The sequence below is a fragment of the Rhea pennata genome, chromosome 4 (assembly GCF_028389875.1).
Source record: "Rhea pennata isolate bPtePen1 chromosome 4, bPtePen1.pri, whole genome shotgun sequence".
NCBI classification, from domain to species: domain Eukaryota; kingdom Metazoa; phylum Chordata; class Aves; order Rheiformes; family Rheidae; genus Rhea; species Rhea pennata.
In genome coordinates this window covers 3,306,107-3,763,678 of record NC_084666.1, presented here as the reverse complement: position 1 = coordinate 3,763,678, position 457,572 = coordinate 3,306,107, and the positions used below count along the sequence as shown (strand labels likewise).

The window sequence follows — 457,572 nt, the reverse complement described above, 5'->3', positions numbered from 1 at the left end:
GAGCCGCATCCCTGTTTTAACTGGGTACATCTGGAAAGGGAAGAATTGGCAACTAGGTAGAATGCATTGACTGGAAAGAGCAGCCATTCCCATGGGACCAGGCAGGGTCCGAGATAAAGAGGAAATGGGATCAGTTGGATGGTACGGCGTGGAGCTACCTGTCTGGAGGGGAAGCAGAGGAAACCAAGATATCCTGCCTGAAGTGCTCGGCATCTCACAGTGCGACTACCTGCCTCTGGAAGCCGTCTCTAATCTAGGCCGTGTCTGTCCTAGCCAAAGAGAAGCTACAGTGAAGAACAGGCTGGTGCTCCCTGTTCCCACAGGCAAGCTGACCCATGAGAGCTACTAGTCATCCAGCAGCTGGGAAAGCTGGTGAGCCAGTTCCTACTGAATGGCACTTCTATTTCCTCCATAGCAAATAAACAACCGTGCTCCAGGACTGCACTAGCTTGCAGCTCCCTCGGCTGCAGTTTGAAGGATTTGAACTAAATCTAGACAGCTCTGTGTAGCTGCGGTCCCTTGGGCTCTACTCCCTTTCTCCAGTCTAAATTTGGCAGCAGAGCTTAGCCAGCTCAAAAGCCTTAGGCACGCTTACAAGAAATTTTGAGGGTACATGAAAATGCAATTACCTGTGGGAAAATAGAACAATACTGTATTACAAGCATGTGTTTAATACAGTACTAAATATATTTAAAATGAAGAATTGACAGGTATGGCTGATGTTGGTGTCATACTCAGTATTTCCAGTGAATTTGGAGGAGGTCCTAAAATAAGCACTTATTGTGCCTCTGACATTTATCTTCTTAGCTCATGGTTTGTGAACAGCTGGCCTAACAAGGTAAATAGAATATCTTTCCTTGGAAGATGCCCATGAACCGCAGGTTTATGAATGAAATGCAAATGGAAAGATCAGAGATCTTTCCAAAGATGCGTTCCAAAGATCAACTGCAAAATCCAGGGAATATAACCCAAAAGTTGAGGAGAAAGATCTTCTTGTGCAGTACAGCTGAGAAGACAGCTAAGGAGCTGCCAGCTGGAGTCATAAAGAAAGAAAAGGATACTACCTGGAAGGTCTCCTCTTTGTGGAGGTTTTTGCATTTCACCAAAATCTCCCAGTGGGGGCCAGAAAAAACTCAGATCTCATGTTCTTCTACACACAAACTTTCAAAGGGGGGGGGGAGTATAGCGAAATAATCAGAAAGCTAAGGATGGAAATGGAGGGGGTGGAGGAATACCTGTACTTTTCCTGTAACATACTATATTAAGCTATGCTTCTGGATTTATGGATGGTTGAAGTCATGTCAAGAGGATTTATAGGATGGATTGATCGTTTTTTTGTCAAGCAAAGTAATGATTCAAAGACATTAAGTGATTGTCCTGTAGATCTTGACCAACATAATGCCATATTCCTAGAATGGTCAGATGAGATGGAGATCAAGCATGACGTGAAACATTTTTTAGGAAAATAAAGATCCAGCTGCCTGTAAAAGACTCCAGTAGGAATGCAGGATGAAAACTGTGTAGCATTCAGTACCCCTCCATGCTCCAAAATACAGTATTCCTCATATTCAGTATAAAAGGCTTTGCTTCTTACTATTTTACTTTTCCAACAACAGATTTTGAAAGGTTGGCAAAAGAGCCATCATCAGAAGTCCCCCAGAAGTCAAGCAATCCTTTCAGTGCTCAGCCATCTCATGCAAACTACAGGGCATGCTATACTTTACAGACCAATTCCCCACTCTTTCTAAGACTCACAGTTAAGAGCATGACTGCAGTCAAAAAGCTTCATTACATCTCAGAAGTTTAGCACAGGTTCAGATCTTTGGGGGAACGACTCACCCATTGGCGTCTAATAGAACTCTATCAAGTTAAAATATAACTTAAGAGCCAACAAAATTTCTGAGAGCAGAGGTTTCCCAAGTTTTGAAGCCAGGATCACTATCATAAGGGCACTGCTGTTGGCTCCCGAGGCTGCCTGCTGGAGGATGGGCTACACATGACTTTAGAGCAGTGTGTTCCTCCAAGCAGTACATAAAATACAGTTCGGAAATGCTTGTGTTAAGTAATGACATTAAAACGTTCCAAACAGCCCAGCTGACTTTTCCATCCGTTACACTTTAGTTTTTACTAGAGAGAAACTAATCCATTCAACCTGCTCCCAATACAACAGAGAAAGCAAATTTACTACTAAAGATCAGATATAAGGCTTTATTATCTTCCCATACATACGTAATACAGAATTTCCATGATTCATTCACTCACTTCAGGGACACTTGAATAGTCAAACAAAAACATATATTCCCAAGACGAAAAGCAAAACCACATCCGGTGCAGGAGAGAGAAGCATTCTAATATAAATACAAAATCCTACTAGAAGGTTTATCTGAAGGAAGACTACTGATCATAAACACAACAGGGAAGGGCAAAGATCAAACAGTATCACTTCTTGTGAATGTTTCTCCCCTTCTCCTCACAATCCCCTGACAATAAGTCAATAAAAGGTTTTATCAAAACTACAAAGGGAATCTGAGAGCCCGGCAGCTTTCCTTTGAAAGTATATTCATGCGACAGGCGGTTTCAAAAGCCTCTTCAGAGAGTCTGCTCTTTGCTAAAAAGCCTTGTGACCTATTCCAGCAGAGCTACAGTAATTCAAAGGCATGAGTAATTATGACGTTTGCTATTCAGTCATCATCTGACGGGCTGTCTAGGTGACAGGGAGATCTATCATAAGTATTTCCTTGCTATAATAAACAATCTAGACACAAAATAATCATCCAGTTCACCTTTGCGATTAGAAACAAAAGAAGTCCGGGTGGGCAGGAAAGCTCTTGAAATTCCCTTTGTAGGTTTTTTTTCTTCTGTATTACCTTCCAGGAAGGTGATATCCAGAATCACACAGCTCAAATAATAATCTCTTCTAATATCCTGAAAGCCACAGGCTTTAAGACTTCCCTATATTGCTTCCCGAAATAATGTACCTGGTGAGAGAAGCATCCGCTTTCCAACAACAAAAAAAAATCTATGCGTGGAAGGTCTATTGCAATCCTTGGTAAATTGTTGTATTCTGAATGTTTGAAATGTGTCCCTGTTTCTAGCTTGCACCTATCAAGCATTACACCCCAAATACTTCTTTTCTGCTAAATTGAAAAAATCATCCTATTTCTGTAAGTTCTCCTGGGTGAGGTTCCTCTATTTTCTCTTTAATTGGGAAAGTAAAAATAATTTCACAGGAGCACAGCCAAAAAGCAGGTTAAAAGAGAGCATGCTTTCTCACCCCCGCAAACACACACATCTGCGCACTGGCCAGAGGTTGTGCAGTTCGACAGCCCAGATCTCTCACAGTGTCTCATCGTACACAGCATCTGGCTCTGACGCTTCCACTGTGTTTCGTTATGATCCACATATTTCAGTCCCTTCAGGGTCTCTCATTACTCTTGCTTGATTCTCTCCAACTTTTCCATCACCTCCTCACCAGAGCTTGGAGCTTCTGTAACAGGGATTTGAGACTTGATGTCTCTGAGTGTTATATGCTCTGGAATATATCTGCCACCATTCCCATTCTTTGCCTGTTCTCTTCAACTTGAGGATCAACACAGAGGGGAACCAGGACAACAGGCACCACAAGGTCCAACTGGTTTAGTGGCTAATCTCCCATCAGCAGCACTCCTTTCCCAGGAACAGTGCACTCATGCAGGACAGTCCTTATCTGAGGTTTTAAATCACTGTACATACACTTGCCATTTATTAAATTTTCTTTGGACAAGATTTGGTTTGTGTTTTTACTAGTGTGTTTAACAGAAGGGAAGTGTAACACTAGCCACAAGAAACAAATCAGTCCTGAACCTTCAGTCCTCACTACTATGATGCATGCAAGGCAAGGAACACATAGATCCAGGCTCCTGCATTTCATGCTGTTATTGCATGTGCTTGCCACTTTGTGACCTGCTACATCTCTCTCACCTCCTGGAGGATGTCATCTTCAGGAGACTCAGTCACACCACAAAGCAGATGTCTTTGAAAAAAAGGCGGAAAAAAAGAGGTGGAAAAGTGGATCTGGCAAAGAATGAAAGAACAGTATTAGTCTAGCCCAGTATCCTGCCTCCACAAGTAGAAGAGTAAGAATTGCCACTCTCAGCTCCCAGCTATTTTCTGCTCAGAGACTTCATTAACCAGACATAGTTTCTAGGTATTTAGTAACATTCACTGGATTTTGCTTTCATGAATTTGTGCCTTCTTCCAACGTAAGTATTTACCATCTACAACATCCTGCATCAAGGAGTTCCACAGAGGAACTGCATGAACAACCACCTCCTTTGGTTTGCTCTGAGCTTGCAATCTTTATTTAATGCCCATATGGTCTTATACTAGAAGAGAGAGGGAACAGTCAACTGCTGTCCACCTCTCCAAGCATTTCATGATTGTAACTCATCCCCGGAAGAGACCTGGCTCACCTAGCTTGCTTTTTTATGAAAGGACTTATGGACCTTCACTCCACTTTGTTGCCAGTGCAGCACAGGTTGCATGAAACTGCAATCACTCAGACTACTGTGAACACAGAGAATTCAGGAAATGAAAATTGGGCAAGTACAAAGGAACAAGATTGAATGTGGAAATCTGGGAGGAGGTTTAGCTGATAACAGCTGAGCACTTGCGTTAGAGCATCTCACAGCAGGAAACAGAGGAAAGGGCAAGAAGTGGCAACTGCAGTGAGAATAGTGGAAAAATGCAGAGTAGTCCTACAGGTCTCATTTTTGATCTCCATCATTGGTCAGGTGTCAGCAGTACTTCCAGGTTCAGCCAATATATCTCTGTTTCTGATGTTCCCCCAGAAAGCCCAAGGGCTGATACCTGCAAAAGCCAGTGAACAGTCCTCAGAGCCCTCCTGCTCCATCAGCACTTCCAACTCGGCTCTCAGGTCGGATCAGAAGGGCAACCCCATCTCTCCCCCTCTGCTGTTGTTCTGGGCACTGCAGTGCCTATAGATGCCAGCTCATAGGCTGCAGCTGTTGACCACTGCTGCTGACCAAAACAGTCCTGTTGTTTCCCTGAGCCATGCTGTCTGTCTGTGCCTGTCTCTCCACTCCTCACTATGCCGAGTCTGCAAGACACCCAGGACAGAGGCTGTCTTTGTGTTCTGCACGTGTACGCTGCCAAGTGTAATGAGACATCTTGGTACTGGGTTTCCTAAAAATAGCTTGCCCCACAGATAACCTGCAGTCTTTAAGTCAGAGGTCTTGAAGATAAGCTCTCAGATAACCTGCACAAAATCAGAAGCAGAGGCGCTCCAGGGGTGAAGAGAAAAACTCTGAAAAAATAGGGTAGAGAAGAGACTGCAGCCTCCATAAACCCACAAGCAACAGAGGAAGCTGGTGCCAAGGGATGTGGGGAGCAAATATCATGTATAATCTGCATATGGGCATAATATGACAACAGAAGAGCCACAGGTGTTTTTTAAAGACAGCCTCCAAGTTTTGTGCATGAACACACAATCCTGCTAGCCACAGAAGTTATCCAAAAGAATAACAATCCATCTGAAAAAGCGCTAGAATTTAGGCTCCTCTTCTTTATTCAAATAGTATTTAACTCATGCATCTTGCAAAATATCCATTTACTCTTCCACATTTTATTTTAATAACAGAGGAGTCGAGCAAACTAGATTGACAAGCTGGTTCCCAGGGAAACATGAGCAACTTATTTCTCTTAAATAGCAGGCACAAATGTTTCCTGTGTTAAACCATGCAGCCTGCTGTGACATTCAGATCTCTAGGATATGGTTCCAAGAGGACAGGATGTGTTTTCATGGCTCTAAAATGGGGAAGGAGAAAGGTAGCAGCATGCTACAGATAGGTGGGCAGAACTGGTGGCAAGCAGCAGGAATCAGGCAGCCAAAACCCTTTGATGGAAACAGGCCTCTGGTCTCACTTCCCAAAGAAAGGGCAAAACAAGACTTTCACATAAACCAGTAAAATCACCCAACAGCAGAGCTAAAGAGCAGCAGAGTATTGTTGGGAGAGAAGCAGAAGAAGAGAATTCGTAATGGCAGATGGTCAAAATTTTGGTCAAAATGCTGGCTGGCTGCCTAGTATCACTAGGAGAGGGTAAAAGCATAAGAACAGCCATGCTGCTCCAGTCCTGGGTTTGAGCAGCCTGTTTGAGCATAGGAAGTCACCTTCTCAGGGGCAGGTAAAAGTGGGAAGGGGCTTGGGAAAGGAAGTTGCCAAAGCCGAGCATTGTCATAAGGTCCTCCGTGGTGAGGTGTAAGGCATCACAAAACCAGCCGTTCATATCTTGGCTTGCAGCGTGGCCCTTCAGCTAAAGGCATCTCTTGAACCTGATACGGTTTGTCCGTTTAGTAAATTCCAGAGAGCTCTGGTCCATTCACTTCCTGAACCTTCTGGTATCTGCAACATCCTTAAGCAAGAAGTTTACAGCTCTGCTCCCCACTGCATGAGGTCTCACCTCCACTGTTTGCTGGGAACCCAGATTGCATTAACTTTGTTTGCAGGCCCCTACTTCTTGTACTGGATGAGACACTGGATGGCCACTCCCTAGCCACCCAGTCCCTTTTGCACTCAAGATTTTCCAGCCCTCTCTCATGGCCTCCTCTATTATCTAGGACTGTGCTCTGCTTTCACTTGCCTCCCCAAGCCCATGTTCATGTGTTTTGTAAGTAAGCAGGTGAGAAACTGGCCTGCCATTAATTTTTTTCCCCTCACAGAGTTTGCTTTTTTGTTAAAAAAAAAGGAAGGGATTATTAAACCTTTTTCTTTTTTTCCTCAATTGCTTTAGGATCTGGAAGAAAAGAAAAAGATAATGAAACACTGAAGTTCTGCGTGCCAAAGTTTCCAGGTGCCCAATGTCCTGTTACCGGGACACTGAACAAACAACCCACAAACACGATCCCTTGGCTTTGTTCTGCCAGCTGGAAACCTCAGGTCATTCTGCACCAGGACACAACCACAGACAAAACCCCGAGGAGCAGGCAATATACGACTGAGCAAAACTCTCTGCAAGGAGGCGCTTTCATCTGACAAAGGATACTGAAAAGAGACCTGGATTTTTTTACTGATTTGCTGGTTCTTGCCAAGGGATGTTTTCTATGAAAAGGTCTCTGTCCACGCGGGTGACTCAGTCCAACAGACAGCGTCAGTGATTCATTACTCCTGAGTGTGCCAGCAGTGGCTGGTGACCTGTGTGGTGCTGAGGCTCTTCCTTACCAGAAAACAGCCTTCAATAAATGACTTAAGCAGCAGGATTCAGTCTGTAGGAATACGGACAGCAAGTCTCCCACTCATATGCTCTCTCCAGATTTCCCATCCCTCTCTCTCCTTTCATTCAGCTTTTAGCTCTCAGTGCAAATACCAAACTGACAGAATGATGAATTCGTTCAAATGCTGTCACAACAGTATTCAAACCATTTCCCTGGGCCTTCCATGAACGCAAGGAAAAAAAAAAAAAAAAGAAGAAAGGTTACCGAATGAAATGAAATGAGACAAACATCAAAGGCATTCGTTAATGGAATCAGGTGCTCACAAATACACATCCTAGGTTATATGTCCCAGCACAACTCCCATTAGAAACTTTCATCAGTGATAAACTTCTCATCAGATTATTAAAAGAAAACCTGGAGATTAGGCAGATTTCCCGGGTGGTCCAAGAAATGGTGATAGTGCATTAAAAAAGTCATTCCTCTTTTCTGCATTCAGCCCAAATGTCCAAATATTCAGCAACTCTCAAAGCTTAAGCACTGCTTGAATCTTGCAGATACTTTCTGCGCAAAAGCCAAGGAGAAAAGGTTATCTCCAGTAAAATAACTACAATTCTACACGACTTAAATATGTATCTTTGAGAATAAGAAAGCCTTTGTGATTTTACTGGCATATTAAGCTCAGCCGGCTTCCTAAAACTGAAGGGGCCTTTTCACCTTTTACAGTTGTTGCTGTACTTGCAGGCCTTAGTGAGAGTCCTGCTAGCACTGTGCAAACCGCAGAGCCGTCCCTGTGTGGAGAGGCTCTTAATTCATGTAAACATTTTTCCTATTCTTGTTGAGATAATGAAATCATGCCCATTAGTGCCCATCTGATATCTAAAGCTCAGCCTGTGGACCAGAAGACCAAAGCCCGCTGCAATCCTATACAAACACCGTCAGGTTTTCTTATCTCTCCGGGCCTGTTTTCCCCCTCTGCCATGCGATGACAGCAACATTTATGCAGCTGCATACGGCACTGTGATGCACAACAGAAAAATGCAATGTAAATGCAAAAACAGGCGCAGCTTCAAACTTCCTCCGTTTGAAGCCCCCTAAAAGCTTTGCATGGGGGGATCAGACCCCCACTGTGCATAATTCAGCCCCCTGATCACCGTCCTACTCGCCTTAGTTAGCTCTTGCTGAAAATTGCCGTGCCCGTAGGTGGATGGGAGCAGGCCCCTTTAAATCCTTTGTTGTGCTTGCACAAGTGGAAAACAGCTCCTATAAAAAAAATCCCCTCTGTTTGCCAAGCCGTGTGTAGAGATTATGAATCATTAAATGGCAGCCACGTGTCAGCAAAAGTAGCAGGAAGTGTCTTGCATTTGACCTTTATTTATAAAGTCCAAGAACACTTCGCAGCATATAGTTACAACGATCTAATTATCCTTGCTCACCAAGAAACATCAGATCAATTGCCTGCATAGTCTGTTTTTTCCATTAAAAAAGAAAAAAAAACTATCATCTGGCTGGTACTTACTGGGCTGGAGGAATTCTGAGAAAGCCCTTTTGGACTGTTACCTTTGTGTGTTTGGAAGTTGGGGGACTTTTTCGAAAGTTTTCCTCTGCGACTCTAATGAAATAGGGCACTTAAAATCAAGACTAATTGATAAACCTGTTGACTGATGTTTCAGCACTCCTGCGTTGTTCCATATTCATCCTTCTTATTCCACAGAATCAGCTGCGAGCTCAGGAAGCAACGCATCGGTCTTGGAGGTGCTGAGCCCTGTCCTTGCTGTACACAAGTAATTTGAAACACATGCATATTTTCCAGTAAGTAAGCCTGGTTCTTCCTAGTTGTACACAAGGGAAAGTTTCGCTACTTTTCAAATTATGGGCCTACTTCAGGAAATATGGTGAACTAAATTAACTGCTCACTGTCATTAGAAGGGGGTTCCCTCATCTCCCCCTGTCCTCTTTGCCCCTGGACAGTGGGATAGTGTTCTGCCAGATTAGTGAGTTGAATCTGCTCAAAAAAGGGTCTGCTGTGGGGAGAGGGTGTGAGCCTGGATAGCCAGAGTAAGGGTGAAGGGAAGAAACAAGGCTGAAAAGCTTTCTTGTCAGGTCAGCTCAGCTGCTGAGCCTAAGCAACGGCCTCTTTCTATAGCGCAGGCACCTGAGCCCTGCACACTGGGTCACACAGTGGGGTCATCACTAGACCCAACGTGTCCAGCCTCATTACGGGAAAGGGCATCTGTTGCCCGGGAGGGTTCCCTTGAGCACAAACGCTGGCTGATCATGGGGCTGCAACACCACTATCCCACGCTGGTTCTAGAGATGAAGGCAAGCTCATGTGTCTGGCATATGGGACCCCAGAGCTGGAGGGGCACCAGGGTGCCTTATGGCCCAAATGAAAAGAGAGAGAGATGAGGCCTGAAACACAAAGTTTACCCCCTTGGGCTCCCCGGACCACTGCCCTGATGAGCAATGGCAGAGATCAGCCTCCAGTTCCTTCAGGGTTCTTTTCTGCACCTCTTCCTGCTTTGTCTGATTTAATATTCAGACATTGCTGATCCTCAAGTTTCATTCTTCAGGGTGAGGTCAGGCCCTTGCAGAGATTCAGGTACTCCTATGCACACTCACTTCCTCTCTGGCAATCATTTCCTCACGTCCGCAATTATGTATCAGAGAGAGTTACCCTGGACAGTAGGCACACTCATATTTACAGTCCCGGCATCACCTGGATCTCCTCCAGCTCTGTCCAAAGGATCTACTCCGACTCTGTGTCAGATCTGTACCACAACCGCATTCTTGGAAAGGGTGCATGCACCCTGACATTTGGTTGCTGCAGCAACCACTCTTGACATCGTCACCTTTCCACATGTCAACTGCTGTCATGCAAGAGGTTGTGAAAGCCTCTTTGACACTAACAGGAAGCAGCGTATTTAGATGTTTGGGGAGGGGACTCCAATTCAAAACCGGGAGTGCACGGAGCAGATGTGTTATGTCTCCAAAAATGCAGGGTCAGAGGGCAGTACAATCCGCCTACAATATACTAGCAAATGCAGAGCCCCAAAGCAAAACAAGCAAAAGAAAGTCATGGTCCCACAGGGATAAAGTCCACTTCCTCCAGCCGTGGAAAGGAGCAGGTGCAGTTGATTTGACAGCATTAAGTTATTCTCCAAAGTTTTCCCTGGCTGTTTTCATAGGGGCTTGCTACTCCGTTACAAAAAACCCTCTTTCCTGCAGGACTCTTGAGATGCAGTTGGTGGCAGAGTCATCATTCAGCCCATGTTTTTCCAGCAGAGCTAAGAGACAACTTACAGACTGCATCTCAATATGCTTTTAGCATCCTTGTGGGAGATGAGTCTTGGAGCTTGTTGCAGACGTTCTGTGCAGGTGTGCACAATATATGACCCTTACCTTTGATGGTAACTGTGGCCATGTTGCAACCAGGACAGAGTCTGGATGCCAGAATTCAAAGGCTCAGTTTTTAGCAGAAGCTAGAAAACATGTCATTTCTGTTTGATGCCTTTTATCCATCTGAGATATTTCTAGAAGAAGGGGCATTGTGAGCTCACACCAACTCATCAGGAGTTTCCTGATCTTCAGCGTCCTTCTTAAAGCCCATCCTTGGAGCTGCATGGTTAGAGGAGAAAGCTAGACACTAGACTGCCTCGAATTTTCCAGCCCTACAGTTTGGTACCACACGATGAGGAGGCAGATAAGCCTAAAACATCAGTTAAATGTCATGACGAGGGGGAGAGAAAAGGGGGAAGGATTAACTCATGACTTTCAAGTGTGTGCACTGCGTGCTCCTGGAGCCTCCCAAATGGTTAGATTTCAGTCCCTGGAGGAATGTGGACAGCGTGAATTTTCAGGCAGGAATGTTTGTTGTTTGCACAGCATAGACTTCTGGTTAGCTGAGCCAGGAGTGTTTTATTAATATGAAACATTAACATCTCCTTTTGTAAGCTCCAGAACCACATACAGCTTTGGATGCCAAAGCAGAATCCAAGGGCAGCTTCCTGGACAGTTATCACAAGGTTTCTTCTCTTCCCTGCTGAGCAGCAAACAGAGAAAAGAGAAGCGACCCAGCCTTGATCATAGCAAACGGAGAGCTACTACGGACCCCACATGGGAGGCAGAATATACACTACCCTATGGCTCCTTTTCTCCAGCCATGAATGAAGACTGTGAGCCTTCTAGCACTGTCAGCCTCATTCTGCAAGAATGGAAAAAGAGGGGAAGATCTGTATGCAGTAGAGTCAATAATACCTAATGACTCCACATGGATTTGTGCCTTGTATTTGGACTCTGGTGTCTGCTAAGAGGTGAGCTGCAGCTGCAGTTTTCTTCATGAAGCGCCCTTGTTCAACTCTTTCTTGTCTCATAAGGGCTGGGTTCTTGTGCCAGCTAGTCCAACTCTTGGGCACTGAGACAGTTTCTTTCCATTCCTCAGCAGCCTGCATTCAAGAAACTTGTAAGAACTTTGTATCAATGTGCCTTCTACCATGAAATCTGATGGAAATTGGTCAAAGCCTTCAAGAGAGCTGAAGTAAAGGAGGACACAGATGAAGCCAGAACTCTCTTGCAAGCATTATACAAAGTGTGTTCATGTAAGTCTTGTTTGCTTAGGAGACCAAGATAAAGCTATCCCTGTGATAGCTTTATCATGTCAGACAGCCATGTAAACAAGCTCTGTAGAGAGACTAGGGAGCTGGGAATAGAGTCAGAAAACCCGAGTCTTTAGCCAAGAGTGACAGGTTTGTCAGGTCTAGGGTGAGGTTACTCCCAAGAGATGGAAAGGACAGCATGACGCAGTGATGTTTCTCAACACTACCCCACTCCCAGGCCTGCTTCACACCACGCAAACTCAGTCAAGCTGCTTGGGAATTTTCCAGATAAACATTTTTTCCCATCAGAATATGTAGATCTGTGGAAAAGTGAGCATGTCATGGAAAACACATTGTATTCAGTGAAGCTCCAATGGAGCACAGTCAGAGAGATATTTCCTTTGGAAAAGACAAATTTCAATTGGAAACTTGATGGTCAGTTCATGTGATGGGGTGAGAAGCTCTGTAGAAACTCGCTTATCCATACTTCCAGGAAAGCAGACTTGCACATTTGCAATCAGGATCCTTGGCCAGCCAGAAGACACAATGAAATCAGTACTTCTTTGAAATAGTCTCTGATAGTTCCTAGTCAAATACTGAGATAATCTTGGAGGTTCTGAGGCAGTTCATTACGGGAACGATCCCAGTTCATGCTATCTCCAGACTGCTGGACTGTCTTTTGGGGTGCTTCACTGCTCCATCAGTCAGATAACCCAAGGAACCATCCAGCCCAATGTCTTAGGTAGACCTAAATCCATCTGGATTGCCTGAGGACCCCTAGAAGTCCTTGTAGCCATCATCTGAAACCAGAACCATTCTTCTCATTTTGGAATAACAGCCTTAAAATTATCAAGAATGACACTAGTTTCAGTTGACAGTGCTGATTCCTGCAGTTCACGTTTTAGTCTTGAAGCACTCATTTATGGCATTCCCTCTGCTGAAAATGTTATGAGATTTCCATTTGGAAGGGAAAATGCATATTTCTGTACTCAAGCAGGACACAAATGAAATTTACCATTTCCCAGAAATTTCTAGTGCTGGCCACACTTAGTCTGACAGCCCAAGATCCTTCAAATTCATCTGCTGCCGTGCCTTTCAATGAGATATATTGAAATATATCTCACCCAGCTACCTTTCTAAAGTGCTCGTTCCTGTTTTCAGAACCAAGGATTAGCAAGTCTGACCTACAAGTCCATGGGTATAGATGAAGTGTGGGTGAGAGGACACTGACCCACAACCATCAACTGTGCAAACCAAGGAAGCAACACATTTACAGTGATCCATGCACAGATTCTTTCTCTTCTACAGATTTCCTGCCCCATTTTACCAGCCTGGGTAGCCCTGTTGTCCAGAGTGAAAAAAATATGTATTTCTCTGTAGATACCTGCCCCATTTGTTGCAGATATTGACAGATACAGTAAGCAAAGCATAAAAAGGGAGTTATTCTCACAGTTTAAAGACTTAGTGACATTATACACAATATAATAAGAGCAAAATTCCTGAGAATATGTAATCACAGCTTGCCATTTTCCTCATGCTTATCACTTCCTGTTCGTTGGGGGACATGCTCAATAGCACTATTCTGCAGCATTCTGGGTGCAAATCCTGCAAGGAAGCTGAGCCAGGCATATCGACAAAATCAGCAGGACAATCATGGACAGACACCTTGGTTATGTCTGATAACCCTGGGAGCCCATCCCTCACCCAGAACCAGGCTCTAGCTGCTATCACTGACTTTCCAAAAACCAGTTTCCCAAGGGAGGAAGGGGCCCAGCTCCCCGTACAAAGGCAAAACAAATCCCTACTCTGATGTGGAAAGTGGCAGCGGATTTTCGTGTGCTTTGAAGAACATGTGGTGCCAATGGGAGGGGGGCTTTTCAGTTTGCAGATTAAAACTCAGATGATTAATTTTGGGGAGGAGGAAGGGTTGCATGTAGCCTTACAATCAGAGTAGGCTCAGGCCTTGTCGACAGCAGAGGCAAAATGGAAGTTTGACTCCCATAGGTTAAAGGGTGCCTTCCCTCAGAAGAGAAGACAGGAAAATGATGGGATTGAAGATGAGTCAAAGGAGTGGAGGATGGAGGACAAGCCCTGTGCTGCTGCTGCAGGGACAAAGCAGCCAATAGTGGTGGCGGTCACTCCTCCTCTGTCACTCTGCCCCCTCATCCCTTAGCCAAGACATCAAATAAGAAGTAACATTTGCATAGTCTGGTTACTCGATTAAAGGGGCCCAGGAGGGACAGGACATTTCATATTTTAGGTTAGTTAGAACAATTTGTAACGAAAAATCATAAAGGAGCATTAAGGGAGCAGTGGGACAACAAGTGAAAGTCCTTGTTTTCTTTGGAATGCCAAGCTCTAACTAGAAATTATCTGCTTCCTCACACTCTGCATTTGCTCATGGTCAGGGAACACTACGCAGTGACGGTGCTGTGGGTAACTTCAGCATGCATCTCAAATCCCAGATAAATCATCTCTCATATGTATCTGTCTATATGTACCATCTATGTACACATATTCACATGCCATAGAACCTTTGAACCTTTGAGGCTGGATGGTACCTCTGAAGGTGTCTGGTCCAATACCCTGCTCAAAGCAGTGCCCGTTAGCTCAGGTTGCTCAGGGCCTTGTCCAATTGAGTTTTGAATATCTCCAGGGATGGAGCTTCTTCCACCTTTCCAGCCCTCTCGTCCTGTGTTTGGCCACCCTCAGGGGGAAGAACTTTTTCCTCATATGTGCATCTTATCCTTTCACTGTACACCTCCCGTTAGGTAGTAGTAGACAGCAATAAGATATCATCTTTCTTACTCTTTTCCAGGCCGAACAAATCTACTCTCTCAGCATCCTCTTCTACCTCATATACTCCAGCCCCCAACCTTCTCAATGGCCTCTGCTAACTTTACCCAGTATGTCAATGTCTCTCTTTTACTGGAGAGCTCAAAATGGGACACAGTAGTTGGACATGTCTCACAAATATTGAACAGAGGGAAATAATCAATTCCATCAACTTGCTGGCTATGCTCTTGCTAATGTAGCATTATATGCAGTTCAATGATTCAAGGGCATGCTACTGGCTGATGTTCAACTTGCTGTCCAGCAAGATCCCAAGGCCCTTTTCTGCAAGGCTGTTTTCTGTCAGAAAGCTCACAGTCAACAGTACAATTATATCCACATATACCGTCTATATCTACCTCTAAACTAGAAAGCCAGACTGATTGTGGCTGCTGCCTGGAGAGGGAGTCAGGGAGCATCCCCATTCTCCTAGTAGAAAAGCCTATCCTTCTGTCACTGCTCCAATTGCTCCCACTGAAAGACTACACACAGAAATCCCCAAACAAAACCAGAGCAGGACAGGTAACTACTCTGTTCTAACCTTCCTTTGCAAAGGAGAGTCTTGCAGGTCAGCTCTCCATATGGCTGGTCAAATTTGCTGAGCTAAAGTGTTTTCTCAGGGGCTTAGACCTTCTTGTTTTACTCTGTAAAACAAGGCTATGGACCTTTTCATCACAAAAGGTCAAACAGATCCTTCACGCCCCTTGAACAAGCTACAGATGATCTAATTAACTCAGGCTGTCTCTGTACTCCTAGTCATCCTCTCTAGGAAACAGTTTCTGGCCTCCAGGCTAAATGCTGGGAGCTCTTGTCTACACCATTTTGAAATATCATTCCCCTGGAATAGATTAACCATGTCCACACTGAACAGTGCTTGCTGTTGGTTTCTTCTGGGTTCCCTGCTGTCTTTGTGGCATAAAATGTAATTATTCTTATTTTTCAGTTCAAAGACCTTGTGGGGGCTGTGTCACAATACACTACCCCAGAGTGGTGTCCAGGGTATATGTTGAGTGCCTTTGGACAAAACTGAGGGCATATGGGCATGGCAGATGGTGCAAGACATGCTGGGAGAGTGCTGAAGGACTGTTTAGGTTGGCCAGAGCCACACTTGACTGCTCTGAGCCACGATGCCTGAACAGGGCAGCCAGGCATATGAAATGAAGTCATAGGCTGTGCACTGCCCCCAGCTACAAATTCCTCAGCCCTGGCATGAGCCCACCACTGACAAACATGGATCAGGACGTCAGTTCTGCATAATCAGATTATTCTATCAGTGCCCATTATGAGTTGCATTTCCCAGTCTCTTTTCACACCATCTCCTCCCCTACAGCTCACGATCATCACCACTCTCAGCGGGCTGCTGGTGTCACCCCCAGGACTAGTTCTCTACACCCCAGACAAGGCTTAGTAGCTGAATCTACTACTGAGAGGCCAATCCTCAGCCTGGCTGTCCCAGAGGTCCTGGCAATGCACACATGGGGCACGTAGATATCCACATGCTCTGTAAGGCACCTGCAAGCCATTGCTTTTCTTGTCACTATGTGAACTGCAGATGAACCTGATCTAGGCACTAGGGCATCTTCCCCTCACCACCTCAGACCATTCCTTCTGACAATCACCTTTCTAGTTCCAAACATGGCATTTACCTTTCTCTTAAAGTTAGTAAGCCAGTGTTACTAGGGGTCAGGCTATTTAAACACCAGCTGTAATGGTTTTCTTGCTTTTTTGTCAAGGAGACAGTTTCAGCATGTACAGCATTTCCTCTTTTGAGTCATTTGAGGACTGAGACTATGACCTTTGGCCACTGTTTGGATTCAGCAGCTGGAGATGGAGCTGGAGGCACAGCAGGCAATCCCATGATTGTGCTATTTGAAAGAGAAAAGCCTTCTTACTCCCTCTCATTGCTTTATGGATGAACTCAGACTAAAGCATGAAGCCAGCTGCAGGAGCAACACAAAGCTTAGACACTGCAAGGAAGAGCTCCATGCAGCCCCTCGGTGCAGGAAATAAAGTGGGAGCTCTCACATTGTGACAGCTTCAGATGGAGAGGAGCTGGTCAAGCATTGGCCATTTCGAGCTCAGAGGTAACTCCTCTGCTGCTCCTTCAGTATCTGATGGCAAGAGATTGGTCTTTTGAGATGCGATCCATTCCACCCTCAAACTGGTGGGAGGAATCACACTCTGTGCCTAGGCGCAAAGCCTAGGCAAGGCTTACTTTCAATATCTTGCTTTCATATGGCTAAAAATATGGGCAATTAATCCCACTGGAAAGTCTTTAAGCATAAATATGACACTAGCTACCACAATGGAGCATTTATCCCAAAGATTTTATTCCTATTCATCTGCCATGGAAGCCTTTCTGCTACCTTCAAGAGCAGGAGTGTTAAATCTTATTTCAGAACATCAAAAACATAAAGGTTCAGAAAAAAGCTAGAAAGGCCAGGAGGGAAAGCACCATGTTTGGACTGACTTCAGCTAGTTGGATTAGCAATTGGGCAGGCTGAACACTGCCAAAGATGGTCAGCAGAAAGAGCCTAACAGGTTTGTTTCATTCCAGTAGCAAAGCCCATCACAGATAGGAGAGCAGGCACAAAATGCTGTACTGCAGGCTGTACTGTCTCCTGGAGGCTTTTCCTGGCTGGCATCATAAAATAAAGCAAGGGTATGTCCTTTTGACTAGAGAGATTTGTAAGGCTACAGATGAAAATACAAGTGACTGTAGAAAGACAACTATTACCATCTGCAGGAGCAGAACCTAGCAGGACAGTCTGGCTTCTGGCTAAGATGCAAGAACAAATCCTTCTCTTGGAAGAAAAGGAGAGGAAATGACCATCTTCAGAGGCATGACTAGAGAGTCAGCTCCATCTCAGTGCGGCTGAAACTGTGGGAAATGAACTGTTTTGCAGCCCTGGTCCCACTCAAACACACACACATACATCGATGTCCACATCTTCCAAGGAGTCCAGATCTTGTTTAGGCACCAAAGCAAAGTGCAGATTTTCAGCAGTGTGTATAGCAAGTGAGAAAACTGTGCAATCCCGTGACAACATTTGGACTACAATTTCAGTGCATGTCAGAATCCTTCCGTCCCTACACTGACCGCAGCTGTCAATCTGGCTACTTATTTTGACATCCAATAAGAAAATCTAGCCCTACCAGAGAATCAAAGAATCATAGAATCAGTAAGGTTGGAAGGGACCTCTGGAGATCATCTAGTCCAACCTCCCTGCTCAGCAGGGTCACCTAGAGCATGGTAGACAGGGTTGCATCCAGGTGGGCCTTGAAGACCTCCAGAGAAGGAGACTGCACAACCTCTCTGGGCAACCTGGTCCAGTGCTCCGTCACTCTCACAGTGAAGAAATTCCCCCCCGCATGCATGCCAAGATGTCCTACCTGGCCATTGACCAAGCTACACATCTAAGTGTAGCACCAAGGGCACCAAGGACAGAAAAATTCTTTCTCTGATTCACATCCCAGTCATTCTTTTGTACCCTTGCCTCCAGGCTTCAGCCCCTCCAGCTGCAAATCAACAAGAGCTGTCAAAAGAACAGCTATCCAGCCTCGCGTCTTACCTTGCTGACAGTCTCTTCTCACCTTTGGCTCTGAACAGGCTGGATTTTTTTCAGCCAGCTGCAGGCCTTGGTTTGTCCTAGGATGAAATGTCACCTCGGTTCTGTAGAGAGAAGTCAGATGGGGAAGCTGATGTTAATTTGTGGCTGTAGCACAGCAGAGATTCATAGCCATCAAACCAGTAGGTCCCAACATCGTGATTTCCCTACTCCCTTGTGATCTCTGGGAAGAGGGAGAAGAGTCAGGCTCAGCATCAGGAAACTCAACAGCCTGGAGGTTCCCAGGCACAAGTGTCTCTTTCTTTGCCTTGATAGATCACCCACTGGTAGTCAAAGGGAGCATGTTAATCCTTTACAGGTCACCAAGTTGAAATGGTTTAACATCAACCACAAACAGCACTCAGCAGCACTCATGGCCTGGCTTGCTTTGGCCTCATCCTTAAATTAGGGTGGCAATTTCATCACCACTGATTCCTCTGCATACCTGGGTATACCCTGTTCCTTTCTTGCTCTGGAGGAGTCACCCTGTAAAGCAGAAGTGAGAGGAAAGACAGTCTAGTGGGACACTGGAAGTGATGGAGCTGGTTGCTTTGCTCCTATCTGGCAGAAGCTAGAAAGCCTGAGCCCTCTGCATGTTTACTGCAGGTAGGTTTGCTTCAGATGGGGATGGGCAGGACAGGAAGTCATTTCAAAAAGAAGGATTGTCTCTACCTAGTTCTGGAGTCAGGATTTACCCTTCTCTCTCCTGGAAGACATGCATTTTTTTAGACTCAGCTTTAAGAGATGCCTTTGAGGGCTAGGTAAGCCATCATGCACACACACAGAAACATCCCCAGGCAACCAGGCCTTGACAATCCGTGCTGTTTCTTTCCAGTTCAGGTGAAAGAGGTTTTGCACTCCTCTGCCTCTGGCCCTTTGCCAAGGACAAGATCTGTGTGTGGAAGCTACAGTCACGTCTCCGTCAGCTACCGTCACTCGGTATCTCTGAGAGAACAACCATGTGGAGGGTCACGCGTGTGACAACGGTCAGAGGCAGCCGTGATGGGAGAGGAGACACCATAAAGCACAAAGCACAACTGGCAGCGCATGCCCAGGGACATGCACCACGCTCTGTGACAGTAAGGTCGCAGCACTGCTTCCCTGGTAAAGACCTTTCCTCCTTCCTGAGTCCACCAGCAGCTGCACATCCTGATACCACTAGGAAAGGAAAACCTAGCTCAAGCCTCCATTCTTTTTGGCAAAAGCACAAGCCCTATTTAAAGACACCGAAACATGGAGCTCTAGATCACAAACAGTTTTCTAAGAAGATAGCAAATTTGCTTATGGCATTGTGTAAACTCTAATACAAATTAAGGTTGCGGCTTGATAGCACCAAGTCTTTGCAGAAAAAACAGCTGAAGATATTGCTGCCTGTTTCATCCTTCCCCACCCATCACTGCATGCCACAACTCACCTGTCCTTTCAGCTGCAGCCAGCACAACTTTCAAAACACCACCACTTTTTTTTTCTGGTCTGCCTATTTTTTATGCAGATCAGCTCTCTGGACTGCTTCCCTGCCTGACTGTAAAATAAACAGATGGAGGAGAGGGCATGGAGAAAGCTGGGAATAGGCACTGCGAAAGAGGTGCATAGTAATGTTTTTCTAATACCATGGCACCCAGGCTAAGCAGACACAAGAGCAGGCAAGTACATTCAGGTCCCAAGGGTGCTGCATGGTCTGCCGAAAGCTTTTGGCTCACACAAGTCTGAGGAAGGAGGTAACAACACCTTCTTTTGCGTACCTCAGCAATAAAAGAAGTACTTGCTCAAAAGTGCAAACAAGCAGATAACAAAACTTGAGTCTAAGCCCTGCTGAAGTTACTCTTGTGGATTAGGAGCATGAAAATAATGAGACATTCATCACAACTAGCCTCGTTATAAGGGTCCAAACTCCAATAATGATACAATTAGGCCCATATATCTACAATGTACCATTTCCCGCTGAATCCAGAGATTCCACAGCTGATCTGCAGATGCAGATAAAACAAAGCTCTCTGTTATGGAAAACCATGGTGACTCGTAAGAAGGGAGGAATATTAAGCATACGGGGTAGCATAAACAGTTTCTGAGCCGTTTGATGTATGCTATCTGTGGAAGTGACTTATCTCTAGCTGTACCAAGCCTCTGGCTAGTAAACAGTCTCAGCATCACCAGAAGACAGGAGAAATTCCTGCAGTGTGCCACCGAAGCATCCTCACAAGTCCTGGGACCTAAAATTATTGGGATCTCTAACTATAATCAAGTATTCAGGTAGAAAAATGTAGGACTATAAGAATGACCAGCAAGGTCTGTTTATCCTGGTGAGCTGTCCTTGACCACAGCCAAGAGTGGATGTCTAGAGAAGAGTGTCAGAATAGAGCAAATTGTTTGAGATACTTCCCCAAAATATCCAGTCAGCTTCCAACAATTTGTGGCTTTCAGATTTCCTGTGCCATGAGAATGTTTTCATATTTAATAATCCTCGGTGGATTTTTCTTCCATGAATTTGTCTGGTTGCTTCATGAACCCCAGTAGATTTTTAACGTTGGCAACATCCTGTTGCAAGGAATTCCACAACTTAATTGTACAGTTGGAGAAGAACCACCTCCCTATGTTTGTTTTGTATTTGTAATTTATTGCCTTCATCTGATGTCCTGTAATTCTTGTACAGGCAGAGATGGTGACCATACTCTCTCTGTCCACCCTTCCCATACTGCTCGGTGATTTATAGACTTCTTTAATATCACTTCTCACACGCCTGCTTTCCAGTCTGATAAATCTTCATCTGCTTAGTGATATGGTAGCCGTTCCAAACTTTTGATCATCCTAGTGTCCTCACCTGAGCATTTTCCAGCTTCACTGTGTCTCTTTTGAAAGGGAGAAACTATCGTTCAGATGCTCCCTAGAAGAGACTACGAGCAGCTGAATCCCCCTCCCACGAGAGTGTTTGTATCCCATCAACAATTTTGTTTCAAAACAAAGGGGCCACCAAACACAGGAACATGGAAGCCCATCATGCCAAGGCAACACCTCCTAAATAAATAGCAACACCTTCCTTTCTGCCTCACTGAGGAGAGGGGCTCAGCTTATGTATAGCACTCAGTGCTTGCAAATGGGCTTGGAGCACTGCTTCTTTCAGAAGGAAAGAAAGATATCAGTATTTTTGTATTAGGCTCCAAGAACACTCAAGAAGAGGACTATAGTACAGGAGATCTGGGTTTCTCCAGGGTGACTTCCCTGAATTAAAGGCTGGAGGATGTCCAGCATGGACGTGCAGAGATCTCTGACTTCATGGGGCCAGTTTGGCTGGGCTAGGGACACACTGACTGAAAAACATCCACATGGCTCAGGACTATTTCTCTCCTTCTGTAGAGGGAGATCTGATTTTCATCAAGGGCTGGGTTCCCCAACCTCTGAAATTGCGGGTCTACAAGCACATTGAGGACTATGTCCATGCTGCTAAACAAAACAAGCCTGTTCTCTGGCTCTGAGGCCAAGTAGCACTGCACAGCTCAGGTCTATATATTCTCTGCTCCCTCCATGGCAGTCCGTCTGTATCACCTACTACAAGCATCTTCCAGCCCACACCATCTCCTGAGTGCTGCTCCAGAGATGTCTGGCATGCAACAAAGCTGTCAGAGAGCACACTAACAATTAACCAGGCTGGCCCCTGCCCTTGCCTTGTTTAATTTGCTGGTGCAGATGTTGCCCTCAGGCTCTGACACACGCAGCACACCTTTGCCACATTCTGACATCAGGGTGCCTGAGGCCATGGGATGGGTGGAAAGAAGGGAGGATGCTTAGCTTTGTTCCCCAGGCTGCTCTTTCATGGCTGCTTTGGCCCAACCAGCAGTATCCTCTATAAACCGCTACCTATTCCTTTTCTACCTATGTGTTCACATAAAACATTTCAAGCATCCAGGTTGCTGAGGAGGCAATGTATTTGTTGCTTGGAGCAGGGCACAGCAGACCTCAGAGGCACACAAGCTTTGCCAGGCAAACATTCATGCCTGCCTGAAATTGCAAAGTCAGCAGAGATAGGAACCAGCTCAAGAGAGCCAGTCTCATTTTATAAACATTGAAACATGAGGAATTTTTACCAGTCAGAGCATGAGGCACCTGGGAAATGTTGCTGAGCATGTCAGCTCGTGCCAATCCCAGCCCTCTGCATGGGGAAGTGGGAATAAAAGGACTTGTCAAGTATTTTCTGCCTCCAACCATAGAAATCATTAATTTCCAGAGCTGATGTAAGACTTTTTCATTCCTATCCCTGCTTATTTGTTGATATCAGAGCATCTAAAGAACTGGTCAGAGCTCAGGACTCCAACATGTCAAGGTGTACAAACACAGACAGCACTTCCTATGAAAATAACTAAACCTTTAAGAGGCTCAAACTGAACTACAAAATCACGAGCATGTCCTAGTTGAGACCAGCCAGTGTTGACTGGTGTTAGCAGCCTGTCTGGGAAGGAGACACACACACACACACACACACACACACATCCCTGTATTACCCCAGCACCTACGTGTTCAGCAGTGTCCAGCAGCTTTGTCTGTCTAGGGCACCCCTGTGACTCAGACTCATTTCTGTTGATGTTACAACCCTAGCAACAGAGACTCTTAACTTAGAGATTCCACATTCCAGGTTCTCTCAAATCTCCATCCAGGCAACAGAGCATGGAACTCTCCCCACGAGCTTAGGACTCAAGTACATTATGAGATACCATCAGTAGACACTAACATGAAGAAAAGCATGCACGAAGGAGAAAAAGAGATAATACTGGCTTTTCTCAACCATTTGTTTTTGTAGCCATCACAGCGTTGTGGAGTTTTAAGGAGATACTTGATGGACAACAAGGAAGTTTAAAATAAACTGTCCCCATCTATGTTTGAAGAGGAAGTATAGGAGAGAGCATGCAGGCTTCAGTGAGGATGAGCCAGACCTTGGCATATCAACCACACAGAGGTGGCAGTCAGATCACATTGGAGAGGAGACTGGAGCTGAAGGAGGGTTGTTGCAGATGATAGGAAAAATTAAAATGTGATTGGACTATGAGAAGAAGAATCAGAAACCAGTGAAAGGTTAAGCAAAAAGAGAGCCAGGTGAGGAGGATGACAGGAAAAAGGTCTGAGTGTCCATAGTAGTGGGGCAGGAAGGGAGTTATAAAAGGGAAAGGAAGAAATGCACTCTTTTGCCAAAGTCTCCTTGGAAGAGATCAGTGAGATCCTGTTCAGAGCCAAAAAGAGGGTCCAAGGGGGATAAATGAGGAAATCAGCTTTACCATGAGATTGTCAATGACTTGAGAGCAGAGAGGAAATGAATGCTGGAAGAGGGTCAAGGCTGGCAAGGTGACTTAGACAACCTGTGGTAAACTGCAGAGAGTCAAGTATTTAAGAGAGAATAGATTTTGTCCCTCTCTAATGCTAAGTCCACAAAACGCCTTAGCCTTAGCTAAGCAATGCCTTAGCCTGTATTCACAGGGTAGTAGTGCAAGTCCTGCTGCCAATACATGAGCAGGGTGGAGGACTCATTTTCTGTAATAGTAGCTTTGGCTTTTAAGCAATAAAGCAGAAAGGCGTATTTGCATCTGGCTTACATCTGAACTCAGGTTATGACTGCATCTAGACAAAAACTGGAATTCAGAAAAATGGCACTGCAATTCTGAGCCAAAGAAAACATTTTCTGGTTGCTTAGATACCCTCAATGTGAGAGACTCAGGAGACCCAGATATGGTGAGCAGCCATGATGTTACTCGTGGTTCTGGCTACACATGCACCCTATGCTTTAGATTCTCGCACTTTTCTGCCTTCACAGCTGCCCAAGCATCTCTGCTCTTTCCCTGACACAGGAAGTGAAAAACACTTGCCTGTCCATCAGCTATCAGAGCGTACAAAACCTTTTTTTTTCAGCTCATGAATATTGTACCTGGGCAGGTCATCTATCTGAATCCAGAAGTCTTTTTGCCCTGATCAGCAGCCCCAGGAAGGCACTGTCCTCAAGGCCAGTGCCAGCCGTGACATGGCCACCCTCTAGCAGCCACCACTCATCTCACAAAGACTCCCCATTTTTGAAGTGAACATCTCTCGCTTGCTATTCAATGGTAAAGATTAACTCAGGCACACATGAAACTGTTGTAGAAAATCTTGCTCATTCCAGCCAACCAATTGCATTGGCATTGCATTGGCTCACAATGCAAGATTTAATCTACTATGTGTTAAAAATGTAGGAGAAACTATAGTTCCTCCTGATTTGCAGTCTGGCAGATTATGCACCTTAGTCAGCCCGTGCAACAACAACATCAAAAACAGACCAGGTAGAAGTCAAATGCTTTTAGTGATAAAAAAAAGGTAGGGATTTTGTTTCAATCGATTTTTCTTAACGTTTTTTTTAAAAAAAAAATACTGGTGGAAATGGAGGTGGGAGCATTTGGTGTGTCAGCAGCTTTACTGTTAGGGAGGTTCTCAAAGAAATAAAATTCCAGGCAAAATGGAATATTCTGATCCCAAAATGTAATATTCCTCAAGCATTTTTGCCTGTTCTCTGGGAGAACTGCAAATAGGTATATCTATCTGTATGGGTCTATATGGTGGCATGTCAAATTAGGTGTATTTAAATAGTCAGGGGAAAATTTACCAGGATAGAAGGCAGAATGTAGCTACTCAGAGACCTGAGCAGCTTTCACTTTCTCAAAATTAGTGTTCTCCAATGACCAGAGAAGACATTACATACCAAGGGACCAAAGCACAAAGGGACCTAACTCATTAAAACCTAATATATCCTCCATGAACTGAGAGATGCAGTGAGTGTATGAATATACAACACGAGAAGTCATCAGCCTCCTGCAGTCAGCAATAAAAGATCAGAAGAGAATTACTGACATGCAGTTATAAATTATCTGAGTTCTTTGGGATCCCCTGGAGGCAATATTTTAGCACTTTTTGTGGATATGGTGCTCTGAGAAGTCCTCTCCAATAGGTTGAGAGCAACAGTTCCCTACTTGAGGGTCTATGAGAGTATCATGGACAGCCCATGAAACCATCCCCATACACTTGTGTGTCCACTTAGAAGCTTCACCCCACTATGAATGCTGGTCTGTAGGACGTCATGAGGGTTGCCCAATGAGGTGTAGTTTGAGACCTGCTGGGCTAGGACCAAAACTGAAGCTGTATCAAGTCAAAGAGAAAAAGAAGAGTATACACTTTTAAACAAAATATCCTGTGGCAATGCTAAAAAAAACAAGCACATGCTGCTTCTGTGCTAACAAAGGAATGCTGGAAGCAAAAGGCGCAAAGGAAGTCAGCGACTGAACCAATGAGAAGTAGCTCAGGTTTCTTGTATTATGCGGGATCCAGTCCTGTTGCAAAATCCGGCCAGATTTGACCATTCCCTCCGCAGTAATCTGATCAGCCAAGAGTTGCTTCAGGGGTAAGAGGAGACTGTGGACTCACTGAGCCCAGTTCATAGAATCATAGAATCGGTAAGGTTGGAAGGGACCTCTGGAGATCATCTAGTCCAACCTCCCTGCTCAGCAGGGTCACCTAGAGCGAGGTAGACAGGGTTGCATCCAGGTGGGCCTCAAAGATCTCCAGAGAAGGAGACTCCACAACCTCTCTGGGCTTCACAGCTGAGGACTGGCTTATGCTAGTGTGTGTGATCACTGCTGAGTCCTCTGCAGCCATCCTTGAGATTGCAGTGCTAAAGCTACATTTTGCACTGGGAAGTGTACTTCTGTGCCAGGTAAGTGCTGCAGGAGATGCTTCCTCTCCTGTAACAAAAATCTACCTGTTGTCCATCTCACTTACTCGAATAGATAAGAAGAAATTGAAATACAAGCAAAGAAAACAAGGTGAAGAAATCATTTCTGAGAATTCCTGAAGCTGAAATGGTTTGCCCCACTAGCTTCGTTCAATGATCTCTGGTTCCTGAACTGCTTGAGACTGAAGATAGCTTGCCCTTGTTCACCCTCTCCAGACCATTCATGAGCTTCTAGACCTCTATTATGTCCTTCCATGGTCATCTCTTTTCAAAGTCAAAAAGTACCTACCCAGCTGTTCCGTATGGGGAAACTGCTCCAGACCTTTGCTTCACTGCCCTTCTCTGAACCGTTTCCAGCTCTGCCCTCTTTGAGATGGGAAGTCACAGTTTTCAAGGCATGGTTGAACTGAGTTTCTGCACAGAACCACTATGATGTCCTTCCTCATTCATTATTGCTTCGTAAGAATTCCTACCATCTCATTCGCATTGGAGATGGCTGCTAAGCACTGAGCTGGTGTTCATATGGCATCACCTATGAAAACTAGAAGGTCCTCCTCTTGCATTGGAGGCTAGGAGCATATTTGGGAGAGCAGAAATACATATTTGCTCTAGACTTGTGTTCTTCCCTTGGCCTCCACTGCCAGAGACACTGCTGGAGCCAAGATGGCAAGCTAGGTGGACGCTTGGGCTCATTCGGTGTAGGGGCTCCCCAGTACAAGACAGACATGGAGCTACTGGAGAAAGTTCAGCATAGGGCTACGAAGATGATCCGAGGGCTGGAGCACCTGCCCAACGAGGAACAGCTGCGAGAGCTGGGCCTCTTCAGCCTGGGGAAGAGAAGACTGAGAGGGGATCTGATCAATGTGTACAAGTACCTGAAGGGAGGCTGTCAAGGGGCCGGGGACAAACTCTTTTCAGTTGTCCCATGTGACAGGACAAGAGGCAATGGGCAGAAATTGAAGCACAGGAAGTTCTGCCTGACCGTGAGGGGGAATTTCTACCCTGTGAGAGTGACGGAGCCCTGGACCAGGTTGCCCAGAGAGGTTGTGCAGTCTCCTTCTCTGGAGGTCTTCGAGGCCCGCCTGGCTGCAACCCTGTCTACCATGCTCTAGGTGACCCTGCTGAGCAGGGAGGTTGGACTAGGTGATCTCCAGAGGTCCCTTCCAACCTTACTGATTCTATGATTCTATGACTCCATAGTTTCAAGGTCCAGATTTGCTCTACCTTGGAGATAATGGTGGCTCTTGCTGCTGAAAAGCTTTTGTCTGTTCATGTGTCTGAATTTGGTCTGTTCAATTAGATGCACTCACAGTCACTGGGCTTGTTTTGGCCTCCTCTGGTCCCAGCTGCTGTGTGTGTGGAACTGAGGGAGGTAGACACGTGCTATTTGCATTCCTGAGTGTTGTGCTAATGAGCAATAATCCAAGAGTGAAAGTATCTGAGCAGGAAAGGAATTGAGAAAAGGCAATGGAGCAGTTGCAGCCCTCTGTGCAGTCAGCAGGAGGGAACGTGCATCTGGTGAGGATGGGGAGGGACAGGGTCGAATCATCTTCCTTTCTGTCCCCATACCTGCGTGGGAAGAAGTCAGTAAGCACGTTTAAATTTTCTTGGTTGTAATGAGACAGGCCAAAAACAAGATCTCAGGGACATAAGTCAGGAACTTGGAGAGTAACTGACAGTGCAGGGGAGGGGAGGAAGTATCCTGGACCTGCAGAGGGATGTTCAGGGGTCTCATACATGATCTCCCGTGTCTCCCCAGGTGAGGTGGCTTACTTATCCGAGAGGAACAGGAAAACAAGACAGGTCAGTTCCTGTATTATTCTTCCTTGGGAAAACCCCTCTGGATATCAGCTAGCTTCATCATTTGTACTGATGCTCGTGTCTCTGTCTTTTAAAAACTCTGTCTCTCCTTCCAAGCCAATGACCCATTCATGGCAGCTCATGGACCAGAAATGATAACACCAAAGCTCAAGCCAGCAAGGAGGACAGAGATGCACATTGCCCACAGCAGAATGTCATCAGGACTGCAAAGCATGCAGACCAGCCTTGTGCATCTCCCACTGCCACGTCCAGCCCAAGCGCAAGCGCCACTGCTCCTTGGCTCTGCTCTCACTTCCCAGATGGGACTGGGCCACTGCTGCTGTTGTGGCAAGGCTTGGCTCCAAGATGACAGTTGGAGCCAGATCCTCTGCAGTTTCTTTGCTCCATTGCCTTGCAAGAGGGTTTCTGCTGATCCTCTCTGCTCTGCCCAGCAAGATCCCCCATTCTCAGCCTCTTTCTTTTGCTTCCTACGGAGTTGGGTTAATAAAGCTGATTTGGGATCACATGTTGCTTAGCAACATTTATTATCCATGACAACGGCCAAGTTTACCCAGGCTGTCAAGGAGAATCAGAATGAAACAAAACCTCCCCCCAATCCGGTGCAGAGAGCTTTTAGATACATTTGTATTTATTTCTACCCACTTTACATGCATGCACACACACATCTTACAAGGAGAGCATCCGGTGATACTTTCCTTTTCCCTCCATCACTGTCCAAAGCATGTGTGTGGGAGCATGTCTCTACCAGGTCAGGGTGCCAAACCTCCATCCTGTTTCAACAGAATGAACCTGGATGTGACCAACACTATGCTCACACAGTGCTGACCCAGCAGATGAAGGCCAGGTGGGAGATCCTGGATGTCTCTCCTGCCTATATTTAGGCAACTGAATCATTTCCCAAGTGTCTCTGCAGATCCAGAGGTGCATCCATCCCACAGACAGCACGAAACAAAATAATAGGACGCTAAGAAGTTTGGCCTGTGCTTGCTTTGGGCACAGAGAGCATGAGCATCCAGGATGTGAATTCAGCAGGTTTCTGAAAATGCCAGCTTCCTTTCCAAAATAACAAGCTTCACCCACGAAGGCAAGGAACGATAATAGCTCCGTTCTCCCGCAGCCGCAGCAAACAAAAGCTGTGTCAGAGCCCATTCCAGCAAGGAGGCACAGAGTAACAAACTGCCCAAGAAAATGCAAGGAATTTCCTGGCATAGCCAGCCCTCCTAGCATGATCCATACTCACAAGCTAGAAATTCAAATCCCCACATTGTTAGCTAAGACAGGATTTAAAATCCCATATAAGCAGCACTGCCACTGATTAGCCTTCATAATAAACAGCGATGTAACGTGATGATGTCTGGAAAAGGCAGCAGATCAAACAGAAATCTGTTCAGAGGGCAGGAGGGCTTTTTTTTTTTTTTTTTTTTTTTTTCCCCAAGGGAATTTCCTTGTGATGAACCAGGCGACAGAGAATGGAAGATGCTGAAATGGTGCTTGTGGGTTACAAGCAGCTTTCTTTGTAGTAGAGAGCAGAGTGCAAAAGCCACAGAGCTGTAAGAAACATTGCGAGTTTTGGAGGTTACTAATAGCACTTCTACATGTCAACACCTGAGAGAACATCACAAGCTTTCAGGAAGGTAAAATGAGTGTTACGATCTCCATTTCATAACAGAAGGGGAAGCACAGAGATTTCAGGGACATGCAGGAGGAGGAGCACAAACTACAACCCGCCTCTTTCTTCTTGACCTAACTGCGAGGACAAGCTGTTTGTCTTGCTGATATTCTTTGGCTAAAAATCAAAGCATTCAAGAGGGATTTTTGAAGGTGCATCCAGGACTTCCTGAAGGTTGCTACAAGAGGTGGAGAAGGGCCAAAATCTTCTCTTTCTGACTGAAAAGTAAAATGCAGGCGATGCAAAAAATCCCTTTCCTTTGCTGTGGCCTAGTTTTAATTTGATCCAAATCTGTGGACTGCTGAGGAGAGTGAGAATCTCCCCAAAGGGACAGGGCACACCTCTGTCAAAGCATGCGAGGGGCTCACAAAGGTCCCAGGGCGATGCTACCTCCTGGCTCCATCTCTGCAGGCGATCTAGGCAGCAAAACCTCCCCAGTGCACAGAGGGAAGCTGAAAACCTCATGCAGTTTTGGAGCGCGTTGGAGCAGAGTTGGCAACCCATGCATCTGTACGATCACCAGCCTGACAGGACTGCACTGCAGGAGGCAAGGTCGTGCTAACCAGCCCCTTGGGACTGCAGTGGGCTGCACCTGCATCTGGGCTACTCTGTCTAACACCTCCCTCCTAGGCCTAATGGTTTGACGACCTGATTTTGCTGCTGGCTGAGGTCTGGGCATAGCCAGACAGCCTGGAGTGGGTTTGCTAAGTGGATGTAAGGAAGGATACGAGGCTGCTTGCACAGCGTGTCCCGGGTGCGCTGAGCTCCCCAGGACTCAGAGCTCCTCAGGACCAGGAATTGGATTGGAATGTCAGCTGCATCACAGAGGGGTAATAGCTTAATTTTAAGACTTCCTCCATTGGAGCAATTCATGTATTATGCAACATCCCAGTGCTGTATTATCCTACACATTATCCTGTTGCATTATTCCAGGCAACAAGGCTGAAAGGAAACTGAGGCACAGCTAAGCTGCATACCCCGAAGCTGGGCTCCCAATCCCTTGAGACACAGCAGCCTTGCTCCCCAGCAGACACAGGCAGCACACAGCCACGGGCAGTTGTAAGACTAACCATTCTGCTCCTGACCCATCTCCACCCAGCCCTCAGTACATGTCAGATGGCTCAGATGATAAAAGGCTTCTGTGTTGGCCCCTCTCTTGCTGGCACTGAATGAGGACACAGCCCCCCCCCCCCCCCCCCCCAGGGCTAACAAACAGCTTGGCTTCAACTTGCAAACCAAGCCAAAGCCCTGATAGGAATTACGGAGAGAAGCTAAACAGACTCCAGGATGTCCTCTCATCCACTTCTACCCATTTGCTGCAGCAAAGAGCAATGAGAGAGATGGGACGTGTCCTGATTACAGTGCTCTGGAAAATGCTTTGCTCTGCCACTTTCGCTTCCTGCCCACCTACAACCAGGGGCCTCACTGTTATGCTCTTGGCACAGCCTCATTAACCCGGGAGCTAAGAAAACATTCAGAGGGCTCGAATGAGTAGCAGCCCTGTGTTTGGGCTGAATAGCAGAAAGAGCTTGTGTGGGTTTCCCTTTCAGAGACAGCTGAGAAAAGGTTTTGTTGAGACTCTCTGTCAGGCCAGAAGCGCCAGGGAGCCGTGAATTCTGATCTCTGTGCTTGTTTGTGCCTATTTTATTTCGCCTTTTTACTCTTTAGCCACTATAAGGTCTGAAGCAGCTCAGGACTCTTGAAGAGGGGACTGGACTCTTACTGATCCCCACCACATAGAGATGGGGTCTATCCTTCAGCTCAGGGACCCAACTTTCACTTGCTCCCTCCAAGACTTGAACACCTCCCTGTGCAAGACGTTGCTGTGGGAATGGCCCCGTGATGCAGCCTCTCTCCTGGCACAGGCCTTTGGCTTGGCCTGAGGAATGAGCAGCAGCATCTCTGCTATGAAGGCAGGATGCTAAGAGGATCCTCTTGCCATCAAGGTCTTTTCCCAGCACAGGATCAGCAAGCAGAAGAGAGGCACAGGCAAGAATGTGGAAGCTGTAACTGCTGGAGAACTCCCCCTTGTCCAAAACTTCTGCCCTCAAGCCACTGAGTGATTCCACAGCTTCTGTGTCCTCTTCAATTCCCTTAAGCATCCCAACAGTCATGGTGGGAAAGATATGTTCCCTCCCAGTTATCCCTGACCTGAATCTGACACCTCATCATTTCATCCTTGGCCCTGGCTGCAGTTTCCCACAGTTCTGTTATCTTCAAGTTTGACAGTTGTGACTTGCTCTGCTTTGGACGGAAGATACTTTGCCTGGAAACACTGTCACACTGTCAAAATTCGTATCCTTGGGCGATCAACACCAAGGGAAGCCATGGCCACAGCAGCCCATTCTGCCGCGCTCTGTTCGGGTCTGTATTTTCATGGCCACCACTCGATGGCATGAGGCACTTGTACAGGAGGGACTAGCCTCAACCATGCATGATTGTCTACAACTGAAAAAGATCAGCTGTAAGCTGAACCTACAAGGTGGTCATCATGGTGTGAAGACAGCAATAGTCATGACCCTCACAGAGAGCACAGGATTTGTTCTCAGTACACATACTCTAGACCATGCATTCCTGTACTCAGCCAGAAGCTAACTGAGAAACCACCTTTATTTCTCTTATTAAAAATGTATCAGGTGCTTTGAAATATATTTGTTGACTTACTCCATGTGCATTACAAAGCAGGGAGATTCAAGAAGGTTTTGATTGGCACTGATGTGATAGTCTGTTTTTGAGGGACTGAAAGACAACCCACGGAGAAAGAGCGGTGTGAAGGAAGGAGGACAGTGGGATGGAAGAGGATAATGATAAATATTATTTAATGCATAATAATATTTAGTATCCAGAAACTCAATCTTTGGTTATCCTGTGTATTTGCATACAATCCTGCTAGAAGGGCCTGGAGGGGTTTTGTGCCTGGTATTCTCATGGGTGTTAATTAATTAGAGGAGCCAGTCTGAGATGCAAGACATCATTAGACAAGAAGCAGGATAAGAAATGCCAGTTTGCATGAAAGAATAGTTATTTATGAATAATTCAGAATGAACATAGAGGTCCCAATTAAGGTGAAAACTCAAGGAGGGAAAGATGGGTCTAAGATTTTATTTTAATCAAAATTTTACGGAGTTACAAGCCCGTGAATTTTTAACCTGCTTGGCACCCTCCCTTGCTGCCTTACACTTCTGCTGTGCGTGTTGCACCTAACTGCTGTACGTGGCTGTGTTTTGCAGATAGATGAGTGTTGATTCAGCCGTATAAATCTGCAGCGATTTGTCTGTCGGCCACCGTCACCACAGACACAGAGCCAGTAAATCAGATGTCTCCAGGGAAGTTATTCTTCCCAACCCTGGACATCCAACCTCGGCAAAGCTCAGCTCCAGCTGTACTGTGGCCCCAAGGGAACACCCCGGCCCTCGCCCTGCTGTTACCCAGAATTTACATCAAGATAACTCCTTCGGTGTCCGAGGAGAGCCTCTGGCACCGCACGTGCGTAGCCGCGAGGGAGGTGGCCCCGCTGGGCTCCTCGCCCTGGAAGCCTCACCGGAGGAAGTTGGGCGGCCCCCAACACGGCGCTGGCGATGCGCTCCCTGCACGGCCCCACGTCAGCCTCAGGATCACTCCAAGAATGGGGTCGATGACATGCACGGAGGAGGCTGAGCGTCCAAGGGGCTGCGCTGCCCCACTCTGAAGCATCGTGCAAAATCTCTAGCTCCCCAGGTGTCTTCCACTTACTGCCTTAAAAAACAAGGAGAAGAGGGAAGAGAAGCAAGGCTCAACCCACTGCTCATGCATTTTCACCCATCGGAAAGCAATTTTACGTGATTAGGGAACTTTCTATTTTGGGGCACAATTGCAAGTTTATTAGTTAGGAGCACACCAGTGACTTTAAATTGTGACTACATTAGGAGAAGCACTCAAGTCTGATCATCTGCTGAATGAGACACTTAAGGAAACATCCACAGCAGTTACAGCCGTTGATGGATCTCTGCCTGTGGCACGGCTTAATGTGCTCCTGGTGGGGAGGAGAAGATGAAGAAGAGGAAATAGATGATAAAGCTTCCAGCACAGAAAGCCTCAGTATAACAGCAAATTGCATTCTTTATGGCAGAGGTTGGTGAGATATTGATCTGCTTTCACCATTTAAAGCCCAAAAAAGTTTAACCAAATGAAAAGCCTCCTCCAAAAGTGCAGAAGTGACAGCAGAAGACATGCAGGAAATGCACCTCAGGCAAGAGCAGGCTGGAGATTTTCATGAGAGCCATCACAGCAAAGGAAATCCAGTGCTGGGTACCCCTTTGCTAAATCCCACACGTGTGCTCTCCTTGGAGGCCAACAGAGGGAACATCATGGGACAGCCCCACACCAGGAGGTGTGACAAGGGGACACCCACTGCACATGGCTTCTTCCACTCGCTACCTACAGTATTTACAGATTTACAGCAGAATCATGGAAATGAATTAACTTTTTTTCCTGAGCCACAAACATCTTCCCAAACTGCGGAACAATCCTTCCACTCTATAATTTAAAACAAGTAATTGAATACTCAGAATAAAAACAAAAACAAAACACATCCCAATGACATGCAATTAAGACTTCTGCCAACATCTGCTTGGTGAGGAGAGTGACAATCTCAGAAAGGTTTTGCTCACAAAGGACGGCAGCATCTTTAGATATGCTTTTTAAAATGAAGGAGAAAAAAATCCCAGGCTAGAGGAGCTTAGGCAACACTCTCCTTGAGCTGAGCAACTCTGCCACTTTCTGGGGAATACAGCAAATTCACATGAGTGTTCCCGGCAAATGCAATTTCCCCATGTTTGCATGTCAAAGACAGGATTTTACCATGACCATAATATACCTGATTTCACTGTGCCTCCCCCAGTAAAACCCTTCTGCACATGTAAGGGGAATTCCCCCCCGCCTTGGCCCAGTGAGTGAGCGGCAGTGAGGTTCATCCTGCTGGATGCGGGTGCTTTAGGCAGGGAAGCCAATGACTTCCACTACCTGTATTAAGTGCGTGGGAAGATAGGTGACTTTGGGCAGCCGTTCCCTCCTCAGAAGGGACATATCTCTCTCCAGACATGCCCCTGACCCTCTCATGAGCCTCCTGCAAGATTTAGCCCCTCCTGTGTGTTTGCATAGCTCAGAGTTTGTGTTTAAGTCAGAGGCAAGCCGGGAGATCGCAGCAGCGTGCAGCCTGCATTCGCTTACTGAGCCCAGGCTGCACTTACGGCGAACCTGTGTACTATACTCCGGGTATTTATGGCATTTACTGCCTTCAGGCAGCTCCACTGCAATCCCAGTGCCCTCAAACTTGGCCTCTGGAATTTATTTGCAAAGATAAATCGAATCCAGCCATCTCTGCCCACAGGAGGATCCAGCAAGCACATAGCGATGGGGTGAGGTTTACCCCTTGCGGTATATCCAGGCCAACTCCTGTAGAGCCTCTGAAGTGCATTGTGAAATGAGAACACCTTTTAAGTAACACTTTCTGAGCATCTACCAGCCAACCAGCTCCCTCTGCTGCTGCTTCTTCCAACTTAATGCAAACTACCATTTTCAATGACGGGAAGCCACCAGTAGCAGCTCAAGGATTTAGCATAGCAGCTGGCAGGCAGAACATGGTCCTTTAAGATGTAGGGCTGAGCTGGTTGCCTACTTACAACACCTACTGATGTTTGGAATCATAGAATCATAGAATCAGTAAGGTTGGAAGGGACCTCTGGAGATCATCTAGTCCAACCTCCATGCTCAGCAGGGTCACCTACAGCATGGTAGACAGGGTTGCATCCAGGCGGGCCTTGAAGATCTCCAGAGAAGGAGACTGCACAACCTCTCTGGGCAACCTGGTCCAGTGCTCCGTCACTCTCACAGGGAAGAAATTCCCCCTCATGGTCAGGCGGAACTGCCTGTGCTTCAATTTCTGCCCACTGCCTCTTGTCCTGTCACGTGGGACAACTGAAAAGAGTTTGTCCCCAGCCCCTTGACAGCTTCCCTTCAAGTACTTGTACACATTGATCAGATCCCCCCTCAGTCTTCTCTTCCCCAGGCTGAAGAGGCCCAGCTCTCGCAGCCGTTCCTCATAGGGCAGGTGCTCCAGCCCTCTGATCATCTTCATAGCCCTACGCTGGACTCTCTCCAGTAGCTCCAGGTCGCTCTTGTAGTGGGGAGCCCAGAACTGGACACAGTACTCAAGATGAGGCCTCCCCAGGGCTGAGTAGAGGGGCAGGATCACCTCCCTCAACTTGCTGGCAACACTCTTCCTAATGCACCCCAGGAGACCATTGGCCTTCTTGGCCACAAGGGCACATTGCTGGCTCACGGTCAACCTGTCATCCACCAGCACTCCTAGCTCCTTCTCTGCAGAGCTGCTCTCCCAAGGGTCAGCCCCCAGCCTGTGCTGGTACCTAGAGTTATTTTTCCCTAGGTGCAGGATTCTGCACTTGCCCTTTTTGAACCTCATGAGGTTCCTCTCCGCCCAACTCTCCAGCCCTCTCTGAATGGCAGCACAGCCCTCTGGTGTATCAGCCACTCTTTCCAGCTTGGTATCATCAGCAGACTTGCTGAGGATGCACTCTGTCCTCTCATCCAGGTCATTGATGAAGAAGTTGAACAGGATGGGAGCCAGTCCTGAGCCCTGGGGGACACCACTAGCCACAGGCCTCCAACTAGACTCCATGCCACTGATGATGACCCTCTGAGCTCTGCCTTTCAGCCAGCTCTCAATCCACCTCACTGTCCACTCCTCTAACCCACACTTCCTGAGCTTCTTTAGGAGGATGTTATGGGAGAGAGTGTTGAAAGCCTTGCCGAAGTCAAGGTACACAACATCCACTGCTCTAAATGAAAACATCTGCACATGACCTTGTGGGAGACCCACCACAGCTGGAGGCCAAGCAGGTGCCATCCATGAATGCTGAACTGAACTAAGCCTTACTATCCATCTTAACTAGCTCCTCATTGGCTCCAAAGGGAATTTTAACAGTCAGTGCTCATACAGACAACTACACATAGCCACCAAAATTATCTATTTTAATCTGTGAGCTGAAGCCCATCCTCCGATCCAGGCACCACTTGTTCAACATTGTCCAGCTTGCAGGCCTGCTTATTCTCTGTCTAAAGTGATATAAACTCGAAAGGTTATGGAAAACAAGACGGAGGAGAGAGGACCTTTCCCATAGCAGTCTGGGACTCCAAGTTGCCCTTGGGTATCATATCGGTGCTATGAGTCGACATCCCCCCAGGAGAGGGTTGCACCAAGCAGAGGCAGTTTACACATCTTGCACAGCTGGCTGCCTCTGCTCCCCGTCCTAGGCCACGAGAGTTTGCATACGTGTTGCCAGCAGGACCACCAACGTATGGCAACCACCAGCTCATCACCGCTGGCATCGGATATGCAAAACCGCTCATTTGAGAGAAAAGGCCCAGCTCAGCTGGCACTGCCAGTTTGCAAGTGAGGGAGAAGCAGCCGGTTTGTGCCTCTCTCTTTGCAGCCCCACAAAGCAGACATTGTGCAGAAATCGCAGCCACAGCAAAGCTCTCTCTGCAGCCAGGGCAATGAGTTCAACTCCCAGGACAGCCACTGTCCTTTCGCCTTCTATTTTAACCCAAAGAGGAGGAAAGCCCATGAAGCTGGTTAGCTGTGTGGGGATCCTGAGTGTAAATCTCAGTTGCGTCTCTTGAACGAAGCTGTTTTATTATCCCAGTTTGTAGTCTGGGCAGCTGCCCTTGATGCACACTGTTAATGACAGTGGGATGTGGCAGAGCCTGGTGGCGCTGTTCTGTGTGGCCAGTATTTGCATCACCAGCTCTTGGAGATTTGGGGATGCAAAATTCTGAGCTGGCAAAGATTGGAGGATCAACAGCAAAAAGATCAAAAACAAAATTTGCTGGCTTGCCTAACAACATCACCCATGCCCATTTCAGGAGGATCTGGAAGTTGCTATAGCGATGCTAATCCTACAGTCACTACTTGTCCCCACTTGAGACCTAAACCCCTCATCATATTCAGTGGTGTATGTGACACAGCAGGGACAGCCCATCCTGGGCTGAAGAGCACAGAGGTGAAATAAGCCTTCTCCTCCAATTTGCACGTGGTGAAACTGAGGCATGCCCTGACTGAGTTATATCTGTGGTCATACAGAAAATTAGCAGCCCTCAGGAAATATGCTTCCCAGGCTCTGCCTTCAGGATGAAGCTGCTAGGGAGGGGTGGAAGAGTTTCTGATTTTAAAATATTTTTAGAAAGGAGCAAGGTAATGCCAAAAGGCTGCAGTCTTGGCAGTGACAGCTTTTGTGTCAGCTCAGAAGGAAGGCAGGGAAGCCATACACGGTGCTGCCAATGCAGCCCTTAATTTTTCCACCAGGACTGAGAACAATGATATCAACTGCCTGAGATTCCTGCGGCTGAGGGGGAGAGGAGAGTGTGGGATGTTCATCCACCAGAAACACGGAGGAACCACCAGTTTGTTTCACCCTCAACCTCCTAGCAGGTGCCAGAGTTGACTGCAATTGACTCCTCTCTCATCCACAGCCAGGACGGACCTGATAACCTTGGGGTGTTTGAAGTGGTGACCCAGGGGTGAGCAGCAGCAAGTTTTATCTCAGCACATTTAATTTGATAAAGGTATCCGCCCTGAAAGGAAAACAGCTGGCATCCTGTTTTAGAGCTGCGCTGTGCTGTCTACAGCCGAGCAGGGAAGTAGAAGCAGGACACCAAAGCCCTTGCTCAGAGGTGATGGAGAAGGGTTGTCCTAAGCACAGCCTTGAATCCATTACTCCATGCCCTCTGCCTCTGCAAATACCCTCAGGCCCTCTAGGTCCTGTGTTATATTTAGCAGCCCCACACGGGCATCTCAGGAGGGTATGTGGGAACACCTCTCCCCATCATCAGGATGACAAATGTAAATTCTTGGGGCTCATGAGCTGTGGGCCACAGAGCTGGAGAACATGCGAGGAATGTGTACCCATGGCTGCAGGAACAGCTTTGGCCCATGAAGTGTCCTGTCAACACAGGACTCCAACAGCGGTGCTTGGAGCACCACGAGAGGGTGGCATTACTTTCAGCCATCTCCAGGAACCGTTTGATCTGCCTCCTAGGACAGCCCAAGTATTCCCAGTCTGGGGGCACAGCCTGGGCAGGAGGCACAGCTGAGGCCTTTTTGCCAGCTATATTCAAAGCCACTTCTGTTTGTGTAAGAGAAGAGTGGAGGAGATGGATAAAGAGACAGCACTTGTGTGTGCACACATCCCCATCAGGACCCAAAGGGACTCTTCATTCAGAGGAAATTTCTGCACTGCCATGATGGTTCATTTTATCTACTACCAGCTGGAAGATAGAATTATTTGCTGAACTGAAGAAATACCAACAAAAGCTGTGCTACTGTAGGCTCCCTGAACGAGGAGTGAAGCGCTGTAGGAGAGGTGCAGTGAGGTAAGCAGGATGCAGCCCCTTCACAGAGCAATGCCCTTCTGCTTACTTTCCTTCTTGGCAAACCTAGTAGAGCGGCCACGAAGACGGAGAGCCAAATTCCTCTGCTGGCACCTCAGACAGAGAGAACATTTGCTCTGTAGCTAACAGAGCAACAAGAGCTTCGGATACTGCCTGCCCAGGTGTGCCAGACCTGGCTCCCATCCAGCTGATGAACAGAAGGAGAGTTTATATGGCAAATGCAGGTGACTCCACCAGCTGCCTATTGCAATGCTAGCACCACAGACACGTTACTCCATATGGATGAGTTTCCTCACCAGGCCTCCAGAAGAGGGGGACTTTGGAGAAGGGAGAGGACAAAGAGCCAGAAAGATGGAGAAAGAGGCACAAAGACCAGATGGACCTTGCCAAGGGCTTGTTCAGCCCTAATCTTGCCAAATATCATGTGCTGCCCCAGTCTTCTCCTCTCTGCCCCCAGCTGGAGAATCACTAATTGGGTCAGTGATGGTGGCAGAGAGGAAACTTGCTTCTGAGGGTTTTGAGCCTCCAGAAGGAAGCATTTTTGCAGAGGATACTGAATGGGAAAAGACCAATGCTTGGAGCAAGGACAAAAACATCAGAGGCCTGCCTACAAAATAGCTTCATGCTCCTGCATGTGGCAGAAGATCAGAATCAGGGTGATAAAAGAAAAACAATGCTGGTTCTTCATGTGTCCACAGCTGGAGTCAGGCAAATTCACACCAGGACTCAGATCACAGCATTTCCTTTCAAGGGATGCAGTGCCTAACATCAATTAAGATGAACCTTACAAAGGCTGAGCCCGGTACAGATCTAGCAGCCATCCAACCAGGTTGTGTTTGACTGGCATGGTGCTGAAATAGTGTTGCCACAAATCCTGAGTCGAAATCCTACCAGGGGACAAAAAGAGCTGCTAACAAGTGTCCATCTCTGCCTCAGACAGCGAGATCTGTTCTCCAGATTGTACTACAGCTGTTCACAGCAGCTGCAGAGGCCTCTTTTCGAGGATACAAAAGGAACTGGTTTTCCAGTGCTCCACTTTGCTCCACTTTTCCCTCATAGCCTGAGGCCTGTCAGCTGCTGGATGCATCTAATCTTATTTGCAGCATGTAACTACTGGTTTCTTCTTCTTCTTTTTTTTTTTTTTTTTTTTTTTTTTTACCTTTGCTTCCACTGGAAATTGCTCTGACAGAGCTTCATGACTGTGAAACTGAAGTTCATACTACACACCAGAGCTCAGACAGTCACTGCAGGACAAGGAAGGCAGGAGTGAGAAAATTCAGCCTTTCCTTGTTTCTGGATTTAGTCCTAACTGCATTTCATGCCACTGACATTTCAGTAAATCCTGCCTGGAACAGTAATAACTAGTCGGAATAGCTTATCGGCTGGTTTTGTTTGCTCTTAAGTGGAACAATTTGATGATGTCAGTCCAATAATCCTGGCAACAGCTTAAGAAGAGTCATAAATCATTGACAATAAATGAAGCACTTGAGCTACTAGCTAAGAAGACAAGGAGTACATTGTTCTAAAATGAGGCAAAATTCACCAGTGACAAAAAAGCCCACACTCCTCCTCATTGTTTTCCACTGTTGCTGTTGACAGGAGAGCAATCCTACAAAGGATCTGCTAAGAAAACACTATTTTCCTTCCAGAGAGCATTATGGTCAGGCAGCAGGAAGAGTAAAAAAAAAAATAGCTCTTTAAGGTAAGTCCAAAATGAAGATCTTATGTCACAAGGCCATTCAGGAGGACAACTTTGTAAAAGATGGGGGGAAAAAAGTTCCTCCTTCTTTATAAGATCATTTGACAGTCTTGTGTCAACTTTTGCCCGAGAATGTAAAAATGTTGTAAATGCAGCAGGACGTTGTACCTCCTCCTGCCCCATCTCTCCTGTAGGAGCATGGAGTTATCCCTCTTCCAAAGGAATACAGTAGGAAGCTTTTTGTCCAAGTACATGCTTGTACAAAACAATGTCATTGAATCAGCTATGCCTTCCTCCTTCTGCTCTGAAGTTTGACTGAGATGACAAATTGTTTACTGACTGGAAATGTTTTTGAGACAGCATTTTCGGACATCACTAAATCTCATACTGGAAAATTGGACCAAGGGGTTGATTTTCCCCAGCATTGCACCAACACATGGTCTTCTCCATCCTTGCAAAATGCAAGGCACAGCTATCTGGTGTAGACACAGAAGAATCCCCCCAAAACATCTGGTGATAAATTCCTCCAAAAAAACACTCCTCAGTGAATATTTGGAAAAAAATTATAAGCAACTAATACAATCATAAACAGGAAAAAGTAGGTGAAGAAAGGAGTAAAAATTATTCCCGTAATATTTACTAGTAATTCATCTTCTAGCCTCAGTAAAACATTTAGGATGATTTGAGTGTGAATAGAGATGGAAGAAAGGATTCAAATCCACAATGAAGCAGAAACAACTATTGGCAGATTGTATTAAACAAGCATCAGGAAGAATCTAGGTTTTGTGCAAATTTATGGTTGGAGATCAAAGACAAAAAGAGACAGAGGGTGGAAAAGAAACAGCAGTTCGGAAAAGCAAGAATGAAGCTGGCTGCACTGAGTCACTCCAAAGGTCCCTCTAGCCCAGCAGCCCATCACTGTCAGCAGCAGAAGCTGACAGGTAAGTGAGAACAAAAAAAGAGTGGAGCATTCAGAGGGACTTCTCGTGGCTTTTCCCAGAACCCAACAGCTTGACATGCAGAAGCAACAGTTGATACCTTTGTATTTAATGGTGCTGAGTTGATTTCTCTTCCACATTTTTTTTTCAATTTTCTTTTGAGAACATGAAAATTTTCAGCATCCACAACCTCTCGCAGCAGGAAGCATTGTGTGGAGGACCACTTTCTTCAGCTGAGCTAATTCCACCACCTGCTCATTCTTTTTGATGCCCCCCTCCTGCAAATGATCATTCTTTAAAAGTAAAATAAACCAAGAACAACCTAACCTGGCATGTCAGTGCAATTGTACCTCTCTGAAGACAGCAAGCTTGTAAATAGGGTGTCAGAACTAAGACAGTCTGAGATGACTTCGTCATTCCCACCTGACTCAATAGCTGTTTGGATGACAACCAGCCACCAGGTTGCAGAAAGCCAAAGAAAACTCCTGAATGGGAAGGGGGGGAGAATGTCTCTCCTCACGCTGACCTGTTTGTGAGACTTTTCCATAGCATTTTGCTAAGAAGCCATAATTAATGACAAATGCACAGACCTCCTGACCTGAAGTCAGTACAGCAGAAGGACCAGTGTTCCCTGCTCCCAGTCCTCGGCCGGAATCACAGTCAAGGGGGTGAGTCTAAAATAAGAGCTTTTATCGTGTGAACTTTCCAAGGGAAGCAAGTTTTCTCCTGGAAAGGACAGAAAGTGTGTGTGGCAGGAGCAAGAAACTCCTTTGGGGCTGCCTGTACAGGAAGGAAGATGTTCTGATTTATTCTAGGTGTGAAACTTGGCCAGGGAAGTTTGCCAGGTGTTTGTATTGGCTCCACTTCATCATCAGGCTATGCTTCCGGCAGGAGCTTTGCTCTGCTTCCAGAAGCTTGGCTTTTAATACCCATAATCAGGAGAAGAGGGGACGGTCAGTAATCAGAGCTCAGGTCAGTGAGAGTCCTGCTTTCATCCCTGTCAACATCTTCCCTCACAGTCAACCTCACAGTCATTTCTGTCCCTGGCACCTCCTCAGTGCTACTGAGAAAACCAGAAACTCAGCTTATCACCAACGCTTTGGTGCAACGACTTTGCAAGCAAGGCATGTGAAAGGCAAATCAAAGCAAGGCCTATGACTCGGCTCTGAGAAGCCCCATCTGTAGCAGCTCAAGGCATCCGGGTGACTGGCCCTTGCTACGGTCACAGTGCGACAACTTCCTCCAAACGGGGCCAGTTCAGATCTGCCTGTGCGCTTCTGAACGGCCTTCTTTGAAGGGGGCCAGGGAGCAGCAGCCTGCCTTCCCCCTCCGCAGGAACTGGAAGGTCCCAGGACGGCTTGGCAGCAGGTTTAAAACAAACAAAAGGAAGTGCTTTTTCACACTACTCGTAAGTAGATGGTGGAACTCATTGCCAGCAAATCTAGCCGCTGTAGACAGATCTGCCATAAGCAGTGGGAATTCAGGCCGATTTTGCTCTGGCGTCCATCTGGCTCAGTACTTGTGCTTCCCTGAACGTAAGGGGTTCCTTCTCCCGGGTTATAACGGCACTAGTTTTACTACCTTTAACTTTTCACCTTCCCAGTTTCTTTTGGATGGATCTCACCGAGGTAGGTGACCCATTACCATCATCTCTCCCCTCCACTTGTATTGCTTTCCCACTTTTATCACTGTAGGCGCCTTTATCACCCACTGTGCAGCACCACTTCAGCCTTTGCATGTCTTTGACACCGTATCCTCCCATGTACCCTCTTACTGTATGTTGTTCTTCCACATTCTCTTTGTGACACCACCAAAAGGCAGTCACTTGCTCGGTTCCAACACACTTCATCTTGTACAGCCAGCATCTCTGGCCTTGAAAAATAAACTCTTGCTCAAGTCACAGGTTCATAGTGCAAGCCGACACCAGAAGGAGTGCTGGAGGCCCCCAAGGAATTGTCACCAGCTTAAGCAATGCCCAAGAGGTGATGCTCCAGGCATCAGTATGTCTAAGTATGATCCCCACCACCGAAATGCAGCCACCTCTGGGACTGCGTATGGCACACAGCAACGCTGAACACTCAGGGTCAGAAATGGAGGCTTTATCCAGCCACAACTACAACAGAAAACACAGGTAAGAAAGAGTAAATGGTTCTTGTCTTTGTTCCAGATCAAACATGCCTCTTTCTTTGGAAAGTGACTGAATGTACTGAAAATACACAAAACATCCTGCATTTCTCTGACACCTGCATCTAATGAGGCCCTCAACAGGTCATTTAAGGACAGTCCTCAGCTATGAATGTTTTAGACCTTAATTATCATAGAAAGATTATCTTTGTGCATGTTGTTACTTCTGGTCACTATTCGGAAAGGGACCTTGCAATGAGCTAACACTCACGTTCCCTGGAGTATTAACCCATGTATTGCTGTTTAGGACATTTATCAACAGTCCTGCCTTAATGGCATTTTGAACCACTACCTAATGCGGCACCAAGAAGAGAGGTCTAGATCAGCACTCACCGGCACTGGTACAGAAAAAAAAATGGACTGGCCAGATATCTGAGGAGAAAATACCTAGATGGTGTAGATGAGCTTATTGTCACAGACTTGTGAAAACCCTTTCGATCCCTGGCACCTTGTCCCAGGTGGTTGTCAGCCAGTAGCAGCAGGGAGCAAACCACACAAGGGAAGATGGAGAAGTGATCCTGAAGGCCTCATCTTCAGGACAGGCAGGAACGAAGCTCCAGATCCACAGGAAAACACCTGGCAGCCCCTCTTGTGCTCTGGAGGCCTCTCCCTGGAAAGCACAGAGATGAAAGTGTCCACGAGCACAAACAGGCAGCTGGCAAATATCCCTGGAAGCAAAGGGCCCTAGCAGCCAGCCGTGTTCCTGGAATAGGGTTGAGGTGGTGTAACTCGATCCAAAAGTACCCACGTAATTGCATATCCTGCTTGCTCATCAGTTTGATTGTTTCTTGGATGCCTGCTGGGCCCTCGTGAATCCCCGCTGCTCAGCACTCAGCACTGGCTCTTACCTAAAGAAGTGAATATCCCCACTAGGAATAGGAGAGACACAGAAGAACACTGATTTTGGAAATCAGGTAGCACCTCTCTTTGAATCAAGGGGTTATGTTTTTCCATTATACTTTTGCAATATGAAGTTCCCTCCTTGATCAAGGTCTCTGTAGGGTTTCCAAGCACAGGGCAGGTAGGTGTAGGTTGGATCTACCCCTACTACCCATACATCTTCCGCTGGAATGTGATCTGTGCCCTTGTCAGCTGGTAAGTCCCCAGGCCACAAGCATGAGACAAAACAGGAGTTGCCTGCCTGCCCAGCTTCACATCCCACCCAAGCCCCAAATCTGAGCTCCTGACAGAGCACTTGAGCACCGTTTCTGACAGGACCTGTCTGAGCATGCTGCTATGTGTGCCTGGGGGTGACGTCTGGTGTTTTGTAGGAATTAACTATAAATGGAGGCACAAAGTTTGAAAGAAAAGAGAAAGAAAGATTAAATATCAAAGCTAAACCTGCTGGAAACAGAGCCCTGAAGGAACAAAATCCCCAGCCTGAAAGCAGCTTACACAACACAAGTTCCTCGTGGTTTTATGACTAAACTTAGCTAAATCCTGCCAGTTTTGCTCCCAGACACAGTGTTTCCAAAGCACATCTCTTCCTTACTGTGGAAGCCTTGCTCTCATGCTGCTAATCCCTTGCGTTCATGCTGCATCACCCAGATCTATCAAACATGTCCTTTCCTTCCCAGGACCACCTTCCTCGACATCCCTCTCCTCAACTTCCTTTTTTCTCCCCCTCTACACTGCCCAGATCCCTCCCTACATCCCTGTGGTATATCTCCACTGACTACTCTGCTGTTGCTCCCAAACAGAAGCTGTGATCTGATCCCCGTTTCTCCTCCGTCTAAAACACTCCTATCCACCCCAGGTCCAGTTGGCACCTCCTCAGCTGCCCAAGCCCCCTTGCAGCTCACCCAAGCACCTCCAAGACACCAGCAGCACAAAGGCTTCCAAAAAATCATCATCTTTTGCCTAACACATGCTCAGATCTAGGCAAAAGTGAGAAACCTCCCTACATTTCTCCAGCTCCCCACTATTGCATGTCCTGTGGCTTCAGGGCAGACGTTCCCATAAGGTTTCCAGGTCCTTTCCTTCCCTACACACAGTTCCTCCCTGACATAGGTGGGGGTGAACCTTACTCGCCCCTCAGCCCCAGACCTTAGCACTTACTGTCTTTCAACCTTCTTATCAGAGGTAGGATTCAGCTTACAGATTAAAAGACCTGCATTTAGATGTCTTAATGTTGGGCATGGGTGGGAGACAACTGGGGTGTCTCACATGCCACCAGGTGCCTGTCTTCAGGCCACTGATGCAATTCTGGATGTCAGCTTCTGGAGGTGCCTCTCTCTTTGCACTCGACAGGGTCTCCATCTGCCACTCTGACACAGGTCTGGTGCCAGCACTGGCTCGTCCTGGGTATAAGCCACCTCTTTTGTTTACACAAACTGTTTGGATAACCAGTCCTCCAAGATCAACGTCCCCCTAAACAGCCTCTGTGCCAGGTGCAAGAAATCTCCCGTCGCATCCAGGGGACTTTCTCTTGTTTGCTTTGCAGAGAAAGCAAATGCCCTGTGTTCAAAATGGCATTTGCAGACTGCTACAGGTATGCAGTGAATCCTGCTAGGAGCCAGACCACAGGCCGTACACAGATCTCTCAAATCACGGCAGCAGTCAGACAGCCTATAGAAATACCGCTATGCTGAAACCATTCGTGTCTCGGCTCCCTTGATCTAGACTTTACTATGGCATAAGCCATGTTTCCTGTGTATAGAGCAGTTCCTATCCAAAACATGCCTGTCAGGGCTGATAGAGGCTGTTTATCCCACTTGGTATTTTTTTAAACCGGTGTGTGCTATGTTACACAAACAGCCCATTTCAGCCGTTTGCTATACAGGACCATCACAGCTACCAGAAACAGTGGCCATGTCCCATGGAAAAGGGGGTAAAACATTATTTCAAAGGAGAAAATGGGGGACAGAGAATGTACACAGAAGAGATGATTCCCCAAAGCACGGCCTGGTGAGGACACCTGGCTTCATTCTGGGAAAAACACAAGAGATTTAAGAATAGTTGCAAAGCCCATAGCTTATAACCTGCTTAAACAAGATGCAGCATCAGATTTCCAAGAGCTAAGGGACCACAGCTGGAGTCAGATATCCTACGGATCTCCATCTTCTTGGGAAATTTCCAGTCCACTCTGACAATGCCTGAGAGGAACCAGACAAAACTAAGACTGAGGACTCCAAGCTTATCTTCTGTCTGGGATTCCTGACATATAGGGATAGATCCAGACCCAATTCTCAGCACCAAAATCTACCATGGCTTTTATAATGGTCTTATAGCTCCTCTTCACCATGGCTAAGAAGAACAGCTCACCAGACCACTTGTCAAGCACTAATGGATAAGCAGCCTGACCCAACAGCCTGGGAGTTAGTGAAGCAGCCCATATCGATTTTAGTGATGGATGTACACCAAACACCAGAATAAAGTGCCCATTAAAGGGTGGAAATCACTGTGCACAAATACAAGGCAGGGCAGACATGAAAACACACCTTTGGGAGCAATTTTTCTTAAGGAAAAAATAAAATGGAAACAAAGAAAAAGCCAATGGTGCCTCAAGATAGGAACCAGGATAGTAAAGAGATAGTAAAAGAGAATCTTGCTTTGACCCAAGTTGACACCAGTTCTGCAATGGCACAGCCAACCCCCCAGAATAAAATCATTGGTAGGGCATGGGAAGGAAGTGCATTAGGTATCCTGAGGACAAACAGCTGTGTCAGGTCCTCCTACTGCCCATCAGAGCATCTGACTGCAAAAAGACCTGCAAGAGGCTGGTAGCGTCTTAAAGCCACAGCTCTTCCCATGAATTTTTTGGAGGTGGAGGAGAGATTAAGAGCTTTTCCCAGCAGAGGGATCACACTAGTCGATGGGTACCCACCCCTGAAATGGCTGCTCTGAGGATACTCTTGTTCAGCGCTTGCAGCGGGAGGTATCAGTGCAGGCAGAGATTTTGCTGAGGACAACTGCACCTGTGTGCGAGGCAGGGTGGTGTTTGCCACCAAGCACAGCCAGGAGAAAAAAAAAATAAAACTGTCAATCAAATGCATCCACCTGCCTGAAAAGGGGGCAGACAAGTAGAGCTGAAATGAGAAATGTGCTGGCATAGCATCCCAAAGCTTAATTCCAGCACAGGCAAAGAGCCGAATCAGGAGGGCAGCAGTTAAATCCAAGCCTATATCCCTGAAAAGGGTGGGTTTTTGTAATGTTTGCTCAGGATGTGTTCTGAAATTAAAGTCCCGTGTGCAGGCGTGGGCACTGTTCAGTGCAGTCTTGCTTCACACCAAACACAAAACGCCTGTGTGAGTACTGCCGGGACACCTCATGCAGAGGAAGTCATTTGGGGATTAAGCAGACACGTATGTTTGCAGCAGGAAGAAACACCGTCAAGCAAGCACAGGAAAAGGCACCGCCAGCAAGAAGAGCCCCGCAGACATCTCCAGCCTAACAAGGAAACATAAAGTTAAAACAAAGGGAATCCATGAGAAAAAAGAGCAACTGGATTTTAGGAGCCCTAAATTACGTATTCCTAAAATCCCATCAGGACAAGCTGTCAATCTGAAGTCACATTCCAGCACCTGATATTGCTTTTACAGCAGTAATGGGAGCAGAGAGCCAATTTCTTCTCTCATGGAGAGCTCAGGTCCCTGGCTGGTATAAATCAGCAGGGCTCTGCCCAAGGCAGTAGAGCTACTGTGAGAAATGCAGTGGCCGCTCACTCCCACCTTGTGACTTTCTTTCTACAGTACAGGGCATTTCCAGAGATGAAAAGATCTCTACATTTCATTCAGTAATTATCCCTCACTAGCTACTTTTCTTCATCTCTGGTTCTGTTTTGATGTATTTATTGTGCTCTTTTGACCTCCTGCTTTGTAGTGACACCATGGATAATAATTTCCAAAAAAGGATTAAATATTTTGACATCTCTACAAGCAGCATCTGCTGCCACTCCAGCTTAGAGGCAGTTGCAATGCTTCCCAAACCTTATGCTTCAGGGCAGGGAGAGCTGATCACCAGCTGAGACTGAGAAGGCATTTCTTCCTGCCGCGGTGAACGGCACACGCAGCTACGCGAGGCGAATTTGTGTCCCGTCCTTTGAAGCACCCGGTCTTTGCAAATCCTCGTTGCAGTGAATCTCGCAGGCTGAGCGCTCGTACAGTTGTTTTTGCCCTCTAGCGGTCCAGCTGATGAGATCGGCGCGGATGCACGGCACCGTCCTCAAAAGGGTGATCCTCCTCGCCCCAGGAGACCCGTGGTTTTAGAGCCACGTGGTGAACGTTCAGGTTGAACCCCCTGCCCTCTTTCAGGGGGTTGCTGGAGCGTGATACAGGCTGCTGCCTGGGGAATATTCCTGGACCAGTCTGGCCTGCCCACATGCAAGGGAAGGAAGGAGTAGTACTATGTTCTGTTGAGGGGGTTTTACAGCAGTCATGGAAGCCACCGATTTGGCAAGGGAGGAGGAACAAGATGCTGAACGATGCGCACAGCTTTTGACCTCTCTGCAAGGTTCTGAGAGACGCAAAGAGCTGCCAGCCTGACCAGGCACATGAGGCTCCAAACACATGGAGGTTGTTTCTGGTGCAAAGGAAGCTTCTAACCCCTAAGGAGCTGCTTTGGAGCCATGGCAGCTGTCTGCTTTGCCAGAGTGCTTTAGCACAGATGTTTCCTCCTGTATGTGCAGGTAGGAGCATGTAGCGTCCTCAGAAGTGTCCCCCCTTTCCCATCTTCAGAGATCTCTGTCTCGGCATGGCTGCTGCCTTGGAACCAGCAGGGTCAGTGGAGCTCATCCCTGCCCCAGCACAGAGACATGTGCTGCGCATTGGGCTCAACCTTTGCGCTGCCCCAAGGCAGACACCCCCATTGTCCAGACTCTGCTCTATGTGGATCAGGTCTTTCTTGAGTGTGGTGACCGAATCTGTATCCAGGGTCTCAGTCACAGCTTGGCCTCAAGTCCTGGCACAGCTACTCCCATCCCTCCCCAACTGACCAGCCCTAAGGGGTGTTGCTGCACTTCATATTGGAGGCCACGACGTCCAGCCCCATGACAAGAGACAGTCACGTCCGTGAGGCCATGTCCCCTTGTAGGGAAGAGGCTGGTCTCATTAGGCATCTCAAGGTAATTTCAGTACATGGGTTAAGGGTGAAAACCATAACTGCTGGAGCAGGGAGCTCAGCCCTGCCTCTCAAAGGACTTCTGCCTTTGGCAGTTTCTGGCAATAATGTCACTCATTATTGAATTTCTTCCTGTCAATTCCCTCCCCAAACCTCTCCCCATCGCTCAGTCCCAAGAGTCAAATTCTCTGAGAAGTGAGAGCAACACTTGCTGTCTCCTCCTGAGCCTGCTGTCTTCATGCTGGCTAACTCCACTAGGAGGCTGGTGCAATCATTAAAGAAGGAGCAAAATCAAGTAAACAGGGAGAAAATCCACTCAAGAAGACGACTGTGGTTGCTCTCCAGGCGGAAATAATCTTAGTGACAGAGAGCATCCCTCCAGCAAACAACCATTAGCTTTACCGCACATCAGGTGCCCCTTTCTGGGACATGGAGGAGTAATGAGGAGCACAGGACAGGCTGCTCTGAAAAACAGTTGAGCTCATTGACTTTTCTACTCAAAAGCCAGGATTCAGCAGTTCCCAGATGTCACCTCGTGCATCATTTCTCCACTCTGACAGCTCCCCAGATCTTTGTATTTTATGGTGTGCCACCTCTCCTAGAGAATGCTTTGGTGTCAGTAACACTTCACAAGCCACCTGTCAAGACAGCCAAGCGCTAGTAAGAACCACAGTGACATTTTTAAGATGCAATTAAAAGCTGTCCTGAGGCAAAATCATGCATGGAAAAATACAGACCGAGTTGAACGTGTGACCTTTCCCCAGAACTGCAGTCTCTGCTTTTTCTCAGCAGGTTATGGGGATTCTTTTGTTTGTTTAATTGAAAAAAGTGTTCAGGATTAAACTATAAAATCCTATTCAAGATATAGCGGACTGCTAGCTATCGCTTTCATGACGCAAACTAAAAAGGTTTTAGAAATTGCTCTCATTTTGAAACAGCTTCTTATGCGCTCTCTTAGTAAACTGTGAGAGGCTCATAACAAATATCTCCTGTGCTTTCAGAGCAGCTGATTTCTCCAGACCAATAAAGCACAGTAAGTAGGGGAAGAAACAGAAACGCCAGACATTTCTCCAATTTTTTTCCTGGTAGGCCTATTAATCAGAGGAAGAGAGTTTGTTTTACTTACAGCCTGCCATTAATCTGTGGAATTCACTGCTGAAGGTATATCTGAAGTTTTTAATGTGTGAAATGGCAATATACACTTATAACTGATTTCTGCATGAGGTATGGCCACCCAGAACACCTCCTTCCAAATCCTTAATTTCTATCTGATATATTATCTGTCAAATTTCTCATATTTGGGTGTCTGCTTCAGGCTTAACTTTCAGTTTCATGAAATTATTCACACTCAGAAAAATCTACATGAAGAAGAAAAGGAAGATGTTGGTGTCAAACCTTAAAATGGTAAGAAACTGTCTCGATTAAGGACAACTTCTTGTCCTCACCCTGCATGCTAGTGCATCCAGAGATGGTCTGTAAACAGCTCGCATGCTCCTCTCCCTAAAGGACCTTGCTTCATTCAATGCTGGGGAAAAAGAAAAAGGATGTGAAGGAAACCAGCATCCCTCAGTCTTCTGAGGGTTTGGGGAATGAGGAAGAGTACCTTGGTTGGAGGCATGGAGCACTATGAAGAGAAGAGAGGTTACTGTTCTTGTTAAAGCTGTTGCATGTTGTCTGCAAATGCTGCAGCCATCTCTGCCTTTGCCATTGTGATATTAAAATGCCTAAAAGAAGAAGAGAAGGAAGGGGTTGCTAACTCACATGTGCTTTTACTTCCTAGTTGCCCAAGATGACAGGGACCTTTGCTACGAAATCACGTAGTGTCTCCAGCCGAGCAGTGGGAAGCTGTGGGCAATCCCAGCCCTTACACTGCGCCCAAAAAACATACCTTTCTCCATGTTTGGGAGGGACCACCTTCCACAAAATCCCGAAAGCAATAGTATCAGTCTGGCTCCAGAGCGGGGCTCGAAGAGGGGACAATAAGTCTGGGCAGCAAGGAGAAAGCGTCACTCCAGAAAGCATCTCTTTGCTGAACCCTGTTCACTGCATGCACTGAAAAAAAGTAAGAATAATGGGAAAAAAATAATACATAAATGTGCTTGTTCCACACCTTACCATCACGCATCCAAGAGAACAACAGGAAGGTTGTCATGGCCAAACAGATGACTGCCAGCTTTTGAGAGGTTGGCAGAGCAACCCTTAGGAGTATCTTAAGGAGAACATCCATGGGGATACTAGAAATGAGAAAAGGGAATGGGGGAGGGCTATACAGGCTTGAACTGTACATGAGCTGACCACTACCTAGTGCTAGAGGTAGAGAGAAAACTCTTCTGTGGGCAAGGGATCTCATAGCTTTCAACAGTGGGACAGTCTGATCAAGAGGAGCCATCCCTTGCGCATCCTTAGCTCGGAACTGCATTTTGCAGTGGCCAGAGGTACTGAGGCACCAGCCAGTCCACCACAAAAGGGACAGTCATCATACTGGCCTTGAGCTCCAGAGTCTTCTGACTGCCCTGCCACAAAACTCTGACTTGTTAGTGCTCATAACCAACTCTGAGCCATGTTTCACTTTCAGGAATTTAATCCCAAAATGAGGGAAATTCAGCTGGGCAGGCTTTTGTTACAGGGCAGGTTTACATTACAACCCCTGAACAGAAACCAGTGTCTTTAAAAACCTCAGGGCACCTGTAAGCAGTGCCAAGGCAGGCTGGTGACAGGAACATGGCCCTGGTTCAGTTTTGGGTGGCATCCCGCCAGAAATCTCAGTGCTTCTGATCCCATCTCAGCAGAGTTAGGAGCGTATCTTCCGGCCAGCTTCCCTTGGCTCGTCTCTTGTTCTGGGACCCCGCAGGCCATGCAGCTGTTAGCTGATCACAGAGCAGACCTAAGAGCTGGATTTCACCACATGGCATGCTGGAGCAGTGAAAAAAGAACTTCAGCAAGGTCTTGAGAAATTCTGAGATCCAGACATGGCCAGGCCGGAGGGGGTGATAGACTGAGTCTCAGCCACAAGAAATAAGACATGATGGGTCTGTCTCTCCCGCTCTGTGTCCTCACCTTGCAACATGGCCAGCCCAAGCCAATGTCTGCCAGCTCACTGCAATCAGGATGTGGGGTCTCCGAGGAAGGGGAGGAAAGAACAATGTGCCATAAACCAAATCCCCCCGGGCTGCTGGCAGCGTCACCCCCACAGCAACGATGAGCAAGACCACAGTGACAAAGTGAAGCCATGAGGTGAGACTGGAGAAAAAAGGAAGCTGAGGAGAGGGATGTTGAGGATGGGCAGGTCTAGAGGAGCCCCTGCTGTAAGACCAATTTGAATTTCCAGGTAGAGATCTTCCTGGCAGGCTGGAACAGCTCTATTTAGTTGCTCATGGATAGGTATCTAGCGCCCTTGGAGCTGCTCTGGCGGCCGAGAAGGTCTACCTTGTCCCTGTTATCACCCTGTGGAAGTCTGGAATACTCTTGGGCATCTGAAATGGCAACACACCTACATTGAGGAATCCAAGTCTAGCCCTTGCTTTGCCTATTGACACCTCCACCATCTCTACACATAGACATCTTAGTCCGCGAGCTGAATCCCATGCTGAGTTTCCCAGAAATGCTAGTGCTGGTTTGGGGAGGCAAACAAGAGATTTTGCAGGAATCAGCTTAGGTGATTCAGCCAGGATATGCACGCATTTGAAGGTTCTCCCTATCTCAGAGCAGCACTGTCAAGGAGATATGAAACTGAGATCTCACTACAGATAACAAAACTATTTTTTTCAGAAAAATCAACCAAGAAACAGTGTACAATTCACTTACCTGGAAGTAGGCACCTGATCCCATTGGAGATGCTGTAGAGATCCAGCATGGCCCATTTGTTATATGCCCTACTTTCCAGCTTTGTGGACATGTTTTGGACCCCCAAGCATGTCTCCAGTGGCATTAGACATCAGTGCATGGGCAGCTGAATGGAGCCTAGCTCCTGAGGGATTAAAACTATTCATATGGCTGCATGAGCAGAAAATATCAGCAAAGGTGAGTCAGCCATAAGGGTAGCACAAATCTCTGAAGAGGTGTTCAAGACCTCAAGCAAGCGGCACCACGTTACTCCAGAAGCCTGCATCATATTTCTATCACCCTTTAATGTGTGGAAATTATCTAATTAGTGGATAGTGCAACTGGAAGTTAAGGAGTTTAGAAACCCTGACATTTTTTGTTCAAAAGTGCCTGTGTTCACTGCAGCCCAGCAGGGAAGCTAGCCTGCTATGACGCCAACAGATTGCTTTGGGGATATCTCTCCTGAACATTAATACTCATGAACAAACAAAGGCATGCATGTGAAGAGGAAAGAGTCCCACCCAAGGAAGGAAGACAATCTTCTTTTTATGCATTTACACTAAAAATTGATTCTAAATTCAGTTTTAGGAAAGGTCAGTTCCCATGCAAACATCAACACAAAGTGGCCAACACAGGAAGAGTATGATCTTACAACCAAGGGATTGGTCAGTCCTTCAGAAGACCTTGACCATACATGACAGTGATGGAGATGTTACAGAAAGCAAAGATAACTTGCCAAGCTTCTGCCTGGATCAAGAAGTAGTTCCCAAGCAGTTCAAGCTGACCAAGCTCACCACGATATGGATGCTGTTAGTGAAAGGGCCCAGGGGACAGGACCCTGCCCTGTGGGGCCACAGGAGCTGGGACCAGTGTGTGCTGTGCCACTGCTTTGAGTGCCCTGGAGACACTAAGACGTATAGTTCCTCCTTGGGCCACCATCTACAGGTTTCTTTCCCTCCTCAGAAATGCAGACCATCATCAAGGCAAAGAGGCCTCTCTGAGGGCCACTGGACAGCCAGAGTAGGATGGTATGACTCTCTGGCACAGTCCAGAAGTTTTCAGGGCATTGAGAGGAAACAGAATTTCATGCTCCAAGGGGCTGAAGCTTGGAGCTCTAAGGGAGCTCCCTTGAGGGACTTGGATGCCTCAATATAGGTGTGTTGCCATTTCAGATGCCCAAGAGTATTCCAGACTTACACAGGGTGATAACAGGGACAAGGTAGACCTTCTGGGCCACCAGAGCAGCTCCAAGGGGTAGAATCAAGACCAGCTCCCCATGTTATAACCCTGATTTGACCTGTAAGGTGATAAGCATGTGACTTTGAACACCAGTGAAAGAATTTGCAAGGAATAAAAGCAGTATGTGACCCTCTGGTCCCAGATCACCTCTGGCCAGGCTGATTTTTACCACCTCCTTTTCTTTCACCCCACAGCGGAGCTTCACTGAGTAGATGAGGCTGTTCAAGGAGCAAGGTACTATTCAAGGCAGGGAGAGTAGCATGACACAAGTCTAGTGTACCCTCCTCGTGTGGAATAATACTTTATTCCTCACTCTTGCTAGCCCTTATGGAGTGATCGCCAGATGTGCAGACCTGACCTGATGCCCACTGGAGCTCACCGGACTCTGGTTTCCATGAACAATGGATGGGATATAGAGTGAAACAGCAACTAGATCTGCTTTGGAGATTGTGGTGAAGGAGCCAGTACACCATGCCTCCGCCAGCATGTGGAAAGGGTGAGAGCAGTACCCACCACACACAAAAACAAGCAGCCCACCATCTGAGCCAGCCTGTAGGCATTTCCTGCTATTCTGCAGACTGTGCCAGTCTAAATGGCAGTGATAAAAACAAAAACCTCTTTCCCCTCCAGCTATAGTTAATAGTAATCCGAACGGGGAATCCCTCTCCTTTCAGATCCGTTGCCCACTGTTAAAAGCCCTGGGCAAAGCTGGCTCTTTGCAGGTTGCAGATTGTCTGGCAGCAGCCAAAGCAAACAGAAGCACCAGCATCTAGGACCCTTTGGCAAGTGCAGGCAATACAGATTGGGCTGTAGTTGAAAGTTCTGGCTCCCGTGGGACTTGCTGAAGAAGGGAAGGCAGGCTGACCTGCAGAGCTCCCATGGGAAGGACTTCATTTCTGGAGTGGGCTTGGGATAAATCTGGCTGTCCATCAGCCCCCACCACCCCAAATATCTGCTCTGCTCCAGCCAAAGATCAACAACATCTCAAATGTAGTGCGAAGCCATCTTTCCTCTTGGATCCCTCTCTTTCCTCCCTGAGGGTCTCCAGCCTTTCAGTTCCTTCACGGCCTCCAGCTCCCCCAAACCAGGAGACATCCATACACAGGCTGATATGAGTCTGGATAGCCTTAGCTAGCCTCCAAACTGGAGGGAGACAAGACCAGCTGAGGGAATGGTAAATCTGTTCTTCTTGCACACCCTCATTGCCTCTTCATCCATCATGCCTCTCCTCTCTGATGATATCTGCAACCGAGGCCTGGAAATTCAAGGGCAGAAAGGCTAATTACTGGCAGTCTTTCCCCTCTTGTTTCTTTCAGGTCTAACTTCCCGATGAGCACACAAGGCCAGGCAAAATTCAGGCTCCATCTGCCAAACCCCGCTGCAGCTCAGGGCTGTTGCTGGTGCATTCACATGCTCATTTTTCCTTTGACCTGGGGTGTCCACGCATCACCCCAGGTGATGTCTAACGCTCCAAATGGGATGTGAAAGCAGGTGGATCAGTGTGGGTAGACACTGCCAGACATCACACACCTTTGCAAAGCAGCAGTGTTCACTCTCACCCACTCCAATCTGCTCTCAGAATATGATGGGTTAAACTATCTTCATCATTAGTTTAAGGGATGTCACCAGACTTTTCTCTGAAGTGGTCAAGAAGAAAGAACATGTCCCTTGTCACCTCCTCAAGTAGGGGGGCAGCTATGAAGATGCCTGGACATCTGGGAGCAGGTTCACTTCAAACTGCCTCAACAAGATTCGGCAGCATGGACACAGCAGTATGCTTCAGATGGGAAAGCTCTGGAGATGATGGAAGCAGCACTTGACAAGACAGCTCACACAACTCATCAGCACCCATCCTGCTTGCAGTACTATGCTGACCTGATCCATACCTGTGTATTTGTAGGCCAGCTCTTTGCTTCCTGCACGTCGTGTTTTTCATTGTCCATGCAGAGAGGGATATGGTCATTGGAAAGGAAAGCTGCATCCATCTGCTTTCCACCCAACCAGCCTCTGTCTGACATAGGGTCCTGGGGGCACTGCGGTGACCTGTGAAGAGCCAACACTTCTGCAGCCCTTGTGCATTAGACAGAAACAAGGGGTGGACTCAAATTTTACCAACATCTAATGGACCCTGCTTAGCCTTGCCCAGACACTGGGAAAAACTGAACTCAGCTCTGTGGTGTTTCATGAGCTAGCTGAACATATTGAACTTATTTTGAAAGAAATCAAGAAAAAGATCAGCAGGAAATAAATTAGGTAATATACGGTACCTTGCAATGTGAATAGCTCCCGCTCCTGACATCTACTGGTCCAATATCTTTGACAGCAGCTCTTCTGGCTTTACATAGAGGTCCTCCATTTCAGGCAGACACTGCAGATGGGTTCCTGCTAATAAGAAACTCCTTGGACTGTGAAAGCCGCCATTTCAGATTAGGATCATCACCCCTTTGAGGCTTAATTATTTGGCCCAGACTTTTGCAGTTGATCAGTTACAGACTTCCTTCCCCCTCTTTATGCCTTTTCACACATCCCATTTTGAACTGTCCATCCTCCTCTCTGACCACAGCCACCGCTGGCGTGGGCCTTGGCATATCTGATCTGCAAACAGTAACGCTGCAAGGTGCTCAGCCAGCAAATATGGAAGGAATTTAGCTGCCAAGAGATAACTGCCCAAACTGGATTGCACCTGGTGACGCTTCTCTTAGTTCCAGAAAGGCACTTTGATGCTGATGAGCTTTATTCCTCTGCAAGATTTTACCTGACGTGAATCAAAGCATGATCATAGCTGCTTCCCCAGGAAACTGCTGCCTCTGTGAGGGATGAAAAATCCACTGGGACAGTAACTGCTGCTGGCACTGCAGGAGTGGGAAAAGCACATTTCTCCCTGGCTTCGTGCAGCTGGCTCACTTGTGCACTGCACTGAAGCCTTTCTGCACACCATCCCTCAGAGACCTCCCAGTCAACCCTACCTGGACTTCCAGAGCATAGGCCACCACTTCCCCCTGCATCTCCTGACCCCCTTCAAGTTTCTTGGCTGGATGGATGGGAGTCGAGGGGTGGCTGTTGGGCCCAGAGGTGATTTTATGTGCCAGTGGCTCCAGCTAGTCTGCCTCTGGTCGGGAGAAACGGTAGGGGAGGACGTAGGAAAATACCATAGCAAAAAGATGTGACTGTAGCTCTGTTTTGTAATCCGAGGGTGCTCTGTTTTCAATCTAGCTTGGGAAAGCCCTGGGGGATGTCTTTGCAAGGAAAAACAAGAGAGAGAGAGCGCGGAGCTGTCAAGGTCAACTGGCTCCTCATGTTTCGTAAAAGCACAAGACTTTCGTGAGGGCTGGGCCACAGACAAGGCTCTGCCCCAGCTGCAAGGCAAGCCCGAGGTGGACTCCCACATACTGAAAACGCAGCCTACGCTATTTGCACCTTGCTGCAGGCCGACAAAGTCCAGGCCAGCCCCTGATGGCACCTGCTCATCCCAGCTTCAACCTCCACCTTCCTACCCTGACAAGCAAGATCTCGGACTCTGTTAAGGCATCAAGGTCTGAAGGATCTCAGAGCTTGGCTGGAGCTTCGCCTGAGGGCACATTTAAATATCAGCAAGGAGGAAGATGGCAGAGCAAGGGCATGAGCAATACCTTCTACCTACCAGCATAGGTGAGCTGAGCATTGCATCGATTTAGCACAACAGCTCCCCTCGAGAAAGTGCAGCTACATGAGCAGAAATGTGCCTACTCCAGAACAGCATATCCCTGCACAGGAAAGGTATTTCATCATATCCCTATAGCAACACGGAGCTCCCACAAGGGCAGAGAACTCTCAGCAAGAAGGAATAAAATTGCTGTCGCCTGGAGAAATTGTGTGAGGAGAAGATCTGAAGGCAGTAAATCCTTTTGAAACCCAACATCCACACTTAGATTGGGGCTTAAAACCAAAGAGCCTCCACTCAGTCTCATGTCAAGGATAAGGACTCTTCTCCTTGGCTGGAGGGAGTTTTCAGGCCACCCAGCATCTCTCCTCCTGTTTGTTTGTGTCCCTTCCTCACCCCAGTCTAGCCACAAGACAAGGACAAAACTACATATGTCTCTACAACCCTGCCCATGGCCTCCCAGCTTCAGCACATCCGCCAGTCAGGAATATTTGGACAGATCTGTCGTGCTCCCCACCAAAAATTACAGAAAGCACAGATTTGTGAAAACTGAAACTTTCTGCAACATTCAGCTTCATTGCCTCTTCCAGCTTAAAACTACTCAGGGATTTGAGGACAGTTTGATGTTGTGCAAACCTCTCATTTTGCATTATTTTAAAATGCAAAAAATGTGGGGAGGAGATTTTTCTTTTGGTTTGTTTTTGTTGTTTTATTTCAGATTTAACTGAGTCTTGTTGAGTATGTGGTACTCATTGGGCCCTTAGTCTCCTCCCCAGGTTCAAGCTGGGATGGTAAGGAAGGCAAAGTGTTAAAGAGGTAAGTGGGAGACCTCTGGGACCTCCCACCCGGAGTTTGGAAGTAGAAGGGATCAGCATGCTGAAATCAGACACTGGATCTTTCTATAATGAAAAGGCTCAATGCTGCCAGGAAGATTTTTTCCGCTATACAGCTACTATACGGTTGATGACAGGAAAGCTAATTATATCAACATCCTGTTTACTCGGCAGCAAGAAACAGGAGCCCAGATATACTTGGGTCATGAGGGCATACTCAGATCCAATTGTATGAAAGAAAAAGTCTTTGCCATGTGTCTGGGTTATCTTCTTTTGCAGGTGAAGTACTACCTGCTCCTTCATTGCCTGATATTTTTGTTGATCTGCTCAAAGAGAAATCCTGGAAAGCAAATCATGCAACATCTGCCTTGTTCAGTTCTCAGTGCGAATGACTTAGAGAGCCAGAAAACCACTTCCTCGCTTTTGCTGGAGCACATGGGGCTTACTGAAACACCTGTGGGTATCCGCTAACCCCCACTGCAGTAAGTCCCCAGCCAAAACCTAGGAAACTTTTCCCTGGGTACACTCTGACCAAGCAAAACTCCCTGCTCAGTCGAAGCAAAACATCCAGCAAAAAGCACCCAGCAAGTCAAGATGCCCTTCCTCAGTTTCCCTCTCTTTTAGAGCTATGTTCAACAGGCCGGTGACTTTTTTCCATCCCCTCCTTGCCCTGCACCCTACATTTCTGGCAGGCAGGCGGTGGTTTGGCTATGCTGGCGGGTACCCTCCAGACATAGCTCAGCTGGTTTCAGCATGATTTCAGCTTCTCCACTAGACTGCTTCAGTCTCACATCAGTCTCAGTGCCTCAGGCCGTCTGCTGCCGTACTACTCTTTTTTACTACTTCCCATCATCTCACTTCTCCCAAAACACCATGAGATAGCTCAGGGACAGCAGGGCTGAGGAAGAAGGAGGCCACCAGCAACAAGGCTTCTCTACCTCCTTCTGCTGCCCGAGATGTTGTCACCACACTCAGCTAGAAGACACTCACAGAGAAGCTCTGAGTCGGACCGGGATCCCTCAGCAGAATTGGGGGACCAGACTAAATACCACTGAGGTCATCTCTTTGGGTTGAAACACTCTTACCTAGCAATAAACCAAAAAGTTAGGCATTCTGGTGAGCTCTCACTAGCAGCACAGAAAGTGCCAGGACATTAAGGGCTGATTTTTTTCTGTCTCTTCTGCTGGTTCAGGAAACTGCAGCAGAAAACACCTTTTGTTACCCTCTTCTGGCCAGCAGGTATTTCAAGATTCGGGGTGTGACATGGTGCAGAAGACAGCTGAAAGAAGACAACTGAGCTACAGCTGCCAGCAAGCAGGTGATTTGTTGCCTGGATTCAATCCAAGAAAAGTGTTCAGACCTCCTTCCAGATGTCATAAGTTACCAGCACATTTCTGTCTGATTATTGCATTGATGAAGCCAAAAGAGCACCATGGGAACTCACATTTGGATCTGAATGTACATAGAGCTCTGGAGAGCCCAGTAGAGTCTGGTATTGGACCCATTCTGATGAGAGACCTCAGGAGAGAGGATGGTCTCTGGCTTTTTGTCCTTATCTTTATCATGAGCGGCAGCTGTAGCTGAGCCATCATCTTTGTAGCTATCCTTCAGCTCCCTCAGCCTCCCCTTGCAGGTGATGTGCTCTGGACCCCAAGCACCATGGTAGCAACATGAAGTTGCTGGACTACTGGAGGTCTTGCCTTCCACAGCAAACCAAGTCAAGACCCCATCACCTTTTCATTATTAACAACCCTCCAGCATTTTTGGTGAGGGCTGTGCCATTCACCCTGAGCCACTGGCACCTTTCCAAAGGACAGAGGTACATCCTGCCCCCTTCAGATCCTGCTGCAACTTCGAATGGCTGTGTGACAGCCTGAATTATCATAGAATCATAGAATCAGTAAGGTTGGAAGGGACCTCTGGAGATCATCTAGTTCAACCTCCCTGCTCAGCACGGTCACCTACAGCATGGTAGAAAGGGTTGCAGCCAGGCAGGCCTTGAAGATCTCCAGAGAAGGAGACTCCACAACCTCTCTGGGCAACCTAGTCCAGCGCTCCATCACTCTCACAGGGAAGAAATTCCCCCTCACGGTCAGGCGGAACTGCCTGTGCTTCAATTTCTGCCCATCGCCTCTTGTCCTGTCACATGGGACAACTGCAAAGAGTTTGTCCCCGGCCCCTTCACACCCTCCTTTCAGGTACTTGTACACATTGATCAGATCCCCCCTCAGTCTTCTCTTCCTCAGGGTGAAGAGACCCAGCTCTTGCAGCCGTTCCTCATAGGGCAGGTGCTCCAGCCCTCGGATCATCCTCATAGCCCTACGCTGGACTCTCTCCAGTAGCTGCATGTCTCTCTTGTAGTGGGGAGCCCAGAACTGGACACAGTACTCGAGATGAGGCCTCCCCAGGGCTGAGTAGAGGGGCAGGATCACCTCCCTTGATCTTCTGGCAGCCCGGGAGACCATTGGCCTTCTTGGCCACAAGGGCACATTGCTGGCATGATGGCATTGGGCACAACTGCATGGTCAGATGCCCCCCCTCAGATGGGCTGCCTTTCCACAGCTAGGGGGAAATAATCACGTTTGCATTAACATCTAAGTATTATGAAGCTTAATGACTCAACTGTCACGAGGTGCACTGAAAAGAGCAGGTGAAAAAGTACAGGCAAGCAATGAACAGTGAGAACTTGAAGGACCTGCACAATCATTCATTCTCACACTGGACTTCTTCACTCAGGTCTGTTTTAAAGACTATGCTCCTTTTGTTACGTGAATACCCAGCCCTAATTAGCATTGGGTCAAGTGCCACGGCCAAGACTTCAGGAGATCATTCTTATCATCACATGCTCTCTGTTCATCCACTTGCCAGCTGCAAAACGTGGGTTTTTCCAGACCTTATTTTGAATGAACAAGACTCCCTGGATATTGCTATTATTTTGCAGCACACAAAAATCTTTGTAACTCACTGTGACCCACCATTTCAGCCTTTTATTAAGACCTCTTTCATCAGGGCCATCTGAAGAGAAGGACGGGTTCAGTCCTTAAGCACTGTGACACATGTCACCTTATGGGGTACCAAAATAGATTCACTACAGCTCCAGCCCAGGGGAGCAAGAACATGAATCTCAGCCTCTGGCTCTGCAGGTGGGATATGGCTGCAAACCAGTGACCTCCAGAGCCACTGAAAAGCCATGGCGTACCGTCTGCAAGGGGCTAGCCAATGTGATGGAGGACTCAAGGGACATCCACACCCATCCAGAGCATCTGGAGACCAAGAACTAAAACAATGCCACAGGCTTGTCTTCACACGAGTGCCCCACATGAGTCACTGCACCTTATTATAACACAGGCTGGATCAGACTTCCTTTTCCACTGAAAAAAATGTGGACTTACTTAAGAGGCCAGAAGAATTCCTAAATTTGGCAAATCATTCTAGTGAGATGAAAATAAATTCTCAAAAATGTTAGAGGGAGGTCAGAAAAGTCAGCATCTGCCACAGCTTATTTGCATGGGCAGTTCTAAATCGAAGGCTAAAAACAAAAACAGAACAACTCTTATTTTGAGTCAGTTTTCTTTTTTAATCTCTGTTTTCAGTGGAAGGGTTTTTTCTGTTTATTTACTTCATTTGACTAGGCCCAAAGTTCCCTCTGATTTTTCTGTGTAGGCTGCTGAACACAAAACTCAATTATTTGCTCAGCTGCCTGCACGCCCCATCGCAGATCGCATGCTGTGGGCCCTTTGCATTGCAGGACATACGAAGAGCCTGCTAGGGTCAGCCCAAAAGTCCCCCTATAGCCTGGCTGGGTATAAGCCTTCCCCTTTTCCTCCAGCATCCCCGTTCTCCCAGTCACACCAAACAGAGAAAGGAGCATGGCCAGTTCTCCACACCCTCTCTGGGGGTCCCTCCATGATAATGGCAGCAACCAGAAACAACAGCTATTCAGATAAAAGAAAAGGCAAAGTTCACATCTGCAGAGCAAAAAAAATGGAGTAAATTAATTGAGAGTGTTGTGAGTAGCACAACAGCAGGAGCCTGGTTGCTCCTGGCTGGGATCGGGTGGCCTTGGGTCTGGAAGGCACAAACACTGTCTTAGAGCATTAGCAGCAAGTTAAAACGGACAGCCCACAGTTCAGCCCTAAAAACAACTCTGAAGCATGTCCGGCTTTCGCTCTTTCTTCCCCGTCTCTCCATACAAAAGCAGTCCTGTCCTGAGGGACAGAGTGTGATAATGAAAAGACGCCATCCTACAGTGGCGCAATGCCAGAGTTTAAAATAGAGCCTGCTTAAAGGAAGCTGCACCTGCCACCCAGCTCAGGGTGAAGGAATTGAATCATCATAGAATCAGTAAGGCTGGAAGGGACCTCTGGAGATCATCTAGCCCAACCTCCCTGCTCAGCACGGTCACCTACAGCATGGTAGAAAGGGTTGCAGCCAGGCAGGCCTTGAAGATCTCCAGAGAAGGAGACTCCACAACCTCTATGGCAGCCTGGTCCAGTGCTCCGTCACTCTCACAGGGAAGAAATTCCCCCATGGTCAGGTGGAACTTCTCAAAGGATTTCTTGATGACAGGTCCAGATTGCAGCATCTGCCTGATGTCCGCGGATTTGGGGCAATGGATTTGAAGGGTTCGTGCTTTGGGGGTCAGCTCAGCAGAAGAAACTCGTCCCTTGGTAGGTTTTTAAAACGTTCTTTTCAAATGTGCTGAATGAGTTGATGCATCTCTTAGGAAAAGAAAGCTGGATGATCACCTTGAGACCTTCAGCATCTTTTAGAGATGCAATTGCATAGCTGAGCAGTCATGGGATGAGAAGCAAAATATTTTCATAGGGTAAGAGGAGACAAAACGAAGAGCCAGCTGTTCTAGTGAGAGTCACAGGCTCTGCTCATCATGGCATAGCATTACAGTCCCTTGCGACCACCAGAGATCTTTAGGAAACTGATTAGGATACCAGGGCTTGGCTGAATTGCTTAGCTGTCTAGTGCCACTGTATTGAGATCAAGATATCCCACCTGGTCTTTAATTGCTGCCCCAGAAGATCCTTGGTCTATCATAGGTCTTCTTCTGTGTCTGTCAGCCCCATGGCTGTCTTAGACACCTTAGGGCACTGCAGAGAGCAATATTGCCTAAACCAAATTTCAGGCAAACTCAATGTTTAGGCAACTGGATTGAGCTTGAGAGTGAACACTGAATCCATAATGCAAATTGAAACACAGGAAATTCTACTTGAACACAAGAAAAACACCTTTTCATTTTGAGGATGGTTGAACATTGGAAGAGGTTGCCCAGAGAGGCTGGAGAATTTCCACTCTTGGAGATATTCAAACCCCAACCCTTGGCCTTCTGGAGACTATGAACAGCTTCCAGGCACACCAGTAAACCCAGAGATCGTGTTTTCTCCAGGGTGCACAGAGAATTGCATGAAACAGTGCGGGCTGAAGCATCCGGACCATGAAAGACAGCTTCTGTGGAAGACAAATCTTTTTCTGAAATAAGAGGGATACTTTGCAGTCTAACAAGACTGCACTGCTACCAAACTGAGTCAGCTCAAAGCTGACTCCAAAGACACAAAGCAATCCTGTTTGCCCTAGGAAAACCAGACTGATGACTCACAAGTGCCTGATGTAAGTCATGGCCACCAAAAGCAGGCCCAAAGTACACAGTCTCAAGCCAGCTCGCCTTTGGGCACATGCACACATGTCATCACAGAGCTCTGGGATTGCTCACTCAGGAGCAGGTGATCCAACAAGAAATACAGCTAGAGACTGTAATCCAGCGAAAGGCAGCTGGAGGGTAGCAGATTTCCGTGATAGTCACAAAACTTCCAAATTGCAGATACAGTAAAAACTGCAAAAAAATCTGAAAATATCTGCTTTGGCCAAGATTTACATCCCATTTGGGATCAACAGGACAGACAAACCAGAACAGTCAACCCTCAGGAGCATTGACTCAAGAATTCTTAGATTGTTCAAGTATCCTGCTTGGACTTCTCTTTTTTGTCTGTCTTCTTGCTTTTAAACCATAAAGTTTTGTCTTTTCAGCCTCCTCTGTGCAGCTGAATGGACTAGGCATTTTCCTTTCATGAAGATGTATTCATACAGTATATTTCTTGTGATCACTCACACAAATCAGGACTATGAAAAAAAAAAGAACAAGAGATTCTGCTCAATTAGCCAGTCTTCTGCATCCCTCCTATGTTATTATTAATTATCTTGATTTATTAATTTTATATTAATTTTTTAATTTTTTTCATTCCTAATCTACCTTTTCAAGGACCAGCATCATTTCAGGCAAGATGCAGTGCAACAAAAAAGCAGCTGCTGGTGCAGCAAGATGGGATCTCCATCACGCTTTCGAGCTTGCGCCAAACCTTGAAGGAGGGCAAACCTTTGCGCTCTTGGGCAAGGGACAGATGGAGATGTAGGGTCAACATTGCCAAATGCGTAACCTGAAGCACATCTGATGACACGCATCTCCCTCCAGGAATCCAGAAGATGTGATTACACTCCCGGGCCTGAGCATTGCCTGCAGAGAGGCAGGGTCACTGTGCTTCCCAGCCAGCCTCCATCAAGTCTCTCTTCCGTCCCCCCTTCCCTCCTTTGGGAAGTGTTTCACACCTCCCTTCCCAAGGCTGCCCGAGCTTGTGCCTGCCATGGCCGGGACAGTTGTGTCCATCGCTGCAGGAAATCCGGCACCGAGAAGGGACCACTTGGAGAGAGGAAGGAAAGCAGGGGAAATGAGCGGTTTGTATTCAAAGCAAATATCCTGTGTGAGCCGTGTCGTGGGCCCCGTGACGCTTGCGTCCCCCTGGGCTTGTCAAGCCAGAGTTTGACGACATTTGGCTCTGGGCCCTGGTCCTATTTTGGCTCTGTTTTTTTTCTCATTTTGCTTTAAAACTCCTTTCCACAGAAACCTCTCCTCCATCCCCGTGCTCCCTCCACGTTGCCCATTTTTTGCCCTCCTGCCCATCACTGCACCAAGTTGCACGGTCTCCTCTGGAGAGAGCGAATCTGAGTGTTGATCCTCAGTGATCCCCAGCCCAACTCAAAACCCCAGTCTGCCCTGCAGCAGAGAAAGCCTGGATCCGGCTGAAAGCCTGGCACCCCAAACCACCCCAGGACCCTCATCCTTTCCTATCTTCCCCAGCACTAGGCAGCCTCCACATGGCTGCTGGGCAGTAGGTCCAAGTCAAGAACAATTTGAAGACTCGGCTGAAATCACAACAACCTATGAAAGGGCTAAAAGTTTCCAAAACCAGAGATCTCATACATGTATCTATTATAAGTCCTTATTCCAGATAGCCCCCAGGAATTTATCTGGATTGGTGGATTCACTAGCTGGCCCCCATATCCCCTCCTTGATGAGCCAGACCCTAGACTATTAGTCTGCTGAAGAACTCAGTGTTGGTTGCAGGTGTCTACCTGAACACAAGGTCACACACCAGGACAAAGACTGAGACAAACCCCAAGGGCAATTCGGCCAGTTTAGGGTCTAAACAAACTCCAGACAAAGCATCGCCAGCAAAGCACAGCTTTAAATATGGGTTTGCAAAACTCTGTGGTAGTGCTGTGGACAGCAAGCTGCCTTCTGGCAGAAAAGCTGCTCCTGACCTTCACCACCGAGGGAGGAAGGGGAAATGGGAGCATCCGCAGGGGTTGTCCTGGCTGCGAAAGCTGGACACCTTGCACAGAGGCTGTCGGCTCCAGAATCCATCGCTGCAGCCCAGGCTGCTGTGCTTCTGCTTGTAGCCACTAGAGGATGGCAATGTCCTGAGCCACCAGCCGCACGGTGGAAATTCCGCTTTGGAAACCTGCCGCACCAGGGATCAGCATGTGACCACCAAAAACATGCTGGCCCAACTCCTCTGGGAAGAACCGGGATGCCCAGTGCTTCCCAAGCAGCAATCGACCACCCGGAGTGGCCCCAGGCTGCGTGGGATACAGGAACTCAAGGAGGGATCGGACCCTGGGCAAAGCCTATCTCTCTGACCTGGATGTGCGCAGCACCCAGCAGAGTGCCTCCTGTCCCCCCAAGCAGGTAAACTGAGGCACAGCTGACTACAATGTTACTGACCCAAATAAGCCACACGTTTCTCCATGGTGAAGGAGCAGCTTATGGCAAGCATTGTACCAGACACGTTCCTAAAAATGTTGAGGTCGTTGCAGGAGGGGCATACCTAAAACCCCATCTCACAGTCTGGTCAGGAGAGCTGCTTCCACCCTTGATTCCTGGGGGTGCTTTTGCTGATGCTAAAACACCACTTGGCTAAGCAGCCCCAGGTTGGTGAAGGATCCTACCTGCCCCATCACTCACCCTTTCCCACTTACCAACCTCTGGATGTCTGATTTTAATCTTCAGTTTTCAATTCCAGTGCATAGACAACAGAGTGGAGGCTAAACAACAGCGGGTAAATCCCCTGCCAGGGGACAACTGGGAAGCATGGAGTAGAGACTAGGTGACACAACCAGGATCATAACCTAAGTCAGAGTCACAACTTAATCCAGAGTCAAAATTGCAATGTGGAAACCTATTCCACAGACTAACCAAGGTGGGAAAGGACTTTCCGGAGGTCTCTGTCTCACCTTCACGCTGGTGGTAAGCCCAGCTTCAGTGCTAGAGCAGGTTGTTCAGTGTCCAGCTGAGGGCTGAGCTTTCTCCAGTGATGGCAATCCTCCCACCTCTCTAGACCCTGGTCCATTGTTCAGCCACCCTCATGGGGAGGAAATTTCTCCTTATACCCAAGTTTCCCTCATTGCAACTCATACCTGTTGTCTCACACCCTTCCGCTGTGCACAGCTGAGAAGAGCCTGGCCCCATCTCCTCTGCAGCTTCCTGCTAGGCAGTGGCAAGATCTTCTGTTAACCTCCTTCACTAGGCTGAGCATACATACATGCTCCAGCCCTCACCAGTTTGGTGGCCTCCACTGGGCCAACTCCTCTACATTCAAGTCTCTCTTGCATTGGGGAGCCCAAAACAGGTCTCCAGACGTGGTCTCACTGGTGCTGAGCCACACGGAAGAATTAGTCCTCTTTAGGACACCGTTGCCTTCGTGGTGGTCCCAGGTCCTTCCCTGCAGCACTGTGCCCTGACCCCACTGTTACATGGGGATGTTCTGTGCCAGGAGAAGGACTCAGCTTTTGCCTCTGCTGAACTTCAGAAAGTTTTGGCCTCTTTCTCCAGCCTAGGGACATGCCTCTGAATGGCAGCCCTGCTCCCCGCTTCCAGTTTGGTGTCACTCATGAAATAAAAAGAGAAAATAAAGCAAATCAGCAGCTGCTTGATGAGAGAGGTGAACGGCACCATCCCAGCATCGTGTGCCGCAGCCGGCCAGACTGCAGAGGGCGGTGGGATTACGCTGCACTGCTGGCCACATCCAGCCTGTCATCCAACGCTGCATTGCCTTCTGCTGCGGCAACCCTGCATCTCCCGGGGAACCACTGCAGCCTTTCAGCACCCCATGCTGGGGCTGTGGCGCTTCGAAGCCATCGCTCACTTGGGCACTTTGGGCAGCTGGAGGACACCATTGCCATTTTTCTCTCCCTGGGCCCCGTGCCCACATGGCAGGCTCTGGCTTGGAGATCTCAGCACAGCAGCAGAGTGGAGGCAGCAGGTGGACGGAGGCAGCGGGGAGGGAGCCACAGTGCCGCGGCATCTGTACCTCCCCAAAATACTTTCCCGCTGCTAATTAAAGCCTCTGACATGAGTGTTTTCATGCCACACAGTTACATAACACCTGAGCACATCCAGGCTTTCGTTCTGCGTCAAGGACAGAGACAGGAATAGATCCTGTGAATCCCAGCTCCCTGCTCAGCTCTTCCAGCCCTGCCACCTTGGCCAGCATGAAAAGGATGGAGGGTGCTGCTAACCTGGAGAAAGAGATCCTCTCCCTCCAAAAAGATGGCAGAAAGAGCAGAGTTTGGGGCTCCTGATCTCCCAGGGAGTGTTGCCTAGGAGGGGGACCTCAGCGTGGTCCTCCCTGGAGATGGGATGGCTGCCACCCTGGTATGGGAACACTCTGGACCCATCCATGACCCTTTTTTCCTGCATTTTGGCAAGATTTATGCCATGGCTCAGCTTTCTCTGCCCAAACAGAGTTATACAAAGAGACAGAGAGACCTGAGGTTCATCCAGAAAATTCCTTCCAGAGAGATGAGTAGGTTTGCACAAGGGACTGGGCTGAAGTTTCAGAGCCAGAGCCAAATCCTGCTGACTCAAAGCTCCCTGCCCGCTTGCCAACTGGATGTGGTGCTCCCTGGTTTTATGTGAAAGGCTCCCAGCCAAGCAACATAGGAAGGATTGCCCAGGTCAAGTACTCCTCACTGATGCTCGAGCAAGGCAGCAGCTATGAATGAGGCCTCCTCCACGTGAGCAGCCTTCAAAGTCAATTATAAATAATCATACCTACTCAGTTGATAAACACACCGAGGCAAGCTCTGTCCTGCTGCCCCATGGCAAATCCCCTGGCTGGATGGGCATTGTGAGCTCTCTGGGCTCCACTTGGGGCTGGTGGGATAGCAAGTGAAGAGGAGCCTGTGCTCAGAGGCTTGTCAGACCTTCTCCAGCAACGAGGAGGAGCTCTTGGGGATGAAGCTGGGGTTTCCAATCCAAAACAGTTGTAATGGGTTTCCTGCTTCATCATGGTTGCAGCCAGAGGACAGGTTGTGCTGGCCAAATGCAGTGGGTGGGGAGGATCCAAGGAGGGTGGCTTTGCCCAGAATGGGTGCAGCAATGGTAGCACAACCACTTGGATTTAACGTGCTCTTTGGCCATATGCTGAGTGAAATGGTACAATGCAATTGCCCAGGACTGGCCTCAAGGTCTGAGGGCATATCCTGAGTTTTCCAGATCAACTCAGCTGAAGCAACCTCTCCCAAGGCCATGGGACAATTTTCTTTTGAGCTATAGACCTCTCAGCCTGGCTCTGCAGAGGTAATACTGAAGTTCAAGCCAAGGCTCCACCCCTGAATTAGCCGAGACCCAATTTGGAAATATGCACCTACACCCCACCAGTCTCACCCACCCTGCCTTCAACAGCTGCTTTCAGGAACTGTGGTATGTTGTCCAGGGCCTCCTGATTTCCCTACTCCATGTGATGGTGTCCAACACATTTCTCATGGGACTAGAAGGAGCTGCCGATCTTTTTTTCTTTTCTTCTTGAGGGCAATGTGAGACTTCTGCTCAGTCCCTGAAGGAGAAGAGACAGTGTGGCCAAAATGACAAACACCAGATAGGTCACTCTGGCAGACAGTGCCTCAGTTTCCCCATCTGTCAAAAGAGGATCATTACTTTTCCAGGATGTCATGGCACCTGGACACAAACACCACCTGGGCAGGACCGAGCACCACGTAGGCTGCAGCTTGGCTGGGCTGCCCTGAATGCCACCCAGGAAGAAGCACTCAGGTGAAGCATTGCTTCAGCAATTAGCCGGATGACGGGCAATGAAGTCACGGGGTGCCTCAGCGGACGGGAGGCACCCTGGATTTCTCTACGCCTAGTAATGACTCTAATTACCGCAGGCACTCCCGAGGCCGTTCACAGCGCCGGGGCTGCGGGAGAAGGGATGAAACCCTTCCTCGGCCTGACTTCCCCTTTGCAAAGGGGTTTCTGGGCTAGCATTTCTCCTGAGGGCTGGAAAGGTGTTTTCTCTTCATACCGGAGAGGAGAAAAATCACCTTGTGCACCCCCACGACGCTCAGGCTACGAAGGACCGGACGCCCAAGCCCAGCCAAGAGCAAGGAAATTGTCCTCACAGGCTCTTACGCTCCTTTTACAGACGGGAAAACTGAGGCAGCGGGTGGGAGACACCAGAGTCAGCTCATTCAAAATGCAGCCCCTCACAGAAACTGGCTCATTTCCACTTCAGGATTAACCCGTCCCATGCAAAGGGTTTTTATCAGCTTCCCCGGGCAGCGTTCAGATGTGTCCGTTCGTGCTGCCGCCCTGCGAGAGCGCAATGTCTGGAGGCATCGCTGTGCCTGCGCTGGTCGCGAGCAGCGACGTGCACCCTGAGCGTGGGGTGGAGACTTCGGGGACTTCCCAGCTTCCCAGACAGCTTCCCAGGAGCAGCAGCTGCCTCTAATCAGTGCTCAGCCAGGGCAGCCTTTTGACAACTACTTTGGCAGATTTTTCAGCCTCATGACCACCAAATTAATCGGCCTCTCCACCTTTGGGCCAGCAGTAGCCATGAGAACAGGGCTGGGAATGTCACTTCTTGCAAGAACTCCAGGGGATTTTTTCCCCCTCTCCTTTTCTTTCTTTTTCTCTTTTTTTTTCTTTTTTAATTCAGAATAGCAATGCTGAGATTTCCTTTACATGTGTGCTTGCTACCTAACATTCACACTGCGCAGGACACCTTCTTCGTGCAGGGCGGGAGGGACCCCAAAAGAGCCTGCTGGCTCCCTAAGTCAGCGTCCTCGGCCCCAGAAGTGTTAAGCCCTGACATAAGGGATCAAAGCAGTCTGGTCATTGCAGCAGTGCTGGATGTTGCGGGGTACCAGGAATACCACCTCATCGCTCCTTTTCCCCCCTTGCTTCATGCCCCGGCTGCCTTCCCGGAGACCATCCCTACGTTTGCACAAATCATCGCCAAAGAGGCTCCATCAGATTTCCCAGGACCTGGGAACGTCCTCTCAAGGGAGCCTGGGCAGCAGCAGAGCTCCCTGTAAGATCACAGTTTCCACCCAACCTCACTTTTCAAAACCAAATTTCCTGCAAAAATCCCCAGGGCAGTGCAGGGGGTTTCTGGGCTCAGTCCTCTGCCCTGTGGGGCTGTATCCTGATTGAAGAGGCAGATGGAAACGCTGCCTGGCGTGGAGAGCAAAACGGCCAGCCTGCGACGGGAAAAGCAAGTGGGCAAAGAGGCTCGATGGGTGAGGACAGAACAGAAAACAGCCCTGGGATGAGTTTTGGCCTGTTGCTCCCAGTTACGGCAAAATCAAAGTGTTAGAAGGAAGAGGCCACTTCTGGTAAGCTGGGAATTGTTTCCTCTTTAAAAGATAACAGCTCCAAGTGCCGTAAAATCCCCAGCCGGCCCAGGATTGCCTGGAAATTGCAGGTCTGCAAGCCCCGGGGCGAGCCAGGGTGCACGCATGGGGCCGTCTGGGGCCGCCACGGGCAGTTTTTTGCAGCATTCCTGGATTTTTGGAGCATTCCAAGCTCTTTGTGGCTGATGTGATCCAGATGGCTTATAGCAGGGCCTCATGCGGAAAGCCGCTGCCCCGGGGCTCCATCCTGCTCAGCCTGGGATGCTGCACGCAGCGGAGAGGAGAAAGGCAATTTTACCCATCTGCATGTGTGGGACGTTTATTATATTTCAGAAAATCCTATAGCTCGATCACTGCTGCACAACTGTCATCTGCACTAGTGCTCTTATTTCATTTTTTGCTTTTTTTTATTTTTTTTTTTTAAGGAAATGAGGTTTGTGCAATCACCCGGTCTCCACGAGTCCATCAAGTGCCATTTGACAGCAAGATACGGATACAACCTCTGGCTCAGGAAGTCCCCAAACAGCAAATTGCCGGAAGCCAGGAGACCATAACGTGAGAAGCATTACCCTCGCTTGGCCCACATCGCACATTCTTCCCCGAGCAGCTTCTCTTGCTGCCGGCCAGAGAGCGGATACGCAAAGGGACTCACCTTGGCTCCGGTGCAGCGGGAATCCTTACGGCCTTGTGCGCCTGTGCGCGTCCATTGCCCAAATTGTCCAATTTCAGCCCGTTTTGATGGATGAGCGGAGATAGCGGCGACGTGGGATTTCTCACAGGCTTCTGCAGCAAGGCGGGGGTTGAACCATGGCCAACTCCGAGCCAAGCAGCCCGCGTCCGTCCCCTTCACTAAGGACATGGTTATCAGCTCTGTTTCAGGTGCTTCTTCGGGGAAGGTGCCTTTATTGCACCCTAGCATGCCGATGAAAGAAGCTCATGGGACACCAGTTTGGCCAGTTGTATCCACTAAGGAGAAGACTGGGCGGTTGTCCTCTTTGGTGCTCTGCTCCAGGTTACATCTTGTGGGCAATGAGCATGGCCATTCTCATCCGAGGTCCCTGGTGACAAATGCCCCCGAGGGGGCAGGTAGAGACCCAGTTGCATTCAAAATAACTCAGTGAATGGTGGAGCAAGAGCGTTGCCCTGTGATAAATCAGCCTGCTTTATTTCCCAGTGTGGATGTGATTCTGGATTGCATGAATTCCCCTCCTCCACCTGAACGGGACCCCCTCGGGAGCCCATGCCAGCTGAGCACCATACAACTGCAAAGCAAGAAAGCCGTGGGGTTCTATCGAATGCCCAGAAGCAAGACCTGCTCCACTCGTTCAGCCAGCACTCAGCATGCAAAGATGGAGAGGTGACAGGAACAGAGCATCTCATTCCTCCTTCTCTGCTAAGAAGTGAGGCAAGGAGAGAGCATCTTTACAAATAAACAAGCCATCCGGCCCCCAGCAAGGCCAGGGGACCCGATCTTGCCCTGGCATCCACTTCCCAAAGTGTCAGAGAGGGTTTTTTGTTTTTTTTTTTTCATGCACCAAGTCCACCCGTGCTGTTTGTGCCCCCGCAGCTTGCAAACAGCAGGCTCTGAGTGTGCGCCATGCAGAGCGGTGCGGGCAAAGGCAAGCCAGACCCAAGCAGAAACACGCACCGCTGGCAGTCCTGTGCGCTGGCTCCAACATCATCCCAGTCCTGTTGCCCCAGGAAAGCTTCTGACGATGAACCTGCCCAGGTCTGGGTGTCTTGGGGCATCAGCACCACCTCCAGCCTCTGGTCCTCATGAAGATTGCAGTGGGTGGATGCAAGGACAGAGAAGGTGGGACATCCTTGGGCGAGCCCTGCAAAAGCAGCATTGTCCCTTGACTCACAAAATGATTAATGACTCAAAGCTCCCTGGTAATCACACACTGTGGCAGGGAGGAGCCTGCCCTGCTCCACCCTGGTCCACATCAGCTTAGCGAGGGGAAAAATCAAGTCCAGCACTGCAGCTGAAGCCCCGAAAGGGGTGGAGAAGAGACCTGAGAAAGCAAACCTGCTTCTCAACAGCTGAGTGATGTCTGCACTCTCGATTCGGCAAAGCTGTAGTAGTGTGGACAGATGGATGGATGGACAGAGTTTTTCTACATCGTGCTCCAGGGGTAGCCTTTGTGTCTGGAAACCACAGGCCACCAAAGACCAGGCAGGGACACTCTGAATGTGTCTCATTTTGGTAATGTGTCATTTGGTGACCACAGTCCCTGTTGGACCTGCTGGTAGGGTCAGGACAAGGCCTTACCGTGAACCTTGAGTGAAAAGAGAGACAGGGAGCTGAAAAGTGGGGAAATCACAGGATTATGGTAGACAAAGAATGGAAAAAGGAGCAGGATGACGGTGACTATTTCAAGGGAAAGTACTAGAAGAGGAAACTAGGATGCTGAAGGTGAGCAGGAGCTGATGGCTGTATGCCATAAGTGTCATGACCAGCAGTGTGAAAGGAGAAGGGGATGGTCTGCAGAACCATTCTCTCTGTCCATCAGGTCTCTTCATCATAGTATTTGTACAATCATTTGGCCAGGTTTGGGAGGACAAGGAGGTCCCCTTGCCTTGGCAGAGGCAAGGTATGGAGATGAATGATCCAGGCAGGCCATTTTTATGCTCTCTCTCCAGGTGACGTATGTTAAGATGACCAAAGCCCATTTCTGTTGGCAGCATAGCGGCCACACCACATCTTCTGCCACTGTCAGATCTGCTGGGGGCTGAAATTTTGGGCAGTGAAGGCCTCACCCAGAGATCTCCTGAAGGGGATGTGTGCAGGTAATCCAGCCCTCCCATAATACTGCTTGGGAAAAAGCCTGAGGGAACCAGCTGCCTCCTCCAAGCTGAAGGGTGAATCTCCAAGACAAGATGGGAAGATAAAACAGGAATCTTCCTGTGGTGCCACTAAAGGTTTCTTCTGTCTCATTTCATTTGTGCCTTAGCCAACCACCTGCCTTTCCAGGTCAGCCTCATCAGGGCCCTGCGAAATCCCAGCTACGATAAGGAAGGCCCAATCGGGTCATGTGTCACCCAGGCAGCAATAACATTATGGATCTAATCTTCCCACTGTCCCCTTGGTGCTGCCAATCACGTCATCTATCCCCAAAACCTCTGGGCTTCTCTCCCACTTGTCCAAGAGGTTGTCCAGCCCTTTTTCATGCAAGACTTCCTACTGTTGGCTCTTCAAATGCAATGAGGCACCTGCAGTGTTGACCTACCTGCTGGAAAAAAATTCTATGTTTTCTACTCAAATGAAGGCTCTTGCACAAACTACCTTGGCACCTGCTTTCAGTGGGCTCAAGAGCACTGAAACTGTAGGTCCCTCACTGGGGCTGGCCACCTTGCTTCTCCACGTTGCAGCTGGCCAGTCACCTCCAAGCACGTGCACTATAAGAGCTTTCCAACCAAAGATGAGCTACTTCAAAGTCAATAACCTCCTCCGCCTCCTCCCCTAGATCTGACTAGATACTTCAGGGTTCCTCCGCAGCGCAGATGAGAGCAGAGGGGCACGACAGGCATTGCAAGAGCAAGATATCTACAGTAAATGGTGGATTTAAGGACTTCTTCGAGCAGGTGGCCAGCATTCAGCTCACTGGTGCTGTCACAACGCGGCAGTTTTAGGCACCTTCCTGCCTAAACATATCTGCCTGTTTGTGAATCTGGGTTAAGGCTGAGTTAAGGGCTGTTTTCCCACGGCAGACGCGATACGCAGCCGGTTCATTTTGTGCAGTTTCTGCATTTTGCTGGCGGGGGATACGTGTATCAAGTGTACAAGACATTTTGTAGCAGCCTAGGTCCTGCCTGGACACTTGAAGCTGCCCCTGCACCCGTTCTCCTTGCAGCAGGGGGACAGAAACAGGGGCAGCAAAACCTCCGCAGCTAGTCGTAACAAGCAACACCAGCTTATCGCCGTGCCGAAAATCGCTCTTGCTGGGCGGTAAGGCCACAGCAATAATATTCCTGGAGAACGAGAGGAGAAGTCTTCCACCTTCCCGACAAGGCAGCCCCACGCTCCCGTATCAGCTCATCGCTCTGCCCCGAGCTACGGGCACGCAGCCACGCACCATCCGGGCTGCGCTCGCTCGTCGGGTACAAAAAACTGGATCTTGTCATAAATAAAGCACAGCGCTGTTAGCAGGGGTGCACAGAGCCTGAGAGCACCCGAGGGTTGCTGCTTTCTCTGCGTTAAGGGTGATGAATCGGAACCGTCCCCCGGGCGAGCTGGTGTCGCTTGCCCCGGCCCCGCTGTCATGCTGTTTTCCCCCAGACGTGCTCCCGTGCAGCAGCGACGGAGCATTAAAACCTGCACTGATTTATGGCGTGTGGCCCAGGGCTGGGGGATCCTTGCCGGGGCGCGGGCGAGGGGAGCCGGCGTTCTGCACGGCATTTCCCACAGGGGAAACTGAGGCACGGAGGAGGCCGTGTCAAGGGGAGCCGCTTGCTGCAGCAATGGCAGAGTCTTGCTGTGGAGCTAGTTTGGGGAACTTTTTCGTTTTCCTTCCAGGGAATTTCACCCTACGGTCAAATGTCATGGCCCAGTTTCGCCCGGGATCTGGGACTCCTTTGTGTCTGTGGGTCTCACCTCCCTGGGATGGACATCACCTCCTCCTTCCACCCCAGTGCCCGCCAGCTTGCAGGAACCAAGCAAGGAGAGGAGATGGTGGCATTCGAAGAGTGCATGGGAAGAGCTTCTCACCACTCTTCCGTGCTGCTGGTGCCATGCACCAATGTGCCAGTCCTCAGCTCCTCCCGGTCTCTGACAGACAGAGCGACTCTGGCGCTGAAGTCCTTCCATCTCTCCCACGTGAAGAACCCCATTCTGACCCCCGATCCCTCATTCATGACTGCTGCAGCGAAGTCCTCAGGAGGAGCCCCCGTTGGTGGCCACCCCTGCCCCGTCTCCCTCGAACAGTGAGCCTCGGCAGCGGTGTGGGCACCTCATCCCCCCGCTCACGTTGTGGACGAGCTAACCTCGAATTCTTAGCACAGCCTCGAGCGGTGGCTTTGGCGCAGCCCCGTCTCGTCCTCTGCGCTCTCTCCCCGTGCGCGTACGAAGCCCGGGAACAGCGCGAGAGCCGGGGGGGAGAGCCAGAAACGCTCTCTTAGACGCTCCACTAGAGGTGTGCTGTGCTGTTTTGCAAACACAGGGTTTGCTTAGCTTTTTCGGGAAGCCTGTGTTTTGGAAACCCCTCGTTCAAACACCATCCAGCTGGCAGCATCCGATGCCCAAACCTCTCCGGAGGCCCGGAGAATGGCAGAGCAACCAGAAGCAGCATGTGGCTACTGACGGGCTCCAAAAAGCCACCACAGAGACCCAGCTGCCACCTCTCTGCTCCTGCCCTCTTGGGCATGAGAACTACACTCCAGCAGGACATCAGCCTGGAAAGGGTGACCTGCACCAGTATTTTGGTGCCGTTTCCCTGTTCGGGAACCAAAACAACGCTAGCAAGGCTGGGCTACGCCACCCGTCCTTCTCCAGGCCATCGCGCAAAGCCCAGCGCGACATTAGGGCCGGCGTAAATCCACAAAGCTCTACATTGGCTTTATCGACCAGCTCAAGAATAACTATTTATTAGTAGGAGCCAAACTATCTCTTCTCGTATATGAATAGTAGAGGCCGCAGTGCAAACAGAGGAACCCTATCACTGCCTTTATGCATTAGCACTGCCGTCTCCTAAAACTACCCCAGCAACTCCCTTGAGCTAGCAAATGCAGATGTTTCCAAGCCGGGGAGAGCTTTGTGGGTCAGAAAAGAGGGAAGACATTTCTTCCAGGATGTGCCAAGGACAAATACTCCGTGTGCGGCCAGCAACGTTCCTCTCCATCAGCCGCAGCCCCGGCCTTCGCCAAAGGCTGCTGAGGGCTGGCCAGCGTGGGAGGAGCAGCAGAACCTGCTCTCCAGGTGCATTTGCTTCCCAAATTCAGCCTCCTCAGCTAGCAGTGGTAGGTCCCTGCAAGGCCACAGGTTAACAGGCTCTCAGTCGACGTGAGGAGTCCCAGCTTAAAGCCGCTCCAGCGTGTTTGGGCAAATCCCTCCCATGCGAAACGGGGATTCCCACAGCGGTACAAAGGCTTCCTTCAGTGAGGACAGCCAGCAAACTGGCTCGCCGTCTCGCAACTCGGGCATCCGGCGGTTAGGGCCAAGAGCATCCTGAGAGACGCTGCGAGTCCTCCGGCTGCGCCCGACCGCGGCCGCGCGAGCGGCACCCTGCACTCGCCCGGCTGCGGGGCGGGGGCTGAGCTTCGGCTCTCGCTGTGTACCTTCTCAGAGCACCCAGGGGCCCTCGTTTCGGCCGTGCTCGGCTCTTTGCAAATAGAGGAAGAAAGCAGAACTGGCGTTAGCCACCGTTTCCGTGATAATGCTGCTGGCCGAGGCCGTGCGATCGAACCGGTGCTGCCAGCGGGAGCCCTAAGCCAGTCCCAGGCAAAGCAGCTTCCCCCCCTTCCCCACCCTCCTAGGCTGCAAGGGGGTGGGGAGAACTTTTCATCCTGGCACGACGCCTCTTTGGAGGAGAAGACGAGGCAGCTGCTTAATCTCCCTACTTAAACACAGCTCGGAACTACTAGCTCGGTAGGCGAGGCCAAGAGATGGGAACAACTTAATGACAAGGGACAATATTCCCGAGTTTCTAGCTCCAGGCTTGCAGCTAGTAACAGCTCTGCGTCCTGCCCCTGACTTGCCCACCGCTGGATCTGGCTTCCATCGCTTCGCTTCATTCTCCCAGCTGGGAAAGGGGAAGGAAGATAAGACTTTCCTTGCCCGTTAATAATATCCTGCTGAAGAGCCTGAGTGCCTCGAACCTTACAGGGAGCTCTGATAAGGTTCAGATGAGTCACTGATGTACCTGAGATCCTGAAATTAATAAATCACTGCTGCTCCTACTGCCTTTTAAGATCTGCAGTATGCACATCGCGACCACGCAGGACATTACTCAGTTCCTGTTGCATTCAGATTTGGCTGCGAAAGGGCATTTGTTGTGTACATATGAGCAGAGATACGAAGCCCATCAACTATGCTCCTCGCAAGAAAGACCTCAGTGTTTTCCAGAGAAGCCCTGGGAGAAATCGCCAGCTTGACGGCGTGCATGCTGCGCAGCGAGCAGCCCGGCCGAGCTGCTGAGGCAGGCGGGTGTCTCCAACACCCCTGCGAGGAGGCAAGATACAGTCGGAGGGGAACCGGACCTGACACGCGAGCCTGAAAGCCAAGCAAGGCTGGAGTTTCAGGTTATGCAACAACCTCCTTGATCTCTCCCAGGAAAGGAAATCAATTTGTCCAGGAGATGAGATCACATAAATCTAGCTGGGGGGGAGGATCCAACTTTATCCGGCAGGCTGCGAGCCCGCTTGGGCGCTCGGACGCCAGGAAGCGCCTCTGCGTCCCGGCAGCCGCTCGCACGCTTCCCCGACACACAAGGCCTGGTGGGTTCGCCTCCTTCTGCACCCCGCCTGCCTCCAACCATGCCCCTCGTGCCAGCTCCTTTGAAGAGCCTGAGTGTTAAACACAGCTGCCAAATCTCTCGCTTGCATTTTCTCCTCTGGTCACCAGGGATTTTTACACCCTCGCCGTAACGCATTACTTAGCAACATTTAAAACAGAAGGATCGAGAAACAAATCTCCAGCACCGCCAATTTATTAAGACCAAATACTTGTTTGATAGCTACAGAAGGACATTTCAATTACCCTCTACACATAAACTTCAGCCCACGTGACACCCCTGGGTTTAACCAGGACACAAGCCAAACATCCCAGGCTCTCCGGGAAGGCAGATCTCCCTTCTCTGCCCGGTTAATCATTGAAGGAGGAAAGAGAAAAGAAGTTTTCCCAAGCCCTAAGAAGCGCGTTGTCCTCGGGACAATAAGAGCTTGTGCGGGTGATGTCATTTCTCCGGCGAGTGAGGTCGAGCCCACGGAGAATCAGGATTTCCTCTCCCATTGCGGTTCAGAGCAAAACCGTTGTTCCAAATCTGAGAATCCCTCCAAATGCCTGCGCAGCCGCTCCGCTTCCTCCAGGCTCCCCACAACAGTTGCAAACAGTGAAAGTGACTGGGGGGGGGGGGATCTACATTATTTTTTTCCAAAAATAAAGGGCATTTGCAGTGTCCTTTGGGAATTACGGCCCTCTTTGGCATGTGCTTTCTACCCACTTCCCAGTTGGGACAAGAGAGTCTAGAGCTGGGATGTGGAAGCGAACTGATTTTTCATGTGCAGATGAGGCAGGCAATCCTACGTGCATCTTTGCAAACACCCAGCTGCTTTGAAAACCCTGTGTTTGAAAGAGGAGGCAAATAGCGGGCGTGAGGCTGGAGGCTGACTCCTCTTTGAAGCAGCCAAGGAATGTTTAAGCACCTTTCAGGAAAGCCTCCTGACCAATTTCTAGGAGGAGGTGGTGCAAAAGAAGGCAGGTGGAAAAACATGCTGAGCAGAATCATTGCACTGGTCACAGCCGAAAGAGCCATGTTTGCAAAAAAACTAGCTGCAGCAGCATTTAAAGCTGGCATTACCCTCCTACAGAGGTTTTTGAACTCACTTAGAAAGAGTATCTTATAGAAAGTCCTCTTTGTTGGCAGGGCGGTGAGACAGTCCTGAGAAAAGGGTGTCAGTAGCAAAAATCACACACAGCCTTTCTTGGCAGAGATGAACACGGCCACAAGGACCAGACCATGCTCTGACGCAGCTCGCTTCAGCCTGACCCCTTCCAAGCACTTTGCCCCAGGGGTGAATGAACCTGGACTATTGCTTTCTCCTCCTGGAAAAGCTGGTTTAACCCCTGGGGACCCACGGTGGTGATCAGACCCACGGCAAAGTCATTTTGGAGCGCCAAACTGCAAGGTAGCACTGGGTCTCACCAACACCACCGCGTCGCAGGGCCTGCGGCACCTTCCTCATGTCCACACGCTCCCAGCGAGGTAACACAAGAGCCGTGGGCCTCTGATGCCGCGAGACGACAGCGTTTCCCCAGGCTCCCTGGTCTTCCAGCTGCTTCGGTCCTCCTCTCTAGAGGGGAGGTGTCAGTATAAACATAGGCACAAACTTCTCTTTTGCACCTTCTTCTGCCTCTGAGGGCCCCTTCCTCGCTTCCGAACAGGGAATAACCCCTCCTTCACAGCTGTGCAGATGCAGCAACAGCATTAACCCCTGAAATAAACCCTGCAGCCAACTATCAACGGTGTCGACGCCATACTGCTAAAGGAGTCGATCCACAGCAAGGTTTGCTGCCCAGCCTGGGCACTTCCCTGGGTTTTCCACCCTGCCCGGACTCTCCCTGGCTCCACTGGAGATGCAGGCGGTGTCCTTGGGTGCCCTTTGCTTCCCGGGAAAGCCTCAGCTGCCAGCCTACGCTGCCTCACGGCAGGCCGGGCCGAAACAGCGCAACGGCCAGCCGTCACAGGTGAAGATGTCTGAACTTTGGCGTCTCCGTGAAGACATCCACGTGCGTACCGGGCTGAATCCCCTGTTGTGGTACATAGGGATCCAAGTGTGATTCAGCTGGACAACCCCCTTATTTCCTTCCTAGAAGGTATTCTTCTGCTTTCCACCTCCTTCCTTCCTTGTGCTCCTTAAGGAATCTGGGTTACCAGCTGCACAGGCACTGATGGACCTGCTCTACTCTTTGCAGAGGGGGTGACAAACCTCTGAACCTAAGAGGTTCAGGGGCAGCCACAAGCTACCAAGAGGGCCTGCAAAACGTGACCACGTGCCATCGAGAATCTCAGTCCATGTGATCGCCACAGCCCGGAGGAGGAGGCCCGGAGCTGCCGCAGCGTAGCGCACCCAGTCCTCCTCAGCCTCCTCGCAAGTGCCCACCCTCCTCTGCCACCCCGTCCCCATGGCCACCCCAGTCCTTTTCTGTAGCTCCTGTTGCTCCTGCAACCCCTTTTCCCCCATCCCTACTGCCACCTGGTTGCTATGTGCCCACTAGATCAACCTCCATCCCCCAACCACCTCCTGTCCCCACTGCTACACACTCCCCACTGACACCTTGCCTCTGTGTCCCCACTACACTGTCCCCCAGCCCCATGGTCACCTCCTCTCCCCGCTGCCACCCCCATCCGCATCCCCATTGCCACATTGTCCTCATTGCCACCCTGTCCCTCCATCTCCACTACGCTGTCCCTCGTTCCATGGTCACCTCTGGCCCCAGGGCCATCTCCTGGCCCCACTGCCCACCTGCTGCCCCCCATCCCCGCTCCCATACTGTCCCCCTGTCCCCAGGGCCATCTCCTGGCCCCACTGCCCACCTGCTGCCCCCCATCCCCGCTCCCATACTGTCCCCCTGCCCCCAGGGCCGCCCCCTGTCCCCACTGCCCCCCTGCTGCCCCCCATCCCCACTCCCACACCGTCCCCCTGCCCCCAGGGCCGCCCCCTGTCCCCACTGCCCCCCTGCTGCCCCCCATCCCCACTCCCACACCGTCCCCCTGCCCCCAGGGCCGCCCCCTGTCCCCACTGCCCCCCTGCTGCCCCCCATCCCCGCTCTCTCGCCGTCCCCCTGCCCCCGGGGCCGCCCCCTGTCCCCGCACCCCCCTGCCCCCGTCGCTGTCGCCGTCCCCCCGCCCCCGCCCTGCAATGGCGGCCCAGGCCCCTCTCCCTCCCCCCCCAATCCCGCGGGCTCGGCCGTGACGTCACCCCGCCCCACCCCACACAGTGAGGGCGGGGGAGGGACCGCGCAGGCGCACTGCGGGCAGCGAAGCCGCTCCGCCCTGCCCGGAGCCGGCCGGGGGCGGGGCCTCCCCGGGGGCGGGGCCGAGTCGGGGGCGGGGCCGGCTCCATCCGGGTCCCTCCCCGCCGGGCGGCCGGGCAGTGCGGGGTGGCGCGAGTGGCGGCGGGGACCGCGGCGGGTGAGTGCGCGGCCGGGGGGCGCGGGGGGCCCTGGGGCGGGCTCCCCCCTGGGCACCGCTGTGGGGCCGGGCCGCTTGTCCCCGTGCAGAGCCCTGTGGGGCAGGGACCCCTTGTGGGCATTGCTATGGGGCCGGGCCCCTCGTCCCCGTGCAGAGCCCTGTGGGGCAGGACCCCCTTGTGGGCATTGCTGTGGGGCCGGGCCCCTCGTCCCCGTGCAGAGCCCTGTGGGGCAGGACCCCCTATGGGCACTGCTATGGGGCCGGGTACCTCGTCCCCGTGCAGAGCCCTGTGGGGCAGGACCCCCTATGGGCACTGCTATGGGGCCGGGTACCTCGTCCCCGTGCAGAGCCCTGTGGGGCAGGACCCCCTATGGGCACTGCTATGGGGCCGGGCCCCTCGTCCCCGTGCAGAGCCCTGTGGGGCAGGACCCACTATGGGCACTGCAATGGGGCCGGGTACCTCGTCCCCGTGCAGAGCCCTGTGGGGCAGGACCCCCTATGGGCACTGCTATGGGGCTGGGTCCCTCGCCCGTGCAGTCCCCTATGGGGCTGGGCCCCCTTTCCCCATGCAGTCCTCTATGGGGTAGGGACCACACCCCCTCCGGGCACGTCTGTGGGGCTGAGCGCCTCTTCTTTGTGCAGCCCCCTATGGGGCAGGACCGCCATGTACACTGCTATGGGGCCAAGCCCCTTTCCCCATGCAGCCCCCTATGGGGCAGGACCGCCGTGTGTATTGCTGTGGGGCTGGGCCCCTTTCCCCATGCAGCCCCTTATGGGGCAGGACCGCCGTGTGCATTGCTGTGGGGCTGGGCCCCTTTCCCCATGCAGCCCCCTATGGGGCTGAATCGCCGTGTGCATTGCTGTGGGGCCGGGCCCCTTTCCCCATGCAGCCCCTTATGGGGCAGGACCGCTGTGTGCATTGCTGTGGGGCCGGGCCCCTTTCCCCATGCAGCCCCTTATGGGGCAGGACCGCCGTGTGCATTGCTGTGGGGCCGGGCCCCTTTCCCCATGCAGCCCCCTATGGGGCTGAATCGCCGTGTGCATTGCTGTGGGGCCGGGCCCCTTTCCCCATGCAGCCCCTTATGGGGCAGGACCGCTGTGTGCATTGCTGTGGGGCCGGGCCCCTTTCCCCATGCAGCCCCTTATGGGGCAGGACTGCCGTGTGCATTGCTGTGGGGCTGGGCCCCTTTCCCCATGCAGCCCCCTATGGGGCAGGTACATCCCCCCAGGCCACCTCCTCTCGCCTCTCTGGATCTGAGACAAAACACGACGGGTTTCTTAAGCTAAAAAAACCCCAGAAAGTAAAAAGCCGCTCTTCAGATTTAAGCTGCTCCGCGGCGCCGGCTGTTGTTGCCGCGCAGGCACGTATGGAGACGGTCCAGGCGTCCAAGAGTTTGCTGGTTTTGGCAGGGGATGTGCACGGATCCCACAGGACCGAAAACTGCAGGATAAAAATGCACCTCCTGGGTTAGTTTGGGTTGGGTTATTTTTTTTTTTTTTTTTTTCCATTTTTTTTTTTTTCGGACTTCCTCAGCCTGTCTTTGTTTTAGCCCCGGCGCGCGGAGCCGAGAGCCGTCTCGCGTGCCCCGCGCGAGCCCTCGGCGAGGGCGGGCGCCCGCTGCCCGCCGCGGTTCGCCTGCAGTCGCTGAGGGCTCCCCGTGCTCCCGAGTCCCTGCGCGCCGTCTGCGCCCAACGGAGCAGTGCCAGATCCTCCGTATGTGTCCGCGAACGCGTGCGTCTCCTGAGGTTTGTTTTCTTTTTTTTTTTTTCTTTTTTTTTTCCTCTCTTCCTCCTCCTACCTTTGGCAGGAGGTTTCGGTTACATACTGCTCTGGCACGCTCCCTTCCTTTGATCTCGAGTTTCCCCGTCGCGTCTAACGTGTTCGGCAACACGCAGCCCCGGCTCGGCGGCTCCCCTCGCGGGGCTGCTGGGCAGGGAGGTGCAAGCGCGTGTTTCTCATTGTCCCGATTTTTCCTTTTCTTTCCTTTTTTTTCTTTCCCCCCGCCGGCGGGGGGAGAATCGCCTGGGTCCTCGGTTCCTGCTGAAATCGCGTTTCGCCGGCTTTTCTTTGTCTCGGTTGCCGTCGCGCGGGCCTGTTTCCAGTAGGAAGGGCCCTAATTTGCAGTCTGCGAAAGGAGGTTTTAAGCAGGAGGCAGACGGACCACGTTGCTCTGTTATTGTTTGAGCAGATCGTTCCTTTGTTTCTAGCTCTTTGCAAGCGCACCATCCTTGGCTGGATTTTTCCATGCTGTTTCGCCACGCCTGCACCGAAACAGATAAAACCGACTGCTTAGATCTCGTTTTTATTAGTTGCTCTGGATTACACAGTTTGCAGAAAACATACCCCAGCTGCAGACCGTGTCCAAGAGAGAGAGCAGCTTCCTACACGACGGATGAATTAGTCACAGGCGTAATCGGAGCATCTCGCGCGCGGTAGGTGTTGGTTGTCCTCTTGTGCTCTGGTGCTCGGGTGAGGAGATGCTTGGCGACGGAGGAGGCAGAGGTGGAGGAGAACTATTAAAGCACGGGGCGTCCGCGGGCGGGGAGGGTACCGTGCTCTCCGTTCGGGTTCGCAGAAGCCCTTCGGTACGTGCTTGCTCACAGGCCGAGAAGTTCAACCAAAGTTAGCGTGACCCGCTCGCGAGCTTTCAACGAAACAGGCCAGAGCCTACTTTGTTGGCTGAGACTTTGGAGGGGAAAAGGCTGAAGGTGAATGAAACCCGGGCTCTGGCTCGGATTGCTGCCTTGGTGGATTTGCTTTACTTTTTAAGGGCCTCTGTGGTTTTGAAACGTGACCTTGCACCGCTGGCGCTTTGGAGGTCGGCCCTGCCGCCTGTTTGTTTTGCAGCTCCGATCTGCTCGCTTTAGTGGGAGAGAGACGGGGAGAAGTGTCGGTACCGGCTCCTGGGCGAGCAGAGGCACGGTGATAGGGAGCAGCGGCTCAGTCTTCGTCGACAGAACGGGTGACTTCGGCTCTCGACGTGACATCTGGCTTCTCTTTCGCCCTCCCCTAAGGTCCTTCTCTGGTACTTGTCCAGCACCAAGGGAGAAAAATGCGGTGACACACAAAACTGGAGGGAGAATAGCCTCAGCAAAAGCTTCACTTGGGTGAAAACTTGCCACTGCAGCTCTCTGAGCCTTGCCCAGAGGGCTGGGAGATGGGGAAAATACCTGTCATGCAAACGCTGTACGCCTCATGTGAAATTAGCCCCATCTTGCCAGTCCTGCAGAGTCGCTCTTCAGCGTCCGAGCTGTGCGGCAAATTTTCATATCCGTTTTTTTTTTTTTTTTGACTTTAATATGTACTGTTTAAAACCATGTCACCAGTGCAGAACTAGCTCCTGAAGCCAGGTAGCTGGTGCGTGAACGCTGGCTGTGCCCGGGTGCGTTGTTATGTCAAGGACGTTGCTGAATTGAAATGAAATAATTACTTGCCGCTTGGTGCGAGAGATGCAGCGCCTCGAAATCCTGCTGACGGGGCAGCCAGGGGTTGCACCAGAGCTCGGTCGGTCCCACTGAGTTCAAAAAATTGTCTCGATGCCTGAAATGAGGCTTTCTCGTGACTGTTTATGTTTGACTTGCTAAAAAGCAAAATACAGGTTTTAGTAGTTCTTACTTTCCTATTGCTGTTTGTTTGACTTCCCACAAACGTTCAGTTTAATAGTCAGCACGTAGCCTGAATTCGCATTAATGCTTTTTGCTATGATAGGTGTAAATAGAACTACTTTAAGCATGTTAAACAAAATATCTTGATTCGCTCAGGGCAATTTGCTCTGTTGCTTTAGTCATGAGGGCTAGATACTCCAGCTGATGCTTCTAGAGTGCTGTGCCATCTGTGGCAAAAATTAAATACAAATTTGGCCCAGAGCCCGGAAAAATAATAAGCCCTTGCCTTGGATAACTCAGGGTGGAATAACGTAGCCCCCAACAGAAGAAATGCTCGAGGGTAATATGGAAGAGACCCAAATGTACTAATTGATGGATTAAAAAAAAAAAAACTAATCATTACAGCATGTGCCAAAAGCGACGAGGAGGGATGGTTTGATCTGGTTAGCGAGTCATGGGGCTGACACCCACGGGTGACAGTTCTGGGCCCGACAGCGCTCAGCGAGCATCAAGGCTGTCTCGGTCGCACTGGGGAGCTGTCAAAGACACCGCAAACTTCTGAACTCAAAGCAACAAAAACGCAAGCTCTTCCGGCTGCTTTTGGAAGGAGAAAGAAAACTCGTCAAAGGATGTATAGGAGGACCTAATGGGAGGTGGTGGTGATTGCGCTACTCGCTGTCGCAGAGCAAGCAGGCTCCTGTGTCCTCTCGCTGGAGGTGAGGATGGTGAAGAGCACCCCTACTTGTGGGTGTTGCTACACCCAGACACAGCAAAAAAATACCCTCTCCAACCTCCGTAGGCTCCATCTCGCAGCTGCCTCGGGTGGCATTGTCTCATTTTGTTCACTGTTTAGCCAAGTAAAAGTTTATGCCAACGCTTTTCTGCTGGCTGGGACCCTCCTTCTGGTGTCCGACCGAAACCTACGTTTGATCGCTTTCGACCCACGTATTTGGTTGCTAGAGTTGTGCAGTCTGAAGGCTGTTTTAGATTTGGGAAGCTCTCACGTGTACAACCCAGGCTGCGGTCTGCTCTGACGGAGGTACCTGCAGCGAGCCAGCAATGAAAGACGCATAGATAAAAATATTCCGGATATTAAGTGACATCTGCCTGACTTCCCAATAAGTGAGAGCACATGTGCCAGGCGGGAAGTGAGCAGATAACCGCTGCGCGCTGCCACCTTTTTTGGCAGGACGGTGCTCCTGCCCGTGCCGTGGGGTGGTGGCATGAAGGAGATCGGAGGAGGGCTGTGTTTTGAGGTGTCTCTGGGCTTCAAGATACTTAGCTAAAGCAGGCTCGGAGGATTTGGTGAAGTGGGACTGGCATTTCAGGCTGATTCTCCCAGATGCCTAGACGACGTACTAGACAACACAGCGAGACGCAGCTGTTGCCCGGGGACTTTTGTGCTTGTGAACCACGTTGCTGCATGCATGTTTTCTCTTTACAACCGGGGTGTCACCCCCTTGCTGGCTGTATCCGTCGGAGAAGACATACTGCGAGCGATTAGCTCACAGTCGTAAAACACCGTCTGGATGAGGAGAAGATGGAGCAAAACGTGGCCGGGTGCACTCGTCTCCTCCTGCCCCGATGCGTAGCAGCCCCTCTGCGGAGGGGAACCCCAACGCGGTTCTGCAAGTCGCGGTCGCGTGGGGATTGCTCGTTTGCTGCTGGAATGGGGAGCCGCTGTTTGAAGCGATGTGTAAACGGGGGACAGGGTTTGGGCACTGTTTCACCGCTCCGCGGCACGTATAAAACCGTAGATGTGAAACCTCGGAGGGAGGGCTGTCCTAGGGTTTGAAGTTTCCGCTAGTATTGAAGTGTGTCAGTCTCTGTTATGGTTGGCGTGTAGCTGAACTCCGCGGCGTCTCTAGAAAGAGCTGGGTTTCTGTTTGTTTTTATTTCCTACGATCATTCATAATAAAACTGGGCTTTGTTGACATAAGATAGCTTATACCTCGTATAGACTCTTTTCCCCCCTCTGCCTTTATAGCAACGTTGCCATGAAGGCTACGGTTGACTGAGACTTTGTATTGGGAGCGGCAGTCCTGCGCACGTCGCAGCCCTGATTCATTATTTACAGGGCTTTAAAACGACGTTAGACAGGATGCGTGCGGTACAGCAGCGTTCGGAGGTCTGGTGCAATGTGGGCTTTATCTGCAAATGAGCTCCACCATCATCTGGCACAGGTTGGTGCCCCTTGGCTGTTTCAGTCCTCCTGAGAGTGAGAAATTTGGTGCTGGAGATGACTTGTTCAGAAAAGCATGCGTTTGTCATTTGAGGAAGGGAAATAAAACCACTGCGTGCATCGAAGTTGCTGGCTGGTTTTCTCGTGGTATCAGCTGTTGAGCTCACAAATGCACCAGCTGATCTGATAGTAATCAGCAGAACTAATTTGCTTCTAACCTGAGAAAGATGAAGCCTTGTCATCTTCTCTGGGCAGCGACCAGTGGGCTGGGAAGGCCCCTGGTTCCCCTCATTCCCTCTGCTCCTAGGATGTGCCCAAGATCTCGCCTGGGGTCGGAGCTGCGTTGTTCAGCCACTTGCAGAATTGTATTCCCCTCCACAACGTGTTGACAAGAGAATGACATGGATGGTCAAACATGTCGTTTTCTGCACATGTGGAACATCTCATGCCCACAAACACATCAAGTGCCAACTGCATGGACTCGCTTGTTCTTAAGCTCTTATTAATTAATTGATTTTTTTTTTGTAAATGTGCTGCCAGAGATACGTCGACGGGTAGAAGTAACAGCCACCCCGGGCAACTCAAAAGTGTGCTCCACACCACCGTGACGGTAACGAGGAAGGCGTTGGAAGAGAACGACATCAGATAGCGAAGTGGAAGCAAGGCAATGAAATTTGAGAGGCCCAAAGTTGATTTATTGAAGCAGGCAAGCCAGGGGGACATTTCAGAGGGTGTGAAGTACGTCAGGCACTGGGGAAAGAAGATGGTCTCAGGGACTGTGGTTTGCACGGCCATGTTACAGGGCAGCGAGAGGAAGACTGCATGAGTTAAAGCTGGAGACAAGGAGGCCTGGAGGTGAATATTGCTTCTCCAGATGAGCAAAAAGATCAGAATTTAAACAAGATGCAGAGGAAGGAGGGATGTGCTTAGCCTTGGCAGCCTGAGGAAGGTGTGAAGGCAGCGCAAGTACAGGGAGAAGCGATGGGCAGGCAAGAGGTTGTCAGAAAAAGCGTCCGTGGTGAGAGTGGAACAGGTGTGACACCTCCAAGGTAGGGTTGAGTGACAGCAGGACAGGAGACACGGGTGGAGGAGAAGACCCGATTAGAGAGGCAGGACCACCCGATGGTCAGGGACCAGCTTCCGCAGAGCAGAACAAGGTTCAGCGCTTCGCTGTGCCCCGAACCTCACGCTGGGTTTGGAGCGAAGGGGCCTCCCTGCCGAGCAGAGCGAAAAGCGGCGAGGCCGATCTGTGCCGCGGATCTCGGGCGCAAGCATGGGAAGCGGGAGCCGGGTACGCGAGCCCGGGGACTAAATTAGCTGCAAGCAGCTGTGTTGACGTAGCCAAAGACCGTGAGGTCTCGGATTGCAAAGACGACGGGAGCCATCTGGGCTAAAACTGGATCGGCCTTTGGAAAAACCAGGAGAGATCCTGCTAAGGGGGAGGGGAGCGAAAAGCAGGAAGGACGAAAGCGCGGGCCGGGCGCCGCGGTGAGGACTGCACCGCGGGGAGTCTACTACCTCTTGCAAAATTTTCTCCGCGGATGTTTGGTGGGAGCGAGAGGAAGCTGGCGCGGAGGGCGGGCTAGCTTTGGAGGTTTCGCCGTTGCCGTTTGGAGCTCGCTGATGTGGTTTAAAGGTCGCTGCTGGAGCACGGGGGGGCTCGTCTTGGGCCGCGGTCGGATGTATAAAATTCACGCCGCGAGCTTTGGAGGCCCTCGTCCGATGAGCGGGAGGAAGCGCGAGCGGAGAACTCCTCTGGCTGCTCTTTCTCTACTCCAGCTCAAGGGCTGCGAATGTGAAAAGTAAATAAGAATAACTCTTTGTGCTTTTTATTAACGCAGCGGATTAGCCTCGCAGGAATTACGCAGCTAAGACAGCGTTTAGCTTGCAAAGCGCCTTAGAGGAAACCCCGCCAGGTTCCCAGAAAGACCGCTAGCGAGAGAGAAACTGAAAGTACCGAGCCGGGAGAGCAGCAACGGTCTTATTTTAGCAATCTTCGAGCTTGTGGCCATTTCACTATCGCTGCCTGGAAATAGCAGCACGCTTCCTGGCTTGGAAGAGTATTTGAAACAAAACTGAACGGGACCCGCGGACGCTTGGCACCGTGGCCGTCCCGCTCCACGGAGATGCTCTGCCACTGGTGGTGGTGGTGGTGGTGGTGGTGGTGGGAGTGGGAGTGCCGAGCTCCGCTGCTGGAGGTTGCCTCAGAGCCGGACCGAATCCGTGCCCCTGTCTTATGCCGCCGGGGGAAATTCTCACTTTTTTTTTTTTTTTAAGGTAGTTTTCAGCCTGATCCGTTCCCGGCTCGGATTCGTGCGGTTTTGCCAGCAAGAGGAAAGGGGAGGGGAAGCCCCTTTCCCTTTCCCCAGCACAGGCTCAGATTGACTTGAAACCTCCCGCCAGGAAAGTCTGCGCAGCCCGTGGGAAAACCCCGTCGCGCTGCCCTCCGGAAAGTCATCCCGGCGGGATGCTCGCATCCCGGCTTCGTCCGGGACGCAAATTCGCCCCAGACACGTGGTCGGTCACACTGGACGCGGGTGCTGCTGCATCCCGGGCAGCCGGGGCTCGCAGCCCTCGTGGCGATTTGGAGGAAAATTCCTCCTTCCCCCCCTTTTTTTCTCTTTTTCCCCCCTTTTTTCTTTTTCCTCTCTTTACTCTTTTTCCCCCTTTTTTCTTCTTTTCTCCCCCCTTTTCCCCCTTTTTTTCTTCTTTTCTCCCCCCTTTTCCCCCTTTTTTCTTCTTTTCCTCTTTTCTCTTTTTCTTCCCGCTTTTTTCTCTTTTTCTTCCCGCTTTTTTCTCTTTTCTTTTTCCCCTTTTCCTGCCCGGGCCACGATGAAGGGCCAGGTGAGGCTTTCTCGACGGCAGCGTGCTGGGCGGCAGCAGGCTCCTACTCTCTGCTTTTGTTTACATCTGGTTTGAAACGTCTTAAACTTACTGGCGAGAGAGTAATGCTAATCCTTCTCAATGAGATCAGCGGATTAGTGTCTGAGATGCTTATTAGGGATTAGGGGAGGCATTTTTTTCTCTTTCTTTCTTTTATGCAGCATAACGTCATCGCCGGACATTGGTTTTACGCAGGAATCTATTTGCTGTTACTAATAGAGATGGGGGCTCTTTCATTTCAAGGGCCAAAATAATTCACAGAATTATCTGCAAACCAAAGAGGTTACAGCAATATCTTAACCCTCCCCCTTGTTCCCTATGGCTTTTCTGTGCAATACTATTTTTTTTGTTGGGGGGGTCCTTGGCACCCAGCTGTATTAGTCTTTCAGCGGATACGTTGGATTTGCACGCCTGGGTCACTTGCAGCTCCTGCTCGGGTAAATAAGGAGTTTTGCTCCGACAAAATTTTGCAGTGTCGCACCTTGAGGGATCTCGGCCGTTCCTGGAAGGAGCCTGGTTTGACGCTGCTCGAGCAGCGTTTGCAAGGTGGCTTTAGCGGAGGTCGACGCCGAGGGTTTGGGCTGCGCGCGGTCCACCTGCCGCGGAGGGATGCCGTTCCTCCTCCTCCTCCTCCTCCTCCTCCTCATTCGGCTGGGAAGCGAAGGCTGCTCCCGCGCCGGGCTGTCGGGAGCAGCAGGAGAAGGACAAAACTCCACTTGGATTAGTGACGTGGTCACCAACCCGCTCCTCGTCGTCTTGCAAGGAAAAACACGGCTCAACGCGAAGGCTTTGGTCCAAACGCCGCCGCTCGGCACCCTCTTGCCATACTGCCCCGCTCCCGCTTTCCCTGCAGATTTGGAAAACGGGCAAAGGCAACGCGGACTCGCTCGAAGCACCTCTCGCTTGTAGTAAAAGCTTTACGCAAGTACTCCCAGGCGCCACGGGCTCTCGTTGACCTTTAAGGAGATACTTGACGCAGGCCGCCGGCGGCTCGCTCCGCGGCGTTGCTGCTGCCAGCGGTTCAGCGCCCGGGAATTTACAAAGATCCGACAGCAAACGATGTGCAAACCTCCAAACTCGCGCCTGGGCCTTTAGCTTCGCTGCCCCGGAGCCTCGAAGCAGTCGCGGGGTATTTATCAGGCTTTACTCAGTCCACTGCAAAAAAAAGAAAGCCAAATTTTAGATAATTTTAGATAAGTGCTGACTGGCTCACCTGACCTGATTCCCGCGGTATCAGTAGTGTTTCCTTGTGTTTTTTTCTTTTTATTTACCAGTAACCGAGCTGATTCACATCTTCCCATGAGCCTAAAAACTCACATTTTTGGTGGAGAGAGCAGAAGGGGAACGTTGGCCGTCGGCTCCTCGCGCAAGTGGGGAAGACGGCGATGATTTAGCACATTGCGTGTCCTCTGTCTTTGAGATCTGTATATCTCCCTATGTTCTTGGGTTTATTTGTTTATTTTTTTTCCATCCGACACCCAGCTCGGTCATGCAAACGCAGGAGCTGGAGGGCACCTTTTTCTGCTCCCTGCTACGTCTCAGGGGGGTTTTGCCAACGGGCAGAGCAGAGCGTGGCCGAGCCGGGCTCAAAAGAGCTGCAAAACGTCCCTGGCCTCTGGTAGCTGCCCGGAGTAAACAGTAAATATATATAGAGAGAGATCTCCGGAAAACTGGTACTTTTGTGCAGACCAGAGGAAGGGCACGCCAACTGCTTAGCTCATTTTTATGTCGGTGTTAGGAAAAATAGCAAGTGGCCGTGATGCGGCTGCGGTGTAAATTCCCGTCAGGCTGGGGTTCGGGGTTGGGTTTTCCTGCGGGCTTTTGAATACCGTCAGCACCTGCGCGTACAAACCGTGCCGGAAGAGCACGTGTGTTCTGCAACGCCTCTTCCTAAAGCAAGCAGGATTTTTGACAGCCGGCCGCCGGCTTGAAGCCTCCTGCTTCGCGCTCGCCGTTCTCTTTACGCAGTACCGCGTCGCACGCTGAGCGAGTGACGGGCTCTGCCTAGGGCATCCTCGAGGGCCGAAATTCGGGCGTCATAAAGACGAATTCTTCCCTTCCCGGCCTCGTGCCGCTTTTCCCCTGAGAGGCTTTGCAGCCATCTGGATCCCCACCTCAAAAAAAAAAAAAAAAAATCCCTAAACTAGTAGCAGCCTCGGTTAGCTGAAACTGAGTGTTGGTCTTTCCCGCGCCGCGGCCCCAGCGCTGCCTTTGCGGTTCCCGTACGGCGTGCCCGCCCCTAGAAGTATTTTGCACAGATTATCGGTGCCTCTGCATTGTGCTGATTTTATTTATTGGTTTATTTATTGCGTTACAGGAGCTTAGAAAAAAAGGATTTGGGGAGTCAAGTCCATCCGGCTGCCAGCAAGAAGGATGGGAGAAGGCTGGTTGCTTCTCTGCTTTGCAGCAAGGTTTTTTCTCTTGGTTTGGTTTAGCATGATTGTCGTGGCCGCAGCCAAGCGGAGAGACTCCCCGGCTCATCCGTGCGTTTACCGTCGCTTCCTGGGGTTGGGCCCCGTGACGGCGCGCGGAGTTTCCCCGTGCAGGGAGCCGGGCAGGAGGCCGGAGCTCTTCGTAACCGAGCTGAGCGACGGGCACCGCGAATCCCCTGCGGTTTTACCAGAACTTGGCTTTTCTTTGCAGTTTCCGTCAAAACTGCGCCGGCCGCGACGTCCCGGCAGGTCGTCTTCCCCGTTTCTCCCTTTGGCTTTCCGATGCGATCGGGACCGAGCGGGGTGCACCGGGGAACGCTCTCCCCTGAGCTTCGTTTCCTCCCTAGTCGAAGCTGGATTGAAAAGTGCAGTCGATTTGATTTTATTCTATTTTTTCCCTTTTTTTTTTCCTTCCTCCTCCCCAGTTGCTTCTCGCTCCATTAAACCTCGCGTTTTTATATTTGGCTTTTACATCGCTCTGCCGCCCGGCCTGCAGGCTCGCGTCAGGCCCTCGGTGGTCGCGAGGGTTAAAACTGCTGCGCGCTGCCGGGGAGCGAAGCCAGGGAATTTGGTCCCCGGCCCAGCTGGAAAAGCGTCTGATTAACCCTCGGGGAGCAGGGGGAAAACCGCTGTCGGTCCTTGGCGTTCCCTTCTGCCGCCTGGGAAAACCTCGTCGTCGGCCCTTTGCTTTCATCTAAGCCCGTCGGGTTTGCAAAGTATTTTCTCTTTTTTTTTTTTATGTGCACTTGAAAGCTTTTTCCTCCTAGGGGTTTCCCTGCTTTAGGGCTTTTTCTTCCCACTCTCTATCTCTCTCTCTTTTTTTTTTTTTTTTTTTTTTTTTTGCTCATTTTAGCTTTCTTCGGCAAGCCCTGCTCTTCCGCGCGGAGCGCTGCTGGCAGCCGGGACCGCCCGCGGGAACGCGCCGTCCCGGCTGATCCGGCCGCGAGCCAAGACGGCGGCTCCAAACCGCCCTGGGGGCAGCTGCCTGCCCGGATCCCCGGATCCCCCCCGCCGCCACCGTCGCCGCCGCCGGCCTCGTTTTTCCGACGTGGGCTGAGCTGCCCTCCCCGTAACGACCCTCACGCGCCGGGCACGCTCTCGTCCTTCCTCCCCGAGAGGGGACGACGCTACCGCGCTCTTCCTCCACCTCCGGGTCGCTCGTCCCGCCGACGCGACGCCGCGGGAGCCGGCGGACGGGCGCCGGGCGCAGCCAGCGACAACTCAACTCCCGCCTCGGCCGGGAGGAGAGCGGCGGGCAGGCTTTTGCTCTGCCTCCGAGGGGTTTTCGTCCTTCTTTACAGCGCCTCTTTTATTTCTTTTGGCTGCGTCCTCGTAAATGTGAAGCAGATTAAAACGCCGTTCCTCCCCTCCCTCTCCAGAAAGCCCCAAAGCTTGGCTCCTTGAAAATCATCAGACTTCTGTGAAGTCTTCTCAAGTTAACGGTTTCCTGGCTCTCCTGCGGGCTGCGTTCAAGCTAACCTTTTTTTCCTCCTCTCCCCATCTGTTTTTTGCTGTAACGTTTCTCAGCTGTTAAAGAAGAAGGGAGGGAGGAAGGACCAAACTCGTCAGGGTAGCCCTGATGCGGAGAAGGTTGTTGTGGTTGGATGAATCTGCTGCTATGGAGGCTCCTAAGGAGCAGCTTAGGACACTGAAGGATTGCACCCGGGACTGAACCGCTGCGGCGTGGCCAGCAGGTAGGTCACAGCCCCATCAGCAGATGACCGTTGAGGAAAATATTGAATGGATGGTACTGTTAGAAGAAAAGAATAAGAAGATGTGGATGGAAGAAGTTCAGCTTCTAGGGACCGTGGATTTTTTTTATCTTGGGCTTTTGGCCAGCTGTGATCGTATTAGGTTTATCGCTGCGGTTGTGGTCGCAGAGGCTGGTAAAACAGCTGCATGATTCCAGTTGGATGCAGTAAGGAGGTTCTGACTAGATGATATCATCTGCCTGAAGTCCTACATGGTGTTCCCTCGTCCGCCTCCCAGGACCAGAGCATCTCTGCTTTCCTTCTCAGTCCACCGTGGGCTCAGCTGGTCAGAGAACGGGAGATAAACCCCAGGCTCAACTCAGTAAAAGAAGAGCTTCCCAGTTTATAGAAGTTAAAAAGGAGAGCGCTCAACTTGGTCCCGTGCTGGTTGGATGGGTCTGTTGTTGTTTCTCCAAAAAAGCTTGGTTCGTTGCGTTGAGTCTTCAGGCACAACCTCAACGCAAAGACTCTTTGCATAGGCGATGCGAGGTTTCGCTCTGCAACTTTTGCAGTCACGTAGCCCAAAATGCTGGGGTGGTGCTCACCACCTGGTGGAGAGGGCAGCCAGGAGCTGCGCCCGGGGCCTGTCCGCCACGTCGCCCCGCTCTTGGGCGCTGCGGGAAGTTTGGCTCGTGGAGGGGCTGGCAGAGAGGGAGCCGAGGACAGTGCGGTGCCGGAGACGGAGCGTCATGCCTCGTTGTCTATCTACACGGTGGCTCAGGTCAGGTCCACGTTTCACGTATCCCTGGACTTGCCTTCCCCGCTGTTAACAGGTAGACCGGGGTCTTCAGGCGCTCGTGTTTCTCCAGGGCTTAACCAACCTTTTTACTTTCTGTCCTGCTGATGGGTTGCTTTAAAGCTGAATTCCTGTAGATAATTTATGATCTTCAGAACCACAAAAATACGCTTTACCTAATGCAGTCGCTGACCACAGTGGGTTTCAAAGTGGCAGCCAGAGAGCGAAGAATTGCTCCTGATGTGCTTGGTCTTTTATTTGTTGTAGTTTTTCACCCTCTCCCCTGCTTTGCAAAAATGACCTGAAGCGTTTCTAGATGGCAGCCTGGAGTCAGCAGTGTTTGGTTATCTCTTTGGAGAGCCTTAGGAAGCTGGGGAGGATCGAAAAGGCAGAACCTACCAGTTGGGCTCTTGAGAGCTGCACGGGGACGGGGATAAACGTGAAGTCTCCGCGTCGCCGGATCTGCGTCCCGCGGCCGAAAGCAGCGCAGCCTTGCTGGCGAGCTCGGGGGGCTGTGGCCCCTCTTCCCTCCTCTTCCTTCGCCTTGCGGCGTGGTGGGACGCCCGAGGCTTCGGACGCGGAGCCGCCGGGCCCTTCGCCGGCGGTATCGTCCCGAGGAGGGAAAATCCGAGTCGGTCGTCCGAACCGTGTGTACTTCGGCAAAGCCAAAGCCGGGCGATTATCGGAAAGGGGAAGGGGAAGAAGGCGGAAAGGCGCCGCTTAACTAGCGACAGGCGCGTGGCCACGGGCGGCCCTGGGGGTCCGGAGCTCCGGTCCCCCCCGAGCCGTGGTGGAGCCGCGAGCGGGACCGCGGTGGGAAGGCAGCCTCCGCCGCCGTGGCGCGAGCGGGAGCCGAGGGAGACTCCCAGCAGCCTCTTAAATCCCTTTGTCCGAGCAAATTCCTGGGGGCACGGTTCCGGAGCGGAGATTTTTAAGAAAAAAAATAAACAAAAATAAATAAAACCCAGCCCTGCGACGCTAAGCTACGCATTAACCGTGCCGCAGTCGGGACGAAAGGTTTGAGGGCCGGTCGGTTGGGCTTTCTCGATCGAAACGCCTCGGTCGAGTTCAGCGGCCCGTCGCGGGAGAGCGCGAGCTGCCGCGAGGCTCCGGCGTTAAAATCACCCGTGCCCCGCGGGGCGCGCGCGGGCTTCCAGCCTCCGCGCCGTTACGGCGTTTCCGCTTCGGCTCGGAGACTTTCTTAACATGTGTTTCGGTCTCTGGAGACTTTAATCGAGTTCAGGCTTTACCAGAAATTGCCTCGAAACTCGCAGCGGGCGGAGAGGAGGCTCAGCCGCGCTGCCTTCGGCGAGGGGACGGAGGCGCCCGCGGGAGAAAGCTCGGCGCGCATCGAGCGGCCGAGCTGGGAGGTGAGTTTTCTCCCCCGCGCGGTTTTCTCCTGGCCCTGGGAGCTTGCCGTGGACGTTGCGTGCAGGGTTTCCGCTGCGGACAACGGACGCTGCACTCTGCCTCTTCTCCGCAGCGAGACAGGAGGGAAAACCGGGCTCTGCACCTATTCCTAAAGCTTCCCAGGGTAAAACGCGGCTTGTTTTCGAGGCTGCTGCTGGCCAGGGTTCGCAGTGCTCTGTGCCGTGCAGGCGGAGCAGCGTGGGCAGAAATTGGTGGTACGGGTGAGGTCTGGGGGGAGCCACCGCCTTTTGGGGACGCTCTGAATTCACGTCCCGCCCGACAGCCGGTTGACTCTGCGGTTCAGATTTGGGGTTTATCGTTATTTATGATCTTCCAGTGTGCTCGTGTGCATGTTTTCACCCAGTCTTCTCTTCCTGCACGGAAATTTGGAGCTGTGCAATTAAGATCCCTTTGGAAGCTTCCCGCTTCTTTGGGGATTTTGCTGTCCCTCAGTAATTTTACACGTGAAGCGAGGTTAAGACTTCAGGCGTTTTCTCTATCCGTTTCGCAATTTAATTGCAAACTGCATCCAGCTCTTCCCCGCAGGCGCTAACTCTAATGAAAGCAAAAAAGATATATTTTAACTTCCTTTTTCAAGCTGAGAGCGGGTGAACTTTACGCCTGGCCAGAGGTGTTTGTGATCATTCAAGGATGAACGGGTCAGTAGTCGAGGCATACCGAAATCGAAAGCTGGCTTATGAAGTGGTAACAAATACGTACTTTGCAGTTGAGGATTTCGAGCAGTAACGTGGTGTTACGGCAGGCTGGCTTAGGAGGTTTATGCAGCAACGCAAAGACATCCGTCCGCTCTTCCTACCCGAGACCTGAGCGCAACGAATCCGCTCGAAAGACTTTGTTACGGTTATTGTAAAATATCGGTGTCCCGTGTGATGAATCATAACAGTAAAATCATGGGAGAGATCATATGTTGAAGTCGTTATTCCAAGCAGCTGCTCATATGATTTAATTTGGCCTGTCTTTGGCAGGGGAACGTTAATTTTGGTCACGCGCTTAAGGCTTGGTGCGGCGACAGCCGGAGTCGCTGCTTCTTCCTCTTCGTCGCTGCATCCTGCCGCGCTCGGAGATAACGTGGGGGTTTCTCTGGCCCGTTCAGAGGCTGGGGGGGAGCCGTGTGGGTTTGCAGAGAGAGGTAAAGCAGAAACCTGCAAAAACGCCCTGAAAACATTCGGCCCAGGTCTCCAGTGACACTCAAACGAGGCTTTTCTACAGCATCCGTCGTTTTTTGGGGTTGCTGTGCCGTCTCCTTTGGAAAAGGCGTTGCGCTCTCCTCTGCCCCGTGCACGGGTCCGGTGCTGGCACAGAAAGCCGTGCCTCGAACCGAGCGGAGCCGCTCTTCCTGCCGCGCCGAGGCGGGCTTGCTGCCGTCCGGAGAGAACTTGGTTATCTGCACGCTTGAAGGTTGTGCGGGGGGAATCTCTACTGAATGAGGAAACGCTCTCGAAAACCGCAGGAGGAGAAGGGAAGGAAAAAAACCTTCCTTTTATTACGAGGCCTTCTGGCTGCTTTGAACATTTTGCTCTAATTAATCAGGGTTTGAGGTACAGAGGGGCCTTGGCCGTAGCCTGGGCTACGTGGATGTGAATCTGCGCCGTCTACCTGATGAGACGTTAAAATTAAAGGACCGCGTGCGGATGAGAGAGGACTGCGCCGATCGCCCTTGCGAAGGAGCCTCACGCGCTCGTGTTCTCTCCCTCTCTTTGCAGCCTACCCATGAGCTCAGATTTGCAGCATTACAGTTTCAGGATGCCTAACATCGGGTTCCAGAACCTGCCGCTCAACATATATATCGTGGTTTTCGGCACGGCCATCTTCGTCTTCATCCTCAGTTTACTCTTCTGTTGCTACTTGATCAGGTAAGTGAACTGCGCTGGCTGTTTTCAGGAGGTATCTCAGTTCAGACTGGGACCGGTCCTGCGTGGTGCTCAGCATCTCCTGCTCTTCCTCAGCATCTCCTGCTCCCAGTAACCCAATATTGGGTTGTCCTGGCTGCTGCCTGGAGAAGGACACGTGTCCCGTGCTTCCCCGCGGGTGCAAAAGGAGTGTTGGCAGTAGTCACCTGGGTCGGGTTAAATGAGTATGTTGTCAATTTGGCTGCCACAGAGTAATAGATGAGCATCATCTCGTCTTTCCGCAAAGAGGTTTATGCACTTGTATCTTGACAATTTGGTGGGTCCCGGGAAGTATTTCCGCTGTATTTCGAAGTCGAGTAGTTTGCTCAGCCACTTAGCATCAGGCACACCACCCATCCCTAACACAGTAAATAGGTCCAGAGCTTGCACAGTAAGTACCCACCATACCTCAGAGTTAACAATTCCAGCAGGCAATTATGTTATTCCCTTTAAAAACAGGTTATATATTTATGTGTATGCTTAAACATGCATGGAAACATGGGTGCTTACATGGTCTTTCCAAAAAGCCTTGAAAGAGACTCTTTTTTTAATAGTCCCTGCTTTCTGCTTAACGTTTCAACACATTTTCCTCTTTAATGAGTAACTCGTGTGCTTAAGAAATGTTTAATGCCTGCTCCATTTGTTTCTGTACACAAATTGCTCATTCAACAGCACAGTTTGGAGATTAATGATGCAGAGTTGATTTGTTAATCTGAAAGGTGGAGGAGCCGGGATTAAAGGTTACTCCCGTTCGGGGGAGGAGGGTACTTTAATTATTTTATGGGCCAGAGGGGAGGCGGTTTGACTACTAAGCGAGACCAAAGCGTGTCGTCGTGCGAGTGCCGTCCGCTGGCAGCACTGCGCTCGCGCTGCTCCCGTACCGCCCCGAGCCCTGCCGAATCGCCTTTCCCTCCCTCCCTTTTTATCCTCATCTTGCTTTTCGGATGGCCCCGGCTCCGTGCAAGCTCTACGTCCATCGGTTCCCCTTCCTCCGCCCCCCCGAGACGCCCGCGTGGCCTCTCCTTGCTCCGTTCCTCTTTGCTGTGGACGAGGGAAACGCGATTTTGCTGCTGCTGTCGAGGACTCGAGACCTGCTGGGTGTATTCAGCTCTTGAACTGCTGACCGCAGCAAAGCCCTGTAAAACTTGCAGGTGAGCCCAAACCCAGGCCGCGAGGTGACCTGGGCTGCCTGATACCGAGATCTTCACGCTTGTCTGCTGGCTGCCCAAGGGAAACCCGTAGGAACGTGGAGCGCAGGCGGAAACGGCTCAAGGGGTCATCGCCGGCCAGGCGATTTGGATCGCAGTACGTGATGTTATCGGGCTCCGTGCTGGGATATTGCATCTGCTTCCAGTGTGCGCATTTTAACTTAGGAGTCGATGAGAAGGGACAGAAAAGAAATAAAATAAAAGGCAAGTGGTGTTCAAAAGGCCGAGGGACACACTTCCCCCAGGTTGGGCTGCATCTATGCGGCTTGCTTGCAAAATGTAAAAGCGCTTGCTTTTTTAGAGCGAGTATTTTCCTGGGCACTGGGTATAACTGGGTGTGTTCTGCCTTAAAGAAGAAACAACAAGTAGTAATGTCTGGAAGATGACGCCAGAAAATCTTTAAATTTAGAAGTTGGAGGCACGTTGTAAGAGAGGGGGTGAGTAATCGCTGAAACAAGCCAGCCAGGGAAGTGGCCAGTTGTCTCTTGATGTGCATAAATCAGGACAGTGTGCCTTCCTGGAAGAGGTGTCCTGGCTCCCCTTCCCAGGAGTAACAAAGTGCTATTTAACAACCTGCGATAGAGGGGAGCTTGGATTAGCTCGTCTAATGATCCCTTCATAGCCCTAAACTCTGTTGAGACTCTATGGATTTCTCTTAAAACCACCAAGAACTGCTCGGTTACGTGCAAAATGGTGCCAAGTAGGAATCCTCCTGTGAAGCAGACCCTGTTTTGGAAGGTTTCTCCGTGCCACGCTTTCTAGCTGTGCAGATTTGCCCCGGGAGCGTCCACCTCCTTTGAGTTTGCTGCATAACGGTGCTGCCCAATCTCAGCTGGAGCGGGGTATAAAAGCTGCAGCTCCCGCCCGTGCTCGGAGAGCCTCGCCGGTGGTCAGCAGGCTGAGGACCACGCGGCCGTAAACGCAGAGGAGCGTCCCGAATGATTGCTCCGGGAAGGGTTTGCCTCGTCGCTTCCTTGCAGCGCCGCTCCGCTCCAGCGCCTGGCCGAGCTGGTTTGCAGCAAGCGAAAACCCGGGAGGATTCAACAGACTTGGAGCAAAGCGAGATGAGTTAAATCCCCCTGTCCTACCCAGCTGCAAAAGCCTCCTGGAGCAGCCCATCCTTTCCTGACCCCTTCTGCAATTAGATGCGTGGCTTTAATACAGACTTTCACCTGGAGGCTGGCTGAAAGAGAAGTGTTAATTTAATAATTAGGCAGACACAGCCTAGTTTAGATGGTGTTGTCGTAGAGACCAGGTCAAACCAGGGCGGAGGGGAGCAGCGAGCGAGGCTGAGCTTGCAGGGACTGTGTCCCGTTGGGGGCTCCGGGATTCCTCTTGCACGCCGCCGGATTATTTGCACGTGGCTGGAGCTCCTGGCTTTTTCCAGGCCTGGCGCAGGGCTTTGCTCAGGTGCAAGGGCAATCCAGCGCGGTGTCCAGCTCTCCCTCTTCTCTCCTCATTAGCACATCTGCAAATACTTGGCAAATGACGAGCGGAGCTCGTGACACCATCCTGCAGGCCCTGTTGCTCATCGCCTGCTCTTTACCAGAGCACCCTCCTGTGCACCCCGAAACGTGTGAGACGGGCCGGCGGGGGTATTCATTGTGCGGGAGTATTTACCCCTCATCGCAGGGCTGACAGCATTTAATAGAGGATTTGCCTTGGGAAAACATCAAGTTGGGCATGTTTGGCAACCGCGTCGATACCCAAGAGTGTGCTCTCATCTCCGAAGGCTCCGAGGGAGGGAGAAGAATTGAACTTCGCAGTGAGGTTGGCTCCAAATGGCTGTGAATTTTAGCCAAAAGAAAGCAGGAGAAGATAACTGTCTGTGCGCAGTCCAGTGAAAACTAAAGCTCTTCTCATTTTAAACACCACTCTGATGTTGTGCGGGCATCTGCTACCTCTGTTTAAAAAAAGAAAGCCAAAAGGAGGTGGCGGGGAGAAAAGAAAGGAAATGAAATTTTGCAGGCAGCCGTTCATGTCTGATCTCTGCTGCAGCTTTCAGGGGAATTAATGAAAGTAATAACCTTATATTGCCTTCGGTCCCGTAAAACCTCGTCTGAGAGGTATCCTGGAACTCGTGATGCTCTGCTTGCTACGCACCCGAAGCACGCGAGCACCGCGGCGTCCCCCCTGCTCCCTTGTCGGCTGGTGCTGGAGACCAAAAACGCCTTAGATGTGGTTCTACGGGCAGAGCTGCGTTTACGTCTGAAATTCAAGCAGCGCAGACGCTCACGAAGCCGGAGCGATCCCAACCTCCTCACGGACGGGGCTAAGGCAGGGGTGAGCGAGGGATGGAGCAAGGGGCCGGAGCGGGCAGAGATAACGGCGTCTGTAAGCACAGCCCTGGGGCAAAACGCCGAGACTTCGGCGCGGGTTTGCCTTCCCTGCACAGATTTTTGCGCTCCAAGCTGTTAACGTTTTGCAGGTTTACCCTCAAGATCTGTTTCACTTATTTCCTCTGGGATTTTGTTCCCTTCGCTTGGTACGGACGTTTCGGTAGCAGCCAGGATTCGGGGTCGCGTTACGACAGCTGCGCTAGGTCACACCGAGGATCCGTCTGGCCCCAGTGTCCTACCTCTGCTGGCGGCCAAAACCCTCCGCCTAGGGAAGAGCCTAAGACCAAAACGAGCGCGTGGGATGCTTCCCCCTCGGACTTGCTTAGTCTCCAAGCAGCTTGAGCACTTCTGGGCCGGGCGTGCTCCTTCTGCTCTTGGGAAGCTCCGCGAGGTTTCGTGCTCGGTCTCCCCGTACGGATGTCTCCCTGCGCGGAGTTTCTAGCATCCGAGCTCCTCCTGCGCCGCGGCGTTGCCCGCGCGAGCTGCCCGCCGTCGGTCTACCTCCGTCCCCTTCGGTGGCCTGGAGACCTTCGGCTCCACGCCTGCAAATAGCTTGTCGCAAGCAGAGCACAGGGCAGCAGCTGAGTTTTTTGGCACCCAGGGGGCTGTGCCACCTTCTGTCCGACAGCTTTGGCTCGTCCCGGGCCACAGCCGTCCTCCTGAGTCAGTCTGGGCAAGAGGCAGAGGCTTTTTTCCATGCTGGAGAGATTTTTTTTTTCCCTCATATGGGGTCTGCAGCAGAGAAACTTGCTTTGCCGCATCTGGGTTTCATAAGTGGTTTCCCAGCCTCGGGGATCTCTGCAGATTTGGCCAGTTTTATCCTGTTTTCTCTATTGTTTGTGCATCTTCGGCTTGCGTTTCTGCTCGGGATCGTTTGCAGGGAGCTGACTTCCCAGACACGTTCCTGCCACGGAGGATCTTCAGGGAGGGGAGAATTTCTGCCCTCTAATTCTGGCTCTCTGGAGCTGACTTGCTGCAACTCGGCTTTCTCAAAGCTCTGTCTGCTGCGTTAAGCTTCGTTTTTACCCTTTCTTCTAACTTTTAATGCACTCTCACCCTTTATTTGCAGGGTGTTTTCAAGCAAAATAGTCAAGGCTGTATTCTTACATCTTGTTTTTTCAACCTGCCAGTCTGGTTTCTGCTGTATCACCCTGCTGTAGCCTTTAGGGACCAAAAAGCCCCCAAGAGCTCAAGTGTGAAACAGCTGAGACTGCCCCCAGAATATTTTCAGAGAAGTGAAATTACAGGCAAGGGGGTTCCCTGTCTAAAACAACGCTCGAGGCGGCAGGCTGGCCAGGGAAAAATATTTCTGCAACTGTCCAAGCCCTGCAGATGCATGCTGACACCTTGGAAAAAGTCCTCGGCCAACTCTAGCCTCGATGACTCCCCTGAGTTGCTGTAGCTCTTCGCTAAAGGCCGTGTGCTACAATTAGAAGCGACGTGGGATTTTGCTTTTTATTTATTTTCTTTACGTATTTGTTTTAGACGCGCAGTCGGCCGCTTTGGGCAGCCGATGCCAGCGGCGCGCTCTGCACCGCTGAGCGAGCAGCGGAGAAACGGGCTGCTAAAGCCCAAGGTGCTTCATTAACGAAAGGTTTAAATTAAAACCCGCGACGGTAACGCGGCCTCGCCGGCTGCTGGCGCGGCGCGGTTTTGTCTGGAAAATCGTGGTTTCGCGCTGCCGGCGTGTCGAATCTGGCCCCGACTGCTTACGCAGAGCAGGGAACGTCCCCCAGCTCCGGCTGATGCGCCGGGCTCGTTACTCCGTGCTTGAACACGGCACGTGAACGTCTGGTCTTCTGGTGAGTAAATTCCCCGAGATACAGTTTCATTTTCCCGCAGTTTTGGGCAACTCGTCAGCTCGCTGGTTATTAAATTGCCCGCTGCTCTGCGACGTGAAACAGAAGGTGGAAGATGCCTCGTTGCTTCTCTTCCGAAGCTTCCTGACGCGGGGTTTCCTACGGAGACCTTTGCTTTCGCAGCCAGGTGAACGACTTGTCCTTGAAAGCTGCTTTGTGAGACTTGTGGAAGTCTCACGACCGCTCAGTTAACGCTGTGGTTGAAGATAACGCGGCGTGTGAGCATCAGAAGACGCCAAAGGGTTGATGTCCGTAGGAGACCTCGGAACGGGGAGGTTTCCTTCCCCTCCTCTCCGCTGGAGCGGGAGCTTTCTCCCCGGCTTCCCCGGGCTCTGAAAACTCAGTTGTTTAGAAAAAGGGGCTGCGTCCAGTCTAGGAGGAGCGGCAGAAGAAGCCGCTGGAAAGCCTGGCTATTCCTGCTAGCTGCTGACCTGCTCCACAGCTTACGTCGGTCTTAACGGTGCAGGTAACGCGCGTGCAGAAAATTCCGTAGGTCAAAAAAGGAAACCTGCAGGAGGTTCTGGTGCCCCTGGACAGAGATGCTGTATTTCTAGTTGCATGCCAAGCCCCAGCCCCGACTCCCTGGCACGCGCTTAAAGGTGCCGTTTCGTGTGGTTGCTCTATTTTTGAAATGAAAAAAAAAAAAACAAGAAAACACGATTAAGTCTAGAAAGGAGGGAACTGACCCGTTTCGTTTGGGGTATTATGGCAATCGTAACGTTTTGGCCTGTCTTCACGTTTCTCCCTATCTCGATTCCAGGCTCAGACATCAAGCCCACAAGGAGCTCTATGCCTACAAACAGGTGAGGTGCTAAACCGTAAGTTGCCTTTTCCTCCCCTCCTGCTTGGCGCCAAACGCGCGCAAAGGCCGCGGGTTTGTTGAAGCAGCCGCTTTCTTCGGTTCCCGTTTTCCTTCCCGGGGAGGCGCTGGGTCTTCACGAAAGCGCTACGAACGCTCTGGCAAAGCCACGTCCCCGCTGCTTTAATCCCTTTCTGCCGGCCGGGCGCCCAGGGAGCATCTCCTCCGTCAATTCGAGCCGTATGATTGAGAAGGAAAAAAAAATAAAATATTCGGAAATAAGGAGCAATTTCTTCTCCTGAGGGCATTCAAGCACTGGATCAGAAGCCTGGAGAGATGGAGGCGTCTCCACCCTTGGAGCAGCTCTGACCACCGCTGGACACGGAGCAACCGGAGCTGAGCTGGCCCTGCTTTGCCTGCAGGGCTGGAGGCCTCCAAACCTCCCAAAACCGCAATTATTTTCCGCTTGCAAACAGCAATAACATCTCTCCCGCAGCCAAAAAAAAAAAAAAGGGCCGCTCTGCAGAGCCTCAGCCCGCTTCCCGGACCCGTAGCTGGCTGCTTTGGGTTACGCGAAGCCCTGGGGCGCCGAGGACGGCGTTAGGACTCGCGAAGAGCCCGATGTCTCAACTCGGGGACGTTTCCCTCAACCTTGGCAAACGGAGCGCTTTGCTGCACCCCCCCCGCGCGCGTGCGCCGGAGCCGCCGCTGACACGAGCACCGCCGGCGCAGCGGCGGCAGGTTCCTCCTTAAACGTCCCCCCTTTTTTCTCCGGGCTTTGCGTCGTTTCCTGCCTCCAGCCGCCACCGTCCCAGCGGGCGTGCAGAAGTCGGAGGGGTTGGGGCGGAAACACGACGCTCTGCGGCCGTTTCGGGGTTACGGGGCTGGCGCTAACGGCCTACAGGAGCAGTCAATTTTTAATACGGTTTTGGAATTCAGGTTTACCTTTAAACCGCTGGTTCGGCTAGAGCTGCTCCCTGGCAAAACTCCCCCCCCCCTTCTGCTACGTGTACATTAACCTGCGCTCGCTCGACGCCGGCGGAGCCAGCGGTCCCGCCGGCCGCCCCCGTCCTGACCGCCTCGCCTCTCTCTCTGCCTCGCAGGTCATCCTGAAGGAAAAAGTGAAAGAGCTCAACCTGCACGAGGTGAGCGTTCGCTTGCGTTTCCGGGGCAGGTTTGCTCGCGCTCCTCTTCCTCGCGCCGGGGAGGAAGGCGGCGAGCAGCGAACTTGGCGCCCGCCCAACCGTTTTCTCGCCGTTTCCGGAGCAAATCGCGCTGGGGAAACGGGCTGCAGCCAGGAAAAAAAAAAAAAACAAACAAACACGCTCTCCACCAGCCGCTGACTCCCTTCTTCTCTGTCCCCGGCCCCCGTTTCAGATCTGCGCCGTTTGCTTGGAGGAGTTCAAGCCCAAAGACGAGCTGGGGATCTGTCCGTGCAAACACGCCTTCCACAGAAAGTAAGCGCGGAGCCGCCGCTTTGCCGGGCTCGCCGGGGCTTTCGTTTCGCCGCCGGGGCGGGCACGCACTCACGCTGCTTTTTTTTAAAAAAATTCTTTTAACTTTTTCCCCCGCTTTTTCGTCCCGCTCAGGTGCCTCATCAAGTGGCTGGAGGTGCGCAAAGTGTGCCCGCTCTGCAACATGCCCGTGCTGCAGCTGGCGCAGCTGCACAGCAAGCAGGACCCGGGGCCGCCGCAGGGCCCGCTGCCCGGCGCCGAGAACCTCGTATAGCCGGCGCCGCGGCCCGCGCCGGCGCGGAGCCCCGCGCTCCCGGACTCGCAGACAACCAAAGCACTACGGCACCGGCCCGCGGCGGTTCGGCGCTCGGGGCGAGCTCAGAGCACTTTAGGACGGGCCCCTCCGGCCCGCGGCGCATCTCGGCAGCTCCAGCGCCCGTGAGATACACGTGTATATATATATATATACATATTTTTTTTTCTCTCCTTTTCCTCCCCTCCAGAAATACGGAATTAAGCGAGGCTTTCCTCGAGCGGTGGCCACAGGGTGGGGGGAGCCCCGGGACCGGGAGGCCCCCCCGGAGCCCGCGGCCCCCTCGTCCCGCCGGGAAGCCGCCTGCTCGCTGCTGCTCAGCCCTTCCGCCGTGGCAGCGGCGGCCCCGGGAGCCGCTTCGGGGAGCGGAGGAGCCCGCGGGCTCGCCGGAGCCTCGCGGCTGCCGCAGGCTCGGCCTCGCCTCCGAAAGGGCTCTGCGAGGACCAGCGCGCTCGCCTCAACAAGAAAACAAAACCCGGCTCTTCCCCGCGCGTGCATCCGCACCGGGGCTCGCAGCCGGCCGCAGAGCCCGGCTCTTGGGGCGCTCCCCGTTTGTAGTGCCAAAAAAAACCCCCCTCCAAAATAATAATAATAATAAACCCCCCCCCCCCCCAAGCCCAGCTCCGTGAAGAAGCCAAAAGCCGGGTCCCACCGCCGCTCCCCAGCATCGCCCGACCCTTTCCCGTTAGCAACGCGCTCTCCCGACTCCCGGCGCGCTGAAAAAAAAGGGTGATTCAGTGTCACAGCGCGCAGGCTTTTCCGAGCGGCAGAGGAGACTGTTCGTCCTCGGCGAGCGGGGGGCGAGCGGCCCGGAGGCCGGCGCGGCGGCTCGCGGGTGCCCCGGGGTGTTTCCTCTCCCCCCCCCCCTGTAAATACCGTGCGACTCCCGAGACTGTTTATGGAGCTTGGAGGAGCCTCATAGACGTGTTTGTACACTAAGAATTCTGCAGCAGAATATTTTTTAAGAAACGCTGTTTTTGGGGTTTTTTTTTTTTGTAAGCTATATTTTTGTATATTTAATTGCTATTTTAAAAATTCTAATGCGTCTTTTTTGCTAATCACACTCTTCTTAAGGAAAGACGACAAAAAAAAAGAAAGTTTGCATGTGAATCGACTTGAAATGTAAATAAAAAAAAAAGCAGGTTTTGGAAATGGCGGCGTGTCCCTCCCTCCATCGGCACCCTGGAAATCCCCGGCCTCGGCGGCGGGGGATCTTGTGCTGCTGGGTGCAGAGCTCAGCTGGGCTCAGCCAAACCCTCATCCCCGCCGCTCGGAGGGGCTCGGGGCCAGGCAGGGCCGTGCAGGAGCATCATCATCCTCCAGCATCCTCCTCCTCCTGCCCCGCAGCCCGGCCTCCCTTGGAAAGCAATTTCTTCTCCAAAATAGCATCCCCCCCCCCCACCAAAAAAAAAAAACAACAAAAACACGCAGCCCGGGGCATGCCTAGGGCTCACCTAGGGCGCAGGAGCCCGGCGGGGCCGAAGCCGATCTCGCGCAGCCTGAAGGCTCTGGAGGTCCGGAGCACCGAGCCGTCACCCGCTGCAGGGTTGCCGAAAAGCCCAGCGCCCCGGCTGCTCCTTTCGCTGCTGCTCTTGATGGAGGTTTCTAGGGAAAGGGGGGGGACAAAAACCACACAACCCAATCTCCTCATTTTTGGCAGCTGCGTGGGTGCCCAGGTAATTCAGGGGCTCGCACAGGTTACGGGGCGGCCCCGGCCGGGAGGGCTGCTGCCCTCCACCCCGAGCCCGGGCCAGACCGAAATTAATGTTGCCGCTCTCCGCTTCCTACAGCCCACTGCTTTTCCCCTTCCAAAGGATGGGTTTTCTTCCGCCTCTGAAGGCATCTCGTGCGAGGGGCCTCCGAGCCGCAGCCCGTCCCCTTCCGTAATCGAGCCCCAAACGCTGCAGCTTGCCCAGCAATCGGACAGAAACTCCGCTAAGTAACCTCAAGGGTGCTGGGCCCCGAGGAAGTGCAAAATAATGAGTAAAGCTTGTTTCCCAGTATTTGAGGAGAGAAGTACCTGCTTAAAAACCACCTGCGCCAGGAGAGAGAGCAGCAATTTGTATCAAAAACTGCCTCCAGCAGCAACATTAATCATCTGGGGCACTTGAGCATCCAGAGCAGGCGCGCTCACCCCAAGCAACGGGCAAATACTGAGTTTTTCCTTCATTAATGTGCTCTGAAATGCAGCTAACGAGAAGCTACTAAGGACTATAGATACTAAAAATGTCAAAAATCAAGCAAAAGCTGAAGGACTCGTTATACCCGTTCACCCATGCCACCTTCATGCTCTGGATGCTCATTCAGGTTGATGTTCATCCATTTGCTCTTTAGCTAGGAAACAAGAGAAGAGTTTCAAGCGTATAAAAATAACTGTAATATTTTATTCCAAGAAGAAAAAAGTTTTACAAAAAAATGCGTACAATACATAAAGGAATCTGGTGTTAGACGCAACAACCTCGTAGCTGCAGGATCTAGTAAAAATCCGGAGGAAAAAAAAGGAGTTTTACAAAATGAATGTTTAAAAAAAAAAAAAGCAATCTGTCGGACACTGCTCCCTCCCAGGTACGCACTGAAGGACAGCACGGCAGGACCTTACTTTAGCCCAGACCGCAGGATTTCTGTAGGCATTTCCCATCCCTGCACAGCCTCAGTGAGTGTAACAAAACCATTTCAAGGTATTTCCACGTAGGTTCTTCCTTAAGGTTCTTCCCTAAGTGCATTACACTTAGCACGGTGGAGAAAGAGTTAAGCCGAGTCTACAAAACCTAGAGCCTGCAACTGAAAAGTGCAGTTGTTTTTAGTGTACCTGTTCATGATAATTTCTTCTGAAATCCCATGAAAGGTAAGAGTGAGATCTCAGATGCAACATATTATCCTGCTCCAAGCGTGCATCTCGGAGCAACGCATTGAATTTGAATGGGGAGCAGGACTGCACTGAAGTCTGCATTACACCGGCAGGGAAAACACAAGAACTCTCCTTTTCTGCAAAGAGAGCGCAGCAAAGACCACCTTTCACGTGAACACCACATGCTGTGTTCTCTTTTTTTTCCTTCTGCCGAATTACCAGATGCGTTCAGGAGGTTCCAGCCCACGATCAACTAAAGTTTGGAAAATACCTTCCTTTCTGCTGTACCTGCCGTCTGCAGCAGAGCTGACACAACAGGCTTTAGAGAAACACCGCGCAGGACCTAACCCACGAGGCAGACAGACAGACGGATGGACAGACGTGAGCTGCTGCTGCCTGCGCCTCCACCGAGCGTCATTTCGGCGAGGCAACCTCCCCGGCTCTACGGGGATGCACCGCGTCGGCACGGCTGCTCAGCGCTGCGGCTGCTCAGCGCTGCGGCGCATCGAGATCAAAGAGGCGATGGTCTGCGTCGATCTGAAATGAAACTGTTGGCTTTAAATAATCCGATTCAGGATCGGGGCCATTTAGGCGATGTTCAGGGACAAACCCCGGCGAGGGTGAACGCAGGTCAAGTGAGCTGGGATCTGCCTTCAGGCAGCTGGCGGAGGACGGCTTTCTGCGCGCAGCCAAGTTACTTAGCTGACAAGTACCGTATCGCAGATAACTCTTGGAAGCAGCATCTCCCCTTGACTTGTGTCGTCAAGGGAACATGCACATGGCTCTTCAAAAAAAAAAAAGAAAAAGCAACCTTTTTCGCCACGCTCCTTGACTGGAGCAAAGTTATACTGAAATAACCAATGCTAGTGGCACAGGAAACAGAATATTTATACCCTTCTCACTAAAGAGGTTGTTCTTTTTTATAACCAAACATCCAAGTCTAGGAAGAATTTCTAAAAAGAACATGGGAAGGGAAAGAAACAGGCAAGATCAGTTTACAAGCCATGTGCATGCTCCAAATTATTATTTTTTTAAAAACTACTGCCCCATTGTCAGCATCTCCGTTTTGAGAGAGCATTCAGTAGGCAGGAAACGATTTCCAAATTCACAACCTGAGAGTGCAGTACCTTTAGGAGCTCCAAATGGCAGCAACCTAGTCTACAGGCTGCATAAAGGACTGCATGCACAAAGAAAATTAAAGTACAACATGCATCTGGGAAGAACAGGCCTCCCCCAGAAGTTAGATTGGTTTTGCAATTAGAAAAAAAAAATCTGTAAAATACTACAGAGAAGATCCCAAGTGTACAACTGAAAGGAAAAGAAATCTCTGATATAGACAACCAGCTGTTGCAACAGAGGAAAAAACCCACCATCTTCCAATTTGCTTATAGCAGATTTCAAGGTCGCAGGTGGATATGTACTCCTAACACTATGCCCACATTGCGACATATCCTAAGGGGGATTGTGCTGAGCATAAAAGGGTTATAGGCTGAAAACAAGATCAACCTAAGCAGATTTAGAGTAAGCAAGTCACAGGATTTATGCCTTACCTTTTATCTCTAATAATCTGTATACATAGGTAAGAAACAGCGCTAACAGAAAATAAGCCTTACAGATAGCACAACGGTGTCCGACAGGCCACTGTGCGGTTCAGAGGAGACAGACGTGGTCCTTATCACCTTCACGTGCCAGGGCTGCGCCGATGCTCCTGCCCCTTTACGGACGACTTACGGCGTCATAAAAACGTGATGTCTTTCATTCCCAGAACACAAAACACTGTCACTGAATTCTATAAAATACAAACCAGGCAGACATTCAGCACTCGAGGGAGTCTCGATGGACGGAAGTAGCGCAAGGCTCCTGTTACGTTACCACCACTAAACGTATGGAGAAAACTACATAAAAAGGGCTGTTTGATGTAAGTAACTAAATGCTCTACAGATATTCCAAACACAACCACCACATTCAGCCAACATATTTGCATGTACACTCCTTCTGAACCAGCCTACGCTGCAACTGAAGATTTGCTTCAACTGTTTACAAAAGCAGCACAACAGTCTTTCCTTTTCTGTCCTGATTGGGTCACGCACGATTTCCTTAATAGTCACTGAACGGATGCTTTAAACAAAGCGATATAAACGGGGGTGTTGTGACCCAAGAAGTGCCACTGCTTCGCAGGTCCAACGTGCTGAATCCACGTGGAGTCAGGCTGAATCCAGGAGTTCCAGAAGAGCACCAACTGCACCAAAATAACCCTGAAAAGCAAAGAGACAGGAATACCTATTAACCAGGCAAATGTGGGGATGCAGCTGACACAAGAACAAGAGTATTACACAGGCAGCATAATTTTTAAAATTGTTATAATAAATAGCAGCAAGAAAACAGTTTTTCTAGGGACATTAACTCTGCTTTCCTATGCAGTGACTATAATTAGAATTCTTTTTTTGTTATACAGAATCTTCTATCTATATGCTCAATAACATAGGTAACAGTTGGCAAAAACGGAAGTCCACAAGCAACCATGAGCTTGGCAGTAAATTCTTATGTAACTTACTGCAACAATGTATTTCTTTTTGGTGTCCCTACACCGCACATTGTAGTAACTATGGCTATGACAAAACACTTTGAGTCTGCTGCACAATATATAAATGTATATCATCAACAGCAAAAAAAAAGAAAAAAGCAAAAAAAGAAAGCACTGATATATAAGTTCAGAGCATCTGAAGTACTTCAATTTTGACAGAGAAAAATAAATTTAAATAGTTACTTCACCTCATGTTCCAAGAAAAGTGCTTTTAACTGTCCCTTTGACCAGTAGTCTAAAGCATATGCCAGAAGCCTCATTGAGATTGTATTGATTCGAAGAAAATTGCCAACAAAAACCACTCGATTAATGTTCTGTAATTATTAAGAAAAAAAAAAATCAAATCATTAAGGCCGAGTTCCACTTTCTGCTTAAAACTATGAAAACTCTACCTTGCAGTAAGAAAAAACCCTGTATTTATAGCGCCTTTTAAAACCACCACATGCAGCTTTTCAAGTACATCTTCCAGTGAGACTTGATAGAAAGAACAACCAGCTGAAAGCAAAGTCAAATCATCACTCGACATTAAAGCAATTATATCCAGAGAAACTTTACATCACTCCATATACCTGTTCCTGGCAGACAGAAGCATGACTGACTTAATGAGGGGGGGTGGGAGTAGCAAAGAGAAGAGTTATGATGCATCTGCAACTTTCTGAATTTTTAATTTTAAAATTGTACCAAAAAGAGCCAATCTGCAAGCAAGAGATGACACCAAAACAACTTGGGGTCTTGCAGCAGCAAGAGACATTTAAAAAGAGCACAGCAAGATCAGAAAAGGGCTCGCTGAGCTGCTCAGAAGGGGCCCTGAAAAAGGGCCAGAGACTACGCTGAAAGAGAAGGAAAAAAAAAGTGACTGGGCTGAAAGAGTTAAGTAGGATCCGCAGAACATGAACAATATCTATAACACTGTGAAAAGGGAGTAACAGCCAAGCAGTTTTAAGACAGGGTGTTTTTCAGACCCTCCCAGGCTGCAGAGAAAAGCATGGTTTGGCATCAAACCATTAAACCGGCTGGGAACGTCGTTCATGAAGCATCATCTTTTCTCTCTCCCCCCAGCTCTCATCTTTGACTTGTCATAAAAGAGCTGAACAAAACTCCATTACTACCCTGAAAAAAATATCCAGAAACCCATATCCAGCACAATTCTGAAAAGGAAAGACCACCCAGGCAGTTATATTTGCAATTTAAACCAGATTTTAGTCTAATTTTTGCTCGCAAAATAGGAGATCTCCTGAGCCAAATATGAACTCAGATGCTTTCTCATTCTCCAGACGGGAAATAATTTTCAGTTCCTCCTGTTACTGAGGCATCAGAACCAAGTATTAACTGCTCCTTCGCTCACATTCTTCTGTGGATTTTTCTTCTATCCTCAAATTCCTTAAAACTTTAACCAAGTACTCAGCACTATCTTTGCACTGAACAATGTACTGATGGAGTGAGGAACCAGCAGATTGTGGGAAGGACTATTTACAGACTATTTACAACATGTCTTGTATGATTTTAACAATAAAGGAAGGCACATGTTAAGTGTTTGCCAACAACACTTAGGAGCACGCTTCACCCCGTTAACTCACCTCACAGGAACGGGCTCAAAACAACGTGAAGAACATGCCTCTGTGCTTTCATAGCCCTGTACAATGCTGCTTGACATGAATGCAACAAGGCAGCACTGTAAAGAAGCTGAAAGCACAAAGATACAGCAAAGGCCACAGAAGTGGGGGTGCTTGACCAAGAAAACAAGAGCAGCTACTGCAACCCACGCAGGAAAGGTGTCTGGCCTCTGCTGCCCGCTCTGCCCCACCTCCGCTTCTCACCACTGAAGCATTCGAGCCAACCACGTCGCTTAGAAGACACCACAAAATTGTGGTGGAGGAAGGACAGGATACGGCTCATTACCTTCTCCCAATGGTCCCAGGAGCTTCAGTTCACTGCACACCTACAGTTCCTCAAACTGCCTCAGAGAAGCTGTTGAATTTCTGATAAATAAGAGGATCTAATGAGACCCACAGCCACCCCCTAATTTAGAATTTATTTGCAGTTCCTCTTCACTCTGCAGCATAACGATCTGGCTCAAACTACACAGACAAGTAAGGACAAAATTCACCGAACAATTCAAAATAAGTGAATTACAACTTACTGAATATACAAAGAGACAAGTATGAACATGCACCTACAGAAGTGTACACAGGGGAAAAGAGACACTGCACAGCTGCAGCACAAGCAAAAGGGATGCTTCAGGCAGGAAGTAATGAAATGGGTTCTCGGGTTCTCTGTTAATACCTCATTAAGTGCACACATCCGTGCTATGGAGCCAATGTTATTGGTGATGGTTACTAAAGTAGCCCTTGCAAGGTCCTCTTTGCTGACGGATTCCCGCTTCTCCTTGCTCATCATGTTTCCAAAACTGTGAAGAAAATTTTAGGGTTAAAGGTCCATTTACATCAGTATTCCAGAAGATAATGGGAATTTAAACATTTTAAAGCATTTATTTCTATCTTTAAAAAACAGTGCTATCAGTAATTTCCATCTGGTAAAATAGAATAGTAGGAAGAATGGAAGCTTTCCTAAGACATGTAAATCCAGTTTTTCATCCTTGCAAAATGTATCTCCTACAAAGAAACCCCAGCAAAGTCATTACCTGGATGCTACAGCCCAGCCTGGCAATCCAAAACGCTCATAATCTCCTCCGTAGATGTCCCGCACTAGTTTATCCACTTTAGTGCTGTCTCCGTGGGATGCCATTTCTAGGGCCTCTTCAAAGGTGGAGCAACCAGTGAGAAGACAGCAGAGACCATAAAAGGTTCCCCCTCCAAGACTGCAAGACAAAACAAAATGGAAGTCATCTACTTTGCTTCCAAAAGGGCAGGAAATAAAATGGCTTGCTCCATTGAAAGCTAACATTATTAGCTATGCTTGTTTCAGCTGGGTCAGTTTGTCCCCTTCCTTCAGTCTTTTTTCAGTGATAATAATCTTGAAAGAACAGCAGCTTTCTTGAAAGTAATAGATTTAAAGTAACCTACGGCCTATAAGGAATCCCATGCCTTCACAGCTCTCTAAAGAGGGCATGTTTCTAAATCAGAAATCTATTTCCTTATTTTACAACATTCACCTTCTTCAGAGCACTGAACGGAGAAGTTAGGACTAATACTTATTTTAAGACCAAGTGGTCACTGAAGTACGAGTGCATAGTTGTTCAAAACCTAGGAAAAACAATGCCCTGTTCGCTTCACTGCGCACACCGGCCCTTAATGACACATGGAAATCTGCACTGTGCATGCCTTCCTTCTGATTTTTACTACTATTATTAACTTCAATAGATTCAGGAGAGCTTAGGTCCACACAGCTCTTTGGCTTTGCTGGGCAATACATCTTCAAGTACGGTAAAAGCAGCAGTGCAGTAACCGTGCAGGGAATTACTGCTCCTCAAGCATCCTGCCCCTCTATAACAAGGTGCTTTTCAGAAGTCAAGACTCTACTGATAGGACTGAAAATAATAGTTCTTAACGTGATCATTATGAGCATATTTGGGTTAATCTCAAAATATGGGTTATCTTTGGCAAACTGTTTAATTCCTGCAGTGTGGTAACTGGGGGGGGGGGGGGGGGGTGGAGTTTCCAAACAAACCAGTTGCTGTAAAGAAACCAGAGCATGAAATTCAGATGCCCTCTTGCAGAAATTATTTTTGTTGGCAGAGATACTGAAGGAAAAACAGTTCTGTCATTCAACCCACCACCTTTAGTGCAGCTTGCCCCTGAAAAGGCTATATACAAGTCACCTGCAGAAGCACGTTCCAAATTCTACAACAAACCTCCAAGTGAAATTCCCCCCTTAGAGTGCTCACCTGGTGCCTGTTACCCGCTTATAGTTTTCTTTTGAATACACAGCCAAAATGCTGACCCCTGAGCCAATGTTCACCAAAAGCAGAGGATATGGATTCTCCAAGTTGAAGGGGAGCTTCTGACATCTTTCAGCATCAGTTGGGTTTTCAAAATAGTAGCATTCTGAATGTCCATTGAATCCAACTGAATCAATGTACAAAACTCCTTTAATAAGGCAGTCAAGTTCATCTAGCTTGCAAAGCTTAAGGTCACCCATCTAGAGGAAAAAATAAAAATAAATAAATAAATAGATCAGGAAATAGCTACAGATCTAAAGTGCTTATGTTCAGGGCTAGAAAAATGTATTTGTTGCCAGCTAAATTCAGCTATATCCAGGATTCCCTGTGCTGGGAGAGAAAGAGGCTCACAGGAGGGCTCCATCTTTCTCCACGCACGTGAACTACTAACTATCCTGGCCTTAAAGCGTGCACGCTTGAAAGAGGGAGAAAAACAATTTGATCCACAGATGGAAGCCAAAGGAATCCCACCAGGTTCCAAGGGTCTGATTCGGGCCCAGACTGTGAGGCACTAACAAGAAAAGCAAAGGAAAGGGAGAAGGGAGGGGAGAAATCCCCACTTTTTCAGCAGAAACCAGGAGGAAGTTATATGATTGTCTTCCCCCCATGTCGCTGCCTGGAGTGCACACAAGGCCGCCTTAGCATGGATTTGGTACATTTTTCAAGCCCTGGTTAAACAATGTATTTCTCAAATACGTATTTCACCTCGAAACATGAACCTAGCGTATAATGAAGCCACACGACGATGTCACATGCCAACCATTTTCCTCCTTAGAGTTAATTCACCACCTAATCTCACAAATCTCAATCAACTCAGTAGCACGCATGCTTGAAACAAAACCTCATGAGCAAAGGAGCAACAAAGCAAATATTAAGATCTTTACAGAGAGCGATGAGGAGAAAAACACAATGCAGATCAGCAAAATTGGAGACCAATATACAAAGCCTGGCAAGAGCACAGGCCATGCAAGTTAGAGTGAATTTTAGAGTTACAGGAACATTACAGGCACTTTTAGGAAGGCAAGTACAGAGATGTGAACTCAACTCCACACGCTGTTTCCTGTGCTAAGTCTGAGTTAAAATAGATACGCTTTTCCTGAGCTAAGATTTTGAGAAGCTTAGAGTCTGCAGGGAAAGGCTGGAAGTATTTCTAATTTCAAGCTTATACAAAGGTTCACTACCAGATCCTAATTGTATATAAGCCAAAAATGCATACTGTGCGAAAGTCCTGCTCAAATTTGTATGCTCCACCTCCCGTGGCACATAAGGTAGTATGGAGGCTTGAGAAGTGTTTTTCGCTGCCCATTTGAATAAAAGCAGGCATGTCATGAGTAGGAAAGCGTATAAAGTGCAGATTGCCTTTACGTCCACACAGGGTAAGGTCCTTTAGTTCAAGGTGCACATCCCGAATGCCTGTAGATCCATAGGCTACGTTTGATGTCAGGTATTTTCGGATGCTTTTGAGATTTTCCACTTCCTCCTCCTCCTCTTCAGCAGTGATGTCCTTTGGTTCAAAATAAACAAGTTTGACCAAGGTCCCTCCGATATCCAAGCCAAACCAAGGAAAGACTAGAGAGAGGGGGAAAAAAAAAAACAAAGAAAAAGAAACAGGATATGATATTGTCATACCATCAGCAAAATAGTTACCCCATAGTTAACGCATGCAATTCTCCAGGACTCAAAGATGCAGACCACTTGATCCATACATTTCTAAAATGCAAAACTAGGAAAAATTTTAGCAATCTAGTCCCTCTCTCCTCTCTTTCAGAGACTTTGACTAAGTGCTCTACACTGAAGTACCATAGCTCTAAATAAATGAGCGTAACTCGTATTTCTAGAGATATCCCACGTTTTGGAGCTCCAAATATGATATACAATACTCAAAAATAGTTAGAGCAGCAACAGAAAGTACCCTTGAACATATACATAGCAGTCACCTACTATCTATCCACTAGCTAGTTACAGCTGCAGTTTTAATCCCTATCTATTTCTTTTATAAAGTTCTGATCCAGAGCCAGAGCCAAGGGTAATGCCGGTGCTTTCACATCAAAGTGATGTACAAACGTTAACTAATTACAACACATAACACTGAGGTAGACGAGTAATCTAAAATGCCCCAGGGAGACAAAAACAAATGTCTAATTGGATTATTTTATTAGTCAAATTCCCCCATGGTACAAGATATGTGTTAGTGTGAGGCCCAGCAACGTTTACAGCTGTACTGGATAATGAGCTTCTTGGAAAAGATCAAGAGAAAAACATTGATCAGATGGAAACCGCGATTAGAGCTGCAAACTGGAACAGATTAATATTAATAGTACTGAGCTGAAGGATAGGCTAGCGATGGGTTAACTTGGTTGCTGTAAACAGCACAAGTAACACAGATCTTTCAGAGCATTACAGCTCTCCCAGAGCTGCTCAAACCATCAATTTGGGTTTTTTTTTCTCTTTTTTAACACCACCGAGTTATTTTTATATACCTACACAGAGATCACCCCCAACCGTCACCACAAAAATGAAAGAAGATGCAAGCTCTATTTTAGGAAGCATGTTCAAATTCTAATCATCCTCCATTTCTAAAGCATTTAGCTCAAACAGGAACAGGCATAAAAATAACAGTTCACACTGAACAAGGGAGACCTGAATCACCATCCAAGGGAGAGAGAAAGCAAGAGCAATTCAAGGACTTTTTGCCTGACCGCTTCTGATTTTGCATGCCTTAGATGAATTTCAGGATCGATGCAGCTCGACGACGTTTCATTTGCACCCGGTGATCAAGAGTAGAACAAAAATCTCGCACCAATCACCCGTTTGGGGAGCCTGCTCTACAACACTTCATTCCTACCTTGAAAACTCCACCGCTATTTCGGGATGAACGTCTTGCAAGTGCTTTACTTGCAGAGAAGTCCAGCTATGTATCTCATTTCAACATCCCCCTCAAGAAGCTCTTTATTTTTCACAAAAAAAAAAAAATAATAGTTCAACAACTTGTCAAGAAAGGAATGTCGGCTGCCTTGGTCTCGCCACGTAACGCAAGAACTGTATCGCTGGGACACGAAGCTGGAAGAACATCCTCCCGGAAAGCACAGCCCAAGATCCCAGAGGATGAGCAAAGGGAAAGACAGCACGGACCAAAACTTTACACCCCACCGTGGCTCCTCTTAACACGTCTCACGGCAAGCATGGTGCTCTGCTTACCTGAAAGATGGCTCGATAGGCCGTTTTTTCCGGCATTGCCGTTACTTTTTTTAACGCATACGGAAAAAAAAATGCTTAAAAAAGGATGTTTGCCTTTTCCTGCTCTTCTCGCCACTGCTGCAAAGATTTCTAAACTCAAAAAAGGAAAAGCTCTTGCTGCAGGGGAGTTACACAAGTGCAGCGGAGCTTCATCCACCAAACAAAAGCAGCAGAGAGAGAAAACCTGCCGAAGGGGGGTTATTGGGGCAGCAAACAAAACCCACCGAGCACCTGCTGGTCTCACTCGCCTGCTCTTCCCGACATCCTAAACCAAACACACTGTACACAAGCCCTCCTGATGCTGTATTAAAGCTTCTGCAATATGGCACATACACCCTCAAGCCACCAGTGCGCTGCACAGCTGTTATTAACACCATGTTAACGGCAGGACAAGGAAACCTGCCCACCAACCCTGCAAGAACTTTACCTCTGTGCTGAGACGTAACGCAGCAGAAGCTGGAACGAAAGCCCCACACGTATCGCCTACCTACATCAAAAAAAAATAAAAAGGCACACTTTGAATAGGCACCACGCTCTGCTATTGAGAGAAAAGGCACGAAAAAAAGCATCATCTAATACACATAGGTTAAAACACTGTCCTGGCAGTCAAGTCAGGCTGCCAAGCAAGGCCGTGCGCAAGAACGAGAACTGATGCTTGACACGACCAGCAAGCTGCCGCTTGTCTAACTGAACACTTTCTTCCACCTCTTCCCAGTCCCTGCAGCGACTGGAACTGGTAAATACGGCTCTACTTAAATGCTCAATCCATGTATACGGTCATTAAAATCCATTTCTTCACATGCATTTCGCTTTTCAATACTGCTGTGTTTGCTGCTGGAGAACTGGCGAGTCGTACACCGCAAAAGGAACAGGAAGGGACTTCCCGTGCTCCTTCGCCAAGTCTTCTCCCATCTGGGCCAGTCACTTCCAGCCGGGAATCCCTTTGCACAGATTTCCCACTCACTTGAAAGCACTCAGCTGTTTTGTCACCTCTAATCCGATTAAGAGGTTGCTTCCGGAAACTCACTGTCCTGGCGCTGGGAAATCTTCTTTTGATTTCTGGAGGACGTTCATTCCTCTCAGGGTGTACTTTTTTTTTTTTCCTCTTGTATTACCATGCCCACACTCTCCCTTATTTGTATCTTCTTTTTAAAGCATTCCCACCCTTGTACTCAGAGATAGCAGTTCTCCCACAACCTTATTTTGCCAGGCTATGCCAGGCCAGAAGATGGGGGAAGACCATAAAAGCATCCAGAAACGAAGATGTATGACTGAAAATACAGGTAAGCTGCTTCACCACCACGTTTGTACTGTTTGTGCACTATTTCAGAGTACACATTCAGCTAGCAACGCGCATTTCTTCGTTAGAATAGTTCATTTCAAAGCCAGTTGTGAAGTTCACATACCGAACTCCTAGATTCAGGGAGACAAACCTTCTGGACTTTAGGGCAGGTGCATCGCGAACGCGGTCCGTGAGGTTACGAAGTCTGCCCGACCTCCCAGAAGGAGCACCGAAGCCCGAGAGCCCCAGGAGAGGACCGCGGGCCCGGGCCGGCCTCGCACCTCCGAGCGGCGCTGGCCCGCGCCGGCCGCGGAGGAGCTCTGCGGAGCGGCAGCGCAGGTCTCCCCCCTCGGTGATGTTCATCTACACCGTGGGAAAACCACCCGGGACAACTTCCAGAAGACAGCCTTTTAAGTTACCTAATTTATACCACACGATTCTTAATTATGGCGCCCTCCTATTAGACGTGCCGGTCCGAGGTAAAGAATCCATGGAAGAAGTGTTTTAGTTCAAAATTAAGTTCTTCTTTACTGCACCGTAAAGGACTTTTTTTCAAAAAGGAGAGAGATCACTGTGCAATTTGAACCGAGCACTCAAGTAATTAGGCGCAGCACAGACAGAACTTCCTCTACAGACTCATTTTTCTGGAAGTAAAAATACTGAACAAGGGTGAGGTGCCCAGACAAGAGGAGAGACAGGTACTGTTATTTCAACAACATGGAGAATTGGGTTTTTTTGTACACTTACAGGAAGCCAGTCAAGCCGAGCATGCACGGCAGTAACAGCTCTCCCATACCTGAGCACTAGAAAAATCCATGCCCCGGAGGAAGGAGGAAGCTCTCTTGGACGAATGCCATCGCCATCTGCTACCGAGTTTGTTCTTAAAATACTGATTTTTCCAGCATCTACTGTGCACTTGAAAGCTTTCCAAAGATTTTTCACATGCAAGCCACTGAAGCATTTTTCAAGAGAGCTGCTGCAGAACGCTGCAGGTCTAGAACAGCACGCGAACTGGTGGTATCCCAAAGCCCATGGGCAGCCCTGAGTTTTTTTTTTTTTTTTTTTTTTTCCCAGGCATTGCCAAAATAACCAGCGCAAGAACAGGCTGGCTTTAATGGCCAAGACAGAAAATTCAAACACAGCCTCTCCAGCGCAGCCCAGAGATCCCCTTGCTATAAAGCTTTGAATCACGTGTGCTGCGAGGAAGAGCCAAGCCCTTCTCTTTCTTCCAAGCACTTACCAGCTGGAGAAGGGTGGGAAAGATGAAGAAAGCCTTACACGGAGCACAGGATCCCCCACCACAGGAAGAATCTCCTCTTACCCAGCACCTCGCTCTTACCCAGCACCTTGGGGGAAGTGGTCGGCCTCTCAGTTGGATCTTTGGACTTTTAAGAAAGGCAGGAAATCCTCTTCTCAAAGTGAGGACCAGTTTCCATTCAAAAAGGCTCTGCAGTCTTTTCCTTAAAGAAACTCTATCAAGGAGAGTTCTTCTCTTCTTTCAGTTTGCTCTCAGCACAATCACAGTCGCTAACATCGCTCCTCAAACACGGACCAAGACGGAAGAAAATAAATACACACTGTAACGCAACAAGGAAAGTAGCGGGCGTACGAACAAGGCAAGCTCATGTCGTCACCCCGCAAGCCAGACACAGTGAGGAGCTTTACGTTTTTATTTGGCTTCCTTAACTCATTAAACTGGAACGGCAGCTGTAAAGAATTCTGAAAGCCATTTTCTTTACGAGAAAACTTCTTTAATTTTCGGCCTGACAAAGTACCATTTTCCCTTCGTGCAGATGCTTTTAAAAAGCAGCTCTGCGCATATGGTTTCATATACACGGTTTAAGAACAGCTCTCGGTCTTGAAAAACAAACTTTCTTCTATCGGACAGAGCTATGGATACGCAACAACAAACAGACCACCAGGCTGCAAAGAAAGTTACGGGTATTACAGCTCTTACTAAATAACTTCACGTACAGAAAAGCTCAAGGATGCTACATGTTCCCACAGTAAAGGCTACCACCCTCCTTCTCTACCCTGCATCTTGAAATCCCTTTAAAAGTCAGCCCCGTAAGCTCTCTGGGACACGAGAAAAATAATGCCTTTATTTGTTATGGACACTATATAAGTAAAATAATAATAAAATTATTATTTCATTCTACTTGGTTCAAATTTTGAAAGCTCCAGAAGTGTCAAGATGAAATAGGCGATATAATTAAAGCTCTCCATGGTGGATTTCCTTCATATGACATGCAGCTCAAGCTGTATTTCAGACTGATCTGTAAGTTATGAGCCAATTATACTAGAAGCTAAAAAGATTAGCCTACAGAGCTAGACTGATGATTTAGTGGAGTGTATGACAGCATCTCTTTGCTTACTGTAAAATATTCAACATATTTTAATAATGTTATATTACTATGGAAATTTTAGAGCTGAAAAAAAATATTAGCCAGCGCTTAATAAAAAGCGACACTAAGTCCACGTATCCTCACTGCTCTAAAAACAGGCCCTGCTAGGAAATCACATTTTGTACACGATTCCCAAAATGAAAAGGTATTTAAGGCAAAGCTTGAATTTTGCACTGCTAAGAAGCTGCCAGAACAGTATTTTATGTGTACCTGATACAAGATTCTAGAACATCAGTAACTTTAAAGAAAGAAAATCAGTTAGAAAGATGATATGAAGGATGAGGATGCCTTTTTTTTTGGTATAGGCTTTGTTTTGGAACTTATAAATACCCTATACACTTTAAGCAACTTACTTCCCCTCCCCTGCTGTCAAACAGTAAAATATTACGGGTGCTGCAAGGCAAAACCATGAAGCCAAGCTCCTTTTTTAGCTAAGTAAATCTACAGAAAGGAGAAGTCTTGGGGAAACAATCTGAAGTCAGGGAAAATGAGGTTTTCAGGAAGGAAGAGAACCGTAGTGCAGCAGCACAGAAGAACTGGAGAGACAGGGAAAGGGAGGAAGGAAGGGGAGGAGCGCGGAAAGCTGATGAACTGGAAAAGAAGTGACAAGATGGAGGCTACTTGCTGACCCATTTCTTTTATCAGAGAGAGGATTCATTACAAAAAAAAAATCCACAACTCACTGCAGTCTGACCATCTTCCATTTCGGGTTCTGCGCTTGGGAGGCGGTCAAGCCGACCCACCGCACGCCGTTCGGTGCCGCTGTCCCGGAGCCCTGCTAAAGGCGACGCTAAGGGGGACGCCCTCATTATTCATCTAGGGTATTTCTAGTCCAGTTTGCACGTGCAGAAGAGTTCATTAAGGGCACCAGGAATTCATCATCAGAAATGAATTCTGTATTGTCTGCGGAGCTGACATATCTTCTTCTACATCAGCATTTCTGCACACGCCAATAATACTATTAAGCTCCTCTTCACACCCTATCAACATAATAAGCCAGTGCAAATAGGACCTTTAACAAAACTGCTTCACAACTTTTCCGAGGAGAACAAGAAGCAGAGGGGACAACAACGTCCTTGACTTCTCCTCCTTTTATCTGTGGCAAACGGCAAATCGCAGCTTCCGTGATGCAGATTTGTAATTTAAGCTCACCGAGAAACATTTCACAGCAGGGACGCACACAGGCACTGACCGCGGACGTCGCTTCCACCACTCTCATCCGGATTATTTCCGACGCACTCGACTGAACCACCCCTCGGTCCCAGACCGTCCTCGCTGCACGTTATCAGTCTATACAGACTATAAGGGAGGCAGAAAGATCACGAGCTTGAACTGCAGCCCGCTGAAATCCTTTCGTTCCTGGGGAAGTCGGGCTCATCTGCCAGGGCATCTGCCAGCACACGCAGGCAAGACGAGCCTCAAGGTCACAAAGCTTGTTTGCCACGTATCGCCAGCGGACGAGCGGGAGCTGGAGGAGGACATTTTCCATCCTGTGCCCGTTAAGTGGTTTGCTTCCGTTTAGACTTGCTTGTCCTTAAGGTGGGGTCGAGCATTTTAACTTCACGACAGAATTTACCTTTACATCAGACACGTTCCCCCTCTTAAGGGATGTGTAAATACATTTCTCTTTCGTTCATCACAAAAATTGTTTAGGAAAGACAGGCTTATCTTGCAATCCAAAAATCATACTGCCCTGACCTTCCAAACCGGATCCAAATCTTGTCATTAAAAACTGCCTGAACACCTATTTTTTTTTTTTTTTAATCTAGTCTTTGCATTACATTCAACTTTCCTGCAACAAATCAGGAGCTCAATTTTTACGGACATTTAAAATTAAAGTCACAGAAATCACTCATGAGCAAAGCAGACAAGTACATTTACCTAAAGGACAGCTTCATCTAAGTCCACACTAATCTTCATATCAGATATCTCCACTTTCCTACAGCTGATTGCAGTCTATTAACTAGCATTTCTCAAACTTACAACCCCACAGCTCCCATTTCTATCTTTTGCTGCTATTTCCTCAGGACGACAGCCACACAAGTGGCTTTTCACATACCAAGATGGTTTCTCCACATTTAAATTGTAACAACAACCACCACTACTAGTGTTGCTGCACCCCTACTTTTCTCTTTTCATCCCTACTAATTCTGCAGTAAACAGAAAATCCTGTGATTATCTTAGTTATTTAACATTAACTTGACAAGTCACATCCTTGCCCAGGGCCACTGCTGTAATAATCTAGAGCAAGCGGGAAAGGAAGACGGAGGCAAAAGGAACAGCTTGTAACAGCCACACTGCTGCTACATTAGCATTACTGAGCTGCGCTTGCTAGCGATCAGAAACGCAAGCAGCATCCAGTTTAGCAGGTCTTTTGATCTATAATTCTTATTTTTCCCACAATGGCAAAAAAAAAAAAAAAAAAAAAAAAAAAAAAAAAAAAGATTATTTTCTCCAGCAACCAAAGAAAGTTTTTTAATGCTAAAGAGAGAAAATACATCTTTAAAAAATTGCATTAATAATATAACACTAACATCTCAGCATTGCTACCAACAGACTGATCCTTGCTACGAGACGCGTGATTAATCTCAAGTCCTGTTTTCAGAGCGGGCTACGCCGGACTGAGACATCTGCTGAAGTCATTTTAACGTGCAGGTAGCAGCGAGCGATGCTGACGCTCTTTCGCTCTCACGGCACAGCAATTTCTTTCCAGGAGGAACAACTCCAGCACAAGCAAACAAATAACCACTCGGTTCCACTTCAAATATGGCTGAAGTCAGTCACCAGCCACGGCCACCTGAACGGCAGCTCCGTGCTGCTATCAAAATGAAGGCTGCCATCCATTTTGCACCTACCTCACTCCATGGACCATTTCCAACACGGCATTTAAAAACATCGTTCGGGGGATTTTATTTATTTTTTTTTAATTTTCACAGCCCTGTTTGGTCTGTGCCCAGTCCCTGCCAAACCTGCACGGTTCTTCCCCCCCCCAAAACATACCCTGTTCTCCCCTTTCCACTGCTTTTTTTTTTTAATTCCTTGTCCACTACCACCTCAACCAGCCTTCTCCACCGCCTGGCCCTGCTGCTCCGTTTTGGCTCTCCATCTAATGCATCTCCTCTCCTCGTCCTCTGTGTCCTCAGCAGCGACCTTCCTGCCCTTCCCCGCCGCGCCAAGGCTCCCCACCCAAGCACCTCTGCACCCACCCCAGCAAACCAGGTGCCGTCTCACCCTAAACCTCCCCGAGCTCGGCCCGGCCCGGCCTCGCTGGGCCCGTGTCACGGCCCCACTGTGTCCCCACGGTGCCACCTCCCCCCCGTCCCATCCCCTCCCCAGGCCCTATGTCATCATGTCACCACATCTCGCCCCACTGCTTGGCCTCCTCCCTCATTCCCCACCCAGGTCACCCTTCCCTCTGCCCCCCCCCCCCTTTGCCACCCCGCCCGCAACCACACCCTGCTCACTCCCCACTGACTCCGCCTCCACAGCCCCGCCCCTTCTCAGCCCCACCCCACCTGGCTCCGCCCCCTGCAGCCCCACCCCTGCCTGGGCTCCGCCCTGCCCCCTCCTCACCACCACCCCTCACCCCCCCTCTCCCACCCCCCTCCCCACTGTGACCCCCAACCCCCCTCCCTCAGCCCCGCCCTTGCCCCACTGCCACGCCCCCAGCCCTGACACCCTCCAGCCCCGCCCCTTCAGCCCCGCCCCTCCCCGTGGCCACGCCCACCAGCCTCCCCCTCCACCCAGCCACACCCCCACCCCCCCAACCTCACTCCCATAGCCCCGCCCCCCGACCACAGCCCCGCCTCCCCGGACCAGCCCTTCCTCGGCCCCGCCCCTGACTCTCAAGCCCCGCCCCTTTTCTGCTGCACCACCCCACGGCCCCGCCCCGCCCGAAGCCCCGCCCCCGTCCCATAGCCCCGCCTCCCGGCCCCGCCCCGCCCCCGGCGCCAGGCCGCCCCCCGCCCCCTCACTCACGCGGGCGGTTCTTGCGCACCGAGTCCCGGCGCTGGCGGCTGACGGAGCCGCCGCGCTCGCGGGGCTGCGGCCCCGCCGCGCCGTCAGCGCCGCTGCTGCGCCGCCGCGCTGACGGCGCCGGCGGCCCCGCGTCCGCGCCCCGCCGCCGCGGCTTCTCCTCGGCGCCGCCGCCATTGCGCAGCGGCTCCATCCGCAGCGCGGCCCGGCCCCATGGGCCGCCCGCGCCGCCTCGCCGCGCCGCGCCGCGCTCCTCACGGCCGCCGCCGCCGCCGCCGCGCCACCGCCGCAGCCAGCGCCTCCACCGCGCCTGCGCCAAACCGCCCCCCGGCGCGCGCGCGCGCGCGGCCCTCTCCCCCTCCCCCTCCCTTCCTCCCTCGGCCCGCGGGGGTGGGCCAAACCGCCAGGCGGCCTCCAATCCACGCGCTCCGCCGGGCGGAGCGACAAGCGAGTGCGCCAATGAGAGCCAAGGACTGGACACCGGCGGGGCGCCGGGCCCGCCCCTCGCGCTCGGCCGCGGATATCGACAAGCGCGGCTACCCAATAGAACGCGCCAGCTTGGTACGGGGCGGGGACTAAGGCGCCCGAGGGGCGGGCCTTTGAGCCTCGCCTTCGGCCTATCGTTTCTCTTCGGGAAGAGAATGGCACCCCGCCTATCCAATGAGGTGTGCGACTGCCCAGGCGGGGCGGGAGAAGGCGGGCTGATTGACAGGCCTGGTAACTGTGGCAACGCAGGGGCGGGCCGAAGGCAAGACTGCAGCAGGCGCGGTGGGGGGGTGGGCCGAGCAGCGGGGCCTGCTTTGCATACGATTTGCATATGCAAATAGAGAGGCCTTGCTCATCCTGCATTGTTTGCTGAGAGGGCAAAAAATTCTGATATCCTATCAGGGGGGTGCAGGAGGCGCCTTGTGCCCCACGTGAGGTGAAGCGTAACCTCCCTCCAGAGAAATAACCACCATTTTTGTTCAAAAAAGCTAGCTCGCGGGACATGGCGGCGAAAAGGGACAGAGGGCCCTCAGGAGCAGGAAAAAAGCCCAATTCCTCCCCAAAGGCAGGAGGAGTTGGCGCCCGAACAGCCTCTGGAGTGCTCCCGTTCCCTACGGCACTGCGGGGTGGCGAGACAGGCACCAAAAACACCCGGGAAGCTTCACCTTCCCTCCGCAGGGAACTGCTGTCCAACCGCTTCGGTGACCTCTCTCTCCATCCCACGATCCGCCTCTTTCTGGCAACATTTGTCCTTTCCGAGTCCGTCAGCAGGATCGATCTGCAAAGGGACTTGGAGCGACCACCCCGGTAGCCACCACCTGAGCTTCAGTCCCACAAGCTCAGTTGCGCCCCGAGTGTTTCCTCAGCTGACGAAAACACGAGCATCTCCCGCTCCGCCGCGTTCCCTCGGGGAGACGCTCGAAGCGGCGGCTCGCACAGTAAGTCACGCAGCAGCTAGAGCTTCCCTCTCGCCGTGGGGGAGCCTAAGCAGCACCCGCGGCACCAGCGAGAAGGGCGGGAGGGCCGTTCAGATGAGCCTGCAGGCCCGGTTGGGCCCGGTGACCCTGTCTAGGCGAGACTGTGACATGTGAAACACGGGCAATTTTCAAGGCTGGATGCTTTCGGCTGTGGCACGTGGTCAGTCCGCGCAGGCTAGGGGACGTGCCAGCCCTGAGCTGCTTTCCTTGTCCAGCAGCCCATGGTGGAGGGCCTGGGCATCTTACGAACGCACCTTGGATAATTAAACAACCTCCTCTTAGTGGAAGAAACAGCCTTTTCTTGTCTCCCTCCGCTTCTTGTGCTTTAAGGGGAAAAAGGAAAACATTTATTTCAAACAGAAGACAGGCACAGTGTCTGCAGAAAGGATTTGACTTTTGAGTTAAGGAGTGGTTTTGTCTCTGTGGCCAGCACTAGCACAGCCATAGTCAGCTCCAGGGGACAGAGGGATGAAGGAACAAGCTGTTCTCCCACCAAACTGAATTTGTGGGCCACTTTGGCAAACGGCTGCTCTCAGGAGGCCAAACTCTTTTGCTGGTTGCAGGCTTCCGGTGAAATGTGTGGCTCCAAGCATGCTAGGAGAGTCACAGGAGAAGTGAGGGCCGTGTGCTGGGCTCTGTGTGTACTACCCACCTCAACACACATCTGCTCACGGTGTCCACCAGGGCTGTGTCCATTCCAGAGGGTCTTTTCCTCCCAGCCTGTCACTGCTCAGCCAAAGCTGCATGCTGCAAAATTTCTCCCAAATCCTCTTCAAGTCTGCAATGCTTTGCTGCTCAGACTTCTGCTTAAAAGCTCAGGATGCATTTCTCTTGCATGAACTTGTCCCACTTACTCTCTGGCAACCACATCCTGAGGGGAGGCAGCTCAGCTCCACAGCTTAGCTAGACCCTGCAAAAAGAGCTACTGCACTCTTTTCAGACCACTCGTGATAAATATATTGATGCCTTTTGCAATCAAGACATACGTCATCCTCGGAGAAGGGCAAAGGATTAAGCAGCATTTTGCCACGCAAGAAAATCCTGCCAGGCACAGAAAACACCTCTGGTCTCTGGGGCACTGCAGCTGGAGGAGCTACCCTCACATGCTTAAAATGGCCGGCAAGGGTCTTGCCAAAACCCAAATGCCCCGAGGAGGACCAAGGAAGAGGAGACACAAGGAAGCTGAATTCCCAGCAGATGCTCCTCAATAAACAGATGAGATTTCCCAAGAAATCCCAGCTCAACTCCAGAATAAGGGAAATGCTCTAATTGCCACTGAGGGAGTCACGTGAAATTTTTCACATGAAACTCATAGATACTTTTAATTTAAAAAGGTAGTTCCTATCTCTCCCTGATGGGAAAACCAAGTTGCATCAACTGGAATAAAACAAAAACAAAAAAGGGAGAGGACAGTCCTTTTAATCCCTTGTGGCCTCCTCTTTTCTGCAGCATTTCTGGTTTCTAAAATTATTCCCTGATCAGGTAAGTTAGTGGACTTAATTCTCCTTTGAGCTTCCAATTGAAAACTACTTAATAAGTTTCCTTGCTCCATGAAGGCACAAAAAGCCAAGATTTGACTTTTCTCTCCACCTGCCAAACTTACAAACACACGTGACAACCTCACAAGTTGAGTGTTAGATCACAAACAATTTTATTATGTATTTCGCAAAAAGCTTTCTCTTTTCTAAAAGATTTGCAGGGACACAATTCCCTCCTGCAGGTTCTCCTGCTGATCATGCTTTCAAAATGCCACGATACAGCTCTAAAAAATACCAGTATTTCACACTAAATACAGAGGAAAATGAACACACATTTATGAAGTCCAAAGTAGTGATAAACCAACTGATTCACAAGAGTGAATCAATGTGAAAGCAAAAATGTACATGCCATTGCTAAAAAAGTATCGGAAAAATGCATGAAGAATTTTAGACAAGTAAAGCATTAGAGAAGAGGGCCTTGGTGCGGATGCTGCTGGTTTGGGATCTCACAGATGTCCTCTGAATCATGCAGCAGCACATGGAGAAGACCCCTGCTGCCCCCTCTCTTTAGAGGGTTGAATTTTCTGACATTATGCAATGTGGTTACACAGGCTCAAATACTCTCTGCTTTACAGTATGGATATTTGCTAATAATTTCTGCTTTATTTCAGCACAACATTCAGTAGTAAACACCAGTCTTTTAACGAGGAGGAAGGATTTGGGGAGATTTTCATACCTTTTGCAAATGGAGCAATTGGAAGTGTTGAAAGCTGCAGCTTTCATGGAGAGGTCACAGGTCTATACAAACCTCTCCCTGGTGAAATTACTGAAGCTGAGAAAAAAAATAGCTTATTGGGGACTGCCAATAGGGACTCCTGGATTATTCCTGGAGTCCTGTATCTGCCCTGCTTGTAGGGAGGTTTTGGACGAGTCACCACCCTGTCTTCAAAAGGGGAGAACAGCCCCCGTGTCACCTCTCCCAGCAGAGGAGTTGCATTGCATTTAAAAGGACGCTCCGTTCCTCTGATGGATACATCACTAGAGCAAGCAAGCTGTGAGCAGCTCAGGTTCGCCCTAAAATGCAGCCCAGTCGCATCAACATAAACCTCAACAGCATCTCACTATTGCATGTACTTGTCACCTTCATCATTTAAGAGAGGTGCTTCTTGCACTGCTGAGGAAAGGGAAAGCGTCAGCAGCTGCCAACCCCACAAACTCGACCAAAAGTCCCCCAGCCCCTCTCTGCCTCGGGCAGAACTGTTTGCAGCTTTGAGAGCAATTGGTCCAATAAGGCCTGAGTCAGAACAGGCTCCAAGTCCCAGCTCCCTTCCCCAGGTGAATGGTAATGCTAAGTCAGTAAACCAGAAATTGTAAGGCAAAGCTGGGGAAGCAGCCACATGGCTCAGAACCGGGCGGTTACGAAGCGTGGGGACTTGGGATCAGGCAGATGCCGGCAGGTGACTTCCAAAGTCCCCAGCATTTCCTCTGGCATTTGTGGGAAAAAAAAAACGACTCTCGCAGGTGCAGTAACCGGAGCGAGTGACACAAGTGGCAGGTAAAGCAGGGACGAGCAGGCAGGGCCTCCTGCAGGGCGTTCAGCTCCACAGGCTCTGCAGTAGCAGAGCCGTGCTGCCAAGGAGGCGAGGAGCTCATACTGCGTGTCCCTCCAGACAGCGGTACGGAGTGCAACGTGGCCTATGGCACCACAGAAGGAACGGAGAAGGCACCTGATGTGCCACCAGAAGGCACTTCACATCAGGGACCACAAGGCTGTCACAACCTTATAGATCCCATTATATTTAAAGCAGGCTTCAAGGGCCACCGCCTGTGCGTGGACATAGCCCAGCAGCCTCACAGGAGCGCTCCTGGATTAAACCTTGCAGGAGCTGCTAGGGAAAACAGGTACTTCATCCTCACCAAGAGAGGAGCAACCGTTCAGCCCCATCACCGCCCAAAGCAAGCTGCACGCCAGCCCTCCCAGACCCCGCGCCACAAGGGAAGGGGAGGATGCTCTGAGCAAAAGCGTGGACGCAGTCTGGCCTGTCACATTCTCATCACGGTGACGGTCGCAAAGCCCTCGGGAGCTACTGAACTTCCCCTTCCCGTGACAGCAACAAACTTTGCTTCGTTAGATCCTCCCAGCAGCGAGGAGACACACCAGTTAAGGCTTCGCAAGGTGGAAACGCCAGCCGTGCCCTGCCACTCAGCCAGGTTGACCTCAGTCCCTCAGCAGGAGCAAGCGGAGGGGAGCAGGCCTTGCTGCACCACAGTCCTTGCTGCCTGCCCAGTGCTGCAGGAAAGGATAGCAGAGATGGGCCAAGGTCCCAGCGTCAGAGCCAGAGATACAACGTAAGGCAAACATGAGGCTGGGCACCTGGTGAAGGCTGGTGCGCAAACCCTCGGGTGCATTTTCAAGTCAAGCTGAGCAGAGCCGACAAAATCGGCTCCATCTTTTCAGAACACGTGCAAAACCCTTCCCTGGAAAGCCACTTTTTGGACCACTAGGAAACATTTCCCTAGGGTCTTCTAGGACTGGAAGGAAGACACGGAGAATCACCAGGAAGGCTTTGATTTTTGACTCAGGGGATTGGTCCCTGAGTGAGACCCTCTCTACAAGTGCAACAGAAAGGACAAGATGGTTGGGAAACAGAGGAACATACCAAAACCCAACAGCATCATGCAACCAAGGCCTCTGTCAGTGAAACCTTCTAGTGAGAGTTAACAAGGCCCTACCAACCCTCCAGTTCTTCAGGCTTCAAGCACATTGGCCAAATTCCTGCTTCAACGAGGAATCGTTCAGGCTGAGTGATGATAGTGGCATCCCATCATCTTTTTGCTCTGCTCTAGCACTATTTCTGCAGTCGAGCATATACTAGAAAAGCCACGGCCGAAATCAGTGCAATGCCTGCAGCTGGTGCGATGTATGACCAAGACGAGCTATTGCTGTCTCTTGGGACGACTTTGGCCTGAGACAAGTTGGAGTTGGTGCTCGAGTCAAAAGCTGGAGGGTTTCTGAAGGGACTGTCTCCCTGCGGGAGATCTTGGGGTGCACCAAGCAGGACACTGGGGTAATGGTCCACCCGGACCTCGTGGGTGACCAGCGAGGTGCTTGGAGGTGGACAGGGGTTTGCTGCTGTTGCCTTCTCTCCTGCAGGGTCTGCATGAGCCACTGGAGCTGGGGTCCAGCATCCCAAAGGGGCTCTAGAGAGCGCTTCTCCGTGGCTCAAGCTATCTGTGCTCAGCATAAGTGAGTCGCTACTTAACTCGAGGCGATCGGAGTCCCCTGAATAGGAACTGCTGGGCCACCGTGAGCTCAGACATCTGCTGGCCCCCTCCGGGTTCCCTCCCGCCGCGGAGAGGAGAACACCCGGCTTGCTGAGCTCCACGTCTTCCTCTGCGTAGGTGCGAAACACCTGCATGTTCCCAGCAGAGCTCACCAGGGGGGTCCTTCTTCCAGCCGTGCCTTCGAAGCTGCCCACAGCGGTTGTGCCCAGGAAAGGGGCTGCCGAGGCTGGGAGCACCTTTGGGAGACAACGAGAGGGGCTGTCTCAGCTGGGTGCTGTGGGGATCACCCATTCCGCCTTGGTTTGGGCACCCACATCAAGCAACAAGCCCAGCTCCAGCGCTCAGAGCCCTCAGCCACCACATCTCCAGCCACTGGAAAGCAAGGCTGGGCCACTGGCAGCTCCCTGGGCTGGGCGAGCGAGCAAGGCAGGACAGTACTGGGTCTCCAGAGAGCCTTCGGGATTAGGGGGGATATGGAAAGGCAGAGTAGACAGAGGCAGCAATGAGAGAGGTGGAGATGTGTCTCTGAAACGATCTGGAAACTGGGAGATTGACCAGCAAGTCAAGAGGGAAATATGGAGCCAAAGGCCGACAAACTCAGGCTCCCTTCCTCCTCCAAGGGGCTGGTGGCACAGAAACGATGGCTTGAGATGCCGAGGGGAGCAAACCGCATCCCCAGTTGAGACTTGACAAACTGTCCCCAACTGAGCAGCACCAGGAGCTCACACAGCACAAAGCACCAGGGTACCGAACTGGGAGCAGCAGCAAGAAACCAAGCCTGCCCAGCCGGGAAGCTGGGAGTCCCGGCACGCTTCGTGCAAGGAAGCAAGCGCTGGTGGGAGCAATTTCCTTTGTTCAAACCCTCTGTCCTTGGGGTTTTAGAGAGAGCCCTCAGCCCCACAAAAATCAATGGGGGACATCCCCGCGCTCGTAGGGAGGTTGGGGTCCAGCCCCCGCCCCGGAATCGTGATCTGCTCTTGGCACATACTGTAACACTAAAGCAGCTTTCGGATGCGCTTTAAAATAGAGTGCCAGGACAGGGACAGGATCACGGGGGAGGAAAAAAGCCCTGAATGAACACACCACCAGCGACAAAAGGGCCCCGGCCAGAAGGTTTGCAAGGATCTGAACCAAACAAACTGACAAACTAAGGTCACCTACTCTCTCCTTCGTTGGTATAGATGGGGCGCTGCCGGCTCTCTCCCCCGCAGCCAGTTTTCCCTCCTGTACGGGAGCCTTCAAGGAAGCACCGCTTGATGTGAAAGTGGCTGTGGGTGCTGGAGCAGAGACTGGAGGAGCTGCTTCCACCTGAGCATCTGATGGGGAGAAAACAAAACGCAGTGCGTTAACCGGACAGCCCAGAAGGAAGGCGAGCTTTGCTCCTCCCCGAGGACGCTGCAGGACAGTCCCACCTCCAAGGCACGCACCCATCTGCGTTCACAGGTTTTCACCTTTTTGTCACCCCTCCACGTTAAGTGTCATGGAAAAAGAGACGCCGGAGCCTGCAGCCTGGCTCACCATCCTCAGCACTGCGCGACTCCAGGATGCGGGCGAGGGGCCTGAGCCGCAGCATATACCAGAGCTGAAGATGCTGAAGAGGGAGCAGGACTCAGCGCGGCCGGGTGCTGCCCGGACGACGCTGGCCTTGCTGCAGAGCCTCCCACGAGGCACAGGTAACCTGCCAGCACCCCAGCCCTCCCAGTCTGGTCCTCCCTTAGAGAGTGGGGCAGCCCCGGCCCACTGGTATGGGAACGCAGAGACGTTTAATTGGGGCATTTTGGACTGCACCTTCCGCACTGCTGCTCGTAAGGGATGGCTCCGCCATGAAGGAAACCCACCTCCATCTCCTCCGCTGCTCCTCAGCATCCCGAGCCGCTTCTGCTCCGCGTCGAACTCTTTTTGGATGAGGAGGGGGTTGCGCACGTCCACGAAGCTGCTCGGGGGCTCTCCGGGCCCGGAGCCGCACGCAGGCGTCTTCAGCGAGTCCGGGGGCCGCGGCTCCCCGACGTGAACGGCCTCCACCGGTCTCGGAGGCAGCTCAGCAGAGACGTAGTGAACCTCTTCGGGTTCGTTCCTGCGAGCAGCGCTCGGATCTCCCAGCGGAAGGGACCTGCCCGATCCCAGGCGCAGGGCGCCACGGTTCAGGTGGTTCGCGTTCCCAAAATACCCGTTATCCACGCACACCGGGTGCTGCTGCCGGCTCGGCCAGTCCCGGCCGTGCTCGGACGGGCCGGCCTGCGGCATGGCCGCGGTGGCCGCGCCGGGGAGCTCCGCCGTCGCCCGCGCGGCATCAGGAGGGAGCGGGACGCACCCCTCTCCGCGGAGCCCCTCGCTCGCTCCGTCGCGGGCCACGCTGCCAGGCGGAGGGGGACTCTCTCGCTCTGGGAGCTCCTTCGGGAGCTGCAAGGAAAACGAGCCGTGTTAAAGCGCTGCTGTAACCATTCCCGCCTCAGCCAGATCAGGACGCTGGGAACCACCGGAGCTTCTCGGAGCCAAACCCCTGCACCTGCACGCACGCGCAGCGGGGAAGCGGGACAGGGAGCAGTTATACAGCTGCACGTAGGCTATAAGCAAATTGTCCGGTGCTTCTCAGTATAAGCGGCTGCATTTCAACCCACAGGTTTGGTGCAGGAAGGGCATGCAAGCATCCTGGGCCTCCTGCGTCTCCTCGGACGAAGGCCCTTCTCCCCTAATGGCAATGAAACGCAGCGTCCCAGAAAGAGCCTGGCCCTAAGGCAGGCTCCCGGCTCTCCAAAAAAGAAGCCCTGCCACTGCAGGCCACAGAAAAGTCCTTTGCAGCCACGTCCAGCACGCGCCCCACTCACCGATTCCTGCACTGGGGCCCTGGAGTCCAAGTCCGTGCTGGCAGCAGCCGAGCTCGCAGCAGTCGCGGCGCCGGGCAGGAGCGACGGCTGGCTGCCGGCGGGCGGCTCACGGCGCGGCTGCTCGGGCCTCGGGGCACCCGGAGCGGGGTTTGCCCCCACGGACGGCATCCGGGCGCTGACGGAGGAGGAGGGAGCACCGCCGGCTGCAGGAGGGAAGGAGGCAGCGCCAGGAGGTGAGACGAGAGACCCCAGCCCGAGCATCGGCGCGCCAGGCTGCCTGCAGACCTCCCGCCGTCCCCAGGCGCGACGCGCATCCTCGGGGACCACCGCGGAGGCGTTCGGGCAGGGAGAAGGCGGCGGCTCGGCGGCAGCAGCCCGGGTCCGTCTCCGCCAGGAAGCCGCTTCGCTCAGCGGGAATTAGCAACGAGGCTTTTGCAAATCCCTCCCGGGGGCAGGAATGGAAACCGGGGACTGAACCAGCAGCACAGACCCCACCACCAGCACCACCACCACCACCGCGTCCGGCGCTCAGGCTCCTTCCCCGAGACCATCTAACGAACCGACATCTCTCAATGGCACCTCCCTCCCGCAGTGGGGAGCGGGGCGAACGCCGCCGGCGGGGGCCCGGGGGCGGCGAAGGCCACTCACGGATGCGGTAGAAGTCGTAGAGCTGCTGCAGCTCCTCCGCCAGGTGCCCCGCGTTGTTCTGGTGCAGCGCGTTGATCAAATCCGGCACCCAGCCCCGCCGGCACTTCAGGAACTGGTAGAGCTTGAACACGGCCGTGTGCCTGCCCCGCATTTCCTCCCGGGCCTGCAGCTCATCCTAAACAAAACCCCGCGACGACAGGGCGGGGGGGGACGGGACGTGAGGACGGGGCCGGCGCGGGGCGCACGGCTAAAAGCCGCCCGCGACCCCCTCCCCACCGAGCGGCTCGGAGGGGGAGACGAGCGCAGAGGCGACGAGAATTACCCTGTCGGCCTCGGTGAGGCAGGTCAGGGAATGGGCCAGCGACGTCACGTGGATGTTCCCGAAATTGCTGAGGTTTCTCAAAATGTGGTCGTACACTTTGTCTTCGGCGAAACCCATCTCGGCTCAGCACCTGGAGAGGTTTAACGTGGGCGCAGACGAACCGGGCCCGCAGAGCGCCCCCAAACCCCGCCTTGCCGCAGGAGGGGGAACGCGGGCGGCAGCCGGTGCCCCCGCGTAAACGACTGCGTGGCACGGCACCGCGGGGAGCAGGAGCTTCGCTTCCCCGGGACGAAGCGGGAGGACTCGTCCTTCCAGGGAAGGGGCGGCCAGGAAGGGGCAGAGGCCGGCAGGATCCCGCTTTTCTCTCTGTCTGGACTTCCTCGAGCTGCAGCTCGACGTCTTCATGCGTGGGACGGGGTGGAGGGGGGGGGCACTTGGCGCTTGCAAGTTAGCTTGAACTCAACCCTCCGGGGTGGGGGGGGGCTGCTCTCCACCGGCAGCCACGAGCAAAATTTTCCAAAAACCCACAAGAAAAAAAAAGGGAAGATAAAGAAGCAACTCCCCCCCCCCCCCCCCCCCCCGCCCGGCGCTGGCGCTCCCGAAGCTAGCGCCTTCCTCAACCCCGGGGAAATCCTGCCCGGCCGCCGGGGCCCGGGCGGCGGCAGGCCGCGCACCGCTCCGCCGGGCCGGGGCGGGGGGGATCCCGGGGCCCGGGGGGGCTGCAAGGCCGCAGCCGCCGCGGGGCCCCCGCGGGATTTGGGGGCGGCAGCGCCCGGCGGTCGCTTGGGTTTTGCGCTTGCGCCCCACGAGGCGGAGGGGAAGGGGGAGAGGGGAGAGAGAGGCCGGCGCGCCCCGGGCTGCGGGGCGGAAAAGGCAACCCAGGACCGGGACCGCGACCGCGACCGCGACCGCGACCGCGACCCCCACCTGGAGCCGGAGCCGAGAAGCCGCCGCCGCCACTGCGCACGCGCCGCCCGCGGACTCCCGGGGAACGTTCCGATCCCGCCCCCTTTCCCTCCCTCCCCCCCCCCGGCGCGGCATCGCCGCCGCTCATTGGCCGCCGCGCACGTCCGTCGCGGGGATTGACAGGCGGCACCGCCCGGGACACGTGGGGACCCCTCGAGACCCACCTCGCCCCCCCCCCGGGCCCAGCCCGCCCCCCCCCGGGCCGCTCCTGCGCCCGGCCGCCGCCTCGCCGCAAATCTCCCCGCGGCCAAACGCAGGGCTGCGCGGCGCACGCGAGCAGCGGCGGCCGCTTCGCGGGGCCCCCGCGCCGCTCCGCCGTCCCCGAGCGGGCGGCTGGTGCCGGCAGGCGGCAGCAGCGCGGTGGGGATCCCGCGGGCTGCGGGACGCGCCCCGGCGCAGCGCCGCGCCCGCGCCCGGGCCGCAGCAACGCCAAAGCTTCGCCTCTCTTGGGCGCTTGGCCGGGAGCGCAGCGGGAGGAGGGAAAACCTCCCTTCGGAGCAGCGGTTTAACCGCGTCGGTGTCGCTCGCGCGGGGTTTTAAACCCGCTCCAACGCCCCCGAGACCTCTCGGCGGCGCGGGTGGCTGCGCAGGGGGGTGCTCGGCCCCCCGGCGCGAAGGCGGTTTCCCCAGCTCCGGGCCGAGCCCGGGAATCCGGCGGGAGGGAGGTGGAAAGCACGCGGCGGAGATGCGGCCCCCACGCGAGTCCTCCTCCTCCGTGTCAGGGGGGAAGCGTGCCGAGCCGGAGTCACCCTTCCTCCCGGGCCGGGAGCCGGCCCCGCCGCTTCGCCGCCGCCGGGACGAGCCGCACGTCGGAAAGCAGAGCCGGCGGCCGCTCCGGCGCGGTCGGTGCGGGCTCCGACTCCGCCAAATCGCTTTGCAGTTGTCGCCGTGAGAGACGACAGCCGCAGAAGCCGGCGGGAAGAGAAACGCCGACCTTGTTCTGGCTCGCCTAGAGCTGTCCTGGCGGGAACGGAGGGGGGGCGGGAGGAGAAGGAAAATCCTCGGAGAAAATCCCCGACGGAGGCGCGGGAGCTGGGGAGGGGCCGCTGTGCCGCCCTGCCTCGCGGGGACGGCGCTGAGCAGGGGCGGCCGCCTCGCAGCAGCTCGGTTTACAAAACCGCACACTGTCTAACCGCACACTTCAACCCCGCGCAGCCCGGACCCTCCCCAATCCCGAGGGCGGCCCGCAGGAACCCGAATCCACACCCCCCCCGCGCCCCCACGCGTGTGCGCGCGCCGTCTGAAAGCGCAGCAGCGCGGCAGGCGAGCTCCGCTCGCCCCTGCGCGCCGCCGAAGGCCACCGCTCAGCCACGCGAGTTTAATTTCCCCGGGAGCGGCTGCGGCTCGGCCAGCGCCGGGGACGCGCGGGCCGCGACGCCCTGCCGTGGGGCCGCAGCGCATCCCGGGGCGCTCGGCCGCACCGCACCCGGAAGCGAATGCCAAAAAAATAATAATTAATAACAATAACAAAGCCCCCGGCGCAGAGGGTTTCGGAAGGGAGATTCGGGGCTGCAGGCGCCGCGGTGGGGGGGGGCCGGCGCGCGCGCTCCCGGGCGCGCGGGGGGTGGGGTGGGGGAGCAGCGCGCGCGCGCCCCGCGGCGGCCAATCGCGGCGGGTCTCTCAGCGCGCCCAATCCGCGGGCGCCTCGCAGCGCGGCGAGGCGGTGTCCGCGCGGGCAGAGCGCAATGGCGGGTGGGCGGGCGGGGCGGAGGGGGGCGGGTGCTGCGCGCGCGCGCGCGCGCGTGAGGGGCGGCGCGGGGCGGGCGAGCGGGCGCGGGCGGAGCGCGGCCGGAAGCCTCGTCGCTCGCTGCCGGAGCCGGCGGGGCCGGAGGGCGGAGCCGCCGCCGCCGCCCCGCAGCCAGCGGCCGCCCCCGCGCCCCTGCCGGCGCCGCCCCGCGCCCCGCCCCGGCCCTGTCAGCGGCGCGCGCCCTGCATGGAGCCGCACCATGGCGGCAGCAGCGGCGGCGGCTGCGGCGGCGGCAGGAGCGGGCGGGCGGCTGCGGCGGCGCCGCTGCTGCAGCAGCAGCTGCCGCTGCTGAGGGCCGGCAGCGCCGCGCCCGGGCGCTGAGCGGCGGCCGCGCCCTCGCGCCCTTTCCCGCCTCGCCCCCGGCGCGGCGTCCATGGTCGGGGCCGCCGCGGCGGCGCAGCGCAGCGCAGCGGAGCCCGTCGGCGGCGCGCAGAGCCCGCGGCGCCGGGCCCGGCCCGGCCCTCGGCGGCGCCGCCCGCAGGTGAGCGCCGGCCCGCGGGGGAGGTGGGGGGAAGGGGGGCGCCGCCGTCGTTATGGCGACGCCTCCGGGCCCGGCCCGGCCCGGCCCGGCCCGGCCGCTCCGCCCCGCCCCGCCCCGGCGGCTCTGCGCGGCCGTCGGGGCCTCGGGGCGGCGGGGGGGGGGGCCTTGAGGGGCCCTCTGGGTCTGAGGGGGGTCCTTGGGGGTTCCTTTGGGGGCCCTGAATGGGCCCTGTGGGTCTGAGGGGTCCTTGGAGGCCTCTGTGGGGCCCTGTATGGGCCCTGTGGGTCGGGGGGGGGGGTTCTTGAGGGTTCCTTTGGGGGCCCTGTAGGCGCCCTGTGGGTCTAGGCAGTTCCTTTGGGAGCCCTGAATGGGCCCTGTGGGTCTGAGGGGTCCTTGGGGGTTCCCTTGGGGTTCCTATAGGGGCCCTGTGGGTCTAGGGGGGTCCTTGGGGGTTCCTTTGGGGGCACTGTATGGGCCCTCAGGATCTGAGGGGGTGCTTGGGGGCATCTGTGGGGCCCTGTGGGCCTGGGGGGTTCTTCTGGGGCCCTGTATGGGCTGTGTGGGTCTGGAGGGAGGTCCTTGGGGGCGTCTCTGGGGCCCTATAGGGGCTCTGTGGAGTCTAGGGGGGTCCTTGGGGGCATCCGTGGGGCCCTGTGGGTCTGGAGAGGTGTCCTTGAGGGCATCCTTGAGGAGTTTGGGGTAGATCTTGGGGGCATCTGTGGGGTGCGTGGGGCCCTATGGGGACATCTGAGGGGGGGTTGACCCCCTCCCCCCGCCCGCAATGCCCCCAAATTCCCAGACCATTTTTTTAAAGTTAACCCCGGCTGCAGCGTGGGACCAGCTCCTGCCCGTGTGGGGGGGGGGACGGACAGACGGACGGATTAGGGGTGGGGGGGCGGAGGGCAGAGGGGGGGAAACGCAGCCCCCCACCCCCCCCCCAGCCCCCGCGGGCCCCGACTGAGGCGCCCCGTCGCAGGGCTTCACGCCGCCGAGGCAGCCTCCCTCCCGACGGGCGGCTAATGCACGTGTTGATTCCTCCTCGGTATACTGTATTTGTTTTATCCTTTTTTATTTACTTATTTATTATTATTATTATTATTATTTGCAAAGGGAGGTCATCGCTCCCGTGGCAATTACTGGATCTGAATGGCTTGGGGAGGGGGGGGGGACGACCCTCTGCGCCGCCGTCCTGGCGCGTGCGAGTCCCGGGAGCGTCCTTTCTCCCCGCGCCGGGAACGGGCGAGCGCCTGGCGCTTTATCCGAGGGGGGTCGGCGGCGTTTGAAGACGGAGCTCGGCGGAGGAGGGTGTCCCGTCCCCCCACACGCCCCCGGCGTTGCAGCGGGCGGCTCTCTGCGTCCGTCTCCCTCCTCCCGGCCGCGGAAGCTGGATCGGAGAAGCGCTCCGCTCTGCTGGGCGCCCGGCCGGAGGTTTCACGCGCCGTCGCTTAAAACGCCTCGCGGTCGCGCGCCGGGGGACGCTCAGCGCCGCGCTGCCCGCGCCGAGCTCTGGGGGCGAGCGGCGTTCGTAGGCTTCGCCCCGTGCGCTCGTGGCGACGTCGGGGGAACAAAACCACGGACCCGAGGCCGAGGGAACCTGCTCCGAGGCTCCGCCGGCAACCCCGAGGGGGCTGCTGAGCCCCCCGTGTTTCCCGGTGGAGCTCGTGGCGTCCAGCAGGTATTTGGTGGCCCGAGGAGCACGTGGACTCCCGCGGGTTTTGGCGGGGGGCAGTGTCCACTGCGAAGTCCGGGAGCTGCAAAGCTCTGAAGCGTCTTGTATCTCTCAGGGGAGACTTTTCCCTGGGTGGGTGGCGGAGGTTTCCCGTGATCCAGGCGTCTCCCGAGCTGCCTCGGGTGGGAGGGCGCGCGCGGGCTCTCCCACGCTCCGGTGGACGTGTCCTCTCTGCGCTCGGTGAGCGTTTGCTTATTTCTGATCTTCGATGTCATCAAGGATGGAAAATGTGACAGGAAGGAAGGGAGGTTGTGTTTTGTGTGTGCATGTGTTTTTTTTTTTTTTTTTTTTCTTCCTCCTGCTAAATATGGAGTGACATTAAAACCCGAGCCCGGTCGTGAAAGGACTCGCAGCCCGGGTCCGTCGGGTCGTGGGGCCGGGGGGAGCGGAGGGGAGGAGGGAAACGGCGTCTTCTGGCTTCCCGGCCGTGAGGCTACGGATGGGTAGCGCTGTACGGGGCGCTGAGGTCCTTGCCGAGAAACTCCGGAATTTAATTTGTTTTTTTTTTTTTTTTCTTTTTTGCCCCCCAAGCGCTCTCCGTGTTCCCTCCTCATTGTGTTCTGTTAAAAAATCCGTCGGCCTGTATCTGCAGCTGGTAGAAAGCTCGCAGGGAGCACGCAGGATGCTCTGAAAACCGTTCAGGGGTTTTTCCCCTTCTGTCGAAGGGCTTCTAGAAGAGCAGGTGCAGCGGGAGGCGAAGGGCCGGGGGCCCCTCGTGCCCCTCGTACAGAGACGCGCTTCTGCGTCCGCTGGCCAACGCGTGCGGGCTGGCACCGCGGAGCAGCTGGCCTTGCTTCAGGCCCTCGTCTGTGGTGGGCACGGAAGAGGATTGGGAAGTAAAACTACAGGCCGGCGGCGGTTTGTCTCTCACCCCCCCCCCCTCCTTTTTTTTTTTCATTTTTGCTCCAGCTCCAGCACCTGAGAGCGGAGAAGGTAACTGCATCAGTGGGCTGCAGCCGAGGCGAGCGCCCGGGTTTATACGTGCTTTCCGGTCTCTTAAGCAGATTTACGGCAGTCATTTGTGTGCGTTTGATGTGAGGAGGATTTATGTGTCTCTCTCCCTTTTTTCTTTCTTTTTTTGGTGTGTGTGACCAAAAAGATCAGATGCAAACTCTGTCGTCATTCCCGTGCTGGACGGCGTACGGTGCAGCGTAGAGTCATGGTTCCTGGGAAGAAAATACAGAATGCCCAAAAGGCTGAGGAACTAAAAAAAAGTGTGGATAGGCCTTTCCCCCCCGCCATGCGCACCCTGCCATGTTGCTAGAGCTTGTCTGTAGGTGTCTTCTGCATGGAAACGCCATTGGCTCCTTCTTTTAAAAGCTTCTATCTTTGGGAAGCTGGGGGGGGGGGGTTACTGGGTGTTTGTCTGATTTCTATAAACCAGTTTAACCAGTGGAGATACTGGGAGATGCTGGAAGTAGATGTTTCCTGTCTCCAGGAGCATCGCTGTCCTGCCATTGATCTTGCCATATTGCTTCAAAATGAATAGCCTACGTAGCTCCGCTTTCTAAAAACGTTTCTCTCAAATAACTCATGTTTTGTATGGATCCATAATACTGATTGAAACCCAAAATTAACATCCTTAGGGAGTGATATCTCATATTCCGTCTTTCCCGTGTCTCCTGCAGTCGATGACCTAAATCCGTTCTTTTCACGCCCGCTTTGCTTGGTGGTTTGGCAGATTTGGTGGCTTTGGTCTGCAGTGTGCGTGGCGCGCTGAAATGCTGGCGGGTTTGGGTTGCGCCACGTGTCCTCTCGCGTGTCTTTCGGATGAGTTTTAATCCTGCGTAGTGACTGTGTGGGGTCATTGGTGATCAAAAGCTACTTTCCAGCGTGCTGATACTTCCATGCTTAAACCCAACTTAACTAAACTTCTCCAGTACCTGACAAGAACGTGTAATATTTTCTCAGTTTTGCTTCCAGGGTGTTATGCAGAGCTGTTGTGCATTTTCAGGAAAGTACTTTGTGGAGCAAAGTGTGTGGGGGATGTTTTTTTTTTCTCTTTCTTTTCTTTTTTTTCCCTTTATGGTAACATTTTGCCATCCTTTCTGGATAGGATGTGGTGCCCAAATGCTTCGGTAAGGTCACAAGTTGTCAGCCAGATGCGCAGGCTCCTGGCTGATATTGCTGGCGTTACATAGGAAGGAGGTCAGCCCTGATGAGCTTCATAGTTTCTTCTGGTCTCATTCATAATTTGAGTTTTCCTCTTAAAATGAAACAAACCCCTAGTCTTTCCTGTTGCAGTGGAAATCATTTGAATGTGACCAGGCACATGGGCATCTTCCAAGCCTGCAGACAGGAAGAGACCGTAGAGCTAAGAGGTAGGAAATGTCCATGTTTATCCTCGTGGGCTGATTCATTTCGGTGCTCTTAACTGCTTCGCTACTGATGCTGCGCCGCAGGAAGCGGTGAGATCCAGCTGGTTTACTGCCAGACTGTGAGCCGAAGCTACGCAGAGCATCACCAGCTACGGGGCTTCTCTCCAGTTTGATCCACAAAATCCTGCTGCTGAAAGGTACCGCTCTGCACCGCGTTCGGGATCGGAAAGGAATCGGGTGCTCCAAACGTTCAGCTATCCGAACAGGATAATCGGAACATCGCCAGTTATGTTAGGAAGCATTAATATTTAATATACGGGGTATGAGTCGTTGTGCTTAATCATAATGTGAAGGGTTTAGGAGGAGATTTACTGGTAAGTAAGCTATCCCATCCGTAGCTGTCCGGAAAGATTTCTTTCATCTTCCCCAGGAACAGCTGGGCCTGGATATTGCTAGAGACTGGCCTGATCCAGGTGCAGTTCCCATTTATTTCTCTAGCTTTTGTAAATGTGTGGAGTGACTTTCATCCCAAGTATTTTCTATTCGTTAAACTCATAAAAATGCTGGAAACTCTTTCCTCAGATACAACTCTTACGTGGCTTTGCTGTAAGCCGTAGTGTCTGGTAATATTTAAAAGTTATGTTTGTAATCAGAGCCCAAGGGAAATTTTCCTTGGGCTCTGCAGACGCTGTCCCGTGCCACCCCATGTAGGTACCTGCTTAGCCATTAGTCCTAATGTCGCTTTATTCTTGCTTTTTTTGGCTAAATTCCTTAAGAGACCTTGAATTTCATCTCCACCCCCAGAATGTTCCCGATAAACGTGAAGAGAGCGTGTGCTTTGGGGGTGTCTGTGCCGTATTGACCCGCGTGGGGTTTTTTGCAGTGCGAGCGTCGGCCGTTTCCCGGTGCAGCAAGGTCCAAGCGCGACGACGACCCATCAGGGCTCCTGATCACTGCCACTGTGGTGGTGAAACGGCGCGGCTCGGCATCACGGCGGGTTCGCTGCCGGTCTGATTTGGTGGTTGCTGAGCAACCTCCAGCCTTAGCTGCTCGGTGGTTCGGGGAAACGTGCGCCTTGCCTGCGTTCCCTGGGTGTCATTAGTGCAGCGTACCCCAGTAAGCACGATCGTGATGGGAATAAAGATGTTGTGGGGGGTGGTAAACGCAATGTGGGCCACAAAACACCGGGTCTGGGATTCTGGATAAGTGCCTGCTAGCTGGTGCATGCTGAACTGTGCGCTGTTCCAGCTACAGCGCGGTCTGTGTTTATGTTGTCTCGTTAAAGCTGGCTGTGAATGAATGAACTGCAGTATCGACCAGAATGTGATTCATGAAAACCAGCACGGCGAGGAAAGCTGCTTGCCTTCCTCTTCTCGGCATTTCCCTCTAGCTTGGGCACCTTGGCTTGGGGAAACTTTGTTCCAGGCTGCAGGGAAGCCCGTGCGCTTGCTTTTCCCCTTTCCTCCCTGCCCTGAATCGGAGCGTGTGTAACTGAAAGCTCTCCTGGATGTAAGCATTGAAAGTGGTCATCGAACCCACTTTTGCTGTGGTTACACATATGATACCACTGTATTTATGATGGCTGCAGTTTTGATAGCAGAAGTCAAAACAACTGAGTGTGGGTTGGATTTTGGCATGTGGGTCATGTAGGAAATCCTGGTGGCTGCTGTAACAGGAGTTGAGGTTAGTAATTTTCTAAAACTGGCGTAAGGACTTTTTTTTTCCCCAAAAAGAATTGCATGTAGGAGAATGTCCTCTTTTATTCTGTATGCAAATGAATAGATCCCTTGCTAAGGTAGTGAGTCCTCTTTGTTCTAGAATAATTTGTTGTCATAATTCTTTCCTGTTGAAGCAGTTTCATTTTGCATGGCATAATTAATGCTAATTTGGGCCTGAGATGGAAATCGAGAAGTGTTGACACCAGTGCAGCCTCCGCCTCTCCGTACGAGACAGGTTGCGGTGTGCCACCCATCCTTTAAAGCGAAACCTCCTGTGTGCGAGACCAGAGCCAGACGTCGCAGGCTGGCAGGAGAGGAGGGGAGACGTGCGTATTGCTCAAGTTGTTTGTAAGCCTTTTACTGCCGCGGGGAGCCGAGGACATCTGCGGTGAGGGGGGCGAACCGCCACCTCTTTCCTCCTAGCCGGCCCTAGTGAGGAATGAAGAGACAAAGGGGTTCCCACCAAACTGATGTGAAAAGTTTCTTTTGACTCCATCTGGTGTGTTCCTCGCGTGCCAGCTGAGGTCTTGCAAACTTGTTATTTCTATAACAAGGCCTTCCACATCATGCCCAGTAGCTGACCCGAAGCCGTGGTGGTTTTCTGGTCCTTTGCAGAAGGCGTTCTTATTCTTTTTCCCCTCAAAATCTGTGCTTTTTAGAGGAAGGGGCAGTATAAGCATCCTTCCTGCCTTCTAGCACTGTCACCGCCGACCTGTGAAGCATGAGATGAATTGCATCGCAGCAGGCACCGTGAGCACGCGCGGGATCACTGCTCGCCCGTCCCGCCAGCCTGGACGCCGAGCGCCAAAGCCGCGTCCTCGTTCATCTTTGTCCTCCCTGCGTTGTGCTCCGTCAACGCCTGTTTAGACAGCGCCCCGGAGGCACGGCAAGGGGGAACGCCTGGCCGGGAAATCCCGGCAGGCGAGAGATGCGCTGCGCTGAGACACCGGGGCGTGCTCAGGAAACGATTCCTGAGCCTCTGAGCTCCCGACTGCTGGACGCCTTGACTGGCTGACGGTCGCTAATCGCTTACAGGCTTAGATGGGGACCTGTAAGATCTATGTTCTTAACTCGGGGGGCTGAAACGTTGTTTGACGTGCTGTGCTAGATCGATAAAAGGTTGCCGAGGCCTGATCGGGGAGGTACTGAGGAGCTGCGGGAGCGCGCCAGTCTGAAACGCGGCGTTTGACACGTTCCAGCTTGCAGGTGTTGTGCAGCTGCGTTAAGCAAGAGGTGACAGGACAGCTCGATTCAGGCGTGAGCAGTGAATCAGTCGGTGCCGTCCTCGCTCGCCTCCCCGGTTTCTCTTGGGAGCCCGTCCCTCGCCGGCAGGAGCGCGGAGCAGCGGGCTGACCTTCGGCCGGCACGCTGCCGCGCTTTGTCAGCCGGCTGGTGGAAAGAGCAGCCGTCGGAAACGATGCTCGCGGACCGTGTCGGCAGCTTTGGGGCTTTTCTGGAGTATTGCTGCCCTTGGGAACGCTGATGGTAGCTGGGAGTCGGTGACTTAACTACAGCGATGAGCTTCGTGGTGTTTGCAAGCCGACAAACACGCTCTTCCTCTCTGGGGTTAATACGGGGTTCATCGCTTGCTTTCAAACCGGCGTTTTCGGAGTTAATATCTGTATTTACACTCTGGGAATCTCAAGCACTTTTCATTGCAAATAGCAGCTGTCTAAGGGGCGATATTACTAACTTGCACTGATAAGTTACGTCATCGTACGTGTTAGAGAGCTTTCTGCATCTGAAGTCCGTTCCTGGCATCCACGCGCATTACGGCTCGCTAAGACTCCTGCTAATCACAGCAATGGCTTGGGCCCTGTTGTGCACCTCTTACTTCGCTCTTTGAAACAGTAATCTTGTCCTTTACCGTCTTTCAGGTAATAACTAAAGCGCTAATCAATGATGCGACCTGAAGAGGGGTCTTGGCAAACCCAGGGAGGGTTTTCTGCTTTTGGAAAAAGAAAGGGAGGACCTAGGCCAGGGAGGGGAGGGGGGAAGCTGTGGGCTGGTCTACGGGATAATCCAGGAAGATGCTAGGACCAGTCTGCGGTTTCCTGTTTCACAGTGGACAAATGGTGCCAGGCTATGAGCATACGCTACAAGGTCTTGGAGGCTGGAAGAGTTTTCTGGGGAAGGTGGCTCTGCCCTGTCTGTACGCTCCTCAGACCCAGCATACCTGTGCACTGTGCCACTGAAATAATTCTTATGTCTGCCAGACTTGAAGGAGAAAAAAAAAAAGTCATTCAGGAAGGTTTTGCCGAGAATGATGAGACGACAACTTTGTGTTCAGCACGAGCTTGTCCTGTAGCTCCACTTGTTCCGTTCTGCTTTTCCACGTCTGCAGCGTTCGGCCTGGTTTACTTCCGTAAAAGACCGTGCTACACGTGCCACGCAGACCCGCGTCGTTTGGGGCAGCAGCCCCTCTTGAAAGGTGGGAGAAGAAGTGGCGGTAGAGGCAGAAGTGGCTTGTCCTCGATAACGTCCTGGTGGAAGGAAAGCCCGAAACGCGTCCCAGGTCTGGCTCCGGGGTGGCAAGCCGGCCCACACAACCATCCGAGTCTCCTGGGAGACCGGAGCGAGAGATAGGAAAGTCGTGATGTTATTACAAGCCTCTAAAAGGCAGCTCTCGAAACACTCAAGGAAGTAAATTGTGCTGAATGAGTGGAGAAATATGAAGAACAGGGCTTTCTTTAATTAAAAAAAGGAGGAGGGGGGGAAGCATTTTAGTGGTTTTAGAAAGATTCCAGCAGTTTTCTGGGGAAAAGCAGCCTTTTGTTCAAGGCGCTGCGCACATGCAATGGCACAGCGATGTTTTGGCTGTGAACCTGAAGATTTTGAGGTGCCATATGTAGATATCTATAGATATTTTTTTTCCTGTGATATCAGTGTAGGTCAACATGAAAATTATCCTGCAGCTTTACAGTTTGAATAATTTTTTTTACTGTGCCAACAGTTAATCATGTCCCACTCTTTCTTCTGAAGTTAAGCTCATATGGATACGTTCGAGAAGCCTGTGAATAATTATATACATGCATACACAGGTGTTTTCCACTGCTGCTTAACACTCGGTGTATCTGTCAGACTTCTCCGCTTTGCAAACTGTGCTGCTCTTGGGTACCGAATTTCGGAAGCATAACTCGAGGCCTGTGCATCACCCTGTGTGTGCACATCAGTGCTCTAATTCGAATGCGGGTCCGAGTCTTCCCGCGTCCTTCCTGTCGCTGGCTCGGGAGCGCGGTGCTTTATCGTCTCTCCGTCTGCGCCAGCGCACGTGCTGCAGCCCCACATCCGTCTCCTGGAAGACGTCAGTGCCATATATGCTGGAGCTGAGGACGAATGATAAATTGAAAAGGGTGGATAATCCTCGAGATTTCCTCTTGAGGAGGCTTTAAACCTCTTTGGCTACGGACGGTGAGACGGTCTCGATCCCGATCGCCGTGTAGAGTTTCCGTTTCCGCCCGGCGGATCGGGGTGGGATGCAAGGGCTTTGGTCAGCTCCAGGGCTTGTTTCAGAAACTCGGTTGTAGAGCTGTGGCCAAGCTTCAGATTGCAGAAGTCCATTTTCTGAAGCCATCCAGGAGTACATAGGAGCGAAACAGTACAGCAGTTGTCCTGGTTAGCGTGGCTTTTCTTTGCAGTTTTGTGAGTGAAGCTTTCCTTTTTGCAAGATTCAGCTTCGCTCAGCGGCCTTTGAAAAACCCTTCTTACAGGGCAATGGCCTGCAACAGCTTAATCTGTAGATCCCTACCTTTTCCTGTTGTCTGAAGCTTCGGGGATATTCTGTGCATGTAGACCTCTGTATAACATGTGAATTTGCATTTTAGTTTGTATGCATTTTAGTCTGTAGTGCGCATTTTAGTCATTGGACTCTGAGAAAAGTGCTTGTGTACGGGTTGCAAAACTCATCTAAGGCAGGTAGCAGACGCTTCCCTTAGGGTTGAGGACGAACCTCTTAATGCAGCACTCCCTCTTTTGAAAATATTTAAGTAACACATCTAGCTTTTTGCTTTTTTCTTTATCTGCATTAGTCATTTTCTGACGCCGAGGCGGAATTTCCCAGTTTGGATCCCTATTTCAGCCCTCGCTGCGTTGAGCGGATAGGTCAGACCCTACGGGATCTGCTATCTGAAGGAACAGGGGAAAATTCTTATTTCTTCAGGGAAATCACACCTGTCGAGGGGGGCGGCAGGCGCTCGGTGCCTTACAGGGTCGGGGTCCTTTGGCGGCGTGGCGGAAGCCCGGCAGCCGGTAGGAAATTCGTAGCCCTTGGCTGCGGGCTTCGCTGAGCGTTTCAAGAAGCCGTTCGCCCATCTGCGAGGCTCCTTTCTGCTCATCAATCACTTCTGAAAATGGCTCAGTCGAACGTAGAAGAGGAATTGCAGCCCTGACGCTGCCAGAATTCACAACACGCCTCTACTGAGTAATTGCTCGGCCTCCGAAGCGTCCTCATTAGGGTATCTGAAAACATCCATTTTCATTTCCTCTCCAAAGCGGCTGGAGCAAAGCCAAAAAGCCCAACCTCCCGGACAACCCCCCCTTCCAACTTGAAGACCGAGAAGCTGAATCCTTACTCTGAACACCCTGCTTATCTGGTGAGTAGAGAATAAGGAAGCGTGTGCATCTGTGCACGGGGGAGCTGGAAGCTCGGGCTGCGGGAAGAGTTTCAGAGGCGAGGGAGGGCTTCGGTGTAAGCTGTGCAGGTTCTGCCTGGAGCCAGCTGAACGCAAGGCTGCAGTGAAGTTTTGGACCAGCGTCCGCAGGCTGCAAAGCCGTTTTAACAGTGCCAGGAAGGCTGAGCTCTTCGACATCCAAAGCCAGGGATTTACCTGGCTTTTTTTTCTTTTTTCTTTTTCTTTTTCTTTTGAAATTAGTGCAGGATCATGAAGCTCTTACTGTTTTTTTTTTTAATGCAGCAAGGGACCTTACAGGTGCTCAGTAGTCGCTCAGTTTCTTTTTTTATGGATTATTTGGAGCGATTTTGTTTTATTTTTCAAAGAGTGGCTCTAGTGCCAGTGCAGAGGCTTTGGAGATTAGCGGATTTAGTTGCCATGGAAAGATGTGGGCCAGCTAGCAACGGCGCAAGGGTCCCTTTCGTCAGCCCCACGGCCAGATCCTGCAAGCAGAGGCTTCGTTAAAGGCAGCCGGTCCCTGAATGCACTAGCAGCCTTCGGGGGACGTGGGGGATGAAAAGCCCAAACCTGTAGTTTCACATGTTTGAAGCTACAAGCAAGACTGAGCTGAGGTGGGTCCAAAGCTGCAACCCCGTGTTGGCTCCTGCCATACACCACCAGAGGAGGGAGAATAAAATACAAACTCAATTTGGGAGAGGATCTTTAAAAAAATAAATTAAAAAAAGAAAATCTCCCTTTCATTTGTAGCATTTACGGATTGGCTCCCTAATACAGATCGCGGGGCAGCTTTGCCAGCAGTCGCTAGCGCGGCCGGGAGGGCGTCGTGGCCGGCGTGCGGGTGTCCTTCGGGCCACGGTCGCTGCCGACTGCCTCCTGGGCAGGCAAGTCAGGAGCTTATGCGGTTTATTTCACTTTTTTTGTACTCGGCCACAGGTTTGCAAAGAACGACGTGTCTCAATTAGGGCAATTAATTAAGAGCCCTCTGGTAAGCTGTTCCCAAGTTGGGGCTTGAGCAGGGAATCTCGGCTCCTTAGCAGCCGTCCACAGCACCTGACGGGTCGAGAGGTGCTGATGCAGAAGAGAGAGAACTGGGAAAAGTGGGTTCGTTTGGTTTTTTCTGCCCAAATGCCGTCCACTGGCTTTGGGGACGGTACTGCTGGCCAGCGGAGGCACCTCTCTGTATTTGGGACTGAACTGTCCTTGCGCTGTTGCTGCTGCATTAAGACAAAGTAGTTTTAGAAATGCAAGTAATTCGCTGATGAAAAGCACGGCCGTTATCCCGGTAGCCAGCTTTCAGAGGTATGTTGATATTTTTCCCGTTTCGAGTGTGCTTTTGTTTGGAAGGTGCTTTTCATGTTGCTGCAGCTGGTGCCGGCTGCCCAGAGGGTCGCTGCTGGGGGTCTGCCCAGCCCCTTCGCCAGCCCTGCCTGGGCGCAGAGCGAGTCTTCCCCCGCGATCCTCAGCGGGCAGTTTTAAAAATCGTTTTTGTGGAAACCGTGCAACTGGATCAGATTAAAGCTCCGTTTGTCCGTCCGCTTTAGTGACCTGCGCTGCCTGGAAATACATTGGAAATATAAGTAGCATTTCAGTAAACGCTCGTGGACTAATGTGCTGTTAGGAGCAGTTTGTTCTTGGAGCTGCCGTGATCTCGACGCCAGGTGACTCGTGGCCAAATGTTGCCCGTTATCAAACCCTGCTTAAGAGATGGTGACCTCTGCCTCCTGGCTGAAGTTAGGAAACCCGCCAGGAACTGAAATACGGCTTTACAGGGCTTTCTTCTTCTTCCTCTAGCACTATTGCGGTGTTCCCCGCTCCGATGCCGCGCGGGAGAGCAGCCTCTCGGCTCTGCCCGAAATGCTCCCGACAGCTCTTCGGGAGAAGAGGGCTTCGCGCCGCGGCCGGGGGCGAGGCGGCTGTCCTGTTTCGCGGGGCCGCCTGTCGCATCCTGCGCGCCGACCGACGGGAGCGGTGCCTGCTCGGGCACCAGGACGTGACGGGCTCTTCCAGCGCGGCCGCTGGCTCCGGGCTTCAGCTGACTTTACAAACTCTCTGCGTAGAGGTTCTGGAAAGTCTGTTGTTGGAAAGAACTTTTTCTTTTTTTTTTCTTTTTTTTTTTTTTTTTTTTTTTGCCCGTTACGGTGATTATTACAGCGTTCCTTGAGCTTTGTTGTGAATAGCAGCACTGCCGGCGCGCAGCTTTTGCAGGACGATTATTCTGCCGTTTGGGTGACGGATTGCAGCTCGTCCCCTTTGGGACGTTTTGACTTAACGCTTTAAGAGATTAGCCTCCCGAGCGAGCGTCTAATACCTGCCGTTCAATCCTCCGTGTCCTTCTTGCAGGGTAGGGCAGTGTCAAAGATAAAAACCGCCTTTGAATTCCGATCCCCTGAACTCCCTGCAGCCTTAAATGCTCCTGCCTTTTTATCTCCCTGCTCCAGCATCTTTGATGGTGAGAATTTGCAGCCCGGCGAAGCCTCCGATACGGGGAAGATGCGCTCTAGACTGCAGCACCATAAGACTTTTTTTTTTTTCCCCCCCTCCTGTCCTTTGATCCAGAGTACCAGATGCAGTTTGCCGCTGGGCTGAAGGTTGGGCCGACGGCGTGCCGGGCCCGGCGCGCTTCCCGAACGCGGAGCAGGCTGCGGTGGTGTTTCCTGGGAGGTGGAGGGAGGTGTCTCTTCCGAGATCTTGTCGGAGCATAGCAGTGTGCAGCCCTGCGCTAACGGGAGAGGCGCCTGCCTCCGTCCCCGGCCTGGGTTCGGGTAAAAGGAGGCGGGAGGCTTGCGCGCCGCGGCTGCTGCCGCGCTGTGCTTCGTGGCTTTGGCTGCCCGTGGGGCTCGCTTCCGACGGCGATGCTTTACGAGCGTTTCCGCGCGCTGTGACAAGGGGTTAGAGAGCAGTTTTTAAAGACAAGCGCACTTAGTGTGGCGAAAAGCACCAAACGGGCGGTGGGCTGGGAGCCTTCCTTATCCTGCCCCCAAGATGTCCTGCAGCTCCTGGTCTGGAAGGAATCGAAGCTCGGCCACCGAACTGAACGGCCACCGCTCAGCGCTGACGTTTTTAAGGCCGGCTGCAGGCTGCAGCTCCTGCTGCGCCAGGCCTGGAGAGGCAACGTGGCCTGCGCTGGTAGCTGCTCCGAGGCAGACCTATTGCTTGGACCTGGACTGCCAGCTTGCGTTTTTGACGGCACGCCTCTTGGATAATGTTCTTTGTCAAAGATATCGAGGTATTTTGTCAGACCTGAACAGCCCCCTCTTCAATGACCTGGCTGTTCCTCTTCAATACTCCTCAGTGAGTTCTTAAGCGTATCTGACTGCCCGAATTTGTGTGGTCATTTGATACAGAGTTACCTCATTGCCCCATCAGACTGCGCTGGTGGATGGTGTATTAACATCAAGGCTCTCATTGCTCATGGCTTTACTTTTTGGAAGCCGGGACCTAATTTTAAGCAGTCAAAACATTGAATAAAATGCTTCAAAACTTTTGAAAAAATCTGGGCTGTGTTCTTCGTTCACACGTTCTCTGCTGTTGCTGCTGTAATGGATCTGGCGTGCAGCGCTGGCTTGGAGCTGTGCCCGGGTTTCAGAGGCGTTTGGGTGCGCTTTGGAGGAGAAGAGCGAAGTGAGGGGCCTAGGGAAAACGGGGAAGTGGTGGTATGCGAGAAGGGAACTATGTGTATGTGCAGTGCTTGAATCCAGTTTTGCTAATAGAAGAGCCACCTGAATTCAGTCTTGAGCTGAACTGGTCTGTCCTGTGCTGGGTGTCGCTCAGAAATTCGTGGCATGTTGTTATCTCCTCCCTCTCTTTTTCCCCCGGCTGCAAACCTTCCCATCTCCCCCATGCCTGGGAACACCGAATCACGATAGCTTCTTGAGCTCTGGCAATGGAAATATAAGTGCTCAAGCCATTGAACTTGTACGGATAAGAATTTTGGAAACAAGAACAATAATTTCCAAAATGGTCTATTTCAGAGAGGTCTGTTGATTATTTCTGCTGGATTTTCTTCCCTAAGAGCATGGCAGTGGCTTTGGATGCTTCAGAGGTTTGGCTTATCTCAGTGTTTAGATGGTGCTTGGCTGCGTGCACTATAGCGCTGAGGCTTTGAGCTAGTTCTTCATTCATGTCCTTGCAAGTTCGCTCCTCTCATCAGCCCAAGCTGGAGCAACTAGGCCACGCGTGTGGTTACCGAGCAGCTAGACTGCAGCGTAGGTATTGGCAAGAGGTCTTCTTCATGGCCTGTGCCCCAGCGGGAGGATGCAGCAAGCCAGTAAGGTCTGCTGAGCTCGGCCCTACTAGGTCATGCTGAAATCTAGCGGCAGATCTGTCCTGCGACGTGAGAGTGAGAGGCTGAGAAACTGTTTCCCATCTCCCAGCTGGGAGCTGCTCTTGGAACCTGCCTCTCTGTTGAATTATGTGTCCATGGCCCAGAGCCGAAAGACGATCTTGGAAGAAGGTGCTTAACAGTTAGTTTGGCACTACCAACGTTGCCCTTTCTTTCTTTCCTTGTCCTCCTTTGCTTTTAAGAACCCAATCCATAAATTGTCGCTGCTCACAAAATTGCGCTTATGTCAAGAGCTCGCCCGCTTCATTCTTCCATTTGCATTTTTCCCCCCCTCTGGACAAGTGGTTTTTTGTTTGTTTTTTACAGCTGTAAGTACCAAAGTGCCTATTTAAGTCTTTCTTGGCTTCAGACAGAGGAGTTTGAAACTATTCCTTTTTCTGTGAACCCTCGTCCATGAACTCCCCTTCGCTCAACGTCGTACTCCCGTTTGGCGATTCCTGCCTTCTTCAGTGGCTTTTTGGCACCAGTGAGGGACTGGGGCGCTCCTGATACATCACACCGGGCTGCTTGCTGTCCCCAGGGGAAAGGGGAGCTGCGTAGAGTAGAAGAACGAGTTTGAGCTTGCTGAGAAGTGCCAGCTTTTGACACATTCTCCCACTGAAGTCTCTTGGAGAACAGGTACAACGCACCTAGCAATGCTGACCGCTTCCCAGGCGAGACGCTCGATCCGAAAGGGATTTGCTTGTTACGGAGCGAGAGTCGTTCAGCTCGCTGCACTGAATGGACAGCTGGAAAAGCGAGGAGGTTTTTTGCTTTCTCTTCCCGCTTTTCCGCACGCGTTGCACCAGGGCTGGCAAGGCCCTTCGGCTTGCTCGCTCTGGTGTAAGATGGTTTTCCCCCAGTGCTCCCACCTTCTGCCCGTCCTGGCTGACGTTTCGGCAGGTTGGCGAGCTGAATTTGTCGGTGGGTCTCTAGCACGGCCACGTGTGGGCCTGTGTGCTGGGGCTGGGGGAGATGGAGGCGTCTCTCCTGGTGGCAGTGACCCGTTTGCTCCATCTGTCTTTAACGTTGGACTCGAAGGACCCTGAGTAAACCCGTAGCAGAACTGCTCCTGACTCTCGGGCTTGCGGCCCAGCCACCTGATTTGCTATCCTTTTGGTGCGCTGACATGAGAATGTGGAAAACAGATGTGACCCAGTGATACTATCTTGTTTAACTATCTATATCCAGATGTTTCCAGCTTGTAGTGCTAATTTCCACTTACAGTTATCCACGGGCTAAGTCTTGCAAGATGCTTGTTGCCTTCATGTCTGGAAAGAGGAGGCAAAACTCCTTTAATTTTTAGTCCTGCGCTCCGTTTGGATACTCAATCCAGTTTCTCATCACTCTGTGTGGAGCAAGACCTTCTCTATCCAAAGAGCACCTTTTCTTCCCCCCTTTGCTTCGTTAGCTGGATAAGAGGATTAAAAAGCGAGAGGAATAAGAACGTTTTGAGAGCAGCGCATGTTTCGGAGCGAGCACTTCTCGAAGGCTTTGCGTCGTGTCCTTCTCGGACGGCGGCGGGAGCAGGTTTCTCCCGGCGGACGTCTTTCCCTAGCGCTTCCGTGCGCCTTCCAGTTTTACTGGCGCGTGAGCACCAAGCGCTGGAAGGGCTGTGTTAATTTCTGCGCGCTCCGTTTGAAGAGCAAGCTGTCCTCTCCACCTCCTGCAGGAGAGGCGGCCGCCGGGCTTCGGCGGCAGCCGCGGCTCTGACGCCAAAGGCGGCACCGAATCTAAAATTCTCATCCTTGAGCGGCTCTGCGGGGACTGAAGGTATTAAAACAAAACAACAACAAAAAAAGTCCTTTTGACATTTAAAATTGGTCTGGGCAAAACATTAGGAAACAGCATACTCTGGGGGACAAGATGATCTAATGCATCTCTCTGCCTTTAAAGAAACATGTTCCTGTGGAAACTTGTTGCTGTGCCTATTCCCAAAGCACCGTTTGCTTCCCCGGTTCCCCCCCGTGCGCGTGCGCACACGCATCACGGTTTAGTCAGCAAGTTCTAGTTAAACTTCGGTTTTGCTTTTTATTTTGTATGTGCATCTGAGCTAGCGCCGTTTAAGTAGTCTTTTTTTAATCAGAGGAGTGACTCAAAATGCTACGGGCAGTTTAATGTCTGTTTCCAGATGAAAATAAAACTTGCTTTTAAGCAGTTTGTCCAAGATGTTGCCTCCTCTGCCTTAGATCCAGCTCCCTGTGTTTCAGGATGAAGAGTTCTCGCTGCACATACGTTTTAACTAAGAGAGAAGTCTGGAAAGCAGATTTGTGCCGTAGGATTTTGCCATCCCTGGCGTGCCGCCCCTCCGACTGGGGAGCTGCGATGCTTTAGGATCATCGGGGCAGCAACCACGATGTGCCAGCAGAAAGGGACGTTCTGCGTCACTTAACGCTGTTGAATTTTTCGGGGTGTGGAGAATTGGGCCTGGAGTGGGGCCAGAGCAAGCCGCCGGGGTCGGATGTCCCCGGAGCTGTGGGAAATCACGACTGGAATTTTGTGGCTTGGGCTGGGGATCCGGCTGAAGTTACAAATATTCCCTGAGTCCTTGTTCAGGCGTCCCTGGATGAAACTCTTAGGAAAATGGCTTTTTAGTATGAAGAGAGGGAAGGAGTCTTGGCATCGCAGGTGGACATGAGCATCTGAATTATTAGGGATTTTCCTTTAATAAAGGTCTCTGTATTCCCTGCTTTGCTTGCTTGAACACTAGGTTATTTTTTCTTGCGTGTGATCCTAGGTGTGGCTTAGGCTTTCCCAATAGGATGTTACTTACTTGGTCCTGCTCCTCCTTCTGCATTGTACATAGAGAACATAAAGACTATACTTTCAAGTTTCTGATTCTTGCTTTTCTTCTTTCCCCCCCTTTTTTTTTTAATATGTGTGTATATATAAGCAGGTGCTAATAGCAGATCTATGCATGCATTAAGTTATTCAGCAGCAGCTTCTCTGGAATTGACTGTATCCCTTTCTCTGCTGCTGAAGGATTTAACCTCACCGAAAGATTTCACCTTCCGTAAACTCTACCCCAGCACTGAAACCTAGTTTGTCTTTTTCAGGTCAAAAAGACGCAACCTTCTCTGACTTTTGTTGGTATTCGGGTTTTTTTTTAATAGGCGTAAATACGAGTCGACCTGTCCTCAATTTGGCGCTAGCACTGTTAAAGCATCAGAGTTATCGGTACCGTTTGACCACTGGTTTCCTGTTGTTTTGGCGGCTGTGAAGGGCCGGGGAAGGTGCCCTTGCCTCTGGCCTGGAGCCTCTCGCCACGCCGGTGTCTCCGCTGTGCCGCGCTATGGGGGAACAGCAAACGTGCGCTCGGTCTTTCTGTTCCTTGCGTTTTCTGCCCAGGGGTTGCCGAGTTTCAAAACTCCTCAGAGATTTGCAATTTGGGGAGAAATGCTTTCCAGAAGCAGAAAATGGGAAATAAAGGTCTCCCTCCCTCTCGTACTTGACCCAAGGAACAGGAAGAGGTGCTTTATGTAAAACTCTTCCCTTTTTCTGAGCTGGCGCGCGTGCCTTTCCCGCGCCGTAGCTGGATGGCAGCGCGCTTGCTAAGGTCGGTGCGCTGAGCCCGCTCCGCAGCTCGGGCACTGAGCTCTTCCGTCTGAAGTGCGCTGGTAACCTCGGCTGGTTCAACACGCTTCTCCGTCTCCTGCCGCTGACCTCCTGTGGAGCAACGGCCGCGTCGTTTCCCCCCTGTTTTTTGGCTCCTTCCTTCCTCTTCTCAAAGCTTTTAGGACTGGTGAGAGCGTCTAGGGGTGTCCTGCGGTTGGAGTGAGGCCTCTGGAGTCCACAGCACATGTTGCTGCTTCTCTGTTGCTGCATCCAAGAGGAGCAACCAGCAACGTGTGATGCTCAAGATCTCGTCCAATCCTGAATTTTTAGTATTATAACTCTAATTGAGGGAACTACACCTAATCAATCCACGAATATCTCTTTATAAATCAGCATTTACACTCTGGAACTTGAATTAAGCTGATTGCCAAGTTGCTTAAAGCACAGCAGGATCAAAAATGTTAACTTTCGAGGTTAGCTTTAAAGGCTAGCTAAATACTTATCTAGAGGCTGTGGAGAACTGTGGATATCAAGAGCAAATTCATATGGGGATGTAAATATTCTAGGGGGGTGTAGCCTTGGTTTGTGTCTGGACCATCTCTTGCGTACCGGATGTTCATGTTGTCTGATTATGGATGCTCAACCCTTTTTTTGTGTGAGAAAAACGTAAGGATGTGTGCTAATACCGTAGGAGAGGCTACGTGATGTGGTGCTGAAGGCATGTCTTTGGCCTGTCAGCGTGCGGGAATATCCATATGGAAACGGTAGATATGGGAAGCATCTCGAGTGAAGTCAAAGCAGATGGAGCACGCGGACTGAACCAGCCCGTCTAGTTTAGACTTTATTAACTAGACATGTTATCGAGAGTCATCTGTGTTTTGTTTCCTTTTTCTCTTTTCAAACCAGTTCTTCTGCTTCTTTGCCTGCAGAGCGCTAGCGAGGAGCACAGTGTGAACCTTCAGGACTCGTACGGCAAAGCTCGTTTATCCTGCTGCGTGCTAGCACTCAAAAGCTTGGGGATGAGAGTCAGCGACGGTTTGAGAGCTGTGGGCATCGTGTAACTTTAGCTTTGGGAAATTCCGAATTTGGGAGTTGATGGTGCTTTTCTGTGCCTGCAGCGCGTTTCCACCCCGTATCCTGTTGCAGAGTAGGGGTTGCAAGCGAACTCGTGCAACGCGGCGTTAAGCTGTGCCATAGGAGCCGGGAATCGACGTTTGGACCCGCATCTGCCGTGGCAGCGACGCTTACCTGTGCGCTGAGGGCCAAGCGGCTCGTGAAGCGTTTCAAGCGCGGCGTAATCACGTCTAACGCGGGAGACGGCGAAACCTCGTAAAGCCAACCTTTGCCGGAGTAACTGGCTTTTTAGGCGCGTGGGTTTGTTTTACAGTCCGTGGTTGCTTGAGTTAAAGTGGCCTTCTGTAGGTCTGCTGGATGTCCAAAGCACTTCCCAGGGAAATGCTCCACAACCAAGCGAGCTGCAGGGGTTGCTTAAAGCTTAGCCACCTGCGGGGGAGAAAATATCAACTGCTTAGCAACTGTGCAACAAGGAAGGTAGGTTTGGAGCTGAATGAAGAGTACCAGAACTGAAGGGCGAAGATGGACCGGCTCCTTTTGATGCTGCTGTGAACATCGTGACCGGTGGTCGTGGTAGGGGGAGTATTAGCGAAGGAGTTCCTTGCCCTTGGGCCTGGCCAGACTAGCCCGGCACAAAAGGAGGGAGGCGACGTTGGTTTGTCAGCCGCCTTGGAGACTGCGCGGATCCCCCCTCCTGGCTGCCGGACGAGCCGGCTGCATCCCGGCTTTCCCTTGCAGGCAGCCCTGGAAGCCCTCTGCCCGGGCTCGACGTGTCTCTGCGCGCGTGCGGCGTCTCCCGTGGTAGCGGGATGCTGGTGCCTTCCACGAGCGAGTTAATTGGGTCCCTCGGTGCGGTGCTCGTTTCCGGCTGCCGCCTCCTCCTCCTCGCCCCACGTCCCGCCGCGGGCGCTCTGCTCCCGCCGCGAGTTTGCGACGCTTCGTTATCTGCCGCGCCTGACGCCGGCAAAGGTTAAATCGCGGCTCGTCCTCCGGGATTGCTTCCCCGCTCCGGGGTGGGTGCGTGCCGCGAGCGCTGCCGGAGTCAGCGCCTTTCCCGGGCTTGCTGTAAGCGTCGCCCGAGCTGGCTGCTCCTCTGCCGCCCGCGGAGGCAGTGCGGCCCTGATCCCAGAAAGCAGCTCTGGCCGGCGCGGGAGCAAACGGCCGCCGCGTCGCGGCACGTGCCGACATGCGTCTCTTCCCTTTGGCTTGTCTCCTCTACCCTCTGCTCTTTCCTACGCGTCAGTTCGATTTTACTCTTCACCAGAAACAGTCCGAGTCTTGTGCTTCATCCTCAACTCGTGTCGAACGAGCTTAATAATTCGTTTAATTTTGCCTCTAACGCGATTTTGGAGGCTGATTTCTCCATCTGAAAGCGAGCCGCCCCGTTGCTAGGGGAGAGGGGAAAAAAAAGAAAAAAAGAACCCTCAGGAATACTTATCTTCAGCAGTCCAAAACTGTAGATAACATTGAGTCACTGCTGACAGCCTCAAAGCAAAACAGATGTTCAATTTCTGGTGTCTAAAATATTAAAGGTACAAGATGAGCAGTGTGTCTGGTTTTTAACTGAAGTATTTAATTTGTGGTTGGCGACTTAGACAAAGCATAAGGTGCAATGCAAAAATGGGTCTTTTCTGTTTTAGAATTGCCTGCGTGTTTTTATTAAAACTCCCTTCCAGTTTTTTCCAGCTTCTTTTTTTTTTTTTTTTTTTTTTTAATAGGTCTTTCCTGCCTGAGTCATTCTTACTGTAGTTGTAACCTTTAGTTCTGGAGGGGAAGAGAGGTTTTTTTGCGAGGCAGGAGACAAGCAGTGGGGCGAGTGGGCTTTTGCCGCTGCCCCGGCATCCCACTATTTGACGAGTAGCTTTCCTAGGGGTGTCTTCTGGTTTGTGAAGTTGAGAGTAACTCCATGGGTCTCGAAAGTGAGGAAACTGGACTTAAAGATGGTGCATCTGCTTAGCATTGCTTTGGAATTCGCAGTCGGCGGTAAGTTTGGGTTAATCTGAGTCTGATCTGACTGTCAAACAGCTGAGCAGCCTTTGGGAGCAAGCAAATTGTGAAGATCTCCACTCGTATCATAAAAAAAAAAAAAAAAAAGCAACCCGTAATTGAAATTCAGAGCTTTAAATCAAAATTGCGATCCAGAGAACCTTTGCTCTTTGAGCAGCAAATGCCAGAAGCTGGTGGAGACGCTTCCGGTTTAGGCATTAGGCTCCCGGTCCTTTGATCTGCTGCGGGAAAGCTGGAGCCTATCTCTAGGGGGTTCAAAGTGCGCGCGCTGGGTCCACCTCTTCTGCTCAAAGCCGAGCGCCCGTGCAACCCAGCGCGCAAATTGTTACGGCCAGAAGCAACGGTCCAAGAGGGAGGGCGGCTGCGGAGCCTCGTGGTCGGTGCGCTCGGCTGGGACGTAGAAGGAAAGAGAGGAACTGGGTCTCTTCTTAAAAATGCATGTTACATGAGTGTTTGGAGGCTTCTTAAGTCTAAGGAACATCTAAAATGTATTTTGTATTAGAAGTTCTGAGAAAAAGGACCGCAGCTAGGACTTCCCTCCTAGATAAGTACGTTAATCGGTAGGTTGTTATCTTTCTCTGTTGTTTTTTCTCCTGGTGCAGTGGCTTGCGTGTTTGGCTGCTTAGTGCCCTAACTTCAGCAGGGAAGGGCAGAAAAGACCTTATCCTTGAACAGCCTGTTCTCGCAGGAAGTGGAGAGGGGATTTGAACCGCTGGAGCAGGTGGGAACTGAAGCCAGGGCTCCATCTCGCTGGTCTGGCAGGATTTAGCTGTCCTTATTGGCAAGTTGCAGGCAGTTCCTATGAGCAAAAAGGCTTCTTGGATGCCTCTTCTGCAAGTGCCTCTCTCCATCCGCTGTCCCAGGAGCCTGCATGCTGAGCTTGCCGTTCTCCCTGCCACTTCAGGGAAGAGGGGCAGACACCAAACCTTGCTGGCACCATATTTCACTTAATTCCCGCATTTAATTGTTCTTGATTGGACTCCTGAGGCTTTCTCTGCCAAAATCAAACAGCAAAAAATTAAAATAATTGTTACGGTGATGGATGCAGTCAGAGAGGACATCGGCTTCCAAGTCTAAGTGCAATATAGCAACAGAACAAGTCAGGTTTGATCTAATCTCCTAGGACGTGCTGGCCTCCAAGGGTTGGTTTTGCCTTGACTTCTCTGCTGAGCGTAGCTGTGAGTAAGCCATTTGGGCCAAGAGTAAACGGCAGTTTCCTGCAGCGAGCGTAGGCTTTGGGGAACGCTGAATACCGATGCCTTTCTTCACCGTGCGGGTAACTGCTGGTCTCTCTGCGCCTTTTTCGCTCGTTGGTCGGCTCTTTGGTGATGGGCTCGCGTGTCTGTTGTCAGGCGCTAAGTATCGCGCCCACGAAGAGCGTGCCGTTTCTCTGCAGTTTCTATCGCTGTGATGATCCAAGAAGACTGAGTAGATAGATGCAGAGTTTTTCAACTCTTTTTGAGCCAAAATTATACCTACAGGTGGAAGATAAGGAGATTGAGGTCCATCAGAGATGTGGGGATGGGTTGAGCCCCCCCCCCCCCGAAGGGATGTGACTGTATGCATAAATTCAGCTAGTTTTTTTTTCTTTTTAATCCTGTGGCATCGTACACATCTCTGGATGCAGTGAAAATGGCTGAATAATATATTTTGAGGGGTTTTTTTTGTATCCATCTTTATGCTGGGTATTTTCTTTCACTTGTCTCCTTTCACATTCCCTGATGTCTCCTCTGAACAAGCTGCTTTGATCTTTATTGTCCTATTTGTTTTCCTTCTCCTTATAGGATAAAATGTTCTTTCTGTAACTGCAGTTTCCTAGAGCGCTATGAAACGCTTCTCCTCGCTGCACTGGATTTGGAAGTATTAACTGCGAAGGAAAGGGGAAGGAATCCTCGCTCAGATGCATTTCTCCCTTTACCTTTTGTGCCTTTAAAGGGATACTAAGTCTCATAGAAATGACGCTGATTTTTAGCTACCAGCTGTGAACGCGGGACTGTTTTTTTTTTTTTTTTTAAACCAAACTGTTTCCGAATGGCATTTTCAGAGCATGTGTTATCTGCTCGGAGAAAAAGAGCAGAGCTCTGCACGTCGGTAGCAATAATCCGTCTCCCACAAATTGCAGCCTGTGCTCCCATCTACCGCTAAAACCCAAACAAAACAAAGATTAACGCGAAGGCAGGAAGCGCGTTGGGTGTAATTGCTGGTAGGTCTTCGCCCTTTATGATTTTTGGTTTCACCTAAAAAAAGCAGCCGAACGGCGCTGCGGTCCGCTCGGGTCGATCTGGCCGGGCTCTCGTCTGACGTCTTTTGGCAGCTCTGTAAGGTTTAAAACATCCTCTGTACTAGTCTCCCGGCTGGGCTAAATAAAAACGCGCTCCGAAGGGAGCGGAAGGTACGTCCAGCCGGCGGACCGGCCCGCGGGCTCCTTTGCTTTGGCTTTGAGCCTCGAGCTTCGCCACGGCAGCCCTGCCGCCCCGCTTCGCGCCCGGCCGGGGAGGGCGCCTCTTCTTCCCTTCGGAGGCTGCAAATGCTAAACCTTGACTATTGCCCGGGAAAAAAAAACACCAAAAAAACGACGACAGCAACAACAAAAGGCCGGGGAAAAGTGGCTCTTTTGATGCGTTTCTCTCGTGAGCTGCTTGGCTTCGCTGTGTCGAAATCTGCTGTTTCCAACCTAATTGCGGTCGGAGGGTCCACGCGCGCAGAGGGGACCGGGGGAAGGAACAGCCCGCGGTGGGCCCACGGCCCTAATTGAGGGGAAAACCTTCCGTTTCAGGCCTGAAGAACTGGTTTACGTGCCTGAAGGGTTGGTTTTCCTCCTCCTTTTTCCTCCCTGCGCTGTGTCCGCTGCTCTGGCACATCGCCTTTATTTATCTATCTGTTCATCTATCTATCATCTTCCTGGGCCACTGAACATTTATTAGCCCCGGTCTCCGTGCATCGCTTTGTACCGCTGGCAATCGCTCTGGAGCCGATGAGGTTGGGAAGCGTGGAAATGGGCACAGGATTTGGCATTTTCCGTAGAAAAATAGGGAATGTTTTGTTTTACTCGCATATGAATTACGCGTAACGGTAAGACGGATCCTCCTGATGGCAGAGCGCGCGCCCGTGCGTTTCGGCCCTGCGTGGAGCGGGGAAGGTGGGCTCGCCCGCCCGCTCTGCCGCTTGGAGGCCCCGCCGCCTTCCTCTTCCGCCCTCGGGACGCTGCCAGCCCGAGAGGTGGTCGGAGGGAGCCCGTCCCACCGCGGAGCCGGGCCGGCAAGGCGCTCGGCCGGGCCGCACGTTGCGGGGTGCAGAACCCTGCAGGAGGAGCCCGGGAACGTCGTCGCGCCCCGAGGAACGAGGCGCTCGGGTGCCGCTTCCCCGCGTCTGCGGAAGCTCTCTTCTGCCTCCAAAAACTTAATCATCCTATTAAAGGCAGCTATGAGAGCTGCCATTGCAAGCTCTGACGTCTTGGCGTGCCACATCCAGCATCGCCGTGATGTGTAGAGTCCATGGAAGGTGGCCAAGGGAATAGGTCATCTCTGTCTTTCCCCCAGCATAAGAAAATAGCTTTTCTTTCCTCCTTTCTAACATGCCTGTGACCCCAAAAGAGCTGCCCATCACCTCTCTTATGTGGCCTAACTGATACATCTCTAACTCCCCCTGGAAGCAATTTTCTGGAGCCAAGCAGAGCTTTGAAGGCGGCTTCCTCGGCGTCAGGCCCCAGGAAGGGTTTGCGCCTCGGAAAGGATCGTCTCCGTTTTCCGTCGACGCTGCTTGGCCTGGCCGGAGGGGTTACTCCTGCTCGCGAAGCTGGCCTTGGCGAGGCGAGGCGACATAGGTTTGTGTTTAAGGCAGCGCTCTAGGACTGCAGTGCAAGACCTGGAAGTCTTCTCAACTTTAGGTCAAGTGTTTTATGTTCCGCACAGTCTTCTCTGCAAAAATTTAGGACGGTTTTGTTTTGTTCGTTAAATTCACGGTTGGGCAGCCTTAGGCTGCTTCCCCAGGTGATCTGAACTATGGTCTTCGGTTTTTCTGCTGTACTTCCCAGGCGTTTTGCAGACTGGCGTACCTCCAACGATGCATGTATGTTAAGACTTTGCTTAGTAATCTTGCTTTATTTGGAGACTACGTCAGTGAGTGGGACAATGACAGTTAGATGAGATGATCCTGGTCATCTACAAAAAAAAAAAAAAAAAAAAAAGAGCTCAAGCAGTTGGGGCGATCAAAAGGCTATTTGCTTAAAATCACTGGTCTGTGTAAAAAACAAAAAAATTGCGCTCTCGGCACAAGCCACTAACTGGGTGTTTCTCTCTTACAGGGCGCATCGAGACTAATCGTCAGCCTTAATAAGGATTGATTGTGGACTACTTGTCGCCGTCGTCCTGGTTTGATAGTAATTGGAAAAGCCTTGACCGTCGTGTTGGGGAGGTGAAAAATTGAATGAGCGTCCCCGTTAAGGTACAGTGGAAGCATGGACGGGGCGTTTTGAGCATGGAACGAGCGCTGCCGCCGCCTGTGCGGGAGAGCGTCGGCCTTCAGAGAGGCCGAACTTGCAACTTCTTCACTGATTCGTGTGTCTCAGCCTTGCGTCTGAACGGTGAAACCTGTCCTCCATCCTTCCCTGAGCTTGATCTTAATGAGTGTAGTCCTCTGGAGTTTGGGGGAGTATTCCTCTGTTTTGATGCCAAACTTAATGAATCCAGTATTTCATCTTTCTTTTCTTAAATTCAAATAGAAAGGAATCTATCATCTCTGAGATTTTTAATTCATGTGGTGTGAGACATGCAATGTTTTGGTATTAACATTGAAGAGGACTTTTTAAACATTTTTTTTGTTGGCAATACAAACCAGTATTAGGCTAAAATCCACTGATCTCTGTTATATACTCATCTGTGCCAAGGCAATAACTAGCGTGTTTATTAAGGAAGAGGAAAGAAAAAAACTACTGTCCTTTTGTAGCATGGAAGATCGTGGAGTAAGAAGGAAGCTTTTGTAGTAAGAAGCAACGTTATTTAGTGTGTTAGTGAATTAAAAACCAGCATCCAGCAGGGAGTTTGCAGGAATTTGTTCTGGTTTAAGTTCTTCTCATAGTCTGACTTGCGGAAAAACTTTTTTTAAAAAATCTTCCTGAAAGATTTCTTGTCTTCTACTTTATAGAAAACATTCCAACCAAAATGGGTTTGATACTAGGACTGTATTGTTAGCATAGCAAAATGAGACCTGTGTGTGAAACCTCGTGATTTTTATAGGCAGGGTTTGTTTAAAGCATTTTTTTTTGTTGCTGTGGCTTTCAGGTATGCAGATTCACCCTGTCTGCAGATGAAGTATGTATATGTGGTTTGATAGTTCCTTAAAAATTGCACCTAGGTTCCTGTTTACACTGCAGGCTTCATAAATTTGACCAGTTGATGGTTTCATGTAAAAGTTCCCTTTTTGCAAACCTGGGATGATACCGCTGCTCCAAACCAAAGTGACTCGTAACTTTTTTGCAAGTTTTCCATGACTAAATGTTTCCGCTTTCAAATTTGCAATACTCAAGATTGTGTCCCAGGCGTGCTGGTTCGTATGTGTATGTGTATATTTATGTATTTTACGGAATGGAATGTGGTATGGGGCTTTTGCTACATATGCTTTTGTTACAGTGTTTGTCTCCCTTTTTGACTTTGATGGAAGAACTTCCATTGCGATCAGTAGCTGAATAGTCCTGCAAAGTGGCCAGTAATCCCAGAAACTGGCTTTTTCCTTGGTACATGTCTTCTCTATAGCTGATCCCAGAAGAGGATTAAATTTGATGAGACTGGAGTGAGAGACACGGAGGAATTTTTGCCTGAGATGCTACCTGCAGTCAGGCAGTAGCTCCCCAGAGGCGTGAGGTCTGGCTGAAGCTCGTATACTGATGAGCAGGCTTGTCGTTAAGCAGTTTGCTCACAATTATTCATTAGCGCGGGTGAGGGCTGCTTAGCAGCTCAGGAGAGAAGGCGGAAGATGCGAAAGCCAGCTGGAATCCTAAAGCAGCTTGCGTCAGCAGGGTTCACACGGACCGAAACGGTCTCTGCGCTGGCGCTTTGCTGTGGAAAGTGCGATCTGATTTTCCTGTCCATAGTAAATAGAAATTGCTCATCTCCTGTTACGTGGACGTGGAGCTCATGTTGACTGGGTCGAGATAGGGTTGAGTGTCGAATAGTCCAGCTCTCTAGATAAAATAGCAAGAAATGCAGGTCTGGTCAGTGGGCTGGTGCTGTTGATCTGGGTACTGTGGACTGTTAGGCAGGATACGTGCCTGTTGGGCATGGGGACACCAGCGGTGCCTGTTAACGTCGCTAATAAATGCTCTTGAGTAATAAATGCTCAGAGTAAGCATAGGACATAAGGCTGGCTGACCAGGGGGTTTACATTTGCCAAATACAAGTAAGTAGATTTCAAAACTAGGTTGTGTCCTAAAAGGCTCTGTATGTGTAACTGGAAACCTTGGCATCCTGGACATCTTCCTCCCCACCTATGAGTAGAGATTTTGGTGGTCTGATCAGTTCCTAAAGTAGCAAAGCTCTTTTGCTGGGTTAGTGGCCATCAGGAATGATGTGCCTACCCTCGTGTCCTAAGCTGCTGTGACCCATCGCAACATATTGCTGAATTACCTCCACCAGAGAGGTGCATTTCACCAGGACGCGTGGGACTGTATAGAGAGGAAGGAGTTTGGGATTAAAAACTGTTGCGTGAAGAATGCAACACTAAATGTAATCCTTCTTTCAAAATTAGGTTGGCAGGAGCAGGGCAAGTTTCAGATTCTTGAAAACACAGATCGGCGCCTTCCTCCCAGAAACCAAGGAAAATTTAAATTGATCTCTCTGGGCTGGAAATGAGCTGTGCTTCCTGCTTGCAAACAAATTAAATCTGACTGAACCAAAAACACTGCATTCCTGGAAGAGAGAGGGTAGGGATTAGAAACAGACCCCACTAGCAAACACTGCCACCTCTCTTGGAGTGCGTGAATGGGAATGTAAGCTCGCCTTCTTAATGAGAGGTGATTAATCTTGCTCATTACTACCTGATCTTCTAGGTATGCCTCTCTTGATGTGCCACAGCTGGAGTGAGGCTCAGGACTTTGCTGTCTGTCCTGATTTAGCCTACTGTCTAGGAAGATTTCGCCAACTCACGGTTGGGTTGGTCCGGGTTTTTCCAATGTGGTTGTTTCTGTGAGTCCAGCAACTTTATAACGAGGATATAAGAGAGAGGTCCCAGATGATGTACAAAACTTGCCATGAAGACGAGCATCATTGAGAGCGTTGCTGTGTCCGGTCCGGTCTCCGCAGCCAGAGCTGCTGGGCTGTTCCTTCCTCCGGGCTCATCCTCCCCAAGCCTTGGGCCATCAGGCTTATGGAGAAAATTGGGTTTAGAGAAATATACTGCATTATTCAAAAACACTGTGGTATTTCAGTGCTGTGCTAGCAGTAAAGGATGTGGCGCGTAGGCAGTTTCGTCGGAAACTGAGCTTTCGAAATCTGCTGAGGAGCCGGGGCTGCGCGCAGCGACTCCGCTCCCAGCGGCGGGGCAGCGACTCGCTTGTAGGACTCGGGCCAGTAGAAGAAGTTCCTTGGAAACTCCTTCTGTCCGTAGTGCAAAGCTGTCTTAATCTGAACTCTAGATGATAAACCACTGAGGTTTTGGCAAGGCTGCGTGCTTAAATGCCTTGTTCTTGGCCTTTCCTCTTCGCTAGATAGGTGAACCCCTGACCCGGCTGGCTCAGCAACTTCCATCTAAGCTGTTAATTTTCCACTGAATAGGGAAGGCGTTTTCTGAATTTTGTTTGTTTGAGCTGTAAAGCCCCTCTTACTGTTTCAGGTGGAATTTTCCAACCTTTTGGCTAAATCCGATCTGTTTTGCTGAATCAGACTGGTGCTTAACCTATCCTACAGAGTCAGAATTTGTCTTAAAGCTGGCATTCGTCTTTCACATTTGCATTTACATGTAGTCTTACTGCTTACTTTACAGCTAGGCCTGTAAAAGAGAATAGTAGCACGGGTCACCTGCCTCTTCACGCTTCTTGGGCTACTCCGAAGCCCTAGTTTGAAGAAAATTTCCAACAAGTGTCTCATTTTGGGCAGGAGGGGATAGAAGGCAATGGAAGTGTAACCTCTAACTAGACTTAGCACTGATTTATTTTCTTTTCCTTAAGCAGAAATCTGCAAGCGCTGTTGCAGGGGAAGGAACACCCATCACTTGTATTTGTCCTTGAATATTTTTTGTCCATGTTCTCAGTTCACCATCATGTTGAGATTGAGAGGCCCACAGGGCAGGGAAGGGAGCAGGGGGACCTCAAACGCTGTGAATTGCAGGAGGTGGGTTGTGTCGTGGGACATGTGATTGTGCAGACAGCAGCAGCATTTGGAGAGCTGGTTTCCACCGCAAAAGCAGCGGTGGTGGTGCTTCGGAAAAATTAATTGACTGTAGACAGACCCTTGGTTATAGCTTGGAGTGGCAGCTAGTCTTGAGCCTCGGTGAGACTTTCTTCATGTCTCTTTTCCTTATGGGTCTCTTATCATTTCTCTGAATCCCGTCTTTCAGTTTTTTAGCAAACTTTAAAACTTGTTTGGAAAAGGGAAGAAAATCTCCTCCGTGCTCTTGGGTGGTTCGCAGGCACCGTGTTGAGTCATGGGGCAATTTGAGCTCTCGGTGCCTGTTCGTACGTAGATCGTCTGGTCCCTTTGTTCGAGCTCGTCCTTATCAGAAAGATGCAGTGGGAGAAGAAGCTTTTTTTCATAAAGATTGTGAAAGATGAGAAAATTTCCCAAAGCTTAGACTTCCTCTCAAGTTTTCCTTTCTGAGAAGGCCCTGAGAAAAGCAAACAGCTGGGTTGCAAAGCTGGTAACTCGGAACAAGTACCTGCATGCACTGCTGTGCGTACCCGCACCCGGGTGCACACACAGTCCTTTCCCAGATAGCTCAGAACCTGAGAAAACGAAGATAAAAATCAAAAGACAAGTGAAGGTAATTATGCTTCCAGGGCAACCGGAGATTGGCGAAAAGTGCTGTGTTGAAATCCTGTGGGATTTTTCTCTCCGTCCTTCCAGTGAGGCTTCTCCTTGCAGCCCTCCTGCTGCAAATCAGTGCCGATTTTTTGGGGGCAGAGTTTGGAAGCTGTTGTGACTGTCTCCTGCTGATTTCAGCTGATGACAGCTTTGGGGTTATGGATGACACAGGTATCACCACCAAAATGCAGTTACCTTCCTTCCGTTGCAAGTTCTGTTTTATTTCCCTTGGCTGTGTGTTGGATGCAACCTTTTATGGTGGAAGAAGGCTCACCTTGCTCTGTAAACTATGGCACAAATTTGGATTTGATGTAAAAGTTTTGGCTTTAGATTAAAAAAAAGGAACAAAACATTTTTGAAATACGATTCAATCTTCTTGTTGTTCTTCTCCCCACGTATTTTTCCCTTTCATACTCACGAAAATTTGACCTGTATTTTCTTTCTCTTTTGGGACAATGTTGAGATTTGTAGCCTAACTTTGTACATGCCCTAAGCACTGTTCACAAAAGCAGTCAGATAAAGTCACATTCCAGAAAATCTCGAGTGTCTCATTGCTTTAGAAAGGAATAGGAATGTGACAAAAAAAAATCTTACAAATGTAAGCACTGTTAGACTCTCACAGCGGCTTACTAGTGAGGCCATATGGAGTAAGTGAATTAGAAGCTAGCAGTGACGCTTCTAAATAGCTTGCTTTCTATTATGTGAACTTGAGAAATAAGAAGAGCAAGTCTTCAGGAATCTTGCTGTAAGAGATCAAAACATGCAGAGGTGGAAGAACCTGTATGGGACAGTGTTTCTTGTTGTGTCCTCATGTCCTAGTGTGAACAAGCCGTGCTCCACTAACTCCAGAATTTTTCCTGACTTAAAATCTCTGGGTCTGCAAACCACGTCGTCTCTTGTGATGAAGTGTCATCAGATGCTTTATTGTGTGAAGTTGCCGTGCACATTTTCCATTATATTCACATGAGTATTCAGAGTTGTACTTCACTAGGAGCACGAAAGATAACACGAGATTCTTTTTTCTCCCTTAAGATTGCAAATCTTCCTTCAAAGAGTTATGAATAAAACAAAACAGTGTCTCATAGTGGATGTTAAGCAGGAAAATGTTTTTTTAAAAAAACCACCTAAGTCTAGCTTGGCATGGTCTTTCCCTCTGGCATCTTCACTCAGGTTCTGCAAGCAGTAATTCAGAGTGATTTTGCGGAAAGGAGAGGCGAGATGCAGGAATTGATATGACTTCCCCAAGGGCGAGATCGTCTAGAGCTGGGACCAGAACACTAATCTCTTAATTCCAGCTCAACGCTTCACTATAATTACTCTGATTAATCTGTGCCATGCTTCTAAAGCCATAATGCTACCTGTGCATGGAAGAATCCTACTGCAAGGTGTTGTTGGAGTATCTAGGAGCCATTCGCTCTCCCTGACCTCTTTTTGCTTAAACTAATCTTTACGTCCAAATTTGTATCCCTAGTCTTGGCTGGTCTTGCACCCATCTGGTGATCGGGGCTGGAAAGCTCTCTATATTGCTAGTGTTCCTTTGGGGAGCATGTTTTCCATAGGGACAAAGGGGTTTTGAGCTAATACTTGCTGGATGCAGGTATAACCCTGGTGGTGACCCCACTGTATGTATATCTAAATTTGCCTCTGTTCACTTGGTGGCCTGCACTTTCAGATTCACAGGCAGCAATTCATGACTCTGAGAAGCGTGTAAACTCCACCCGTGCCCCAAGCCTGGAGACCCTGGAGCATCTCCCGCCTCCCGTGGCAAACTGTGAAATGAAGTGCTTTAGTGCTTTAGTGTTGTAAGTGGCAGAACGGATGTAGCTCGGCATACAGGTGAGGGCGGTATTTATCGTAAAGCGTGGAGAGGATAGTCAGTGTTTGGCTTCACCTTTGAAACCTTCCTGGAAGGCTGGTTTTGGTCTCAGATTTAGTGGTGTGGGGTTCTGAGCGAGCAACCTCCATCAGAGCTAGCAGGCTTGCTGGGGCAGGTCTCCCAGAAGGGATCCCGGTCTAGGAGAGGAGGTGCAAAAGCCCAACTTGATACCTTCTACGGAAATGGCCCAGAAAATGGAATCCGCTGTATATTTTATAAAAAGCCTTAAGTGGGGAGGGAGTGACTGGTGTGGAACTGATTGTTCTTCCTGCAAAGAAAGTGAAGATGTAACTGAGAAGAGGCTGAAGCCAGCGGCGTACCTCCGGGATGAAAAGGCGAGAAGCCAGCAGCTGACGGCATCAGCATCTCGGTTTGGCAGTGGTCGACCAGGACCGGAGCTGGGAAACGCTAAGACTGTGGCTGAAGTGACTTGCTACTTATGTGTATCCTGTTTATCTTGTCTGGTCTGGCCATAAGCATCTCAAAAACCAAACGGAAGCCAGGAGTCTCCTTTTACTTGTCCTAATACTGGACAGCAGACTTTACCTTTGCGAAGGCGTTTCTGCTCCTATGGTGGGTGAATCTGCGCGGGAGCTGGACTCAGCGGGACTGCTACACGTGCTTTATGTTGGAGGCATCAAGTAACCGCGGTATTTTAGAGCTAAAAGCTGCCGTTAGTTCTTATCTGCAAACATTATCTGCAGCAAACCTCCCTGAGGCAAAAGAGACTCTGCTTTCTAAAGGCACGACTTCAAAAATCGGCAAGTTCGTCACTCCTTACATCATCAGGAGCTTACTGGAAGGGAGGGCTCGTTTCCGTTTCTCGTTGGAGCCGATCTTGGAGCCGATCTGCGGTCGAGGCGGCTGGGATCGCCTCTCTAGCGGGAGAAGGGAGGGCCGGGAAAGGCTTGGGAGCGTTCGGCTCGCCAGGATGGCTCCGGCCGGGAGGGGAGCCCGAGCTGCCCGTCCGGGAGGCTGCGGCACTTTCTGCAGCCTTGAATTATTCAACACCAGCCCCCGGAGGCTGGGCAGCTTCAGAGCAGCAGATCTCCGAATTAGAATCAGTGATGTAATGGCTGAATTACTTTTGCACCTGAAATAATCTGGATTTCTGTCTGGGGAGAGGCTCGAGTGCAGGGCCTCTGAAGAGGAGGGTGGTTTTCGTTTAGGTGCCCCTGTGAAAAGCATATCTGAAAACAAAACAGGCAGATTCTGATTTGATTGCTCGGCGTCCAACAGTAAAGCATCCAGCTTTTATATCCTCTAGGAGGGTTTCTAATCTGCTTCCGCAGAGGAGGTGACATTCCCGCGGAGCTGCGGGCTGCAAGACGCAAGAGCGGAGCGTCGACACGGTGTTGAGCGGGAGCGTGGGGAGTCTGGAGAGCCTGGTGGGTGACTGGAGCCGGCGAGGCGTGTTGGCGGGCGCCTTCTCCGTCCCAGCGCTACGCGAGGTGGCGAGGCGGCGAGGCCTGGCCTCGGCTGCCGAAGCTACGGGGCCGCCCGCTGAAACGCTCTTCTGCTTGACCCGTGCAACTTTCCTCTGCTCGTACCACGTTGGAAAGCCTCGTTAAAACTCGTGTTTTCCATAGCCGACCATGTTTTCTTCTTCAAGTCATTAAAATACTCATCTCCAGGCAGGAACCTACTGCCTTTTGCATTGCATGGTGGAAGCCTTTTTATTTTATTTTATTTTTTTTGGTACGTTAACATAGCGCCGCGGATTATATTTGATGGACTTGCTCTTCGAAGGATGTCTGTCCGCATGGACGTGGGCCCAGCTGGACTTCAGCTGTGGCAGGGGCATAGGGACCATTCGTGGTGCACAACCCACCTCTGCCACAGTAACTTCCATTCACCCAAAAGCTCTCCACTGAACTTTAAATTATTTGGGATTTTGGGGGGAAAACGTGGTGGAAATAGCGTGAAGTCCATAGATGTGCAGTTATTGGGCTCTTGGGGGCTTTTTTGCCCCCCCCCCCAGTGTCTTTGAGTCGAGATGTGTCTGGCTGCAGCCTTCATGCAAAATGTCAAACTTGAAACACACACACAAAAAAGCAAACAACAAAAAAACCCTCAACTTCCTTTTTTTTTTCTTTTCTTTTGTGACTATTCCTAAAATAGTTTTGTCCTCTAAAGTTAGGGAAACGGGAAGAACGTGCTTTCTGAGTGTTGGTGCCTGGAGGGGTCCAGCACAATGAAAATTGAAAAAAAAAGAAAAAAATATATATATCAATTAGCTTTTTAAAAATTCTGTAACTGTTATGGCTGGTGAGAGTTTTTGAAGGTTGAGAGAATTAATGATATCTCCAGCACTGGGTCCACGGTCCTCCTGGTGAATCTAGTGAGACTTTTGGGCTGTAACGTTCACTGGAGGGGAAGTTAGCTGGTTGGGGTCCTGAGCTCCGTTAAGGGGTTGAAATGAGTCTTTCTGAATCAATTTGAAGTTAAAACTGTGCCAAGTTCAGCTTGGGTCAGCTTGTTTATATAAAAAGCAAAGATTTCCTTGGGGGGTGGTGCGGGCAGTTGCGAGAGAGAGCAACACCACCGCTTTGCTGAGGATCGGGCTTATTCTTTTCTAGCTCGCAAGCCCAGAGCTTGTTTGCTAAAGACCGTTTGCTTTTCCTGCCACCGGACCAAATACTGCGGAAAGCCGAGCTGAGGAAGCGGCGAGGGGCTGGTTTAATCCCAAAAGAGAGAACTCTCTTCGGTTGGCTTGAAGTCATTCACAAAACTGAGGAACGTCTCGTGGGGACGAAGCCGTCGCGGGGCGTTGGACTGAATGACTTAAGTATCTTTTTTTCGTCCGACTTTGTGACTGGAGCTTGAATTTATTGCCTCCTCTGTAAACCACAGATATGTTTGTCATTTGCAATTACATGCTTTTTTTTAAAAAAAAAACTTTATTTGGACTTTTAATTCATCCTTTCTCTTTGCCTTGGTGTTGGTCGTAGTGAAATCTTCGGGAGGCTTGCGGAGAGAGCGTGGCTGAGCTCTGCCCGGCCGACGGGCGGCGGCGCGAGACCAACGCAAGAGCCGCGAGAGCGGAGACGCAGACGCCCGCGTCCGGGGACCTCCAAAAGCGGGTGGAGCGTCGTCGAGGTCGTCGTCGCTGAGCGAGCGCTGCAGCTGCCGGCTCGCCCCTTTTCGATCCCGTGGCGGCCCGCGCGGATCCTTAAGGAACGGTGGTGGCTGGTTCGGTCTAACGATGATGCTCACCAGACGCACGCAGCTCAAGTCAGCGAAAAAACTGCGTGTTTAGCATTTAATATGACTTAAAATATCTACATTGGTATTTGCATGCATGTGTAATAGTTTCTTCATGAGTTTCCTGAACTGAATCCTGTAGATTAGATTTTCACTTCCGAACTGGGGAGAAAATTGGGCTATAAATCCAATTTGGGTGTTGACGATAAAATACTTCCAACAAAATTAGCAAATGCTCTTTCTTCTGGGTTGTAATCTGTCAATCGCTTGGAAAGCGGTGAGCTGGGTATTACCTGGGTGGTTTCTGCAGCAGCCTGGAGCATGCAAGTGCCATGCGTGGTGCCCTCTCGTGAGCGTGCCTCTTGGACTCGAATACCAGCACCACCTTGCTATGGTGTCGTAGAAAAGTCAGGCTGATGGCTTTGATTTTGTTCTTGAGGAAGGTCGTTCAGTGTCCAAAGATGCTGCAACTTGTTTATGCAGAAAAAGTTTGTTCTTGTAGAAATCCGTTGTTCTGAAGATCATGGTTATCATCTGCCGAAGGTCGTAGATGGTGATTTGGGGAAGATTTGATGTCTCAGTTTCACACTGTGGTAGAGAAGGCGTCTCATCTGCTGTGTGGTAGCAGACACGCAGCACGTAGCGACTGAACCTGGAAGGAGTGGAAAAAAGGAGATTGTCCATGAATATTGTATTCAAATTTAAAAATCAAGTCCCCTCCGATAGCTTTCCTATGGTTACTTTCCGTCTGTGTGAGAATAACATATGGCAACATTAACCTCCCTGCCAGTGGGAAAGGAGTTAGCGGAGAAAATGACGTTCTCTTGACGAGTGTTAAATCAGGTTAATAACGTTTTGATTAGGAAAAATATCCCACAGTGCCCCCAAAGAGCAGCAGGTTTTCTTGCGTTGTCTGTGTTTATCGTGTCGCGTAGAGTTGTTTGGGGAAGATGAAATACCGCGTGGATTGCAAATACGGAACCATTAAGACTTCCTGAGGAATCATCAAAAATTCAGTGCTTTAACTCCGTGTCGTCTCCCTAGCCCGAGCGCCCAGAAGGAAGCCGGAGTCCTCCAAGGAGTCTGCTGATGGGGAAAACGCTGCGGCACCGATACCCGGCGCGCGCGTGGATTTGACATTACTGCTGCGGTTGGACGGAGCAGGTTTGGCTGCCGCCGGAGGAAGCCGGCCTTCCTCGTGCATCCTCCTCATCCCCGCGCCCCCGGGGCGAGCTGCTTCGGAGCACAAAACCAGGCCTGCTCTTTTTTTTTTTTTTTGTTTTTTAAGTAAGAGTGGGAGGAGGAAGCAAAGTGAGGCCGGGCAGCAGCTCGCTGTCTCTGCTCGGCTCCCCTGCATCGTCCCTCCGCACCGCTCCGCCAACCCTCCTCCTCCTCCTCCTCCTCCTCCGTGTCGGCGAAGGCTCCGTTAGCGCCGAGGCGGCTTTGCGGCGAGCCGTCGGGCCCGTGCTGGGGCGCCCTGTGAGCGCGTCCTCGCGGGGCGTTCCAATTCGGCGATGGTTCGGCAAACTGGTTTGTCTGGGCCGCGTTCTGCAGCGTGGAAGGCGCCGAAAGGCGCGTGAATTCAGGCGGCCGTCGGTGCCCGCGGCGAAGGTGGCCTCGCTGCCAGCACGGCCGCTGTGGCGTTTGTCTCGTCCTCTCAAAATCCCCTCGTCCGAATCCCTAGGACATAAAATTCCTCCGACTGTTCCCTTCCGTGCAAGGTCCGTGGCCGGGGCCGTGCTGATGGACTCGGCCGTCTGCCGCCGCGCTGCTGTGAAGCAGGAACAAGCCAGCGATGCCGAAGGAATTGCCTAGGGTGAAATAAGTGGTAGGTGGGAGCTTAAAGGGATGAAATTCCCCTTTCTGGCCGATCCCGTAGCCGACCTAGCTCGGCACGCTCCTTTTGAGCCGACTCTGCTCTGAGAACTGCCTGCGGGAGCTGAAACGCCCTCTTCCCCTCTCCATCCCGTGCTGACCTTCCTTCGGAGGCAGCAGTACTTACAAGTCAATGTTGCTGCAATTTCAACTATTTAAAACTGGGAATAAAAGGCAGACGCTCTCCTAAGATTTTTTTTTTTTTCTTTAAAGCAGCGCTTGCATGGAGTTATATTGGTTCTAGCTGGTGATTCTGAAGCTCTTTATACCTCCAACACCTTAGATGTTCTCCTGCTCTGAAGCCTCCTGTGATCCGTTTAGCCTCGGAGCACTTCAGGATCGAAACGCGCGGGTCGTCTCCAGCGTGAGGTTTCCAGGAGTTAGCGTAGTTAATAAGGGAGCTACGGCTAAAAGCGGCGAGCAACCCCTTGCTCCTAAAATATGACGGAGGAAAAAGAAAACCAGGCAAGCTTTGCTCGGCTGAGACTTGTGCAATAGCCTGGTGTCGTTACGGGAAAAAATTTGCACAGGCTCCAAAGGTCCTGGAAACAGGAGCACCGAGCAACGAGGCTTAGAAAGAATTTAAAAATATATGTTGTTATAGCTTCTTTTTGGCAGTTGGAGAAACTTGTGTGGGTGGAGGCAGTGGTGGAGTTTAGGTACGTATTTGAAAAAGGCTTTTGAACAGATTTCACCAAACACAATTTTTTTTTGCCGCGAATTGAAATTGAGGAGATAAAATGCTAGAAAAGATACCAGAAAAGTGCCCGGGGGTTCCCTTGCGAAGGGCAGTAAATGGATTTTGCGGCGGGGGGAGCCGACCTGGAGTCGCCCGCGAGGGGCGAAGCGATGGATCTGGGCCCGCCGCTCGCGCGTTTGCTTACGGGGAGCCGCTTGGGAGGCGCGCGGCTGCGCGAAAACGCCGAGCGCTCGCGCCGGCGCTGCACGCCCAAAAGGGGGACGATGCCAGAACCGGGGCAGGGGGGAAACTCCGCTCCGGGGCGAGGAGAAACCCCGCGGAGAGGGGCCGCAGCCCGGGAACGGCGCCCGTGCCGTGGCCAGCCGCGCGCCGCCCCTTCCCGGGCGATCCTGGCTGTTTCGCTCGGGCTGCCGCTTCCTCGTCGGCGCGGGAAGGGGAAGGAAACGCCGCTCGCCTGCTTTGCGGGAGGGTTTGAAGGCGTTACGTAAAGAGCCGGCCGGCAGAGAACAGCAGCAGCGAGAAACCCCCGAGATAACTGAGCCGCTGAGAAAACTCCAGCGCGTAGGGTCGGGCGGAGCAGCCCGGGGGCCGGCGGGCGGGCGCGGGGGCGGGCTGGGAGCCCTCCGGCCGTGCTTGGTGACGTCGCCCGCCGCGGAAAACCAAAACACGGTAACGCCGTCGCCCGGATGTTCGTGTGTCGCCGTAGCGATGGGCAGAGCGACCCGTTTTGTTTATTTTTTTTCCGTCTTAGGCCCGCTGTCTCGTGTCCTCCCGCCCTGCGGCGGGGAAGAGCCTGCGTCCTTGGAGATCCTGGGCAGCTGCCCCGAAGCTTTCTCCTCCTTTCCACTTCCATTAGAGCCGTCAGTTAAAAGAGGGGCAAAGCTTTTTGTCTTCGTTTCTCCTTCACCCTTCTTTATTTAGAAACAACTAAACTAGAATTCAATTCAATTAAAACAAAGCAAAAACCAAGCTCTCTCCGATGAAGTTACCACTACCAAAAATGTGGGTTAGTAGCTCTGGAGAACTTTCATCGCAGTGTGCTTTTTAAAAACATGGGTAGAAAACGCAATGAGTGTTTGTGGGGTGCCTGAAAGGGGGGCAGAGGAGCTGGGGATGAAGGCGGGGGAACCCAAGCTGCGTTCGGGAGACTCCCGGCCCCGCTGTGCGGTCAGGCGAGCTTGGCTTTCTCTGCGATCTGAACGTGCTCCGCCAGGCTTTTCGCTGGGGTTTGCGTCCTTCGGAGCGCGCGGGAGGGAAGGGGCACAGCGTGCCCGCGTGTCCCACCAACGTTGGCTCTTCTCTTCCAACGATACGGGTTCGCGGGGCGCAGCGAGCTTCGGGCGCGTTTGTGCATCGCCTTCCCGCCGCTCTCGCAGGTCGTGATGGGATATTCGGGATAACCGGGAATAACCTGGCCCGCGCCGGCCCATCCGGCCGGGACAGCGAGCTCCTCGGCAGAGCACGCGGCTGCTGCCCGTGTTCAGCCCAGGAGCTCCTGAGCAGCGTTGAGGTTGGGCATACGATAACTCGTAACACCGTGGCAGCCTCCTCCTGTTCTTTTGCTCTCCGATTTTGCCAGCACTTAAGCGTTGAGTTCCCTAACCAAGTTCAGTTAGAATAAAGCGTGCGCACGCAGATTTTTCCGAATCAGCTCCGGGAAAAAGTCACTGAAATCTTTTACCTCATTTGTCTATTAAAAGGGAGTTTGAGATTTGTGATTTTCTTTTTTCACCTGGGGACGGTCGCAGCAGGTGGCCGGCAGAGGAGATGCAGGCTTTGCATACAGATTTTTACGCTTTTTTCTTATTTTTGGTGTGAGATTGTGGGGAGGGGAGGAAAAGCGCGAGTTTGGCCCCAGCGCGAGTTGCCGCGGCGTCCCAGCCTGCACCCGGAGAACGCCGGGAGCTTGGCTGTCGGCCGCAGGGCGCGCGGAGTCGGGGGCCGTGCGCGCTGGCTGGTCGGTTGCTGTTGCACCAGCGGTGAGAGAGTTTCTGCAGCAAAACTTCTACCGCTTGGCGAGACGAGATTTAGGTTGCTGTGGAAAAACAGGACAAAGAGCAAGGTGAAACAACTCGTTTTTGGTAATGCCGCAGGTCGGCAGCGGAGCTTTGAGTTTGAGGAGCTGGTGTAACAGGTACTGCTGAATTTGATGGAGACTTGAGCAGCGTGAGACTGTGACTTGACACGTGATCGGAGGCAAGCTGCTGGGTCTTTTTATTATCTTTTTTATTTTTATTTTTCCCTAGATGTGTCCTACCGCAAAGCCTGTAAGACCTCCTCAGGCAGGCTTGACGCATTGAGTGATGGACCATCATATGACCTGCAGGAGCCGGTTTCGGTTCCTCCCTGTCACCACTGCATAATAAACGCAGCAGAGAGCATGATCCCGGGGGCGGAAGGAGCGTTTAGCCCTGTTTCAGAGAAACCTCTTCTTTGCCAAAGAGCTCTTTAATCCCCTCGCGCCTCCCACCTGCTCTGCACCTGAGTGCGTGTCCAGGGCAGGAGCTGGTGGACCTCAGACCTCTCCACCCATCTGCTGTGACCTCGGGCAGTCCAGCACGCAGGTACTTCACGGTTTATGAAGTGTGCGTGGGAATTCACATTCAACTCTCAGCAGAGCGCTTCGGAGAGGCAAAGAGGGCCCGCACCGGACACAAACTTCTTGGAAGCAGGTTAGATGCTCGCAAGCAAGCCCCGCAGCGTTGCCTCCCGAGCTCTGCTGCTGCAGAGAGCTACTGCAAACCGTGCGTGGCTCGGCTGGGCATAACGTTGTGGAAGTGTGCATCCTCTCGTTGCACAGTGTCCCTGATGTGATTTGTGAAAACTGTGGCCAGTTCTCGTGTCAGCCCCTTAAAACCACGTTGGAAAAGCTGTGGTTGGCTAAAAAGTTACAGCATATGTTAGCTCCGTCCTCTTTATAGAAAGAAATTGGCAGGCAGTGCATTAGCAAGAGTGCTTTATAATGAAGTGTCTGTGTGGGGCTTAATCATGAAGATAATAATAAAAATACTTGCTAATGTAAAAGATAAATTTAAAATAATATGCAAACACCTCTCACGAGTGTCGTTGTCTATAGAGACAGAGAAAGGGAGAGGCGGTTGCATGCAGTGTGTGACTAGCAACCAAGCTGCTGGGCTCAGGGTGGTTAAAACTGCTCCGGCCGTGCTCCCCGAAGCCTTCTCCACCACGGCAGCACCAGAGAGCGCCGAGTCCATCGAGTGAAAAAGTTGTAGGAGAGCTACTGTTGTGCTTTGGCGCAATGGTCCTGAGCAAGCCACAGGAAATAAAAGCCCATATTTTGCAGTATGACTGTTAAAAAGACTGATTCCTTGCCCTTTGAGGAGTGCTGCTGGGAGGCTTCATCGCCGCGCGACTGCTCTGCAGGTGAGCCGGCGTGGCAGCCACCCGCAAAAGCAGATCGTGGCTCAACGTGTTCCGAGCTGTTTATAATAACTGCAAGCGAAAACAAATGTGGATGTTTCCTCGCTCTGTAAAAAAGCGAGTGGGTTTACTCGCCAGCTTCGGTTCTGTTGACACTAAATCTACAGCGGGAGCCTGATACTCGAGCCCGGAGGCAAAACCCTTCCGTTAGCACGCTGGAGCGGTGCAGCGTGCGTGCCAGCAGCGCCCAGCCAGAAGGGTCCTTACGGACTAAAAGCATTAGCGATGGCCCTAAAGGGGCGACGCTTTTTGAGCAATGTCCATGCACTGTCCATACACTTTCCTCCAGAGGGAGGAAAGAAAAAACAAGCACGATATCCAGCCTGCAACAATGTTGTGTTTATATCTTCAGCTCAAAAATCCATCTGGGCGAAGGAATGAAGAACATCCTACTGCTGGCCGGAGCTATAACCATTTTTAGAAATCTGGCCGGAGCCTGTTTCTCGGTGCTGCTTCCTGAGAGGCTGCTCGACTTCCCTGCCGCAGATTCGCGGGCTGCGCGCGGAGGAGACGGCGCAGGGAACCGGAGGCTTCGAGAGAGCCCGAGCCGCCGCTCTCGCGTGAATCTGCCCGATGAACGCCCGGTCGTGTCGTCGTGGCTCAGACCCCTGCTCGTTTGGCGGTCGTTGGGGTGGCCTTTGAGAGGAGCCAACTGGGATGTGAGCAGCCCCTTTGGGGTGTGGGATGTTTCTCCCAAACCTCTGGGAGATCTGGGGCCTAGAGGGATGAATTGGTTCGGTGCGTTCGCTCACCTCCGAAAGCAAGAACGACGGGATGCAGCTGCAAGCCGCCTTTTACCGAGTCGGACTCCCGTTCAAGAAGCAACCAGTAGGTGAGCGTGCTGTCCTGGAAATGGAGCCAGCATGAAGCCCCAGGCGCCAGGTGCCTGCTGAGGTAGCTCCCGATGGCCGCTCTCGCCCGAAACTGCCCTGCTGAAAATCGCTAGTGTCTCACTGCCACTTCAAAACTGTTTCTGTCAAACCTGGAAAGTGGAGGAAGAAAGAGCGAGTCACGTGAATTTTTTATTTTAATACATGTTCATATTCATTAAGGGAGTCTTAAGAAGGAAGAGGAGCATTAGATGTCCATGGCATCACCCTTGCCAGTGCTGCTGTGCCATCCTAAAGTGAATCCTGGTGGGGTCAGAGCTTGTTGGCACACCTGCTAATGCCCATGGTGGTAGATATACCACTGTTTGCTTATCAGCTCATCAGGTGCCTCTCGCAGGCGCTTGCATTATTTCCCAGGAAGCATCTACTGGCTTCCTGGGACGTGGCTTGGGACAGCCGTGGTCCGTGACCGTCTTTGCAGAGCTGTGGGGGTTTCTCTTTTCCTCTCTCTCAACTGTGTCACATCGGTCTTGTAAAGATGCTTCTTTTCCTTAAACGCTTTCCTGGGTGTCTTCCTGCTCTTTCCAATACTCCTGAGAAAAGAGTGAATTTTTGCAAGTCCACTTCTTGGAGAGGATCGGTACATCCGCTCCCAGGCATCCCGGCCTCAGCCTGCTCGATCCGTGGGGGCACGTCCGGAAGACAACGAAACGGGGCAAAGAAAACACAAGGGCGAGATTCCTACGTGCGCAAATGGCAAGCCAAGGGGAGGAAAGTAGAAATATTTGGCAAGGGAAATGCTCTTGCTGCGAACAGAATGGGTTCTTTCTTTTTTTCTGTGTTTGTTTCGCCCTCATTCGGAGTACAGGACTGAGTTTGGAAGGCTCCAACCCTGCTGTTTTATCTCTGGGTGTGCCTTTGCTGCAGGCTCTTATCAGGTGTGTCCTGGTGAGCTAAACCGTTCAAACAAAACCCTTTCACTGGAGCCTGAATGGGCACCCTAAGCTGGGTTAATATGGTTAGTCAGGGTTGGTGTCCGCATTGTTTTAATTCAGGGTGGAATCTGTCCACAGTCAAGGTGGATATGGGGGAAAAAAATCCTTTTTTTTTTTTTTTTGAGGAGGGGTTGGCGTTTTATAAGCGGCTGGGGAGAAAAAATCTTTGGGCACTTCAGTGCAGAGAAGCCGTGAATATTCCCTGAGAGAAAGGATGAGCGGAGAGGAGGTTAAAAACGTTCATGGAGATACACGGAAACGCCGGCAGCGCGGTTTAGGTGACTGCGTGTTAGCGGCTTTGGTTAGAAACGCCGGGAGGATTTACCTTCCAAAGCCGGCCGCTGTGCGCAGTGGTGGAGGAAGCAGCGAGATGCTCTCTTTGCTCTCCGTGCCTCGCTGAGCTTTGCACTGCTTTTTGCTCAGGTGGAAGGAGAAACGTCCAGAAGCAGAACCGCGAGAAGTCTTGGCGTTTGCAGCTGTCGGCTGCGCGGTGGTGCTCCTGCGGGGACGACGAATAGGTAGAGGGCCGGATTTTTATTTTATTTATTTATTTTAAACCGGGAGAGGAGGTAGTAATTGGACGTTGCCCCGTTTTCCCCTGGGGAATTGTGTTTGCCAGGCTGGAGCGGGAACCGCCGGAGCAGGTCGGCTCGGCGCCTTGTGCTGCATCCCAGGCCACATCGCCGTTTTGTGCTCGCTTGAAAACTGGTGGAAGAAGCTGTTACAATGGAAACAAAAACAAATTAGCTCTATACTCTGCAGGAAAACAAGGCAGTGAGGAAAGAATAGCTGTATTTGACTTGTTTTTTTTTTTAAATCTTGCTCTACTCAGTTCTCCTTAGCAGCAAAGCCTGTTCTGAGTGATGGTATACTCAGCTGAGTTTGTATGTCCCTTTTTTTCACTTGATTTCTTCTAGAGTATCTTTTGGCAATGCTTTTTTATATTTTGAATTATCAGAATCCAAAACTAATGTATTGGTGACAGATTTAAACCGATTGTCACCAAAGGGTGGAAAAAACCGGCTCTCAGGGTGCATGAAGGTGCTGCAGTGCCGAGGTATTCTGTACTCCAGGAGGACTTGGGAACTGCTGGGGACTAAGATGCCAACATTAGACCATTTCCAATGTCAGTATTACTTTTTAAAGATGGAGAGATGAGTTGACTTTCCCTGCTAAACTGCTTAGAGGTTTCTGTTTAAAGAAGAAGAAGAAACCCCCTGACACCCAGTAGCTTGTGCCTAAGGGTGTGCATTAAGTCAGGGAGCTGCAGAGCAGCAGCAGGACACGGGCTGGTTTCTCGTCGATAGGACTCGTCGCTCTGCCTCGCTGTCTTGTGGGGGTTTGGCTAAAACCCTGTTAATTCCTTTGATTCTGCTACCAGGCCAACAAACTCCTGTCCCCCTTTTTACTGTCCCCAATTTTAGGGTGCTGAGACCACCGCTCTTCTAGTATTTTCACTCTTCAAGACAGCCCTAATTTTTGCTTAATTGCAATATTTCTTTTTTTTTTTCTGCTTCTTATGCCTTGAGGTGGTTTGGTTTGCTGTAAACAGCATTTGCAGCTTTGATCATCCATCCTATCGGCACCTTTGTAGGACTCAATATTTCCAGCCTGCAAGGTCTCTGGGGTATGGCCTGCATCTGCACTGGAGATGCAGAGCTTCTCAGTGCCGCTATAAATAGGATCTTTTGATATTTATAACGTCAAAACTGCAAAGAATGAGGTGGATTGAGAACTGGCTGAAGGGCAGAGCTCAGAGGGTCATCGTCAGTGGCGCAGAGTCTGGTTGGAGGCCTGTGGCTAGTGGCGTTCCCCAGGGCTCAGTACTGGGTCCCATCCTGTTCAACTTCATCAGTGACCTGGATGAGAGGACAGAGTGCCTCCTCAGCAAGTCTGCTGATGATCCCAAGCTGGGAGGAGTGGCTGACACACCTGAGGGCTCTGCTGCCATTCAGAGAGACCTGGACATGCTAGAGAGCTGGGTGGAGAGGAAGCTCCTGAGGTTCAACAAGGGCAAGTGCAGGGTCCTGCACCTAGGGAGAAATAACCCCATGCACAAGTACAGGCTGGGGGCTGACCTTCTGGAGAGCAGCTCTGCAGAGAAGGACCTGGGAGTGCTGGTGGATGACAGGTTGACCGTGAGCCAGCAATGTGCCCTTGTGGCCAAGAAGGCCAATGGTCTCCTGGGGTGCATTAGGAAAAGTGTTGCCAGCAGGTCCAGGGAGGTGATCCTGCCCCCTCTACTCAGCCTTGGTGAGGCCTCATCTCAAGTCGTGTGTCCAGTTCTGGGCTCCCCACTACAAGAGCGACCTGGAGCTACTGGAGAGAGTCCAGTGTAGGGCTACAAAGATGATCAGAGGGCTGGAGCACCTGCCCCATGAGGAACGGCTGTGAGAGCTGGGCCTCTTCAGCCTGGGGAAGAGAAGACTGAGGGGGGGATCTGATCAATGTCTATAAGTACCTGAAGGGAGGGTGTCAAGGGGACGAGGACAAACTCTTTTCAGTTGTCCCGTGTGACAGGACAAGAGGCAGTGGGCAGAAATTGAAGCACAGGCAGTTCCGCCTGACTGTGAGGGGGAATTTCTTCCCTGTGAGAGTGACGGAGCACTGGAGCAGGTTGCTCAGAGAGGTTGTGGAGTCTCCTTCTCTGGAGATCTTCAAGGCCCACCTGGATGCAGCCCTGTCTACCATGCTGTAGGTGACCATGCTGAGCAGGGAAGTTGGACTAGATGATCTCCAGAGGTCCCTTCCAACCTTACTGATTCTGTGATTCTAGGAAGTAAACCAATGTTTAGGTAGAGAGCATTGCAAACCTTTCACTTGGGCTTCTATTCCTTAGCTCTTCCGGCATTTAAGCACTGTTAGTCTCTAAAAATTTGTCACTTTTACCACGTGTATTGCACATTGTGTATTGAGTGTATTGCATTTGGTGTCACCTGTGGTGCAGGAACTATTACTATGTGCACTCCGCATTTTTTAAACACTTTTAGGTCTGAGTCAGTTCTCGATACTCTTGTGCAGCATGTTTTTTTACCTAGGCTAAATGCCAGAGCCTCTATTGTAGAAAATTACCCTGGCTAGATCCTGGAGAGTAGATTGAGCTTGAATTCTCCTTGAAGTAAGAACGTTGAAGTCCTACAGGTAGGATTTTTTCGTCGTGATGATCTCATTTGGCAGCTGAATTTGTGCCTGGTGTTGGTAGCCAAATTGAATACCGGTGAGGGTTCGGAGAAGGACTGAGATAGCACTCACAGGCGGGTCCATGTTCAGCCCGTTGCAGCTCACTGTTGGGGTCCCTGCAAGTGCTAAGGAAGCCGTCATCCCAACTGGCACACTTAACAGTGGCCTGGCAGCTGTTCGAGGCTCTCCCGTGCTCAGGAGCCTGCTCCTTGGGGTATCTACAGAGCCATATTTCCATAAGGGATGATGAAGAAGGGCATAACTGAGCAAAGACAAGGTTAGCAGGAAGATACATCTAGCAGCATATAGATAAAGTTTTATGGGCACTGCTGTGAATGAAGCTCAAGGAGGAGAAGCTGCCACTTGACATTTTATTCATTCCTCCGATATCCTTGTTCGTTCAGCTAATAAGATTTAAGGGTTTTCTTCTTTCAGGGCAAGGACTGTCAGGGATACTCAGCAACACGACATCTTGATCAGCATCCCCATCATTGTTGTAATTCAAGTAGGAATTGGAAGGAGGAAAGTTGAGTAGCTCTACTGACTTTTTTCCTTTTTTTTTTTTTTTTAATAAGGATGATTTCATTTCCTCATGTTAGGAATTGATAAAGCAAATTGCTGGGGATTTGAGTCTTGTGCTTTTTTTTCTTTTCTTTTTGCAAGTGTGTTTGCACTGCAGTAGTTGATTTTTCTAGCAGCCCACCCCTGCCACAGTCTCCAAATCAGCTTGTTCCTGGGCATGGAGGATTAGGGTGAGAAGCTTAGAAAGCAGGGTTTAAAGGAGAGAACGAGGAGGGAAATGAATTTCTGACAAAGTCAGGATGGTACAGCAGTAATTCTGGAAGGTCTTCTCACCCCTTCTCCTCTGCTGTTTAGGGTTTGCTCTGGAGACAGGGGTGATGGTTCGCTGGTGGCACTTACCTGCCTGGGCGGCGGTGGCTTGCCAGCTCAAAGTCATCGTTTTCCACTGTAGCAGCTCCCTCACAGTGCTGTCCCAGAGGATCGCAGCAGATTGCAAACACTTGGTGCAGTCATACTATCCCAATTAACATAATGATACTGTCTAATTTATGCACAAATTGTCCTCATTTATGTGTGTGGATACATATGATTAAATCAAGCTTAGATCCGTGTACCGCTTTAATACAACTGTTGAAGCATGAAGCTGTATATAACACCAAATGCTCGTGTCTCAGGAAGTCGTGCTCCAAAATATGTGTTTTTTATGTTATTATGGGAGTAACATTCATGCCATTTTGCCCCTGACGTTCTGGTAGTAGCTGCACTAGCTGGTGGTGGGACGCAATGGAGAATAAGGATTCATGTACGGAGATTTATCTGCATTAAAGGCAGCTTTAATTTGCCTTGATACCCTTGGCTTTCAGCTGGATTACCCAGGCGGAGAGATTTGGTTCTGTCTAGCCAGCTAACACCTGGCTTACTATTACTTTAATTATTTTAAGAAGAGAGGGAACAATCTTGTAACTGTAGGCCTCTTTTGTCAACCCCATGTGGAGCAGATCTTGAGCATTTCCATGTATGTTTTATAATATTAACCCTAACAAACCAGACCTGCCCACAGTTGTCATCATTTAAAGTCCCATCTAGTGCTGCAACTCTCAAAGCGCTTCCTGAATAGGATTAAGATACCTCTTAGCTTGTTAGCTGGTGTTCTGCATTTTTAAATGCAAATTGTGACATCTGGGCAGCAAAATTGTGCCATAATGAGCAGGACGATGTAGCACAGAAATGTCCAACTGGTGCACCTTGAGTGAAACTTTGATTTTTGGATGCCTACTAGTCGCTGTGCATCCACCTAAGCATTTATCGCCATGAGTTGCTGCCGATATGCTCGTGGTGGAGACTGGCGCAACTTGTCTGCAGAGGTTTAGCAACTTTAGGGGATAAAGTAGGGTACCAGGCATTGAACTGGATTTGGCATGGTCATTAAACTTCTCCTTGGGGAGCAAAGAAGGGCTGAAGAGCAGTACCTTTCTTCTGGTCCCATCTATCTCTTTGTACATACTGCTTGTCGATGTGATGTTTCGAGGTGGATCATCATATTGTTCTTCCTTACCTTGTGATCAGGTCCTGACCGTCCATGTGGACGTCACTGTGTTAGAAGTGATCAGAAGCTGTTCACTGCTACACGCTTAGCTCTGTCCCTGCTGTTTTCCTGTTGTTTCTTGATGGAAACCAGCCCCACAGTTGCAGTTTGGTGGTTCTCGTACACGGAGATAAGCTGCCTGTGTTATTTGCTGAGGTATGAGCGTGGTTGAACCCAACGTACATGGGCCTGTATTGTGGCGTGTAACAGTGGGCGTATTTACCTGATTAATATATCTTCATCCAAACCCGTATAAATAACTGAGGTGGTCTGATCAGATCGGAGGGTACGAAGGGTGGTGAGTGACAGGCATGGCTTGTCATCATCAGCTGACTACACCGTGGCAGGCCCGCGCGGCGTTCGTATCCTCAGGATATTGCAGTTCTGGAGGATTATTTGGCAATCGGATTCCGTTGCTGGCACCGTGCGGCGCAGTCGGATTGTGCCAAGGCAGACCGGTGGGAATGCTGGTGCGTGGCCCGTGCTTAATGAGCTCAACGTGGGACGTGCCACCTTCTGTCAGTCCTGTGGTACGTGCGTGCTCTTCGGCAATCACGTTTCCTCAATGGACAGGCCACGCAGCTAACCTCTGAGTGCAGATCTGGACATAAGATTTTCTTGGAAGTATTTTTAACAGAAGATGTTTCAACTGCTACATACTTGAGCAGCTTGAGTACATGTCTGTACCGCGCTTTCCTTGTCAGAAGGAACAAGATTTATGCATCACTGTAAGTCACGCTTCATGAATTAGTCTGTTTTTTTTCTCTTACTAATAATGTTTTATAACTATCTGAACACACACCCTGCTCTAAAACTATTCAAACATGTTGCATTGACTTTTGTATGCTTTTGGGTCAGGGCCCTCAGTCTCCTTTGTTTTTCTTCTGCCTTCGTATTTGGTTTTTTAGATACCTTCCAAAGTAAGTTTTTCCTCCAGCATGATGCCTGCTTCATCCTGGAAGGAGATGTGAGCATGGACTGCGTGTGTGTCTTGCTCCAAGCTTTGTGAAAATTCAACTTTATTCCTGCTTCCCTTTTAACTATCAGACGATGCTAATAACTGCAGCTTGACTGGAGGGAGGAGGGTGAAGGGGAATCTTTTGTTTCTTTAAGACTTTCCAAAGCTGGTTGTGAATATTAAGTCTGGAAACTTTTCTTTTCTTGCACTTCTCAGTACTGTCTGAGGCTGCATTTTGAATCTAGGAGCTTTGTGAATGACTAAATAGACCAGGGAAACAGGGATGGTATAGCTGCTTATGGAAACTTCCTGATTCGGTCTCGTAAAATCTGCCTGACAAGTCCTTACTGTGCTTTAAAAGCCATATAGTTAACCAGGTCGCTTGATGGACGGAAGAACCTCCTCCCCATCTTACAGAGCGAAGAGGCCAGGCTGAAGGCTAGGCAGCCTGGAGCAGGAGATGCTTCTGCCTCACGAAAGCAGCACTTCCTCAGAGGCATTGCAGCTCAAGAAAAACTTGGTCATAAGGAAGAAAATATATGGAGTTTGGAGGAGAAGCAATAACCTAGGCAGGTGGGGGACACCAGTGGGGTGCTCACTTTGGCCCAGAGAAGAAGAGGAAGCTGAGGCCTTAGCTATTCTCCAGTTACTCTAAAGAAGAACTTCTTGGGAAAATAACCTTATTCTTTTCCTGTCTGTCTGGATTCAGTGTTCTTTTTTTTTTAATCTGCTGTTGAATGTAAAAGGGGAGGTCCTCTATATTGGCTCAGAAATCTGTTGAGGCTCTGTCCCACAGCATCTTACCCACAGTCTCCAAGGGACAAGTCTGAAAGCCAGAGGTGAAATGGAGCTTGCTGACTGTTAATCGTGTGCTCAGATTAGTCAGTTATTCTGGCAGACTTAAGAGCAGGCCTGAACTCCAGATCTCATTGCTTTGAAAGCCCCCATTCTATCACACTTGCCTAAGTCAAATTTTTTGTTCTTTGTAGAGCAAAATCAGCCTTGTGTGCCCATCTGATTGAAGTGCTGAGACTTGTCTAACTGAACAAGAGCTCAAGTAAACAGTTGAGTAGATGCAAAGCAGCGAGGAGATCACCCAAGCGTTGTGTCTGAGCACCGCGGTGGTTTGGCACCAGCCAAGCGGATGGCTAGGTTGCATCCTGCCCAGAGCTAGGCAGCCTAGGGGGTTAGGAGAAAAGGTATTGATAGAAAAATTATTCATTTAATTAAATAGGTTCAATTCAGAATCTACAGATGCCTCAAGTCTCTGATCTCTTACTTTATAGCATCAGCTCGGAACATAGCATTAGTAAAAAGAGGGGTTATTGCGCAGGGCGTTGTGCAATCTCCTGCAAAGAGATTGTTGCCAATCCAGAAGACAGGGCTGATGTGGGCAGAAGATATTTTGGGAGGGAGATGAGAGATGCAGAGCATGGAAGCAACTTGACCTGTCGTGCGGTAGTTGGGATCAGCTGGGAGCAGTCCTGGCTTCCTGAGCAAACAGCCAGTCCGGCCCCAACTCCTGCCCTGCTGCCTTTCCTTTGCTGGAGTTGAGGGCTCAAAATCCCAGAGCTGGTTGGAAAGAAGGTTGGTTTGTCCAAGTGTGTGAAGATATCAAGAAACATCCTGACAGATCACCTGAGCCGCGGGGACAAACTTCAGCCAGTTCCCAGCGGGACTGTGTTTAACCCTCTAGCCAAAGGCTCTATCTAAACAGGTTGGGATTTGGGGGAGACATGCTGCTGGCTGTCTCACTGGTGTGTGGCCCTCAGAAAGCTTGGTGACAGACAAGTTCGGCTTTCTGGCCTCTTTAGTTTGAGTGGGAAAAAAATCAACATACATGGAACAGCTTTTTCAAATGCCTCAACCACTTGCTCTAGGTAAATACACGCTCCTGAGAGCTAAAGGCAAATATAGCAGTTGTGCTTCCCAGCAGCGGTGGGAGCGATCGAAAGATGGGGCCCGAGCAAGGCGCAGGAGGCCAAGAGCATGACATGTGGCCTCGGACGTCCCTGGCCGCGTGCGGGATGCAGCAGTACCTTGGACAAGTCCGTGCCCTGGCTGCGCCCGCTTCAGCAACTATCCTGCAGGTCAACAGAGTTTATATTATAACTATTTTTAAGCTGAAATTCTTGAATATTAGAGCAGCTAGGAACTTGGAAAAATAGAGCGTGGATTCGTAATGCAGCCTTGAGATGCACGTCAGGAAAATGCAGTTAGGGCTTGGTATTGAGTTCATGCGCTCGATCTTTAAATTTGACCTTGCCATCTCAAGGAGAGTGGAGAAGACGCAAGGGAAATAAAACAGCCATCTCTCTCTGGTTTTATTGGATTGTATTTCTTTTATTGGACTGTATTTCTTAACGTAGTTATGGAGCATCTTTCTTCACTTGAAGCTCAAGGGGGGATAAATACGTTCCTGGATGAAAACGTTCGAGTTCAGAGCACCTCGTAAGGCGAAGCAGGACCGGGCGGCCCGCAGAGCGCCGGCCGACGTTGCCGGCGCCCTCCCCGCTCCCTGAATGCTGCTATTGTGCCGATTCACAAGCGGCGGCTTTGTGCCGGCCTCGTCCCGTGACCTGAGGGCTTCAGTGCCACCACGGAGCAAGCGCGGGAGGGTCAGGGAAGCAGCTCCAGCTTCCCCGGAGCCTCCCTCCCCGCCTGATGCTGCTCGTTGCAACTGTGAAGTTGTCCCCAGCAGCTTAGCCTGAATCTTTCCTTCTTCAAAGGGAATTTTTAAGACACCCCTGAACTAAAAATTATCTCCTTACTCGTGGACCTTCTTAACCATTACCTTTTTGTGTCACCCCAAATACCAGCATACGTATTGAGCCATGCTGAATGTCACACTCTCCTCTCCTTGCTTGTAATGGCTGTATCTGACCCATAAATCCCCTTCTGCTGGCTGTGCCTAAAAGCTCTTTTGTCGCTGGAAACAGCCAAAATTGTGCCTCCCGTATTTAAAATAATTCCATGTATTCTGCCTGCCTCGGAGCAAGTCTGTTCCTAGCTTGATCCATAACAGAAAGTTGCGTTTTGCATATAGGTGGAATGAAGTGGAATGGATTGCCTGTGAAAACATTCAGTTTCCCAAAGGTGTTGCTGAATTGTAACTGTTTGATTTAAAAGGTTTGTTTTTTGGTTTATTTGCAGGAGGCCCTGCTAGAAGAACCCTTATGGGATCCTAATGACATGCGGGTGGATGATTTGCTTGTGGTAATTAAGGTAGGAAGAAGTGTTGTTAATTTTGGCATCTCGGAGTTTGCCCTCTTCTTGAAATAGAAGAGCGACAGCCCGGCACTGGGCTGTTCAAGGCTTCGGTACCCCGCGCCGGCAACACGGCGCAGCGCTCTGCCGAGGCAGGAGCTCGATGTTGGAGCAAAGTGTCCCTTTAAACGCAGGGGGAAGGGATGGCTTATTTAAGAATTACCTGGGAACATAACTAAGTGGAAAAAAATCCTACTTCCTTCCCCGAAGGATAATGAGCTCTCTGTTGGGCTAGAACTGGAGGTGGCATGACTCTTATTTGAAAGAACTCAGCACAGGGATTATTTTGTTCTGCAGAAACTTAGTGGTTGCGGTGGAATTCAGGTTCTGACTTGTCATCTTTTTTAAAAAAAACAAAAAACTAAAAATATATTTTATTAGTTTATTTTCATCATCTTGAGCTTCTGTGGAAAGCTGGTCTATCTCCAAAATGTGGTAAGAGAGAGTACTTCATTCTTTAATTAAAGGCAGGAAAATCCCTAATCTTAAAAACACCAAAGTATTGGCCAAATTTGGAAAATAAAATAATGTGTGCAAGGTTAAATGTGTTTATAAGTAGTTTTTGTGATATTTACTGTATAATGTCTAGATTCTTGTCATGCCACGGTTTGGTTATTTCTAGCATAACCGTTCTGCTCAGAATTAAGCATCGTGGCAGTGAAATTATCACTGCTGAAGGTTGTACGAGTACACGTTCATCTTCCTCTTTGCTCTGTCTTCTGGTGGTGTTTGTCCTGCAGAGAGGCTTCCTCTCCGCAAGGATTGCAGGGCTCAAATCTTACAAGGCAGAACTTTTTTTTTTTTCATTCATTTTGCCTTGGGCAACTTATGTGGCTGTACTCGGAGGGAAGTGATAGGTGTTGGCAGCATGATATATCATGTCATGCTGTAGATGTTAGGAAAAGATTGTGGAAACTCGCCTGCTGCTGAGTACCGTGTAACCCCTCATGTTCTACCCCTTCCATCGCTTCCCTTTACTGACTGGTCCGTAATCTGCATGGTCTTGGTGTTAACTATTTCTGCTTGTATACAGCCTGAGGGGTTTTCTGGTTTTTTTGTTTGTTTGTTTTGGAGGGTTTTTTTTGTTTGTTTGTTAGTTTTTTACTAATATTTGCCTTGTAATTGCATTGTTCTCCATTTGGCGAAAAACCAAACACTCAAACGGAAAAAAAAGCTTTGCATCTCTGCCTGCCAGGCTCTCACTTTGAAGTCTGCCCATCTTGTACATGATGCTCTGTGTGCCTGGCTGTCCTGGATGGCCTTAGCTTGATTAATTCTTAAATGCCTGATGCAATTTATACTGCAGTCCAGGAAGAGGCTGTTACCAGCTTGCAAAAGTGGTCGATCAGGCTCTGGGTTCCCACCAATATAACAAAGCTCTGCAAAAGATACCCAAAACACAGCAACTTTGATGCTGTCCCATGGAGCACAGGTGGGACCAGTACCACTGACAGCATTTTGTTCTTGTATTTATTCGATCTGTGAATATGTAAGAAAGCGTCACTGGTGGACATGGGCTTTATCTTGTCCACAACACTAAAATATTGCAGCTGAGATGAACATTTCTTATTAGCAGCAATGGGACTGGTGTGTTTGGTTAGTGTTTAGTAATGAAAAAGAGTTAGTGGATAGTTTACTGAGCTGTTGGAGGGAGAAAGAGAAATTCAAGCTGTAACAAGAGCAAATCCTTTTAATACAGGTTTATAGATCTTGCAGGTATTTGTACTTTTTGTTTGGCTTACGATAAGATGTGCTACTGTGGAATTTGCTTGGAGCAGGGATTTGCATGAGTTATTATTTCGTGCAAAACGAACGCGCGTAAGCATTCTCCCTGTGCGCCGCGGTACCAGGGCACCGGTTCGAAGGATTCGTGAGCCTGGGCGCAGCGGTCAGCAAAAGCTGGGCGCTGGGGAGAAGGGGAAAGCCTGGTAGATAAAGTGGTGGAAAAAAAGATAAAAATCATACTCTTTAAGTTTGACCAAACCCGATAGCATTAAATAATTTGCTTAGAAACCTTTATCATCTTTTTCTAGACAGTAGAAGTGGCTTAGGTGAACACGTTAGGCAAAGTACTTTAGAGGAACAGCCTTATGTTTTGCAGAATTTATGGTTGCGTTAACGTGTTTGCTCAGAAATAAATGTAGGCTTACGCTGAGCTCCTCAAAGGGCAGAAGGCCGCTCGCTCGGGGATGGAAGTGATGGTCGCATCTCTGCTAGCTCGCTGCCGAGTTAATTGCCTCGTATAACCTTCTGTTGAGAGGGCGAGTGCTAAGACCCGCTATCGTGTTTCACGAGACTGAAGCCCAGCGGAAGCTATTCCCAGCCTTTAGATGATCCGCGTCCTTTCCTGGACCTTGCCTCGTCGCGTTGCCAACTTCTGCTGGGAGGTGGGAACCCGAACGCTTTGCCCGGGGCGGGGGGGTTTACACAGCAGCTTAACGCGTGCGGTTTTCTTCCCGCTGCCTTCAGCCCCGCTGACGGCTGAGCCGGTGTTTGCCCTGCTACCCACAATAACTGCAAGATCTTTCCTGAGAGGCGGGAGTTGCTAATTGCGGTTGGGTTGTTTTCCTGGTATGCGTTACCTTCGTAACTCAAATTTTAACTTGTTGTTTTCCTGTTCGGTATTGCAGTAGAGCCTTCTTTCTGAGCCAGAAACGCGTGGTTCAGGATGTCCTTGACAGGACGGTCAGGTCGCTCCTGGCCCGAGCCCCGTTCTGTGCTGTTTGTGCCGTGGCTGGGAGCAGCTTCGTTTTTCTGGGAAGGTGTTCATCCTGGCTTGTTTGGCATCAGATGGTGACCAAATTAGGTAGTGGTTCCCCACCACCACCCCTACTTAGAAGATTTTCTTCTGTAGTTTAAGCTAAAGCTGCTGACAGCTGAAGTCTTTGTCAAACCCTGAACGATTGCTGTTGACTTGTGGCCTTTGATGATGTGTGAGTTGGCTCCTGGAGAGCTCTGCAGAAACGTGGAGGCGGCCTTGAACAGAAATCCCAACTTACTGGCACTCGTGTTCCTAAGCCACTTAGGTGCTTCTAAAAATCCTCCTCCTTATAAACCTGCAGGATCCTAAATCAAACTTGATGACACCAATGTAAACTGACCTTGCAGCCTGATCTGACTTAGACCTTCCCTGCAGACTGAAAATAGTTGGGTGTTGAGTTTTGTATCAACCGTTTCACAAAGTTCTGGTCCTAAACACGCAGCCAGGGTTCTGCTTTTCAAGTTCTCTGAGGGCCACGTGCTTCAATAGGACGACTGTTCGCCGAAACCACGCCAGGAAGCCTGCTGGGACCCACTGCCGGTGCCGTGAGCTGCGCGGTGCAAACACACCCATCCTCCCTCCGTCTCGCTGCTGCCAGCTGCCTCCCCCAGTACTCTTTTTCTTTCTCAGTAGCTTGTTCTGAAAGCAGGTTTCCTCTTGCAGATGTTTAGGAAAACCTGCTGCTTACGCTGCCCAGAGTCTGTGGGTTATTGCAGTGTAACTGCTCAGTGCGTGAAAATGAAATGCTCCTACGTAGTCCAGAGCCCTCTGCTTTTCGTAATGTCCCGTAAAACTGTCAGCAGCTGCTACAGCCGTCACCTGGGTGAGGTGGGAAGCGGTATCGAATTGATGGGCAGCTTCACAAATGCTTCGCCAGACCTTGAAGTTGCGAAGTGCAACTTTAGTTTCCAGGGGCGTTGCAGCTGTAGTCGGCATCCAGCGCGCCGGTTCTTGGTGTTTTCTTGCTAAATTTTGAGGGCTTCTTCAGCATTGCGTCTACACTGGGATCAGAGAGACTCGTTACAGCTAAAACACACTTACTGACATACAGGAATCCCTTTCTTTTTTTTTTTCCCCCCTCATGTCAGTGATTTCAAACATATTTCTGCTTTGGTTGTATTTTGTCCCGTGAGAGACTTGAGTTGATTCGCATCTGCTTCGAAAGAACGAATCCTTCCAGTGCAGCTCTGGGTGATTTAAATGATCATTTCTGCAGCTTGGAGCGGATCTTTATTTCTGAAGAGGCGATACTGAGCTGTAGTGAAGCCTGCCTTGCGCTGCTCGCCCAGCGCTGGGTAACGGAGGCAAAGGCAAATTCTTTGCCACTAGAGAGTTTATCTAATCTTAGTCGAAACAATAAGAGGAGATGACAAGTTGAGGAAGTGAAAACACAAAGAGGAAGACGTTTTGCCTCCTTAGTCATAGCTGGCGGCCGGCGTATGCCCCCGAAGGATGGAGTGCTGCCGAATTTCCTTTGTTTTAACTCCGTTGTGCCCGTTTCTGCTCCTTGCAGAGCCCCCGTAACGCTGGCAGTGGCTTCGCTGCCCCCAACTCTTCCTCTTTCGGCAGAGAAGATCGCTGCTCTCTGGAATACAAACAACAAGCGAGAGACCATCCCCAGAGCGGACGCAAGGTCTCCGGCAGGAGGCACTCACGGGCACCCGCTGAGTTTCCTGCCCCTCGTCTTTACCCCGTGGTGCAAGGTAAATCACTGCCTCCTCTCAGGTGGTCTGAAGGCATGTTTTCTCGCACACAATTCTTGTGATTTTTTTTTTCTTTTTTTTTCCCAGTAGTTCACCTTCTTAAAGAAGTTCACTACTGAAAGTCAAGACAAATACACCGACCTATTGGGTCTTTCCAAGAGCTGGATACTCTCTGCCCCCATCGCTAGTATTTTACTCCTGTATAAGACACTGTCCCCGATATCTGCTTGTTCCTTAATCTTGCTGCCTAAATCTTCTATGCCTTGTGCAGAGATATTAAAAAAAAAACACTCCCATGTGGTACAGGAATTTGGCAAGCAGGTCTCAAGGTCTCCCTTGGACCTCTTGCAGTTCCAGTCAGTGGTTAGACTGATCTGCTATTCTTAGATTTTGTGTCTATATGATACACTTGCGGTTAGGAACTACTATGGTACCCGCTCTTTGGTAATGGGCTTGTTCCCTTTTTATTAGGAGTCACTCGGAGGGCAAATTGCTGTTTGGGTTGTGTGTATGTGTGTGTATACATGGCCTGGGGGATGAGACACGGGAATGTTTACTCGCAGGAAGAGCAGTGCGTTTGCAAGTCCTGCGTTATTTTACCTGTGACGGTCTATGGTAAACACGTTTTATGAGAAGTTACATCTGTTATTAGGTAAACTATTGTAGTTGAGAGGCAGACAAATTTTTTAACGCAGAAATCCTCTGGTTCTGAGATGAACAGAAAATATATATTGATCTTACAAATGGAGGCAACTGCTCTGAGCTTAATCCAAATATAATAATTCTTTGAAGAGCTGGAGTAGGGAGCTGGAAGAAGGGAAAAAGCTCTTTAAAATGCTTCAAATACTGATATAGGTTATACTAAAATAAAGCTGTCTTTTTTTTCCTGCCTGGCTCTTTCCTGTCTCTACTTGCAAGATGCTTTACTGCCTTACTGGTACCGCTTACTAGCTGGTTGCAACTACCATAGAAGAATTTCTAATTTGAACTACAGGAGTGTCTGCAAGATGAGGTCTCGCCATGGATGGGAAACAAAAAATAGGAGGTGTGCTCATAACCACTCTTTTCTTTCCAGAGTTAGCAAGAAGCATCTCCACTTTTTGCTACTAGCGTGGTCTTAACATGGAAGCAGTGAAGAAGAGATGAAGAAGATAGTGGGCTTTAGGGTTGGCAGCCTTCAATCCAGAGATAGTGTGCTGTGCAGCATAAGGAGGAATGCGAACGTTGGCTAAACACAGTGTTACTCAGCAGTAGTTACAGTTCTTTAAGTGTCTGCACTGTGCTTTAATCTGACTTAAACCCTGGAGGAGTGTTGGAGAAGGAGGCATCATTGGACTACAGTCAGTGCAGGTAACTTACGGTGAATTAGGAGCAGATGAGAAGGAAAAAGTTAATCTCTCCAGCATTAAAAAAAAAAAAAGGGGGAGATAGAGAGAGGAAACATGAGATCTCTGTAGTTGGAAAGGGAAATTACTGTTGCGGTCAGAAAGCAGGAAAGATGATGCTAATAACTGAAGCGGAGGAATGCGGTTGAGTTGGTCAGGAGAGGAGTTGGTCCGGATCCACCTTCTCTGGGTGTGTTTGAATCCGTGTGAGAAGAGTCAGAAGGGTGTGTTCAGAAAAGCTCAGAAGAAGTGACAGGCGTTCGCGCTGGCTTCTCACATCCTTTACCCCGAAGGTGAACTTGAGGTCATCAGTGTGATGAGGCAAACGATGGTAATGCTAGTCTGGACCACGAACAGGGTGAGCTTGGAGGATCTGGAGGGAAAGAGTTAAATTTAAGCGAAAAGCAAGCTCTCTGCAAGGGCTGGAGCTCCGTCCTTAAACGCTTCCTCAGACCAGGATGTTGAAATCAGGAAACCCAGGAATGGCTCCTGCCAAAGCCCTGCACCCAGGAGCCCTTGCGGAGGTGCTGAGTCAGTGGTGCTGGAGCTGCCTGGATGTTTGCTTTTGAATCTGCATCTTCGGCAGCCTCGGAGCGTGTGATCCTAGGTGCTTGGGGAGGGCAGCGCTCCTGCTTGCCTGCTGTCCTCCTCCTGCTAGACCAGGCTTCCCCCTAAAGCCACCTAAACCTCTTCCCTGTTCACAGTTGAAAACTCTTTTGAAACTTGAGTCGCGATGGATCGCTGCCCTCTTGCATGGGTATTAACTTTGCGCTTCAGACTCGTTCAGTGTTGTCACAACTGACACTGGGGAAAAAAGCAGAGTCCTCGTTCTGCAGCATCACCTGGTTCTGCAGCATCTCCTACAGGTGCTTAGCCTTCAAGAAAAGCTTGCGTGCTCGTGTTGCTCTGCCTCCTACCAGAGTTGCGGTGGAGGTTCACATCTGCTAGATGAAAGCTCAGATCCTCATTATGCACGATGCAAATTTCTTCCCCCAAGTGACCGACGCAGGAAATGAATTTGCTGCTCTTTAGGTGCTAGCTGGCCCCTGGGAGGCTGCTGAGTTGCAGTGAGACACCTCCGCTCCCACTGGGCTGATCTTGGCTCAGGTGCTGTCAACAGCATTGAAGACACCAACAAATATTAGGAGGGGGAAGCTAAGGTATCCACGGGCACAAGGCAAACCAGGAAGCCCCATATGTCACTGGTTTTGATCATCACTGCTTGATGAAAGGTGAGTTTTACTGGGAGATGCTGCCTCCTTCTCGTAAGTCACTCCTTCCCTGAATTCATCATTCACCCCATCGTTCAGCATCATCCCTGAATGATGCTCTTTTGCATCAGAGGCAAATCTGTTAAGTTTTAAAAGGCTATGCTTTTTCTGCGGAGCAGCCAGAGGCTAGAGGAGAGCCTATTTACAAGGAATTTATTTTTTGATTTTACGTGCTGTGACGAAGGCCTGAAGTGCATCGCCCAGGAAGATGTTTTAGTGCAGTGTCGATTGGACAATCCACTGTCCCTGTTGCATTAGCTGCTTTAAAACATCTCTATGGTTCAATCTTATTTGACCTTTAAGAAAAAGAGATAATATCTACTAGACATTAGCTTGTTCATCCTCAAGGCAGATGTTTAAGTTTCCACTGCTTTTTTTTTTCCCAGGTGGTTGTTTCTGTGCTTTTTGAATGGCTGTCAGTTTGCTGGAGATCTTTATCAAGCGTTTGATTGAAGCTATGGTTAAAGCGATGTGACGCAGATCACTCAGCAGGGCACCTAGCACCACTTTTGGCCTGTGAACTGTGGTTTGAGCATCACTGCTTTATAACTGCATCTTGAGTGTTAGTGTAAGGAGAAACTTTGTGCTTTAGGGGTGGGCTTCAGCAAAAGATTTCTGGGTTTTTCCTGCCGCCTTGAATAAGAGCAGACTAATCGTGATAACTGATTTTAAGTAGAAAATCTTGCTTTAAATCATCGTGTCTCACATTTTCTGTTCAAATACGTTAACTCACAACCAAATTAGCTGTACTCTGAACCAGCTTCGGTCCTTGGGAGGATGTGTGGTATCTGCAAGACCTCGTCAAGGGCAGGAGGCAGCGCTCTGGGCTTTGGGAAGGTGGGACGCAGGTCATGATCAGCAGTCAACCCAACGTAGCCTGGATGGAAAGTGAGATTGTTCCTTGGGAGTCACATTAAGCAGCACGAGAATTCCAACCTTGGCTTATCAAAATAGTAATGAAATTACTTTATTTCCTTATGAAACAATTGTGATAATTTTAATAAATTTTCCTTTTCCCTATCACAGAAATTGAGAAATGTCATTAGCAAGCTGATAAGCTGTTTCTCACCATGAACAAGGTGTGTCTAAAGTGTTGTGGTACTTAGCTGAAAAAGCATCAAAGCAACATAGCAAATAAGTGCTGGCCTGTATCTTCAAGTGCCTGAGTACCTATTTAAATCTTCACTGTTTCCTTCAGGTTTTTAGAATTAATTATTTTGTCCTCACATGTATTGTTATTAACAGAGCAAGAAAGAAAACTAAACACTTTTCCTTAAGCACAGATACTCTGAGCTCATCTTGAGCGAGAAATACCTTGTGCAGGATAAATGACAAGCAGAAGTACTAAGTCAAAAGCTTTTCTGCCTGACACTGAACAAAGTGACTTCTGGAAAATGTGAATCTGGCTTTAGCTGTGTGCTGGTTTAAAAGCAGTGGGGATGCTTAGCTCCACTTGGCTCTGATAGATACCTGAAAAACTTTAGTCGACCTCAAAAGAGAGTTCCCCTTTCCCAGGATTCAGCATTTAATTAAACTGCAGATCTGTTAAGTTGCAAAGGACCCACTAAATTGTTCTGCTAGATTTATGCCTAAATGCTGATGATTAGAATTTCTACTTTAAATCAGATTCTAAATATGCTTTTCTCAAAACTGTTGAATATTCAACTAGCCCTGATATTTTAAAGCAATTATTAATTGCAATTTAGTTTAATATGAAATTTAGATGTTCCCTTCCATGCAACTGTTGTCCTAGACCTTTTGCTTGGTGAGAGCTGAGTAGTTTTCCCTACTAGCTGCACTCTTGTCCTGGAGTACTTGGACGATTCTCAGAGGGACGCTGTAATGAATGAACCTACCAGTGCATAAAGCAAGCACTTTTGTTGGTGTGCACAAGCCCGATGCTCTGCAAAAGTGATGCGTGAAGGTATTGCACCAGGCTGGGAAAAAGCTGACCCACGGAGAGGTTGGAAGTATTGCTGGGAACAGCGGGCCAGCACTGACGCAGGGAAAATCGGTGCAAACGTGGAGCCGCTTAACGTGCCGACGTGGAACGGAGGGTGCGACGCCCTAACTTCACCCCTCGCTGAAGGAGCAGCTCACTTGTGCCTTGTCTTCTACCACGTTGCTTTGATCTGTGCTTTTCTCCCCAAAATCCTGCTGAGGCAGCATCATACAGGTGGGGAGTGCAGGGTACAACCGAGAAGTGAGGGATGGATCGAAAGAGGCTATTTGGGAAACGTCACTGGCTGAACAGAGCAAGTCCTGAATGTTACTAGGTAGTATTTGTCTTCACACTGTGAAACACTTCTGAACGCAGTATCCCATCGGTCCAAAAATTTCGGAGTTGTTGGATTTTTAGTTAAGTTGAGATGCTGTGAGGACCCCCAAATTAGCAGGGGTAGAGTGCTGGCAGTTGATAAACCCATTAGGACAGGTACATGAGGATGCACAAGGGATGTCTGAATGTAACTAGTATGGCCAAAAAGGCACCGAGCATTCAGCCACACCTCCCTGCCAAGGATGTCCACCTCAGAAGTGCAGAGGTTAGCAATGAAGCAAATAGTGAAGCGGTTCCTCCTTTAAGAATGAATGCAACAGAGGGGCGATGTGTGCAGAGGGTAAAGAAACACCCTTAAGAGAGGATATCAGGGATATCAGAAGGAGGAGGAACAGGAGTGGGATCGTCAGACAAAGACACTGACTCGTAGGTGTCGCTGTTCCAGAAGATCTCGGCCACTTCATCTGCAAGGCCGATGCCTGGTGTTGGGTCTTCGATCATGAGTGTTGCTGGTGCTCCTTTCTGAGCAGCTATTTTCCTCATTGTCATCATCTTCCTTGTGCGAACCAAGATCAGTCAAGGGCGAAGAACAGAAAAGCAGGAGAGCAGTTGGGTGACCCATGCTGAAAGCCAACATCTCCACGAGCTGACAGTCTTGATGACCCTGCTCCTTCAATCTCCCCATCATGCGTGCTGTTCCCCTGCAATCCTGGACGTTGATAGCTACTGCCCCCGTGGGTCAGGACTGTCTCTTTTTGTTTGCACTGTGAATCCCACAGAAGGAACTGGGGTTGTACTCGGACCATCTCGGTTCTGCTGGCGAAGAGGTCGTTGCATTGCACTTCACAGGCTCAACAGCGCCTTTCACAGCATCTTATTGGCTTTATTACTCCAGAGGAAGGTGCTGGAAATGCAAAAGTGAACAAACAGTTAAGCATGAATCTGCTCGTGGGGATGGTTATCTGCTCCCTCCCGCCACCCTGACATGCTGGAAATTAGGGGTTGGCTTGAGCCCAGGAGCGTAACTGTTTAGGGCTCTTAAGTTTTGAATTATAGCTAAGCGTAGGTGATATTATCCATATACTTAATTGTTTTTCCTTTCCTATGTGCTTCTGACCTTAGTGATTCTCAGAGTAATAAGGTTCGTTTAATTTGGTTGTCTTGTGATTGAATAGCCCATTGGTTTTCCTATAAAGGGAAGGGGAGGAGAATTAGGTGGCTTTCTCTGGACCATTTTATTTTCTTTAATGTTCTCCCTTATTCATTTTTGTACCCAACAATCTAGTCTTTTTTTTTTTTTAAAACATCTCAGAGGTTTTCTTTATCACTTACAGCATTCATGGCCCTTCTATGGCTTTTTATTTTTCCCTTGCAGACTTGGAAATGGAGTGCGCAGAGCTAAGGGACAGCCTTAGTGCAGTGCCTGCGAAGTCTTGGAAGATCAGTGAAAGGCTTCAGGAAAGGAAAGCTCTGGCCACACACCTGCTTGCTCACCAGACCTACACGTCTCCTCCTTTCCCCCACTGAGGACTGGGATGCAGGGGAGGGTGTTGTTGCTATTGGCTTTACTGGCTGCGATTTTGCAAATAAATGCTTTATAGTCACTTCCTTGCTGCGCCTAGCAGCCAAGAACATAAGGCGTGAAGAGAAGGAAAGACTCGCTGTGTAGTAGCAATCCAGGTTTCCCGTTTGATTTTGCATTTCCTTTCTCCAAGCCTGCTTTATTTTAGACTTCTAACAAACATTCAGAATGCATATTTATTCTTATAATTTTCCAGAATGCATGTTTCAGACAAAACATAAGGGCTTGAAAAATTTGGTTGCTCTCCAATAACTGTTTGTCGTAGTTTCTGGCTCTTTGCTAGGTTGCTTCAACTTGGCTGTTTGTGTCAAGCGTGTACTCCCCTTCCCAAGAGACACCAGCAGAGAAATAAAGGCCACAGAAGATGTTTTCAGGCTGAAGTCAGGTTTTAAATAGGAGACTGTACTGCGTATTGGTGGGAAATGATCTCTGCGGATCACACAAGCAGATGGCCCCTCCATGGCACAAACTTCCCTGACCTCCTCCATGGAAGGAGTGCCTCCTCAGAGCCCCCTCCAACCAGAAGCATCTCTCGTGGCTTCTGGACCCCTGCACAGTAAGACATTTTTATTTACCAGAACACTGAAAGGACTTATGTATATCATTAAAGGTTTTGAATGAGAAGAAGTTAAGGTAGCAAACCAGCAAAACATTTAAACATGAATGTAGTCCTTTTCAGCTGGGAGCTGAGTTGGAAGCCAGCTACAATGTTCATATGGGCAACAGGGACACTTTTGCAGTAGGAACAGCCTTTGGTTGCTCATAATTTGTCTGGGCTGAATGCATAACTTCTAGGAAAGATTTCTACCCGTTAACATCTAACCATGGCAAATCAAACCATCCAAGTATCATCCAAAACGGAGTTTCCAACCAATTTGTTGTCATCTTTTCCCCAAAACTACTTCTTGTTTCATGCTTTCCAGGCTTATTTGGAATTTTTGTGGAAAGATGGAGGGCTTTTTTAAGCTAATGTTAGCAATTAAGAGGAAACTTGAAGATGTAGAATGAAAAATGTTGAGATTTGTATTACTTTTCATTTATTGTATTTTTTCTGTTAGTTTGGCACCTTAGAGCAAGGACCCCAATGTAGCAAGAGGACATTTAGATTGATTGGATAGTTATTTGTTAAAGTATGAGAGTTTTCATTATGATTAAGCAAAAAAATAGCTATCTTCTATCTTTTAGAATGGCTAATACTGAGAACATTTTTTTGTGGGCCATCAAAGCAGTGGACAGGGGTGTAAACTTTTGTAACTCTTTTAAAAATTGTTCTGGAAAGGCACTGGTGGATTGGAGTGGACTTTCATGATCAAGGCTTTCTTTTTAGGGTTGTTTTCAGTAGAAACTTGTGTGTTTGTGAGACCCTTTACCAGTGTGTACCGTAATCTAGTGGTTGGTCGAGGTGGCCCAGCATCAGATCTCTGCTCAGTCTTTTCTGTGCAGGGGACTCTAAGGTATTAACCACCAACCTGATGAGTATTTGGGGTTCATTTTTCTCCTGCAGCTCTTCTATGTTTTTTATCAAAATATAAATTTATTTATTGGAGCAGTATCTCCAATCTCAGTCCTTTGCCTTCGAAGCGGCTGCTTTCAATTTGGCCAGAAGTCAGCCTGCCTCTTCCTCCATGCATATTCAATGTATTTATGTGAAGTGGAAGAGAAGAGACTGCTGCCTGCTGTAGACAAGCCAATGATTTGATAAACCCAGATCCCGCATCTGAAACAGAATTAGGAATATTCATCAGGCAAAGCAGGCATCGTGCCTGTATTTTCATATGCTACATGAGTGTTGTAACCAATTAGACTGGTCCGATAGCATGTAACCCTCTCCTCTTATCCTACTCTTTCTCCTTTTTTTTCCTCTCTTTCCTTCCTCCCTCCTTCCTCCCCCTGCAAAAAAAAAGGCAGGGGAAGAAGGAAAGCAGATTAACTTGTAGGGCTAGAAGAAGGGAAGTCTAATTATGAGCAGTGGGACCAATTTAAAAATGGAAAATTTCAGTGGGACTTGAGACTGACATGTTGAGCTTTTTCATAGGGGATGAAAGGAAAATACAGTAAATTAATTTATTCGTAAATTATAATTCCTTTTTAGTATCAATGTGTTTAATTAGTGTAGTTCAGAAATGCACAAATGCAGGGGGAGTGATGGGGAGCTGCAAATTACTTCGTTTCAGTGTTGAAAAGGGAAGTCACAGATAGGAAAAGCTGCCTGGCCATGAAGCGTGTTTGGGCCGAGAGGAGAAATGATATCTCAAGAGAAGATGTAGAAGCTCCGTTGCTCAGGGCTTTTGAAAGCAAGACTGGAAAGGATATCTGGAAGTAGGGAGCAGTCTTTCGCTGCTTAGTGGATCCGACAAGCTGATCTGATCAATCTCTGCCCTCTCCGGTTCATATGGTTTTCATTCTCTTTGGGAGAGGTCTGGAAAATAGGTGGGCTGTTGCTTGGTGCAGTGAGGAAACTAGCTCTTGCCTTAAAAGCTGAGATAAGTCGCAGTGATTTGTTACATGGTTTATATTTTCTGGGCTGTGATTCTGTTATTTTAAAGTATTTTAAGTTCAAAAGGATTTTTTTGTTGCCCTTGCACAGACTATTCTGTTTCTGGATATAGGAGCAGCTGTAACCATTTAAGCAAATATTGCTCTTCAGCTTTCCTCAAACGCTGGTTGAGGCATCTCCCAAAACCGTCGTGTGTCAGTGGGGTGTCAGCTCTGGAGCCCAGTGGCAGTAATCAAGTAGTTCTCCACGGAGGTATGAATCTGTACTTTCACCCCCAGGAAATCCGGTATACTATTTGCTCCATGGTGCAGAATTATGAGGGTGGGTTACAAATCGGGGCAGAACATAGCTGACTGTGAGCATTTTACTTCCCTGCTGTTCTAGCCTTGGTGGGCCATGCAAGTTGGTGTTGAAAAACCTTTTGAAACGTGGTAAGATTTGACTTGTTATGATGCTAGATTACGTGGTCGATAGCTCTTGACAAGTTGCAGCTGAATCACAGCTTGATGGTCACTAGTGATCTACCACCAAACCTACTTATCTACCCATCTTGATGCTGTTTCTGTTGGTCGGAAGGAGGGCAAGTATGTGTGACTGTGTGTGACTTTCTAGAGAAGGAGGGAGAAAGGCAAGAGGAACTTTTTACCTGGGAAGATGTGCAAAAGTGGGTGGCTTTGTAGCCAAGCCAGTAATTTCATGGGGGTGTAAATATAGAGCAGTATGTGCATCACTGATGGTTGCAGGGCCTGGGAGGACGGAGATGATAGGAGGTGGACTGAGGAAGAAGCAGAATTGAAATTTGGTTTAGTGCTGAATGTGAAGGGTGGTCTTGGGAAGTGACAGTTGGAGCAGGGAAGATGAGGACTGTAGCATCAGACCAAGCAGGAGCCTATGAAGTTTGGGTCTGCAGTGCAGTTGAGCAGGAGGAGGCTTGATCTGAGCGTTCAACCTGGATCCAGCAGGTCTCATGTGGAAAACCTATGCAGGGAGACCTTGTGTCTTCACTCCAGTGGAACAAACATTGTTCATTACTTTTTTGAAGAGTATCAGCAGCCCTGTGCAGTCATGAATTCAGGTGCTCATGCTTGTATTGATCTTCAGAACATTGGTGCATATATATACAATTACCTGCGTATGTCTGGTTTTAAGGCCATAAGACCTAAAATACCCATCTTTGATCCTATACTGTAGGGTTCATATTTCAAGAAATGAAAACCCAATTAGTGGTCACTTCGAGCTCTGGTGTCCCGTCCTGAACAACAGTCCCTGGAGGATCCCTGGGATCCATGCGTGTGAGCAGGACATGTCCAGGGGCATCTGTGTGCCTTTCACAGGGACAAGCACAAGGCTTCTGATACATCTGGTTGTTCTGCTTGGAAGAAGAGGTGGCTCTTCAGTGGGGGGGAAAGAAAGGTCTGTTGTCCTTTACAGCCATTTTCTCCCTCTGAAAGCTTTGTAATTTCTTCTGAATTCTGCCAACTGTAGAGGACTGGTGAATTTGGATGCTGCTGAATTTCTAAGCCGCTGCCAATTTCTTCATTCCTCTTCTCACTCAGTAGTGATTTCTAAACATTGTTTTAAGGAGGCTTTAGTCTTTACTGGCAGAAGGAGGAATATTTTTCTGGAACTGCTGTTGTGTGTTTGCTGCATGTTTAAGACTTATTAAAAAAAAAATCCAGGATCAATAGAAATGCTATTACAGTATTTTCCTCTTAAACAAATTATGCGTATTCCTGGCATTGCAGCATCATGTTTCTACTTAACATCCAAAAAGTGAAAATAATTGGAAATCCCACGTAAACTCACCCATTCGATTTCTGCTCTCCTGAGAGGTGCAAGCGGTGCCCAAATGGAAACCGCTGGCAAATAAGTTGGAATTTTAAACTTGACCCCAAATACAGAAGCAGTTGCGGGTTGCTCTCCCTTTGATTGCTTGCACAAGTTAGTGTCATCTTGGTATGTTCGCGTACTGTCGCCTCGATTTAGTTAATCCTTAGCAGCGTAATAGTAATTCCATGAGAGTTATTTCAGTAAGTATCAAAACTCAAACACATTAAAGGCGGGTTGATTTCCCGGTAGCAGTTTTGAAAAAGATTTCCTTCTATCCTGCTGCTTTTAAATAACTGGCCGACTTGCTCTTTGCTTTCATTGTATTCAGGATGCCATAAACGCAGATTATTTTGTAAACGGCTAATTTTAGATACGTCTTGATATTTATTGTTCCCTTTAGTGTACTTTTTTTATTCCATGGCAGAACCTCTCCGCAGAGAAACGGAAGTCATCTGTGTTCGGAAACCTTTAAGTCTAGACTGGATAAAAGACTAGAAATTACATCTGGAACGCTCATCCGCCGGCCTTTAAGTCGTTTGCTTTTCCAATCTTTCACCAAAATTCACTGTGAATTCCTTTTGTCCTAATACAAATGAGCAATACTGGGATGAAAATCATAGAAATGTAGGTGTATAGGAGTGTGAAATCAGAAGCAGGCCCAGAAAAAGCGTTCCAAATCAGTAGTTAAACATAATAGTCAACGTGGACATTATAGTTACAATTGAGTTGCTAAGGCAGGGCTTTTTTCCAATAGCGCCTTGTATAGCCCTGTATCGTCTAATTATTCCGCTTCGGTGTAAGTTAACAATGCCGAGAAGATAAAAGCTTGGCAACTGGTTTGCTTAGAGGGGTCGATTTATCCTGGCTCTTTTGTAGGGCAGTGTAATTTTAAGTTTTTTACCCGGCGGATAATGCCGTTGCCCCTGTAGGAACGCCCGCTGCAACACGTCTGTAAATGGGCCGGGAAAGGATGCTGTGCTGTGCAGCGTGGAGGGCAGGGCCAGAAAGGTACCTTGGTTAATGTGGTTTTTTTTTCCCCAAAGAAACTAGTAAGAAGGTTTTGTCATTATTCACCCAGTTGGTGAAAACTGGGTCAGTTGAACAACTTTTGTGCTCCGCTCCTGCCGGCGGCGTGTTTCAGTGTGCTTGCGTGCCCCGTTTGGAAGAGGGAGGGACCCCTGGGTGAACACTTTCCTCATCATTACAAGTTCCTCCAACAGGAGCAACTTGTGCAATAATAGCAAGTATTCAGCTTTCTGAGCATTAATTCAGCGTGTGTAGCTCGATGGGCACGGATTATGAAATACTTGTAGGGGTGCCCGTGGGTTCCAGTACTTCTGGGTGATCTTGGATCTGGCCTTTTAAATTTGCTTCATTCCTGTGATGTTGCTGTCAGCAAAAGGTATGTTATAATGCAGCCTTGAAAGATGACCACACAGAGAAAGGGTCTAACCATATTTTTAAATATGATTCATAGGGAGGGATCACCCAAGTGGTTCATACTTGGGCTATCTTGCGTTCCCGGATCTACCACAGATAATTTTAGAATCTCTTCAAGGTTGCTCGTTCGGGTCTGCCGGCCTTCCTTGAACTACATCCACACAGGAGAGCCCTGCTAGCAAAGAGGGAGGGAGGGATTTTTTTAAGCAGTTATTCCTCTGTGTTTTCTATTATAGGTCTCCTCCGTAACGCTGAGGTGTTAGGGTCCTCACGAGGCATGTAAGGGTATGAAAATATTTAGAGTGCCCACACATGGAAAGGACTACAATAGAGCAGTGAAAACCAGGGTAAAAATAGGAAAATTGATTTCTGTATCCTCAGAGCTGACTTCAAGAGCTCCCTGTTCTTCCTGTCCTTTTTCTCCCTTTTGAAGAACATAAGTTTTCATTGGCAGTTCCTGTAATTTCAGATAACTGCAACTGTCAAACTACAGCTGTTGGACATGGTCAAGGATTTGAGTCCAGTGGAAAAAGACAAAATTCCTCATTCCTTTCCTCTCCGCAGAATCCTAATTACTTCTGTTGGGGAGGAAATATGAGGACACTGGAAGGCTGAGAACTGGCAGGTGCCAAGTTAAATATAGCTTAGGCTGCACCTTTAACAGACTCAAGGCCATCGTGATTACATGGGGAGTCCTGCTTAAAAACAACTGGAATGATACGGCCTGAGGTTGGCAGAAGTCTTTGAAGGTCCACGAATTAGTGCTGCAAAATCCTGAAAGCATTCCTGTCTCCCTCCCTATACAAGAAAGCAGCAGGCTCGGACCTGTCCTCCCACAGCTGCTGAAGACCACTTAGGCTCAGGATATTACAAAAGATTGATAAAATTAAAAGGAAAATCCACCTCCTTCTGTCTTAACGTGAGTTTCGTTCTAAAAGCTACACGGGAGATAGATGTGTGGGGAGGGTCATAAGTTGTACTGGAAACCTTCGGTATTTCCTCCACCCAAACCACAGACATTGCCAGTGGGATGAGGCAGCCAAGTGCTGGAGATGCTTCTCGTTTTGCATTCTTGGAGGGAAAATGGCCACTTCTGTTAGTTGGTTTTGTAGGAATATGCTGCCTTGGGTCAGGCGAGATTTAGCTCCTCGTTATAGTTGCTTAACTTCCTGAGTATAACTTCTTTCATCTAGTGCAACCACTGCAAGAATTTAAATCAGCTTTTACTTTTCCAGTAACACATGAAAGATTACTTGGGGATGACCAAGTGCGATGGTACTAAGTAGAAGCAGAAGGAGAGGATAGCATCCTTTTATTTTGCCGCTCTGTTTTTGAATTAATCCAAACTTTGGCCTCTTCCCTTCCTTTTTCTAAAAGGAGGAATGAGGAGGCTGGAGCTTGGTTCTCGACAGTATGTTCTCAGGCTTTTTGTGCTGTACCATCATGAAGTTGCATGGCCCTGGGACAAGGTGGAAACACTGCTTGGCCAGAAGGGAACTTGCTGCCGAGTCGGACTGTCAGAGCACAGTTTGGAGCTGACCTACTGGCCCGTTCAGCCCCATACCTGTTGCTTTAACTGCATCTTTCTGCTGCTGCTTCTCCAGTTACTGCCCTTTTACATATGATGCTCCCTGCTCGTTCCCACCCAAGGACCTCCTTTGATCCTTGCACTGATTTCCTCTATAAAAACTGTGGAAAGAGGCTGAATGGCCAACTCTCTTGGCATGGGCGAGGGAAGGTGGGTGCAAATCCCCAAAATATATATATATATCATGGTGCCATTATTGTTGCACGTTTGCAACAATAGCTGGCTCCCTGAAGCCAAAGCGAGGAGGGATGTATGTATGGCAAAGGCTGGGAGTCAGGAAGCCTCGCTGGCCTCGGCCACCCGTGTGACATCTGCTGGCCTCCAGAGCGAGCTGGCTGGAGCGATCCAGCCATCGTCTCTCATAGTGAGTTTTCCTTCTGACGCCTTAGTAGCACCCTATAAACACACACAAATGGAAGTGCAGGAGTGCATGCCTGGATGATCTTCACAAGATAAACGTGTGCCTTTTTCCGGTTAGGCAGGCACTCATTTTCATACGTGATGCATTACCATTTTGAGAGAGGTGGATAATGCTGCATCCCTCAGCTTCAGTAAACATGATTCATCAGTTATTTGTGAAAGCACATGGAGGTTCCAGCCATGCAGCTGGGCCCTATATGAAGGGGGCCCATGATCCTATGTTTGTGCTTACTAGAAAGACATTCCCTGCCCCAAAGAGCTGGTATGTTCAGAATAACCCCGTTACACAGCTCTGTGAACATGGGAGAGACGAGGACCAGTGCATTAATTCATCGGTGAACTCTATCACTTATTTTTACTTTACAGCTGATATTTCTCTCATGCAGAGAAGTGTAGATGAAGGAGAGTGGTGGTGAGGAGACCCATGTAGGACAGCAGGATATTGGGAGACCCTGGTGCATGCAGAAATTTACTGGGGAGGTGTTGTACTCACTTCTCCACTTCACTGAAGAACTTCAGTACAAGAGAGGGAACAAGCGGGTGGTCAAGAGCTACTGGGTTAATGCAGAAGGAGAGCCACAGTTGTGTATGTTTGACGTGGCCAGAAGGATCCTGGCAGGGGTGGTGGCGTGATGGTTGGGTCACACTTCTCCCTTGACCTGCCTTGGGAATTCCCCATAGTTCACTCCTCATTCATGGCCAGCTGATTCCACCCGTGTAGCTGTAATGAGCTGGACCAGCAGAAGGAACACAGTGTGCAACCATCTAATCTGGAGGAGTAAATGAAATGCAAAAATGTTGCCCTGGTTGGACTGAACCCACCTTGAATATCTTATGTAAAACTATTCTGTTTCTGTTACAGGGTTTAAGCTTCCACTCACTGTCACAGAAGTGCAACATCTTGAATTACAAAAGCAGTATCTGCAGAACCAGCATTTGGCTTTTTTTTACTGATCATAGTTTGAGTCTATCTGCTCTTTTTTTCCCAAATTCCAGCTCGTACCCATGTGACCTCTACCTTCCTCCCTACCTGGGTTCCCAGTGCTCCTCAAAGCTTACCTCTCAGCATTTCAGGAGAGCAGTGGACAACTTCCCACCCTACAAATTAGTTGTATGCTTGTATTTCTGCAGTAGCGTTTACCTCGTTATTGTACAGCACCACCAGAGTTGTAACCCCCAAGGATACTTGCAGATTTTGAGGATATTTTTGCTAATTTGAGTTTTGTGCTGATAAAGTAGTGAGCCATAGCTTGAATATTGAAATTATCTTGGGCCACTGAATAGCATGTCGAATAGCTGCATCTACAGTGCACCTTAATGCCACAACTAGAGCCTTCGTGATCTTTGCTCTCTGCTGGAAATGACCTTTCTCTCCTTGGCCTTTCTACTTACATCCCTGAGACATCCAGCTATCCTGGATTGAGCATGTCTGAGGTTGGCACTAAAGGGACCCATTCACATACTGTATTTGAGTGCTTCTGGCACCATTCATGATTCAGGTTAAGGGTTGAGCATGGGTGCCCATTCCAGGAGGCTGGACAGGGTAAGACTGTCCACCTGGTCTACTAAGAAACCTGAAGGTGACCGTACGTTGTAGTTCCTGCTGAGTGAGTTGTGTTTTGACCGACATCCAGAAATCTCAGCAGTCCATTATCGCTCTGCCACGGCTGGCTCGCCTTAAACAGGATTGCACCAGGCCACGACTGGGCTGTTTCCATGTCTAATTAAAGTCAGTCCGGGCTTCAAAGCTGACTTCCCAAGTTGGGACACTTCCCTGCAAAGGGGAAGTAAGAGGGGGAGCGATGAATTGAACGTTGTGTTCCTGCTTAGCTCCCCTCTGACTCAGCAGGAAAGTGCTGGTCGCAGAAGCCGCACAGATCCTGAACTCTGTGTTTTCCTATTTTCCTGAAATCTGTTGAATTCGCCTGAAGAGGGCGAAGAGGAGAGGTGATGTGGGGGATGGGGAAGGCTAAATAATGGCGTTTCTGTTCAGGGAAGCTCCTTGCAGCAAGCGGTTTGTGACTTTTTTTTTCCCCCTCCCCCAACATGTAGCATCCAATCTGGAAATCCGGAGCTAAATCTCTCGGGTGTTTAAAAGCCCAGATGTTTAGTCTGACACGGAAACGTGGCACCTTTCTAGCAAGCGAGACGCCTTCGCTGCTAGTGACCTCAAAGAGGCTAAGCTGGGATAAGAAGAGTTAAAGCCAGTCAGCAATCACTGCGTCCCTAAACTGGGTCATCTGAAACCTTCCCTCCCGCCGAATGAAGGGTCTTCCCCTTTGTATTAAAGAGCTTTCACAGATGTCAGTGATGCCCGCCACTGGCAGCCTGGTGGAGAGTGTTGCAAAGAATAAACAACTCTTCCCGTCCGTCCCCGTCCCTGGCACGTTCTCATGAACCCACGGGCTCTTAAGTCAGTAATAATCCCCTCCTGTCCCTACCCGTGTGTTTAACTGTCCCTCAAAGTTTCTTCTGGGGTAGGGTGAGAAACAGTGGTGGAGATGGAAAATGACTGTTTGACAGTAACACGGTGTCGGATCATTAGAGCTGGCTTTTATGGGTCTTGTCTCCATGCCTGGGTAGGTTGAGGAAAAATGGTATTGGATTAAGTCTGTCTGTATCTACGTCTCGTAATCAGGATTAGAGAAATGTGAGGATGCGAGCCTGGGTGGCTCAGAGCACGGGTGACTTTTGTTTTCTTTTTAACTCACTACTTTTAATTCCAGTCTGTGCCAGCAAGGATTACCAGTCAACCCTGCTGATAATGCTTGTTTTTTGAATCGTTATCAATATCTCAATGGGGGCAACATGCTCTAGGTGACCCTGCTTGAGCAGGAGCGCTGGACTAGGTGATCTCCAGAGATCCTTTGCAACCTCAACCCTTCTGTGATTCTGTGTTCTCAATCAGTGCGGTGGGCTAAAGAAGAAGTGATGATTTCCAGTTCGTACTCAGTGGGATTTGTTGTCAGTGAAATAACAAGATAGTCTAAAGAAACAAATATACTCACTTAAGAGCGTGTGGATAACTTCTGCAAAGTGGTGTTTGTGATACTGAGATGTTCCTTGACGAAGCAAGTAGCAGGCACACAGAGCTAGATCCTTTTTGTGTTGTGCTCATGGGTTAATTAATTCTTTGAGTATGAAAATGGCACCACGTTTTCTAAAGCATCTAGGTCTGCCTCTTCTGTAGGTCATGCTCTCCACTGGAGAGTCAAAGAGGAGGAGAAGGTTACAAGTTAGCCTCGCCTCCAAAGCTGGAGGTGTTATGTCCATATTCTGGCCATGAAAGCTTCTGGTTTTGTGCATGGGAATTTTAAGGCCCAAGCAGCAGGAGATGAGAATGGCGAGTTTGGAAGGAAGGGAGAAGCGGAGGTTGTTTGGAGACCCTGGGCAAATACTCTGTGGTGGGGTTTATGCTTATGTTAAATTACTCCTGGAAAGGACACCTAGATTCCTGACGTTTTTTGGAGATCGGTGCTTTTGAGGATGGTGCCCTAAGCTTTTAAATTGGCTGTCACTCAAAAATTTAACAGGAAGATAGTAAGGCTAAAATGATCTGAAACCCACTGATTACTAATAGCATCCTTCTCACTTTGTGTTTGTGTTGGATGTCGCCCCTTTTCAGTGTGTAGCGCTCTGTTTTCAACCCGTACAAAAAAATGTGATCTCTTACTTTCCTCCCTCCTGCTTTGGTGCAGCCCTGCGTTTGCAGTGGAGCGCCGCATACTGGGCTCATTCTGGGCAGCGAGGAAACCAAAGCAATGCATTCAGGGTTCTTGATTTGACCGGATTGGATTTGGACTAAGAAGCGTGAGATGAATTTGAGCCAAGTTTGCCCCTGGTCTTCGGCAGGCTGGATTTCACGCAGTCAAAATGCGATTAGTTTGTTAGGCTTGGCTGCCGCGCCGACAAATACAATATTGGGCTTTAGCAACAAAGTTTGTCTTGTGTTTTTGCAGCAACAAGCAACCACAGAAAGCTCTCTCTGTTGTTCTGTGTACAAGCTCCTGTACCATTTAATGCCTGGTTAGGGGAATCTCTCATTTAATGGCAATACTGAAGAGCCTTCTGTGTATTATACTCCCAGCAAGGGCGTGATAAAAATGGATGTTTTTGTTGGAAAGCTTCTTTTGAAGCATCCATCTTTTTAAAGTCTGAGACAGCAAAGGCTTCAAGTAGACCAAGATGGAGATATCTCTGCTGCTAGTCAGTGCATTGCAGTTATGTTGAAACTGAAATATTTAACCTGGGTGGAGTTGTCAGTCAACCCTGAGAGGTTTGAAATGAGCTAAATTTAGCACAATTTTGAAGGCCGTTTGGCCTAGGTGGGGGTGGCCAAACTTCACGAGTCGGTGACTCGTGTCTCAGATGTCCGCATTGCTGCTGCATCACTTCCTCCTTAACAGCTGTGATAGCAAAGCTGCGCTCCATACTTCTATCTCTTCTCTGGAGTGACCTGCTCCCTTATCTTGGGCCAAAACATCGAAATCTGCACAGTTCAGAGAAAATCTGTGCTATTTGTAAGAGCTTTGCTTGCTCACAAGTTTAGATCAGTCATTTAGGAGGTAGCTCTCGTAGGGCACGTGTCTACCTACATCAAGTTGAATTTGTAATAAAGCACTTCTGCTTTATTACAACTGTAACATTTTTTAGGCATTTATGAAGAATTGCCTCTTATTTCTGTGCCTAACCCAGGGGCATTTGAGCTCTGTTGCAACCTCTTAATGTTTGTTTTAATATCACTAAAATATAACTGACACAAGGTAATATTGGTGCAGGGGAGGTCTTGTTTATTGGCAAAAAGAGAATGCATCCTAGCTGCTGTCATCAAGGAAACCTGAAACCCCTCAAGGAAACCCCTCTTTGTGGTTTTTTTTTTTTTTTTTTTTTTGCATGCGGAAAGGCTGAGATATGCTATTTGGCTGCTGCTTCTGTACATGCAAAAAAAAATACGATCCCAGTGCAAATCAAATCTCTGAAAATTTCAGAGAAATCATTCCTTCTCACACTACTGGTGTTATTGTGCCATCTCTTCAAATCACAGCTACTATTCCTGGCATCTGAACATGCTTTCTGACTGAAAAGTGCCCCAAAGAAGAAAGGAAAGATAATGGTGGGGGGCACTGTACTTGGAGTACATTCTGACATGACCTACATTCATGAATGTAGGAAAGCTGCAGAAAGGAGCGATTAATCTGACAATTCCTTGTCTATCCTACTGAGGGACATGAAACAAGAATCTGAATCTAGTGAAACGAAGGAAATAGTCCTGCCATGTCCTGGAAGAACGTCTTTTCTGAGTAGATTTGTCAGGTGTGTCCAGTTTAGCTCCCTAACGTTGAAAAAAATAACGTAGCCATTTGCACTTAATTATTCAGATAGTACAAGACGAAGGGTGGTCTCCTATAAAGAGCTATTTCCTTTGTCACAGCCACCTGTATTTTTCTTTCATTTGGTACCTAAGAAACTGAGTTGCCCGTGGTGGTAGTAGGAGTTTCAGAAGGTGCTGAGGATTGGAAAAGTATCCTGCATCACAGGATACTGCATCTTGCACTCTTTTTCTGCAAGCTGATAGTGTGCAACAAGATGTGGTAACGGCACACGTTGTAGCCAAGAGCCCAATCTTTGCCCGCCTTCAGCGTTCCTCATGGTTCATATCTTCACCATGCTAGAGACAAATTAATTTGAAATCAAGTGCTAGTGGAGCTTTAACTTGCTGACTTTTGGGAACTGCAGTCTGACGTTTGCTGGGCTTTTACTAAGTTATCAACTGAGTTAAAGACTTCTGTCTTCTTTTCTAGTGCAACCTGTAGCTGTCAGGCCTGAGGTCATGAGCTCTTTGGTGATTACAGGACACATCTGCCTTCATTACTGGACAGGACCTCATATTTCTCCTGGAGCTCTATCTAGAGGGAAGGAAGCTGGGTTTGTTGGGAAGTGCTGGAGACAGGAGCTTGCAGGAGCAGGTGGCCTCTCTTGGGTGTCCTTCATGGACAGGGAAGCTTTTGTGAACTTGTCAAAGACAGCATGGTTGGAGCTGCTTCTCTTACAAGCACGTGTTGCATGTGAACCTCAAAAGATGTGGGAACAGTGTAAATATGGGATAAGCCTGTTTGCATTTTCACCTTAGTTATCTGAGATTTTGCTACAGGTCCTCTACCGCTCATGAGCGGGACGTAAGTTTTTCCACCAGCTCTTCTCACTGATGCTTTCAGGTGGGACTTCAGTGCCAGTATCACTCACTGTGATTTTCTAGGAAGAAATAAGAAACCACAGGCTTCTTTCACTAAGAAGATAATAGTTCCCACGACTCTGTTTTTCTTCACCCAACCTGCTGGCTCTCTAGCACCTTATGATGGCTGTTAGTGGTTGCGTATGGCCTGCAGTCACTACTGCCCTCAGCGTCCCCTCACTGCTGGACCTCCTCAGTATAGGTCTGTTTAATGGGGAGGAAACCAGGAATGAATCCAGCTCCATGTTGCCTCAAAGCTGAGGAAGGGGATTTCTGTACCAAAACGAAGCATGCAGGTGCAGTTTCCTTAGCTAAGGGTGTCGAAACTGCACAGTGCTCTGTGGTTTCATTTGGTTTTGGTTCAAAAGACAAACTGTTGTGGTTTGGGCCGGGGCTTTCCTTGAGAGGTGGGTCTGAACTGAGAGTTCCTGGTGTCTCCTGCCCAGCCCACTGTTGGTGATAGGTGGCCAGTTTCTCTGTGGAATCCTGCCATAGACTTTGGGGTTTTTTGTTTTTCCAGCTTTCGTTTTGTCGTAGGACGTAGTCATCTCCCACAGGACTGACCACTTTCAGCAGATGGTTTGCCCTGTGCCTCATTAAGGCAGTGATCTACCCATCTCATGTCTAGGTTGGAAGACTCATGCTGGTGCCTGGGCAGTAGAGTGAAAACTTTGCCAATGACTTGAGGAATTAATGCAGGACGGGGTGATAACACATCTCCTCTCTGGCTGGTGGAACTAACTCCCCAAGCATTGTCCTTGAGCTCACTCAAGGTGCTCCTCTTCCCTTCATTAAGAATAAACAACCTCCAAACTAGTTCCTAAAATCTCTACAAGCTGTCCTTAGTTGCCCAGACTCTTACCACCACTGCCTCCGAGCTTGGTTCACCTCCATCCTTGGTGGAGTTTGATGTGGATCTCCAGCCTGGCTTTCCTGACATTCAAGGTTGAAGCAACACACAGGCTTAAATTAAGTATCTCCTAAACGATGGCGCCTTTGCGTCGGTTTGAAGTCTGTTACACAATATTGAAATTTTAAATAATATCCTTGAGGGGAAAATATGACAGGATTGAATGTCAGGTTCTTCTCCTCTAACCAAAGCCTAGTTCTAGTACATTTTTAATATATGATAGCTCAGGAATGCGCAGTAGTGAGCTGTGCCAAAAACCCACTGCTTATTAACCGTAGCAACGGGCGTTTTTTGTTTAGATTGTATTTCTTCTGCTATGGGAGTCATTGTTCTTTGCTGTTCCTTGAACATTTTGAAGGTTGATTATGAAAGCCCTGGTTGACAATGCTCAAGTTCAGCCTTTTGTTGGGGAGATTAAAATAGAGAATGGATTGCGAATAACCTGGGAGGGAAAAGTTATTCCTCCTGTTGACTCACTTGAAGGAGCCTCAGATTTTTCTCAGAACTTCTCAGTACTGGGTTTTGCTGTAGTATCTATAGGGGCTATGGGTGCTTATCCCACCAGCGAGTGGACATGGACCAGATGGTTATTGAGCACGTAACTTGAGGCGTTGAGCGGTTTGGTGTAGAGGTGGTCCGAAATATCTGAAGCAGTGGGCATAACTGAAAAATAAAAATTGAATTTTCTTTTAATTTATTAGTCTCCTAGCTTTTTTGCACTTCGCGTAGGCTGGCCAGTGCAATAAGCTATGGAAGGCTGTTTGCTCATGTCTGTAGCTGCAGATATTTTTGCTAAACATCTGTTTGAGAAGGAATCTAATTATGTGTACCCTGATCAAGGAACTGTGAGTCGGTAACCATGGAAATGCACTGAGGTTTTTGTTATAGTTTTAATTGTACCTCTTCAGCTTGATCCCCCTGCTTCAAGATTCACAACCTTTCCTGGTTGCCCTGCTATTTAAGAATTCCTATTCTTAAAGAATTCATATTTAAGAATTCCTATTATTCTATAAAGATGGGAATTGCTGAAGGTGCACCAGCATCTGTCTGTCTGTGTGCAAACTCCTTTCTGCTGGGATATACGTGTTCCTTTAATATCTCGAAAAGCGTTCACTTCCAAAGGAGATAAAGACGCTTCGATTCCAGAAGTGCATCTGCAGTTAGTCCATGGTAACTCTTTCCAAGATTTGAGAAGCATTTGGAAGATTTAGGGGCATCTTTCCTCTTAAGACAGCCTTTCTCCCCACTTACTTGCATTGCTTTTATCTGCAGTCCCCTGAATTGTCTGTAATTTTGCTAATTGCTCAGAAAACCTGATGTCCTGTCCGTGGTCCCACTGAAGCTGTGCACAGTTTGTACACAACGTTGAAAGGCTAATTCCTGTAAATGAGCCTATTAGAAGGTTAGAAATATTGCCTCCAACTAAACCAGGTCATTGCTTGCAGCTGAATCCTGCCGTTTTGATTAGTTTTAGTCTTCTTTTGCAGTCTGTGATGTGGAAGGCCCACGTGCGTGGCTCGCTGTCCTTACGTGGCTGTCAACGAACTGTCCCAGCATGCGAGGTCGGCCCTTTGCCTGCGCCTAAAACATGTCCAGTTTTACTGGTTCATATGATCCAAACTGGAGGACTGGAGCAGTCCTCCAGTTTTTCTCCGAATAGAGGGCTTTGCTTTTGCCCTTTGTGGAAAAAGGCTTCTCACCGGTGGCATGGCTCTGTTTCTGAGCGGGGCACGAGGGAGCTCACCGGGTGAAGAGCTGTTACCCGCGCATAGCAATCAGCTTAATTGCCAGTGTTCATCCTCCAAGCTGCTAGACGCAGAAGTTGATGAGTGCTAATTAGCCTGGCTGAGGGTAATCGATGAAGGCACCATTGATGGGTCCTCACCTGTTAATTTGAATATGCTGTTGCCTTCCTGGTATTTTCCCCTCATTTTTGCGTCTTAGAAGAACATCAGTTTTTATCCTCTTTGTCATCTCACTGTGCTTTTTTTCTCCATAGGATTTTCCTGGGCTAGGTTATTTTTCAAGCAAATGTAAGCAGTTGTTTCAAGGGTCAAATAGGCTCCATCTGCTCAAGCTGTTTAAATCTACTAGCAATGCATCACAGCATGCAGTGTTGCCTTTTGATCCAAATTTCAGGTGCAGCATCTCTGCTACCTTCAACAGACTTCTTCATTTCTCTGCAAGTAAGTCGTGGCCTGTTTTCATGGTGGCCTTCGGCTGAGCAAAAGGTGGATGAGATGTTCATTGATGTCCCATACTTGGTATTAGCCAGCTAGGGGGTGGCAGAGTTACTGAGTAAGGAGGTTTTTTCCTGAAAACAGGAGCCAGGTAATCGGCTGTAATTACTAGAGAACTGAAACTAGGAAACAAAGATGAGTTTAAAGGCATCTTCCAGTATGTTGCAGTGTGTTGCTGCTCATATGATGTATTCTGCTTTCAAACTGTCCTCCTTTTGCCTGTCTCTGCTCTGCCTGCCTCTTACAGGCTTGACTTGGGATAAGCCAAAATTGTACAAAGCTTGAAATACATGGACAAACTCTTTACGCTTTTCTTGTACAGGTCTGTTGGCAACAAGAAAGCTGAACAAGGACCTCAAAGTCTCCCTTGACATCTCCAGGTCTCCTATAGCTGGTTATTCCCACTTTGGGCATTGCCCTGCTGCTGGGAGCACGTCTCCCTCCGAGCCCGGAGGGGTCCCACAGCTCTCAGTAGATTTGTCTTCCAATGAAAATGTGAAAATTAGGGTATTTTGATGAGCTTACTTTTTAAAGCAGCATCGCTCTGACTTTGCAGTCCTGGAAATATCCAGCAGGCCATTTGCCTAGTCCGTGACCTTGGTCTATGTCCCAGTAACCGATTTGTAGGTCATGTTCAACCATTTGCGTCTGGCGGTGCAACTGCTCCAGGTCAGATTTTTCAGCTTGAAATCGTCAGCATGAGCTGCGTCTCAAGACGCTTCTGGCAGTTCAATGAAATAGTAAGAAAGGAAGATGTTTTCAGCTCTTGTTCTCCTTCCGAGCTTGTGAGTTGAAACAGTAAGTGCCAGTGTACTGGGAAATAAATTGAGTGTCTCTTAAATCCCTGATGGCCATTCAGGGCTCGTCTGCAGCCTGGCATTTGGGAGAGTTAAAATGGCATAATTAAAGCCTGAAGTTGATGCATTTAAGTTAGCGTTGGTAAAACTTCTGCTTTTGGTTTCTTTATCTGTATGTATGTATAACTTGGCTCTAGGGACAACCTGCAAGCTGGAAGTAGATATCCGGTCACCAGTGCCAGCCCCTTTCCGTGAGGCTGTCTTCATTCCTCCATTATTCTTGACCAACGTTTTTTGGTTTAATAAATGTAAATGCATGCAATGAGAAGCAATGGTGTTCCACTACATGTAAAAAATAAATAAATAAGAGAAAAAAACAGAAAGCAGGCAAGCTCTGCGAAGAATTTGCAGCGTGTTACTCCAGAATGGCTTAAAAAGGAAAAAAAAAAAAAAAAAAAAACACTTCCCGAAAAGTGGTGTTTGCACCGGTGGTGCCTACCGTGGTGCTTTCTAGCATTTTTTTCTTCCTGCATTTGCCATCATAACGTCGTTAATGCGGAGCCCCACAAGAGCAGGACATATCTCAGGTAGCAGCCCCTGATTCCCGAGTTTCACGACCACCGATCCCTGCTACACCTGAAGTGTTGCTGTGGCAACGGGGCTGAACTCCGAGGGGCAGAACTACACCCGGTGTATTGGTGTTTTCTATATACTTTAAGGTTGTTGCTGAGCAATACCGTGCAACACCGTTTCTTGCTGGCTTGCTGCCAGACATCTCGGGGCCGGCGCTTGCTGTCACCGTCCTAAAGAAGGATTGAAAAAATAATAATAAAATATAAAAACCTTAGCCCCTCTTATTTTTACCCTCTTCTCTTGCAAAAAAAAACAAATAAATAAAAAGGAAAACGAACAGGTTTCTTCTCTCTCACCGTGGGTGGTGCCAGCACGAGGGCGTCGGATGGTCCTGGTCGGACCAGCGCGTTTTAGCATCGCCCTGACCGGCTCCTACAGCCTCCTTGCGTGCCGAGAGCGATTGCCTCATGTTCCAGAAATCCAAAAATAACAGGAATCCCAGATACGTCCGAGGTGGAGGCAAAGCCCTGGCCGGGGAGCTGTGCCCCGCCGTGTCCGCGGAGGGCGTGGGTGATTCCTGCAGCCCTGGATAAAATCCGTGGCGGGGTGACGTGCGCGCGGGGCCGCATCGCGCCCGGCAGCCTTCGCCTTCGCGAGCGGGGTGCGCCGGGCGCCGCTTCGAAAGCTTTGCAAAGACCTTCCCCCCCCCCCCGCCACAACCGGTGCATTTTATTTTTTATTTTTTTTTAATATCGAGCGCTTCGAGGGGCTCTGCTGCTTTTAAAACCTGACTTCTCCAGCCTGGACGGGGCGGGTGGGAGGGGGGGGCTCGGCGCTGGGCGCTCCCGAACCCGCCGCCGCCTCCTTCTGCCCCGGCAGCGCCCTGACGTCAGGCTGTTTTTCTGCAGCGCGCACAGGATGTCGCGGCCGGCCAAGAGCTGTGTTTATGTTGATAGCACGACAAGTATTTCCTCCCCGCTTCCGAACCGGCCGGGCGGCAGCCGAGGGGGAAGGGAGCCCTCGGGCTCCCGGCCGGCCGGCCCCGGGGCCGCTGCGTCAGGCCGCTTTCGGGAATAGCGAGGGAGGGGAAGGATCGAAAAAGAGGTTTTTTTTGGCTCGAAGCAGGGGCGAGGGGGGGCGAACGCGGCGCTTCGGCGCAATTCCCCGCCGCGAGCTTAGGAAACGCTCCCGGGCCTGCTCCCGGGAGATGCTGCGGGAGACGCGACCGGAGAAGCGAGGAGCGCCCGAAGCGTGGGAGATGGCTCAGCGGTGGACACCGACGGGTGGCACCCGCCGAGCCGTCTCCTGGCACCGCCGGGCGCGGGGTCCCGGGGCTCTGGGACCCGCTGCGGCCGAGCGCGTCCCGTTCCCACCTCGCTCCCGTGCGCCTCTCCACCCGTCTCTGTTCGGGGGCAGATAACGCGACCCATTTTTAGGAGCTTTTTAAAACCTACAGGGGGGAAAAAAAACACCATCAAAACTATGTATTTATATTTAAAAAGGTTGCGGGGGGGGGGAAGCCTGGGGATTGTGGCAGGGAAAGCAATTTCCCGGGTGTCATCATCATGCGATCTTGCAGGACCTTTCCAAGGGGGGAACGTGCAGCATGTGCCATGCGTTTCCAGATTATTTTAAATTCTTATTTATAGCATGGGTGTATGTTGTTTGGGCGCTTAGCGCACCGGGCTCTGCACGCGGGAGAGGTCCGTCGGCCGCGGCCGGAGCTGCTCCGCAGGCACGCGGCCGTTGGGCCGCTCGGACATCGCGGCTGCAGGGCTCTTGTTCCTAGGCGCAGAGCTGGTGGGTCACAAACGTTGCTTTTCTGGGGCTACGAGAAATCCAGAAAAAGGTATAAATGTGTCATAATCCGCCCTGACCAAATTCCAAGGGGAAAAAAGCAAAAGCAGTGTGTAAAAGCTCTGTAAACGCTACGGGGCCGCGTTGCTGGAGGTGGAGAGGTGGAGCAGAGCAGCTCAGCTGCTTGCTCCCTCTCTTCCTTCTGGCTTCACACTTCTTGGGCGTTTTGGGTCAGAGCCCCTTGCTGGGCTGCATACGTTGCAGTTAGGTGTTCTCAATGCTTGTTTGCACACGCGGTATTAATCTGCCCTAAACCTCCCTGCCTCAGCGCTTCGCCGTGGCTGGTCCGTCGCAGCCTCCTGCCGGGGGGGTGTGAGTGTGGGTGCAAATCCTTCCGATCCGAGCGCGGGCAGCGGCCCCAGCCGCGCGCCAGCTCCTTCCTTCCGGCCGCAGGCACGCGAGATGCGCCCCAGGGCCCGCGGCGCGGGGGCGTTTGGGACCCGTCGCGTGACGCGGTCGGTAACGGTGCTTTGCTCTCTTCCCCAGGTCAACATGGATTTGTGGGTCTTCGTCCTTTTGCTCGGAAGCGGCTTCGCAAGCGTAGGTGCTAACAATGTTACGACAGGTAAAATACCCTCCTTGTCTCCTCTCTCTGTCTCTAAACCGTCTGGCGGCTTGAGGGAGTAAGCGCTCGCGTGCTTGATGGCTTGCCCCGTCAGCCCTGGAGCTCGCTGCACAAGCGGCTGAGAGCACGTGGTGGACTGGAGGTGCTCGTAAATAGGACCTGCAGATTTGTCCGGTAGCAAATATTAATCCTCTCTTACGCTGATTCTAGTCTTTCTCGATCTCATAGATGTATTTAAGATACCTCCTTTGGTAGGAGTCACCTCACCATACAGTGTAACGCATTCTTCGTCTTGGAGTTGGGGGTTTGGGGGCTTCTGCTTTTCATCCATGTGCTCACAGCAAAGCAGCTCTCCAGCAGCTAAATCCTTCGGCGCTGTGGAAGGGTGTCTCACGGAGGTCTCCTTGCGCTTCCCTTGTTGCAGAGCCACCCACGACCGTGCTCACTTCCCCCGGGAGTCCCGTCAAAGCCACCACAGCAAGTCCGGAGAGCAGGACGCCGGCTAGCGTGACCAGCCCCAACAGCAGCTCCCCAGTGACTGGTTCCACCATAGGGTCGCAGCCGCCCACCACGGCAGCGACTAGGTCCTTGCCGACCACCACCGTGGTGGGTGTCAACACCTCCACCCTTGGGACAACCTTGCCTGTGCCTCCGGCCACCTCCGCTCTCCCCAGCGCGACACCGTCTGTCCCCAATGCCGCTCTGCCAGGCACAGAAGAGCAGTGGACAGAGAGGAATTTCAGCATGACGGTAACAACTCAAGAGACCTCTTCTGCTTCTCACAATGGTAGGTGATTTTTTCCCTTCTTCCTCTCCAGATTTGCCTACCTCCTATTTCTTTCCCCTTCTCTCGTTTCCTGAGAATAAAAGAGAACAAGAAGACTTTCTGGGGCAAATTCCAAGATGATCTAAAATCATATAACTCACTGAAGGGACTAGATCAGAACAGATTTATCCTACTGAAGGTTTGGGCTTTTTAATTTAAACGGGAAAACAACAGCACAACGGTTCCCTGGAAGCAGTCGTTCAGTGCCAACGTACTTGGGTACCTGCAGTCCTAGGATCTCGTTCCACTTCCATTGTAGACAAATTTCATCTCTTTTTGTGCTTTTCTGAGGGTAGAATAGGGCTAGTGCTGCACAGCTGCCAGTGCTGGCAGAAAAGTTGAGCCTTAGTGGGTCTTTCTAAGTAATAGCAATAAATCACCCTGGGACTGTGCTCAGCTGCAGAACTTTGATTTTCTGGAGTGTTGCTACACAGACCACTTATTTGTATTTTGGTAGCAACCATGGGCTACAGCCATGCTTTTTGGCACTCACACAAAGAGGACAGTCCCTGTCCCAAGGAGTTAAGACATGGGGACTTCAAGCCAACCAGGAGTGGGAACCGTCTTGTGGGGAATGCTGGCGAGCTGGCTAATTACCCCAAATTAGCCAAGTGAGTGAGGAAGGATGAGGCTGCGGTTCTGTGCCCCGTGTGGTAGGATTTATTCGGGGAGATGAATGCAACCCACGTGGGGCAGGGTGAAGCCCAGAGCCGAGCATGCCAAGGCTGTGCTTGGCACCACGCTTAGAACCTGCTAGCGGCACTGTGGGTCGTGCTACCTGAGATGACGAATCCATGGCGTGAGCTATGAAGAGAAACCTGTGCAGTTCATTCTGCAGGAGTTAACTCGGCCTCAGTACAGCCAGTGCCAGCTCATTAGCTTGGTTAACGCTGGAGCTCAACTTCTGTAGTGTCTCTGTGAATTTTATGGTGCTTTTGTGGTTTTGGGAGCAGAGCATAGGTGCATCCACTCTGACTTCCCATAGCTCATGCTGAACTATTGTGTGGATGTGTCAGCACTGCATTTGCCAACATGTCCTGTAATGCTTACATTGTTGGTCTTTTCCCCTTTCCTTGGGCTAATTTAATCTTTCAGAGACCTAGATGAAGAAGAATTCTCCATATTACCATCCCGCTGTCATTCCCCCCTTAGACTTTATAAAAATATCCACCAAGAATGTAGAGTTTGACTGTTCAACAGGTTAAGACCAAAGATCAGGCAGGAGGAGGCTGAGATGACTGGAATCTGTGACTCTTCAGCCATACGTTGCCCCTTGCTGCATCATTTGGGACCCAGCTTCAATACTGCGTGCCTCCTTGAGCTGGAAACTGAGCGCCCACTGGAGCTTGGAGTGCAAGCCTTGAGAGCACAGGGTTTAGAGAAGAACCAGGGCTGTTATCTTGGTGGTGAGGTAGGAGAGATGGAAATCAGGTAATACGGAAGAGTTAATGCTGGGAGGAGTCAAGTGTACATCCCTTAAGAGTTAGTTTCTCAAGGGCAATTGGGTGTTGGGTGTCTAATCCCTCTTAAAATCTGTGGGATCTGGGTGCCCTCCTTCTTTAGATATCTTCAGAAACTGCAGCTGGGGGAAGCAGCAGTGAAGCTGCCTGTCCTATCAGTCTGGGAGAGGATGTGGCTGGAAGGAGGGCAGAGCCCACCTTTTTTAACATCCTGCCAACACAGAGATCATCCCTCTTGCTTTCAAACACAGTTCCTCAAAGCTTTTATACAGAGCAAAGGTGTCCAGACTAATCCTAACGACAGTGCGGGTTTAGCTGAGAACAGCTTTCTGATGGGAATTACAAAGGCAAACACCTAAGTGCTGCTAAGATTTGGATTTTGCAATATGATGTCTGCTATCGAGGGACTGAATTTATGTTTTTCCCGTCTTTGCTATTGTTTTTATGACTTGGGTTACTGTTTATTGTTAATGCCCATGGCATATGCTGGGGCAAGTTGGGCATTGCTGATGCTTCTCGCTTCATGCCAGGCCTTAGGACAGATGATCAACCTGATCCTTCCTTCCTTTGATATCAACTGTCAAGGAGCAAAATTAGTGCTGGGGCTGCCTTTTGAATTGATCTCAATGGGAAATTCAGATAAAAGTCATTGAACGATTCAGCGGTCTCATATGTGAGACCTCAGAGAAGGAATTGCTGAAGGGCAGGAACGGGGCAGGAGATCCTCTACGAATTAGGGCACGTACAGACAGTTCCTGCTCCTCTGCTCTTCAAAACATCGCCCTCAGCCCCGTGCCCCCGGTCCTGCGCGTGCAAAACGAGGGCCCTCGCGCCCGACCGCTTTTAATTGAACTCTTGGCTCGGTCACTCTTTAATGCACGCCTCTTATCTCGTAGCGTTAAAGTGCTAATGAGTTACATCAGTGGCTTGCTTATTATAGGCTTAAATGGATTATGTCATTAAGAGCAGTATGTTTGTAGATGTTTGTGGCTCGGCTTCAGTTCCCTCTTCAGCTGTAGAGGTTTGTTTTCCTTAAGAATTTCCTCGGTAGGTATGCGTTTTCACGTCTGCCCTTCGCCGCGGTCTTTAACAAAGTATCGTAGTTTTTGTTTCTTAAAATTGGTGTTTTTTGCGGTAACCAAATTATCTGCCCATCTTTTCCTTGGAGAACGACTCTGCTTCCACGTCACCGGTTCCACATGCTCAGCGGTGTGAATTTGAAGGAATATCTTCAAAATTTAGGCAGGGAAAAGGAGAAAATACAAAGTGTTTCTTATCTTCCCCGGTGATTCACAAATCAAAAGGCAAAATAAGTTGCTTTCAGGCTTTTCCTCATAATCAGGAAAGCTAGCAATGTACTTCTGCTCCTTTTCTCTTTATTAATAAGTAAAAGCTGAAAGTCATTTTAACCTCGTGCTGTAGTAGCTCTTGATTTAAAAGAAAGACTTGCAAGAAGATCATGAGAATTACTAAATTTGTTAGTATTTCAATCTGTGTTCTTTCTTATTCAAATGTATATTTCTTTGTTGCTAAGAGAATTTCTTTTTATTTTTTATGCAGGTAACTCTGACAGAAGAGGTAAGAATCTTATTTTTCATGGCTCTTTATTTAGACCCTAAGTGAGCACATTTTCAGACGGATTCTGCTGTTGTATTAGATCAGGAGAGTTGTTCTGCGGATGATGTGAATAATTATTATTCTCCTTCATTCTGTTGGCAAGGCATCGTAAAAACCCATTTCTTTAATTTAACAGTTTTTACACTCGTTTTCCCATCTCTGGTTGGGTGACTTTGTTCGGGGAATTGAGATCACTGGAAGAATACTGGCAATTACACCTTGCTGTAGCCACACAGGAATTACTGGACCATAAATATAGCTAGAAACAAGCTGTCCGAGTGTATTTCATTGTTATTCTGATCCATATTTCAGCTTTATAAACTATGTGGCAATCCAATTAGACGCTCTTTGGTGTGCTTAGCTCATGCTATCCTGCTGATGTGGATGGTATTAATGAAAAGACCGATACTCTGCAATATTTCTTATCAATATGCATTAGATTGAACATCGGCCTGGTGGGAACAAAAGGGACACGGATGGGCCCAAGACTTCGTCCTTAAAAATGGTCAAACCCTTGCCGAAATACTCTGCCTCATTCCTGCGGGTCTGGCGTGGCTTGTGGGTTATTCAGTGCTCTCTCTGGCGCTGCTAATCCCTAGTTCCAAAAGCACAGCGACAAAAAAAAAAAAAAAAAAAAAAAAAAAAAAAGGCAAAAATCTGACTTCCTAACGCTGGTGCTGTTAATATTTTCCATATCCTGTGGCTTAGAGGATTATTCTGGGGGATCAGTCACAAATCCCAGTACTCTGGTACCGAGAAGCTGCCCTGGGAGCAAAAGTGGGATGCTGTGATTTATTCTTGCCTCTCGATGCAGGGTTGGTTCACACATAGGTTTTTCAGACATACGGGCATCTTTTTTCAAAAATCTTCCTCCCTAACCAATATAACCATCACTGAGAAAATTGATGTAGGGTATAGCAACAGCAAACTTGCATCGCTTATATGGCTTTTCCATTAAAAAGGCGAATCTCTGCTAGATTAAGGGGGCTTTACCACTAAGCCCTTTTAAGTTAACCAGACCTGGAAAACTGCAGCAGATTAAAAGCAGGTATGTTGACTTCTGCAGGACTAATCAGTGAGGGATCAGCTCTGCTATGAATTGAATGTCTTTGAGCTCATGCTGGAGCTTTTCTTTAAAACGAGGGAGTATTTGGAGCAAAGCTGCTTCACGGGGAAGCGAGCCCTTGAAATGAATGTCTCCTGACACGGGAAAGGAGAATCGCAAAATGATTTTGAATCTCTACTGTTGGAAAGAGGAGAAAAAGGTAGTTTTCTTGCTGAGGAAGTTTTATGAATAACTTCACTAATGATATTCCAGAATTAAAACTCTCCTAACAAATTGCTAGTTGAGGGTTATTGTGAAGGTGAGGAACAGAAGAGTAATTTTCTCCACATTAACGAAAATGTTCTGCATTTTATTTCCCACCTTCATACTGTCAAGAGGAATCATCCACAGTGGTATGTCTTAAATAACAAGTACACTTTGACTATGGATTATTTGAGACTGTTTTCTATCTGATTTCTCTCAGCTGTCAGTAAGAGAGGGACTTTGGCAGAGAATGAAACAAATCATCGCATCTGATAGGAGATGCGATACGGTTTGCATATAAGTGTGCAGGTACCTGTCACTTATTAAAAAATGAACAGAATCGCTGGTACTTGGGGCAGAGACCTGCAAACCCACGGCTGCCTTTGCTACAGGATGAGCTTTGCCTCGGATATTCTTTTTTGCAACGCAATTCGATGCATAGGCTTTCGAACCAGAAGCGACCATTATATCGCCTGGTCTGACCCCTTGTATAACCTGTAGCTGTTACTGAGATTTCAGGCAGAACTGAGGTTTTGATGCAAAGAGTTAGATCCAGATAAACTCCTGGGCGCTAACGGGGCTGGAGGTGGGATTGGCTCTGCAGCGATCCCTTCGGGCTGGTGCGAGATGCGCAGGGGCTTGCAGAGAGCTGCTGCAGAGGTGTCCCTCTCCGGGGCTGCGGGCAATGAATCTTTGCACTTGCTGCCCTGTTCTCTAGGATACAAAGAATTTTCTTTTTGTTAACCCTGCTCATTTTTATAGCTCGACTAGCAGGACAGAGGATACGGGTGTGCCGAGTCATAGCTTCGAGAGTGCATCAAATTAAGCCGACCCAGGTTTTTAGTGTGAAAAGCACTCAAGTCTTTATTCTCAGTATTAGCAATCAGTTATTCAGTTGATAATTTAACGGGTAGAAGCTTAGGGAGACACACACCCCGGGGAAGGCACAGCCATTCCAGTTTCTAATCTTACAGTAACTTCACTGTTCTTTATTTAAAATGGGGATGAAAGTTCTTCCTTTGGCCAACTTCTGAACCCAAGCTGGAGCTCTTGGAGAGGGGGTTCTTGCAGCACCCTGCAAAGCTTCGCTCCCCTGCGGAGTTTGAAGGCTTATATCTAAAATGGAACGGAACTTGAAAAGCTGAGAAAAATCTGTTCTGCAGCGGAGGTGAAGCCCGGAGCAGGTCTTTGCTGGCTGGGATGAATTAGGGGGTGTCCAGGCGCGTAATCATTTTGCGCTTGCAAGATGGTTTCTCTTGAGTTGCGGGGGCCCTTGAGCTTGCTCCTGCCCAGGCTTTGCTGACCGAGCCAGGCAGCTACTTAAGAGCCGCAGCGGAAAACCTCTAACTCGCTGCACCAGATGTGCCGAACGACAGACTGCAAAAAAAAAATCCCACCCCAGCTTCCTGCATCCCACTGCCAGATGTCCCCCCGCCAAAGCCCCCGGCTATTAATCACGTCTGCTGCCAGCACGCGCCGCTCTGATTGGCATTGAGCAGGACTTTGGAGCAAGAGGGCTCAATAAATTATCCCCTTCGGTTCCTGCTTGGAAACACGGCGTTAGCAGTGTTTCCTAGTGGGTAGAGCAATGAGTGAAAACTCGCATTGTGCCTTTGTGCTCCTACCACGCTGTCACCTTTTTGCAAGACGAAAAGCTGTGCCCTCTCCCAGTTCCTCTCCCTGCAAAATGAGGATAGCCGGGCTTCCTTGCGTTCGAGCGCAGCTGACACAGGCAGTGAACAGATGCAGCAGTTTGTGCAGCAGTTCACGCCGAAGGGCGCAAGAAGGCACCTTCGTTCCCAATCCCAGGAGTGTGCGCTTCCTCGGATATGGTCATGACACTCCACACAGCACGTTCCCCAGTAACTATTGGAGTCGCAGCAGCAGCTGTGTCAGAGGCTTCCACCCAACCGGACCCTCTGACGGCAGATGCAGCTCAGCAGGTCTCAGGCTTTAGGGAGTGCTGGTGCCTCTCCATGAGACCTGCGCTGACAGTCACCTCTCCTGCAGAAGGTGTGCAGTTGTCGATGAGTTGTGTCATCAGGTAAAGGAGTTATGGAAGTCAGGAGGCTGCGTAGCATCTGAGAAGCTGAGCAGGAGATAGACAGTGTTCTCAGAGACCACAGAGCACCAGGAGTCCCAAGCCCCACAGTAGAGGAGTTACTGGAGGGCTCTGTGCTGAGTGAAACACGGTACATCACAACAAACAGAAGAAGGAAGTAGACAGAATATGGAAGAAGGGACAGGCCACATAGGAGGAATATAGGAACGCTGTCAGAGTATGCAGGGATGCAACGAGGAAGGCTAAGGCCCAGTTGGAATTAAATCTGGCAAGGGATGTCAAGGAGAACAAGAAGGGCTTCTTCAAGTACATCAGTAGCAAGAGGAGGACTAGGGAAAACGTGGGCCCGTTGCTGAATAGAGTGGGGGCCCTGGTGGCGAAGGATACAGAGATGGCAGAATTACTGAATGCCTTCTTTGCTTCAGTCTTCACTGCTAAGGGCAGCCCCCAGGAATCCCAGAGCCTGGAAAGTCTGGAGAAAGGAAGACTTTCCTTTGGTTGAGGAGGATGGGATTAGAGACCTTCTGGACAGGCTAGACATCCACAAATCCATGGGCCCGGATGGGATGCACCCACGAGTACTGAGGGAGTTGGCGGATGTTGTCAGGCCGCTCTCCATCATCTTTGAAAGGTCCTGGAGAACTGGAGAGGTGCCTGAGGACTGGAAGAAAGCCAGTGTCACTCCAGTCTTCAAGAAGGGTAAGAAGGAGGACCCAGGCAACTATAGGCCAGTCAGCCTCACCTCCACCCCTAGAGTCCCACCCTGTTCAGCTTTTTCATCAATGACCTGGATGAGGGGACAGAGTGCCTCCTCAGCAAGTTTGCTGATGCTACCAAGCTGGGAGGAGTAGCTGACACACCTGAGGGCTGTGCTGCCATTCAGAGAGACCTGGAAAGGTGATGGAACAGCTCATTCTGGATGTCATTACTAAGCATATGGAGGAAAAGAAGGTGATCAGGAGCAGTCAGCATGGATTCACCAAGGGGAAATCTTGCTTAACCAATCTGATGGCCTTCTATGATGGAGTGACTGGCTGGGTAGACGAGGGGAGAGCAGTGGACGTTGTGTACCTTGACTTCAGCAAGGCTTTTGACACTGTCTCCCATAACATCCTCCTAGAGAAGCTCAGGAAGTGTAAGTTAGGTGAGTGGACAGTGAGGTGGATTGAGAACTGGCTGAAAGGCAGAGCTCAGAGGGTTGTCATCAGTGGTGTGGAGTCTAGCTGGAGGCCTGTGGCTAGTGGCGTCCCCCAGGGCTCAGGACTGGGTCCCATCCTGTTCAACTTCTTCCTCAATGACCTGGATGAGGGGACAGAGTGCCTCCTCAGCAAGTTTGCTGATGATACCAAGCTGGGAGGAATGGTTGACACACCAGAGGGCTGTGCTGCCATTCAGAGAGACCTGGACAGGCTGGAGAGCTGGGCAGAGAGGAACCTCCTGAGGTTCAACAAGGGCAAGTGCAGGGTCCTGCACGCAGGGAAAAATAACCCTAGGCACCAGCACAAGCTGGGGGCTGACCTTCTAGAGAGCAGCTCTGCGGAGAAGGACCTGGGAGACCTCATGGGCAACAAGCTGACCATGAGCCAGCAATGTGCCAGGAAGGCCAATGGTCTCCTGGGGTGCATTAAGATGAGTGTTGCCAGCAGGTCAAGGGGGGTGATTCTGCTGCTCTCCTCAGCCCTGGTGAGGCCTCATCTCGAGTACTGTGTCCAGTTCTGGGCTCCCCAGTACAAGAGAGACATGGAGCTGCTGTAGAGAGTCCAGCGTAGGGCTACGAAGATGATTAGGGGACTGGAGCACCTGCCCCATGAGGAACGGCTGTGAGAGCTGGGCCTCTTCAGCCTGGGACAGAGAAGACAGAGAGGGGATCTTATCAATGTTTGTATATACCTTAAGGGGAGTGTCAAGGGGATGGGACTGGACTCTTTTCAGTGGTGCCAAGGGATAGGATGAGAGGCAACGGGCAAGAATTGAAGCACAGGAAGTTCTGCCTGAATATGAAGAAGAACTTCTTTCCTTTGAGGGTGACAGAGCACTGGAACATGTTGCCCAGAGGTACTGGAGTCTCCTTCTCTGGAGATCTTCAAAATCCGCCTGGATATGACCCTGTGCAAAGTGCTCTAGGTGACCCTGCTTGAGCAGAGGGGGGTAGACTCTCCAGAGGTCCCTTCCAACCTCAGCCATTCTGTGAGTCTGTGATTCTGTGCCTGTCCAAACATGAAGCACGTCACAGAAAGGATAAGGACTTGCTGTGGTTTGGCTAAGAAACTCCATGTTTAGCCTGCCGTTCCGGTCTTGCTTTTGGAAGGGATCAGGGTGGGTAATGCTAAAGCTCAATGCTCTAGTAACTCCGATAGCTCTTATGGATCTATTTAGAACTTAACATGTGAATCCTCACAACTTTCTCAATGGCAAGGTCAAAACTTCATGGTAGACAGCTTTCAGAGAGTAGCTTTCAGCTACTTTGATTAGCGCTTAGAGGTTATAATCTCATCTCGGGGCATGGTATTCCTCGAGTGAAGTGACACTCGCGTACGTCGTGTGTCTTCGCTGTGGGATTTGACAAATGCAGCCTTGTTAACTAATTTTCTTATTTCAAAATGAGAAGTTGTAAAGCGATTTGTTCTCTTAAATGACAGCACCGGCTCATTTCAGCTAACTGTTAACTCTCTCTTTTCCTCTTGCAGATGAGACGCCAATTATAGCTGTAATGGTGGCCCTGTCCTCCCTTCTAGTCATAGTATTTATTATTATTGTGCTGTATATGTTAAGGTAAGGAACAGTTTTAGTGCTGGTCGTCCTTATTTGGCAGAAATTAATTACTGAGTAAACAGGAATAAGCAAATGGCCGGTTTCGGTCGTGAATCTTTTGTTCTGTTTCCTAAGCTGAGCAAGACCGACACGGGCAGCATTTTAAAAAGGAACCGAGGAGGAGGATGAAAATGCCATTTTGGTAATTTAATCCGGGCTGCTCCAAGCTATATCCTCAGTTCCCAGCTCCCGAGTGCGTGTCTGCTCAGCTTGGAAAGAGCACTTATTCACCTGCAGTAAGCATTTTAATTTACTGACTGTTAAGGTGATTAAATAATAATAGTTTTTTTAAAAAAAAGAAAAGCCATTTCCTTAGTGGTGGAAAAATTCCCTTGGTTTCTTGGCTCGAGGCCTGGCCTCGCAGCGGTGACGGCGCAGAGATTTTTTTGCCTCGGGAGTTTGGCAGCGGCGTTCGAGTCCTCCCGTCCTGGCGGGCCGGGCGGCGTTCAGCCCTCGAGCCGAGGGCTGCCCTTCGCCTCTCGCTGCCCCGGTGGTGCAGCGAAATCCACGGAGAAATGCTTTGCCGGGTAAGGAAGGATTAAACGCACGTTTTGGGCGCTTTGCTGAACTTTGCGCGACTTGAAAAATAGATGTGAAGACGGGAAAAATCGGGGTCTGGGGCTCGGCCGCTCCTGAGGTGCTGCCAGGGATATGTGGAGCTCGAAAATGCTGGGAAGTGAGTGGAGGAAAAGCACGCCCTGGGGCTTAGATCTGAGCGGGCATTTGGCTTAGTGGATCGGTAACTCCAGACTTTCTCCGCTTTCTTTTCTTCAACAGGTTCAAGAAGTACAAGCAAGCAGGGAGCCACTCTAACTCCTTCCGCCTGTCCAACGGCCGGACGGATGACGCAGGTGAGGCCCGTGCTGGTTCGCCCGGGGCGACTCGGGGGCGGAAACACTGCGTCTCTCAGAAACGCGTGAGATTAGTCGCAGGGCTTGCAAAATGGGTCAGTTAAAATGCTCGTCAAAATGACGACAGAATGCTTTAGTCGCGATTTTTTTTTTTCCCGTTTTTGAAAGAGTTTGCTGTCAAAAAGAGCGCGTAGTCGGGCAAAGGTGACTAGTTACGTAATGAGCAATTCTCCTAAAAGAGACTGCAAAAATTAGGAAGTGTCATGAAACCCTCAAATTGTCGAAAGCGGAATTTTTTCCCTCCTGGGGATCTCGTAGGACGGAGCAGAGCTCCCCGGATTGACTGGATTGATTTGCAGACAGCCGGTAGTCACAACGGCCTTGCTGTCCCGCACGGTATTTTCACAGAAAAGTATTTTTTCATCTACGTTTATATATGTTTCTTGCTCTGGGCTTCCTCCCTTTTTGCATTATATCAGCAAGTGTTTATAAAAAGAAAATTCTCTTCCCAGCTTGCATTCATGCGACAAAATGTTTCCCCTCGGAGCGTTTAATACCAGAATGCGTGATTGCTTCCAAAAACTAACGACTGAGAATTCCTCTGGAGTTTTCCTAGTATGTGTTTGACTCCAGTGAATGGGAACTTGAGAAAACATCTTCGCAAATAATTAAATACTATAAAAATTATACCCCTTCAAACTGAGATGACAGCTGAATAAAACTGGCCTCTTTGCGAAGATCGTCACGCTTGCTGTAGGCACCAAACTAGCATTTCCAGGACAAATCAAGGAAAGTTGGTTTTTCTTCATAAAAACCTCTCCGGACCGTTGGCCCATCTTTTACGCCGGTGGCCAGAGCCTCCCCTGAACAGGTTTTATACTGTTATAAGCTGAGAGCTTAACAGGCCATCGGTTGTGCTGGTTTAACCCTCGTGCGGCCTTTCTCGGCTTAGCTAGCTGTGGGAACCACCTGCAAAAAGCCACCAGCTTTGCTGCCTTCACCTGGGGGTTACGGCAAGGCTGTTACGCCTGACTTCCCGCGGGAACGAGGGCAACGCAGGAACTGGACGCGACGTAGCCTCCGCCCCCTCCCCGTGCTGAAGCCTCGGTCCTCATTTCGGTATCCTGCTTCTAAAATAGCTTAAGGCGAGACCTCCTCCGGGGCGTTGGAAGAGCTTCGTAGCACCAAAGCCTTCCCAGATCTTCCTGCGAGGTGTGCGGGAGGGAGAGGCAGAGGAGTGGCGATGGCAGGGGTGCGGAGGGGGAGGCACAGCGTGCCGCTCATGCCCTCCTGTCCCCTTTGCAGAGCCCCAGAGCATGCCGCTGCTCGCCAGGTCGCCCAGCACCAACCGCAAATACCCGCCGCTGCCCGTCGAGAAGCTGGAAGAGGAGATCAACCGGCGGATGGCGGACGACAACAAACTCTTCCGGGAAGAGTTCAACGTGAGTGTTTCGGCTCAGTCCCCTCTCCTCCGAGCGCCGGCCAAAAGGGGTTGGTTGGTTCGAGGCAGGCAGTAAAAAAAGGGACGTTTTGTTCGCGCCGTCACGGTGTTTTGCCGCAGCCCAGCCGGTCCGGGATGTCGTTCGCCCGTCGGAGCCATGCAGAAAGCTGCTCTGCTATTTGCAAAGCGCCGGGCGGGGAGGGGGCGGTTGGTGCAATCGCGACGTTAATTATTCTGCGACCGCTGAGGAATTTCATCGTTTTGGGGAGGAAGAACTTGACGGAGATGGGACTCAAACGCTCCAGCGTTTCGCTTGAATCCTGCTTCCCGGGTGCGCTGCCGGCAGCGTAGGGCTGACGGCACACGGTGGAAAACGCCGCTGCTCGCCGTGCCGAGGCGAAGCAGCCGGGACGCGGCAGAGCAGCCAGCGAAGGGATTTTTACGTACCCGTCGCAGAACGCCTGGCGAGGTGGTTGCCTCCGTAGCGGGGCGAGTGGGAACGCCTTGCCTGGTTGCCCGCGCGGTCCCGTCCGCCACCCGCCTGCTTTCCATCTGCAGAGCTCTCCTCTTGTCGCAGCATCTTCGGGCCCTGGTGCCTCTTGCGTTAAAACAGGTCTTGGTATTCTTTACTTGGACCCGGGAATTACGATGATTTATAGGTATGTTAAGGCTTTTTGCCCAGGCTTTCTTCTGCTTCCAGCCCCTCTCCTCCACCAAGGGGCTCTTCTCTTGCCTTCGCGGCAGCGCGAAGTGATAACCGGCCTGGGGTTATCATGACCAAAGCCTCTTCTTGCAGCTTCTTGTGCCGTTAAACCTGATGCAGCTGCATCTTGCCAAGACGAAAGTACGCAATGCTGCAGAAAGTAGTGAGGTGGGGGACAAAGTTAAATAACCAGACTGAATATCCCAGTGTGTTACACTGGAGCTACTGAGCTGCCTGGGTTTCCCCGATGGCCCAATTAATTAAAGAAAACCTGCAATCGTTCGCGGCCCCAGCCGGACGGCATCTCCGGCTCCCCATCCCTGGGGCAGGCTCTGCGTCCCGGCAGCGGGAGCGGGCTCCCGGCAGAGAGGAAACCCCCGGCAGTGCCGGGACGGCGCCGGGGAGCTCACTGCCGCCCCGGTCTGCGTTCGGGCAGAGAGGATGGCGGCGTTTTCTGGCAGGGGTTAAATCGAGGCCGCTCTTAGCAGAGGAGAAGCTCAGCGGGAGCCTCGAAGGCTGGTAGAAATGAGCTCCCCGTGCTCCTGGCTTTGGTGTCAGAGGTTTTGCTGCCACCTCGTGTCTGTGGGTCCTGGCAGTCCGTATGGCGTGTCCGGAGCGGGATTTGCGCTCCGTGCTAGGGCTCATGCTTAAGTGTAAGTAGTCACCTTGAGTGCAGTGGGGGCAAGGGGCAGAGCGGGCGAGTGAAGAAGGTGACGGACCTCAGACCGGATGGTCCCACGCCACCGTTTCCTCCTTGTGGGAGCACCGGTTGGCTTGTCCTTACCGCAGTGATGTGACACCCCCCCGCAACCCAGTGGAGGAGCATATAATGGAAAATCTCATTTTCTGCCATTTCAGGCTCTCCCAGCATGCCCCATCCAGGCCACATGCGAAGCTGCTTCCAAGGAGGAGAACAAGGAGAAGAACCGCTACGTGAACATCTTGCCCTGTAGGTCCCCGTATGTGGGCCAGGGGGAGCACAGGGTGCTGCTGCCTTCCTGCCCCACGGGGCGAGGAGGAGAAAAAAGAGGAAAAAAAGGGGGGGGAAGCCCCAAAGACCCCTTGGGTGGTGATTAAATAGCAAAAAAATAAGTATTAGAGTAACGGAGTTGCTGTTTTGCACCCGGCTGGGTTGCTGCGTGTGGTTTAGCTTTGGATACGTGCCGGAAAGCTTGCAGCCGGTGAGATGGGTCTGAGCTCCTCCATCCGTCGCTGCCAACGGCCCCGGGGTGCTTTGGAGGCCGAGCTGGCGTCTTGGCTGCACGGACAAAGCCAGCTGCTCCGTTCAAAGCGTAGGAAAGGGGAGTCTGGGGAATGGGAGGGCAAACGGCGCTCGGCTGGCAGCCGGAGCCGGACCCCCCGCGGCGCCGGCCGCCAGCTCCGCGTGCGGCTCCTTCGCAGCACGCTTGCAGAGCTGGGGGCTTCGCGTTGCCAACTTGAGGAGTTCCTCAGATTTATGCGCTCTGCAGCCAAAACGCTTTCTTGTGCGAGGTTTATCACCTCGCTGGACTTAAGCCCGGAAGAATTTGGGGGCATAAAGTCCTTTGTGTGTGTGGCGAAGCCCATCTTCGGGGACCTACCGTGCCTGGGATGCCAGATTTCGGCTAGGGCGGGTTTTGTTTCTAATGCTTAATTTTCATTTTCCTCCAGACGATCATTCCAGAGTTCATCTGACGCCTGTGGAAGGGGTTCCCGACTCTGACTACATTAACGCCTCCTTCATTAATGTAAGCTCTCGGGTACTTTGAAGGGCAAATCCTCGCCTGGTGGGCCTCGTCCTACGGCGGCCGCTCTCGCCAGAAGCCCGGCTCGCCCTGCGTGTGTGGCTTTTATGGAGTGTGACTCATCTGGAAAAGGATCATATAGAAACTCCTTTCTTTGTTAATGCCTCCCTAGCTTCTCTGGAATAGCTGGTGCTATTTTTTGATCTGTAACATTTGTATAGCTGCGGTAGAGCGCACTGTTTCCCGCTTGGCTTCCTGAACCCCGAGGAACGTGGTCCAGCGATTAGAGTAAGAAGCTGAGAGCCAGGGCTAATAAATCCTGTTTGTAGCTCTGCCATTGCTCAGCTGCTTTGCCACGGTCCCCGTCCTCACACCTCCCTTTTCCCCACTTCTAAAATAACGAGAACACACTTGCGCTCCTTGCGGTGCTGCGAAGCCAAGCCTGCGGGGTTAGATGGGATTTGGTACCCCCGTTCCTGGAGGAGCAGAAGACTTCTCATTAATGGCTAATTAATTATATGGCTGATTAATCATAGGAAATTTCAAGCTTCCACAAATAGCTGTATGAAGGGCATGAAAAAGAAATCAAGCAACCCAGCTAAAATATACTTAAAAGCAGCCTTGCCCTCCTCTGCTTTTAGTGGTCAGCAGGAGTTTTGCCACCTACCTGAGGAGCATGCCTTTTGCTAGTGAGTTTGATTTCTGAACAGGAGAGAATGTGCCTTGACTTTTCCCATTTTGTTTCATAGAAACTTGAGTTTCTAGTCCTCATACTGATACAAAATCCTGGGTTTTAGTAATGTGGCATTCCATAGGAGACAGGTTCTGCCTATAAGGCAGAGAGGGTGGCGAGAGCTCTGGCCGAGGCCGGGGAGATCCTTCTGCGTGGGCCTCAGGCAACTTGCTAACCATCGCTCTGCCCCTGTGTCCCATGAGTAAAATGGAGAGAATAAACAGTGGATAACTCATTCTGGTCTTTTACCGTGCCTGCACACAGCACCGAGCTGGGCAGAGCTGCAGATGCTGGTGGGGATGTGCTCCAACAGGAATTGGGTAACATGGAAAAATAGATTTTGAGAGAGAGAGAGGGAAGCACAGGGGGAAAAGCGAGACCCGAAAGAGCTTTTTACTTTCTCCAGCGATATATGTATTAGGAAATAAAATGAACTCCTGGGAGCTCGACGACCCTTATTTCCCTGAGATGAGCGCCGATTTTCACGTGATGCTGTGGATGCCGCGTCTGACCCCAGCCGCGGGGCTTGGCCGATGCTAGTGGTGCTCTGTGCCGTTGCTGCCGAGTTCAGCCCGTTCCCGGGTGAGACTAGCCCCGGTGGCATCACCCCAGGGGAAGGTGTCTCCGCTCCGTTAGTTTTGCCACGCTCTCAGCCTGCAGCCGGTCCCCCGTGCAGTGCCGGGTTGCTGCAGGGGCGAGTGGGCATCCGAGCGGGCGGCATCTCCGTTTATTAACGATGCAGCGACGCTTCATGACTCGTCTCAGAGGAATACTCACCTCTCGTTTCTCTTCCTTCTGTTTTGTGTAGGGGTACCAAGAGAAAAACAAGTTCATTGCTGCACAAGGTAAGTGCTCCGGTTTCCTCGTTGCTCTGCGCCGTGTGAGTCGTCCTCGTGGTCTGTGAACCGATGCAATCCTAAGCACAGCTCGGCTGCCTTGCCGCTGTCGCCCGGTCCAAATGCAGGGAGGCTGGTCCCCAGTTTGTTCCCAGTGTGGCTTTGCCTACGTTCCTATCAAAGCCCAGCAACGGGACGCGGCGGTGAAGCCAGCCCGCTCCCGGCGCTGAAATGCTGGCGGCTGGAGGCTGCCCAGCACGTTCTTCCCTGCGCTCGCCAGCGTATCGGCCTGTGCCCCACCGCGTCGTCCCTCCAGCCCGAGCCGCAGCTGCAGGTGCTGGTGCTCTCCAAAAGCACTGTCAGCTGGACGCTTAATTGGATTTCCATAATGAAGCGGAGAAATCCGCTGTTACGGAGAGAGTGAGCCAAGGAACACAGGCTTGCGTACGCCGTCTGTAGCCCGGCGGCGCTCTTGCTTTCGGCGCGCTGGGAGCCCGACCGTCGGACCGTGCCTCTAAAATCAGTGCAGCGAGGCACGGGGGGGTCATGCCAGCGCAGGGGACCGCGGCGAACGCAGGAGGCGCCTTCGCAGGCAGTGCTGCAGGGTACTGCCGGGCCACCGACAGCTCCCACGCTGGAAATCGCCTTCCCCTTTCCAGGCTCTTGCTGGAGAACGGAGGCTGGGTCTTCTCCTCCGCTGATACCTGGCTGGGATAAAGCTTTCGCTGTGTTTTCCTTCTGGCTTGCCCTCAGCCTCAGGCCTGGCAGGGGATGGTTAGGTTGAGTCAGCTCCTTGTCTGGCAGGAGTTAAATAAGTATTCTTGTGATGTATTTAAATAGGATCTTGTGGTTGAAGCACGGGACTTGGGGATGGGACTTGGGACAGGACTTGTGAGTGCTGTTAGTGACTGCCACAGTTTCCCTGGTTGACCTTGGGCAAGCTCATTTCCATGCTCTATGTGTCTCATTTCCCCTTCTGCTGCTAAAAATGGAATTCTGGATCATAAAATATATCCAGTCCCGTAAAAAAACCCTGCTATTGCGTGATAAAATTGTTCTCTGGGATCGCCAGCATTCCCGGATACCGAAATGTGTCCTGTGCTGACACCTGTTGGCAAAAAAATTGTTGCATGGTTAACAACACGTCATCTCTGCCACTGCCGTCTGGGTGGGCTTCTGTCCCCGTACTTGATGCTCACCAGCACTTGACTGGTTGATGTCTTCCCCAAATCCCACATTTGTTTGCCTGCCATTTAGGACCAAAAGAAGAAACGGTGAATGATTTCTGGAGAATGATTTGGGAGCAAAACACAGCCACAATTGTCATGGTGACCAACCTCAAAGAGAGGAAGGAGGTAGGTGGTGGAACTCTTTGGGGGCAGCTTTCTACCCGGGCTTAGTTTGCATGGAGGCAAAGGCTGTGCCCAAATACACCCAGTGCTGGTCTTGCTTGCAAAACCAAGACTGGTAAATAGGTCTCATGTTTAAAGGTAGTTTGAGATTCCTTATCCTTTAGATGGAGCCCCAATAACCTTCTTCCCTGGGGCACCGCTGCAGTCTGGGAGGCCACATCCCCACCGTCTGAGACAAGCCTCATCTGAGACTTTCAAGATGCCAGGCCTCACCTGTGTGTTTTTAATCTCCCTAGTGTAAGTGTGCACAGTACTGGCCAGATCAGGGCTGCTGGACATACGGAAATATCCGGGTTTCTGTGGAAGATGTGACCGTCTTGGTTGATTACACGGTGCGGAAATTCTGCATTCAGCAGGTACTGTGGTCCCCGTCTCCTAGCCCAACCCTTCCAGCTCATATTTTGCATCCCAGAGGCCCTCCCCAAACTCTCACCTTGCCCGAGGATGCTCTTGGGGGCTCTCTGAAAGTGTGTGTGGAGGGCAGAAGAAATGAGGAGGCCGTCAAGGAAATGCAGGTCCTTACACATAAAGAAGCGCAGTGGGAGCTGTTGTTCCCAGCAGTGTTCGGATCAGCGACCACAGCATCCATGTCTCCAGTTCTCACCAGAGCTATTTAAAATTAGTCTTACCTTACACACTTGGCATCGCTGTGTTGAAAGCAGCGCAGCTGATGTGTAGAAGGTCTGAAGTGCAGTCCCGTAATACTGCCGCGCTTGCTGTTGCCAGTGCCACAGTGGAAGCAGGGCGGGTGCCTGCCCGCAAGAGATGTGGGTACCAGTTCCTGCGCTCGCCCCCAGCCACGTAGTGCCTGGCTCCTTGGGCTGGGCAGTAAGGCAGATTTATCTCCTAGGCTGAGACAAAATCGAGTGCTGTCTGCCTCGATTTTAATTACTTTCCCATCTGTCGCTACATTTTTCCTCCTCGGAGACTCTGGATGTTTTAGTCACTCTGTTTATTTTGCTAATGCACTATGAGACAGGCAACAAGGAGCTGACACACAGGCGACCGGGCACCTCGGTTGGAAACCGAGCTAGACATTGAGCTGGGATTTCCTGAAGCTCGCGCTTTGCTTTCACAGCCTGGAGGTCTGTGCGTGGAGGTTGGCTGGATACCCAGCAGCCGAGACTGGGCTTGGCACCTCTCTCATCAGCCACCTTGTTGGATGTGGAGAACAGGACAGCAGTTAGTCTCAGAGGAGTACAAGCAGGCCCATCTAGACCTTGTCTCTTCCTCTAGAAGCGCTAAAAGACACAGGCTTAGCTGGTGCGCTTCATAAGCTGGTGCTCCTGTCACAGAGGTACTAAACACTCAGTACAAGCAGGGCACCTTGGGGAGCATCCCTAGGATGCAAGATGTGGTACTGAGCAGATAAAACGTCAGGCTTTTGGAGCCTAATGTGGCCCCTGCATCCAGATCCACATACTTCTAGAGTGTAGATGTTAGTGTCCCTTAAACCTCAGAGTTCAGTTTTGGGGCTGTAGCGCCCTCTTGTCTCTGGGTTTTGGGGAAAGGAGTTGAATCGGTGTTCCTGTCGCTAATGGGGACACACGCCTGCCTTCCAGGTAGGGGACGTGACAAACAAGAAGCCACAGCGCCTAGTGACTCAGTTCCACTTCACCAGCTGGCCTGACTTTGGGGTCCCCTTCACCCCTATTGGCATGCTGAAGTTCCTGAAGAAGGTGAAGACGTGTAACCCCCAATATGCAGGAGCAATAGTGGTGCACTGCAGGTACGTCCCGGCGGTGGCTAGCCCTCTCTCCTGTGTCACCTGGAAAGCGTCTTCTGTATAACACCCAAATTTATCTGGAGGAAGCTGAAATTAGCGGTGTGATGGTGTTACAGCTCATGTTGACTTGGCGGCAAAACGGTCTTCATGTGGCGTAGCTCAGTAGGCCTGGGGAAGCACAGGAGGCCTTTGAGAGCGTGGCCTGTCTAGCAGCTGTGTGTGTCTCGCTGCGCTTGTGGACCGCACTTCTGCAGAGGCTGAGCCTTAGCACCGTGGTGCGTTTGGGCTCGCGCGGCAGCACAGCACTGATCTTGTGTCCTCCTGTTCTGCTCAGATCTGCTCCCTAGACTTGAATCTAAAGGATCATCACTTCTTTGTCAGGTGCTAGGAGGTGCCCCGACTTGCCTTTGCTCTGTTCGTACTTCAGCAAAAGAAAATGCCACAGTTAATGGCAGAGATGGTAACCGTAACTGGAGCCCCCCAGCTCCCCTCTTTTTAGCTTCCTTCTCGGAAGGCAGTTGGCAACAGAGCTTTGTCTTTCAGTAGCATTTACTAGACTCCACTTTCTTATTTATTCATCTCTCCTTGAGTTACCAACACAGAAAAATGGCTTCAGTGTGGGCTCCCCTTCATGTGGAGGAGGGTGACTGGAAGGAGCAGGACACAGCTGGCAGAAACAGGCAGCCCTTAAGATTCAGAAAGCCATCATTAGCGTAGGTTTTGCACTGACTTTGCATTGAGAAAGATACAGCTTACATGCACGCAGGTCAAGGTGGTTACTGGTACGCAGAGTTACGTGCATCCCTCTGCAAAACCCAAGGGGTTAAAAAAGAAGTTGAGAAGCCTCTGTTTTCTCCGAAATAGATGTTGCTGTTTGCTCGCTGCTGGGAAGTGCTGCGTTCCCTTGCCTGGGTTGCGTTGTAGTGCCTGGCTCGCTCCCGGCGGCGCTGGAAGGGACCGAGCGCCAATGCTGCTCGCACTGACCGCTTGTTCCCTCTGATGTTTCAGCGCCGGGGTAGGACGCACAGGCACTTTTATAGTCATCGACGCCATGCTGGACATGATGCATGCCGAGAGGAAGGTGGATGTTTACGGCTTCGTGAGCCGGATCCGGGCTCAGCGCTGCCAGATGGTACAGACAGATGTAAGTTTGATTTTATTTAGGCTTTGCTCGCTGTAGTTAGATTTTCTTAGCACAGTCAGTCCCCCACACACTTGAGAGACCTTCACATGGTCTTTTTAATCATCAGTTTCCCCTTCAGCTCTACATGAAGTTCCTCCAGGTCTTCCAGGTCCTGTAGTGAATAAGGTCTTGGTCCCTGTGGAGGGGCAGAAAAATTATTGTCAATTTTGTTGACTTTTCTGGACAACACTGGGGTCTTAAACACATTCTGTGTGCTCGGTGACCACTTTTGTTACGTGCATGAGCTGAGGGTTTGCAGCTCGCACATGAACACACATTGTGATATGCATAGTAAGTGGAGTGGAGCATAGAGCAGAAGCTGATGGCTTCTCCCTGCAACTCTTTCAGATGCAGTATGTGTTTATATACCAAGCACTTCTGGAGCACTATCTCTACGGTGACACAGAGCTGGAAGTGACTTCGTTAGAAATCCACCTCCAGAAAATCTACAACAAAGTGCCAGGGACCAGCAGTAACGGGCTGGAAGAGGAGTTCAAGGTGTGTATGTGGAAGGCAAGCTGGTTTTTGCACTTTTCAAAAGCAAATGTAGTGAATGTTGCATCAAAGCCTGTCCCAAACAGCTCTTGTCCGTTCCCTGTGATGAGCATTCCTACTGCTGTAGGACGTTTCGATGGGTTTGCTCGGACCGCTGGGGCTGTCACATGCTCAGCTTGCTTCCGATGACTGTGAAAGCTGTTACCACTTTTGTTGCTTTCTCTGCAGAAACTAACTTCAATCAAAATTCAGAATGACAAGATGAGAACGGGCAACTTGCCAGCAAACATGAAGAAAAACAGGGTGCTTCAGATAATTCCATGTAAGGGCTGCTTGTCTGTCTGGGCAAAAACACATTTGATGGGTTAAGGTGAACCTTTAGGGTAGAGTGGTGACAGAACAGATTTTTTCAGCCTCTTGATTTTTGCAGTTAGGTAGGTTTTAATGAACAAACTTAAAACCACCCTTGGGCTTCCTTGTAGCTCTTGCTTTTGGTTTATCTCCTCCTACCATGGCTTTCTTCTTTGCAGGTTTGTACTCCCTGAGGCCTTTTACCTCAAGGGAAAAGAGAGTCTCGATGTTGAGCAGGTTTCTGTTCCCTGAATCTCTCCTCAACATCCCCTTCTCACCTGCCCTGGCCCCCTGAGCCACAGCAGAAGCTGGAGTTGAATCTCCTCACCCCAGACCGGTGCTCTGGGGGTACCAGGATTCCCCATCCCGTATCTCTCTGGCCTCTCAACCTGGGGACTTTGCATCTGACCATCATGCACAGTTTGCAATGAGCTGTGCTTTGAAACTGTCACCCCAAAACTCTCCTCTATTTGCTTCTGTTCTAGATGAATTCAACCGAGTAATCATTCCAGTGAAGAGAGGTGAAGAGAACACAGACTATGTAAATGCTTCCTTCATTGATGTGAGTATTTTTTTTCTTCTTTTCATATTCTCCTACTGGAAGCTCTCTACCTCACACTGCTTCCTGTAGGAAGGATTTGTCTTGCCCTGAAACTCTTCCTCTCTGGGCTTCATAAGCCACTTTCCATTTGACTCTGCTTCGTGTCAATGGCTGGTGCCAGTTTGTCTCAAACAAACCCTGCAGACAGGAGTTTCACTGAGAGCTTCCAGTCTTCAGACCCACAAAGACCTGGGAGAGGAGAGTTGAAGCCTGAACTGATCCTCTGAATCCTGGTCTGATGCTGCAAGTCCCAAGTTTGGATGAAGGTTTTGGAGAAAAGGACACGTGTAGCCAGAGTACTGATTGCTTTATGGCACTGCTCATTTCATCAGAAAACATCCCCTAGATTAGGTAACGGAGCCGTACACGGATCCCAAAACCCTTGAGGAAAACCAGGTCAATCCTATTACACCTGTCTTGCTGACCGGAGGAAATGAGGCAGCGAGGTTAAGTGCTTTCCTCACTCCGAGGAGCGCTGCGCATCCTCTGCTCGTGAGTAATCCTGTTGACTTCAGGGAAACATCTCCTATGAGTATTTATCTTTGTGCACTGGGGCCGGTGCTGTGTAAGTCACAACGAACTCTGCTCTTCTCCACCCCAATTTGTTTTCATCTCCTAATGGCAGGTATTTTTCCAAAAGAGCCATTACTGCCATAGGTTGAACCAGTGGAAACTAGTGTATTCCCAGCCATAACCTCCCAAATTAACTGCTCCCTGGAACCAAATCAGCTGGGTCCCCGCAGGATGGGGTGTCTGTGCTCTGGCTGCATTGGCTTTGAACAAAACACAAATCTGAACAGCCCTCCATCCTGGCAAGCTTGTTGTTCCAAATCTAGCTCCAAAAGCTTAAATGTCACGTAAGCAATTGAAGATTCAATTTCCTGCTTCTGCTGAACTTTGCTTAAATGACAAGCTCCAAATGACTAAGCTTCTTTAGCCATGGTTCGCTGTGAGGGCACAGGGGAATGTTGGAAGTTTTCATTCTTTGAAACAGAAACATCTCTCAGGGCATATTTTTGCTCATGTCTTCCAAAAATCCTGAATAAAAGTTGCAGCTGTAGTCTCCAGACCTTAGGCATGACTGCTAGCTCTTCTGCAAAATTCAACCTTTGCAGTTTCCTTTAGGAGTAGGAGCCCTGGAAACCCAGACCTCTCCTTACCGCATGGGTAAGGCATGGAGGCAGTATGATCCCACATTAGCTGCATTTCTGTAGAAACAAAGTTCTTGCTGTAAAGCAGCATTTTGTCGTGGTAATGCTGCTTTATGGCCTCTCGGCTGATGAGCGGGGCTGTGTGGATGTCCATGTGCAAGGACTTAGCCGAGCCCTCGGGGAGAGGCCGGTCCAGCCACGGTGGATTTCTCTGCCCGGGCTGAGATAGTTCACATGAACAGTTGCACTGCTCCAAGGATTAACTCAGCCGTGCTAACTTGGCCGCGTCCAAGAGCATCTGGACATGTCCTCTGCCAGCAGAGAGATCATTGCCCTTTGCTGCCCGCCACCAGCACAGCTGGTTGATCCAAGTGTGCAGTTAACTAAGGGAGCGGAGGAGCCGCGACGAGCAGCCTGGAGACATCAACCTCTTTGCCCGGCGTGCAGGACCGGGGCAGGGGATGGGAAACGTGTTGCTCCCACCTTTCCGTGCGTTTGCCTGGGTTGTCTGTGGAGGTGCTGGGCTCCCTGGGGCCGACGTGCCCGCAGGCACGCTCTGCGTCGGGCAGGACAGCGCTGCCTTCAGGGGCTGCCGGCGTCGCGGTGCTGCCGTCGCGCTGCTGACCGCGGGTTGCAATTGCAGGGTTATCGCCAGAAGGACTCCTACATTGCCAGCCAGGGACCGCTTCAGCACACGATAGAGGACTTCTGGAGGATGATCTGGGAGTGGAAATCCTGCTCCATAGTCATGTTAACAGAGCTGGAGGAGAGGGGCCAGGTAAGTGCCTGAGGCATCCCTGCAGTAAAGGAAATCTGTAGAAACCTTTAAAATCTCCATATGGCCCCAGCGCCGTTGCCAGTGCCCTGCAGCCTGCCAGCACCATACACATTGTGTTGCTCTTTCAGCCTTCCTCTGGCAAATACATGCAGGAAGGGAGTTTCAACCTCTAATTCTAACCCAAAGAGTCCAGATGTTTGTAGATCCAGAGGAGAAGCGTTAAAAAAAAATAAAATAACACACACACACACACAAAAACACCCTCTGAACCCTCAGTTCTCAAAGCAGCTTTGAAGCTAGCTAGTGGCACCTGGTGTGGCATCTGCTATAGCAAGGTGGTGCCTCACAGCTCCTCTCCAAACCTGTGTAATTCCCCATGGCTTTGGAGGGTGCCAACCCCCAGGAGAAGGTTCTTCCACTAAAGGCAGTAGTGAAACAAGAGGATCTTCACCCTGTGTCCTCTTATATGCTTTCTCAGGAGAAGTGTGCCCAGTACTGGCCTTCTGATGGCTCAGTGTCCTATGGAGACATCACCGTAGAGCTGAAAAAGGAGGAGGAGTGTGAGAGCTACACAGTGCGGGACCTGCTGGTAACGAACACCAGGGTAAGAGTCTGTCCTTCTCCCCTTGGGAGCTCTGGGCTCTCGGGGAGTTTGCTGTCATTAATCCCTGCTAATGCATATGGTGCTTCGTGATTCCCGTGTTCCTCGACCTTCCCTCAGGCATCCAAGCCCTCTTCAGCTCCGTCATCTCCCAGTTGTCCCAAAGCATCCCTGCCCTGCTCGTCCTTTCTTCTGTCTCCCCATGTGCTGCAGTCTCACCTCCTTTCCTGCCGTTAACCCTTGCTCTTAGGAGTGTTTCCATCCTACTAGTTGCTTGTCATCCACGTCTTCTGTCCTGCTGTCATTGAGCAGTCTCCGTTCTACCGCTGCCTTATTCTCATGCCTGCCACCAGCCTCTCTCTGCACCTTGTGTCCTGCTCTGACACATACCAAGCAAACGACCCTTCTCCGCAAGGATTCCTCTTCGCCTGCTTTCCTCTTGGACATCCGTTTTAGCCCACTGGCCCAGTTCCTGCTTTTCTGTTCCTCTTCAGTAGTAGATGCTCATCAGCTAGCGTCATTTCTCCTGTTGTCTCTGTCCCTTTGCCAGTTCTCTCAAGCACTTTCTCCCCTTAGATGTGCATCCTCCCAAAGCCTCTCTCATCTTCATCCCCATCATGATCAAAATATGTAGGCTCTTGGCACAAAGCATAAAAGCAGCTGAGAGGCTGGGAAAGGATGGTCAGCAGCAGGGGCGTACCTGCAGGCAGATATCTCCACCAACCTTGCTGGCAGCCGCCAGCCTCCCCCTGAACCACTTCACAGGTGCTTCCTAACTGGACATTTTCCATGAGATCCTGAAGTAGAAGGTTTTCAGGTCTGGACTGAGCCTCCGATGGGTTTGCTGAGCTCAAGCTGTGTTCTTCTGCTAGGAAAACAAGAGCCGCCAGATTCGGCAGTTTCATTTCCATGGCTGGCCAGAAGTCGGGATCCCCAGTGACGGGAAAGGGATGATCAACATCATCGCGGCCGTGCAGAAGCAGCAGCAGCAGTCTGGCAACCACCCCATCACTGTGCACTGCAGGTAAAACCCGTGCAGAACAGGCCACTGCAGGGGGACTAACGCTGAAATGAGCTTGAGTGACGGTAAAAAAATCCCTTGAAAGGCTCAAGCTGAGCGGTAAGAGTATAGGTGGAAGTGATATGAGATTTTCCTCCTGCTGCCACTATGTCTCAGCCTCAAGGGAGAGGTTCAGAAACAGCTCGAGGCTGTAGAGATGTGGATTTCCATTCTCCTGCTCAGCACTGTGTTTGTGGTGGGGAGAAACCAGGGGATTAGCCTGAGACTATCCAGCTTGTGTTGTGTTAGGAGATACCAAAAATGCCTGGGCTGCTTGCGCCGCTTCAGGCAGGGCTGTGAAGGCAGGGAGGAGAACGGTGTGTGTGCTGATGGTGAGTCTGTCGGAGACATTTTACAAGAAGCCAAAGCACATATAAGTGACAGCTGAACTGGCAGATACTGGGACGGGATCGTCAACTTTTCCAGTCCTTCAGCATTTCCTCCATGGCTTGTGTCTTGAGCAAAACCGGCGCGGTCGGTATGGACGATTCCCTTTACGTTCTGCTTTCTCTTTGCCAGTGCTGGAGCAGGAAGGACAGGAACCTTCTGCGCGCTGAGCACTGTCCTGGAGAGGGTGAAAGCAGAAGGGATTCTCGATGTCTTTCAGACGGTGAAGAGTTTAAGATTGCAGAGGCCGCATATGGTGCAGACACTGGTAAGCACACTGCCCGCAGCGCACGCTCCCCGCGCGCCCCCGGAGAGCTCCGCGAGAACGGGATCCGCTTTCGTTTCTGCTGGGGTGTTAATGGAAGACTTCTTCAGCTTAGGGTTATCTCCAGGGAAGAGGAAGGGATGAAGGCAGGGCAGGAGGCATATCTTCCTCCGATGAGGAAGTCGTAGTTCCCTCAGTCCAAAGGGGTGAAGTTTGGCTGGCTAAAGGAATCAACCACCCTGTTGAGCGCTGAGACTCCCCTAGGAGCTGTAGGAGCCTCCTTGGAGACTTCTTCATCCATATGCCACGTGTCCATGGGCTTCATGAGCCTGGCAGCTTGTCCCGGAGCTGAGCGGCTGTAGCACAGCCTTGGCAGGGAGGGTGGGAGCAGGTGGTGTTAGAGGAGGTTTTGCAAGAGAGGCTTGCAAGGACACCGAGGACTTCTCTGCTGGGGCCAAGTTAGGACCTCTGCAGGCCCAGAGAGGAAGGGGAAGCAGAGCAAGCGGCGGAAAGCGCCCGCTTCCCCGGCGGAGGCCGGGCGGCCGCGGGCTGCGCGGCGCCGGAGCGGCGCCCGGGCGCTCTCCCGCTCTGTCTGACGCGCTCCCCGCTCCCGCAGGAGCAGTACGAGTTCTGCTACAAGGTGGTGCAGGAGTACATCGACGCCTTCTCGGACTACGCCAACTTCAAGTGAAAAGGGAAGAGAAAAAGAGACAGCGACGGCAAAAGAAACAAGTGACAGAAGAGTTGCCTTCTTTAATATTTTGTAATATTCGGTTTGTTAATATACCCCCCCAAAATATGTGTATATATCTTAACTGTTTTAGAGGTTGGTACCATAAGCTTCATATTAGCTGGAGATTTTATATGTAGCAAAGTGTTAGTGCAGATACTGTTGGCTCCTTTTTTTCCAATGTTTTATTGGGGAATTAAATAGCGTGATGTTTGGATTAATATTGTCATACCATCTCTCTTCTGGAGAGTTGACACAGGCTGTTATTTCGTTTGTAAATCTTTTTTTTTTTTCTTGAGGGAGTAAAGCCTTTTTTTTTAAAAAAAAAAGAAAAAAAAACAGAAAAAGATATTCTGGATCTCATCTAAAAAAAAAAAAAAAAGCACCCACAAGCACAAGCTTTTCCGAATCCGCAGGGAAATGGTTTCACATTTTTCTGCCGGTCAGCTCTTGAGAAAAAAGGAGAGGAAAAAAAAAAAGAAAAAAGCTTATTCTGTGTGTGTGTATATATATATAAATATCCTAATTTTTGTATAAAAAGAAAAAGCAAAAGTTTCCTCCTTCAGGGTCAGACCGCCACGTGCTGCTGATTTGGAAACCATGATGGTCCTGAACACAGCGGCAACAGTTGGGATTTCAACCAAAAATAAAGGGAAAAAAGGAAAAAAGAAAAAAAAAAAAAAAAAAAAAGGATTTTTGCTCCCTGAAGGAAACTTCCGTGTGTCGCCTGCCAGATTTTAGACTGGCCTTGCCCGGCGCGGACGGCGGCTCGCCGGGCCGAAGGAGCTGCGAATCCTCCGGCGCCCCGATCCGTTCCCTCCCGCCGCCGCCGGGGACCGCGGAGCCGGACGCCGGGACGGCGCAGAGGGAAAAGCGCTTGTCCCGGGGTGGGGGGCTCGAGACGCAGCTCGGCGGGGGTCGCGGGCGGGCGGCCGCCCCCGGCGCGGGGCCCTGGCGGCGATGCCGCCGCACGCGCTGCCCCGGCGCGCTCGACGCTTTTCCCTCCGTCCGGCGCGGCGGCCTCGGCGGCGCGCGGCGCCCGCGGGTTCCTCGCCGGGGCTGCGGGACGCGCCGTGCTCTGCTTCTGTAGTCGAAAATTAAAGGAAAAAAAAAAAAGAAAAAAACGGGACTCGACGCCGTTCCTTTTGCCCCCCGAAAGCCGCGGGATCCGGACCCCGAGCCAGCCATGCCGGCTGCCCCCTTCTTTTCCTTTTGCATCCCGTGCGGTCCCAGTCCGCTCGCTGCCCCTCCGCCCCCCCCGTGCCTCAGTTTCCCCGGGGCGGCTCGCAGCGCCGCGCCGGGGGGCGGCGAGCGCGGGGGGGGCGGCGCCAGCGCGGCCCGGCCCCGGGCTACAAATAGGGGCGCGGAGCGGCGCCGGGCGGCAGTGGAGCCGGCGGCCGCCGCGGCCACAGCAGGTGAGACCGCCCCGACGGGCGGCGGCCGGCGGGAGCGAGCCGGGCCCCGACGCGGGGGGACCGGGGGCAGCGAGCTCCGATGGGGCGCGGGGGGATCGGCCCCGACGGGGGGGGGGACCGAAGTGACTGTGCCCGGCCCCGACGGGGAGGGACCGGGGTGTCCGAGCCCCAAGCTCGGTCCCGGCTAGGGTGGGACCGGGGGTGCCCGAGCCCGGCCCCGACGAGGAGGGAAATGGGGTGCCCGAGCCCCGGGACCGGCTCCGACGGGAGAAAACCAGGGTGCCCCTACCCCAAGCCTGGCCCCGACTGGCAGGGACCGAGGTTACCGCGCCTGGCCCCGACAGGAGGGACTGGGGTGCCGAGCCCCGACGGCAGGGACCGGAGTGCCGAGCCCCGAGCCCAGCCCCGACAGAGGAGACCGGGGTGCCCGAGCCCTGAGACTGGCCCCGACGAGGGGAACCAGGGTGTCCGTGCCCTAAATCTGAACCCGCCGGGGGAGGGGGTCCAGGGGGACCAAACCCTGCCCCGATGGGGAGGGACCGGGGTGTCCGAGCCCCAAGCTCAGTCCCGATTAGGATGGGACCAGGGGTGCCCGAGCCAAGCCCCGACGAGGAGGGAAATGGGGTGCCCGAGCTCCGACGGGGGAAAATGGGGTGCCCGAGCCCTGAAAGCGGAAATGGGGTGCCCGAGCCCAGCCCCGACGGGCAGGGACTGGGGTTACCGAGCTCCGACGGCAGGGACCGAGGTGCCGAACTCCGAGCCCAGCCCCGACGGGGGAGACCGGGGTGCCCGAGCCCTGAGATTGGCCCCGATGGGGGGAACCGGGTTGTCCGTGTCCTAAACCTGAACCCGACGGGGAGGGGGCCCGAGGTGACCAAATTCTGCCCCGACGGGGGAGACCGGGGTGTCCGAGCCCAAAACCGGCCCCAACGGGCAGGGACCGGGGTTACTGAGCCTGGCCCCGACGGCAGGGACCAGGGTGCCGAGCCCCGAGCCCAGCCCCGACGGGAGGGCACCGGGGTGTCCGTGCCCCAAACCTGAACCCGCCAGGGGAGGGGATCAGGGGGGACCAAACCCTGCCCCTACGGGGGGGGGGGGGGGGGGGGACACACCGGGTACCCGAGCCCGGCTCCGAAAGCAGGGCACCGGGATGCCCGACCCGGACCCCACCCCCCGGAGCTGGAGGGGGGGAGAGGGAGAGGGGGGGCCCAGGCGTCCGGCCGCTCCTCTCGGCAGCCCGTCGCGCCCCGTCGCGCCCCGCCCGGTGCCCATGGCTCCCCGACGGGCGCTGCCGCTCCTGGCGCTGCTGCTGCTCCTGGCCGCCGCCGCCCGCCGCTGCCCGGCCCAGCACTGGTCCCACGGCTGGTACCCGGGGGGCAAGCGGGACCTCGGCGCCCCCCCGGGCGCGCAGGTGGGTGCCCCGTGCCCGACCTCGGGCCCTCGGGTCCTAGCCCCCTTTTTTTGGGGGGCTCCTAGCCCCTTTTGAGGGATCCTAGCCCCCTTTGGGGGGCTTATAGCCCCTTTTGGGGGGGGGTAAGACCCTCCTTTTGGAGGTTTTAATCCCCTTTTTTCGAGGACCTAGCCCCCTTTATTTGGATTATAGCTCCCTTTTTGGGTGGGGGTCTTAATCCCCCTTTTTGCGTTATAGACACTTTTATTTGGGTAAGTGCTCCCATCCCAGGGTATTAGCCCCCTTAGCCCCCTTTTGGGGGTACTAGCCCCCTTTGTGGGCTATAGCCCCCTTTGTGAGCTATGGCCCCTTTTTGGGGGGGTTATAGCCCCTTTTGAGGGATCCTAGCCCCCTTTTGGGGGGGATTATAGCCCCCTTTCTAGGGCTACAGACACGTTTTTGGGAGAAGGTCCAAGCCCCCCTTTCTGGGGGGGAAAGTGGTCCTAGCCCCCTTTTCCGGGTCCTAGCCCCCTGTTTTGGGTTATAGCCACCTTTGGGGGGTCCTAGTCCCCTTTATTTGCATGATAGCTCCTTTTTGGGGGGATCTTAGCCTGCTTTTGGGGGGTTGTAGCCGCCTTTCTTTGGGTAATTGCTCCTGTCCCGGGGTAATATTCCCCTTTTTGGGGTCCTAGCCCCCTTTCTTTGGATCACACCTCCCTTCTTGGGGGGTCTTAGCTCCCTTTTTGGGGTCATAGCCCCCTTTCTTTGGGTAATCACCCCCTTTTTGGGGTTATAGCCCCCTTTCTTTGGGTAATCACCCCCGTCCCGGGGTTATAGCCCCCGTCCCGGGCTGTACCCCGGCTCCGAGTGGGGGGGTTACACCCTCTTTGGGGTGCTCCCCCCCCCCCCGCTGCCCCCCGCTGACCGCTGCCCTCTCGGCCCAGGTCGCCGCCCCCCCGCCGCAGCCGCCGCCGCGCTGCGCCCCGCCGCCGCCGCCGCCCGGGCTGCAGGCGCTGCTGGTAAGGGGGCAGAGGGGGGCTGGGGGGACTGGGAGGACTGGGGAGGCCGTGGGGGCGCGGAAGGGGGATGTGGGGGCGGCGGGAGGGGGCGTGGGCGCCGCTGCCGCCCCCTCGACGGCGCCTCTCGCCCGCAGGAGGCTGCGCCGCACCGCCACCCCCGGGAGAGGCAGTGACCCCGTGCCCCACGGAGACCCCCCCGCCGCCCCACGGAGACCGCTGCCCCACGGAGACACCCCCCCGCCGCCCCACGGAGACCGCCGCCCCCACGGACCGCCCCCCCGGGGCGCCGCGCACCCGCCGCCGGCAATAAAATCTGGAGTTTTGCTGCCTGCAGAAGCGCCGCGACCTCTGTCTGGCGGGTGCTGCGCCCCATAGGGTGGGGGCTGTGGGTGGGGGCTGCGCCTATAGGGGTGAGTGCTGCATCCCATAGGGTGGGTGCCATGGGTGGATGCTCTGTGCCATAGGGTGGGTGCCATGGGTGGGTGCTGCGCCCCATAGGGTGGGTGCCATGGGTGGGTGCTATGTGCCATAGGGTGGGTGCTGTGCCTATAGGGGTGGGTGCTGTGCCCCAAAGGGTGGATGCCATGAGTGGGGGCTGCACCCCATAGGGTGGGGACTTCGCCTATAGAGGTGGGTGCCATGGGTGGGGGCTGCGCCTATAGAGGTGGGTGCCATGGGTGGGGGCTGCGCCCCATAGGGTGGGGGCCATGGGTGGATGCTATGTGCCATAGGGTGGGTGCCATGGGTGGGTGCTGCGCCTATAGGGGTGGGGGCTGTGCCCCATAGGGTGGGTGCCATGGGTGGGGGCTGCACTCCACAGGGTGGGGGCTGCACCTATAGGGGTGGGTGCCATGGGTGGGGGCTGTGCCCTATAGGGTGGGGGCTGCGCCTATAGGGGTGGGTGCTGCGCCCCATAGGAGAGAGGCCACAGCCCAACGTGCCCCAAACGTGCCCTAACCCTAAACCCAGCCCCTGACTCCGCCCCATCTTAGCCCCGCCCCGAATCCTGCCGTAGCCCCGCCCCCACTCAAGCCCCGCCCCCAGGCCGGGCAGCCACGTGGTGCCGCGCTGCACGCACTACATTTCCCATGATGCCCCGCCCCCCCGCCGCGCTCCCATTGGCGGCTGCCGCGGCTACGCCACTTCCGGCGCGGCGGGCGGCGGGTCGAGGTCCGCCATGCTGCCGGCGCTGCGGCGGTGCCGCCCGCGGGCCGCCCTGGGGCTCGGTCCCGGTCCCGGTCCCGGTCCCGGTCCCGGTCCGTTCCCCGGGGCCGCCGCCTGGCTCGTCCCGGCGCGGGGCCGCAAGAGCCGCCACGACCCGCCCGCCAAGTCCAAGGCTTCGCGCCTCAAGGTGCCGCCGCCCGTCGACCCGGCCGAGCTGCTGGTGATCAGCGAGCGGTACCGGCAGCACCGGCTGGTGCTCAGCGCCCTCCGGTACCGCGGGGCCCGGCAGCCTGGGGGCGACGGGGCTGCTGCGGGGGGCCGCATAGGGGAGCGTGTGAGGCGGTGGGGTCGGGGCTTAGGCTCCGTAAGGGGCCGTGGGGCCCGGCCGCGGGGGGCAGGGTTTGGGGCGGGCAGGGGTCTGGGGCCCGCTGTGTGGTAAGGGGGGCACGGCCGAGGGCTGCTGTGGGGCGGGGAGGGTCGGGGCGGCGGGCCTGGGGCGGCCGCGGGACAGGAGGGGTCGGGTCTGGGGCGGCTGTGGGGCAGGGGGTGTCGGGTCTGGGGCGGCTGTGGGGCAGGGGGTGTCGGGTCTGGGGCGGCTGCGGGGCGGGGAGGGTCGGGGCGGCGGGTCTGGGGCGGCCGCAGGGCAGGGGAGGGTTGGGGCGGCGGGTCTGGGGCTGCTGCGGGACAGGGGAGGGTCGGGACGGCGGGTCTGGGGCGGCCGCGGGGCAAGAGGGGTCGGGTCTGGGGCGGCCGTGGGGCAGGGGGTGTCGGGGCTGGGGCGGCTGCGGGGCGGGGAGGGTCGGGGCGGTGGGTCTGGGGTGGCCGTGGGGCAGGGGGTTCAGGGCGGCGGGTCTGGGGCGGCCGTGGGGCAGGGGGTGTCGGGGCTGGGGCAGCCGTGGGGCGATTCCCCGCTCGGGCGCGGAGCCGGGGCGGGCGGAGGGGTGACGGGCGCGGGGGTCAGCGCGCCCGCCGCGCTCAGAGCCCTTCTCCTCCCGGCGCAGGTCCGAGTTCCGGGCCGAGGCGGCGCAGCGGAAGCGCGAGGCGGCGGCGGGCGGCGAGGACGCGGAGCAGCGCGCCGCCGAGCACCGGCTCCTGATGGCCTGGAACGACGCGGAGAACGCGCGGCAGCGGGCCCGGAGGTGGGGCTGGGCCGCCGCGGGCCTGAAACCCGCGTCTCCGTGAACGCGCTTCGACGGCCCCGGCTGCGCTTAGCTCGGTGGCGAAACGCCCTGTTCAGACGGAGTCGTTACGGGGCAGACGGCGCTCGCTGCCGGCGCGCGCTGATCCCTGCCTGCGATCCACCGAGGCCCCGAAGCGCGAGCTCCCGTCTCCGTGCTGGCCGCCGCGGAGGGCGGAGCAGGCGTCCCGCGTCGCGGGCGGGCTCGGAGCCGCGAGCGCTGCCGGATCTTCCCCCTGTGCTTAGGCAGAGGATTGATGTTGTGCAGAATGGGATCCTGTTACCGGCAATTAAGGGGTGACTTAGTGGTCTTGACTTTTGCTCGCGTAAAATTAAATTAAATGGCTAGATAGGTTGGAGCTAGGCTGAGGTGGAAAAGTCTTAATTTTTGCAGAGACATTTGACCCAAGTTTTGGCTTTGATAAATCAGCTTTTTAAGATGCAAGAAATGGGAAGTAACTGCTTTCCTTCCTGTAAAGGTTAATCCCTGTAAATTGCTGGAAATTGTCAAGCCGTCTGCAAAATGCATTTGACGGGGGCAGCAGCCCTCTGGCCGGGAGAGCGGCCTTCGAGTGTGACGTTCGGGTGACAGGCTGCTGGCGGTTGCCAGCTCCGCTTGGCAGTGACTGGGGTCCCCTTTGTGCCTGCTCTCAAAAGAGAGCAAGTTGTTCCCTTGAGGCCCTTTAGGATCTGCTGCCGAACGGCACCTCGCGAGGCGGTAGTGTTTCTGGTTACCTCCTGGTTGCCGACAGGTGAACTGCTGAGGGCTTGGTAACCTCTCGCTCTTCTGCAGAAGTCGATATAATCGAAAACGGTTGTAGCTCCAAGTCAAGTTTCTCCATGTTCCCTGGCGGAAGCCGCTCGCAGGGTGCCATCCTCTGGTCAGACACCAGGAGTGGATCGGAAAAACCCAAGGCAATCGGGAAACTGTCTGTTGCACTGAGTTTTAAAAGCAGGAAAATGTTAAAGGGAAAAAGCCTCTGTTTCGCTTCCACCTGGCTTTCCTTTCAGCCTTCCCAGTGGTGAACTGCAAGGTGCTCAAGCTTCCTCTCCCAGATGTTGCCAGAAGAATCACGCACTCTGACTTCAGACTCCCAAACAAAGCCTGAAGGCAGAGGTGAATGCTGCTGGATCTTGGGTCTGCGGCATTCCTGCGAGTTTATTCATCTATGAAAGCTTTTGCATTAAGGTTTTGCATTGACTGTTCTGGTCACAGGGCCAAGAGTGCTCTTCCTGTTTGTTTCTGGCTGCACTCAAACTTGCAGGTTTTGTACCCCGAGGTATTTGTGCCACCCTGCAGGGTATAAGCATTCAGCAAAACCTTGGTTTTCTGCTTTCTATATGGCAGGGAGGAAAGAATTAGGAAAGAGGAGGAGGAACGGAAGAGGCAGAAGCTGCAGGCTGCGGAGAACAAGGCCAAGCTAATGGAGACTTTCCTGAAGGAGAAGGAGAAAGAGGTTCTCCAGTTGCAGGTAAGAGCAGCTCGTGACTGCCAGGGAAAACAGTGTCACCAGTCCCTGTGAGCAGTTTGACGGGACCCTGTAGGAGTGATGTGAAAGCAGTAGGCTTGATTTCCAGAGAATTTTGTATCAGAAGCTGGGGACACAAATCTTGGCAGCCTCCGGGAGTGTTGACAGCTTGTAGATGAGATGCAGGTTGTGTGGCAGCCCTGAAGGCAGAGGGGAGGAATAATTCCGAGTGGTAGAGTAAAGGTCTCCCTCTTTCCGAGGTTAACTTTGCTCCTGCTGAGATGCCGAAGATGTTAGTGGCATCTCTGGGTCTCCGTTTCGCTGAGAGTGGAGATCTGCGAGCTCTGCAGGAGCCTTTGCAGGCACCAGTAGCTCGGGCAGAGGTGACAGCAGTCTCGCTAGGGCAGAAATACCCATGTGAAATGCGGATCTTGTCCTCTGCAGAGCCACAAGCCTTTGCCGAGCCTGGTGTCTGCTCTGCTGCCTGTAGTGACTTGTCTGTTAACGTGCATTAAAAGCTGGTGCTTGTCTTTCATTCAGGAGGAAGCCAAAACTTTTATCACCCCCGAGAACTTGGACGCGCGAATTGAAGAGTGCCTGGACAATCCTCGCAACTACAACTTCGCCGTTGACAAAGAGGGGAGAATCGTCAAGCGGACTGTTCTGCCGTAGCGACTCTGCTGACGGATGTCGCTCGGCCCGGCTGGGGTTGGGAGGGGAGGTTTTGACACGTTCTTCTGGGCGGACGCTGATGGGGCAGGCAGGAGGAGGTTTCCTCCTTCGCACGCGCAAATCGAGCGTAGCGTTGTTGGACAGACAGCCTGCGGGTCTAGCAGTGGTTCCTGGGCTGAGAGGATAACGCCTGCCATTACAAAGGTAGGGGGAGAGGGAGAAAGCTGGGCTTTAAATGAGATCTGACTGCGTTGATCTCCGGAGGCCTCAACGGTCCATCTCGGTCCCTGCAGAGCGGCAGGCGGTGGAAAAGCTGTGTGAGAAGCTGCTGGTGGTCCTATTTCTGTTGCTCAGAGAGGCTGCCCTGCAGTTTCATTTCCTGCTCATTTAGATCCCTCCCGTTTTCAGGCTAAACGTACGGGGTTGAAGTGGAGTGAGAATGATCCCGAGGCAGATCCTGTCTCGTAGGTCCCTGGTGTTTGTGCTCCAGAGGAATCTAATCCCTTTAGCTGCTTTGCCAAGCTAAAACAACCTTGATCTCTGTTTGCCCTCTCAAAGTTGGCTCTGCCTTTCTCCCTCGACCTCTTAGCCTTTTTCTGCCCTCACTGGCTTGAGTTTGTCTTGAATATGGGTAACCGAAATTGCACGCCTTTCCCAGGTGAGCTTGTACGTGAGCTTTGCTCAATAGAGCGTTATTCCCGTCACAGACAATCTGACTAGTCTGACATCTTTTCCTCTTAGGTACCCTGTGCCTGAATATCTCAGCTTCTAACAAAAACTGTGGTCCCCGTGCGCATGGCAGTTATCTCTGTGGTGTTTGTGTATCGACTCGGTGCTTTTGAAAGAAAACAGGGTTTGAGTAGTTTTAGAGAAAAGGCCGACACTTAGCTTTGTTTTATTGGGTGAAATGATTCTTCGCTTCTCTGGTCTCTGCTGTGGTGGAAGGGCCCTGTGTATTCCCTAAACCCTCCTTTGAACATTCACTGAAGTGAGAGAATCATGCATGGAGGTCTACAGGAACCCTACTAGTTTATATGCATCTACTTTTTTCCCCTCTTCAGGTGTGGTGCCTTTTTTTAAGTCATCACCTAGGGATTAAGTTGCAGATAACACTGTAATTCCTCAGGCTCGCGGCTCTTGCTGGCTCCTGTTTGGCGGCGTTGGCTGATGCTGGCCTCGCAGGCAGACCTGTGCTCACTTGGTGCCCCCTGGAGCGGGCTGGGGGTGAGCTCGGCCCCGCGGCGCTGTGCTCGTCTCGCGCTGCGGTTTGCTGCTGTTCAGGCAGCCCGGAAGGCGGGTGGAGGGGATGCCCACCCCTCTGCAGAAGACCGCAACTTAACGCTAGAAGCTGCGAGTCCGAGTGTGGATTTCGCTTACTGAACCCTTTTAGCTTTCTGGGTCTTGCTCCTAATTCCCGGTATGTTGTTTTGTGTCAGCAGCCTCCCTCACCTAGTGAATAAAACGCCTGCTACAGGAGATCTACCCCAAATCTTTGCCTCTATGCTCATTTTCTAGAAATGACCTTTTTAGCCAGTTGCACAAGTCTTTCTGCAGTAGGAATCTGCAAACAAACTAGGCAAGCACATAAAAAACAGATTTCTTTTTTTTTTTTTTGTACAAGTTTTATTTCTAGTTAAGAACATCACTCAAATCTGAGTCACGGAACTTGGTTCATCTGTTAGACTGAGGCTGAACTCGTACAGCTTGATGGATGGCGAATGCTGTGAAGCCTTCTCTCTTCTGTGGATTCGGTGGTCTAGGGAAACATCGCTTCTCGGTCACAAGATGAGTCAACCACACAGCCCTCTGCACAGGGAGAGAGAGCGAGCGAGCCCCACGTAAACGAAACAGCACGAACCGTTAGCCCTCAGAGACCACCCGGAGCTATTTTTAATAACGAATTGAGTGAGATTGTGTTGACTTTGTGCTGCAGCAGAAATGTTCTGGTCGTTGGGAGCAGGGCCTGCCGCAGTGTTGCCGCTCTGGAGGAGGCTGGGATTTTTGGCAAGACGTAGCCGGCGGAGGAGGCAGCTGGCCGGACGGCTCAGCCCCCTGCGCTCGTCTGCGCTCTGCCTTGCCCCCAAACCCCACGGTTTTCGCCCTCCCTTACCACCTTCCCGTGTGCCGGGGTGCGTTTCCTCGTCGAGCCCGCCCTGAGCAGGACGGTCTCGGCCGTTAGGTAGGAGAGGGACGAGGAAGGGTGGCGTGCCCCCCTTGGCTACCGTCCCCTCTCCCGACTTTTCTATCGTAGCCTTGGATCAGCTCTCGTTCGAAGAACAGGGGGGCAGAAAGCCGCGGCGGCGAGGGGCCGGGGCGGGAGGGACGCGGGGCAGGGCCGGCGGCCGGGGTCTCACCGTTGCTGCAGCAGAGGCCGGGGGCCGCGCAGCTCCCTGCGTTGTCGCCGCACGGCTTGCGGCCGGGCTCGCAGGGGGTCGGCAGGAAGTTCTCCTCCTGGCACCGCAGGGTTTCGGAGGTGCCCAGGTAGCAGCCCAGCTCCTCCCCGCAGCAGATGCTGGGACCGAAGCAGCGGCCCTTGTTCCTGGGGCCGCAGGGCAGGCACTGGTCCGAGCGGGGAGAGAGACGCGGGAGTGAGCACGGAGGGAAAGCGTCCGGGAGGCGCCGGGTTTGGCGCCCCGGGGTCGAGCCCGGAGCTTTCGGCTCCGACCCGGCCCCGCCGTTTCGGGTTGGAAACGGCCGGGTTTATTTTCGCGGCGCGTTCGGAAGCGGGACGGAGATGCCGGGGCGGCGTGGGTGGTAGGGGGAGCGATGCGCGTGAGCGTGCAGGGGGCTCCTACCTTCCGGAGCTCCGCGTCCAGGACGGCGCGTTTGCCCCCGATGGGGCAGTTCTGGATGTAGCAGGCGGAGGAGAGGGCCAGGAGCACCAGGAGGCAGACGGCGAGCGCCCTGCGCGGCATGGCTGCGGGTCCTCGCGCTCCGCCGCCCGCTCGGGAAGCCCTTGGACTTCTCGTCCTGGCCGGCGCCGATCCTTATACCCGGCTCCCGGCGGCGGCGGGTCCCGCTACGTGAGCTCGGCGCCGAGCGGCTCGTTTCCCTCCCCGCTCCGGCGCGGGGGGCCGCGTCCTCCGGGCCGGGGGGGGGCGAGCCAGGGCGGCGGGGAGAGGCGACCTCCGGCCTCGACCCCCCGAACCGCGGCCGGCCTCGACCCACCCCCCCCCCGAACCCCGCCGTGACTCAGAGCCTCCCGGCGCCCGCTTAATGGGCGAGCGGCCGGGGTGGCCACGCGCGAGACCCCCGGGGGCCGGGGGCCGCCGGCCTCAGCCCCCCTCCCGCCGCCCGCGGGCCCTTATAAACCTCCCCCGCGGGCGCCGCTGAGCCCGAAGGGGCGCGGAGAGGAGAGCGCGGCGGGCGCGGAACCGAGCCGGGAGCTTCGCGGCAGGCTGCAGCCCGGCGAGCCCGCGACCCTCGCTTTTTCCAGGTGATTTTTTTTTCCCCCTATTTTTTCCACGCGTTTCAACCGAACCATTTTAAAAGAAAAGAAGAGCGAGCGGCTCCGAGGCGCCGGCCTCGGCGGGCTGCAGCGCGCGGGTTTAGGGACGCGGGATTTAGCGGCGCGGCGCAGCAGGGTGAACCAGCACCGCGCACTGATTTATAATGTTTTTTTCCTGCTGTGCAATGACTTATTACGATTCTTTTTGCCATGCAATGATTTACGATGACTTTTTTCACTGTGCAACTATTTATTATGATTTTCTTTGCAGGGCAGCGATTTATGATTTTTTTTTTTTTTTTTTTTTGCAGTGCAATGAGTTGTTACTTTTTTTTTTTCTGCCGTGCAATGATTTATGATGCCTTTTTCTTCCTTTTCTTTTTCTTCTTCAGGGCCTCGCCGTGCGGCGGGACGGCCGCCACGCCGGGACGCTGCTGCCCTGGCCGGGCAGAGCCGGAGAAGGTGCTCCCCGCCGATCCTGCCCCCCGCGCCGGGGTGGGGGGGGACGCCGGACCCCCACCCCGTCCCCGCCGGGCGCCGCAGCGGACGAGGCCAGTGGGGTGCGAGAAAACGCGTTTATTGAGGGGGCGGCCGGGGACCGGGGGGCGGCTCACAGCGGCGCCGCGTCGCCCCGCTGCCGGCCGGCCAAGTGCACCAGCTTGAGGAGGAAGTCGCCGGCCGAGGCGTCCAGCGCCGTGAGGTTCTGGGGCGCCCGGCGCCGCTCGCCCGCCTCCTCCAGGCACGTCGCCTCCAGGCTGCAGGTCTCTGCCGCCGGGGCAGCAAGCGCGGAGCGGGCGGCGCGTTAGCGCTTCGCCGCCGTGCCTCAGTTTCCCCCCTTTGCAAAGCCTCGCTCCCCGCCCCCCCCGCTCCGTATTTTTGGGGTGCTTTCCCGCCCGCCCCCCCCCACCCCGAGGGGGTCTCCCGCGCCCGCTGCCATCCCGATCCCGGCTTACCGTGGCTGCAGCAGACGCCGGGGGCGGCGCAGCGGCCGCCGGCGCCGCAGGGCCGCCCGCCCGCCCGGCACGGCGCCGGCAGGTAGCTCTCCTCGGCGCAGCGCCGCGTCTCCGCTGTGCCCACGTAGCAGCCCAGCTCGGCGCCGCAGCAGATGCTGGGCCCGAAGCAGTTGCCTCCGTTCCCGGGGCCGCACGGCAGGCACTGGCGAGGGGACGGATGGGTGGACAGACGGACGGATGCATTTTATTTTATTATTATTTTTTTTCCCCCGCTGTCCCCCCAAACCACCCTCCATCCCGCAGGGAAACCCAACCCGGGCCACGCACGAGGGTCCCGTCCGCCACCGCGGCCTCGGGCACCTTCCCCACCCATGCTCTGCCTCCACCACCTTTTTTTCCCCCTCCCCTCCTTTTTTTGCACCATTTTGCCCATTTTTTAAGCCCAAAGAGCTGCAAAGCTGAAACGAGAAGGCAGGTTGCGGGCGCTGGCCCGAGGCCGTACCTGTCGCGGGGCGGCCAGGGCCCGCTTGCCGCCCCGGGGGCAGTTCTGGATGTAGCAGGCGGAGGCCAGGGCCAGGAGGCAGAGGAAGGCGAGGGGCAGCGAGGGCTCTGCCATCGCAGCGGGCGCCCGCAGCCGAGCCGAGCCGAGTGCGTGCGGGGCAGGGGGCAGCTGGCAGCCTGGCTGCGGCCGCCGCTATTTATGCCGCCCGGCGGGGAGAGGAGGAGGAGGAGGAGGAGGGAGGCAGGCAGGCGAGTTGTGTGTTTTTTTTTTTTTTTTTTTTTTTTAAAGCAAAAACAAGCTTCCTTCCTAAATAACAGCCGAGCACATCCGTAATTGCAGTGATTCAGTGCAGCCGCGCAAGCCGCTCAGGGCTGGCGAATCCCCCGAGCCGCGGCCGCGCGGGGGGCACGGGCAGCCTGGGGGGGGGCTCTGCACCGCGGCACTGCGTTGGGGAAAACGCCGGTTTGGGAGGGATTTCTTTTTTATTTTATTTATTTTTTTTGGGGGGGGGGGGGGCTATGTCAGGATTTGCGGGGAGAAGGAGCATGCACAAGTGTGGGGCTCGGCCGCGGTGCAAAGCGGGCGGCTGCTGCCCGAAAGCCGGCCCTGCCTCGGTTTCCCTGCAGCATCCTTGGCGTCCCGCTGGTGCTCTCCCCTGGCGCGGGGGGGCGGGGAGCAAAACAACAGCAGAAAGGTGGGGGACCCCCCTCCCCCCAAAAAATACGGCATTTTGGGGTCTGGCATTGACTGTCCTGTTGGCAAGCAGCAGGCCCTTACGGCCTGCGCTGAGTCCTGGCACGCTCGTGGTACCGCTGGGCGGCCAGAAACGGCGCCGGAGGGTTCGCAGCTCCTGGCGGCGTTGCAAAGGCGACGCCAAAAAAAAAACAAGAAAAAAAAAAGAAAAAAAACCCGAGGCGGAAAACTAAGGCGCGTTGGAAGAGGAGGATGGTGCAACCCCCCCCCCCCGGTTTGCCCGCGCCGCTAAACGAGCTCGTTAGATGCGCGGCCGCGGGGCGCGAGCGGAAAGGCGCCCCGGCGGCACGAATTATTCCTCGCCGTCCCCGCCGGCCTTCCGCGGCGCGGGCGGCCGGGGGCGGGGGGGTCCCGCCGGGAAGCGCCCGGCGGCGGAGGGCGACCCGGCCGACGTGCCATTAACATGCAGCGGGGAATCAGGCGCGGTGGCGGCGGCGGGCGGGGGGGGGACGTCGCCTCCGCCGCCGCCCCGCTCGCCAGCGCGGGCCCGCGGCGGCCCGAGCGGCATGCAAATGACTGCGTGTCGGGAATGCTAAAACGCGGGCATATGCGATTAAAATGTAATTACGCTCTTGCAAGTCCGGGAAGGTTAATAAGCTGGTTTTTATTTATTTTATTATTATTTTTTTTTCCCCCATGGGTTGCGGCCGCGCCGCGGCATCGCTTAGCGGCATCAGGCGGGAGCCCGACGCGGCACGGGGGCGAGAGCGGCCGCTCGGCCGGCTGCAACGGGGAGAAAGGGAAAAAAAAGAAAAACACCCCGGGGCGAAGCTGCAGCGCGGGATTTCCCGAGGATCGACCCCGGCCGGCCGCGGGAAACCTTGCGATCGCTTCCCCGCTGCGGTTGGTGCCTCCGCGCGCGGGTTTGGTTTTTATTTATTTATTGTTTTTTCCTTGCCCTTTCCCCGGGTGTTGGGGTGCTCCGCAGCTCGGCTCAGCCTTTAACGCTGCGGAAGAGGCAAAAAGAAACCTTTTTTTTTTTTTTTTTTTAAAGGAAACCCCAACATTTTGCTCCAGCGCAGGAGTTTTAGTTACGCAGCAGGGTCGCGGCGCCGAGCGACACCTCGCTCCCCTCGCCGGGAATCGATGCTCCTGCAATCGGCCTCTCTCGGCTGTGTTTAAGCGGAGGCGGCCGCTTCGGGCAGTCACCACGACCCACTGGTCGGCAGCGGGTTGTCCTCGCCCGGTGGAAAGGTGATGGGGAGGTGGTGGTGGTGGTGGTGGGGGGGGGGGGGGGGGGGGGGACGGCGGCGCCGCCGGTGTCGGGCTCCAAGGGAGACCAGCGGAGCTGGGTGAGTGGATGGGGGGAGGCAGCAACCAAGGGCTTTAACTCTCCAACCTGCCCGGGAAGAGGCAGTTTTGGCTCTGCCCAGACCCACCTTTGCTCACCTGGAAGACGCTCCTCTGCTTCCTCCACGTGACAGATGCCGGCGCTGATGCTCATTTGCGAGGGATGTGCAGCCTGCTAGCACCAGGGACGGACTCGGTGCTGGAAAATCAGTCTTGGGGCACCTGCCCGTTCTGCAGGGACCTTGAGGGCGATGCTCGCTCGCTCCTCGGAGTGCTGCCCGGCTCCGGAGCAGGGCGGAAGATGCCAGGGGAAGTCCTGGCAGCGCAAGACGCAGACGGCCCGAGCCCGTCGGCAGGAATGGCGCGTTCCCGTGCTGAGCGGGAAGGAGCCCAGGCTCACGTGCAGCCTGAGCGATCAGCCGCAGGAATTGCTCCTAGCTGGGTGCAAAGGCTCCTGCACGGGTGGAGTCCGAGCGCGCAGAGGGGCCTTCATGCCACCTGCCCGCCCGTGTCGGCCCGAGGGGCCACCCGAGTCCCAACCTTCTCTCAAAGGGGAGAGACCAGCAGAGAAGAGGGAGGAGACAGAGGGTGGATGAAGGCTCTGCGCACCCCGCCGCGCCACGGAGGCCAGCCCTCCTTGGAGTGGGGTGGCCCAGATGTCCTCCTGACATCCTTGCTGCCTCGAGCACTCCGTCAAGCCGCGCGCCCGCTCCCTCGTTCCCCTCCACGTCGGGACCCTGCACCGATAACTCCCCTTCGAGCCGGGAGAGCTGAATCCCAGCCTGTATCCCGCCACAGTCAGGATTTCATGAAACACTTTGGGGCAGAAAAGATGCCGGCTGAGCTGTAGCTTTGGCTTTAGGCGGAGGCGCCCCAGTTTTGCTAACGCCAGCAATCGAGCCTGCGCCTTCCAGCTGTGCACAGGGGCAGCTTCTTGGGGCGCGAGCGGTCCCCGGAGAAGACCCGGGGTGGAGGCGCTGTGAGCGCTGACTCACTCCTGCATGGGTCAGTACAAACATGCCACCACCGCAGGCTTAACAGGGCTTCGGCTGCTGCCGAACTGTGGGCTCGTTAGGGCTCGCCTTGATGAGCTTGCCAGAGACTTCTAACACGTTGGACATCACACGTTACTCAGCAAGTAGTTGCCTCATAAATAGCTCAAAAAAAATTATTATATGCAAGGTGAGTTGATTCAGCTTGAGGGCTGATACCCCAGAGAAACTGGCACAGGCCATCAGCCAGCGATGTCCGCTTTGCAGCGCAAAAATTGCCAATTAAGGGCCAACAGCAGGGAGGGGACATGTAGATGGCAAACCACTGCTGCCACCTTACCCTCAGCACATCCAGGACATGCCAGACACAGACCATACCCAAGCCCTTTTATTTCTGGCTTCTTCTGAACAGCTCTCTGCAAACCAGATCTCCTCAGCTTTAAATACCGGAATCTCAGTCCTGAAAAACCTGATAGTGACAGCACATGGGGTTGCTGCAATGACCCCTCTAAAACCTACAGGTCTGCACATAATCATCTCTTGTGTTGCCTTGGCTTTTTCCAGCCCATTTATTCAGTACCCTGCAAAGAGATTCACAACACGAAATCATTAAGACACACGGTGAGACCAATTACGAGTCAGAAAGCGAACCTGACTTTAACCATAATTTTATTAAGGCTTAAATGTCTATCAGCCAGACGGGAGCTGGTCCAGTCACACGACATAAACTGAGAGTGACATGTTGTGTAATGCAATGGCTTTTCTACAGAGTTGGTATGAGCAGAATGAGATCGCTGCCAGGAACTCGGCCCATTGACCATGGCTTCTCTTCAGGACTTAACGGGACTCCGGCACGATGCCGGATGTGCTCCTGCAGCCCAGCGAGGAGGGCAGAGGGGTGGCCAAGGGGAGAAGTCAGGTAGCTTGCGTGTTGTCAATCGCAGGGACTTCACCCGGTCCGTGACCGAATGGCTGCTCATCAAATATTGAAACGGTTTGAACTCACAGGGAAGCTAAACTCACAGTCCAAAAAGGCACCTATGCTAACCACTGAGCCACTGGGAGTGTGGTAAGAGGGCAGGTGTGACGGGTGGAAATCATTCCGTATAAATACATATTCCTTGTTAAAGAAGCTATGGCTTTTATTATCCTCAGACCGCTTTGCTCAGGCGTGATGCTCTAACCCCCCTCCCCCCCACTACTCGGTAAGCACAAGAAGACCAAGTCCTCTCCTCAGTCACGGGTGCTCATCTGGCAAGCTCTCGAAAGGCCTTCATCCTCGTATAATCAGTACGGACAAATGGAATAGCAGCGGCTCCCGGTCTCGTCCTCCCGGCAGGCTCTGGTAGCCGAAGCCTTAGAAGTGAACCCTCCTCACGTCGTGGGTGGCGACCGACCTTTTACAGCTCTCGCACAGTATCGATAAGGACTTCTGCTTCTCGGCTAAGCACGGGCGACACATGAGGTGGCCACAGGGAAGCTGGTAGACTGGCTCCGTTTTGAAGTAAGAGGAGAAGGTTTTGGAGCAGGAAGCGCATCCCTGGGTCTGGCTGCTCCTCCCGTGCTCTGCAAAGTCGACAGGAGAACCAGCTCAGTCGGCGGGCCAACGCTGCGCCGTCCCAGACCGAGCGGGACTCACGTGCTCAACCCCGCTCACGAGCCGAGAACCTCCCTCTCAGCAGACGCACGGCAGAGCCGCAGGCGCTCGCATCTCAGAACCGCAGCCCGTTTCCTCCGTCGCTCTAACGGAGGAGGGAGTGCTCCGGCCTCCACGGTTTTGTGCTCAGGAGGGGCTGCGGCTAAATGGCATTTGCACCGTCAGGTTTTTTAATTGAGGACAGATAATAAGAAAGGGCTTTTCACTCTTGCCAAGGCCAAATCAGCCTCCTTTTCCTTTTTCAACATTTGAATTAATCACTGACTCCTGCCTGCAAAGCTTTAAGCATTGCTTTGTATTCCTGTCACATAGTACCTATAAAGGGCTACTCAGACAACTCTTAAACAGCAGCAATTTTAAACCAGACAGTAAAAGCTTAATAGCTTAACGTCACCGTGGAAGAGCAAAAGCTACTCAGAGACACAGTCACTGGGAGCTGCACACCCACAGCCCTTTCTCAGGGTCACCTGGTGTCTCTGAACCCACCCTGGCACTCCCAAATACACCTCTCTGCTACGAACAGGCAGAGCCTTACTCGGGGAAGAGCAAGCAGGCAGCTTGCGGAGGGATGTAGAAAGGTTTGGTGCTTCTGACACAGCTTCTGTGCTTCCCGAGGAAGTTGTTCATGGTGTGTACTCAGCCGGCGCAGCTGATAAGCTTGTCTAGATAACAGGTGTAATGAAAACTGCAAGGACTCAACAGCCTGGCCGGTGAATGCAAAGCTGATGGGATTCTGGGCACACAGTTGGCCCATCAGCCTGTGACATTGTTATTGTTACCTGTTACTCTTCGGGTTCAGTGTGCTTTGTGGTATCTGCTAGACTTACTCCTCTCTGGCTGCACCTCCACGGCCGATCAGGTGCGGGTTCAAGCCTGCTCTCCATGCCGGACTTACTCCCTGTCCAAGCGACAGCTCCCCAGCCTGCACCCAGCGCAGATCAGCCTGAGTACAGCCAAAGCCTCGACATGGGGTGAACCCTCGTGGAGGCAGTCTGGACTAATCAGGTGCAGGCTAGGCTGAGCACCGTGCCTCACGAGGAGAACAAGCCATTAAACCGCCAAGTTAAAATAGCAGTAGGTTGGCACTGATAAGTAAGACTCACCGAGAGACACTTTGGGGATATTTTGGTCCAAAGAGACATGGAAAGACGCTGAGCAGTTGCACAACCCTCCCTTCTAATGCAGTCATGACTTACCGTTCTCCTCCCTTGCTCCCAAACGTGGAGCAGAGGGGCTTGCTGCTTACCGAGGACGGTGCCTGCGTTCCACGAACTACTGCAGCCTCCCTCGCTGTGCGCCTGCTGCTGACCCCTCATCAACTTTGCCGTAAACGACGGCATCGAGCTGAGCGCAGAGTTCAAGGCCGTGTCCAAACTTTCTGACAGTCTTTGTTCATGAGAGACCAGATCTGCAAAGAGAAGCACAAGCTCAAGCAGCAGGCATCAGGAACGAGCAAGCCGTCAGCGTGCCAACAGAAATACTGCCTTGTCTCTGGAACATTTCAAAAGGGACAACACTAAGGATTTTAGAAGCTCTGTCACTGATTTTCTCAGATCTCTTTCCCCACTGAAGTGCCGGGATGGGGATGTAGTGCTTCATGTCTTTGGGGGAAAAACCTTTGGATCCTAAAGATGAAAAGCCCTTTGAGTCCTGCCAGACATCAATGTCATTAGGAACTTCTCAAAGAAGGGAGTCAAATGCCCCAGTGCCATCAAACAGCGGGTGCTCAGGTCTGTTGGTGTTTGCAGGTTTGGGGCTCTCCCTGGGGCCCCAGCACCGAGCTCTCAGGTTTGCTTTGTGCAGCTACCTGGGAACATTTAACCCACATGTAAAACCTGGAGTACTAAGTATTTTTTCTATTTCAGTAACCTAAACCTGAGCCAAGGGATAAAGCCAAAGATACAAGAGCAGGAGCTTTTCCTGAAGGATACAACAGCATTTTCTCCTGCACAACACCGAATGCCTGGCTTTGATTAAGTCTATGCATTAAGAAAATGGTGTCTGCACCACTAATTCTGTTAAATAAGTCTCCCAGAGGAAGACTTTGGAATTATAGCTGCACATTTACTACAGCAATCAAGGCTGATGCAATACTGAAGATATGGAAACATGCTCTCTGGGCCATGCACTGTGCTTTATTTACTATGGGCACGACTCTCCTGAGAGCTCCAGGACCACACAGGTCAAAGCCCTGTGGCCCCCCTACTACGTGCCTCTGTAATAAAAATAACGAGCGACTCTTCCTAAATACAGAACAAGCTCCAGATGAGAGATCAGAGCAGAAACGTGCAGTCCGACTCCCTCCTACTATTTCTGGTACTGCCGAAACACCAGCTATTTTAAAGTAAGTCTTTAAAGAATTTGTTTTAAATCAAAGCTTCTCCCTCCAAACACTATTGTTTAGCACTTTGGGGAGGAGGAAGAAGGGAGCGCTACGCACTAGCAGGCACTAACAGCAGTCAGAAGCTGTGGACCACCTTTTGATATGTTTCAGATGACTATTTAGAGAATACACGTAAGAAAACTCAACTTACCTGCCTAAAGAGACAGCCCTTCTGTGTCCAGAAGACATGTGTGCACCGTGTATTTATACCGTCCTACACAGACCACACTGCTTGCAACGCATGGCCTCCGAGACACTGCAGCTCTCTTCGGTCTCATCTAAATACTAGACTGCTAAAGATGTCTCTTTCCTTCCTCCCAAATAGATTGCTAAAGATGCCTCTCTCCCTCCACCCAGCTGATGTTTACCTTCCTCCTCACCACGGGATTGTTACCTAAAGCAGTAACTCAGTTTAAGATGACAGAGACTTTGCTGTACGAAATGCAATTATATCCACGTACGAGTTGCAAAGGCAGCAACTCCGATACATTTCAGGTATTCCTGTACCAACAAGGCAGAAATCAAGCACAGCAAAATAGATGTAGATTCTAGCAAAAGAACTAGCATGGAGTCCAGATGAGCAATTACCCACGAGCCAAGCTTTCCACCATGGGCTAGAAGCTGAAGGTACTAATCATTTGAGAATAAGCCACAAGAGGGAACAGATTTTTGGAGAGAGGTGTGAATTGCCTTGGTACTTAAAACTATAAATCAATCACCCTTGCTTTCTAAAGACTGCCACTTCCTAAGAAGCCCCCAGCCCTTAAATCTTGATGTGCTGGAGCAGCTAAACCTACAGAGAGTGTCCTATACTCCTGCAACAGCCTTCAGCAATCAGTGGATGTCCAGGCTAATAAATTACCCCTGATTAAAAAAAACAACCCAAAACCACCAATGAAACCACATTAGGAAAAAAAAGGTTGTCTCCACATGCCAGTGACTTGAGAGCAACAAGCAGAAAAGAAATATAAATGAAAAGAGAAACAGGGACACCTGAGGGAGATGAAGAGAGGTGTGAAACAGTTGAAACAGACTGCACAGACCAACAAGGGGAGAACAACGAGCCTAGAGATGAGAAAAATAACAGCACGGAATGGAAGCAGATACCACCTGTGGAAAGCAGGTTGTGCTGAGGAGAGGGGACATAAGTAAGACAAAAAACTGATTTCCATGATGTCTATCAACAGCAAAATACAATAGCTTTAAAGCTTTTCAGAGGTGGCGTGGGAATCTGGGTTGGAGTCTCCTCACTTGAACACCTGGTCACAGGCCGTCAAGACAGTTAAGAAAGAGATGTGAATTAGGGAGCCAAGATACCTGTTGAACAGTCCATTTGGATCAAGTGTGAGTCACTGTCAGTTTTCATTTTTTTAGCACTGTTCTCTGAGGTAGACGTGACAAGTAAGTTTGTAGAAGAAAAATACGGTGGCTGCACAGAGCTTTGATCCATACAGTCCATTTTTCTTTTCAGAGAAGACATTGTTATGGAAGAAGGTGTGAGCATTTCTGAGGCATGAGCCCTCCCAAGGAGGTTGGTGCCAGGGATGCTGTGCTGTAAGAGGAAGTGGTCTATCCTGGCCTTGAGGGTAGGGTGAGGTAGGGGCTGCGAGTGCTGGCTGAAGGCCACCCCAGTGAAAGGATCGCTGGGTACCCTGCCCCAGGAGGCCTCGCTCCGGTTGCATTTTTCCAAGGTGCTCTGGTCGATCACCTTCCCCGAAGGCAGGAGCATGGGGAAGGTCATGATCTCCAGAGTGATGGGATCCAGGAATTCTTCGGGGATATCTTGGACGACGTCCACCAGCTTGCGGAGGGTCTGCTGCTCGCTGTCATTGGTGCTAAAGGGCACGCAGTCGCTCTCCATTGGCGTCCAGAGCTCTGGCTTGAGGCTGCCGACGTCCTGGGCGAAGCACTGGGAGGCCACCTGAAGCACACCTTCAATCACTTCCTGCGGGCACGACTTCGCAGGCTGCCCCCACACCTCCAGCCTCTTGATGCAAGGTAGGCCGCCACCGGCCACGTGGGTGATGCAGATTTTTAAGTGTGACACGTTGCTTAGCGAGGCAGGCCCTTTGTTCCAGAGGTCTTGAGATGCAGAACCAGGATAGGAGAGGACATTTTCCATCTGATGGAAGGGAGGCCTCGGCTTGAAGCCTCTGTGGCCAAACGTCACTTTGCTTTGATTTTTTAGGACAGCTTTGCCCACCAGCGTGAAAGCGTCTTTGTCCGACACAGGCTGACCGGCCAGACCTGAGAATTGACCCTCGGGGCTCTGCCAAGAAGTTTTGTTGCATGAGGTAGAGGTGTAAACTTCAAGCCCAGTGAAGGTTTGGTATCCCCCAGATGAGATGTCGATATTAATCCTGCAGATCTCAATGTTGAAGGGAAAAGAGATAGTGATGTGGACTGGAGGCTTGATAAAGTACTCGCTGCGGAAACCACGATTTCTCCTGGCAAGGTCTTCAGAGATGAGATTCTCAACTTCGTAACCATCAGCAGAAATCTGTGTTTCAAAAGGAATACAGTGTTTAATTTGAATCAAGAAAATAAAAGGAAACTGGTTTTGCATTTAAATAGATTCACAAGAGGAAACAGAGCAGAAACCAAGGCTGCAGTTTTGTGTACAGCTGAGATAACATAGGAGATCTCTGCTGCTTAAGGAGAACAGATCCATTCCCACCCGCCTCCCAGCCAACGTCCCTTCCATTCTTCTCTGCCCCCTCTTTTACCTGATAGGTGGTTTGCAGAGCTGATTTAACTTGCAAAAAGAGCGGAAAAACATATGTGGTTTGTGGTTTCCATCACATCAGTGAATTAAATCAAGGCACGAAGGGACTTGATGAGGAGCAGAGTTGGCATGAGAGGAGTAGTGGGACGGTGTGGCTGGGAGTGGAGCATGGGTGCATGGGGGAGACAGGATCTTCTCTCTTTCAGCAGTGGTGAAATGATATGTCGGTTTATCCTGTCACGTAAAAACGTACTCCAAATCATGTAGTTACAGGTTCCCGGAGAAACCTCCAGGCATCTGTTAGCCGACTGCCTTGTCCTGTGCTAGGATCAAACCTTACTATCCCTCAGAAATCGCCCTCTAACCATGCAGGATCCCACTCTCATAGGCCAGAACATGCAGTCCCATCCTTGGTCTTCTCCTGGATAGCTTGGCTCTACCTATTTCCTTTCCTGGAAGTCCTGGGGGCCTAAAAGGCCTTCAGCATTTGCTACATGAATAGAAAACAGCAGGGAACATCTGTTCATTCCACCTGCTTTATATGGTCCACTCTACACTCTTCTGCAAGCAGTGTGATCTGCAGTGCATGTGTGAACATCAGCAAGGATGAGGGAGGATCTGCTTGGCCATGAGATGGGGCAAGGACCTGTGTTGAGGGAGATGCAGCTTAGTTTCAGCAGCAGAAGAAAAAGATCCTGTTTTACTGCGTGAGCACGTGCTCTCCCAAGTTCAGGGAAGAGAATCTACACCGATGCCAGCACAGCTGGATGAGTGGAAGCAAGGGCCTCACTCTGCTCACCCAACCTGTATCCTTTCTCCCCTGCCCCCCCCCCCCCCAATTCCGATGTGCCTGGAAGTTCCCTCCCACAACCTGGCTGCTCTACTGCCACATCCTACAGCAGGGCCTCTCCTCCCGAGGGTCTGCACTGCCTGTCCCGAGGGGCAGGCCCATCTGCGTGTGCCCATCTGCTAGTGAAAGGCAGCTCCGAAAGTTCGAAGCATTTTCCAGGTAAAAACTGATACTCTCATAGGACAAAGAAAAAAGGAGAATTGCACCATTAACATCTAAGAATTCAGACTTTTGCCTATGTTCAGTCTAAGCTAGGACACGTCAGGAGGAGTCAAGTTCTGCAGCACAATCTGATCCAGCCCACCATCAGTGGCATGCAGGATCTCCCCTCAACACCCCACCCACGTGGCTGGTCACATCTGTACTGCTGTCTTTACAGCACAACTCTTAAAAATCCAAGGCTTTCTTGGGTTTTGGGGTGGGGGTTGGTGGAGACGCAATTCAAAAATGGCTTTAAATTAAGGGTGAGGTAGCAATTCTGATGATGTAGAGTGAAAACCTCAAGTACTGCTACTACTGAGCAGTAACTTCACCACTGTCAAGAGCTGCACATTCGAGTGGACAAATTTAAAGCTGTAACAATGCAGGGAAAAAAGAGTATCTAAAGCATACTCATACGGTACATAGGACATAGCTTTGCCTTGTTATGAGACCCTGCAAAATTAGATTATTTTCCCTCCTCATTAGAATACTTGCGGAAGGTAATACAGTGTTCTAACACTGAATATTGATTTCTTCAAAGTACTGAGCTTTCTGCTCCATTTTATCTTCACGTGACTGGCAGATCCTGAGCACACCAGACACTGGTTTTCTTAGCGCTCACACATGTCTTTCTCAAGATTGAAATATGAAAGCAGAAGGTGATGCAGGTGTTCAGATTACCAGTATCATTCACAAAGCCTCCCTGCTTGGAATGACAGGAGACTGGTGAGCTTGGAAAGGCAGCCACTGTTTTAGTGACTTCAGGCAGCACCTTGCCCCCCAAAATACAACTCTCCCATGTTACTGGGAAACAATTTTAATTGAAAGAAGTGCTCTCAGTTTTCCAGATTAAAAAGCCTACACCTTACCCAAGCTGGGACTGCACCCTCCCTGAACACCTCTGTTATCAGGGGAGATATGCAGCCTCCCATGTCAAAATCCCTCTCTGAACCATCCATACCACACAACATGATGGGAGTTTGCTGTGAGTTGCCTCTGTTGTGTTTCCTTAGCAAAGCTTGGCACGGCCAGCTGAACTCTGTCTTCCAGACTTCACTGCTGAATTATTAAAGATGAACAGTGAACCAGCCCTCCCCAGCCCCGGTGAGTCCTGCATGTCATTTCCACTTAACCCCTCCATCCCTCCAGCTCCCAAAACACCACACGTTATTATTTTACCTTGTTGCAATGAATTCTTGGCTTGAACTGTGGGAGACAGACATTTATTACCATCTTTGCAGCTGGAGAGAGCTCACTTTCTGAGCATCAGATTCAGCTTGTGAAGAAAAAGCAAAATAAAAAAAAGTGAACATCAGCAAACAGTGAAAGGACCTCGTGTTTCAGAGCCGGTATGAATTACGAGCTTGGCAGTTCTGAAAACACAGCTAAAACCTGAGTCAGGGAGGTGAAGCCAGTGTAAGAGAAATAACTACAGTGAAGATATGAGATTAAGAGATACCCACACATTAACACTCATTAGCGAACACCTGGAGAAACATCACAGAAGAAAAGGTAGAAAATGGCTATTTTAACTAAAAACATCTTGCCTATGGATAAACCAGTAATTAGGTCTGAAAGTCTGTCAAAGATGCAGGTGGTTTTGCAGATACGGCAAAGCACCAGAATATCTCAGGTGGCTGACAAAGGCAAGGAGGGGAATCAGGGCAACCTCCTCGCAGCCTCACTCCTCCTTGGACTAAGCCTTAGGACACGGGGCTAAGCACTGCGCTAGCGTGCAAGCCCTTCATCGCCAGGAGGCGGAAAGAGCTAGTGCCCATTTCTCCTTCGGCGACAACCCGCTGTGTGGCCTTGAACTGGATGTTTGCCTCTGTGCCCATTTCCCCCCCCCCACCACCACGCCATGTCTATCTGCCCCATCAGCAGTTGGAGGCTGGACCTGCCTGTGCGCTTGGCCAAAACCCAACATGAGGGTGCTGAGCTCAAAAAGGGCCTCTTGGGATGAGGAAAACTCAAATCAGCACTTACAATGCTGCTGCAAACAGCAATATTTCCTAAGGGCTCTGGGAGCCTCAGAGGAAAGCTAAGATTAAATACAAATATTAATAATTAGTATTCGATAGCTCCAAGGGAGCAGAGGGCATTTAATAGCTCTAAGGGAGATTATCTGTGTTCTGATTCTTGATTCTTCTGACATCTTCATTAGAAAAACTCAAACAAATGTGCTATCTTTTGCATACAAAAAATGTGACTCAAACTGGTTACATCAGATGCCTTTTAAGAATGAAATTATGTGCGCGGTTGGAGTTTTAACCTTACGTTAACGTCATCGCCTCGGGCAGACTTGCGAATCACGAACCTACTGCTTCCTTCAAGAACAAGTAGCCCTAGCTCTTTAATGATTTTCAGCTGAAGTTGTTAGTTCAGCCAAAACGAAATTGCCCTTTCGGGGGCACTTCAGTCCGGCCACTGGAACACGGATTGTAATGAAGTGAGGTCACCTGGCAAGGCTTGCTTTGCCCACCTGCTGAGCGTGCCAGCGCAGTCCGCTCTGCACGTGATGAAGTGCAGCAGTCTGAAATGAGTTATGTGAGGTACAAATTCAACATTAAAAAAAAAAAAATGTAATGGAAGCAAAGCCTGTAGACAGCAGGGCTTGAAGCCTGCAAGGCCAATGTTTGACAAAATCATGCACGAACCTAAGAAGAGCTGCAGTGGGCCAGACTAACACCCCTTTAGCCCCATACTTGGTAATACAGCGATCAAGAGCAATTCCTGCTCCTGAACAGGGAACAACTGAGGAAGAGGGCAAATACGTACCCACGCTTTCTCCAGCATCACCCTCCTGGCGCTCTGAGCCTGAGGAAAGGCTTCCTGTTGGTACAGCATTGCCAGGGCAGACTTCTTCAACGAGGTCTTTGAACTCATCTAATTTTGGCACCCACCTCTTATGTCAGTAAGACTCCCAATTTAATAACATTGGTTGCATGACAAAAATACTGCTTTTGGTTCATTCTGGACTTGTTGCCTAGTAAGTTAGTTTAGCCCTCCTAGTGCTATTATCACGAAAGACGGGAAATCACTGCTCCCTCTTCCCTTTCTTCGTACCTCTCTCGCAGTCCCCCTCACATCTTTTTTTCTGTGTTGAAGATCCTCATCTGTTTAGTCACTCCTTGGAAGGAGGCCTTTTCACACCTCTAATCATCCTTGCTGGCCTTCTCCCTCTCTTTTCCGATAGGAGCAAACTGGACATTTGCATTTGGTAAGTCTCAGTGTGACTTACCCTGAATCAGGGTGAGCGCAGAAAGGCACCTTCACCTTGGCATTATCGCAGACTAGTTGTTTTAAAGGCTTCGGGTAGGCGATCGCGTATCGCCAGCCGCTGTCAGCTGAGATCCTGCCGGCGGCTGATCACAAATTCTCCTGTGGAACTTGCGGTCCCTCTGCTGCAACCTGCTCTTTGTAGCGGTGTCTTGTACCAGACAAACCAGAGATGGGTATAAGCCATTCCTCAGGACAGACTCACACTCTGACTCAGTCACGAAGGAAAGCTTCTTCCTAGCCTAAGGCTGTTTCTGAGCTTACATCCTACATTTTTATCCTGTTTTACCAAGTTCTTAATATCCTCTGGCAATTAGTTCTGGTTAATTAAAAAGAATTTACTTTCTTGTTAAACTTGTTGTCTTTCAATGTACATTCAAAGCTATCCAAATGTATATTGAGCTATGTATGTATATCTATCTACATGCATATATTTTAGAATCCTTTCCTACCTGCTTTTAACACTGATAATCTTAAATAACTCAAGCCAATTTTGGGGGGGTAAACATTTCAGTAAGGAAATACATTCCTCTGCAGGTTCAAATCACTGGTGGCCCTTCTTCTCAAAAGCTCAGCTACACTCCTGCTTCACAGCAAAGATCTTTGGCACTGAACTGCCTTTAGCCATTGACTTTTTTTTTTTTCACCCTTGGCATGAAAATCCAATTCAGAGTAAGGATCAGTTTAAAGAGGAACAAGTGAGGATTCCAAGATTACAAAGCACCATCAGAATGTCACATAAGAGTTCATCTTTCCTGGGTGTGTGCCTTCCCTAAGGTGAACGATCTTTTCATCAAGGCAGTGCTTTCTGTAACCAGTCAATAAGTGCCTCTTCCTGGTGTCCTGCATAAAACCAGGGAGCTCCAGCAATACAGAAGATGCATAGTGGTCACTGAACTAAGATGCTTCATAATACTGACTATCTGAGGGAAAGGGGGAAAAAAACCCATTCCAGTTATTTTGTATCAAGCAGCTAAAATGAGCTAACACACTGACCCTGGCTTGGGACAGCAACAAGGTTATAGCCACTTGTCTTTCCCATGTTCCACCTCAGTCTGCCTCAAAATGTCACACTGCAAAATAGTCAGAAGGGTTTGGCTGTCTTTGCAGTTGAAATGGGATTGTCACTCACTGCTCCATAGAATCACAGAATCAGTAAGGTTGGAAGGGACCTCTGGAGATCATCCAGTCCAAATTAAGTAATTCTTGTATCTTTGGTCAGACGCACTTCCCTGAGATGTGCCTCAGGAATAACCCTCACCTCAGAGAAAAATGCCGTCTGAAGGCTCAGGAAGCAGCCAGCGATTCTGTCTTCAGAACATGATGCAGAAATAAGACACCAGGCCACATCCTGAGCAAGAAAATAACACAATGAGCAACGTGGCAGAAGGTGAAGCCTCCAGAGCAGATGTTCCACACAGCTAGAATGCAACAGGAACCATCACCCAGGCAGAGGAATTGCCACGAGTTGGATTTGTAGGCCCAATTAATCTTTACTAGCAAAAGACACATCAACAGGATTAACACAGGAGGTAAATCCTTGCTGCTAGACACTGCTGAGAGCTGAAAATGAAATGGATGTATCAAGGTCAGAGTATCTCAACCCTCAGCCCCAGCTCTCTTCTCACCTTCTGCCTCCCAACAGAGAAACTTTCATTGCTCACCCATTTGCCCCCAAATCACAGTCCTGAGAACAGTAAGGAAATAGGTATGTGTGTTCCCGATACCCAGATTGGCATCATGGCTAAAAAAATACCCCAATTCTTTCTTAAATATCACTATAGCACTGACAATATTCTGTTCTCAAACACCGAGTCACCAAATCCATCCACTTTCATTCAGAGGGAAGAAAAAAGTAATCACAAAGAAAAATAAATACGACAATAGGTTTTATTTATAATGGAAGCATTAGAGGATCTATGTAATAAGGGACAGCACGAGGCATACAACTGTGAGCAAAGCAGAACAAAACTGGCTAACACACCAGGGCAGCCTCAGCCAAAGCCCCTGCCAAAAACTGAACTAATATTCAGAGACCAGCAATCAGAAACAGAGATGTTTTTGGGCGGTTCTGTCAGCCTCTAGCTGAGCAAGCACTACCCTGGATTGTACTACCCAGCTCCCCTAAGCAGCGCCGGGTTGAACACTTTGTAATGGAGGTAGCTCAGTTTCTCCAAACGCGTACGTTTGAGCAGAGGAAACCATTCCCAGAAAGGAAGCTCGACCACCACATACCCCAGCTGCCGGAGCTGCCTTCTTTTCAAACTGTGCAGCCCCAAGAGCCGCTTGGAGCAGTAGCAATAGTGGTTTCGGTTGGACACCTGAATAGCTAGTTTCACCTCTCCAGGCTGCTGATTCAGCACAGGGGAAAGAGGGGTTTCAAGACACCTCTGTGATTTAGGCCAAACTTTCAACCTGGCACCTGTGACAGAAGCTCCATCTGAAAATGCAGTGCGCCCCCCTGTACTGGGAGCCTGTGCTTCTTCTGCCCTCTCCTGACCATGAGCCTTGGCTTCATTTTCCACTTCCATGGCAGACTGGCTATTAGATCTCCCTTTTATAAGCTGAGTCAGCAAGTCATCTGTCAGATTAACACCAATGTCTTTTAGTTTTTTATCTGTAGTAGCACCTTTGAAGTTGAATGGGATGGGATGCCCATCCATGGCCAAATGAATCTCCAGATCACTTGATCTGGTGTGAGGCAAAAGCATGTGGCTTTTCACATACTCAGGGCCACCTAACATGCTCTCAAGAAGGGATACAGCTTCCACAATTTCAGGTCTGACATAGATTTCCTCCTCGGCAAAATTCAAAACCATCTCAGTAATCTCTTCATAAAGCTGGGGTGAAAGGCGGCTGCCTTTGTAACCTGGGCACTCAATTTCAACACTCCTGCCGAGGGTGAACAGGTCCTTTCTGAGCTCATATTTACTCTCTCTTGTTTTCTGGACAAACTCATTACTCAAAGCATAGTCTATCAGCTCAGCTGGGAAGCGCTGGACAAATGCCAGGCCAAGCAAACCAGTAAGAAGGTGCTCTGGAAACTTCTCAAATTCATGGAGTTTTCTATGCATTTGCTCTATCAGACTGGAGTAAAACTGTTCCTCATTTGGAGGCTCATAGTCCAGGCATCCAAATGACCACAGGAACTTGGCAGCATCTTTGCTTCGGCAATAAGTTACCTTGGAAGGCAATGACATAGCTACAGCAGCCAAAATATCTTCATCATAGTAGTGTAGGGATGAACAGGAAAGAGCGATGTGCATGATGCCCTGGATGTTTATCATAGGAATCCGAGGGGGAATAACCTTCCCAAGTTGCTTCAGGAGCGGTAAGTGATCTATGCGACTGTAGCGGAGCATTTTAAGTACATTCACTAAAGCGTAAGTGCTCATGTTTTCCATCTGGAGGGAGACCTTGTCTCCAATTTTTCTCATGACACGGTCAGAGATACCACTGATTGACTTGAAGAGCCCTAAGCAAATAGCACCCACCTCCTCCGAGGTGAAGGAATCCAAGTACTTCAAAATCAAGCTCTCCAGCTTCTGCATTAAGTCTGTGGGCGACTTCCGCCCTTCACCTATGATATAAACCAGTTGAACAAATTGGGGCAAGGTGAGGTCCTTCCAATGCATATTGGCATAGCTGAACAAAATGCTCAAGTAGGAAGGCACGCTACGCTCCAGGCAGCGCCAGCAATCAGCCACCAGCAGCAGCTGGTCCAGGTTCATGTCCCACACTCGCCGGCAGAATTCTTTCTCGTATGCATTCAGCATTGGGTGGGTGGGTGGAATAACTAAACGAACAAAAGCCTTTAAAATATCAATGAGTTCTGACGTACTGAACAACCGGATGCTTTCAACAGCACAGCTACATAGCCTATTAAACCTGGGGTCAGATCTCAACACCGCGTGTCGTTCCACCGGCAAACAACTCAGCTTCCGAAAAAAATCTGTGATGGTTTCTGGGCTCTGGCTGTCCTTGCATAGAGTTATACTGCGTAAAATCGAATCACCTTCTTCTAAAGAAAGGGCCTCTATCAGTTCAAACTTATTGTAACTGAGAGATTGGTACTCAGGCCTCCCTTTCTGGAACATGCGAGGGTCCTCCTTAGAGTCATGCATCTCTGTTTTTTCCATTTCTGTCTCTTCCTTGGTCTGTGCTGCAGATGGCTGCGCTGCGACAGTCTGCTTGAGGAATGGTTTGAACTTTGGGTTTGGCAGGGCATTTTTGATAGCTGGCAAAGCCTGAGAAGAGGTGGTACTGAACGTACTCTGAACCTGCGCAGTGCCAGTGCTGGAGAAAGTGCCATCAAGAGCCTGGCCACGGTTTCTAGCTGCATGCTGCTGGGAGACAGCTCTGCTCTTGGCATAGGCAGATGGATTGTACAATACTCTATAGCCCAAAGGATTCAGCAACTGGATTGTAGCCGTAGGTTCAGTTCCAGTGTTGGCCGTTTCTGGGGTCTCTTCCTTCTTCCGCTTCCTTTCGCTTCCGTTCTCGGCCTTGCACTTAGTGGTAGTCGAAAATGCAGTCACCCTGCTGAGTCCTGGAAATCTTCGGCATATTAGCACTGTAGCCATGGATCGCAATTTACTGGGGTCAGAATTGCTTCCAGGTACTGAAAAAAGGGCAGATGAAGAATGAGTGGCTTCCATCTATCATGAAGCATTTTTTAATCTACCCTTTACACTACCAAAAGTTAGACGATGTCACTGTTTTCCCTAGTGAAGGCAGATTTCCCTGTGAGGCAGTAACGCAGTCACTATCGAACATCACCTCATGCAAAAGCAGTTCAAGAAAACACCCAGGTGATCTGACAGACCTGAAGATGGGGTACATGCCTCTTATGAATTACCAGCTACTCAGCAGTTACAAGTAATTTGAGAGAGACTCTAGGAGTTAAGGAAAAATTAATTTCTTTTTCGTTTGTAAGAGACCAAAACTACTCTTCATTTGTTTCAAACATACGGAAAAAATCTTTTTTTTTTAAAGGAGCTGCATCTTCAAATGCCCCTTCAAAAGCCTTTTACGTATTCAAACAGATCATTCTGCTACTTTAGTCAACATCGATCTGAAAAACCAACCACGCCCAAGGAGCTGTCGAAATGTCCATGGTGCCGCACTGCTTTTTGCACAGGAGTGTCTGGAAATGGTGTGTGGAGGCTGTGAGAAAAGTCCCCCCAAAACCAGTGCACAGAGTGAAAGCTGGTCCATAACCTGCAGGAGGAGACTAATGGAAATGAGGAAAGTGGCCCCAGAACAGAGCTGGGGGGAACAGCATGGGAGCAGTAACATGAATCATTAGGAGATGCAACATCGTGAGCTGAGAAATTACATGAGAGGCTTTCCCACAGCTCTAGGAAAAAGAAGCCTTAAAAATGCCAGGTGCCCTTCCAGCTCCTGCCTCCATCAGCTACAGCAGAGAGGGTGAGGATGAGAAATTTGTCAGGAGTTGAGCTTTGTGCTGCCAGCCTGCACAAGCTGCCAAATAAGCCTGATTACGATGATTCAGATGGTGAATAAAACCCACCAGGTCAGCGCTCTGTGCAACATGTCCTTCTCCCACCATGTGTGCCCAACCCCAAGGATGCCTTAGACTTTTCTAAGGCTCACTGGTGCTCTCACTACACAGAGAAGACAAGCTAGAACCACAGGACACCAAGCAACCAGGAAAGCCAAAGCCTGGGAGAGATGCTGCAACTGCAATATGCATTAGCCTCTGTGCTCCTGGCATGAGGGAAACAAATCCTTTATGGACGCCCCTCGGAGCTCTGCTTACACACGAGGCTTCCTCGTCAGGGCTGGATCAAGACGTCCCACCAGTGCAGGCAAATTCAATTTTGCAGCAGCAAAGTGGATTTGCCTTTCAGGGAGGAGGTAGGGTAAATGCTTTGGGTATCAGAGTAGGAAAGGATGGCAGTGGGACTGGGAGATTACAAATGGGTCTGGCTGGATAGGAGTTGGATTTTCTCACTCCTTTTAAGTACAAAACTCCCCCTTCCTCTCATACCTTATTAGCTGATCTACTCCATCACAACACCAAAGCATCAGCTCTTCCCAAGAAAGGGTAAGATGGGGAGACAGGGTAAAGGGAGGAAGGGAAGAGCCCAGATAATGGTCTTTGCTCCCTGTTTCTGCCAGATGTGTGGTCCTGGCTGCTGGGAGGGCCGATCCCCTGCAGCTGCCACCACAGTTTCTTGTGCTCCCCAAACTTTTCCACAGCAACAAAAGCAGTAGTGCGAGTGGGCAGACAGGGAACATCTCTCTGAGCTCTGGCACAGGCAAAGCAAGCATCCTACTGCTCTCTGCAGGCTGTTCTCCTCCCAGGCAGCTTTACCTCCATCTTGCAGCTCTCCTTCTCTCTGAGGACAAGATCTCAGCACAGAGTTGAAAACGAGGGTCTAGGAAAAGCCCAGGAAAAGTCTGTGAAAATGCAGCAGTGATGAGGCATACCAAGCATTGGCTCCTGGTGGAGCAGCCAGACTCTGAGGCTTCTCTCTTCATTGCTGCCCTTGCACAGCATGCCTCAACCAAATCTCTGCCTCTGGAAGAGTGGCGCTGGGGAGGGGAAGCAGAAGCCTGGAGGGTAATGTCCCTCCCTCCCACACACTTTGCTTTGCAAAGGGCTCAACTGGAGTAAGACATCGCAACTGCCTGCCTGGAGCTGCCGCAGAGGAGAGGCGAGCTGAGCAGCGAAGTGAACGCTCCGGATCTGCTCCAGCGCAAAGTCAACTGGCTTAATTTACTCCTCAGGGATCAACTGTGTTGGCTGTATGGAGGCAGCTGAGGAAACTTTATGTCCTCTGTTCCATGGGCAGAGCTCGGGGGCAGTAACCACTAGCTGTCTGGTGAGTAGAAGCAGTCAGAGCAATAACACTCTCAGAGATCCCCAGCAGGAGGAGAAACAAAAAAAAGCAGCCAGGGTGGAGAACATGGGGTTTGGGGACAAAGACGAGAGAGGGTAAGCTGAAATAAAGATTCCAGACAGACATACAAGGAGGAGGATAAAAGAAAGATGCCAAAGTATTTTTAGGATGACTAGAAACCCATTAAGAGCTAAATTTGCCTGGCACCTTACTTGCATCTCAGCTGCGCTGCCCAGAACACAGCCCCAGGCAGGCCCTTTGGCTCAGATCTGCCTCTCTGCTCCACACGGCCAGGGCAGAGCCCAGCAGCACTGCTGACTCTTACAGCAGAGGTGGGCTCCACCAGCCTGCATTACAAGCTGAACAGGCTGCAAGGCTGTAAGAGTTCCCTTCTGGCATGAAAAGTCTTCAAACTACAACAGCACATTCTGTTTGAGGCTGACAGACCAGCTCACGCCAAGCAGGAGAGACTCCTATTCCTTCCCTACCACCGAGCCTCCGTGACTGGGGGAAACAAAAAGTCTTCTCAGAACCTGGACAGTAAAAACCAAGCTGAGAGCTGTGACGCTGTGGCACAACACGAACCTAGCAAAGCCGTCAGCAGCAGCAAGTAGGAGCTGGATTTCAAAGCCCTGTTATTTAGCATGCAAAGTGTTTGATGAATAGGTAATTTCCAGCTCTGTTGGCTATGCTATCCGGCTTGAGCAGACTGTAAATGATGCAATGACATCTTCTTGAGGCTGGAGACAAGCAACTTTGAACTGCAGACAGCTGTGAAATGCTTAAGGCTCAGACCTACACCGTGGCTGGAAGACGAAGACCCTTTCCCCTCAGAAGTTGTCTCCTCTTCTAGCACCTCGCAGATCTTGACTTGTGGGACACTCAGAGGGTCATACATGGCCAGTTCAAGCCACCAAAATGATCTCAAATGAGAAGTTTATCCTACCTAAGCTTTCTGAGAAACTTTCTTATCTGGCTCTGTTTTGCACATTCTGTATTTGTTTTTCTACTACTGAGAGACAGACGAGCACTGGTGAGATACATGCCATTTATTTAAAGCAAGTTCTATTTGCCATTGAAAGCTGAAACTATTTATGAAATTCAGAACAATTTTCTGTTAGCAAAAGCAACCCTCTCAGTGATGCCAGGCCCACCCAAAGACAGAGAATCAAAGTCACAGAATTATGCACTCAAGGGCCCAAAGGCGAACAACACATGCTGCTAAGAATACCATCTGTGGAGCTTAGCATTAAGCTCTGTGACACATTTGGGAAGATAGTCACGAAAATATGTCTCTCCTATATTGTTCCAAATCTGGCAAAATAGCTGTAGAGAAGACCATGCAACACAGTGAGAGACAGAGGTAGGCACAGGTCAAGGCACCTCAGGCATCTAGAAAGAAACAGGCTGGGTCCAAATGGCCTTTTGCCCATCACTTCCTCCCACCTTAAAACCCCCAGTTGAAATCTTCCTGATATTTTAAGTTCCTACAGCGTTCCTTTCATGTAGGTTCATCACAAGCCTACATCCCTGTTCATTTTTTCCTTTTTTCCTGTCACTCTAAGTGATCAGCCTTCCCTTCCCTTAGCACTGTGCTTCTCTGCATGTCCAAACACAACCAAACTCCTCCTTATCTCTGTACAAATCTCGCCAGAAAATTCACTTCTAAGGACTCGCATCTAAAAAGCAAGTCAGAAAGCAAGTTTTAGACCTGGGCCCTGCAGGCTGTGAATGCACTTTGTGGAGGCCCTTTGGGATGGAAACATCTTTGTGCATGTGTCACACTTAAATCCGAGTTCTTGGCCAACACTGCATCTGCACAGCCGAACAAAAGCTGACCAGCTCTCCTGGAGGGATGCCACCTGCCTCTGACTGTCACTCTGAAAGGCGACAGAAGCACACCTGGGCCTGAAATACATTCCGCACTTTTGGTTCTTCAAAAATACCTGTGAGCACCTTCGGTAATGCATGATTGGTGCAAGGAGAGTAGCTAGTGTTACAGGATGACACCCTCTTCAACGCCTCATCCTACCCTCTCCAAGCAAAAGGGTGCATGGCATCGCCTCAGTAAGTGCTAGGAAATTCAGAACTGAGTGGTGAAATGGCTGGTATAAAACCTCATTTCAGCTTGTTATGCTCGCTATTTATATCCAAGCCATATCTAAAGAGAAAAATAACACAAAGGCAGGCTTCCCCCCACCCCGCCAAATCCCATATTAACAAACTAGAGCCCCAAATTGTAACTTTTTTTTTTTTTTTTTTTTTTAATTCCGGTTGGCATTAAACGCCTGTGGCCATGACCAGCCAAGAAACTGCCTGCAACGCACCGCTTGTCCCTGCTAAAAACGGAGCCCCCCTCCCCCGAGATGTACACGTACAGATATTCCCCTATAGAGAAGGCCCTATAAACAGATATAGGGGCGCAGCGCTGCCCCCCCCCGCTGCTACTCCAGGGCAGGGCGGCCAGGCTGGGGGGGGGGGGGGGATGCGCGCATGCGCCGTGGCTCACAAAACCTCCGCCCCCCCCACCTCCCCCAACCGCTCCTCGCTGAGGGGGTGGCGCCGCCCCGCCGTGGCGAGAGGGAAGGGGCCAAAGAGGGAGGGAGAGAGGGGGCTGAAGGGGAGAGGGCTCGTGTCGGCCCGCGTTCCCCGCTCGCACTCACCGGGGCCCGGTGGCCGCCGCGCCGCGCCTCGCCCTGCTGCCTGCGAGCCCCACAGCCCAACCGCCCCCGTCGCTTCTCGCCGCTTCCGGACACCTGACCGCAACGCACTTCCGGCCGTACGGGAGCCGAGCGGGGCCCGCGGGCCGGGCGGCGCGCGCGGGGGGTGGAGGGGGCTGCAGCGGCGCCGCCGCGCCGCCAGGTGGCGCCCGCGCCACGCGCCCGCCCCCCCATCTGGCGTCACGTGACGGGGGGTGGCGGCCGGGGGGGACCGGAAGCGTGCTGGCGTCACGTGACGTGGAGCGCGCGCGCGGGGTGGTGCGTCACGTGACACGGTGCCTGGGCCACAGGGCCCTGTGCGGCCATGACGGCGGCGGCCATGACGGCGGCGCCCAGCCTCCGTGGGCCGGGGGGGCCCTGCCGCTGCCGTGTGTGTGTGTGCCCGGCCCCGTGGGCGGCGGGGAGGCGTGAGGGCCGCGCCGTGGGCCTGGGGCCCCAATGGCCCCGTGCGCCCGCAGCGCCCTGCTCATCGCTGCCGAAACAACTTAATTGCCAAAGCAATAAAAACTTAAATGAGGGCCAGAGCGCGGATGTGCGTAGCTGGGCACTTGGTGCAGAGACAGCACTACTTAACGGCTCTTACTTCCTTGGTTACCGGCATTGATCTGAATGTCATTTTAATGTGACACGGACGAAGCAGCTGGGGTGGGATTCATTTGAGTAAAACCTGCGCTTGCAGGAGTGTCTTGGCATCGTGTTGACTCCTTGAGGGAGTGAGGGAAGGAGGACGGGGCCTTGTCTCAGCCCATAGCCAGCCTCCAGAACTGCATTGCACCCGCTGCCTTTCGCTGACCGCCGAGGGAGCCCAGCCGACCAGCTCAGAGGCAGACATTTGCTGCAGATGATCGAACGCGAGCAGGAGGATTCTCTCCCATTGGCCTCCCCTCAGCGGTGTCGGCCCATGGGGACCTAGCCTGTCCAGCCCTTGGGCTGTGCTCTGCTGCAGGTGAACTGCGTTGCTGTCTGGTCTCCATGGGCTGCTTGGACTTGGCAGCAGCTCAGTTGCCTACGAGGAGGTGCCTAGACACTTCTGAGTGTGGTGGTGTCTTAGATAGGGAGGTGTCATGTATACGGGACCTATGGGAAGCCCGTTTCCTTCTCAGTCCCTCCTGGAACCTCCTCAGCCTCTCTAAATGCTTGTAGGGGACTGAGTAAGGCACCTGCATCTGCACTATGGCAAGACCTCAAACATAGACCTTGCAGCCATCCCTGTCCCACTTCTGCCATGGGAACCTTGGCCTTGGGCCTTCCACCCTGTTTGTGCTGCTTGTTCTCACCCGCTTGAATGCCCCGAGCAGCCCTTGTGCCCCAGGAAAAGCATGGCTGGGGCAGGCTGTGTCCGGCAGCATCCCGCCCCTCCGCTTGGAGAGATGGACATCGATGTATGCAATGCCCTGCTGTAGCCCCACAACCCCCCAGACATCTTTGTCTCTCCCCTGCTGCCCCATGGTGTTGGCTGCTCTCTCTTGCAGTCATCACTTGAGGGTGTTTTGGTATGTCTGAACCAACAAAAAGTAGTGGTGCTTATGGGATTCCCCCAGCGCCTGGCTCACAGAGTCTTCTCAAAGCACCCCCCCCAGCATGGTTTCCCAGCCGACCTGTCCCCAAATCCCATGATCTTCTCCTGGTCTTGCTGCTTTTCCTACTCACAACATAATCAGGCAAGCCACACTGTCAGATTTTAAAAGGGGCCTTTCTCCATTTTATTTTGCCTGAATAAAAATCCTTCACAGTCAGAGATGAGAGATACGTATACATACAGATTTTCATATATATATATATATATATATGTATATATATATACACATACCTCTGTACAGATATATATATATTCACTGTAGAAAATTGCAAAGGCAGTAGCTCTTCACATCTTTATAACCAAATGGAAACATACAACAGACTAGCAGTAGAGTGTGAAACGTGGTATAAGTTTAACGAGAATTTCCTAAATGGGTACACCTTTGCTATACAAAAATCCCCAAATGTTGCATTTTATTTAGTTTTCAACCTCTTTTCTTTCAATACACTGACCAGAAGCAAAGTCAAGACAACTGTGTTTAGAAGTGACCAGTGGACAGGAGAGACACCCAACTTTACCGAGTTCTTTTTTTTAAAATAATTGATTTTTTAAGTGTGTGTATATATATGTATATATATACACACACGCACACACATATATATAATATATTTTTTTCAAAGTCTCATTAAACGCAGTTCAGAGAACCAGCAACAGTCAATGCAGAACAAACAGTAACAGAGTCGAGTTCAGAACACTTCTGGTTTGAATTCACAGTAAGAACAGAGAGAGAGACTGAGGCTTTGAGGAACAAACAGAGGAAAGAAAGCACGAGGCCAGGATTGAATTTACAGTCGGCTAGGTCCAAAACATTGGATGAAGGGCCTAATGGAGTCCTACACGCACACACAGCCTGCAGCTCACCCACGATCAGAGTGGCAGCAGAAGGCTCTGACTGCTTGTCCGCAGGGTTTTTATTGCTGGTGAAATCAGACAACAGGCTTGCTCAGGGTGCCAGCTGGCCCAACTTGACACATCTCCGTCGGGAAGCTGGGTTTTGGGTGCCTATTGATCTGCTGAAGAACAGACACAGAGACAGGTGACTAAGCAATGTGCATTTATTTAGGATGAGGAAACCCTCACAACCATATTGCCTAGTGCAAGGCAAAGGCCAAGAGAGAGTCCGGACGGACACCTCTCAGCTCACAGCGTTTACTAGGTCCAAGTGAGTGCAAACAAAGACACCTTGGAGGAATCCCAGCTCTGGACTGGGCTCTGCAGGGATGCCACCGTGTGGAAAAGGACTGCATAGACATTGATCGGATGTGCAGCATTTTTGCACTGGCGGTGGAGCACTTTAGCGCTGGTGGTGGAGCTCTGCCCATGCACATTTGTTCCCTTTGGCCACTGGAAAGAAACCACCAATGTGGGAAAGAGCATCTTCTCCTCCAAAAAGGCTCCTAGGACAGCCTGACTCCCAGGCCCAACAGCAGTGCTGAAGTCTTGGTCTCCCATTGGTATCTGGCAGTCACCACTCATGGCTCTGTGAGCTCAGATACCCCTGGGGACCCAGTGGTTCCCAAGTCGATGAGCTAAAGGAGAAGACCTGTTGCAGTGACCCAGTAGCAGTCATGGGATGGATGGAAAAGGCAGATGGACCCCATGTCCTGGGGATCTAGCCTGATGACGTGCTAGACATGGGCAGCTCTGGGCTCTCAGGGTGAGTGGGGATAGCCAAGCTCCAGCCATTGGTGCTTATTTGGAGCCAGGCCTTGTGTGCCTTTCCAAAGAAGAACCCAGGGCTGGAGCTACGAAAATCCTCAAGGGAACATATTCTTGCCTGCAGGTATCAGAGGTCAGAACAGCCTCTTTTAAATCTTTCTAGAGAAAGATTTCTGCTTTCTTTGTGACAGAAAGCAGAGAGAAAACAGATCTGTAAAAGAGCCTTAAAAACACAACCCTTCCTGTCAGAGGCTGTCTGCTGCTCTAGATCTGACATGATCCCCTTCGTTAGGAGAATCAGGGAGGAGGCTTATCCTGCAGACAAGTCCTGCTCAGTTCTGGTTTTGCCAACAGTCACACTAGCGTAGAAAGTCCTATTGGGAAGCCAACACCTGCAAAGAGCTGGATGTGTTCCCAGTCCCTTGTAACACTAGGGGCTGGCTAGCATGGGTGCTGTGTTCCCCTGCAGACCTGGGGTATTCAGATGCTCCTTACACTCTTATTTGCAGAGAGTGGGAGGACTGCAGAGGCCTCAGAGCTGGCAGGGCATGTGAGTGTAATGGTTTGAAGATCCACACAGTGACTTCAAGTGATTGCAAGCCATGAGGATGTCTTCTACTAAGAAGCAAGATTGCTACTGGAAGGTAAAGCAGGGCTGTTCTGGCTTACATGGGACTGACGGAGAGAAGAGGTGCGGATCAGTAGTCTAGAAAGCTCCCCTGAAGACAAGATTGGCACAAGCCACTGTCACTGGGGGCTTTGGGCTTCGGCTCCTGCTTGCTAATGGAAGTATCTGGGAGAGTATTGGGAAAGGCTCCAGCTGCTCCTAGGATAACTGAGGCTGTGATGATCTAAATGAGTCTGGAGACTCTGGAGAGCTGGGGTGGAGGAGAGGCAGGATGCATGCAATATGATGAGCGGTATCTTCAGCAAAGGAACTTGGTAAAAAGTAACCCTGGAGAGCGCTCTTTAAGCATTTGGCTAAGGGATTGGGCTAGGGTAGGTGCAAGCTGGACCTGTAGGCCGTCTGTGACAGAAGCGAGGGCTGTCACTGCATGTCACTGGGCTTTTGGAGTCTCGACAGGAATGAACCAGGAAGGCTTGGCATGGCCATGGAGCAGAAGCACAGTAAAAGGGCATTATGTGCCTGTAGCCCAGACCACTAAGTGTCCTTCCCCAAGAACCAGGGACAGATCTCACGCCAGCCCATGCCCAAGGCTGGGACCAGGATGAGGAGCCTTCATGGAGCTAAGATGGGCAGAGATGCCTTCAGCATCCCAGACCAGAGAAGCAATGACCATCCTGTCTTTGCCTCAGAAGATCGTTCCCTGGGAAGGAGGGTGCTGAGGGTGCCCTGGGCAAGCTGGGGAGAGGGTATTGCAGGGGACAGTTATCAGGATCGCTGGCTCTTAGGATAAACATTTTTCTGCTCAACTCTCACTGACCCAGCACAAGCCTTTGGCTAGACATTGTGGCAATGTCTCTGTTGCTAAACTAGAGAGGATAGGACCTGCTTTATGGTCCTGAAGACAACTGTAATGGCTTGGCATTTGTCCGGATAAACTCTTTTCTCCTTGAGAAAAATGAGGAGTTGTATCCATGGTGCTTCCTGGGAACAGCTCCTGGTCCATACTTTCCCTGGGTGACACTTGGAGCTGGTTGGCACTGCCAGAGAGCGTGCAGGTAATTAACCAGTCTGGATCATCAGGGACAACTGGACTCATCTAGGAACCAAGAGGAAACAGCCTGCTTTCTGTCCGGTCCTAATCAGCACAAGGAAGACCCTGCACAGCCCTGCAGATGTTCCCAGGTGGGACCCAGGGAAGCAGCTCTCTCTATCCCCTGCCAGCTCTTATCCTCTCTCCCAGCCCACACCAGACTCAGCCCTCCAGAGATCTTTGGTCACATTGCTCACAAACTCGCTGTCCTGAGCAAGCTATAAAGTGCCACTATGATGGGCAGCAGTGGGGTGGGTTATTTTTTTCCACAGGCAGAGCTCGTGGGCAGCAGGACACAAAGGGAACACTGTTGGGAGAGAGTCTTTCAGCAGGGAGCTTTGGAGTGATATGAGGCTCCCAAGACTGGGCGGAGGAGACTTGAGCCTTGAGGGGACAGTTGTGAAGGCCTGGCTCAGGATGATAGCAAGTGTCAAAGCAGGACAAAGTGACATCAGGCTGCTTTGCAAGAGATAATCCAAAGCAGATTGCCCTCCTGGGAGGTGCTGCACCCTTCAGCTGTGGCCAGCGAAAGCTCAGAGGGTGCTGAGCACCCTCTGCATAGTGCTCAGTAATCGAACATGGCATCTGCTGTTATTGTCAATCCCATTCACCAATATAGAAGCGACAGAGCTTTCTTGTCTGTTCATTTAATTGTTGTGTATACAGAACTGGGCTGTTATTTACATCCAAGTACACTTGTCTCTGTATAACGTAGCAGCAGAAGAGCAACCATTTGATTCCTATCTTGGTTAATGAGTGTGGAAACCTGGAGGTGATCTCCATCCGGCATTATGCCAGTGACAGCAGGAATGGTGCAGCCGGCTGCTGCGAGACGGCGGCAGAAGCTAAGTGGGACTGTGTGAAGCACAACAACGTGCGATGGCTGCGCTGTTCACGCCCTGGGTGAGTGCTAGCTGCTTGAAGGGAAACTGGCCCAGCTGAGTGCACATTTTACAGCAACAGGAGCAAAATCAACCTCAAAATGATGGTGGAGCAAAGTAATCTCAAAGTGATGAGAAGGGCTGCTTACACCTTCTCCAGCAGCGGGATAACCTGCTTAGCCCAAATCCTCCTGGATGGAATGTGCTGAGTTGATAAATGTCCTGTATGTGCTCATATAATGGCCAGGTGCACATGCCAGGAGCATGACTCAGTTGCCCACACGTGCGTGACGTGCCACTGGAGATGCTCCAGGTAACCCTGTCTTTGCATTGCTGAGGTTGCTTTCCCATAGGTCTTGGGTCAGATCGACGAGCCCTGTGTGTCAGATATCCCAGAGCATCTCTAATGGCTCTAGACCTGATGTGCAGGCAACTGGGCTGAGCCTCCCATGACCACAGCCATTGCCATTGACCTATGTCAAGTTACAGATAACCTGCCTTTTTCAGTGGAAACATTGATCACCTGCAGGATTTTGAGGGCAGTGCCTCGGCTTAGAGAATTACACTGAACTCCATCAGCTCCAGAGCTGGCTGAACAAAGGTGGAGGGCAGGACTGGGTTATGGTCAGACCCAAACTCTAAAAGTGAATTTTGTTGGACATAAATATTTTATCAGCTCTGCATGAGCCTCAGAGAGATGGGAAATTACTCTCCTTGGCCATTCCTAGGATATTTCATCAGAACACTAGTCTGTCACCCCTTGGTTATCTTGTTCCAAAGCAAAGACCACGAAGCCTCACTGCAAACCTAGCTTGTCGCGGGAGACCTTATCCAGCCAGTGGGTAAAAGCTGACATCAGCTAGTGCCAAAGTCTGGAAAGAGCCAAGTAAGCTCCAGTCTGGGCCAACTCTGGACACAAATAGCAGGAACCTAGGTGTCCCACCAGTGTTTTACTCCATCCCTACTGAGCAAAATGTAGTCACTTCTGAGAGACACCGGTTGCCAGGACGTGGCTGTGCAGCACTAACATATGGGAGAGGACATGATGTGGACATGATGTGGACCAGTACATATAGCTTACATATATTTGTATCTGTAAGGTTTCTACAGGTCAGACGAGTGCTTGGGGGTTTTGGGGTGAATCCTAATAGGGAGAAAAGCACCATCAGCAGCACAACTTCTTAGTAGGTATCTGCAGAGCTCTCTTTTGTCTAGGGAATAGGCACACTTGAAGTTGCTCAGATCTAGATTAAAGCTCTAGATCAAATTGAAGAAGGGTGCCAGTGCATTAGCAAGGAGCTCTGGTGAGAAGGCATCCCATGGACTGATGCTGGTGTCCATTGCTCTCGGTTGTTAACATAGCAGGGAATTGCGGCATACACTTCCTCAACAGCAGATCCTCAAAACTCAGCCGCTCTAGGTTCTGGAATCACTGGCTGAAACCCTGGTTCCTGCGATGCTTAGTGGAAACTCAATTGTAACGTCAGAAAGGCTGGGAGGAGCAAAGTTGGAAAAGATCCACCAGGTCATCGGACCCATCTTGTGGCAAGGGCACATGTTGTTGGTGGGTTGTTTGCTATTTGTGTGGTGGCCTCAGAAACACCCATGACAGGCAGCTGAGACTGAGCCTCTTCGCAATTTCTCTATGCTTTGTTATTTTTCCCGAGGACTGTAAAGCCCTTCACAAGCACAGCTGCCTCACAATGCTTGGGGAGGGAAGACAGTGCAAGTTTATCTCTTGGGCAAAGAGAGGCACAGAAAGCCAAGATGATGCAACGCTCTGGATTTCCAGGCCTGACACTCTGGGGTGTATGACTCCACCGTGGTGAAATGGAGGGAGAGCTAAGATTTGCCAAGGGTAAGTGTGCACAGTGCACATGTGTGTCTGAGGTGCCTGACTCAGACTGCAGCCCATGAAATGCCAGAACAAAGAGAGGATGGGGACTGGGGTCCTGCCTTGACTCTGGCGGGATGTGGCAGTGGTATACCAGCGAACCCGCTTGCCCTTCCCACTTCTGCCCTTGGCCTGTCAAAGTCTGCTGCTGGGTGGCACCAGCATAGAGCAGCGCTTCTTCCTGAGTGGGGTGCACAGGCATCAGTCATCCAAGTGCTGATGCGCTACAGGATTTGTAGTAGGACCCGTCTTCACCCCCTTCAGGAACTGGACCTGACATAGTCCCACTTCTTGTGACTGGTTGCCAGAGAGTGCCTTAATTCTTAGCTGCCCTGGTGTATGCATTATTCTTCCAACTCCAAAGACACAACCAGAAGTGGTGGTAAAAGCTAAGTGCCTTCAACTCAGGTCTTGAAATGCCCCGATCTCATCAAACATCTCAATTTTCTGCAGCTCCAGGAACCGCTGCTATTCACCAACAGTGCCCGCAGCAGGTCCTGGCCAGTAATACTGTGTGTTGACCTTGGCTGGAGGTTGATGGGACAAACTGAGGGCTCTTTTCTCCTCCTCAGCCTCTTTGCTCAGTCTGGAGCTCACCACAACGCTCCAGACTTTTGATCTTTGATCCCAACTTGAAGGTAAAGACCTAGTCATGGAGCGGAAGGAGCTCTGGAGGCTAGAAACAGAAAGTGAGTAGCTTCAGGGCTTTTGTTTGGAAGGTTTTCTGCCACTCAAAGTCCTGAGGTTCTTCCTTGAGTCTCAGATGAATCATGATCTGGGTAAACTCCCCCTGGAGTCACCTCGCATGGACAACCCAAGAATGTGAGTTCTAGCTTTGTTCTTCTAGCTGCTCCCTAGGGCAAATGCTCCCTAGGGATCGTTTGCACTGATCCTTTGGTTACTGCTTAGACAGTGCAAGTCGCATTTTACAGCACTTTTCACATTTTATTGCGGCTCATTTTAAAGAGGTATCCATGAAAGGTAGAACCAGGTCCACTTTACCCACCTTTTAAAGCTGCAGGCTGTTTTTTTGATACATGCATCATTCTCAGTGACTGTGCATATAGGTTTTGGTTATTCAGCCAGGAGCACAAGCACTTGCAACTTTTAAGCATTGTCCCATGTTACAACTGCTCAGGGCTAGCAGTTAAATATTTTCCTAAACTGTGCCTGCATTTTCTCTTTCCCTGAAATATATCATACCACATGAGATTGCTAAGGGCCCTATTCTGAACAGCTGTGCAGAAGGCCAGCACTTGCCTGCCAGCCTCATTGCTATCTAGCTGAGATGCTGATATGTGCTCACTGCAACTCCTGAGTGAGGCTCAGATGCCTTTTTGTAAGCAGACCCTGGACAGAGAAAAATGCACTGAAGCATCACTATTTTGAAAATGGGATGGCACAATTGCCACCTACCCGCTAACTGTAAAATTGCTGAAGCTTCAGGTTGCATAAACATCCCACAGGTCTGGATGGTTCCCCAAGCCTTGATTCCACTGACTCTGCAGGCTTGCTCAAGAGCAAGAGGGCTCTTGAAAAGGTAAACTAGCTTGGATTTCTAGGACTTTCTTCTTCCTGTAGCCAACTTGAATATATAGGAAGAATAGTGAGATCAAGGCAGAGGAGGGAGGGCATTTCTGCTCCCAGGTTGGTCAGAACCAAGGATGGGAGTGGAAATGAAGAAGGAAACCACAACAAAAAGAAAACGCAGCATATATCAAGCTTTGCTGAGCCTCAAAAGAGGCTCCTGCTGGGCAACTGTTCCTAGTTGACTTATGTTACCAGGACAGGCTCACCCTGTTCCTCAAGGATGTCCTAACCTCTTGCAACCATGGTAGCCATAGGCTGGCAAAAGGGAGTCATCTGGTAGAGATATGTCTGGTTTCACTGAAATCAGTGGCCAACCTCCCACTGACTTCACTAAGACCACTGTCTAGACAGGATACTTGATGCAGAACAGTGAATTTGCTCATGATCCCTAGAGCTTTGCTCCGTTAGCCAATGTGGCTAAAAATGCCCTGAAAAAACCTGCCACTTTGAACTGTTTTGCTGCACATAATGCTTGGAAAACCAAAGAAACCAAATACAACCCTCCAAAACAACCAACCAAAGAGGGATGAATTGTTGGGAGAGGGGATGGCAGCCTCTAGTGAAGTAACAGTCACGGCAGATTACAAAAGAGCCTATTGACTCTCACCAGCTGTACTAGAAAAAAAAAACAAAAGAGATGTTGCATTATTGATAGAAAAACAACGCACATCCACAGTTATTTTACCTACAGAGCACAGAAGAATAGAGTAGGGGTGACGGAGCTTGGTGTGAGCAGACTCACACCTCTCCTATGGTAGCATATTATCCTTCGGAAGATCACTGGCTTGAGTAGGTAGTACATGCACAGCAATAAAAAAATTACTTGTATTGTCTTGGTCCCACCTCAGATCTCGGTGGACTCTATTCGCTCAAGTCTGGAGGGAGTCCATGGTTTTTTCTCCTCGGTGTGTGGGGGACTAGTGGCCTTTGTGTTCATCTCGTTCACCTTGTGCTCCAGGAGCTGGTTCTTCTGGTACATCTCCACGTAATTCAGCTGCAGCTGCTTCTGGTACTTGATGACTTTCTCCTTCTCTTCTTGCCATGTGCGCCGCTCTTCTTCAAAGTCCATCACCTGCTGTTCCCGCTGCTGCCGCTCCAGCTTCAGCTCTGTCTGGAGCCGCTCCACCTCCTTCCGCAGTGTGTTAACGCTGTCCTCACTCTGCCGCTGCATCTTGGCTTCGTCACTCTCACAAGCCAGAGGGTCCCGCAGTTTCTCGGTCAGGTCCCCGCTGAAAGGCCCTGAAGATCCTATGCTGGCAAGTGTCCGCTTCAGGCCAGAGACCTCCAGCTCACAGTGGTTCAGTTTTTCTCTCAGCACCTGGACCTCGCTCATCTTCCGCTGTAGCTCACTTTCGCAGATCTCCAGGTTGACGCTCTTGGAACTGTAAGAGTCCTTCAAGGTGAGGATTTGCTCTTCCTTCTCTCGCAGGAAGTTCTTACCTTCCTTGAGCTGTGACCGCAGCCCCACAATCTCATTCAGCTTCTGGGAGACATCTGCTTGGGAATCCTTCAGCTGCTGCTTCAGCAGAGAGATTTCACCCGCCTTCTGGCAAACCTGTAAGGGCCAAGGGGAGAGCATGCATGAGGTAACAGAGGGGATGGCCAGGCTGTGGAGCAAAGCTGATCAAGTACTGAGCTGCAGCCCTTGTGGGGACCCAAGCCATGCCAAAGACCCAGAGGTTGTCCTTGCATTTCTGTGGTGTTTATTCCTGTCTCTCAGGGACCTGATGCTGTTCCCAGCTGAAGTTAACTGAATAGCTAAGCTAAGCACTCTGGTCCTCACTGGTGGTGAGCTCACACCAGTCTTCTCTCCTAGCATTCATCTTACGCACCTAACCACAAGACTACTGTGCCCAACCCAAAGCCTCTGCTCTCAGTGAGAGTTTACCCACCAACCTTGACGGCATCTGGACCTTGAACATGTCTGAGACAGAAACACTGGAGGCCCAGAGAGTGCATGGGCTCTCCCTAAGCGCTAGGAGTGTAAGACAAGATGTAGAGAGTCAGTATTGCTTACTTGTGGTATGATGCTTTCCTTCCCAAAGTCTCCTAAAGAACCTTATTAACTACATTTTAGGATTCACATCATTCACTGATCTGGGGGCAGTTCAGGGACTGACAGCTGTTTCCTTTAGGGCAGGGCATGAAGAGTGACAACTCCTCTGCTAGGGACCAAGAACAAACATGCAACCCACCCTTGCTGGAATGTGACTACCATGCGCTGTCCTTGGGCAGTGAGGTCCCTGTAGTTTCAGGTTTCATCCTAAGTGACTCAAGACTTGCCCCCATGGTAGGGTGCACAAGTTATGGGCAGACACTCTGTAGAAGTATCTTTGCTGCAGCATGTGTATGCATTAGGTAGGCACCACAATTCAGTACAACACTCCTCTGGTCCTGCTTAGTCTAGCAAAAGTGGCAGTCACTTGAACAGTTGAAGGTATTGGAAGGGAATGATAGAAATGACCAAACCTTAATTCTCCCATGGACTATGGGGTTTTCAGGACATCATTGGCAGATCTGACCTGACTGCCACATATCGTTGCAGTGACAAACAGTCCTTATCTATGCTGGTAGGAATCTGGGCTGGGAAAAAGAGAGGATGGACATAATTAAAAGTAGACTTGGTAGCTACCTCCAGGCTGGGGTCTCCTGTCCTTCTGAAGCTCCTGTCTCTTGTCATGAATGAAATACTTGGCCTTTCTTCCCTTCTGGGAGTGTCTGCAAGGTCCATTGCTGTTCTGGTCTGGTTGGGTCAATGCTTCCCAGACAGTACCTCTTCTTTACTGCCTTCATTTCAACCTCCACCATCCTCTGCTATAGAAGACCTGCCTGTTGCATAGTGTTGAGGAAAACCTTGAAGCTCAGGATGGTTTTGTGCTCATTATGAACAGCTGAAGAGCTAGGAGGTATACATATAGTCATGTCCTACAGACACCAGCTTTCCCTGGAGCTGACGGTTGTGGCTGTTTCCTGTGCAGAAACCTAACTCTTTGAGTAGCCAGATCCACATCAGAGCCTGTCTGTACCAGACACAGAACTACGTCGCACTGGTTTAACTATAGTTTCAGCAATGTAGTTACTGCCTACTTAAAACTTACAATCCTATTCTTGTGGATTCACTAAATGAGTCTGAAAGTGCTTTCTGAGTGCTAGCTTTTCCCAAAAGGCAGAGAGATGCATGATGAAGAACAGCTTGGATAGGAGTCAGCTTACAGATTAAAACATTTACATTTAGGCATCTACTTGTGAGCTGGGCAGTTGAGATCCCACTGCTGCTTGCAGAAATCTAGGCAGTACAATCCATGGAGCCTGGAGACTGGCTCAGTCAACAACTACAGGTGTCTGCAAATTTTAGGTTTCTTGATCCACAGGCTGAATTGCACCTCTTTGCATCGATATCACTGTGTTAGCTGCTACTGGCTGAACTGTAGCAGTGAAGCAGATAATCAAAACTTCATCTGCTGTTTTACCAGTGCAGTATCGGGCAGAACTTGCCAGATTTAACTTGCTGGAAGACAAATAAGATCTGGGCAGAGCAGCTGGCCAAAGGAGGAAGGTGGGACAATGCAGCATGCTTTTTCTGGGATGTAACTTGCAGAGATTTAACAGCAAGCCACTAATAAGCTCTGCGAACATCTGCAAATAGCACATTACAGAGCCTAATTAAGCTCAGCTTCCTTGGCTTTCCATCAGGATTAGCAAAACAAGGTCTTCTTGATTCTAGAACTACTTTTAGCTTGTGCACTCTTAAAAAATTTGAAGTTTCTAGCCAATGTGTAGGATTAAAATTCCTCACATGATCAAGCTGAAAAAATGTCAGTGCTGGCTATACAAACAGTGTTTGATAGAATGGTCTAAAAATAGAAATGGAAGAAAAATGTAAGACTCAAGAGGAGAACTAGCAGGAGGAATTTGACTTTCAGTCTTTAAGGAGAGATAAACTTATTAGCAACTGAAAACAATGGGTTATAATAGGAAGTATGAGGTAAACTTGGCTATCAGTATCATTCTTAGCTCTCTTGTTTTATATCTTAATGAAAAAAAATTGAAAAGTAGGTTTCAGGGTTGCCCAAATGCAGATGTTACAAAAAATTAATTAAAATAGACTTAAACTCAATTTTGGTCGGCACAAATATCTGTGTGGAAAGGTCTGCATTCATTGAAACTGGATTCAAATGCTATTCTTTGAAGTGACCTAACAGTGAACCATAATTATTAACCAGCACAAGGATGTACACACAAAAAGTTGCACTCATTTAGTTTAATTGAAAACTACAGATTTGAGGCTCAGACAAATAAGTGGGTGACTACAGTGTCATTTGTAACTTGGAAGCCACTGACGCACAGTCTCTATCTGTGGGGAGCTCTTAAGACAAATAGGAGATACTTTGATCTACCTGAGCCCTCAGTGAGAAACTCACTCCAGAGTACAACCTCTGAAGAGAAAAATCAAGAGAACCCAGGGACTCTGCTTTAGCCAAAATGCAGAAGTTTTTGTCACCTCTGGAGCCCACACAATAATTAATTCATGTCCAGATTGTTAATTTGTCTGGAAAATCTCTCCCCTTCCATCTGCTCTCCCCCTTGTTTTTTTATTGGTGAGCTGACCTATCGGTCTGCAAACAGTAAAATAAGATATCTTACCGCTGTGGTCTGTATCCCGAACCTCGATCTAGCAAGGCACATAAGCATAGGCTGAGCTTTAGGCTCTCAAACAGAACTAGGGAAGTTGGTGTTCAAACTCATTGCTAGCTCCTAGACCCAAACTGTCCAGTGAAATCCCCAGACCTAGATACAACCCTTGGTTATTACAATGACGCGCTTACCTCCCACTTAGTCTCTTCAATCTTTGGGAGAAACTCAGCCTGCTCCTTCTTGAAAGCCACAAATTTCTTCTCCAGTTCCTCTCGCTGCTGGAGGAGTTGCCCCATATCATCTTGGAGTTTTTTTTTTTCTTGCTGGAGCTTGAAGATTTGGAGCTGCAAGGCCTGCTGAGCCCGTTGGGCCTTTTTGGAAACCTGCTGCAATTTGTTGGCATAGTTTTGCCTCAGGTCCTCCATTTCCCGCTCCCAGATCTTCTGCTTCTCCTCGAACACTTGGAAGATGGCTGCCTCGCTTTTGTCCAAGTTCCTTCGCATCTGGAGGACCTCTTGTTCCTTCTCCCACAGCCGGTCTTCCAGGTCTTGGATGATGTCATCCGTTGAAGGCGAGTGGAAAGGCATTGTTTCGTTGAGATGGTTCAGTCTGTTGAACGAAGAAGTGCTCTTGCTCGAAGACCGGCCACTATCTGAGGTAGATATCCCGTTATATCCCACGATGTTCTTATCCACATAGGTTGTTCCGATGCGGTTGATGTGGCTTGTTGAGGCGCTCATTGGACCCACATGTTGGCTATAGCCTGTCCCATATGTGGGCAGGCTTGTTAACGAGTTACGGCCTGAATCTGAAAGGCCTCCCACTTGGTTTGTAGTCCTGTTAAGGCTGGTCTTGTCGAGTCCACTTTTGGGTGCGGACGGGCTATTGCTGTTGGCATGGTTCAAGCTCTTTCTGTTCTCTGTCACCCCGTTGCTCTGCGGCGGGCAGAGATTCTGCATGGAATGGAAGTTTTTAGGAACTACTGGTTTAAAGGCTGAGGGTCTAACTAAGGGCTCATTGCTCTGCAAAAGGAAAGAGGACCACACATCAAACATTGCAGGAAGTAACAACACACAAGAGAGAGACATCAGCACAGGCTGGAGCTGATGGAGCTAAGCCATCTTTTGCTAGCTTCATATTTTTCAGCCTTAGTAGGCCTTGCACTAATTGCGTTTTAACATGGGGAACATGTGAGGAGTTGGTCACTCACAGGACAATGCTTTTATCTTCCCTCACCGCAACTGAAAAATATCTTGTCCCACACCAAATCTGCATGATTTTCCCCTGGAATTCTTCTTGGGTCTTGTAGTGCCCTCTGAAGATGGAGAGCTGCCACCGGCCTGCCAGACTTGGCCCAATGGTTCTTTTATTTTGGCAGATTATATTTTGAAGGATTCCTTGCAGTGAGAGTGTGTTTCCCTGTTGCTGAAAACTAAAGGAAGCCTTTGAATTAGCAGCCAATCTGCTCTAGGAGCAATACATTTCCCTCCTGTCAGCAGTCCCCTCTCCCCTATGTGAACATCATGTCCTGCTTATGGTCATACAGGAATACACAGGACCTTTGAGGCCTGGCCATTGCTGACCCAAGTACAGCAATAGTGGCCAAGTAACACAGTGAAACTGCTCTCTGAACATCTGTGATTCCTGCAGCCATGAGCAATGCTCGGGGGAGAAGGGACTGCAGCTCTGAAGGATGTAGAAAAAGAATTTAACACTTGTATAGACTTTTACATTCCTTTGCCAGTGAATGCACCCGAAAAGCAAAATTTTCTTCAAAATGGGATTGATTCTCCTGTGTTGCAGGTTAGTCTTCAGGTAAAAATTAACACAAAGGAAGCACCCTTGTATTGGCAAAATTTGCAAAAGCCTTTTGGGAGAAGCAGTTAGAACAAGCCCTGGAGAGCAGGCAATGTTAGAGACCAAAACCCTGATGTCTGGCATGTGGATTTGAGATGGACTGCTAGGGGCTGGTGGAAGGTCGCAGATTAATGGCGTAGGAGACAAGGCTACTGAACACGCAGAAATTGTGCAGCACAAGGCAGGAGACCTGACAGCTTCCGCAGGGCACAAGTTATGGAAGTTACTGGAGCAGATCAGCACACTATATAAAACACCTCTGACTCTGGGGTAGTTTATTGTGTCTGAGGCTCTGCTCTGCTCAACCTGGGAGAGATTCTTCCCCTGAGGCTGATATGAGCAGTGAGGACTGTGCTTGGGTGAGCAATAATGTTGATACGGGTAGTTTTGAAACCTTGGCAACTTACAAGTGGCTCTAGGACTTTGATCAGATACTGCACCATTGCCATTGGCAAGTAGTACCTTCTAGTGGCAGTGGGTCATCGGAGATAAGTGGCCCGTAAGAAAGAGTGTGACCCAGACACTGGACCTACTGAAACAAGAGCTGACTTCAGCTCTCTCCCTTAGCAATAGTGAAGGTGGGTACAGCATCTCAACTAGGTCGGAATAGCTGATGGCTTCAATGTGGTCTTAAATGAGCTGGAAACTTAGCTAGCAGTGAAAGGCTTGTTATCGATCTCGGGTTCCTCAAGAACTAGCAGTCCCCTTTGCTCAGTCCCCTGGAAGTAATAATTACATTACCTGTGTATGAGAATTACATTGTCTATGTAGTAAGAATTACACTGCCAGGATTACACCATGCTCAAAGCTTCTTGATCTGTATTTTTAGAGACATGGACTACATGCAGTAAGGATTCTCACCTGGTCTAGTTTGCCAGAGATTGGCAATATCTTTGGTGGGTTACTGGGCTCTCGGTATTGGGGAGGAGGTGGCATGTTTTTCTCATTGTTGGTGGTCACATTCCCACACATGTCCATCTTCACCTTCTCACACTTGCGCAGGTCACCGTTGATGTAGAGGGAGTTGGAGACCTTTTCTGACTTGTATGTCTTCTCCTCACCAGAGTAGCGGTTGGAGATCTCCCGTGTGGAGTATACATTGCGAGATCCCTCTGTCTCCCGGCCGCTGCTCTGCGTCCGGGTCCCCACGCTTTTCATGGCGAACTCCTGGTCATTGGCAACTCCGCTTCCCACACTCCCCATGGTGCTCTGGGAGGTGGGTTGGGAAGGCCGGGGAGCAAAAGTATGGAAGTTATCCTGACTGGGGTACGTTGGATCACTACGAACTGGCAGCGTCTCTAGCGTGGCCATGGCAGCTCAGAGATGAGGTGGAGGCACAGGTCAGTGGCACTGAGAGAGGGAAGAAAAATAAAGGACTGTTAAAAAGACGCTCTTATCTACCATAACCCTTTGCAGATTGTCATCTGCAGAAATTTACTCTGGGCTGGGTGATGCCAGAGTAGGAACTGTCCCATCTTGGCGTGCAGTATGGAGCAGATGATGAGACTGCTGTTCATGGAAGGGGAACCGGCTGGGAACCACTGGCTCTGCTCCTCCTGTTTGTCCTACTTTGACCCCCCTCCAAACTGCTTGGAGGAGCAGTGTGCTCCTGGGAGGAGCCCCCAAATCCCTCTCATTGCTGTGCAAAAGAGCTGCTGTTAAGCCTCTTGGTCCAAGGGTTGAGTTGTCCCCACGGAGAGGGTTATGTGGATTTTAGCAAGCACAGCTCTTCAGGATTGGCTGGACACAACCATTTGCTTGAAATATTTATTAAAATTGCTCACAGTCTGAGTCTGAATTATTTCTGTCACTGCTTCCAGGTTTAAATGACCTTGTATGGCTGGACAATAGAGGGTTTCCATCCATGGGCTTGGGCAATATTGCTCCCTACAGCACGTCCTTTAGATTCAATGGCAAGGCCGGCAGGAAAGGGACATGGGAAGGCATTTCTGTGGGTTTTTCCTTCTTAGAGGGGGTTATGAAGTCAGCCCTCCCACAAGTAAAACAGAAGAGCTGGTTTTATTTCTCTGGAGAGCTAGCTTAGGCCTAGAGCTTGACTCCGATGCAGTATCTCCTGGGGTCTTCCTATCTGCAATAATAATGAAATGGGGGAAAAAAAGGTTAAAACAGGGTCTGTGCTGCTTGACTCTGCTTTTATTAAATTGCATTTCTGGAGGTTTCTGCCAAGTGCTCTGCCTGTAGCTGCCTCCCTTTTCCAGAGTCCTAATCTGCAGTTAAAAGAATGCCCTGAGATGTGGCCTGAATGAGGGGCAGGCGGACTCACGCTTTGCCAAAGGGACAGGCCATTGAGCTGTTACCCGTAGCAAGCTTCAGAGCCCCTCTGGTGAAAAGCAGGGTGTGGAGTTGGTCACAGAGGGAAAAAGTGATTTAAGGATATGCTCTGATGGATGCAGAAGATGGGATGCAGGTGGGAGGGAGAGAAAGCAGACAGCTCTAGCTGAACTGGGAAGGAGCCTCCATGATTTGAGACATTTTATGCCAGAGATGTCCCAGCATGCGATAATGAGGCAGCTGTGATGGAGAGATGGACATGCCTAAATGGACATCCAAAATGCATTCAGCATTGGTCACCCGCTATCCCCTGTCCAGCTCTTTGCACCCCTCCAACACTGCAATCAGGGATACTGCAAGAGACAGCAGAACTGTCTCACTGTACCCTCTCTGCCCTGCTGGGTACAAAGCAGGTTAGGTGTTGGAGAGTGACCAGCCTCCCCTGCACATGGTGTGCAATTAAGCACCACATCACTGTGCCCCGCTGAGCCTGAAGGGTCTCCAGCTGTAATGAGCTCCCAGCCCTCTTGCCTCCTCTCTGCCCAGATGAAAGGGGCAGGCACAAAGCATGTGCCAAGGAACAGTGGCTGCCAGCTGCTGTTGCCACCTTGCCTGTGTGTCACTCAGCCAGAAAGCAACCAAGTGGCTCTCTGCCATGTCCAATAATCCGGGGAAGGAGTTTTTCCTTGGGACTTGTCCCACTGAACCACCAAGAATATTAGGTAATGAGCGTTGGGTGGACATTTGGTAGTCAGTGCTAATGCTCTTCCTGGAAGGCTGTGCCTCTGTCTCCCAACAGAGATGTCTCCATGTCACTCACTGATTATGGCCCAAAGGCTGAGCAGCAAATGAAAATCACATGAGCACTCAGTGCACCTCACAGTACGGCATGGGGACCGACCAGGATCAAGTCCAATCAAAAGGATCAAGGATCAAAAATACACATTTTTATTAGTAATACGTAAGAAAACCTCCATCAGTGGAGACAAACATCCGAGTATGGTTACACACCTGGTGAGAACATGCTCACCAGACATTTGCTGTGCTGAGTGAGTCAGGACCAACTGTGCAATATTTGGACATAACTTCCAATGCACTGAGGAGGACTCAAAGGATCACGGCCCATTTACACCTTAATGGCACTCTCCAAAAGACATCTCGTGGGTACACAACAACTAGAGATAAATCTAACTGCATGCTAGCTTCATGGGGACTTGGTTGGATTATTAAGCCAAAGAGCAGCGCAGATGGATGTAGACTGCCTGTCTGAAGCCAAACTCAATCCACAATGCTTGAGGATTTTTTTAATCATGGGAAGATTTTTTGTTCTGCTCATTACCGGAGTTTTTAGGAATAACCTGCCTTTCAGTGATTTGGGGATTTTTATAGGCTGTGTCTCTTTTACAGGACACCAGCTACCACGAAGTGGAGTGCTGAGAGATCTCAGCTTTGAGCAGGGGGAAGGCTGTGGCAGTGTTTGCCTCTGCACCCAGTCCTCCCAGGCCCCGTACAGCTGACAAAGGCAAAATCCAGTTTACTTTTTCCTCAGCTTGGTAAATTCCATAGTGACATTTACACTGACTTTCTAAAGGCAGGATGAGGTAACCGGAAAACTTGATCCTCCTTTAAAATAAGACCGACAACAACATGCAATGTGAGCTAGACAGGACAAATGTCCTTAGTCGGGCGAGAAAGGCAACCTGGGCAGAGTCATGGAAATGCCCTCCAGGCCACCTCACAGGAGGGTACCTTCCCAGCCCCATGACTTCTCCTGCCGTTGACATCAATAGTCTTCCCTGATGGAGCATCACAGCCTTTCTCTGCACTCTGGGACCCCCAGGCTTCCAGGTGGTAGTTTCTGCATCATGGACACATCTGCCTAGAGACATCTCCCAGGTATCCCGGAGGTTCAGCTGACATTCCCATTTAAGGTCAGTGACCTGAAAGCGGGTGCTTTGACTGCTTTCTGCTGATGTGGGATCAAAGCTGCAGGAGCAGTCCCTGAAAATGGACCTTTTTGCATATGTTTTTTTTTTCTTTTAATTGGGAAACATCCAAGAAAATATTCTGAAAAACTGGTTATTAGCTTATTTTGACTGTAAAGGCAGGATCTGATAAACAGAACATAAGGACAAGCATTTCAAATATGTTTTTAAAGAAATTCCAGAAGTGCCAGCATATCCTTGACAGTATAGCTGCCAAATAGGGCTATTTTTCAAGAATAATAGTTCTTGATTTTGTATCTTTTGGCCAACTCTAATTTTTGGTCAGATTGTACCTAAATCATTCCTTAGGTGAAATTAAGGGTTGAGCAAGGCTGAGGTAAGAAATACTGCTGCCAGGCTCTGGCACTGAGCTTGAAGATGGGTTTCGCTCTTTCCAGTTTCAGAGGAATACATGATAAAAACTTTCCTGAGACATTTCTCCTCCTTAAATCTCATAACCAGCTCCCACCCAAGGGAACACTAACCAAAATTGAGTTCACAGGTGATTCTCTATAAGAGAAACAAAGATGCTGAGTGTAAAACTTCTGTTTGGGCTGTGGATCAATGTCTCAATGCCTGATTTCTCCTTTCGGTCCCCAATAGCCTCCCCCTACTTTGCTGTTAATCACCACGGAGGGGATGTTAGTCTTCATTATAAATATTTGCTGCGGAAGTGAAGCTTTAGCCAGGCTTTTTAATAAACCTAAGATTGGCTGTGGCAGAGCCAGCTCATCCCTACTGAGAGATGTTAGCAGAAAATGCCTATGTTTTCAGACTGAAATGCTGTTGCTCTCTAAATAGCAATCTCTAGGCTGCTGGTGACTGCAAATGGGTGGTAAGTCATCCACTGAGGCCTATTGACAGTAAAATTAATGAGCTGATAGGTAGATTTTGGCCATGTGGGTGGGGGTGAGAAATTCTGAGGGTTGATGGCCTCTCCAAAATGCCTGGGAACTCAGGGGGTGAAGGATTTGGAGGTTGCACGCACGTACTGCTGACCCCTGCCAGAACAAACTTGGAGATGTGATGCTGTGAGAGCCCAGAGGGATTTTCTTCCTCACACCGGCAGAGGGACCAAGCTCCTGCCCTACAGTCAGCAGCAAGGACCTTTGTGCGTGGTGCAATAACAGCCACAAAATTTATGAGTAGCCACAATTGAACACCCTCAGATTTCATTAGTTTACAGTGCAGTGCTCTGTGGGAAGCCTCGTTAAACACAACCAGCCTAATTAAAGTGCAGGACTCACAAGATGAGGTAGTAAACAATTCAGACATCTGTCCTGCTGCTTGAATGCACAGGGATCGTGATACTGGAAAATCCCTGCTCTGCACTCCAACACCTGTAGCGCTGCCTAATAATATGGGGTGTGTCTGGTCTCCGAGGACACATCTTTCTTTTCTTAAATCATATTAGCAAATTAAGACAGAGCATCAGGCAGTGCTGGCCAGAATTTTCTTTCCAACAGCGCTAGAAACCATCTACTATGGTTTGCAGAGGGGTCAGAGCCTTGCCACTGCTTGTCCTGGCCTTTACGAGTGCTGCTCTGCGGTATTATGGCCATATTTCAACCTGTGCTGACACACATGTGCTGCTTTAATGCCGCGGCTGCGGATCCGGGGGCAAATCTGACTTCCCAGTTGTAAATCTATTTAATGCAAACCCTGAAGCTGTCATCAGCTGAGGCTGGAAGGCAGCAGTGCTGTGGTGAGGGTGAGCATCAGGAGGAGAGCATTGCAGGAATCCGCATGATTCCTCTGTCCACCTCCTCCCAGCACATTGACCCCCAGCAAGGGGCATGCAGCCAATGCTGCATCAGGGAGGCTTGGAGCTGGTGGAAGGGGCTACAAAGCAGCCTCAGGGGTGAAATATTTCCCATGTGGGGGAGCTTAGAGCTGCTCCAACTGTCCTGGTAATGGTGAAGCAACACAACTGCTCTCCTGAGTCTGGAGGTCATCTCTTATCACCCAGAGGTCTCATCTGCATTGCCTTAGCTGGGGCAATGAGTGATGCCAGCATCGTGCTGATGGCTAATAGGGTGGAGCAACCTGCCTTGAGGAGACAGCAAGGCTGCAGTGAGATGGGTGTCACCAAAGAGAGAACAGGCTCTTGTGGCCAGGGTAGCTGCAAAAAAAAGGTGTTTTGCGTGATCCCTCCATGCCTTGTTTCTCCACAGCGGTTCTTTAGGGCTGCTGCATCAGCTCCAAGGAAAGGAGAGGGAGGACAGACAGGAAGGGTGAAGGAGCTAGATACGTCCTGGCATCATTCTCAGCAGGGCTCGGGGGGTATGGAGGGGCCACAGCTGCAAGGTCTGGCTTGGGAAAGGGGGGGGCTCATTGCAGGGAGGCCCTGTAGCAAAAGCTACAAGACAACCCTTTCCTCTTCTATATCTTGACCAGCAATGAGTAACCTTATCCCATCATGGGGAAACTGAGGCTCATAGGGAGGGGTTTGTGCATGTGGCTCACCCCAACTTACTACCCATTCAGAGAAAATCAGATCTGGAGACTAAGCTCAACCTCATACACCACCTTCTCCTGCTATGGGGGAGATCAGAGAAGCTGGGATGTGGCCTCCTACCTCTTCCTGTCACACAATATCCACTCCTCCTCCAGCACTGAGAAATCCTCCTGCTTTGGCGCTCTTTTCTGGAGGCTGAGGGAAGCCAAACCATCTCACCTTTACCAAGGACGGCAGACACCCTGCAGCATATTACTCCTAAGCCCTTTCTTTAAATAAAGAAGAAAAGGGAAGTCAGCTCCAAACATGGCTGGGCTTAGAAGAGACTCCCAAGCCATGGCAGTGGGGCAAAAGTGGGCTCCCCTACCATGGCAGCATAGAGGAGCCACAGGTAGATGGAAAACCAAAGCAAGAGCTGGAGGTTTCAGCAACTTGTTGGCCTGCACCCTTTCCAGGTGTTTTATCTTTCTGAATGTTATAGCCCATCTGCAATGCTGAATTGGGAAGCACCAGGACCATCTTGCTCTTCATCCTCACTGTGGGCTCAGAGGGACCTCAGGAAGACACTAGGTCCATCCCCATGGAAGACTAACTCTACCCAAATTGCTCCTGACTGGCATCTGTCGAAACAGCAGCTACCTCTGACAGCTGAAACTCAGCCCTTACCTAGCTCTGCCCACCCTCCAGTTCCTGAAAGCCACTTGGTTACAACAAAAACCCAAATGAAGGGACTTTCTGCAGACACAAAGGAGAAGAAGGGAACCTTTCCAGAACAAACACTGATCTAATTTCCCATTTCCGAGAATTTGTGTGTTAATAAAAACTGAAAAGAGTTTCTTTGTCTGTCTGGATCACAGGCAAAGCAGGCTTCCCAGCATGCATCTTCACAAAAGCATGCTACCTACAAAAGGTGTCTAGTGACCTGTGTCTCACCAGTACACCACCCAATACAACCAGCTGCTGATACGGGGATTTCAGGTGACGGCACTCGAAGGGACAATGCTGGGTATGGCCAGACTTTATCGGGGCCTCACACAGCTCCACAACCACCTCCCTGTTGCATGACTTGCCTGTCTGTAAAAGGCAGCAATATTTCCTCTTCTCCAGCTGTAAGATCTTCTGGCTACCCCTCACCAGGGTTTTCTTCATTGCCTGCATTTCCAGGGGACCTCTGGATGCTGTTGTAAATACAATCCATAAAATAACTCCTGCGCCTTCACACTTGCTTTATCCAAATGATTTAGCAAATGCCTCCCAGTTAAACGGAAGAAAAATTGCCTTCAGATAAGCAGCTGAATAGTTAACTAAGCCCAGATTATGAAGGCCTGGCTCTATTTCTGCCTGAGTAGGTTAATTGTTAACACTCTAGTAACAAAGGCCTTTGGGAGACATACCTAGGCACTGTGCCATGCAAAAAGGAAATCAATCACTGGTCTCAGGCAGAGAGAGCTCTAACGAACAGCCCAAAAGCAATGCAATGCGTTGGCATGCTCACCATCCAAGGCATGTGGTCCCCATAGGGATAGGGAGCAAAGGCATCTGAAGGTCAACCTCCCTGCTTCAAGTTGCTGTAACAGGTGTTCCCATGACCTTCTACAGTCAGGTTTGATTGTTCTGATTTTAATGAGCGTGCAATTACTAATACAATGAAAACATGCACTTTTTCAGAGCCTACACCTGTGCTATGTTTAGGGTTCTGCTGGATCTTCAGTTTGATGGCACCAGTACCAGAGTGGTGGTATGGCTGGAGAAAAGAAAGATCACATCCTGGAGTGATAGAGCAGGTTAGAAATGGCATCAAGGAGGTGAAAGAAAAATAGCTGTGATAATTTCAGCTTCTTGTAGAAAGATGTGTGGATGGAGAAGGGAAGGCCAGTAAGGGGTTAGTAGCGAGAAGACAGCAGACTCCATAGGGAGCAAAATCACCTCTGTCTAGAGAAGCTTTAACAAGCACTAGAGAAGAAACACTACTGAAACACATGACCTGAAATCAGACTAGGCCAATATATCCTTAAAAGGTGTCTGAGTCTGGGTCTTGTAAAGTTAGCTGCATCTCTAAGGTGAGTGTCATTGCTTGGATCATCTTGGAGACCATGTGGCAGCTCCAGAACCGATGGTGAGATGGGAGCACACATCTTGCACCCTACTCCGTTGTGCTGTATGTCCCCTTTTCACTGAGGATGGTGGGCATGGGGGAGCCTGCTGCAGTGCTAGAGAGGATCTGATGGACCTGCCTCGCTTTGTTACATTCCCAGCTTCCCCTGAAAATTCTTACAGCTTGCCCTGGTTGTATCACCATGCACTTTGAAGAGAATTCTTGATGTACTTTTTCTCTTAACCTCCTCCCCATTAGATAGTTGCAAACAACAGTCACACCCCCCTTCACCTCCTCTTCTCCAGGCTAAGTGAGACCAGCTCTCAGCCTCTCTTTGCACACCATGTGCTCCAGCCCCTACCAGCCTGGTGGCCTCCACTGAGTTTGCTCCAGAATAACAATCTTTCTCTTGTACTCAAGAGGAGCTCAAAACTGGGCAAGGGCCCCAGATGTGGTCTCACAAGCACACTGAAGAGAGGGGAAGAATTGCTTCCCTTGCCCTGCTGGCTGCCCTCTTGCTAATATGGCCCAGACCTACTGCTTCAGCATGAGAAACTCTGTCTGATGATGAGGCCAAAAAGACCATTCTGCTGCTACTTTGCCTCCTATGTACCACAGGTGATCACACATCACCTCCTTATGACTGTGCTGGACCTAAACCTGACCAAGATCATCACTGTCAAGGTTGATTCAAGAGGCAGGGAGTTCACCTCTCTCCTCCGACTTGGCTCCAGTGCATCACCTCCTTGTCCTCTACACCCTTCTCAAGTTGCCTCATTTTGAGGAGAGGAACAGAATGAGCTTTTCCAGTATTTCAGTAACAGGCATTTTTTTTTCCAGCCCTCATACAATACTTGTGGCTCTTTTCTGCACCTTCTCCAACTCCTTTTCCCCTTCTCTGATATCCTCACTTGGCAATTGCCTGGTTTTCTTCTGCTGCTGAAATACTGCACAAAAGCACGCCCCTGCCAGACTTGAACCTGTCTGCAAAAACTCACAGATCTCCCAGTTTTCAGCCACAATCTTTTACCACAACCAAAAGCCAGACAGTGTCAGGCAAACAACTCCTGCTGTCTCCCAGGGACAGAGAGCTTTCTTTTCCTATTTATCCCCACTGAAGCAAATGGGAGCTTTGTGCCTGGAAGCTACAGAAGTGTTTCTTTTTTTTTTTTCTTTCTTTTTTTCCTCATTCAGAGCCAAAAAACAAACTTGGAAAGGCAGGGTGTAGGATCAAGCAGTGTGCTGTCTTTGTAGTCGCCCCGAGACACCTCTTCTGCAGTGGCGTTTCACTCAGCCTGCACACTCTGCTAGCTGCCTGTCTGCACATCCTACATCCGTCCGCGCAAAGGCTTTGCAATTCCTGCTGTGCTACGGAGAGATGGACAAGCTCTCAGGTGGCACCTGAGCGCTCTGTGCAAGGAGAGACCCTGAACGGTGGCAGGATATTGGCTGGCATCTTCTAGGGCTCATCTGAGCTGCCCACTGAGGGTCCTTTTGCTGCAGGAGGGCTGTAAGACTTTTGGACTGTGGCAGTGCAAAACTATGCTGTACACACATCCAAGGTGGGAAAAATCCCACTGTTGCATTTTAAAGGGGCAAACCAGTCCTGGCTATTGCAAGCGGAGTGACAGTGTATACTGAAGGCACCAGTCCTGCTCAGGGCATTACAAATACAAGAAGTATTTGCTTTTGCTAATGTATCAGAAGGGCTCACTTTTCTAAGGCCAGCTCTAGTGGGGTGCATCTGTGCCTCTCAGCAGCCCTGCATCTCTGCCCAGGGCTTGTGTGGAGGTGTTGATTAGGAGCCAGGTCGTACTTAGTCTCTGGTGCTGGCTTAGCACACGCAAACAAGTGGAAAGTTGGTTTCTCTCCCAAAGAGCCTATGGACGGAGAAAGGCCTGCATTTTTCCCTATATCCCAGATAAATCCTGCTGAGCATGGCCAAAATCATTGCCTGCAGTCAGCTTTACACCGGGGCACTGCTGGATGAGGGATCCCATCAAGGTGGAGAAATGAGGGCAGCAAAGGCAGTCAGTCATGAGAGGATTGCAATGAAGGGGCACCTGTAGGATTAATGAGACTCCAAATGGGCCCGTTGTGGCTGAGGAAGTGATTTTATGAGGTGAGACGAGCAGATTGAGTATCTCCCTGACCCTGGGGAGGGGAATCCTTCGCTGTCCCTCCCTTTCCTTTCTCCAGGCTGCATATCCTTGCTGTTGCTTGCACTGCCTCTGATGCCTGTTGCCTGTCTCTGAGCTGTTTTGACTCAAAAGTCTGGCAAAAAGTCAACCCAGGAAAAGTAGGCAGCTTGCTGCTGGGCCAGTGGCGTTCAGTCAGTTCCTCGCAGCATCCAGCCAGTGCACATAAGGCAGCAGGGCCACAGGGCCAAGATGGGCCACAGAGTGAGGGGGAAGGAGAGAGGCAGCAGGAGCAAACCCTGCAGAGAGGGATTTGGAGACCTCAGCAAGGACTAGAGCCTCACTACAGGCTGGGATGCTTTGGAGAGCGCTTTGTAGCTCTGCCAGAGAGCATTTAGCTAGTAGCAAGTAAGTTATCAATTCAGAAAGCAGATCAACACCAAAGAAATCCTGAGAGCATTCTCATTGGGGCAACCTTCACATGCCCTAAGGCTATATCCTATTGCATCATGTTTAAGTAATGCATGCCAGCAGGAAAATGCATCTAGATTATACCAGAGCCTTCAAGGAAGCAGAACCACAGTCCTAGAGGTGCTTTTTTGTTTTACAAGACAACCCAGAACAAGCCTTTACCATGGAAATCCATTCTGAAGCTCCATGTTACAGCCTCTGTCCTGGATTCCTGTTGGGGAGCATCTTATCTGGAAGCATGCAGAAGGTCCTGTTTCTCTATGAGCTCTCCAGCTTCCTAGGGGTGCGCAATGACACCTCTTGCTCTTGCCACAAGGGTACAGTGCAAACACAGCAGCAGGCTCAAACCTTCCAAGAGGTGTTTAAAACCAGCAAGGATCAAAGATGTTACCTCAGTACAATCCTCCACAACTAGGAATGGCATCCAAAGACCTGCAGGATGACGCTTCGGGCTGGTACTTCATCCCAGACAGAGTCAGCTACTAGGTTGGTCATGTTTATGTGTATCACTGTATCAGAGCATGTTCCTCCCTGACCTCAAAGGATCATCAAAACAAACTTTGCCAGTGACATCCTTCCCAAATTTTGCAGCTTGGAGAGCATGGCAGGTCTGCACAGAGGTCTCCAGCATCCTCTGTACTGCAGGGACCATTAAAAAAACAGGCAGCCCCTAAGGACACGGCTGTACATGAGATGTGAGGACCGTGGTTTGCCTTTCTGTCTCGCCAATGCCCCAGCTCCTGCTCTGGGTGGCAGGAGATGGGGCAAGGAATCACTGTTGAGGGGTGGCACTTGCCTTGGCTGCTGAGGGAAATGAAAGAGTGGCTTAGAAACATTTCCTCTTCCTTTCTGCCTGCTAATGAGATAATTACAGCCTTTTGTATTCTGGGAAACTACTTTCTCATTACAGGGGCTGCATCCAGCTATTTACATAATAAGCCTGAAACAAAAGAGATGAGATGAAAAGACTCTGACTCCTCTTAAGGAAAGGCCAAGTTGTGCAGCAGAAGGAGAACCCACAGGACAGCAACTCGGCCAAGGCCCTGAGCGCATGGAAGCACTTGCCCTGGGACCTCTCTGGCCTTGGGACTCTCCTCACCAGCAGATGTTCCTCAGCTGGCCAAGGGACATTTTGTGTCCCCAAGCTCTCACACTGAGTCCCATCTGCCATGTCCCATGTCCCCTGAATTGGCCAAGAGACATGCTGCATCCCAAACCTCCTACGCCACATCCTATCTCCCACATCCCATGTCCTCCCAGCTGGCTGAGGGACATACCGTACCTCAAACTGTCCCATCCCACGTCCCACCTCCAATGTCGCACATGCCCACAGCTGACCAATGGACATACTATATCTCTGACTGTCCTGTCCCATGTCTCACCTCCTATGTCCCATATGGCTCCAGTTGGCCAATAGACATACTGTCCCGTCTCGCCTCCCACTTCCCGTGTCCCATGTAATCCCAGCTGGCCAATGGACATGCTGTATCCCAAACTGTCCCCTTCCGCCTCCCACTTCCCATGTCCCACACACTCTCAGCTTGCCCAGGGACATGCTGTATCCCAAGCTGTCGTGTCCCATGTCCCCCAGCCGGCCAAGGGACACAGCGTGTACTGCAGCGTCCCACCCCCTCCCCACATGCCATCTGGCCACCTCCTTTCCTCTATAAAGGCCTCATTGTTCTCCCTCACCAGAGCCGGAATAGCACAGCCTGCTCCACCTTCCCCTGCTAATCCTCTCCGGTTGCTATCGTTCTTCCTCCTTCATTTGTCGCTGTGTTTAAGGTGCATACACCACGGCTGCCCCTCCCCATCCTCTGCCACCAGGAAGCAAGAGGGCGAAATCACAGCAATGCTTTTGTGGTGGAAGCCTCTGCTGTGGAGCCTGTCTGCCCCGGGATCTGGCCTTGGCTCTGCTGCGGGGCAGCGAGATCAGGCCTTCTGGTCCTCCTTCCCTTCCTGCTCCCCAAGGATGCTCCTGGGATGAGCAGCCCGCTTTGCTTATGCTCATTTTCTCTGCTGCATAAAGCACCATTGGGGGTTACTCTGGAGGGGGCTTCTGTAAGCAATGAACGCAAGTGTGCTTTAATGCAGAGCATCAGTGATGGTCGCATGGCAGTGTGCTATCTGGATTTCCCCGCTCCTGGTGCTCAGAGCAATCCAGTGCAGAGCTGACCTCACCTGGATGCTGAGCAACCCTAGAGACCCTGTCTGCAGGTTCAGGCAAACAGAGTTGCAGCAGTCAGCCCTGGCCCTTGGCTTCCTCTCCCACTGCACAGGACTACAGATCCCACTTCAGAAGGGACCCTGAGATCAGGAGATGACCATGCTGCACCTGGACCATGCATCTATCACAGGAGCTGTGATGCAAAAGTCTCCATCTGCTTCCACTGTGCTTTGTTTCTCTCCCTGTGCAAGCCACTGATCAACAGCTGAGCTCCTCCCCAGAAATGAAGGCAGCAAAGACGACGAAGAACACCAAAAACTCCCCCTGGACATGGTGCCTGGCTAGCCAGAGGTGGTGGCATGTCTGACACACTGATTTCTGTAGCTGAGAGCACACAAGGGAGCAGCGGAGCTAACATTATACCCAGCCCAGCTCATGGGAGCAGGGGCCCATTTGCGAATGGGAAAATACATTCAGTAAAAGCCTGAAGCTAACACACTCACATCTGGATCCAAAGCCAGAGCCCTGACCTGCTCCATCATCACACATCACTGCCACGGAGTGTCCATCTGCAAGCACAAGGTTTGGAGAGCCTGGCAGATACTTGGGCTGGAAGCCTGTTATTGACCATAACAAATCAATTTGGGTGTTACTGTTATTAATCTAGAACAAGCTGCTTCCACTGCCCCAAGCATGATCCCTCCACACTTCCTTGTCTCAGGGTGGAGGGACTCAGCAAGAGGTGAGGGTGCTGGCATGGATGCTTGAGCGAAGAGGTGCCGAGGTGGCTGCTTAGTGCAGATCTTGGTTGGCTGTTACAAAAGAGTTGTGCAGGGATGGACCCGTAAATCAGCGCAACTGCACCGTGCTGCATGTCATGCCACGAGCACCTTGTACCTTCAAGGCTGCAAGGAAATGTTCTCAGGAAGAGCCTGGCTCTTAAAAGGCTTAGGATGGGAGATGCAGGGACCATAACGACCACAGACCCTTAGATCTATCTTTCTAAAGGCAAAGAGCAGGGATTTTCCATTGCACAGTGTCTGTCCCCATCACCCTGAGTGGAGAACAGGAGCCACTGCCAGTGGGAAAGTAAGATTTCACAGCTCTATCCCCGAGCTGCCAACCCAAATCCAACGCGTCCACGCACGGAGGGTGCTCATAGCTGTCTACCAGTTGATTACTGCCCCTAGCATAGTTGAGGCATCCGACACCGCTTGGAAAATGCCAGATTTGGCAGCCCAAAGAAAGCTGCCTGAATTCGCTCGGCACGGGGAAAGGGCGAGGCGGCGAGGCACAGGAGCAAAGCTGGTATTCGCGATGGAGGCGACTGCACGCCGTGCCCTGGCCTCGTGCATTTTGCAGAGCAGTCGGGGCATGTTTGTGGAGTTTATCCTACCTGGTGGCAGGACCCTCGTCTGCTTTTCAGGGGCACCGGCTGTGCATGGTCCCTGCAGCTCTCCCCACGCTGCCCCGGCTCCTCCGGCCAGCATTTCGACACGGGGTGTCCACGGAAGGCGCGGGGCTGGTGGAGCTGCAGGGCTGCACGGCAGAGAGCAGGGTGCTACCTCCGTCTGCGCTGTGAACACCCTTGGGGGCTGTCACCTGCCCCAGGGAGCAGGCAAAAGAGGCCAAAACCAGGAGGACCGTGCTGCTGGGGAGGAGGTTGGACACACAGGGCCAGGGCTGCCGTTCGATGCAGCGGCCACGCAGGCAGCTGCAAAGGCTGGGGTCTGGGCTGGACAACTTGCAGTCAGCCCAGCCGCCCGTTCCTCAGTTTCCCCTTGCCTAAGAAGGAGCAACCGCCTCTGCGAAGTGGCTGGAGATGAACTGCCTCCAGCTAAGCCAATGCTACCAACAGTGGGTCACTGCAGGGATGGGGAAAGGGGTTCCCCCAACCCTGGCCACATCTCCCCTGTGAAATCTCCCAATGGAGCAACCTGCCAGCGGGGCTCTGCCCCAGCCTTGCGCCCAGCACCTGCCTGGGCATCCTCTCCTGGTCCCTGGTGCTAGATCCCAAACGCCAAGGGATGCCAGTGCAGTTCCCGTGCTGCAGACCTGCTCCTCATCCCCCAAAGCATCCCTCAACGCATCTCCCAGCCCAGTCCCCCCCCCCCCATGCATGTTTTAGGCTCAAGCTGTGGCCGGATCCTGCCCTCCAGGCTGAGCCGTTGCCCCCAGTGCTGTGCCAAGGAGGTGCCGGGGAGCAGTCTCCCGGGCCATCCCAGCCGCGCGGCCCGTGCCTTACGCCGGCGTCACCGGGCTCAGCAACGCCGCAGGATCCTCCGGCGCAGCCGGAGCACCAACCGGAGCACGTCCTCCCACTCCCCCGGGGAAGGAAAGCCGGGAAGGAGGGGAGACCCGCCGATCAGCCACCGACCTGAGAGCCGGCGGGGACCCAGGCCCGCATGGTCCGCGGGAGCCCGTCTCCGCCGGCGCCCGAAGCTCCCGCGCTGCGAGCCCGTCCGTGATTTATCATTAACTCGCCCGGAGGAATTTCAAGGGCGCAGAGCGACTCCCCCGCGCGCGGGGCCTGCCCGGGACGTGCTAACTCCTCCCTGGACGGGAGAGCCGGGAGCAGGCTCCGGAGGCGGCTTTTGCATCGCTTCGGCCATCGGGGCTGCTTGGAGGTACCCCGAGCCCCCGCCGCCGGCTGGATTTGGGAGAGGTCTACGGGGGGAGTCCGCAGCTCTGGTTCCGCCGGAGCCACTCAGCTCCTTCCACCCCACATCGCCGCCGTGGGGTCCTTCTCCTGTAACGCCGAAAGAGCAGGGGGAAGGAGGGGGAAGGCAGTGCACCTTGGGCCAGCCGTCGCGTGGAGGATTTACCTCTGCAACCCGGAGAGCGTCCTCCCCTGCAGCCCCTGCCCTTCGCGGAGCTCCTGGCTCATTTTCCACCTGCTTGGCTCCCAGGAGGAAAAAAAAAAAAAAGAAAAGAAAAAAGAAAAGAAATAAAGAAATACCTGGCGTAAACAACAAATCACCTGTTGCTTGGCTCAGGTGAAACCGCACTTTGCTCTGCCTGATTGGGCACTGGCAGCCTGCGCCGCGGGGCCCTTAACTCTTTCTTTGCAAACGCCGCTAGGAAACCTCAAAGCAGCGATGGAGCTGGGCAGCCTTGCGCCTAGGAGACCCTGTTAGCTGCCAAGAGAGGGACGGGGAGGAAAAGCCCAGGCTGGTAGCTTTGAAACAGCCTCAGCTTTTCTTTTCAAGGAGATTTGGATTAATTGATATTTTTAAATCTCACCCGAAGCTCATGAAAGAGGCAGAGTCTGACATCTGGAAAGACCACAGCTTCTTTTTATGCTGACACAGTGAAAAAAATGCCACATTAGGCCCAGACCAAACTGACTCATTTCAACCCCAAACTGAGAAAGTTATGCACAAAAGAGAAAAAAGGAAAAAAAAAAAAAGGAAAGTTATGATGAAATTTGACCTCTGCATCACTTTTTCTGCACACCTTCCCAGCGATCTTACCATGGATATGTGGAAAGGGGTGTCATTTTCTCCAGTGGTTGCAAGCAGGGTAATTGCAAATGAGGAAGTTAGCATTAAACGGTGCATCTGCCCTCCCTTCACTTTGCAATATTCTGGCTGGTTCCAGCCCATTTTGCTGAATGGATTCAGCACGTTTCCACCAGCTCCAGGTAGGTGGGTGGTGAACTGGGATGCCATTAGCATCTCCACTGCTGCAAAAGCTCTCATGAGATGCCAGAGAGCACACACTCGACCTTGCAACTAAACCTGGAGCAAATCACGCTCCCCAGGTTTGCTGTCCATACACCAGCTTGGTTTCTAGCACTAGAATGGGCCAAATTAGCCTCAAGTCCAGGCAGAAAAGCGAGCAGAAAAGGACCTTATGCTTATAACCTCCTCCAAGATGGCCAAAGACGGAGACGGTCGAGTGAGGAAGCATCTGAAGGAGGGAACCCGCTGGCGGGAGAGGTGCTAAAACCCAGCTTTGGCTTTGAGAGAAGAAAACAGTCCTGGCCGATCACACATCTGGCTCTTCATCCCATAAATATTCATGTACCTGAGTTTGCAGCAGAAGAAAGCACAGTCCCAGGTTCACATTGCCCCCCAAAACCGACCTGTCACTGAGTGTGCTTTCACAGGACCCCACAAATGCAGATGAGCTCCCTCTTCTCTGCGTTATTCAGCACTAACAGGAGAGCCAAGTGGTTTATGAACCATCTTTGCTCCAGCCAGCAGCAGAAGCAAACAGGATGCTCTTCCCATTTGGTATTTGTCCCATGAGGTAAACCTAGGGTCTGCTCTGACTCTACTGAAAATATCCTGGGGTAAAAACAGTGCCTTTTTTCAAGGGTTTCTGCAGGTGCATCCCAGTGCTTGGATGGCCAGGGATGCTATGGGGATGTCCCAGTGCGGATGCTGGCCTGCAACCCCACGGGGACTCTGTGCTTGTCTCATTCCTTCCCTGGCTCCTTCTTGTTGTTAAGGAGATGGTGGGGTGAGTCTGTTGGGTGAGCCTATAGTCATAGAGTCAGCTGGTCTGGCCCCTCAGAAACTCATCCAGGAGCCAGGACCCAAGAAGGCGCTGTGGCCTTCAGAAAACACTGCTCGTGCTCCCTCTCCTGTCTCCTCCTCACCTTGTGCTCTGCAGACCTGTTCCCAGGAGCAGCCATTGCCCTCGGGAAGGGGACTTGGGCCAAGGCTGACCATGCCACACTGCACTAGGACTCCCTGATGGCTCCTGGATGCCGCATGGGGCACGTAGCACTCGCTCAGGAGCCAAACCCCATGTCTTCCAGCACGGAGCCCTGGCGCTCCAGCACAAGCCAGGAATCCCGGTCCTTCCTCCCTGGCTGCCAGCGCTGCAGCAGGAGAACAATCGGGCTTCCCTTCGGGACACACCGGTCTCGGCGCTTGTATTGTGCTATTTGCAGCCACGAAGAGACTACAAACTAGGGAAATAAAGCTAAGCAAAGCTGCCGCTAATTTAGACTTATTTGCTCAAGTGAAATTTTCTATTGGCAGGATGTCTGCATATCAAAGGAACTGCCCATTGCGGCCATGCAAACATAGCATTGTCAGCAGCATGTTAGTAGCAACACGAACGGTAAAATAACGATAATGCTAACAATAATCTGATACGAGTTACACATGCATTTAAACTGGAGCAATCTATACCGCCAGGGTGCATGGAAAAGGTGTAAATTATACTAAAATGGGTTCCCATAGAGACTCAAGCTCTTAATTTTGCCCTTCAGCTTCAGAATCAAAGATTTTCAAGAAACAGAGGCTATTTTTCGTATTGCTGAAAGAGACAGAGACTCATAACAGCAGGCTGCTTTGCATGTACCTTGGAAATAGCCACACATATAAAAAGCACTTTCTACTCCAGAGACAGCTCTTGCAATAACTGGAGCTGATGCTTGCCTCTGGGTCAAGAAGCACGAGGAGGAGGGAAGAGATCCAAGTGGTACAGCGGTGCCTGCAGCAGGTTTCTCTTCCCTGTGGCTGGGAAGGGAGGAGATGGGGTGGGACTGATACAAGCGCAAGTCCTCCTGCCTGCCTGATCAGGACGCAAATGCTGCTCACCTGTCCCTGGGCAGGATGGGGAGCTTTGGGAAGGATGTCCACATGAAGGAGCCCTGCACTCCCCAGATATTCAAACTGCAATGTCTTCCAGGCTCAGCCACAGCAGCTCACACAGCAGAGAGGCAGTTTCCTGACATTACAGCTTTTTAAGGATGTGCTCATTCTCTCTTTGGGAGTTTATGCTTCCCACAGATGAAGAAATCGTCATGGAAGAGGCTTTGGAGAATAGGAACAACTCTAGGATAATCCATGCTCCTGGCTCTCCAACAAAAGTCACAAACTTTTGAGCTCTGAACTCTCATTTCTAACCAAGGCCTCTGGTCCTTAAACATAAACCTCTCCACCCACAGAGCACATCTCCACCCAAGCCCCTGCACTGTCTCTGGAAGCTGTCAGAGGAGCAATGGTGAAGTATTGCAATGCTAGTGTGACTGAGACCCCCTCAAGTTTGCAGTGGGTGCTGCACCAGTGGTCAGCCGTGCCAGGATTCCCTGTGCACTGCATCTGGACTGTTGTGTTTCCCAACCACCAAGAGATGTAACCACCAAGACATGGTCTAATCTCTTTTTGAGGGATTTTGTCCATGTCTACACTGCCCTTTTTGAGAGGAGGTGGTCAGACTCCTCTCAAACTCCAACACTCCAGACTCCTAAACTCAGACACTCCAACCTGAACATCTGTGGTGCTCCCCGCTTCAGACCACCTTTCCCAGCCATGGCAAACTCTCCAGTTAGAGGACTGGGGGTTTGAGTATGGGTCAGAGTAGGATCAGCTAGATCCAAATTTAACAAGCTCCAGTTAAAACCCCTCTGCCATTTGTTTCTGGTCAAGTTGCACTTAACTGTAACAGGTCCCCGCTTTCAGCAAAGACAATTCCAGATCTGGTGCTTGGGATCAGGGTGAGGCATCTTTCACTGGAGGATACAATAATAGAACTGAACTCCTGAAGCAGACACACTAGCTATCAAAAACTGTCAGCTGTGGGGCTACCATGTCCCCTCCAAAGTATTCCTAATGCAGCTTTCATGTTGCTGCAAAACATAAACAGAGGCTGTTCTGCACTGAAGCAGTTTTAATTGCTCTGTGAATTTGAATTTCGCCAGATCATTGTTTTCAGTGCAACTTGCAAGAGATTTTCTTTTCAAGATGCATTTGGATGTGTGCCTTGTCTCCTGGGGACCCTGCCTATCTAATGGTCAGATTGGGAAGCAGCATATCAGCCAGAGCTTCTCCAGTGGCAGGTCCTTGGGGCCCTTTGGGTGAGATGGTGTTGTCTGCTGAAGCATGTGCAGCAAGGATGGAGGTCTGCATGCAATTATGTGTCACTACAACACAAGTAACTGAGCTTGTTGCTGTTCGGCACTTACAGGGCATCATTTCCATGGAGCAAACCAATATAGCAGTATAACCAAGGACTGATATGGGGAAGGACAAGTCCAGCACGGCGCTCAGCTGGGCACAGAGCTCAAGACACAGTAGACCAGGAGGTCTGAATGATCTGCCAGCTGCCATTTGAGGAGACATTCAGTCTGTCTGTCCCCTGAGCTCTTTCACCCATGTGGTGCTCTGAGACAGATCAAAAGTTACAGTAATCCTCAGCTCAGCCCCTGTTAAGCTGCTCTTTATGCTTGGGCCAGCTGGGTTTCCTGGCTCCACAAGGCACCAGAAGCAATGGTGGCCAAGCTCCAGGAGATATTTTATCCTTAGTCTGCATCCATCCAGCCAGAAGCAACAACAGGCCTGGGTGGAGAAGGCCTGAAAAGTTTGGCTGAGCTACTGCTGAGTGGTTCAGCTCTTGGGCCGTGAGGGAGCAGGATGTGAGACACGCAATGTCAGCCCACAAGTTTGGGCTGAAGGCAGGAGCCAGGGGACATATGGAGCCAAGGATAGGAAGTGAGAAACAGGCCAAGAGTTGGGAGCTAAAGGCTGAACTCAGAATTAAATAGAATGAAGAATTTACAGAGCCCATCAAATGGGGCAACTTCCACCCTTGTGTTACACAGATATGGGCTAGCCCACCTAGAAATCCTTCCCTACAACAGACTGGCCTCATCATGCCTCGGGGAAGACGGCTTTAACACCCACTCACACCCCAAAAATCATCCCTCAAAGGTCTTGCAAAGCTTGTTAATTCTTGTCCCTTTCTCCTCATGAGCATCCCTCTGCCCCAATGTGAGCTTGCCATCCCTATGCTCTGCTGGGGCAGCAGCCCCTCTCCGAACCACCCTGCCAGAGATGGACAGGGACAATGTGGCCACCCATGACAGAGACGTGGTATATTTTCAGCATGAATCCTGAGGCTGCAAAGTGTTCAGCAGTGCAGAACAGGTTAAAGTTACAGGGGTTTGTCGCTTCGGGTGGAAGCAACAACAAAAAGAGCACCTGTAGCTTAAGAAGGGAGAAAAAGAAAAAAAAGAAGCGGATCTTCTTTCTCTGTTCAACAGATCCCCTGGACTGACTGCTATCAAACAGGACCCCAGGGACTCTTATTCATTTTTTTCCCCTTCTGCAGAAAAATACTCCTGTTTGAGAATTACTTCTCTGGATATGTTCTGTTTTTTTTTTTTTTTTTTTTTTTTTTTTCCCCAATGAATTTTCTTTTTTTCAATGCCCCCTCCTTCTCTTGAATAAAATAAAATTCAGTTTTCACAAAGAAAAATATTTCTTTTCTTTCCAAAGCCTATTTCCTCTCAAGGAAAAGAAAAATAAACTCTACCGAAAAAACAAACTCTTTGTCCCTCAAATCCTTTGTTTTCTTTTTCCTTTTTCTTGCAGAAGTGGCATTTTCTGAGCAGCTCCCATGGCAGAATGACTTCACTTGTATTAGAGCCATTTTGTTTCAAGATCTCAAAGCACTTTGATGTCCCTGGACTGCAGCTACAAAACCGGTTAAGTGTTTTCTGTGCTGAACAGAGAGGGAGAAAAATGTCAGCTCCAGTGAGGTCTGAAGGAACATTGCTGGGCCAAGTCATTCCCTTGGGAGCAGCGGGCAGAAAGCGTTGATGTGCTTGGGCATGCCACAAGGAAGAGTAGAGATGGGGATGGAAGCAAAGTCGTCTGGCTCCCTGCATTGCATTTTTTTCCCCTAAAAGCTCTAGGCAAAAAAAGCCTAGTGCAAAACTTGTTGATGTGAGCAAGGACCTTCCTGCTCAGATTCCTTTATTTGCAGGGAAAGTCATTTCTAAAGACCTGAGGAGCAGAAAAACCTGAACCTCCTAAATGAGGTCTCCTGGCTTTTGCAGGTGCTCACAGAGTCCCTGGCAGAGGCTGGTGCCTGTGTGCTGGTGCTGGAGAGGTTTAATTAGATTTATTCCCTGCCCAAAGCATGGGGTTGCACGTTATGAGGTAAGGCTGGGTGGGATATCTTCTGGTCACCAATGGCTGCAGCTTGGGAGAGTACTAGCTGCCTGGACTCCCAGGCACATGGGCAGCTCTGGGGTTTCTTCTCTGCTCCAGGATCCATGTACCAGCCACAACTGGTTGTTGGTGAATCATCTGCATCTTGCCTAGAGACCTTAATACAGAGGAGCGACCATCTCACTGCTCAGTCAGTGGGTGAGTTATAGGTGCCACAGGCAGGAACCAAAGGTGAATAGCTTGGATGTAACACATGATGCTCAGCACCAAGTCACCACAGAGATGGAGGGATCTCCATCCTTGGAAGGTCAGTCTTAATGGGACCAAAGGTGATATAATCCTTGTTACTGCAGTCTGCACAACTTGAGCAAACTCTGTGGCTGAGGAAAGAAATATCACATGGGCACCCAATATTCATTTACACTAAAGAGACTGCTCAAAGACCTTGTCTGTACCGGGGAGGTCACCTGCAGCAGTACTTGCATGATGAAATCTCTCCATTGTACTCATCTAAAAGCTTACATGAAGAGAGAGTTTGTTCCTGCATGTTAAGAGGAATAAATTGAGCCCATGTGAGGCATGTTCATAGCCACATAGAAGTGTGATTGTGAATCCTGCTGGTGTGGTGTGGAAGGATCTTCTCTGAGCCGCTGTGGGAGATGGCAGCCCTGAAGGACATCACCTCTTTCTGCCAATACAAAGGAAGGATTGGCACTTAGCAGTGCCAGTTGCTAAGAAGGAAGCATTTTTCATCTCAAATCCATGACAACATCTCCCCTCTCAGCTTGAGGCAACATGGACAAGCCAAAAGACTCTGGTTCATGTCGAAGAGATGGTTTCCTATCCTGCTAAAAATAATCTTTCTGGTATAAGCTGCCTCTTCCTGAGAGGGCTATGCTGTATCGACACTGGGCAGACAAAGCCTCGGTAGTGCTGGCAAGCCCAAATCTGGTGCATAGCCCAGATCTTCCTGTAAATCAGAGGAGTCTCTTGTTTCTCCAGCTGTGGATAATGAAAGTCTGATGCATGTGCTGTGATCTTGCTACATGGTGGCTTGGCTATGCTATGTAGGTCAGATCTAAGCTGCATGGAGGTAACATGATGCTCTGTAAAAGCTAGTCCTAAACATATGGCACTCTTGTTCTGTGCCTGCTAATCAAAATTGCTCTTAGGTAACAGGGGAAGAAATGCACATTAAGTGACCGTTTTCCTTCCTTCAAGCTAATGAGAGAAAGCGGTAGCATGGGGTTTCATTTGCCAGCCCTTCAAACAAACTCACACTGCCCCCATAATGGGGGGAAAAGAGCCTATTTTCCTCCCAGGAATCAAATCAAGTTAATGTTGGCCAAGGTCTTCATCTAAATCTTCTGAGCTGAAGAAAAGTGTACAGGCAAACAATTTTGTCCTTTTCCTCTGCTCTCCCTTCATGTCCTGCTGAACAATCAAAACACCTTGGGAGAGGCTGCTCTGGTGGCAATGGTGACAAGGCCAGGAACAGGCAGAGCCAAGCTGAGGGCTACCAGGTTTCCTTTCTGAACGCTTTTATCTCAAGTGTGATGGTTGAGAAAGTGTGAGATTCCTCTTTGGAGATGGCTGCTGTAAGAGTCAAGTGGTCTAGAGAGGAATGACAGCCCATACAAGGCATAGACATCATTGCCTTGGGAAACCGAGTTTCAAAGCAAAAGAAAGGGGATATTTTCAGCTGCAATTTGAAGGCAGATGATGGTGTGGCTACAAAGGCAGTCCCAGAAAAAAAAAGCAATTGGAGGCTTTTATACCAGCAGTGCTGGGAAGGGCTCATAGTGACTGCAAATACCATGCAAATACACTTGTAGAAGTCTGGTAACTGGAAGGTCTCTTATCTCCTGTCATCAGACATGAAGACCTTTGCCTGTATCCTTCCACTCACACGTAGAGGCTCAGCACCAGCAACAGCCTTGCAAGACGAACTTCTTGCATTCATGTATCACTCAGTTTATGAAAGAAGGACTGCGTATTTATGGCTCTGTTTTCTCTGTTGCAGGTATGAACAGCAGGCACTCTGGGCCTCTTCAGACCACAGATTAAACTACAGTCATTTAGCTGCCTAAAGAAGGACTAATGGGTAATGCAGATATCTTCTTTGGGTAGAAGTCCATTACACACATGTAGTCATGACAGGAGAAGGAGACTGGATATAAGGAAATGCTTATTCCTCATAAAGATGGTCAAACAGCAGAACAGGTTGCTCAGAGAGGTTTTTGCAGTCTCCGTCCTTGGAGGTTTTCAAGACTCAAATGGATAAAGCCCTGAGCAACCAGGTCTGGCCTCATAGCTGACCTTGCTTTGAGCAGGAGGTTGGACTAGAGACCTCCTGTGTTCTTTTTCAACCTGAATTATCCTGTAGTCCTGGGATGTGCAGGGTAGATAAGACACATGACATATGTACCCTTCTGGAGGGGGAGTGGGGGACTAAGCAGAAAAGCTGGAGCATCTCACTGGTACCAGGCAGCTTTTCATAGCCCTCAGTCCCAGGCTGGTCTTCCTCGATTTGTACCCTTGCTCATGGGTCATGCAGAACAAATGAGTCTTCGCAACCCAGCTTTCCAACTCAATTGACCACCCCTACACCACATATTAATCACTAAACACAGCAAGAAATGACCCTAGTTCAACGGAGCAAGCAGGAAAAGGAAGCAGCAAAGGGATGCTCTGCAGGAGGTTCTGTGAGTCACAGCAGTAATTTGTGCTGCAGGTTCAATGTGATGCCTCCAGGCTGTTCAGCAAACTTGGCCTTTTCTCCTGAATATTTGCAGTCAAGGAAGGGCTTACTGGTTGTGTCAGGGGACTGTACTCCCTTTGATCAGTGCTGGTGGTGGAGAAAGGCGACCTCCTTGAGGCATCCACATTTCTGACCTCTGTTCCCTGGACAGCAACAGGAGAAGCCAATTCAGAAAGGCAATGAGAGACAGAGAATTTGAAGCAACAAAAAACCAGAATCCTTTGAAAGCTCAGAAAAGAGCCACAGGCAAAAATGACTCTGGTTGAAAGAGTTTTTGCCTAGAGACCTGCAGGCACACTGCTGTTTCGCCCTGGCAGAAGTGACGTTGTGGGTCACCTGGAAGAGCTCTGTGAGCTGCTTTGTGCCAAAGCATTCACCTCCTACCGGGTCTTTGGCCCCACAGTGACAACCAGGCTCCATTCTGTGGTTTGAGCATGACCTTGGCATTCCCAGGACCCTCCTCAGGGCTCCCGTGGATGGTACTGGCCCAGGGAGGGGAAGCGGGCTCTCCGCACAGGTGCTCCTCCATGACATGCTGGATGGAGCAGATGGCTGACGTGGACGCACTGACGTCCAAATGACAGGAGATGCTGGGGCTGGAGGAGACCTGGCTCCAAAGTGACTCCCAGCCTGGCAGGCAGACGGGGGCCTTCTCCTGGCCTTACCAAAGCCAGCACAGCAGAAGAAAGGCCATTAACTCCTTTCATTCCCTCATTGATGAAGCAGTGCAGGGAAACCCAGGAATGGGTTACTTAGGAAGTTACCTTTCTGCTTTCTTTCTAGTTGGCCTGCCAACCTCCCTGCAACTCCATCTGAATAAACCAAAGAGAGTTCAGGGTGAAAAAAGAAAGAAGTTATTGAGGGGAAAGTAAGAGATGGGCAAGAGAAGAAAAATTTCCATAACTGCATAATAACAGTGGATTACATAAGAATATCTTGCATCATCTGCAACCGGCATCTCTGGAGAAGTAATTACATCTGCACTACATATCTAAAGAAAATATTATCATATTAGCTTCCAAATCCTATAATTAGCTCTCACAACATATGTGCCAGGGGCTTTATCATTACATATACATTGGCTATAGTGCTAGACAGAGAAATACGGATTTTTTTGCCATCTAGGAAAATATTTGGAGTTTAGTGTGACAGCTGACCCAACCCCTCGTTGAAAAAGGAAGCCCAGAAGTTTAGAAGTGGTGAATGAAGAATGTCACCCTTGTGAATGGGAGGGTGAAATGCTCTAGCAGTCTCTTGTGATGTCTGATGGGCTGGTAGAGAACTAGTGGGAAGGCAGGAAAGGCAAAGCCAGGGCCTCCTGGTTCTCAGTTACCTCCAGCAAATGTTCTTTTATTTCTGCTCGTGTGCTGTGTGCCTCAGGTAGCCATTTTTCAGCAAAATAAATGACCTGATTTACAGGGAGGTGCCACTCTCGGAGTGCACCTGCTCAGTCTTATTAAACCCTTTTGCTTACAATGCTTCAAGCCCAGCGTTGGACTTCAGAACCAGCTTTGGGTTTCAACATGTCTCCCTTCCTTCTAGATCCTCTGCAAAACGAAAATAATGCTTTGAAATGGATACAGAGGTTGCAAATAATTTGATCTGATGGAGGCCTTTTACATCTGGCTCGTTTTGCTCATGCAGCAGTGTGTGCATGAAGAAGCCGGGATGGTACACAACAACTTTCGCTCTCCAAGGGCAGCTGCCTTTTTAGAGGGCCTGACAGCACAAATGACACAGCGCCAAGCTCTGGGGCAGGAAAGGAGGAAAAAAAAAAAAAAAAAAAAAAACAAGGCACAGATATGCTAAAGGTCTAATTTCCTCCTCGTTTTCCCTTTGCACATAAATGGACTGAGAGCATGGGAAAGTACCAGGAGGTCTAATGCAAATGCAACAACCAGGACATATGTTCAAATCCTCCCTCCAGAGAGGCTCCTCTAGCAACCCTGCACATTTCTGTAACTCAGTCATGTTCCTGACGGCCGTCCCTTTGGGGCCCTGGAGGAACAGCATCAGCCAAGCACGGACACCAATTCCTTACATCCCCCTCACCCCCTCCTGCACACTGCTGACACCACATTAACCATGTGCTTGTTTTGCCTGGGGACAACTAATCTGGAATGCCTCCTAACCTCAGAAAATTGGGGTCTCACTGGCGTATTGCTGGAAAACAAGGTTGTGAGAGTGAGTGAGCGCAGCTTGGATTAACAATCCTGAGGCAGACAAAATCCTCTCAATCCTGGGCTCATACAGTAGGATGTAACATCCTCGCTGTTTCTCTATTTTTCATTTCTCCACCTGGAAGGTGCAGTGATCTGTGCGGATGGAGGAAGAGAGAACTACAAACCTCAACAGAACTGTAATTGGAGCCACAAATAATGGGGATGCAAAACCCGGAGAGCTGCCCTGCGATTACTAAAGAAACAGCTCTGGCAACAAGAAAGGAGATGTACCCCGAAGGGAGAACATTTTGCTTGTATTTGTGATCACTCTAAAGGCGGCAGCACCTCCAGTCTCAGTGATCAGGAATGGTCACCAAGAGCCAAACTCATGCATTTTGTCCATGATAACATTCTGGAAAAGGTCATCCCTGTTTGGTGAATGTCCACCCCATGAAACCACATTCTCCAGCAAATTTCAAGTGCTTCCCAGGAAAAGGAAAGGAAAAGCCATAGAGGTCAAGATCAGACAGCACAAAAAAAAAATCCATGTCTTTACATGATTTTGCATGTTTCTAGTGACCTGTCTGCAGCCTAGACCTTCTTGCAGTCCTGCCCCTGCTTCTCCACTCCTGGTCTTCTCTTGTGCTTTCCTTACAGCAACACATGATTGACACAGAACCTTTTTCATCCACAACCCCCATCAGCTGGAAGACTTCCATCACCTGTCAAAATCTGACGGGCAATGGCCCTGTCTTCATTGGAAAATGTTCTTCCCTCTCATTAAAAGCTTTCAAGTCTGACTGCTTTCATACCTTTTCTTGCAAACTGTTGCTTTCACCTGAGTTTTGCAAAGCCACTTAGGGGCCGAGGGTGTAGGAGGTACCCCATAAAAAGGGAACTGTAATGTGTTTTGCGCATGTGCCTGCAGGGAGAAAAACCTTCTGCTTGCATTATCTTTATGCTCCAGCCTTGCTTGGGTTTGTTTTTCACTTTGCTTGCTGCCAAAAGGAGCATTTGGTTACAACCGTGAGAAAAGGCTTCAAATGGTCTTATGAGAGCTGAGGTAAATTAACCGTGTAGATAACCTGCTAAGCAAACAGTTCTTGAGACAGTCCACTTCAGGACTGCCAGCATGACTTGTGCTACCGAGAGGAAAGTGGCTCTTTGCTCCCGGGACCCGCTTCCGGGCTCCTGGGGATCATTAAACAAACCCCCTCCTTTGCAAATGATTTGCCCACCAGCATTGGTGTCACAGGAAGAAAGTGGTGAATAATACTCCAATTGCAAAGCAATGAGCACTTCTCTGTCTTTCCAAGTGGAAAAGAGAGAAAGAGAAGGAAGGAGGAGGGGAGAAAGGTACGCATTTTTGTAAATGATTTGCAGAAGAGAAAATAAGCTCTTGGATGGTTTTGTTTTGATGACCAGTACTCAAGTCGCAGATGTCAATGCAACTCTCTTTAGCAAGCCCATGGTATATGCGGCAAAACTTGGCAGGGGGTCTAGGGAGCAGAGGCCAGCAACCCCGGAGAGGCAATGAAGACGTGACTCATGAGCCAGTCGTGGAAAGTAGCCCCGCAGAAGTGCTGATGCTGGAGTTGGCAGCAGATGGGACAGGTATCATGCTCCTTGCTGTTCTCCACTCTGCAAAGTCACAGCAAGACACCTTTCCTTCCAGGCTTAGAGACATCTGGCTTTGCAGGGCTGAGCAAAAACCCTGTCATTGCGGCCTCTGAGTCCTCCCTTAGAGAGAACCTGTCTATAACTCTGCATGCCACCTCTTTCTGGGCTATATTTGGTGCATTTAGGCTTTTCTCTGTCATCTCAGGCTCACACAGCTGAGCAATGACTTAAGCAACAACTTGTTTGACTTGTGGTTTTGGGACTAGGAGGGAGCAAGGGTGTTACAGCAGCTGTGGGCTCGGGCTGCAGGTCTGACAACCCTGAATGGGCAGTTGCACGCACCTCTCGGCCCTCCTTGCTGTGGGCCTCCTTACAGTGGGTTAGCACTGCTGCACGTGATCAGACCTCAGGCGCTGTCTCCTCTGCAGATACCAAGCCTCATCCCTATGCCCCAGCTGTCCTTGGTGCTGTCCCTCCAACCTGAATTATCCCACCATCCTATGGTCTAAGTCAGGCACAGGGTCCCAGTGCTCTACGTGAGTATGGGACACAGATGCGCAGAGTGAAAAGCTACCTGGGATTAAGACATCACCAGATCTTGGCAGTCCGGGCTTCGTTGCCTCCGTGCAGGGGGATGCCTCAGACGCACATGTAAAACAGGGAGCTGGGTCGTCCTCACGCTTTGAAAAGCACTCGGGAAATGTCCTCTGGAAGAGTTTGGCACATGTTGCAAGCTCACACTTCATGTCTGGGACAGAATTCACCCCATCGCCGCATCCTTATTAGTTTGTCTAGGTCAGGCACTGATGACAGCGATCCCACGCCGTTTGTCACCTGTGTTGCTGACAGGGACTGCGGGATCTACCTGTGCAAATACCCAAAGTATTTTCAGCATTTTTCCTCTTCAGATATTCAGTGGAGTACATGCTGATGAGTCACTCAGACAGCCTCAGGAGGCTTTGCAACCACGTCAGTGGCTTTGGGGCAGTGCTTCAGATACCTGCTGCTGAGAGCAGGACCAGAGACACAGCCATGCGTGCCAATCTCTGCCTCTTCTTCCATGGGCAACACGGCTATCAGGCTCTGTGCTTGTATCTGTCCTTCTTTACTGTTTGCATTGATTTTCTCTGATGTTCATCACAAAAACACCAAGTGCCCCCCATGCCTCAGGGGTGCAGAAGAGCAGAGGAAGAGAATGAAGTGTGGAGGTGGAAGGAGCTGGAAAGCTCCTTTGATGCATGTTGGTTCTCCTGTTTCTCTTTATTCTCCTTGTTGAGCCATGGGTTAACCTCACAAACCTCCAGGTTTCCACAAGTCTTTTCCAGTTCTTCATGCTACTCCTGAGCAATGTTAATGGTGGCAAGTCTCTTTCCACACTCACCTGGAGGTGAGAGGGACCCACAGCAGTGTGTGGCTGACTGGAATAGCTTTCCAAGTCGCACTGACAAAAGGATCAAGGGTTTTGGAAGATTAAATTGGAAAGATTTGTTGTGACTTTTTTTTTTTTTAAAAAAAATCCTCTTAATATTTTGCTAGAGAGAAACAAAACAGGAAATTTTCTTAACTGAAGGTAGGCCATCTAGCAAGAAGGTAGAGTGCTAAATTTGCATCACTTGCCTGGCTTAATTGCTTGCATGCTGAAAATGCATCATGAATTTTTCAACAGGAGCATCCTGCACTTGATCTCCACAAAGACACGTTTTGCTGTTAGGGAAACCTTTGCTTTCTGCTTTCAGTCCTGGGAAGCCAGGGCTGGATACAAGTGAGATAGCAAGAAGGACATGTTGCTTTGAGGAGGTGAGTGGCTTCCTGGGCAGAGCTGGGCACAAAACAGGCACAAGAAACTCGTCTCTGGCAGGAAGGTAGGAAGGTGGAAGGGGAAGTTGGTGCCTGCTGATTTGGGCATGATGTTGCTCAGAGGGAAGGAAGAGCATCGCTGGGAAAAGGCACACCAGCCCCTGAAGAGCAGGTAAGGAACCAAAAAAGCCAGCTGTGCACCACAGCAGCCATCAGTCACCCCAAAAATGAAAGTGGTCATGCTTTTCACCCTCCCTGTGGGTGCCTGGAGGCCAGGCAGCTTGTGGCAGAGGGGTTGTGAACTGCACACCACTGGGCACGTTCGGAGAGCAGAGCAGCACAGTCCATTGCAGATACATCGAGGTGTATCTACAGGTATACCGAGGTACACATACAGCTATACTGAGCAGCTATCCTAGCAGGACGAGGCTTATAGCAGCACCAAATACAGGAACATGGGCATGTGAACACAGCTGTGCTGTGCTGGGTTTCCAAATATCCCCTGATCCCTGCAGGAGTGAAAGCTCTGGAGAAGTTCTCCATGACTTGATGAGTTGTAGAGGCTTTTTAATTCAATGTAAGTGCATTCCTGGCAGGGTGAGCCACTCTGGTACACAGAGACCTCCTGGCACGTCAAGAAGCAGATAGGCAGAGCTTTAACAAAAATATCAGTGCATTCTGGCACAGCTCCTTTCCTCGTTTCCACGGCTTCTTCCAGCCTTTTTCTGGTCACCCTGACCCTCACCCTTTGTCTCTTCTTCCTAGGAGGCAGCACTGGCCCCATCACCATCCTGTGAGACTGGCACATAATTGCCTTGGGAAAGGTCTCTTTAACCTGCCACTAGCCTGGCACTCTCTGTGAAGGACTGCCTTTTTACTAACGTCACCATTGCATTGACGATGGCTGTTGAACCATGCCTTTGACTTCACTCCCCATCTGACGCGGCCGTACCACAAGTGCAGCGCTGCAGAGACTCTGGTCGTGGGAGGAGGGAGGACGATTATACACCTCCAAATGCCAGTTGTCTTAAAAATAGCCAGCCTTTTCCAGCTCGCATTGACTCAGCCATTACAGACCACAAATTCCTGAGGCGCGTCAAGGGCTGTGGGGAAAATGCCTTGTTCCGCACTGGTCCATGCAGACGGTGTGTGCATCTCCGGAGGGTAAGGGTTGGCCATCCTTCAAGAAAGAGCCCCTTCCTCACAAGCGTGCTGGGGCAATGGGGTGGGAGAGGTGCCAGCATCCTAGCAGAGGTGGGCTTTTCAAAGAGTGGTCCGAGTACAGCTTGCTTTCTTCTCTAGAAGGCAACTCCACTAGCTTTGCTGTCAGCTGACTCTGCTTCCACTACAGAACCCATCCCTATGCTGCTCATCTCTCCACAAAACCCTTCCTACTGAGACATCTCCCTTCACCAGCACCCAGATCTTCATGTTCCTAACCCAATCTGCAGAAAAAAACCTGCAGTTTGTTCACCAGGGCCCTCTCCCACAAGAGAAAGGTGCAGATGAATGTGCCCACATCTTCCCCGCTAGGTCCCACTAGCATATAGACACCCAACCCACAGCTGTGGCAGGGCCAGGAGGGTAAAGGAAGGGTTGTTATTACACTGGCTATTTTTCTTTCACAGTATTTTACGTCATAGTGGCATTTTCTCAGCAGAAAAGCATTTAAAAAGTAGCATGGGAAGCTCTGAGCATACTAAAAGACAGAATGGGAGCCACTTCCTTCCCCTCCCCTCCTTCAGAATAGCTTTTTGTCTCTGCGTTTGTTTTCTTCTGTGCATTAAAGAGATTCGACACTGACGTGTTTCGAGTGGATTCAAAGGCGGCATTGAATGCCCCTTGGAACGTGGATCGGGGAGGAGGAGGGAATTTCATTATGTCAAACACTGCAGATCTTTGGCTGGGAAATGCAGCGGCTTCTCCTATCAGCACCCGTCTCTGCCTGGGTCTGGTTCTCTTTGATGAGTCCCATGTCCTCACCCAGCTCCTTCCTTACTTCAAAGGAGCCAGACACCCCCACGCGTGCATATCATCCTCTGCAGAGCTGTTCAGCGACAGCTCCGGAAGAAAAACTCCTCTGCGGCACTAAAAATGGGGTATCCATCTCTCTGGCCAGATCTGGCCCGGTCTAGTTTATGAGCTGCCAGGCATCCGCATCTCTCTGTTAGAGCAAACACAGGCCACCGCAAAATCGCAGCGTGCCCCTTGCGCAGCTGAGCTCCCCTGACTGTAGCCAGTTTTTTCTCACAAGTTTGGAGCAAGATAAATAGTGCAAATGGGAATCTCCCTTGGTACCCACTGCTGTCTGATTTCTACCTATGCCAACTGCCCAGAAAGAGCCAGAAATGGTCCAGGGACCTTCAGGTGGTGCCTGCCTGCAGACTGGGCTGCAGAGGGGAATTGCATTTGCTGCAGTGAGATGCGCTGCATGAGCCAGCCACTCTCCAGTCACCGCATGGCTTCCTCAGCCACCTTCCTGGACATTGGGCAGGATGCAGGTGGTGTCTTTGCCCCACTAACCCTCTTCCTGCATGGTGAAGGAGGGGAGAAGAAAACCCCATACCCCAAGGCTTGTAGAAAGCATTAGCAAGCCACAAGCTCCCTGCTCCGAACTATTTTGAGCTCAGCTGGCTTTGGCTTGCACATGCAGCAGGTTGATGGGCTTGGAGAGAGCCAAGCATGGGGCCACTACAACCCTGGGACCCTCGTGTGATTTCAGAGTGGGACGAGTGACCTGCACGGATGAGGAAGTCACAGCTCCCTGGGGGCCCGTGGCTGGCAGTGACTGATAGCACTGCACGTGGTTGAGGCCTGTTTGTAATATTTATTTAATCAGTGAAAAACCAGCTAATAATTTAGCACTTTTATAATAAAGAAAGAACAGTCTAGCTAATAATTTGACTTTTTGGCAACATAACAGAGGGGATCTTGGAGACCCACTTGGAGGAGGGTCCAGGAGACCCTCCAAAGGGTCTTGTAGACTCCACATGCTCAGGGCATTTTTCTCCACCTAAAATACAACTGAATCAACATCGGCTACCTGGAAGAGAACTCGCTGACATTCTCAAAATGTTGATATGGCTCCAGAAAGTTTGGGCATTTACCCTGCAATTCAGTTTATCATGAACTCCCTTCCCAAGAGTTGGCTGTATCAGATCTGCCTCTCAGGGGTGCCACAGCTAGGACAGTTACAGACAACTGTGAGGAAGTAGCTTTCGGTTTGATTTTGTAAAACTACAGGCAGCAAAATAACTGAAGTGCAGCAGAGTTCTCTGAACCTGGATGGAGATCGTAAAATTGCAGATAACAATGGAGAAAATGCAGAAACGCTCAATAATTTCTCTTCTGGCTGTGCAGAAGCAGGCTGATGGTCTCGTGTTGCACAAGAATGATGAAGTGCTTTACAGTCCATTAGTAACCTAGGAAGACACTAAATGACATGGCCTGGGGATAAACATTTTTAAACAGCAGACTTGGATAATTTGCTTACAGAAGTCCCATTGAAGCAGAGTGAGGAGTGATACTCTGTCTAAGAAATCCTGGGATTTCTGTCTAATCCCAGAAGACTGGAAGGATGGTGATTGCAGGGCAATATTCAAAAAAAGGGTGAAGAGGAAATGCTAGAGTGATTTAGCTTAGCCTGGCAGAAACTGGTGCCAGACACGAGGAATAAAGTATAAGAGGCTACCAAAATAATTAGGTGGCTCATGTGAAATAGGTCTGAGGACAGTGGATTCATTCAGCTGTGTTCTAGGTAGGCTGTATTAGATGACCTAGGTAAGTTCACAAACGTAAATGTACTCATGTGAAATGCTTGGCTTAGAGTAACATGTTTATTCTGGTTAAAAATGGGTATATCAATAATGCATATGGTCGAAAGTGGTGAAGTGATGGATCCTGAATGGCTCCCAAGGGGCTGCGACATGGGGTGTTTCTAGCAGGGCTCCACTGAGGTCCACCCAGACTGGCAGCCTGATCCAGAGCTGGTGTTGAGAGGCAAAAGGACTAGAAAGAGGAAAAATGTAGTGATCGTTCCCCCATATCTTCCTTGCCATGAAGTTTGTCAGGGTTTTCTCAGGCCTGAGGATGTGTTTGGATCCCCCAGATGGTTTGACGCCATCAGAGGACACTCACTGTCCATGACATTCACTAGTCCGCTTCTGAAACCATTGAGATTTTGTCCTTCATGACATCCTGTGGCAATAAATTTTGCAAGGTAATTATGAAACGCTGCTCTGATCAGCTTATCTTCAGCCCAATATTTGAGTATTCTCCAGTTGCATTCAGAGGGAGAGAGAACAGACACATCAGTCCATCACTTAAATTCTATAAACAAATGTTTTATCCTGTTTTAGGCTCTGTAGTAGCTAGTCTGAGTATTCTCCTAACTTCTGGTGCCTCTTGGCCACTCCTTCTATCTTTTGCAACTCTGCGAGAAAAGAATCACTGGGCTATAACTCCTCTTAGGTAACTGCTCTGCACCTCTGGGCAGTCAGAGGAACAGGCTTGAACCTCAGCTGCGGAAGAGCTCTCCTGGGAGACGCTTATAACCAACCTCCCCTGCCGAAAGTGTTGTGGACACGAAGGGAGAGAGCTAACGACCTGAGGAGCCGCGTTCTCCATGCAAGCCGGGATCAGCTCTGCAATCATCAAGTATTGCTACCTGTTAGTTGTCAAATGTAAAGTTGCTAATGATGCGCATCCAGCAAAGCATTTCCACGGGCCAGCGGGTGCCGAGCATGAGCTGAACGAGGTGCCCCGAGCCGATTCCAGGACGCGAACTGCAAGGGGAGATTCTGATCTGCGTGCATTGCTGCGAAGCTCGATTTTTGTGAGCAAGGCGCCTCCTTTGGGAAATGCAAACCCGGGGCTGGACCACGAGGGTGGGAAAGGGGCAGCCTGGGGCAGGAGAAAGGAGCTGGACAGATGGTCCCGCGGACGGAGTGGTCGGCGAGCGGGGCAGGGGGAGCGACCCTCTCCTCCCGTCGCCCGGCCCCGGGGTCGGGGTGAGGAAAAACGCCGTTCTCTCCCGGAGCGCGGACCGAAATGGGAGCCGCCGAGAGCCGCTGGCTGCCGGCCCCGACGCCTCCGTCCGCTTGCTTCCCCCCGCACTAAGGCCCCACTGCAGCGCTGCCCGGACGGCCCCGTTCCCTCGGGTTAAGGTCATCCAAGTGCCTCCGCCGCCCCTTCGCTGGGAAGCTTCGCGGTGTCGGCTCCCTCCACTCCTCCGAATCCCAGCAGCCCAGGCTGGCAGGGGAGGGGAGGGGGGGGGACACGCGGAAGAGCTCCGGGATGAAATCCAGCCCCGAGCCAGAGGCCGGCGCAAAGCCTATAGAGGCAGCAGCTAATCCTCCCCTAAGCCCTCCGTGGCGGATTTAAAGGGTGTTTGCGTCGGCCGCCCCCGAGATCAAGATCCGTAGAGGATAAGTGTCCAAAGGAAATGAAGAGATTCTTGTTCCCTGGGTGGGATGAACAAAACGGGGGCAGCGGCCCCCACTGGGATGCACCGGGGGAATTTCGTGTTATCTCTTCCGTGCTCCTCTTTGGGGGAAAGGGCTGGCTCCCTTTAATCTTTCCCTGGACTTTCAGGCAAGGAGTTTTGCCGCCTGCCTTGCTCATGCTGCGGGCAGATGCCCTGGGTTCATCGTGGCGACTGGAGCGTTTGGGTTTTGGACCCCAAAAATAGTAGACAGCAAAGTCAGACTGTGGCTTTTTAAATTATTTTTTTTTTAAGTTTCTCCTCGGTGTATGTGAACTGACCTGGGGTAGTGGCTTGGATTGGTGTTGCCGGGACCTGGCTCTGGTGCAGGTTTACCTTAGCCCTGCTGCACATTTCCCATCAGTTTGCTGCCCCAAACCTCTGCCTGGCTCTAAGGGACTGAGCCTTGCAAACCCCAAAGAGGTGCAAAATTGCTTTTCCTCCCCATAAGAAAGGCAAGCAATTGCAAAATGATTTCACCCAGGTGCTGTCCTTGCTGAAGTTGAGGCTGGGGCTGTAACCTTTGGGCTATCTTTCCTCCGTCCGTTACTTTCCCACCTCCTTCATAGGATGCGAAGCATCGTATGCGAAGCCATTAACACGTTTCTCCTTCTGTTTCTTTGAGGGCACGAGCAGATTGATGGAGGAGTTCATTAAAGAAGGAGCAATTAAGCTGCATCCTCCAGGGAGAACCTCCGGGCAGCCCGTGGATCCGTCAGGACAGCCCTTACGAGCTCAGGCTCAGCAGATAGCGGCAGATGCTGTGGCTCATGCTCGAGCGTGTGCTGGGCAGCCCACGGCAGTAGTTTTGCATTTAACAGCCCTCAAGGGATTTCCCTTCGCTGGGGTTGGGTGGTCTCCGCTCCGGCATCCTGTAGCATGGTGCTCCTTGGGTTAACTCCATGTCATGCCGCTGATGGTGAGTGTGTGGCCCCTATATCTTGCACCAAAATAGTTGACCGTCCCTCTCTGTGCTGCTTATGGCTTTCTTGATGGACAGACAAGCATCTCCTTCTCCCAGGAGTGCTTTTAATATGCTTTTAATGCTTAACAGGGATTGCTTTGATATGCCCAGCAGTGACTTTGAAATACCTGCCCAGGCCTGGGGGCAGCGGGCGTGCAAAGCACAGGGACGCTTGTTCCTTCAAAGATAGCTCAAGTGGTAACCCAAGTCTCAGCCCTCATTTCTTTTTTTAATTAAAAAAAATACAAAAACAAAAAGCAGATTCCTTTCATGCCCGGAAGCCCAGGTCCTGCACTTGTCCACCCCACTGGCAGGAAACATCTTTTCACGGATCACCTCTGGGGTCTGAGACTTTGCTTGTGCCCTGGCCGAGGCACCTCTTCGCCTAGCCACAAACGCACCTCCCGCCCTGCCAGGCGAAGTCCTGCTTTGCCTGGGTCCGAGGGCTCGATCCTCCGGGCTGCGGCGGCAAGCGCCGCCGGCCGCCTGCACCGACAGGTACTTCCCTGCTCGCGGAGCTCAAGCGCGTTGCTGGCGCTCCCGGGGAGGAGGAAATAATCCCTCCTTTCTTTTCCAGCCGCCTGGAATGCAGCACCGCACCTCGTGCCCCTCGGCGAGTGTTTGCAGTCCTGCCGGGTGACTGGGTTTGATTGTTTGCCCAGTTTTTTTTTTTTTTTTTTTATTATTATTATTAAAAGCTAATTTGGGCTCCCGAGAGCGGGGAGGGAAGACAAAGCCCTTGGCTGTCGCCGAGGAATGTCGGCAGGAGCCGCGCAGCGTTCGCTCGGCTGAGTCGGACATGTCGCGCAGCCCTCGGGAGCCTCGGCTCACCAGTGCAGTGAGTGCGCTAGAGCTCTGCTGGGACGAGCCTGGTCGACAGCCGCGGGGGATTGCTTGCCCCAGACGTTTGCAGCTCACAAATTCATTGTCCTAAAGGCGAGATCGGTTTTTAAAATATCTTGTAGTTCCCATTCCAGATCCCACTCAGAACAAAAGGTTTCCTTTCTGTTTACTGCCTCCCAGCTCTCTGCACGACCTTATTTCCAAGTCCTTGGCCCTAAACGAAGAGCAGCAGCAGCTCTCCTCCACCTTCAGTCCATTCCTTGGAGACAGCATAGATCAACCACACAACATGAGAGCACCGAATACTCTGTCCTTCTGCCTACCCACGCGTTGCTCTCCTAAAGACTGAGGCTCTCAGGTGTTGAGCCAGTTCCTTATCTTTGCAGCTCTGTGCCTGAAGGGACAGAAACACGGATGGAAATGGAGCTGTACGAGGTTAGGGAACTTGCCAGGGGCCACATGAAAAGCCAGTAGCAGAGCACAAAACAGAGCATGCTTTTGACTCAGGACTCAACACCGGTAAAATCATCCCTGGCTTTTACAGCCGACTGACTCTCTGTAGAGAGCAACTCCTGGGATCTGCAAGTGCAAATGCAGCTGCATCCCAGCTTAGCAAAACCACACAGGAAGGAGGAAGAACAGCAGCCCATGGATTGAAGGAAGGGGGAGAGTGAACTCCGATGCTGTGCAATGGCTGGCTGGGGACCAGCTCAGCAGCAGTGATTTATTATGTGCATTACAAGAGGAGCTGGAAGCCTTGGAGAACATCAGGAGCTCCCTGAGACTGGCACAGGAGGCATGCTTTAGGGGGTGTATTCAGCTTGCTCCTAGACACGGGTATCTTTGTCTTTTCTGAGCAGTAACTGCTTCTCTTTCTGCACTGTTTTCTCTCGGCCACCCCAAGAAGCCAGGAGCTAGCCCAGCCGGTCAGATGGGCAGCAGATGCTATGGCTAAAGCTAGGTGAATTTGGGGCTGTTCCCTTTAGTCACTCCTGTACTTCTGCCCAGCTTATCCCTTTCTGGGTAACTCTGTGCCCCTGACGCCTGCCCTGCTGCTTCCTGCCCTGCAGACGGCCAGCCTGGTTTGGATCCAGCCCTAGGCCGCTTCATCTGCTGAAGGACAGGAGGAACTGGCTTGCAATGACCCCAGGTAGACAACAGCAAAATGGCTGGTTCAGCCGAAATGAACACAGGCGCATCCCCAATTAGTAAACAGCGCCAGCTTGCAGAGATCCCAGCCGTGCCACAGGAGTGGGTCCTGTGGTAAGTGGGGCTGGAGGACAGGAGGAATAGGGAGGTGCAGTGCCAGGAGGCAAAGCATGACCAGGAGCGGGCAGCCTGGGTATCCCATGCAGCCCTGCGTGGGGGAAGAGAGAACACAGGGAGGTTTTGGAAGCCCAAAGCAACTACCTAACTTTGGGCAAACTCTTTGCATGGGAGGCAGAAGACCCCGCTGCCCAGAACAAGATGGGGAAGAAAAAGTTTTAGGTGGTGCAGCTAGTCCTCCCCTCCCAACATCTCAGGCAAGATGTCCAATCCTCCCTTTCCTAAAATCTCAGGGGGGATGTTAGGTTCTCCCTTCCCCAACATCCCTGCTTTAGTGGTTCAAAGGAAAGCCCTCTGTCAGCTGGCTGAAATGAACCTCCAGATGATCAGCTGAGAGCTGGGAAATTCAGTCTACACAGCTTGCATGAAACTCCGTCCTCTCCACAGCAGCGTGAAGACCCAGCTGGCTGCTCTCCTGGCTTTTGGCCCTGTACTTGTTGCTGTCTCTCTCTCCCATGATGATCTGGTCATTCTTCATTACCTGCATTCCTGATGCTGAGAAGGGAATCAATAAAGGGACTGGGGGCAAACACCAGGGAAGTTGCCTGGTATGTTTGGCTAAAAGAAGAGAGATGTGGATGGGGGGAGGTGGATGGACCACAACTTCTGCAAGCAGAAAATTGCTGCATCATGCACTCACATCTTCCCTCAAGCTTTGCAGCTCCAGCTGATAGCCATGTCCACGAGTAGGCATGTGTCTGGAGGCAAGGAAGAGTCTGACACTGCGAACTGTGGCAGATGGTACACATGGTGTGGTAGGGGGCTATATCCATCGTGTTCCTCCAGTGGGTCCCCCCAGCCTCTGAAGCAGAATGGGGAGGTGGGTTATTATTCTGAAGGACAGAGCTGGGGACATAATTAAGGCATGGTCCACAGAGAATGGAAGGAGCTTGTAATAGATCAACTAATATAATTAGAAACCAGGGACAAGGAGAAGAGCTCCTGTGCCTGATAGCTGGTCTATTTTTTTCCAGCTTCAGCAGCTGGGCTAATAAAAGCAATGACCTCTCCGAACGCATCTCCTCTCATGCACATCTGTGGAGCACTGTGATGGCAGCAGCACAATGCTGTGAGCTCGGGAAGGAGGACGAATGCAACCAAACACCGCCAATCCACTCCTGAACAGGAAAAACACAGGGTTCCTCCACCAGCTGGAGATAGCCTGCACCCACCCAGGATCAACGCTTCAGCCAGTCTGTGTTCTCTTGGTCCCATCCCCTATGTGGAACGTAGCAAAGGTGAGTGGTGTTGGTCCTCCCTGAAGGCACTCAGATGAGGAGATGGTCACTGGCATCTGTGCGCCATATTGCAGGAGCATCTGTGGAGGAGGCTTGTGTGTGCCTGCAGAAACAGGGGTGAAGAAAGTCCCAGGATCCATGGGGCTGGTGTGGCATTAGTCTTCAGCCATTATACGAGCAATTAGTACCAGGGAATGTTCCAGCCTCTGGGTTGGATAGCCAAAGTAAAGCCTCCCTGGAATATTTCTTCACCTCAAAGCAATGGCAGAATTGCCCGAGGTGAGGGTAGGCTCAGGAGAGATATGCTGGCCTGGCTCTGCCACAAGCACCTAATAAGTTGTATAATTTCTGCACTTCCATTTCCCCACCTGTGAGGCAAGCTGAGAGACTTCTCACCCACCCAACTGGCTCTGTCTACCCGTTCCTGGCCGCAGGCCCCCTCTCTTTGTGCTTTGCCTGAGGCAGTAACCCCGAGCTGCCCTCAAAATGACAACCTCCTTGCTAAGCTGCCAGCGGCCACACAAGGAGGCTGTACTCAGAGATAGAGGCAGAACTGCTAACCCAGGATGCTAGACCCCAGTGTCACAGGTGCTCAAGGGGTCCCAGGCACATGCATCAGGGCTTCAGCCCTCAATGAAGAGCAACTGAACCCGATTTACCTACCCTCTTCCATACACTGACCGCAGTCACACCATGCTAGTGCCTCATGCTCACTAGCGATGCTGGAAGGTAGGTGATGAACCTGCATGGGAACATCTCCATTGAATCCCAACCCTACTAGCATGCTGCCCCATGGAAGAAGGAGAGAAAGGAGGCATTTCCATTCATTTTCCAATTCACCTTTCCTCGTCTGCCTGGAAGCACTCGTGGGGCCCATCAGGGTCTTGCCACGCTCGGAGCTGTATGGAAGTGCCATTTCTTCCCTAATAACGCCCCAAAGCTTGCAAAGTGGGTATGCAGCAAAGCACCAGAGAATCTAGCAACGAGGAAAGAGAAACACAACCTTGGAAATCTCTGGTCAGCTGGAAAGCACAGACTGTGCCTGAGACAGCCTGAGGCAAGCCATGTTCCCACTAGATAGGTGCAACATAGCCACCTTGTTTGAAGAGGAAGACAGAGGAGCGAAACGTATCACGGTGCTTGGCCTCAGGGTTGGAGGAGAGCTCTAGATCATTTTGTTTAGTAGTATGGGCATAGGCAAAGGCATCTTGGAGAACCACAAATGATGCAGGGTCTGAGACAGGGTATCTGGCAATCCTGAGCCTATCCTACAGAGAAGAGCAGCCCTATAGGCGTACAGGAGACCCACACGGATACAGGATGAAATCCAGCCTTCCACACTGGGATTGCTATCTCCTCTACTGCAAAACCAAAAGCCAGGCACATCCTCCTTCCGAATTTCTCCCCGGCAGACAAGGATCTGGCAGACAGTCCTCTGCTTGCAGCCTGTGCTGCATGGAACCAATTTCCCCTATGATTCACTAGGTGGTGGACACACAGTCAGAAATTGCTTATCACACATTTTTCCTGGCTCGGATCATTATTGTTGTTACTGGTTCTCTGCTTCCAGAGGAAAACATGTCTTTGGACCACATACCGGTAGATTTGGTTAATTCCTCACCCGCAGATGCACATATATTTATTTAAAAGCATCTCCTGTTATGTTACTTGGCAACTTCCAAGCCCGTTTATTTCTCCAGCTGATAAATATTTGTGAGATTGTTTGTGTGAAGAGCAGCATGTGTTAATAATATGATCATCTTTCTTCTGAGCTTCCTACAAAGAGAAAGGGCTCCGTTACATCTGTGTAAACCTGGAGCATCTCCAAGCGGCAGAAGCGGAGTCGCTGTGATGTACCTCTCTCGCCGACTTGCGATCAGGATCTGGCCCCAAAAGAAAAGGAGAGCTGCCTCTCTCCATATGTGCATGAGGACGGGGTGTGAGAGTTCATTTTGCGTCAATAAATACTGCAGTTGAGACTCTGCCAGCATCCGCTAACGCGATCTTGGGACAAAACGCTTTCCTTCGTTTGCTCAGCAGTAACCGGCACCCAGAGGCAAAGGAGGCCAGTGTGATGCCAGCTACAAACCACCTTCCTCCTCCAAGAGCTGTCTAGGTTTGCAAAAGCTTTGCTGTCAAGTACAAGGACAGTTATATTGAAGGGGGTCTTCAGGGATGCAGGCATGCTGCTGGGAACAAGTAGTCGACGCTGACTCGAGGTGGCTGTGGTGCAGGTGCGGGTAGGTGGCTGGACTTCTCTGCAGGAGGGTGAGGATGCTCAGGGGGCACAGGGGCTCCAAGTGCAACCAGAAGAAAATTAGGGAGGAAAAAAGGGCAAGCTAGGAGCATTTATAAGTAGTAGTTCCTCTTCTACAAACTGCTGGAGACAGGCAGAGCTCTCCTGACACCTGATTCCCAGGCTGCTGTTGGTGGGATTTCCATGCAAGAGTCCTTTTGAGTAAAACGGCTGCCCATGGTCTATGTTCTCTGGTGAGCTCTAGCTGCTGGAATCGTGTTAACACAGGAAAACCATTGCTTTCACCCAAAGAAAACTTAGAGTGTTTCCAATCCTTGTGACTGCTCCAAAACTCAATGCATGCATGCAAGAAGGGTTGAAACGGTGGCATCTGAAAGGAAACTTTATTTAAATGAAAGTTGCAGCATTTGGGGTACACATTTGTGAGTTTGAACTCCTGAGACAGTCACTAACGATTCCATTTGTTTTCCAGGAGGCAAAAGGCTCAGGATAGCATGGGAAAAGGTAAGGTACCAGCCAAGGTACTAATCATCGCCCACGCTGCCCTGGGTGGGCAGTAATTCTATTTTTGTCTTCCAGGGCCCATCTGCTGTGTTGAAACCCTTCTCCATTTCACAGCCCTTTCCGGCTCAAGTTTGCTCCAAGTGCAAAGAGCACTCAGAGAGGAGGAGTGGGGAAGGCAGAGACCTGGCTGCAGGGCACAGTCTCAACGTGGAACAACTCCAGCAAGGATCAGAAAAAACCCCAGGCTGTGTCCTCCTGGCCCAGGCATTGGATTTGGGCAGTGAGATAAAATCAGCAGCATCAGCACATTCATTTCAAAAACAGTTCATCCAGAGCTCTGTTTTCTCTTCACGCGCGAGACAGGCAGGCAGGAGAGTTGGGGGCCTGATTTCAAGACTTGCAACAGGTCATTTAGGACAAAGCAGAAGCCTGGTGACTTTTGCAGCTCCCCCATTAGGTTTGGGGTGACTTTCAGCTCCCTCTGCCAGAAAAGCTTTTGGCTTCAGCAAGGCCTTGATTAAAAGTTGTAAGTCACCTCCCTCTTTCCTGATGGCTGCTTTAATGTTTGCATTTCCTTTACCTGTTATTTAAGGAGCTATGGAGGCCTCGTTTGCCCCAGAGAAGGCAAACCTCCCCACCTGACTGTGCTCTTGGACCCCTCCTGCCCGCAGCTGTGTTTGGAAATGCCAATGTGAGGCCATCAGGAGAGATGTCCTTCTTGCCCCGTTGAGAAGTGCTCCCATTGAGACACGGGATGTGGCGTCTCAACACCAGGTGGGTCCCTGGGGGGAAAAGGCAAAAGCCCAACCCATGGCTTCTAAGAAGCTTTTGCACTTTAAACTGGAAGATATCAGCTTGGTCATTCCCCCCTGCAATGGTGAGAAGTTGGTGTTATAAGGCTCAATTTCCTCTTTTTTAGGTTGGTACCTTTGCAGCTGTGCTGGGCCCTTGCAGTATGTTATAGATGTGTTGGTGAGGCCAGAGCAGCCCCGGAGACCCCCACGAGGGCTGGGAGGGTTGCGATTGCTAACCACCTTCTTCACCCCGTGGCCCTCGGAGGCAGGGACGTCTCAATTCCCAGGCGCGTGCCTCCATTTCACTTTCAGATCCCTCAAATAATAACTATGTTTGCCAGCTCCTGTGACAAGAATGACTAATGGGGAAAGATCTGCCGAGAAGGGAAAAAAAGAAATCTCCTCTTTTCACCCTTTGTTTGCTGGTTTTCTTTGACGGCCCAGGGCATGACTGGGCTGTCCTTGGCGTGATTCCCTTTCCCTTCACGTGCAAGCAGATTTTAAGCCTTACAACAGCTCCAACAGCAACCCCCTTAGCTCTTAAACTTCCCCATCGGAACATGACTCTGTTCAGAAACTTTTTGCAGCCCAATTTATCTAGATTCCTCTTCCATACTGAGTTATAATACAGAAAACCAGAGGCAACATAATTTTCTCTGTGGATTAGGAAATCTCCCTCCCCATCTGCCTTTGTACAAAGTAGGAGACCGGTTTTGGACACCTTTCTGCTTCCTCTGGCTTTGCTCCCAGTCCTTTCCCCATGTTTGGAGAGTCCAGGGGCTGGTCCTTAGGGCACCGTTGTCATTGCAAACCTGGCGCGTAAGGCAGCATCAGCATGTCTGGTTCCCCTGGACAGTCCCCATGCGGGAGCCTGGACGTTGCAGACCAGCAATCGCACCAGTCCGGCATTTCCACGCCTGCTTTCAAGCCAGTCGCCTCCCAGCCTTTGCAGAAAATAAATCTTACAGCCCAGCTGAACTCGGATGACAGCATTGCCTGCTATATATAGCGACAGCAGATCACCACTCGAACCAGGGCCACACATAAACAAACTGCCAGGCGCACAGCTCCTTTGGAGGAGAAGGGACGGGTGAAGGGACCGCGCGTGACGGAGGAGCCTCCCTTCCCTGGCTGGGATTAGAGCAGAGGTGCTTTGAGATCCTGCCACTGCTTTTAACGCCAACACCTCCCTCCAGGGCTCTGCCGCTGGCTTGATCTGCAGCAGCCCTAGAGGGTTTCCAGATAAAGGATGCGCTGGAGGGTGGTGAGACCAGAGCATGGGAGAGCTTCGGGAGCCACCAAAGGCTATCCCAGAGGCAGGGTGGCGTCCCCAATTACTCTCGCTTGCTGCCGGCTTCGGCTGAAACAAGTTGCTGGCATCATCCCTCCTCCAGTGTGCCACAACGTGGGGCAGAAAATTGCAGCACAGCCTGGAAAAACCTCTCGGCTACAGCCTCTCCCCACCCCGCCTGCCTCCAGCCCCCACGTCCCTGCGCCACGGCACATGGGGCTGCGTGGGACGCGGAGCCGGGGACAGCCCTGCGAGCCGGGGGTGCTCGTGCACCGCAGGGGCTCTGCCCTGGCTCAGCTTGCAGGTTTTGCCCTCCTTTTCCGAGCTCCCTGCTGGCAGGGAAGAGACAGGGGATGCTCAGGAGGCTTTGGAGCATCCAGCAGCCCCTCCCCGGTGTCTGCCGCTGGAGCAGAGGGACCGGGCCAGCTTTGGGGGCAGATCCCTCCTGCTCACAGCCACAGGTCCTTGGGCTTGCACCGGGACTCGCATCGCCCTCCTGTAGGTGGAGGAAGCGGAGGGGGTGGCAGCGGGGTCCCTTCCCTCCGCTCCGTGCACACCTGCATCCCCGCATGGGGCTCTCTGCTGCACTGCAGCAGCACCGGGCTCCAGCCCCGCTCTCCCCCCGGGGAGCCAGCGGAGGGGGAGCGACGGGGACGCTCTCCTCCGTCCCTGCTGCTCGGGGCGGCCAGGCTGCCCCAAAGCCGGCCCCGGGGCCGGCAGGCGGGTTGCTCCTCTCCCGTGGTGCCCACGGTCCCAGATGCCCCGCCGGGAGCACTGGGGAGCGGGGCAGGGTTGCACGCGCGATGCGCGCGCGGCCTTCGGGGTCGCACCCAGCAGCGGCCGCGGCGAGCCGTGCCCGCGTCCTCGCCAAGCGTGGGAGCCCTCCCGCGCGGGCGACGTCCGGAGCGGGGAGCCCGTGCCGCCACGTCCGCCCCCAACCTCCGCCCCGGCCTCGTCCCTCCCTCCGTCCCTCCCTGCCGCTGCCGTGCGAGGGCCACCCAGCACCGAGGCAGATGACATAATTCCCAGCAACTGCACGTTAATCACTCGCCCGCCAGCAACCTCTTTTGCTGGATCCAACCTCTCCTCCACCACCACCACCTCCAACCCCAACCCCAGCCACCGCTCCCCTCCGTGACATCACTGCAAAAATGAAGAAATAAATAAAAATAAAATCCAGAAATGGGAGTGAGGAAGGGGTGGGGGAAACAACCTGATCCTCATGAGCCCTGGCAAACAGGTCTGCCCCCCGCCCCTCCCCTCCTTGCACTCTATTTTTGGGTGCTGTCATTTCCGAAGGGTCCTGCAGGGCCAAATTGGGGCGGCTGCTACTTTAGGCGCAAACAAGCGACCTCTCCTCCATCACAGCAGAAATCGGCGCTCCGAGCCCATCCTCTTTCCTCCCCCAAATCTTCCCCCCACCTCCCCAAACAAAAATACCAGGGTGGCGGTTTGGGAGAGCAAAGCTCCAGCGCCGGGTCCCCACCTCCGCGCATCCCCCCCCCCCCCCTCCATCTCTCGCACCCTCCGGTTTTCCAGCGTGGTCCCAGCACTCGCGGGAACCCCCAGTGCAACCTGCCACCCTGCTGCCCCATGTCCTCCCTGGACCCACCTGGAGAGGGCAGAGAAGAGGGGGAAAAACCCTCCCGCCCTCTGGCCAGGTCCCCCCACCCCGAGCCTTACTCTTGGCAGGGATGCTCGGAGCGCTTTCCGCTTCCAGCCTCCAGCTCGGTCGTCCCCGCCGCGGGAAGCGATGGAGCGGGAGACATCCGCGGTGCGGGCGAGCATGGGCAAGGCTTGAAGTCAAGCGGCGCCGGCTGCGCGCCCGGGCTGCTGCTGCTGCTGCTGCTGCTGCTCCCGCTCGCCTGATCCTCCCCGTCGGAGGGGTCTCATCGCATTTTGTCATGTGTCACCAACACACACATCCGGAGCCACGTTCCCCCCCTTCTTGCGGCAAACGGCGGCCAGCCCCAACCCCACCCCCTGTCAAAGCAGCAGCCTAACAGCGAGGAAGGGAAGGATGGAGGGAGGATCCGCTCGCCTTCCCTTTAACTCTTCCCTCACCGCCCCCCAGGCCAGGGCCCCACCGGGTTGGGCCGGTGGTCACGGCCCTTCGTGGGGATGGTGGGATGCGGCGTGGCCCCCGGCTGGGCTTCGGCAGCCCCACGCACCTCTCAGATGCTGCGGGAGTTGTGTCTACCTGCCAACGCACCTTCACCCACCTCGAGACCGTTAAAAACCAGCTTGGCCCTTGATTTCCCCCCATCTTTGGGGCCTTCTGTGGAGGGGCACAACCCTAAGGTCCATCGGGGCTTTGGGAAGGGGAAACAGAGTCGATGTGGGTAGATGAGGGCTTGCTCTTCCCACCCTGCGTGGAGACCAAGCTAGCAGAGACAGACAGATTCACCAGCCTCTTTGCTGTACAGATTAGCTAAAAAACAGAAATGCAGGATTTGGCCAAGGACTCAAACTGAAGGCCAGGCAGTTCCTGCTAGTGATGTAGGCTTTGGGAGCATGGAGTTGCCTTTGCTAAGCGTAGAGGAGAAAGGAAAAAGGCAAAGATTTCCTTCTTGCAAGTTGCTTCTTCATCAGCAGCAGCCGTTCCTGTTCGGCATGGTAGGACCATGATGCTGGAGGGAGATGTCTCTGCTGGTCCTGGGGAAGTGGCAGGAGGAAGGAAGAATGCAGCATGGATGTCTGTCAGCTTGGATGGAGAGATGAGCGCCCTTTTCTCTGGAGCATTCTGCAGTGAGTGCTCAAGGTCCAGGAGTGCAGAAATGGCCTCACAGCCCCTGTCTTGGTTAGAGCCACAAACTGCCTTCTCTTCCTGGAGGAGAGTTCAGCTCCAGTAGCCTCCTCCTTTCCTTCCACCATTCTCTCTGCTCATCAGGCCATGTCAGCTGCCTGATGTCTGAACCCTGCAGGTGAGTCTGGGGCACCTGTGAAGCTCTTTGTGCAGCAGATCTCCTGTACATGAGGAGGTCTTTGCTTTATATGCAGTGGTGGCATGTGAGCTGTTCAGACTTTGGAGGAGCACACTAAAAAGAAATGAATCCCTGTCACATCCCTGGCTGCTTCCTTCAGAGAGGATGCATGTGTTCTTTCCATCACCACCATATTTTGCATATTTTGCTCTCCAAAATCCTTGAAAAGGGACATTTGAGTGGGAACGTTCAGGTTGCCTTAACAGTTGACCCTGCTCCAAGCTTAACCTCAGTGTTGGGATTGCGGCAGTGTGATTATAGCCTGCAACATGCACCATCAGGATCTGTTTCTCCTGTTGGCCCCTTCCATGGATATGCATTGGTTACACCAGCCCTGCTCAGAAGCAGGCTCCCCTGTCACAGGCCTTGAGAGGAGAAGAGGCAGGAGTTGCTGCCTTTTACTTTTGCTTTTCAGTGAAATGGCAGGTCAGGTAATTATTCCTGCTAACAACACTGGGTAGACACTCAACTGCTCCCACAGAATTACAAGCTGTGAGTATTTCTCTGCATAGGTGGTCACTGGCAGAGCTCCAGGTGCTGTGTGTGATCCTTCTTGGAAAGGGCAACTGAGGCCCTGTGACTTACTTACCGTCACCTGCAGAGACTGGGACCAGAGCCAGGAACAAAGACAATTCTGAGGATGGGAGTGTGTTGCCTTCCATCAGCACCACCAAGCAATGGTTGGGGATGAAGCAGCATTTGAGCAGTTCATGTTCTTCATGGACGATGGTGGTCCTTCTGGCTGTTAAATCTGACAGAGTGAAAGGGGAGAGCAGGACTGCTGATGAGTTGGGCTAGAGAGGATCAAGTCAGCAAGGCAATGCCACTGCTGTGAAGGAACCAAAGTTAGATATGTCTGCTAGGACTGTCCCATCAGAAAAGGAAGGTGTGCTCAGGACCCAGCAGGACCATTCCCTACTTATACAACTCAGCCCCTTGCTCACAAGCCGCCTGGTCTCCACCGAGCAGGGTAGTGCTGCCTCTTTCAGCTTGGTAAGGGCAGAGTGAGGTTTGTCTGAAGGATAAGGATGTTGCCAGGTCGTTTGTGGGCCTGCTGTGGGGCTGCAGCTATGGCTCAGACCTCCTCCTAGGGCTGCTTTAGGCTTGCAAGGTGACATAGGCTGCAACTGTTGAAGGGCAGCTTGAGGCCAGCTCCTCCTATGGTCTTTGAGGCATCATGGAGTGAAAGGAGGAGTGTGACTCTATCTGTTGTGAACGATGAGGCACAACAGGAGGACAAGGAGGTGATCCTAGGCAGATCCGACTGATACAGACTCTCTGCTACGTGTCACTGTAACAGGTGCCCTGTTCACTGCCTCTTTTGTCTCAACTTGTGCTCTGCAGAGTTTGCTCCTCAGCCTTCCCTGGCTTCACAGGTCATACTCTCTGGGGATAGTGTTTCAACCAGGGGTCTCACAAGGATAGGGTGTATCTCCTCTTTGGCACGGTCCATACCCATGGCTTCCTGTGCAGGAGAGCAGAGGTGCTCGTGTTTTGGCCTGTCTGATGAAACAAGACGCTTGCCCAGGACGTTTCTGGAGAGGAAGGAAGGCTTTGTGAGTACATGTGAACACAGCGCTTCCAGCACGGTTGTCAGTCTCCAGACAAACTTCTCTCAGATCGTCGCCTGGCAGCACACCTCCAGGATTAAACATCAACACTGAGGTAACTGTATTGAGGGAAGAGAGGCTGCAGCTCACCTCTCCAGCCCTCCTAGGGCACTCAGATGCACTGGGACATCCTAAGCAGACAAAACATCTGGAGAGAACGAAGGGAGTACCTGCACATCCAGTGACAGACAGGGAGCCATGCGGTGATGGGACGCATGTGGAGAGGCTGATGCACAGCCAGATGTGTCTAAGCTCGAAGTGGCAGCCTACTGATGCTCCAAGAATGTATCGTCTCTTCTGGCCTAGTTCATCCAGCGCAGTGTCCAATTCTCACCAGTGGACACCAGGGAAAAGCAAGAACAGGGCAGTATTTCCCCCTAATACTCCTAAATGGTTTTCAGTTCAGGGGGTTTCCTGAGGGCTCCTGAGCAGAGCAAAGGACTAACATACACCCTGATCTGTAGCAGCAGCACTTCCACACTCCTCTTCACTGATACATGCCAGGTGAGCCCTTTCCAGTGCTGGCGTACATGATCCACATACTCCATGACGGCCCCTGCATGCTTTCCCATTCAAGTAGGAGCAGAACAGGCCAGTATAGACCCTGAGGTGTGCAGGTCCTTGCGGGTTGGCAATGTGCCTTGGTTCCTCTCCGGTCTCCAGAGCTTCTGCTGTTCAAAATCCAGTTTCTTGCAGGGTTCAGATCTCAGTTGGGGCTGCAAGTCATTCATATGCTGCATGTTCCCATTGAATCCTGGAGAAATTTTTAGCCAGCCTCATGGCAAGTTTTTGCCCCCTTCAGCATCATTTGAAGTGCAGAGCCTGTAGGACACTTGATTTGAGTGCACGCAGTACTGCCCTCCTCTTCCCTTTCAATTGCCAAATCATTTCATAAGGACTGTTATGGACTAGCACTGGGGCAGCAGGTTTTCTACTGCGCTTTTCTACACTGCTACTGGTCTCTTTCCAAGGTGTGCCTGCAAACATAGCTGTGTTACGAGGGGGGACAGCACCAGAACACTCTGTTCGGAGGACATTGCTCTGCATTTGCTGGTTGTCTTTGCTACAGCTTCACTAACATCTGTAGTGGACTTTGTTTTCCTCTATTTGCTGAATGTTTTGTGCATCCCAATGTAGTTATCATGCTCCATCCGTCAGATTGTAGCAAGTCCCAGGGAGAAGGTGCCAACTTTAACATATGCCTGAACAGTTCTTTTCAGACATATACAAACTGGAACAATGCCTCGCTGAGAATATGCTTGTTGATGCAATTTGCCAACTGTGGTTTCAGATCTGCTCTTTTCAGCAAGTACCAGCTTTTTGTAGACAGTGCAAAATCTTAGATGGCTAGAGGCTGATGGACTCTCTGGAAGCCTCTCTGTCCAGGCGTGGAGGAGCTAGCAGGGAAGACAATCTAGGACTCAGTGAAGATCATCATGCATAGTTCAGATAATGCTGAGATCAAGCACTTTGCATCCAAGAACCTCAATCCCCCTTATTAATGCTTGTCTGTGCTTTTAGAAGTGACCAGCACTGGAGAGTCACTCCGTGTTTTCTCTACCAGATGGACTACGGACATATTCTCACCCTTTGTAAGCAGGGGTGATTCTTGCTAAATCCCTTACACTATCTAGGTTCAAATATCCCCTACTGCTTCCCTCCTCAGCAAAGCTCATAGTTAAGGTACGATATCACAGAAATGTGACTTTACTGCATCTGGACCAAGGGCTACTCTGCACAGAGCCAGCCTTGCTGTCTCTACTCCCTCAGTGTAGACATGTCCTTGGAAACAGGACTGAGGAGTGTGAGATGGGAGCTTGAGACTCCCTAATGTCTTCCCATGGTTTTGCAGACACCATGGCAATATTTTAAGGAAGGGCTTGAACACTGCAGCAAGGTGGGTTTGGGACTGTGTCTGGGGAGAGAGCAGCACAGGAGAAAGCACAAGCATGCTTTTCTCAAAGCTTGCCAAGTGGACAATGAAGACCAGCAGATCTGACAAAGCTCAACACCATGTGTTAGGCTGCTGCTCTCCTGTTGCTTATATGCCCACATGCCTGCCTTTAGCTTGCAAACTCCTCGAGGCAGAGATCACCTCTTGTTCTCTGTTGATGACACAGCCCATCAACTGGTAGCACTGGATGTGGAAATGTTGGTGAGCTGGTCCAAGAACAAGATGGTCAGTGCTTGAACTGTGTGTTCTCTGAGGAGAACTGCCAAAGGCATATGTGTTTAAGACAGCAAATAATGAAGAGACCATTGTTCATAGCAACCTCAGTGGAAATATTTTTGCGTCTATGAGTGTGTGTGTGTGTGTGTGCGCGCGCGTGTGTGTACGTACTGGCATCTAATTTGGCAGTGGTTACTCAGCACAAGTGGGCGGTCTGTCCCTTCTTCTCAGCTGGAATCTCCTCCTCCTCACATGGACCCAGAAGAGGGATGAAACAAAAGCAGATGGCTTGGGGGTGCTCAGAAATATCAATGCCAAGGGCTGTCTCATCACCAGATAGAGCATAATGGCTTACTGAACATGCTCAAGACCAAAGAGGTCCCTCCAAGCAAGGGGAGATACAGGAGCTGCCATCAACTCTTGAAGATAGAGATGGTTTCAGCTTTTGGTTGCATTTTGAAGAGAAAGATCTGAAGCAGAGATCTTTGGGATATTGTATGAAGCAGGGGGATCTGCGTCAAGTCTGTTTCTCCCCAAATCCAAGGGAATTTGAACCACTGATGCTGAGCAGCTTTACTAGGAAAGTCTCAGGGCTGGGATGTGAGAACCTGCAGGTGTAAACCCAGACAGCTGACCATGAGAGACATGCTCCAGATATCTCCTGCAAGTCCTCAAGCACAAAATGGGAACTGCCACAGTCTTTCAGCATCACTGGCAGAGAGATTTCAAGACTCCATTGAAAGCTTTGATGTTGTTCTCCCCACAGAAGTGAATGGAGAGATTTGTTCTAACTTCCATCCCACTTCACAGCTCCAGGCATTTAGTTTTCTCAGATGCAACATGATGCCACTAGAGTCAGCTGAAATGAAATGAAGCTGGCTCCTACACACCTTGGGAGCTCAAGTAGGGCTGCTTCCCACACAATGTCTTTCACCCAAATTGAACAGCTCTCAGCTGAGCTCTGCCATCCATCACGCCAACTTGCAGGCATAGTTTGACTTTCGCAGCTTTCTGTGCCTTTCGGTTCATGTTTAGCTGGGAAAGAGTGGGGACCTTTTTTGTGAATGTGTTGCAAGGGGCACACAATCTAGGAGGTTTCAGGGTCATTCTTAAACACAGCTCATATGAAATCAGTGGGAGGTTTACAACTGTTAAAGATAGTGAGGACCTGGCTATCAAGGGCTATTTTCAAGCTGCCTATGATAGTGTTCAATATTCAAGGGGGCAAGGATGAACGTAAACTACCTGCTACCCAGGGCTGTAGACAAAGTCACTCCGCAAGGAGGTAGCACTGAGATACTTGGTTTCTGCAGTGTTTGGTGTAAATATAGCCTGTAGACCTTGATACAGCATCAATGAAAACGACAGCAGAGCTTACAGGGACTTCACTGGCATGGGAATCAGCTGATGCATTAAGACACCAAACTTCAGATGTCTCAATTCATTCACTCTTCATCAATGCTGCCTGGGTATGATTCAGCTGACTGTATCTTGGTGTCTACCTCAGCAAGAGATGAGTAGATCTCTAAGCTGCATTTACTGTGTATCGGGAGCCTGCTTCAGTTGCCTACGCACATGTTTAATAATATTTTAGATGTACCAGAGTATTTGAGACACCTTCAGAAGACACAGGGTCTAAGGAGACCTTGCTCTTATAGAACAAGATTTGCTGTCACTTCCTTGCACATGTTCGTTGTTGTAAACAACTATTAGTAGAAAGATTTTCTTCTTGGCCCCCAAATGCTTCTATTTACCTTTTACCAGGTAATTATGCTTCTATTTATGTTGGACACCTTTTTTATTGAACCTGCTACAGAGGCTTGAGCTCTGGGCTAATTTTAGCAGCTCTCCCCTTCCCACACCACCAAGTCTTCAGACGGAAAATGACAGTTCTCCAGCTCTGCACTGCCTAGACTTCACCCTGGATTTGCCAGATTGAGAGTCAGACAATTCAGCAAGGCTAAAATCTCTTGCCCTTTGCCACAGACAGGCTTTTTTGGGAGAACTTGTTGTTAACTTGCTTTTTAGCTACGCATCTTTTCAGATCCCCGTTCAGGGTTGGTAGCCGCAGCCAGCAGCTCCTCCAGCCCCTTGCTGTCTGCTTGCCAGAGAGCAGCCTGGGGGAATGACCTTCGACTCAAATTGCATTAAGAAAGGTCTTCATTGAACAAGGCTGTTCTCAGAGCCAGAGTTTACACGCGTCCTAGGCAACCGCCCTGGGTTTTTTCCAGTCCTCCAGGGAGAAACACGGTGCCCCAGAAATCAATAACAGAGTTCTTTTTAAAGTCAGCAGGACTTTGGCTTGATCTAATGCCCTTTCTCCAGTGATTTTACTTTTCTGAAAACACATAAGAGTTCCTAAATGAAAGTCCTGGACTCAAGAAGCCTCAAGAGGGTCAGCTGTGACTGCCCCATTGCAAAGGGATGGCTTATTTCACACTCAGGGATCATGTCTTTGCCTCTGTCCTTCTGGTCACCAGCATGCTTAGCTCCTCTCTGGAAATAAAAAGCTCCCTGTTACAGCAAAGCCTGGTGAAGGGAGATAAAGCAGATTTTTGACTGAAAATGCCTCTGTTTTGGATTGGAAACACCACCTTGAGGATCAGCTGAAGCAGGGAGAGCCCATCCCTTCTTCTTGCATTGGGCTGAGCCCAGAAACTCATTTCAGCTCCAGATATTCTATCTCATTCTCTTTAAGCCCAGGATTACCTTCCTAATTACATTGCCTGGATCTTCTAAATGCCTTTATTGATAGACATTCCCCTAACAAACCCCCCAAATCCCAGGTTCTCCCCCCACATCTTTTCCCTCCCCAAAACACCCAGAAAAGCAACCACAGCTCACTTTTACAATGGTTCCTCTGCCAGCAGACCTTGCTCTCTCTCTAGGTATCTGGACCACCAGTCCCAACTTTCCCCAAAGTTAGATTAATGGACCCTTCTGAGAACCTTGTTCCCCTTACCTCACCCCCATCCTGCATCTGGCAGACCTTGTTCCCCATACCTCAGCCCCACTCTGCATCTCTCCCACAGGAAAGTCCAGGGACATAGCAACTTTTCCACCATTGAGGGAAGGCAGGTGGAAGAGTTGCTGTTATAATCTCTCCTCCCAGCTCAGCTCATTACTGGGCAATCCAAGACCGAGGATCCCTTCTAATGCTGGGTCTTGAAATATTTGAAGCTAAGTCTGCTACGTGTTAATGAAAGCTGGCAACCACAGAGCCATCCTTGCATACTCTCCCATGGGCAGGATCTGAGTTTTGAGTCTAGTTTAACGGAGAAGATGCCTAATGGCCATTAAAGCGATGAATTCTGCTATGCTAAATTGTGTGGTTTGGCAGATGCTACCAGCTTATTTGAAAAACATGTATGTTTTTTGTGCATCCTGGAGTGAAGTGACACATGTGAAACGAAGCAGGCAGGTTGTGCTGAGAGCCCCTGGGGAGGTGGGCACACTGGAAAAGGGCTTTGGGGTCAGCAAAACCCAAACTGGGGGCAGCTGAGCACAGCACCGAGCAGGAGCTCCTGGTGCAACACAGAAGCTAAGAGGGTGAACATGTGAGGGATGCACAGCAAAAGCCTCATGTTCCACCAAGGGTCACTCCTGCATCCTGCTTGGGTGCCCACAGCTTGGAAGGAACAGAGAAAAATTGAAGGAAGTCCAGGAAAGTGCCATCTTTATAATGGCCTGGGAAACCTGATTCATGGCCGGAGATGTAAGGAGCTCAGTATGGTTCATGGAAGAGGAAACTGTGAGGTGAGTAGGTCACAGAATGACACCGATTACATTGGGAAGAAGTTTCTGGGGTTCATAGCTCTTCAAAGTAGCTGCTATAAGGCACCGTGAAATGCAATGATGGGAAGATGTAACTGCCTGAATTCCCAAGTTCACCCATTTTTCAACAGTGAGGGTGTTTTACCAGCTGGACAACTTACAATTGGATTCTCTCCCAGGCTTTAAACTGAGCCCATCTGTGTTTTTAAGTAGTGAGTTTAACCCCAGAAATTATGATCTGGAAAAATTAAGTTGTTAGCTACATTCTGCAAAAGTTCAGACTAGATTCACATAATGACCCCTTTGAAAAAAATAATGAACCTATGCATCTTTCAGTAACAAACTCCAGGATGTTTTATAATATGTTTGTGCTATGCCTAACATAATGTAGCAACAGCTGAAGGTCATAGGTACTGTATAAATAGCAATAAGATTTTATTGTGACATGTCCATCCGGAGCCATTGCTCTTGGGTATGCCATCTGGGAAAGAGAGGAACAGGATCCTGTGCATTCCCACTACTTTAATAAAGAAAAAAGAGATCCTTGTCATTCCAAGGAATGTAAGACAATAGCGTGTGTGCAGGGTAGCAATGAGGGTTTTAACTAACTTTGCCCTAGATTCTACTGGTTCTCAAAAAAAAAAAAAAAAAAAAAAAAAAAAAAAAAAAAAAGCAGACATGATGGTCACCTTTGGAATGCAAAATAGTCTCCTATGGGGATTAAATCGCATCTAACTAGAGAAAAAGAAGAGTTTTTTTCTTTTTTCACCCATAAAAGGTCTGTGGACAATGATATGTTGTTTATTTAGTAGTTAGTATTTCTGCAGAAAATACACATAGAGTTAAGGGTTTTTAGGAGGCGGTAGGAGTTTTGGTTGCAAATGGTATGCAACCATGGTTCAGTTCTAATTCTGTACTAGGCTTTCTGGAAAGGACTCAGCCCACCTACCAGTAAGCCCTTGCCTTAGGAGACATATCCTAGTGAGTTCTCTTTGTCATAAGAAAACATTTCCATGCAGAACTCAGATGGGCATCTTGCTCTATGAAGAAGTCATCTATTTTTCTATTGGCTGGAGAAGGGCTTATAATAATTCTGCTCCTAACGTGCATACCTCAGTGTCCCCAGTGGTAGGGGCTGACCTTGGCTTTCTGATGTCCTTTAACATGTGCTGGTAGGATTTTATATCTGTGTCTAACAACATAGTGTCAGAGATCTTTTTCTGGAAATGGCAAGGATCCTGTTTTATGCAGTTTCTCCATGCCATCCATCAGCTTTCTGCATCCATCCCTTTACCTTCTTCATGCGTTCAGGTGACAAAGTCTTTAGGGCTTGGAGTAGTCCATGCTGCACCCTTGTGCTGTGGTGGAACAATGGCTTTCTGAGGTTGCATGCAACAACTGGTAACAGCTGTTCCACTAAAACTACAGATGTCCTGAAAGAGGAGGAACATGGGGAGCCATCAGGGAGGAAATGCAGAGAAACCTTTCAGAAAAAGCAGAGGGGATGAAACACTGGCCCCATCCACTCAAGTGTATTAGCTTTCTCCAACTGGCCTGGCTAAACAGTCAGTGGAGTTGTTGGTGTTGTACATGGTAACTGCTGCTGCTCATGAATCAATGAGTAGAGCTGCCCTCAGAGAAAGAAGCTGGGACTTTCACTTTTGTCTCTCAGAGTCACAGATAACTCATGATATTTACCTAAGGGAAGCAATCTGAGTGGCACACAGGCTGTGAGTCTTTAGATGTTGTTGCTGGAAAAGGGCCAGCAAGTCTCTCAGTTCTGTTCATGCAGGGAGTTAGTTCATCTAAAGGGAGTATCCTCTTCCCTGGTGAAAGGAACCATGCCATGTCCTGTCTTGTGATGAGGCAAATTATGGTGAGGCCCAGGTCTGGTTTAGGGGCCACAGAGCTTGCATGCACTGAGGGAGGGCCCTTTCATTGGAGAAGTGACCCTCACTTAGGAGCACAGCTGCACAACACTGCTTCCTTCTCCTCCATGCTCCCACGCTGAGGAGGTCTCTTTGCACTACAAACACAGGAGAACTGGATGCCAGTACACAGGGGGAAGTGCACGAGACATAACAGATCAGTAAAACAGGCACCCTGCCACATACACATGCCTTTCACAAGATACAGATTGTCTGCATGTCTTTGAGAAAGGAAGTGTGGATAATTCCCCAAAAGACAATTGCCTGCTACTGTGATCTGGAAGGAACTTGCTACTCTGACAGCAAGCTAAGAAAGACCTGGAGCTGAGAGGCAACAGTGAAGACAAGTTAATTGGGAGTGTCAGCAGTGCTAGATATGCTCTAGTTTGGCCTTGCTTCTCGCACTTTGATACAAGCCTGCTGGGTTCATTTGTGCTTTGGCCCAGGATTATTAGTAGGTAGGTATTAATAGGTATTCAGGATTGGGTCTGTAAGTCTCATGAAACCTTAAAGCATCTGGATGCTTGTCTGAAATCCATAGGAATAAAAGGAAAAGGGTTCAAGTGCTTCTCTGCAGTGTGGAGGAAGTGAGTATTTCATCCCATCCTTTAAGGACAGCTCAGTGCATAGCATTTTGACCACAGAGAGGAAAATCTTTACTTGCCTGCTATGATTGCTGATATGGTATTGGATTGTGCAATGGGTCACACCTATTGATCACAGCAGGCTAGAAAAAAACAAACCCATAAATAAATCCTGATATCCCCAGCAGTGCCAGGAATCCTGGCTAAACAAAGGATTCTTGGGAAATCTTTTGTTAGAATTTTTCTGTTCTCCTCCTTTGGAAAATGCTTAGGACGTGTGACTTAAGCCAGATAACTGGAGGTCACTCAGTGTTTTTGCAAATGTTTTCTTAGCAGAGCTGAGTTATCTCTCACTCCTTAATTCAACCTTTCCTGGAGGACAACCATCAGCTCTGCTGGCTTGAGGCATTGCTGCTCATGTTCAGGGCATGCTCACGTGAGGGCATTGCTCATGCTCTTGCTGATGCTGAAACTAGTATGGGTCAAATGGTGACACAAGAAGGCAAAGATGACCCTTCTGTTCCTTCACTGAAGCTAATTGTTTCCTGTGCCAAATCTGGCATTTAAATTCATAAAGCTCTGTGATTTTGGCAAAAGGAACTGTCACAAATATCTGCCAAGGAAGCCAAAAGGGATCATTTTCAGGCTGTGTTTTTTTTAAGGCAGCTCAGTCCCTGGTGGTGCTGAGGTGGAGAAGCAAAACATGGGCTCTGCAGAGCACCCGAAACATATCCAGAGCTGCTGCCAGAAGGGAGTGACTGGAAGGGCACGAGGCTATCTGAGATGCTGTGGGGACAGTGGTGGCCCGACAGCTGTGAGAGTGAGAGGTGCAGACAAGGGACTCCATACAGACAGACAAGACCTATTGAGTCAACACATCAAATTCAGACTAGTCTGTGGTGCATATGACAGAGCCAACATTAAGCTGGTGGGGTGGGTGGCTGGAAGTACCACTGCTGGTGATGACTGGATGGGGGGTTGGCTTTTGGGGCTCACCCTGTAATCTCTGTCTCCCACCCAGCCCTGCCTTTCTGGAGGCAGCAGGCAGACCCCTCCAGAAAGTGTGTACTAGTGCACTGCTGGATCCCCCATGCAAGGTGTCTGCTTCCCCTTTCGCCTGTTCTGTTTAGATCTACTTCAGTGAGGGACACGTGAGAAGAGGAGATAGCCAGGCACCAAGCCTCTGCTCTCCCCCTTTCTTATTCTCTCTCTCCTCTTTCTTGTTTTTACACTGTGGAAAAAAATATTCCTCACATAATGATGATTTGGCCAACAGATCAAGTCAAGCATGATAGATTTCATTTTTGAGCTGAGGTCAGGCGGTAAATTACTTTAATGTTGTTGGCATGGAGATCACAGTGCTGAGAGACTCTTGCAGATGAGGTCCTCCAGCATTACATGACTGCCCAGATCTACCCTTTCTGTGGGAATGACGGCCTGGATTATACAGGAAATGGACCAGCCACAAGCAGGAGGAATCTATGGGCCTTGCCTGCAGGACTTATTGTGGCAACAGGTCATAGTTTTGCCCCAATGGTTAGCTCCAGTAGTGTCTGACCTTGCCCACACAGCTTCTACGACCCAGCTTCACTGTTTTTAACAGGCAGGCCCCAAAGCAGCAGTGTTGATGTTGCCTGGTCCAGCCTGGCCCACCGTGTTTGGGATGCTGTGCTCCTAGTAGTCCCATGCTTGTAAATTGTCACCTGGGGGCATTTTCCCAGGGACTGGACCCATGGTCTCTTCTGGGCCATCTCACAAGATTTTCTCCACTCATCATCACCTCCTTCCAGACTTCCAGATATAAGCAGCATGTGCAACCGTCCCCTAATCTTTCTGGGGTATAAATGAATGGAGCTGCTGGAGTGCTACAAGGGCCTGGGTGATGGAGCCTTGTGGCATGCAGTCCACCTTCATAAGGGCCAGAGTGGCCATGGCTGTGTGCCTGTTGGCACCATGAGCTGTCTCAGCTGTGAAAGGCTCTGCAATGTAGTAAGGAGAATGTTGTGTCCTGGGCACTCATTGGCACAACAGGCAGAAGATGACCGTGCTAGAAGGAATGAAATCCAAAGGGAGTGAGGTCTCCTGCCAGGAGCAGGGCTGGTGCCGCAAAAGCTTCAGCAGACACCCAGGTGCTGATATGAACTCAAGCTATAAATCCATCCCATCGCGGAAAGAGATGGAGAGTCAGCCAGGGAGGGAAAGGTTTATTTAGAGAAACAACCGTGGGCTGCCTGCCCACGTTAGGCTTTTAGCTGATGATCTGCACGTGCCATAATTGGGGGCGGCTGGCTGGGAAAGAGTCCGCTGTTATAAGTCATGCAGCATCTCCACTGAAGCCTGCTGAACTCTCCAGAGGAAGAGGGCTAGATCCAACAAGCCCCATGCCTAACTTGTAGTGTCACTTTAGCTGACCTCGGCCATGTCAGAGACAGCCCCACGGCAGTTCGTTATTTCTTCTCCCAAGGGTGCAGCCTGGGAGCACCCCATGCTGAGAGCAAACACCTGTGACTCCTGAGAGCTTGGTCCTTTAAAGAGTTACCCAAGATCATAAACGCACCCATTTGCAAATGCACCCTGTCTGTGTCCTGAGCATCCTCTCTAGGAAAGCAGGAAGGGAAAAGGTGGGGAAGTGGCTGTGCTAAAGGGAGTGAGAGTCTGAACAGGGTGTTGATCTACAAATTCATTCACGCCTGAGCAGGGTACAGTCCAAAACAGAATTGATCCTTGGGATTTATGGTGATCTGGGTGCTGAATCCATTCTCTTTAAGCTTCTCATCCCTCCAGACATGGCCAGCACCTGGCAATGACATGAATCAGCACAGGATAATCCATCTCTTTCTTTCTCCATTTCTGCCTCTGTTAAACATCCCCTGCTCTGGGGAAGGCTCTGTCCACAATAATTAAGGTGAATAGATCTCCTATTGCAAAGGGCACTTTCCGGCTTGTTAGCGTGGAGGAGGGTTCAGCAAGGACTCTCTCCTCCTTGCTGGGTATGCGGAGACCAGCACTGCAGGAGCCGGGCTGCTGCCCGCCGTGGAGGGAGGACACACCAAAACAGTGTCAGGTATCCCCGTGGGTCTCCTGAAGCCAGCAGCAAGCTGCTGTGGGTTGCCATGAGCTCGGATGCATGGATGGAGACACTTGGCTGATGCATATACATCCCTTGGTGTCCCAGGCCCAGCTGTGCTCTGGGACTTTCCAGGTTTGCATCAGAGAGGGGAGAAGCTTTGCTACAAGTCTGTGCCTCACACAAGGAATGGATGTCTTTGCCCCTGCCATTGCAGGGCCTGAGACCTTTCTCTGTAGGGCAGTTTTCTCCATCTTGTTGGAGATGGGTAATACTTTATTGTCCCAGAGAGCTACAGTTCATCTCAGCAGCCTCTCCAGCATCCCACAGGTGCCTGTTAACCAAGCAGGAGCAGAAAGCAGTGAGATGCAAGAGCTGAGTGATCATAAAGAATTAGCATATACACAGTAAGGCCTAAGGATGTGCCTAGAGTTGGTGGGATTGGGAGTCCACCTAAGCACACGAATCTTCCCAGGAAGACATCATTTATGACACAGCTCAGAATATGGTCACCATTTCCTGACCTTGTCTGTCCCTCACCTGTGCACACCTGGCACCCACTAAACTGAACCCAGATTGTGCTGAAACAGGAGTCTTGCTGTCAGAGGCATGGCTCAGGTGTAGCATGCCATGGCTTGATGGCTCTGGAAGATGCTGCCATCCATAGCAGGTTCCTTTCTCCTCTCCAGTTTTGCAGTTCTGGGAACTGCTAGAGCTGGAGGAAAGAGGCTGAGGGACCCTCAGACCATCCTGACCAGGCACTCTTGAACCCAGCAAGAAAACTTTGAAAATATATTCATCTCAGGGACTAGTTTGCTGCACCATCTTTTCTCATATGGGAGTAAAGATGCTTTTTCTCTCTGGAGTTCATCTGAGGGAGGGGACAGAAAGGAAAGAAATGCTCATTTGCAGTGCCTGTCCTGAACATGTGTATCCTAACAGAAAAATTGTGAAACAGGCAAGCCGGACCCTGCATACTCTGCAAGTAACAGCGCACAGCCAGCCTCCATGACCCCCATTTGTCCCAGTATTATTTAGTCGTTACTGCTGGCAGCACCCAGCTCTCCCACTCTCCTCCTCTCCAAGGAAGCTCTCTGCATACTCCGACATGCCGGCTGCCCTGAGTAAGCCTCCTGGAAACTGCCTGAGAAAGAGGGAGTGAGAACAGGATCGTTAGTACAAAAAGCAATGAGGCTACGGGGTTTTTATGCATTGGCACCTTAATTGAAATGTTTTCTCCTTTCTCCCCCCATGCCCGCACACTCATTCAGGCTCTGTCAAGGGCACCCGACTAACTGGTCTCCTGGCCCAGCACTCCGCACTCTGCATCCCCAATGAACCTCTCACATCCCTTTAATTAAATGTCGAGATCTGCAGGTTTTTTAAGAGCCCTGTGCTTGGAAAGATTCACGGAGAGCTCAATTATTGTGTGGTGAGGAGGAGGTGGGGAGAGGGAAACCTACAGGTAGGAAAATTAAAGAGGAAACCGGAGGATCCCAGCCATGCAGGGTCAGGATTGCGAGCCTATCACAGACAACGGTATGAGCTTTGCCTCAGCTGTACCCAAACCTGTGTTTTGCTTCCCACCTCACCAAAACATGAAATACAATGAATGCTGGGGTGTTTCTTGAATGCAGAAGAAAACCTGTGGTTGAGATATTCCTCATAGCAAAACTGTCAAGCTCTCCAGGCGAGCTTGAATTGAGCAGCACAATTAAAACATAAATGTCTATGGTCACCCTGCTTTTGCTGGAAGTGCTTTGGATTATTTGTCTGCAAGGATCTACTGAAGCCAGCTGCCTCCATGCTTGAGGTGCAGGTTCTTCAGCTCCAAAGTGAAGGCCAGTCCTGGGGCAGGAGCAAAACTGTTTTTAAGCAGCAAAGTGTTGGCTGGAATAACTCTTCAGAGGAAAGGAAAACAACAACGAAAGCCCTAACACAGAACAGCAGCCTGAGTCTCCTGAGTGTTTCAAAAAAGAATAAGACTCACACAAACTGTCCTCTATGACCAGAAGTTGGTGGCAGAGCACTGTGAGCCCAGTGATTGCTAGATATGGGCTTCATAAAGCTGCAGGTCTTTCAGGGATGTAAGCTTCTCCTCATGTGCGGAGAGGTAAAGACCTGAATCAGGAAAGTTAGTATTGGGTTGTATCAGAGAGTTCCCCTTAGGGAGGACTTCTAGGAGACTTTCTCCTTCCTCTTCTGCCTACAGTGAATGTGGAGACCAGGACCTCTATAACTAGAGGAGGATGCTGATGATCCATATGAATGCCTTATGCTAGAGCCCAAAAGCAGTCTTGGGACTTTGTCCACATCCAGGAAAGGAAGACCTTTGGATTGATGTTCATTATCCTCTGTTCTTGAAATTGTAAAGATGCAGTCACTCCCTCCCCAGGCTTGGGTAGACACTGCTAGCCTTTGTTCCTTCTCCATACCGAATTCTCTGAGATCCCCTGCTTTCCTGCATGTCTTCCCTTTAAAAAAGCCTTGTAAAAGGAGCAGTGACCAATCTGGAGAGGCTCCAGATGCCAGATATACCTTCTTGAGCTCAGGGAAGGCTGGATGCTGAATGCTGGCACTCCCAAAGGAGACGTTCAGATGTTTTTTTGCATTTTGTCCTCTCAAGGAGATTGGAGGTTAGGCAAGCAGCAGACAGGATGCAGGGCAGCAAACAGGATGCATTCAGTGCCTCCATCTTCTGTGGTCCATTACCAATTGTAAATCCATGCAGTTCTTGCCAGGCCTTCGGCTATCATGTTGAGGTTGAGGATGTTCTCAACAGCTTTTTCCCAGTGAAGAGGTTCTCTGTAACACCACACAAGCCATGCCTTGCATTCCCAGAAACATGCCAGGTAGTACAGCTCTCACCAGTTTAGGGGCAGGGACTCAGTAGCATATCTTCCAGAGTCCCTGGGAGCTGTAGGAAGGGGAACTGCCCAGAGCCTGAGGCAAGGGAGTGATTGCTCTGGGATGAAGGGAGGAATAGCTCCTGTGAGTGATCTCTGGGGCTACTGGCTTCCAGGGGACCTCGTGAAATACAAGTCTAATGAGCACAGGACTGCAAGTGCGTCCTTGGCCGACTCCCAAGCCCCCAACTCTGTCCCACAACATTGATCAGTCCAGGTGCTTACCACTTCCCTAGGGCTTCCATCCATCCTCTGACCATGCTGCCAAGACACAAGGGGACTGCATCACAGACTGTGATAGATGTATGATGTCCTGTTTTGGTGGCAGAGCTGGGGGTCAGAGCAGATTTTTGGAGAAACAGGTTTCAGTGCTGGCACAGTATGAGTGATGGGATATGAAAGTTCAGAAGTTTACTTCTTCCCTATTTGCTTTCCAAGTAAAAATCACTCTAACCTGCATAATTTCACCTGCTCTCTGATTGGCTGATTTAGCCTCAGACCTGGACAGAATCAGTGCTGCAGCTGGGAAAGACATTTTAAATCTTGACAGTCTGCCAACTCTCAACATAAATCTTGCAGTGATGACAGTGGGATTTGGAGCTGTCACGATAGGATGTGGTGCATTTTTGCCAACTTCTGAGGAGTCCAAGACATGAGCAGAAGATGCTCATAAGATGGAGAAAGTTAGTATTTGTCTTTCAAAACAGCCATAATGCCTCCTGGAAAGTACTGGCATCTCAGATGGCATTTTCCATAGTGCCATGTGACAGGACAAGAGGCAATGGGCACAAACTGAAACACAGGAATTTCCATCTGAATATGAGGAGAAATTTCTTTACTGTGAGAGTGATGGAGCACTGGCACAGGTTGCCCAGAGAGGTTGTGGAGCCTCCTTCTCTGGAGATCTTCAAGGCCTGCCTGGATGCAACCCTGTCTAACATGCTCTAGGTGACCCTGCTGAGCAGGGAGGTTGGACTAGATGGTCTCCAGAGGTCCCTTCCAACCTCAGCCATTCTGTGTTTTTGCGAAGATTACTCCCAAGATGGACCAGGGAAGCTCACTGGACTCCCAATACCAGTGTGACGATCTCATTATGGCAGAAAGCCGTAAGCTCCCACAGCTCAGTGGTCCGCATCTTCACTCTCTCTGGAAGCACAGCCATGAACACCTTGAGGAAGCTGCTCCTTCTCCTGTTCCTTCTCCTCAGTGCATTTTTGGAGGCCTTGCCTCTCTGAGAGGCATTGTAATGCAGTTTCTCTGGTGGGATCTCATTATGTGATGAGCTGAACATCTGGATTAAAATAGATCAAATAGGCACTAAATCCTAAATAAGTCTGAAAGCTCAGCAGCAGCCATATGCTTCCTACTGACAAGCTCAAAAAAATCTCTTCTTGCCATTAGCTCACACTGCATGCGCTGTTTTATCCTTCTCAAACCTTGCTCTGAGAGTGAACCCTCCTGCTCGTCTTCCCTAGCCTTCCCTGCTTTGGCCATCCTCTGAAGCATTAGCCTGAGGCTCTTCTTCGGCAAGGATGTCTGAGGGCACAGATCACATCTGAGCTCTGTTAACTAGAAGATGGGTGGGCAGTTACATCACTGTGTAAAATATTTGGTGACAGTAATTAAAGAAATACTAGGAATTGAAAAAGAAAAAGAAAGGAACACAGGCTTCTGCTGTTTAGCAATTCATGTTTGGCTCAGACAGAGGTTCAGCTAGCAAAAATCCCGTAACAACATTGTAAAGGTTAGTCTGCTCACCTTTCCCATCTGGTTTGAGGGAGATGTGGGATGTATATAGCTCTTTCCAGCCATCTCCATTCTAAGAGCCAGAGACCCATCTGTGGAGGGGTGCGAGCCCCAAAGGGACGTGCTTTTTTGTGAGACAAACATTGGGCTGTATTCAGGCTTGGTAAGACATCTCTGGCTGCTGGGTTTTACCTTCTGTCCTGACACTTTTCTCAGTTCTTCAAGGTAACATCACTAAAGACGAAAGGCCACATGGACCCATCTTGTGGGCTTGATTCATCCAGCTGGATCTCTGCCTCTATTTTCCACCTTGCAGGCATGCTGAGGAACAAGGAGGTTGCTCTGCAACCTGTTGCTGCCTCCCTGTCATGCTTCCCAACACCCTCCCCTTCCAGGATCCAAGCCCGAGAACAAGAAGACCCTGCAGACTGTTCTTCATAAATGTCTGTGCTGAATTTGCCTGGCAGGCAGGACAGGGTGCTATGGACCTTGCACTCCCAGCCTGATCATCTAACCCACAGCATCTTGCTGCCCACTGGTCTGTGGAATATACGTCAGCATTCAGCCCAAGAGGTCAAGTGTTTCATCCCCTGCATCCTTTTGGGGTCAAAAAGAATGTGGAGAGCATCTTCTCCAAGAGCAGCTTCTTCTCGGAGGAACGCGGCAGGAGGATGATTCCCTGAGGCAATATAGACCACCAAAAGCCATGATGGAGGATGCAAGACCTGCAGAGGGATGCTCTTCCCTGTGCATTACACAGACTGTCTCTGCACTGGGTCTGCACCCTGCCAAGGCTGCTCCATGCAGAAGACAACCTGTTGCTGGTCTCAGTCACACTACTGCAAGCATGACAGGAAGAATGCATGTATTTGGCTCTGCTGATGCCACATATAGGCATTAGCATCACTCCAGGATGGATTTGGGGCTGTATCTTTTCAAAGTTGCTTTTATAGCCTGGTAACAAAACTGCCGCTGCCAAACAGGTAAGGGCTAAGGTCTTGCAAGGCTTTGTGGACTTGTCTGGGCCTGAGCTTTTTTTGGCTAGTTTTGGCTGTAACAGTGTATTGCCCAATGGTCAGATGACTGTTGCTGGCTGTGCCAGCAAATCTGTCCAGTGGTCAGGTGATGAATGTCTAGCTTGTTTTTAGCTTTAGCTAAGCTTTGTGCAATGTGTGGTTTCACCCCAAAACATTCTACTATAGATACTAAAGGTCTAACAGTGACTACTGAATAACTAAATCTGCAGACCAACAGGAAAGAAGTTTTAGCAACAGACTGATGAAGTAGAAAAATAACAGCAATGACCCCAGCACTGAACAGGACACCTCCCCGTGCACCACCACCCTCAGCATCCATCTCTCACGAAAAAATCTGGGATGCTGATGGCTTGCCATGGAAATACTTAGGAGGGATGAGCACAGGGTCAGAGAAAAGGGTAGGTGGTAGGAAGTCTATATATAACAATTGTAGTTGTATTATTAATGAGAATTAGCAGTAATTAGATAATCTGAGCTGTAGATATTAACCCAGTTGCCCCAGAAGAGACTGCCCCAGCCCTGTCCTGGCTCCCTCTTGTCCCATGATGAGGCCCTCGTGCTTTCCCAAAAGCCCCGGGGGGAAGAAATCAGGAGGAAATAGCCCATAGCTCACTGCAGCCTTGCAATGTCCCTTCTTTATGTGTGTGCAATATTCATTAATAACTGGATTAAGCGGGTCATGTGGTCTTTTGGAAATGCCCATGTTGCCCCGGAGATCCTGCGAGCCATCCCGTAACAGCAGCCCTTCTAGCCCATCCGCTAAGGGGGAAACACCCCAGCAGAATGGCATGGGGCCGCAGGAGTTTCTGCTGGTGTCCTCCTCCCATCATTGCTCGTGGCACCAGAGCCCCGGGCCATGGCGAAGGGTGTAGGATGTGTGCAGCAGCTTCATCTCAGTGTTTCACATGGGCCACATCCTACTGGAGGAGGCCAGAAGGCCTGATTCAGGCTCTTCAATGCCTTTTGGCACCAAGCGGTGGGAAGGACCAGCTGTTTGCCTCCAGGCTGCACAGCTCACAGCAACCAGCTCTCCATTTGCAAAGACAAAACTCACTCCAAACTGCTCTAGCTTCCCATTTTTGCAAAAAACCCCCACAACTTCTGCTACAGAACAAACCAGTTTCTCCCTCTCTTGGCTGCTTTGCTGTAATAATGTGGGATGGACAAACTACTTTCACTTTTTGGGTGGTATCTCTTGATTTTAAAGGCTGCTTTCCTGATTTTCTTTGTGGGGAAACCAGGGGGCAGGAGTGGAAGCAAAACATTGTGTGATGGGAGTTGCTAAACCAGGAACCCCTGGGCTTTGCTTTGGCTGGCGAACGCCTTCCTCCCCCTGCTCATTTTTCCGTCTGCTTCCTGGGAAAGGGCTGAATTTTGGGCTGAAAAACAGCACTGGGGGGAGGAGTAAGGTGGGGGGGGGGGACATGGGGGCAGGGATGCTCTCTGTGTGCAGCGTCTCCTGCCTCCGGTCCTGTCTGCTCGTGGCCGATCCCGCTGCAGCGCAAGGTGACGGTGATGTGGAGCGACACTTGGCTGTGCTCTGCAGGGAGACGCCGGCCCCCCGCCGTCCGCTCCCGCTCCTGCAGCGCGGTGCTGGGGCTGAGTGGGGATGGCCTGGGGAAATGCTCCTGCATCTGTGTGCAGGAAAACTGTGCTGGAAAAGCTGCTACCAGCACAGGGTGGTGATGGGTGCCCCAGTCCCATGTCCACCCCCTGGCTTGGGCATGGAGTTGACATAGGGGAAAGCTACGGCGTGAGGCTTTTGGAGGAGCCCCAGGGATCTGGGGCATGAGGGAGGAGATGGTAAGCCAGTGCAGGCTTACCTTACCACAGGGCTAGAAGAATGACCACTTGCTGGTGAAGAAGTGGCCCTTGGTCCAGGGTAATGCGGGAAGGCGGGAGCACTATGGATGCACGGGCCTATATGACTTGTAAATTTGGGCTGTGGGATGGAGGGAGACGTACCCAACAGCTGAGCTGAAAAGTGGGCTGTGCTGTGCCCGTTCAGCTTGGCTTCACTGCGGGACTCAAATCCGAGCAAGGACATCCCTTCTCCACTCCTAACCTGCTGGCTGCTTCTGTCAGTCCTGTGCTTGGGAAGGGCTTGTCACTCGCTACTGCACGCTGTGCTCGGCCGCCACGGGCTTGGCTCGGCAGCATAAAACCCAGCCTGGTGGAAAGCCAAGCTCTGCCCCGTGCTGTGGGGCACCTCCGCAGCGCTTAGCTCAGGAGCGACCCTCTGCTTTGAAGTGTGGAGCACACTGAGAAAAGAAGGGAGCCTCCACGTTTCCTCTTTGAACCCATGTTGAAGGTGGGGAGAACCTGATCTCAGGGCTGCAGAAAACAGCCCTGTTTTCTCACCCCTCAGTTGAGAAGACGCAGGGTAAAGGATATGACCTAGTTTTTGATGACAGCACTTAGTATTTCTCCTGCAAGGCAAGCCAGTCTAGCTTCCTTCCCCTCCCAGTTCTCAGCCAAGCAGCCAGGCCGTGCTGGCCCACTGCCTTCCCAGGGCTTAAGAGCTCATCGGCATGGGATGGAGGGGAAAATGTTACCATGCAGTCTCATCAGGCGTCCAGATGCGCTGCTGATTCATCTGCTAATTTCAGTTGCATAAGCCCCAGGAACAGCACACACACATGGCCCATAGCTCTGCGAGCTGGCGAGAGCTGCACAAGGAAGCATCTGTTTCCTACTTGTTGCTGTACACACGTTCAGCTCCGCTTACTGCTGCCTCGGGTGAGTGGCAGGGTCCAGGTGAGGAACTGGCACAGGGGGGCACAAGGCAGGTCTTGGGCAGGAAGGGAGAGAAGGGTGTCCGCACTATGGTGGACTTGCAAGGGCTGATGATCCCTGCACAGGCAAAGGATGGTGGGTTAAGAGGACTGTGGCGCTCTTGGTCTGTCTGGAGATTAGAATGTGGATAAGAAGGTGTGTGCCGGTCCAAAACTCCTTTACCCAGGAGCATGATGTGACGCAGGAGCATCTTCTGAGCTGTGCCTGGAAAGATGTCCTTCTTCCAGAAGGGTACCCAGCGCCACCTGGAAAGCTGCAGTATTTGATACTCTGCCTTCAGTGCCCCAGCTTCTCACCTCCTGTGCAGTACACAGGCTGTGCAGAGGGCCTCACAGGTCGATATAACAGCGGGGGGAAACATCTCCCTGTCTGGTGCCCTGATGATCTGGGAAAATTCTTGCTGCAAACCATCAATGAGGGTAAGGGTCAGAAACGTCTAGATATGTATAGATATTATCCAGCCCAGGCAGAAGAGCAAGAGTTGGAGGAAAAAAACAAATCAACGTAAGATTTAAGAGGTTATAAAAGTGCAGTTTTCAGTAGATGAGTCACTTGCTGAGGTCAGCTTGGCTGGAGTGAGTTTGGCTGCTAGTAATTAAGGACGACTACAGGCTTTTCCTTTGGGCATCTGATCACTCAGGCAACAACCTGGGCTGGGATTTCCCCCCAAAGCATTTGGCTGGTTGCAACAAGTCCTATGGAGACACCTCATGTCCATGCTGGAAGCTCTGTGCCATCCACTTGCCTTGAAGAGAGACAAAATAACCCCCTCAAAGAGTGATTCTGCCCGGAGAATCTACAGCAAGCACAGAGGGTCCCAACCCTACATCTGCATCTCCCCTAGACCTGTCTCAGTGGTGCCTGTATGACTTTGTTGTCTCAGCTCTCCTGGCCCTCAGCAAGCAGCTTGCAGGCTGGCTCTGCTAGCCAGATGGCAGAGGTGCTCAGGATGGGGTAAAGAAAGGGGACAGAGTCCCTAAAAATGACAGTGGCAAGAGCTGAAGAGCCTGGAAATAACAACACTGTTCTGCTGTGGCCACTGGGAACCAAGTTCTGGTGAGCAGATCTTGGAACACTTGAAAAAGGTCGTTAAAGACAGGAAAACTAGTCATCCCATCCCCCTCTTCCACACCCAGATTTTTTTTTTTTTTTTTTTTTTTGCCAGCCTGAGTGATCCCATGGCCCTTGCAAAGGAGCAAGCTTTCCCCGGGACACTTCATGCACTCATTCATGTAATTGTGTGGAGATAATTTGATTACCCTTTCCTAGATGCTTAGCATCATGAAGAGAGATGCTGCCTTCAAGCTGAGCCCTTGGAGACACTGCTATGAGACTGGTCTGGGGAAGAAAGGGTCTGGAACCAGCCTGGAGAGGCTGCAGCATGGTTTATGGCATTAATAATAGCCTCTCTGCACCTTTCTGCCAGGCTCAGCTCCCCACTTCCTGACCAAGCTGGCAAGTTGAGATCACTGTGTTGGGAGTAAATCAGACTGCTGAGTACACGTGAGAGCTTCTGTGTTTTCTTAACATAGTTCAGGTGTCACAAGGACCACAGAAGCTTTTCTTTATTTCTTCTGAAGGACTTGCTTGCCTGAGATCCTGGAGTTCCCTCTTGGTTCACCCTGTGTCTTGATTAATGGAAATACTGTACATGGTGGCAGCTCCTGGCAGTGTATATGTCGATGTGGAGGTCAAACTGAACCTCCTGGAGGGCATGAGAAAGTGCAACAGTGAGTCCATTCCCACAAATCCACGAGGAAGACCTTACAGAAACATCTCCTGCAGGGTTCCTCTAACTGGATGCTGCTGGAGGTGTCCCCCCCTTCTCACGTGCAGCCTGAGCTGCCACTTGCCCGTGTCTGCAAGCTTGGACTTTGGGATTTTGCATGCAAAATCCAAAGCATAGCAAGACAAGGAGATGAGTGAGACCTTTGCCAACCCTCCAAGGAGGACGCCTAGCCATCCTGCAAGCAGCAGGTCCCAAATCAGGCTCACCAAGCAGGGGAGAAGCCACACAGCCATCAGATCTGGGACTTGTGGGAGGCAAACAAAACCTTCCCTGTGTGAGTTGGTGGGCACACACATAGAGAACAGCAAGATGGAGTCAGCTGCACCCCCCTGGGCTGCCAGGAGACGGGAGGACACCTTTTCTTGCATGGAAAGTGAAGGAAATGGCTGAGCAAGTCATGCAGGACCCAGAGCAGTGTTTGGCTAAGCTGGGGGTTTAGCACAACTATAAGCAGCTTTAGGCACAACGAATGCAGGAGTTGCACACAAAATAAAGTCAGTAAGGAAAAACAAACAGTGTCACTGGTTATATAAGGGATCAGAAAGTCACTGAAGTGTTAGCCAGCTGCCGCCAACCCACCCTGAACCTTGGCTCTGGTTCAAGCCCTGCAAGAAAGGCAGCTGAGAAATCACAGACCTGGGGGAGGCAGGCAGAGAAGGATGGGATGTGGGTCATGCCTGTGTACAGCCCAGGGGGTGCACGTACTCCCTGGGCATGCACGTGATTTTTTTTTTTTTTTTTTTTTTTTTGTCCACTCTTCTTACACTTCATTAAGAACTTGGGGAAAGTGGAAAAGATTCAGAGAAGGGTGCAAAAATGTTCAAAGGTATGTGACAGCTCCCATTGAAAGAACAACAGAGGGGAGTTTAAAGGGAGCTACAAAACTGTAAGTGACCTGAAGAGTGGACAAGAGACAACTGTTCACCAGCCCCTCTGCCAAGCAACCCAGGCAACAGCAAATGAAGACAAGTGCATTACCCACAGATCCGGAGAGGAGGCTGCAGGTGACACCAGCTTGGACCCTCCAGCCTGGCTGATGGGAGAGAAAACGGCTCAAGGTCATCCAGCAGACTGGTTGCAGTACCTGGAACAGCACTCATCCCTCCTTAGCAATCACCCCCAAGGCATTGCTGGGCCCTAGAGTGGAGCAGCATCTCAGCCCAAGCAGCTGTACAGCAAATACCAATGCAAATACTCGACCGAGCCATTAGCAAGGTTTGCTTAAGGGAGTCCAAACAACATGTGCTACAGGCTGTCTCGCAGAGATCCGCTCCAAGGAAGACGCCCTGAGCATGCCCTCTGTGCTTTCTGCTTTTTTTCTGTACTTCACTATAAAAGATTAATTACTCTGGCTGGAAAGTTTGTGCAACCATCAGACACGGCAGTTGCATCACACCACTGTTTGATTTGGCCAGTGAGCAGAGCAGCAATAAGCATCCTGACTTAATCTGGATCTCTTGCCTCGCAGTGACACCCATAAATAGAAGCGGATTGGAGAGGGGTGGGGAGATCCGTGTGGAAATCCAGGAGGGCTAGAAGAGAAAAATACCTCTGGCTCCCTTGCGCCAGGCTCAGCCCTGGCATGTGAATGCTCCCTCACGCTCAGAGGGCGGCTAATTATAAAGAGAGGTGATAAATAAGAGCTGCAATGGTTTTGTTTGCCCTCTGGTCTAGGAATCTTCATGTTTCCCAGTTTTTCTTCCTAATCGCAAGAGCAAGACACTTGTTCCTTAAAAGGGAAATGCATGATCCCATGGCTCCAGAAGGTCTGGCATCAAGAGATGAAGCAGCCAGCACCTTTTTTAGAAGGTGGAGAGCAGAGACTTGACCATGCACGGTCGCTGGAAAGGCTGCAGAGCTGGCCGCAAGGATAGAAAATCAGCTGCAACATTAGTTGAATGCTGCTGTGAGCAGTCATCTTAATTTCTCCCTTCAGGGACATCTCAGCACTGGGCACTGGCTGACATAGGATGGAGGCCTCTCCTACCTGGACCTCCACCTTCTGTCTGCTACCAGACATGCACGATCTAATGCTCCCAAGAAAGCCAGGACTTCAGGTCAAGGCCGGGGGTGGGGGGGAGAGTGACAGAAGGGACTTGACTTCTAATGATAAGAAACGAGGAACTGCCAGTAAAAAGCAGGTTATGTTAATGTACTTGCTTATTGTCTGATGCTGACATGCCTTGCTCTGTACCTGGGTTTCTGCTGCCCTGAGTAGGGCAGAGATGTACTCGATGTGTGCTGAAAAGTCAGCAACAGCAGCTTGGATGGAAAGCAATGGGGTTTACACCACAAGAAGAAAAATAAATCCTTGGGAGGAGACATTTGCTTTCCAGATGAAGTTGCAGCATTTCATTAAAACGAGTACAAAAATAAAAGCTTCTTTCAGACAAGGCTGTAAAGAGAGACTGTGGTTTTCCCAGCTGAACGGAAATATTTGTCTCCTAAAACTCTGTCCAAGTCCTCTCATTTCTGTTGACGTTTCTCTGCAGAATAGGGAACATCTATCATGACTCCACCACCAATCCTAACACCTGCTTCCAGGAGCCTTGCGTTGCACCATCCAGAAATGCCTAGAAGGCTGGGAAAGAGAGTTGTCTGACCCAGAATCAGCAGGACAGTTTGTCCTCAGGGTCAGGGCAGCAGAGCCAGCCAGGGTGGCCAAGTTAGATCTTCAGCACCAAAGAAGGTAGACAAAGAGACCAAGGTCTTCCAAGCACACATGCTGTAGCAGAAATATCCTTCAAAGGAGAGTTTGATAGCTACAGCCAGGCTTTAGCTCTTCTGTAATGAGATAATTCATTCAATCTGAGAAACATAACGATGTTAAATGACCTGCTAGGCTAGTTATGGTCGCTAGCTGGTCACCTTGTCTTCTGTGGCTGGTCCTGTTGTGCCATAAAAGGCTTATCATCTTCTCCTCTTTGCTAATGTTGATGTCTTAACACTGCTGCTCACTTTCCTGGGAGAACATGAGTTGTATTTATGCTGCTGTTGTGTCTGCTCTCTGCTTGGGAGTGCATTTTTGGAAGCAAGCTGATAAATCAGCACCTGCCTTCCTGCTGGATTCTTAGTGGAGGGAATGGACATTAGTCTTTCTTCAGCATCACTTTTTCCTTGATAAGTTGGAAACATAGCTCCAATTCAGTCCTCATCAACAACTGTGAAACTTGTGTCTGAGTAATCCTTTCCCATCCACTCCCAGCATGCATTATCCCCCCAAATTACGACAACACTGTCAAAAACCCACTACTGAGGCCAGGGTTTACCTTTTGCTTAAGTATCAGCTTCAGCCCCTTCAGAAAGTGTCTCTGCTGCCTCTCCAGTGTCCCAAGCCTCTTTAAGACAACCAAATCTGTTTAACTTCCAATCTGTCAGCTGCTTTGGAGTGTCTTGTGAAATCTGGTGTTGCTCCTTACCCCATTTTGCTTTGTTATTGGATCCCATTTTCTTGCGGAGGTTTCTCATAACCTCCTGGAGGATCCCATGACATGTTCTTGGCCACAGTGCCTGGTGGAGACAAGCAAATGGCTCTGGCTTTTTTTTTTTCCCAGGTTGGAGAAAGGGTTCTAGAGGGGGAATCAGTTCCTTCTTGGCCAAGCATGGACTTGTCCTCCAGAGAAGGACCTCCGAGGTGTGAATCAGACAGTGGCAGCCCAGATCTTCCTCCTCAGATAGTGAGAGAAGTGGGGGGAAAGGGTCCAGGCAGCAGACTAAGGAGCAGCTCCCATGGCTGATTTCATCCTTCCCGGAGTCTGTTGACAAGGGATTTTATTAATGCTAAAAGCAGCTTGGCTTCAAGTGTGTGGAGCTGGCACCCATCTGCTAACACCTGGCTTCTGATGAAATCATCGTCCTGATGTGGGGGGTGGGGAGAGGCTGATTCACTTTTTCACGAGTCGTAATTAGACACAACATGCTGTCTGATTAGCATTCATGTTTGGGAGAAAACACCCAGCTGGTTAGAGGCCCATGGAGGAACAGTGGGTGGAGGCAGAGGAAAGCCCGCATCCTTCCTGGCAAGTGGGACCAAAGGCTCTCAAGGTCACATGGCCGAGCCTGGGGAGCATCAGGCACGGGCCAGCACATCTGTGGGGGTATTGGACACATCTCCCGGACTCATTCCCTTGCATGTGCAACCTCGCTTGTCTCCTTTCCTTCCCATCCCACGGGAACCATCTATGGAGTCTGCATGAAGCCAGGGTGTTTTTAGAGAAACCATTTCCTCATGCCCAGAGCACTGGACATTGCCGGACTGTGGTTCCCTGACTTACCACAAAGCAAGGAGTTAAATGACTCAGGGATTATTTTGCTGCTTGAAGACAGAGTCTTTTACTTTCGTTATTTTTAGCCTGATTCCCAAAGGAATCCGGGTTTTGCAGTTGAGCTGTTTGGCCATTTTTCAGCCCCACTCCTGTAAGTTTTTGTGGACCTCTTTGCCAATTGTGACCCGATTCGATGAAAGGGGAAAAAGTACCAAAATAAGAGTGTTCTGGGGCATCCCTCAGCAGCCAGGTAGAGAAGAGAGACTCTGATAAAAGCAGAGCAGGACTCAGCTGTTACTGTACTCAGTTGCTCAGCACAGAGAACTGGAGATGGACTGTCTCCTGTTGCAGAAGAAGAGCTGGCATTGAGTGCTGGAGCCTGGAGACGTGGGCTGCAAATCCAGAGGAGAGCAGACAGTGTTGCTTGTGCTGCTCTGGGAAGAGCTGTTGTCCAACAGCACCAGGAAACACGTGAGCTCCTCATGGGTCAGAAAAGCTCATGGCTACAGAAAAACTAAGTTCTTACTGGGAGCATCTTTACTTGACTTTAGTGACTCAGAAGATGCCAGCCTACGTGGTCTAAGCCAGAAGCCAAAATCCTGTGGATCTCATGCCTAACTCTCCAGGGAAGAAACTCCCAGGTGAAATCAGGCAGCAGGTAGGTTGACAGTTCTGATTCAAGGTTGAGGAGGCCCAGACGTGTGGCGACGCAGTGTCATGAACTCTTGGTGGCGTTGCTCCCTGGCCACAGCCTGGGGCTGGATGCTGATTCCCTATCCTGCCTGCAGCCTTTCCACGAGACATCTCAGCTAGGGCTGAGGGAGAAAGATTGAGACTTTGAGAGATGGATGATTTCTGCCTTCCAACAGGCATCTTGGCCTTTCTTTATAGTTCTGATTATTTCAGAAGAAGATTTCCCAGAAAAGCAACCTAGACTGAAAAACAATATTATTACCATAAAAGAAAAATGTGAGGCAGTGGGCTTATACCCAAAAGCATCAACCCACCCCTCAAATTTAAAATGCAGTGTATTGTATTTAATAGCATCCACAGCTTTATCAAAAAAAGCCCCCTAAATATTTTGATATTTTTGGACTGGATTCTTTTTTCTTTTTTAAAAAATGAAAGACTTCCCTGCAGTATTTGAAAGGCATCGCAGCCAGCTCTGCTCATTCACATCCCTACCCGCTTTCAAAACGTGCAGATGTGAACGAGCCTGCCTCGCTGCTCCTCCGTGCGTGCAGGCGTGCGAATCCGGGAGCGCTGACCACGCTGATTCTGCCTGGACGAGAACATTTGCAGGGCTGAAGTCCACTTTGATGCCGATTTCCCGCAGCTGGCAAAATACTCAGGGGTTTCACCCGTGACGTGGGCTGACCTCAATCTGCCTTTGCTTCCTGGTAATTATAGAAGCATCGCTGGTCGGGAGCACGCTCCTGGCCACGCTGGCTGCTGCCTTCCCCAATGCATGGAGAAACCGCAGCAGCGCTGGATGCCCAGAACTGGAAATAGCAGTTGCCGGAAGGAGTAGAGCATTGCTACCTGGGCACGCAGGACACGGGGACACAGGCAGACCAGCAGTTTCTATGACAACCAGCAGCCAGTTCAGGTGTCACCGAGGGAGGGGATGCAGATGTGGATGCCTCCCAGACCCATGGAGCTGGGACAGGAGACAAGAGGCCGGAGATGTTGGGTTGCTGCAAAATTTGCATTTTGCAGCGCGCCAGGGAGACGGCAGCCTGAGCGCTTGAAACCTCCTCTGGCAAATGTCAAAGCTGAGCTGGGAATAGTCTTACACAGCTTGTTTTGTTTGGCTAATCAGGAGAAGTGAGCTCACGTCTCCTGCAAACCTAAGGAGATTGTGTGACAGCAGCCGGCAGGGCTGGGCAGACGGAGCTGTGCAGGCAGCCGCGTTCCTCCTGCCCAGGCATTGGGGACACGATGACAGTGCCCTCCGCGGTGGGAAAATCACTCTGCCCCCTGCGACCTTGAGGGAACACGTGGCCTTTCCCAGTGCTGGCTCCAGCTCCCTGATGCACAAAGGCCTCTAGGAGCTTTCAGCTCCTGTTGGGACTGCGGTTCCTAATAGGCTTCCTGAACCTGGGCCAATGTCTTCCTAGCTGCTAATGAACCCAGACACTCTCCTGGGGAGGTGGGGAGGGAGAAAGAATGAAGCAGAGACAATTTCACCCTTCATTTTGAATGTGCCTGATTTTGTGCTGAGCTCTTCCTACTTTCCATTCGGCCTTTGCAGATCTGCCCTGCCAGATCTCCTGTCTTGTCCTGTTGCATTAAGGACATTTGCCCCCTCTGAAGGCAGAGGTTTTGAAGGATGAGCAGAGGTGTCTGAGAGGTAGATCCTAAATGCAGCCTGTGAGACTTTGTCCCTACATGGTAATGCAGGGTATTCTTGCCCTGAAGGGTTCCTATCTGCTGTGTGCTTAAGAGTAAGGTTTCCATTTAAAGAAAAGAGCTGTTGACGGAGGAAAGAGACCAAGGAGCCCAGCTGCAACTATCCCTCTCCATGTAATTTTTCTCCACATAAAATGTGTACACGCATCTTGAGAACTTACTAGCTTCAACATACACACACAGAGTGGAGGAACTTTGTTCCCAGCAGCCAGTGTTGGGAACTGCAGAAGAAGATAAGCTCCTTATGCTCCCTATGGACTCCTTGCATGAGTAAAGACCTCTGAAGAAGGTCCATCTGCCTTGGGCTCATGTTCTGTGATATCTGAGGGCAATGCCTGATACCTGAACAGAGGGAGCTGTTGCAGAGATATGGGTCTGGGCTTGGAGATTTGAGAAGCGCAGATTGGTGGTGAACCCTAGTTCATGAGTGAGCTTGTGCTATGGTCTACAAAGAAGAGTTCCTTTGGTCATTGCTATGGATGATCCTTTGGTACATGAAACATGAAGCTGACTATCACATTCTCATTCCAGAGGTTTGTGAGATCTTTTAGGTGTGTTTTTCTCCTTTAGGAGTTTTTCTTTTTTTCTCTTCTACAAAAAAAAAAAAAAAAAAAAAAAAGATACATAACAGGCTGAGGGATCACTCAGGAAACACTTCTAATGCCTAAGGCCCTCTTTATTGTGAAAGGCTGGGCTTATTGCAGCCTCTCTTGGAGGGGAGCAGCATCTGGATTTCAAGAATAGGATCCTGTTCCTTGGAAATGACTGAGCTGACTTGGAAGTTGTTCATGCTTTAGAAACTGAGCTCAGCTACTAGTTATTTCTTATGCTGGTTTGGACAAGTAGTGTGAGCTGCTACTTTTCCTTGCATAAGCAACCTTTTAGCAGAAGATAGCAACAAACTCTGCAAACATTGCTGATGCTTTATGCTGTCTGCATAAGCAGTTCACCTTGTATTCTGGTTTTTATTTATCCAGAATGTCTCGGTATGCTAGTGCACAGCAGTTCTCTAGAATGACTGCGTATGTGAATAAACTTCTGCTAACTCAGTGTGAATCCTTTCTGACAGTCATGCAAATAATCATGGCAGGGAAAGTTAGAACAAGAAAAAGAATAAAACTATGCATCATCTTTGGGGAGTGATCAAAAGGGTCGGCAAGCCTGGGGAAGGCCAAGGGTCTGCAGTTTCATCAGGTCTCCTCTGAGCTCAGGTGAGCTGTAGTGGTAGGACAGAGATTGTGGGAGTGTGATGACCTGGGTTAATTCTTAGCTCTCCATCCCCCAAGACAGAAGTTGGTCGCAGTGTTTTGTGCTGGATTAATGGGGCCCATGGGTGTTGCAGACCACAGGTTTCCCAAGGGATAGGCACGCTCTCTTAATTGTTACCTCTATGATAACACCTAATGTCAAGAGATCAAGGTATTCAGATCCCATTAATGGCCACAGGTTCATTTTCTAGGTGATCAAGAAGACAAAAAGCTGTAATACCTAAATCAGATAGCTTTAAAAAGTCCAGCATCTCCAGCAGCCAAAATAAGTGTTGCTCTGGGAAGAACATCATTTTATTGACCCCATACTGTGCTTCCTGGAAGATAAGAGATGTCCCTGCTGTTCTAGTATGGGGCCCTGGCCCAAGGTGCTAATGAGCCTTGATGGCCTTGATTAGACTTACCTGGGCCCTCCCCACACCCCGCCCATGGGCCTGGGAACTCTATTTAAGCTCAGTTCAGCACCTTTGGCTTGTGCCTGAGTTGTGTTGTGGGAATGCTGGTCTTTAGCTACTGCCTTCCCTGTCTGCCCTCCCTGCCCCCCTCACCCCATGGACCCTCTTGATCCCGATGTGCAGATTGACTTCCCAGTTTGATCTCAGTCCTGCCTTGTCCCTGGGAACCTGCCTGGCCATTGTGGAACCTGATTCTGACCTGAAGATTGATTTCTAGCTTGGCCTTGGACCTGCTTCATCACTATGAGCTTGCCTGGTGGTCTGGACTGCTGATTGAATCTGGCTGCTCTCTCCCTCTGCTTTTGCTGGTGAGATGCCTGCCTTGATGGCTGTGTTATTGCTCCTGGATCCTCTTCCCTTGGAAAAGGCTCTTGCTACTCCTCAAGTGATGCTGCTCATCTGATTAAAATCTACAGCCTGGCAGAGCTGTTAAAGTTATGAAATGAAGTAAGGTGGGGTCTGTCCAATGTTTTAAATAGGAGACTTAAAAAAAAAAAAAAAAAAGGTAGGTGTAATCTTTTCAGATAAGGAATCTGAGTCTAGATGAGAGTAGGAGTCATCTGACATCTATCTGGAGATCCCAATGCCCAAATGATGTGTGTCTTCTACAGAGCTGCATCTGCTCTGTCAGTCCATAGGTAGGACTTGAAACCACAGCTGTTCCTTGGCTATAGTTAGGACTAGAACAGCACCAGCAGTGTGTAGTTGTGCTGTATCAGACCCTAGCAAGGGTAACATCAGCACAGTCAGGATCCTTTGCTTGAGCTAAAATCCTAAAGAGAAAGATCTAGTGCCTGGAGAGTAGGCCTGGGACAGAGGAGCACAGGGTTTCATTCCTGCTTTCCTTTGGAAAGGGAATGATGTACCAGCTCCAACATTCAGCTTATGAGTCTACAGATAACTTGGAGAACAACTTAGGATTGCCAGCTCATCCCCCTCAGTGCTGAGGGGACCAACTAACACTTGAAAAAGAGTTTTGAGAGCAGGAGAGAGTGGCTAAAGAAAGCACTAAGCAAAGTAACCTTGAAACTTTACTGCAAACCTCTTTCCAAACACCTTCATTTTCTTCCTTGAACAACTACTTGGGCTACGCTCTGACTCTGCGGAGTGACAGCAACTTCATGCCAAACTCCAGGGATGCCGCAGTCTTTCGGAGCGGATCTGGGCTGGGTCCCAAGAGCTCAGCTGTGTGACCTGTACATAACCTGCTCTTAATATGAGCAGCATTAGCCACAGATGGAGGAACAGGTCCCCAGTGGCAACTCGATGTTATGTGGTGTCTAACCACAAAAAATTCAGTGTGCAAATAAATGGGAACAATCATAATGGTTTTCCTACTGTAGGAACTAGATTTTGTTAACATGCATATTAGTGCATGCTAATTAGCTCCCACTGCTGCTCCTGCCACAAGCTTGAAGATGGATTATACCACATGTGCTAAGCAGCTTATTTTGGGTTGTAATATGGTAGAAAAGCAAGGAGCAGAGAGAGAGAGCAGCCAGCTTTCTCAATGCTGAAGAGCAACTGTTTGTGAACAGCATGAATGGAGCTAACTAATGAATGTTTTGCTGCTCTAGCTGCTCCCTGCTGATGGCTGTTGTACTCGGTTGGTGTTACTGTAAACATTTTGCTGTCAATGCTGCTGTTTTCTCACCTCTGCATATCAAGGATCTGTGCAAGTTCTGCAGACACTTCTCCCTCCTGTAAAAAGAAGGAAAGTCAAGAAGGGGAAAAAGTGACCCTGATTCAACTGATATACCCTGCTCACCACCTCAATTATCCCACTGGGATTTCACTGGGCAAAGAACAAAGTAGAAGATGGACCATTTTCCATGTTTCCCCAGCCACGCAAAGTTGAGAGATGGGCTGTTTGCTGGAAAGCAATGGTTCTTTCCCTAACCTTGTGGCCGCCCTCCAGCTCTTGGGGGATGCTTCACTGGTGTTGCCATAGAAATGTGACATGGGTGGGATGTGAGATGTGCTGCTGCCATCTCCTGGATGAGCTGTGGATCGCGTGGGGTGTTTTTAGGAAGAGCACCTGTACCTTCTGCTCTAGAGATGTTTTGGACATATCAGGTACTGTGACATTTGGACCCCAGGATGCCTCTAACCCTCATCTGTTATCTAATTTGCCAATAACTTGCAGAGAAGGATCCCAAATCAGCAGACTATTTGCTAAACAAGCTGCTATGATTGAAACGGCCATCACCCCCAAATCATGTCCCAGCCTGCCCACCTGGTAGTTTGACCCAAGGTGGGATGCAGGAATTCCTTAGCTAGCTGCACCCTTGGGGACCTTGGGCAAGGCCCAAGAGAGGCAATGGCTTGAAGGCAACTGCTCCTGCAAGAAAAACCCTGAACAAGCTTCCCTGAATGTGGGATGTACTGGAAGTGGTGATTGACTGCTATTTCTCAGTGTTATGACCTAGAACTGTTTCTTCTCTGTAGATTGCAATTTACCCTCATCTTTCTTATAAGCATGAAGCCCACAGAGATCACAGGCTCCAGCCTGCAGGGCAGAGCAGCTACTACAGTCAAGACAGGAGAAACTCAGGCTGCGAGGGACTCCTTTGTATGAAAGATGAGGTGAGTTGTGGGCCAGGCTGTCAAATAGTGTGGGCTGAGCTTGGGTCCCTGGCGGGTGGCTGCAGAAAGACGCAACCAGGTTTTCTACAGCTGATTGATCCCGTAACAAACAGCTTGATCTGAAATACACAATTGTTTGTGCTAATGGCCAAAATCCTTTCTGTACTGAATAACTTTAAATAGGGGGACATAACGGAGTCCCACATTAATAAGTAATTAGATATTTGTGCAGGACAGTTCCATACACCAATATGGAGAATACTTGCTATTTTCTCTACTTAACACTTTAAAATTCCTAATTCAGGACAGAAAACTGAAAACTAAATGAACCAACAAACAACAGAGATTTAACATTATTTAGAAAATAAACCAGAAGAATGTGTTATCATGGCTATGCTTAGGAACAGCTTTCTCCCCCAGCTTGCACGCACCCACCATCATCTTCTAAAATAGATCATTGAGAAGCAATAATCAAAGGAGGATGCTTGTATCTTGTTGTTCGAGCAATTTCTTTAAAAAGAGCAAATAGAAAAGGTGCAATGACTGTATGTAGAGCAATGATGGGACACTCAGCATCCCAAACTGTTCCATAGCATTTGAGGTGTGGGGGAGGTAATGTCTCCTTCACTGTCAAAGGATGCATTTGCTTTATTAACTTCAGAAGTTGTCTTCATTCTTTCTTCCTGATTTCTTCTTCATATGGCACTGCAGACCAGGGGCTAGATAAATGCTCAATAAAGGAAGGACAGGATGGTTAAAGTTCCAGTTTCAGGACTGATTTCTTCTGAAACTTAAATTTCAATATTGTCTTGCTGAGCATCAAGAACAGCCACTTGTAACATCTTAGTTATTCCTCTAAGAATAGCTATTAAAAAAAGACACTTTAGTGAGACTGAAATCTCTCTCGAATAGTGATTAGTGGTGGTGAGTGGCAGGTCAGTAAGTTGAGCTAAGGGCAGACATCAGGACAGGAATTTCTTCCAGGGACTCAGGCCACTGATCCTCCCATGGCTGACGTGGCACTAAAGTGGTTGAGAAACACTTGCATCGCTTTTTCTGCCAGCTCACCTGAGGCAGAGGTGTTGGCACCTTCAGCAGTCACTTCTGCAGTAACTGCCTGATGGTCCTCTGATACGCAGCCTCTTGCCTTAGGGCTTTGCCTCTACTGAGTCCTACTGCAAAGTTTGAGAAGCTCACTCGAGATAACCTGGAAGGATATCTCGCTAGCTGGAGGATGGAGAAAGTCCCTCTGTGCACAGTTACACAAATGTTCTCCAGATCTTCTGCTGTGGGACACAATTCCAAGGTACAAGCAGGACACTCGCGTGTGGGCATGAGGGACAAACGTGACTGCGGTACCAGCTGCTCCTGAGCACAGAGTCCCTTGCCAGGCAGAAATGAGGCCGTCTCCCTGCTCTGTCCCTTGACCTTAATTTGATGCTGGCAGAAGTTTTCCTTTGGGACAGAACAGAAATTTCTTTCATCTGCAGTGACCCTGAATCTCTCTGGCCAGGAGGAGTTTTAGGAAGAGATACTGGTCCCCCTGCAGTCTGTATCCAGTTCATCTCTGAGTGTAAACTATGATCCTTTCTATTACTATTTTAGTCCTTCTTTCAGGCCATGTTAACAAAATATTAGGCCATTAACATGGTCTGAGGGAAGGACCAAAGGAATTCTCCTCCTCTACAGCCAGACTACACAGCACAGTGCAGCTCTGCATCCCAGATGGGTAAATTTTGAAGGTGAAGATGACCAGAGGCTGGGTTATACCTGTAAAAGAACTGCTATACTCATTCTCTGTTCCCTATCTGTTCTCTGCCCAGCCTTCAGCACTGCCTGGTTCTGACCCAAACTAGAGCTGGTGGGGTGTGTGAAGTCCCTGGAGCATGAGGTTACTCTCTGGTTGCACACAGCTCCACACCTGGCTGCTGCCTGAGTCTCTGTGCCTGCCTTTTGCCTGAGCAAGCCCATGCATTCACCTCATCTCCCATTTGTGTTGGCACAAGTGTCAAGGAGAGATTGTCCATCTGAATACCAGCTGGGTGGAAGCACGAAGTGGAACTGAGTTGTGCATCCTTGGCCCAGGGAGGAGGGTTTGAACCCGTCCTCGGTGTGCCAGCCAGCTCCTAGAGGCTCCGTAAACAGTACTTAGAGTGCCTGACTCTCTCCACAGACTGTGTAAGGACAGCATACCAGCTGTGGGACTTGGGCCCAGACAGGTCTAGCCTTTTAAAGGCTGGGAGGATGACTCCTGTCCACAAGGAGTCATGGAAAAGAAGGTCTCTGCATCAGGTTGTCTGTCAGCTGCCAAACACTGATACTGACTGGGCAAAGGCTACCAGCTACCTTAATGGATCATCTGAGCTGGAAACCCTATACCCCTCCCACAGCATCCTGCTACCGTTTACTCTAGGACCTTCCATGGCTGCCCAAGAGAAAAGAAAACCATAGAGCAGCAGATTGATGTTCTTCAGGGTCTGACTGACCTCAGGGAGCAGTAGCTCTTACCAGCTGAAGACTCTGAGGCTGAGCAAGCTCCAGGGGCCCTGTGATGGGTGGCTGTGACTCCTCTGCTTATGCAGAAGGCTGCCCTAAAGCAGAGGCAGTGGCTGGAAGTGGGCTCACGCTGATCTGTTGCCACCAATGAGGCAATTTCAGTGCCCTGAACCACTTGGGAAGAGTGCCACTCAGCCAAGAAGCTCTGCAGCCTGCTTAGTTATGCTATCGTGTTCAATTTGTCCTCCTCTCTGGAGTGGCACGTTTTGGTTCTGCCTCCACCATGATGAAACCTTGATCTGCCTTGGAGAGGGTGAGATTCACACCCCATGGTGCAGCATGACCCACCTGGCAAGTTTGGCTTCTGACTCTTACTCACTTTCACCTTGTGGTTCACCAGCTGCAGCTGCAATTTCCACCCCCTCCCGAGGAATACCAGCACTGATACTTCATCTGGGTAGATGGGAATTAAAACACACACAGGAGGACCAAAACCTTCCTGCTGTAATAACAGAAGAGTGAAAGTGCCCTCTCGAAGAGGGTCATAGATGAAAGAGGAAAGCTTTCCCCTTTTCAGAGTTACCTGCCAAATATGTAGGACAGTTTTGACAATTGTGTGTATTCGTGCCAGCTGCTTGATTTTTATGAAGTCTGGGAGGAAAGCAGAGAAGCCAGGGAGGATGCTAAGGAAAGGCTTGCTACCAGTAAATGCAATAAGCTGAGAGGCTCTGGATCCGAGAATGACTTGCACTGTCAAAAGAAGAAAGGAAGGAAAGAGAACAAAAGACAGATTAAACACAAGAGAAAATGCAAAGCAGAACTGACTCAGGTGCCTGAATGAAGGAGAACAGGTCCTCAGGAGATCTCCTGTTTGCTGCCTGTCTCCTTCCTTAAGCACAGTGATGCTGTTGCCCGACAGTTTTTCCCCAACAGAAGACCCTCAGTAGCTTGTGCATGGCACAGGGCCAGGGGATTTAGATGTACTCAGACTTGGGAAAAGGAGAGGACAAAAGGCTGCTGCCTGCTCTGGGGTCTCCCCGACGGCTGTGAGCTCCGGGCTGCATGGCAGGGGAGCAGTCTCTCCATGTCCCTGCCAGACTGGCTGCATCCTGCCCCCAGAGAGTTCAGTGAGCGATCTTCTTGATTTCTTCAGCCTGCATTCATCCTGTTCAAGTGCATCCACTTCCAGTTACGAACCAGCTGCCCTTGCCTTCCTTTATAGATAGGACAGTCCATGCCTCTGCAAAGGAAATTGGGTCTTTGGGTGAATGATTTGCTCTCTGGAGGTGTCTCTTGCTGCAGACTAAAGACACTTTGACTCTTCTCTTGGTCTAAGTTGCTTCTTTCATCTTTTCTCCCTTTCCTCGGGCAATCCTGCGATTCCCCCGCTGTCTCTCTTGAACAAGGCACTGGCTGTTTTAGTTCTTCCGTTTTCTGCATTTTCTGCTTCTCCTTCTCAACACTGATGCCTGCACTTCTGTCCCTCTGAGCCTCTTCCACCCCAGGAAGTCCACCTGACTGCCAAACAGAGATCTTGCCATGTCTTCTTCACATGACTGCTGCTGAGTGGATCCTTCCCCTTTCCTTCAGGATTCATCTGAACCACATGGCTGTGGCCTCAGTGTTTACTCCTAGCAGATTTTGGCTAGGATATTCTGAATCTTCTGTCACACAATCCTCCTGCTACCACTGGTGTGAATGTCCAGTTCTGTTCCTGCATTAGTCGGACTGTGGTTTCTCATTACCTTCTGTGCATCCTTCTGGCTCCCTTCTGGGCTCTGGCTATCTCTGAATTTCCTCCTCTCTTTCAGTGGGGCTTGCTGCTCTCTTCATCCTACTTCATTTTCTCAACCCTGTTTCTCCTCTGCCAGCTGGCCTTTTCCTCTTTGTTCCCACAGACAAGTACTTGTGGGTTCACTGCCTCTTAGAGCCTGCTGCTCAGCAGATATCTGCAGTTTCTCAGTCATGTCTGCATGTGCATCTTCTTGTATCTTCCACCATGTGCTCAAAACCTCCCTTGCAGAGTCCTCAGTGCCCCATTTTCTCAAAACCTCTTCAACATTGTCTTCAATTCTCAGCCTATGGCTCCCATTCTGTGAATCTTCTCTTTTATAAATTCTATCATTTGAGACCTGTTTAATGTTCACATATATCCATGACGTATACCTTTTGTCCAGTTAGAAAACAACGAAAACTCTTTATCAGTTATCCAAGGGTATGTAGCAATCCCTGAAAATATGTTGGACCTCTAAGAGTCAAGTGTAAGGCAATTGCACATGCATACATATTTACATCCATTTAACACACGGGTTATGTGCAGGGCACTCATATGTAGAAGCTGTGAAGCTGCAATCTGCAGAATTAATTGGTGGAGATGACTTGTGTATACACAAATCTTTTGTCTCCTGAACATGTCCAACTTCCTGCACAGAAGTTGAAATGGAAGGGGTTGTCATCAGCTGGAAATGACTGAAGAGGACTTTGAGATTATTATCTGATTTCTCCAGACCATAATGAGCTGCCAGTGAAGCTTCTGGAGCTAAAAGTAGATGAAGGATGGACCCTGAAGAGGTCTTTCTCCTGCAGCATTGAAATCACTGTCTGAGACCTTTACAAGCTCTCACATGCAGCGAGTGAAGTTATAATCATTCATAGGACCGACTTGCGTACAACCCAACTTCGCTCTTTATCCTCAGAGTCTTAGTTCATCTGTTTGCTGCACAGGAAAATCCACTGACTTGAAAAGCACAGGTTGCTGCTGGTCCCAGGAGATTTCTGGGCCAGAACCTCAGTGGGGCAGCACTTAGTATAGCCACAGAGGTGGCTTCCAGGTGATGGCCTGTCTCCAAAAGGGACGATTCCCTGGAGTTGCTGCTCCTGGGGGCTGTTTTCTCTGCTGTCTCTTCTGTTGACAGGGCAGGTCAGGCCAGCTGTTCAATGAATTTTGATGCAGTCAGCAGAAGCTGGCTTTTCCTGACGTTACGTGCAAGATCAGCGCTTTTGAGAACATCAAACTATTGTTCAGGCACTTTCAGATGGAGATAACTGGCATCAATAGGCTTAGCTAGCACAAGAAAGGGAAGTGTAGCTCTTTGACTCAAAAGGGAAATGAGCTGGGTTACTGGTCAACAAATAAATCTGGAGTACTTCCTCTATTTCTCACCACCAAACCAACCTGCCCTGTGAAAAGAAGCCCTTTGAAGGGTGAAGGAGATAACCAGGTACAAATTACTGAAGTTTCTGGGGCAGAGGTCCATCGCAGTGGTTGGGCCTCAAGTTCTTGGCTTACCCCCAGGGACAAAAGATGGGTTCTTGCATGTTTTATGAACTAGATGAAGCCATAGAGATCCTAAAAAGTTCCTTTGTCTTTAGGGCAGGAAGGGAAACTTTGCCCTTCCCTGACCTTCATCTTTTTCTATCAGAGAAGACAAGAATTCAGTTCCCAACCCCACAGTGCTCCAGGCATGGAACTTTTCCTGGTGATCAGATCTTTTGGCCTTACTGCTGAGATCTCTGCAGTCAAGCCACAGGCCACAGATCAGCACTAATATTCGGAATTGCTTCTGGTCTTTTTTAAAAAAAGAAAAAAGAAAACCAATCTGCAAGCCCAGAATGTGGTTGCTTCTGTTCAGAGGGGAATATTGCAACTTTGTGATTCATTACCATCTTGTGATATTTAGCATGTTCCTGAAGCGATCAACTCACAAGCTCAATTTTTAAAACAGATTCTGTTGCTGGTATCCATGGTTACCGAGACAAGCTGGGAACCGTGAAGCTGATGGGCTCTAGAACTCAAATCACAAGCGAAAAAAAAGTTATGATATTTATTGCTTTTACATTTTTATGCTTTGTAACTGCCTCAGATTAAGTACATTCTGGGCAGCTATTGTACTCTTTCATTGAGATGAATGGAAAAAAAAGTTTGTATTTTCCTTGATTAGACCTTGCATTTTGCGATGCGAGGACAAGGTTTTGAATTTAATTCTTTTGGCCTCTGCCTTCAGGCAGAAGGGGAAAATTAGGACAAGCTCACTCAGATGAGCAAGTAATTATTATTATTCCTTCCATGTACAGAGTACCTCAGAGCTCTTGTACTAGTTCAGAGAGAAATGAGAAAAGCACAGTGCTAAATGCTGCACAATACACGGGCAATGTTTAACAGAAAATAAGATTTTTTTTTTTTCTGAAAAAAAAAAGAGAATGCTCCAGCCTTTAAAAGAAGTAAAAAGGGATTGGACAAAGCACCAGGAAGCAAAATGCAGAAACTATCTTGCACTCTAGCGGAGAGGGTTGGCTGGACTGGGTGTCCCAGCCAAAAGCTAATTTTGACGACTCATTTGCATACAGCAGATCATCCTTAGTAGTGTTTAGCCATGTACAGTAGACTCGTTTTTATTCATAAAGTATAAATAGCTAATGCACACTTGCAAAAAGATCTGTGAGAAACTTCAAAAAAAAAGTTTGCTATTTTTTGAGCTGTTGGTTGCATGAGGCAGAGTTTGTTGTACCAGGTATCGTGCAGGGTGGATCAGTGCTCTGCTTAGTGGGGCAAATCTTAGCTTTTTTCTGCAAGAGATGTTCCCTGCAAGAGATGATTGTGGCCAGTCTTGAACAGCAGGGAAGGAGGGGAGGAAAAAGCCCAGCTTCCAAGCCCAGTGGGTCATCACCCTCCTCTGGGGTCCCCTATCCTGTGCAACACTTCTACCCCAAGCCCAACCAGGAAGATAATTTGCAGGACATGGCCCACACCATCCTCCTTCCTCTCCCCTCCCCCAAAACAATCAAACAAACCCCCATGAATACACATCTGAAAGGCAGTATAGTTTTAAATGCCTTCATTTATAAAATCTAACAAATGGCTCTGAGTAATTCTGTTCTAGGTCTGAAGATCTCTTCCCTGGCTGAGGAAGAGATCTGAGTTTGCACGTGGATGCTCAGAAAAAAGACTCTCAGAAAAAATAGCAACAGTTTAATGTGCCATACCCCAAGATATCGGGAGGAACAAGGCCTGTAGGTCAAAGTACAACAACCTATTTGCCCACATCACCTGCAGGCTTAAGCTCTGCTTAGCTGTGCTCCAGAAAGCATGACCAAATGAAACTGCTTCAGGCCAACACTGTGGTTGAAAGGAAATCCCCAGTGGGAAAACCTGGCTAAAGTAAAGTATAGACCCCCCAAATCTGAGCATTAGATACAACTTCAGTACTAGGAGAAACTCAAGTCTCCCACAATGACAGATAACATGAAAGACAGACTTAGTGCAGAAAGATTCAGAAGTCTGTGCCATGCTCCATATCCCACATGAAATGGCGTGGTCTGGCTCCTCTGCTTGCCTCAGGAGCTTTGCTTGCTATGGAAACACTCCTTCGGAGTTCAAAACAGGAGCTTAGGCAAGTGGCATTTCTTAGGTGCGTGCTACAGCTCTCCAGCAGACCATGAATTTGGCTCATAATAAATACTTTGCTATCATGTTCTCCTGCACAGGACCTCCTTCACATCGCAGCTTTCAACCAGTCTTTCTGTGACCTGTCAGTGAACTACAAACAGCTCTTTCGGTTTTGTCCCAATCCTGTAAAATTCCAGTAACGAACTGGAATCTGGATTGTGTTCATGTTACAAAACAAATCTTGTCCGAACTAAGGTACAGAGGTGTAAAAGCAGATGGCACACACAACTCTCAGCAGGCAGCTGTCTGAACTCTCACTTCTGTTAACTAATCCTTTTTTGCACCATTTAAAGCAGCAATAATGCGTCACATCACAAGTGCCAAGAAATAATGCAACACCAAAAACCATGCACAGAACAGCAGCATCACCGTAACAAGGCCAGGTGCTGTGGAACAACAGCCTGTGAAGCATTTGACTTTACGTCGCTTATCTAGACATAGCACGTCACACTCACAGCACATTTTGGCTGTCATTCCCACAGTTGTGCAAAAACTTAACACCACAGGCAGCAGCCTCAAACACCATCTAAACCCTACGATAAGAGATTAAGTAACCAGTTTATCAGTGTGGAGAACTTTGCACAGATACTCCATGCTGGGAGAAAAAAAAAGAAAAGAAGGAAAAAAAAAAAAAAAAGATTTAGGTCTGTAAGCTTTTGGAGCTGACTTCATCCAACCTGGATTTTGATCTCAGGCTCTGATTTAGGTTTAGCACAGGCATCAGAAGCCTGCCAGCCATGTCTCAGAGGCTCCCTGGATTACCACACAGGGACACTGCCCTGCCAGATGTGTGTCCGCTTTAGTGATTAGCTAAGTGACATTCGTAAGAAGCTTTGAAGACTGGACATCCCTACAGAACTGTGATGGAGAAGCTGCCCCATGCAAAAAAACCGTCAGGACTGCTGTGCTGGTGGGGTTAGCAGGAGCTAAGCTAGCAGAGCAGGAGCAGCAGCTTGCACTACACAGTAAACACTCATATTTCTGCTGCATTCACAGAAATTGTGAGTGCACTTTGGATCACAGTGGATTTAATGGACTTCCCTTGGCCTTCAACTGATGCACTGGAATCTATGGCATAGCTCCATTATCTTACAACAAGCTTTCACACATTAAGAACTCACAAACTCAAATCTGTGCAATTCTTTCAAGAGAATTTATTTTACTACAAGAATAGCCTAGGACAGAACACCACCCAGATACAAAGGGCAAAAAAATCAAATTTTGAATAATTTAGAGAGAAGCCTCAAATATCAAGTAATCCCTTTCCTGGTTAGTTTTGCAACAGAGCAGAGACATACCAATCTTCACATTGCTGTTGGTGCTGCACTGTAACTCAGCATTCCTGCAGGGTAGCACGCAGAGGTTACACAGGAAACGTGCTTCCTTCCATTGTTTTACTGCCATCTCATCTCACTGATAACACCAGCTTCCACTCAAGTCAATTCACCTCCGAGCTTGGCATAGACAAAATCAACCCATCCCCTTACTGCACTACTGTATAACCTGGTAGATTCTGTTCATTTCGGAAGGAAAAATAACAAAAAAATCTATTAGGCTATTAGAAAATAAGTATTTCTTATGCAGAAATACACTGACTCCCTACAATTACGAAAAATTATTAATAATCATTTACTTGTAACATTAATTGCATGATTCATAGTCCCTGAAACTGGTGTCTCCCCCTCTCCTCCTCTTTTTAAATTATTAAACACAGGGGTCCGAGGCCTTCAGGCACACTGAGCTGGCTCTCACTTCAAAAGACAAACCATCAGAACCCAGCTGATAGCAGCAGAATTGGCCTGCACAATGAATCAGGGGAATTTGCCGTTTTCTGGAGATGTTTGTGTCTTTTGGCTACAGACATTATCACAGCTTGGCTGCAAGCAAGCTTTTGGCATTATACAAACCAAACCAAACAGCTGTTTATATGGCGAAAGTATTTATATGGCAAAAGCTTTCTGAAACTGCCTTAGGAAGTTTTCACAAAATAGCACGCACTCCGGAAAGTTTTATCATTTCAGCAAGAACAAATTTGTACTTTTTTTTTCTACGTCCTTCCAATGTTCATGCAGAAGAAAAAAATCTGCAAGCTTCATCCCCACAGACCTAATGTTCCAGGCTGTATTCATCATTGCCACAAAATTATACAGCTCAGCATGTTCAGAGCAAGCCTAGAGAATCCTGAATGCAATCAAGATCAAACATATTTGATACTGACACACGGACCTGGAAACAATGAGAAGATCGGCACGTTCACGCGGGACTGACTGCCAAGATAAAAAAAAAAAAAAAAAAAAAATCCCAGCTACAAATTACTGAAATTTCTGGTGTAGAGGTGCAGCAGAGTGGTTGAGCCCCAAGTTCTTGACTAGCATCTGCTGTACAAACGACAGTCCAATTTCATAACAACTGTTTAACAGAATCAAAAGCAAAACTTTAGCAAAGTCTTGCAGCTAGTGCTTAAAAGAACGTCTTATCTGAAATAACTGTGAATGGATCGGAGGTTTCTTTGTTTGTTTCTAATTATATGGCCTAGTCACTATCAGGTTAAAACTCCTGCTGTACTTTCAAGCTGCACTTTTATGCCACTGTTTGAGCGACAGCTCCACTGTCAGGCTGGAGGTTGATCAGGGAATTGCTTGCGTGGGCCAGTTCTGCAATGGAGACCCGTCCTCTCTGTTTGATAAACCGAGCCACTGCAGCCATCTCCTCTGGGGTGATATAGATGAACTTTCCTCTGTCATCAATCACACCTGCAATGGGGAAAGAAAAGATTTGGGAGTCAGCACTTCGGCTCTTTTCAAATCCCAGCAGACATCAGTCACTTTATATCTACTTCTTTTGGAAGGAATGTTTAAATTGATGAAGTTGCATTTCATATCTAGGACAGGCAGAACAACATGCTAGCAGTCAGGCTTTTACTTCCATCTTTACTGTCAGGTTTTTGCATAGGGCTAGGACAATATCTGAATGCTTTGGTAAGACTAGCTTTGTTCAGAAAACAGCAAAGTAATGGATTTTTGTTTTCATTGTGCATAGCTAGTCCAGGATCACATCAGCTACCTTAAATACATAGCTCCAGTAAGTTCTGGGCTCAGGCAACCTGTTGAGTAAAAGCAGAGAGGCAGGAGGGCTCAGGAAAATGATTTGGAGCCCCTGTGGAGCTCAGTCATTCCAAGTTATCCTTTGGAAGGCAATGAAGCTCCAATTCCAAATTGCAGCTGCTCCATCAACAGTGTGAATAGCCCTCTCTGTTCCTAACACATTACAAGATCAAATGCAAGAGGACAGAGCGCCTCGCTGGCATGGCTTTAAGGCTACAACCACAGCCCGGACAGCACACCTCCTCCTGTTTTGATTCAGACCACTTTTAAGTCATTCAAATGGGTATCCAAATGTACTCACCAGGACACTGTGGTCATGGCTGGGAAACAACTTCTAGGTTTGTAAATATGTTTGCAGTGGCACTTTCCTACTTCATCCTCGGAAAGCAATGACTTCCCAGCAATAATACACAGAGGCTTGTTTAGGGAGAGATGTATGTATGTGCTCTGACTGCTCACTTCCTAGCTTTGATTGTGTAGGGTACGCAGTCAGAAAAAAGCACTTCACTTACTACAGGTCTTAGTTTTGGACTGGTTCAGGATGCCTGCTTGCCCCACAGCATGCCATGCCCTGGTACTGGCTTTAGACAGAACATCTTTAAAGTAGACTTGCAAACTACCCAAAACAACCATGTGAATTTTTTCAAGTTAGCATTTCAGAGGACATCATTTGCAGCTCATTTGTTGCTCAGCAACATCTAAAGCAGGGCTTAAACCATATGCAAGGCTTATGCTGGTCCCTGTACTGTTGCGGACATTCAACCTGAAATTTTATCTAGTGCATCACGTACATAATAGTGGCATTAAACAGAAGAGTTTCAGAACAGCTGAAGCAGGGATAATTAATACATCTACTGATCATGTCCTGCTGGGATTCTCTGCTGTTTAAAATAGAAATTACACCGAGAGTCTCTCCTTACAACTGTTAAGATGCCTTCTGTACCACCTATCCACCCATTAAAACAAAGTCAGTGTTTTGGCTGTCACCTGTTAAAGTGCCATCTGCCATCAAGTCCTGGATTCTGTTAATTGCATCCTGTTCAGAGGGAAAAAAAAAAAAAAGGAATAACAAACTCATCAAGAAGAAGGATAAAAAAACCACGTGTTCAGACATACTAGAGAAGAAGTTCACATTTAATGTGTCAGTGTAAGCCTGGACTTACATCAGTGCACGTTGCTGTGAACACGCACCGCAGTATCAGATTAGACACAGAACAACAAAAACCCACTGGCCACTTAGAAGTATTCCAAACGAGCTCAAATTAAAAACAAACAAAACCATGACTACTCTTCAAACTGCAGAGTCTAAACACAAAACATGGAGAAAAAGAGAAAAGAGGATTGAGGAAAAGAGAAAAGAGGACAGAGAAAAAAAAGAATACATATTACATCATGAGATCACTTTGAGAGGAGAGGCTCTTAATGGTGCGGAGAAGGACAGTATTCTCAGGTAATGCACCAAAAGAAAATCTTATATATTCTAAAAATAAGCAAGAAATCAGGAACAACAGGGAATAGCCAGAGAGGCAGACTTGGGACAAAATACTTCCTATCTTACTGCAAAAATAAAAACCCTGTCCAGTTATCCAGTCAGCATTTGAGTTTGCTTCTAGTGCTACTCTTGATTCCCAGATTCCCAAGTACCCTGACCTGCCCTCTTACTAGATCTGCAAACACTGTTAGATCCATGACCCGACAAGTGTCTCTTTACTGTCTCTGTGCTTCTCTGATGAACGGACACATTTTTAGGGTTGACTTTGCTAAACTTCACTAAAATCTATGCATCTACTGGCGGGGATAAGAAACCTGCTTGCAAAGTTACCCTATTTACCTACTTTATCTCAAAACTAAAATCTTCTGAACTCATCACTTGTACACGCGCTCCAAAGCAGAGTGCTTACCTGTGTTCTTAAACCTAAATGAGAAGCCAAGTCCTCCAGCTGAATTACTTTTGCTTTCTATGAAAACAAAGAAGTTAAATGCAGCTGAATTAGGAGATTGATTTTTTATTGCATCAAATAAAAACACATGTATATAACTGGGAAAAGCAGCTTTTTCATTCTAACTTACTTTTCCTATAAAACGCTTTTCTTTGGTGAAAACAAAACAAAAAACCCAAATCCTAACTTACATAGAGGTTGTGCAGTCTCCTTCTCTGGAGATCTTCAAGGCCCACTTGGATGCAACCCTAAGACGCTCTAGGTGACCCTGCTTGAGCAGGGAGGTTGGACTAGATGATCTCCAGAGGTCCCTTCCAACCTTACTGGTTCTATGATTCTATGATTACTTAAACCAGTCTGCTCTGTGTAAAGACTGAATGTGCTGGCCCAGTTAAGAAAGGACCGAAATATAGTTGCCAATGATTGTCCTGAATCACTTCTTACTTTATGAGGACAGGAAGAGCACAGGCATATTAAACAGCCACGGCACTGTTTTTTTTTTTTTTTTTTTTTGCCACCTGACTTTTTCAGTATTACCTCTAATTTCCAGTATGCTTTAGCAAGATCCCTTTTTGTGAGAGAGATGTTGCAAAATACCTTTAAAAGCAAACCACCAGCATACATCAGTGCATACATAACGCAACTAGTCTTTTCTGCAGCTTTCAGTGTTTCAGTCCGCTCTGCTAATGTCATGTGTATAAATGCCGTAATAATCTTAGACAAGCGACGATCTTATTAACTTTGTCAATGTTGGAATTGCACAGCTAGCACACTCCTGCACGGGCTGTGCGATGATCTTGGAGAACAGTGGCAGAAGTAGGAATTCCAAATTTTCATTTTGCCTTTGAAAGAGGCTCTTACTGCAGCCTTACTCAGCCAGGGCAGAGTTACCATTGCTCACATCTGGTTTTATGCTTCTCTGTGACTGCACAGCATTACAGAGAAAATAGCTGGTGTACTGGACTGGAGCTGCTTGGTTCCTTTTTTTTTTTTTTTTTTTTTTTTTTTTGATCTGCAGAAGTTTTAGAAACTCATCCTTCTAGATACAGTGAAAGGACGTACTGTTGTTTGCAAGGAATTTGGAAAATACAAAGCTGCTGAATAGTATTTAGTTAACTTTCCAGTCTATATTCCTAGGAGTTGTGTGTTTACAGCCACGAGATACATTTATGTTAATGGATGTAATACTTCCAAGTGAAAAATACGTTCATTTCTGATCTTGAGAGTACACTGGAAGGACACTGAAAAACTAAAAGACAGACCAAAATAGATGAGCTTTTTCATATAAAACAAGAAGAGAAAGCAAAAAGCCACACACAGATTTAGTAGTTGTGAAGTTTGATACAGCCAAGCTAGAGAACTGAATACCATGGACTGAACATACGGAACTGGAACCAGTCCATGGAATTCAGTTCTCAGAGCTGGGAACTGCCAAGATTCGTCACATCTTCTTTTACAAGGACAGAGTGTGCAAAAACACAGTAAACAAGAAAAACACTATTTAAACCTTCACTTATAAGTATTCACCTTCAATGCCCAAATTTACTGGAAACTTTCTAAGATGGATCCTACTGTGGAAAGGACCCAGAGGATCGGGTGGAATCAGGGCACACAGGCAGACACATACACACGGACACTCTTTGAAATGCAATAATCACATTGTGAAATCCTGAGTCAGTGAAACACTTCACCATACTCTTTACATTTTCTAGAGAGGCTTAACTTTGGTATGGCAATACATAGGCACTCATAATTTACTGAATTCATGTAATTTTATGTAAGAGTCATTTTTCTTAGAGATTAACAGGGAGGGTAAAGCCTCTGCGTTCTTTCCTACTCCCTTTTCACTGTACTTGAAAGGATATTTATCATTCACTGTATCAGGCTGTAATTCAGAGGTGGTCAGTGATATGAACATTGCTAAGCCAGGTGAAAATAGTTTTATGGACAAAGTGCCAGTTCATATTTCTCTTGGCTAACAGAACCCCACAGCAGAAGAACCGCTCAGCCACTCTTTAACCACTGCCCACTTCATTTTCTTTTGAAGTGCTGGCAGTGCCCGGAGAGCTGGTCTGTAAGGTATGCCACGTGCACCTATAGCTCTGCTGAAACAATAAAGGTCGGTTATTCTGCTCCTCTGAGAACAGAGCTGTCAGTCTGTAACTTCGGGACTGGCCACTGTAAAAAGCAAACACAGGAGAGCTACTGCAGCAGAAACAATGCCACAGACTAAGGTATGAAGTGGTGACATGGTAACAGAGGAGTTTAACTAATCCAGGGCTACCACAAAACCCTCAAAGGAAGGGAGATGCTCAGCTTCCAGAAGAGCAGAATTGGGGGCTTCAATTCTTCTGGAGCCTTTGAAAAATACTCCGTTCAAAACAATCCTGCAAGCCATAGCCGGAAAAAAATGACTGTACTTCATTTCAAACAACCCTAAGAATGACGTATAAGTTGAGGTTATCTCTGGTCAGGAATATCAGTAAAATAGATTACTGAATAGAACAGCTAAATTAAAATTTATTTTTTAAGTAGCAATTGCTCTTTTAATTTGTAAGTCTTTCAGACAGCTACTAGCAGCTTAGAACTGCTGCTAGATATAAGTCAACAATTTCTGTGATTAGGACAGAAGATGAGGGCAATACACAGTCTATGTATTAAGTATACTTTCAAGATTAAAAAAAACTAATAGAATTTGCAAAAGAAAGCGATGCCCTAGTTCTGCAACTTATTGCCATGTGGCAAATCAGGTGCTAAAGCGCTTTCTGAATTAGGTTCTTCAGCCCATGCTTAACTTCTCTGACGTCAAGTAAAAGTGACTAATATAAAACTATACATGTGTTCAAACACTGAACTGAGACTTTGTGACTAATCTGTTCCATCCAACATAACCACGAGAGCAACGTGCAGAACCAGACCCCATAGCACTATCCTTAAGAAATCCTCCCGATTTTAGCAGAAGATCGCCAGGGACATGGAAATATCCTATTGTTCTACCTACTGCTATACTACAGCAGCTTGTTTAATTTAACAAAACACTCCACACCTTCCTTAGTTTTTGCTAGTATCTTAAAAGCCTTAGATGGGAAGCTATGACTGGGATCACAGCACACCATGTAGTCCATCTGCACAGTTAGAAACTGAAATAGAGGCTGTGCTTATCAGACATGGCCATTTCAAAATCCCCCCTCTCAAGCAAACTTCGGCAAAAGAAATCTTTTTCAAAGAGATCTCTTTCAAAGAAATCTCTCTGGCTTCTGTGGAAGCCAATACCAAAATCACTGCATGACTTCAAAATGACATCTACCATCTGATGGTTTACCTTCACACATGGGCTTTATTTCGACTCTTTAGACAGGTGTTACCCATAGGTATTCCAATCTATTCTCAGCTGTCTGATCCACATTTGACGGTGCTCTGATCCGAGATGACTGGCTCATGTCGGGGACTTGGTTAGTGAACACGTGCTATTTTCATTTAAGCTGCAATGATGAATGTATGCACCAACTCCTTGAGTGCTGCTAGCCTACGCATTTCCAAATTACCTCTAGGGATTGTGCATCATTAAAAAGTATCTGACAGATGCAAACATAACTCACTGTGGCAGAGTGGCAATAAGCTAACACCACCAGAAGTTTCAGTGACACAGGAGGCAGAGAGCAGCACAACAAAAGATGCTTTTAGCGTAGGCTTTGCAGTAACTCAGGACAGATCAAGCTGGTTTCCAGGTCTGTGTGGCAGCTTCTCAAGCTGACTCCTTGTGGAGATTTACCCCTGAGACAAATCTGTTTATTACTCCTTTTTTGCTGGGGCAATGGACATCCAAAAATGGCCCAGAGCGTAAGATTCTGGATTAACAGAGCAATTAGGAGGTTGCTAGGTACGTGACAGATGCGCTTACTAATGAAATCTTCCACACACATGCAATACATTGACAGACTGGTTTCCAGTAGAGGTGGAAAAGGATTAATTAGGATCAAAACGTTAGGCTCAGAAAAATGCATTTGAACTTTGACATATCAATAGCAGAAGAAACATTTGCCCTTACAGTTCAAAAGTGCAAATAATCACAATGCACTAAAATTTTTAAATAACTCTCAATACAATACCACGAAGAGAAAGACTAACACGTCCTGTTACAGAAAAGGTCATTTGTCTTTAAATACCCGTTCTAAACATTAAGAAAATATTGTAAATTGCAAGGAGAAAAGCAAGAAAAGAAATCATGCAAAAAACCTGATTGACCTTTACAAGGCTAGTGTTTCAAACTAACACAAACACATCCTGCAGAACAGGTACAGCAATTCTCATTCATGCTGAGCTGAGATGCAGAGATTTTTTTTTCTTTAAATCAGTAGTTGATGTTCACAAACAAAAAAGCCTGAAGGTCTCCCCAACAATCAATATCAAACATTTTCATTCATAAATTTCAAGTGTGATTCAGCAGGCACAGAGTTTTTACGTGTCTGTCCTTAGGGAAGAGGGTAAAAGGCTACAACACAACCCCAGAAATCAAGACACCGCTGTAATTAGAGACCATTTTAACAATGATGGACATATTCATGCATGGTTAAGTAACTAATGTAGACTTTACTTAAGGTATCCTTTTTGCTACTTGCTGAACATTTAAGCAATGTTACTAAAAAGTAAGTAAAGATTTCCCTTCTTTCCATGTCTCTGCTCTCTGACAAAGATATTTTACATAATTTAGTAAGTATTGAAGGAGGAGAAAAAGACCAATAATCACTTACCTTGACATATTCGAGAAATTCTAGTAGAAAGCTACGAGACTGGATACAGCAAGAAAAACAATTATTATTTTTAATTAATAATCATTAAATGCAACACCAATTTTCTGAGTACAAAGATATAAAAATATGTTTAACTTGCATACAAAGCATGTTTAGCTTGTCATCCTAAGTTTTTTACATTCACACAGAGAGATTTTGAACTGAAAAGAACCCTAGATCTAATCTTAATTGGAATTTATGCTAGGTATTTTCTAAGACGGGGTATGGCTCAAGCACCGTTTGTATTTAAAATGTTTTCTGAAAGCAAATACTTCAGCCTTATTCTTCACATCATACATAACCTGAAATAACTACATCTGAGTTTGTGCACTGTGCATTAAGTTACATGCATTGAGGACAATTTTATACAGGGGCAAAGTACAGAGCAATTCAGGAGACAGCTCCTGCAGATGGTCAAGCGTAGCGCACAGCTGCACAACACATGTGGAAGCTCAAGTCATTTTCAAAGCTATGCACCTGAAATCAGGCACTTTAATAAAAGTGGCTCAGTTTTCAAAGGCAATGCAAACAATGTGCACTGAAGTTAACAGGAGATCAAGTTACTCTGCACCCTGGAAATCAATCAGCCTTTAATTAACTGCTTAACTTTGGATTTAGGCCCTTAACTTCAAGCATGAATTTGAGCACACTAGCCTCAACAACACATGGCAGAGCAAGCTATTGTAACAGGATACCAAAATGTTCCAGTACATTATCCAGCACAAAGCAGAAGCATAGCTTGCCATTTTTGCAAGGTTAGTGTCCCAAAATAACTACGTACCTGTGGTTGTTTTTTTGAAGAACACTTTCCAAACATGTACTGTTAAAGATCTAATCCTACCCCCCAACCAAGAGATCTTTTGATATTTTTGTGAAGGAGGAATGACCTTCTCTGTTCCCACACATAAAAAGAGTCATTTCTCCTTGACAGGTAGCTAAAAGAATACAGCCAATGAAAACATTCTATTTTTAAAGTGAATCTAAAACATATCAACTTAATTTTTTAGCTATGATCTGATCCTCTAGCAGTGTCTGAAGCGTTTAATCGGACAGAGTTCATTTACAAAAAGGCGGAAGAGTATCTTTCCACCATGCTTTCCTGTTTCAAGACTTTGTTGCTAGCAGTTTTTGAACAAGAAAGGTACAGGATAGGGAAACATTTTTGAAGGATCTTTCAATAGAGACTAGGCATTTAATTGCTCCTTACACCTCTGAAATTTTCCCCTCACAAGACATGACTTCTCTTAGTGTTAACCCTGGCATGATAGAGGGAGTATTTTAAGAGGAAGGGGAATATGGTGAAAACCTGTGACTGAGGCCAAGGTATGTTGACTCATTACAAGTCCCTCAGCCATCCTCAGTCACACTAAGGACAAATCCATTCAATTCAAAAGGGTCACATCAGCAGAGGAGAGAGTGAATGCACACATGTGACCCTGAAAAAAAACCACATAGAATGAAACAGAGTTGTGGATGGCTCAAATTTGGCAGCTGCAACCCAATAGCCATTTCAGCAGTGAGAGCAATTAGAGTCTAACATGCTTTTAGCACACTGTGAATGAGAACACTGCCTCCGAGGACAGCAGAACTTCACGTTGGCTGTGCTATTATGGCAAGGATCACATTTCAAGCACTATCCCAAGCAATTTTGTATGCAGGCAGCCACAGAAGGAGCACACTACAACTTTATGCAGTGTTTAAAGTATTATCAACCAGAGCAATCATTTGCAACACTAAATATAGTTTTCTAACATATAACCCACAGCTCCTAGGTTGTGTCCTGTGATTTCTCTTAACAGAAAACTTTTAAGACTAGCTCTATTTCAGCTTGTTTTTTTCATTTGATTTCCCAGCATCTCTAATCCTGTAGAAAACAGAACCAAAACCAAACAATCCCCCAAACATATGGGGGCACCAAACTCTGAATTCAGCCCTGCTTTCATCTAGAATTATCTGACCTGCTAACACACTGCATAGTGATGGGGTAAAGCTGCCAACAGTAGAAGAGTATCTGATTCCTAGGATTGGTTTTATTTCAGTCCTCCCATGAAGGGAGGAGAGAATGCATTTCCTGTGATATGCATTTGCCTTAGCACTCTAAACTAACTAATAGTTTCTGGAATGAGGAACTGTAACATTTCCCAGGAAATATTCTGGGTTAATGTACCTTATACACAATTTAGCTGTTAAAACCCAAAGCATGGCCTGACTCCCACTTCAAAGTGCATTTTACATGATACAATGCAATAAGGACAACACGAGTTTAACACAGATAAACAGAACTGCAGTGACAGCCCAACATACCTCTTCTTCTGTCATTGATTCTTCAACTCCTTCCTCTTCAACTACAAAACTCTCCTTCAGCTTCAGGTACTCTTCATACTCTCTCTTCTCCTCGTCTTCCTTTGCCTTCCTTTTTTCCTCTTCCTGGACAGAAAAGATGGCAAGTGGTCAGTCTGCACATCCCCAAATCAGGTTTAGTTTCTTAAGTTAAGTAGCACCTCCTGTATCTGCAGGCCAGTTTTCGAATAGGACAGACTGCAGATAGAAAGGTTTTCTAAATCCCTCTAAGTTCTCACTTGGTTGCCTCATTAATTTCACAAGCTGCTCTGCTCGTGAAATTCTTTTAAGATAGTAGCCATATAACATGGTAACACAGGCCGGCACACAATTCAGTATCCCAGGCTAGTTCCTAACAGATCTGCTAGAGGGGAGAAAAATGCTCTTATATAGCAAACTGCTGTCTTGATTTGCATGAACATGTTTCTTCAGCAGATCACATGACAGGAAGTCCCTGCCCCCAACCATACTTTGATGCGACATCCACATTTTTAGTAACTAGCCCTGATTCTGCTCCTGACACGCACTAATGCACATTTGGAGCAATCACAAAGAATAGTGGAGTTATACCGTTGTCCATCCATGTGAGTGGAGAAGCTGGCTTGTAAAAAGTTTCAAGTAAAACCTCTCTATAATGACATATAAGCAAGTATGACTGCACTAAGATGAAAAAAATGAAGTTATTTTGCAGATTTGTTATCTGCTTTGTTATTTGCAATTAAAGAATTTTTAGGTATCGACCCTAAAAGAACTTTTGAAGTCTTCAAAAAACAGTTGTAAAAATATAATTACAGACCTAGAAAATGAAGTCAGACACAGTAATACCAGTGAAATGGTGATGCATACTAAGTGATGCAGAACAGCCATGCATGTTCATACAGCAAAACTGTAATTATATAGTAATCTCTATCACACACAAAATCTTAAAGAAAGAATTTCAAATAAGAACAGTTTTGTATTTGGAGCTTATCAGTTTGCAGCTTTCCATGATTTTTTTTCTTTGCTATTCTTCAAAACACTTCTATATATAAATTTAAATAGAATAAAAAGTTTCCTTATACAACAGTTTCCTACTCTTAGAAATTCATGTTTGTACACCATGTGGTACCATCACATTCTGTTTTGATTTTGACTAGCTTCTGGTTGTGATCACATTGTAAATGCTTGATTAACACTCACAAAGATGAGTTCTTCAATTTTCAGCGAGTCTGTACTGCACAGGAATTCATCTCTTAAATACCAACTGTATTGATTTCTAAAAGCTTACTGTTCTCAATTTTTTCCACTAATACAGTAACTGCCTCCTTAAGTGGCTGGAAAGCAAACATTTGTTCCATTAAAACAGGAAGAAACAGGAAGAGCCATACCTCAAGTGTATTGAAAAACGTCCATGTTAAAAAAGATACTATGTAAGGCCAAAACCAGTAAGATAACTCCATTATAGGGCATAGGAGTGATGCCTTTCAGTAAAAAAAAAAAAAACACAGATAAAATGTATTTGGTACCAATTGTATTTAATCAAACTCCTGTAAAGTCACAAGAAGAAACGCTATCAATGTGCAAGCACAGGAAAAAAAGGGCTGCAAGCATCCTACTGCATGTGCAAAGTCAAAACCATTTTTAACAGCTGTCTCATGAAAAAACTACAGATCTGGGGAAACTGGAGAAAAAAAATTAGATCATTTTCTGGGTCATTCACCACCGTAATGATTAGCAAAAGCCCAGCTGTAGGTTTTTTCTGTTTTGTTTTTTACTGTAAGTGCTGTAGGAGCCAAGAACAACATAACCATATTTCATTTGGAAGTGACAGCAGCTGTTCTTTGCTTATAAGCACATCAAATATAATCTCGATCCTGGAAATAAAAGAGTAAGATTCTTTCCCATAGCCTATTATGGTAGTTGTAATTCAACAGAATTTGAAATGAGAAAAATGACAGAAAGTAAAAACTGTTTTGACAAATCATTTTTAATGATTCAAAAAAAAAAAAAAAAAAAAAACACCCAACAAAACAAAACAAAACAAAAAAACCCCAAGAAAACCAAAGAGGCAGTGTCCCATTTGCAAGTGAGCGTAATAACAACTAAGCAATATTTTCCTGCTTTTGTAAGGTCCAAAGACAAGTGAACAAGCCTTGCTACTGTCTCTCTGATCTACCTGGAGAACAGAACCTTCAATTTTATTCAAGTTCGTCAGCACTTTAACATCAGTACTTTCATTTCCAACACAGCAGAGAGAGACTTTTCTACATGTGAGAAAGGAGAGTGTGTAGCTCTTGGACACCAGCCTCTCTTTTGCCATCTCCTTACCAACCAATCTATTTTCCAGATCCCAAATTCTCACACTGTGGTCAGCGGAGCATATCTAGGTGGTCTGAGCTACCGCTTTGGTAGCTAAGGCATGCCAGCCCTCAAACCCTCATGTTTCCTGCTGGCTGTAGCCTCCTCCAGAATGCTGAATATTTCCAGAAGCTTTTTGACCAACAGACCAAAAATCCCAATCACTCCCCACATGACTGCCTCACATGCTTTACAACCTAATTTCAACTGCGATTCAATCTATAGAAACATAAAGAAGGTTACAGCCAAACTTTAAACTGGTTCAAAGCAAGAGGAGAGAGAACTTCGCACGAGTGTACCAGCAGAAACAACCAGGAACAGCAGTGGAAGCCGGGCAGATGAAACCCTAGTGAAGTCTGAGTGTCTGTTAACACAGTTATTTTCAGCAAGTTTTTTTTTTTTCTTTTCAGTCTAACATTCTTCTTTCATATGCCCAAGTCCTAGAGCAATTGTACGGAAGATGCACGATCATATTTAGCCAGGATGCATTCCCACAAAAACACCCACCTGCCTGTATGCATAACCTACACATGGGAACACTGAGATCCAGTTCAGGACTCGAGGGTCTACTGCTTAAACAGAGTCCAGTATTTGCTTCGTGTGTGCCATACAGGCTGCACTCAGCTGAAATATGCATTAAAACCAAAAACCTCAACTTCACTGATGGGGTTTTTTTGCCCCTCCCCATTCTGATCTTATATTAACTGCTGTGGAGTAAAGTGGCGAAGTATGTGTGCTCAGAGGAGAGATAACAGTTGAGCCACCTCCCCTAAAAGATGGGTGGGGAGGAGGGGAAATCCCAGCACCATGGAAATTTGGTAACTGCTACTGCTCACCTTCAGCTGTTTTTTTTTTTTTTTTGTTTTGTTTTGTTTGTTTTCAAGGTTTGCTTTTCTCCTTATCCACCTAGATGTTACCCAGACTGGGGGCTTGTTACAGTGTGAAGACTCCTTCTTCATCACTTTCCCATACTGCACGTGAAGGACAGAAATTCTCCCACTCTGATCTAGTCTTTATTGAAAAAGGTCATAAACTCAAGCTTCCTCAAAAGGGGAGACAAGCTTTTTCCTCCTCTCTCCAGCCAAATGCCCACATTATCACTCAGATCAACTCAATCTCTAACTGCTTCCTATAAATCTCACATGACGTTTTGGTAAGCAGAGACCCAAGAGCTTTCAGTGCTCCATGCAGTTTGCAGATCTCCAGCATTGTGGGACACTTTTCAACACTTTTCCCTCTCCCCATGCTGGATCTGCCCAGCTGTGGTTCCCAGTCCTTCCCACTGCTCTCCAGGCTCCTTCCATTCTTACTGCCCACCAAGAGCCCGGATTTGCCATCAGGCTCCTTTCAGATCATTACTTTCTGTTTGCCTTTGATCTTGATCACATCGATTATTTCCATGGCATCAAAACACTAATTGTACCAACTGCACAAAAGCCTGATCTTTTACCAGCTTAAACCCAGTGTGATTTTAAAACTCTTTTGGATTTATAGCTGGAAGCAGACTCCGAGTCTTGGGACCTCCTCTTGGGACCAAGAGCTCTTTGGAGTCTTGGGATGCTGCATAACTAGCTGCAATTTTCTGGCTGGTTCTCATATTACAGCTTCTAAAGGTTTATTATACACCAAAGGGCAAGGGTAACTGGGGACACTGCCCAGCAAGAAAATATTGAACCCCAGCTTTTAGCTTTCAATTCAGTAACCCATTTAAGGTGGCATAGAGACAAAGAGATATTGGCTCATAGAATAAGCAGCTTTTCTGAGAGCTTTGCTTAAGCAGCTTTCGCTGAGAATGGAAACTGCTAGTTGTGAGCTGTGCCATCTTTCCTCCAAATCAGATAAAGGACCAACCTGCTGACAAACAAATCATTTACAGGCAGCTTATTCCACTGCTTAGTGGAAGACATCTCATGGCTGGTGAGGAATATAGAGCAAACACTGGGCTCTCTTCAACCTCTGTTTGCTGCCAGTTGTTCTTGTCTGTGGCTCTGATTCCTTCACATGCGTAACAAGGAAAAGAATATTGGCTCCTCTGCCAAACGCTTCGAGGTTTACAAACCAAAGACCCTCCCCCCTATACAATGTCCAGCCTAGGGTCTGACAGTGCAGGTTTTGCAGGAAGTGGAAATGGACTTAACCTTCAGTACAAGTAAACAATTTGGCACAGAGCAGATTGATCTCTAGTATTTTCCTCACTGTTTAGACAGAAAAAGGAAAACTCCTTTAGAAAGAAAAAAAAAGGTGCTTCCTATCAGTCCTCATCCCCTCAAAAAGAGTGTAGAATGAGTTTTCTGCAGGCTTTACAAGTAAGTGTAATTTTCAAGAAGAAATTAATTTTCAAGAAGGTGCTTGAAAACTGATGCTTAAACTGAAACCATGTAGTAAAGTTCATCAACCTTTGGAAGTGCACTGTTTATGCACGAACAGTGGATATAAGTGCAAACCCAGTTAATGAAAAGGTCTGCTGAGAAGCACACAAGCTTCATTGTCCACACAATGCTGCACAAAATAACTCAGGAAACATTTCTAATGTTGGGTGCCTATTTTTATGTGATTAAATAACAGAATCAGTAAGGTTGGAAGGGACCTCTGGAGATCATCTAGTCCAACCTCCCAAAGATTTCCCGATGCTGGTTCCACTGGGGCTTAAACCCAGGACCTTCAGTGTGCAAAGCAGATGTGATAACCACTACATTGTCCCGCTACACTTAATAGCAAATCAAAGAACCAAAATTTAAGACACCACGCTTGGGATCACTAGCAGATTCTCTACTTCTATAGCTTTTAAGAAGCAAATTATTTTTATATAGGTGCTTAAATACAAAGTAGAAAGCCTAAATTTAGTTTCTGGAGTTTGGAAACTGTGGTACAACTGTGCTTGAGAAAAAAACCAAATCTTATTTTTATATACCAGCAAACAAATGCCCCTTTCCACTCCTGCAGCAGCCTGTTTTTACTTCCTAACAGTTAAAACACTGGAAGATTGGTAGTTTTTGTAGTTTTTCCTATGATATCAAGCTATGTTTTGAGAACAGCTCATGCTGCAAAGGATTTACAGGTAACAGGCTCTTTTTGATGGTGCCTTTTAGTACAAAAGAGCGAAATCATTGTGAGCCCTATATCAGCATAAGTTATTTAGCACAGCAAAGTTAGTCTGAAGGAGTAAAATCTACAAAAATCCCTGTGCACAGGAAAAAAGCTCTTTTGTGAGCAATCTGCAAGGTTTTGTATAGAGACACTGTTTTGCAACATCAGAGGAAGTTCGCTCTCATTGATAAGGTGTCGGTTGGTAAACCATCTCACCACCAAAAAACTCCAAGAGTGAAAGGGAAATCCCCGGGGTAAAGCAGAGCTGAAGCAAATGCCAATTATAAAGGAGCCTCCTCACATATATAGCCAATCAGGTCATCAGAGCACTGGAAAGGAAACTCAAATTTAAAAATATATTATCTGGTTTGCAACACTGGAACCAAGGGGCAACCACATTTTATTTATATGTGCTTATAAATATGTTTAAATAGAAGTAAGGGGTTATTTTTCTCAAGAATATGCAAGATTTTAGCCCTCATATGTCCCTTGAAGGTATATAGTTCCCATTTACAGTTCAGCACTATGTACTGCTATGGAGAGTTGCCCAAAATAATTGGAAAGATATCTGTTTACCTCTAAAAAGTGTTTTTTCATCTGACTTAAGGATTCATTGTTTCCACCATGTCTCTCAAACTACTAGAGCTGGAGGGGTGTGTGTGGGGGGGTCACAGTGACTTTATCAAAGATCAGTGCCGAGGGATTTCTACAAGATTTGCAAGCTGCAACGTGGCTTTATCTCCTTGAACCTATTTAGGCTTCCTTCATTATCTGACAAACTTTTAGACAATATTTAATGGCACTGGAATCTTCCATCGTTGTTGACTTTAAGGACATAGCTAATAGGCTGAAAGGAAAGTCTCCTTTGCTCCAAGGAAATCTCAATGTTCACAAAAGTTAAGACATTTTTGGCAGCACTTCTTCAGAGAGATTGAAAAAAGATTTACTGTAATTTAGCTAACAAAGCTGGATGCCCAGGTAACTTGTTTTGTGACTAGCTGCTTATCACTAAGGTCTCTGGCAATTAAATTTATTCACAATTATGTTAAACTTAGCTAGTAAATTCACATGAAAAACAGCTGTTTCACATCTTTGATTGTGCAGCAAGTGAAACAATGAACAACTCATGCACATAAGATTCACTTTTCCTGATAACCTTCCAGTAAACCTTCCAAATTTGTCCTAGCACCCTTCCTGAAGTGTAGAAAAATTCAAAACTATGAACAGACTGGCTACTGTCACTAGAACTGCAGAAATAATTTGATTTGGAAAGGAAGGGAAAAATGAAGTCATCTGACAACAAAAACGCTTCCCAGAAAACCTTCAGTAATAAACTCTGAATTTCTTGTGCTTTGCGGGATTATATAAACTACAGAAGTACTGGTAACCAAATTACTTCCAAAAATGCCCTCTGTTTTTAAACTCACGACTAATCAACCACTACTTGAACAACATTTCACAACTTTGCCTTTCCATCTTCTAAAATATATAGGAGGATAGTGTATGTGCAGTCCACAAGGGCTCACTCCAGACACAAAATGTTACTGGTGTAAATGAACAATCCTTCCCCTAGAGGAACACACAAATGGCATCCTTTATCCTATGCATGCAACGAACAGCGTAATTATGTTAGGCCCACATGGGAGGTAAAAGACACTGCCTCTCTGATCCTTTACATCAGATAATAGGTTTGTAAGAAGATCCGAAAGGTAACATGTTGTGATCACAACGACAGGTTGTGCTTACACACACAGTAATCAAGTATCTGTTCATCCAATTCGTTTCCTCTCCTCTTACCCAGTCAAGACTAAACCATTAAAGTCTTGTTATTACAGTGCTCCCTGTAAATACCGCTTTCTCTGCTGACTGAAGCAGGAACTCTGAGCAACACAGCCTAAACATGCAGATGTCTTGAATCGATCTGTTTCCTGTTAAAGACTCATATGAAGACAGAGACATAAAAATTACTAAACATAGTAGAAGATTAAATATTGACAGACATTTTTACTTTGATTCTCACTCAAGGTGTTTAGCAGCTATTGAATTACCAACCTGTCTCAGACCCAGCAAAAAACAAAAAACACACGACATATATATATATATATAACAATCAAACTTTTCCCACTGAGTAGAATAATAATATTCATGATGTAGCCCAATCGGTTGGCCTGCTGCCCTAATTAAGACTACCAAGCGACGAAAAAATTAATTCTGTAATTTTAACCTTAAGTACCTGAGAAAGTTATTGCCTGAAGTGAACAGTGAGCTAGATTTAGTCATCCGAGCACTTCTCAAAATTCCAGCAAGTACTTCTTAACATTGTTAGGCATCATAATTCAAAACAAAAAAAAAATAAAAGCTTTAATTTATACTCCTCATTTTTACTGAGCCTTGCAAAATTGTGCTGGAATTGTCCCAGTGCAGTCCTTGCCAGAAAAACTGAAAATTAAAACAAATGAGATTTTCCTCAGTCAAACAAAATAAATTAGCCTAAATTGAGCTAAAGTTGCTAAGTCTGCTTTACTTGTACTTTTTTTCTTTTTTTCTTTCAAACATAGCAATTTCTGTATGAAGAGACCTTGGGTTAGAATTGTACCTTTATTTGCTACCTAGCTCTTCAACCATGCCTGACTGATCCAGATTAGGCAGATGTACTGTTCAACCTCAGGTCATACTCCTGGGTAATCAACACAGTAATATCTTTGCGGTGGGCTACAGCTCATTTTGAGCAAGTTGGCTGAGCTCAACTGTTACTTGCCTGGTAATTCACCTGCCTTGCTGGCCACCATTCTGGAAGGAATTGAAAGTCTGTCGTTAGCCTTCTGCAAGGGAAATGAAGCTTGTACAACGGTTCTGTCCAGCTAGTGTGCTCTCCTACTTGCCCTAAAACATTTAAGCCAGTGGGTTCATTTCAACCAACTTTTGGGGGATTCCAGGATATGAAATTCCTCCATCTGAACTAGGTAATCTGTTATGTTTGGCCTGTAGGATGGACAAGTCCCAGAGCAAGCAGGATGGGCAGCAGACATGTTCTCTGGAGGCAGCCAGAGCTTGTCTCGCCTCCTGCTGAGCTGGAAGCATGAGGGGATAAACTGGAGATATTTAGGAGAATAGGAGAGTGGTCACATGGATTACAAGGCAGAAGCTTGTGCTATTGCAGTGCATGGGCAGGGGAAAAGATATAGACAGATCTGTAGGAAACAAGGTCTGATAGTCCCGTTTGTATGAAAGAGCTTGTGTAAGCAGAGGAATGGCTGGGACCAGCCGAGTGCAGTTATCCAGTCTCAGCGTTCTGGCTTTGGCCACTACCAGACACTTCTAAATTTGTGCACCTTCCCTAGAAGAGCAGTTCTGGAAGTCTCCTGAAAATTTCTTCTTAAATCTGCTTTATAGCCCAACATTTTGGCCCCCATTACAAACTATCCTGATGTTTTGGTACTGACCTTCTCCTCATCTGCCTCAATTTCTGAAATATTTGGGTGCAGGTTTAGCTCAGTTGATTAGAGCATAGTGCTGCTAATGCCAAGGTCGTGGGTTCAATCCCCGTATGGGCTACACTGAAGGTTAGACTAGGTGATCTCCAGAGGTCCCTTCCAACCTTACCATTCTATGATTCTATTGATAAAAAGGGATCAAGGGAGAGCTCAGAAGAAAGATGATTTTTCAGGGGATAACCACTGAGGTAAATACACATCCTGGAAGTTACAAAACATCTCTCATGGATACAATCTGTAGTGTATTGTATGGAAAACACATTCATTAAAAAAAAAAAAAAAAAAAAAAAAAAAAAGTGGCTTTATTCTGCCTTCATGTCCTCAGCTGAGAAAACAGAAAATAGAGGCATTTTCTCCTCAAAATGCAATATAGTAATAATAATAATGTAATAATCAGTAACACATTCCCATTTATAAAATTTCTGCTTAGAACAATTAAAATTTTGTCACAAATTAAGCAACAAAAGTCACTGCAAACTATAGGCACAAGTCTTCATGCATGTTTAAGTATCCTGAAAAATTCACACCAAAAGCTGGGGGCAATGCTTCCCTGGGGTGGCAATTATCCAACATAGGACTGTGCAGAACACCTTGGTCCTTGCCTCCAGAAGCATGTTGCAAAGCTATCAACTTGCTCAAGCCCCAAAGAGAGGGTGAAGCTCATTCCTCCTTCTTACCCAGTAGCAATCAAGTCTGTAACACACAAAGCAGCTTTGAAAGAACTGCTTGCCTTCTTCACTGAGAAAAGTATTTAAAAAGTATTTAAGTCACACAGTTTCTGTTTTTCTGGGTCACTTCTGCTAAGGCATCCTCATACACAGAGTTCAGATGTCTTTAATTGTAAAGTACATTGTAAAAATTGTATAATTAGAATTAAACTTTATAGTTCTGCACAACAGTTGCAAAACTGGCTGCTGGCATCTTTCACTTTCTACCCTGCTGGTTATTGCTACTAGGCAGGCAGAGCTAACGAGCATTAATCAACAGGACAACAGGCAAAGGGCACAGTTTGGAAGACAAAAATTTCAATTAAATACATGGGAAAACTTTTACCTTGAGCATAATTAACTATTGGAACAGGGGCCCAGAGAGTCTGAGAATTCTCCATTCATCCAGACATGCAAAACTTGGCTGGACAAGGCCTTGAGCGACCTGCTCTAACTGGACCTGCTTTGGGCAGGACGACAAACCAGACTACTTCCACGGGTCCTTTCTAGCCTATACTGTTCTGTGATTCTGTAACAACCAAATTTTGCCTGCCAGACACCATGCTGGCTGCTCTGAAAATTTCTACTGCTGTTAGGTACAGCTCCTTTTTTCACATATCCACACTCAGACTGGTCCCAGACAAACTAGTGGCCAACTCTGAAGGCTATGTTTGTCAACACACCAAACTGGCCAAACGGTTTTTCACTGCACAGCAGTAGCAGACAAGCGACTGGATCCCCTAACAGGAAATTGCTTTCATTTTGTCCTAAACTCTGACTGCAGGTGGTCCTCGCTGCTGCATATGTGTTCAGACATTTGGAGCAGGAGTTCTTTCACTTCTGCGAAGCACCTGGGTGAACAAAGCTGTGATTTTTAGCTGAAATCACTCAGCAATACTGTAATTCAAACTAAACCAAGCAACAAAAACACAAAGAAAAGATGTATACAATGGTAATGAAATACAAAGGGAGTTTTTCTCAGCACTGAACTTAAAAAAAAAAAAGAAAGCAAGCAAAGAACAAATTTGGTTCAAAATTTCCATCTGCAAATTACAACCAATCCCACCTGTCGTTCTTCTTCAAGACGTATTCTCTCCTCTTCTTTCCGCCTTTCCTCCTCTCTCTTTGACTCAAGCTTTTTCCGTTCTTCTCGTTCTGCTTCTTCAGCCTAAAAAGAAAAAAAAAAAAAGAAAATTAAGACTTATTCTTCCTGAATATATAAAATTTTAATTTCATATTGTCATACCATAGGGGAGTTTCTTACTATCTTCCTGGATTCAAGTTCAGAAAGAATAAAGAAACAAACCAATTTAAAAATTTGTTACTAGTTAACTTTTTTTCCCCCTAGATCCTTAGAATATTTAACATTGTGGTAAGTTTAAATTATTCCTCTGAAGACTTTTCCTCAATAAGGTTTTTCAAGCTTGGTATGTGCATATGAGCTTACTACTACAGTGATATTACAAAATGCCATGACACAATATTACTTTTCTCCTCACTTGAAATTTAGTTAGAATGGCCTCAGGGGTGGGAGGGAGAGTGAGCACAGGCAGAATACTACCTATGTAAACCTCTGCAAATACATTTAAATTTATAGATTAACCTGGGCAGAACCATATTAAAAAAAAAAAAAAGTAATTGTACTGATCTCTTTGGTTTTTTTATATGTATGTATATATGTGTGTGCGTGTGTGTGTGTATACATACATATATATATTTTTACCAAAATTAGCAGAGTGAGACTGTTGCAAAGAGGGGAAAAATTAAAAAGCGTGTTTAAGGTATCATTTACAGATCTTTTTAAAATAATTCTTCAGTCTCTTAAGTATACTTAAATTTGAGTATATTAAGAATATATTAAGACAACAAGCAGAAGACATTCTTACAGCGGATTTGCGGCTTTGAATGTTTGGGCACAAAAGGCCTAACCAAATAGTTTATCCGTCTAAAAGGGAAAATAATACTCAGCATTTTAAAAATGAAACAAAGGATTCTTCCAACCAATGCTTATCTAGCTTCATTCAATTTTGCTCAGATTTTCCGCAAAAATCAAGGCTAATCTCACAGAATGACTATGGAAAGTTATGACAAAATGGTTCAAGTACAGAGTGAGTAAGAAAAGGATTGTAATGGAAATCTCTGTATAATCATGTTTGTTTATATTAACTGCCATGTCAGAAGACATGCTATCACAGCATAAAGAAGAGACATCTGCCCTGCATTTAAACATCAGGCTACATTAAAATTCAAGATGGGCTTTCCTCTACATATTAGAGACTTAAGTAGTTTTATTAAAACACTTTATTTTTTTAATAACATGTGTCATGTCCACTTTGCGTTCCAAGTTGTGTTATGCAAAGCCTGTTTCAGAGCTGCATCTGCTTCTTGCAAGCCCATGTTCCAAGTTACAGGACAGAATCAAGTTTGGGAAAAAAAGAAAGAAAAAAAGAAAAAAGTCTAACTGCTAAAAGGAATAAAAGTATAACACTGCAGTTATCCATACAGAAAGTAAACTGCAAAAAGCTTTTTGCTTCCCTGGAATTAATAACAACTTGCTATACAAAAAATGAAAATGTAACAGCATTTAAATGGGTGATTTTACCAATAGATTTAAGAAACCGAGTAACTAAAAAGCTACAGTATACGTGCCTGCTTTAAGGACCAAACTCCAACCAAAGTATGGCTGTATCACACATTTCAGTGGATTACAGAGCCTGGTTTTCAAGTTTCTCCCATCCAAGAAAACAGTAAACACCCTTAAACATGGACAAACCCATATAAAGTTTTCCTGCTTTGAGAGTACATGAAACACTACCCAGATTTGCCTACGGTTTGGTTTCGGACCCAGCACTGTAACAATAACCTGCTCTGTGTCCATTGCAACTGGCTTCTGGAAACAGCTTGGCAGCTCCACATCTTGCGTGATGCAGCAGCAGAGACCACAGAGTGTGTTTTTCAGATACCTCAGGCAGAATAAAAGCTTAGACTAAGCTAAACTAATGTCATGTGTGCTTGACTGTACTTTTAAGGGGAGACAGGGTACACAGATGAAGCTGCAAGTTAGTGGAATTGGTCAATAAAGATCATTAAACAGTCTAAGCCCTCCTTCTTCCCCAGGAGAATCCCAGGGAACGACTGAAAAACGGCAAGTGAGGGAACAACACTTTCCATGGCCCTCTGGGGATTAGGCACAGAAGGCTAAACTAACATTTTTAAAACAAAAACAAAGCAGTTGTAATGACCACACTGCTTTTGCCTCTCTGGAGTGTCAGTCATCACCTGTTCTTTGCTGACTACTGCTATTCAGGCTCTGCTCTGGGTTTTATACGTGGCAGGAAATGCTTACCTCTCTCTGTGCTTTTCTGGCTTGTTTCTCTTCTAATTTCCTCTGTTTCTTTGCTCCGATTTTGCCAGACACCTGAAATTCTGGCACCTCCTCCTCCTCATCTTCCTCTGCAACATTGTGTTAAAAGAGTAAACAGAGAGACCTTTAAAATCATCTGTGAAAAGTCCACTCAAGAAACATCACTGTTTCCAAAGAAAGAAGCAGCAGATGAAAAGGAGAAACACATACGTTTTGGACAAGACCTAAGAGGTGGAAAAGGGAAAAGGGGGATTGCCAAAGCCACAAAGCAAAAGTAACATGGCAAACACACACACACTGCAGTGAGGTCAGAAATAAAAAATTATTTGACCTTTTGAAGGAAACTTTTTCATAAACATTTCTTGCTTTCCACAGTTAAGAATATACCTTCATACACACACACACACACACACATATATGTATATATACACACACACACACATATATATATATATTCATATTTATGTGTGTGTGTATGTATGTATATGTATATATACAAAAAATATACTGACAACTGTTACTGCATTTTTACTACTTAACAGCCAGGTGCAGAGACTTTCTTCCCAGCTACCTTTAGATTTAGTACAACAGACGTCCTTTCTAAGACCGGAATTCAGAGAGGTACTATTCATCCCTTAGTTCTAGCCTCACGTACCTACTTTACCCTGTATCACCAACCTTTAAAGGAGGAAAAAAAAAATCCCTGCAATGCACATCTTGAGCTTGATTTTTTTTGTATGCTTTAAAAGAACAACAAATCTACATGTCATTCCCTGTTGTATAACTTACCTGGCTGCTTATAAAGATGATTTTTGCAGGTTTGGAATACGGAAGTGTCATACGCTAGAATAGTGTGCAAATACATGTATATCTCTGTTCACCCAGAAGCTAATACAAAAGAGCTTTTAAAGACTGCCACTCCTCTCCCCCCCACATAGCATGAATCACTCTATTCACTAATCTAAATTAGTCCTTGATCCTACAAAGTAAGTACTATGGGACTGATCTTAACACTCTAGGAGAGATCACCAGCTCCACGAAACACTCTGTGATATAGAGATCCATGCCTTCAAATCAGACAGAAGGATCACAGTGCAAGACCTTCACTATGTGGGTCCCCTGCATCACGTAAAGTCATTCATACTTTGAGCGTCTGCAGCGCCGTAACTCACGATGCCGACTTCAGATCTATCTGCCGGCTAGAAGTCAGCCGGGTAACCTGAAGAAGAGCCCAGCCAGCTCCCATGAGCCTTCCTGATGCTCGCGAGAAGCGTGTGCAGGGGACATTTTTCCTCAGAGCCAAGTATTATTTCAAGCTTTAGACTTCATCATTGAAGGAAAAAAAAAATAATAAAAATCAATCCCCACTCATGTCATCCGAGAGCCCTCAGTTTTCAAGAGACAAAGGCTAACAAGAAGAAAAAGCCCCTCGTGTTTTTAAAACCAATTTCACGAGGGCCTCCAAGAGCTGAACCTGTAGACAAGTGTCACAGTCACAAGGCTTGGCCAGGTTGTCCTGGCAGGAGGGCGTTTTTGGTAGGGAGCTCCCTTTCTTGGTTACCCAAAGAAGCTGCTCTTAAGGAAATATAAGGATGAGCAATACTCGCCCTTCTTTTTTATGTAGAATTAGGTTTGAAATACTTTTGTTTTACTAATTTCAATACACAGTATGGTATTATGGTTAAGCCACCGAGACACATCATCAGAAACAAATGTAATTGAGAGCTGTGTAGGAGGCTCTCAAATAATTCAACTGTTTTCAGGATATGGAAGTTAATATGAGGCAGGCTTGCTAGCCTGGGCTTCAGAGAAACGCTGGTATCTCATTACTGAGATGATCAAAAGGGTTCCCCCTTCCTCCCCCACACCAGGGACATTCAAGACTTGACACAGTGGCTTCTGCAATTTTACTGAACCTTAAAATAAATATGTATTTTAAATACTGGGTCAAGGGGAGTTCCAAACACAACAGGTGAGCAACCAAGCATTAGAAGTTATTACTCCTCATTCAGAATTCAATACGAGGATTATTCGTTAGAAAATTATTTCTGGAAAACACCACAAGATATAAAACACTATATGTGACACTATTCAATCTGAATTCCTGAGTGTGTCTCAGATTTTTATCTATAGTAAGAGTATCTGAGGCAGAGGTCACAGAGAAGTCTAGCAAGGCTTTTAAAACATTTTTCCGGGCCTGGATCAAACATGCCTTTGTTCAGTAACATTTTTCTTCCCTCCACTTTGAAGCATCTGATGTGATCAGTAAGTCCTACTTCCTCAAAGCTTTTTCTAGTGCATGCAGTTGCATACAACAAAAGACAGACACTGGTGTGTTTTTAAGCCCATGATTCAGCAGCTCATTAAAGGTTAACAATGTGCTAAACCTGGCTGCAATTAATATGTGCTAAATAAACCCGAACACATTGACAAGAATATAAGTGCATGGTAAAAGGGTTTGCTGAATCAATTAGTTGTTATAGCAGAAGAATAGCTGCACCAAAGGCAAACTGGATGCTGCATACAGCGTTTTTTTTTTTTTTTTTTTTTTTTTTTTTAACATAAAGAAGCTATAGTTTCAGCAACTTCTAACAATCACTTCACATACTCATGGCTGCCAACATGAGTAGACCTCTCAGGGTCAGTCCACGAGAACGTGCACTCCATCTGCACGTGTGCTTCAAATCTGATGCAAGACACATTCAGTTCACTGTGCTCATGTTTTGAGAATCGTTTACCACTATTCAAAACACTAGGGTTGGCTGGCCGGTGTATATACTCAGTTGGGAAAGCTAACAACGTAACACAACATCCTACAGTGAAAGCTGAAAACGTGTTTTTGTTTGAAGGCTAATCTTCTGTGATGCTGTATACTGTTCAGCTGATGTCTTCAAAAATGATAGTTCTGGGATATAAGTAGGGGTGGTGGCAGAGGAGGAATTATAGGAATGGTAAATTCTCCGAACTTGATGCAAGCTGTTTTTCAGTAACAACTTTCCCTAACTCCCATAGTGCCACAGGACAAAAACACCCTGCTCCCACTTCGTGATACAGTGCTGACAACGAACCTCCAGGCACACAGGAACTTCTTCACCTGAACTGCTTGATATGACACGTGGGGGCCCCTTCTAATCACAGTCACAACCCTATCAAGCTGTTCTAGTCTCTCTCTCCAGTGTTCAATACAGCTATACCACCACTTCCAGAGCTTGCAAAGCATTCCCACTAGGTTCCAGATCCAAGAGCCAGAGAGCAGAAGTGGTTTGACTTATAGGGATGCTTTCACACCACTTTTAACATTGCATGAATGTGAGTTTTGCTTAGCTAGCCAGCTGAGGGGTAGTTTCATGGAACCCGAACTTTTCCTTAATGTTTTGAACGTATCGAGAGGCAGGACAAGAGGAAACAGAGTTAATGGTCACACAGGAGATGTGTGAATCTCTTGAAACTCATAAGGTACTTTTAAAAAAAATACTCTGAATATCAACAGAAAAAAAAATGTATTGGAGTACTGATATTCTCTGTTGGGACAGGAATTTACTGGAGAGCATGCACAGAATATACAAAGACTCAAAATGAAACAAGAACAACACATTTTTTTAGTTGCCTTGAGACCTACACCAGAGGGTCTGTCTTGTCTCTTAGTGAAATTTGAAACTGAAGCAAATTGATTCCCATCCATGAAAAAGGACGCAAGTAGCACGTGTGGCTACTCACACAACATTCTTCAGGCACTATGTGCTGTTTTACTTACTATCTCTACAGAACTCAACAAGAGGAGCAAGAGAGAGGTGAAGATGCCAGGCTTACTGCAAAGCTAAAAGCAGAAGACATATGCATGTAATTAACATTGAATAGATACATGACATCAGCCACTGGAAAGGAATCGGTCCACCATATGGAAAGGTGTGGGCATTCATGAGTAACAGAGAACTGCAGTGGTACAGTCATAACATTTTTATATATATATATATATATATATATATATATATATATATATACCGCTATTTGGTAGCTATCCAGTTTAGGAACCAAATGAGACATCAACTTATTAATCTGCAGCCACAAAAGTCAGCCTACACCTAGGACAGAAAAAGGACGCTAAACAAAGGACATTAGCCCCTCTGAGAAGAAGTTAAACCACTCGAAGTTCTTTCTTGAATACAGACATACAGCATAACTGAGAAACCACACACCTACCTCTTCTGCACACCATCTGTGCTTGAAATGTCTCAAGGGCAGACATACATTGTGGATACCTTGATAATACTAATGTCACTTTCTGTATGAATAGTAGAAGTCAAAATTAACTTTTGATTCACTAGTCAGGATATTAGTAGTCATGGAGACAAGGTTTAACACGGAGACCAAGTTTAACTGCACTAGAAAGGTTTTCCTACTGATTAAGCATTACACTTTTTTCGATTACTACGTGAACATAGTTCTATTACCACCTGTTTCACAGGAACACCAAAAGACCACGTAAGTGTTTATAAGTTTACCAGACCTTTCAGTACGTCAATACTTCCAGACCTTTCAGTACATCAGAGCAGGGGAGATGCAATATTACATCAGAGGCAGACTGACTGCTCAGGAAAAAATGATGCCTCTTTCTTCAGTAAATTTCAGCACAAACACATTCTTCCCATTAAGCTAAATACAACATTCATTACTAAATGGAGATAAAAGCTAAAATTATTACTTTGAATATTTTTTTTCCAAAACATATACAAAATCTTCATGCAAGATCTTTTCAGATGAAAGTTATGAAAGCTAAGTTTAGATGCTACACAAGCCAATACGGGGCATTTTAGCACGCCCAATTATTACATTCTTTGATTTCTGAAGACTTTTTTTTTTTTTTTTTTTAAAGTTTTGTGCGTTCTTCTTCTACAGTGATTCATACAACAAAAAACAAGATTCTGATCTCCAAATATTATTCCTTCAATGCAATCTGAGGCTTTTTTGGTTAAAAAAATCGAAACATAATCAAATCACACAAATTCTGTTTTTTACAGCACAAGAAAGACTGAACAAATCAGACAGGTAATTTGTGTGTAAGATGTAGAAATGAGCCCCTTTCAAAAATAAGGCCTTGATGCATTTCCCTAGGACCATGTAGCAGGCTGCTTAGGCTCTCCGGGCATTTCCTTCTCTCATGCCATTTCTGCTTGCTTCTTTCTCAAGCTAGCTCAGCCTCACCACAACACCCACCAAAGCCTTCCACCCACTGGGTTGCCCGGTGGTCTCAATTTTGCTTGATGGTTTGGAGATTGCTATCAGTTCTTAGAGAAGTTTGTTTCTTTCTAACTGCTCTAAATCACAGTGCAGTGACACCCACTAGTCAAACACCCAACAGACAAATAGGTTCTTCTTCCCTCCATGGACAACAGTGAATTTTCGGTCTAAGCTATAACTCAGGGCGACAGAAAACCTGGACTCCAAGACCTGTTCCACTCACCAGCTGACTGAACAACCCTTGATAAGACACTTCATGTGTGCATGCCTGCTTCTCTCCCTCTGCAAATTCTTTATATTGTATGCCGAGGCAGATAGATTCTCTCATGACATGTTTGTATAAAGTCACCGTCAGAAACAAACCTTCAAGCAAAGAAGTATTTGCTTCAGATCACCATTCTCATTATTCTTACTACAGGAGGATCAAGAGGGCCCAACCTTATTTGCCGTTTTAAGATCCTTTACGTTTCTTGATATGAATTTACAGTTCCCAAACCTTTAGGCAAACATAGGACTGGGTAACTTTCTGCTCAAAAAAAAAAAAAAAAAGAAAAAAAAAAAAAGTAGCAAGAGAAGCTTCATTGCCGAGCTCTCTCAGGTGCTCAAGGTACAGTGAGCAACTTCTGAAGTACAAGCTCAACCAGAGAACTGGATTTTTTTCCTGCAAACAACCAGCAACAAATAAAAAGCTCTTGACTAAGCCTCCTTATATGCACCCAAAGACAGTCAGAGTTCAAGTGGATGCACTCAGAGCATCAGTCAGGCAAACCAAGAGCTGATTCCTCCTTCTCTGGAGATATTCAAGGCCTGTCTGGATGCAACCCTGTCTACCATGCTGTAGGTGACCCTGGTGAACAGGGAGGTTGGACTAGATGATCTCCAGAGATCCCTTCCAACCTTACTGATTTTTTGATTCTATGATAATAATCTCCTCAGTCAACAAATAAACAGGGTCTGGAACTGGGAAATGGCTGTTAGTTACTGACACTGCTCCACAGTGTCCTATTCAGAACCTGTCTCCAATTTATCCTCTTCCCCCCTCCTACCACTGCTTGCTTTGGCCTCTCCTACCACAAATGATTAATGACCACACATATCCACGCCTTATAATAAGTTTATTTCTGTCTTTGCTGTAGCTAATGCCACAAAGCCATTTCTGGCTGGGCTGGATTTGAATTATGATCCAACAGAGCGAACTATGTCTGCTAGCTGGGCTATCAGAAGCAACTGAACAAAGCTCTCCTTCCAGATCCATTGCCCCAGGGAAAAGCATAGGCATCATACTACGATGTGTAAAGCAAATGTTCTCCAAGGAACATAGACTTGAACAACAGTTGTCCCAATGACACTGGACTGCATGAAGGACAGCAGTGTTATGACAAGGATTAAGATGGGCAACACCAACAAACAAAACACATTTTTCTAAGCTGGCCTGGAAGTCCTGTTGGTGGAACACAGCTCAGTGGTCTCACTCATTTTGAGAATCACTTTGTCAGAGAAAAATATGTTCCCAGCAAACTTTGGTCATAGCAATCTATTATTAGATGTCGATACTCTCATAAGAGATGACCTCCTTTGAGCACTCAGCTAACCACTGAAAAACATTACTCAGCCAAACCGAGCCAATGTAGGCACCTGGCTAGCGAGCCTGTCCCTTCAGCACAGCACAACCCACGTGGAACTCTTGAATAAGGAACCCTTATTTGCAGTGTGGGTTACAATTCTAGTAGGAAACTTGAGGCATTTAATGCTCTGACCTTTATTTTTTGTCTTTGCCAATCTGCAAGTAGTTCAGATGTCCTATCCCACCCTACCCGAGCTATAGGAAGAAATTACAACTTGACTTAGCTCCACTTGTTAAGTGGAGATTTGAATCTTCAAAAAAATTATTTACACTAAGTGTCCTCCTTCCTCATACTTGCAAGTAAGAAAGAGTTAAGATTTCAACTAGTTGAGTGACCGTTTGCAAGGATGAAAAATTTAGCTGGCTATACAAAAGTGCCAACTAAAAGCTACCCATAATTATTCTGATCTTGGAGCCAGAGAGTTACCTTTCTTTTCTTTTGGTGGGGGGGGGTATTCCAGAATCATAGAATCAGTAAGGTTGGAAAGGACCTCTGGAGATCATCTAGTCCAACCTTCCTGCTCAAGCAGGGTCTCTTAGAGCATGGTAGACAGGGTTGCATCCAGGCGGGCCTTGAAGATCTCCAGAGAAGGAGACTCCACAACCTCTCCGGGCAACCTGGTCCAGTGCTCTGTCACTCTCACAAGGAAGAAATTCCCTCTCACGGTCAGGCGGAACTTCCTGTGCTTCAATTTTCGCCCATTGCCTCTTGTCCTGTCACACGGGACAACTCAAAAGAATTTGGCCCCCATCCCCTTGACACCCTCCCTTCAGGTACTTGTACACATTGATCAGATCCCCCCTCAGTCTTCTCTTCCCCAGGCTGAAGAGGCCCAGCTCTCGCAGCTGTTCCTCATAGGGCAGGTGCTCCAGCCCTCGGATCAGCCTCGTAGCTCTACAGTGGACTCTCTCCAGTAGCTCCCGGTCTCTCTTGTAGTGGGGAGCCCAGAACTGGACACAGTACTCGAGGCCTCCCCAGGGCTGAGTAGAGGGGCAGGATCACCTCCCTTGACCTGCTGGCAACACTCTTCCTAATGCACCCCAGGAGACCATTGGCCTTCCTGGCCACAAGGGCACATTGCTGGCTCGTGGTCAACCTGTCATCCACCAGCACTCCCAGGTCCTTCTCTGCAGAGCTGCTCTCCCAAGGGTCAGCCCCCAGCCTGTGCTGGTGCCTAGGGTTATTTCTCTCTAGGTGCAGAACCCTGCACTTGCCCTTGTTGAACCTCAGGAGGTTCCTCTCCGCTCAGCTCTCCAGCCTGTCCAGGTCTCTCTGAATGGCAGCACAGCCCTCAGGTGTGTCAGCCACTCCTCCCAGCTTGGCAGCATCAGCAAACTTGCTGAGATTGTACTCCGTCCCCTCATCCAGGTCATTGAGGAAGAAGTTGAACAGGATGGGAGCCAGTCCTGAGCCCTGGGGGACGCCACTAGCCACAGGCCTCCAACTAGACTCCACGCCACTGATGACAACCCTCTGAGCTCTGCCGTTCAGTCAGTTCTCAATCCACCTCACTGTCCACTCATCTAACCCACACTTCCTGAGCTTATCTAGGAGGATGTTATGGGAGACAGTGTCAAAAGCCTTGCTGAAGTCAAGGTACACAACGTCCACTGCTCTTCCCTCGTCTACCCAGCCAGTCATTCCATCATAGAAGGCTATCAGGTTGGTTAAGCAGGATTTCCCCTCGGTGAATCCATGATGGCTACTCCTGATCACCTTCTTTTCCTTCATATGTCTGGAAATGACATCCAGAATGAGCTGTTCCATCATCTGTCTAGGGATGGAGGTGAGGCTGACTGGCCTATAGTTGCCTGGGTCCTCCTTCTTGCCCTTCTTGAAGACTGGAGTGACATTGGCTTTCTTCCAGTCCTCAGGCACCTCTCCAGTTCTCCAGGACCTTTCAAAGGTGATGGAGAGCGGCTTGGCAACAACATCCACCAGCTCCCTCAGCGTGGGTGCATCCCATCCGGGCCCATGGATTTGTGGATGTCTTAGCCTGCCCAGAAGGTCTCTAATCCTATCCTCCTAAATCAAAGGAAAGTCTTCCCTTCTCTGGACTTTTTCCCTCACGTCCAGGCTGCAGGATTCCTGGTGGCTGCCCTTAGCAGTGAAGACTGAAGCAAAGAAGGCATTCAGTAATTCTGCCGTCTCTGTATCCCTTGTCGCCAGGGCTACTGCCCCATAGAGCAGTGGGCCCACATTTTCCCTAGTCCACCTCTTGCTGCTGATGTATCTGAAGAAGCCCTTCCCGTTGTCCTTGATATCCCTTGCAAGACTCAGTTCCAGCTGGGCCTTAGCCTTCCTCGCAGCATCTCTACATGCTCTGACTGCATTCGTATAATTCTCCCAAGTAGCCTGTCCCCTCTTCCACATTCTCTGTACTTTCTTCTTCTGTATGAATTTGGCCAGGAGCTCCTTGCTCACCCATGCAGGTCTCCTGCCCCTTTTGCTGCACTTCTTACTCATAGAGATGCACCGCTCTTGAGCGTGGAGGAAGTGATGTTTGAACACTAGCCAGCTCTCCTGGATCCCGCTTCCTTCTAGGGCCTTAACCATGAGACTCCACCAATTAGGACTCCGAAGAGCCCAAAGTCCACTCTCCTGAAGCCCAGGGTTGCAATCCTGCTTGTTGCCTTCATTCTTTCCTGCAGGATCCTGAACTCCACCATCTCATGGTCACTGCAGCCAAGGCTGTCCTGAACCTTCACATCACTAACCAATCCCTCTCTGTTGTTAAGGACAAGGTCCAGCAGGACACCCTTCCTCGTAGGCTCCTCCACCATTTGCGACAAGAAGTTGTCATCAATGCATTGCAGGAGCCTCCTGGGCTGTTTGTGCCTTGCTGTGTTGTCCCTCCAGCAGATGTCAGGGTGGCTGAAGTCCCCCATGAGAACCAGGGCCTGTGATCTTGAGGCTACTTCCAGTTGTCTATAGAAGGCCTCATCAACTTTCTCTTCCTGGTCAGGTGGCCTGCAGTAGACATCCACAGCAGTGTCCCCCATGTTAGCCTGCCCTTTGATCTTCACCCATAAGCTCTCAACTGCTTCCTCCTCCTCCACCCCTTGGCAGAGCCTGATGCATTCTAGTTGCTCTCTCACATAAAGACCAACTCCACCACCTCGCCTCCCTGGCCTGTCTCTCCTAAAAAGCACATAGCCATCCATGGCAGCATTCCAGTCATGAGAGCTACCCCACCATGTCTCCGTGACTGCAATGAGATCATGGCCCTGCGATCGCACACAGATCTCCAGCTCCTCCTGTTTGTTCCCCATGCTGCGTGCATTGGTGTACAGGCATTTCGGAGATGTAGTCACACCTGCAGGTTACTCAGGAAGGGTGTACAGGGGGTGAACATAGCCATGTTCCGAACACACATCCCCAGCTGCATGCACCCGTTGGAGGCCCCCCAACCCAACTTGTGATTTGTTGTCTACCCTGTCTATATGACACCTCCCCCATCTAGTTTAAAGCCCTCTTTACTAAGCTGGCCAACCTGTTTGCAGAGGCAAAGGTGTCCTCCTTGGTGAGGTGAAGCCCATCTCTCCCCACCAACCATGGTCTGTGGTCACAGAATCCAAAATCCTGTTGCCAACACCAGCAGTGCAGCCAGCTGTTGATCTGGAAAATCTTCCTCCTCCTCCTCCCATGCCTCCCCCTAATCAGCAGGACCGATGAGTAGACCACCTGGGCTCCCAGTCCCTTGACCACCATGCCCAAGGCCTTGAAGTCTTCTTTGATTGTCTCTAGTTTGCTCTCTGTATCGTTAGCACCCACATGAAAGAGCAGCAGAGGGGAGTAGTCTGAGGAGCAGACAAGCCTTGGCAGCCTTTCAGACACATCTCGTATCCTCGCCCCCAGCAGGCAGCAAACCTCTCTAGAGGAGGGGTGAGGTCAGCAGATAGGCACCTCTGTCCCCCTCAGCATGGAATGACCCACTACAACCACTCGTTGCCTCTTCCGAGTGGTCATGCAAGGCACAGGGTCAGACAGCCCAGTTGCTTCCCTTGAGGCCAGGTCCGGGTTCTCCTCATCCTGTAGTGTGCTAAACCTGTTCTTCAACTGTAACTCCAGGTCTACAGGAGGATTAGGGGCCTTTCTTCTTTTTGTTCGAGAAGCAACTAGCTTCCAGCCTTCTTCGACAGTGCTGTGCTGAACTATTTCACTCTTCACAGAGTCCTCCAGCAACTCCCCTGCTGCAGGGGATTGGGACTCCGGGAGCAGTACGGTCTCTGACAATCCCCTGTCTATCTCCTGCTCACAAAAATTCTCGCGTGTTTCGCAGTCTACTGACTTCATCCTGCAACTCTTTGACTTGAAGACACACAAGAGATTTAAAAACTGACACAATACAGCAACTTAGCACAGGCAGCAGAAGCTGTTGGCTACTAATTTTGTCTTAGAAGCTTTCTCATTCTGGAATTGAAATTTGATTGTTAGATGGAAAAAAAAGAAAACTCTTATGCTAACCACAACTCAAAGCCTTCAAGAGTTACTTTGAGCCCATTTCCTAAAGTCAGCAGAACTGCCTCTTGGCAGGCAGAATACTTTGATGATGATAGAAGTTCTACCTGACCCCACTTCTAGGTCCATCAGTGTGACATATGGACCAGGCATCCTCATGCTCTTCCTGACTTCAGTGCTAAAAATCTTGCAGTGATGGGTTTACTGTTATGCCTACTCTAATCTGTAGAAGAAGTCAGAGTGGCATAGAACAGCATCAAATAATTTTGTCCAAAGCTAAATAAAAGCCCAGAGTGGAAACTCTGAATACAGAAAAAAAGTAACTTTAACAAAACAGAGTCCAAAATCCATTTCAGCTGTACATGTTCAAAACGCTTCCAAAGCAGAAGGCTAGACTGAAGAAACCAGACTCTCGCTTTCCATGTTTCTTTCTGCACTGCCAAGTAACAGCACCTGACCTCATGTCCCTGCTGGTCTTGGATCACTATGATCGTACATCAGTGCATGTATTCTACGCTCTGTTTTCAAGCGAGTCAACTAATTTTTATAACACAAAACTCCGCTGTGGTGCTCAGGTAGCTTGCTATTATAACTGGAAACAGTAATTAACAAAACTGCCCCATATTGGAATGGCACAGAGAAAATGAATATGGCCCTGCATGAGGGAGACAAATCCAATAAGTGTTTCCATGCCAGCCTTGGCTCTACACAGTCCCTGAAGACCTTGCTGCCTGTAATATTCCACATACACTCACACACATACACTCACATTAGGCCCCAAAGCATATTTTTTAAATATATAAATATATATACACACACACTTATACATATGTATACACACACACACACACATATTTGTATATATACATACATATATATGATCCCAGTTTCTTGCTTAAGAAAGACACCAATACAGCAGGTTTATAAACCTCACATCACTTCCTAGGGGAAAAATTACATCTCAATGCTAAGAGAGATCACGTGGAGACCAGAGAAGAGCCAGACCAAAAGCTCTGTAGAGTGGACACAACCAGCTCAAGCCAGAGTGGGGTTAATCCTAAGTAATATGGCCACCAATCATTCTGCATCTCTGTGCCTGGAAGCCAGAAACAGATGCTTCTCTCCACAATTATACAGCTAAAGTCTGTGCGTGCTCTCCAAAGACTGTGGTGCTACTGCTGTGTACCAGTGTTCTAGCACTTTGAAAGACTATCCTGAGTATGAACAAAAGAGCTACACACAGAAGCACAATACAAAAGAATCACAAAAGAGAGCAAGAAGTTGTCTCAACTTGGGGGGAAAAAAAGGCAGAAATATCATTTCAAAGAAAACTTCATGCAAGAGCAACAGCGCTGTATCTGATGTACAGTAAGCAGAAAAAGAATTATTTATGAAGCCCAATGACATGGATTCTTCCACTGCTACAGTCACAAACTAAGATAAGCAGTTTGCATTGACAGCTTCACTTTTGTCCCTTGGCATTCATACTTTTGAAGTCTGGAGTCTAAGGGGAAAAGATTTTTACATTTCATTTTCTTTCCAGGATGTTCTCACATGAAAATACATAACAAAAAGTTGAGAAGTTCAGGCCTGTCAATTTTCAGTTGGAGAAATTGTTGAACGTAATTAGTTTAAGATAGTATGTTTACCTGCCAATGCGAACACAAAATGCCTTCTACAAATTGCAACACAAAAAAGCTGAGAAAGTACAATTATCTCCAAATCAAGCCATCACACAGCTGTTTGCTCATTTTCTCTTAACAACTGCAGACCAAAATCACCACCTTGATCTCCACTGTAAACTCAAGTGGAGCTAGGTTCACTTTTAATCAATACCTGAGCATGAACCCTGAGTGCTAAACCCACAATCTGTAAGTGAGAGAAATCCAGTTAGGAGAATCATAGTGAGATCATCTTTGAAGAGTGATACAAATAACAAGGTGTGAAGTTTCACCAGAACAGGCAGTGGGGCTTGTGGGTGTAGAAAGGAGTTATTTATCACCATTTTCATGTCTGCACCCAATCCTGTCTCTGTGTTAATGCTAAGCTAATCAGACTTGATTCTGGTCTCTACCTGGACTGCTTCTCAAAAAAGAAAGCTCTAGATGTTGTGGGGTTTACACTGGGGAATTAGTGCTTCCCACCAATTTGCAATAAACCAGTACTTTACTACAGCTTTACGTTTCAGTGTAAGGTGCTGGTTCTGTTCACTTAAATTTATCCAGCACAGCTAAGTAGGAAAAACAAAAGGCAGGTTCTAGGAAGAAAATAAAGAACATGTTGTGACACACTGCTGGCACAGAAAATTGCCACAATTCACCACAGAAGGAAACTGCCACAATCTACCACAGAAGCAGATACACTTCAGTTCAAGGCAAGCAATATATAGAGTTAAGCAACAAAGTTCTGCAATAGTTGGACAGTCAGACAGATCACAGACAAGCTGCAGATGATTCCCAGTCAGCTAAAATGAAACCTGTTCTTCAGCAGCCAACTGCACATCTTTACCAACCTTAATGTCTGCCAGTAAGGTCCATTTCAACATTGAGAAAACGAACCGAATCAAACGTTACCTTCGGCCCAGTCTTCTGCTTGTGCTTGCTGTGCTCTCCTCTGGGCCATCATCCGATTTCCCATGTTCCTTCGGCGCCTTGGCATCCCATCCCCTCGTTCTTCAGTTTGGGGCCGAGGTCTGGGCACTGCTGCAGCTGCTGCCACCACATTTTGCTGGTGTTCCTCATCAGCTGCAAAAGGAAAATATACTCAGTGAGAGATCTGCCATTTCTGCTCTGCTGCAGTGGTCATTTTGCCAGTCAACTTTAGCAATCAGAAGTATAATACTAGGGTGATTTTTCAAATGAGAGAGCGTGTCCTCTTCCTCATGTGTTTTTTTTCCTGTACGGCAGCAGCTATATGCAAGTTGCTCTCCAGCGACTAAACAGGATGCTGCTCTGGTACCTTCCTGTCTGTGCACAGTGCTTTGTGCAATGGAAGTTTCATCCCGACAGCAGGCTCTTTTGGAATAGAGTATTGATCATTTTAAAGAAAAGCCTAGAGCTATATGCGACTAGTATTATTTATCTGATATGACAGAGCCCCTGCACTTCAAAAAAAAAAAAACACCCCCCCCCGAACTATCCAAATATTGCCCTTACTTGAGCCTAACACACGATCTGTTTTTCCCTTAAAACTAGAAAATATTTCCCTTTATCTGGTGAGACTGCTCATCCAGTCATTTCTGATTTAGCAAAAGACAGCAGCCGAGGAATGTTTTTCTTCCTTTCTGAAGTATTCTGATTTTTTTTGTGTGTGTGTGTGTGGGGGGAGAGTGGGGAGAGTTGTATAATTTAGTAGATTCATCTGAACTCAAACATGGGAGCACACGTTTCAGAACAGAACATGTAAATCATTATATTTGAAACAAAAGCTGAACAATAAATAAGGAATATACATTATAGCATATATGCATTCAGTGTTTCTCCCTTCTACTGTGCTGATTTAAACTGAATTTCTCCCACCAGACGCATGTATAGAAGGCAAATGCTAGGGGAAGACACACTGCCAAAGGTGTATAACTTTTGCATTAGATTGCAAAGCATAAACACGAACTCCCACTGCCATATCAGCTCCCCCCCCCCCTGCTCAAATTACCTGTTAGGATCTGACAAATGAGGAATATCCTAACAGAGGAACAGCTGGGAGATAGCATGGGAAAAAGCAACTGACTGGTAGGCTCATTTAGCAAGTTTTCCACAGAACTACACACAAAGTTTCCGTGTGAGCCCTCCATGCTCCTGCTGCAGTGATCAGATAATGGAAAGGCATCATCAGCCTTGATACCCGCTTTGCATATTCCTCTGATAAGCACAACTCTGATAATCGTGTATATTGTTACCTGCTCAATCCTGCAAAAATGTTAACTGCCATGACCTTAATTCAACTAACTATTCAAATGGTCTCATAGAAAGTGGTGGGATTACTCATGGAGTTAAACCCAGGGCACATTTGTTTGTCATTTGCTGGATTACATGGTGTTCCAACAGGAGCACAGAATGCTCTCCACACCGTACCAAGTCTCCAGCATCTTCTGATCCAACCAATTCCTTTTTAGAAAGCTACCGTTCATGTATCTAAGATGAGAAAAAAAGATTCATTATGGCTACCTCTATGTGACAATCAAAGGTGAGCTCACAACTCATTCCGGTAAATCTGAACTAGCTTCAAAGCAGCTAACCTCAGTGCCAAAAGCAGTACAGCTACAACAGCACCGAGCTCAGCATAGGCTGCAAACCAGAGTAACCTGGAGAAGTATTCAGCCAGCAAAGCCATTATCAGTTCAGGATACGCTGCAGCAATGCTGTTAGCAGCACACAAGAAAGCTCCCAGCACTAACTGCAGCACCATGACATTTTGAATTGAGTCACTGCACTATCACACCGCTGTTATGGCCTTGTTCTCATTTACTCCCTTCGGTCTCTGGACCAAAAAGGAGTCCATAATATATTACCAAATGCAGGTTCTAGGGATCAGATCATTCCGCTGCTTCTTCAAGATCTGCCCAGCTTGATTTTCAGTGCTACAGAACAATGAGGGAAACATTATGCCTCAAAGGCAGTATAGCAGATTATTTACTTAGAACACTATTAAACGCCAGAAATATTCTAGGGTAGAGCCTGCAAAAGGACATTTTAATAGAAGTGCAATATTTCTGCTAGCAAACTCCTAAAACACCTTGCAGTTCAAATCTTAGCATTCTTCTAGACAAAAGCTTCAACACATCCATCTCAGTAACTTTCAAAGGTGGTCCTGCATAGCATATCGGCTACGCAGTTCTAATGCTCGTTCATACTGAGGCTCGTTTTTGGTTCCTATCTTCCTGTGAAACAGAGACCATTTTGCATTCCATGAAATAGAAATCTATTTATAAGTTACATGTTCATTTCAAACCAAGGTGCTTAACTCTCATGGTGAGAGACATATGAGCCAAGTTGTATTTTCCTCAGTTTAATTCTCTCCAGAAGACTATAATTCCCTAGAGTTGAGCAGTGAGAGTGAGCTCAAATAGTAGCACAAAACCTGTCATAGCTGTCTCATGTCATGGTAAAACTCGTAAGGTAGTTGTCAAACAATACTTGTCTTTTCAAATCTCCAAAACTCGCTCATTCTACACCCAACAGAGGACAGCTGAACACTATGGATTGTCATTTAGTAGAAAAGGTCATGCTTTAATCCATCTTTTTTTCCCCTCTAGCCTTCCGTTTGCAAGGCATTTAACTGGACAGTAGTTTGAAAAATGTGAGTATCGGTCCTTACGTTTCTCCCCATCCTTCACAAGGGGGAGAAGAGAACTGTCTTGTTTTTCCTGTAACACACTTGTACCTGGCTTGTTGATCAGGGTTCAACTATTTGTTTACAGGACTCAGGAAACATCTGTTTCTTCCATATCTATGAAGTTAGATGTGCTCTCCTCCCTCCCCTCTGGAAGCACAGCAGATTGACTAGAGCGGCACACACACAATGTGAGGGGTGCGACTGCTGGTTCTGAATGGTACAGTAAACACTTCAAAACCTTGCTCTTAAAAAAACTGCTTGCTCTTATTCTTGGAAATGGATTGACTATCAAATCTGAGGTCAAGAATAATTTTCCCTCAGGTCAAGGTCTGTGGGGTTTTTCCTCCCCCATCTCCCGCAGCACAGGGTGTGGTTCGGCCGCTGCGATTATCTGGACACATCTGAGCCTTCAGTTTCCTGTAACTGCAGAGGATTCAGATGTGAGCAGCACCCCAGTCTAGCCATTTTGTGCATAGATTAGTCACACAAGGACTGAAACACATCAGTCAATTAGACTTGATACAGAGCCATCTGAGTGAAACTTAATGACCAATATTATATAGGTCAGACCAGATGAGCCAATACCTGCTTGATGGTTTGCAGAACGGTAGGCCAGAGGAAATAATATTAAATTAAGCCCTCAATTAACAGACAACATGGACAAAAAAAAAAAGTCAGAAAAATGGACATAGCTTGAAAGCATGGTTTAGTTTTTATTATAAGCTTCAGATACTCCAGGTTATGACTCAGCCTTTCAAAAATCAGGGAATAGCTCACTTCAGAGGACAGCAGTTTTACTGATTTGCCAAGAGCAGCTTGTCTCCGCTTTTTCAGAAAAGTCAGCACAATGCAAAGGCAGTAACAGAGATTATTTCATCTGACTTGTCAGGGTACAGCAGCAACCGCAAGACTGTACTTGTACTGTCACTTCATTCTGATATAAGTCTACATTGATGCAAGAAACAGCAACAACAAATCCTACTGAAAGCAGAACAGCTTCCTAAGCAGGATGTCAAGCATCACATGGATATCGTTATAAAGAACGCTATGAAACCTCTCAGAGTCCAGAACCCTTAGGATCTAGTTTTACACCCCTCAGGTAGAAATTAATTCCTTTCTGAAGCTCTGCAGAATTCCACTTCCTCAGAGCAAACACACTTTTCTTAATAGACAATACTTTGCTCATCATGACACACTGTCTTCAGTTATATCAGACGGGCAATTCTGTCAGGGTAATCCTGGGCTGGCAAGTTTCAAGGCTTTCGTACAAATCGGGCTGCTAGTTTGATAGCTCCCTGGTTCTGCAGTGGTAGAGCGGGAAGAGCTCCACCTACCGCACTAACACATTAGCGGTATTTCCCACCATGCTTCCTGCAGCATCCAGCATCTTCTACCTTCACATGAAACTCGTGAAATTCAAGGAGATAGTGATACCAAACAGGACAGGCAGAAGTATGCTTGGCTTTCCTGAGAAAGTACTTGTGCCTAGTACAGCTTATCCTATTAAGGTATGTTCACAAAGATCATAGTCATAAACAAGTGATAGATATGCAATCCATTTATTAAAACCAGAAATGCTACTTCTTTTTTCTATTCTCAGCAGAACATGCCCAGACATGATCCTGCTGAAAACACTATGCTGCTTGAAATGACCTTTTAAAGGAAATACTTTTTATTTGCTACTTGTGATCTTTGGCTTCCTTGATTATCTAAAGCCCTAAATTCGTGAACTTCTTAAAGCAGCAACTCCTCCAGTCAGATCATATAGAGTTTTGATCCCCCACTATTAATTTAAAAACAAGAAGGCAAGAGAGGATGGTCTCAATACTGGTACCATCAGTTCTACATGTCAAACTTCCCTGCTTTAAAGTCTTTTTCAGGTTAATGGTAGGAATTTACTACCAAGTGTGTAGCAGCTTCTGTTTTCCAGGTAAGAAAAAGCCACAGAAAAGCAAATTCCTGTTTAAGACTGGTGTATATAGTATCTGCAAAATTCAAAGTCCCAGTGGTTTTGAAAAATAGTTTTTGTCATGTAAAGAGAAAAATTACGCCCACAGCCTGAAAGTCTGTAAAAGACTTTATAATGACAGAAGTCAATATATTAAGGTAACAAATTATCAAGAAAAAAAATCAAGTCTAATTTGGAAGTATCAAAACAATGCTAAAAAAAAAAGACTTCAAAACAAATGAGTTATCCTGAAGATAAACTCACTTTAACAAGTGGCTCAAAAGTAGCATTGAGCCTTTTTGAGAACTTTTATCATTTAAAGTAAATATTTGGGCTTCAATATAGTTAGAACTTCATGTGTTCAAAAAAACAAACAAACAAAAATACTCCTCCAAACCCATAGCTCCTGATTAACCTAAGCCCCTCAACACAAGCTCAGGAAGTAGTATTTCTCCAGCAGCCTCATCTCTCTAGGATATGCATCACCTAGTTTTATCAACAGCTCAGCTCTAAGTAGCTAAGAGACCAAGGAAATTTCATCAACTTCTAAGCTGTTGAGAAAAAAATATCAGACCAGATCTATACAATAAAAGGTCTCAGACTGTTGGAAAAAATCACATACTGCATAACTTTTATCAGCAAAAGCTGCTTTTAACAAGGTCCTTACCACACATAACCTTGCATTGGTATGACTGTTTATATTAGTGTTTTTATAGAAAAACTACCAAAGATATTCTTTCTCCCAAATAAAAAGACCCCTCCTCCACACCCCTCTCCAAAATCCCAAATCCTGGACCTTGTGTTGTTGCACTGACAAAGGCGTCAGTGGTTGTCCAGGCTAAAAATTCAAATCTGAGTCTTCACAGTTAAACATCTCCCTTCTTTCATTCTGAAAATATAACAACGCAGGTAAGTTTACAGATGCATCTGTCTTCTTCCCATAACATTCAAATTGCATCTACAAAAGGTCATTTTCACTAGGGTTTCATGCTACTGCAACTGCTGCTCAGCAATAAAACACTCACCATTTGAGAGAGCCAGCAAGCTTGGAAATGCTGTATCATCTAACCCTTCCCAGAACCAGAATGTGCAACACAGCACCTAAAAACTCGCCTGTCTAGCGAACACTCATACTACTGCCCTCATCTGCTCTAAGTCCTCAGCTAGGTGGAAAAGCAGTAGCAAAAGAGGCAAATTTCTGCAAAGTTCAGCTAATGGAGACTTGGCCGGAGGGAAGAAGAGAGGCTAGCCTGTTTTTCTGGTCTCGTGTGTAACATGAATGGCATTAACTCTGCAGTTAACTCTATCCATTTGACAAGATCTTCCAGAAGAAAACTAGTGGATAAGAAAAAAAAAGAAAAAGCTTATAAGATAATGGAGGATGTGTAATTAGTGCACCCAAACCTCAGCACACAAAGAATACGGCTGTCTCACAGCCCCGGTCAAGCCCTGCGCCGACCAAGTGACTCCGGTCGGCTCTGAGTCGCCACGACCAGACCCAGGGAAATCAGGAGAGCACCATCCCTGCCGGATCGCTTAGGGAGACCTGGAAAACACCGTACTTCTGTGGCACGGGGTGCAGAAAGCGCCTAAATCCTCCCTCCCCCCTTAAAAAAATAAGTAAGAGACAACTCTGCCTGGTCGGAGAGCAGGAAACCGGCCGGGAGAGTGGAAATCCCACTGGAAAGCGGCCCCGGGCCTTCTTCCCGGGAGCGCTGCGGGGCAGGCGCCGGCTCCTCGGCTCTCCCCCCACCAGCGCGGGGCCCGAGGCGGCGACGAGGGCGGCGGGGCGGGGGGTGACACGAGCTGCGCCAGGCCTCAGAGCCGAGCAGGGGGCTGCACGCCCCCCCCCCCCCCCAAACACACACACCGCAGGAGCGGCCTCGGGGGGGGGGGGGGGCTGCGGATCCCTGAGATCCCCCCACCATGGCGGGTGCCCCCCCAACAGGGGTCTCCATAGAGACGCCCCCTCCCACCCCCCAGCGCCGGACCCGGTTGAGAGCAGGGGCGGACCCAGCTGAGCACCCCCCCTCCCCCCCAAACCGGAACAGGGCGGGGAAGCGGACCGAGGGGAGGGCCGGCGACCCACCTGCCCTCGCCTGGCCCCGGAGGCGGGTGGCGAAGAAGAGGAGGACGGCGAGGAGCACGGCAGCCAGAACGAGCAGCGCCGCGTCCATACTGCCGCCCGCCGCCCGCCCTCAGCGCCGCCAGGCCCCGCCCCTGCCCCCACCAAACCGGCCCGCGGAGGGGGGGGGAAGCCGCGGGGGGGGGGGGGAGGCACTTGGTACGTGCCGCGCCGTCAGGCCCCCACGCCCGGGCTGCCCCGCGCGCTTGCCTGAACCGCGCCGCACGTCAAGCCTGGCCCGGGCGGAGGCAACGACCGCGCTGGGAGACCGCGGGCAGCGCGGCGGGCGGCGCCGCCTCAGTGGGAGCCCCGCAGCCCGGGGGCGACGGCGGGGAGGCGGCTGCAGACGGCAGGCGGCGCGCCGGGAAGCCCGCGCGCGAGGCCCCTGCGTGTGTGTGTGTGTGTGTGGAGGGGGGGGGAGGTCACGTGGGCACTGCGCGCGACGGTTAATAACGGCCGTTGGGGGGCGCCGCGTCAGCGGGAGGCGCTGCTGGTCGGCGGCGCCAGGCGTGTGTGGTGCGGCGGCGGCGGCGCTGGGAGGGCGGAGGAGCCGCCCCGTTTCCCTGGAAATTTAAATCGCTAACGCGGGAGACGTGTCCGAGCTGCTTCTGCTTCTCCTCCCTGAAGTGTTTTTTTTTTTTTTTTTTTTTTTCAAAAGGCATAAAAAAGCCAAGAGGCAGAATCGCTATTAAATGTGGCTGCGGTGGGGCTCGCGGAGCTATTTTCCCTCACCGCTAGCATGGGTCGCCCGTGTGTGTTTAGGGCAGCGTGGCCCACACACTGCAATGAGTCCTCTCGTGTTGCTGTGCACTCTTGCGTGAGCCTCTTGCTCCAGGGTTGCCTGAGCATATCTGTTAAGGCAGCCAGGAAAACTAAGCTTAAATTACAGCCCTGAGTAATTTATACCTTCTACCTCTTAACTCAATGATACGTGAGCATCTAATCAAGCTGAAGTTTTAGCCTACCTCTGTGGCACTTGAGGTAGCTGAAGGCATGGCTTCTTGATAATGGCCTGAGCTGAATTAAGTTTGTCATTGTTGAAATAAAAAAATCCCTTCCCTCATGCTGACCTTGAACTGGCTTTGGGCACTAGTTGGCTAACACAGTAAGCTGACTTATTTTTGTAAAAATAATGAAAACCTGCCCATGGAAAACTTTTTTTTTTTTTAAGTCAGGTTCACAATCTACCTTGGTTTATTCAGAGCCAGTGCAAGGTAGGCAGCCCTCAGCTGTAGATCATTAATTGCTTTAAGCTGATCTAATGCTGGTGGCCAGCCAAGTGAAGGATCTGCCTCCTGTGACTTCCCTTTTGCTGTTGGAAATGGTCTGTGAGCGTGCAATGAGCCAGAGCAGGAAAGTCATCATTTTTTATTGTTGGATTTTTTTTCCAGCCAGCTCAGCACAGAAGATGCTTGCAAGAACTTGAAGCTGGGGGTGGAGAACAACACCTCCCCCCACTTTGGGTGGCTGTTCATTCTTAGATCTGGAACCGTTTGTTGGGCTCTGCCCCAGTCCTTGTGTGAGAGGGGAGAAAAGTGTCTTAGTTTTCGCTGGTTTTGACTTGTTCTGTGGTTATAATGTTTTGACTGATCTAGCCCTTTCTTGCTTTGGAGATCCCTTAGTGTGGCATATAAAGGACGGCTGTTGGGAGCTTTTTTTTTTTTTTTTTTTTTTTTTTTTTTTTTTTTTTTTTTTTTTGCAGTGAAATGTTTTAATAAAAATAGAAAATGGAGAATATATTGCATTCAACATACCTCTTGTTGTACAAGCAGCTGTTTAAACTGGCTTCCCCAGCAGGCTTGTAGATTTACTTGGTTTAATCACTTATGGAAGACTTGAGAAGCATTGAAAGCTTTAAATATATTGTACTACAGTGTTTTGGACTAACTGGATATCTAGATGTAATCAAAGAATTGCTTTAGCTAATTAGTTATTGCTGTTGACTGTACAGTTGTCTACATGTGGAACATCATAAACTTGAAACAAATTCAGATGTCTGCCACACAGCAATCAGCTTGTACAAAGAAATTTGGTAAATTTTAGCAGTGTAGAACCAATGATGTAGTGGGAAGGTCTCAAAAAGGAATTAAGCTGTAGATCAAATGCTTTATTATGGAGGGTTTTTCATGTAGTAATAATCTTTCAAAGGTTATTCTGAGAAACAGTGACAATAACGCTTTCTTCTTGCATTGCTGAAACTTTATTGTCTGTATTCTGTTTCTGTCTTATCAGGTTAGTCTGTTACTCACTGTGTGGTCAGAAAGGACATGCCCGTTGTTAACTTTTGGAAAGTTTCCAGAAGCAACAAGGTTGTTGAGGTAATGTGGAAAATTGCACCTGCACACAATTAGAAAAAGTATGAACTGAAACTTTTCTTGTCCTTGGATTGAGGTATGTTTCAGGCAATGGTATTTCATACCATGTGTAATGGTCAGGGGAGATTTTAAAAATAAAAAACTACATGAATGAAAAATCTTTTTTTTTTTCATTTTTGGCTTCAGATTTGAAAAAATGGTGATTGAGCTAGTGTTAAAAACAATGTTTTTCGTTATTTTATCTTTCAAATATTTCACTTGTTTTTAACTAACTCTGACTAGGGATCATCCTAAACATCCTAACAAATACAAACTCTTAATTTTGATATTTGAATGACCTTTGCTATTAGCTGAAGTCAGTATCGAAACATGACTGAGAAGCTAGTAGGTGGATACAAGGCTAAGTGTGAAATTTTGGAGCGTGCTGCATCTTGCACTGAGCTGATTGCTGAAGGAGTAGGAAACTGGGGAGTTGTGTTCTCCTGAGCCTGCCTGCATTTGGAGGTACTCTCGGTATAAAACAGTCCTGGATGTCTCATGGCAGTCCGGGTGCACCGTAGCCTTGTCCTGTAGGCATACACCAAGCAAGAGCTGGAAAGGTGTATCCAGAAAGAATTATTATTGCTGTACATTTTTTTTTATTTGCTTAACTTTGTGGTCATTTGTGCTTTGCTTGGTAGCACTGCTATGGCAGATAAAGAGAGAGTTGATAGCTCTCAGATCCTGTTTTGTCATCATCCAATTAATGACTTTGGTCTGCAGCCAGTTCTTATTTGTGCAAGTGGTATGTATTTTATTTGCCTGCACTGTCCCTGCAGCTTTCAATAATTTCATTAAGATAACGTTAATGATGTAGTGTCATCCAACCCTCTCTAGGTTGCAGAGGCAGAAGATTAGTTTTCCCTGTAGGTGTCACCATTATACCGTGTAGAAACAGCTTAAACTCTAGAGAAGATGAATGACAGAGTACTGGATGCTCATTTCAGTTCGGTTATGACACCTGGGTTGTCTTTAGAAACATGACATGTCTTTTAATATTTTAGATCCCTTGGGCTGTATTTCTCAGGTGTCTTTTTATATTTTTCCTAATTTAGATCTGGAAAACTCCCTCTAGTTTCTTTAACCAAGTAGATTTCAAATGATTTTGAAGTTGGCTTGCTACCAAGAAACAGGGAAAATATGTGTGACATGATAGGGTTACTTGAGGGTTGTGATGAGAGGTGGGTGTTATTGAATTAACAGACCACCTGTTGGAGAATAACTGCATCCCACTCAGTCTTGCAAATATTGCACTACAGTGAGATTGTAGTAGTTCAGGACTTGCAAACTCAGATGATTACCCCAGGTCACTGGGGAGCAGTGGCTGATCGTGCATTTTGTGTATAAATACATGGGCTTTCAAATTTTTCTATATTTTCACAAAAAATCAAATAGCACATTTTCCCAGAAAAAAAAAGCTCATTGTATATAGGAATTATATACTTGAGTGATCACCACTTTGCTGTAATAGCAATATCCATTAATCCAGCTGGCAATGCAGTCCCAGAGTGTGTGATTCAGTAAGTGTGTGGTGGTGCCATATATTGATGTCCGGTAATGAGACTCTAAGTAGAGGCAATTCAGCTTCATCTGTGCTAATAAACTAAGTGCATCCAGGAACTAAATGAATCCTGGGCCCTGTGGCCAACTGGCACAGAATGGCCCTCTTCCGTGCTTGTAAACTGTCTTGCCTTCCAGAAGAGGGTGGCTGGATACAAACTGCCTGTTGGGTGTTCTGGACTGTTTTGTGTGCTGAGCCATGCTGGGAATTATCTAGGAAAGTGTGAATTGGCACAGCTCAAATTCATTCCAAGGAACTTTCTAATAAATTACCCACAGGGATAATTAGTTTCCAGTGCGTGGGCATGTCTGAATTTGCAGTATGGATGTAACCTTCCTGTAATAGAATAGATTTACAGGGTGGAATAAAGCAAATGTTGTCCCTCACACTTGGATGTGGACCTCTTTTATTCCCCCAAATACTTGTTTATAAATATGCCAATGAACAGAAGTGTTTCTGGACCTGCTCCTTTGTGGCACTAGATGCAAAAGGTATTCAGCACTTGGTGAGTTACAGGCTCAGCCTCTGGGAGGTGTCCACTGTGCCAGAGTTGTTGCGTAAATCCGAAGATCTGGGGATGAATTTTCTAGTTCCAGGACAGTGGACTCGTATGCTGAAGTGAACTCCTGTCGTGTGTGCACCAGGTGATTGCTCAGCACCTTCCCAACACCTATAAAGAGCCTAAGCTCCCCTGCGAGTTGAAAAGCTCTCGCTCTCTAGACTTATAGACTTGTCTTGGTCTGGTGAGACCCTGTGCTTGTCTGTTCTCACTGTTGTACTTGATTTTGTTATTTCAAGAGAAATAAAATGATTTAGAGTTGCTTAACTTTTAAATTTATATCAAACGGGAAAAAAAAAAAAGAAAGTAACAGGTATACTCCATCAGGGCAGAGTCTTAGTTCTTGATAGCAAAATTGCAAAGTTTTAGAAGGTATATGCAAAAACAAGACAAAAGAAAATTACGTTCTGCCTGAGCTGATCTCTTGTTCTGGAATTACTGAAGATACTATACTCAGGGGACAATTTGGCAGGGCTCTGCCTCTAGAGCAAAACTGCAGCCTTGGAGTTCTTTTCTGTTTGCACCTAGTATATTCTGGTTGCTGCTAAATCCAAACAAAACTTTGTGGTACTCGTATGGTTAGGCTGAACAGAGCAATGTTGAAGTTACCTGAGAAAGACTCCTCTTAGGATATCATGTGTTTCTCACCCTTATTTTTCTTTATCCTGAGGAGCTGAGGTGCTCACAGTTATAAGCTATAAAATAGCTATGGCCCCTTTGGCCTTAAAAGCTGAGGGAAGATCTGAAACAAATAATGCCAGCGCAGTTATAAGTCTAAGAGAAATCCAGTGAGGGTAAAGATTTCCTTGAGAGGGTCTTCAGGAGTAATTGGAGGTGGAGACTGCTGTGGTAATGGAGGATTAAAGGAAAAATATTGCAGAAGTGAAATCCCTGGGATCGAAATTCAGACACTTTCCTCCCGCATAGCTGCAGAGGTGATGATTTACTTTTTAGGGATGACTCAGCCCCACATAGTGGAGCCCTGCAGACAGGGTGCTGGCTTAGGATGTAAGAACAGTGTGGGTGAGAAGTGATTCACAGAAATTTCCTTATGTGTGCTAAGGCAAAAACCAAAACTTTTCAAAGATTCTTTGATGAACTGTGAAACCCTGCTAGATGTAGGTATTTGTATGTGCTATTTCTTAGTCTTGACTGATTTCATGCAGGGGCTGCCCCTAGTTAATGTGCTGTCTACCTGCCTGGTCTAGCCCAGGTGGCTGTGACTGTATCTGTGTATATGAGTGTCTTTCTAAAACTTTATCTGCATTATTTCTTCATCTCTTTTGGCTATAAATTATACAAGGTGGTTCCTAATCAAAGTTGCTTGGAAAAGGAGGCATTTCCAGAAAATGAACTGGTTCTTCTAAAACTCCATTTTCTTCTGAAAACCATTTTGCTGTGTTGTTCTTGACTAGTGTTGTGTAGCTAATCAGAGTTGAGTCCCAGTATTGGACAGATTACTTTTCTGTGCCTGATATTTTGTAGTTCAGAGATAAAAATATTGACCTTCTTCACAAAGTACTGAGGAGGACATTCATTATATAAATAGTAGTGTTACTAATGGCTGGTAGTTGCTATCATTCTAGATATCTTTTTCATATATTGCTATTACACTTGCACAGCCCTCTTCTCTTCAGTCTTGCCTACCAAGCTGTTTGTCTAAAGCTTTAATAAGCTCCCTGTATCTTTAAAAAATGTAAATTGTAACCACTTTAGAAGGTATTAGTTGTCTGTCACTGCAGCCCCAATTTAATTTCATCTGTCCCTTCACTTGTTTCCATTAAAATCTGTTTAATTACAAAAGCTATCTTGTTCTCAGGGTAGTCATCTCCATTTGAAATAAATGGACAACAAAGTCTGTGACTCAGCTGACAACACACGAGAAATGACCAAGAGCTTGATGGTCAGGCCCTCCAGCACAGGGACGGAAATTATAAGAATTGTAAGGAACTGTTCTTACACCTTGGCATATTCACCAGCGTGAGGGGAAAAGAAAAGCAGAGCTGTCAAAATGTGGTTTAGTTTCTTTGCTGCATGAGGCTAAAAAGAAAAGACTGACAACCTGTCCTGACCTTTACTGTGTGTAACCCTGCTGACTGGGGCGCAGTTGCTGTAATGCCGTGATAGTACTGCTAGGTTGTCTCCGGGGGCTGATGGGAATATACAGACTTAATGTGATTGCTGCTTGAGGTAAGACTAGCTACGAAACTATGTTTTTCTAGCCAAGTTACTTAAATCAAGTGTGTTTAGCTGGATTTCAAACACTACATAATGTGAATGTTGCTCACTATTTAACATCTCAGTTTCAGCATTAGCAAGTTGAGTCATAGCCTGAATTTCCCATCCTGGTTATAACACAAGAAGTCATTGTCACTTGGTCTTGGTTAGAGGCTAAACTGTGGTTCTCTCAGACCCTGTCTCTGGGGCAAAGTCTCCCTTTCTCTAAAGGCTTGCTTCTGCTTATCTCACCATCCCTTCACCTGTACAGTCCCTCTGTGTCTTTGACCAAAAGGTAAAGAGGGACAAGAAACTGATCCTGGCTTCTGATAATCTTTTTATCATAAAAAAAAAAAAAAAAAAAAAATTAAAAAGTGAACGAGAAACAACAACCTTAGAAAATACTGGAAAAACTGAGCTGTAAAGTGATCTGGAATCACCACCTCTGGAATCACCACCTTCCAGATATAGGTCCCCAAACTAGAGGTTAAATTAGGTCTGTCAGTTTGAGGGCAGCTGTCAGCCTGAGGAATTGGAGCTGCACCGAAATTAAACTCAACCCAATAGTATTGTGGTTGTCTGCTTGAGTTAATCTCCGTTCCAGACTTCTTCAGTGATGCTGAAGAAGCCCAGGTCTTCTTGCTTCACACCCTGGTAATGCCAACCTTCTCTGCATTTCTTCATGCTTCTGTCTTTCTGTCTTGAATATGAATGATGGGGCCAGATGAGGTTTCACCTTGTACTTAGCACCATATAAACGTACTGCTGAAAACTAAGAAGGCAGAGATGACTCCTCAGAGGTGTAAAATAAAAGGACAAGAAGCAACAGGTGCAAGCTACAGCAAGGGAAATTCTAAGGAGGAGATATAATGAAAAAAGATGTCACTGTAAGAATAGAGAAATACCAGACCACAGGCCCAGAGAGTTGGGGAAATTGCCTTCCTTGGAGATAATCAAAACTCAAGTGCCTAAGGCTATGGGCAGCCTGAGCTAACTTTGACGTTGGAGCTGCTGTAAGTGATGGATTAGGATGCACTTCCAGAGGTCCATTCCAACCAAAGTTTTTCTGCAGTTCCACAAATGTCCATGAAATAAAACACAAGGAATTGCATGTACAAGAAGAGATCAGCTTGAACAGAGAATGTGCAGTCTCCTTATCTGGCTTTGAAATAACACTATTCATTTTTAGCAGCTCCTTGCTGACAGCTGGCCAAGAGCTAAGCAAACTGCATTACAGATGTGGAATATTTGCTCTTCAACTTCAATTGCATGGAATTCATAGGTAACTCTTAGAGCAGGAAGGCTAATTTCATCTTCCTGGAGCTAATCCAAATAGATTATTTTGCTGGAGGGAGTTGGAGGGGCGCAGGAAAAGACAGGGAGCATCTTTCTTTAAATAATTCCTCAAATGAAAGCACTTAGACGTCCAGCAGGGTCGGGAGATACCAGGAGCTTGCCGCTTCTACCTTCATCTCATGTTTTACATATCTCAGCTGAATTGCTGTCTCTCCAACAAGTGGTGCTCCTAGCTAGTAGTAATTGGGCAGGGTGGGGAAAATGAACACAGCAGCTGTCTCTGTGGTACCTGATCTGTGGATAAATGGGGGGAATGTAACAGCGTAAGGGTTGTCAGACTGGATTAGGCTCAAGACACACACAATCTAGTGCCTTGCTTTCTTCAACAGCCAGCACGGCACATTTCAAGGGATTATTTTAAGAGCTGTGCAGAAGGCTTTGCAGTAAAAATCAATTCTCTTCCCTTTTTCTGCAAGTATCGCCCTCTTTCTATTCCTGTAAGGGAACTTGCAGTAAAAATCAGGAAAACTTCTATCATTCTCTAGAGCATTTTCATTCACTAGTGATGTAGAAATGCTCTTTGCTTTGGGATGCAGACCCTAAAGGAGAAGAATGATAACTGGATCCCATGGAAAGAGAGGCAAAACTGGTAACCCTCTGAGAAGGACATGCTGGATTTCGTCTGCAAACTGAAACCAAATAATAGCTGGGTCCTGAGCTAGGTTAAGATACAGATTTCACCACAAAAAGACAGATGGTTAAGGAAAGAAAGATCTTTGTTGAAGGGGCTGGGAGCTTCTGCTCCTGAAAAGGAATTACACAGGGCAGCACTGACTTTTTGTAAAGAACGGAGCTTGAAACATACCTAAAGGTAGTCCTTCATTTGAGACGCTACAATCCATGGAAGACAGCATGTTGGCTTTTAGAAAGTTGGGATCCTGCTGCCAGTCCCTAAGCCATGTTCAACCTGTGGGGCCACATCTGCATAGCCCATCCCTTCTTGAGCATCTCTTCATATGCCTTAGGTACTTAGCATCCTCCCTGAGTTGCGGGCAGGCTGTTACACCAGAGAAACACCCCAAAATGGCACCTCACTTAAAACATTGAAAAGCCCAGACCCATGGGCTTGGAACTAAGCTTGTACAAGACTTAATATAATCATCCAATTGTACAGACCCAAATAAATTCTTAACAGGTCAATGTCTGTGTATATTGGAGGGATTTCAGAGGTTGTATCTTGAAGCGCTATAACAGAGGGGAAATTTTGGAGTTTAAGAAAGGGTTGATGTGAAGGGCTCAGGTTTGGAGTAGGAGATTTTGCAGTCTTACGAACTGCTTTTGCAGCAGTTCAGCTCTACATGGGTCAAAAATAAGATTTATCTGATTACTGAAAGTGAGTTGGGTTGTTACCTACAGATGCAAAGGTGCTTATATACAAATGTTTAGCAGGATTGGTATCGAAGATGGATGAGATGAGACCCCAAAGACCCAAGGAATAATTAAATTGTATGGATTTATTTTTGTGTTGCAGCTTTTGCCCCCTTTGAGGGCGAGCACAATGGCAATAACAAGCTTTTAGGCAAGACTAGGAGAAAGGTGCTGCTTTCAGCATGTTAGCTGACATTTGATCATTTGCCATCACATTAGTCAAATCAAAATAATACCGGAAACAAACAAAAAAAAGACACACATGAAGTTTTCCTTTTTTTTATTTCTGAACCCTTTCTCAGAGTCCAGAAGAGAAAGATACATGAGGGTTTGGAATTCTATTTTTACTTTTTTTAACTCAGCTCTATTATATATGGAATGATCTAACACAAGAAAAAGTATCCCTGGCATTGCAACTTTATGATTTTGTTTTATTGAGAAAGAAATGTTTGCACTGGCATTGTACTGGCAGCCATTAACTCCTGAAGTGTAGCTTTGTTGACTGGTCGTATTCTCACCTTCACAAGATCGAGATCTGGAAAGACAATCTTGCAGTCATTTTTTCCAGAATCTGTAAGAGTTCTGATGCCTTCACATGTTCATATAACAGCGGGGCTTTCAGAGGGTTTTTTTTTGTTACTTATTTTCTTTCTTGATGAGCTTTTGTGGAAGTGGAAACAGTTTTCTGCCAATGACAATACTAAAGAATACCTACTTTCCCTGTTATAGTTTTAAAAAGTATCAAGTCCTTAAGGGCATGTGTGTACTTGATCTCTTGTTTATTATGTGCTGTCACTGACTGGTGATGATGAGAGTATTTCCATTTGCTTTCATCCTGCTGCAGGGAAATGTTTATCTGCTTCTTTGCCTTTTGAAATAGGTTTTCTACTGGATATTTTCTGTGGCATATCTCTGTGGTGAATCCATTGTTTGATATCTAGTAGATCTATTTTCTAATTAGATCCCTCATCTGGTTGACACTTCCCCCCAGTGAATGTTATCATAAGGTGCAAGAAGAAAGGTGGGAACCTCCTGAATTTTAAGCATGATCTAAGAGACTTTTTCAGAAAGCTGGCAGGGATTTATTTTAACTGCCTGAAGAAATCTGTCATAGCAGGAACACTGTTCAGTCTGGAAAGCTGGAGCACCCACAGACGGTTTTGGGAGGTTAAAACTTTATACTCTGAACAATGCTAGATTTTTCACATCTCAGGCACTAGCAGACTTCAGTGAGGTATTATCTGACTTTCCTGTAGCCAGACACAATGACATAGGAACTGAATGAATAATAAATATGAGACAGCACTCTAAAGACCACTGAGCATGCTGTTCTCAAAGTTGGTCTTGAGATATCCTGAAACCATAGCAATCTGGACTATGTTGTTGGAGAGCCAGCAGACAGTGTAAATGGAGAGCAACAGGAGCAAGATCTTGGTTGCCTAAGCCATGTTCTTGTTCGAGGTGCTCTCAGTAGTTGAGGCAGCACTTACCTTTCTTTGCTTCCAGAGGAAGTCAGTGATAAAGCCATTCAGGACTATCACAAGGATGATGAAGATGAGATCCAAGCTGAGGGATATAGAAGTGGTGAACTTGATGAAACTCTTCAAAGAACTTGTAGTTTTCAAGCACACAATGGTCTCATTGCTTATCTTCCCCACTGTTTCGTTTGTACTGAAGGTAAGGGATTTGGAAGCTGATACTGAAGATCTAGCAGCCAGCAAGGATGCTGTTTTTGTACTGCCCTGGGTGCCTGTAGATTAACTTAGACCAGTAGTGATTAGGTCTCACGATCTTGATAAAGAAAGAGAATCTGAGGCAAATGCAGTTCATTAGCGTGTGATATATATAGAGGAGGATTCGGCACTCCATCTCACCAAACATCTGGTGCTGGCATAGGGCAGGAGTACTGGGATCTCTTTGTAGCAGCAGAGTAAGAGGTTCACCAGGGCCATGTTGACATGATCCTGACTAAGGGCTTTAGGACTTTATGTCGGATTACATTACTGATAAATGCAAAGAGGACAGTGGGGTTGCCTATTGTGTCAGTAAATGCCAACAGGTAAGTGAAGATGGAAATAGGGTTACATACCTTAACTGGTGCCTGAAGAGGGCCTATCTGGTCTTTCTCAGGTGCTTTCAGAACTTCTTTTTCTTTACTTGGCTACTTGAACCTATCATGTTTGCCTCTTGCTCTTTACCATGTCTTGGTTTTGGCAGTAATGTCAGTCTCTCAGTGAGGTGGTTTCCCTGCTCCCCACCAAGGTAATGTGTATGTTTTGGAATCACAGAATCAGTAAGGTTGGAAGGGACCTCTGGAGACCATCTAGTCAAACCTCCCTGCTCAGCAGAGTCACCTAGAACATGTTAGACAGGGTTGCATCCAGGCGGGCCTTGAAGATCTCCAGAGAAGGAGATTCTACAACCTCTCTGGGCATCCTGTTCCAGTGCTTCGTCACTCTCACAGGGAAGAAATTCCCCCTCACGTTCAGGTGGAACTTCCCGTGGTTCAGTTTGTGCCCATTGCCTCTTGTCCTGTCACATGGGACAACTGAAAAGAGTTTGTCCCCGTCCCCTTGACACCCTCCCTTCAGGTACTTGTACACATTGATAAGATCCCGCCTCGGTCTTCTCTGTCCCAGGCTGACGAGGCCCAGCTCTCGCAGCCGTTCCTCACAGGGCAGGTGCTCCAGCCCTCGGATCAGCCTCGTAGCCCTACGCTGGCCTCTCTCCAGTAGCTCCATTAAGCTACCACTCCGCTAGCCCTCGTGCTGCGATTGCTTTGCTCTCTGTGCAGCTGCCCTTACTTCACTCGGAAGGGCCAGGCCGGGAGGAGATGAGGTGAGGAGGGACGGGGAAGTGTACTGTGACTGAAAATGCTACATATTGCATTAGAGAGGCTTGCAGATGAGAATTCTGCAAGAAGCGGTGGGGTTTAAAGGAGTTCCTGGGAACTAATGTTAGCTTGAAACTTGCACTGAGCACTGGGAGAACCCGAACCATCCTGCTGTGGCTGGTCTCTTGGTGCTGGAGATGGCTAACGAAAGATGTGGCTTGATGGCACAGGAAAGTTGTGAATCAGTGTGTATGCAAGTGAAAAAGGAGTGTCATTATAAGCAAACACTGGGAAGAAAAGATATCTAAAAGAGGCCATATTTGAGATATGTAAGTCTGTCCCAATTCAGGTCCAGACCTTTCTTCCCTCCACTGCAATTCATCCCATCCAGCAGGCTCTGAAACTAATCATACCACTGAGACTTGATTTCCTCACCCTCAGTGCCATCGAGTCTGGCTCTAGGCATGCGCAGGAGTGCCTTGCTCAGAACAGCTGGACTCCTTTGCTGCTTGGGATCTACCAACTAAGCAGATTGGATGTAGAGAAGCTGCTCTGATCTGTGTTACTGAAGCACATCAGGCATTGTCAGCATGGCTGGCATCAGCATCATCAAACTGTTGGCAAGAGGTAGGTATAGCTGTTTTCTTTAAAAAACAAAAAAGAATTGGTGCAGACACTCCCTTGTATTACAAGTCAAGGAGGGAGATTGCTTGCCCAAGTTCAAATTGTTCCCTTAAAGTTCTCTGACAGCCAGGCTCCAGGCTCTTTACTGTGGAGGTCTTCTAGTTAGAGCCGGATGGGGATTGAGAGATCAGGGTGGGAGAAGGGCTCTGGTTTCCTACTGAAGAGGTGGTAGCTTCTGAGTTTCATGCTCCTGCCCAAAATAAAAGTTCAAGCTGCCCAGCTCATCTCCAGTACTCACCTCCATGCTCTTTGGGAAAGCATGCCTTCTAGCTAGTGTAAATACCGAAACTTACTGGGGATGTTCTGCTGGGAATGCAATTTGTGGGTATCATTTGATGCTGTGAAGACTGCATGTGTGAGTAAAAAAAATAAAGATAAACTCTCTGAAAAGAGGGACCAGGATCTAGGACTCATTTTTGCTTTCAGAGCCTGGCAGTACTAATTCATTTTAAGACAAAATTTAAAATTCAATGCCAGTATTTTTTTTCCTGTATGAAATATTAGTTCTTGGAGTTTGTTTCTGTTTTTACAGACTTCTAAAAATCAAACACATTTATTTTACTGGTTGGAAGTGGAACCATGCTCTTTTTTTTCCTCCTTCTTTTTCCCTCTCCAGTGGAAAACCCTGAGTTTGAGATATAGACTGATGTTGCTTGAGGACATGGGAAGATTCTCATTCTGTCAAAAAGCTGTTTTTCAGGGCAAAACTATTGAAACATTTGTTTCCTCTCCTGCTCCGCAGATCTCCTTCATGGATGGGAATTATTTTCCATAGCATGAAAGGGTTTCTTTGCCAGGGGCAAATTATCTATTGTAACAGGGTAACAGGAGCTTTCAGAACATGAATAATGGACAGACTGAGTTCATTCTAAACACCACTGTTTTACCTGCTGTAGATTAAGAAGGGCCTCCAAGGCTGTGAACATACATGGGAGGCAGGAAAGTGAATGTCACAGCCAGTGGCCCAAGGGCTCCCATAACCTCCTCCTCTAAATCAATGCCTGTGAGTAGAACCTGCTTCTCAGGTACTTTCTAACCTGTTGCTGGATGTTATTCCAGCTGTAGCCCAGACTCGAAGTGTTTACACTGTGCCTCAGAAGAGCTGAGTTCAGTATAGCTGCTAGTGGGTTTTATGGAGATTAATGAATCCATCAGGGCAATGGTGGTGGGGAGAGGTAGTGCCTTTTGTGCGATTAATGCCTGGAGGAACGAATTGATGGCCAGTGATGCCTGCCTGGGTTTCATTGTTTTCTCTTTGATTTAATGATTGTAGGATTTTACCATAGCTTGAAAATTATGCTATTAAACATAGCACTGTTCTTTTATTGGATGTCTAGTGGTAGAAATTATTGGAAGATCTCCTAGAATAATGGAAAGTAGGAGTGCAAAGGATGGCTAGGAGCCTATCTATCCGCCCCAAATCAGGATCAACTCTGCCCACCACATCTCTGACGTTTGTGTGCTTGAAAGCCCCAGTAGTGAGACTCAGGCCCTGTCCCGTTCCCTGCAAACCCTTCCAGTGCATCACTGTCTGTATCACAGTAAGGGTTCCTTTAATGTCTGATCTAAATCTTCCTGGGGACAAAGTCCCCAGTGTGCCCAGTGTGATCACTGTTCTGTAATAAACTTAATGGATAAAGAAGGTCATTGTTCTTTAATATAATAGAAGAAAGGCACACAGGAAGTCCATTTAATAACAGAGATGACTGGTATTTAAAGTACTGTGATATTAATACCACAAGAGTTGCCATGTGCTACAGAAACTCCTAGAAACCAAATGAAGGGATGTTACGAAGTTTTACCTTCATGA

The 457,572-nt window shown here is 49.4% G+C and overlaps 11 protein-coding genes and 1 long non-coding RNA gene across 28 annotated transcripts; 3 read left to right on the top strand and 9 right to left on the bottom strand.

The window, feature by feature from the left end:
• Positions 1-79,934: 79,934 nt before the first annotated feature.
• LOC134139832 (uncharacterized) lies at positions 79,935-82,254 on the bottom strand. The gene is made up of 2 exons (XR_009958268.1): positions 81,758-82,254; positions 79,935-81,313 (listed from the first exon to the last, which is right to left on the bottom strand). It is a non-coding gene; the product is annotated as an uncharacterized LOC134139832 (long non-coding RNA).
• An 820-nt stretch (positions 82,255-83,074) lies between these two features.
• RNF24 (ring finger protein 24) lies at positions 83,075-109,188 on the top strand. Of its 5 annotated transcripts, none has more exons than XM_062575073.1 (6): positions 83,075-83,154; positions 99,879-100,028; positions 106,231-106,273; positions 107,373-107,414; positions 107,647-107,726; positions 107,859-109,188. In XM_062575073.1, the coding sequence occupies exons 2-6, from the start codon at positions 99,886-99,888 to the stop codon at positions 107,995-107,997; spliced, it is 447 nt and encodes a 148-aa protein (XP_062431057.1). In that variant the 5' UTR covers positions 83,075-83,154; positions 99,879-99,885; the 3' UTR covers positions 107,998-109,188. The 5 variants fall into 5 exon arrangements, with proteins under 5 accessions (XP_062431057.1, XP_062431062.1, XP_062431060.1 ...); XM_062575078.1 differs by lacking the exon at positions 83,075-83,154 and adding an exon at positions 84,709-84,900; XM_062575076.1 differs by lacking the exon at positions 83,075-83,154 and adding an exon at positions 85,516-85,587.
• A 1,212-nt stretch (positions 109,189-110,400) lies between these two features.
• On the bottom strand, positions 110,401-128,458 carry PANK2 (pantothenate kinase 2). Of its 3 annotated transcripts, XM_062575069.1 has the most exons (7): positions 128,269-128,458; positions 118,583-118,935; positions 117,313-117,566; positions 116,110-116,286; positions 115,752-115,875; positions 113,657-113,782; positions 110,401-113,139 (listed from the first exon to the last, which is right to left on the bottom strand). In XM_062575069.1, the coding sequence occupies exons 1-7, from the start codon at positions 128,456-128,458 to the stop codon at positions 113,089-113,091; spliced, it is 1,275 nt and encodes a 424-aa protein (XP_062431053.1). In that variant the 3' UTR covers positions 110,401-113,088. The 3 variants fall into 3 exon arrangements, with proteins under 3 accessions (XP_062431053.1, XP_062431054.1, XP_062431055.1); XM_062575070.1 differs by lacking the exon at positions 128,269-128,458 and having other exon boundaries at positions 118,726-118,815; XM_062575071.1 differs by lacking the exon at positions 128,269-128,458 and having other exon boundaries at positions 118,732-118,790.
• Positions 128,459-131,355: 2,897 nt separating this feature from the next.
• MAVS (mitochondrial antiviral signaling protein) lies at positions 131,356-139,238 on the bottom strand. Of its 4 annotated transcripts, none has more exons than XR_009958339.1 (7): positions 138,287-138,809; positions 137,965-138,139; positions 137,317-137,519; positions 136,330-136,891; positions 135,653-135,807; positions 133,867-134,727; positions 131,356-133,738 (listed from the first exon to the last, which is right to left on the bottom strand). XR_009958339.1 is itself a non-coding variant. In XM_062575067.1 (7 exons), exons 2-7 carry the CDS (start codon positions 138,401-138,403, stop codon positions 134,056-134,058), a joined length of 1,884 nt encoding a protein of 627 aa, XP_062431051.1. In that variant the 5' UTR covers positions 138,404-138,416; positions 139,214-139,238; the 3' UTR covers positions 131,356-134,055. The 4 variants fall into 4 exon arrangements, 3 of the variants coding, with proteins under 3 accessions (XP_062431051.1, XP_062431052.1, XP_062431050.1); XM_062575067.1 differs by adding an exon at positions 139,214-139,238 and having other exon boundaries at positions 131,356-134,727; positions 138,287-138,416; XM_062575068.1 differs by having other exon boundaries at positions 131,356-134,727; positions 136,330-136,601; positions 136,803-136,891.
• A 2,125-nt stretch (positions 139,239-141,363) lies between these two features.
• Positions 141,364-253,540, top strand: PTPRA (protein tyrosine phosphatase receptor type A). 4 transcript variants are annotated; one of them, XM_062575063.1, is made up of 24 exons: positions 141,423-141,480; positions 167,137-167,276; positions 194,164-194,235; positions 226,128-226,206; positions 226,631-226,993; positions 230,053-230,070; positions 236,168-236,252; positions 237,069-237,142; positions 238,448-238,584; positions 240,145-240,235; positions 240,937-241,013; positions 242,552-242,588; positions 243,837-243,934; positions 244,228-244,347; positions 245,554-245,720; positions 246,726-246,861; positions 247,249-247,398; positions 247,624-247,717; positions 248,232-248,308; positions 250,142-250,276; positions 250,755-250,880; positions 251,750-251,901; positions 252,457-252,592; positions 253,206-253,540. In XM_062575063.1, exons 2-24 carry the CDS (start codon positions 167,259-167,261, stop codon positions 253,278-253,280), a joined length of 2,517 nt encoding a protein of 838 aa, XP_062431047.1. In that variant the 5' UTR covers positions 141,423-141,480; positions 167,137-167,258; the 3' UTR covers positions 253,281-253,540. The 4 variants fall into 4 exon arrangements, with proteins under 4 accessions (XP_062431045.1, XP_062431047.1, XP_062431048.1 ...); XM_062575061.1 differs by lacking the exon at positions 167,137-167,276 and having other exon boundaries at positions 141,364-141,480; XM_062575064.1 differs by lacking the exon at positions 194,164-194,235.
• A 4,772-nt stretch (positions 253,541-258,312) lies between these two features.
• MRPS26 (mitochondrial ribosomal protein S26) lies at positions 258,313-263,114 on the top strand. The gene is made up of 4 exons (XM_062575042.1): positions 258,313-258,577; positions 259,309-259,446; positions 260,833-260,956; positions 261,494-263,114. Exons 1-4 carry the CDS (start codon positions 258,321-258,323, stop codon positions 261,623-261,625), a joined length of 651 nt encoding a protein of 216 aa, XP_062431026.1. The 5' UTR covers positions 258,313-258,320; the 3' UTR covers positions 261,626-263,114.
• Positions 263,115-263,381: 267 nt separating this feature from the next.
• LOC134140172 (neurophysin 1) lies at positions 263,382-264,540 on the bottom strand. The gene is made up of 3 exons (XM_062575043.1): positions 264,421-264,540; positions 263,980-264,184; positions 263,382-263,431 (listed from the first exon to the last, which is right to left on the bottom strand). The coding sequence occupies exons 1-3, from the start codon at positions 264,538-264,540 to the stop codon at positions 263,382-263,384; spliced, it is 375 nt and encodes a 124-aa protein (XP_062431027.1).
• A 1,122-nt stretch (positions 264,541-265,662) lies between these two features.
• LOC134139814 (vasotocin-neurophysin VT-like) lies at positions 265,663-266,696 on the bottom strand. Its single transcript, XM_062574573.1, has 3 exons — positions 266,529-266,696; positions 266,027-266,228; positions 265,663-265,838 (listed from the first exon to the last, which is right to left on the bottom strand). The coding sequence occupies exons 1-3, from the start codon at positions 266,640-266,642 to the stop codon at positions 265,684-265,686; spliced, it is 471 nt and encodes a 156-aa protein (XP_062430557.1). The 5' UTR covers positions 266,643-266,696; the 3' UTR covers positions 265,663-265,683.
• A 3,498-nt stretch (positions 266,697-270,194) lies between these two features.
• UBOX5 (U-box domain containing 5) lies at positions 270,195-290,270 on the bottom strand. Of its 4 annotated transcripts, none has more exons than XM_062575040.1 (7): positions 290,191-290,270; positions 281,920-282,009; positions 280,158-280,809; positions 278,559-278,655; positions 274,921-276,103; positions 272,467-272,628; positions 270,195-271,129 (listed from the first exon to the last, which is right to left on the bottom strand). In XM_062575040.1, the coding sequence occupies exons 4-7, from the start codon at positions 278,610-278,612 to the stop codon at positions 270,921-270,923; spliced, it is 1,608 nt and encodes a 535-aa protein (XP_062431024.1). In that variant the 5' UTR covers positions 278,613-278,655; positions 280,158-280,809; positions 281,920-282,009; positions 290,191-290,270; the 3' UTR covers positions 270,195-270,920. The 4 variants fall into 4 exon arrangements, with proteins under 4 accessions (XP_062431024.1, XP_062431025.1, XP_062431022.1 ...); XM_062575041.1 differs by having other exon boundaries at positions 280,621-280,809; XM_062575038.1 differs by having other exon boundaries at positions 278,559-280,809.
• Positions 282,531-290,265, bottom strand: FASTKD5 (FAST kinase domains 5). The gene is made up of 2 exons (XM_062575037.1): positions 290,191-290,265; positions 282,531-285,279 (listed from the first exon to the last, which is right to left on the bottom strand). The coding sequence occupies exon 2, from the start codon at positions 285,239-285,241 to the stop codon at positions 282,770-282,772; it is 2,472 nt and encodes an 823-aa protein (XP_062431021.1). The 5' UTR covers positions 285,242-285,279; positions 290,191-290,265; the 3' UTR covers positions 282,531-282,769.
• A 2,595-nt stretch (positions 290,271-292,865) lies between the features above and the next one.
• On the bottom strand, positions 292,866-353,556 carry LZTS3 (leucine zipper tumor suppressor family member 3). 2 transcript variants are annotated; one of them, XM_062575033.1, is made up of 4 exons: positions 353,304-353,556; positions 306,922-307,410; positions 304,395-305,225; positions 292,866-301,123 (listed from the first exon to the last, which is right to left on the bottom strand). In XM_062575033.1, exons 2-4 carry the CDS (start codon positions 307,369-307,371, stop codon positions 300,413-300,415), a joined length of 1,992 nt encoding a protein of 663 aa, XP_062431017.1. In that variant the 5' UTR covers positions 307,372-307,410; positions 353,304-353,556; the 3' UTR covers positions 292,866-300,412. The 2 variants fall into 2 exon arrangements, with proteins under 2 accessions (XP_062431017.1, XP_062431018.1); XM_062575034.1 differs by having other exon boundaries at positions 304,395-305,156.
• A 44,517-nt stretch (positions 353,557-398,073) lies between these two features.
• DDRGK1 (DDRGK domain containing 1) lies at positions 398,074-442,896 on the bottom strand. The gene is made up of 9 exons (XM_062575030.1): positions 442,795-442,896; positions 436,000-436,170; positions 422,085-422,191; positions 419,805-419,906; positions 409,078-409,200; positions 406,735-406,773; positions 401,945-402,001; positions 401,031-401,079; positions 398,074-399,692 (listed from the first exon to the last, which is right to left on the bottom strand). Exons 1-9 carry the CDS (start codon positions 442,880-442,882, stop codon positions 399,520-399,522), a joined length of 909 nt encoding a protein of 302 aa, XP_062431014.1. The 5' UTR covers positions 442,883-442,896; the 3' UTR covers positions 398,074-399,519.
• Between the last annotated feature and the right edge of the window lie 14,676 nt (positions 442,897-457,572).

Excerpts from the sequence above, each read along its gene's own strand:
- RNF24 (XM_062575077.1), top strand. The coding sequence starts at position 90,566 with ATGTGGTTTAAAGGTCGCTGCTGGAGCACGGGGGGGCTCGTCTTGGGC. Across the intron at positions 90,745-99,878 it reads AAGGGCTGCGAATGTGAAAA|CCTACCCATGAGCTCAGATT; the intron begins GTAAATAAGAAT and ends CTCTCTTTGCAG. Across the intron at positions 107,415-107,646 it reads AAGAGCTCAACCTGCACGAG|ATCTGCGCCGTTTGCTTGGA; the intron begins GTGAGCGTTCGC and ends CCCCCGTTTCAG.
- PANK2 (XM_062575069.1), bottom strand. The coding sequence starts at position 128,458 with ATGGAGCCGCTGCGCAATGGCGGCGGCGCCGAGGAGAAGCCGCGGCGG. Across the intron at positions 118,936-128,268 it reads GGTGCGCAAGAACCGCCCGC|TCTTTCCTTGGTTTGGCTTG; the intron begins GTGAGTGAGGGG and ends CCCTCTCTCTAG. Across the intron at positions 113,783-115,751 it reads GGATGTGTGCACTTAATGAG|AACATTAATCGAGTGGTTTT; the intron begins GTATTAACAGAG and ends TAATAATTACAG.
- MAVS (XM_062575067.1), bottom strand. The coding sequence starts at position 138,403 with ATGGGTTTCGCCGAAGACAAAGTGTACGACCACATTTTGAGAAACCTC. Across the intron at positions 136,892-137,316 it reads GGGCCCCAGTGCAGGAATCG|CTCCCGAAGGAGCTCCCAGA; the intron begins GTGAGTGGGGCG and ends TTTTCCTTGCAG. Across the intron at positions 135,808-136,329 it reads GAGCAGCGGAGGAGATGGAG|ATGCTCAGGTGGAAGCAGCT; the intron begins GTGGGTTTCCTT and ends TCTCCCCATCAG.
- PTPRA (XM_062575061.1), top strand. The coding sequence starts at position 141,373 with ATGGTCGGGGCCGCCGCGGCGGCGCAGCGCAGCGCAGCGGAGCCCGTC. Across the intron at positions 237,143-238,447 it reads CGGCCGGACGGATGACGCAG|AGCCCCAGAGCATGCCGCTG; the intron begins GTGAGGCCCGTG and ends TCCCCTTTGCAG. Across the intron at positions 245,721-246,725 it reads GCAATAGTGGTGCACTGCAG|CGCCGGGGTAGGACGCACAG; the intron begins GTACGTCCCGGC and ends CTGATGTTTCAG.
- MRPS26 (XM_062575042.1), top strand. The coding sequence starts at position 258,321 with ATGCTGCCGGCGCTGCGGCGGTGCCGCCCGCGGGCCGCCCTGGGGCTC. Across the intron at positions 259,447-260,832 it reads GCGCGGCAGCGGGCCCGGAG|GGAGGAAAGAATTAGGAAAG; the intron begins GTGGGGCTGGGC and ends TCTATATGGCAG. Across the intron at positions 260,957-261,493 it reads AAGAGGTTCTCCAGTTGCAG|GAGGAAGCCAAAACTTTTAT; the intron begins GTAAGAGCAGCT and ends TCTTTCATTCAG.
- LOC134140172 (XM_062575043.1), bottom strand. The coding sequence starts at position 264,540 with ATGCCGCGCAGGGCGCTCGCCGTCTGCCTCCTGGTGCTCCTGGCCCTC. Across the intron at positions 264,185-264,420 it reads TGGACGCGGAGCTCCGGAAG|TGCCTGCCCTGCGGCCCCAG; the intron begins GTAGGAGCCCCC and ends CGCTCGGACCAG. Across the intron at positions 263,432-263,979 it reads CGGCCTCTGCTGCAGCAACG|AGGGCTGTGTGGTTGACTCA; the intron begins GTGAGACCCCGG and ends CTCCCTGTGCAG.
- LOC134139814 (XM_062574573.1), bottom strand. The coding sequence starts at position 266,642 with ATGGCAGAGCCCTCGCTGCCCCTCGCCTTCCTCTGCCTCCTGGCCCTG. Across the intron at positions 266,229-266,528 it reads CCCTGGCCGCCCCGCGACAG|TGCCTGCCGTGCGGCCCCGG; the intron begins GTACGGCCTCGG and ends TCCCCTCGCCAG. Across the intron at positions 265,839-266,026 it reads CGGCGTCTGCTGCAGCCACG|AGACCTGCAGCCTGGAGGCG; the intron begins GTAAGCCGGGAT and ends CCCCGGCGGCAG.
- UBOX5 (XM_062575038.1), bottom strand. The coding sequence starts at position 278,612 with ATGGTAATAAATGTCTGTCTCCCACAGTTCAAGCCAAGAATTCATTGC. Across the intron at positions 272,629-274,920 it reads CCAAATGGACTGTTCAACAG|ATCTGGTCTCTCATGAACAA; the intron begins GTATCTTGGCTC and ends TTCTCTTTGCAG. Across the intron at positions 271,130-272,466 it reads GAACGCAGGCACCGTCCTCG|AGCACGGGAGGAGCAGCCAG; the intron begins GTAAGCAGCAAG and ends TCGACTTTGCAG.
- FASTKD5 (XM_062575037.1), bottom strand. The coding sequence starts at position 285,241 with ATGGCTACAGTGCTAATATGCCGAAGATTTCCAGGACTCAGCAGGGTG.
- LZTS3 (XM_062575033.1), bottom strand. The coding sequence starts at position 307,371 with ATGGCCACGCTAGAGACGCTGCCAGTTCGTAGTGATCCAACGTACCCC. Across the intron at positions 305,226-306,921 it reads TCTCTGGCAAACTAGACCAG|AGCAATGAGCCCTTAGTTAG; the intron begins GTGAGAATCCTT and ends TTCCTTTTGCAG. Across the intron at positions 301,124-304,394 it reads TTGAAGAGACTAAGTGGGAG|GTTTGCCAGAAGGCGGGTGA; the intron begins GTAAGCGCGTCA and ends TGGCCCTTACAG.
- DDRGK1 (XM_062575030.1), bottom strand. The coding sequence starts at position 442,882 with ATGGACGCGGCGCTGCTCGTTCTGGCTGCCGTGCTCCTCGCCGTCCTC. Across the intron at positions 406,774-409,077 it reads AATCAATGACAGAAGAAGAG|TCTCGTAGCTTTCTACTAGA; the intron begins GTATGTTGGGCT and ends TGCTGTATCCAG. Across the intron at positions 399,693-401,030 it reads GGCAGATGGCACTTTAACAG|GTGTGATTGATGACAGAGGA; the intron begins GTGACAGCCAAA and ends TCCCCATTGCAG.